This window comes from Artibeus jamaicensis, unplaced genomic scaffold, assembly GCF_021234435.1.
Source record: "Artibeus jamaicensis isolate MK-2021 breed Jamaican fruit bat unplaced genomic scaffold, CSHL_Jam_final contig_519, whole genome shotgun sequence".
Classification (NCBI taxonomy): domain Eukaryota; kingdom Metazoa; phylum Chordata; class Mammalia; order Chiroptera; family Phyllostomidae; genus Artibeus; species Artibeus jamaicensis.
Window position 1 is genome coordinate 8263810 of NW_026521871.1, and position 518087 is coordinate 8781896.

Below are 518087 nucleotides of genomic sequence, written 5' to 3' on the forward strand. Positions count from 1 at the left end.
AAGTACCAATCAACCATTGGTATATTGAATATGTTTATATTTTATCCTCATAAACTAATTTAACAGATGAGTTCTGGAATGTGTCCCCCAGGAAAGTTCAGTCTTTTTGAATAGGTGAGCTATATAAATACACAGACATGACGTAATTAGTGACAGGGCCGTCTTCATGAACGGTAACTGCACAGCCACACAGAGCCCCACATTTGGTTTAATGTTCTGCTGTTGCAGCATTGAAATGCTTAATAATCTTTAAACAAGGGGCCCTGCATTTTTACTTTGCATTGGGCCCTGTAATTTATATTTCTAGTCTAGACTAATTAACAATAACAATATTTTTAGCATACATTATCTTCTGCCTATGTAAAGCATTGTTAAACACATGACATACATCATTTTACTGAATCCTCAAAAAAGTACTAAAGGAGCAGCTACTATTAACACCTGTATTTTACTGATGGACCTACTAAAGCTCAAAAAGCAAAGCTATTTGCTCAAGTGCATATATTTACTGTATCCTCAGTATGCTAAGTAACACATCACACATGGTTGATAATAAATATTTGTTGAATGAATTAATAATAATAATAATAATAATAGCAGCTTCATTTACTGGGCACCTTCCAGGAGGCTAGAATGCTCCAACTGAAACCTGACATGTTCTCCCCTAAACCAGACTCCCCACCTTTGGTGAAACTACCTCAAGGCCACATTTCCTACCACCTTAAATTAGGTCAGGTCTCCTTTTGTGATACCTTAGGCTTCTTCTTTATGGCATTCATTACCATTGTAATTAGGTAGTTCTTTGTTTAATGCCTGTCTCCCCTCTGGACTGAAACTTAGTGAAAACAGTGATTCATTTTTATCTGTTTGGCACTCTTTTCCCAGTATCCAGTACTGTACCTAGAGCATAGCGTGCCTACCTGCCTGCCATAACTTAATAATAAATTCTCTCATTTAATCCTCAACCTGTTAGGTAGAGATTGTTATTATTTTATAGGTGAAGAAAGTAAGGCTCAGAGAAATTAAGTCTGAGTTACCTCACCACAGGAAAAGCACCTACAATATAGTGAACCTGCATTTGCCTGAGTCCAAAGATCTCTTGTCATTTCACTGCAGCCCACTCTTTCCACATGACAATCTACTTGACATTATCTTCTATTTCTAGGAACCATTTATTCCTTTAATATCTTGTTCAGCTCCTATTTTTACTGATTGACCTCAGGACTCTCTAATGAAGAGGAGACGTGCTTTCCAAGAAATAATTACAGCAAATGATGCAAACAGTCTGGCTGAAGCTGGGATTTTATTTCTTAGCCTTAAGTAAAGCAGCTGGAAACTCTACCATTAAAAAGCCAAGGATCCAATTTCCCTTTGGTATTAACTCTTCCTTAGTCCTGGGAAACACCTTGAAGTAGTCTCTTGGGCTATGTAAGTATAAAATAATCACTCATGTCTAGTTCTTGGGAAAGGCTTGAAATAGTTGAGGTAAAGCAAACGTAGATTCTTCAAGCTGTTAATAAGATGTCTTTTGGTAGTTTTCTGCCCCTAAATATGATTTCTGTATGGAAATGTTTTTCCCTGAGTCTGGATTTAGACTGTCTTAAGCTTATGCATTACCGGATATCTTTGCAGAGTTGGGAGTACTATCCTTTCATCAGTTGTTTTGTGAGGGTCATGGAACTGGATGTGAAGGAATACTGGGAGAGTGCACAGACTTATTTTCTTTAGCCAGTGCTGGAGGAGAGGCTGTTAACTAGAAAAGGAGAATGCTTGGTCCATCATTGCATGGTGTGCCTTATGGTGTTAAGACTGAAAAATCCCAGACGTTATGAATTGCACTGATGACAGATGGTGTTGCACCTTGTCTTTTGTAGGATACAGGACAAGAGAACATCATTTGGTTGTCATAGAGTTTTTTTGTGCTATTCTAAGGGTAAGTCTAGATTGTGGATCTCTCAGGGTAGCTATTGCTAATAACAGTATAAGCTGCTTTATTAGATTTCTTTTCTGATATTTCTCAGGCCTCATAAAAATACTTGTTAACAATCATAGCCTGACCTCAGTTGTGCTCTTGAGCTTGTTCCACTTTCTTGGAGTAATATCAAGCACTTTCCAAAGTCAGTGGTTGAAACAATGGTGACAATTATTTGTGTAAGACAATGGTGCCCAATGGAACTACATCCAATAGGCTGAGAAAGAGCTAGGTTGCAGCAGCAGAAGAACAGGAGAGACTGTTCCTGAGAGCACAAGAGCTACATCAGAACTACAGAAGAGGAAGAGATAGTTTTTTCTAGGGAATGGGCTGTGAAGACGTACGCCAACATTAAAAGTAAGCTAGTGAGATAAGATACAATTTTGCTACTCTGTATGCCATAGTTAGTCTCAAAGATGGCTCCCAATGATCCTTGCTTTTTTGTATTCATGTCCTTATGAAGTCTTCTGCCACAATGAGTCATGGCTAGTCTATGTGAACAAGAGTATGGTGGAGATTACAGTAAGTGACTTCCAATAGTAGTTGTAAAAGATTTGTAACTTCTGCTTTGATCTCTTGGATTGCTTGCTTTGGGGGTCAGTCATCGCATGAAGACTATGTTTTTGTGTATTTTATTCATTATGTTATTACAGTTGTTCCAAGTTTTCCCTCTGTACCCCCTTCCCTCCAGCAATCACCCCCTTAGTTCATGTCCTTGGGTTGTGCATATAAGTTCTTTGGCTTCTCCATTTTCTATAGTATTCTTAACATCTCCCTGGGTATTTTGTAGCTACCAATTATACTTTTTAATCCCTGCACCTTTCCTCATTCTTCTCCTTCCCCCTCCTAGCTGATAACCCTCCAAATGATCTCCATACCTATGACTCTGTTGCTCTTCTAGTTGTTTGCTTAGGTTCTTCTTTTTCTTTTAAGATTCAGTTGTTGATGCCTTTTTAATGTTCATAGTTTTGATCCGTTTTTTCCTTAAATAAGTCCTTTTAACATTTCATGTAATAATGGCTTGGTGATGGTGAACTCCTTTAGCTTTACCTTGCATGAAAAGCACTTTATCTGTCCTTCAATTCTAAATGATAGCTTTGCTGGATAGAGTGCTCTAGGTTGTAGGTCCTTGCTTTTCATCACTTTGAATACTTTTTGCCAGTTCCTTCTTGCCTGCAAAATTTCTTTTGAGAAATCAGCTGACAGGTTTATGGGACCTCCTTTGTAGGTAACTCTCTGCTTTTCTCTTGCTGCTTTTAAAGTTCTCTCTTTTATCTTTAATCTTTGGCATTTTAATTATGATGTGTCTTGATGTGATACTCTTTGGGTCCAACTTGCTTAGGACTCTCTGTGCTTCCTGGACTTGTATGTCTATTTCCTTTGCTAAATTAGAGAAGTTTTCTTTCATTACTTTTTCAAATAAGTTTTCAGTTTCTTGCTCTTCCTCTTCTCCTGGCATTCCTATGATTTGGATGCTGGCACATTTGGAGATGTCTCAGAGTCTTCTTACATTGTCCTTTTAAAAAAATTATTGTTTCTTCTTTCTGTTCTGGTTGAATGTTTGTTTCTTCCTTATGTTCCAAATAGTTGATTTGAATCCTGACTTCCTTTCCTTCACTGTTGGTTCCCAGAAGATTTTTCTTTATTTCACTTAGTGGAATCTTCATTTCTTCCTTTATGTTGTTGCTGTACTCAGTGAGTTCTCTGAGCATCCTGTTCACCAGTGTTTTGAACTCTGCATCTGATAGGTTGGCAATATCTGTTTCATTTAGTTCTTTTTCTGGGGTTTTGTTCTGTTCTTTCATTTGGGCCATATTTCTCTGTCTCCTCATTGGCAGCCTCCCTGCATTTGTTTCTGTGTATTAGGTAAAGCTGCTTTGACTCCCTGTAAAGGCACTTGTAAATTGTGTGGGGCAGAGGCTTAGGTAATCTTCCAGATCCAGCACATCACATTGCTGCTTTGTGTCTCCATGTGAAGGGAAGGCTCAGAGAGGGGACTGAATCACTGCCTGGCTTCTGAGTATTTGCTTGGCACCTGCTTCATTTCCAGTCATTGCACCTACTCTCCACACATGCAACTGACACTCTTTCAGCTCTTGTCATAGTGTTCAATACCAGAGTGGGTGGGTTTACATATATTTTAGGATCACATGAGCCCTTTAAGTAAAGTTTCCTGAAAATCCTGCAGTTTCTTCTGCTGCGCTAACACCCACTGATTTTTACAGCCAGAAGTTATGGGGATTTATCTTCCTAGTGCTGGAACCCTGGGCTATGTGGTCTGGCCTGGAGATGGGATTACTGGATCCCAAGGTATCCTTCCTGATTTTTTCCCACCACATGTGAATGTGGGACCACCTGTGCCCATTCCACCATCATTATTGCCTCTCAGCACCACACTGCATCTCCTTGTCTCTCCATTCCATCTCCCCATCTCTGCCCCTCTACCTGTCTGGATGAATGTGGCTTCTTTATATCCTTGGTTGTCAGACTTCCATACATTTTGATTTTTTGGTGGTTGTAGGTATTACTTTGAGATTTAGTTGTAATTCTTTCTGTGGTTGTGCAAGGAGGTAAAGCATGTCTATGCATGTCAAGATAAAAGCTTTCATCTTGACCAGAAGTCCTGTCTTTTTTTTTTCAATCTTCACCTGAGGACTTCTTTTTTTTTCACTGCTTTTAAAGAGAGAGGAAGAGAGAGAGAAACTTCTAAGTAGTTCCGTTGTGAAGCTGACAGAAGAGGAACTGAGGACTCCAGCAACATCCAGCACCAACTTTCCAGCCTTGTGAGTAAGCCATGGGAAGTGGGTCTTCCAGCCCTCCTCAAACCTTCAGATGACTGCAGCCCCAGCTTATTCAACTGTACCTCATGAGAAACTCCTAGCCAGAACTTCTCAGACAAATGGTTCTCACATTCCTGACCCATAGAAACTATGAGAGATAAATGTTTATTACTGTTGAAAGCCACTAAGTTTTAGGATAATTTATTATGTAATGATAAGTATATAAAACACTGTGCTCATATAGGATAAATGTCTATGTGAATCTATTGCTTAAATTGGTCTGAAAAGTCTTCAGAAAAAAGAAGACATGAACTGAGTCTTCAAGGTGAGTAGGAGCATGCAGGTAGATGTAGACAGAGAAAGGGATGTCACTTCAGGCTGAAGGAACAGCTTGACCATAAAGCCAGAAGTAAGAGAGCATGATTTGTTTGAAAAACAGCAATTAGCTCAGCATGACTAGGTGCAGCATGTTTAAAGAATGAGATAGAAAGAGATTAAAAGAGTAGACAGAAACCAGCACACAATGTACGTTTTATGCCATGTGAACATATTTTTTTTTATCCTAAAGGTAGTCAGGAGCCACTGAAGAAATTTTAAACAGGAAACTGACATTATCAATTGTATATTTTAGAATAATGGCCAAATGGAAGATGGATTGGAGGGAGAAAGTCCATTTTGAAACTACTGCAAGTCCAGATGAGAAATGATTAGTGACTGAACTAAGTCCTTACAGAGTGAACAGAGAAGCGGGAAAGGTTTCAGAGGGCTTTTAGGAGGTATAATTTTAAAAAATTATTCTATAGTTGTTCAATTACAGTTGTCTGCATATTCTCCCCACCACTCTCCCCCACCCCAGCCAAACCCACCTCCCCTCCTTGCTTCCACCCTCCCCCTGTAGTTCCTGAAAACCCTTCCCCACATTGTCCCCTCCCCCATTCCCTCTGGTTATTGTTAGATTGTTCTTAATTTCAATGTCTCTGGTTATATTTTGTTTGCTTTTTTCTTTTGTTGATTATGTTCCAGTTAAAGGTGAGATCATATGGTATTTGTCCCTCACCACCGGGCTTATTTCACTTAGCATCATGCTCTCCAGATCCATCCATGCTGTCACAAAGGGTAGGAGCTCCTTCTCTCCCTCTCTCTCTCTCTTTCTCCCTGCTGTGTAGAAGGAGGTATAATTTTTTTAATGTGAGGAATGAGGGAAAGGAAAGATGTGGGATCCAGGAAGAGGAGAAAGTTTTGAGGGGGTGCATTTGAGTGATCTATGGGACATTCAGGTAAAAATTTACAGTGGGCAACTAGAAACACTGGTCTGACAAAAAACCCAACAGGGAACAAGGTCAGGCTAAAGATGACAATTGAGTTTTGAAGGCTTTTTCAGGCTAGCATCCCTTATTAAAATGTAAACAATTCCATGAGATGGAATAAAATCTAAATAAAATTTAGAGTTTTAGATTTATTTTTCACTAATAGCAAAACCATTTAGAAATAAAATCTATAGTAAGAACTTGGAATAGAATTGGAGGAATGAATTAGAACCAGGTACAGGTAGTGAAAGTAGCTTGAAGACCATTTTTTAATATCTTCCAGTTTTGCTGAGGATTCTACCATCAGCAGAACCTGATGACTAAGTAGATCTAAGATTGAAAGATAGGGCAAAGTCTAAAAATTATTCACCCACCCCAAAATGTTTTCTTTTTAAATCAACTTGTTTTATCACCTCTAACATCTCATGGCCCATGCTCCATTTCTTTATCATTATTCTAATTTTTCTTTCCAGTTAAATTTTGCTTCTCTTTATTTCACCTATTTCCAGTAAATTTGTATCAGTTTCATGATCTACTTCCTCCTCACCCCCTTCTTCCTCTTCCTGCTTTTTTGGAACAAAAGAAAATAAAACCTCTTCTTTTATTGAACAGGTGTGGCAGAGTTCTTGATTTCCTTACTGAGTATTTTATAAGCATGGCGCACTTCTTGATTTTCTTCTCAACAGTCATATAATTCTTTGAAATTGCTTTTCAACTAATACAGTGATTTTTCATTTCTAACACCTACGTATGGTCTAGAACCCAACAACACTTGGAACTCAACAAATTCACCTGATTTGCCTGATATACTTATCTAGAACTATGTATTTAGAAATATTATTCCAAAGTGCAGTGTTCATGGCATTATATTTCAATGATTTAAAAAAAGCAACTTGCAGGTCATATTGTTTTGTAATCAAGCTGGGAAGAAAAATCATTGTGATAAATGTAACAAAGTCCCAGATATTGAACAGTACATTTTTCTTTGGATGTTTCGAATTTGCGGGGAAAAAAAAAGTAATATCAGTAGAATTCATGTCATTTTATCTGTGGAAATGACTGTGGTTTTAATAAATGACCACTTAATTTTTATTAGCAAGAAAATCCAATGAATGATAAAAATGAGTAAATGGAGCTGAGTGTTTTTACCAGAGTATTTAGTGGTCAGCATAAACACCACTTAATGTATTTAGCTTTTTCAGCATTTAGTTGATAAAAATGAAGACTTAATAAAATTTTCTAAGGTGAAAAATGTCTAATAAATATTTTAAATTTAGCTTTAGGTAAACCAGTTTTATAAAACTCTAGGTAGTAGTTTTTTCTAAGAAGAAAATATTTTTTCTGATTACATAATTGAGACATGATCATTTTTAAAAATTGATTAATCCTGAAAAGCAGATAATAAATTAAATTATATAAACCTCACTAGTCACAGATAAGCATTGTTCACATTGTTCACATTGTGTTAATTTGCTTCCAACCATCTCTTCATACATATATTTGTGTATGTATTTCTATACAAATGGTGACTTACACAGAATTCTACTCTACACCCTGTTCTTTAAACTGATCCTTTCATTGCACAACATGTGTGAACGAACACCTTTCCACATCTATATATATGGATGTATTCCAGCTTTCTAAACAGATGCATATAAATACCATAATTTAATCAACCATTCCCATGTTGTCAAACATTTAGGTCCCTCCAAAGTTTTCCTGTAATTACTAATGCCATGGTGAACAACCCTGTCCTATTTCTTTCATTCATTCATTCAAATAAAACATGGCTCACAGCCCCCACTCATCAAAGTGAGCAAAAGTTATTTCTGGTATTTTTTTCTTCATTGCAGTGAACTGCACAAACTCTCTAGATGACTGGTCCTGGGAAACCGAATTGGGGTTATGCTAAATTAGGGTTATCCTTTGTCGGGCCACATACAGCCTTCTCCATTCTCCAGAGCAAAGGAGCCCCAGACTCCTACACTGTTTCCAGGCCTCATTGCTTACTTAGCTCATCTCCCAGACATCCTGTAGCCATTCCAACCTAAGTCTTGTCCTTTGCTAGATGCTCCAAGAAAGAAAGGCACATGAAAATCTTAAAATCTCACAATCCATTTCCAGACTCAGTGCTGTCTTTACATTAGCAAAAGCTATTTTTTGAGGCGATGGGAAAAAGGGGGAACTACCACTCAGTCTTTGCAGATAAACATGTAACAGGCAACTAGACAGTTGACTTTGGAGGAATTATTTAACCTCCTTAAACCTCAATTTTTTTTATAAGATAGCAGCAATTAGCAACTCCATCCTGGCAACTGTAGAGACCAAAAAACTTAGTTGTCTTTAGTTCCTCTCACCAAAAAACTTAGTTGTCTTTAGTTCCTCTCATTCTCTCACTCCTACTCATTTTCCACCTCCTGAATGTTCTAAATAGATTCAGAATCTGATGACTTCTGTCTGCCTCCACTACTTCTACCTTGAGCCAAACCTCCATCATGCCTCACCTGGATCTTTGCAGCAGCCTCCTACTAAGTCTCCCTAATCTGTCCTTGTTCCCTTGTGATAAATTTTCAAGGCAATAGTCCATGAGTCTTTCAAAAAGGTTCATGACTTTTTATTTAACTTAGAAGAAAAGGCAAAATTCTTAGACTAAATTATAAAGACCTCCTGCGTGATTTAGCTCCACCTCCTTCACTTCTCTGGGTTTTTTCAGGTACAGGCTGATAGGACCTGGCTTGTGATCTTACCTATTTATTTCTGCTGCATAGTATTCCATTGTGTAAATATACCAGTTTTTTGATCCACTCATTTCTGATGGGCACTTATGTTGCTTCCAGTACTTGGCTATTGTAAATTGTGCTGCTATGAATACTGGGGTGCGTAGGTTCTTTTGAATTAGTGTTTCAGGATTCTTAGGGTATAATTCCAGCAATGGAATTGCCAGGTCAAAAGGCTGTTCCATTTTTAGTTTTCTGAGGAAATTCCATATTGCTTTCCACAGTGGTTGCACCAGCCTGCACTCCCATCAATAGTGCACTAGGGTTCCCTTTTCTCAACAACATTGCCAGTACTTGATGATTGTTGATTTGTTTATAATGGCCATTCTGACAGGTGTGAAGTGGTATCTAATTGTAGTTTTGATTTGCATCTCTCTGATGGCTAGTGATGCTAAGCATCCTTTCATATGTCTCTGGGCCCTCTGTATGTCCTCCTTGGAGAAGTATCTGTTCAGGTCCTTTGTCCATTTTTTATTTGGGTTGTTTGTCTTCCTGGAGTAGAGTCATGTGAGTTCTTTATGTATTTTGGAGATCAAACTCTTTTCTGAGGCATCATTGGCAAATATATTTTCTCATACAGTTGGTTCCCTTTGTTTTGTTGGTTCTCATACAGTTGGTTTCTCATACAGTTGGTTCCATCATTTTGCTGATGTTTTCTTTAGCCATGCAGAAGCTTTTTATTTTGATGAAATCCCATCTGTTTATTCTTTCTTTTATGTCCCTTGCTCTAGAGAACATATCAGTGAAGATACTGATGTGTGGAATATTATATTTTCCTGCCTATGTTTTCTTCTAGGACTTTTATGTTATCATTACTAGTATTTAAGTCTTTTATCCATGTTGAGTTTATTTTTGTATATGGTATAAGTTGGTGGTCGAATTTCATATTTTTGCATGTAGATATCCAGATCTCCCAATACCATTTGTTGAAGAAGCTATTTTTACTCCATTTTATGCATCTACCTCCTTTCTCCAATATTAATTGACCACAGAAACTTGGTTTAGTTCTGGGTTCTCTATTCTGTTCCACTAATCTATGTGTCTGTTCTTATGCCAGTACCAAACTGTTTTGAATACTGTGGCCTTGTAATACAGTTCGTTGTCAGGTATGGTGTTCCCTCCTACTTAGTTCTTCTTTCTCAAAATTGCTACAGCTATTCTGGGTCATTTATGGTTCCAAATAAATTTTTGAAATGTTTGTTCGATATCTGTGAAATATGTCATTGGTGATTAAATAGAGATTGCATTGAATCTAAAAATTGCTTTAGGTAGTATGGTCATTTTGATGACATTAATTCTTCTAATCCATTAACACCATATAGGCTTCCATTTGTTTGTGTCTCCCTCAAATTCTTTTTTCAGTGTTGTGTAGTTTTCTGAGTACAGGTCCTTTACCTCCTTGGTTAGGTTTATTCCTAGGTACTTTATTCTTGTTGCTATATCAAATGGGATTTTTTGTCCTGATTTCTGTTTCTGATATTTTGTTGTTGGTGTACCAAAATGCCTTCAATTTCTGAATATTGATGTTGTATCCCACTGTTTTGCCTAATTCACTTACTAGGTGGAGTAGTTTTTCAGTGGAATCTATAGGGTCTTCTATGTACACTATCATGTCATCTGCAAACAATGACAGTTTTACTTCTTCCTTTCCAATTTGGATGCCTTCTATTTCTTTTTCTTGTCTGATCACTGTGGCTAGGACTTCCAGTATTATGTTGAAGAGAAGTGGTGAAAGCAGACATCCGTATCTTGTTCCTGATCTTAGTGGGAAAGTTTTTAGTTTTTGCCCATTGAGTATGATGTTGGCTGTAGGTTTCGCCTATATGGCCTTTATTATGTTGAGGTATGCTTCCTTTACTCCCACTTTGCTGAGTGTTTTTTTTTTTATCATAAATGGGTGCTGTCCTTTAGCAAATGCTTTTTCTGCATCTATTAATATGATTATGTAATTCTGGTCTTTCCTTTTGTGTGTGTGATGTATTATGTTTATTGATTTGCAAGTATTATACCCTCCTTGCATCCCTGGGATGAATCCCACTTGGTCACGGTGTATAATCTTTTTAACGTATTACTGGATGTAGTTTGCCAATATTTTGTTGAGGATTTTAGCGTTTGTTTATCAGTGATATTGGCCTATAGTTTTCCTTCTTTGTTGTGTCTTTATCTGGTTTTGGGATTAGCATGTTGCTGGTTTTATAAAAAGAGTTTGGGAGTCTTCCATCTTCTTAGATTTCTTGGAATAGTCTGTGAAGAACAGGGGTCAGCTCTTCCTGAAATGTTTTTTAAAATTATTCTGTGAAACCATCTGGTGCAGGGCTTTTGTGTGGCAGAAGTTTTCTGATTCCTTATTTTATTTCACCAGTGTTATCGGTCTGTTCAGGCTTTCTGCCTCTTCTTCATTCAGTTTAGAAGATTATATTTTCCTAGAAATGTGTCCGTTTCACCCAGGTTTTCAAATTTCTTAGCATATAGTTGTTCATAGCAATTTCCTACAATCCTTTGTATTTCTGTGGTTATCAGTTGTAATCTCTCCTCTTTCATTTGTGATTTTGTTTATTTGTTCTGCTCTCTAACTTGATTAATTTTAAAGATAAGTGAAATATCTGCAGGTTATGAAGCAGTTCATAAGGTTATGTAAGTCATGATGGTCATAGATTGTTTTTGCCTTTCAGTGTCCCTCCTGCTGATAAATTATATCTCAATTTTCTATAGGATCTCCTTCCTCTATTCTGAGTTCACTTGATTAAGACAGGGCTCTACTCCCAGTTTGGGGAATGGAGCATGTGACCAGATCTGACCAGCCAGCATCCAGGATCCTGCTTACCACAGTGTTGGTCCAAGAATGAGTATGGCCAATTCAACATCAAAAGGTAAATTGAAAGAATTGCTTGAAATTTTCCAGAAGAAATTCTATTTTTTCAATTGGCTTTGAATCTGAGACGATATGAAGTTGTAGCTTTCTGTGGGGTGGGGAGAAATCACATAGAAAGAGCTCAAGAACAAAGCCAGTTCAGCAAAAGGTAGCACCCAGAAATGAAAAGCAACCAAATCCTAATGACATTATTGAAGCCTTTGGCTACAGCTCCCCAAAAGGAAGATATACCCTAAAATTATAAGTTACACTAATCATTAAACTTCCTTTTTTTGTTTGTTTTCTTCGTGCTCTAAAGAATAATTTTATTTGAACCTATTAATTTCTTTTTGCTCATAATTACAAAGATAAAGCAACATAAAATATGAAGGAAAGGGAAGCTGGTCTTCATAATTTTGCACCTCCGAGTTTTTACTGATGTAACAATACTATCAAGCCTGAAGCTACTCAAAGATGAATTATGAAAACAAGAAGAAAACTTTTATTCCAAACATGTTTGGTGGCACATGTACTCCAGCAAAAGCTGGTTGTAGCAAACAGTTTCATTTCAAACCTGCATTGATATATAAATTAGACAGGATTTGGGCATGATCAATTTCTGGTAGATTATATCCAATAACTTTTACATATATTGTAGACCATACTACACTACTGAAGGTTATATTTTCATCATCAAACAGATGAGCAACAACTACTAAGGTGAAATCTATCCCCAGGATTGCTTTGAAAATATACCCTCAAGTCATTAACAGAAAATCTGACTTAATCCAAATTCTTCAATCATCACCTACTGTGGGCTTTATAGTCACTCCTCTTCTTATTTGACCTTGACCAGTTAAATGCCAGCACTTCTCAATTCTTCAGCTCAGGGCAATTTTTTTCTAATTCCATGCACACAGGGTTAGTCAGAACGATTCTGCCCAAACTGGCCTTGACTGTACTGACTCTTCCTCCAGCCAACAGGGATACTATGTTCACCATGAGCACTTCATTCTTAGACAACTTTTGCACTTTTGCTGCCTTTTTGTCTCCATTGGTGCACACTCCTAAAAATTGTTTAAGCAGAAAATGGATTTCCAATTCTGTGAAGATCTCAGGTAAAGCTCTAACTGAACCAAGGACCCGCCCCACCATTCTGTCAGCCCGGCACAAAGTGGGGTTGATTTTCATTCCAACTCCAGTAAGAACTCCTGGAGCAGCATACTGAAGATCATTATGCTCTGCAAACAGTGATACAATTTTGGAAAAAAATTGGTTTACACATGAGTTTTCCTTCACTATCTTTGGAAACAATACCAGGTCTCACTTCTATCTCCTGGCCCACCTTTATCATTCCTTTTAGAATAGTGCCACCAGCTATACTACCCTTAAGGTCATCAACTTCACAGCCAGGTTTATTGACATCAAAGGACCTAATAACAGTAAGTCGGGGTTCTGAAGTAAAATCTCTTAGGGGTACTGGAATTTTCTTTAGTATGTATTAACAGACAACTTCAACATTGTATTTCAGCTGAGCAGAAATTGGAATAATAGGAGCACCTTCTGCCATTGTACATTATACAAATGCAAGGATCTGTTCATACTGTTCTTTAGCCTGGCTTTCTTTCACCAAATCAATTTTATTTTGTAGAATCAAAATATGCTTCAGCTTCATGATTTCTATAGTAGCCAGATGTTCAGAAGTCTGAGGCTGAGGACAAGGCTCGTTACCAAACTATCAACAGAAGAGCTGCATCCATCACTGCTGCAGCATTCAGCATAGTAGCCATCAAAATATCACAGCCAGAAGAAGCAACAAAGGAAATATGTCTGACTAATTTGAAGTTCCCTTTGGTCCCTGGAATGTCTATAGGAAACTCATCAGGTGTACTACTTCCACAGAATCTGTAACATTCTGGCTGAGGACAGCTTGGATCATCAAGTTTATCTTAGCATTCACATATCTAAGCTTGATTGTAATATTTCTTTCTAGTTCATTTTTAAACCTGACACTGTGAACTCCAGAAACAGCTCTGACAACTATGGATTTTCCATGAGCTATATGACCAATTGTACCTATATTATTGTGATTTGTCTGCTGATAACTTTGTGTGAAAGTGGCGTCAATTTGGTAACACCCAAGAAAGTGAGATCTTGGTGAGAAAGATGCAGCTGGCCAAGAGTCACACCAGCTGCCATCTTGTCTGAAGAGGAAGGAAGTCCTTCCTTTTATTGTTTAATAACTTCACTTGAGTTGGGTTTTCTGTCACTTATAACCAAAAGAACCATAACTGACACACACATAAATTCTAAATTATATGGTATTGACTCTAAATGTTTTTTTTTCATCCCATTTTCTTTAAAAAATTTTTTTATTGAATTTATTGGGGTGTCATTGGCTAACTAAATTATACAGGTTTCAAGTGCACAGTTCTACAATACATAATCCATATATTGCATTGTGTGTTCACCACCCAAAGTCAAGTCTCCTTCCATCATCACTTATCCCCCCTTTACCCACTTCTTCTTTCCCCACCCCCCTTTCCCTTGGTAATCACCACACTGCTGTCTGTGTCTATGAGGGTTTTTTTTTTTTTTGCTTAATCCCTTCACCTTTTTCACACAGATCCCCAAGCCCCTTCCCTCTGACAGCTGTCAGTCTGTTTTATAAATCTATGAGTATGTTAATAATTTGTTTATTTTGTTCATTAGATTCCACATATAAGTGAAATCATATGGTATGTACCCCTATATTCTTTGCAGCATTATTTACAATAGCCAAGATTTGGAAACAGCCCCAGTATCCATCAGTAGATGAGTGGATTAAAAAAGCTGTGGTAAATTTACACAATGGAATACTACTCAGCCTTTAAAAGTAAATCTTACCTTTTGTAACAGCATGCATAGACTTTGAAAGTATTGTGCTAAGTGAAATAAGCCAGTCAGAGAAAGACAAATACCATATAATTTTATTTACACGTGGAATCTAATATAAATAAACTAAGTGTTCTGGCTGAGAGGGACTAAAAAGTACAGTCAGGGCAGGGCCAGTCAGGGAAGACTTTATGAATAAAATGGAGCATGAATGTCATAGAGAGATAAGGAGAGAGAAAAAAGAGAAAGTCCTTTCATGATGTTGACAACTCTTTCCTCCCCCAAACTCACCTCTTGCCACTCTCCTCAGCATCACCTTCCAGTCATACTGGTCCTCTAACTTTCTGAAATATCATGGCCCAAAGAACTTTCTATGATAATGGAAATGTCTTTCTGCATTGTCCAGTTGTCTGTTGGTGTACACCAACCATATGCAACTATTAAGTGCCTAAAATATGACTAGTGCAACTGAGGAAAAGAATTTTTCATTTTCATTTTAATTTTCATAGCCACATGTGTTAAATGACTAACATACTGGGCAGTGCAGTTCCAGAACATATTGACATTTTCTCATGTTAAGGCCTTCTGCTGTATGCAAAATTACCTTGTAAATCTTATATATAAATATATACACACACACACATACACACACATATTTCATGGCAATCACTTATTCTTTTATTTCTACTCTATTGTAGTTGTCCCAATTTTCCCCCCTTTGCTCTCCTCTACCCAGCCTGCCCCCTACTTCCACAGTCAATCTCCACACCATTGTCCATGTCCATGGGCTATTTATATATTTTCTTTAACTAGCCCCTTCCCTTTATTTCCACCATTATCTCCTTCCTCCCTCCCCTCTGGCTACTGTCAGTCTGTTCCATGTTTCCATGTCTCTGGTCCTGTTTTGCTCATCAGCTTATTTTGTTCATTAAATTCCTCTTATAAGTGAGATCATATGGTATTTGTCTTTTACTAACTGGCTTATTTCACTTAGCATATTGTTCTCCAGTTCTACCCATGCTGTTGCAAAAGGTAGGAATTCCTTCTTTCTTTCTGCTACATTGAATTCCATTGTGTAAATGTACCACAGTTTTTCGATCCACTCATCTATTGTTGTGCACTTATGCTGTTTCCAGCACTTGGCTATTGTAAATAGTGCTGCTATGAACATAGGGATGCATAGGTTATTTTGAATTGGTGTTTCAGGATTCTTCGGGTATATTCCCAGCAGTGGAATCACTGGGCCAAAAACAGTTCCATTTTAATTTTTTTTTAGGAAATCTCAAAAAACGTTGTCCACAGTGGCTGCACCAGTGCACATTCCCACCAACAGTGCACTAGGGTTCCCTTTTTCTCCACATCCTCACTAGCACTTGCTGTTTGTTGATTTACTAATTATAACCATTTGTTTTTTATTTAACTGTTGTTCAAGTACAGTTTTCTGTCTTTTACTCCCATCCCAGCCCACCTCCTTAGTGCTGCTCCCCACCTCCCTCCCATTTCCATTCCCCTTAGTTGTTGTCCATGTGTCCTTTATTCTAGTTCCTGTAAATCCTTCCCCCTGTCCCCCTGAAATTCCCTCCCCTCTCCCTTCTGGACACTGTCAGTCTGTTCTCTATTTCAGTGTCTTTGGTTATATTTTGCTTGTTTGTTTGTTTTGTTGTTTAGCTTCCTGTTAAAGGTGAGATCATATGGTATTTGTCTTTCAAAACCTGGCTTATTTCACTCAGCATAATGCTTTCCAGTTCCATCCATGCTGTTGCAAAGGGTAGAAGCTCCTTCTTTCTTTCTGCTGCATAGAATTTCATTGTGTATATGTACCATAGCTCTTTGATCCATTCATTTACTGATGAGCACCTAACTCTTGGATAGCCATTTGTTAATGATAGCCATTTGGACAGGAATGAGGTGATATCTCATTGTGATTTTAATTTGCATCTCTCTGATGGCTAGTGATGTTGGGAATATTTTCATATGTCTATGGTCCATCTGAATGTCCTCCGTGTAGAAGTGTCTGTTCAGGTCATTTGCCCATTTTTTTAATTGGGTTGTTTATCTTCCTGGTATGGAGTCAAATGACTTCTTTACATATTTTGGAGATGAAACCCTTGTCTGATATATCATTGGCAAATACTGGTGTGTTCTCATGGCAATAATTTCTAATGACAATTATTCTCTGTAACTTCTTGACAAGAAGATGCCTAGAAACAGCAGTCCTAGCTTGGAATTATTATATTTCTTTTACTTTTGTTATACAAAACTCTTACAATAAAATTTGCAGTGGATTAGTCTTTTGTATGGGCAGGCACTGCCCAGATAGAAAATCAGCCAAGGAAGTCTTCCTGGATCAAGTTTAACTAGTTTAGTTTGGGCTACCAGACTCCATTAGTTTGCCCAGAATTCAGAAGAGAACAAACATGTTTAATACAGGACTCAGGCATGATTGCTGCACTTCCAATGTTAGGCCAATAAAAAACCAAAAGTCAATGAGAGAAAAACCATGATAAAAAGTTGAAGGCAAATTCTCAAACTGAGGCAGAGCCTTGCTGCTTTGCCTCTAAATGATAAGAAGAGAATCAGGCTTATTTTAGTGTCATCTCTGAGATTCTGCATTTTAGGTTGTGTGAAAGAAAAATTATATAGTTTGAGAAACTTCTTGGAGTTTTGCTCTTCTAACAGGGGTAGGGTGGGGTAGTGAGAAAGAATGTTGGACTGTTGGACTGTGTCTAAAGACTTCTGGCTTCCAGCAGGATATTGCCACTGACTTGCTATGGGAATGAAGTCACTGGCTGGCTGAGCTACAATTTCCTCAACCATTTGTCCAAAGAATTGTTGGATCTCTAATAACTTTAACAGCTCTAATAATATTAAAGAATTTTTCTTACTTTCCCTAGGTATGTTTATTATTCCCTTTCTTAGAAAATAGTGTGTAACTGTTATTAGCATTCATGTTTTGTCTGCTGTGCTAAATCGTAAGGTCCTAGAAAACATTTCATATTCAGTCTGCTATTCCTCACAATTTAACACTGTAACTTTCATTAGTTAAGTAAATATTTGAAGGAAGGGAAAATGAGTTAACTATATTTTTTGTTTTGTATTGAAGATTATTTTCCAATGATAATTGTTTCATTTTTGTGAGGTAAATATCCTTTAGCTGGCTGGTAATGATTATATTATATTATTATAAAATAATTTCTGAATTATTTTATAATATAAAAACCTAGAAGCTTTATGTCAGTGTTCTATTATATTGCTTTTTGGTAAATAAACTTCAGGGAAGACTTCCTATGAACACTTGGCAAGGTAAAAGGCTAATTTAATGAATCAAGATTATTTACCATCACTACTAGTTAGAACTCCTATAGTTGCAAATGTCAGATCTGGTTAAACTTGTTCAACCAAAAGGAAAATTTATTTGACTCATGTATCTCAAAAGTTCAGGCTTGGGTGAACCCAGAGCTGAATGATGTCATTAAAACTTAGTCTTACTCTTCGATTTCTTTTTTTTTTTTTTTCTGTTGGCTCCAATCTAAGGCCAGCTCTTCATTTATAGTGATAAGCCTACTTACTAACAACTCAAAGCTTATATTCTATCCTGTCAGCAATCCTGGTGTTAGGACAGTGTCTCTCTCAGAACAGTTCTAATGACTTCCAGAGTTGAGTTGCATTGTTTGATTGGGTCATGCATGGGGATATGCCTGCATTTATAGTTATTCTAGGTAAATGATATACACTGATTCATTAGGATTGGGTTATGTGCCCACACTGAAGTCCATATGTAGCATTTACCTTCTCCTGAACCTCATGGATTTAGAAAAATGGTAGAGTGGCTCCCTGATGGGAAGCTCAGGACCCTTAATCAGAAAAAGGTACTGTAGATGATGGCAAGAAAAAACAGTGGGAATATACAACAAAACCAACAAAAAAGAAGTCCTAGTTCTGCAAAACAGAACTATTTTTAAGTCTGTATGGAAAAGATTAACTGAGAAATCAACTTTAAAGGTAAACTGATTTCTACTGTCTACTTACCATTTGAGCTTTCTGATATAGCTTTGTACATGATAAAAGTGTTAATGTAAAAGCCAACTTATGTGAGTTATGATGTACATTTGGCTGCAAATGATGGATCTAACTATGGTGGCTTAAATAGATAAGGGTTAATTTTTAAGATGTCCAGAGGCATACTGTTGCTAGCACTGGTTTGGTGCCTTATGAATGTTGAGTCGCTTGATATTTTCCTCCTGGTCTCATAATGTTTGTTTGATTTTTGGCCTTCATGTTCAGTTTGCAAATGGAGAAAACAAAAGGAGAACTGCTTTCTGTATTTATTTTTTCTGCATGCTTTTGAAAGAGTATGACCAACTCTTCCAATCAACGCTTTTGCATGCATCTTAGTCATCACATGGTTACATATATCTTCCATGGAGGTTGAGAAATACAGTTTTTCAGTTGGGCTCTGTGCCATGCCAAATTAAACCAAGCTGTGTTACTCAGAAAAGGGGGTTAAATGGATATTGGGTAGCTGGTTTGTTTGAGCTGATATAACAGAACACAATATCATTGACTAGTGATTTATATAATAGATACTTACTTCTCGTATTTCTGGATACTGGGAAGTGTAAGATCAGGGTGCTGGCTAATTTGATTATCTGGTGAGTGCTCTCTTTCTGGCTGAAAAATGGCCCCCTTCTTGCTCTGTTCCTACATGGTGAGGTGGGGAGAGGAAGAGAGAGCTAGCTTGTGCTCTGGTCTTTTCTTAAAAGGAAACTAATCATATCATAGGCCCCACCCCCATGACCTCATTTTAACATAATCATATTACAGCTCCAAATACCATCACATGTGGTGTTGAGCCTTAACATAGGAATTTTCAGGGGACACACACAATCAGTCCACAATATTCTATCCCTGGCCCCCCAACTTCATGTCCTTCTTGCATACAACATACGTTTTTTCCATCCTAATAGTTCTAAAAGTCTTGACTTCAACTCAAAGATCTAAAGTTCAAACTCATCTAAATATCTAAATCAGACGTGGGTGATACACAGAGGTATGATCCATCCTGAGGTAAAATTCCTCTCCAGCTGTGAATCTATGAAACCAGATAAATCATATGTTTCCAAATATGATGGTGGGACATGCAAAGGATAGATATTTCTATTCCAAAAGAGAAAAACTGGAAGGGAAAAAAAGGCTATCAGGTGGCAAGTAATTCCAAAACCCGGTAAGACAAATAGCATTAGGTCTTGAGGCTTGAAAAAAATTCTCTTTGGTCTGATGCTATGTTTTCCAGTCCCACTGGGGTGGTGGTCCTGCCTCTACAGCTCTGTCAGGTGGGGCTGCACTCCCGAAGCTCTGTTGTTCACCACCTCCACTACCCCAAAACACTCCACAGCCACAACACTGACACACATGCATCCATGTACTCTCCCTCTCTCCTCTCCCATCTTTGAAACCGAGGAGGCAACCCTGATGATCTCTGAATCACTTTTGTGGTCATTCTTCCTTCTTCTTGAAGAATAGCACACATTTGCAGCTGTGTAGCTCTGCAGTCCAGTCCTGTAGGATTTAAGAAGTCTGAGAGCCTTCCTTCATTTTGTGTTGGAGTGGCTGATAGGTATATGGTTCACACCCATGCAACCTCTGTATCAACCTATTGTTTGGCCACACCCTTAATGTTCTCCTCAGAACAATCTTATTTTTTGTAGTATGAACAGAATGATAATATTACTAATCTTTAAGTTCTGCTTCACTTTTGCTTAACAATTCCTTCTTTGATTCATTTCTCTCTTCTTGCTTTTTACTGTAAGTGGTCAGGAGGAATCCAACTGCTCCTTCAACACTTTGCTTAGAAATCACCTCGCTAACTAACCAATTTCATACACTGCAAGTTTTACTTTCTGCAAAACAGTAGAATATACTTCAGCCAAGTTCTCTGGCCACTTTATAACAAGGATCACCTTTTCTCCATTTTCCAATAACATGAAGATCTCATCAGAATGGCTTTTACCATCCACATTTCTACTAACATCCTACTGATGATTATGTATTCTCTAAAAAAATGTATATGCCCTGGCTGGGTAACTCAGTTGATTAGAGCATTGCCCCCCATACACTAAGGTTGTGGGTTCAGTCCTGGATTAGGACACATATAAGACTCAACCAATGAATGCATAGATGGGTCAGAGTACAAATTGATGCTTCTCTGTCTTTCTCTCTCTCCCTTCCTCTCTCAATCTAAAATCTATAAAAAAAAATAAGAAAGAAGGAAAGAAAGAAAAAGATGTATAGGCTGAGAAGTCCCATGATGTGCGAACAGCAAGCTGGAGTCTCAGGAGAAACAATGGTGTATTTCCTGTCCAAGTCCAAAGGCCTGAGAACCAGGAAACCTGAACATCCCAGTTTGAGTCTGAGTCCAAAGGTAGAAGACCAATGTCTCAACTCCAACACAGATAGGCAGAGAGCTTATTCTCGCTTACTCAGCTCTTTTTTTTTTTGGTTTATCCAACCTTCTGTGGATTGCATAAGGCTCAAACATATTGGAGAGGGCATTCTGCTTTACTCAAGTCTACCAATACAAATGTTAATTTCATCTAGAAATACCTTCATAGACACACCCAGAATAATAATTAACCAAATATCTGGGCACTTGATGGCCTAGTCAAAGTGACATATAGTATTAACCATCACAGTGACATTGTGGTTCCTGCCACAAAGATATTAGTAAAAACATTTTAATTTCTTTCTCTTCTGTTTCAGCTTTCTTATTTTTAATATATGTACATACAGATATATATATAGAGAGAGTGAGATATATAAAGCTTTTAGTTACATAGGTATACAAATAAAATAAATGTTTAATTTCACACAAAAATTTCTCCAATATCAAGATATTTTTTATCAACTCTTGTGTCTTCTATTTTCTAAATAATTTATAAAAATGGTTACTTACTATGTTTTGCTTTGTGACCTACATTTTTCTACTTGAACCATATGTTTGAATATTTTTTTCTGCTACAAAATGGTCTTCTGGGACATTTTTAATGACTGCAGAACAGTTTATTTAATGGATATATGATATTCTTAGTTGATCCTCTATTGTGGGACATTTAGGTGGCTTCCAGTTTTTCATATATGGAACTCTATTACACCCTTATTATCTCTTAATATTCAGTTACAAAAGCCATATGTGCATACCCTTTCTAAATAGCTAAAACAATTAAAAAAACTGTGTAAAATAAAAGGCAAAGTTCCCTATTTCTATTTACCAGCACTTTTATTTCTCATCACTTGTATTTCCCATGGATAACCACTGTTAATAGTTTCATGTATATCCTCCTGAACGTTTTTATTTTCTGACTCCTTTTTTTCTTTCTTTCCATTCTATTAAGCTAGTATAGCCTTTTGTTTTATGCTCTTTTCATGCTTAGCTTCGAGCAACCTCTTCTCTTATTTTCTGGTTAGTCTGCTAGAATTATATATAAATTTAGACAAAATAATTTATGAGTGAAGGCCTCACATCTCTCTGATTAAACAGCATGAGCCTTACTGGTTACTCTTTCTGTTCTGCATTTCAACTGCTAATAGGCCTATTAAAAGTGTCCCCTAGCATTAACAGGGTCAGACAGTTGGAAAAGTAAGCTTAAAATAAGTGAAGTGTTACTATCTTTACTTTTTATAAGCTAAAATTGAACTACATTTAAGAAGCACTTATGTTAACTTCTTGTGTGTTCATACAACTGACTAAGAAAGAAAAATTCTATCAGACAAGAGAATGGCAATTGGAGATTTCTTTTTTTAGTGTATTGACTCATTCATTAACCATTTACTGAGTGTTTGCCATGTGCCAGGCACTGTATAGATATTAGGAATGTTAAAAAAGCCACAAAGCTCTTTAAAAAGAAGTTTTTTTTGTTTTGTTTTAAGATTTCACAAGTACTACTTAGGAAGCATCAAAGTATTTTATTGTCTCCTTTGCCTGGATTGTCCCTTCAAAATTTGTTTCTGAGCATTTTGTTTCTCAGAGGCATATGGCAGGAATTTAGTTTTCTGTTGATAACACACTGGCACTTGAGCCTCTGTGTATTTCTGTATGTTTTCTTGCCACCACAAGTATAGTTATGGCTCAGCAGCTGGAGCGGCATTTAGCTTTAAAGCAAAAGGGAAGTTCTCTGGCTGCCCAAGTAAATAGATATCTCGGGTATTTGGACTCCTTTCAGGTCCTTTTGGTAAAGCTAAGTCCAGAGACTTGGCATTAGAACTCACATCATTATCTAATGCACACACTTTCTTTCTTCTTTTTAAACTATGAAAATTTCTAAAATACCGGGAGTTTTATGGAGTAAATAGGGAAGTTTGGAATGTTTTTAATCCTATGCTCAATGTTGTTCATAATATTAGATGTGCAGCAGAGCCATTAATTCACTCATGCTCTTGGCTGAAGCAGCCTACCCTGACTTAAACGTTCCTTGAGTGAAAAAAGACCCAGGGCTTTAGTTGACAGTAAATGCAACCTGAGCCAGTGATGTTTTGACCTGGCTGCCAAAACAAGCAAATATGATCTGAATCAGCATTAATAGAAGACTGGTAGCTGGGACAAGTAAGGTAATAGTCCCAGAGTACACTCTGCAGTGGTCAGGTCACACCTGGAGGATGGTGTTTACTTCTGGGCACTGCATTTAAGAGTGATGTGGACAAGTTGGAGTATGTCCAAGTTGGGCAACAGGATGATGAATGACCTAGAAACTACATTCCTTGAGGAAGAGTAGGAGGAACAGAAGTAGTTTACCCTGGCATGAGGATGTGGGATAACCATTTAAAAATATTTGCAGGGTTATCATATAGAAGAGTTGAACTCTATGTAATCTCAGAAAGCACAACTTAGACCAATGGATGTATATTACAAAGTGGCTGATCTTGTCTCAATAAAAGGAAGAATTTTCTAGCCCTTATTAATGTCCAGAAAATAGCTCTGTAAGGTATTGACTTTACCTTAATAAGTGGTATTAGGACTATAGCTGGCTGACCAAACATCCAAAGATTCATGAATAGGATGGTAGCTTTGAAGAGACTGCATGATCCAAACTCCTTTCAGATTCAAAGTTTCTAACTACAAAACCTTAAGAAAGAAAAAAATGCATTAGTGCTTTTTCCCTTAGATGCCTACAAGTATTAACAACAGAAATTATGTTAAAATTGACATTAAGGGAAAATATCAGTTATGAAGGTAGAAGGTAAAAAACCTATAGGAACTTTTCTGTTTTACCTGGTGGTTGTGAATTTTGCTTTAGAAGTGTTTGTTTTTCTCAAAGCAGACTGAATGACTTTTTTTCACTTTTAAAATCCTTTAGATCCCATTCTTTCTTTCTTATCAAATTTATGCTTATCATAATATTATTTGCAGAATACTATACTTTGATAAGATTACTCTTAATCCAAAATTTTAAAGCAGCATTTTGGGGAATAGCAATCTGTGTCCACACATCAAATAACCAGCCCTGTGGAAAAAATGGTGTTTAACATTCATTAATTGTTGATAATGAGGTAGCATCCAGTAAAACATGTGCATTGGGATAGTTTGGGCCTTCCCCACAATTGGTGAAGTTATGAGGCTGAGAACAATTATTCCTATTTTACCAATGCACAAACTGAGTCTTGGGTTGCGTAGCTTGCCTACTATGATCAGGACTGGAGCTGGCTCCAGAATCCAAAACTTCTGACTTCTATCCCAGTGCTATTTCTAGTACTGTGTTTAACACTAAAAGCTACTTTTTTTCCTAATACTGGGCTTAGTAACTTAATTGCAGAACATAGTTTTTTTTTTTTCTTAACTACAGTGGTTCTCTGGAGTAGGAGGGTAGATTGTTTTAGCCAAAGAGTTGGCCTTTAACTTTAATACTGTCCCTAGTTCGTCTTATGTCCTAAAGTAAGTCTAAAGCAAACACCACCACTGATGTCTGAGGATATTGACCCTTTTCTTGAAAATAGGATTGCTAAAAATTACTCCCCACCAAAATATTCTAAGGATGTGGACAGAAATGTTTGTCAAAAGGAGTAGATTTGAGTGGGCAGTGTAAAATGTTAGGAGCTCAGGCTGACAGAGAGATCTGGGTTTGAATCTCTGTTCTGCCACCTATTGGCTATGACATCACTGTCATCTCATGAAGCCTCAGGCCTTATCTGTAAAATGGGAAGAACAGGATTTGCCTTTGGGAGCTGTTGGGAGGATTAGATATGGTAATGTGTATAAAACATGAATATTGTTATCTTTTAAAAATACATTTATTGTGCCCTAGCTGGTGTGGCTCAGTGGATTGAGCACCAGCCCTGTGAACCTAAAGGTCACCAGTTTGATTCCCTGTCAGGGCACATGCCTGGGTTGTGGGCTGGGTCCCCATTAGGGGAGTGTGAGAGGCAATTGAGTGATGTTTCTCTTGCACACCGTTTCTCTCCCTCACTTTCTCCCCCCTCTCTCTGAAAAATAAATAAAATTTCTTTAAAAATATATTTATTGTGTGGGTTAATATATATTGTCTTTTATCCATTTTTTCTATTGGGGTATTATTGTGTATTTCCTATTTACTTTTACTGTCTAGTTTATACTCAGTATAGTAGGTACAAATAAATCCTATTCAGTAACATTAGTAATAATTCAACTGAGCAAGTGAAGTGACTTCTGGGTGCCCAACCCAGTACTAGTCTCTGAGAATACAAAGCTGCCTGAGGCTAGACCCTTGCTAAGAGATTGATCCACAGGTTACTGTGGAGGCCAACCTGCTGCTCCAAAAGGATCTGGAAATGTGTGTGTTGAGTGACTCACAAGCAACCAAGCCAAGAAAGGTGAGAGGAACCTTCGTGGAGAGGGAAAAGTTAAGTGAATGTCCAGAACTCTTAAAAATTATTTATTTCTTTTTAGAGAGGGGGGAAGGGAGAAAGAGAGGAATAAACATAATACATGCACGTGAGAAACTTCAATGGGTTGCCACTCCTGTGCTCCCTCTACTCAAACTGAACCTACAAGCTCATGTATGTGCCCTTACCAAGAATCCGATCCACAACCTTTCGTTTTGAAGAATGACATCCAATCAACTGAGCCAGGGTGAAGGCACAGAACTGTTAAATAAACAGAGTGAGTGAACTGTAAGCCGGCCTGGCGGCTCAGTTAGTTGGAGTGTTGCCAGAGCACCAAGAAGTTGCACGTTCCATTCTGGGTCAGGTCACATACCTGGGTTTTGGGTTCCACCCTAGTCCAGGCATGAGTGGGAGGTAGCTGATAATGTTTCTTTTTCACATAGATGTTTCTCTATCTCTCTCAAATCAATAAACATATCAAACAAATTTGCTAAAATCAATACAAACATCCTCAGATGATGATTAAAAAATAATAGTGAGGTCTATCTACTAGCCATGACGTAAAAATTCAGTGAGATAATATTTTTAAAGTGCTTGGCACACCAACTGGCAGAGTAAGTGTTCAATATTTGTCATCATTACTATTATATTTTAATTTAATTTAATATTACCTTATAATTATGAACCGTATCATTCCAAAAAATATTTCACCCCGTGATCGCTGGACTGAGAAGGAGGGTACCAGGATTCATAAACCACTGGTTCAGTCTGTGAAGAGCTTTAAGACAGGCGGACAGCGCCGGAGGCACAACCCAGTCAAACGCCACCGTGACGTGCCCACGTCTAGGGGTGGCAGGGGAGGAACCCTGTGGAACTTGGCTTCTCGGGTCACGTGGGCCTCAGCCTGGCGCCAGCCCCGCCTCGCCCCGCCCCCATGGAGTCCGGCCTCCGCGGCTGCGGCAGCGGCGGCTGCGCCTGCGTAGAGCCGAGCGCTGTGGCCGCGACCGCTGTTGTGGGGGCGCTAACAGCGAAGAGGCACGAACAGCAAGTGACCGGCGGATGGCTCTGCGGGACCTGGCAGGCTTGGGCCCCTGCTCACGCGGGACGTTGGGGGAGGCCGAGGCGGCGGCGGCGGAGCGAGAGGCGCGGCCCTTGGAGGCGGCGGGAGCCTCGCCGGAGGAAGATGAAGAGGACGACGGCCGAGGCCGGGGCCTGCTACGTTGGGATGGCTTCTCGGCCTGGCTGCACTGCGTGTGTGTGGTGGGCTTCGATCTGGAGCTGGGCCAAGCCGTGGAGGTGAGGCCCGGCCGCATCGTTGCTTCTCTGACCTTTCCCGGCCCGCATCGTTCCCCCTCAACCCTTTCCCAGCAGAGGGGCGGGCCAGGCGGCCTAGACCCGGGCCTCACCTCATCCGGGCGTGGCTGGCCCGCCTTCCGCCCATCGAGCCGGGCCGCGGTCCAGTGGCAGTTCCCGTGGGAGGATCCCGGGCTGCGGCCAGGGGTGAAAAGGTCTCTAACGGCCCCTCCTAAATACTTGTTGATTTTTTTTTTTTAAACCGGTGTTACAAGAATACATAACTGTTTAGCGGCACCCGGAGGAGGCTGCAGGCAGGATGTTTGGGACTTTTTCAGGAAGCAAACAATGCCCCCGACATATGGTGAAATATAACAGCCCAACCTCTCTCACAACAAACTTTTTTTAGACTCAGTTGTTTTGGTCATTCACAGTAGTAACTTTTGAGTTAGAGCATTCCATTAATCCTGAGCCGAAATGCTCATCTCAGCATGCCTTTTCGTCTTTTCCTTCTCTTCCTCGTTTCTGTTACTTCTTGATGTTGCTTCTGAAACATTAGGCCCAAAACCTAATAACCAAGATGGACATAGGTAGAGTTGTTTGCTTGTGAATCTCTAAAAGTTTCCATTTTCATGGCACTTTATTGAAAGGCCTTTGAATCTTACCGGTTTTTGACATTGTATAAGGTACTTTTTGTTGTGTAAGAGATTTCTTGTCTTTATATGTCCAAGAAAAATATTATCAGAAGGATGTATATTTCAAAGATTTGGGGGGGTAGTGATTACATTTTAATAAACCATCTCTTTCTGATTTCAGTGACATGAATTGGCTACCAAAATTGACCAGGAAGGTTTTTCTTAATGGGAAGATACTACTTTTATATTCAGCCTTTCTTCTCTGTTCTATCATTATGAGGTTCCATATACTGTTTCCAAGAAGATCTAGGCATTATGTTTTCTTGGCCTACAAATATGAACAGTATGCTCTAAATTGTATTTGTAGATTGAGACTACAATTTAGGGGAGAGCTAAAAATTAATCACAGTAGCACAGGGACAAATGCAGTGTCTGACACATGGTGGTGTTTAATAAGTACTTGCTGATAGAATGAATGAATACAAGAATAATTCTTTATCTTATAGAAATAATGACTCCCAAAGAATTTGAAGAAGAGATTTGTAAACCATCTATTGATTACGTTGACATGTTAACCAGAAGTTTTATGTATTGCAAAATGGAATTTAATCAAAAAGCAGTAGATTGGGTTGTAGTTGATTACATTTTTACATAACCAAAGGAGATCTTTTGGGGCTCTCGTTATTTGACACACTTTTTATAACATAATTATGTTTTTTCTGATCAAATAAACACTATTTAGCATAACTGAGGTGCTACAAAAAATGAGGATCATTAAAGATCTTATTTTGAATTTCATTTTCCATGACATGTCCTAACTGTACAGAGTTTCCTTTAGGTCAGTTCATAATTTGCTTACTGAAACTATAAAAAATATATAATGAACTTAATGAATTCTCTCCATTAGGAAAATGCTTACTAATAAAAAATTATGTTTGCTTCCATGTACCATCTGGGGGGTTATATATGGACTTTATAGTCCATTGTCCTTAGATTAAGAAGCACTGATTTTATTTTTTTTAATATATTTTATTGATTATGCCATTACATTTGTTCTATTTCCCCCTTCATTCCCCTCCACCCTGCACACACCTCTCCCACCATTCCCCCTTTTAGTTTATGACCATGTGTCTCAAGTTCTTTAGATTCTATATTTCCCATACTATTCTTGCTCTCCCCCGTATCTATTTTCTACCTACCGTCTATGCTACTTATTTTCTTTACCTTCTCCCCCCTTCTCCCACTTCCCTGTTGCTAACCCTCCATGTGATTTTCATTTCTATGGTTCCACTCCTGATCTAGCTGTCCTCTTAGTTTGCTTTTATTTTAGGTGTGGTTCTTAATAACTGTGGGTTTGCTGTCCTTTCACTGTTCATCTTTTTTATCTTCTTTTTCTTAGGTAAGTCCCTTTAACATTTCATATAATAAGGGCTTGGTGATGATGAACTCCTTGAATTTGACCTTATCTGAGAAGCACTTTATCTGCCCTTCCATTCTAAATGAAAGCTTTGCTGGATAGAGCAATCTTGGATGTAGGTCTTTGGATTTCATGACTTGGAATACTTCTTTCCAGCCCCTTCTTGCCTGTAGGGTCTCTTTTGAGAAATCCACTGACAGTCTGATGGGAACTCCTTGTAGGTAGGTGACTTTCCCCTTATCTCTTGCTGCTTCTATGATTCTCTCCTTCATTTTAATCTTGGCTAATGTAATGATGATGTGCCTTGGTGTGTTCCTTCTTGGGTCCAACTTCTTTGGGACTCTCTGAGCTTCCTGGATTTCCTGGAAGTCTACTTTCTCTGCCAGAATGGGGAAGTTCTCTTTTATTATTTGTTCAAATAAGGCTTCCACTCGTGACTCTTCCCCTTCTGGTACCCCTATAATTTGGATGCTGGAATGTTTAAAGATGTCCTGGAGGTTCCTAAGCCTCTCCTCATTTTTTTGAATTCTTATTTCTTCATCCTTTTCTGTTTGGTCTTTTTTTTTCCTCTTTCTGGTCCACTCCTTTGATTTGAGTCCCAGTTTCCTTTCCATCACTATTGGTTTCCTGTGCATTTCCATTCATTTCAATTAGTTTAGCTTTCATATGTTCCTCTAATTTGTGACTAAAATCAACCAGTTCTGTGAGCATCCTGATCACCGGTGTTTTGAACTGTGCATCTGAAAGTTTGGCTATTTCTTCCTTGCTTAGATTTATTGGCTCTGGGGCTCTGAGTTGTTCTTGAGCCATGTTTTGATCTGTTCATACCTGTTATGTATGAGGAGTGGAGCCTTAGGTGTTCACCAGGGCAGGGTCACCCAGGTCGCTGGTTTGTGACGCTGTATGTGGGGGCAGGGTCCGAGAGGGACAGTGGTTGGTCCCCTCTGTCACTTCCTGCCACTGGGGCCTGCATGGTCTGTTTCACCGCTCGCTTTTTTGCTGGTTTATCTGCGTGCGAATGTGTGACCGCGGTCAGTCCTCAGTGGGTCCGCCGGCTACTCCACACCTGGGATCTGCCCACGGCTGCCGGCGTGCCTGGGTTGCACGTCCAGGTCGGTCCGGTGGATCTTTCCTGCCCGACCCCGCTCTGATGCTGGCTCTGCTCCTCTTACCAGTTTGGCTGAATGGTTCGTTGTTGTCAGACTTTCGTGTAGTTCAGTTTTCTGTGGTTTGGCTGTGTTTTTGTTGCTAAAACTTTGTTGTTTTTAAACTTGGTTGTGCAATAAGGTGCAGTGCTTCCACCTATGCCTCCATCTTGGCAGAAGTTAAGAAGCACTGATTTTAGAAGGTGTAGGATGAGAGTGGGGAAGATTCCCTAATAAAGGATCCAGAGATAGATAAACACATTAAGTGGGATGCAATACTACTTAATTTTGTTTTGTTTTCCTAAGAAACATAGAATATTCCATTTTGTCACTTTTAAAATAAAGGAAAACTTGAAACCTGTGCAATCCTATTAACTAGTGTCACTCCAATAAACAATTAAAAATCAAAAAACACAAATTAGAAAGTAATATAACAATAGTTGAAAAATAGGTCATATTTTGCCTTTGTATTACAGCCATATTTAGGTCAAAAATGGACAGTAGGGGTGGCTGTACTGGGACAAGAAGGCATGTAGAATTGTGTTGGGAAAGTGACTTACAGTAGCCCAGCAGTACTTCCTGCAAAGCACAACCATGGGGATTGAAAAGGGAACTTAATTAAATACTAGGTTAAAAACTAAGGTTGTAGAATAATATCCTAGAACTCACCAGTGCTATCAAAAAGTCATTGAATCTTAGCCTTGAGAGAAACTTGAGAGTCTTCTCTGCCATGACAGAAAAGACCATGTGCAGGTTTTAAACAAATGCATAAACAGTGCCACTTATTCAAGTTTAAATCCCTACCAAAGTGACAGTATAGAATGTTGATCAGGAACTCAGACTCTGGAGCTGGACTGCCTAGGTTTGAATCTCTGTGACTTTGGATATATTACTTTGCTTGTCAGCCTCATGCTCCTCTATAACAAGATAACAGATATATTACTTTGTCAGCCTCATGCTTCTCTATAACAGGATAACAGTACATATGTTTTGGCATTGTTGTGGGAATTAGATTAAGTTAGTGTTTGTGAAGCATTTGGAATAGTGCCTGGGTCCCAGTAACACCTAAATGTAAATCTGTATTTGGAAAGCATTGAAATTCCCTTTTTATTTTCGATTGAGAGAGCCCCTAACTTTTGCTTTGAGAAGATGAGGCCTTTGGAGTTTAGTTTTCTCACTTGTAAAATGAAATGAATTACTGGGATCAGTATTTTTTTTTAAGTATAAGAACAATTTTTCCCTGTGTAAGTGAAAATCTAATGTAGTATCTCAATGGCTAATCTGGTTGAAATGGAGCTTTTGTGTGTATTAGTTGGTTATAAACAATAGAGACTAAGCTACAGTCCACAAAGGTATTTTAAGATACCCAGGATACAAACCTAGTGTTCAGAAAATGGCTAGAAACCAGAACAGGGAAGTCCCTTGTTTCTGCTCTTGTTTCTATGGATTTTGTTCATGCTTCATTTTCCTTGCAAACTGACTTCTCTGCTTCGTGGTGGTGGTCTTTATGGTGGTGAAGTTGCCCCTTTCAGCCACTTAAGTGGAGTGTGAACGTCCCTCTCATTCCACACACCAGAGGAAGGTAATCACTCAGGTCTGGTTTGGGGCAGATTTTCACTCTGATACAATCAGCTGAAGATCTTGATGGTTGGGGCATTTGTCAGTGTTGCATAAAACATCTGTGGGAGGTGGCTGTCCTGAGTAAAGGAGACAGTTGTGGGGAGGGCATCTTTTGAGCTAGAAGAGCCTGGAAAAGGTATAGACTGCAGGAGGTGTGCTTAGCTTCTTTTTTCCCTCTTGGTGGCCCTGAAGCATCAGAGAATCCAGATGTTCTCTGGAACAGGTTTGAAATTCTCTGGATTTTATATATTCTATGTTCCTTCTAGATTCAAGATCACCTGATTATTTAGTGAAGCCTTAGTTATCTAAATACATAGTTGCCTCATTATTCAAGTTTTTTCCCCCTGTTTGAGTAATAATATGCTCAGGGTTGAAAACTTGGTAGGAAAGAAATTATAAACACTAGAAAACATCACTCATAATTATACTAAGAAACAACTGCTGTTAATATTTGGCATTTTTGTTAATGCTTTTTTTCTTTGTATAATTTCGTATTTGTCAAGGATTAATTTGATTATTAGGAACAAAAACCCTTTCAAATAAATTTAAGTAAAAAGAGATTGATTGTGAGGAGTCTTTTGGAACACAGATACAGGAAACAGAAGGAACCTCATGGAATTTGGAAAGCCCCAAAGGCTTTTGCCTTTGCCTCTGGAGCTGTGTGGTCTTTTGTCTCTGCTTCTCTTTCCAACTCTGTTCCATTCTCTCTGCTGAGGGTGGTTTCCTCAGCAAGTGTTTCAGTTTCAGCTCCCCTATTTTACTTGACTTTGGGTTACCCTGTGGTACTGATTTTAGCCACTCTACCTTTGTACTCTGGAATCACACTGAAGTGTAATTCAAATACTAGAGAATCTGATTGGGTGAGGGCCTTTAAATCACATGAACCCATAGAACATCATAGGAGATTGACATTTCTATAATTTGTGGTTGCTTCCTGAACCTCTCTGGCCTCTTGATTTTGTAAGAATTGAGGGCATTGATGGCTTTTCTCTTCTTGAAGGTTATGACCTATCAATTTTTTTTGATTGACAATATCCATTTTATTTTTTTTATTTTCAATATCCTATAATATATGCAGAGTCCCTCAAATATCATAATACTACACTAAAAAAATCCTTCTGTAGTTAAATCAACACAGGGTCTTTGTTTTTAATTTTTTTAAGAGAATTTTTTTAAATTAATTTTATTTAGTTATTTTTCAAGTACAGTTTTTTTGTCTATTTCTCCCATCCCAGCCTCCCCCGCCCCTTGCTCCCCACCTCCCTCCCATTTCCACCCTGCTTAGTTCTTGTCCCTGTGTCCTTCCTATTTGTTCCTCCAAATCCCTCCCCCTTTTCCCCCTTAACTTCCCTTCCCTTTCCCCTCTGGTCACTGTCCCCTTGTTCTCTATTTCAGTGTCTTTGTTTTTTTTTTTTCTGCTTGCTTGTTTGTTTCAATTTTTTGGACAGAATTTTAGTCTAGTGAAAAGTACCCAAGTTTGGGGGTTTTGAACATTGGTTAGTTGTCTGAATTTTGGCCAGTTTCTTCAATACTCTGAGTTATGTCTTCCTTAAATGTACAGTGGGAAAATAATATCCTGAAGATTTTGGAGGTACAAAATGAGTTAATGCATGTAAGAATTAATGCTCGTCACTTAATGCATGCCCAATATATCAGTTCCTTTTGTAGTTAGTGTCCTTGCACACTCAATAATCAATGTGTGACTGTTCTTGACTATTCCCTCAACTCCTGTCTTGCCTTGAATTGTGGTTTTGTGGGGTGTTTTTTGTTTTTTTTAAATACATAGCTTTGGATGTGAAACACAGGTATTTAAAGCACTAACTGGGAATCAAGCATTAAGATTTCATTTTGCTAATGATCTATGACATAACCTATTTGTATGTACATACAGTATTGCACCTCTTGCTGAATTTCAAGCCAGTTAAATTATCTGTAAAAAGCAGGGCAGTTTTATTAATATATTGTGTGAGTCAGATTTCTTACATATTACTAATACCCTTCCCCCACCCCGCCTTTTTTTTTTTTTTTTAACAAATTGAAGATAAAGCTCTGCTTTGGGGTGAAGATAAATTTTTATGCTCTTTTTAAAACAGCAGTTAGCAGAATTGGCCCCCTTTTCTTTCCAACTTTTGCTTTTCTGAGACCCTGCCTTTCTTATTCCCCCTTATCCTCTCACAGGATGGAGCCTGAAGTAGTCACCAATTTTCTCTACTTTAGCAGTTTCTATTTTTCTAAGAAGGATAAAGGTGGTTGTGTGAAGGGTTGTTTCTTTATTTCTTTCACTCTCAAACTGGGTGATCCATAGCTTCAGTACTTGATCATTAGCAAGGTTACTTTTTTAACTGAAATTTATATGTAATTGTATGTTGCTGTACTGTCTCATTGAGCCATCTGCAGAGTGGGTATTTATTGGGCACCTACCATATCCAGACTCTGGTATGTTCTGGAGTTAAAACCTTGATCATTCCCCCTTTCATTGAGTTTACAATGTAGAGTGAAGGTAGGCTATTTAACAGGCAGTGTTTTGATAGGAGGATTTTCAGGATACTAATAATGGCCTTTAAATTTCCTTGTGAACTAGTAGCACTTCATGTAGCTTGACATAGTTCTGTGTTTGATGAGTAAAATGTTAGTGTCCCAAGCTTCTTAGGCTCCCAGTTTTTACAAATCCTTCTTTGGTGAGACTAATCTCTGATTCTTTTATGAAATTGTATAATCCTAATCTAGACATAATCTGGGACATTCTCCTGTCCAGTTAGTCCTTTCACAAGTACTTTATTTATGTTTTTGTATTTATTATGATGTATGATGTAAAACATGGGCAATTACATCTAAACTTTACTCTTTTTTGAGAGCAATGCTTCAGTGTCCATTCCATGTTCAAACTAATCAAGCTTTCCTGTAGCATACTTTAGTTTAAATCAGATTTTGAGCTGGAATCTTAGACTGAGGCCCAGCCTGTCCAAATACTGTGGTGTCGGGCCATTTGTTCCACTTTTTAAATGAGTAAATATTTTTTATTGAAGTATAATGTAGAAAAGTACACAAATCCTAAGTCTTTATTTGAGTTTTTATAAAGTGAACCTGTTATAACACTACCATAGGGATCCCAAAACTGACTATTATCACTGTGTCAGAAATTTCCCTTATCCTGTTTTGGTTATGACCCATTCCTCTACCTCCAGCCCCCCCGGAAGCTACTAAATTCACTTTCTGTCTCCATGGATTCTGTTATTCTGTACATTTCATGTGAAAGGAATCATATTATGTGTGGCCTTTTGTGTCTGGCGTCTTTCATTTAAAATATTTTCAGGGTTCATTCATGTTGTATGTATTAGTACTTTATTTTTGTGGTTGAATTTCATATCATACAGGTGTACTATATCATATTTTGTTTATCTGTTCATCATTTGATGGCAATAAGGATTATTTCTACTTTTTGGCTATTATGAATAATGCTGTTATGAACATTTGTTTACAAGTTTTTCTATGAACATTTTCATTTCTCTTGGATATATACCTAGGAGAGAAATTGCTGGGTCTATTTACTAAACTGTTTTCTAGTATGGGCACATTTTACATTTCCATTAACAAGGTGTAAAGGTTTTAATTGCTCCATATCCTGCCAGCACTGGTTATTGTTTGTTCTTTCTTAAAATTTTTTTAAAAATCCTCATCTGAGGATATGTTCATTGATTTTAGAGAAAGGGGGCAGCGGGGGAGAGAGAGAAAGAAAGGGAAATAGAGAGGGAGAGAGAGAGAAACATTAATGTGAGAGAAACATCCATCGGTTGCCTGTAGTACACACCCTGACTGGAGAATGAAACCCACAATTTTTTTGTGTATAGGACGGTGCTCCAACCAACTGAGCCACCTGGCCAGGGTTGTCCTTTTGATTACAGCCTTCTAGTGAGTATGAAGTGGCATCTTATAATTTTATTTACATTTCTCTAATGACTAATAATGTTGAGTGTTTTTTCATGTGTTTACTGACTATATATGTGTGTATATATATATATATACACACATATATATATGTGTATATATATACATATATATATTTGAGAAATGTCTAATCAGATTCTTTGCTCCTTTAAAAATTGGGTTATTTGACTTTTTATTATTGAAATGTGTTATTTATATATTCTGTATACTAGGCCCTTATCAGGTATATGATATTTTCTGTCTTTCTGTGGGTGTCTTTACTTTCTGGGTAGTGTTCTTTGAAGCACAAAAGTTTGTGGGTTTTTTAAAAGATTTTATTTATTTATTTCAGAGAGGTGGGAAGGGAGGGAGAAAGAGAAGGAGAGAAACATCAATATGTAGTTACCTCTCACACGCCATGCCACCCCACCCCAACCGGAACCTGGCCTGCAACTCAGGCATGATCCCCGACCAGGAATCAAACCTGAAGACGTTTTGGTTTGCAGGCTGGGGCTCAATCCACTGAGCCATACCAGCCAGGGCAAAGGTTTTAAATTTTAATGAAGTCTGGTTTATTTATGTTTTCTTTGTTTCCTTGTGCTTTTGATAACCATACCTAAGAAACCATTGCCTAATCCACAGTCATAAAGATTTATTCCTCTGTTTTCTTCTAAGAGTTTTATAGTTTTAGCTCTTACACTGAGGTCTTTGATTCATTTTGGGTCACTTTTTGTATGTGATATGTATTAGAGGTGTTACTTTTTTTTAAACCTTACTTTGAGATAATTTAAATTTATATAGTGTTACTACAAAAGTAATTCATCCAGCTTTCTCTAAAATTAACATTTTTACATAAATGTAGTATAATAATCAAAACTAAGAATATAACAACTGAGTTTATTTGGATTTCACCAATTTTTCTAATGTCCTTTTCCTGTTTTAGGATTCAGTCCAGGTTCCTATATTGCATATAGGTGTCAAAATAAGGTTTAAAAAAAAGTAACACTCTACACATACCACATACAAAAGTGACCCAAAGTGAATCAAAGACCTAAGTGTAAAAGCTAAAACTATAAAACTCTTAGAAGAAAACAGAGGAATAAATCTTTATGACTGTGGGTTAGGCAATGGTTTCTTAGGTATGGTTATCAAAAGCATGTCTCCATAGTCCTCTTCAGTCTGTGATAGTCCTTAATCTTTTCTTGTATTTCATAACCTTTATACTTCGGAATAGTGCTAGTCAGGTATTTTGTAGGATGTCTCTGAAATTGGGTTTTTCTGGTATGTTCTCATGATTAGTCTGAAGTTAAACATTATTAGAAAGAATGCCACATGGGATAATTCATCCTCTCTTTAAGGATATGATGATGTTTGTATGTGAATTAATGTTTATGAAGGAGATGAGGCAGGTGTTTCTAGGGAAATAATAATCTCTTCCAAGCCTGGGGTTCTAGGTGGGGTGGGTGATAGAGATAGATACTCAGTCACACAGCAATAGTCAGGTACCCATTTATACACAACTGGGGTGCATGTAGGCATGAATTTTCCTATGTCCAACTGATACCAGCAGTAAGTTAACTGTTCCTACTAATTTTCCTTTTCCTGGGACCATAATTATTCTCCCACTATGGTGGGAATATTAGACTGTGCAGGGGCAAGTGGCAGATAGGCATACCTTTAAAGAGAATAGCCCCATTTAAACATTTTATCATACTGTTTTTCAGTATACATATTAATATTTTCCTGAGGCACGTTTTTTTCTATCCTACCATAATGTGAAATATATATGCTATGTCATTTTTTAGGCCTTAATAATTATATCAAATAAAACTTTTTTCTTGACTTAATACCTGGCCACCTCTACCTCATTTATTATGACATAGGAGATCTTATTTTAGGTAACAAAGCCAGGGTGACATTAGCTGATGCTCTGTGTCCCCCCCCTTTGATGCCTCCCAGGAATGCCAGTGGCCTGGGGGCAAAGATGCCTGGACTTGAGCTGTGGAGAGAGAAAACTTCAAGCAGAGAGGCATCTCCAGGTACTGGGGCCAATCCATAGTTGATTATTTCCATATAGGTATCAGTAGCTAAATGACTAACAGCGATTGCCCAAACTTACATTTAAACTTTTTTTTTCATGAAATAAAGTATGTACATAGAAAATAATTCTAGGAACTGTTACAATTTGTGCAGGTCAAGATACTTGGCAGTGGTTACTTTTCTTTTGTTATTTTTAGATATGGAGTTTAATTGAGATTTTATAATCAAGTGTGGATTTTTCTGATCTTAAATATAGAGTGAACATTTGGATAGTTACTAGAAATAATAATACATTGTTTTTAAAAATATATTTATTCCAGAATAAAACACTGGGTAGTCTTAACAGAGTACATTAAAATGAAATTCGAGAATTCTGTTTGGCAGTTTAGTACAAACAGTTTTTAAAAGGCAGACTTGATGGGTTATGTAATTCTTATATTCTTTTAGCTTACTTAAATTTATATAGCATGTATAAACTTATTAAATACATACACATACACATATACACACATTATGTATATTTAAGTTACTTTTATATAGGTAAAACATACCAACATTTTTTATGTATTGTTGTGGTAGTATTTTAAACCATATGAAACCAAAGTCCAAAGGAACCACTGTGATTATGTAAAAGAAAAAAGTGAAACTTTGTGTATTTGCTTTTGAGTGGATATTTTAATCACAAGGAATAAAAGTCTGAGGGGCACTTAAAATAAAACTTATTTTAGAGCCTAAGATTAAGCCATCACAGGCCACTGAACTTAACAGTGTTTTAGACCAGCAAACTCCAGGGTAACTTAGGTGTAATGAGATTTTTATAAAATACTTGTATGGCTAAATAGGTTATAAGCTTGCCATTTCTGCTTTAAAGGAACAAGGTAAAAGGGTCTCAAGGGAGATGTATCTACACATAAAGAAGAATTATATATTAAATACTGAGTTGTTGAATGGACTTAATTGATTGAAGAAATATTTTTTTAGTGTCTACTATGTACCAGAGACTGTTCTAGATGTCAAGATAGAGTGGTAACAAAAGAGGCCAGATTCTTGACTTCATGAATTGTGGAGACAGAGGTTAAGTCAGATTGGTCAGAACATGGGATATAAAGCAGGGTAGGTAGAGAGAATATGCTTTGGTGTCATTCTCTGTTTCAAGAATAGTGGGCGGTTTTCATTTGACATACTAGTTCTGTGGACCCTTCCCATAGACCTGGGTATAGAGCTGTGATTGCATGTTAATGATCACTACTATAGGTGCAGTGAGGAATGCGCCTCGTATAGTTTGGAACCAGACCTAAATTCAAGTTCTAGCTCTGGCACTTACTAGACAAGTTTTGGGAGAGTTATTTAACTACTGTGAACTCATTCCCTCTTTGGTAAATACGGGGAGAATTGACAGGGTTGTGAAAATTAAAACCTCCAAAAGATGCTCATTAAGTATTAATTCTCCCTATCTTTCTCTCATTTTAGTTTTCTTATACATAAAATGGGTAAAATAGACTACTAGCCTTGTCTATTGTTGTGAGAACTAAATAAATGAAATAAATACGTGAAACCACTTTAATACAGTCTGTAATGTTATTTTACTATGTGTTATTTCTGGAAAGGGAAGATTTTCAGGCTCAGGCAGCTCTGGGGACTGGTAGAACTCATGGATTCTTCTAAAAGTAGGAAGTCATCGATTCCCCCCCCCCCCCCCATTAGCAACCCAACATTCACATAATTTAGCTACTCTTTTGTGTTGTTTTCTCTCCTTTTTGTTGTCAGCCTCTAGCTAACCTGCTGTTCCTAATCCCATTTCTTCTTCACATTCCCAAGAAAATCTAGATTGGTCCACTTAGGCATTCTACCCAACAACATCTAAACAGTTGATTGGCTTATGATGTGGGTGTCCTTGCAACTGGTGTTTATGAGTGCTTCTTTTCATAGTAGCTGTTCTGGCCTAGTCTGCCTTCCTTTAATGGGGGTATAGGGCAGTAGTTTCCTTCAAGGTGGCTGTGATTACTACAGACACTAAACCAACCTGTCTAGGAAAATGCAATGATTAAGGGAATTGGGTTGGGTTTTAAGGTAGGAGATACCCTTTGAAATTTTCTAAAGTGCAGATAATTATTTTTTCTTCATTTTTTAAATAAGATGTTAGTAATTTATATTACTTCTTGAACTCAGTAAAATTATTATTGCTTGAAATAGATACCAGCTGGTACATAAATTTGTCTTTAGATTTCAGGTTTCCAAAGAAAAGACTCAATAAGCTTTGAGTTATTGGTAATTCAGCTGGTAAATTATTCTTGATAACTCAAGATTTCACCAATCTCTTAGAGACAACTTTGAATCAAAAAGTTTTTTTTTGCCTAATATAAATCCTACTCAGTTCTCTCAGCTTCTCATGTTTCATTGTTAAAGTTTGTGAACTATGTCTTGAAACTATTTGACCATAGTCAACTAATATTTTAGAAGTACCTACTAATGTTTATAATATACACTCAATATATTTGTCTAACAAAATTTTAACTCTTTCTCTTTTAGGTAATTTATCCTCAACATTCCAAACTTACTGATAGAGAAGTAAGTAAAAATATTGCTCTGTATAGTCTACAGTTTGTTAGGTTTTTTTTGGGGGGGGTGTGTGTGTTTGTATTAATATATATAGCTTTCGTTTTCTTTTTCAGAAAACCAATATTTGCTATTTGTCTTTTCCAGATTCAAATTCAGGTAACTATTTTTCATGTGGTGTTTCTGTTGAATTTTGTACTAAAAATACTGATTATACTGTTAATATATAGAAATCTACTGAAACAACATGCAAACTCAATTTCAGACTAACAGGTCAGTAATTCTGATTACTAGTTTTATAATGCCTAGTAATGTCTTATTGATTGTCATTGGTTCAGTTTTTAAAATAATTATGTTTTAATGTTGTAAAACACCAAGGAGCAATAAACTATTGAAGTAGTGAAGAGATTGAAAATCAGTAACATTAGTATGTTTAGGTATTTGTAATAAGTACTTTACTTTTTTTAGTTTAGGATTTGAGTGAGAGATTTCTAAGAACTCTGTAAAAGAAGTGAGTTTAAAAAAACAACAGGATGAATATGGTTATAAAGCCATGACCACAAGTTATTTTCAGTAATATATTTTAGTGAATATATGGAAAGTACTTGGAATGGGCATATAGAAAACACCATGTAAGTGTTTGCTATTATTTTAGACTTGGTTTTCCTGATTGTTTTCAAACTTTCCCTTTGTGTGGTCCTAATTGTTGAAATCATTCAGGTTACCTCTTGTGTTGCACTTTTAAAACAGCTTTTCAGGCTTATGGTGATCAGAACATTCCAAAACAGCTTTCAGGCTTATGGTGATCAGAACATTCCGCTTCTATGACGACACACACAGGAGTTAGAAGCCTATGAAGCAAAGACAGTTCAGTTCCCTTTCCTTTTGAGGTTACTTCAAATATATTTGGAGCTCATTTTCATGAAATATATTAAAAATGTGTTACTGTGGTAAAAAAAAAATAAAGTAAAATAAAATAAAAAGATGCCTTTGAGAGAGCCCAGTAGGGTGTTTGTTCTGATGTGGAATTATTGGAATCTTTTAATATGTTTTGCCTACAAAGTCCACACATGCATTTTTAAATGTAGTGAGTGGAGGATTGGACTTCTAGGGCTCAGGATAAGCCAAGCTGTGTGGATTGCAGGATAAGCTGATTATGCAGTTGGAATTCCAGTGGAATCTACTGTACACTCTTCTCTCTCAGACCATAGTTGGTTTTCATGGATTGTTTGCTTTTTCATATTTCTACATGAACATCAAGGCTCAGAAGTTAATTATATGGTATTCAGATAGCCTTTTCATTTCCAGTTTTGTAGTTAGTTTCTCCATGCATCATTTTCTCTTTCTTTCTTTCTTTCTTTCTTTCTTTCTTTCTTTCTTTCTTTCTTTCTTTCTTTCTTTCTTTCTCTCGTTCTCTCGTTCTCTCTTTCTCTCTTTCTCTCTTTCTTTTTTGGATATAATTTTTATTTTTCATTTTTTAAATTTATTTTAATTATTGTTCAAGTACAGTTTTCTGTCTTTTACTCCCATCCCAGCCCACCCCATCCATGCATCATTTTCTTATTGAAAGTTAATCTCAAGTGTAAATCTGTGTAAATCAAAATTTGATCAATATTTCAGGCATTTGAGTGACCTACACATGTTTTTTAATGCTTTTTAAATAAGATCTGCATCAAATGAAGTGTGGTTCATTTTATTTGAAGAATGGTTGGTACTTAGAAATAAAATTGACAGAAGATTTTAAAAATAGATACTTTGCCCTCTTAACAGATGAATGTTAATCTAGATAGCAAGAGACTGTGAGGTTTGTATGTATTTGAGATCACTATTCTTATTTGTGAATATACAAAGAGTTTGTTTCACTTAAGTGTTTTATTAAATGAAAGTTGGGATTACTGTGCCAACTTTGAAATGGATTTAATTTTTTTCTGAAATAGCTTTTATTGTCACTGAAGGAAATGCAGCTACAGTAGAGTAGCTTTAGGAAAGTCTAGGTTTCATTTTCATGGTGCACACTTTTAAAAAGCCAAAGAACATTTAGACCCTGTTATGCTGTACAGGTAAAGAGGAATACTTTGGGGATTCCTGATAGAATGATTTGTTAGTCCTGTACCTCCTCCACCCCCTACCAACACACATATACCCCGCACCCCAGATCTTATGATTTTAGAAATTGTTTTTAGGTTTCTATTTCTTGTTTCATTTGAATGGCTTTTATCTTTAGGAGCCCAAGTTTAAAGTATGCCTACTCTTTGACACATATTTGTCAGGTATTTTTTCTCCTTATTGTTTATCATTGACATCATTTGGATACAGGTGTTCCTGAGGCTTAAGCTGTGATGGGGACCCAAGGACTATAACTACTATATTTTAAACATGTCCAGAGAGAAAACTCAGCATTAGTAATGTTTTAGGTAATGATGAATTCAAGAGAAGGATTAATCCTTGCTCTGGTGGATGCAGACAACATTTGTCTCAACAGATTTCTTCTCTGTAATAGCAGGGACATCATCATATGCTTTACACTTCCCAATGCCAAAAGCAGTGATTCTCACACTACCAGTTGAAAGGCCAGTTGGGTTTTTTTAAATTTCCCATATTGTAGTCCAATGTTTCTATAAAATACAATTTAAAGGAATTACTAGAAAATGAAGGGAGAAAAACAGAAAAATGCAAAGTAAAAGTCCAGATTTGTCACAACATTATTAAATTGATGTAAGAGTTCCTAAATGCTTACTCTCAACTTGGATATTTAATTCATCATGGATCAGTAATAAGAATTTGTAGACTGGCATCAGTGTATGGACTATACCTGGAGAAGACCAGGTTAAAAGTCCTATTTGTCATCAGTTCCAACTCAACCACTTTAATCACAGGGAGAGTGACCTCAGAGAACTGGAGGCTAAGGATAGGGCTACTGCTTGAGGTGTCATGTTTTATCTCCATCTTACGCATTCTGATCTGTTCTATAGCTGTACTTGTACTAATATACAAATAATCTTTAAAATTGTTCCCTTTAGGAAAAACATTTAAGCTTTTTCCCTCAAATCTCTAAATGATATTTTAGTTACAGGAAGTATGTTTACCTTTAGCTTTGTAGTCTCAATGTAATTGGTAAATGTAAATGAAGCTTGCAAAATACTCTGTGCCCTTGATATTTTAAAATGAAATGAGAGTTCTGGCATACCACACTGCATTTATATAGGAGGAGTCATGACTGAAAGGACTGGCTGCTTACTTGAATGAACTATATTGCACAGAGTACATTGAGTTTAAGAATTCCATGATCTGAGAGGCATTTTTCAGAAGGACTTGTTTTTTGACCTCCCCAATTGGCAGAGAAGTAACATTTTTTTTAAAAAAGCCTTATTGAGCTACAGATCACCCATCTGTAAAATGTATAATTCAGTGATTTTTAGTATATTTACAATATCATGCAACTATCACCACAGTCAAATTTAGAAAATATTCATCACCCAAAAAGAAACTCCATACTCTGCCTTGGCTGGTATGGCTCAGTGGACTGAGTGGCAGCCTGCGAACTGTAGGGTATCTGGTTCAATTCCCAGTCAGAGCAAATGCCTGGGTTGTGGGCCATGTCCCCAGTGGGGGGCATGTGAGAGGACCAATTGATATGTATCTCATATATCAATTTTTCTCTCCCTTTCTTCCCCTATCTCTAAAATAAATAAATAAAATCTTTAAAAAAAAAGGCTTATATTCTAAAACAAACAAACAAACAAACAAACAAACTCTATACATTATTTTTCTCACCCAAGTCCCCAACAACAACCCTGGACAACTACTTACCTACTTTCTGTTGTTATAGATTTACCCGTTTTGGATATTTTATGTAAATGGAAGTAGTATTTTAAAGTCTGTTTTGACTTGAAAAAGCCAATATGATGTAGTAGTGGTCAAGAGCACCAGCTCCAGAGTTAGACTTCTTGGGTTAAAATTATTGCTCTTCCATTTAGCAGATTTATTTCTTTGGATGATTACATAACTTTTCTGTGCTTTGGTTTGCTCCTCATAATAAGGAATAATAATGGGACTTACCAGAGAAGCATGATGACCAAAGTAGTTAATATATCTAAAGCATTTAGAATAGTACCTGGAATAAAGTAAGCACTTAATGAATATTATTGATCAACTCATATATTGGAAGGGAAAAATAACTTATGCAATAGTGACAAAATAATGAAAATAATTTTGTTCCAGGATTCTCTTTGATTTCTGTTTTAGAATTTAGTTACTTGGAAACAGATGGTGGGGGAAGATTACAGAAATTTCTTTGGTTTAAAGAGTATTGGATTAGACTGGTCAAGGTAGAGGCATAGATAAACATGGTTCACCTCCTTTGACAGTAATAGCAAAAATTAAAACTAAAGTACAAAACAACTAACACCCAGAATCATCAGAAAATTGAGCTGTATGGAAGTCCTACAACCAAGGAATTAAAGAAGTCACCTTCAGACACATATGAGGGGCAGAGACATGGAACAGGTGGTCCCACATCTATGTGTAGTGGATAAAAATTGTGAGGGATGCCTCATTTGCGAGTGAGGGAACCCAACTCCTCATCAGACCACCCAGCCCAGGGTTCTAGTGCCAGAAAGAAAAGTCCCCATAACTTCTGGTGGTAAAAACCAGTGTCGTTTGGGGTGGTGGGAGAAACCGAGGAATTCTTGGGTGTCTTCCTCTTAAAGGGCCCGAAACAGACTTAGGACTTAACACAAACTCACTCACTTTGGGCTCCAGCACTGTGGCAGCAGCTAGAAGGACACCAGTGGCACATGGGGAGAAATTGAAGTGTCTGGCATCAGGGCAAGTGCCAGGAGACAGCTTCCTCCTGAACAAAACCCCAGAGGCTGGTCAGCATCCATTGTCCCTTTTCTGAGCAGACTGCACACAGGGAAACAGAGCAGAGACACCATATTTGAGACTTCATCAACCTGGTTCACACAGGTTGTCCCACTCTGGTGATTACCTAAGACTCTGCCCCATCCAACTTACGGGCGTGTTTTTCTACAATAGGCCATGCTATTAAGACAGAGTCAGAGCAGCTCTACCTAATATGTAAAAACAAATACAGAGAGGCTGCCAAACTGAAGAGATAAAGAAATATGGTCCAAATGAAAGAACAGAACAAAACTCCAGAAAAAGGGAGAAAAGCAATCTATCAGATGTAGACTTCAAAACATTGGTTATTAGGATGGTCAAAGAACTCAGTGGGTACTTTAACAACATGAAAAAGACCCGGGCTGAAATGAAAGTTGCATTGAGTGAAATAAAGAAAATCTACAGGGAATCAGTAGTGGAGTGGATGAACCCAAGAATCAAGTCAGTAATTTGGAACATAAGGAAGAAATAAACAACAATCAGAACAGCAAGAAGAAAAAGATTCCAAAACAACAAGGATAGGCTAAAGAACCTCTGGGACAACTTCAAATGTACCAACATTCGAATATTTCATAAGGGTGCTGGAAGGAGAAGAGGAAGGGCAAGAAATTGAAAACTTATTTGAAAAAATAAAGAAAACTTTCCTAATTTGTGGAAGGAAATAGACATACAAGTCCAGGAAGCACAGAAACTCCAAAAAAGATGGACCCAAAGAGGACCATACCAAGACACATCATAATTAAAATGCTAAGGGTTAAATATAAAGACAGAATCTTCAAAGCAGAAAGAGAAAAGCAGAGAGTTACCTAAAAAGGAGTTCCCATAGGACTGTCAGCTGATTTCTCAAAAGAAACTGCAGGCAAGAAGGGGCTGGAAAGAAGTATTCAAAGTGGTCTGAGGCAAGATGGTGGGGGAGTAAATGGAAGAAGCCACAATAACCTCCTCCCAAGACCAATCTGGAATTACAACTGAATTGTGTAGAAATCACCTGGAACAAACAACTAAAAAATAGAGAGAAGCCTTATAATAATCTTGGATACAAAGAATCATATTCAGGACCAACTGACTGGTAAGGAGTGTGGTGGAGACTTGAGAAGGCTGGCAGGATGCCCAGAGGAGGCAGCATCAGAGGGATAATAAAGCAACTGGTTGGATCCCCCTGAGAAGTGTGGGGTCTAAATCCTAAACTGGGATCCCCAGCCTAGAGCACTGGAGCCCAAAAATCGTACAGATAACAACCAGCAGCAAAATGTGGCAGGTTTACTCACTGCCAGAAATAGACAGCTGGAGATGCAAAGAGCTGTTTAAAGTGCCAATGCGCAAATTTTCATTTGTAGCCATTTACTCTGGGTTCCAGCAAAGGCAGGAGCCAAGTGGGCTAGAAACGCCTGAGGAGAGATGTGAGGCAGAAACCTTGGGGAGAGCTGGGAGAATAGACTCCGGGATTCCATTGCTGAGTCATCCCCCATACAGCAGCAGCCATTGTACTCAGGCATATCATTCCCCTTAGAGCAGCAGTAGCAGCAGCAGGTGGAGAAACAATAGCCCCAGCACTAGGAGGGGTTCTGTCCAGCCCTATGGGGCTTAAGCCTGACTGCTGAATGCAGAGTGACTAGATTAACAACTGAAGGAGATAGTCACAGATAGTAGATCCCTGGCAATCTCAGAGCAGGCTGTCTAATGTCAGACAGGGTCAACATCTGAAAACACTGGAGATGGATCTGAAAGAAAAAAACTGTGGTAAATACTAGAGGCTACTTAGATGAAACCCACTGTGGGTTTTTTTCATGATTATTGATATTTTCTTTCCTGCATAGTTTTTTAACATTCATTTCTTGTCAAACAAGTTTGTGCCTATTAAGTAACTAGATTTTATACAATAGTTTATTTTTCTCTCTTATAATAGTCTTAACCTCTTTACTCCCTTATTAATACCGGTTCATTTACTGTTGATAGTGGGATTGCGGCGGGGGGGGAGGTATTTTTGTGGTTGTGGGTGTGTTTTGGGGGCTTTGTGGTTTTGTTCTGGCAGCACCTGCACAACAACATACCATATGTGCTGAGCGGAGTGACCTTCAGTCAACCAGCTAGAGGGAAGGACGCACCAGAGAATGACCCAACAACAATCAAAGCCCATTTACATCCAGAGAGCCAACATAAAGGGCATCCCAGAGCATCAAGTTCAGGAGATCAACAGGACTGCCCCACTGGATCTCACAGGTCTCCTACCATAGGAGTTTACGCCACAAACTCGGGGAGTCAAAACATCAATTTAAGAAGCAGAGGCAAACATGAACAATCTCACAAATAATAGAAAGACAAAGAAACAACCCCCAAACAAAAGGAAAGGAGGAATCCTCAGAAAGTGCTAAATGAAATAGAGGCAAGTCAACTATTGGATACTGAGTTCAAAACAATGGTTATTAGGAAGCTCAATGACCTCAGTGAGAATTACCAACAACTACAGGGAAGCTACAAGGAACTTACTGCTAATTATACCAGCATTAAATAAGACATAAAAAATGTCAACAAGAGTCAAGAGGAAATGAATACAATTTCTGAATTGAAGAACACAGTAAAAGGAATCAAAAACAGGGTAGATAAAGCAGAGGATCAAATTGGTGAGCTGGAGGACAAGGTAGAAAACTTCAGAGCAAGAAAAAGGAAAAAAAAAGACTCAGAAAGAATGAAGAGGTGTTAAAGCAACTGCAGAACTACATAATACATAATAATATCCATATAGTAGGGATACCAGAAGGGGAAGAAGAGGAACAAGAGATAGAAAACTTGTTTGAAAAAGTAATGATGGAGAACTTTCCTAATTTGATGAGAGAAAAAGTCATACAAATGCAGAAAGCACAGAGGGTCCCAATTAAGATGAACACAAAGATGCTCACTCCAGGACATATAATGAAAAAGGTAAAATTCAAAGACAAAGAATCTTAAAAGGAGAAATGGGAAGTAAAATACAAGAGAGCTCAGTTAAGGCTAGCTAGTTGACTTCTCAATGGAAACATTACAAGCCAGAAGGGACTGGAAAGGAATATTCTAAGTAATGAAAAACAAAGGCCTACAACCAAGACTACCCAACAAAGCTCTCAATTAAAATGGAAGGCCAAATAAGGAGTTTCTCAGACAAAAGAAGGCTGAAAGAATATACCTCCACCAAACCAGCACTGCAAGATATGCTAAAGGGACTGCTTTAAGAAGAGAAGAAAAAGAGTGAGAGCGAGAAAGAGGAACACAGGTACAAAGGGAGTAAAATAGCAATAAATAAGTACCTATCAATAATAACCTTCAATGTAAGTGGATTAAATGCTCCAATCAAAAGACATAGGATAGCTGAAAGGATAAGAAAACATGACCCACACATATGCTGCCTACAAGAGACCCACCTCAGAACAAAAGACCTGCAGAGACAAAGTGAAGGGTTGGAAAAAATATTCCAAGCAAATGGACAAGAAGAAAAAAAAAGCCAGGGTAGCAATACTTATATCAGACAAAACAGACTTCAAAAGAAAGCCATAAAAAGAGACACAGAAGGGAACTTCATGGTACTGAAGGGAAGAATCCATCAAGAAGAAGACATAGACATTATAAAGAGATATGCACCCAACATAGGAGCACCCACATACATGAGGAGAGTCTTGGTCAGTGTCAAGAAAGATATAGACAGCAAAATAATTATACTAAAGGATTTTAACACCCCACTGTCAAAAATCGATGGATCTTTCAAACAAAATACAAACAAGAATATTGCAGCATTGAACAATACTCTAGATCAAATGGACTTAACTGAGATACATAGAAACTTTCATCCCAAAGAAGCAAAATACACATTCTTGTCAAATACACATGGAACATTTTCAAAGATAGACCACATGAGAGGACACAAAACCAACATCAACAAATTCAAGACAATTGAAATAATATCAAGCATTTTCTTGGACCACAGGTGACTGAAACCAGAAATCTGAAGGAAAAAAACTAAAAAACACATTCATGGAGATTGAATGGCATGCTATTAAACAATAAATGAAGAATGAGATCAAGGAAGAAATCAAAAAGTTTTTGGAAACAAATGAAAATGAACTCACAACAATCCAAAACTTGTGGGAAACAGCGAAGGCAGTCCTGAGAGGGAAGTTCATAGCAATACAGGCCTACCTAGAAAAGATAGAAACATTTCAAATAAACAACCTAACCTTACCTCTACAAGAACTGGAGGAACAACAACAAAGACAGCCCAGAGCAAGTAGAAGGAAAGATATAACCTAGATCAGAGCAGAATTAAATGACATAGAGACTAAAAGCACAATTTTAAGGATCAATAAATCCAGGAGCTGGTTCTTTGAAAAGATAAAATCAACAAGCCTTTAAGCAGATTCTTCAAGACAAAAAGAGAGAGTACTCAAATAGAATCAGAAATGAAAGAGGAGAGATTACAACAGATAACTACAGAAATACAAAAGATTGTAGGAAATTGCTATGAACAACTATATGCTAAGAAATTTGAAAACCTGGGTGAAACAGACACATTTCTAGGAAAATATAATCTTCTAAACTGAATGAAGAAGAGGCAGAAAGCCTGAACAGGCCGATAACACTGGTGAAATAAAATAAGAAACCAGAAAACTTCTGCCACACAAAAGCCCTGCACCAGATGGTTTCACAGAATAATTTTAAAAAACATTTCAGGAAGAGCTGACCCCTGTTCTTCACAGACTATTCCAAGAAATCTAAGAAGATGGAAGACTCCCAAACTCTTTTATAAAACCAGAAACATGCTAATCCCAAAACCAGATAAAGACACAACAAAGAAGGAAAACTATAGGCCAATATCACTGATAAACAGACGCTAAAATCCTCAACAAAATATTGGCAAACCACATCTAGTAATACATTAAAAAGATTATACACCATGACCAAGTGGAATTCATCCCAGGGATGCAAGGATTGGTACAATATTTGCAAATCAATAAATGTAATACATCAGATAAACAAAAGGAAAGACAAAAACCACGTAATCATATCAATAGATGTTGAAAAAACATTTGAGAAGGCACAGCACCCATTTATGATAAAAACACTCAGCAAAGTGGGAATAGAGGGATCATTCATCCACTTAATAAAGACCATACAGGTAAATCCTACAGCCAACATCATACTCAATGGGCAAAAACTAAAAACTTTCTCACTAAGGTCAGGAACAAGACAAGGATATCCACTTTTACCTCTTGTGTCCAACATAGTATTGGAAGTCCTAGCCATAGCAGTCAGACAAGAGAAAGAGATAAAAGACATCCAAATTGGAAAGGAGGAAGGAAAATGGCCATTGTTTGCAGATGACATGGTAGTGTTCATAGGAAATGCAGTAGACCCCACCAAAAAATACTTGAGCTAAGAAGTGAATTTGTCAAAACAGGATACAAAGTGAATAATTGGAAATTGAAGGCATTTTTGTATACCATCAGGAAAATGTCAGAAACAAATCCCATTTGGTACAGTAACAAGAAAAATAAAGTACCTAGGAATAAACCTAACCAAGGAGGTAAAAGACCTATACTCAGAAAACTATGTAACACTGAAGAAAGAAATTAAGGAAGACACAAACAAATGGAGGCAGGTACCATGTTCATGGATTAGAAGAGTTAATATCAAAATGTTCATACTTCCCAAAGCAATTTGTGAATTCAACACAATTCCTATTAAAGTATCAATGGCATAATTCACAGATACAGAACAAACATTTCAAAAATTTATATGGAACTATGAATTACCCTGAATAGCCACAGCAATTTTCAGAAAGAACTATGAAGTAGGAGGGATCACATTGCCTAACATCAAACTATATTACAAGGTCACCGTAATCAAAACAGCCTGGTACTGGCATAAGAACAAACATATAAATCAATGGAACAGAATAGAGAGGCCAGAACTATACCCAAGTCTCTATGGTCAATTCATATTCAACAAAGGGGGCAGATATATAAAGTGGAATAAAAATAGCCGCTTCAGCAAATGGTGTTAGGAGATCTGAACAGCTACATGCAAAGAAATGAACTTACCAATTTACACCATACACAAAAATAAACTCAAGATGGATGAAAGATATAAATACAAGTCGCAAAACCAGAAAAGTCCTAGAGGAGAACATAGGCAGGAAAATCTCAGATATTCCATGCAGCAGTATTTTCACAAATATGTCCACTTGAGCAAAGGATATAAAGGACAGAATAAATAAATGGGACTTCATCAAAATAAAAAGCTTCTGCATGGCTAATAAAAAACATCAGCAAAATGAAAAGGGGACCAACGTATGTAATAATACATTTACTAATGATACCTTGGACAAAGGTTTGATCTCCAAACTGAAGAACTCACACAACTCCATTCCAGGAAGACAACACAAGTAAAAAATGGGCAAAGGATCTGAACAGACAATTCTTCAAGGAGGACATACAGAGGACCCAGAGACATATGAAAGGGTGCTTAGCATAACTAGCCATCAGAGATATGCAAGTTAAAACCACAATGACATACAACTTCACTCCAGTCAGAATGGTTGTCATAACCAAATCAACAAAGAACAGGTGCTGGAGAGGTGGCGAATAGTGAACCCTAGTACAGTGTTGGTGGGAATGCAGACTGGTGCAGCCTCTGTGGAAAACAGCATGGATTTTCCTCAGAAAACTAAAAATCGAACTGCCTTTTAACCTGGCAGTTCCACTGCTGGAATTATACTCTAGGAATCCTGAAACACCAATTCAAAAGAACCTATGCACCTCAATGTACATAGCAGCACAATTTACAATAGCCAAGTGTTGGAAGCATCCTAAGTGCCCATGAGAAATGAGTGGATCAAAAAACCATGGTACATTTGCATGATGGAATACTATGCAGCAGAAAGAAATAAGGAGCTCCTATTCTTCATGACAACATGGATGGATCTGGAGAACATTATGCTAAGTGAAATAAGCCAGACAGTGAAAGGCAAACACCATATGATCTCACCTATAAGTGGAACCTAATGAACAAAATAAACAAGCAAGCAAAATATAACTAGAGACATTGAAATAAAGAACAAACTGACAATAACCAGAGGGGAAAGGAGAGGGTATAATGGGGGGGGGAATGGGAAGGGTCATCAAGGAACATGTATAGTATAAAGGACACATGGAGAGTTCCAAAGTGGGGTAGGATCAAGGTTGGGAGGTGGGGATGTGTGAAGTGGGGAAGTGGTGGGGGGAAAATGGAGACAACTGTACTTGAACAATAAAAAAAAGAAAAAGAAAATTAGTTTTCATGTTCATCACACATAATGTTCCATGACTAAAACCAAATTGCTAAGTTTGTGATTTTGTTTTATTCTTTATTGTACATTTTTTAAAATTACAATTGACATACAATATTACCTTAGTTTCAGGTGTACAACACAGTGATTAGACATTTATTTAACTTACAAAGTGACCATCCTAATAAATCTGTTACCCATCTGGCCCTACACATAGTTATTACAATATTGTTGACTCTATTTCCTATGCTGTAGGTAATTATTTTGTTTAAAAAAAAAAAAACTTTTTACTGACATAACCTGCACAAAAATGTGTGCATATCAAAAGGCTGTACATGAAGCTTTTGTAAAATGAATGAGCCAGTGTAACCAACATGCAAATCAGGAAATGAAATGTTATCGAATCTCCCACTTTTGCTTCCTCCCAGTCACCATCTTTCTCATGGTAAATACCACCTTCATTTCTAACACTGTAATTAATTCTGCTTTTCTTTGAACTTTATATAATTGCAACCATCTAAAGTGTACTAGTTTTTGTCTGCCATTTTTTATTCAACATTATGTTTCAGAGCCTTTATCAATGTGCTGAGGATAGAAACAGTTTGTTTATTGTTGTTTTATTCCATTATATGAATATATGATTTATGATGTTATAATAGATATGTTTTGTTTTTCTATTTTATTGTTTTAAAGTAAAAGTATGAGAATTTTATTTAAAACAAAAAATTTTAACAAGTATTCAAAGTGATGAAAAGCAAGGACCTACAACCTAGATTACTCTATAGAGCAAAGCTATCATTTAAAATGGAAGGGGAGGGGACTTCCACCAAGATGGAGACGTAGGTGGAGGAACCACCTTGCCTCTGTGCACAACCAAATCTAAGAACAACTATTTTTAACAACAATCACAACCAAGCCACACGGAAAATCGACAATACAGAGTCCAAAAGACATCTAAATGCTCAGCTAAACCGGTAAGAGAAGCGAAACCAGCAGCGGAACAGGTTAGCAAGAAAAAATTCCCGGGTGGTGCGAGGAGCGCAAGCAGCCGAAGGCGCTGATCACGAGCTAGCTACGGGAGTGCACAGGGAAGAGGCGCGTGGGCTGTCTGCAGTCTGTCAGTCGGTCGCACATCTGCGTGCAGAGAAACCAGTGAGAAGGGAAGCCTGCACGGGGCAGCAGGCTCGCACAATTCCGATCCGATTGGATAAACAAGCCCGGGGCGAGTGCTGTGACTGGACGGGCTGAGCTAGCGGAGAGGACCGCCATTGCTCCTTCTCTGACCACGCCCCCACACACAGCGTCACAAACCAGCGACCTGGGTTGCCCCGTCCCGGTAAACAACTAAGGCTTGGCTCCGCTTACTTAACAGCACGAATAGACCAAAAATGGCTCTAGGACAACTCAGAGCCCCAGAACCGATAGATCTAAGCGATGAAGAAATAGCCAGTCTTTCAGATGCACAGTTCAAAACACTGGTTATCAGGATCCTTACAGAACTGGTTGATTTTAGTCACAAATTAGAGAAACATATGGAAGCTAAACTAATTGAAATGAATGGTAATACAAAGGAAACCAATAGTAATGGAAAGACAATTGGGACTCAAATCAAGGGAGTGGACCAGAAGGAAGAAAAAAATGATCAAACAGAAAAGAATGAAGAAATAAGAATTCAGAAAAATGAGGAGAAGCTTAGGAACCTCCAGGACATCTTTAAACGTTCCAACATCCGAATTATAGGGGTACCGGAAGGGGGAAAGGCACAGCCACCAGTGGAAAACTTATTTGCACAAATAATAAAGGAGAATTTCCCCAATCTGGCAAAGGAAATAGACTTCCAGGAAATCCAGGAAGCTCAGAGAGTCCCAAAGAACTTGGACCCAAGAAGGAACACGCCAAGGCACATCATCATTACATTAGCCAAGATTAAAATGAAGGAGAGAATCCTAGAAGCAGCAAGAGCTAAGGGGACAGTCACCTACAAAGGAGTTCCCATCAGACTGTCAGCAGATTTCTCAAAAGAGACCTTACCTTACAGGCAAGAAGGGTCTGGAAAGAGGTATTCCAAGTCATGAAATCCAAAGACCTACAACCAAGATTGCTCTATCCAGCAAAGTTTTCATTTAGAATGGAAGGACAGATAAAGTGCTTCTCAGATAAGACCAAATTTAAGGAGTGGGACTTACCTAAGAAAAAGAAGATAAAAAAGATGAACAGTGAAAGGACAGCAAACTCACAGTTAGTAACAACCACACCTAAAACAAAAGCAAACTAAGAGGACAGCTAGATCAGGAGCAGAACCATAGAAATGGAAGATCTCATGGAGGGTTAGCAACAGGGGAGTGGGAGGAGGAGAAGGGGGGATAAGGTACAGAAAATAAGTAGCATAGACAGTAGATAGAAAATAGATAGGGGGAGGGTAAGAATAGTAGGGGAAATACAGAATCTAAAGAATTTGAGACACGTGTGCATGAACTAAAGGGGGAAATGGGGGGAGGGGTATGCAGGGTGGAGGGGAATGGAGGGGGGAATAGAGCAAATGTAATGGCATAATCAATAAAAAAAATAAAAATTAAAAAAAATAAAATGGAAGGGGAGATAATGTGCTTCGCAAACAAGGTAAAGCTAAAGTAGTTCATCATCACCAGGCCATTATAATGTGAAATGTTAAATGGACTTATTTAAGAAAAATAAGATCAAAACTATAAATTTTAAAATAGCAATAAATTCACAACCATCAGCAATTGAATCTAAAGAACAAACTAAGCAAACAAGCAAAACCAACAATCATAGATATGGAGATGATAACCCATATAGATATGATAACCCACATTTGGAGGGTTATCAGTTGAGGGGGGGAAGGGAAGAATGGGGGAAAAGATGCAGGAATTAAGAAACATAATTGGTAGGTATAGAATAGAGAGGGGGATGTTAAGAACAGTATATGAGATGGAGAAGCCAAAGAACTTACATGCATGACCTATGGAAATGCATGTAAGTTCTAAGGCAGGATTGCCAGAGGGAATGGGTGGTGCTGGGTGGGATAGGCAAAGGGGAAAAATTGAGACAACTGTAATGGCATAATCAACAAAATACGAAAAAAAAAAACAACAAGAAAAATGGAAACTACTTCTATACTGACCAAAGGAAAATGATTAATAATATTTTGGCACATGTACTTAATGGAGTATGTTTATGAATCTATGGTGAAGTGAACATGCTATTAATTAATTAAAAAACTAGAGATACCCCCAAAATAAAGGGTTGCATTATTTGGTTTTCTAGGCTAGTAAAGATTGTGTTAGATTAATTTAAATAGTACTTTTTTCTAAAGCTGTGGGGTCTTAATGAGCAGATTTTCTGTTGCCTTAACACTTGGTACTGTCATGAGAAAGCATTTATGCTGCTCTTCATCAAGAACTAATGGTAAGGTATATTTTCCTTAGAGAGCTGTCATTTAATCTTAAAATTTGTGTAAATTAATCTTCATACCTTGGTTAATATAAAGAAGAAATCATTTCCATTAAAATGTCATTCCAATTTTATGCTAGTCAGAAAGCTGCAACACACAGTATAACTTGTAGGTATATTTCAAGCTTTGTAGATCTTTTGTTTTCTTAGTGCATATATTAGGTAAGATACTTGATTTTTGGAATTAAGTAGAGTTGTAGATCTCTTACAGACTTTTATTTTAGAGTCATTGAATATAACGGCTGGAAGTGACTTTTAGTGATGATCTTATGGTACCCCTTATTTTTTGTTAAGAAAATTGACAACCTTAAGTTAATTAGGAAAATTGACAACCTTAGATTAATTAGAAGGCTAATTATTGATGGTCCTGGGACTAGATCCCATTGCTTGTGGCTTCTTTTTCCTCAGATCATAACATTTTCCTGCAGAACACACTCATTTAACCACCTTTCACATGTAATCATTATGTTATATATGTAGAACTGCAGTCATTTGTTAGTAGATAAACTGACATATATTTATTTATAATGAGTTTGTGGGGAGGATTGCTCTTCCCTAAAGTATCATTTTCTGCAAGGCAAATGTGAAAAGTCTGGTTGCCAGTCTGTAATGCCTCCTTGCCTATGGATAATAATGGTGAGGTCAGGATAGAGAACAAAGGTTCTCAACAAAATCAGATTAGGAGTTGATACTTCTTTAATAATCTTTCATACGTGAATGGATAGATTATTAAAACATAAAATGGGAACCATTTACCTCAATTCACAGGCACTCTATTAAAGCCTTTTTGCCCTGCTCAACTAGCTTCTTGACTAATTCTTTACAGCTTGTGGGTGCAGCTGGTCACTGGAAAGTTCTCACAGTATGACCATGATTTCAGAATGGAGCCAGGTGGGTAGGGATTTTAAGGCTAAGGGAGCTTCATTAGTTCCCTTCCACAAAGCTTAGCATTCCTTGCATTTTCCAAATGCTACAATATTTCTTTCTTAAAATCCATTGCACTTTCCTGTTCTATCTTAATGTCTCAGAGAAATTCATTTGTACTTCTCAGTTGATTTTTTAAAAGACAGTGTTTCTAAAAAGAAAAACTAAATCATCATCATACACATCTGTTGAACTAAAACAATGCTAGAAGTATTTTTTTCAGGTTTCAATTGTTTTCCTTGTTTTTAAGCTATCTGCTTTAAAAAGTAAAGAAACTGAGATGAGCCACCTCTAGTTTCCTTTGTTCTTCCCTGCACCACCAAAGATATATTAGTTTCTGTAATTGAATTTAGGTATACATACTGAGTTGCTTTTTAAAAAACCTAAACATACTATCAAGTTTGTACTTCCTTTGTTGAAAACTTCATGTGCTAAAGTACTTCTGTGCATAATAATAAGTAATAATAAAATCCTGAGTACATTTTATAGTTAATAATATCTTACTAATTTTAAATATAATAAGCAGGAAAAATTTGAGTGACAAGCTATGTCATGTGTCTTTTACTTTTTATAGTATTCACAGTTTTTTGTAATTATTGCCTGACAGTTTAGGTAAAGTTTACATGTTTCAAGTGTTTTGCTAAAATGATTAAAGGTTAAAAGTTTATTTTTAATTAAAATGATTAAAATAGTAAGTTTATCATTGGCCTCTTCCATTAGGATGTCTTGTTTTAAAAAGTCTCATTGTGACCCTGCGTGGTGTGGCTCAGTAGATTGGGTGTCATCCTGCAAACCAAAAGGTTGCTGGTTCGATTCCTGGTCAAGGTACATGCCTGTGTTGTGGGCCAAGTCCTTGGTTGGGGGCATGTGCAAGGCAGCCAATTGATACGTCTCATGCACATTGATGTTTCTTTCCCTTTCTTTCTGTCTCCCTTCTCCTCTCTCTAAAAAAGATATGAATAAAGTCATTTTAAAAAGTCTCATTGTGAAATACAAAACATATAAAGCTCCAAAAGGCCCCCTCAGGTCCCCTCCTAAATGTAACCACCACTACCCTAGTTCTTATAGTAGTAAGTTTCCTGCTTACTACTTTTATAGTTTTATTACCCAACCATGTACCCCTAAACACTATAGTTTTACCTGTTTTTTTAATAAACAACTATATAAATGAATTTGAACAACATGTATTATTTTGTACTTGGCTTCTTTTGCTCATTATTATACTGTGAGTCTGCATTACATACAAACAGTTTTTTAAAAAATTTACTTACATGGGGAAAATGGAATAGGAAAAATAATAGAGGTACTTAAGAGTTCAAATGCATGTTTTACTAATGGCTTTGTGTCTAACCAGTGAAGATGACTTTGAGCAAGTCACTTGGACTCTCATGATCTCCTTTTTCTTTTCTAAAACATGACAGAATGGATGTAAATGGTTTCTAGGACCCCTGCCACTCTAACATTTGATGAAACTGGATAAATAAGTGTTACACTGTGCTATCCTTAATTTCTTTTATTTTTGTTTTCATTAGGTTGTCTTGGAGATACCCAGTTTTGTTTTAGATTTCGACAGTCTTCTGGCAGAAGGGTGTCACTGCATTGTTTCCTGGATCAATTTGACAAAGATTTACCAGTTTACTTAAAGGTTGGAAAAGTAGTAATAGAAGAATGTCCATGTGAGAGGAAAGTTTAAAAGTCAGTTAACTTATTACAGCCTTCAGAAATATTTAGTTTTTGTTTTGTCAGTATATCACACTGAATAGATTCCCTGAGTCTGATTCATAAAGATTCAGTGTATGAATGAAAGAGACTTTATAAAGTTACTGTTCTTGAAACATAATGCCCATTGTGAATTATAGAAATTGATTTCTTTCATTTGTGAATAACTCTTTGTTCAGATGTGGAGGTAGGGTTGTACTATACCAGTTGTTATCATCCAGAGTCAAAGATTCCCTGTGGTAATTCCTACCTACTTTATGGTAGAATTATAGTTCTCTTTTTGATTTTTTAATAAGCTTTGTTTTCTACTTACTATTTATTAAAAATACTTTTAATGATTCAGATGATTTCAGAGTGTAGGTTTCTATTTTGTAGTGTGCATGAAGAATATTTTCATCAGAATGTCCTATCAGACATTCAATATGAACTTGACATAGTTTGCTTAAAATCAGCATTTACAGTTTACCTATATGATTCCACTAATTACAGGAACCCACTTCTACTTAGCAAAGGTATTACCTTTGAAATATCTGTTGTAGCCATCTACTCCTTTCCATGTCATTTTACTATCACTATTAACATATTGTTTCAACTGATGATAATAATAGCTACATTTATTAGAATTTTTTATATTCTAGGCACTGTATTAATGAGCATATATTATCTCATTAGTCTTCCCAGTATTGCTCTGAGAGCATTCCTCTTACAGTTGAGGGAATTAAGGGCTGTTGAGGTTATGAAATTTGCCCAAAGACATTCCAGTGCAGTACATTTTACTCAGTGTTGCCAGCCAAAGTGTACATACATATTACCTAAAGGTAAATCAAATCTAAAATGACTACCTATTATTTAATGAATAAAAAGCTAATTATCATTGCTGTTTCCTTGTCCTTACTTTTTGGGCCTTCCAAAATAAGGCCTTTACCTTTCCAGTTTCCAACTTCATACCCTTTCTATCCTTTCCAGTTTCCAACTTCATACCCTTTCTATCCTTTCCAGTTTCCAACTTCATACCCTTTCTATACATGTGTCATATTTTAGCCAAAAGAACTACTTTTATCTTGCTTTTTCCTGGGATAGCTTGTAATTTTTTTGTGTCTCTGTGTTTTTGCTGAAACTCCTAAGCCTCTAAACCTGGAATGTCTTTGTCTTTGTTTAAATCATATACATCCTTCAATGCCCAATTCAAAATCAGCTATCTCCATGAAATCTTTACTGAGCCACATAGAGGTAATCTCTTCCCCTTTGGCCTCTCTGTAACACTTTGTCCTTTTTTCATGGTACCTGCGTTCCTATTTCATAATGGTCATTTTTGTACTTTTTCCTCATATTGTGATCTCCTTAAGGAACTGTATCTTATGCATCTTTCTGTCTTCTCTAACACAATACCTTGTTCAAAGAAGGTGGTCAATAAGTATTTATTTAAAGAATAATAAATAAGGAACTGGGCTATAATTTGTTCTATTAGGCTGTTAAAAGTTCTTAAATTTTTTGGACTGTAATCATCTTTCAAAGTGCATGTTGATAAACATTCTAGTATTTTATTATTATTGGGTAAAAATGTAACTAGCTATGTAAGATTCAGATTGGCATGTAACTCCTTTTATTTTCTCTTGAAATTTTATATTAGGATACCTCATTTTGTTAAGACTGACAAAGTTTGGGCACTACTTTAAGTAAAACTTATATAAGACATTGGGGAAAAACAATTTGATTGTTTCCTAATTCCCTTTAACTAGTACAGATATGAATAAAGAACATAAGCATAGTAAGTTATAGAGGGAAAACATGACTTTAGTATGATCATTTCATCTTTGTGCAAGTTAGGAATATCTGGCTTTTATTGCCATGGTTATTGTTTGTTTTGGTTAGAAAAGCATAACTAGCTCTTTGTGTATACCTCATGACTCTGTTCAGGTTTATAAGGGAACCTAATAATAATAAAGAATGGCTATATATATAATTTTTTATTTGTCACTTTTTTATAGAAGGATCCTGCTTATTTTTATGGATATGTGTATTTCCGACAAGTTCGAGACAAAACTCTAAAAAGAGGCTACTTTCAGAAGGTAATTTTCATAGATACTATAATAGAAAAATATTTTTATATTGTGGTTAGAAAGATAGAAACTGTTAGAATGAATAGTCTTTGAAGCCTCTGATATTTTATTGTTAAATATATTAGAATTTATATTTTATTTTTATTTTTTTAGATTTATAGAAACCTATTCCTAGATTTTTACCTGCTATGGAACTTTACATTTCTGCTATCTCTGTACTAGATTCCTGACAATAAGTTATACTTTTTTATGAAACCATCAAAAGTCATAAGAATCTGCTTAATTTTAGAATCAGGGAAAGAATAAACAGTATAATATAGTTACAACTAATAAAAACCTGTGGTATATTTTTTGAAGAGTCAGTAAGCATATCTCAGCAATATCTTAGACATAGTTTTTACTCTAAATGTACAATCTTTTATTTTCTTAAAAAAGTTTAGTTGATTTCAATTCGTTCCCAGCTAATGGGACATACTTTTACCTTTCGTAACCAGAATATGCCCTGACCAGTAATTGGTGCTGGATAGAAAGGTAGAAAATAGTTTTCAAGAAAATAGATTAAAAAATAAGATTCAATTTTATATCTAAAGTGATTAAACTATAAAGTCACAATTTCTAAGTATGTGGCTATCACCATTGAACTCTAAAATTCTGGGGGGCAGGTAAGAGAGGGAAAAGTGGAGATAAATGGTGATGGAAGGAAACTTGACTTGGGATGGTAAGTACACAATACAATAAACAGATACTGTATTTATCGAATTGTACCCTTTAAACCTGTATAATTAAAAAAATTTTAAATCCTCACCCAAGGGTATGTTTATTGATTAGAGAGAGAGAAACGTCACTGTGAGAGAGAAACATCCATTGGTTGCCTCCTGTATGACCCCCAACTGGGTATTGAAACTACAACCTAGGTATGTGCCCTGACCGGGAATTGAACCCACAACTGTATTGGTGTATATGATGATGCTCTAACCACCTGAGCCACCCAGCCAGGGTGAAACCTATATAATTTTAAAAAATATTCCATAAGGGAGAAAGCTAAGATGGTGGCCTAGGTAAACAAGGCTTGCACCTTTGCACAACCACATCAAAATTAACAACTAAACCAGGGGAAAACCATTATTCAGAAATGCCAGAAATCAAGCTTGAGTGGGAGTATAATTCAACTACAGAATTAAAGAAGAAACCACATTGAGACTGGAGGGATGGGTGGAGACAAAGAACAAGTGGTCTCATATCCACATGTGGTGGATGGAAATTAGGAAGTATATCTTAGGATATACTTCCTAAGTATATCCTAAGCTCCCTTAGGAGCTAAGGGTTCCAGCCCTACAACAGGCCCCCCAGCTCAGGATTCAAGTGCCAGAAAGATAAGTCCCTATAACTTCCGACTGTAAAAACCAGTGGGTATTGAGGCTATGGAAGACAAAAACTTGGATTCCCAGAGCTCCTCTTAAAGGGCTCATGCACAGAATTACTCAAGATTCATTCCCTCTGAGCTCTAGCAACAGGGCAGCAGCTTTAAAGACACTAGAGGCATATGGGGAGGAACTTAAGTGTCTGGGACCAGGGCAAGAGCGAGGGGGCAGCTTTCTCCCAGAAAGAACTGCTGGCAGACCCATTTTTCTTTTCTGAGCCTTCCCCCCACAGAGCTGGCAGGTAGGCACCATCCCGGACTCCATCAACCTGTTTGCCCCACCTTGGTGATTCTCTGAGGCTCTGCCCCACCCAACTATGGGGCCCACCCAAGCTGTTTTTATTGGCTTTCTCCTATGAATAACTTTTCTTGGTTTTTGCTTCAGATTTTCCTAAATCTTCTCAAACAAGCAGCATCTACCCTCAGCGAGCTTGGTACATTGTTATAAATAACCCCAGGCCTGGAACTAGCAGCAGCTGCCCTTGGTTCACTGCTTGGCCTACCTTGGGTATCTCCAAGCCCAGCACAAGTAGAAGCCATCTGCAGATAACTTTGTAGCTTATGCCAGGTAGCCTCAGATAAGACACAGGTAATGGCTCCCAAGAAGCCCCAGAGCCTGCAACCCCAGTGGACAGCTACAGATCATGACAGAGTACCACCACTCAACCACCTCCACAAGGGACACATTCAAGGTGGAGACTCAGTAGGCACTAGAGCCCTGAAGAAGTAAGTTCTGCTCTGCGGAGTGGACCCTTGCACAGTTGATCCTTGACAGTGGTCAGAGGGTGGTCGTGGTCACAGCCAGTACTTATAGCTGATAGGCCTGAATAAATCCCTCCCACTGAACTGCCAACAGCAATCAAGGCTCAACTACAAGAGGAGGGTATACACAGTCCGAAAGCTGGATGTACCTCGAGTACCCAGCTTGGGTGATATGGGAAGCTGTGCCACTGAACCCCACAGAGCACCTACTACATTAGGCCACTCTACCAAGACAGGGAGTTGTAGCCACTCTACCTAATACATAGAAACAAACACATTGAGGCTGCCAAAAAGAAAAGACAAAAGAAACATGGCCCAAATGAAAACAGAACAAAACTCCAGAAAAAGAACTAAACAAAATAGAGACAAGCAATCTACTAGATACAGAGTTCAGATGCTGGTTATAAGGAGTCTCAATAAACTTGGGGGAAGAGCAGATGAACTCAGAGAACTTCAACAGCATGAAAGACATGGAAACCATAAAATATAACCAGTCAGAAATGAAGGCTACAGTGACTGAAATGAAGAACAACTTACAGGGAATCAGCAGAGTGGATGATGCTGAGATTCAAATCAGCAATTTAGAATGTAAGAAAGCAAAAAACACCCAATCAGAACAGTGAGAAGAAAAAAGAAACACACACAAAAATGAGGGTATTGTAAGGAGCCTTTGGGACAATTTAAAATTCTCATCATGGGGGTCCTGGGAAGAGAGCAAGAAATTGAAAACCTATTTGAAAAAATAAAGAAAAAAACCTTCTTAATTTGGTGGGGGAAATAGACATGCAAGTCCAGGAAGCACAGAGAGTCCCAAATAAGGTGAATTCAAAGAGGCCCACACCAAGACTCACCATGATTAAAACGCCAAAGGTTAAAGACAAACAGTGTTAAAAGCATAAAGAGAAAAGCCATTAGTTACCTACAAAGAGTTTCCGTCAGTGTCAGCTGAATTCTGAAAAGAAACTTAGCAGACTAGAAGGGATTGGCAGAAAAATACAAAGTGATGAAATGCAAGGACCTACAACCAAGATTACCCAGTAAAGCTATCATTGAGATTCCAAGGGCAGGTAAAGAACTTTCCAGACTAGGAAAAAACTGAAAGAGATTCAAAACCACCAAACCATTATTATATAAATGTTAAAGGGACTTATTAAAGAAAATGAAGATAAAAAAATATATAATAAAATGGCAGTAAATGTATATCTGTCAACAATTGAATCATAAATAAATAGCAGATAAGCAGAACAGATACAGAATCATAGATGCAGAGAATATTTTTAAGTATTTTTATTAATTATGCTATTACAGTTTTCCCAGTTTTTCCCCTTTATCTTCCCTCCACCCTGCCCCCCAATCTTCCAGCATCCCCCCTTTAGTTCATGTCCATGGGATATACATGTAAGTTCTTTGAGTCCTCTGTTTCCTATACCATTTTTTATTTCTCTCTATCAATTCTATGCCTACTAAATAGGCTTCTTCTTCCCTGTGCCTTTTCCCCGCTATTCCTCCCTTTTCCCTCCCCATTGAACTCCTTCTGTGTGATGTCCATTTCTATGGTTCTGTTCCTGTTCTGGTTGTTTGCTTAGTTTTTGTTTTCATTGTTGGGTTTTATTTAGGTTCATTTGTTGATAGTTGTGAGTTTGTTGTCATTTTGTTCATATTTTTTATATTTTTCTTAGATAAGTCCTTTTAATGTTTCATATAATAAGGGCTTGGTGATGATGAACTCCTTTAACTTGACCTTATCTGGGAAGCACTTTATCTGCCCTTCCATTCTAAATGAAAGCTTTGCTGGATAGAGCAATCTTGGATGTAGGTCCTTCCCTTTCATGACTTGGAATACTTCTTTCTAGCTCCTTCTTGCCTGTAAGGTCTCTTCTGAGAAATGAGCTGACAGTCTGATGGGAACTCCTTTGTAGGCAACTCTCCTTATCTCTTGCTGCTTTTAGGATTTTCTCTTTGTCTTTAATCTTGGGTAATTTAATGATGTGCCTTGGTGTGTTCCTCTTTGGGCCCAACTTCTTTGGGACTCTCTGGGCTTCCTGGACTTCTTGGAAGTCTATTTCCTTTGCCAGATTGGGGAAATTTTCCTTCATTTTTTCAAATAAGTTTTCAATTTCTTGCTGCTGTTCTGCTCCTCTGGCACCCCTATAATTCGGATATTGGAACGTTTCAGATTGTACCAGGGAATTCTCAGCCTCTTTTCATTTTTTTGGATTCTTGTTTCTTCATTCTGATCCAGTTGGATATTTATTTCTTCCTTATGTTCCAAATCGTTGCTTCGAATACTGGTTTCCTTCTTGTCACTGTTGGTTCTCTGAATATTTTGCTTTGTTTCATTTGTTCTTTCATTCTTTGACCAAGTTTAATCAGTTCTGTAAGCATTTTAATTACCAGGGCTTTAAATTCTTCATCAGTTAGGTTGGCAGTCTCCTCATCGCTTAGTTTTCTTTCTGAGGTTTTGCTGTGGTCTTTCATTTGGGCCATATTTCTTTGTCTTGGCGCAGCTGATAGGTTGTAAGGGGGCGGGGCTTTAGGTATTCACCCTGGCAGGGTAACCCTCTTTGCTGCACTGCATGTGGGGGAGGGGCCATATAGGGAACAATGCAGCTTGCCTGCTTTTCTCTAGCACACTTTCCAACAGATTCTTCATTACACTGGAAGTATCTCCCACCCAGGCAACCCTAGCCTTAGCCCACAGTCAGCTCTGAGTCTTGGTTTTCCCCTTAAGTCAGTTCCTTCCTTGCAGCTTTGCACAGCTGGCAGTTAGCCCCGCCCCCCAGCCGCCTCACTGGGGCTTTTCTGAGTGGGGGGGATTCATCTGCCTTGCCAGTCTGATTGTTCTGGTTGATTTTTTCTTTAATTCCTTGGTTGTTGGAGTTCCATGCAGTGTGATTTTTCTGGCGGTTTTGCTTATTTATTGATTTTAGATTGGTGGTTATCCTCCTCTTGGTTGTGCGAGGAAGCAAAGAGTTTCTACCTATGCCTCCATCTTGGCCAGAACTCTGATGCAGAGAATATTTTGATGGTTGCCAGATGGGAGGGGGGCTAGGAAGATCAGGGCAAAAAAGGTAAAGAAATTAAGAAGCACAAATTGATAGTTACAGAATAGTCATGGGATGTAAAGTTCCAGACAACATACAAGCATGACCCATGCACATGGACAGTGGTGTGGGGATCACCCGAAGGAGTGGGTTGGCTGCTAAAGAGGGAAAAGATGGCACAGCTGTAATAGCATAGTCAATAAAACATACTTTAAATAAAAACCTCTATAATTTTATTAACCAAAGTCACTGCAATAAATTCAATTAAAAAAATAGTCATAAGTCTTAATTTGAAAAAGCATCACTTTTGACCTTTTCTGAAAACAACAAGTTCACCTAGCTAATTTCTCTTTTGCTAACAACAATAAGAGCTAGGCTTTGGAAATTATCTGTAATAATATTCTGTTTATAGTAAATTCTTTTTTCTGGAAAATGCATTTCTGTGAATATGCTTTTATGTTCTTAAAGTATAGTAGTAAGTTAAAACTTTTTGCATTCTGCAACTGTAGTTTTATGTTTCCTTTAAACCGTCTACTGGAAAAGCCTTTGTGTTTCAAAATCCATACTTTTTGCTGAGTTTAGCTTGTTAGTAATTGATAATGTAAGAAATGACAAACTTAAATTATAATCATTAGGGAATTTTAAAAAACATTGTTTTTTTTTCCCTCCAGTCCTTGGTTTTGATCAGCAAACTACCATATATTCATTTTTTTCACACTGTACTCAAACAGATTGCACCAGAGTATTTTGAAAAGAGCAAACCTTATTTGGAAGCAGGTAAGTTCAACATTGTGTGATTTAAGTGCCTTTATGAAAGAGTTTTAAAGTTTTTACTGTAAATGATCTGATAAAAATTGACCTAAAAATTAGTTAAGAATTTTAGGGTGGGAGAGAGATGTCTTTTCCTAGACATACCAATGACTATCATTTATTATCTCCTTTTGTATCATAGGCTAATAATAAATGAATACTGAGTTGACTCAGTACTATTGAATAGGAGCTCTTATGTTACTTAATACAGAGAGGTCTCTGCCAGATGGTGTGCTTTTGCAGCTAGTTTTAGTAGTAATAAATGAACAGAAAAACTTCTTTAAACCAATTATTTTATTGCTTTAACAAATTTATTGACCAATTTATATCCTAAAATAGGTGTATTTCTGGTGAAGTGTAAGGTATTTGTATTACTTTACTTTTTATCTTCCATCCTTCCTGGTATGTTTTTCCTGCTCTGTGGAAAGTAGAGTTTTAATTTCTAATATGCTATTTTTCATATTTCTGTTTATACTAAGGAAGTATTTTATTTTGTTTTTTTTCAGCTTGTAATGATGTCGATCGATGGCCTGCCCCAGTGCCAGGGAAGACATTATACTTGCCTATTATGGGGGTGGTAATGAAGGTAGTAGCTTATATTTCATTTGTCTCCTTTTTAAAAGATCTCTAGGACATTTCACACATGAGTTTTGCTTTTTAACTTCCTAATAACATTCAGTTCTGCTATTGCTTTCACTGGGGTTTGTTTTGTTTTTTCTTTTATGTGAAGAGTTACAGAGATACCACAGTTCACCATGCTGTATAGAACCATTAGTCAGACAACTCCAGGGGCCCCTAATCCCATCATCCTGTAGGATTTGCATAAGGGGTTCATTCTTATATAATGCATGTGAATGTAAATGCCACCTAAAATTCTTCTACGCCATGGCCCTCAGAGATGAATGGTATTGCAAAATGTGTAGAATCAAGTATGAATTACTTAAAATTAAAAGAAATTAGGAAAGCCATTGGTTTTTAGTCTTAAATGATCTTAACATGTAATGTCAGACTGAACATGTCCATCCTAGGGTATTGCTCTCTATTAAGTTTCTTTCTTTCATTTTTAAAAGTAAATCAGCATTTTGCTCTCGGGCTTTGTATGAGTGTGATCTGAGTGCTTTTGTAATTCATTTTCATGTCGGACTTATTTTTGGCAATGCTGTCTCTTTAGATGTGTTTATTTCTGTAGGAGCTGTGTTTTGTTTTCCCTTAGAAATCATCAAAAGCAGTACTTACAGTTCTGGGTTCAGAGTTCTCATGGTTTTCTATGATATTTATCCCATAGTTTGCAAAGCTTGAGAGGGTGTGTTTGGCTTTGTATATTAATGAAGCAAATATTGGAATAATAAACAGGAAGTGGTACGAAGTTGATGTCCTTTTTTATGTTTTTCAGCACATTTGCTTCTCATTGAATTAGTGATTTCTGTATGTATGGGAGTGTAGAGACCTTGGTTCACTTACTTCTGCTGTGACTGAGAATAAGTATGACTTTATTTTTAAATCTGACATAAATACTTTGTTTTTATGGGTTTTTAGGCATTGCTGAGTATACCTTTTTAGCAGCAGGATAGAGCACTCTGCTCCGTCATTGAAGTGGGACTGGAAAATTAAAGAAAGGACATTCATTCTTTTGTTGCCCAAGTTAATTTCTTTTTTCTCTTTAAGGTACGGATTCCCACATGTCATGACAAACCTGGGACAACTCAAATAGCGCAGTTAACTCAACAGGTAGTGTGGTACTGTGATAGAATAATTCAGCACATAGAGTCTCTATAACAGAAATTTTAAACTAGCAAATACAGTTTCTTGGGTTTATGATACACTTCTGAATATTACTGAAATATCCTAATACAAGTTTATAAATGAATTGATAATAAACTTCCTGATGTTTCTGAGATATTTTTCTTGTTTTTTCCCTAGTAGATACTGTCAAGAACTCAGAATTTATACTGTGATTGTGAGGACAAGGGGAAAGTAAATATTATTTTTAAACAAGATTTAATTCTAATGAAGCCTCTTAAAGAATGGTCAGCAGTCTTCTGTTTTCAGGAAGCTTAGTCAAAAGGATTCTGTAGTTATGATTGCCTTTCATTTTCCCCCTAACTACATCTGTTTATGAGTGGCGTTGAATTTTTCATTTGAAACAGGACTCCCATTGTTCTTTGAATTAAATAAAATGGAGAGCAGAAGGAAAGCTAATTTTGCCTGTTACATATATCAACCAGTATTATGTTACCATTTCATATAGTTGTGAATTAATCTGACTGTTGAGTTAATGCTTTAACCATGGAATTTGTGTTTCCTTGACCTTCTGCTGTGTTGGGAGAGATTGGTTAAGACACATTCTTTCATGGCTTCTCTTTGAGGAAGAGAATCTTATAAGATAGGGCAATATGCTAATTGATCATGAGATAAATAGCCATATTTTAAAAATCAATTTCTGTAAATTTTAGTGACATCTCTATTTTTTCTTTTCTATCTCTTAGGCAGACACACAAATATCTGTTATTTTACCTACTGTTCATGAGGTAGATCTTTTCAGGTAAAGAGTAAAAAATTTTAATTGTCTTTTCTCATTTGCTTTGTGATGTTAATTTCTTTAGAAAATGAATGTTCTTATATGAAATCTGGAAAAAATTAAAAGAAAATAATCATTATGTTTCACATGTTATAAATCAGTGGTTTGTCCATGACTGCATGTTAGGAAAATTTGGATATGGATTGGGATATATTACATAGTAGAAACAAATTGTTTTGGGTTGATGTGAGAATGGTATTGTAATGATGTAAAAAAAGTGCACTTATTTTTTTTGGAGATGCGTTTTAAAGTATTTCGAGGTGAAATATGAAGTTTGTGTTTTAAAGTACTTCAGTAAGAAAAAATAATTGAAGTAAAAATGCCAAAATATTGTCAACACTAGGTGATATGCATAAAGTGGTTCTTATACTATTATCTTTATTTTTCTGTATGTTTGAAACTTTTCAAAATGCAAAATAAGAAAAAATATGATCTAGCAGTTAGAAAAGAAAGAAGGAAAAAGTACTGATGTTTATGCCTTACACAGAGCGGCTAAATAAGAATCTTTGGGTTGGTGCCCAAGTTCTAGCTCCTGGGCGGTTCTCACATGTAGAGAAACAACTTGAGAAACCACTGTTATAAACAAGCAATTACTAAATACTAATATGTGTAATCAGCAGTGATGTGAAAGACTTTGAATAGGTTTTTATTTTTAACTGATTTTAGAGAAAGAAGGATGGGGGAGAAAAAGAGAGAGAGAGAAACTTCAATTTGTTCCACTTATCTATGCATTAATTGGTTGATTCTTGTATGTGCCCTAACTGGGGATCAAACCCACAACCTAGGTATATTGGGACAACACTCTAACCAGCGAAGCTACCTGGCCAGGGACAAATGGGTTTTGGTTAGATTTATTTTATATGTGGGTTTTATGTGTGAGTATGAGTGTGTGACCTTCAAACTGAGTGGACTACTGCTTCAAAGACTGATTAATTTTATATGCTAGATTTGTTTTATATACTGACCCTAGTACAGCCCAGTAATCCCACTTTTATGTATTTACTCAATAAAAATTAAAACATATTTATACAAAGACCTCTGTGCAAATGTTTATAGTGCCTTTATATACCAGCCTAACACTGGTAAATGGATAAACAAAATGAGATATATGCATGTGCATGGACTACTACTCAGCAGTTAAAAAAAGGAATGAAGTATTGATGTAGTCAGCAACATGGATGATTCTCAGGAGCATTATGTTTAGTGAAAAAAGCTAGATTTTAGAGAGCTACTTACTGAATGTGTACATTTATACAGTGTTCTAGAAAAGGCAAAACTATTGAGATAGAAATCAGGTTAATGGCTGCCTGGGAGTGGGAGAGGGAAATGGACTACAAAAGGGATGGGAAAATTTGGGGGGGGTCATGGAACTTCTGTATCTTTGGTAAGGGTGAATTTTACTCTATATAAGCTATAAATCTTAAAAAATTAATTTTCTTAAAAAAATAAGTGTAGCATTCTTACGATGAAAATGGGAAGTGTCCTCCAAATAAATGAAAATAACAGGAAATATGTACTAAGAGGGATTCATACTATTCATAGTTTTGATACTTAATTCATTAAGGAATAAACTGAGTAACTGGCAAAGTTAATATAGAATTTAGTTACCAGACATATTTTCTTTTGAACTACTAAGTATATAAAAGTCTTAATTCTTTTTTATCATCAGTCATCTTTGCTTTTGTAGTAATTAATTCCACCACTAACACCTTTGAAGAGTATGTGTCTTTTCTGGTGAATATGAAGTACATGTTATTTTTTTTTTTAGAAGAACAAGTTAGTACGTTCTTAACAATTAAAAATTGTTTAATTTTTGTTATTCAAATTCAAGAGGTGAGAAAACCAAACTTTGAAGAATAATAACCTTACACAGCGAGAGTACCATGCCAAGCATTTACCATAATCTCTGATAATGGATTAATGCTTTATCCATGACAATATTACTTTGTGTAGGTAGAGCTTACATTTTACCTTTGTTAGTGTAAATGAGAGTTTAAATGGTTATCAGTTATATTGAAGGTAATAGTTTTATATCAAGACTGAGCTTGAGGACTTCCGCCAAGATGGAGGCATAGGTGGGAGCACTGTGCCTCCTCCCACAACCAAGTTTAAAAACAACAAAGTTTTAGCAACAAAAACGCAGCCAAAACCACAGAAAATTGAACTTCACGGATGTCTGACAACAACGAACCCTTCAGCCAAACTGATAAACTGGTGAAGGAGGGAGCAGGGAGACAGACCATGCAGGCCCCAGTGGCAGGAAGCGGCAGAGGGGACCGCAATTGTCCCTCTTTGACCCCACCCCCACCTACAGCATCACAAACCAGCGACCTGGGTGGCCCCGCCCTGGTGACCATCTAAGGCTCCGCTCCTCATACCTAACAGGCATGAACAGATCAAAACATGGCTCAAGAACAACTCAGAGCCCCAGAGCCAATAAATCTAAGCAAGGAAGAAATAGCCAAACTTTCAGATGCACAGTTCAAAACACCAGTGATCAGGATGCTCACAGAACTGGTTGATTTTAGTCACAAATTAGAGGAACATATGAAGGCTAAACTAATCGAAATGAAGGGAAATGCACAGGAAACCAATAGTGATGGAAAGGAAACTGGGACTCAAATCAAAGGAGTGGACCAAAAAGAGGGAAAAGAAGACCAAACAGAAAAGGATAAAGAAACAAGAATTCAAAAAAAACGAGGAGAGGCTTAGGATCCTCCAGGACATCTTTAAATGTTCCAACATCAGAATTATAGGGGTGCCAGAAGGGGAAGAGGAACAGCCATCAGTGGAAAACTTATTTGAACAAATAATAAAGGAGAATTTCCCCAATCTGGCAAAGGAAATAGACTTGCAGGAAATCCAGGAAGCTCAGAGAGTCCCAAAGAAGTTGGACCCAAGAAGGAACACACCAAGGCACATCATCATTACATTAGCCAAGATGAAAATGAAGGAGAGAATCCTAGAAGCAGCAAGAGATAAGGGGACAGTCACCTACAAAGGAGTTCCCATCAGACTGTCAGCTGATTTCTCAAAAGAGACCTTACAGGCAAGAAGGGGCTGGAAAGAAGTATTCCAAGTCATGAAATCCAAAGACCTACACCCAACATTGCTCTACCCAGCAAAGCTTTCATTTAGAATGGAAGGGCAGATAAAGTGCTTCTCAGATAAGGTCAAGTTCAAGGAGTTCATCATCTCCAAGCCCTTATTATATAAAATATTAAAGGGACTTATCTAAGAAAAAGAAGATAAAAAAGATGAACAGTGAAAGGACAGCAAACTCACAGTTCTTAACAACCACACCTAAAACAAAAACTAAGAGGATAGCTAGATCAGGAGCAGAACCATAGAAATAAAGATCACAAGGAGGGTTGGCAACGGGAGTGGGAGAAGGAGAAGGGGGGAGAAGGTACAGAAAATAAGTAGCATAGATGGTAGGTAGAAAATAGATGGGGGGAGGGCAATAATAGTAGGGGAGATATAGAATCTAAAGAACTTGAGACACGTGGTCATAAACTAAAGGGGGGGGAATGGTGGGGGAGGGGGTGCATAGGGTGGAGGGGAATGAAGGGGGGGAATAGAACAACTATAATGGCATAATCAATAAAATATATTTAAAAAAAAAAAGACTGAGCTTGAGCAAAGGACAGACCTGGAAAGATGTTTGAAGTTGAAAGACAGATGCAGTTGAATGTAGGGGCCAGTTTCCCTCCTTTTACCAGGTCAAGACTCTTTAAACTACTGCTTCAGGGACCATGCCTTTGGTTTTTATCTTTCTGTTGATCACAGAAATAGTATTCTCATTTAGTTTTTAAGTTGAGCTTGGAATTCAGGGACAGTTTTCTTCAAAAGAGACTGATACTCTCTTGCTTAGAGTCCAGTACATTTCACTTCATGATTATTCACTGACTTACTGTCAGTTCTTCACAAAGCAAGAGGCATGTAAATTACATGTCCCCTTTATCCTTCCCCTTAACTGTGGATCAAAAATATATTTTTTAAATGTTATGTTGTAACACTCTGGTTTCTGTTCCAATTGCACAAATCTTTTGCCTTTTTAAAAAAAGTTACGTTGTTGCTGATTAGTACTATATAGTTAGGCCTATGATGATTGCATCTGTCCTGAACATGTTTAGACTTCCTTTCATTAAATCCTAAACAATATGCTCTAACAACTATTTACATGGAATTTATATTAGGTATTATAAGTAATCTGGAGATAATTTAAAGTATGTGAGAGCGTATGCATAGGTGACATGCAAATACTATGCTATTTTATGTAATGGACTTGATCATCTATGGACTTTAGTATCTGCAGGGGTCATGGATTCTACCCCCTATCAATGTAGAGGGACAACTGTATACATGCATTTAAAATAGAAAAAAATATATTTAAAGTTATATATTATATATAAAATTTTGAAATAATCACAAATTTACAGAAAACTGGTAAGTGCATTACAGAAGACTTTTTTGCCTGAACCATTTGATTTTAAGTTGGAAACGTGATGCCTCATCACCTCTGAATACTTAAGTGTCTATTTTCTATAAATTAGGACACAATGCAACTATCAAAATTGGAAAATTAACATTGATAGATTAATGTCATCTAATACTAAGACCACATGCAATATCAACAGTTTTCACAATAATTCTTAGTTGAGAATCATCTGTAGTATTTAGTTGTCATGTCTTTCTAGTTTCTCTCTTTTAGTCTGGCATGGCCCTTCAGTCTTTCTTTCATGCTTGCAACCCTGACATTCTTGTGGATTATAGGACGGTTATTTGATTCAGGCTCTGCATCTTTAGCAAGGAAGTAGTATACAAGTTTGGCTTCCTTGTTACTGATTATGTTCACTTTGATCACTTGATTTAAGTGGTGGTCTCTGCCTTGGCTAGTGTGGCTCAGTTGGTTGAAGCATTGTCCCATAAATTGAAAGGTTGCTGGTTCGATCCCGTCAGGGCACATACCTATGTTGTGGCTTCCTCCTGGTTGTAGCACGTATGGGAGGCAACTGATGGATATTTCTCTCTTGCACCAGTGTTTCTCTCTCTCCCCTCTCCCACCTCTGTAAAAGCAGTGAAAAAAGTATCCTTGGGTGAAGATAAAAAATAAAATTAAAGTGGTGTTCTCTAAGCTTCTTCATTGATAAGTATTCTTTTTTCCTTGTAATTAATACTTGTAATTAAGTATTTTGCGGGGAGCTACTTTGAAAGTATTGTATTAGTTATTTCTTGCTGTATAATAAAATATTCCAATACTTAGAATCTCAAATGGACAGACATTATCTCATACAGTTTCTGAGGGTCAGGAATCTGGGAAATGCTTAGCAGGATGGTTCTAGCTCTGGATCTGTTATGTAATTGCAGTCAAGATGTCAGCTGAGGTTTAGTCAACAGGACAGCTGGGCCTGGAGATCTGCTTCCCTAGATGGCTTACCTACTTAGTCGTTGGTGGATGGAGGTCACAGTTCCTTCTTGCTATTGGCAGGAGGCCTCATTCCTAGCCATGTGTGCCTCTGCATAGGGCTGCTTGAATGTTCTCACATCAGCACATGGCCTAAAGAAGGCTGAAGCCACAATGACTCTTACGACCTAGCCTTCAAAGTTGTACATTGTCACTTTACCTTATTCTGTTCATTACCTGTGAGCCACTAATTCAGCCCATACCTAAGAAGGGGAGAATTAGGCTCTGTGTTTTAAAAGGAGTGTCAGTAAATTTGTAGAAATATTTTAAAACATTACACTGTTTATGTGTATCTGTATGGACTTTCTGTTTCCTGTTTTTATTCAACTGGTTATTAAAATCCATAGTTGTCATCTATTTTCATCTTCAGATTATCCCCACGTTGACCAGTGAGAACCATTTCAACCCGGTCTCTCTTTTTCTGCCATATTCTTGTCATTTTTAAAAACACTTTCTTGCTTTCTGGTTTAATATGCTTCAGGCTTATTTTTTAAATTAAAAATTGATATATAATTCACATATTATAATACTTACTCTTTTAAAGTATATAATTTGGTGGCTTTTAATTATCACAAAGTTATGTGACTATCACTACTATTTAGTTCCAGGACATTTTCATCACTTCAAAAAGTAACCCTGTACCCATATTAGTACTTACCCCCCATTCTCTGTTTCCCAGCCTCTGGTAGTCACTGATCTACTTCCTGTCTCTATGGATTTGCCTATTCTGGACAATTCTTATAAATACAGTCATACAACATGTAGCTTTTGGCCTCTACCTTCTTTTTTATTGTTTTCATGGTTTATTCATACAGAACCATGAATTATTACTTCATTCTTTTTGTGGTCAAATAATTTTCCATTGTATGGATATATATCACATTTTGTTATTCATTAATTCATCAAAGGACATTTGGATGGTTTCTTATATTTTGGCTATAATGTATAATGCTACTATGAACTTATGTCTTTCTGTGAACATTTATTTTAAGTTCTTTTGGGTTCCAAGATTGTCTTTTATTTTCTCTTGCCCATTGTCAGAATCAGCTATTTCTCCAAAGAGCTTTGGCTTTTTTTTTTTTCCCCAGTGGAGACTTAGAAGCCAAGAGCTGGTCACTAGTTGTGCTCATTGCTATTGGATATCATTGGTTTTAGGCCATCTTAGTGACCAGAGCTAAGGAATATTATTTTATATATATATATATACATATATATATATATATATATATATACACACACATATATATATTATATGTGTGTATAATGCATGCATACATGTATATTCACATTTATGTGCATCTTTACACACATATTTATGTCTATTTCAATATATATTGAAAACAATACAGTCACACTAATACCCCCCATCCCAATCCAACATGACAGGGTTCACTCTAGTTTTCTTCCTTTCCATATGTATATTTCTTTTCTTTGAGTAACTACAGCCTGTCACTCCTTTTTTTTAATTTATTTATTTTTTAGAGAAAGGGGAAGGGAAGGAGAAAGAGTGGGAGAGAAACATCAATGTGTGGTTGCCTCTCATGTATCCCCTACTGGGGACCTGGCCCGCAACCCAGGCATGTGCCCTGACTGGGAATCGAACCAGAAACCCTTTGCTTCACAGGATTGTGCTCAATCCACTGAGCTACACCAGCCAGGGCTACCTGTCATTCTTAACTTAATTATTTGATCAGTTCTGTTAGTAACTAATCTCCCTCTCTGCTGCAGCCCTCTTCTGTGAAAATGCCTTTCTTATCTCTCTTGGGCTTTGTCTGACACTCTAGACCCAGCTGCCCTTCATGGACACCCTCTTTATCCTGCTCAGGCTCTGATCCAAGCCACATTGACCTCCACATGGTTACACTCCTACCCAAGCCAGGGTTCCATATCCCACACTAGGCCACCTCTCCATCTGGAACCCATCCTCTCACACTGCTTGTACTCTGACTTCCAATGCCCGGCCAATGCTCATATGGATGCCCTCCTTATCCTACTTACCATAGTATCGTATTATGCACCTCTCTCCAGGCCATTTCTCCATGTGGACACCCTCATTTCCCTGCCCTGACACCCCACTATTAATAACCTCCTCAACCTCTTATGGCTCTGCTTCCGTATCACACTGCCCCTTCAAGTCCCTCACACTTCCTGGACTCTCACCCAAACCAGATCACCTTCATACATTTATACCTCATCATGTTTGGATTCCAGCAGCCACCCCCTCTACCTGGATGTCTACCTTATCTCAGATAAGCCCTGACTCTCCCTCTCTGGGCCAACCAACATGTCTCTCTTTCCCTCCTGCCAGATATTCCTACCATGAACGGTGCTGTGCTTTAGGATTGAATTGTTTAGGAAGGAAAGAGAAAAAAAGAGTTCTTTTGCCTTATCCTTGAACTATTTAATACTCTCTTTTTTTTTTTGCTCTTCTTTCACATTTGTCTTCTTTTCTTTGAATAGTTAAAATTAACTTTTCTAACTTCCATCTCATAGATTTGTTGCATATTTTTGCACTTAAATGTCATTCTTTTTCTTTTTTTTTAAAAAGGTGTTTTCAACTAGGTTAACTGGTTATGATTTTTATAAGTAGATAAGTATTTTCCCCTAAGCTACTATGAAAAATTATTACCCTATCAGGAAGAAATTACTAAATAAGTAAAAGTTACCAAATGTCTGAGGTTAATTCAAATGCCAGAGTTTTATCCTGATAGGCTTCCACCTAATTCCAGGGTTGCTATAAAAATACGCAGCATTTCTCTATGAAGAGGATCTGTCTAGGAAATCATTGTGTGTTGTATTAGAAATCCCACTTGTGATATGTTTTCATCATTTTTTAATATAGAAAGTATTTGCTTTTAAACTAAGCATCACCGTATTTCATATGAATTTGTACACCAGGTCAAGGTACAAATAGCTGGAAAATTTATATCAGTGTGAAGTTTTTAGGATGATTATGTAAGAACTTAAGTTGGTTAAATAACAGTATTTTTACTGTGTTAACACCTTTCAGATGCTTCTGCCCAGTTTTCCTTCATAGTCAGATGCTTTGGGAGCTGGTGCTGTTGGGGGAGCCCCTTGTGGTCATGGCACCATCACCTTCAGAGTCTTCAGAGACTGTATTGGCACTTGTTAAGTGAGTATATATATATTTGGTTCATGATGGTGATACTTGTAGCACTTCCCCATTTGTTACATGTTTGTGCATTTATTGCATTTATCCACACAACAGCCTTGTAAGAAGGTAGTGTTCACTATAGCACAGATTTATGGATGAGAAAATTAATTCAGGCTTAATGAGGGCTGGAACCATGTTCTTGTTTTCTTGCACAACAAACACATTCATTTACTTACACCTGTGATTTTTCAACTGATGTGCTGCAAGAATTCTAAAATCATACAATACCTGACGATTTAGTTGAGGACACTGACCTCTTTTCCCTTAGATTTTTTATTAAAAATTACAACAGCCAATACAACAGGAGTCATGAGGTGTGAACAAATCTAAATGATGCCAGCGCTCTCCTCAGGAACATACCAGCGCCTTTCCTTTCCCCCTCTTCTCCCCCCCAGACACATGTTACTGTTGCCTTTTCCTCTCCTTAAACTCCATGGGCTCTTCTTTCGCTTCTGTAACTTATTTCCTGTGCTTGTGCAGCCCAGGGGGCTCTCTTCTGTTACCTCTATAACTTCCTAAAAAAACTTTCTCTTACAATTTGAAAAAAAATAATTCTTTTTTGTCAGATCGGTAAAAAATATTGAGTTGGCCAAAAAGTCTATATGTTTTTTTTCTGTAAAATAAAAGACATTTTTCATTTTCACAAATAACTTTATTGATTTGGATATTGAGTATGTTGGCTATCTCCCACATGGATAACGTCGATTGTTCTCAATTAATGAGAACAATTGAGAACTCTTGATTTAATCGCTATCAACTTCAACTGGTCTACCCGACTGTGGAGCATCATCCAGAGAGAAATCTCCAGCACAAAACTTTGCAAAAACACTTGTAACACATTTGATCAGTCACAGCACCTTCTCCATACACTACACAAATCTTTTTATGCATTTCAGTTGCATTTTTACCTTTCTTGAAATAATAAAGCATAATATGCCAGAACCATTGTGTATTTTCTACCATCTTCAGTATTACAATGGCTACACAAAAATTCACCAGTTTTGATGTTTGTTTTTAAATGCATGCTGATATGACCCCTGTCATGATACAGTCTAAAAAAATTGTTCTGAATGAGCTTAAAGACAACTAAATACTACTAGAGCCATCTTATGGGAACCAAATGAACTTTTTGGCCAACCCAATATAATACATTTTTTAGTGTGCTGCAGGATTTTAATTATTAGTTTATGTGGGCCATGAGATGAAAATGGTTGAAAATTGCTGACTTAACATGAAGTTGGTACCTGATAAATATTAGTTGCATGAATGGTCAGTGTCTAGTGAAAGGCATAAAACTAGTCAATGAACCAAAATTTCATCCCATCTTCTGCCCCAAGTCCAGTGTTCTTTTAGTATGCCATTTCACATTATGTATTTCCATTTGCTTTCTAGTTTTCTGAAATGAGTTTACCATTTATTGAAGCAGATAAATTTTCCTATTGGGGGTATACTGTGTATATGGATATTTTATAGTTATTGAGCATGGCCTTTAATTTTGTGTCCTTTGTTTTATATATTCTTCTTGCTCCACAGCTGTATTTCTCCATTGAAGTACTTCAGTGATTTCCGACCTTATTTCACTATTCATGATAGTGAATTCAAAGAATATACTACCCGTACTCAAGCCCCGTAAGTAAACAAAGTAGCTTTTATCAAGCAGTTATAACCTTTATAACCAAATTATGTAGAGTAATTTTTGACAATAATTTAAAAGTTTAAATTTTGAACTTTTTGGCAGATTGATTTTATTGAGGAAGGTTTAAGGAACTGCTGGCTCACATTTCAAGAGTCGGTATCTTATTTTTCCTTGATTTATTAGTGGGAGCTGTATTATCATTAATAACCGTACTTTCGGTTCTTCCTTTAATACTTCAGGACGTCTAATGGCATCAGTTATCTCTTCTTGCTCTGTAACTTCTTTTTCTTTCTCTTCATTGAATCTGCATGTAAACATGAAAATTCTTCCTAGTTTATAAATAGGGGAAGATTACCTTACCCTTCCCCTTTTAGCTCCTGCTATATTACTCACCTTCTTTCATAGGTATGTGTCTAGAGTAACAGAATAAAAATAACCATTTCTCAATTTCCTGGTTGCTTCTCAGTCCATTGCAGGTTGATTTCTCCATTTCTACTGAAGTTGTTCTTGCCAAAGTCAGCAATTCCTATCTCCCTGCTTGATCCAGTGGATATATTAGTGCCCCATTTTTTCTGCTTTCCCTTTCTTGTAACATTTAAGATGTTGACCTTGAAAATATTTTTAACCCTGCTACCACTCTCACCTGGCTGTCTGGTGGCGCATCTCATTCTCCTGTGCAGTCTTTTCTTTCTTTGGTAGCCCCTTAGATGTTGGTGTTCTCCATGTTGTGTTCTGGGTTCTGATTTCAGACTGATGATTTTTTCTGTACAATCTTATCTGTACCCACAGCTTCTGTTAAAACCTTTATTCTGATGACTGAAGTTTATGTTCCCAGCCAAGATCTGTATAAGGTGCAGGTCTGTACATCCAGGTTTAATTTATTTTTAACTACGTTGCTACCTGGACATCTTAATGGCAACTAAAAACACGTTTAAACTGAATTCTGTTTCTCTTTTTCTTCAAAAACCCCAGGCCTCTTACCATTTTCATGAACAATACAAGTTTTAGTTTAGCTCTCAAAACCTAAATTGTCATATATTTCTTCTTGATATGGTGCACATTGTTTTACCAAATTGTGTCAATTCAGTATCCTAAAATAGCTCTTATAACATGTTATTTTCTTTCCAAAACTCTTCCCAGTCCTACTGTCTTTTTATCATATTTGCTGTTGCTTTTTCTCAAACCTCTTCCCTTCCTTGTAGGGTATCTTCTGAATATTCCCCAGAGTAACCTTTCTAATGGGTATATTTTCATTCACATGGCATTCCTCTACTCAGTTCTCTAGAAGCTTTCATTTGCCTGCCAGATAACATTTAAACTTCTCAGCATATTAACTTGGACTTAGTGTCTGGTCAGCATCTGCCCAATTATTTTTATTTCTGACTATTTATCTTTCCAGCTTTGTGCTTTAGGAATGCTGAACTATCCGTAGTTCTACAAACAGATCACGATCTCACTGCATTGCTTTGCACATACTCTTCATTCTCTTGCATCACCTTTACCATCCTTATCCACTTGGCAGAGACCTCCTATTCATCTTTCATATCTTTGTACGAATGTCATCTATTTGAGGAGGTCATCCTTTAATCCCCAGTAGACATAGTGTCTCCTTTGTAATTATTGTACATTTTATACCACCTTCACTGTCTTATGATTTCTAGCATCATAATTTAGTATATATATCCTTTTAACTCCGTAGTTTTAAAAAGACTATGTCTTTTCATTTTTATATGCCCAGTGCTAAACATGGTATCTCACATGTAGTTCATATGTAATACATTGGATGAAGGAAAAGATAATCTGTTTATTATTCACTCAGAAGAAATGATAAACTATTCTTCACTGATGGAATGTTCATCTTTTTCTCACTTTCTAAAATTTAATAATATTTTATTTTTTATGTAGGCCTTCAGTCATATTAGGAGTAACCAACCCCTTTTTTGCAAAAACACTTCAGCACTGGCCACACATTATTCGAATAGGAGACCTTAAACCAGCAGGTAAAGTATAAATTCAGTGTTCTGCTTTTTTGTGTGTGTAATGTTGCTGAGCAGGTTTATTTCTTCCCCTTTGTTTTTATTTTTTAGTTACTTTTTATGTTGAGGGCAACCTTCTTGAGGCAGCCTGAATAAAGGCCTTTGTAAAAGAGCCTAAGTTCAACTAAAATATACACGTGGAACCCATTGTTCCTTCTGTCAAAAAATGTACTTACAGTGTTATAAACATGGAATGAATTATAGCAAAGTGAAACCTAAAAAATTTGAGCTACTTTTTATATACAGGTAACTCAATTAAAAAGGGATTTCTAACACTGCTTGAGTAAAACGTTATAGAAGCTCAAAATATTCAATTTGGTGTAAGATGTTTGATTAGGTATCAAAATAGGTAATATACACTTCTGTAGTATTGGTACTGATTAAAGAACTAGTCAAAAGGTTGTGCTTTCCTGGTGTAAATAAGATAATGTGCCTGCTCTTGGTAACTTATTTTTTTAACAAGAGTATAAATCCACTTTTCAGTAAGTTTAAATTCTCTAGGAGTACAGTACTACGTGGATTTTGTGTCCAATGGCTTTAGCAAGAAGATTGCTTCTGAGTTGGCATGAACTGTGCCACTATTTCCATGAGCACAAGTTACCTTTCCCCAGGTTACTCAGTTTGCTACCAAGAGTCACTCTGATGTTCATTGCTTTCATACACATCAGCACATCTGCCTAGATAGAATTGTTTCATTCTGAACGTAAACACTCTGGGTTTAAGAACAGCCCTGTGCTCACTCTGGTTCTGGAGAGCTCACCTGTAGCCAGCAATAATAGCTTTGAACCACAGCCTTCTAGACATATTTGTCATTTTAGAAGTTTTGGTCCCAGCATGTCTCCACAGACTCCAAGATGGCAGAAAGAGCTATGATAACTGTTTAAATAAATGAATAAATGAATTCTGAGGTTAGAAGTTTTGTTAACTTAGATGACAATTTAATGGTACCTCTGATATTTCTTACTAGAAATTTCAATGAATTTTCCATCAAAATAGTTGAGACTTGAGATTTTGAAAATATTTTAAAATAACTTTATGATGTGATACTTGGAAATCTTTTCTTGCCATGGTGGTTGTGGCACAGTGGGTTGAGTGCTGGTCTGCAAACCGAAAAGTCACTGGTTCGATTCCCAGTCAGGGCACATGCCTAGGTTGCAGGACAGGTGTACCCAGTTTGGAGGTGTGAGAGAGGCAACTGATCGATGTTTCTCTCCCACTCTTTCTCCTTTCCTTCCCCTTTCTCTGAAAATAAATAAAATCTTTTAAAAAACCCTTTTGGTATATACGGGTATATTTAAAACATTATTTAATAATAATTATTTTGTAGGCTATCCCTTCTAGTATATACATAAATCTAAATTATTATTACTAGAGTCAGAGAATAACATTTTAAATCATATTATTTATAAATATTAGACTCAATTTTAAACTGAAATTCTTAGATGCCTTATGAAAGAGAGGACAGAGCATAAGATTTCACTCTGGCAGTCAGATCTGTGTGATCTTAGGTAGAACAACCTCCTTAAGCCTCAAAGACTAGATAAACACAGTGCCTGACTCATGGCTCTCTGTAAATGTCATGGTCTCCTGCCGTCTCACCGGTGTCCTGTCTATTAATGATAATTGAGAGCACAGCAGTCACCAGAGTCTTAGCTAAAAGAAGATATGAAAAATTTTTTAAATCTGAATTTAATCTTGACATTTACTTTAATGCATGGTTTTATCCTATTAATATAGACTCTTTGGTTAATTGTAATATAGTTAGTATACTAATAGTTTAGTATATATTGCCTTTTTCCAGTGGAAAAAAAGGCTTATTGTTGGGGATGTAAGTAGAGGAACTTTTACATAAAATTGGTAAAGTAACATAAATTGATAAACCTGTTTAACTTTTTAGGAAACGCCAAACTATTTTCTAAAGTGGCCCATCATTTTAGACTCTTACCAGCAGTGTATGATGGTCTTTATTTCTTCACATCCTTGCTAATATTTAATATTGTCTATCTTTCTCATTGTAGCATTTAGTGGGTTTGTGCTTCCCTAGTGACTAATGATGTTGAGTATCTTTTCATCTACTTATTAGTCATTCATATATCTTCTTTGATAAAATGTTGATTTAAATCTTATGCTCATTTTAAATTGGATTACTGTCTTAGTTGTAAGAGATCTTTAAGTGTTTTGGACACGAGTCTGTTTCCAGATATATGACTTGCAGATATTTTCTCACAATATGTGTCTTCTCTTTTTGTTTTCTTAATGGTGTATTTCAAATGGTGTACTTTTTCCTCTTTTATTGAGATATAATTGAGAAACAGCATTATATAAGTTTAAGGTATATAGCATAATGACCTGACTTACTTGTATGGTGAAAGATTACCACTAGTTTAGTTAACATCTATCATCTCATACAGATGTTAAAAGGAAAGAAAAGGGTTTTATTTTCTTGTGATGTGAACTCTTAGGAGTTACACTCTTAAGAACTTTTAAATATGCCATATAGCAGTGTTAACTGTAGTCATCATGTTGTATATGACATCCCCAGTAATTATTTTATCTTATTACTGAAAGTTTGTACCTTTTGACCACCTTTATCCAATTCCCCCAACGCTTACCTCTTCCTCTCGTAACCACAAAAATGTGTTTAATATTTGGTAAGTCTAGCTGATCAATATTTTTCTTTTGTGGAGAAGCCTTTTGGTCCTGTATCTAAGAATTCATTGCCTACCCAGTGTTACCAAGATTTTCTCCTATGTTTTCTCCTAAAAGTTTTATTGTGTCAGCACTTACATTTAGGGCTGTGAATCACTGAGTTATTTTTTGTTATAATGTGGTTTAAATGTCTAAACTCATTATTTTTGCATGATGATATCCAGCCCTAGCACCATTTGTTGAAAAGACTATCCTTTTTCCATTGACTAACATTGGTACCTTTGTGGAAAATCAATTGGCCATGAATATAAGGGTTTATTTCTGAACTCTTGTTTCTGTTGCATTGACTTATATATCTTATCTTAACAGCAATACAGTGTCTTAAGTTTTGAAATCTGGAAGTGATACAATTTTTAAACAATTTTTAATTATATTTTATTCATTATGCTAGACAGTTGTCCTGATTTTACCCTCCTTTGGCCACTTTCCACGCAGCAGACCCTACTCCCTCAGGCCATCCTTTCACCATTGGTTATGTCCCTGGGTCATCCGTATAAGGTCTTTGGTTACTCCATTTCTTGTACTGTACTTTACATCCCCATGGCTATTTTGTAACTACCTACTTGTACTTCTTAATCCCCTCACCTCTTCACCCATTCCCCCATACCCCCTCCCATCTGGTAACCAACAAAATGTTCTTTGTATCCATGGATTCTGTCTGTGTTGTTCTTGTTTGGTTAGTTTGTTTTTTAGACTCAACTGTTGATAGATTTTTACTTTTTGCCATTTTATTGTTCATGGTTTTGATTTTCTTCTTTTTCTTAAATAAGTCCCTTTAACATTTCATATACTAATGGTTTGGTGATAATGAGCTCCTTCAGTACTTCCATTCTAAATGATGGCTTTGCTGTGTAGAGCAGTCTTGGCTGTAGGGCCCTGCTCTTCATGACTTTGAATATTTTTTGCCAATCCCTTCTAACCTGCAAAGTTTCTTTTGAGAAATCAACTGACAGTCTTAGGGCAACTCCCCTATAGGTAACTAACTTATTTTCTCTTGCTGCTTTTAAGATTCTCTCAATCTTTAACTTTTGACATTTTAATTATGATATGTCTTGGTGTGGACTTGTTTATGTCCATCTTGTTTGTCACTCTCTGTGCTTCCTGGACTTTCACATCTATTTCCTTCACCAAATTAGGGAAGTTTTCTTTTATTATTTTTTCAAGTAGATTTTCAATTTCTTGGTCTTTCTCATCTCTTTCTGGCACCTCTATGATGTGAATGTTGGATCTCCTGAAGCTATCCCAAAGGCTGCTTGTACTATTCTCATTTGGGGGGATTCTTTTTTCTTCTTGTTGTTCTGAGTATTTTGTGGTTTTTAAAAATATTTTATTTATTTATCTTTACAGGGGAATGGAAGGAGAGAGGGAGAGGTATATCACTGTATGGTTGCCTCTCTTGCATTCCCTGCTGGGAATTAGCCTGCAACCCAGGCATGTGCCCTGACTGCAAATCAAACAGCAATCCTTTGGTTCACAGGCCCGCACTCAATCCACTGAGCTATAACAGCCAGGGCTGAGTGGTTGTTTTTTGCTTACTGAGGTTCCATATCGTTGATTTGAATCTCAGCTTCATCCACTCTACTGTTGTGCTTTATTCCAATTAACACATCCTCCATTTCTGATTGGATCTTTTTTATGCTGTTGAGGTTCTCACTAAGTTCCTTGAGCATCCTTATAACCAGTGTTTTGAACTCTGCATCTGATAGATTGCTTATCTCTATTTCATTTAGCTCTTTCTCTGTTTTGATATGTTCTTTCATTTGGGCCATGTTTCTTTGTCTCCTCATTTTGGCAGTCGCCCCATGTTTGTTTCTATGTATTAGGTAGAGCTGCTTTGACTCTGTCTGGATAGTGTGGCCTAATATAGTAGGTATCCTGTAGGGTGCAGTGGCACCACCTCTCCTATTACCCAAGCTAGGTAATGGAGGTGCACCCTTTGTGTAGGCTGAGTACATCCTCCTCTTATAGTAGAGCCTTGGTTGCTGTTGGCAGGTTAATGGGAAGGATTTACCCAAGCCAGTCAGCTGCAGGACTGGCTGTGACCACTGACTACCACCTCCACCCTCCGTGGAGGATCAGGTGTGCAAGGGGCATGATGGTGGTGCTCTGACATGGTCTGTAGTTGTCCACTGGGTGCACTGGCCCTGGGGTTTCCCAGGTGATGCAGGCAAAATTCAGCCCTCACCTATGTTTTGCCCAGTCCACCTGCCTGAGCTATAAAGCAGTCTAAGGTGAGACTGCTACTTATGCTGGGCTTGGAGATTCCCAAGTAAAGCCAAGCTGTGAATCTAGGCTGGCTGCTTCTAGTGCAGTACCTGGGGCTCACTGAGGCCAGCTGTTGCTTGTTTGGTAGGATTTAGGAAGTTGTGAAGTTTGATATTAGACCAGCTATTCATATGGAAAAACAGCTTGGGTGGGGTGGGGTGGAGTCCCTGGGGATCTATAAGGCTGGTCAGAGTTAGCCAGGTGGATGGATTCTCAGATATGGCACCTATTTGCCAGCTCTGTGGAGGGAGGGTTTAGAAAAGGGACAAGGGCCTCTGCTTCCCTTGATGCCAGACACTTCAGTTTCTCCCTGTATATCACTGGTACCTTTCAAGATGCTACTCTGGTGCTAGAGCCCAGAGGGAGTGAGTCTGAGTAGGTGAGTCCGTGTGTGGGCTCTTTAAGAGGACTGCTTGGGGCTCCAGAAGTTTCCACCAACTCAGTCCCACTGGTTTTTACAGCCAGAAGTTGTGGGGACTTGTCTTCCTGGCACTGGAACCCTGGGCCTGGGGTCTGTGTGGAGCTGAGACTCCTCTATCCAAAGATACCACTCCCCAATTTTTTATCTATCACATGTGGGTAAGGGACCAGCCTGTTCCTTGTCTGCACCCCTCCCACTAGTCTGGATGGATGTGGTTTCATTAATTCTATAGTTTGCCAGACTTCCATTCAACTTGACTTCTGATGGTCTGAGTGATGGTGGTTCTATATTTTAGTTGTAATTTTGATGTGGTTGTGCAAAGAGGTGAGCTATATCTGCCTACGCTGCTATTCTGACTGGAAGTCTGTGTAATACTTTTTACCTTTCTTTTTCCCTAAAATTGTTTTGGCCATTCTTAGTCTTTTGCATTCCATATACATTCTAAGATCACTGTCATGCAAGAAAGGCAGCTTGGATGTTGATAGGGATTGTGTTGAATATGTAATCAATTTGGGAGAGAATTTCCATTTGAAAAATACTGATTCTTCCAATCTGGGAACTTGGAATATTTATTAGTTTTTCAGATCTTCTTTAATTTTTCTCAGCAATGTTTTATAGTTTTCAATATGCAAGTCTAATCATGATGTTAGATGTGAGTTTTTCATAAATGTCCTTTAATCAGGTTGAGGAAGTGCCTTTCTGTTACTAGTTTGTTGAGAGTAATTATCATGAATTAGTGTTGAATTTTGCTAAACATTTTTTCTGTATCTGTGGAAATCATGATGTGGTTTTGTCTTGTTAACATGTTATATTGTATTAATTGATTTTTGGATGTTAAACATTAAACCAACCTTACATTACTCATTTAAATCCTGTTTGGTCATGGGGTATGATTCTTTTTTGTGTTTCTGGATTTGATTCGTTAATATTATTTTTGAGGGTTTTCTCCTCTGTATCCATGGGGAATATCGATCTGCAGGCTTTTTTCTTGTTATATCTTGCCAGCTAACATTCTTGCTGCTCTGAGAAATCTCCTCAGGCAGGTTACGTTACTATTTAAAAGACCTAGGACCAAGGGAGGGGAAGGGAAAGAGAAAGGAAAAGAAAAAGATAGCCTGTTATATTTTGTGTATGTGTGGCACTTTAAGTGTTTAACTTGAGGTATTTTTCTGCTAGTTAGGCTGGTTTTGACTGTAGTGTCTTCATACCTTAAGACTAGAAGCACTACATATTGTACAGGAGTTGTTCACAGCAGCCCTGCTCAGGAGACCTGTCCACCTGTGAATCAGACCTGTGGTCGCTGCATACACTGTCACCACCTGGTGGCAGTGTAAGTTTCTAATGCAAAAGCAGAATTTTGGGAGGTGTCAGAAAAAACTCATTGAATATTATATCTGCATTCTAATTTAGTAATTGCTTTTAATTCTATTTACTCTTAGAGGGCATTTTCTTTATATTGCTACATATATTTTCATTATTATGATTTTGGCACAAATATCTTAAATTATAGGTTGAGTAATAAGGGAAAATTTTAATTAATGATAGATATTAATGAAGGATCAAGTACCCATTTTTATATAATTTATACATATTGCTTCTGTTATACTGTAATATTCCAGTATTCCCTTTATCTTTTCTAAAAGTACCAGTCATAAGCTTTTGAACATTAATTGATATTAGGAAGGATACATTAGCTATAATATTCCTGACTAAATAGTAAATAGTCAGTGGATTATTAATCTTAAAAAAGTCTAGTTCTGTGATGTGAAATTTGAATAATTCTAAGAATCTTTCTGATGTTTCCTTCAGGAGAAATTCCTAAGCAGGTTAAAGTGAAAAAATTGAAGAACTTAAAGACTCTGGATTCTAAACCTGGTATTGACTTTTATTTATTTTAAAATCTATACATATATGGGTGCTTGGTAAAAAACAAAAACTTTTTACCTTGTTTTCTTTACTTCCTAGGAGTTTATACTTCTTACAAGCCATATCTAAATAGAGATGAAGAGATCATAAAACAATTACAGAAGGTGATTATTTGCTCATATTACTAATTTAAATTTTCTTATTTAGGTTTGCCATATCCAATTAGGCAATGTGTGCTTTATTTATAATGATGTGACATGAGGTCTCTGTTTTGAACCAAAGCTTCATAAAAATCAGGAGACTATAGTAGCAGCAATTAAGGGCTTAAAATTGGGAGCTGCAGCTGCAAACTAGTGTCAATCTTCCTAGATACTTGGAAGTTACAGTGAAAAGGTGGACTTTTGCACAGAGTCACTTAGCATGTAATAGTAGGGGATAGCTAGGTAGCATTTTTAGAAATGTAAACAGTATTAATGTAGCAAATATGAAATAAAGACAGTCTTCATTGTGAACTGATATTTTTAAGTATGGGATGAGTGTTTTATGTTTTTCTTTAATAATTTTTTCCACAGTATGTTGCGTAATGAATTTCAGATTAAGTTACTTTCAGATGAAGTTCTAGGGCTTGTTTTATATGAAGTAATACATATATATACAAATTATTATATCAGTTGAATTTTTAAAATTATCCATTGTTTTATATTCTCCAACACTAGAACATAGGTTCTTATTGTTTCCTCTTTTAAGGGTGTACAACAGAAACGTCCTTCTGAGGCTCAGAGTGTTATTCTGAGACGCTATTTCTTGGAACTGACACAAAGCTTCATCATACCATTAGTAAGTGAACATACATTTACTTAATTTAGTGATTTGTTGAGGGTTATATGAATGTTTTTCCCATCCACCAAAACCTTATCTTAACATGTATGTTTTGTCTGCTCATGTGCTTGTTGATTAAAAAAAATAGAGTCCTTTGCAAAAGGCCTGGACTCTTCTTGTATTAACTGTGTAACTTTGGGAAGTCACTTTCTTTTTCTCACCCTTAATTTCTTTATCTGTAAAATGTAGCTAATTCCACTTTTTCCTAAATACCTTTCAGGTTGTTGTGAATATCTTAAATTAAATAATTGCAGTAAAATGTTACATATTTGTTGCATTTTGCACCTTAATAGATTATTCTGTAGCTTCTTTCTCTGATTTTATTTTATTGAGCACAATTTGATATCATAACTGTAGCTCTAATTTGTATCATAATCTGTAGCTCCATGATGACAGGGGTCTTATCTATTATCTTTTTCTCAGTTTGTTATATGGTAGCACTCAGTAAGTATTTATGGGATATATAATTGAATGATGTGGTTATTCCATCAAATTCATTGGAAATCATTAAAAATACTAAGTAAAAGCCTCACAGAATCAGGCATGTCCTATGGCTGATTAGCTCATCATGTCCTCACAGAATCATGATGTCCTACTGTGTAGACTGGATAGAGAGAGATTCCATGTAGCTATTAATGTAAAGTAATCTATCTGTGAGTACTATGTGGGGCTAACCTGGAGATCTTTGCTATTATATTTTTGGAAGAAACACTCTTTCTTGGTCTATGGATGTCAGTTTGTTTTATTCCATTAAAATTTGTTTACATAAATGAACTTTTCTGTAGCTCTCAAGTGTGTGGGCTGAAGTCAGGTAGACCTGAATTCAAGTTTAAACTGTGTGGCCTTGAGCAAGGTACTTATTAATTATTAGCCTTTTGAAACCTTAGGTCCCCATTAATACCTGCCACATAGGATGGTTGCAAGGATTAAAAGAGATTATACATTTTAAATCTTGAGTGTATTTTCTGAAACATGGTTATTCAATATACTTATTATCCTTAAGAATGTGTAGTCATTTGGGTTAGCCAAGATTTAATTACATTTTTATTGAAAGTCTGACTTGTTAATTCAGTCTGAACTTAGCTTTATCATTGTGAAGAGTGATAGTGTTGTTGATGTCCATTGAAAGACCATATGATGAAAAACTTGGAAACCCATTTCCTTTAAGTAGGCCTATTTAAGTGTCTTAGAAGACTCTGAGTAAGAACATCTAATTTAATTAACTTTATTTTCTTGGTTTTAGGAAAGATATGTGGCAAGTTTGATGCCTTTGCAGAAATGTATTTCTCCATGGAAGGTATAAATATATTCAGTTAAATTCCTGTTTGAGTCCTCTAACTATAATAATTTGTGAACATATTCATTTCTGATTTTAAATATAGTATGTTCTTTTTTTCTAGAGTCCACCTCAGTTAAGACCATTCTTTCCAGAAGAATTTATGAAAACACTTGAGAAAACAGGACCTCAGTTGACCTCTAGAATAAAAGGTGATTGGATTGGACTTTACAGGTTAGTCTTCCTTATATTCTTTTTTACCCATCTGTAGAGCTTTATTTTTAAAAAACCAAAACAAAAAAACTGGACTTAAACTTATATTCTTTTATTCAAAATTCCATTGTTTCACTTGGTTCTTCAGTATTAGGAAATATATTAAGGAGAGGAAGTAAGTAATAATCAAACTTTGCTATTTTAAAATTTATTTTTATAGGCATTTTCTAAAATCCCCAAATTTTGATGGTTGGTTCAAGACCCGGAGGAAGGAAATGACCCAGAAATTGGAGGCGCTCCATCTAGAAGCTCTTTGTGAAGAGGTTAGAGCATAGCATATTTGTGTGATATTAACAACTATAATATAAAAAGAAAAGATAGTTATCCTTAGAGGCTGGGAGGTTATCCATATCTACTGCTTTATAAATAGTAATTGCTAACTTTTCTAGATCATGTGCTATAGGCCAAGGACTGTGTAGGTACTCTATGTGGATAATATCTTTTAATTTTCACAACATTTCAAGTAACCCACCTCATTGAAGTAGATGTGTTACAATCTGCATTATGGGAAGTCTGAAGTTTATAAGTTAAGTTACTAGCTTCAGATCACATCACTGCTAAGTAACTGACAGTAAGCTAGAGCCCACTTCACTTGGCTCATAAGAGCTGACTGTATATCTCTTCCCCACTCAGCATTCAGTGATCTCAGGTTAGTAGTTTGAAATCAGCTACAGTAGGAGTATCACACCACAGAAATTGGCAAATGGTACAAACCAGGGACTTTTCTGGTTGTTAAATATTTTCCAGCATGCCAGTGGGTGGAGTCAAGATTCAAATTCAAGCAGTATAACTCCAGATTTTTTCAGCATGCCTTATTAATCTCTTCCAGTTGCTACTAACAGTTTTTTTCCTGTGTTTGGACTGACTGTTTATATTCTATAATATGTTGCCAGACTGTTTTAAATTAAGTGAAAATATAAAGGACATTCTCATTTTCATTTGAGATGTGCTAGCCTCAGTGTTTACTTTCTATCACAAATTCATGGTGATTGTGATTTTAAGAGAAGGAATATGATGAAGACAATCACAGATAAGTCCAGGAAGAGCTTATGTGAAGATGCAAAGTTTACACTCAGTGTGATATTTATGTCCACAGTTATCTTTGTTTGTTAGCCAATGTTCTTATAAATTTGAGTACTCACTGCTTAGTGGGATAGGGGTGAGTATTGTATTTTAAGTTGCAGTATTGTTTTTCATGATGGATGTAAAAGGGCTACCTCAGAAAAGAAGTTCTTATATTTTATTTTACTGCCAAATATTCGACAGTGTTGTGGCTAATGTTGAAAATTATCTAATTAATGTTGTTAGACTATTACATATAGAATTATTTTTGTACTGTCATGCTATATCTGGGTTAAATGCCTGTTCTCTTTTTCCTTCCTGTCCTTCTCAGTAGTTTTATCTATTGAAATAGAATGGTTTGAAAATGATTTTGATACTTAACTGATTTAGGATTTGTTTATTCTTCTAGGATTTGCTTCTCTGGACCCAGAAACACACAGAAGTAGAAACAGTAGACCTTGTATTGAAGCTGAAAAGTAAGCTGGTATGTAGCCAAAACAGCCACAGATCTTTGCAGACATTTTCTTCACTTTTCAGGTGACAGTCCATGATATATCAGGTGTAACCTTTTTAAATGAGAGGACTTGAGATTGGTCAATTGATGGTAGATCTGACTGAAAATACTTGGTCACACAAGCATATTATAATGATGCCATGTTATTTTAAAGGTATTTGCATGGAGTGTAATGAGCTTTACAAAATCATTGTCACTTATATTTAATACCACATGGTATGTGTTAAGTATTATCAGTTTATGTAGAAGTCTTTTATTGAGCTCAAACAATATATTGTTAGAATGGCATGTTCTTTCCTTTTCTACATTTTCTGTAAATTCTGGTTGAAGTTTGAAGTTTCCAAATCATTAGACCATTAAAAATGTTTATTTAGAAAACACAGTGTATTAATACAGACTCAGAGGATAATTTAAATGCTTTCAAATGTTCCTTGTGTAGTTGCAGGCTGATCGAGAGCATTTACCTGTGAAACCTGAAACTGTGGAAAAGTTACGGACACACATAGATGCAATTATCTTAGCATTGCCAGAGGACCTACAAGGCATACTACTCAAAACAGGCATGACGTGATATCTGCCAGGATTTTCCAGCCAAAAGGATTGTGTGTGCATCATGAAGCATACTGACATTTCTACTGGACTCACAAAGGAAATCTCCTAGAGTGGAAAATAGCTGCAAATGTTAGCCACAAGGTGGAAAGGCTATACTGACGTTTTTAGTGCATTATTTTAAAACATAGATATCTGAAGGCATTTCTATATTTTTAATCATGTTCTAAAGTGCTCTTATGAGAGACCTGCGGGGCCATCAGTATAAGTGATTCCAAACTGCAGTGCTGGCATTGCAGATATTTTTTTAAATTGGTGCTGTTTTGCCCAATCATGTTAAACTCAGGGGGATATAAAAATAATGTTCACACTGGCTATCTTCTTAAGAAGGAAGAGACTGAACTGTCTGACTGTAGTTAGAAGTAATTAATGCTTTTGTAGTGCCTTCTGTTGTCCTACATGTTTCACAAAACCTAGCTGCTAGTCTTGAAGCTTCTTCTGTATTTGATTATGATATGTAATTATGTAAGGCATACTTTTGCATAATAATTGCTAAAAAACAGTATTTCTCTTGCTTCCCATCATGTTTATTAATAGTGGAATGGTGTTTTTTTTCAATTGTCATGTAGGTTTCATTTCTTTTTTTTTAATTAATGAGAGAAAGAAAGAAAGAAATCCATTTGTTGTTCCACTTATTGATGCCATTCATTGGTTGCTTCTTATAGGTTGCTTATTCATTGGTGCCCTGACTGGGGATTGAACGCACAACCTTGGCATATCAGAGCAATGCCCTAACCAGCTAAGCTACCTGTCCAGGGCCTCTCATTATTTTTTATACCATTTTCAAATTTAATCTTAATCAGTTTCTCCAAAGGCAAGAAGGCATCTCATATTAATTATAGAAGAATAAATCTCATTCTACCCTTTATTAATTAGCTCCTGTATAAGTTAATTAGCTTGGATGTTTTTCAAAGACATTTAATTATAAAGCTCATAATCAGCTACTTTTAAAACTGAACTATTATTTTAAAGACATTCATAAACATTTTATATGAAAGTCATTTGAGTGATTATGAGGTTGATTTTCAGCATTATTTGTTTGGTAGGGTTTTTTCCCCCTGAAATTAATATTTCTCAAAACACTTTTCCTACTGTTGTTTGACATGGGAACTTTTGCCTGAATCACTGTTACAGCTATTTTTTTGTTGTTTCTGTTTTGTTTTGTTTACACTACCTTGCCAAAAATAGAAGATTGTGGTTTGGTTCACTCTACCAAAGGTGTTTGGTTTGTGTTTGAATAGGAGTGTCCTGCAGAAGCCACTGTTTAAAATAGTCGCACACGACATTAGCACATATGTAAATAGCTGCTTCTTGAATTACCCTTCAAGTAACCAAATTTAGTTGTATGTGTTTGTAAAAGAAATGGCTTCAGAAGCTTTCCTTTTCTGTTACTATAACTCCTGACTCAAGAAAGGCTCCTTGTGTTTGTAACTGTGGTCTTAAACCCAAATGTGCCCTTTTCTCACAGACACAGCCTCTTGAAGCATACCTCAAAGTCAGAGACAGAATATGGCATTTGAAAGAAATAATTTGTCTTAGATCATATGAGTTATTTTGTGAAACCTGTGGAAAAGGGACAACTACTTTTAACTTGCTAAAGCATTTCATGTCTTTCTGGGAATTTAGGTATAAATGGTCATCTTATTATTTTTCAAAAGGTATATTTTAATAATCTCACAATTTATATGCACTTTGTGACTAGAATTGAAAAGTTGTTTGTGTCATATCAAGGATATTTTAAATTATACCACTATAGGATGTATCATTTCAAGTTTATTTAGCATAGCTAATAAGTATCAAAGGATGCCAGTTAACATCTAATTATATCTTTATGTTTACTGTATTTAACTAAAACCTAACAAGTGTTGAAAACCCTAACATACCTAACCTGGTTTATCTGTTAATTTCAAATTGCTTGTAAAAATAATTCAAAATTGCACTGGGAACCTGCGAAGCTGGTAACTGAATTTTTGGGTGATTTTCAGAGTTGTCCCCATCTCCCATCCTACTCCTGCCCATTTTTTAGGAGACATTCTTAACCTCTACAACCTGCAATTTAATGTTTATCTCCACCAGCATCAGAAGAAATCACTGCTTTCAGGGTGTTATGTAATGCATAGTGCCTTCTCTTTTCAGTGAAAAAGAGGTTTTATGAAGGCATTTATGGTCATTACTGAAAACTGAATTAAAGGCCTTTGATTTTAAAACACTTGAATATCTTGTGTTATTTCTTTTTTTAACTTTTTTTCATTTTAATTGTTGTTCAAGTACAGCTTTCTGTCTTTTATTCCCATCCCAGCCCACCTCCCGAGTTCTCCCCACTTCCCTCCTCTTTCCACCCCACCCTTCCTTTTGTCCATGTGTCCTATATACATCTTTGTGCAAACCCTTCCCCTTTTCCCCTGAAATTCCCTCCCCTGTCCCCTCTGGTCACTGTCAGCCTGTTCTCTATTTCAGTGTCTTTGGTTATATTTTGCTTGTTTGTTTTGTTGTTTAGCTTCCTGTTAAAGGTGAGATCATATGGTATTTATCTTTCACCTCCTGGCTTACTTCCTTACTTCATTTAGCATAATGCTTTCTGTTTCCATCCATGCTGTCACAAAGGGTAGGAGCTTCTTTCTTTCTGCTGCATAGAATTCCACTGTGTAAATGTGCCATAGTTTTTGGATCCATTCATTTATTGATGGGCACCTAGGATGCTTCCAACACTTGGCTATTGTAAATTGTGCTGCTAAGAACATTGGGGTGCAGAGGTTCTTTTGGATTGGTGCTTCAGGGTTCTTAGGATATAATCCTAGCAGTGGAATCACTGGATCAAAAGGCAGATCCATTTTTAGTTTTCTTAGAAAATTCCATACTGTTTTCCATAGTGGTTGTACCAGTCTGCAATCCCAGCAACAGTACACTACGGTCCCCTTTTCTCCATAACCTCTCCAACACTTTTGTTTGTTGCTTTGTTTATGATGATCATTCTGACCAGTGTGAGGTAGTATCTCATTGTGGTTTTAGTTTACATTTCTCTGATAACTAGTGATAGTGAGCATCGTTTCATCTTTCACCCTCTGTATGTCCTCCTTGGAGAAGTGTCTGTTCAAGTCCTTTGCCCATTTTTTTAATTGAGTTGCTTGTCTTCTTAGAGTGGAGTCGTGTGAGTTCTTTGTATATTTTGGAGATCAAACCCTTGTGTGAGGTATCATTGGCAAATATGTTTTCCAATACGGTTGGTTCTCTTTTTATTTTAATACTGTTTTCTTTAGCCGTGCAGAAGCTTTTTATTTTGATGAGATCCCATTTGTTTATTCTTTCCTTTGTGTCCCTTGCTCTAGGGGACATAGTGAAAATATTGCTGCATGAAATATCTGAGATTTTCCTGCCTATGTTCTCCTCTAGGACTTTAATGGTGTCACAGCTTATATTTAAGTCTTTCATCCATCTTGAGTTTATTATTATGTATGGTGTAAGTTGGTGCTTGAGTTTCATTTTTTTGCATGTAACTAACTGTCCAGCTCTCCCAACACCATTTGTTAAAGAGGCTATTTTTGCTCCATTTTATGTTACTGCCCTCTTTGTAAATATTGACTGTAGAGACTTGGGTTTGTTTCTGGGCTCTCTGTTCTGTTCCATTAGTCTATGTGCCTATTTTTATACCAGTACCAGGCTGTTGTGATTATAGTGGCCTTGTAATATAATTTGGTATCAGGTATTGTGATACCTCCTACTTTTCTTTCTCAAAATTGCAGGAGCTGTTCAGAGTCATTTATGGTTCCATATAAATTTTTGAAGTGTCCTTTGTCTATGAAATATGCCATTCGTACTTTAATAAGTATTGCATTGAATCTGTAAATTGCTTTGGGTAGTATGGACATTTCAATGATGTTAATTCTTCTGATCTATGAACATGGTATATGTTTCCATTTGTTTGTGTCTTCCATCATTTCTTCACTGTTGTGTAGTTTTATGAGTACAGGTCTTTTACCGCCTTTGTTAGGTTTATTCCTACATATTTTATTTTTCTTTTTCAAAGAAAAATATCCCATTTGATATTTGCTATATCAAATGGGATTTTTTTCCCCCTGATTTCTGCTTCTGCTGTTTCATTGTTGGTATACAAAATGCCTTTGATTTCTGGATATTGACTTTGTATCCTGCTGTTTTGCTAAATTCATTTATTAGGTCGAGCAGGTTTTTGGCTGAGTCTAGAGAATTTTCTGTGTACACTATCATGTCGTCTGCAAACAATGAGTTTTGTTTCCTCCTTTCTGATTTGGATGCCTTTTATTTCCTTTTCTTGTCTGATCGCTGTGGCTAAAACTTCCTATACTATGTTGAATAGAAGTGGTAAAAGTGGACAACCTTGTCTTGTTCCTGACCTTAGTGGAAAAGATTTTAGTTTTTGCCCATTAAATATGATGTTGGCTGTAAGTCTCTCATATATGGCCTTTATTATGTTGAGGAATGCTCCCTCTGTTCCCCCTTTGCTGAGTGTTTTTATCATAAATGGGTGCTGTACCTTATCAAATGCTTTTTCTGCATGTATTCATATGATCATGTGATTTTTGTCTTTGCTTTTGTTTATGTGATTATTACATTTTTGATTTGCAAGTATTGTACCACCCTTGCATCCCTGGGATGAATCCCACTTGGTCATGGTGTATGATCTTTTTAATGTATTGCCGGATGTGGTTTGCCAATATTTTGTTGAGGATTTTCGCGTCTATGTACAGCAGCGATATTGGCCTGAAGTTTTCTTTCTTTGTTGTGTCTTTATCTGGTTTTGGGATTAGGATGATGCTGGCTTCATAAAAAGAGTTGGGAGTAGTCTTCCATCATTTTGGGTTTTTTGGAATAGTCTGTGAAGGATAGGGGGTTAACTCTTCCTTAAATGCTTTGTAGAATTCTCTGTGAAACCATCTGGTCCAGGGCTTTTGTGTGTTGGGGAGTTTTTTGATTACTGCATCAATTTCGTCTGCTGTTACTGGTATGTTCAGGCTTTCTGCTTCTTCACTGAATTTTGGAAGATTATATTTTTCTAGAACTTGTCCATTTCACATAGGTTTACAAATTTCTTGGCATACAGTTCTTCCTAGTAATTTCTTATAATCCATTGTATTTCTGTGGTATCAGTTGTAATCTCTCCTCTTTCATTTCTTTTTGTTGTTTTTTCTTTTTAATATATTTATTGATTATGCCATTACAGTTCTCCCATTCCCCCCTTCATTCCCCTCCGCCCTGCACACCCTCTCTCCCACCATTCCCCCCCCTTTAGTTTATGTCCATGTGTCACAAGTTCTTTAGATTCTATATTTCCCATACTACTCTTGCCCTCCCCCTGTCTATTTTCTACCTATCCTCTATGCTACTTATTCTTTGTACCTTCTCCCCACTTCTCCTCTCACTCCCCTGTTGCTAACCCTCCATGTGATCTCCATTTCTATGGTTCCCCTCCTGATCTAGCTGTCCTCCTCTTTCATTTCTGATTGTGTTTATTTGGGTCCTTTCTCTTTTTTTTCTTGATGAGCCTGTTTAAAGCCTTGCCGATTTTGTTTATCTTTTCAAAAAAAACCAGCTCCTGGGGCATGGCTGGTGTAGCTCAGTGAATTGAGCACAGGCCTGCGAACCAGAGGATTGTGGTTCGATTCCCAGTCAGGGCACATGCCTGGGTTGCAGGCCAATTCCCAGCATGGGATGCAGAAGAGGCAGCCATACATTGATATTTCCCTCTTTCCTTCCCTTCCCCTCTAAAGATAAATAAATAAAGTCTAAAAAAAAAAAAAAAGAAAAGAAAACCAGCTCCTGGATTCATTCATCCTTAGAATTGTGCTTTTAGTCTCTATGTCATTTAATGCTGCTCTGATCTAGGTTATTTCCTTCCTTCTACTTGCTCTGGGCTATCTTTGTTGTTCCTCAAGTTCATGTAGGCCTAGGGTTAGTTTGAAATGTTTCTATACATTTTTTGGTAGGCCTGTATCAGTATGAACTTCCCTCTCAGGACTGCCTTTGCTATGTCCCATAAGTTTTGGGTTGTTGTGAGTTCATTTTTGTTTGTTTCCAGAAACTTTGATTTCTTCCCTAATTTCATTCTTGACCGATTCATCATTTAATAGCATGCTGTTCAATCTCCATGATTTTGAGTGTTTTGGGTTTTTTTCCTTGGGTTTGGTTTCTAGTTCAGTCCCTTGTGGTCAGAGAAAATGCTTGATATGATTTCAATTTTCTTGAATTTGTTGAGGCTTGTTGTGTGAACTCTCATGTTGCCTATCTTTGAAAATGTTCCATGTACATTTGAAAAGAACGTTTATTTAGCTTCTTTGGGACGAAGGGCTCTATATATATCAGTTAAGTCCATTTGATCTAGGGTATTGTTCAATGCCACAATATCTTTGTTGATATTTTGTTTTGAAGATCTGTTCATTTTTGACAGTGAGATTTTAAAATCCCCTACTATAATTGTGTTGCTGTCAATATCTTTCTTAAAGTCCTCTAAGATTTTCTTTATGTATTTGGGTGTTCCTATCTTAGGTGCATATATATTTACAATGTTTATATCTTCTTGGTGGATACTTCTCTTGAGTATTATGAAGCTACCTTCTGGGTCTCTCTTTATGGCCCTTTTTTTTGAAGTCTATTTTGTCTGATATGAGTATTGGTACCCCTGCTTTTTTCCGTTTGTTTGGAAAATTTGTTTCCAGCCCTTTACTTTCAATCCATGTAGGTCTTTTGTCCTGAGGTGGATCTCTTGTAAGCAGCATATGTGTGGGCCATGCTTTCTTATCCATTCAGCTACTCTCTGTCCTTTGACTGGAGCATTAAATCCATTTAAGTTGAAAGTTATTATTCAGACATATTTATTCATTGCCATTTTTGTACCTGTGTTCCTCTCTCTTTTTCCTTCCTTTCCTTAAAGCAGTCCTTTTAGCATCTCTTGCAGAGCTGGTTTGGAGGAGATGTATTCTTTTAGACTTGTTTTCTCTGGGAAGATCCTTATTTGGCTTTCTATCTTGATTAAGAGCCTTGCTGGGTAAAGTAGCCTTGGTTACTTGCCATTCTTAGTTACAAGAATATTTCTTGCCATTCTTTTCTGCCTTAGAGTGTTTCCATTGAGAAGTCAGCTACTAACCTTATCAGGGCTCCCTTGTATGTTACTTCCTGTTTCTCCCTTGCTGCCTTTAAGATTCTCTCTGTGTCTTGGAATTTTGCCATTTTAATTATGATGTGTCTTGAAGTGGGCCTCTTTGTGTTCCTTTTGATTGGGACTCTATGTGTTTCCTGGATTTATATGACTTTTTCTCTCATCAAATTAGGGAAGTTTTCCATCATTACTTTTTTCAAATAGGCTTTCTATCCCTTGCTCTTCTTGTCCTTCTGGTATCCCTATTATTTGGATATTATTACATTTCATATTGTCTTGTATTTCTCTTAATCCCTCTTCATTCTTTCTGAGCCTCTTTTCCTTTTCTTGCTCTTTTGGGTGTTTTTTCTACTTTGTCCTCCAACTCACTGATCTGATCTTCTGCTTAATTGATCCTGCTTTTAATTCCTTCCACTGTGTTCTTCAGTTCAGAAACTGTGTTCTTCATTTCCTCTTGGCCCTAGCTGATAGTTTGTTTCCTTTTTCATATTGATGTAGTTTGCAGTGAGTTCATTGTAGTTTCTCTGTAGTGTCCGGTAATTCTCTGTGAGCTCATTGACCTTCCTAATAACCATTGCTTTGAACTTGATATCCAATAGTTGAGTTGCCTCTATTTCATTTAGCATTCTTTCTGAGGCTTCCTCCTTTCCTTTCATTTAGGGATTGTTTCTTTGTCTTCCCATTGTATGTGAGACTCTTCTTGTTAGCCTCAGCTTCTTAAATTTATCTGTTCTGACTCCCTGGGTTTGTGGTGTGAACTTCTATGGTAGAAGACCTGTGAGATTCAGTGGTGCCATCTCCTTGCTCTCTGGACCTCACTAGTCTTTGGCTCTCATTTAAGTTGGCTCTGTGTTTCTCCTTGGGTTTTTATTGTTTTTGTGTCTTTCATTGGTGGGTCCTTTCCCCCAGCTGGTTAACTGAGGGTCACTCTGTCTACCACCTCTTGTATTGTGTTGTGCTGGTGAGGGCAGGTTTTGTTGAAGCAGGTTCTTCTGTGTATACAAGGTTTTGAGGATTCGCTCTTCTCTTAATCAGTTGTTTGTTCTGGGTAATTTCTCCACTATTGTATTTCCAAATAGATCCTAAATTAAGGTTAGTGTGGCTGCTACTCCCTCCTTTACCTTCTTCTGTTGTTATCTCCTGGTGGTTCCTTTGTTGTTGGGTTTCCTCTTCAAAAGGGTATCCTGGTGTTCACAGCTTCTACCTACTCTTTTTTGTGATCAGTTGGAGGGGTAAGGCAAAATGGTTTAAGACAGCAAGAGAGTATTCTATGCTATTTACAGTAGCAGCTGGTAGAGAAGAGGTAGGGGATCCTTTGGCCATGTATAGTATTAATCGTGATTTTTCCGCCCAACTAGCCACTTTTTAGAAAGGATTGAAAGAAGGTAAGACTCTTGTTGGGGAAGGAAAGACTTTCTAGATCCAACTCACAATCTAGGAAGCAGTGAGGTTGGATCTAGAAAGCAGTGAGGTTGTGGGAGGTCAGATTCTGAGGTAAGGTGAGAGTAAAGGATAGTAAATAGGTATAGTGTGTGAGAGAATAGAGTTGACCACTACACTACAGTAGTAGAATTCAGGAAACCATGAAATGGGCTAAGATCTGGGAGGGGTGTTGTGTGGTATTTACAATTGTATGGAACAGCTATTATTTATAATAATAATGGAGCAACAATCATATGACAGAATATGTGATCTGGATAACAAGAATAGGCAGTATAGGACCTTGAGTAGTGTGCTAATGGAACACAAGTGAAGTAAAGGACAGTAAATTAGCAATACACTGTGAAAGAGAACAGGGGAAACCTGTCAAACGATAGAATTTAACCAGCCAAGTAAAGAAGACTTTAACCAGCCAAGTAAAGAAGACTAAACAAAGAGGAGAAATGCAAAAATACTATTAAAATAAAAGATGTAAGAATAATGAAAAATAATACAAATATATAGTAACTTGCAGGTCCTCTGTAACAGCAAAGTGAAATTTGTCTCACTGTCTCAACTGTGGGATGCCAGTTGAGATGCCCCCTCTTTTGGTCCACCTCTGGTCTTTTCACAGTTCCAGAGTTTTTTGTCTCACTTGTGGGTATTTAAAAAAAAATGAAGAAAAGAAGAGATAAAATTGGAAAGGAAGAAGGAATAAAACAAGAAAGAAGGTAAGAGAAAAAAGAATTGAGAGATTAAGAAAAATAATAAAAATAAAGAATTACTTAAAAAATGGTGGTTTCAAAGTGGCCAAACCAGTTTTGCTGGTCTTGCTGGCTGCAGCAGGCTGAGGGGTGATTGGTTTCACTTTTCTCCCTTTCTAATCTGCACTCAGTCAGCCTAAGTACTCTCCCTAGGGTTAGGGGTGTGGGCTCTGGGCTTTCCACAGAGTGCACTTTGCCTGGGTTGCAGGCTCGGTTGCTTGGCCCCGCTGCCTCCAGTCCCTCAAGTTCAGGTGCACTCTCTTCCCAGGGATATAGGGTGCACAGGGCCCTCCGTGCCGCCTGGGAGCGCTACCTGGCTAGGTGGTGAGGTGGCTGGAGTGGCTGCTGCAGGTGAATTCCCTAAACAGCATTTTGTGGTTTTTTTTTTTTTTTTCACTTTTTGAGTAATTCCTCCTACTCAATCCTGCTGCTCCTCACAGAGGCCTGGCCTCTCACACAGCCCAATTCTCCAACCAGACCGTGAACTATCAGGTTCAGGGCCTGTCAAGTCCCAACTCTCAACTCTCCCCAGCTGTCGTCCACAGACTCCATGGGTGCTCACAGCCACTGTGTGTTTGCCACTTAGTCCTTATTCCCCTCTCAGTGACTTCGAGCAACCAGGTCTCTCCAGGTGCTACTCAAACCTTATTTGGCCCTGGAGGGAGCAGTTGACCTGGTTCTCGCCCAAGAACCCTGTGGTAGACTGGGCAGGTGCCAGGCCTGGGGCTGCAGCCACTGTGGTCCTAGGGACCTTATTGTCCTGAAGCACTCTCCTTACCATCTGTTTTTTTAATGTCCGCTACAATTTTTGGTGTCCTATCTTCTTATATGCTGGGGTACTGTTGGCTCTTTGCTCTGTTCCTCCATTGACTGGCTAGGTTTATCTCCTGTGAGTAGGGGGAAGTGGAATCCCCTCCCTCCTACCTCGCCACCATCTTCCCTCCTTTGTATCTCTTGTGTTATTTCTGAGTAAGGTTGGAATGCTTGAAAAAAAATGTACAGTAAATTAGATGAGCATTATGAGATTCCTTTTATTGCCTAATGTATTTTTTTAATTCACGTGAAAACCTTCTTTTACTACACTAAAAACAGGTGAATAGTCCAATTTAATGAATGACAGATCAGCAGGCCAGCATTACTGCTATAGAGAATGAGTGAATACACATGTGTTATGGAGACAGAGGCCTTCGTTAAGTTTTGATTGTATTACATTGGGTTTTCAAACTCACCAATCTCTTTCCTAATCTTTCATGGGCTTGTGCTGAGCCTTCCCCTAAACCAATCCATTTCCTAGATCTCTGGTTTATATGTTCCTTATCTAATCCGATCCTTTCCCCAGGCTAGAGATCTCCTTTCTACGGTTGCCACCTTGGTTTCTACTGTGCATCCAGCAAAGGAATTCATCCCCTCCCTCTGCCAGTGCCAGCACTGGAGAGCTGGCTACTGCCTGGGAGAACATCCCTCCTTATGTGAAGGAAGAGAGGGACACCAATCCCTCAGTGGGTAAAAGCTGCCATCTGCTGGAGTGTACAAAGCTGCAGGCTCCTACCCAATCAAACCCAGTCAGCCTTCTTTTTTGTCTTATCACTACCTAGCTACCTATGCCAACACAATCAGTATGAATACATTATAGTTTGAATTCCTTCTAGATTGAAATACTTTTGAAAAGTAGTAACTTTATATTCCAGAATTTTCATATTATTAAGTGAATATTGTTATAAGACCAGTAGGAAACTATTGAAATGACTGGTTTTAATCTAATGAATTGGGTAAATGTTAGTTGGAATCCAGAAATTTGTTTTTTAAAACCAGCTTTGTTGAACACAATAAACTGAACACACCTAAAGTGCACAATTTCGTAAGTTTTGACATTTGAAAATACCCATAAACCCATCACCACCAAAATTCCCTACTGTTCTTTTGCACTCCCTTCATCCTCTGCAAAACCACTGATATGTGTTCTGTCACTATAGTTTGTATTTTCTAGAGTTTTACATAAATGGAATCATATAGTACTTTTCTTTTTGAACTGATGTTTTCCCCCTTATTAATACTGTATTTATTTGCTTTCCCTTTGTCAAACCCTGCCATCTGCTTTCCCTATGCTGCCTGAGGATGTATAGGAAAAGGAACATATAGGGCAGATGAGACTTGGGAGAACTATGGCAGCCAGAAAAGGCTTCTTAACATGGAAAAGAGGTTGGAAAGGCAAAAAAGCTCTATGGCCTCTGAGAGGGCAAAGTCCAGAATGGAATAGGAGAACCGTTGCTTCAGAGAAGAGTTCCTGGCACAAGCAATTATGAGGCTTCCAAACACAGTTCCCATCCCATCCCAGGCCCAGCCAGCCAGCCAGCCATTATGGCAGCTTCAGTCCCAGTGAACTTGGCTGCTGTGTCACTGTCCTTTGAAATGGCATTGGTTTAAATAGGGACTTCCGCCAAGATGGAGGCATAGGTGGAGACGTCGTGCTTTCTCACACAACCAAGTTTAGAGACAACAAAATGTTAGCAACAGAAAACACAGCCAGAACACAGAAAATTGAACTTTTCAGAAGCCTGATAACAACGAATGCTTCAGCCTGATCAGTAAGAGGGGCGAAACCAGCAGCTGGTGGAGCGGGGTTGCACAGGAAAACTTGGTCAGATAGACTTAGGCGCGCGGATTCCAGGCATGGGGTTGCAAAGGGCCAACCCAGTGAGTGATCTAGTGAGCGCGACCCAGTGAACGACCCAGTGAGCGACCGGCAGATCCTGCGAGGGTGAAGGGTGGTGGGTTGACTGCTGGCGCATTCCTGTGCAGATAGAACAGCCAGAGAGTGGGCAGTGAGACGGGACTGAGCGGGTCCCAGCGATGGGAGGCAGCAGAGAGGGCTGCCATTTCCCGGGCTCTGACCCCACCCCCACATACAGCGTCACAACTCAGCGACCTGAGCGACCCTGCCCTGGTGAACACCTAAGGCTTCACTCCTCACCCAGTGGCTGGAAGCAAGAGAGGGGGACACCATTTCCCCACTCTGACCCTGACCCAGCGACCCCACCCTGGAGGCCCCGCCCCACCCCTAAGGCTCTGCTCCTCATACTTAATGGGCGAGAACAGACCAAAAATGTCTCAAGAAGATCTCAAAGCCCCAGAGCCCATAAATCTAAGTGACAAAGAAATAGCAAAACTTTCAGATGCATAGTTCAAAACACTGGTGATCAGGATGCTCACAGAACTGGTTGATTTTAGTCACAAATTAGAGAAACATATGAAGGCTAAACCAATTGAAATGAATGGCAGTGCACAGGAAACCAATAGTAATGGAAAGGAAACTGGGACTCAAAGGAGTGGACCAGAAGGAGGAAAAAAAATGACCAACCAGAAAAGGATGAAGAAACAAGAATTCAAAAAAATGAAGAGAGGCTTAGGAACCTCCAGGACATCTTTAAACGCTCCAACATCCAAATTATAGGTGTACCAGAAGGGGGAAAGGAACAGCCACCAGTGGAAAACTTATTTGAACAAATAATAAAGGAGAATTTCCCCAATCTGGCAAAGGAAATAGACTTCCAGGAAATCCAGGAAGCTCAGAGAGTCCCAAAGAACTTGGACCCAAGAAGGAACACACCAAGGCACATCATCATTACATTAGCCAAGATTAAAATGAAGGAGAGAATCCTAGAAGCAGCAAGAGATAAGGGGACAGTCACCTACAAAGGAGTTCCCATCAGACTGTCAGCTGATTTCTCAATAGAGACCTTACAGGCAAGAAGGGGCTGGAAAGAGGTATTCCAAGTCATGAAATCCAAAGACCTACATCCAAGATTGCTCTATCCAGCAAAGCTTTCATTTAGAATGGAAGAGCAGATAAAGTGCTTTTCAGATAAGACCAAATTCAAGGAGTTCATCATCACCAAGCCCGTATTATATGAAATGTTAAAGGGACTCATCTAAAAAAAAGAAGATAAAAAAGATGAACAGTGAAAGGACAGCAAACTCAGTTATTAACAACCACATCTAAAACAAAGCAAGCTAAAAAGGACAGCTAGATCAGGAACAGAACCATAGAAATGAAGATCTCATGGAGAGTTAGCAACAGGGGAGTGGGAGGAGAAGGGGGGAGAAGGTACAGAAAATAAGTAGAATAGATGGTAGGTAGAAAATAGATAGGGGGGAGGGCAAAAATAGTATGGGAAATATAGAATCCAAAGAAGTTGAGACACATGGTCATAAACTAAAGGGAGGGAATGATAGGGGTGGGGGGGTGCAGGGTGGAGGGGAATGAAGAGGGGGAATAGAACAACTGTAATGGTATAATCAATAAAATAAAAATTAAAAAAAAAGAAATGGCATTGGTTTGTAATTATGGTTAGGGATAAGTGAGATCAGAGGACATGAGGCTGCCAGGCTCACGAGGCTTGCTCTTGTCTGTCAGTGTCTCATGGTTGGCTCAGCAGCTGACCCTGAATGTGGTGGAGATGACTTTGATGCGCAGTAGATTTTCAGGGAATGAGATGCTGTGGCACAAGAGCTGCTTTCAATGCAGAGAGCAGTCTTTTTTCACTCAGCATGATTTTGAGATTCATTTATGTTGCATGTATCAATAGTTCACTGTTTTTATTGCTTAGTATAACAAATTTCTTACCCACTCACCTGTTGCTGGATATGTGGACCTCTTCTAGTTTTCGGCTATTACAAATAAAGCTACTATGAACACTTCTGTACAAGTCTTCATATGGACCATATATATCCTCTTGTCAGGTAAATTCTTAGAAGTAATATGAACAGGGCGGCTGGATCATATGGTAGGTAAATGTTTAAGTTTTTAAGAAACTGCCAAATTACTTTCCAAAGTGATTGTACTAATTTGTTTCTACTAGCTGTGTATGAGAGTTCCAGTCTCCGTACATCCTCGCTGACACTTGGTTGGTAACCTTTTTAATTTTAGCCATTCTAATAGGCTTATATTGCTGTCTCATTAGGACTTTAATTTGCATTTTCCTAATGACATGTGATGTTGAATATGTTTTCATGAGCTTAATATTGTATGTATATGTTCTTTGATAAAAATGTTAATAAAATGTCGCTCATTTTAAAAATTGAGTGGTTTGAGTTCTAAAGGTCATGTTGGAGAGTTTTCTAAGTATCAAATTCCTTTTAATATATGTAGTTGTGACTCTTCATTTTCATGTATCTTTTGAAGAAGCAGAAATTTATGAATTTCTGCACAAATTCCTACTTGGATTTTGATTGGGATTATATTAAATATATAGATAAATTAGGAGAAAAAGTGACATCTTAATATTATCCTTTGATTCATGAACAAACTATATCTCTGTGTTTAATTTCAGCAATATTTCATAGTTTTCAGGATATAAATCTTTAAAATCTTGTCAGATTTATCCCTAAGCCTATCATATTTTTGATGTACCAAGTGATATCATTTTTAAAGACCCAACTTTCAATTTTTCATTAAAAAGTCAAGTTCAAAATACTGGTATATAGTTGATTTTTACATACTGATCTTATATCCTGCAACTTTTCCCACTAAGTTTTGTTTTATTGGCATCCCATAAATTGTGATGTTTATATTTCTTTTCATTCAAGTAAAAATACCTTATAATTTTCTTTGGAGTGTTTTGATCCATGGGTTATTTAGAAGTGTTATTTACTTACCCAAATATTTTTAGATTTTTCCAAAATATCAATTTCTAATTTTATTATACTGTGGCTTAAGAACATATTTGTTATGATTTGAATCCTTTTAAATTTATTAAGATTTGTTTTATGGACCCAAATATGGTTTATCTTCGTAAATGTTCTACGTACACTCATGAACAATGTGAATTTTGCTGTTGTTGCATGAATGTTGTAAATGTCAGGTCAAGTTTGTTGGCAGTATTGTTCATGTCCTTGCTGATTTTCTGCTACTACTCCATTATTTATACTGTTCTTATCATCCCCCTATTTTGTACCTAACAATTTGTACTTCTTAATCCCTGTACCTTTCACCCCATTCTCTAGCTTCCCCCTCCCAACTGTTAACCCACCAAATGATCTCCATATCTATGATTGTTTCTTTTCTCCTTGTTTGATTAGTTTGTTTGGATTCAGTTACTAATATTTGTGAATTTATTGGCATTTTAATGTTCATTGCTTTAATCTTCTTTTTATTAAATAAGTCCTTTTAACATTACATATTATAGTGGCTTGGTGATGCTAAATTCCTTTAGCTATACCTTGTCTGGGAAGCACTTTATCTGCCCTTCAATTCTAAATGATGGCTTTGCTGGATAGAGTAATCTAGGTTGTAGGTCCTTGCATTTCATCACTTTGAATACTTCTTTCCAGCCCCTTCTTGCCTGCAAAGTTTGTTTTGAGAAATCAGCTGACAGTCTTACAGGAAATCCTCTATAAGTAACTACTGGCTTTTCTCTTGCTGCTTTTAAGATTCTGTCTTTACCTTTAACATTGGCATTTTAATTATGATGTCTTGGTGTTGTCCTCTTTGGGTCCAACTTGATTGGGACTCTCTATGTTTCCTGGACTTGTATGTCTATTTCCTTTACCAAATTAGAAAGGTTTTCTCATCAATTTTTCAAATACATTTCCAATCTCTTGCTGTTTCTCTTCTACTTCTGCCACCCCTATGATGTGAATATTGAACCTCTTGAAGTTGTCCCAGAGGCTAATTATACTACCCTCAATTTTTGGATTCTTTCTTCTTTTGTTCTGATTGGTTGTTTTTTCTTTCCTTAAGTTCTATATCATTGATTTGATTCTTGGCTTCATCCAACCCACTGTTGTTTCTCTGTAAACTGTTCTTTATTTTTCAGTTAGTGAATGCTTCGTTTCTGACTGGATCTTATTTATGCGGTTGAAGTCCTTACTAAGGTTCTCTAGCATCCTTATAACCAGTGTTTTGAACTGTGCATCTGATGGATTGCTTATCACCATTTCATTTAGCTCTTTCTGTGGAGTTTTGATTTTTCATTTGGGCCATGTTTCTTTATCTCCTCATTTTGGCAGCCACCCCATGTTTGTTTCTATGTATTAGGTAGAGCTACTTTGACTCCATGTCTTGGTAGTATGGCCCAATATAGTAGGTATCCTGTAGGGTCCAGTAGATCCACCTCTCCTATTACCCAAGCTAGGTATTCGAGGTGCATCCTTTGTGTGGGCTGAGTACACCCTCCTTGTAGTTGAACCTTGGTTGCAGTTGGCAGATTAATGGGAGGGATTTACCCAGGCTAGTCAGCTGCAAGGATTGGCTCTGACCACTTACTACCAACTTCTGCCCTCCCTGGTGGATTAGCTGTGCACACGGGCAGAGTGGTGGTACTCTGAAATGGTCTGTAGCTGTCCACTGGGTGTGCTGTCCATGGGGTTTCCCAGGTGGTACAGGCCAAGGTCATCCCCCACCTGTATTTTTCCTGGGGCTGCTCTCCTGAGCTATTGATATGGCTGCTATTTTTGCTGGGTTTGGAGATTCCCAAGTAAAGCCAAGCTGTGAATCTAGGCTGGCTGCTGCTAATGCATTGCCTGGAGCTCACTGAGGCCAGCTGTTGCTTGTACACTGATAGTGTTTAGCAAGGTGTGAAATGATAGCTGAGACCAACCATTCATATAGAAAAGCAATGTGGGTGGGCCTATAGATGGGTGGGACAGAGTCTCTAGGGATCTCCAAGGCTGGTTGGTGTTAGCCAGGGTGATGGAGTCTCAAATATGGCACTAGCCTGCTGGCTCCATGCTCTCCAGGGTGAGGGCTCAGAAAAGGGACAAATGATCTCTGCTCACCTTGATGCCAGACACTTCAACCTCTTCCGGTATGCCACTGGTGTCCTTCAAGCTGCCACCCTGGTACTGGAGCTCAAAGGGAGTAAGTCTGAGTAAGTGAGTCTGTAGGTTCTTTGAGAAGAACTGCTTGAGGCTCCAAGCAGTTTTTTCCACCAACTCAGTCCCCGCTGTTTTTTAGCCAGAAGTTGTGGCGATTTATCTTCTTGGAAATGGACCCTGGGCTGGAGGGCCTGGTGTGGGGCTGGGACTGCTTGCTTGAGATATCCCTCCTGAAATTTTATCCACCACACATGAATGAGAGACCAGCCCATTCCACATCTGCACCCCTCCTAACTAGTTTGATGGATGTGGTTTAATTCTGTAGCTGTCAGACTTCTGTGCAGTTCAAATTCTGATGGTTCTGAGTGATACGGTTCTATATTTTAGTTGTAATTTTGTTGTGGGTATGCGAAGAGGCAAGCCATGTCTGCCTATGCCACCATCTTGACCAGAAGCTCCAAAGTTTCTTTTGGGAAATTAGCTGACAGTCATGGAAGCTCCTTCATAGGTAACTCTGTGCCTTTCTCTTGCTGCTTTTAAGATTGTTTAACTGTTAGCATTTTAAATGATGACATGTGTTGGCGTGGGTCTCTTTGGGTCCATGATATTTGGAACTCTGTGCTTCCTGGACTTGTGTATCTGTTTCCTTCACCAAATTAGAATTTTCTTTCATTATTTTTTCAAATAAGTTTTCAATTTTTTTGCTGTTTCTCTTTTCCTTCTGGTACCCCTATCATTCAGATGTTGCTATGTTTAAAGATTTCCCAGAGGTGCTTAAGCCTATCCTCATTTTAAAAATTTTTTTTCTTCCAACTGTTCTAATTGAATCCTTTTTCTTTACTTGTGTTCCAAATCATTGATTTGATTCTTGGGTTTATCCCCTCCATGGAATCAACAGGTTCCCTGTAGATTTTTGTTTATTTCATTTAATGCAACCTTTATTTTGGCCTGGGTCTTTTTTTATGCCATTGAAGTATGCAATGAGTTCCTGAAGCATCCTGATAACCTGTGTTTTGATCCATTCATCTGATAAGTTGCATATCTCCATTTCATTTAGCTTTTTCTGGAGCTTTGGTCTGTTATTTCATTTGGGCCATACTTCTTTGTCACCTCATTTTGACAGCCTCCTTGTATTTGCTTCTGTGTATTAGGCAGAGTTGCTTTGACTCCCTGTCTTAGTGAACCTGTTAAGTTACATGGGATGACATGGGATGAATCTTAGGTAATCACCTCAACTGGCAACTGTGTCACCACTCCGTTGCTCTGTGTGGGTGACAGCTCACAGTGGGGAGAGTGCTGCTGCCTGGCCTCTGGAGTTTTGCTGGGAAGCTCTCTCCCTACTCACACTTCATGTTCTCTCCATATGGCACTGCTGCCCTTCCACTTGTTGCCCTAGTGCTGAATCCAAGAAGGGGTGGGTCTATATGAATCCTCAGTCTACTGTGGGCCCTTTGAGAAGACACAGTTCCTTTTTCTGTCCCAACCCCCACTTGTTTTTACAGCCAGAAGTTATGGGGACTTATCTTCCTGGTACTGGGATTCTGGCCTGGGTGATCTGGACTGGGGCTGGTATCCTTTACTCTGGATGAGTCCGTCCCTCTTTTTACCTACTACATTTAAATGTAGGATCACCCATTCTAGTCTCTATGCCTCTGTGCATATCTATGCCTCTCCACATCTCTACTCCTACCCTTCTGGATGAATGTGGCTTTTTTAAATCCTTGGTTGTCAGACTTACATACAGCTCAATTTTCTCACAATTCTGGCTGAAATTTGTTTTGTAATCTAGTATTTTTTGCTATAGTTGTGTGCAGAGGTAAGGCATGTTTACCTACTCCTCCATCTTGACTGAAGTCCTCCATACTTTTACTTTTAACCTACTTGTGTTGTTATATTTAAATACTTTTCTTGTAGATAAGTTTGTTCTTGTTTTATCCAATTTTACAAATTTTGCCTTTTAATTTATACCATGTACAATTAATATGATTATAATGGTTAGACTTTATTACCTTGCTATGTTTTTTAATTTGTCTTGTTTTCCTTTTTATCTGACTTTTGAATTAATGGAATATTTTTATGATCTCATTCTATCTCCTTTGTAGGATTACTAGTTATACTTTATTATTCTAGTGTAGTTATTTTAAGGTTTGTAGTATACATTTTTTAATTTATTGATTTTAGAGAGCGAGAGAGAGAGAAACATCAATTTGTTATTTATTGGTTGATTCTTGTATGTGGCCTGACCAGGTTATCAAACTAGCAACCTTGATGTATCAGGACAGTGCTCTAACCAACTGAACAACTGGGTCAGGGCTGTAGTATACATTTTTAACTTACCAGAACAGTTTACCTCTCATGATAGATAGTATGGCATTTCATGTAGAATAAGAATGTATAATAGTGTACTTCTGTTTCTCTCCTTCATGCATTTTACTTGTCATAAATTCCACAATACACTGTTTTTGTTTAGTCAGTCTTTTTAAAGGTTTTAAATAGTAAGAAAAATTCTTACACATGTAATCTCATACTTAACCTTTTACTATTCTTTATTCCTTTGCATAGATCTCTATGGTGTAATTTTCCTTCTGCCTGAAGAACTTCCTTGAACATTTTTTGTAGTGATTTGTGCTGTTGAAGAATTCTTTTAACTTGTATCTGAAAATCTATTTGCCTTCTTTTTCAAATGTTTTCCCTGTATTTACGTTTCTAGGTTGTCCTACCCTCCTCTCTCCCCCAGTATTTTAAAATGTTGCTCTACTGTCTTCTTACTTGCATATAGTTCCAGTGAGAAATGTCATCTTTTCCTTGGTTCCTGTGTAGTTAATTAAATTTCTTTTCCTCTGGCTGCTTTTAAGATTCTCTTTATGACTAGTTTTGAGTTATTTGATAATAATATGCTTTGGTGTAGTTTTATTCATGTGTCTTTTGCTTTTAACTAACAGATTAGTTGATCTTGGATATACAGTTTTATAGTTGTCATGAAATTTGGAAAACTTTTGGCCATTATGTCTTCAGGTATTTTTTTCTGTCCCCCTTTTCCCTTCTTTCAGAGACTTCAATTACTCATGTATTATATTGCTTGAGGTTGTCCTACAGCTAACTGATCTTCATTTTTTTTACTCTATTTGGGAGTGTTTCTATTGCTATACTTTAAAGTTTATTTATCTTTTCTTCTGTATTGTCTATTCTGACATTAATTCCATCTAGTATTTTTCATCTTAGACAATGCAGTTTTTACTTCCAAAACCTTGATTTGTCTTTGTCTTCCATGATTCTACTTGAGATAATATCTGTGTAGGTTCTGAGTTGTTTCTGATTATCTCTTTACTATGGGTCATGTGTTCCTGCCTTTTTATATGCCAGATCTTAGGTTAATTGTCAGAATTTTACCTTGTTGGGTTTTGGATGCTTTTGTATCCTTACAAATCTTGAACTTTGTTCTAAACTGCAGTTAATTTTGTTAGGTAGATTCAAAGCTCAGTCTAGAATTAGTATTCTTCACTTCTGAGGCAAGTCCTTACCTACTATCCCGTAAGTTACAAAATTGTTTTTTCAATCTAGCTGATGGGAACAGGCATTGTTCCCAACCAACCCTGGGCACTGTTCCATTTGATATTTTCTGATGGTTCTTTGCTTTGGATAGTTTCGTCACATGCATGTGCTGATCAGGACTCTGCTAATATTTTAGGGGAACCCTTTACAGATTTCTTTCTGTGCAAGGGTTTTCTTTCTTTTTATACTGCTCTCTTCTCTGGAATTCTCTCCTAAAGTTTGTTTTCCCTAAACTGTCAGCTCAGAGTTTACCAGACTACCCTTTTGTTCCCCCTTTCTATGCTGTGGCCTAGAAACATTCTCAAGGCAGTAAGCTGGGGCAATCTCAGGCTCAGGGCTCAAGGCTCAGTGTATTTGTTTTCTGTTTTTCTGGACTCATCACCCTTCACTGCCTGGTGTTGTCTTGGAAACTACATTTCTTATGTTTGACTTGCTTTTTAAAAATTATTTTACGTAAGAATGTAAATGTAGTCCTTGTAACTTGATCTTGATGCAAAAATTCTAGCAATCTGGTTTTAACAAGCCCTCCAAGGAATTCTGATACATGTCAAAGTTTGAGAACCATATAGATATATAAGGTTAATGTCAATTATTCCACTAACACTATCAATCATGTACCATGAAGACAAGATTATGAGTCAGTAAATTTAATTTTTGGAGGAAAAAAACATTTTTGTAAGTAAATTCTCACATTCCTATGGTTTGCAGCATGGAAGATATATCAGACATTTCAATTATTGTGAAACATTTCAAATATTTATACTGTCAGGATAGATGGAGATTGGAGCAAGGGGAGGAAGGGTTTGTAAAATAACCTTATCTCATTAATGTTGCTATGGTACAAAGTGGTTTTAGACATTTAGCTTTAACCTATCTAATGATTTCTTTAACTGTGGAACTTTTATAAATGTTAGATGTGAATACAAATCTTAGAATTAGTGGCCTCAAGATACGTCCCCATTATACAATCACTCTGCTTTAAAGGATCCTAGAAAATAGAGGCTGGTTCTTCTGGAAGTCAGGAAAGTGATTGCTATGAATCCTTTGAAGGGAACTAGTCATGGAGTTGTTTTCCTTATTTTTAGAAAGTTTCCTGCAAGAAACTTTAGTTTTTTAAAGATTTTATTCTTTATTTTTAGACAGAGAAGGGTAGGAGAAAGAGAGGGACAGAAACAACAATGTGTGGTTGCCTCTCACGTGTCCCCTACTGGGGACCTGGCCTGTATCCAGGTGTATGCCCTGACTGGGAATCGAACCAGTGACCCCCTGGTTTGCAGGCTGGTGCTCAACCCACTGAGCCACTCCAGACAGGTCTAGAAACTTTAAATAGTTTAGGACATGTATAAAATCTATGCTAAAATCTATGCTAATAGTTTAGGACATGTATAAAATCTATGCTTTATGAATCAAATAAAGCAGGGGAAATATTTTAAATTAGGAAAGTAGTTGAATGTTCAAGTCATGCAGACTTTATTCTCTCTCAAGTTAGCAGTGTTTACCAAAATTATTAAAAAAAAACCAACAAACCCGTACTCCCAGGAACCATAAGGGCACAGACTCAGATATATATCCTTTCCCACAATATAAAATGGAATAAATAGAACTTTTTAAAAATTGTATTGATTTTAGAGATAGTAAAAGAAACATCAGTTAGTTGTTCCAGTTATTTATTGGTTGTTTCTTGTATGTGCCCTGATCGTGGATCAAATATACAACCTTGGCATATCAGGATTATGCTTTAATCAACTGAGCCACCTGGCCAGGGCCCAAACTTTTTTTTAAAAGACTTAATAAAAGGTGCTGAAACTAAGGGCAGGTATTAACCTCATGGCAGAGGTAATAGGTTGGGCAAAACCATCCAAAGACTCAGGGAATTCACATACAACTCCCTTCTTGAGACAAAAAAATGGATGAATAAGATTCTTTGTAGAATCAGATATTCTTTCCCTATTGTAGATAAATAATAATGTCCAGAGAACATGAATTTGAAACAAGATGAGTGATGAGTTAAGAGATAATGAGATAAAAATGGATTTTATAGAGGTTTGGTGTGGGCTGGGTAATGAGGGCAAAAATTAAACAATTGTACAACTAACAAGTAGACTAGAAACAGCTCAGTAATTCTTGCAGAGAACAAAGTGAATGACATGGATTAAATTGTTGAGAGGATTAAATGGGATGTAAGAATAATAGTTGGCAGCTAGTAAGTGCTCAATAACATTTGTTGCTATTAAATATTAGCAGTATTAATAGAATACATACTCTCAAGTGCTTTGAAAAATTCAAAAAAGTGATACGGTTTCCTTAAGAAGCTTGCATTCTAACGGGACATAAACAATCAGCAAAAATATTACAATATTAAATTTCAGGGACTGGAACATAAATATACACTAGTACAAGTGATTGAAAAGATCTCATTTTAAAAATCACATGAGTAAAACAATTCCTAGTGTAGTGTGTTGTTTATGAGCACATGCTTTAGAGTTGTGACAATCTTATAACATCTTCCTTAAAGTTGTTAGGATTAAATGAGATGTAGAACTTGGTAGATGGTAAGTGATTAAACAATAGCATTTTATTATACCTGGCGCTCAATTTTTTTATTTTTAAAAATAAGAAGGCATTATTAAGAATAATGGTTAAGGGTGTTGACATCATAAGAAATGGGTTCTTAACCAAGTTCTGCTTATTATTTGTGAATCCTTGGGCAAGTTACTTAAACCTCTCTGACCCTGATTATCCTTATCTTTATAATAGAGACATTTTAGTTGGCCATTAACATCCCACTTTGTAACTTCCATTACACTTGATAAGTAGTACCTCTTAAACAGAAATGTAAAAATTATTCTGTCTTCTTCCTCTTCTTCTTTTTGCTTAGGATTTGGAGGCTGGGGGAGGAGATCAGAATTCTTTCCATCTATTTTAAGAGAAAACATGGATTAAGATTTGGAAGAAGTTATGAGGAAAGAGACTAATTTCCTTTTGTTTTGAGAAACTTAAGAGTCAATTTGAGAATACCCTTAGAATCAGGTGAACATTGTTTTAAAAAAATTCTATATAAAACTCAAAATAGACATAAATACATTTTTTTCCTCTACCAAGTTTCCAAAATGCAATTTTAAGTTATTTAGCTGCTAAGCAACTCTTTACAAGTGTCTCCAGTACAAAGGCAGGTTCTTGTCAAGGAAGACAGTATTTAATTGCATAAGTTAAATTCTAGCAAAATCTCTAAGTTATTACAAAATTAAATATATACTACTTTCCTTCAACCCAGAAATTAATAAACATTATTGCTGAAATACTTTGTAAGTATGAGTGCAGAAAACAAATTCTTTCCCTTTGCATTTCCTTGGCATTCTTTAAACTTTGTAAAATTAATTACATTTAATTTTTGGAAATTAGAGAAAAGGCAGGATAAAGTCACTGTAGAATACAAATTACCTTTTCCTTACACACCTGAATAAATTAGTTTTTGTTCTTGACTGCCCAGTCATTACTGAGAAATGACAGTTTCTGAAGGGTAGTTCTACCAAATGAAGCTTTATTCAACAATACAAAACTGCTTAATCTTTTTGAAACTTTGCAGACTTTTTTAAAAAAGATTTTATTGGTTTATTTTTAGAGAGAGAGAAAGTGAGTGAGAATGAGGGGGAGAGAAACATCAGTGTGATTGCCTCTTGTGCTCCCCCCAACTAAGGAACCTAGATTGCATCCCAGGCAGGTGCCCTGACTAGGAATTTAACCAGTGATTCCTTTGATTCACCACCCAGCACTCAATCCACAGAGCCACACAAGCCAGGGTCAAATTTTTCTTATTCATTTCCACCCTGCAGAATGCATCAGTTGGAATAAGCAACTACAGAACACCTAGGATGGCACTTTTAGGAAATAAGATAGAATCTTTATCCTGGCATTGGGTCTAATTTCTGTCTTAATTTATTATTGTGAATTTATAAAATGCAGCAAAGTAAAAGAAAAACTGGAATACCTGGGCGAGTGATCAGTGAGGGAAAGAAACAAAGGGAGATTTAAATATTTCCTTTTTAAAAAATTGATGTTTTCAGTTTTCTCCATTACAAACAATGCTGTAATGAATGCTGAATTTCTTACAAGTACCACATAGCAAACTTAAGGGGAATTTTTGTTTCCACAAATTCCCATAAGTGGAATTTTGGGATCAAAGAGTATGCATGTTTCACAATTTGACAGATTGGTTGAATAAATTATCTTACATGCATACAATGGAATGCAGCCCTTACAAAGAATGAGTTAAATCTGTAAATACTGATATTTTTAAATGTCCACAGTATATTACTAAATTGAAAAAGGAGTTGCTTCGCACTATAAAGTCCCATTAACATTTACATACATATGTTAGTGTTTCGCAGAGGAAAACCTGGAAGAATATTAAAAAATTGGTTAATTCATTAATCAAATTCAAAAATTACTTTTCACATTATGTAAATAATGCATAGATAAATTAATCTTGTAAAAATAATACAGACGCATAAACACCTGTACTAAAATACTCAAAAAAAGTTTTATTCATAAAAGTTCGCAACTTTAGCCTTGGGTGGTATAGCTCAGTGAATTGAGTTCAGGCTGTGAACCGAAGGGTCGAAGCTCGATTCCCGGTTGGGGCATGTGCCTGGGTTTTGGGCCAGGTCCCCAGTGGGGGCCATGTGAGAGGCAACGGCACACTGATGTTTCTCTACCTATCTTTCTCCTTCCCTTCCCCTGTCTCTAAAAATAAAATTAAAAAATAAAATATTAAAAACAAAGTCCATAACTTTAGACAACCCAAAGTTTATCAATTAGTGAATGAATTAAAAAAAATTGGTATATCCACACAATAGAATACTACTCAGCAATAGGAAAGAATTATTGATAAACACTATAACATGGATTAATCTGTCATTATGCTAGGAGAAAGACACCATAGCTAAATACTACATACCATATGATTTCATTTATACAAAATTTTGGAAAGGGCAAAGCTATAATGACAGCAGATCAATGGCAGGCCAGGGGCTGGAGATGTGGATTATTACAAAGGAGCATGAATTTTTCAGGGTAATAGATATGATTGATATGATTATGGCATTGGCTATATACATGTTAAAATTTATCAAATTCACATCGAAAACTGCTAAATTTTATTGCATGTAAATTTTATTTCAATAAAGTCAATTTTTTTTAAGTACAAATAAAGCTGTTTTTTGACTACCACTCCCAAACCAGGTTCCTTCACTCCCCAGGAACAACCCCTCCTCTCTCCACACAGGTTAAACAGGTAACCACTATCACGAACTTGGGGAAATCTACACTTTTATATCACTTTACAACATTGTGTCATTATTTGGCTTTTTCCGCTAACTGTATCTTGGCATTCTTTTCATTAGAATTTATAGTTCTACATCATTCTAACTCCTGATAGTATTCCACAGTATGGGTACACTATAGTTTATTCAGCCAACTCTCCGTCATTCAACCATATTTGAATTCATGGTATGCCAAGTCCAAGGAATATAATGTAATATAAAAATGGACTAGAGTCCTGCCTTCTTAGTGTTTTTCACACAAGTGGGAAAAAGGAATGTTGTCAATAGTAATATTAGAGGTGAAGAGCAGTTATTCTTTGAGCCGGAGTCATTTAGTCAACAAATTTTTTTCTAAGGGAGTTAAACCTGAAACAGATCTTTAGAGTGGGTGAGCATCCAAAAATGCAGTAACACTGTAGGACTATGTGGGAAGTGGCGAAAATCATAAGGAACTTGCTTTTCCATACACTTTTTTACAAGATTTACGCCTTATTTTGTAATCACAAAAACATTAAGACTATAAATATTCCAAGTGAGCAGGCTTCCCACTTCCTCCACATAAGGAATCAATCGTATTTGCTTCAGGGAGAGAAAAATAGAAAAGCAAGCCTTTCTCGTTGGCTTCTCTTAACAACCTTGAACACGTCTCGGGGTTCTCTGGTGTTGACGTAGGATTAGGGATCTTCAGTATGACCTCGAGTGGGGTTAGAAGCATCTAGGCCTAGCTTCTTCAACGGTTGCTAAAGGCTGTCCGCCAGCTCAATCAACTTTTAACTACTTATCCTCTTAGAAAGCAAGGCCCGTCTTCAACCCTCCACTAGGGCAACAGTCTGGTCCGCAAGCGCAACGTGTACGTTCAGGGGACCGGGGAACCCCCAACGCGGGTTTCTTTACAAGACGCTTGAAACGCAGAATAGAGGGAAATTAACTACCACTTAACCCACAATGCACAGCTCACCTTTCCGGAAACAAGGATTATAACCTCCGGGAGCACTAATCCAGCAGACGTGTCTCGGCTGGAGTTTGATTGGAAGTAACAGAACGGTGCATTGTGGGACTTTTAATTCCCGTACGCATGCTCTAACTGACCTCTCTCGGTTCCACGAGCCACGTCCCGGAGGTGGCCGCCACTAGAGAAGCACGTAAGCGCAGCTGGCCACTCCGTTCTGTACGCAAGCGCAATGGCTTGGGCAGTACCGGAAGCGCAGGGGGATGGGGCGGCGGTGACGCGTTTCTGTACGCGTTGGAGGGGTCGGGCCGCTGCTGGAGTCGCCAAGGCTGCCTCGTGACGTGGCACAGCCGTAGCCTTAACGCTAGAGCCGGAGCTGTCGAGCCAGTCGTCGTGCAGGTCCGCGCCCCGCTTATTCCGGTGCCGGAGCTTCGTCCGACGCGCCGGCAAGCGAGCAGCCCCTGCCGCCCTCTTCTTCAGCCAGGTCCTTTTCGCTCAGTGTGCCTGGAGCGTAAAAGGAAAAGGCCGGGGAGGCTCCCAAACCCCTTCTGCTTCTGCCCATCGCAAGTGCCACTACCGCCATGGGCCTCACCATCTCCTCCCTCTTCTCCCGCCTCTTCGGCAAGAAGCAGATGCGCATTTTGATGGGTGAGTGAGCGACCAAGACCCGAGTCCCAACCCCAGTCCCAGTTCGGCGGCCTCCCGGCCTGTTTTTGCCTCATTCCGCTGTGGTGGGGGAGGGGCGGCGGTTGGGGGTCGAGAGAATTCTTAAGGGGAACAATGGGGTTAAGGATGGGTGGTCTTCACAGACCGGTTCAAGAGCCCCAACAGCTACTTGGGCAAGGTGTTCTTCTGCGTTTGGCTTTCTCTCCTTGATGTTATTGAAAGCTCAACAAGATTGGGTGGAGATGTGGGGGCAGCGAACTCTCGGATCTCGCACAGCCCGGAAGACTTTGGCGAGCCTCATTCTGAGAGAGCCTTCTGGCTCTTCTGAACCTCGAGTGTGCAGCGGTTGGGAGGAAGGCAGAAGGACTCCAGCCTTCCTCCATCTCTTTCCGCCTTGTGTACACACTTTGCACAGTGATGTGGTATGTGAACAGTGCGGTCGCTGAGAGCCCGGAGCCGGCCGCGGGAGGAAGTGTCCGGGCCCAGTGCACACAAGAATCAGAAGAGTCTTGAGTCCTCAGCGCTCGTTTCTTTAAACTTTGTTTCGCACTGGATTCGCTTCATATTGTTTTCTTTTCTTAGTATCTCTGAAAATTGAGTTTTTCATGAATGTTTCTTTTAGCCTCTCTCAGTAAACTAAATATATTTGGTTTACTGTCATTGCTTTTCAAATTTTTTATCGGTAACTTTATTAGCCGAACTGGCTAATGAAAAAAGCTTTTAGAAAGTAAAAATTTTTAAGCTGGTAACAAATTTTTAAGTAACAACATCATGAGGCTTAATTTTAGGGTAGTCTTAATAATGCACAGGTGTTTTTTTTTTTATTCTTTGTGAAAATAGGCTTTTTAAAAACTGCTTTTCGGGGTCATTTTTCGCTCAGGTGAGGGAGAAGGGGCTTGTGACTTGGGTGATGTAAGCAAACCCCCCCCCCCCACCGTGGTACTGTGAGTGGCCTTTGCATCACAGTTAAGCTCCATGGGTACAAGTAATGTTAAAAAGTGGCCCTGTGACTCTAAAATTGAAACTTGCTGGTCATTGTCTTGTTTTGTAGAGAGTGGAAAAAGTAAAGGTTTTATTTTCGAGTGCTACCATTGAAAGTTTTCCTAAACAAGGTTCAGTAATATTTCAAAGTGTATTAAGGGTAAACACGTTTGATTCTTTTGTCTTTTTTAAATTTTCCTGTTAAGATCCTAACTTCTCAATTCATGGAACAATTGTTAATGAAATATTAAGATTAAGGGTAAATACATTTGGTTATTTTTTTTATTTTATTTTCCTGTTAAGGTTCTGATTCACAATTCATGGAAAAATTGTTAATGAAATATTCACAAAAGTAAATCAAAATATTTTCTCTTTCAGAGAGTTTCTCAGATTTCATTTTTGACGATGAAGTTATTAGGACAGCCATATTATTTAGGCTGTAAAAGACGCTGAAAAATGGCAGTCTGAAAAAGGATCTGAAGTTAATGGGTGGAGTTTGGACTGCGATAAATGCATTTTCAGACTGTTCCTTTAAGAGATTAATTAGTATGTTCTTGTTTGTGTTCCTGGAAATGTAGTATGGATGGTCCTTTTACTGAAGATTATTAGAAATGAATTGCTGGTTTTCATTTCCTTAGTCTTTGTGATGGCTAAAAGTAAAGAGAGAAGAAAGGTAGAATTATGCAGTGAGCACTTTTCTGTTTAGGTGTATTAGGGGAGCATTTCTTCCTCTAATCCCCTAAAATGATGGAAAGAAAATGGAAGAAGAAAAGTACTTAACTTCGCATTTGTGCAGGGGATAGAAGTCATGGTCTGGAATTACTCATTTTATGTTAAATTTGTTGTTGTTGTTGTTGTTTCTAGATTTTATTTCTTTTTAGAGAGGGGAAAGGAAGGAAAGACGGAGAGAAACATCAATGTGTGATTGTCTCTTGTGGGACCCCTGCACTGGGGATGTGGCCCACAGCCCAGGCATGTGCCCTGACTGGGAATCCAACTGGTGACCCTTTGGTTCACAGGCTGACACTCAATTCACTGAGCCACACCAGCCAGGGTTGTTAAATGTTTTGTTACAAGAATAGGGTTTGGTATTCTTGTTTTGCATTATAATGTCAGGATAATCAGGTTTCCTTGATTATAAGCACTACAGTCACAAGGACGACTTTTGTGGTAATTCATGAAATGAAGTATAACCATATCATGGATAGAGAAAGAGGTGATTTGGAAGTTTTGATAATTCCTAGGAATTTTTATCCAGTTTTATGAGTGACATAAATAATAGACTCTCTTAAGATATCTGCCCCTATTGAAGTATTAGAATTAAAAAGATAGCTGTTAGCTACTGAGTCTGATTTGCCAAATGACTGTCAAGAAGTTTTAAGTTTTATTCCTACACTTGCTTTCAAAAGTTCAAGTAATTTTAAAAGGTGTTTGAAGTTATAGCTTGTAATCAACTAATTAAAAACAGCATCGGATTTAAAGTCATTTAAACTATGTATTGCCAGAAATCTGTCAATGGTAGTGTTTTCTCACCAAGGAGAAATTACTCCTGTGACTAATACTGAGTTTAAATTCAAAGTTTTCAACTTACATCTCTCATGTAGCCCAGCATTATCCTATTTTATGTATGATCTGGTAAGATGTAATTTTGGTAAATGACTCCCCACATTTTGTTTCTATCTGAAAACCACTAAGGTTTTCTGTAGAGGAATTACTAATTCTATTCTCTGAACTTGCAAGTTTCTGACTGGTGAAAATGTAGCTTTCTAAAACATTGCTAATACAAGTAAAGTTCTTCCTTGACCTTATATGTGACCATTTGGTGGCAGGGGGCGGAGAAGATCCTCTGATGGTTAGACCTCTGAGTAATTAGATAGAATATTAAGATAGAGTGTGCCCATCAGAAAAACCTGAAGGCAGGATGGCAGTGTATAAATATTTGAGAGCTCTAGCATCAGACTAGGATTTGTTTTGTTTTTAATTAAAAAAATTGAGCTATAATTTACATAACATGAAATTCATCCCTTTAAAGTATACAGTTCAGTGGTTATTAGTATAGTCACAAGGTTTTGTAACCATCACCAGTATCTTAATTCTATTTCCATCAGCCCAGAAAGAAACCGCATACCCATAAACTGTCATGTTTCTATGGGTTTGTCTATTTAGAATATTTCATATAATGGAGTTGCATAATATGTGACCTTTAGTGTCTAGTTTTTCACTTAGAATCATGTTTTCAGGGTTTATTGATATTATATTATGTATCGGTACTTCATTTTTTTTTTTAAGCTAACCAGTTTTGGGGGTTGTGTGTGTGTGTGTGTGTGTGTGTGTGTGTGTGTGTGTGTGTACACATACGCCGCCACATTTTGTTTATTCATTAGTCGATAGAACTGTTTCCACTTTTTTGGCTAATATGAATAATACTACTATGAACATTTGTTAGTTTTTGTGTGGGTATATGTTTTTAATTTTCTTGGGTAAATAAATACCCAGGAGTGGGATTGTTGGTTAACATTTTGAGGAACTGACAAACTGTTTTCCAAAGCAGCTACACCATTTTATATTTTTACCAATATGAGGGATTTAATTTCTATGCAAAACCTAGGGTTTGAATATCTGTTCCCTATTATTCTTGTGATTCTGAGGATATTTCTGAACCTCAAATGCTACATCTGAAAAATGGAGGGTTATTGTGGAGAATAAATTGTAAAAAAGTATGGAATCAGCTAGTGATATGGTTGGATCATAGTAAACACTCAATTTTAAATTACCATGAAGTTGTATTCCAAGCTTCCTGGTAGAAAATTTGAAAGATAAAGGAAAAAGTGAAGGAAAATATTAGCTGAAATCTTATGCACCTGAAAATATACTTTTATTCTCTCCATTTTTTTCCTTTCTGCATTTTTTTCCTCTGAGGTAACACAATTGGAATTTAGCTTAAGTAATCTATAAGTATTTCTTACACTTATATTTTATATATAAGAAATACTTATGATATGTAAGAAATACTTATGTTTTAAGTATAAAATATACTTGGATTTTAAGTATAAGTATGCCATAGTTTGGTAGGCCTACTTTCTAATGATTGGTAAAGATTTGGTGGGGGGAGTTCTGTGTTTTAACACTTTGGTCAAAGTGTGTAGGTTTAGTTAAGGAGAACCAAGTAATTTCAGTGTATCTTTCAATACAGTAAGTTGTTTATTGGGGTGGTAGGGCGGGAGGGTATAACTGGACTGTACAGATTAGAGTTTTATCTTGACTGGTTGAGAATTGGTTATAGTTTTCATTTTGTGAAGAAGTCTCATTGCCAGATATTGCAACATTAAGGAAATACAAACTTAAGAAATTACTAAAATAGCACAAAATTGTTCTACCAACATGTTTTTGAGTAAAGAAAGACTTATATAAGGAGTTTTAAGTGGTGGTATACATTAACGTTTGCATCTTTCAATAGAAAATTACTTTTTAAAAACTTCCGGTTTTCACATATATAGCACTATAATTTGGGGTGCGAGCCAAAAGATATCTTTGTGATTTTAAAATCTTCTATGTGGCTACAAGTCATTTAAATGTTCTATTACAATTTCTTACTTGAAAAATACTTATGGATGCTTTAAAAACTTCATGGTTGCATTATTTTGTATTTGCCTTTTTAAAAATATAAATGTAATATATTTAAGGTTCTTAAGCAGTCATCTTTCTGACAGGTGCATCAGGAACCTAACCAGTTAAACATTTTAATAAAGGAAATCTGCTTGAGAAATTTTTCTTTTTTAATGAAAATAACATACAGTTTATTGTGTTACAAAAGATCTAAATATGGAAGTAGAATATTATTAATTATGCATACAACAGGTATAAAACTTTTATTAAAAGGAAAATTAGATTACAATAACTTAAAATAGTTATATAATCATCTTTTTTTCCTGGTTTTCTTCCATTTCTTGTCAATATTTTTGGTTATACATTGTTTTTTTGTTTGTTTTGTTTGTTGTTTTTTTTAAATCAATGTATGGTTGCTTCTGGTGCATCCCCTGCTGGGAACTGGCCCCTGCTGGGAACTGACCTGCAACCCAGGTATGTGCCCTGACGGGGAATCCAACCACAATCTTTTAGTTCACAGGCCTGTGCTCAATCCACTGAGCTACACCAGCCAGGGTGATATACATTATTTTTAAATAGTGGTGTGACGTCCATTTGGACCCCAGTGAGGACTGGCATGTGCCATAGTTCTCAAACTCATAACTCAAATGTTTTTTAAAGTTGACATCTCAATTTCAATTCTTTTTTATTTTTATTTTATCGATTATGCCATTACAGTTGTTCTATTCCCCCCCTTCATTCCCCTCCACCTCCCCACCCCCACCATTCCCCCCCTTTAGTTTATGACCATGTGTCTCAACTTCTTTGGATTCTATATTTCCCATACTATTTTTGTCCTCTCCCTATCTATTTTCTACCTACCATCTATTCTACTTACTTTCTGTACCTTCTCTCCCCCTTTTCCTCCTCCCACTCCCCTGTTGCTAACTCTCCATGTGATCTTCATTTCTATGTTTCCACTCCTGATCTAGCTGTCCTTTTAGTTTGCTTTCGTTTTAGGTGTGGTTGTTAATAACTGTGAGTTTGCTCTCCTTTCACTGTTAAATTTTTTATCTTCTTTTTCTTAGGTAAGTCCCTTTAACATTTCATATAATAAGGGCTTGGTGATGATGAACCCCTTTAACTTGACCTTATCTGGGAAGCACCTTATCTGTCCTTCTGTTCTAAATGAAAGTTTTGCTGGATAGAGCAATCTTGGTTGTAGGTCTTTGGATTTCATGACTTGGAATACCTCTTTCCAGCCCCTTCTTGCCTGTAAGGTCTCTATTGAGAAATAAGCTAACAGTCTGAGGGGAACTCCTTTGTAGGTGACTGTCCCCTTAGCTCTTGCTGCTTCTAGGATTCTCTGCTTCATTTTAATCTTGGCTAATGTAATGATGATGTTCCTTGGTGTGTTCCTTCTTGGGTCTAACTTCTTTGGTACTCTCTAAGCTTCCTGGATTTCCTGGAAGTCTATTTCCTTTGCCAGATTGGGGAAATTCTCCTTTATTATTTGTTCAAAGTTTTCCACTGGTGGCTGTTTCTTTCCCCCTTCTGGTACACCTATAATTCGGATGTTGGAGCATCTAAAGATGTCCTGGAGGTTCCTAAGTCTCTTCTCATTTTTTTGAATTCTTGTTTCTTCATATTTTCCTGCTTGGTCATTTTTTTCTTACTTCTTGTTCACTCCCTTGATTTGAGTCCCAGTTTCCTTTTCATCACTATTGGTTTCCTGTGCAGTTCCATTCGTTTCAATTAGTTTAGCCTTCATTTGTTCCTCTAATTTGTGACTAAAATCAACCAGTTCTGTGAGCATCCTGATCACCAGTGTTTTGAACTGTGCTTCTGAAAGTTTTGCTATTACTTCGTCACTTAGAGTTATGGGCTCTGGGGCTTTGAAATATTCTTGAGCCATTTTTGGTCTGTTCATGCCAGTTAAGTATGAGGAGCGGAGCCTTAGGGGCAGGGCGGGGCTACCAGGTCAGGGTCCCTGGGTTGTGATGCTATATGTGGGGGCGGGGTCAGAGCGGGGAAATGGCGTCCCCCTCTCCTGCTTCCCGCCATTGGGTGAGGAGCAGAGCCTTAGATGTTCACCAGGATAGGGTCACTCAGGTTGCTGAGTTGAGATGCTATATGTGGGGGTGGGGTCAGAGCCGGGAAATGGCAGCCCCCCCCCTCTGCTGCCTCCTGCCCGTGGGGCCTGCTGGGTCCTGTCTCACTGCCCACTCCCTCGCTGGTCTATTTGTGCAGGAATGCGCCACCACAGTCAACCCGCTGCTTTGCGCCCTCGCTGGGTCTGCCAGTGGCTGGCTGGGTTGCTCACTGGGTCGGCCCTTTGCAACCCCACGCCTGGAATTCGTGCCGCCTGAGTCCATCTGACCAAGTTTTCCTGTGCAACCCTGCTCCACCAGCTGCTGGTTTCGCCCCTCTTACCAGTCAGGCTGAAGAATTCATTGTTACCAGACTTCTGAAAAGTTCAATTTTCTGTGTTCTGACTGTGTTTTCTGTTGCTAATATTTAGTTGTCTCTAAACTTGGTTGTGTGAGAAAGCACGGCGTCTCCACTTATGCTCCATCTTGGCGGAAGTCTCAGTTTCAATTCTTCTGACTTGGGCTTAATTGTATTTGGACTTAGTTAAAGGGGAATTTTGCTTTATTTTAAAATTTGATCAAAATCATCTGGGAAGGATTTATAGTCTGAAGAGACAGTTTTTTTGAACAATGAAAAGATTATATGTTACTCCATTTTTTTCTAGTTTTACTGAAGATGCCAAACTTTAGGGTAGCTACTTTTATTTCTTTGTGTATTTTTTATAATTATGTTTTCTGATCTTTTCATCAATGTCCCATTTTCAAATAAAACACTTCCTGCTAACAGTTGGATTTTCTTATGTCCATGAATAAGGTCTGAGAGTGGGCTGCCCACTGTCTAGTATTATGTAATAGTATTTTGGAAAGAATAAACCGGAATCCTATTAAGAAGTGGGGACAAAGTTTGATTCGAGGACAACGGAATAAGAAGGTATAAGATTCCCAAGTTTACAAGAGGTCTTTTATAGGGAACAGAGAAGAAAGGGTTGTTATATATATGTAGAATGAATGAATTGTAGCCTTTAGTTCTGTTTTGAAGTAACTCATAAAAATTAAACTTGCACAGAAATGTAAAGTAAGTGAGGCGATTTCTTCTTTTCTTTGAAAACTTAATAGCATTGGTTTTATGCGCCAAGTCTTGCTTTGATTTCATTACCTAAAAAGCATCCTTGGTTAAATCAATACTCCATTGAATTCCAAAATCTGTGGTAGTGGAAATTCAGGTGGCCAGATGTGATGTCCTTACAACAATGGTATATTCAATGAGAATATTAGATAGGGACCTTCAATTTATGAAGGCTTCAGCAAACAATAGAGAGTAAGAAGATTTTGAGAGATTCATACTGAAAATAAGCATTTAATTTACTTTTCATTATCACTGTAATAAGTACTATACCCTCTTATTCTAGTGTCGATTTATTTTTTCCCAGAAATGAGTACATTCTTCCACACTTGTATAGTCTCAAAAGGAAGCATTTTTAGAATATAGACATATATTGGAGATGAATATGATGGATTTATTTTTGCAACCCAAATTAACTAGTCTTTCTTATTTTTGCACGTTTAATGTTGAACTTTAAGTAGCAGTAAAATCAGCCTCATTTTCCTTTATCATGTATGGAGACTAAAGCATAGTATTGAGTTTACTAATCTTAAAGTTAACTCTTTATTTACTTGTTCTTATGTGTTCTTTGATTCACTTTAAGTTTTTGGGGTTTTTTGTTTGTTTGTTTTTTACTGTTAGTAGATCATAGAATTAATACATACTTGACTTGGAAGAGATCATAGGTTATCCGATCCAGTCCCCTTACTTTATAACTAATTCCTCTGGTCTTGGTTTCCTAAAGTGACTTGTTTAAAGACACTTGACTAGTTTGTGGCAAAGCAAATCTAGAGATTAAAGCCTGAGTCAGATACTATTCACTACATGCTATCTCTTTAGGTCTAGAAAGTTAAATGACAAGGCAACACTTTCTACAGATTGCCTTTGGAAATCAGAAACGAGAATTTTATTTCTAACTCATTTATGCCTTGACCAGTCAACTTCAGCTTTCAAACTATATAGTTGTTGTAAAAGTACATTTTAGTGTGTCCTTTTGATATAGACTTAAAATTTCTAATGTCTTTTTCTAGTTGGATTGGATGCTGCTGGCAAGACAACCATTCTATATAAACTGAAGTTAGGGGAGATAGTCACCACCATTCCTACCATCGGTAAGAAAGTTTACAGGTGATTATTATAAAGTGAAATAGAATAATGTTTAATTATGAAACTGCCTTGTTTTTTAAAGTCTTTATGTTTTTACAACAGTTTTAGGTTCACAGAAAAATTGGGATGTTTCCCAAATTATCCCATGCCCCGATACATCCATACCTTCTCCTATTGTCAACATCACTAACTAGAGTGGTACAGCTGTTAAAATTGATGAACCTCCATTTTTATATCATAATCACCAAAAGTGTATAGTTTGTTTATCTTAGGGTTCACTTTTGTTGTCATTCTATGGGTTTAGACAAATGTACGGTGACGTGTTCATCATTATAACTCCTAGGTTTTTAAGTTTGTTCATTATCTAGTGGGATTTTTAAGAAGCAATTCTAACATAATTCCACACTAAAGGGATTTATTTTCTTAATGACATCATGCAGAACAGTCTTTTGTGTTTTTCTTTGTAGGTTTTAATGTGGAAACAGTAGAATATAAGAACATTTGTTTCACAGTATGGGATGTTGGTGGTCAAGATAAAATAAGGCCTCTCTGGAGGCATTACTTCCAGAATACCCAGGTAAGGAATGATATACATTTTTAATAACTTTTCTTTATAGGTTTCATGCTCTGGAGTTTATGTTAATATCTAATGTTTAGCTGTTGGTGTTTACTATATGAGTTGGCATGCCTCTTATTACTACTTCACGTTCTTCAGCAGACTCTCACTCAAGCCTTTGAAGGTCAAATTACTCAGCAGACGAGTTACATAGCTATCATAGTAATGTTTTAAAGTGGACTGTTGTTCTCAGGATTGAATTAAATGTCTCATCAGCAGTTCTGTTGATTTTATAATTTGTTTAGAAAATATGGTCTGTTTAACTTTCTGTTACAGTTTTTAATGAATGTAAGACAGTCCTTTTTTGTCCCAGTTAATTGTTACTTTATTAAAATACATGAACAAAAATATATTAAGGTAGATCTGCTCAATTGATTTGTAAGATACTTTTGTATTACCATGTAGTATATATAATACTGACATGGAGGAGACATTAGAGCAGAAGTTCTCGAGTTGGCTGCACTTTAGAATCCCTTGGGCAGCTTTCACAGTCACAAAGTCCTAATCATAACCCCCAGATCACTTGAATCAGAATCTCTGGGAATATAAACTGGGCATTAGTACTTCTCAAAGTTTATCATGCCTATTAAGTACCTGCGTATTTGTTAAAATACAGATCAGTTCACTAGGGCCTGGATGAATAAGGCCTAAGATTTCTAGCAAGGTCTCAGGTAGTGATGCTGATACTGCTGGTTTGGGGACCTTACTTTGAAGGAGGAGCAAGTGCTAGTACAGAGATTTTTCAATAGCAGCACTATTGACATTTTGGACATTCCTGGCTTCTACCCACTAGGTAACAATAACAACACCCTCCTTCCCCCTAACCCATTTGCAACAACCCAGAATGTCTCCACATGCTGCAAAATATCCCCTGGGGACAAAATTGTTCTTTCTTGAGAACCCCCAGTCTAGTCTTAACTCTTACATATAAGGAAACAAAAGTTGGAATGACTTACCTAAGACCGGAAAGCCAGTTCTTGTTCTGCATTTCTGTTTAACCTGCTTCCTACTCCATTGTGTTTTCCAAAATAATATGATGTTAACAAGCACTTCATATGTTTAAGATTTGCAGATGCTCGTCATTCTTGGTTTTTAACACAGTGTTGTACACAAATGAGGTACCTTGTCAGCAGGTAGCAGTGAATACCCTAGATGACTGGCTGAAAACAACCAGGTTTAAGTAGTATGTCATGTTAAATAAGTGGCTTGGTTTTAGAATGCTTCTATTCATTAACATAGATGTGGTTAGAAAAGATATTTTGGTACGAATCACATGGCTTAAAAAACTGTTTTGGAAATATTCAGATAACCCAAAAGGAGAGAGAATAACATAATAAATTCCCACATATCTATTACTTAACTTCAATAATTAGGATATGGCCAGTATTGTTTATTCATACTCCTCTGTAATATACTTCAACTTTTGGATTTTTTTAAAATTTATTTATTTTTATTGATTATGCCATTACAGTTGTTCTATTCCCCCCCCTCTATTCCCCTCCACTCTACCCCCCCGTCCCCACCATTACTCCCCCTTTAGTTTATGACCATGTGTCTCAAGTTCTTTAGATTCTATATTTCCCGTACTATTTTTGCCCTCCCATCTATTTTCTATCTACTGTCTATGCTACTTATTTTCTGTACCTCTCCCCCCTTCTCCTCCTCCCACTCCCCTGTTGCTAACCCTCCTTGAGATTTTCATTTCTGTTTCCACTCCTGATCTAGCTGTCCTTTTAGTTTGCTTTTGTTTTAGGTGTGGTTGTTAATAACTGTGAGTTTGCTGTCCTTTCACTGTTCATGTTTTTTTAGCTTCTTTTTTTTTTTAGATAAGTCCCTTTAACATTTCATATAATAAGGGCTTGGTGATGATGAACTCCTTGAATTTGATCTTATCTGAGAAGCACTTTATCTGTCCTTCCATTCTAAATGAAAGTTTTGCTGGATAGAGCAATCTTGGTTGTAGGTCTTTGGATTTCATGACTTGGAATATTTCTTTCCAGCCCCTTCTTGCCTGTAAGGTCTCTTTTGAGAAATCCGCTGACAGTCTGATGGGAACTCCTTTGTAGGTGACTGTCCCCTTATCTCTTGCTGCTTCTGGAATTCTCTCCTTCATTTTAATCTTGGCTAATGTAATGATGATGTTCCTTGGTGTGTTCCTCCTTGGGTCCAAGTTCTTTGGGACTCTCTGAGCTTCCTGGATTTCCTGGAAGTCTATTTCCTTTGCCAGATTGGGGAAGTTCTCCTTTATTATTTGCTCAAATAAGTTTTCCACTTGTTGCTCTTCCTCTTTCCTTTCTGGTATACCTGTAATTTGGATGTTGGAGCATTTAAAGATGTCCTGGAGGTTCCTAAGCCTCTCCTCATTTGTTTGAATTCTTGTTTCTTCATTCTTTTCTCTTCGGTCTTTTCTTTTTTTCTTCCTTCTGGTCCACTCCATTGATTTGAGACCCAGTTTCCTTTCCATCACTATTGGTTTCCTATGCATTTCCCTTCATTTCACTTAGTTTAGTCTTCATTTGTTCTTCTAATTTGTGACTAAAATCAACCAGTTCTGTGAGCATCCTGATCACTGGTGTTTTGAAATGTGCATCTGATAGGATGGCTATCTCTTGGTTGCTTAGAAGTATTGGCTCTGGGGCTTTGAGCTGTTTTTCTGCTTGAGCCATAATATTTTGGTCTGTTTGCGCCTGTTATGTAGGAAAGGCAGAGCCTTAGGTGTTTACCAGGGCGGGGTGACCCAGGTCGTTGGGTTGTAATGCTGTATGTTGGGGCGGGGTCAGAGAGGGGCAATGGCGCTTGTTCTGCTCTCTCAGATTTCGGTTCCCCCTCCTGCTTCCTGCAAACAGATTGGGCCCTTCTGGTGGTGGTTCCCGGGTGTGTGGGCTTGTGCACCCTCCAGGACCCTGTGGGTTTCTCCAGTGAGCTCTCTGAGCTTGGGAGCTTCTCCCAGTTCCTTGATCCCCGAAAGTTTTTCCAATTGGTGCTTTTAGGCTTTAATTCCCGTCGCTGGGGCCATGGTTTGCGTGGTTTGTCTCACTGCTCACTCCTCTGCCTGGTTTATCTGCGCGTGAATGTGTGACCGTGGTTAGCCAGCTGCCTTGCACCCTCACTGGGTCCGCCCATTGCCACTCCACACCTGGGATCTGCCAACCACTGCCTGTGTGCCTGGGACAGTCCAGCAGCCACCGCTTCTTTCTGCCTTTTTCTGCCGGGACCCCTCTCTGCCAGCCACTCACTTCGCCCTTCTTACCAGTCTGGCTGAATGGTTCGTTGTTGTCAGACTTCTATACAGTTCAGTTTTCTGTGTTTTGGTTGTGTTTTTGTTACTAAAACTTTGTTGTCTTTAAACTTGGTTGTGCGAGGAGGCACAGTGTTTCCACGTAGGCCTCCATCTGGGCCAGAAGTCTCCTTTGAGATCTTAACTTGAGATTAGACCCATTCCTGGCCTCTTTGGGTTACCTTAAATCAAAAGTCCAAGTACTTCTTACTTGGGACTTCATGCCTGCTGGAGAAAGCTTTATGCCACCTGATGTAATCACAGTGGAGTTCTTAGTTATTTTTCCAGCATTCCTGACCAGTTCTTTTAACTATAAAATTTAGTAGAAACTAATCATGCCATGTAACCATGCTTCTAACTTGTGTTAAACTGGGACAATATTTATTATATTAAAGTTCTCTTTCCTCACTAGATAATTCCAATTATTTTGTTATAAATAATTAAGTAAATTTTTGGCCATTTATCTTTTCTCAGCATAACCATGCTTGTCTTTAGAATCCTAGCTTTTCTACACTTTGATTGTAGGCAGTCCAAGGAAGTGAGTAACTTAGAGGATTTATTGTTAAAATAATTCTCCCTCTCAATAACATTATTTCGGGACTGATAGTGTTACTTAAAAGAGAATAAAAATAGATTGTTAGAAAAAATGGATTGTTAATACAGAAAAAATTAGATCCCTTTTAGCGGCATTTACTTTTCTGAAGTGGTAGATTCTAAAATGGAATAGCTTTGGGAATAGGAACAAAGGAGGAGCCAGCATGTAAGTAAATGCCTATGATAAGCCAAGCATGATACTAGATATTATACTTTTATATTTTAATTTTTCAAAGGCCCATAAAGTTGGTGGTATTGTTTTATAGAAGAGGAAGCATGATTATGGATTAGGTAATTTATATAACTAATAAGTAGTACTGAGATTTAAATTTTGGTATCTTTTACTATGCCATACTGGTTCTCATAGTGCCAAAATTGTCTTCAGCTTAACAATAACCCACAACCTTCGGACCAACTTAAAAGTATCTTCAAAGATTGGGATGTTTGAAATGATAGTTTTCAGATACAGGAAATAGATTTGAAAGTTGCTATATCAAAATGACATTATGTTATTTAATGACTGTAGCCTTAAATAAGTATTAGGTACCCCAGCAAACTCAGTGTAATACTGAGAGGTAAATATAAAATGTAGCTCTTTGCCCTTGGTGGATTTCATCTGGTTACTTAAATAATAACACAAGACATTTTGTGATGAAAGCGACAAATGATCATAAATACTCTGGGGTAAGGATTGTAGGGAGAACAAAGTAATCACTACTATTAATAGGAATAGATTTTAATAAAGCCGTAAAATTAATCTGCCCTCTATCCAGTTGAAAAATTTTTGTACTTGGCCATTTTAACATTTTCAGGAAAGTCTATTCAACTAATTGCTCCCCAACTCCATTTCTTTTGTAGTATAGAATTCTAATAGTTGTGAATATCTTTAGGAATGATTAATACCTTTCTTTTTGCTAAGCATTTCTTGTTTGATAAAGTCAGCCATCAGTTTTTCTTGATATATTTTGCTTAAGACTTCCTTATGCTCATTGAGTTGGCAGGCAACATTCTGGAGCAAGGCTAACTTTTCCTGATGAAGCATATAAAAACTGCTGTAGTGTGCCCCCTCTTCTTTTTTTTTTTTTTTAACAGTTTGTGCCTTTAAATAAATTAGTAAATTAATGAATTTGGCCTATTATTTTCCTTTTGTCCCAATTTGTGGCTATTTTGTTACTTAAACTTACCTGCACTTAAACATGCAAGGGCATAGGGAAGGAGGGAAATGGGGTAAAATCTATTATTCTTAGTGCAGTTGAGAAAAGTGATCGATTGCTTAAAAGTAAGATTTCTTTGCTTTAAAATAACATTTCAAAAATAAGTAAATAAATAACATTTCAAATATTGCAATAAAAAACTGCTCAAATTGGTTTTCAGTATTTAGAGCCCAGTTCTTTTTCTATATTTTTTATATAATATGACATTTTCTTCCCAACAGTTACCTCTTGATAATGTTTTGCTGCCTATACTTGTGTTTCATATTTAGTGTGTCCTTTAAATTTAACTGTCATAATTTATTTAAACAATTTTTCCCCAGGGTCTTATTTTTGTGGTAGATAGCAATGATCGTGAAAGAATTCAGGAAGGAGCCGAAGAGCTGCAAAAAATGGTAAAAATATATAAAAATTTTTATTGTTTCCAGGATGCATTTTTCTGGGTGGCAGTGGTGGTGTTAGTGGTAACAGTGATTACATTACACAAATAAAACTTTTAAAAATATTTATCTGTAGAGGGGAAGGGACGGAGAGAAGGAGAGAAACATCAGTGTATGGTTGCCTCTCATGCATCCCCTGCTGGGAACTGGCCTGCAACCCAGGCATGTGCCCTGACTGGGAATCGAACCACGATCCTTTGGTTCACAGGCCCACGCTCAATCCATTGAGCTACACCAGCCAGGGCAAAAAACTTTTTAGAGCTAGACAAAGTTTCTAGAAATAGTTCCCTGAGGAACTATCATCACAGGTTCTTAAGAATAAGAACATAAATATTTTCTATAGAGCTTCTAAAGAAACACTCAGGAGAGTAGCTACTTCAGTAAGTTAGGAGGAATGCCCAGCTTGTTTTCAGAATGCTCCACGAGTGATTTTGATGCATATCACTGGTTGAGGCTTTGTCTACATTTGTCAAGTCTTTATAGATATAAAATCTGTAGTTTTGAAACTTAAGCGATGTACGGATCCTGATTCACATTCCTTGTTCCTAAGGTCAATTCTTTGTTCTCTATATTGTGCCTATAATGTATACTTTGAAATGTTTTGTAATAGTAACCATAATAAAGAATTCCACTGCAGTTTCAGTGCCAGTCTGCAAACCAAAGTGTCGCTGGTTTAATCCCCAGTTAGGGGCATGTGAGAAGCAACCACACGTTGATGTTTCTCTCTTTCTCTAGAGATAGATAGATGATAGATAGATAGATAGATAGATAGATAGATAGATAGATAGATAGATAGATGGATGGATGGATGATGGATGGATGGATGGATGGATGGATGGATGGATAGATGGATGGATAGATAGATAGATAATAGATAAAGAAAGAGAGAGATAGAGAAAGAAGGAAAGAAATAGGATTTTGGTTGATGTGGCATTTTGGCCTCACCATATATTGAAATGGTTTTGTTCACATTGCTAAAAAGCCTCATTGGGTAGTTGTTGAGGGAAACTTGTCATGGTTTCAAATTGTAACTATACAATTTTTACTCAAATGACATCTGGATTCTCATTCATTATTCCTAAGACTGGAGTTTAGTTGTAAAACTACTGTGTCAGTATGTATAACTAAATGACTGGTGGGGGGGGGGGTTTGTCTAATGAGATAAATATCACTTTTTGGGGGGGGTAAACAGCTTTCAGATAAAAGTCACATACCATAAACTTCACTCATTAAAATATAAAAGTTAGTGGATTTTTAGTTTATACAATGTTACAGCTATTACCACAGTCTAGTTTTAGAACATTTCATCAGCCCACAAAGAAATCAGAACTATTAGAATTTATTACCCATTCCTTTCCTTACTCCGCCCACATTCCCAGGCCTGACATCTACTAGTACTTTCTGTCTTTATATGTATACCTACTCTGGATGTTCATATACCTGGAATCATGCAATAATGTGGTTAAAGTTTTTGTTACTTTTCACTGAGCATAAATTTTTAAGGTCCATCCATATTGTATCATGTATCAGTGCCTCATTTCTGCTGGCTCTCTACTCTTTGAGTTTTGTGTTTTTTTATTTGTTTGTTTTGGGGAGTTTGCTTTAACATTTTTTAAAATCTTTATTATATGTTTTTTTCTATTATTATTTAGTCTCCTTATACTCCCCAGCCCCAGCAGTCACCACACTGTTGTCCATGTGGTACTTATTCTTGTATCTTGCATGATGTTGTTATTTCCCTAGTCATTACATTGTTGCCTCACTATTGTATAGTCCATCCAGCTGGCTGGAAAGGATAAAAGTCCAAAAAGAGTCATTATCTAAATACTGTGTTTTTACTAATAAGTACCGTAAGATCCTGTCATAAATATTTATTGGCATATGTGTTTCTTCTACTAGCCAGCCTTGACCTTCAATGGATGATCATGAAGAATAGGATGATTGGCTTGAAAATTTTTATTTACATGAAGGCATATAATTATTTGCTCAGGATTTAAAAACTGAAGGATAAGAAATTTAAGTTAATAGTATATGTAGGAAGACAGTGTTTTACCTAGTTTGTTACAGTAATTGTAGATCCCAGTTTTATAGTTGTTAATGTCTGAGCTTTTATTTTTAGCTTCAGGAAGATGAGTTACAAGATGCAGTGTTGCTGCTTTTCGCAAACAAACAGGATTTGCCAAATGCTATGGCCATCAGTGAAATGACAGATAAATTAGGTCTTCAGTCTCTTCGTAACAGAACGGTAAGTATTTGGTTTATATTAATCTCCTGACTCTTAGAATTACTAAGATAATTGTTTTATCTAGTATTTAAGTTTAAAAATTTATTAACTGTCCTCTTAAACAGATAGTGAGCATTATTTTATAATAGTAAACTCCTGTTTATACAAACATAAGCCCTTAATTTCATACCTTTATAAATGTGTTTAATTTTACTTGGAAGTATGCTAATATCTTTTTTTTTTTAGCTTTTAATATATATCTGTTAAGGATCCAAGGATTTAAATATCTTTATTTTATTTGATGTTTTGTTATTTTACCCTCAGAACGTTTAGTATTGATAAATATGTGGGAAACTGTACTATATGATAATCATAATATTTAAAGATTGTTGATATTTTTAATTTTATATGTTTTAAGTAGCTCTGCAGCAAATAATTTGTAATTTGGCTTTTAGCAGCCACATTTTAGATAATCCTGTTTTGCACTGTTTGCATGGTCAAAAGCTTGCAGGACCTATAATTATGATACTAAATAAGTTTTAAAATGTAAAATTACAAGAAGTATTTGCTCTCTAATAGCTTATTTTATATCAGTGATTTCAATATTGGCAAACACAATATATGTTCTTATGTGTAAAGTTAGTATGACAAACTGTTAGCATGCCTTGTGGTTTACAATAGTTTTTCATTAAGCTTGTCAGCAAGGCAAATACTGTGCTGTTGCAATAACTGTAAAGACTGTTTGAGATGTTCCAGGCTGATTTAAATAAAATAAACCGCAAATGATACCAGTTTTCCATGCTATGACAATATGAATTCATGTCTTTTCCCAGCCTTTTAGGGTGTTTGGTGTTCAAATAATCCTTGGGAGCATGATATACTTGCAGTGAACTTACAATATTAAACGAAGGTCTTTATTTAAGGCAAAATAAAACTGGTCAATAAAGAAATTAATAAAAATAAACTATCCATTATAGGTAATTAAATTGCTTTATATGTATTTTTAAATGGGAAACAAGAGAGTTATAAGTACCAGGTAGGTAGTTGTATTAGTTACTAATCTTCCCATGAACTTTTCAGATTAACTAGTGGACAATTGATTAAATTTAATGTATGGGTAAGAGTAGCTTTAAATATGAAAGTATTTTGAGAAGCAAGAGTTACAAGAAAACTCCCAACCTATATACAGTTACAGAGATCATTAAATTAAAAAATTAATCATTCGAGATATAGTACTTCAATGTATTTGTTCATTTATTTCTGTGGTTTTATATACTTTTTGTTTCTTTTTTTCCTGTACATTTATGGTAACTAATACTCCTGAGCAATTGAGAGGAAAATAATTACTTTTCTGATTAAGAAATTTTAAACACTGTGTTATATGTAATTTTATGTTAATCAAATGTCTCTTGTCCTTTCTTTATAGTGGTATGTTCAAGCCACTTGTGCTACACAAGGAACTGGTCTGTATGAGGGACTTGACTGGCTGTCAAATGAGCTTTCAAAACGTTAAATGAAACTGGATAGCTAACCAAGGACATGTTTGATAGAATTGGTCTAGGCTTGTTACAAAAAAATTAGTTTGCATCTTGGTTATTAAACAGTATCTGGGACTGGTTTGGGCAGAATATTACAGCATTTAAACTTATTTTGTTGCCAATTATTGTTTACCAAGTATAATGTTCCACTTCAGCAATATGCTTGGTTTTAAAGAAATTCTCCTTAACTTGGGGGAGGGGGGAGTGTCCTGTTAATTTTATTTCTTATATGCCTAAATGCCTGGACTTAGTTATTGTGACACCTTTAAATAAGTCTATTTTGAATGTTTTTGGAGCCCACAACAAATAATGTTTTAAAGTTATCCCCTTGCTACTTTACTGATAACCTTTATCATTCCTGGGACAGTCTGCTGATTTAAAAAAAAAAATAAAATGTAGCATTCCATTTGTATTTATTTTTCTCCCTTGCCAAAAAGATTTTCTAATACTACTTGTACCAGCCAGAGAAATGTTCCAAAACACTATTGAGATACCTTGCACTGAGAAACTTAATATTTTTTCCCCATTATTGCTCCTGGCTTCCATCAGCCAAGCTTATTACCTTGGTGTGGTTTGGATTTGATAGGTAATTAGTTCTGTGCTGGTAGCAAAGAGTTCATATTGAGATGATTTTTAATATCCAGCAGATTGTCTTTACATTGTATCTTTTTTATGTTGCATGTTGCTTTTGATATCAGCCTGACTCTTTGCCCAGTATATGATAGTTCTGCTGATGTTTTATTGTTTATTGGTGAACATATCTTCATCGAGAGTTTTTGGAAAACTCATCAAACTCAAATGAATATGTTTTCTTCATAGCCCATTTGGGATTATTCCTAATAAAATGATAAAATATGTAATTGTCTGCGTTCTTTTTGAGTCTTAAAGATGTTTGAAATGGATTTTCTTATTTAGCAAAGTTGATTTATATATTTTACATACTGTGAACAATTATACAGATCCCGGTGAATTTACTGTTTAAATTGGAAATAAAATATGGGTTGCTTTTGTGTGTATAACAGAGTGGGGAAGCAACTTAAAAAATTAGTTTTATTTGATAAAATACTATTTTGACACTGTACATTTCTAAACGCAAATCGAGTAAAAAGCTGTAATAAAATAAACTGCTCAAAAAAGCATGTATGCATGTGTTTGTTTCACAGTTTAGGTTAGTTAAAAACTCAAGTGCTGTTTCATGGCAGAATATATAGACTATTGGTGATGTTACTTTTCTACATACAAGAAGAAAGTTCACAAGCACTTTTTAGCTTCAGAAACTTCAGAACTGCAGAGAGCTGCATGTGACTACTGTATTTTGCCATATATAATGCACTCCTGTGTATAACGCACACCCACATTTTGGCCCCAAACTTTAAGGAAAAAAATCTTTTGTTTTAATTTTTTAATTCCACTTATTATTATTTTTAAATACTTTATCTATTTATTTTTCGAGAGAGGGGAAGGGAAGGAGAAAGAGTGGGAGAGAAACATCAATGTATGGTTGCCTCTCATGCATCCCCTTCTGGGAACTGGCCTGCAACCAAGGCATGTGCCCTGACTGGGAATTGAACCATGATCCTTTGGTTCACAGGCCCACGCTCAATCCATTGAGCTATACCAGCCAGGGCCCATTTTTTATTTATATCTAGAACACAACATTATCATAGTTCCAAGGTACTATTTTGCATATGGACATCTTTACTGCTTTCTAGGGTTATACTTTTAATGCATAAGCATAAATAAAAGAATTAAAAGCATTTATATAGATATGGAATTAGTACTACCCATGTATAATGAGCATCCTTATTTTCCCCTCAAGTTTGGGCAAAAAGTGTGCATTGTATGCAGCAAAATATTTTTTGTGTTAATGAGGCAGTGAAGGTATTAACTGCCTTCATTAACACATCTGTTATTAGAGATTTAACTTGGTAACCTTATAAGTAACAGTTTTTGTACGTAATGTTTTATGTATTTTAGAAACAGCTATTTAATGATTCATAATGGCTTGTATAATCCATATAAATTTGTGGATTGAAATTTTATTTTCAAAACAAAACATACGCTTATAAAATAATGTATAGTTTTGAATTGTAAAAAACAACCAAAAAATGGGATGAAGTGAAAGGAAATTGAAATTAAGTAGTTGGTGATTGTCAAACAGGTTATTTTCCTAGCTTACCAGATGAATTTTCTTATTTTCTCCAAATAAAAAGGTATCATTTCTTGTTGAGTAAAACTAAGATCTGATATAGTATGTGTAGCTTTATGGAGTGAGGTATTAAACTTCAAAGGTTCAGTGTGATGATCACAAAGTACCACCGTATTTTAAAAAGCCAAGTAAATCAGAGATGCTTTCACACTCAGGAAAGGAGGGAGAATTCATAGTCTTGGGATGTAAGGTAGGTTTCACTGTCATTGGTGGGAAAGACTGCATTAAGAAACTGAAATTTCCTAATTTTCACTCTGTGTTAAAGATTTGCAAGATTGCTCTGCCCCCAGCACCCTTTTTTTAAAAAAAATTTTTTATTGATTATGCTGTTACAGTTGTTCTATTCCCCCCCCTTCATTCCCCTCTACCCTACCCCCCGTCCCCTCCATTACCCCCCCTTTAGTTTATGACCATGTGTCTCAGGTCCTTTAGATTCTGTATTTCCCATGCTATTCTTGCCCCCCCCATCTATTTTCTATCTACTGTCTATGCTACTTACTTTCTGTACCTTCTCTCCCCCTTCTCCTCCTCCCACTCCCCTGTTGCTAACCCTCCTTGAGATTTTCATTTCTATGTTTCCACTCCTGATCTAGCTGTCCTTTTAGTTTGCTTTTGTTTTAGGTGTGGTTGTTAATAACTGTGAGTTTGTTGTCCTTTCACTGTTCATCTTTTTATCTTCTTTCTCTTAGATAAGTCCCTTCAACATTTCATATAATAAGGGCTTGGTGATGATGAACTCCTTGAATTTGATCTTATCTGAGAAGCACTTTATCCGTCCTTCCATTCTAAATGAAAGCTTTGCTGGATAGAGCAATCTTGGTTGTAGGTCTTTGGATTTCATGACTTAGAATACCTCTTTCCAGCCCCTTCTTGCCTGTGAGGTCTCTTGAGAAATCTGACAGTCTGATGGGGACTCCTTTGTAGGTGACTGTCCCCTTAACTCTTGCTGCTTCTAGGATTCTCTCCTTCATTTTAATTTTGGCTAGCACCCTTTTTAAAGAAAGCATTAACTTGGCAGGTTTTTTACCCAAAGACATTGCTTTTTCTTCAGGGTAGGTTTTTTGTTGTTTGAGAAATTCTAAAAATCCTCTGCTGGGACTTCTGGTCAAGATGGCAGCATAGGTAAATGGCTTGTCTCCTTGCACAACCATGTCAAAGTTACAACTAAAATAGAAAAACTGTCACTCAGAACTCAGAAATTGAGTGAAAGTCCTACTACTACAGAATTAAACCACATCCATCCACACTGGTAGGAGGGGCAGAGACATGGAAGGAGATGGTCCCACATCCACGTGTGGTGGATAAAAATTGGGAATGGGTATCTTGGGAGTGAGGAGTCCGAGCCCCAACCAGTCCCCCAAGCCCAGGGTTCCAGTGCCAGAAATACACATCCCTGTAATCTCTGGCTGCAAAAACCAGGAGATACTTAGTTGGAAAAACTGCTGGAGTCCCAAGCAGATCCTCTTAGATCCCACACACAGAATTACTCAGACTTACTCCTACTGAGAGCACCAGAATAACATTTTGAAATGTTATGTGTATACCAGTGGTATACAGGGAGAAACTAAAGTGTCTGGCATCAAGAGGAGAACTGGGGGTTAGCTTTCTCCCAGACAGGTGGGCAGGGAGCATTGCCCCCTTTTCTGAACCCTCCACCCACAAAGTTAGCAGCTGATTGCCATATCTGAGATTCCATCAACCTGATGAACATTCTTTGCCCTCCCCTGAAGATCCCCTGAGACTGTCCCACTCAACTTTTCAGGCTCATCCAAGCTGTCAGCAGTGACTTTCCCATATGAATGACTGGTCTTGGCTTGTGCTGCACAACTTCCTAAATCCTTTCAAGTAACAGCTGGCCTCAGTGGGCTCCCATCCCCTGTACCTCTTGCAAATTGGCCCCAGGCCTGGCACTAGCAGCAGCCAGCATACATTCATAGCTTGGCTTCGCCTGGGAACCACCAAGTCCACAAGTAGCAGCCTTTTCAGATTGCTTAATATTTCATGTAGGGTGTGAGGTAGAACACAAGTTGGGGGTGACTATGACCTGTATCACCTAGAAAACCCCAGAGCCTGCACACAGTGGGTATATACAGACCCTGCATGGCTGATCCTCCACAGAGAGTGAAGATTGGTGGACAATGACAACAGCCAGTCCTTGCAGTGGACTGGCCTGGATAAATCCCATTCATTGACCCACCAACAGCAATCAAGGCTAAACTACAAGAGGAGTGTGTACTCGGCCCACATGGAGGACACACTTCAAGTACCCAACTTGGGTGATAGGGGAGGCTGTGCCACTGGACCCTTAGGACACCTACTACATTAGGCCACACTACCAAGACTAGTCACAGCAGTGCTATTGAATACATAGAAATAAACACAGGAGCCTGCCAAAATGAGAAAAACTATAGCCCAAGTGAACAAGCTCAAACCTCCAGAGAAAGCTAAATGAAATGGAGATAAGGAATCAGATGCAGAGTTCAAAACACTGGTTATAAGGATGCTCACGGAACTTAGTGATGACCTCAACAGCATAAAAAGATCCAGTCAGAAATAAAGGACACACTAATTGAAATCAAGAACAATTTACAGAGAAACAATTATAGAGTAGAATCTAAGAATCAAATCAATGATTTGGAACATAAGCAAAAAAAAAAAAAATCAGAATAACAAAAAGAGAAAAGAACCCCCACCCCACACCCTCGCAAAAAACACAAAAAACAAAAATAGTATAGTAAGGAGCCTCTGGGACAACTTCAAGCTGTCCAACACTTGCATCATAGGAGTGCCAGATGAAGAAGAGAAGAGGCAACAAATTGGACATGTATTTGAAAAAATAATGAAGGGAAACTTCCCTAATTTGGTGAAGGAAATAGACATAAGTCCAGGAAGCACTGAGAGTCACAAGATGGATGCAAAGAGGCCCACTCTAAGACACATCATAATTAAAATGTCAAAGGTTGAAGATAGAGAATCATAAGAAGCAAGAGAATTTACCTACAGGGGACTTTCCGTAAGACCATCAGCTGATTTCTTGAAATCAGGTGAGAAGGGGTTGGCAAGACATATTCAGTAATGAAAAGCAGAGATCTACAGCCAACATTACTCTACCCAGCAAAGCTCTCATTTAGAATCAAAGGGCAGATAAAGTGCTTCCCGGACAAGAAAAACTAAAGGAGTTCATCATCACCAAATCATTATTATATGAAAGGTTAATGGGACTTTTTTAAGAAAAAGAAGATAAAAACTATGAACAATAAAATAACAAAAAATACACAATCAACAATTGAATCTTAAAAACAAACTAGACCTGGCTGGTGTGGCTCAGTGGATGAGTGCTAGCCTGCGAACTAAAGGGTTGCTGGTTCAATTCCCAGTCAGGGCACGTGCCTGGGTTGCAGGCCAGGTCTCCAGTAGAGGGCACATGAGTGGCAACCACACACTGATGTTTCTCTCCCTCCCTTTCCCTCTCTCTAAAAAAGATAAAATCTTAAAACAAAATTGAACTAAGCAAATGAGAACAGAGAAGCATGGATATGGAGAGGGTTTTGATGGTTGCCAGATGGGTGGGGGATGTGGGCAATGGGTGAAGAAGTGAGGGGATTAAGTACAAACAGGTAGTTACAGATAATGTACAATACAGTATAGGAAGTGGAGTAGCCAAAGAACCTATATGCATGATCCATAGACATGAACAATGGTGTGGGGATTGTCTGAGGGAGTGGGGGGTGCTGTGTGGAAGGGGGCAAAAGGGGAAAATTGGGACAACTGTAATAGCATAATGAATAAAATATAATTAAAAACAAGTTGAGAAGTTCTATTTTTTTCCAAATAGAAGTGAGTAAATTTGAGGAAAAGGAGAAATGAAGAGGTAACAACACCTATAATGCTTTTCAAACAATGCAAACATAAAATCACTATCAGTGTCCTAGTTTGTTGACATATGCAGTCCTTTTCATGAAATACATGACACTATCAAGATTCCATGCTTACTGTTCACATGAATGTTACACTTAGTGTTGATCAGTCAATAAGAGGTCTCTGTGACCTCCCCTATTATATAGAACAGTTGATTATATTCCTAGATGAAAAAGTGTTGTTAAATAATTATTAAGTATGTTAGTAGAGAAACTGAAGAGGAATTGTGGTTCCCTTAAAGGCTGACTAGCAGCATCACAGTTGAGGCTAGAACCATTATTTATTTTCTATCCCTTCGTCTTATAAGCTTTTTTAAAAAGTCCATTAACAATATTCCCCATTTTCTTGTCCCTAACTTCACTCAAGTTGCTTTTCTGTGATGCAGCATTTTGATATTTTGTTGCATATTTGTGTTTCCATGGATTCCCCACCCCCTGCCACTTTGCCGTACATATTCTTCATTGAAAAATAAAACAAGTGAAATATCTTAATTTTTCAGAGTATCAGTGTTTCACTCACAGAGACTTCCAGTTTAGCATATGTACAGAATCATCACATGTAGTAATAGTTTCAGATCATTTATTGGGATGAAACAAACATTTATTGGGATCAAACAACTCTTTGAAAGCCCATGGAATCTAGCGATGTCCCAGCTTTCACTTTGGATAGGTGTCCTCTTTCTTAGTCTGAAGGCTCATCAGTTTTACTTGTCTTAAAAAACAGTTTTTGATAGAGAAACAGCTTTTGATTTTTGTTAATTTTCTGTTTTTAATTTCATTGACTTCTGCTTTCAGTTTATTATTTTTCTCTGCTTATGTTGGATTTCATTTGCTCCTTATTTTCTAGTTTACTAGATGATTGGTTTTAGATTCTAATACAGGTATCAACTGCTTTCCAAAAGTTTGTGTTCTGCCACTTAGATGTTAAAGGAAGACCTACATTAGTACCTGTTTTCGTGAAGTGAAAGAAATCTGAAGAGTCTTTTCTTCTACAAGTAAAGCCATCATTACCTCCCTAATGTAATTCTTTTGTAAAAGCAAAGTGGCAGAATGTAGACTGGAATAAACTATTTATTTGATGTCATTTCAGTTGTGAAAGGTTTCATAGGAACACACTACTTGCAGACAGTGGTAGAAACCTGTATATAAATTCAATGCTTCCCTTCTTTCACTGCATTCCAGGAGATCTCCTGGATTTTTTTTTCTTCATTACAAAACATTTTAAAATTTCTCTAAGATTCTTCTTTGTATTTTATTTAGAATTGTGTTTAGTCTGTGTTTGGGGGATTTTCCAGCTTTCCATTTTTGATATATTTTGTGATTCCATTGTAGTCTGAGAGTAGACACTATGACTTCTTTTAAATTTGTGAAGGTATGTTTATGGTCCAGAATGTGGTCTGTCTTGGTGAATGTTCTACCTAAGCTTGAGAATGTATATTCAGTTGGATGAAGTAGTCTATGTCAGTTACATCCAGTTGAGTGTTGAGGGTGTTGATTTCAACTATGTATTGATTTCTGCATTCTTGATCAGTCCATTCTGATAAAGGGTGTTGAAGTGTCTATAGTGGGTTCATATACAGATGGGGCAAAATTAGGTTTACAGTTGTGAGTACACAAAATTCAAGAGTTTATTCTCATATTATTATTTGCCACACCTTATATTTCTCCTTGCCATATTTTGTTTGTTTTTGCCTCACCTCATGTAATCTGACATTCTGTTGTTAGGTGCATACACATTAAAAATTGTTAGGTCTTGGAGATCTGACCCCTTTATCCTGAAATGCCCCATCTTTACCCCTAACTTTCCTAGTTTTGAAGACTATCTGAAATTCAGTATATCTGCTACTACTTTCTTTTTATTAGTGTTAGCATGGTATATCTTTCTCCATCCATTTACTTTTTTAAAAGACCTTTTTTTAGAGTACTTTTGGGTTCACAAAAAAAAAAGTGAGGAAGGTACAGAGATTTCCCACATACCTCCCACACATGACCCACACATGCAGAGCATCTCCCATTATTCACATCTCTACCTGAATGGTGTATTGTTAAAACTGATGAACCTATATTGACCAATCATAATCACCTCAAATCCATAGTTCACATTAGGATTCACTTTTGGTGTTGTACATTCTATGGGGTTGGAAAAATGTGTAATACATATCCATTGTGATGGTATAGTTATTTCCACTGCTCTAAAACTCCTCTGGGCACCACATATTCGTTCCTCCCTCCTGGCAACCACTGATCTTTTCACTGCCTCCATGCTTTTGCCTTTTCCAGAATGTTACATAGTTGGAATCATATAAGATGTAGCCTTTTCACATTGGCTTCTTTCACTTAATAATAGGCATTTGAGCTTCCTTCATGTCTTTTCATGGCTTGATAGGTCATGTACCATTTTGTATCCATTTACCTACTGAGGGACATCTTGGTTGTTTCCAGGTTTTGGCAATTATGAATAAAGCTCCTATAAACATCCATGTGCAGGTTTTTGTGTGGACATAAATTTTCAACTCCTCTGGGTACCAAGGAGCATAACTGCTGTATAGTAATGGCAAAAGTGTTTAGTAAGTAATGGCAAAAGTGTTTAGTTTGGGAAGAAACCATCAGACTCTCCAAAGTGGCCATACCATTTTTGCATTACCACCAGCCGTGTATGAGAGTTACTGTTGCTCCACATCCTGACCAGCATTTGGTTCTGAGTGTTCTAGATTTGGGACATCCTACTAGGTGTGTAGTGCTATCTCATTTTAATTTGCGTTTTTCTGATGACATATGGTGTTCAGCATCTTTTCATATGCTTATTTGCCATCTGTATATCTTTGGTAGGGCTTAGGTGTTTGCTACATATTTTAATTGCATTTTCTTGTTGAGTTTTGGGAGTTTTTGTATATTTGGATAATAGTCTTTTGTCAGATGTGTGTATTTTGCAAATATTTTTTCCAGTCTATGTCTTGTCTTCGCATTCTCTTGATAATCTATTTACTTTTAATCTATATTTGTCTTTACATTTACATTTAAAATGGGCCTCATATAGACAATATGTAACTGGGTCTTGTTTGTGATCCACCTGACAACCTGACTTATATTTGGTGCATTTAGACCATTGATGTTTAAAGTGATTATTGACATAGTGGGATTAATATCTACCATACTTGTAAGTTTTCTAATTGCTGCACTGTTCTGTTTCTATTTTAGCTTTCTATGTTTTTCTGTTCTTTGTGGGTTTAATTGAGCACTGTATATGATTTTCTTTTCTCTCCTTCATTGATATATCAGTTACACTTTTAAAAACTTTTCTAGTGGTTGTTCTAGACCTTGAAGTTGTTTACAACTAATCCAAGTCCACTTAAAATAACACTGAACCCTTCATGGGTAGTGGTAGTACAGGCACACCTTGTTTTATTGTGCTTCACAGATGTGTTTTTTACAAATTAAAGGAAGACACTACACCAGTTTAAAAACTACAGCTTGATTTATTGAAATACTTACTTATTGTAGTGGTTTGGAACCAAACCTACAATATCTTTGAGGTACCTGTGCTTTAATAATAATAAAACAATCCTAATTCTTCCAGTTCCTCATATCACTGTCATTCACTTCACATATATATATAAGCATACAAAGTTAAATACAGTATTGCTGTTATTCTTTTGAACAAATTTATGTGTTAGAACATTTAGGAATAAGAAAAAGTAGATCCAAGGTGCTGATGTGTCATTTTCCTTCTTTCTAAAGAATTTATTTTAACATTTTTTTGCAAGGACAGGTCTACCAGCAACAAATTTCCTCCGTTTTTGTTTGCGAGTCTTTATTTCGCCTTCATTATAAAAAATACTTTATTGTTGTTCAGTTACAGTTGTCTTCATTTTCTCCCCACCATCTCCTTCACTTTTGAAAGACACATTTTCAGATTACGGAATTGTAGGTTGGTGGAGGCCCGCTGACACACACAGCTTTAAAAAGGTTTCACTCCATCCCTCTCTATTGATGGTATGGTTTCTGAGAAGCCAGTTGTAATTCTTTGCTCTGTGGGTAAGGTGTTTTTTATTTCCTTCTGGTTTCTTTCAGGATTTTTTTCCCTTTGATTTTCTGTAGTTTGAAAATGATAATGTATAGGTGTAAGTTTTGGGGCATTTATCCTACTTGGTCTTATTTATTTTTTGATGTATAAGGTTTGGTGCCTGACATTTACTTGAAATTCTTGGTCATTACTGTTTCAAATATTCCATACATCTTCCCTTTAGGGTATTCTTATTACCTATGTTACACCCTTTGTAATTATCCCACAGTTCTTGGATAATTTGGTTGTGTTTGGCTTGGGGTTTTTAAATATTTTTGGCCTATTTTTCCTCTTAGCTTTTTGGTTTTGGAGGTTCTGTTGAGATATCCTCAATCTCAGAGATTTTTGCCCAATCTTTTAATAAGCCCACCAAAGGCATCTTCATTTGTAACAATGTTTATCTCTAGCATTTATTTTTTACTGTTTACAATTTCCATCTTTGCTAATATTGCTCATTTGCTCTTGTATACTGTTTATCCTTTAGAGCCCTCAACATCATTTTAATTGTTTTAAAACCCTGGTCTGGTAATTCTATTCTCCCTGCCATATCTGAGTCTGGTTCTGATGCTTGCTCTCATCCAAGTTTTTTGCCTTTTAGTAGTATTGTAATTTTTTGGTCACTGGACATGATGTACGATGGAGTAAAAAGAGCTGTAAATAGGGCTTTAGTAATGTCAGGGTAAGGTGTGGAGATAGAGGAAGGAAGCATTCTATAGTTCCATTAGGTCTTAGTCTCTGGACTGTGAATTTCACATGTGTTTTTCAATATTTTTTCTCTTCCTTAGGTGGGACAGGAGGGCTGGACTTCAGTATTTCCTTAGGCTCTGATAAACCCTCTGTAAATTAGGGCCTGGTTTGTTTCTCCTGAGGGCAGGACTTATTAAGAACAGGATGCTCTGGCATTTTTGAAAGTGGTTTCTTTCCCCAGCTCCTGCTGGAAGAATAAGGGGATTTTTCTCCAATATTCACTGTGACCAATCGGCTGGTAGAAATCCAGGAGGTAAAACTCACAGAAGTGGACCCCCTCCCAGCTATGACTGTGTTTCCCTGGAGTTTTTAACTTTCAGTTGTCCACACTGAGCCTCCAGCAATTCCTTAATTCCCGTTTGGGTTTCCCTACCTGGCACTGGTTCCTACAGAAGTTTCTGTTCCTTTAAATTGTCACTCTGTATTCACCTGTTGGTCTCCCCAATTTGAGGAGCCCTGGTTTGTTTTTCCTGTGACATTTCTCTTGGATCTAAGAATAGTTGTTGATTTTTTCAGTTTGTTGAGTTTTTTGCTTCTTGTTAGGGTAAAGTGGCTACTTCCAAGCTTCTTGCATGCGAGACCAGAAACCAAAAGTCCTGGATTAAACCTTAAATGTGGAATTTTTGGTTCTTGGTCACGGAGATGAAAGTGACTTCTGACTTGTCATTGGAAACAAGTGCTTATGCTTTCTGTTGTCATGGATCAAGATTTCTTTAATGTAAACATTAGTGACCAATAGGCAGAATTAATATGAAAACTTAGCTTGAGTAATAAAGAGCAAATGTTTGGTAAATCTGCAAGCACATTACCTGATCAGTTAGTTATAGCAGGGTTCCCCACCCGCAGAGCCCAGAACAGGTATGGGGAGGAGGGAGGCTGGCCTGAGCTCCCTCTCCTGAGCAAAGCTCACCTAAGCTCCACTTCCTCCATCCCCTTCCAGAAAACCGGGCCCTGGTGCCAAAAAGGTTGGGGACCTTTGGTTGAGTTACGGGGAAAAATTAACCAGTTCCAGAGTCTGAAGGTTGAATTATGAGGCAGTGATTAGAAATAATCTACTGCCAGGAGTTTACCTTTTTCAAGGATCAGCAGAGTAAGTGTTGGGATAATACTGGCATACCAAGAACTCTTCTCAAATGACCTTTGCTTACAATTAGGTTATTTTTAGGAAGATATTAGGAATGAAATACTAGCTTAATGTTTTTAATCTCATTAAGATCATCTAAATATTTTACAGGCTGTATTAATAGAAACATCAAACTGCTTTAGGACTTGGCTGTAAAGTTTACTCCTGAGTTATTTAAGCATGAATATATTCTTGATAATTTTTTTCTAGTTATTCAGCTGCCTAACTTAAAGGAAGTTACCACTACAGGAAGGTTACTTGGCTGTTTTTGTTTATTACTGTGTTACTGTTAGGCAAATATCCCTTTACCTTATTTTCACAAACCATATAAAATGCTTAAGTAGTTATATTCTAGTAACAAAAATTGTGACAAATCAATAATAAAACCAACAACCTGGACTCAGGTAAAGAATAATTAAGGTGGCTGTATTAATAAGTAGATACCTGCAAGCTCCTTTGTGTTTTAAAGGACAGTTGAGTCAGGTGCTTTCCTGAGCTTGCTAGGGATTTCTGCATTGTTCACATGATATGAAATTATATTGGGCATCTAAGTACTCAGTGGTCATGGAGCCTAGCACTGCCATCTGCAGGCAGGGAGCTAGATCTCAAGTATTTTGATCAGGATTTTTTTTTTTTTTTTTTTAAAGATGGGTTTAAAATGTTATTACAGACTGAACAAGCTTTGTCTCTTGGAGAGCCCTAAAGAGGTAAGGGATGATGATTTGAAAGGGGAGTGGGTTGCTAAACACTAAAAAGAGAACTCAATTTTTTAAAAGGGCTCTAAAGATACATAAATGGCCAATAGCACAAAAAAAGACACTGAATACCATTAGCCATCAGGGAAATGCAAATCAAAATCACAATGAAGTGCCACTTCACACTAGGATAGCTGTAATCAAAAGATAAGTGTTGGTGACACTGGAACCCTCATACACTACTGGTGGGAATGCAAAATGGTATAACTGCTTTGGATAATAACAGTGGCAGTTCCTCAAAAGGTTAAACATTTTCCATATGGTCCAGCAATTCTACTTTTAAATATATGTCAAAGAAAAATGAAGACATTTTTGGTTCTTTGGTTCCCTCAAAAACTTGTACACAAATGTACAAGATTGTTCACAGATGCCAAAAAGTGGACACAATACAAATATCCATAAACTGATAAGTGGATAAATAAAATGTGGTATGTCCATACAATGAAATATTATTCATTACGAAAAGGAACATGAAAAGGAACAAAGTACTGATACAAACCAAAGCATGGAATAAACTCAAAAACATAGTGAAAAGAAATAAAAGAAGCCAGTCACAAAGACTACATAATTGTGTGATTGCATTTATATGAAATGTGCAGAATGGACAAATGCATTGACAAAAAAGTAAGTGGTCCCCAGTAGTTGAGGGGAAGGGGATGTGGGGAGTAACTGCTAATGAGTATGGGGTTTCTTTTGGGGGTCAGTCCTTGTCAATTCAGTTGACACGCAGTGATAAAAAGCCCTTCAAGAGGAAAAAAAAGAACATCAATTTTGGATCAAAATACCGAAGTATCATGGGATTCACTTAGAAAACAACACAAACCAGGATGCAAAAAAGGTAGATTTCTTTAGGTATATTATTTTTTTTCATATTAGGCAAAGTAGGTTTTATTTCTTTCTTTTTATTTATTTATTTACTTAGTCTTTAGGTATATAATTTCTTAAAAAGTAATACAATTATATTATTTACAGTATTTAAAATTCTAGAGCTTCAGAAACATCTTTGGTTTGATACATAAACACTATATACTTCACTCAGTTTTTTTAAGGGCCAGCTTTGTTTCTAAATAATTGTATCTCTGGATACACCATTCTTTCAAACTATTGCACAGGGGAAATGAAGATTATATGCAATACTTTGAAAAGTATGTATATTGGTCATCCAGTGTAAAGCAACCAACTAAATAAATAAAGCCTTAAAACAATTCCCTACTGAACTGATTTCAATTATAGAACACAAATGGGAGATGAAGTCAGCAAAAATGCAAACTACAGATAATTCAACATGGTAAGGAGATATACTTCAGCAGCGCTTAAGATAACATCACTAAAGTGAGTTACTGGGCAAAATGGATTGCATTGTATAAACCCTTTGACATACAATCAACACAAAATGAACAGAAGATGGAGATGATTCAAATTGTCTGATGAAGTTTCTCAAGGAAATTGAAAATTGTGAGTAAAATAGTGACAATATGAACATGGATTTTGATGATGTCAGCAGAATGAACCCAGATATTATTTCTAGTTATATTGAGGGTGGCAGTCAACTGAGCTAAAAGATTTAGCATTTTTAAGGCCTACAATTTAAAGATTATTATACAGAATGCTAATTTTAGTACCTGGCTTTAATATGATTCAATATCCTGTGAAGATGGCCAACTTATAAAATTAAAGTTTATCTTGAATTTAGGGCTTCTTTTCAAAACCTATTTTATAATCAGAGTTTAGCCTTTTTATTTTATTTTTAAAGAGGGGAAGGGAGGGAGAAAGAGAGGGAGAAAAACATCAATGTATGGGTGCCTATCAAGCACCCACTACTGGGGACCTCACCAGCAACCCAGGCATGTGCCCTGACTGGGAATCAAACTAGCGACTGTTTAGTTCCCAGGCCAGCACTCAATCTACTGAGCCACACCAGCCAGGTCTTAGTGTTTTTTTTTTTTTAATGATTATAACTTGGTAAGGTAGAGTTAGCCACAGCCATCTGTTTTTCAGGAATTAGTATTTAAGCATTCTTGCCATCTGTCGCTACTCTGTATTTAAATTGGGATTTTCAAAGTGGTGGGTAATAGTGGAACAGGGCTAAAGTATTCAAAAGCCAAACTAGTAAGCAAATTCAAATTCATTCTCTGAAATCACTGAAGTAGAACCACGTTTTTAAAATTTCTTCCTTCCGTCTTTCTCTTAGTTTTCTATTCTTTCAAGTTCACTTACATTCCAGGGGTTTGGTTTTTTGTTTTTGTAACCTTGTTTCTTCCCAAATCTTTTCAAAAGAAGCAATGAGACTGACCTTTCTAACTTGACACAAGTTTGTAAAAATAAGTAGGAATTGCTGAAGATGAGCTCTCTAGAAAAAAAAAAGGTTGTATAATCCATTGTGAATAATCTAGTTCATCACTGCAACAATATGATTGGACTAAATTTTAAGATGCATTGGTAGAGAGCTATCACCCCACATCCACTTCAATAGCTAGAATTTAAAAAATGTACAATAAGTTGGTGAGGATATGGAGAAATTGAAACTCATACATTGCTGGTGGGAAATGTAAACTGGTGTGGCCACCCTGGAAAATATTTTGGAAGTTTCTCAAAAAGTTAATCACATTTACCATATGGCTCAGCAATCATTCTTAGGGATATGACTGAAAGAATTAAAAACACACCCAAGCAAAACTTGTACACAAATGTTCATAGCAACATTATTCACAAAAGCCAAAAGGTGGAAACAATCCAGATGTCCATTTGGATAAACAAAATATAGTATGACCATACAATGCAATACTATTCAGCCATACAAAGGAATGAAGTACTGATACAACATCAAGCCTTAAAAACATTGTGCTAAGTAAAAGGAGCCAGACACAAAAGGTCACATATTACATGATTCCATTTATATGAAATATCCAGAATAGGGAAATCCACTGAGGCAAAAAGGAGATTAGTAGTTGTCAAGGGCTGGATGGGAGGGAATGAGGGAGAGACTGCTTAATCCATAAGGGGTTTCCTTTGAGGTGATGAAAATGTTTTTGAACTAGAGATCATGGTTGCACACCATGAATGTACTAAATACAATGGAATCACACACTTTAAAATGGTTAGTTTTATGTGCATTTCACTTCAGTTTAAAAAATGCTTTGGTATTGTCATCTCAGAATGTAGAATTGGTATTCTAAAGTTAGTACTACAAAAATCACTCAAATTAATACAACTCCAATACTTTGTTAGTTAAAAGCATGGACTTTCTCATAAAGTGGACCACTTTATGAATTGCAGTATTAACCACAATAGTTTAACAAGCTCTTAAGAGTTGTTTCCTCTCCCAAAATGAAATCTAGATAGCATTTCCCCCTAGTACTATATTGAGCAAAATATTAAAAACTTCAAAACAAAATGTTTTTGAATTATGATAATCAGCATCAATATTTTTTAGAGGGGAGATTTTCGCTACTGAGTTGTCATGTGGGTTTTGTGATAAACTAGCAGTGCAAACTTTTACCCTACATTATATATATGGGTTTTTGTTTTTGTCTCAAAACTTTGCAGGGAACCTCTGCCTAAATTTCATAACTGGTGAAGATGAAATCTAAAGGTGTCAGTTCCGACCAGGAAGATCTTCCCACAGTAGTATTCTTTGGATCCTGACTTCCTTATATTATGTTCCTCAGAGATCTACCTCTAGAATGAAACCACCACATTCCGAGGATAAGGCCTTAATTCTCTCAGATGTCATTACCCAGTGAAATTCTTGGAAATTTGAAACAACTGATGTTAGTATTCAGAATTTTAAAGAACATTACATTATAGCCAGAAATGATGTGTTTGCTAATGAATTATGAACTACCAGTATATACGTCTAGTGGGCAAGTGTGCAAAAGTTCAATGAACAGGAAAATGTGTTCTATAAATTCTTAGTATTTATAATCATTATAAAATTTTAAAATGTTAATTCCTACAGCAAAGAACTAATGACATTTTAAAAAGTGGCTCACCATTGAGTTGACAGACTTTCCATATTTTATGAAAATTAAATGTACTAAAAATCCAAAAGTAATTTAAAAATTAATTATAAAGGTGGCTTAAACACAAATATTTCTGAACTATGCTTTATTCTGACTTGATCACAAGAAAACTTTGGTATGCCATTTATTCAGCTATCTAGTGTTCCTTGCTTTTCTACTCCAATCATACTGACATATCTGTTCATTGAAGATTTAACCAGAGTATGTGGCACTTCATAATCCTCAATATTCAAATACTTTGAAATGCTTGCAGACAATCTGATTACAGTTTAGTCAGAAAAAAAAAATTAAAGATTCTATACGTGGAATTTTTGATAAGTGCCTAGAGTTTTTCTGACCATAGTTCAATTTAGCTGGCTATGCTATTAACACAGAACCTGTATGTTTTCCTCATGGGCATGAGTATATGTCATGTTACAATTTGTTTTTCAAAGTGCTTAACTTTTTGCTTAGAAGCTTTTTGTTTTCTCTCAAGTTTTTGTAAGAGCCCTGTTAACATGTTTATTTGAAAGCAGACAAAAACAAAATTTTAAAAAGAAAAATATTTTTGCAAAAGAATCAAATTCTGGCTTTAATATTTACATATTTATAAACTGATGTTAAAATGCTCTAAAATGTTAGTTAGGAAAGCACAATTCAGTAACATCAATTTTTCATTTATAGCTTTTTCTAAAGATCCCAAGGAAATGCCACCTTAATTTTCCCCTCAAGGACATTTGAATACTTCAAGGTTCAATCTGAAGCACATGTAAAACCCTCTCGTTCTCAAACATAATAAACTAAGAGTTAACAATACACTGGATGGTGAGCAGAATATTAAAGTACAGGCTACTTTATCAAAAGAGTTAAGTTCTTATGGTGTTCGGTTTAGAGGTGAAAGAATGGAACAAAGGCTCTCACAACTGTGGAAAATCAGAGCTCTTCTTCAATTATATGGCCTTTTAATATCTAAGCTAAAAATTAAAAGCAGAAATGAGATAACATTACAGTTTTCCCGAACATTAAAAAAGCAATAGCTAAAGCATTATAAGTTAAATATGGTGATAAATGAGATAGAAAGCTTGGTTACCACTCTAGGTTAAACACTAAGCAGTAAAACTAATATCTAATTTTAAAATGATTGGCTTCATATTTAAAAAAACTTTTTCAGTATATAACTTATATATACAATGTTTCCTTGTAACTCAAACTATAATGCTGAAGCTTACAAAAGGAATAGTTTATTTCTGAGATGCTCAAAAGCCCCACGACTCCCCTTTCTATTTATAAACCAGCAATTTTAAAAGTACATCCAGCACAGAAAGCCTCAATAGTTCACTCAAAATTTAGAGCCCACATCAGTAGACAGTTTCTCATAAATCACATGGTCAAATTCCATGTTAATTTATGAACACTTTTCATGGGCAAGAGTAAAGATAAAGGGATCAAATTGACTTTGTTGTTTATTCACTCTGAATACTAAATTGTGCTTACATCCTAAAAGTTAAAATGAAGTAAGAAAGAGAATCTGAGTATGTTCATTTGTAACATACACTGACAACTAAAATCCTAAGAATAAAAATGTTCATTGAAAAATGGAAGATGAGAAGCAATAGCAATCAGTGATAGTGTATTTTAATCCTCTGTTAAAGCTCTAAACTGAGGTAGAGGTAAACACTAATGTTACTCCTTCCGTGTTTTGGAACTTAGGCCTCTCACCTGGACTTGTATACATTTTACCCCTAATTATACAAACATGATTCAATTCTAAATGTTATGATAGAAAAATTACAGCATCACTCAAATGGTTTTTTACAAAATTCTTAATTACTAGACTAAAAAAAAAAGTACTTATAAAATGTGCACAATAATTCAATGTTCCCTGCCAGTAGTAATTATATTTGTTTTTCTTCCAAGTGTAGGCAAAAAAGGGTACAGAAACCATATAATGCAAAGATTATGAATAGTCATGTAATGAAGAACATAACCAGAAGGGTAAGAACTAAGAAGTTAGTGTGTAATTTTCCTCTTTGAAGGTTATACACAAATTTTAATTTATATTTAATTTCCCTTACTAAAACAGACTTAAATTCCATTAAACACAAATCTACTTCCATTTTAAATCACATACAAGTGCTATGTGATCAGAGGGATGGGAAACACTAGGTAAGGCCTGGTGGGTGGTAACTTCTTCGTGACTAGGTAGTGGAATCACCTGTTCAACCTCTAAAGCATTTAAGTCAATGAAAATGTAATCCAGACATCCATGAAAGCCACCAACATAATTTGTGTAAGCAGGTTCACCGCAAGCACTTTTCAGTTTCAGAAAATGGGTAACAGACATGTTGCATCGTTCCTCTTCCCCATTGGAAGCCCAGTCTTCATGATCCTCTGGAATGGTGCCATTGATAACAAAATGATACATTCCTGTTGACGGGGTACTATTAAAGTCCCCACAAAATATAACTGGTATGCCAGGATACAGATCACATGAGACACGTCTAATGTGAGCCAAGGCCACTGCCATTTGAATGAGACGAATGTACCCACCTATGAATATAAAAAACACCAATATAAGTACTTTTTAAAGTTGCCTTTAAGTTAAAAAAGAAAGAAACTCACAAACCACAGCATCTGGGTGACACTGAAGATGTATATTTACGTGTGGGTGGGGGATTAGATGAAGGTGGTCAAAAGGTACAAACCTCCAGTTATAAGATAAATACAACATGAACACTATAGTTAACACTGATGTATGTATAGGATAGTTGGAAGGTGCTAAGAAAGCAAAACCTGAAAATTCTCATCACAAGAAAAAAAACACATTTTTTTTGTATCTAAGTTTGTTGTGGTAATCATTTTGCAACATATGTAAGTCATGCTGTGCACCTTAAACTTGTATAATGCTGTATGTCAATTATCGCAATAAAACGGAAAAAATATATATTCATGTAAAATAGCTTAATTGACTTTAAGTTACCATGTGTAAATTGCATGTGAAAACCAATAAAACCTACCTTTGGGATGCCAGTAGAGATGGGTATTTGCGACACATATCTTTTTAGAAGAGTCCTTTGTAGACTGAAGAACAGAAATCTAAAACACAGAAAGTGCCAAGACTTCAGTTGCTATCTCCCAATCTTCTGAATTTTTTTATCTAAGACTATATGAAGTAACATTTTACTGTATATCCTTCCCATACTGATGAACTATGATCATAATTATGAAGTTTAACTTTTGTTAAAAGTTTTTGAATACAGAAGTGCCCCCTTATCCAGGGGAGGATATGTTCTAAGATCCTCAGTGGATGCCTGAAACCTAACCCTATATATGAAGTCTGTCCAGAAGTCTAGCTATTGTTAATATACCAAGAATGGTTTGTGTAACATCAATGTAGACTAGCAGCCAAGGAGAGTGGACTGGAAAGCACATGTGTGAATAATGACTTCGCTGTACTAGACAGTGGGGGAGGTAGGTACCGTTGAGTGAGCTTGTGTACTGTGTGGCCATTGCATTCAAAATGACTGAGTAGAGCAACGAATCTGCAACAAATTTTGCATTAAGCTTGAACATTCTTCTACAGAAACTACTGGGATGATTCAGAAGGCTGCAGCTGTGGATAACTGGTGACTGGCAGCTTTATCACGACAATGTGCTCATTTATGTATTACAACTCATGCAGAGATTTTTGGTGAAACGTCAAATCACCCAGGTGGCCCAGCCTCCTCCAGCCCAGATTTGGCACACTCTGACTTCTAGCTTTTCCCAAAACTAAAATCACTTTTGAGAGGAAAGAGATTTCAGATTGTCCAGGAGATTCAGAAAAATACAACGGGGCACATGATGGCAACTGGGAGAACTGTGTGAGGTCCCCAGGTACCTACTCTGAAGGGGACTGAGATGTCATTGTCCTATGTACAATGTTTCTTGTATCTTAATAAATATCTCTACTTTTCACATTATATGTCTAAATACCTTCTGGACAGACCTTGTATACACTATGTTTTTTCCTATATGCATATACCTATGATAAAGTTTAAATTATAAATTAGGCAAGGTAAGACATTAATAAAACAAAACAATTATAACACTGCATATATTATAATAAAAGTAATGTGAATAATGGTATATCTCTCTCTCTCTCTCTCTCAAAATACTAGATTGTACTCACCCTACCTGAGGAAATGAAGTGAGGTGAAGATGAAGGCATTGTGACAGTGTTAGTCTACTATAAGGGTTACTTGAACACAAGCACTGACACCATGACAATTCATCTGACAATCCATCTGTCTTGGGCAAGACAGCTACCAAGTGACTAATGGATAGATGGCCTATACTGCATGGATATGCTGGGCAAAGGGATGATTCAAGTCCCAAGCTGGATAGTACAGGAAGGCATGAGATTCATCATACTATTTAGAGCAGCAGGCAATTTATTAATAATATGTATAAATTATTTCTGAAATTTTTCATGTTATATTTTCAGAGTGCAGGAAACTGAAACCATGGCTACAAGGGACTACTATATAATAGCACAAAGGGTAACATGCTTTAGTAACAACCCAGCATATACAGGTGGTATAGAAAGAATATACTTGGGATGACAATGCCAAGGTTGGAGATAGTGCAAGCTTTGGAGTGAGGGAGACCCAGGTCTGAATACCCACTCTACCATTTACAGAAATGTGATCTGGAAAGAGACACTTTTTTTCCTAAACCAGCTTTGTCATTGGTTTAGAGAAAAAAAGAGACCATTATTTCCCTTCAAGTGGGACCATAGTGTGGAGTCAATGAAATGAGCTTACATGGAAGTTCCTGAAACACAGTAGGTGCTGAAAAAAAAAAAAGTAGCTACTCATCTTAATTTGCGCAAAACGAATTACCTAAAAACTCTGCACAAACACAAAATAAACATGTTTTTAAGAAACTAAGTTAGCCTGCCCTGGCCAGGTAGCAAAGTTGGTTAGAGCACCATCCTGACTCACCCAGGTTGCCAATCCCTAGTCAGGGCACATACAACAACTAATGAATGCATAAACAAGTGGAACAATAAATGAATGTGTCTCTCTCTCTCTCTCTCTGCTCCCTCTTCCTATCTCTCTAAAAGTCAGTCAAAAAAATTAACATAGCTTAAGCCAAGCAGTAGTTAATACCCTACCCAGTGATAATGGAATATATAATTAACTATAAGAATCCTAGTTCCACACTTGTGTGAACTTGAGTATGTAAATTTGCCCACCTCCCCACTTATAAAATGGGAATAATAACAGTTCAGTAAGTATCTGGTAAACGAATGAAGGCTAACCTTTGAGTTGAAGATACAACAGCAAACACCTTTCAATAAAATCTCGATGGTTTCATCTCAATTATAAGCAGCCCCACACCCTATTCCCTTTCCAGGGCCCTAAAAATGGATGAGTATGTAAAGAGACTGATGAAGCTACTTTACCTGAAGGACAGAAGATCTCTGGAGCACCCTCTCCCGTGCCGATGGATACAAAACTAACTTCTCCAGCAGTTCTTTGTGAAGTGGGTCGGACTCCAGGGCTTCATGAAAAGAAATATCATGCTGGGTAAGGAGGCTGAACTTGGACTTTCGGTAGAAAGTAGCCAGGCCTTCCTGCTGCTTGATTCGAAATACGCCCTCCAGCCCAAAGGCCTCGAGAGCCGGGACCAAACTGTCTGTAAACACGCTGCGGTCAACCTCTTGCAAACAGATGAGATCGGCGTTGTACCCGGTGAGTTCTTTCTGGATAAGATTCTGGCGGTAGTCGAGCTCCAGGGCGTAGGGGGCACAGTATGGATAAAGGACGGTCCGCGAAAACTCAGTTTGGGCGTAAGTGTCAGCGAGGATGTTGTAGGAGACAGTGCGGATGAGAGCGTCGTCTGTCACCTTCTTAGTATAGAGATGTCGGTGATCAAAGGTGCAAGTGCCGGGCCCGGCCTCCACGGGACACACACTTTCCAACTCCCGGCTTGGCCCGAAGCGCTGCCCACTGCCTGGGGTGCAATGAAGCTTGAGCCGTAGCCCGATGTCTGCATTGGACGGGGTGTAGACGCGCTGGTCCACACCCGTTTCCGTCCAAATAGGAGAGGGCGAGGAGGGAGACAATGATGAGGGTCCCCCGTCTTCAGGCTCCGCTGACCCAGGTTTGGCTTCCCTGTACCAGCGGAAGAGGGAGCAGGCGGGATCCCCAAATTCAAGGCTGAGCTTGGGGCAAACCGGGAAGCCAGCCATGATATAGCGTGGCAACTGCAGCTCGGTGAAGGCGGGGGGGTTGCGCTCCACCTTGTACTTGACATCGCCGATCTGCAGCACAGCACCATCCTGCCAGGCGTCCACATTGAGCACGTCTTCAGCCACTGCCTCTTCCCGGTAATACAGCTTCACCACGGGCTCGCAGGCCGCAGCCGGCTCGGGTCCAGGCCCGGGACAGGCCACGCCGCTGCTAGCGTTTGGCCGGTTCTTCCTGCTCTTTTTGGCGGCAGCCGCTTTAGCGTGGCCTTTGAGGGCGTTGGTGGCAATCCGGCTGAGGGCTCGACCCAGCGGCTCACTTTGGTCGCGCTGCATGTTCTTGTGGCTGCCGTCGGCCAGGGCGAACGACAGGCTTAGTTTAGGCTCGGAGGGCACACAGCGCACTACAGCGCGCTCCATCTCGCCTGCAGCCGTCTCAGTTGCCGTCTCGGCCCGACAGTGCCGCTCCACGGCCGCGCGGACCCCACGAAGAGCGGCGCGGGCACCTGGGAGCCTCCACATGGACGTGGTGGCCCAGCGGCCAATGGGTTAGGCAGCTGCTAAGCTTCAGGTGGAAACTGAGTAGGTGCAGCTACCGGCTCTGGGACCCATTCAGTCCTGCAACTTCCGGCCGGCGAGGAAAGGGCTGAGATGCTTAAGTCAGGCACTTTCGCCAGGCCCGCTCACATGCTCTTTTTGTAGCCAGGTACGTCTAATAACTCCAAGATTAACTTTTATCTTCAACTTGAGTCATAATAAGGAGGAGATGGAAAAATATAGAGGTTCTAGAGTGAAATATTAAACTCCATGATTTTACCGAAAGTGCAGTTAGAGGATGAAAGGGAAGGTGCGCCAAACCGGAAGTGGCTGGGTGGTGTAACTGAGTCTGTTTCACTGAAGGAGGCGGTCCCTCGCTAGGACTGGAACCGCCTACCCGCTCTTCGCAAGGTACTGGGGCTGAACTGCGCGAGAGCGCCCAGCGCTGAGGACTCCACCCAGGTTGTCACCCCGGCTCTGGGCCTGAAAAGTGTTGCTCAATTACTCTGTACAGCGTTTCCCACGCTGCTCGCCCTCTTTCGGGGTGTGGCGGGTTTGCCTCAGGCCGAGCAAGCGCGGACACGCGGAGCTGAGCCTCTGTGGTAGTTAGTAACAAACGAACAATACACAGTAACTATTTAGTTAGCGACGACTATGCTAAAAATGTCTTTTACAGATGTGAGACCCAGAGAGGTTATTTTACTTGTTCAAGGTTACACAGACAATGCAGAGTGAATGACAGGAGATCGAGAATAGCCAATAAGAAGAAATAAGTGTAGGAAAGCCAAAGGAACAAAATATTTCAAGAACCAGTGATTTTGTGTTTAATATAATTAATATTCTGTGATTAATTAAAGGGGAAAAAAGCCCTTGGAGATTCAAAGAACAAATCGTGAAGTCGCTTCTCTGGTCAAATGATGTATTTGTATATACTACCTTTTTCTACAAGTAAAATGTTAATTGGGTATCTAATAATAAGCTATACCTTTCTCCCTGGTTTACCATGAGGAAAATAAGCCTTTTAAATTGTACTGTAAAAGAAGGATGAATTTTTCAGTCACTCGAAATTTCTATTCCTGTCCTCCCCTGCCCATACCCCCAAGCATTTAACAGGTGGTTGGACACTGATGATACATGTAGTCCAAGGTTACAATATAGGGATAAAAGCCAATATGTTACATCAACTGACTGGCCTAAGGAAGGAAGAAAGTAAGTTTTAGTACTCTAGTTTATAGTACCTACATGTAGCAATATAAATTTAAAAATGGCATTTTTCTTATCCTCATTATTTTTCTTTATGCAACTTTAAAGAACTCAATATTAAATTAACTTAAAGATAAAGCCCTATTAGAAAATGTGACTTTCCTCATATGTGATTTAACTTAACCCTATAGAAGAGTTGTAATCTTGGTTTTGAGACAGACACCTTGAAGCAACATACTTACTTCTTTCAGAGGTCTGTGGGGGGGGGTTGTATTTTTGAAAGATTAAAATATATCTATAGTGAAAAAAGTAATCCTTCTATGCCTGACTCGTATGCATATTCAATACAGGGTTTGGCACAAATAACGCCCCCCATTTTTATTACAAAATCATTTATTACAAAATCATATGCATTCTGTAACATAACAATAAAACATTCAAGCACACCATATGACATTTTAGGTGAAGTGTTCAAATTAAACCTATAAATTAATACACTCATATTATTACACTACCAACCATACTCAAGCAGGCCTTACTTCTGCTGGACACTGTATTTATGAGTATATACCCTTCCACTTTTTTACACAAATAACATTATAGCATACTTATGGTTCAGTACCTTTCCATTTTCATTATCTTTTGTCAGTTCTTTCAAGAGAAAATCTCTGAAATGTTCTGAAAGTGCCACAACTTCCCATAGAAAGATTAATTTAATTTGAACTCAACAGATGTGAAGATAATACACAATAAATGATATATTTGAAGCTATATATTCATGAGAAGTTATAGCATATTATATACGTAATATAAATTATATAATTAAAACTTGAGATTGAAAGGCCAAACCAATACTATGCTCTGATACCAAAAGGAGAAGGGGCTAATAGAAATCTGTTTATTCATGTATTCTCAATCCATATGAAGAAACACAAGCTAACTTTTTACTAAGCAAAAGTTAGGGTTGATGGAGTTATTCTTGTTACTTACACATTATTTGTAAAGATTAGTGTGTGAAGACTGGTTTCTTGTGATTACCTTCACTTTGGTTAATAACATCAGTTAACATCATAGGTCATTAATATACCTCTATCTCTTATGGTAGAAGAGATAGAGGTATCGCTTCTATTGGTAGAAGCCATGTAGCATCACTATTAGAGAAGACAACAGCTGGTAGAGGGGTTCAAAAATGCAGAGCAGTAAAACCTTTAATTTGGAGAAGCAAAACCATGTTCCAAGGAAGCATCACCAGCATCACCACTAGCAGCACGAACAGCACCAACAGCAGTTGCAGCAGATGCCCTGCCACCATCAACATCTGCAAATGGGCAACAAGCCAGCAGACAAAATGAAGGTTTGACTATTGACCAGAAGATTTTTAGGAAACCAGGAGAAAAGACCTTTACCCAATGTACCCAGGTCTTTGTGGGCAACCTTCCATCTGACATCACAAAGGAGGAAAAGAGTAAACTATTTGACAAATATGGGAAGGCAGATGAAGTCTTTATTCATAAGGATAAGAGCTTTGGCTTTATCCACTTGGAAACAAGAACTGTAGTGGAGATTGCCAAAGTGGAGCTGGACAACATGCCACTCCATGGAAAGCAGCTACGTGTGCACTTTGCCTGCCATAGTGCATCCCTTAGAGTTTGAAACCTTCAGTATGTGTCCAACAAACTTCTGGAAGAAGCCTTGTCTGTGTCCACCCAGGTGGAGAGGGATGTAGTCATTGTGGATGTTTGAGGAAGGCCCTCAGGAAAAGGCATTGTTGAATTCCCAGGGAAGCCAGCTGCTCGGAAAGCTCTGGGCGGATACAGTGAAGGCTCCTTCCTGCTAAGTACATTTCCTTGGCCTGTGACTGTGGAGCCCATGAATCAGTTAGATGATGAAGAGGAACTTCCAGAGAAGCTGGTTATAAAGCACTAGGAGTGGGAGCAGCCACCTAGATTTGCATAGCCTGGCTCCTTTGAGTATGAGTAAGCCAAGTGCTGGAAAGTACTAATGAGATGGATAAACAGCAGCAGAACCAAATGGACCACAACACCGAGGAAGCAGATAGAGATGGAGGCTGCTCACCATGAGCACCAGGTTGTGCTGATGAGGTGTGAGGAAGAACTTTGAAGGATGGAATTGCTACACAAGCAAGAAGTGCGAAAATCAAAGCAACTGGAGCTCAGGCAGGAGGAGGAGCGCCTGTGCTGTGAGGAGGAGATGCAGCAACAGCAGAAAGGGTTCAAGGAATCTTTCCTGATGCAAGACAGCAGGAGGTATGGATGGGCCAGGTGGCTACTATGAGAGGTGCTATGGTCTATACAACGGAGGTGCCATGACCCTTGCTTCTGTGCCTGTTGGTACCCTAGCTCTTCCAGGACCTGCCGCTATGATGCCAGACGGAACCTTGGTATTGACCCCACCAACTGCTAAACACTTTGGCCAAGCTGCTGCAATGGAAGGAATAGGGGGAATTGGTGGAACCCCTCCTGCATCTAACCATGCAGCTCCTGGAGCTGAATTTGCTCCAAACAGATGTTACTGATACTAATAAAATTGCATTGTCTAGTTTCCTAAAATCCTTAAGACAAAGACCCTTTTTGGACTAGCTAGAATTCTACCCTGGAAAGGTGTTAGGGGTTCCTACCAATAGTTAGGTCCTCCCTACCTGTACTACTTCTCTAGGGAGTATGCTGCAGGCAGAGGGCAAGGGAGGGGCAATATTTAACAAGTCAATTCTGTTGTATATCGTTTAATACATCTGTGTGGTGCATTCCTGAAGTCTTGGATTATTAAGGGCCTGGGAGGGAGGGAACAATGGCAAAGTGGATCCAGTTAGAGACCCCATTAATCTTGATCATTCCATTCTTTGTTTTATCCTGTTCTATTTGCTTTCTTATTCCCCAGAGACACTGCCACATATATCACAAAACCCACAAGCATCTCCCATTGAACTTACCCTCATCACTCCATCCATTCACACTCAGGTAGGATTTCAGGCAGTTGTCTGCAGAGGTCACAGATAACATACATATGGTTCTATTATATCCCATGTATTATCCCTTCATATCCTCATGAGACATTTTCTGTTAGAGATTGTGATTTTAGTATATCTAAAAAAACTTTTTTTATTAATTTCCCTCCATCTTCTTCTTGGAAAAGAACAACCAAAGAATGGCCCTTTTGTGTCTGATGTTGCTATTCAGTTTTTCTTTTTAAAAAAATATATTTTATTGATTATGCCATTACAGTTGTCCCATTCTCCCCCTTCATTCCCCTTCACCCTCCACACCCCCGTCCCCCACCATTCCCCCCTTTTAGTTTATGTCCATGTGTCACAAGTTCTTTAGATTCTGTATTTCCCATACTATTCTTGCCCTCCCCCTGTCTATTTTCTACCTTCCATCTATTCTACTTATTCTCTGTACCTTCTCCCCCCTTCTCCTTCTCCCACTGCCCTGTTGCTAACCCTCCATGTGATCTTCATTTCTATGGTTCCCCTCCTGATCTAGCTGTCCTCTTAGTTTGCTTTTGTTTTAGGTGTGGTTGTTAATAACTGTGAGTTTGCTGTCCTTTCACTGTTCACATTTTTTTATCTTCTTTTTCTTATTTTTTATCTTCTTTTTCTTAGATAAGTCCCTTTAACATTTCATATAATAAGGGCTTAGTGATGATGAATTCCTTCAATTTGACCTTATCTGAGAAGCATTTATCTGCCCTCCCATTCTAAATGAAAGCTTTGCTGGATAGTGCAATCTTGGATGTAGGTCTTTGGATTTCATGACTTGGAATACTTCTTTCCAGCCCCTTCTTGTCTGTAAGGTCTCTTGAGAAATCCACTGACAGTCTGATGGGCATTCCTTTGTAGGTGACTGTCCCCTTTTCTCTTGCTGCTTCTAGGATTCTCTCCTTCATTTTAATCTTGGCTCATGTAATTATGATGTGCCTTGATGTGTTCCATATTGGGTCCAAGTTCTTTGGGACTCTCTGAGCTTCCTGGATTTCCTGGAAGTCTATTTCCTTTGCCAGATTGGGGAAGTTCTCCTTTATTATTTGTTCAAATAAGGTTTCCACTTGTCACTCTTCCTGTTTCCCTTCTGGCACCCCTGTCATTCGGATGTTGGAGCATTTAAAGATGTCCTGGAGGTTCCTAAGCCTCTCCTCATTTTTTCGAATTCTTGTTTCTTCATTCTTTTCTGTTTGGTCATTTTTTTCTTCTTTCTGGTCCACTCCATTGATTTGAGTCCCAGTTTTCTTTCCATCACTACTGGTTTCCTGTGCATTTCCCTTTATTTCACTTAGTGTACCCTTCATTTCTTCCTCTAATTTGTGACTAAAATCAACCAGTTCTGTGAGCATCCTGATCACCAGTGTTTTGAACTGTGAATCTAATAGGTTGGCTATCTCTTGGTGGCTTAGAATTATTGGCTCTGGGGCTTTGAGTTGTTGTTCTGCTTGAGTCATAATGCTTCGGTCTGTTTGCGCCTGTTATGTACGAGGGGCGGAGCCTTAGATGTTCACCAGGGTGGGGCCACCCAGGTTGCTGGGTTGTGACGCTGTATGTGGAGGTGGGGTCAGAGAGGGGCAGTGGCGCTTGTTCTGCTCTCTCTTAGATTTCAGTCCCCTCTGCTGCTTCCCGTAAGCAAATTGGGCCATTTTGGTGCTGGTTCCCGGGTGTGCGGGCTTGTGTACCCTGCAGGACCTGGTAGGTCTCTCCAACGAACTCTCTGTGAGCCTGGTAGCCTCTCCTGGCACCTCAACCCGCAAAAGTTTTTCCAATTGGTGCTTTTAGGCTTTAATTCCCATCACTGGGGCCCTGGTTTGTGTGGTCTGTCTCACTGCTCTCTCCTTTGCCTGGTTTATCTGCAAAGGAGGCTTTATGTGAATGTGTGAGTGCGGTCAGCCAGCTGCCTTGGGCCCTCACTGGGTCTGCCCGTTGCCACCCCAGGCCTGGGATCTGCCAACTACTGCCTGTGCGCCTAGGTCGGTCCAGCAGCCACCTCTTTTTTCCTGCTGGGACCTCTCTCCGCCAGCCACTGGTGGAGACCCCTGTGCTGATTCCTCCCCTCTTTACCGTCTGGCTGAATGGTTCATTGTTGTCAGACTTTTGTACAGTTCAATTTTCTGTTTGTTTTGGTTGTGTTTTTGTTACTAAAACTTTGTTATCTTTAAACTTGGTTGTGTGAGGAGGCACAGTGTTTCCACCTATGCCTCCATCTTGGCTGGATGTCTCGCTATTCAGTTTTTCTTGATAGGCCTAGTACAACCTTAGGAATAGGGTTGTTGTATGTTGGATGTTGAACAGTAATTCTTAGACTTGCCTACCTTAGGTAGCTATGCTGTGCATTTTTTAAAATTGGTGTACCATGCTTGATTTTCCCTGACCTCTGGAGTTTTTCTGGAAAATGAAACAGTAATGCAGCATCAACTTATTAAAATACATTTAAGCCTTTAAAAAAATCCCCCTATCTTTTTTTAACTGAAGGTCAACATGATACTGAAGTATTTTTTTAAATTTAATTATTGTTCAAGTAAAGTTTGCTACTGAATTTTTGAGTGATAGCACTCAGAAATTTTGAGTGGTACCTGGTAATATGACTTCAGGGTTATCTAGTTCCTTATATATTTAAAGTTTAATAATGTTTTTTTGCTTAAGTGACCAATATCTTCTATTTATTTATTTACTAAAATTTTTTTAATTTATAATGTTTTTCAGTTTTATGGAGATACAATTGACATATGATATCGCATTAGTCAAAGGCATACAACATAATGATTGTTATATGTATACATTCCCAAATGATTACCACAATAAGTTTAGTGAATTTCATAGTTAACGTTTTTTTCCTTTTTCTTATGATGAGAACTCTTAGGATTTACTCTCTTAGCAACTTTTAAACATACAGTATAGTTGATTAACTATAGTCACCATGCTACACATTACATCCCAGAACTTGATTATCTTGTAACTGGAAGTACTTACTTTTGTTTTTTTTTAGGATGAATATCATAATAAGCCATTTTAATTTATATTTTGAGTTTGGTTAGATTACTGTGAAAAAAACTTAATTAGATACAAATAAGTCATTAAACTGGCATTGCTGAATGTGTTGGAAGTTCTTACTTTTTGTCTATCTTCAACCTTTTCTTGCACTCTCCTGCCCTGCCACTTTCCCCTTCCTCTGGAAACCACCAATGTGTTGTCTCTCTCTATGAATTTAGTTTTCTGTAGATTCCACATGTAAGTGAGATCATATAGTATTTGTCTTTGTTTGACTTATTTTACTTAGCATAATTTTTGTTTTATGACTGAATAGTATTCTATTATATTTATTTAACTGTATCTATACATTTAACATTGTCTTTATCCACTTATCCATTGATGAATACTTACAATTAGGTTGTTATTATGTCTTGGCTATAATATAATCCTGCAGTGAACATGGAGGTGCAGATCTTTTTTTGAGAGAGTAATTTCATTTTCTTTGGATTTCTTAGACTTTCTTGATCATTTGGTAGTTCTATTTTTATTTTTTAATATATTTTATTGATTATGCCATTACAGTTGTCCCATTCTCCCCCTTCATTCCCCTTCACCCTGCACACCCTCTCCCCCACCATTCCCCCCCTTTAGTTCATGTCCATGTGTCAAGTTCTTTAGCTTCTACATTTCCCACACTACTCTTGCCCTCCCCCTATTTTCTCCCCACTGTCTATGCTACTTATTCTCTGTACCTTCTCCCCCCTTTCCTCCTTCCACTCCCCTGTTGCTAACCTTCCATGTGATCTCCATATCTGTGGTTCTGTTTCTGTTCTACTTGTTTGCTTAGTTTCTTTTTGTTTTTGTTTTAGGTGTGGTTGTTAATAATTGTGAGTTTACTGTCATTTTACTGTACATGTTTTTGATCTTCTTTTTCTTAGATAAGTTTCTTTAACATTTCATATAATAAGGGTTTGGTGATGATGAACTCCTTGAACTTTACCTTATCTGAGAAGCACTTTATCTGCCCTTCCATTTTAAATAAAAGCTTTGCTTGATAGAGTAATCCTGGATGTAGATCCTTGCCTTTCACGACTTGGAATAGTTCTTTCCAGCCCCTTCTTGCCTGTAAGGTCTCTTTTGAGAAATCCACTGACAATCTGATGGGACCTCCTTTGTAGGTGACTGTCCCCTTTTCTCTTGCTGCTTCTAGGATTCTCTCTTTAATTTTAATCTTGGGTAATGTAATTATGATGTGCTTTGGTGTGTTCCTCCTTGGGTCCAACTTCTTTGGGACTCTCTGAGCTTCCTGGACTTCCTGGACTTCCTGGAAGTCTATTTCCTTTGCCAGATTGGGGAAATTCTCCTTTATTATTCGTTCAAATAAGTTTTCCACTTGTTGCTCTTCCTCTTCTCCTTCTGGTACCCCTATAATTAGGGTGTTGAAATATTTAGAAATGTCCTGGAGGTTCCTAAGCCTCTCCTCATTTTTTTTGAATTCTTGTTTCTTCCTTTTTTTCCATTTGGTAGTTTCTTTCTTCCTTCTGGTCCACTCCATTGATTTGAGTCCCAGTTTCCTTCCCATAGTTATTGGTTCCCTGTGCATTTTCCTTTATTTCACTTAGCATAGCCTTCATTTTTTCATCTAATTTGTGACCAAATTCAACCATTTTTGTGAGCATCCTGATCACCAGTGCTTTGAACTGTGCATCTGATAGGTTGGCTATCTCTTCATCACTTAGTTGTATTATTTCTGGAGCTTTGATCTGTTCTGTTGTTTCGGCCATTTTTTTTGTCTTGACATGCCTGTTACATATGAGAGGCAGAGCCTTAGGTGTTCACAGGGTATGGGCAACCCATGTTGCTGCATTGTGATGCTATATGTAGGGGAGGGTAGGGAGAGGGAATAATAGTGCTTGCTCCGCCCTCCACTGGATTTCAGTCCCTTCTGCTGCTTCCCCCAAGCAAACTGGGCCCTTCTGGTGCTGATTTCCATGTGGTGTGCTTATGTACATTCTGGGACCCTCTGGGTCTCTTCAACAAACTTTCCCGAGAGGCTGGAAGTCTCTCTCAGCACCTCAAGCTACACAGGTGTTTTCAATCCATGTTTTGAGGCTTTATTTTCTCATGCTGGTGCCCTGGGTTGTGTGGTCTGTCTCACTCCCCAGTTTCTTTTGGTTTATCTGCGCATAAATGTGGGACCACCTGGTCTGCCTGCCACCTTGTGCCCCTCCACAATCTGCCACCTTCCTGGTTCTGCCTGCTGCCATCCTGCACCCGGAGTCCCTGTGCTGCCATCTTGTGCGCCCGGGGTCCACCAGCCACTGCTTTTTTTGCTGCAACCCCTCTCCATCCAGCTGCCCAACTCTGCCCCTCCTACTGGTCCAGATGAATGTGTTTATTTTAACTTCTTGATTGTCAGACTTTCATAAAGTTCAATTTTCTGTCAGTCCTGGTTGTTATTTTGTTTCTAAATTTTTGTTGTCCTTCTTATGGTTGTGTGAGGTTGCATAGTGTGTCTACCTATGCCTCCATCTTGGCTGGATCTTTCTTATATTTTAATATATTTATTGTAATTTATAATGGTGACATTGTTTATTATGTATACTATAATGTATAGAATAGTATATATAATATGGCATATATTATATATAATTTATATATTATGTATTAGAACATATATGATATGTTATAAATATTATAATGTGTTATATATACTATTGTATACTGCTATATATACTATATACTATGTGCTATGTATACCATACATAACAAACTATATATGTTACAGTATATATAACATTATATATACTATACTGTATAGAATAGTATATATGATATATGATATAAGTATATGATTTAATATAAGATATAATATTAGTATAATAGCAATAAAAATTAGTTTGAAGAAATTCAAAGAACCTAGGTGAAACCTATCACAGTTTAGCTCCATGAAAAACTCTCAAGCATATGAAGATACTTAAGAGTTTTTATTGGAGCTTATTAATTTTTTTTCTGTAACTCATTTATTTAATAAATAACTCATTTATTTTTTCTGTAATCCCCTTTTTAATTTTGAAATGAACCATACATAGTATAAAGTATAGAAAGTTAGTCTTATAAGTTCTCTTAGCATCTTCAACATTTCTATTAAGAAATAGAGGAAACTTTTTGTATAGTATTAGAGAATCACATTTTGGTGTCATATCCCTGAAGGGCTCTTAAATAATGAAGGTTTTGTGATTATATATCTGCTCTCATAAATAATCTGCTCCTATAAACAATATTTCTAATGCTTAGATTCAGAAATAGAGCTTTTAAGGAAGAATTTTCAGCTTCAAATTAAACATGTTCACATAACTAACATGTTTTTCTTTCTTTCAAAGCAAAAGACTAATTAAAATCCCAGCTGCCTCTTTTGAAGAAATCAATAAGCTGATCCTAAAATTTATATGGAAATTCAAAGGACCTAGAGTAGTCAAAATTACTTCTTTTTATAAAAGAACAAAGTTGGAACACTAACACTGTGCATTTAAAAAACTATAGCCATTCTTACTAAAGCTGCACTAATCAAGACAGTGTGATATTGGTATAAAGACGGACATGTAGATCAATAGAATAGAATTGTGTGTCAAGAAATAAACCCTTACATTATAGCAAGTTGATTTTTTTTCACCAACAATGCCAAAGCATTTCAGTGGGGAAAGAACAACCTTTTCAACAGATGGTACTAGAACAATTATATATGTATGCAAAAAAAAACCCCAAATAAAACAAAACTTGGATCCAGACTTCTCACCACATACAGAAATTAACTCTAAATAGATCATAGACTGAAATGTAAAACCTAAAACTAGAAGAAAACATAGGAGAAAATCTTTGCAGGTAAGGGTTTGAAATCTTTCAGCAACTTTGGAAAAGCAGTTTGACAGTTTTCGAAAGGGTTAAACACAGACTTATGATTCAACCCAGCAGTTTCACTCCAGATTTTTATCAATGAGAAACGAAAATGTATGTTCATCCAAAGATTTGTACATGACTGTTTGTGGCAGGATTATTCATAACAGTCCCAAATTGGAAGCAATCCAGATGTCCATCAACTGGTGAATGGATAAACCAAGTGTGATATGTTCATATAATGGAAAATTATTCAGCAATAAAAAGGAATGAATTTCTGTTACATACTACATAAGAATGAACCTCAAACATATTATTATTAAGTGAAAGAAGCCAAGTCTATAAAAATATGATTCCATTCATATGAAATTTTCAGAAATTGTAGAGGCCAAAAGCAAATAAGTGGTTGCCTGGACCTGGAGGTGGGAGTGAGGATTAAGTGCATATGAGCCCAATGGAAATTTTTGCAGTGATGGGAATATTTTAGAACTGGATCTTGGTAATGACTGCATAACTCTATAAATTTCCTAAAAATAATTGAATTTTATATTTTAAAATGGTGAATTTTAAGAGCATGTAAATTATATACACATAAATTATGCTATTAAAAAAGGTATACATTGTATTAGGGTTTAATGAGGGAAGCAGAACCAGTAGATTATATATTCCTTGTATGTATCCATATGTGTGTATGTGTATATATGAATTTATTACATGGAATTAGCTTATGCAGTTGTGGAGGCTGGTTAGGGAAGTCCAAGGTCTGTAGGCAAGTCCAAGGCTATCAGGAAGGGAAAATCCAGAATCAGAGAGTAATTGTGGAGGAAGCTACTGTTTGGAGTCAGACTCAGGGCATGCCTACCCCTTCTTTTTAAAAGGACTTCCACTGACTGAGTCAGGCCCACCCTGATAATCTCACTATTTATTAGGGACTTGAATTGTATCTGCAGAATCTCTCCACTGTTCCATTAGATTAGTATTTGGTTAAATAACTAGGAGAAGATTTGTACATGTTGTAAAAGAATGCTGTCCTTTCTTTACTTCTTGTAAGGATATGTCAAAGAACCATCATCATACACTTATACAAGTGTTTTGTTTTCTACAGAAAGATAGCTTTCTTTTACAAGTTACAAGTATATTTAATTTTTTCATTAACTCACTCGAATGATACTTTTTGAGGACCTACTGTGTGCCAGACACAACAGTGTAGGGCTATACTTTTATTTAAAAAAAAATCTTTTCATGGTAACGGGCATATAGCAGGTGCTTCAATATTTGTTGAATGAGTATGCCATCAGTACACTCCCAGGATTTATTCATCTCCCTATTTTATTGGTGCACATAGTATTTAGGCTGTTATTATTAAGATGAGTATCTGTTGTGCAGCCCCAAGTAGCACAGCTTCATATTTCTCTAAGCATACTCACAAAATTTACACACCTTAACGTTTTTCTGCCAAGGATTTCCTGCAGGAAAAGTTCTGTGTAAATAAATACCAAATATAGAAACAAGATACATTATATTGCCAATTAGTTACAATACTTATAAGGAAGTTATATTGGGGGCACTTGAAGACTTGATACTCCAAAAGTGAATGGTCACATAAATCTACTTTCCAACAGATCCAAATATCTAGTCTTGCAGTTTTCCACCATTTGAAGATTCCGATTCACTGGACCCCTCACAAGGGAAGACAGTTAGGTTAAAAAAAATCCCATTCATCCAACCCTTCATATACATGAGTAATGAATTATTGTTGTGGCAGGTAAACCTAATCTGTTGCAGCTCAGCGACTGCCTCTCCAGGCAACCTTTACCCAGTCTCTCCAACTGCAACCGCCACAGTTTCTATGGCGACAACTTAGAGTCTGGGAAGGCTTACCGCCTAGCTCGGCTGGGAGTCGGTGGGGTTCCTAGGTTTCGCAACTCTTTTTCCCTTTTTCTTTCACCAGAAGAGAAGAAGTTCACTGAACATTTTCCTCCTATCTGCGCAGCGGGTAAGTAGTGAAAAACAGGTACTTTCTGATCCTCAGCTTTTCACCCCTCCCCCAGGCCAGGAGATCACGAATTGATCTGCAGAAATACCTTCTTTCTCAAAGCAGAAATCTCCAAATTCTGTGGGAATCCGCAGTCAATGTGGTTGGTGTCACAGATAATTGTTCAGCATTTACCTGACATGTTAGATTGTCTATGAGTTAAAATGTAAATAAAAATATACCTATTTTTGCTTGATTATAATACCACTTTCTAGGAAGGTAGCAAGACTAAGATGCCATATTGATATTTGAATATTAATGATACTAAACTGGTTTGTGGGGAGAGAGATTATACATCAACAACTGGATTTTTTTTATTGTGATTTGCATCTTAGGGAAAATTTGAACTCAGATTTTAGGACTGTAATTTCATCCTTGAGGAAACTAAAGTTGTAACTTGTAAGTGACTGGTTTCATTTTTTCATAGCAAGTGGATGGTTAAAGCTCTAACAGGAATCCCTGTTCACTTATTTCAACAGCCATTCTTTAGACTAATACCATACTTGGGAGAAAGACTTAAAAAGGCCTAGAATCTTGGATATTGATGTATAAAATACGTTAATGAACATTTGAGGCTAGTTTTTGCAATAATGGCTTTATGGACTTTTTCTCCTCAGAGTATAGAATATTTTCATTTTTAGAGAACCAAGATGTCAGATCCAAACAAAGCTGCCATTACAGCAGAAAAGGAGGCTCTGAACTTGAAATTGCCTCCTATTGTCCATCCACCTGAAGACATTGGTGTTGATGCATCAACACAAAGTAAGCTACTGAATTACAGAAGATCCAAGGAGCAGAAGAAGACAATTAATCAGTTAGTGTAAGTACATAGGAAATAATTCTTGTCTGGAATTCAGGTGAAATGATTAGTTTGTATTTTCACAAAAAACTTTATACACCTATGCTTAACGTACTCTTGTATAAGCTTTCTATTTTCACTTGAAACACATTGTGAAGATCTTTTATGTCAATAAGTACATTTCCACCACATCATATTTAATGACTGTTTTCCATCGTTACCCCTACAACATTTCTGATGATTTTGGGTGATATTTGTTTCATAGTCTAGTTGTAATTTTTGTTGTGGTTGTGTGAGAAGGTGAGCTGTGTTTACCTACATCTCTATCTTGACCGGAAGTCTTGATTTTTATTTTTCATCTCATCTTTTTACATTACTCATGAATAATTAGAAAACTAATGTCTCAATGATCTTTGGGATTAATTTCTCCTAGAAAATTCAGTAAGATAAAGAACTCTTGAGTTTCTCTTTTTTAAGTATAATTGAAAAAATGTTTAATTGTAGCTTTTTAATGGACCTTGGAGAGAGAGAAAGAAACATTGATCTGTTGCTTCACTCACTTATTCATCCCTTGGTTGCCTCCTGCATGTGTCCTGACCAAGGGACCGAGTTTACAGCCCTGGCACATCAGAATGATGCTCTAACTGAGCTGCTCAGCCTGGGCTCAAATTGCAATGTTTTAATAATATTTTAAAATTATATATTTCAGAATTGATGGAGCCAAAAGAAATTTAGACAGAACACTGGGTAAAAGAATACCTTCATTACCAGAGCCAGATTATCCTCCAACTGTAAGTTGGTTTTGTCTTTTAAAAGTTTATTCTTATACTGTTTTTATTCTTCATTATTTTAGGTCAATTTTAATATAAATAGTATTTTTAAAGAATATTACATATATTTTAAATCATACTTTAATGAAGATTTAAATTACTTAAAATTTTCTCTTCTTGGTTTAATTGTCTTTTTTGTTTGCTTTTGACAGATGACCAGTGAAATAAAAAAAAAAGGAGTGAGTTCAATATTTTCTATATTGTTTTTGAAAATATTCAAAGAAGCTATTTCAAAGTAGATCTTTCTAAGACCACCTTCCAACTGCCATTCTAGTAAAGAAAGAAATTTAGAGACTGAGATTTTTTATTTTCTCTGCCCAAAGGAACAAGTACATCATGGATGGCAATATGGGTTTCATGAGCTTTATTATTTTCATTTCCTATTTGGGAATTAGTTTTAAACATTATGGATCATATTCTGAAAAACCGAAAGAAAAATTTAAAGTTGCAGTTATAAAGGAAATTAATCTTCCTTTTTATTATCTTAATATTGATATAATGATGATTACTTACTGAGACTCTATTGTGTGCTAGTCACATGTGTGTTGGATGTCAGAGGTTTTTAAGGGGGATATTTGTCTTTTTCTAGATTTTTTAAAGTATATTTTATTGATTATGCTATTACAGTTGTCCCATTTTTTTCTCCCTTTTATTATCCTTTGCTTGAACTCCACCTCCCACCAGGTTTACCTCCACTCTTAGTTCATGTCCACAGGTCATACATATAAGTTTTTTTTGTTTCTCCATTTCCTATACTATTATTAACCTCCCCTGTCTATTTTGTACCTACCATTTATGCTCCTTATTCCCTGTACCTTTTCCCTCATTCTCCACCCCTACCCCTACTGATAATCCTCCCTGTGATCTCCATTTCTGTGGTTCTGTTCCTGTTGTACTTGTTTGCTTAGTTTGCTTTTGTTTTTGTTTTAGGTGTGGTTGTTAATAATTATGAGTTTGCTGCCATTTTACTATACATGTTTTTTATTTTCTTTTTCTTAGATAACTTCCTTTAGTCTACGGCCATACCACCCTGAACTCGCCCGATCTCGTCTGATAACTCCCTTTAACATTTCATATAATAAGGACTTGGTGATGATGATCTTCTTTAACCTGACCTTATCTGAGAAGCACTTTATCTGCCCTTCCATTCTAAATGAAAGTTTTGCTGGATAGAGTAATCCTAGATGTAGGTCCTTGCCTTTCATGACTTGGAATACTTCTTTCCAGCCCCTTGTTTCCTGCCAGGTTTCTTTTGAGAAATTAGCTGATAGTCTTATGGGAACTCCTTTGTAGGTAACTGTCTCCATTTCTCTACCTGCTTTTAAGATTCTCTCCTTATTTTTTATCTTGGCTAATGTAATTATGATGTGCCTTGGTGTGTGCTTTCTTGGGTCCAACTTCTTTGGGACTCTCTGAGCTTCCTGGACTTCCTGAAAGTTTATTTCTTTCGCCATATTGAAGAATTTCTCCTTCATTATGTTTTCAAATAAGTTTTCAATTTCTTGCTCTTCCTCTTCTCCTTCTGGCTCTGCTATAATTTGGATATTGTAACATTTAAAGTTGTTTCAGAGGTTCTTAGGCCTTTCCTTTTTTATTTGAATTCTTCTTTCTTCATTCTGTTCTAGTAGAATATTTATTTCTTCCTTCTTGTCCACATCATTTATTTGAGTCCTGGTTTCCTTCTCTTCACTGTTGGTTCCTTGTATTTTTCATTATTTCACTTTGCATAGCCTTCACTTTTTTTCTATTTTGCAATCATACTCCACATCCTGATTGAGTCTCCTGATTATCAGTGTTTTCCTGATTACCAGTGTTTTGAGCTCTGCATCTGCTAGGTTGGCTATTTCTTTGTCACTTAATTTTTTTCTGGAATTTTGATCTGTTCTTTCATTTGGGCCATATTTCTTTGTCTCAATGCACCTGTTACATGGTAAGGGGCAGAGCCTTAAGTATTTGCCAGGGCTGGGCAACCCACTTCTGTGGTTGCATTGTGGTGCTGTATGTGGCGGAGGAGTCAAAGAGGGAACAATGAAACTTGCTTGCCTCTCTGCTTTCAGTCACTTCCCCTGCTACCCACAAGCAAATTGGTTGCTTGTGGTGCTGATTCCTGGGTAGGGGGCTTTGTTTACATTCTAGGACACCATGTACAACAAATTCTCCTTCAAGGCTGGGAGTTTCTCCCACCACTGAACCCCCCACAGATTTTTACACCCAGAGGTTTTGAGGCTTTCTTTTCCTGAGCTGGAACCCTGGGTTGCATGGTTTGTCTTGCTCCTCCGTTTGTTCCTCCTGGCTTATCCATACATGAATGTGGGACCACCAAGCCACCATCTGCCGTGTGTCCCCTCTGCACCAGCTGCCCATCCTCACCCCTCCTGCTGGTCCAAATGAATGTTTCTTCTTTAACTCCTTGTTTGTCAGACTTCCATACAGTTCAATTTTCAGGAAGTTCTGGTTGTTTTTTGTTTTTAAATTTGTTGTAGTCCTTCTTTTATTGTGGGAGGAGGCAAAGTATATTTACCTATACCTCCATTTTGGCTGAAAGTGTGTCTTTTTTTTTGTTGTCCCTCATTTTCCCCCTGTCCTGCCCAAACTTGCTCCCACAGTCAATCTCCATGTCATTATCCCTGCTCATGGGTCCTTTATACATGTTCCTTGACATGCCTCTTCTGCTTCTTTCACCCATTACCCTCCTTTTTCAATTTTTAAAATTGTAACTTATTTTATTTTTTCATATATATATATATATATATATTTTAAAGATTTTATTTATTTATCTTTAGAGGGGAAGGGAAGGAGAGAGGGAGAGAAATATCAATGTATGGTTGCCTCTCATTTGTCCCCTGCTGGGAACTGGTCCACAACCCAGGCATGTGCCCTGACTGGGAATGGAACCGCGATCCTTTGGTTCACAGGCCCATGCTCAATCCACTGAGCTATACCAGCCAGGGCTATTTTTGTATATTTTTCATTGTTGTTCAAATACAGTTGTCTCCATTTCTCCCCTACTACTCCCCTTGCCCCACCCATCCCTGCCTCCCACCCTCCATCCTACCCCACTTTGGTTTAGTACATGTGTCCTTTATACATGTTTCTTGTTGACCTGTCCCCTTCTTTGCCTTGTTATCTCCTCCCTGCTCCCTTTTGGTTATAGCCAGTTTATTTTTTGTTTCTATGTCTGGTTATATTTTGCTTGCTTGCTTGTTTTGTTGATGAGGTTCCACTTATAGATGAGATCATATGGTATTTCTCTTTCACTGCCTGACTTATTTCACTTAGCATAATGTTCTCCAGATCCATGTATGCTGTCTTGAAGGATAGGAGTTTCTTTTTTTCTTTCTGCTGCTTAATATCCCATTGTGTAAATGTACCACAGTTTTTTGATCCACTCATTTACTGATGGGCACTTAGGTGCTTTCAACACTTAGCTATTGTGAATTTTGCTGCTATGAACATTGGGGTGCATAGGTTCTTTTGAATTGGTATTTCAATGTAATTCCAATAGTGGAATTGCTGGGTCAAAAGGCAGTTCCTTTTTCAGTTTTATGAGGAAATTCCATACTGTTTTCCACAGTGGCTACACCAGTCTGTATTCCCACCATCAGTGTACTAGGTGGTTCTTTTGTAGACAGCATATATGTGGGTCATATTTTCTTATCCTTTCAGCTATCCTATGTGTTTTGCTCAGAGCATTTAATCCACTTACAGGTAAGGTTATTACTGATAGGTACTTATTCATTGCCCTTTTTTCCCTTTGTAGCTGTGTTCCTCTCTCTCTCACTCTTTTCATTCCTCTTTAAGTAGTCCCTTTAGCATGTTTTGCAATAATAGTTTGAAGGAGCTATATTATTTTAGCCTTCTTTTGTCTGGGAAACTCCTTATTTTGCCCTCCAAATAACAGCCTTGATGGATAGAATAGTCTTGGTTGCAGGCCTTTGCTTTTTGTTACTTGGAATATTTCTTGCCATTCCCTTCTGGCTTGTAGAGTTTCTGTTGAGGAATCAACTGCTAGTCTTATTGGGGCTCCCTTGTATGTTACTATCTGTTTTTTCTTGTTGTCTTTAAGACTCTCTTTGTTTTTAAACTTTGGCATTTTAATTATGATGTGTCTTGGAGTAAGCCTCTTTGGGCTCATGTTGATTGTGTCCCTTTGCGCTTCCTGAATTTATGTAACTTTTCTTCTTACCAAGTTAAGAAAGTGTCATTATTTTTTAACAAGTTTTCTTTGCTCCTTTTCTTCTCATTCTGATATTCCTATGATGTGGATGTTGTTGTGTTTCATGTCCTGCAGTTCCCTTAAACTATCCTTGTTCATTCTGAGAGTTTTTTCATTTTGTTGCTCTGCTAGGGTATTGTTTTCTACCTTGTCTTCCAGCTTACTGATGTGGTTCTTTGCTTCATGCAGCCTGGTTTTATTCCCTTCTGATATATTTTTCTTTTTTAAAATTTATTTAATTATTGTTCAAGTACAGTTTTCTGTCTTTTACTCCCATCCCAGCCACTCCCCCAGTGCTCCCCACCTCCCTCCCATTTCCACCCCCCTTAGTTGCTGTCCATGTGTCCTTTATACTAGTTCCTGTAAATCCTTCCCCTTTTTCCCCTGAAATTCCCTCCCCTCTCCCCTCTGGTCACTGTCCCCTTGTTCTCTATTTCAGTGTCTTTGTTTTTATTTTGCTTGCTTGTTTGTTTTGTTGTTTGGCTTCCTGTTAAAGGTGAGATCGTATGGTATTTGTCTTTCAACACCTGGCTTATTTCACTCAGCATAATACTTTCCAGTTCCATCCATGCTGTTGCAAAGGGTAGGAGCTCCTCCTTTCTTTCTGCTGCATAGAATTCCATTGTGTAAATGTACCATAATTTTTTGATCCATTCATTTACTGATGGGCACCTAGGTTGCTTCCAGCTCTTGGCTATTGTAAATTCATTTCAGCTATATTGTTCACTTTCCCTGGTTCTTGTTCATAGTTTCTATTTACTTTTTTGTGCTGCTGTAGTTTCTACTCTGTTCCTTGTAGTTATCACTGAGTTCCTAGTACGTCCTTATAACCATTTTTTTAAAAATTCCATGCCTGACAGATTGCCTGTCTCATTTTCATTTAGTTCTTTTTCTGGGGATTTCTGCATTCCTTTTGTTTGGGAGTTCCTTCCTTGTCTCCCTGTTTTAGGTGACTCTGTTTTCTGTTTCTCAGGATGCTCTACTTTGCCTGCTTGTCTTCGTGGCCTTGAATTCTGCGGATGGAATTCTGTGGGACTCAATGGTGCAGTCTCTTAGATCTCCCAGTATGGATGCTCTAGGGTTTCCCTTTATATTCAGTTCACTTGGGCTTTCTTGTTATATTTGGGCTCTGCTTTCTGGTGGTTCATTTGTTGGTGTTATTTTCCCTCCAGCTGGCTGACTGGGAGTCACAACTCCTGCCGTGTCTTGTATACTGTCATACTGGCATGGGGCAGTAAAGCAATATACCTGAAAACCAAACCCACACCAGCAATGTTTCTCACCCTCCACATCAGCAGTATCAACAGCCAATTGAGCAAAAATTAATAAAGGTGGAGAGAGATTAAGAATATAATAAAATGGGAAAGAGGGAATATGAGATGACTAAAAGAGGGAAAATGAGTTTGAGTGGGAAGAGGGAGGAGAAATAATAAGAATAGGGAATGGAAATGGGACAAAGAAAGGAAAATAGTAAAATTTAAAATGGAAGTAAAACAGGGAAGGATGATGGTAAAAATGGAGTAAGAGAAGACAAGAGTATACTATGAGGTTTGAAGTAAAATTAAAGGTATTGAACCAACAGAAACAAAATTGCAGAAAAATGACATTATGGTCAATAACAACAACAGCTGAGCAAAGATGAATAAAGATGGAATAAGAATATTATACAAAAGAGAAAAGTCAATATGAGATGCCTACAGTAAACAAAAATGATTTGGAGAGGTTGGGGGAGGAAAACTAATGAGTAAGGAATATAACTCAGGCTAAGAAAGGGAAAGAAAAAAACTAAAAAATAAAATTCCCAACCCAACTTATCAAGGGCAGGAGGAAGGCAAATGGAATAAGACAGGGGGATAGTATTCTATGGGATTTAAAGTACAAACAAATAGTGAACAATTAGTAATTCCTTTGGAGAAGAACAACAATAACCATGATATGCTCACCCCACTAGCCACAATTTATAAAGGTAGAAAGGAAGAAGACTATTATAAGAGAGGGGGAAGGATGTGAGCTGACTTAAGGAAGGAAGAATGCTTTTGTGAGGATAGATAGAGAAGAAATAGTAAGAGTAAGAAATAGGAATAAGATGAAGCATGGGAGAAAATAAAGTTATAACAACAATAAGAAAGGTCAGGAAGAAGTCTAAATGGAGTGGGACCAGGGAAAGGTGCTAAGTGGAATTTGAAATAACAATAGTATGAAAAAATACATAATCTGAATGAAAATGAAAAATAAAAGACCAAGAGTAGTGAGTTAGTTAGAATACAATTGAAGGAAAAGAAGAAATATTAAAAGGCTATATGAAAGGACAAAAGAAGAAAAAAGAAAGGAGGAAAAGAGGAAGAACAAAAGAAAGAAAGCGAGAAAAAGAAAGGAAGGAAGGAAGAAAAGAAAGAAAAAGAAAAAAAAACCCATGCAAGTTCTGATGAAGAGTGAGGTGAAATTTGTCTCAGCTGTTGGTATTTGCTTTCTGACTTCTTTCTGGATCCGTCTCTGGTTTTTTAATCAGCTCAAGGTCTCAGGGTGGATTATCCAATTTCTGGCAATACCACCTGTATCTCCTTCACCTGCCTCTAGAGGGTACTTCTGTTGTGATTGATAGGGTGGGGCCTCTGTATCTCCTCTAGGAGTCACTGTTCAGTCTTCTGGGAAAATTGTGGGTGCATTCACCTTGCCCCTACCCCTCTTGTCTTATCTGCCCTAGATTATTTCCAATAATGTACAGTTTCTGATTAAACAGTTGTTTCATGGGGGGAGGGGAGACCATCAGTGTAAGAGTGTAAAGTCTCTCCTTGGTGTAGATGACAGCTCTGTGTGACATGCGTGAGATGAGGCTGGGCAGTGCCCTGAATCTCCCTGCTGCACACTTAAAAAATATTTTATTTATTTACTTTTAGAGAGAGAGGTAGGGAGAGGAACATCAGTGCGTGGTTGCCTCTTGTGCGCCCCCTACTGGGGACCGGGCCCACCAATCATGTGCCCTGAGTGGGAATCCAACCTGTGACTCTGGTTTGCAGGCCAGCACTCAATCCACTGAGCCACACCAACCAGGGGTTCCTTGCTGCATACTTTCTGAACTTCCTGCTTTGATGGCCTCAGTGAAACAGGGCGCTAGGACCCAGTGTACTTTGTCTCCCTGTGGAGAGTTCAAAATGGGCCCCTTCAGAATTGGTGTTGCTGTCTTACTCTTGTAGAAATGCCCCCTGCAGTGTTTTTTAAACCTGCTCAGCTGGTTTTACAGGTCTTCCCCTCCTGTAGGAGGTGGGGGCTGGGCTCAACCTTCCCTTCCCAGAGGTTCCTCCAAGGAAAAGGGCCCAGTCTGGCCTCAAAAAACCTCAAATGCACAGTTCCCAGCCCACTGTCCTCATAGCACACTGCTGCATGCACTCTCTACTCTGCACTACCACATGTGCTTTCTTGAGGCCAAGAAACCATGTCGCTTTGCACCCCTTTGATCAATCCACCCAGCTGCACTGAATGGAAGCACATCACACCCACAATACTCCCTTCTTGTTGGCAGGGCAGCTGAGTGCACAAGGCCCCTGTCCAGCACACCTCAGCTCCCCTTTTTTTAAAAAGTCTCTCTGGGTACTCCCACTGCAGCACTGAGCCACTGCAGCACCGAGCCATTGCCCAGCTTTCCATACACTCCACCTCTCCAAAAAGTCAAGAGTCTATCTCAGTCACAGCCAGCTGTAGCCCTCTTACACCAGGTACAGATGCAGACAGTATCTCCCTCACTCTCTGGCACTCTCCTGGTGGGCACCCGTAGCTGTAGATAGGGTATGCTGCTAGCTGTGTGTGTATAGCTTGGTTCTCCCTGATGACTTTGTGTATCCAAGTTGATCCCTGCCCTGAGAGGGAAGGAAGCCACTAGGTTGCTATCTCTGACCAGGCTCTCCACCAATGCAGGTGCCACGGCAGCTGGGCAGCTGCAGCAGCCACTGGTCCACTAGCATTGCACAGGGAACTTCCTCACCCACCTATAGAACCTTCTTACTGCTCATTTAGAAGCATCCTCTGTACACTTTGGCTTCCAAACTTCATATTAGCTAATATTCTGTTGACCGTTCACTTTGTTTTTCGGAAGCTCAGCTAAGTGTCCAAGTTGGGAGCAAGAGCAATTGGACTTGGCTTTCACCTACTTGACCTCCACCTACTTGGCTGCCATCTTCTGAATCTCGACCTGGATGTCAGAGATTTAAAAAAAAAAAAAACATTGCATGGGTAACAACAAGGGGGTAGGATGTGATTGATGAAAAGATGACAACATGAAAAAAAAATTTTAACAACAAAGGATATGGAAACTCATAGAGCTGGTTACACAAAAGAGGAATTTACATAACATGTTCCCAGGTAGGGACATGGGTTTTCCAAGTCCCTTAGTGTTCCTTTTGGGGACAGAGGACTGAGAATACCTTTAGATGGATCGAGGATCTTTGGAAAAACCTCACTTTAGCTATTCCAAGTTTTTTGTTGTTTAAAAATACTCATCTTCTGCCTTCCAGCCTTTTTGGAGACTTTGGCCGTGGATTGTCCTCTTTACTAGATGCAAGAACTGATACAAAACAACCCCCAAACATTCATAAATATGTAACGCGAGACTGGGTGAATTGTAAGAGTTGTGAGAGATATTTTTTGCTTATATATTTAGCATCCTCACTCTTCCTCCACAGTTTTTGCCTTTTAGTATTGTACACTTTAAAGTATGTACCTGGGCATAAAAACAGTCATTTACTCCTGAATTCACTGCTCTTGGCAATCTGGCTTCTAAGGATGCTACCACTTCATCATTAATGTCACCATTGACCACTAATTGCCAAATAAAAGGTACATTTCAATATTTTTCTCCCTGGACCTCCAGATGACTTTTTAAAAACCCTTTTACTTTTAAATAATTGGACACATTGATCAGTGGAACACTATAGGTGACCAGTTAAATCCCACAACTACAATCAACTGATTTTTGAGGAAGGTGCAAAGATCAGTTCAATGAAGGAAGGATAGTCTTTTCAACAAATAGGGTGGAACAATTAGACATCCATAAAAAAACACAACAAATAAACAGCAACTAGAGATCCCAGACATCAGCCTGAACCTCACACCTTACATAAAAATGACTAAAAATTGATCATAGATTTACAAGTAAATTTTAAAACATTTTTTTTAACTTTTAGAAAAGCTCTAGCTGGGTGGCTTAGTTAGTTGAAGTGTTGTGCCATACTCCAAAAGGTTCAATCCCAGGCCAGGTATATACCTATCCTGTGGGTTCTATCCCCAGGCCGGAGCATGTACGGGAGGCAACCAATTGATGTTTCTGTCTCACGTCATTGCCTCTCTCTCTCCCTCTCCCTTCCTCTCTCTGTAAAATTAATATACATATTCTCAAGTAAGGATTAAAAACACAGGAGAAAGGTAAAGCTATAAAAAATTTTATTAGAAAACCTATGGCTGGGCAAAGAGTTCTTAGACATGACACAAAAAGCCCAACCCATAAAAAATCCCAATAAATTATATTCCATCAAAAGTAAAAACTATTGCTCAGTGGAAAAACACTGTTAAGAGGATGATTTAAAAAAGCTATGCACTGGGAGAAAATACTCACAAATTACATATCAAACAAAGAATTTGTATTCAGGATTTATAAAAAACTCTCAATACTCAACATTATAAAAGCAATCCAATTAGAAAATGGAAAATGACATGAATAGATATTTTATAAACAGGATTTATGGATGGCAAAAGTACATGGAAGATGTTTGACATCATTAACCATTAGAGAAATGCAAATTAAAATCGTGATGAATTATTACTACACCCCCATTAGAATAGCTGGAATTAAAAATAGTGACAATTCTAGCTGACTCTTGACACTGCTGACCATTCACTTCAATTTTATTCCCTTATATATATTTTTTCTGATTCTCTGTTACTTTTCTGTCATCATCATGGGTTTCTCTTCCCAACCTGGCTGAGGCCCACTGTTCTCTTTCCTTGAAACTCTCTGAATAATTCTCTCCTTTTCTGATTTCAACTACCTTCCATATATTGATGACCCCCAGAGATTTTTATGCGCAAATTCAACAGGTCAAAAAAAAGGAACTTACTAGTTTCCTTTAAAAGACTTCTCTTCCTTCTTACTCTGTGTTCTAGTTGTTATCACTATTCACTCACTCATGCTTAAAACATCTGAGTCTAAACTTCTCTTTCCCTTTCTCAGTTACTCATCTGCCATGCTTAGTCCCCAAGTGCTATGAATATTTTTCCAATCAGTCCTCTTCTTGTCCTAGCCTGAGACCAGGTCTTCATCTCTTGCCTTGACTGTAATAGCCAGCAGTGGCTTTTTATAATCTATAATTAAAGCTTAATGAGGTATGCAAAACTTTCTGTAATAGTACTACTGCTTATTCTCCAGCCTCTCCTCTTGCCACTCTATGTATCATACTTTATGCTTCACCAGTAAGAAATATGGAGTTGCTTATTAATCCTTGAGGAAATATGACATTTCTCATCTTGCTGCTTTGCCTGGCATATTTTATCACCATCCATGCTTCCTTTTACCTGGTTGTCTCTCATTCAGCTCAGTCATCACCCCCATGAAACCTGACCCTATTCTTATGGATTTGGATAGATGGCTTCTTCTTTGATTTCATTATACCCTGTTCATTTTTATTATTTATTATCACCCAGGAAGATTCAAGCACTTTGTATTAGGCATGCTATTGGACTTTAATGTATTAAAATGGTGTATTTCCTAGTCATGAGGCAAGGGATTTCTTCTTAGTCATCTTTGTGTCTTTAACAGCTATGATACTGAGTGCCAGTAGTGGATACTCAGTAAATACTTGATGAATAAATAAATGTAAACACTCATGTTCAGTAAAATATAACTGGTATTGTGACAGAAGTATGAAGAGACTATAGTGAGGTTATAAAGTAGGGAGTTTTCAAAGCAGACTTTTAAAGAACATGGTTTCACTCAGAAAACATGGATATCTTTATGATAAAGGAAGAATACAGTTCAATTCTATGAGTCAATATATTTTATATTTTTAATTGGGACATAATTGACATATAATAAATATATTTTTATTTTAGGAGGTGAAAGGGTTAAAACACAAAAAGGTATACATTAAAGATACATAATTAGCATAATGAATTTTAAACTTCTTATTACTATATAGTCATATAATAATTTTATTCATGTATCATTTTAATATAATTATTTCAGAGCTTAACTCTGACCTGCTTTATAGAACTGCTGTATATTTAGCAGATTGAGAAAATATCTTCCTTTTCCTGTAGTTGGTTTATTTATGCATGAGATATTTAACAAATATTTACTCTATGTACTTGGTCCTATGATAGATGCTAAAGATTGATGAACAAGATGGATATAGTTTTTGCCCTTATAGAGCTTACACTCTTATAAGGAAGACATATAGTAATCAAATAAACAAATAAATAAATTAAATAATTGCAGTTAAGTACTATGAAAGAAATACAGGGTAATATGATAGTGACTGGTGAAGGAGTTGGGCCATATAAAGCAGGTGGTCAGAGAAGGTATCCTTGAGGTGGTGATATTCTGGAGACCAGGGAGGAGCTAACCATGGAAAGACCTAGGGTTCACAATTTCTTAACAGAAGGATCAGCTAAGTTTAAAGAGTCTGAAGGATAAAACTATTTGGTTTGTTCCAGGAACTAAGTGAAAATCAGTTTGACTGAACTAATGGGAGGGTATAAAATGAATTTGAAGAGGGAGTCAGAAGCCAGATCACGAGAGCCTTGTAGGCTATGGTAAGGAGTTCAGGTTTTATTCAAAGTGCAGTGGGAAGTCATTGGAGGATATTACTCATGGAACTCATAATTTGATTTCATTTAATGAAAAAGCACCTTGATGATGGTGTGACAAAAAACACTGCGACACTTGCAGGGGTGTCTAATCTGTAGGTCGTATGCCATATGCAGCCCAGGATGGCTGTGCATGCAGCCCAACACAAAGTTGTAAATTTACTTGAAACATTATGAGGTTTTTTTGGTAATATGTGTCACAATATATTTAACATGTGGCTCTTCTTCTTCCACTTTGGAGCAGAGATGCCAAAAGTTTTGACACCCCTCTTCTAAGGAATGGAGTATGGACAAGGAAAAAATAAAAAGCAGAAAGAACCACTTGGTTGTAGAAGACAACAATTTAGGAGAGAGACGATCATAGTTTAGAATAGAGTTGAAAGAAATTGATATATTCAGGGTATATTTGGGATGTAGAAATGATGGGACTTTCTGATAGATTAGATGTAAAGGATGAGGAAAAGAGGAACCAAAAATGACTTAAGGTTTTTGCCTGATTTTACAGGGTAATTGAGATGGCTAAGACTGAGGACGGAACAGATTAGGAGCTGAGAAGATCAAGAAGGCTTGTTTGGCTGTGCTGGAGAGTTTAGGAAGAACTGGTTCTGGACATATAGATTTCAGACCCATCAGAGATGATATTTATAGTCATGGGACTAGGTGAAATCATGTAGGGAGAAATGGAAGAGAAAGAACAGGAAGGGGATCAGGGTCAGTACTAGACCTAGATTAGTCCACTGATACAGTGAGAAATGGGGGACCATCACAAGAGATTTTTTGGGCTCATCCTGTATGATTCCTGTTCTAATAATGGAATCTGTCATTTCTTGGATTCTTGGCTCTCTTTAGCAGAAAATGGTATTTAGAAATCATGACATGAGTGTTAAGTGTGTTTCTGTTTCTATTTTTTACTTTATTTTTAAAAAGTAATTTTTATTTTCTAATTAGAGTTGACATACAACATATTATTAATTTTAGGTGTGCAACATAGTGATTAGGCAGTTATATAATTTGCAAAGTGATCACCCCATTAAATCTAGTACCCATCTGACACCATACATAGTTATTACAATATTATTGACTGTATTCCCTATGCTATACTTTATATCACCATGATAATTTTTAAAACAATTTTTACTTTAAAATTATAGCCAACATACAATATTATATTAGTTTCAGGTGTACTTTCCAGTATTTGGACATTTATATAACTTATGAAGTGATCATCCCAAAAGTCTGGTACCCATCAATATTCCCTGAGCTATAGTTTACATCTCCATGACTATTTTGTAACTATCAATTTGTGCTTCTTAACCTCTTCACATTTCTCACCCAGCCTCCAGCATCCCTTCCTAATGGTTCTGCTCAAAATGTTCTCTGTATCTATGAGTCTGGTTTTTGTTTGTTTGTTTGTTTTTTAGATATCACATATAAGTGAAACTATATGGTATTTTTATTTGTCTGACATTGCACTTAACACAATACCTTTTAGGTCCATCCATGTTGTTGCAAATAACAAGATTTCATTCTTTTTCATGACTGAGTAAATATTTCATTGTACATATGTACCTCATCTTTTTCATTCATTTGTCGTTGATGAGCACATGGGTTGCTTCCATATTTTTAATATGTTTTATTGATTATGTCATTACAGTTGTCCCATTTCCTCCCTTCATTCCCCTCCACCTTGCACACCCACTACCCCCATCCCCCCCTTTAGTTCATGTCCATGTGTCACAAGTTCTTTAGATTCTATATTTCCCATACTATTCTTGCCCTCCCCCCTATCTATTTTATACCTAACATCTATGTTATTCTCTGTACCTTCTCCCCCCTTCTCCTCTTCCCACTCCCCTGTTGCTAACCCTTCATGTGATCTCCATTTCTATGGTTCCCCTCCTGATCTAGCTGTCCTCTTAGTTTGCTTTTGTTTTAGGTGTGGTTGTTACTAACTGTGAGTTTGCTGTCCTTTCACTGTTCATCTTTTTTTATCTTCTTTTTCTTAGATAAGTCCCTTTAACATTTTATATAATAAGGGCTTGATGATGATGAACTCCTTGAATTTGACCTTATCTGGGAAGCACTTTATCTGCCCTTCCATTCTAAATGAAAGCTTTGCTGGATAGAGCAATCTTGGATGTAGGTCTTTGGATTTCATGACTTGGAATACTTCTTTCCAGCCCCTTCTTGCCCGTAAGGTCTCTTTTGAGAAATCCACCGAGAGTCTGATGGGAACTCCTTTGTAGGTGACTGTCCCATTGCTGCTTCCAGGATTCTCTCCTTCATTTTAATCTTGGCTAATGTAATGATGATGTTCCTTCTTGGGTCCACCTTCTTTGGGACTCTCTGAGCTTCCTGGATTTCCTGGAAGTCTATTTCCTTTGCCAGATTGGGGAAGTTCTTCTGTATTATTTGTTCAGATAAGGTTTCCACTCATGACTGTTCCTCTTCCCCTTCTGGTACTCCTATAATTCTGATATTGGAACATTTAAAGATGTCCTGGAGGTTCCTAAGCCTGTCCTCATTTTTTTGAATTTTTGTTTCTTCATTCTTTTCTGTTTGGTTATTTTTTTCCTCCTTCTGGTCCACTCCATTGATTTGAGTCCCAGTTTCCTTTCCATCACTATTGGTTTCCTGTGCATTTCCCTTCATTTCATTTAGTGTAGCCTTCATTTTTTCATTTAATTTGCGACCCAAATCAATCATTTCTGTGAGCATCCTGATCACTGGTGTTTTGAAATGTGCATCTGATAGGTTGGCTATCTCTTGGTTGCTTAAAAGTATTGGCTCTGGAGCTTTGATCTGTTCTTTCATTTGGGCCATAATTTTTTGGTCTTGTTGCACCTGTTATGTAGTGAGGGGTGGAGCCTTAGGTGTTTACCAGGGCGGGGCTACTCACCTCACTGGGTTGTGATCCTGTATGTGAGGGCATGGTCAGAGAGGAAACAATGGCACTTGCTCAGCTCTCTGCTGGGTTTCAGTCCCCTCTGCCACTTCCCACAAGCAAATTGAGCCCTTCTGGTGCTGGTTCCTGGGTGGGTGGGCTCGTGTATGTTTTAGGACCCTGTGGGTCTCTCCAACAAACTCTCCTGTGAAGCTGGGAGTCTCTCCCGGGACTTCAACCCCCACAAGTGTTTTCAATTGGTGCTTTTAGGCTTTATTTCCCTTCACTGGGGCCCTGGGTTGCGTGGTCTCTCTCATTGCCCATTTTCACCTGGTTTATCTGTGTTCGAATGTGGGACCTGGGTCAGCCAGCCACCTTGCATGCCTCACTGAGTCTGCTCGTTGCCACCCTGTGCTCGGGGTCTGCCAGCCACAGCCTGTGTGCCAGGGTTGCCAGCCACCAGTTTTTCCTGCTGAGACCCCTCTCCATGGGCCAGTGACTCCGTCCCTCTTACTGGTCTGGATGAATGGTTGTCAGACTTCCATACAGTTCAATTTTCTGTCCGTTCTGGTTGATTTTTTTGTTGTTGTTTCTAAACTTTTGTCTTTCATTTTGGTTCTGTGAGGAGGCACAGTGTGCCTACCTATGTCTCCATCATGGTGGGAAGCTCTTTTGCTGTTTAATTTAAATTTCTAATTTATTTGAAATTTATTCTTGTGTATAGTGTAAGGTATTTATTACATTTATCTTTTTTCAAATGGCTAACCAGTTATCCCAGAACTGTTCATTAAAAACTTAAACTTCATCTGTGCTCCAGTGATTTAAAATGCCACATTTTTCATATACTAAAATTTCCTATGTGCTGGATCTATTTCTGGCCTTTTTTTTTTGCACTTGTCTAGACATGCCACTATACCTCACTGTTCTAATTACAGTAACTTTATAGTGTATTTTAATGTTTACTAGGGCTAGTCCTCCCTTGTAAATTTTCTTTCTCAGGGATTTCTTGGCTACTCTCCCTTTCTTGTTCCACATGAACTTTATGCTTAACTTGTCTAGTTCCATAAAAATATGTGCAGATATTTTTATTAGTATTATATTGTTATTTTTAGCACAAATGGAAATTTTCATGATGTTAAAATGTCTACAAAAATCAAGTATTGTTGATTTGTTTATGTCTATTATTGTTAGACTGTTCATTGTTATGGAAGAATTTATGAAATTATACTATACTGTGCTGTAGCAGAATATAATGTCCAAGACAGGATGGGCTTTGTATATTTGTTTACTATTATATCCTTAGCATTTGGAACAATGTATGAATATTTGTTGAATTAATGAATATTTTTTAAATGAAGGAAGTTAGACAAAGGTTCTTTGTTTTGCTTGAGAAAATGAAAAGTATACTAAGAACATTAATTAGGCAAGAACTCATCATGAATACAGAAGGATATAAAATAATATTATTGTAATTTTGGGTAAAATATTTTTATTCTGAAAATATGTTATTTTGCAAGATATTTTTATTCTGAAAAAAATGTTGTCTTGAGAACACAGAGCTCAAGAGTGACATTGAAATGCTATACCATTTAGAACATTTAATTTTTTTTATTACATTCTCAGTTCAACTATATATATATGAAGCAATGTGTAGAAAGTAGTACTATCGTACCTATTCAGCAGGAATGGCTGGATCATATGTTAATGCTGATACCCACATCTTTAAAGGAAGGGAAAAAAAGAGAAGAACTCGTTCAAAGTCTCATAAATGAAGTGTCAAGTGACTTTGAAAAAAGCATGAAGAGATATTTGGGTAAATAGTATACACCACCTTTGCTCCCTTGCCCCTCCCAATGAAAAGCAGAAATATGAATAATGAATGTGATATATTTAGTTATATATATTCTTAGATATTATTTTTATTTAAGTGCTTATTTTGAGCCTGTAATATCAAAATATTTGTAATTTAAGGGTATTTTTATATACTTATTATTTAAGGATAATTTTTATATACTTATTAGCTAAATGGCCTTTTGATTTTTCACTTTGCTTTACAGTTGTTGCTATACACTTATTGGACTATAAGATAATACTAATGGATTTGGGGAGATTTCTTAAGGATTTAACCTTTGTAATTTTTATTGGCATGAATTTTCTTAAGGGGCCATGACAGTGACTTTTGAATAGACAGAAAGCAAAAAACAGAACTTATAGAAGCTTTACCATATTTGCCTCCAAAGTAAGGCCAAAATAACTATTGAGAATATGATTTTGTTTCAAATAAAGGTTTTTTCTTATCATTTTAATGTATAGTAAACTGTACCATCCAAAATCAAAAGTTAGGAACTTTGATTTGAGTGGGTCTTACAAGGATTTTAAAGAAGTATTAATACTTATACATGTATTTTAGTGAAGAGTGTTCTCATGAGACCTCCAGTTAAGTGGCTTGAAGATGAAGGAGGCCCTTTACCTGAATTCCCTGTGTGAGTAAATTATTTTAAAAACAGTACTGCACCTAGGTTTTGATAACAGATTGAAAATAAACTGATCTTACATTTAAGTCTGCAACTGTGAAACTCAAAGTTATTTTGAACACACCTAAAAAAAAGTACTACTGTTTTTCCCCCTCTCCTACAGTATCCTCTATACTGTTCTTGTCTAGTTATTGCCTACACAATTAGGGGAACCTATAAATAGTTCAACTTGCCCTTAAGGAAGCTTCTGTGTATGCCAGATAGATCTCCATCTCTTCTCCTCAGTACTAAGAACTGCTTTCATTTATCTCTCTCCAAGGTAACTGAATCAGAGTACAGTGTATGTTAGCAGGACACTCATGCCTGGCCCATCAGCCTTCCTCACCGACAATTGATCCCTGTTCTCAGTATGGTGGTTACCACAGGGGAAAAGGGGTCAAATATCTGGTGACAGAAGGAGACTAGACTTAGGGTGGTGAGCACACAATGTAATATACAATGTATTATAAAGTTGTATACCTGAAACTTCATATGTTATTACTGTTACTCCAATACATTTAATTTTTAAAAAAATTAAAACAAATCTTTTATTGACTCTAGAGAGAGAGGAAGGGAGGGAGAGAAAGAGGGAGAGAAATATGGATATGAGAGAGAAACTACAATCAGTTAACGTTTGCACGTGTCCCAGCTGGGGCCAAACCTGCAACCCAGGACTGTGCCCCAACAGGGAATCGAACTGCAACCTTTTGGTTAGCAGGATGATTTCCAACCAACTGAGCCACACTGACCAGGGCCAATGAAGTTAATTAAACATCTTTTTAAATGACCTCTGTTCTTTCTGCAGATAATGCACTTTCAAGATCTTGATGTATTTTTATTACATGCATATCTCCTAATGTTCCCATGGCTGATGACATTTCCCTCTACTCAGTTTCCTGTCTTTTCACTTTAATACTAATTTCATGTTATAAATATTATTTCTAAAGTTTAGAGTATATTGTTTGAGTCCTGTTTAATGTGGTGTATTGCTTTTCCAGAGGCCTGGATTATTCTAATCCTTGGCATTCTAGCTATGTGCAGACAAGAAGTCAAATATCAGCTAATTTACACATTGTTCATCCAATTATGAAAATGTTACTGGACATTGGTTATATGACATTTGCTAATACAGTTTTGCTGGACTTAACAGGAGTTAGGTAAAATATCATATTTATTAATAATTAACATTTAAAATTTTAATGTCTCCCATTTGAATCTTTATGTTTTTGACTATATAATTTTTTAAACTAATTGATAAATCTTCAGAACTTTTCTATAGATTTCAAAGAAGTTTTAATTTATTTTACTTGTTTTAGCAGTTGTATATTAAGACCAATATCTATCATTTGCTTTAAAATCATTTTAATTTTTTCTCACAAATAGAGCTAAAGGCCCAATTGATTGTGAATCATTGAAAAATGATCTATCAATACAAGCTAGAAAGGCAGAGGAGAAGATAATGAATACATGGTATCCAAAAGTTATAAGTCTTTTTACCAAGAAGGAAGCACTAGATGGCATTAAACCTGAAAAATTGGATGCATTTTATAACTGTGTTTCCACACTTATGTCAAATCAGGTAAATATGCTTTATGTTTTTAAATGATAATGATATTAAAATTAATTGATTATTTTAAATAAAAGTCTATTTAGATAGTGCTAAGTAATTATTTTAAAGTAAATTATGAAAAACATTTTGAGTATAATTTTATTTAAATAAATTAAGCAGAAAAATGGTTTATTGCTGAAGCAATCTAAATGAGAGGGAAGTCTAGAAGTATGTGTCAATATTCTGAATGATTACTGGGCTCATGTTTAAAGACTATAAACTAATTGTCTATACAAACTATCTTAGTAAACATATTTTTGAACATATGAAATTCCAAATTGATTAATTTTCATTTTGTTTTCAGTAAAATTTTGGTCAAAATGTTATTGATCATCTTTATATGAAAAACAGAAAGAGAATATCAATTTTATGCAAATATATTTATGGGCTCCTCAGATTTTTACTATTGTAGAAACACATTTCTAGAAAAATAATTTTGAATAAAAAAATTTCCTCGTGGGTGGTAAAGCTCTCCAAAGATTCCATGTATCTTTAAAGGGATAATATATATGTTGAAATATATTTAATACCTAGTATGTAACACTATAACTAATATACATTATTTGTTTTATCTTTATGCCCTTAAGAGCACTATGACCATTTGATAAGTAAAAAGATGAGGGGCATTTTGAAGATTATTTAGATCTTTATTTGTCTGCTTGAGTGAATGTCTAATAGTTGGTTCCTTATAAGAATGCATTATTCATACTCTGGTAACTTATTGTGCACATTTCTAAGTTCCGGTGGTTTCACCCTCATGTATTGGTATGCTGGAAATCTGATTCTTCAGATAAAACAGCAAACACAGTTCTGATTGGTAGTGTTTGCTAATTTCCATGGTGTAAATATTCCCACCGTGGTGATTTTTAAGCATCCAAGGGTTTAGTAACTTTCTCACAAAAATTTTAAATATGGAACAATTGGCTTTTGTGACAATAGCAGCCAGCTGTAGCTTTACCACTGTCCCTCATCCCATGTGCATGTCTCCCCATGAACCCTTAGCCTTGGATGTCAGGCCTCCTCTTCTCTCACTTTTCGCTGTGTTGTTTGGTCTTCTGAAATGTTTTCTGTACCAGGTTCAAGATCACTAGAGAACATGGAAGATTCTGAGTTTCCATCTTAAGATTGTTGATATTCTATAGAAAATTTAAAGTTTGCATATATTTTTCTATTTATTATTTTAGAATACATTTAGTAAGAACATATTGTGCTCAATGAACACAATTTTCAGGACTAAATGGATTGACAGAATGACTCAATTATAGACCATAAGTTCACTGATTTTAGTTGAAGGTTTAATTTTTACTTTCTAAAATAATAGTAATATGATATCATGCAGCTAAAGGATCTCTTAAAGAGGACTGTAGAAAGATTTGTAAACGTCTTTGACCAAGAAGATCAACAAGGGCTGCCAATATTTAAGATGGAATTGACATTTGATGATGATAAAATGGAATTTTACCCTACCTTTCAAGATTTGGAAGATATTGTTTTGGGTTTGGTAGAGCGAATAGCTGAAGCCCTGCAGGTATTATGTTGTCCTTACCTATCATATGTGAGAATTTGATATGGCTCTTCTTCAGAATTTTAAATTGAGTTGAAGCTTTATAAAATATTTATGTACACAAAATATTATAATTCTTTGTTTTATTTCCACTCTTTGTCATTTTATGTTTTTTTTAAAAAGATTTTATTTATTTATCTTTAGAGGGGAAGGGAAGAAGATAAGGAGAGAAACATCAATGTATGGTTGCCTCTCATGGGTCCCTTCTGGGAACTGGCCTGCAACCCAGGCATGTGCCCTGACTGGGAATCGAACCATGATTGTGTGGTTCGCAGGCCCGTGCTCAATCCACTGAGCCACACCAGCCAGGGCTATTTTTTTTAAAAAGTGTTTTCTCTTTGAGAAAGTCTCCTGGCTGAAGTTAATTTTTGTCCCTTAGGAGTTTTATTGTACAATAATTGCAGTGTTTTTGTGCATGTCTCATCTTCCCTAATGAGCTGTGAGCTACTTAAGTACTAGATTCAAGTTGTTTGTTTGTTTTTTCTAGAGCTTTCTAGTATAGTCACTTTGATATGGTAAATATTCAATAAATATTTATTGAATGATAGAGAACTAACCCGATGTAAGTTATATATTGCACTACAACCTATACAACTTTAAATAATTATTTGCATCAAGTTATCTTTTCTTGAGCAACTGAAATCTGAAAAGAATGTTAAAAAATATAAGATGTATACATAGAACAATAACGCAGATATTTATTTATAAAATGTTATTTTTCTTTATGTTAGAATGTCCAAACAGTACCCTCTTGGCTCTCAGGAACTTCAACAACTGTAAATCTTGACACAGAACTTCCTGAACATGTGTTACAGTGGGCTCTTGATACGCTGAAGGCAGCAGTGCATCGTAACTTAGAAGGTGCAAGACAACATTATGAGACATATGGTATATGCGACAAATATATTATACCTTTTTTATCATAAAAGAATCACACTTTATTTTTACTAGAATTTGGTCAGATATTTGCCATGTCTGGGGTTGCCATGAAAGAGCAGGGAGAGCCAGAAGTTAGCATGGACATAGATTTTGGCAGCATGAAGGATCAAATCTAAGAAACTAGAATTCTGTTGTATGGTCCAAAGAACCAATACTAACTGTAACAGGGTGATAAAGCCAAAGAGAAAGCAGAGATATTGGAATAAGGACAAAGCCAATTCCAGGGTGAAGGCAAGGTAAGGTCTAAGAATATTTGAAAAGATTGCAGCTCAGTTTTTTAAAAAAATTTATTTAGTTATTTTTCAAGTACAGTTTTCTTTTGTCAATTTCTCCCATCCCAGCCCCCCCTCCGCCCCGTCTCTCCACCTCCCTCTGCAGCTCAGTTTTATAGTCTTCTCAAGTGTATATAAGATCAGGATAGATAATTGTTGACATCCTCTTAAGCAAAACCTTTTATTAACTGCCTTATCTGTATTTCTAAGTTATTTTAAGATCATTACATACCCTATTATCTTTCATTTAAGTGATCTATGTTTCACCTGGTTTGCTGAAGTTCATTTTATTTTATTCTATCTAATAATGTATGTTCATACACTATTAGTAAAGATATTTAATTGAGCCCTTACTAGTGTGGCTCGGTGAATTGAGTGCCGGCCTGCAAATCAAAGGGTCTCTATTTCGATTCCCAGTCAGGGCACATGCCTGGGTTGCAGGCCAGGTCCCAGGTAGGGAATACACGAGAAGCAACCACACACTGATGTTTCTCTCTCTCTCTCCTTCCTTTCCCCTCTCTCTAAAAAAAAAATAAATAAAGTACTTAAAAATAATATTTAATTGAATAGGCTGCTTTATTCTATGATCATATAAAAAAGCACTTGATCGTTTTAAAAAGGTATTATTCAGATTTAAATTAGATTATTAATTTTCAGTTGAAAAGTATAATTGGCTTCTTGATGGCACTGCAGTTGAGCTGATAGAGACTTTTCAGGCAGAAGATCATACCTTTGATGAATACACAGAGGTGAGTCACAATTCTGTTTTTCATTAATGCCTTTTGAAATTTTAAAATATAATGTTTTTATTCTAGAAAATGTTTCTTTTTTTAAATTATTTTATTGTTGTTCAAATACAGTTGTCTGCATTTACCCCCCCACCACTCACCCCCCACCAGCCATCCCAACGTCCCTCCCCTGATTCACCCCCACCTTGGTTTTGTCCATGTGTCCTTTATAGTTGTTCCTGAAAACCCTCCCCACTTTTCCCCCAAGTGTCCTCTTCCTCCTCCCCTCTCATTACTGTCAGATTGTTCTAAATTTCACTGTCTCTGGTTATATTTTGCTTGCTTATTTGTTTTGTTGATTAGGTTCCACTTAAAGGTGAGATTATATAGTATTTGTCTTTCACTGCCTGGCTTATTTCACTTAGCATAATGCTCTCCAGTCAATCCATGCTGTTGCAAAGGGTAGGCACTCCTTTCTTTCTGCTGCACAGTATTCCATCATGTACATGTACCATAGTTTTTTTATCCACTCATTTACCAATGGGCACTTGGGTTGCTTCCAGCACTTGGTTATTGTAAATTGTGCTGCTATGAACATTGGGGTGCATAGGGTCTTATGGATTAGTGTTTTATGGTTCTTAGGATATAATCCCAGCAGTGGAATTGCTGGGTCAAAAGGCAGTTCCATTTTTAGTTTTTTGAGGGAATTCCATACTGTTTTCCACAGTGGCTGCACCAGTCTGCATTCCCAGCAACAGTACACTAGGGTTCCCTTTTCTCCACATCCTCCCCAACACTTGTTTGTTGATTTGTTTATGATGGCCATTCTCATCGGTGCAAACAGGTATTTCATTATGGTTTTAATTTGCATCTCTCTGATAGCTAGTGATACTGACTGAGCATCTTTTCATGTGTCTCTGGACCCTGTATGTCCTCCTTGGAGAAGTGTCTGTTCAAGTCCTTTGCCTATTTTTTAATTGGGTTGCTTGTCTTCTTAGAGTAGAGTGGTGTGAGTTCTTTATATATTTTGGAGATCAAACCCTTCTCTGAGGTATCGGTGGCAAATATGTTTTCCCATATGGTTGATTCTCTTTTCATTTTAATGCTGTTTTCTTTAGCTGTGCAGAAGCTTTTTATTTTGATGAGATCCCATTTGTTTATTATTTCCTTTATGTCCCTTGTTCTAGGAGACATATCAGTGAAAATATTGCTGCATGAAATAACTGAGATTTTCCTGCTTATGTTCTCCTCTAGGACTTTAATGGTGTCATGACTTATATTTAATCTTTTATCCACCTTGAATTTATTTTGGTGTATGGTGTAAGTTAGTGCTCAAGTTTCATTTTTTTGCTTGTAGCTGTCCAGCTCTCCCAACACCATTTGTTGAAGAGACCATTTGTACTCCATTTTATGTTGCTGCCCCCCTTTTTAAATATTAGTAGACCATAGAGACTTGGGTTTATTTCTGGACTCTCTGTTCTGTTCCATTGTTCTATGTGCCTGTTTTTATGCCAGTACCAGGCTATTTTGATTACTGTGGCCTTGTAATACAGTTTAGTATCAGGCATTGTGATACCTCCTACTTTGCTCTTCTTTCTCAAAATTGCAGCAGCTATTTGAAGTCACTTATGGTTCCATATAAATTTTCGAAGTGTTTATTGTATGTCTGTGAAATATGCCATTAGTACTTTATAGGTATTGCATTGAATCTGTAAATTGCTTTGGGTAGTATGGACATTTTGATGATGTTAATTCTCCTGATCCATGAACACGGTATATGTTTCCATTTGTTTGTGTCTTCCTTGATTTGTTTCTTCAGTGCTGTGTAGTTTTCTGAATATAGGTTTATTACCTCCTTGGTTAGGTTTATTCCCAGGTATTTTAGTTTTCTTGTTGCTATATCAAATGGGATTCCCCCCCACCCCCGCCGATTTCTGCTTCTGCTGTTTCATTGTTGGTACACAAAAATGCCTTGGATTTCTGGATATTGACTCTGTATCCCACTGTTTTGTCAAATTCATTTATTAGGTTGAACAGTTTTTTTTGGCACAGTCTATAGGATTTTCTAGGTCTACTATCATATCATCTGTAAACAAAGACAGTTTTATTTCCTCCTTTCTGATTTGGATGCCTTTTATTTCCTTTTCTTGTCTGATAATTATGGCTAAAACTTCCAATACTATATTGAATAGAAGTGGCGAAAGTGGACAACCTTGTCTTGTTCCTGATTTTAGTGGAAAAGATTTTAGTTTTTGCCCATTGAGTATGATGTTGCCTGTAGGTCTCTCATATATGGCCTTTATTATGTTGAGGAATGCTCCCTCTATTCCTACTTTGCTGAGTGTTTTATCATAAATGGGTGCTGTGCCTTCTGAAATGTTTTTTTTTCCACATCTATTGATATGATCATGTGATTTTTGTCTTTGCATTTGTTTATGTGATGTATTACATTTATTGATTTGCAAATATTGTACCACCCTTGCATCCCTGGGATGAATCCCACTTGGTCATGGTGTATGATGTTTGTAATGTATTGCTGGATGTGGTTTGCCAATATTTTGTTGAGTATTTTAGATTCTGTTTATCAGTGATATTGGCCTATAGTTTTCTTTCTTTGTTGTGTCTTTATCTGTTTTTGAGATTAGGATGTTGCTGGCTTTATAAAAAGAGTCTGGGAGTTTTTCATCTTCTTAGATTTCTTGGAATGGTCTGTGAAGGATAGGGGTTAGCTCTTTCTTAAATGCTTTGTAAAATCCTCCTGTGAAACCATCCAATCCAGGGCTTTTGTGTGCTGGGACTTTTTTCATTACTGCTTCAATTTCATCAGCTGTTATTGGTCTGATCAGGCTTTCTGCAGCTTCTTCATTCAGTTTTGGAAAATTACATTTTTTTCCTAGAAATTTGTCCATTTCACCCAGGTTTTCAAATTTCTTGGCATATAGTTTTTTCTAGAATTTCTTACAATCCTTTGTATTTCTGTGGTATCGGTTGTAATCTCTCCTCTTTAATTTCTGATTCTATTTATTTGAGTACCCTTTTTATCTTGAAGAATCTGCTTAAAGGCTTGTTGATTTTGTTTATCTTTTCAAAGAACCAGCTCCTGGATTTATTGATCCTTAGAATTGTTCTTTCAGTCTCTGTGTCATTTAATTCTGCTCTGATCTAGGTTATTTCCTCCCTTCTACTTGCTCTGGGCTGTCTTTGTTTTTGTTCCTTCAGTTCTTGTAGAGGTAAGGTTAGGTTGTTTATTTGAAATGTTTCTATCTTTTCTAGGTAGGCCTATATTGCTATGAACTTCTCTCTCAGGACTGCCTTCCCTGTTTCCCACAAGTTTTGGATTGTTGTGAGTTCATTTTCATTTGTTTCCAGGAACTTTTTGATTTCTTCCTTGATCTCATTCTTAATTCATTCATTGTTTAATAGCATGCCATTCAATCTCCATGAATGTGAGTGTTTTTGAGTTTTTTCCTTGAGGTTTCTGGTTTTAGTCCCTCGTGGTCTGAGAAAATATTTGATATTATTTCAATTGTCTTGAATTTGCTGATGTTGGTTTTGTGTTCTCTCATGTGGCCTATCTTTGAAAATGTTCCATGTGCATTTGACAAGACTGTATATTTTTCTTCTTTGGAATGAAAAGTTCTATATCTATCAGTTAAGTCCATTTAATCTAGGACATTGTTCAATGCCACAATATCTTTGTTAATATTTTGTTTGGAAGATCTATTCATTTTTGACAGTGAGGTTTTTAAATCCCCTACTATAATTGTGTTTCTGTCAATATCTTTCTTGAAATCCTCCAAAATTAAAAAAATATATTTGGGTGCTCCTCTGTTGGGTGAAGAGTATATGTTTATAATGTTTATATCTTCTTGATGGATTATTTGGTAGAGTATTATGAAGTGACCTTTTGGGTCTCTTTTTATGGCTGTTATGTTGAAGTTTATTTTGTCTGATATGAATAGATATTCTTCATTTTTTAACTTTATTCTGTTTTGTTCAATTATAGTTGTTTCAATTTTATCCCCTTTGCCCTCCTCCATCCCACCCCAACCCAACCCCTCCTCCCATAGTCCCTCCCTACCCTATTGTCCATGTCCATGAATCATTCATACATGTCCTTTGACTACTTTCTTACCATTCTTACCACCATTCCTCTGCCCCCTTTTCCTCTGGCAGTTGTCATTCTGTTCCCTATTTCCATGTTTCTGGTTCTGTTTTGCTTAGAACCAGAGACATTAGTTTATTTTGTTCATTAGATTCCTCTTATAAGTATTATCCTTAAGAATCCTGAAACACTAATTCAGAAGAACTTATGCACCTTGATGCAGCACTATTTATAGTAGCTTAGTATTAGGAACAGCCTAAGTACCTATAAGTAGATAAATGGGCTAAAAAATTGTAGTTTATCTACACAATGGAACACTTATGCAGACGAAAGAAACAAGGAATTCTTATCCTTTGCAACAGCATGGATGGAACTGGAGACTATTATGCTAAGTGAGATAAGCCAGTTGGTGAAAGACAAATACTTCTTAATTTTTAATATGGATGCCTCATATTTATTTTTCTTGCCTAATTCCCCTGGTTAGTTCAATATTGAGTGGAAGTGTTGAGAGAGGATATCTTTACCTTACTCTAGATCTTAGGGAAAGCATTAATTTAAAAAAAACCATTAAGTATAATGTCAGTTGTAGATTTATCCTATATACTCCTTATCAAGTTGAGGAGTATCTAGGATGAGGAGTTACCATATTAATGTGATACTCCTTATCATGTTATCTTCTATTCCTATTCTGTGAAGTGTTGGTTGTTAACATAAGGGTTGAAGTTTGCTAAATGCTTCTTCTGCCTCTATTGAGATGATTATGTATTAATATATTCTAATTTACATGCTTTTTACCTTATTCCACTTTTATGTGTTTATAAAATTATATTATAAATTCATAGTTTGCAAAACAAGATATGGTATATTCTCTTTTATTTGTATCTTGTCATGTATCTCAATATAAGGCTGTGTATAGAGTAGGCACAATAAATTTTCTATGAGCTAACAGCTAAACTTTTTGTGGTCTTTGCCATAACTTGTACTATCTATAAACCCTAAATCTCTAGGCTGAGCATATGTTTCATTGGGCTTTACAATGACTTTTTCCTTAGGTCTAGTATTTTCTGTGAAATTTTCTGGAATATTATAATTTTTGGATGATATATTTAACTATTTAAAAATTTATTTTTAGGTTTAGTAATATATCCCTGCATTTCTTTGTCAATACTAGACATACTGTAATTGTGGTTTATAAACCATATTTTGCATATGGTTGTAGTTTAATAGAGCATAAAACTCCATTGTATTGATATACCATTTTTTTCTACAGTAAATGGATATTTTCATTGTTTTCAATGTGCCATATTTTCTTTGATCCAGCCCATTTTCTTTTCCATATCTGTTAATTACATTTCAGAAAACCTGGATGATTAGTTGAGAATAAGAAAACATCTATTCTCTTTTTTCCAGTACCATCAGCTCTATCTACTCTCTGGTATTTTTCCAACCAAGAGCCAAACAAATGTTCAATAGTCATTGAATTAATTCATATCCTCAGCTCCCTTAAACATTGAAAGCTTTAAGCCCAACCCACAAAATACTGGAGACAGAAAAATAGGGTAGCTTTGAGAGAAAGGGAAGTAAAGGGAAAGTATCTTTAAGGAATTAAAAACGAAATAGGGTATTTTGGTAGTGGGTAGATATTGGGTGAGTAAGAAGGTAGAGAGGCAACATTAAAGATGGATTGTGGAATTAAGTAAAAGTTGTCCAAAGCTGACAGGTATGTTTTAGTTTCAGAAAATGCAACATAACTTGTTAGTTTTTTTCCATATTCCTTTGTTTAATTTTGAAAAACTATCCCAGTATCTGGTTATTAAGAATGTATAAATTTCAATATCTGGGATCTTTGTAATGGCAGAACACAATGTTTTTCTACTGCATTGTATTGACCAAAACCAAAAATTTTTTATACATATTTCTTTTCCTAGAGATTGAATTAGAATCTTCAGTGAGGTATCAATAATAGCACAAACAAGTACTTGTCAGCTACACAAATTGCCACATAATATAGATTTGTTTCTAAACAGAGAGATGAGTTGACTTTGGGGATAGTTTTTTTTGTATCAGTAATTACTGATGGAAATTTTACTTCCTGAAATTTTTAGATATTAATGCTGTAAATGGCACCATATTCAATATTTACTGATAGATTGGCAAATTTTTTAGTGAAAGGATAGGTGAAAAAAAGATTTATGCACACAAAGGGAAAATTTTAATCACTTAGCAAAAATAAATGAGTTTGTATTTATATTTTATAGAATTAAAAAGTTAACCATAATACTATACAAAACACTGATTAATTAAAATGCTAAACCTTTTTTTGTTATAAATTTTTTTTAAGCTTGTAGGAAGATTTTCCACTCTTGCCTCAGAAATAATGCTTTTGCCTCAGTGGGTTCATTTCCCTATGGTTCGTTTGGATTGTGAAGATTTGAAGACAGGCCTAACAAATAAAGCAAGAGCCTTTGCAAATATATTATTAAATGACATAGCTTCAAAACATAGAAAAGAAAATGAATGGTAAGTAGAATTAATTGCCAAATCTTAGAATTATCAGGCTAAAAGGAATATTTTGCTAATAATAACTCTTGTTTAAAAACAAAAGATTAAAATATTAGTAGTACTTACTACTTTTTCTCCATAGCTGCCTCTCAGGGAGGTTTCTTTGTAGAAGCATTCGTTCAGTTTCGTTTTGTTTGACACTGTTTCAGGCTAGTTTTGAGGTAACATAGTATTAAAAAAGAAGAAGAAATTGAAATAAACCGGTATTTGGACACAGGTTGTGTGAAAATGGAAAGATCATAGACATTCAATGATATTGGGAATATCTGGAATTATTCCTGACCCCAGTATTTACATGTTATGTCACCTAGCTTTTCTCATTTCCAAAATGGACACATAATACCTACTTTGTAAGGCAGCTATGAAGTTGGATTAATAAATTTGTGACCCAACAGCTGAATGTGTTTATGTGCCATTGCTTACTTCACAGTTTGGTTTGTCATCTGTGTGGGCTACCGTGCTCTCATTTTGTTTGCCTGCTTTTCTTTTGCTTCAGTGTGTCTCCCTAAAACACTCAGATGCTGCTCTAGCAGGAAGAAAACACCCCCAACACTATCATACATCTTTTTTGCACTATCTACTTTAACACATACTTTCTACATTTTTGATAAAAATAAAATTAAAAAAGAATACCCAGGGGGAAAAAATAAGTAACTATCAAGCCCTACATGATCTCACTCCTGCTTACCTCCCCAACTTTATTCTTTTTCATTCTTTTTTACTTATTTATAATTTTTATAATATATTTTATTGATTATACCATTATAGTTGTCCCATTTCCCCCCTTCATTCCACTCCACCCTGCATACCCCTCCTACCCACATTCCCCCCCTTTCATTCATGTCCATGTTCTTTAGCTTCTTCATTTCCCACACTACTCTTGCCCTGTCCCTGTCCATTTTCTCCCCACCATCTATGCTACTTGATCTCTGCACTTTCTCCCCCATTGTCCTCCTCCCACTCCCCTGTTGCTAACCCTCCATGTGATCTCCATTTCTGTGGCTCTGCTCCTGTTTTAACTGTCCACTTAGTTTGCTTTTGTTTTAGGTGTGGTTGTTAATGACTGTGAGTTTGCTGTCCTTTCACTGTTCATCTCTTTTATCTTCTTTTTCTTAGATAAGTCCCTTTAACATTTCATATAATAAGGGCTTGGTGGTGATGAACTCCGTGAACTTGACCTTATCTGAGAAGCACTTCATCTGCCTTTCCATTCTAAATGAAAGCTTCACTTTGTAGAGCAATGTTGGATGTAGGTCTTTGGATTTCATGACTTGGAATACTTCTTTCCAGCCCCTTCTTGCCTGTAAGGTCTCTTTTGAGAAATCAACTGACAAGTCTGATGGGAACTCCTTTGTAGGTGACTGTCCCCTTATCTCTTGCTGCTTCTAGGATTCTCTCCTTCATTTCAATCTTGGCTAATGTAATTATGATGTGCCTTGGTGTGTTCCTTCTTGGGTCCAGCTTCTTTGGGACTCTCTGAGCTTCCTGGACTTCCTGAAAGTCTATTTCCTTTGCCAGATTGGAGAAGTTCTCCTGTATTATTTGTTCAAATAAGGTTTCCACTTGTGGCTGTTCCTCTTCCCCTTCTGGTACCCCTATAATTCGGATGTTGGGACATTTAAAGATGTCCTGGAGGTTCCTAAGCCTCTCCTCATTTTTTTGAATTCTTGTTTCTTCCTTCTTTTCTGTTTGGTTGTTTCTTTCTTCCTTCTGAGCCACTCCATTGATTTGATTCGTAGTTTTCTTCCCATCAGTATTGGTTCCTTGTGCATGTTCCTTCATTTCACTTAGTGTAGCCTTCCTTGTTTCATCTAATTTGCGACCAAAGTCAACCAGTTCTGTGAGCATTCTGATCACCAGTGTTTTGAACTGTGCATCTGATAGGTTGGCTATCTCTTGGTCACTTAAAAGTATTGGCTCTGGGGTTTCGATTTGTTCTTGTTTGAGCCATAATTTTTTAGTTTTGTTGCGCCTGTTTCATAGTGAGGGGCAGAGCCTTAGGTGTTTACCAGGGCGGGGCAACTCACCTCACTGGGTTGTGATCCTGTATGTGGGGGCAGGGTCAGAGAGGGAATATTGGTGCTTGCTCCACTTTCTGTTGGATTTCAGACCCCTGTGCTGCTTCCCACAAGCAAATTGGGCCCTTCTGGTGCTGGTTCCCAGATGGGTGGGTTTGTGTATGTTGTAGGACCCTGTGGGTCTCTCCAAGGAACTCTCCTGTGATGCTGGGAGTCTCTCCTGGCACCTTTTCAATTGGTGCTTTTGGCTTTATTTCCTTTGCTGGGGCCCTAGGTTGCATGGTCTGTCTCACTGCCCGTTTTTCCCTAGTTTATCTGCATGCAAGTACGTGATTGTGGTCAGCCAACCACCTTTCATGCTCTGTTCCTTTTCTCTCTGCACCCGAGGTCTGCTAGTTCTGTGCTGCCTGTGCTCCCAGGTTTGGGAGCCACAGGAAAAGCCACTGACTTTTCCTGCTGCAACCCATCCCAACAGGAGACTGACTCCGCCCATCTAACAGGTCTGGTTGAATGGTTGCCAGACTTCCGTATAGTTCGACTTTCTGTCTGTTCTGGTTGTGTTTTTGTTTCTAAATCTTGTTGTCCTTAATTTTGGTTGTGCGAGGAGGCATAGTGTTTCCACCTATGCCTTCATCTTGGCCAGAAGTCCTCCCCAACTTTATTTTATATCTTCATTTTTGTATTCATGTTGGCCTGCTTGCCATTCCTGGAATATGCCAACCTCATTGCTACCTCAGGTTGTTTAACTTGCTTCTTTTTCATCTTGGAGGCTTTTCCCTGATATGTGCAGGACTCACTGTTTTCTTTTCTTATATTCACTATCACCTCCCTAAACAGTTCTTCCCTGACCACTCTATATAAATAGTGGTCTTTTCTCTACACTCCGTAAATCTTTATCTTGCTTTCTTTTTCTTCATAGAACTTTTTACTACCTATTGTTGTGCTATATATTTATATGCATTGTCTCTCAACTTGAATGTAAGCTTTATGAGAGAAAGGATTTGATCTTTAGCTGTGATAGCTCCCCTGCTTAGAACTTTGCTTAGCATATTGTAGATACTCATTTATTAAATTAATGAAGTATGTTTACCACATAATAGAAATAAAATGCCTGCATAAGCTAAGTTTATTTTTTAAAATTACTTACTTGTTTTATAATTTGGTTTTGTGTGAGGTTTTTGATATTTCTAGTAATGGCATGACAATACAGATATTGCAAAGCACAGGGAAAAAGTTACAAGAAATGTACCTTTAGTTTAGCAAGTGAATATAAGATATCTATTCTTATATACTCAGGATACTCTAAGAGAATTGTAGATTTTAAAAAATGTATACAAGAGTTTGATCTTTTTCTGTACTCTACTGCTATGTTTCACAAGAGGCACTAATAATAATAATGATAAAACTAATAATTACATTAACAATTACAGTTATTAGGAAATGAGAGTGTATTCTGTACTAGGCCCTTTTAGATTCATTATTATATTACAACAATCTGGCAAGATGAATGTTAATAATTTTATTTTATAGATATGGAAACTAAACCTCAGATATTTGCCTAAGTTCACAATGCTAGTAACAGCTAAGGCAGGATTTAGAGTTAGGGTTGCCTGATCAAAAGTATGCTCTATGGGTCCCAGCGACAGGAGGCAGCAGAGAGGGCCGCCATTTCCCGGCTCTGACCCCGCCCCCACATAGAGCGTCACAACCCAGCGACCTGAGCAACCCTACCCTGGTGAACACCTAAGGCTTCACTACTCACCCCGCGGCAGGAAGCAGGAAAGGGGGATGCCATTTCCCCACTCTGACCCCACCCCCACATACAGCAGTCACAACGCAGCGACCCCGCCCTGGAGGCCCCGCCCCGCCCCTAAGGCTTTGCTCCTCATACTTAATGGGTGCGAACAGACCAAAAATGGCTCAAGAAGATCTCAAAGCCCCGGAGCCTATAACTCTAAGCAACAAAGAAATAGCAAAACTTTCAGATGCACAGTTCAAAACACTGGTGATCAGGATGCTCACAGAACTAGTTGATTTTAGTCACAAATTAGAGGAACATATGAAGGCTAAACTAATTGAAACAAATGGCAATGCACAGGAAACCAATAGTAATGGAAAGGAAACTGGGACTCAAATCAATGGAGTGGACCAGAAGGAGGAAAAAAATGACCAACCAGAAAAGAATGAAGAAACAAGAATTCAAAAAAATGAGGAGAGACTTAGGAACCTCCAGGACATCTTTAAATGCTCCAACATCCAAATTGTAGGGGTACCAGAAGGGTACCCCACCAGTGGAAACCTTATTTGAACAAATAATAAAGGAGAATTTCCCCAATCTGGCAAAGGAAATAGACTTCCAGGAATCCAGGGAGCTCAGAGAGTCCCAAAGAACTTGGACCCAAGAAGGAACACACCAAGGCACATCATAATTATATTAGCCAAGATTGAAATGAAAGAGAGAATCCTAGAAGCAGCAAGAGCTAAGGGGACAGTCACCTACAAAGGAGTTCCCATCAGACTGTCAGCTGATTTCTCAAAAGAGACCTTACAGGCAAGAAGGGGCTGGAAAGAAGTATTCCAAGTCATGAAATCCAAAGACCTACAACCAACATTGCTCTATCCTGCAAAAACTTTCATTTAGAATGGAAAGGCAGATGAAGTGCTTCTCAGATAAGGTCAAGTTCACGGAGTTCATCACCACCAAGCCCTTATTATATGAAATGTTAAAGGGACTTACCTAAGAAAAAGAAGATAAAAAAGATGAACAGTGAAAGGACAGCAAATTCACAGTTATTAACAACCACATCTAAAACAAAAGCAAGCTAAAAGGACAGCTAGATCATGAGCAGAACCATAGAAATGAAGATCTCAAGGAGGGTTAGCAACAGGGGAGTGGGAGGAGAAGGGGGAGAAGGCACAGAAAATAAGTAGCATAGACGGTAGGTAGAAAATAGATAGGGGGAGGGCAAGAATAGTATGGGAAGTATAGAATCCAAAGAACTTGAGACACATGGTCATAAACTAAAGGGGGGGAATCGTAGGGGTGGGGGGGTGCAGGGTGGAGGGGAATGAAGGGGGGAATAGAACAACTGTAATGACATAATCAATAAAAGAAAAAAAAACAGTATGCTCTATGTTACACAGCTTCTCTGGGTACTCAAGAGAGTTGATGAGATCAATAAAAAAAAATAAATATACCATAATTTCACATGAAAATGTTAGCTTAATTTTATAGATGTTTGATGTATGCTGAGTTATATAGGTATGTTATGCTTGAATATTTTAACATATCTTAAGGAATTAACCAATTATTTTAGGATATCAAAGTTCCTATTTTATAGTAATCATAATAACTTACATTTATTGAGTATGATACAGCATTAGTTACCATAATTATAGTAAAGCAGAGTTTTATGTCAGTATTTGCAGTGAATTTGAAGCAATTAAAGAACATGCATTAAAAGTCCCTGAGACAACAGAAGAGATGATGGATCTGATCTCTTATGTAGAAAAAGCCCGGACAGTAGGAATTCAAGAATTGGTTTTAAGGATCAAGGTAAGAATAACTTAAAAAATTTTATCTATTTATCTATCAATCAATCTATCTATTATCTATCTATCTATCTATCTATGAGAGAGGGAAGGAAGGAGAAAGAGAGGGAGAGAAACATTGACATGTGAGAAAAAAATCAATCGGTTTCCTCTTGCACACCCCCAACTGGGGACCTGGCCTGCCACCCAGGCATGTACCCTGACCAAGAATCAAACTGACGCCCAACTTTTTGAGCCACACCCACCAGTCAGGGCAGAAGGTTTTAATTTACATATTTTAAAGTAGTTTTTATCATTGTGAAATATGATAAACACTGAAAATATATGAGACATACAGCTAAACAAATAGTTATAAAGTAAGCACCTATATTGCCAACCCAGGTCAAGAAATAGGATATTGCCAGCACCCAGAAGCACTCTGTGGATGACTGCATACTTCAACAAAATAAATAAAAATTTTTTCTTTATTTTTATTTTTTGATTTAATCTTTATTGTATTTTTTCATTACCATTTAGACCCTTCATAGCCCCTACCCCACCCCACAATCAGTTAAAGGTTTCTCAATCTTATTTATCTTTTCAAATAACCATGTCTTAGATTCATTGATCTTTTGTATCATTTTTTAAGATTGTATTTCATTTATGTCTTCTGTGATCTTTACTATTTCCTTCCCTCTTCTTACTTTGGACTTTGTCATTCTTTTTTAAGATCTTTTAATTGTGAATTTAGATCATTTATTTGAGCCCTTTCTTCCTTCCTTCCTTCCTTTCTTCCTTCCTTCCTTCCTTCCTTCCTTCCTTCCTTCCTTCCTCCCTCCCTCCCTCCCTCCCTCCCTCCCTCCCTCCCTCTCTTTTTCTCTCTCTCTCTCCCCCTCCCTTCCTCCCTTCCTCCCTTCCTCCCTTCCTCCCTTCCTCCCTTCCTCCCTTCCTCCCTTCCTCCCTTCCTCCCTTCCTCCCTTCCTCCCGAGTAAATTTCTCTTGTTTGCAGCAGCTGTTCTTACCAAGCACCAGCTTTTCACACAGCTCAACTCTGACCAATTTGGAGACTATCTGGGTCAGGGTCTGTCACAGCCCAACTCTTCTCCCTTCTCCAGGTATCACCTGGCTCCCCAATTTCTCTGGTAATGTCCTAACTGGTGACCCCAGTCCTAGTGGGGGGAACACCACCTCTGTGGGTCTCCCATGGCATTTTTATTCCTCCTAGCAACTTCAAGCATCCAGGTCTTTCCTGGTGTGGTGATGCCTTCCCTGACCTGGTAGGGGAGGGAGTTGAGTTACAATTGCTGATCTGGCCCTTCTCCAAAGCTCCTGCAGCAGCTGTCAACCCTGGCCCCAGGTTGTAGACTGCAGTAGCCTTGGTCCCTGCCCAGGTCCCAGGGACTTACTGTCCCAACACAATCTCCTTACTGTTTCTCAACTTCCTCCACAATTTTGGCTTCCAAACTTCATAAAAGCTGGAATTCCATTTGCTGCTCACTTCTGTTCTTCAGAAGATCAGCTAGGTGTCCCAGCTGGGTACACATCAAGTGGATTCAGCTCCCACCTACCTTGCCACCACCTTTAGTCTCTATTATATATATCTTAAACTAAACCCCTCAATTGCCTTTGAATCTGTATTTAAATTCTTAAAATTTATAGTATTGCACATGGATCAATGAAAGCTATAGAAGGTAAAGATATTAAAATTCTCTACTTCGGTAAATCTGTTGGTTTTAAAGCATTTTTTTCCATTAACCCCTAAACTCTTTGGGACAATTTTTGTACACTAAAGGCAGGCAGGAAAAGTGGTAATGTTACTTATTTTGCAAAACAAAATGAAAGATGCTAAAATCTTCATCAGCATTCAAAAATCAAATACATAAGAATTAAACATTTAAAATTCTTTTATTAGATCTTTATTGGATTTATTTTTTCATTTTTAAGTATTTTTATTGATTATGCTATTATGGTTGTCCCATTTCTTTCTCCCATTAATCCCCCTCAGCTCTGCACCCTCATCCCTCCAGCATTTCCTCCCTCTCCCGTAGCTCATGTCCATGGGTAGTACATATAAGTTCTTTGGCTTCTCCATTTCCTATACTGTTCTTAACCTCCCCCTGTCTATTTGGTACCTACAAATTATGCTTCTTATTCCCTATACCTTTTCCCACAATCTCTCCCCTTCCCTTCCTTGCTGATAACCCTCCATGTGATCTCCATTTCTGTGATTCTGTTCCTTTTCCAACTGTTTGCTTAGTTTGATTTTGTTTTTCTTTCTTTTTTTTTAAAAGATTTTATTAATTTATCTTTAGAGGGGAAGGGGAAGAGAGAGGGAGAGGGAGAGAAATATCAATATGTGGTTGCCTCTCATGTGTCCCCCACTTGGAACTGGCCTGCAACCCAGGCATTTGCCTTGACTGGGAATCAAACCACAATCGTCTGGTTCGCAGGCCTGCACTCAATCCACTGAGCTACACCAGTAAGGGCTTTTTTTTTTTTTTATGTTCAGTTGTTGGTAGTTATGAGTTTGTTGTCATTTTACTGTTCCTAGTTTTGATCATCTTCTTTCTCTTAGATAAGTCCCTTTAACATTTCATATAATATGAGCTTAGTGCTGATGAACTCCTTGAACTTGACCTTATCTGGGAAGCACTTTATCTGTTCTTCCATTCTAAGTGCTAACTTTGCTGGATAGAGTAATCTTGGAAGTAGGTTCTCTTCTTTCATGTTTTCAAATACTTCTGTCCAGCTTCTTCTTGCCCTCAAGGTTCCTTTTAAGAAACCAGCTGATAGACTTATGGAAACTTCTTTGTAGGTAACTGTCTCCTTTTCTTTTGCTTTTAATATTCTTTCCTTATCTTTAATCTTTTTTTATTTAAAAAAAATTTTTTTATTGATTATGCTGTTACAGTTGTTCTATTCCCCCCTTCATTCCCCTCCACCCTGCACCCCCCCCACCCCCACCATTACCCCCCCTTTAGTTTATGACCATGTGTCTCAAGTCCTTTAGATTCTATATTTCCCATGCTATTCTTGCCCCCCCCCTCATCTATTTTCTATCTACCGTCTATGCTACTTACTTTCTGTACCTTCTCCCCCCTTCTCCTCCTCCCACTCCCCTGTTGCTAACCCTCCATGAGATCTTCATTTCTATGTTTCCACTCCTGATCTAGCTGTCCTTTTAGTTTGCTTTCGTTTTAGGTGTGGTTGTTAATAACTGTGAGTTTGTTGTCCTTTCACTGTTCATGTTTTTTATCTTCTTTTTCTTAGGTAAGTCCCTTTAACATTTCATATAATAAGGGCTTGGTGATGATGAACTCCTTGAATTTGATCTTATCTGAGAAGCACCTTATCTGTCCTTCCATTCTAAATGAAAGTTTTGCTCGATAGAGCAATCTTGGTTGTAGGTCTTTGGATTTCATGACTTGGAATACCTCTTTCCAGCTCCTTCTTGCCTGTAAGGTCTCTTTTGAGAAATCAGCTGACAGTCTGATGGGGACTCCTTTGTAGGTGACTGTCCCCTTAGCTCTTGCTGCTTCTAGGATTCTCTCCTTCATTTCAATCTTGGCTAATGTAATGATGATGTGCTTTGGTGTGTTCCTTCTTGGGTCCAAGTTGTTTGGTACTCTCTGAGCTTCCTGGATTTCCTGGAAGTCTATTTCCTTTGCCAGATTGGGGAAATTCTCCTTTATTATTTGTTCAAATAAGGTTTCCACTGGTTCCTTTCCCCCTTCTGGTACCCCTATAATTCGGATGTTGGAGCATTTAAAGATGTCCTGGAGGTTCCTAAGACTCTCCTCATTTCTTTGAATTCTTGCTTCTTGACTCTTTTCTGTTTGGCCATTATTTGCTTTCTTCTGGTCCACTCCATTGATTTGAGTCCCAGTTTCCTTTTCATTGCTCTTGGTGTCCTGTGCAATTCCATTCATTTCAATTAGTTTCGCCTTCATATGTTTGTCCAATTTGTGGCTATAATCAACCAGTTCTGTGGGGATCCTGATGACCAGTGTTTTAAACTGTGTGTCTGAGAGTTTTGCTATTTCTTCATCGCTTAGATCTATGGGCTCTGGGGCTTTGAGATCTTGTGACATTTTTGGTCTGTTCTGGCCCTTTAAGTGTGAGAAGCGGTGCCTTGGACTCCCAGGTCGCTGGATTGTGACGCTGTATGTGGGGGCGTGGTCAGAGCAGGGAAATGGCAGCGCTCTCCGCCGCCTCCGCCGCTGCTGCTGCGGGGACCCCCGGGCCGGGTCCAACCGCCCACTCCCTCGCCTGTCTGCCCATGCGTGACCACAGTCGACACGCAGCACCGCTCCTCCCGCTGTCTCCCCCGCAGTCGCTCACCTGGTGGCTCGCTCGGTTGCTCACTAGGTCCAACCCTGCGCCTGGATCCGCACGTCTGGACGCTGCGCCGGAGTCCGTCTGACCGAGACCTCCTGTGCAACCCCGCTTCACCAGGCGCTGGTTTCGCCCCTTACCAGTCAGGCTGAAGAATTTGTTGTTAATGGACTTCCGAAAAGTTCAATTTTCTGTGTTCTGGCTGTGTTTTCTGATGCTAATATTTAGTTGTCTCTAAACTTGGTTGTGTGAGAAGGCATGGCACATTCACCTATGCCTCCATCTTGGCGGAAGTCCTAATCTTTTTTTTTAAAATATATTTTATTGATTATGCCATTACAGTTCTATTTCCCCCCTTCACCCTGCACACCCCCTCCTCCACCATTTCCCCTTTTTAGTTTATTACCATGTGTCTCAAGTTCTTTAGATTCTATATTTCCCATACTATTCTTGCCCTCCCCCTGTCTATTTTCTACCTACCGTCTATACTACTTATTTTCTCTACCTTCTCCCTCCTTCCCCTCCTCCCACTCCCCTCTTGCTAAGCCTCCATGTGATGTCCGCTTCTATGGTTCCCCTCCTGATCTAGCTGTCCTTTTAGTTTGCTTTCGTTTTAGGTGTGGTTGTTAATAACTGTGAGTTAGCTGTTCTTTCACTGTTCATCTTTTTTAACTCCTTTTTCTTAGATAAATCCCTTTAACATTTCATATAATAAGGGCTTGGTGATGATGAACTCCTTGAATTTGATCTTATCTGAGAAGCACTTTAACTGCCCTTCCACTCTAAATGAAAGCTTTGCTCGATAGAGTAGTCCTGGATGTAGATCCTTGCCTTTCATGACTTGGAATACTTCCTTCCAGCCCCTTCTTGCCTGTAAGGTCTCTTTTGAGAAATCAGCTGAGACAGTCTGATGGGAACTCCTTTGTAGGTGACTGTCCCCTTATCTCTTGATGCTTCTAGAATTCTCTCCTTCATTTTAATCTTGGCTAATGTAATGATGATGTGTCTTGGTGTGTTCCTTCTTGGGTCCACCTTCTTTGGGACTCTCTGAGCTTCCTGGACTTCTGGAAGTCTATTTTCTTTGCCAGATTAGGGAAGTTCTCCTTTATTATTTGTTCAAGTAAGTTTTCCACTCGTGGCTGTTCCTCTTCCACTTCTGGTACTTCTATAATTCAGATGTTGGAGTGTTTAAAGATGTCCTGGAGGTTCCTAAACCTCTCCTCACTTTTTAAAATTCTTGTTTCTTCATATTTTTTTTTTGTTTGGTGTTTTTCTTCTTCCTTCTGGTCCACTCCCTTGATTTGAGTCCCAGTTTCCTTTCCATCACTATTGCTTTCCTGTGCATTTCCTTTCATTTCACTTAGTGTAGTCTTCATTTGTTCCTCTAATTTATGACTAAAATCAACCAGTTCTGTGAGCATCCTGATCACCAGTGTTTTGAACTGTGCATCTGATAGTTTGGCCATTTTCTTGGTTGCTTGGAATTATTGGTTCTGGGGCTTTGAGTTCTTCTTGAGCCATGTTTTGGTCTGTTCATGCCTGTTACATATGAGGAGCGGAGCTTTAGGTGTTCACCAGGGTGGGGCCACCCAGGTCGCTGGTTTGTGATGCTGTATGTGGGGTGGGGTCAAAGAGGGGCAATAGTGGTCCCCTCTGCTAATTTCTTCTGCTAGGGCCTGCGTGGTCTGTCTCACTGCTCACTGCTTCGCTGCTTTATCTGCACTCGAATGTGTGACCTCGGTCAACCTGCCACCTTTTGCCCTCACTGGGTCCTCTCCTTGGTACCCCACACCTGGGATCCACCCACGGCTGCCTGCATACCTGGGTTGGGGGATCTTTCCTGCCTCACCAGCTCCGCTGCTGGCTCTGCCCCTCTTACTGGTCTGGCTGAATGGTTTGTTGTTGTCGGACTTCTGTATAGTTCATTTTCTGTGTTTTGGCTGCGTTTTTTGTTACTAAACCTTTGCTTTCTTTAAACTTGGTTGTGCAAAGATGCACAGTGTTTCCACCTATGCCTCCATCTTGGCCGAAGTCCCTCTTATCTTTAATCTTGCATAACTTAATTATGATGTGTCTTGCTTTGTGCTTCCTTGGGTCCAACTTCTTTGGGTCTCTCTGGGCTTCCTGGATTTCCTGGAAGTCTATTTCCTTTTCCAGATTGGGGAAGTTTTCCTTCATTATTTTTTCAAATAAGTTTTCAATTTCTTGCTCTTCCTCTTTTCCTTCTGGCACACTTATGAGTCAGATGTTGGATTGTTTAAAGTTGTCTTGGAGGTTCCTAAACCTCTCCTCCTTTTTAAAAAATTCTTGTTTTTTTCATTCCGTTCTGATTAAATGTTTATTTCTCCTTTTGTTCCTAATCATTGATTTGAGTCCTGATTTCCTTCCCTTCACTGTTGTTTCCCTGTATGTTTTTCTCTATTTCACTTTGCATAGCCTTCACTTCTTCCTCTATTTTGCATCTGTACTCAGTCATTTTTGTGAGCATCCTGATTACCAGTGTTTTGAACTCTGCATGTTATAGGTTGGCTATCTCTTCCTTGCTTAGTTCTTTTCCTGGAGTTTTTACTTATTTTTTCATTTGGGCCATATTTCTTTGTCTCAGTGCACCTGTTATGTAGTCAGGAGCAGAGCCTTAGGCATTCACAGGGGTGGGGCAACCCACATTGCTGCGTTGTGGTGCTGTATGTAGGGGAAGGATCAAAGGGAATAATGCTGCTTTCTGGGCTCTCAACAGGCTTTCAGTCACTTCCCCTCCTACCTACAAGCCAGTCGGGCCCTCTAGTGCTGATTCCAGGGTGGGTAGGTTTCTGTATGTTCTAGGACCCTGTGGGTCTCTCCACAAACTCTCCTGTGGGACTTGGAATTTCTCCCACTGCAACACCCACAGATTTTTACAGCCAGAGTTTTTGAGGTTTTATTTCTCCACACTGGTACCTGGGTTTTATTTTCTGTCTCACTCTTCCTGCCTTATCCCCTTGTCACTGTTGGACTGCAGGTCTGCCACTCACTGTCTGACCAGCCCAGTCTGTCATGTTGGCGCATGTACTCTCTGCCCCAGCTGCTGATCTCTGGCCCTCCTACCAGTCTAGATGAATGTTTCTTTAACTCCTTGGTTGTCAGACTTCCATACAGTTCTATTTTCTGAAAGTTCTGGTTGTTTTTTGTTTTTAAATTTGTTGTCATTCTTTTGGCTGTGTGAAAAAGCAAAGCACATCTACCTATGCTTCCATTTTGGCTGGAAGTCTCATAAAAATTCCTTAAAATCAAAAGTAAAGCCTTACTGAACAGAAAGCTGCATATTTGGTCACCTTTTTTAGTCATGTATAAGAACGAATAAGAGTACCTTTATTTAAGTCATCTGCAAGTGAAAACTTTTAAAAAAGCTTTATTTTCTGTATAGAAGACTTGGATTGTGTGTTAAGAAGCCAAATTAACAAATACTGCAGCTACTGAAATACCCATCTGATTTGGGTGATATGAAATATCAATTAATAATCTAAGTCAAGTTGAAATTTGAATGAATATTAGAAATTGTTATTGGTTCTTCTCTTTTTCATATTGTGTTATATTTTCTACATGGTGTATATATTATACATGGAGTTTCTTTTGTAGGAATCCAAACGCCGAATGAGTTACTTTTTAGATGTTTTTCTATTTCCTCAAGAAGATTTAGCTTTGAATTCAGCTGTCCTTATGTGGCCTTGGAAAATTAATCCTATTTTTGATGAAAATGATGAGGTAAATATATTTTTACTATATATTTTATATTCTGACATTTTAAGCACTGTGTTTGTTTAATTGTCATACATACTTGATATCTACCTTTAAAAAGTAAGTGTATGTATCAATATGAGTTGTGGGCTAGCAACATTTTATAGCCCTTCAGGCTTAGGATGGGCTGTTAGGCTTAAATCACATGGTCTATTAAGAAGTGATACTAATCTTAAAAAACTCAGAAGTATTATATAACTTTTAAAAACTATTTTATCTATTCATTTCTAGAGGGAGGGGAAGGGAGGGTATTACAGAGGGAGGGAAACATCAGTGTGTGCTTGTGTCTTGTGCACCCCCAACTGGGGACCCAGCCTTCAGCCCAGGCATGTGCCCTGACTGGGAATTCGAACCAGTGACCCTTTGGTTCACAAGCTGGCACTCAGTCCACTGAGCCACACCAGCCAGGGTAGAAGTATTATATAACTTGTTAATAATAATAATAGTAAGCACTGTACTCAGGGCTTTCCAATTATTCAATCATTTAATATTTGCAAAAATCCCAGGTAATCTTATTTCTCCCATTTCATAGATGAGAAAAATATGTCTCAGAGAAGTTAAATAACCTGTGTAATATCACAGAGATAAGTAACAGAATCAGGGTCCTGAATATAATTTAGATTTTGAAGAAGTTCTAATGCAAACCAGTTTTTTCTAAATTGGGAAATGAGATGGTATAGTAATGAAAAGTCAGATAAACCAAAGTTTTAATCCAGGTTTTGACTTTAGTGATTTTATGACATTGGACATGCCTCTTAACCTCTATAAGCCTAAATTTCTTTATCTCTGAAATGACAATAATAGTACCTGTGGTAACATAAGTGTATTTTTGATAGTTCTTGAATGGTAGCTTTTTAATTATTATCTCAGAATTGGTTAAATAGTTACAATATTCAATTGATAAATAAAAATTGCTAGTCACTTTCATATCTATAAAAATTTGCTTGTGTGGTTTATTGCTCTTTGTATTTTAATATCAGTGTTTTATCTTTACACTCATTTTTATTTCATTAATAGTTATTATTACTATGCAAAGAATTAAGATTTCTGATGTGGTGCTTCCTTTGTAACAAAATAATTAACATGATTAAATTGTCTTTTATAAAGATCATTGAGACTGCTAAACATAAAAAAGAAAATGAGCTAATTGCTAAACGAGAGAAACTGATTTTGGAAATAGAAAAGGAATCACGCCGCATGGAGGAGTTTGCAGAATTTGCTGAACTGGACCGCATGCAGCAGGTGTGATAAATATGTGAGACAGTAGCTATGGCTGGCTCATGGGATGTGTTTACATAAGTTTGAAAATATAGAAAAACATGAGCTTACTATGGCAAAACAGAGGTTTGACCCAGTCCTAGAAATAATACTATTCCTGTGATCTTTTTGTGACTTGGTTTTATAAGATATAACCGTACTTTTTGCTGTATATCATAGTAATATTGTGAAGGTGATATTTAAAGTTTCTATATAAATGCAAGGACATAGTCTATGCAGTATTGTATAATCTTATTTTTATAAAATTACTTGTATATTTCTTGCGATAAAAAATTATTTGCTTTCAGTATGTGACCGATGTAAGACAACTACAAAAACGTATTCAGGAATCTGAAGAAGCGGTTCAATTTATTAATAAACAAGAGGAACTTTTCAAGTGGGAATTGACAAAATATCCTGAACTGGATAAATTAAAAGTTAACATTGAGCCCTATCAGAAGTTTTTCAATTTAGTTTTGAAGTGGCAACGAACAGAAAAACGGTAATTTCTGCTAGTGTAATAAAAATTAAGCAAATGATGTAAAATGATTCATAAGCAAATATATATTGATTTTTTGGCGGTGTTGGCTATTTAGAGTAGGAATTACGTGTTAATATAAAAGAGAACTAAGTGTCACATAGGAGAAGCATCAAATGTTTCTAAGGTATCACCTCAGTTTACTGACCCATATAATACCTAAAGTATAACTTGAGTTTTCCAGAAGTGGGTCATTTTTTAATAAAATTAATTAATTAATTTGATGAATGTTCACACAAAAAATTAGAAGCATGGAGTGAAATCTGCATTTTATTTGAACATTGTTAGTCATCCACTTATAGTTTGATACATCTTTTAGCCATGCAGCATAGCCGAGGTGATAGTTTTAATCTTGTTTCTTTACCATCAGTTCTACCTATGTTACTAAGAAAAACTGTTAATCACTCTTGCTCTCACTTGTTTCTTTTTTATAATGAGAGGTATAGCCTAAAGAATCCCTAAAGTCCCTTCAGACTCCAAAAGTCTCTGAGTTTAATATTATTTTTTCTTTTAATTCAGGTGGATGGATGGAGGGTTTTTGGACCTTAATGGGGAAATCATGGAAACTGAAGTAGATGAATTTTCTCGAGAGATTTTTAAGACACTGAAATTTTTCCAAATGAAGCAAAAGAAGGAATTACAAGAAAAAAGAAAGTCAGCAAAAAGACGATCTCTGGAAACAGAGAAACTTGAAGAAGAACCAAAAGAGAATCCTACTATAACTATGTGCTCTACAGTAATGGAGAACATAAAAGTTTTTAAGGTATGAACACACTTAGTGCTATTTAAGAAAGCCATGTTAGGGCTTTTCACATCATCAACTGGTAAAGAAGATAAATAGATACGGGAGAAAAACCAAAGATGAATCCAGAAAACGACCCATTACTGAATCCATGCTTCATTTTTTTCTAATGAAGTCAGCAAAATCAATTCCTTCATAGAAAAATGCTTGACAAAGAAAAGATAATAACTAGCTATACAATGATATAAAGAGGCTGAAAAATTAATAGGACAGACCAGTTAATCTAAACAAAGGGCAGCAGCACAGGGCAGCAGTTAGTTAGGAAAGTTTTGGAGTCACACTACCTAGGTTTATATCACAATTCTGTGCTTGTTAGTGGCATATATTAAGAGAGATGTATAGCCTCTTATACTTTGGTCACCTCATTTATGAAGAAAAAATAGTAACAGTTTTTGGGAGAGCTAATATTGCATCCAGCTTCCCATGGCAATAGTGACAGTGATTCTAATGGTAGAGCCAAGTTTCTACTGTCAGTATGCTTGAGTGCGAACTATGTGATAGGAATTTGAGCTTTGTTTCTGTCTTTGTCTAGCACTCTGAGATTCCATGAGATATATGAAAAATTTCTAAAGTAACTACTGAAAATTATTCTCAACGTTTAGTGTATTTGTATGGTTTAAAAAACATGAAAAGATATATCTGGAAAGTCTCCTTCCAAAGTTTTTTACCTTGTAGCTGAGGTTATCAACATTATTACTTTCTTGTGTATGCTTCCACAGTTTTGTTACACATATAACAATGTAAATATATTTTATTATCCTTTCATTGTTTTACATAAATTATAGCATACTATATGCATTATTTCTCCCTTTGTTTTGATTAATTTGTCTTGGAGGCCTTTTCTCACTGTGTATAGAGCTTTTTCATACTTGTCGAGCAGTTGAAAGGAGTTTGTCTCCTGTTTCCTCTCCAGCCTCCTAAGGAGGTGCTCTCCACACAGGTTGGCTATATTACTCTCAGCTTTTTGAATGGGTGAGAAGATGATGAATTTCTAGTGAAGCTAAATTTATCTGCTTCACGAGTATGTCCTGTCTACTTTATAGGTTTTAAAAACTAATTTATTTAACAAATACTTATTCAGTGCTTATTGTATCATGATCTGATGGGTCCTGGGGAGTATGATGGCAAGCAAAACAGATGATGGTGATGTAAACTGGAAGGTTCAAATCAAAGTCCTTAATAATCAGAATTGAAAGTTGGGTATTTTAGGTTCCTCCAATTGTAAAAAAATTTACTTTATTAAATTATTTACCCAAAAACCTAAAAACATGACTGTCATACAAAGATAAAAGCAAATGTGTCAAATATTTTATTTTACTTTACTTACTGATTAATGACAGAACCAGTAAGATGGTATGTCTGGTTCAAAGAGCATTTGATGAGCTGAGTACTTATGGGCAGTTTGATAAAGGGATGTTAGAAAAAGATTGGTAGTATTAATTGGTTGGGGTCATACAGGAAAGTATACCATAACAATAGGCCATTATACCATTTGAAGTTATCTTTTTGCTTAGGCAGAAATTACTTGCTATACTGGACAAAAACCTACAAGTTAATGTAATTTTACAAAATTAAAGTAAATATTAAGTATTTTATTATTTATTAAATATTAAAGTAAATATTAAGTATTTACTTAAAGTAAATATTAAGACTTTAAGTATTAAACAGTGAGTTGAACAAAGTACATTCTTTAAACAGTTAAATTTTCTTTAGGTGGCCCCTGTACCTTATACGACATTGAAAAAACATGCCACATACCTATTTTTGCCTCCCCCCAAGTTAAAAAAATTTTTAAATTATAGTTGACATACAATCTTCAATTAGTTTCAGGTGTACAACATAGCAATTCTATATTTACATACCTTACAATGTGATCACCACCGTAACTCAACCATCTGCCATTGCACAAAGTTATTATGGTATTATTTACTAAATTACCTGTACATTATGTCCCTGTGACTTATATATGTTATAGCTGGAAATCTGTGCCTTTTATTTCCATTCATGGAGGTATCTCTACCTCCATTCTTTCTGACAATATCAGTTTGTTCTCTGTATCTGTACCGTTTCTTTTTTGTTTTGTTTGTTCATTTGTTTTGCTTGTTCATTTGTTTTTTTAAGTCACATATGTGAAATCATATGGCATTTATCTTTTTGTGTCTGACTTTTTTTCACTCAGCATAATACCCTCTAGCTCCATCCATGTTGTTACAGATGCCAAGATTTTCTTTTTTTATTACTGAATAATAATATTCCATTGTATACCACCACTTCTTTATCCATCCATCGATGGACACCTAAGTTGCTTCCAAATCTTGGTTATTGTAAATTAAACTTTAGTGAACATACCGGGGTGCAAATGTCTTTTAGAATCAGTGTTTTTGTTTTCTTTAAGTAAATGTCCAGGGGTGGAAGTGCAGGGTCATATAGTAGTTCTATTTTTTATTTTTTGAGGAACCTCCATACTGTTTTCCATAGTGAGTGCACCAATTTACAATCCTACTAACATTGCACAAAGGTTCCCACTTCTCCACATCCTTGTCAGTACTTGTTATTTGTTAACTTTTTGATGACAGCCATTCTGAAAGGTATGCAGTGATATCTTATTATAATTTTCAGTTGTATTTCTCTGATGATTAGTGATGTTGAACATCTTCTCATATGTTGTTGGACACCTGTATGTCATCTGTGGAGATATGTCCTTTCAGGTCATCTGCCCAATTTTTAAGTCAGATTGCTTGTTTTTATTTTGAGTTTATGAGTTTTTTTGTATACATTGGATATTAATCCCCATCACATATGCTATTTGCAAATATATCCTCTCATTCAGTAGGTTATCTTTTCGTTTTGTTGATTGTTTTCTCTGCTGTGCAAAAACTCTTGAGTTTGATGTAGTCCCATTTGTTCTTTTTTTTTTGCTTTTGTTGTCCTTGCTGGGAAGATATATAAAAAAAATTGCTGAAGCTGATATCAGAGTGTTTATTGCCTATGCTTTCTTCTAGGAGTTTTATGGTTGTATGTTTTTACATGGAAGTCTTTAATCCATTTTGAGTTTATTTTGTATATGGTATAAGAAAGTGACCCAGATTAAGTTTTTGCATTTATCTATCCGGTATTCCCAACACCATGTATTAAAGAGACTGTAGTTTTCTCATTTGTATTCTTGCCTTCCTTGTTGTAAATTAATGGACCATAAATGTGAGGGTTTATTTCTGGGCTCTCTATTGTGTTTCATTGTGTCTGTTTTTGTGATGGTGCCATATTGTTTTGATTAATATATTTTAGTAATATAGTTTGAAATCAGGGAGTGTGCTTCCTCTAACTTTGTTCTTTCTCAAAATCAGTTTGGCAATTTAAGGCTTTTGTGGTTTCATATAAATTTTAGGATTCTTTGTTCTAGTTTTGTGCAAAAAATGCCATTGGTATTTTGATAGGGATTGCATTAAATCTTTGAATGATATGGTTATTCAAGAAATATCCTCCCAGCCCATGACCACAGTATATCTTTCCATTTATTTGTGTTGTCTTTAATTAATTAATTATTTTTTAGAGAAAGGGGAAGGGAGGGAGAAAGAGAGAGAAACATCAGTGTGTGGTTGCCTTTCGTGTGTCCCCAACTCGGGACCTGGCCTGCAACCTAGGCATATGCCCTGACTGGGAATCAAACTGGTAACCCTTTGCTTCGCAGTCAGGTGCTCAATCCACTTAGCCACACCAGCCAAAATATTTGTGTTGTCTTTAATTTCTTGCATCAATATCTTAGTTTTCAAAATACAGATCTTTTACCTTCTTGGTTAATGTATAGTAGGTTTTAAAATTATTTTTGATGCAACTGTAATTGGGACTATTTTCTTAATTTCTCTTTATGATAGTTTGTTATGATCATTACATCTATTGTGAAATCTAAAATTTGGGGAACTAGTATCCTATAATATTGTGCTGGAAACAAAGTTGGAATTGGCTCATATTGCTTGATTGTTTTCATTTCTGGAAAAATTTTATGTACTTAAACTTTTATCATAAGTTTACTGTTTTTTCCCTTTGTTTGGCTTACTTTAAAAAAAGACTTGTTGAGATATAATACACACATCATAAAGCTCTCTTTTTAAAATGTAGTTCAGTGCTTTCTTAGAATGTTCACAGAGTTGTGCAAACATCATCAATATCTAATCTGAGAATATCTTCACCACTTCAAAAAGTGAGCCCATGATCACTAGCAATTGCTCTATTCTCTCCTTCTAGGCCTTGGCAACTACTAATCTACTTTCTGTCCATGAATTTATCTTTTCCAGACATTTCATGTAAATGGAATCATATAGTATGTGGCCTTTGTGACTTCTCTTACTCATCTTGTTTTCAAGGTTCATCCATGTAACATGTATTATACTTCATTCTTTTTTTATGGTTAATTCTGAAATATGTATTTTATTTTTAATAAACATTCTTTCTTAAAAATTTTTTTATTGTTTTTCTATCACAGTTGACCCAATTTTTTCCTCTTTGCCCTCCTCTACCCATTCCATCCCCTGCTCCCACAGTCAATTCCCCCCTGTTGTCCATGTCAGTGGGTCATTCATACATGTTCTTTGACTAGTCCCTTCCCCTTCTCTCCACCATTATCCCTCTCCCCACTTCCTTCTGGTCACTGTCAGTCTATTCCATGTTTCCATGCCTGTGGTTCTATTTTGTTGGTTAGTTTGTTTCGTTTGTTAGATTACTCTTATAGGTGAGATCATATAATAGTTGCCTTTCATTGCCTGGCTTATTTCACTTAGCATAATATTCTCCAGTTCCATCCATGCTGTTGTGAAAGGAAGGACTTTCTTCTTTCTTTCTGCTGCATAGTATTCCAATGTGTAAATGTACCAGTTTTTTTGATCCACTCATTTACTGATGGGCACTTAGACTGTTCTAAACACTTGGCTATTTTAAGTAGCACTGCTGTGAACATAGGGGTACATACGTTTTTTTGAATTGATGATTTGGAATTCTTAGGGTATATTCCCAGTAGTGGAATCATTGAGTCAAAAAGCAGTTACGTCTTTTGGGATTTTTTAGGAAGTTCCATACTGTTTTCCACAGTGTCTGTACCAGTCTGCATTCCTACAAACAGTGTACAAGGGTTCCCTTTCCTCCACATCCTTGCCAGCACTTTTTTTTTGTTACATCAAACTAAGAAGCTTCTGCACAGCTTAAGAAATCATCATCAAAATGAAAAGGTAACCAACTGTATGGGAGAACATATTTGATGATAATATATTGGACAAGGGTTTCATCTCTAACCTATATAAAGAACTCATATGGCCCAACACCAGAAAAACTAACAATCCAATTGAAAAATGGGTAAAGGACCTGAACAGGCACTTCTCCAAGGAGGACATACAGATGGCCCATACACATATGAAAAGATGCTCAACATCTCTAACCATCAGAGAGATGTAAATTAAAACCACAATGATATATCACCTCACACCTGTCAGGATGGCCATCATTAATAAATAGTTCATTCTTTTTTATTGATGAATAATATTATATTGTATGGATATATTACATTTTGTTTATTCATCTACTTAATGGACACTAATTTTTTTTTTTACATTTTTAGCTATTATAAATAATGCTGCTGTGAATATTCATGTACAAGTTTTCATGTGGGCACATATTTCTTTATTTTTTTTAATATTGTTTATGCTATTACAGTTGTCCCAATTCCCCCCATTTGTCCCTCTCCACCTTGCCCCCTCACGCTCCCTCAGGCAATCCCCACACCATTGTCCATAGGTCAGTCATGCATATACAAGTAAGTTCTTTGGCTAATCCTTCACCTTCTTTCAACCACTCCTCCTCTGCCCTCCCCTTTTAGCTGTCTGTCTGTTCCATGTTTCTATGCTTATGATTCTGTTTTGCTCATTAATTTATTTTGTTCATTAGATTCCACATATATGTGAGATCACATGGTATTTGTGTTTGAATGACTAGCTTATTTCACTTAGCATAATAATCTCCATTTTCATCCATGCTGTTGCAAAAGGTAAGAGTTCCTTCTTTTTTACCACTTCATAGTATTCCATTGTGTAAATGTACCAGTTTTTTGACCCACTTGTTTACTGATGGGCACTTAGGCTGTTCCCAGAACTTGCCTATTATAAATAATGCTGCTATGAACATAGGGGCACATATGTTCTTTTGAATGGTATTTTGGGATTTTTAGGATATATTCCCAGAAGTGGAATTGCCGTGTCAAAAGGCAGTTCCCTTTTTAATTTTGGGGGGAAACTCCATACTGTTTTCCACAGTGTCTAAACTAATAGGCATTCCCACCAACAATGCACTGGGGCTTCATTTTTTTCACATCCTTGTCAGCACTTGTTGATTTATTAATTATAGCCATCTTGGCAGGTGTGAGGTGATTCTCATTGTTGTTTCAATTTGCATCTCTCTAGTGGCTAATGGTGTTGAGCATTTTTTATATGTCTGTGGGCTATCTGTATGTCCTCCTTGGAACAGACATTCAGGTCTTTTGCCCATTTTTAAATTGGATTGTCTTTACGGTGTTGATAGAAGTTCTTTATATATTTTGAAAATTAAACTTTTGTTTGATGTATCATGGACAAATATGTTCTCCCATGTGGTCAGTTCCCTTTTCATTTTGTAGATGGTTTCTTAAGCTATGCAGAAGATTTTTAATTTGATGTGACTCATTTGTTTACTTTTTCCTTTGCCCTAGGAGATACATTAGCAAAAATGTTGCTACATAGGATATCTGAAATTTTACTGCCTGTGTTTTCCTTTAGGATTTTTGTGGTATCATGACTTATGTCTAAGTCTTTTAAGTATTTTGAGTGTATTCTGATACATGGTGCAGGTTGGTGGTCTAGTTTCATTTTTTTTACACGCACCAGTCCAGTTTTTCCAACACCATTTATTGAAAAGACTGTCTTTACTACATTGTATGCTCTTGCCCACTTTGTCAGATATTAATTGACCATAAAGGCATGGGTTTGTTTCTGGGCTGTTTGTTCTATTTCATTGGTCTATATGTTTGTTCTTATGCTTGTATGAGGCTGTTTTGATTACAGTAGCCTTAATGTATAGTTTGATATCAGATATTATCCCTCCACTTTGTTCTTCTTCTCACGATTGCTGAGACTATCCAGGGTCTTTCTTGGTTCCATATAAATTTTTGGAATATTTGTCCTAGATCTTTGGTATCTTAATAGGAATGGTGTTAAGCCTATAGAATGAGTAGTATGGACATTTTAATAATGTTAAATCTTTCAATCCATGAATATGGTATATGCTTCCACGTACTTGTATGTTCCTCGACTTTTTTCTTTAGTGTCCTACAGTTTTCCAAGTACAGATCTTTTATTTCCTTGGTTAAATTTATTCATAGGTACCTTATTTATTTATTTGTTGTGCAAAAGTAAATGGCATTGTTTTCTTAGTTTCTCTTTCTGATAGTTCATTGTTGATATATAAAAATGCTATCAATTTTGAGTATTGAATTTGATCCAGCTACTTTGCTGAAATCATTAATTAGGTCAAGTAGGTTTTTGGTGGAGTGTATAGAATTTCCTTTGTACAATATCATGTCTAAGAATGATAGTTTTACTTTCTCCTTTTAAATTTAGATGCCTTTTATTTTTTCTTTTGATCTGATCTCTGTGGCTGGCATTTTCAATACTATGTTGAAATAGAGTAGTGAAAGTGGACATCCCTGTCTTGTTCCTGATCTTAAGGTAAATGTTTTTAGTTTTTGCCCATTGAGTATGTTGGCTGTAGGTTTTTTGTATATAGCCTTTATTATGTTGAGGTATGATCCCTCTTTTCCTACATTGCTGAGAGTTTTTATCATAAATGGGCAGTGGATTTCATCAAATACTTTTTCAGCATCTATTGATATGATCATGTGTTTATGTGATATATCACATTTATTGTTTTGCAAATGTACCAACTTTGCATCCCTGGGATAAATCTCACTTGGTCATGATGTATGATTTCATTTTTGTATTGCTAGATCCAGTTTGCTAATATTTTGTGAGAATTTTAGCATCTATGTTCATCAGGGATATTGGCCTATAATTTTCTTTATTTCCTGTGTCTTTATCTGGTTTTGGAATTAGGATAATACTGGCTTTGTAGAAAGAGCTTGGCAGTCTTCGTGCCTCTTGAATTTTTGGAATAGTTAGAAGGATAGGTGTTAGTTCTTCTTTGCATGATTGGTAATATTAGCCTGTGAAGCCATCTGGTCCAGGGCTCTTGTTTGCTGGGAATTTTTTTGATTATTGCTTCAATTTCATTAGTTGTTATTGGACTGTTCAGATTTTCTGCTTCTTCCTGATTTAGTTTTGGAAGATTGTATGTTTCTAGGAATTTATCAGTTTCACCCAGGTTGTCCAATTTCTTGTCATAGTAGTTCATAGTATTTTCTTACAATCCTTTTTATTTCTGTGCCATCAATTGTTACTTTTCTGCTTTCATTTCTGATCTTATCTATTTGGGTCCCCATCTTTCTTTCTTGATGAGTCTGGTTAAAGGTTCATCAATTTTGTTTATCTTTTCAAAGAACCAGCTTCTGGATTCATTGATCTTTTGAATTGCTTTTCAGTTTCTGTGTCACTTATTTTCACTTTGATGTTGATTATTTCCTTCCCTCTACTCACTGAGCTTTGTTTGTTGTTGTTTTTCTAGTTCTTTTAGGTGTAGGGTTAGATTGTTTATTGGAGATTTTTCTTGCTTCTTGAGGTATGCCTGTAATGCTGTGAAATTCCTCTCAGGACTGCTTTTGTTGTGTCCCATAGGTTTTGGGTTGTTGTATATTCATTTTCATTTGCTTCCAGGTAATTTTTTATTTGTTCCTAGATCTCATTGGTAATTTATTCATTATTTAATAACATGCTATTTAGTCTCCATATATTAGAATATTTTGAGTTTTTAACTTAAGATTGATTTCTAGTTTAATGCCATTGTAATTCAAAAAAGTGCTTGATATGACTTAAATTTTCTTTAATTAGTTAAGACTTATTTTGTGTCCTAACATGTGGTCTGTCTTTGAGAATGATCCATGTGCACTTCAGAAGAATGTGTATTCTGCTTTTAAAGAAATATTAATTCATTAATTCTGAAAATATTAATTAAATACATTCGATCTAATGTGTCATTTCAGGTCACTGTTTCTTTGTGGTTTTGGTTGGAAGATCTATCAGTTGGTCACAGTGGGATATTAAAATCCCCTACTATGACTGTATTGCTGTCAATATCTTCCTTAAAGTTCACTGACATTTTCGTTATATGCTTAGGTATTCCTATATTGGGTGCATATATGTTTATAAGGGTTATTTCCTCTTGTTGGATCAATCCCTTAAGTATTCTTTGTCTTTTCCTATAATCTTTGTTTTGAAGTCTATTTTGTCAGATATAGGTATTGCTACCCTAGCTTTTTCTTTTCACCTCCATTTGCAGGGTATATAATTTTTTCTACCCCTTCACTTTCATTCTGTGTAAATCTTTTGTTCTGAGGTGGGCTGTGGGCCTGTGTTTCACTTCTCTTGGATATATTCCTAGGAATGGAATTGAAGGAGCATGGTAATTCTGTTGTTTACCTTTGGTGGTACTGCCAGACTGTTTCGAGGTGGATGTTCTCTAATACATTTCCACCAGCAATGCATGGTGGGGTGTTCCAGTTTATAAACAGTCTGTCAGTACTTGTTATTGTTCATATTTTTTATTATAGCCATCCCAGTGGGTGTGAAGTGGTATCTCATAGTGGTTTTTTTGTTTGTGTTTACCTGCTAAGTAATGATGTTGAGTATCTTTTCAGGTGCTTATTGGCCATTTGTATGTTTGTTTGTTTTTGAGAAATATCTATCCAACTCCTTTGCCCCTTCTTAAGTTAGATTATTTGTCTCATTACTTAATTGTGGAATTTTTATATATTCTAAACACAAGTCCCTTATTAGATAGATAATTTATGAAATTTTACCATTTACTCTATGAATTGTATTTTAAATTTTTGATGGTGTGTTTTGAAACACAGTTTTGTTTTTTAATATATTTTATGGATTATGCTATTACAGTTGTTCTACTTCCCCCCTGCACACCCCTCCACCACCATCCCCCCCTTAGTTTATGAACACGTGTCTCAAGTTCTTTAGATTCTATATTTCCCATACTATTCTTGCCCTCTCCCTATCTATTTTCTACCTACCATCTATTCTCCTTATACTCTGTACCTTCTCCCCCCTTCTCCTTCTCCCACTCCCCTGTTGCTAACCCTCCATGTGATCTTCATTTCTACAGTTCCCTCCTGATCTAGCTGTCCTCTTAGTTTGCTTTTGTTTTAGGTGTGGTTGTTAATAACTGTGAGCTTGCTGTCCTTTTACTGTTCATCTTTTTTATGTTCTTTTTCTTAGGTAAGTCCCTTTAACATTTCATATAATAAGAGCTTGGTGATGATGAACTCCTTGAATTTGACCTTATCTGAGAAGCACTTTATCTGTTCTTCCATTCTAAATGAAAGCTTTGCAGGATAGAGCAATGTTGGATGTAGGTCTTTGGATTTCATGACTTGGATTACTTCTTTCCAGCCCCTTCTTGCCTGTAAGGTCTCTTTTGAGAAATCAGCTGACAGCCTGATGGGAACTCCTTTGTAGGTGACTGTCCCCTTTTGTCTTGCTGCTTCTAGGATTCTCTCCTTCATTTTCATCTTGGCTAATGCAATTATGGTATGCCTTGGTGTGTTCCTTCTTGGGTCCAAGTTCTTTGGGACTCTCTGAGCTTCCTGGATTTCCTGGAATTCTATTTCCTTTGTCAGATTGGGGAAGTTCTCCTTTGTTATTTGTTCAAATAAGTTTTCCACTTGTTGCTCTTCCTGTTTCCCTTCTGGCACCCCATCATTCGGATGTTGGAGCATTTAAAGATGTCCTGGAGGTTGCTAAGCCTCTTCTCATTTTTTTTTGAATTCTTGTTTCTTCATTCTTTTCTGTTTGGTCATTTTTTAAAATTTTTTCTGGTTCACTCCATTGATTTGAGTCCCAGTTTCCTTCCCATCACTGTTGGTTTCCTGTGCATTTCCTTTCATTTCACTTAGTGAAGCCTTCATTTGTTCCTCTAATTTGTGACTAAAATCAACCAGTTCTGTGAGCATCCTGATCACCAGTGTTTTGAACTGTCCATCTGGTAGGTTGGCTATCTCTTGGTTGCTTACAAGTATTGGCTCTGGGGCTTTGAGCTGTTCTTCTGCTTGAGCCATAATGTCTTGGTGTGTTCACACCCATTATGTATAAAGGGTGGAGCCTTAGGTGTTCACCAGAGTGGGGTGACCCAGTGGCTGGGCTGTGACGTTGTATGTGTAGGCGGGGTCAGACGGGGCAAGGGCACTTGTTCTGCTCTCTTTCAGATTTTGGTCCCCTCCACTGCTTCCCGCAAGCAAATTCGGCCCTTCTGGTACTGGCTCCTGGGTGTGTGGGCTTGTGCACCCTCTAGGACCCTGTGGGTCTCTTCAGCGAACTCCCTGTGAGCCTGGGACCCTCTCCCGTCATCACCTCGACCCCCAAAAGTTTTTTCAGTTGGTGCTTTTAGGCTTTAATTCCTGTCGCTGGGGCTCTGGTTTGCGTGGTCTGTCTCACTGCTTGCTTCTTTGTCTGGTTTATCTGCATGGAATGTGTGACCGTGGTCAGTCAGCCGCCTTGTGCCCTCACTGGGTCTGCCTGTTGCCACCCCACGCCTGGGATCTGCCAACTGCCGCCCACATGCCTCAGTTGGTCCAGCAGCCACTGCTTTTTCCTGCCGGGACTCCTCTCTGCCAGCTGCTGGCTCCACCCCTCTTATCAGTCTGGCTGAATGGTTTGTTCTTATCAGGCTTCCATTCAGTTCAATTTTCTGTCTGCTTTGGTTGCATTTTTGTTACTAAAACTTTGTTGTCTTTAAACTTGGTTGTGTGAGGAGGCAGTGTTTGTACCTATGCCTCCATCTTGGCTGAAAGTCCTTTTTACTGTATTTTTTTTACTGTTTTATTTCTCTCCCATACCTTTGGTGTTTTTCTGAGAAATGGAGCAGTAATGTGGAATGAATTTATTAAAATACATTTTAAACCTTAAGAAAAAGAAGCTGGGGTTTTGATAGGGATTGCATTGAATCTGTAAATTGATTTGGGAAGCATTGCCATCTTAACAATATTAATTCTTGCAATATATGATCATGGAGTGTCTTTCCATTTATTTAGGTTTTCTTTAATTTCTTCTGACAACTATTTTTAATTATCATTGTTCCAGTCTTATACATCTTTTATACTTCTTGATTCTATTATACATGGGATTTTCCCCTTACTTTCAATTGTACTTGTTATCTTATACTAAATATTTCTACATATAACATGTATAACAACTTTGTAATTCTATAATAATGCAACAATTTTAGTTACCATAGTTTTGTCATCTACTTCAATATCCTATAGAACATTTACTCCTCTTTTTTTCAGTCTTATAATTTTCCTGGCTATTTTTACATGTTTATTTGTGCAGATGAACCTTAGAATAATTTTGCTAGTTTGTCTCTCCCTTCTAAATCTATTTGGTATTTTGATTATACTCATTAAATATATTAAATAATTTTTAAGGATTAAACCATTTTACTGCCATTGTTGGGCAGGTGGGCAGGCAGTGAAAAGCCTCAGTAGGGAGGGCAGACACCACCTGGATAAAGAGGGACGGGGCAGAGAGCCCAGAAACAAGGCATTGGAGGAGTAGGTAAGCAAAGAAATCTTTATCTCACTACTCTTATAAGTGACCTTACAGGTCACTCAGGAGTATCTTTGGGCCATTAAAGGATAGGTCCACCTGCTCAAGGCTCTGGGCCTAGAGCCAAAAGTTGCTGCATTCCAGGTTAGAAAGGGTGCTCTTCTGGAGATCTAGCTTCCTTAAAAGTTCCTGGCTACTGTTACTGTTCTAATGATTGGATTCAGAGCTGAAGGAAGGTGAAGGAAGAGATGTGGCAAAGGTGGCAGCCAGGAGTAGCTTAGACTCAAGGACATGAACGGAAGTCCTGAGGAGGTCATGGTCTTGCTAGGCATCCTAGGCCTCTGTCCTGGAAGCCTCATTACCCTCCTGGCCACTTTGCAGCTTCTCCAGCATCTTCCAGCTGTGGGCCTGAGCTTGTCACCCCTCAGCCATCTGTTTTAGCATCCACTCCTGATGCTAGCTCAGTTAGTCCCACAGTAACTTCAGTTTTTCTCTCAGAGTCTTTGGCTCCTCCCACATAGGTTGCCTTTTATTCTGCATCTTTTGGTGAAGTCCACTGGTAGCACTGCACTTTTGTGGCCCTCCTTGTAATTGAGCTTGTGCCTGTTCCTGCACCTGGCTTTGAAGTCCCTGCAGTTCTCTTCTCAGCCTGTCCAGGTATTGCTCCAGGAGAAGAGCCTTCTGCTATGGGACCCCCTGCAGCAACTTTAATGATGTGTCTAGGTCACAAGTTTGGTGCTCTTGCCCTTGAAGCAGAGTCTGTACAGCTTGTCTCATGCCTCAGTCACCTGAGCCTTGGATTGACGCTGGGATCTGAGAATAGTAACTTCATCCCTAAGAAAAGATGTGCTATGGGCTTCAGCCCACCTCAGCCTCTATGGGACAACAGGAGTCTCTAGAGCCCAAGGCAGTTGAGCTTGGGTTCCTGATTGGGGAGGTAAGTGATGGGAAATCAGGTCTCCTGGGCAGTCCAGGTCTCCTGACGCAGCAGAGATGCCAACAGGATACAACCACTGCTTAATTGTGGCCACGTTTTCATCATTAGCACTGAGAAGCACGTCAAGCTGCTTGGACCAGCTCAGACTCTTACTCATAGCCTGCAACAGAGGTCTGTCTCCTGACATCTTGTGCCCTTTCTCCCCCAGCTCAAGACAACTGATGCACAGCATAGAAAAGGCCACAATGTCATATTGAAATAGGGAATGCTAAGGATAAGGATATAACAGACCCAAATTGCACCTCTGGGACTAGTCAAGGGAGAGGCATTCTTGGGGAACTGGGGGAAAAATGGGATACCCTGATGTATCCAGATCAGGAGGGAGTCGAAAGTGCTGAATCTTGGCTGAGACCTCCTCAAACATAGGATAGTGTCACCATCACACTGAACCACCACCAGCTACTACTACCACCACTGGGTTCAAACCCTCCAGTATATGTTAAATATTTTAAGTGTATGTGTATGGAAGTCAAATGAATGACTCATTATTGTTTATATTTTTACCATTAGGAAAATATTCCTACTGTCTCCATCCTATGCAATCCAGGAATGAGAGCACGTCACTGGAAGCAGATTTCAGAAATTGTAGGCTATGACTTGACTCCAGACTCTGGAACTACACTGAGAAAAGTTTTAAAATTAAACCTGACACCATACTTGGAACAATTTGAAGTGATAAGTGCAGGTGCAAGCAAGGTAAATATGATGATCAACTAAAATGCTTTACTTAATAAGTTTGTTAATCAAATAATTATAGTTTTGTTGTACTGGGTAGCAGTGGGAGGAGATGGAGGAAAGTGATACAATACCACTACTCTTCTCCCACCCCCTACCCCCACAAATGTGTACTTCCATCCTAACTTCTTGCCTGAATCTAGACTAGAAATGGCTCCTTTGACCTCTTCTTAATTCTGCCACATTCTGATATGCATGGAGGATATGCTAGTCTTGATACATAACGTCTTCATTAACATATTGGGTGGATCTATGTGTGGCTTGTGGTACGTTGTGTATGTTCTAGCAGAGTAAGTATAGTCCTCTAGGGTTCTTGAAATACACAGAAAGCATCTCCAGATTATAGACTGGAGAAAAGCCACTTTAGGGAAAGCCCTGGAGGTATTTTATTCTGTTGTCTATTTTAGTACTGACAGTAGTAGTTTTCATAGCAAGTGAATTTTTAAAAACTACATTGTCATTCTCCTTAGGAATTTTTTAATTCTTTAAAAAACTTTTCTAACTTAAAGACAATAACAGTGTAACTACAGATTATTTTAAGACATATACTTACTGAGTTTACTAAGGAAAGTCAATATAGTAAATAAGATTCTCTTTTCACTATCCCATTCATTCTTCTTTTCTCCGTTTTAGGAATTTTCACTAGAGAAGGCTTTGCATACAATGATAGGAACTTGGGATGATATTGCATTTCATATAAGTCTATATCGTGAAACTGGAGTCTGCATTCTTTCTTCAGTAGATGAAATTCAGGCTCTCCTTGATGATCAAATTATAAAAACTCAGACAATGAGAGGCTCACCTTTCATTAAACCATTTGAAAAAGAGATCAAGGTATGTTAAACAGGATAGCTCCTGGTCATTTGTAAAAATTGCAATATTAATTACATATATACTTTTTTGGAAATAAGTCAGTTTGATAGATACCTTTGGAGAAATACAGGGACAGATATTTGAAAATTAATGTGGAACTATATAAAACAGATTTGAGACATTACCTCTAATGATTTAAAAAAGAACAAATTATATTTTATTAGAAGAAATCTTCTCCAACTATAATAATTGACTTGGAAGGAAAAGTTGGTATCATTCATTCCAACTTTAAACATCCTAGCCCTTGCTCCATGCTATATCCTTGTAACTTGTAGCAAAGTTCTACATTCCAGACTTTAATTATATTTCTGAACAACTAGTTTGAGGGTCTTTTAGAATAATTAATGAATTATTTTTCCACTTGAAGAAAAACAAGTGATATTTGAGATTCTAAGATAATTTGATGCCCTTATAGTTGATGTGGGTAAATACACAAAGCAAACAAATTATAATAACTAATACTTTCATAGGTAGTATCAAAATTCTAACTGGGACTATACATAATGGGGAAAAGACAAACAACAAATGGATTTTTTCCCCTTATATTTCTTGATTTCTAACTATGTGCCAGGTATGACTCTAGGGGCGTTACATTTATCAGTCAAGGCAGATACTTTTATTATCTGTGTTATAGATAAACCAAAGCATGGGAGAATAAATAATTTATCTGAGTCTACCTAGCTAATAAATGAAACAGAGCTGAAATTCAAATCAAGGTAGTCTGGTTTTTTTAAAAATATTTTATTTATTTATCTTTAGAGGGGAAGGGAAGGAGAGAGGGAGAGAAACATCAATGTATGGTTGCCTTTCATGTGTCCCCTGCTGGGAACTGGCCTGCAGGGAACTGGTCTGCAACCCAGGCATGTGCCCTGACTGTGAATCGAACTGCGATTGTCTGGTTCGCAGGCCCGCGCTCAATCCACTGAGCTACACCAGCCAGGGCAGTCTGGTTTTTATTTAAGTATAAATAGTGTTTTTTTAATCTTCACCCAAGGACATGCATGTTGATTTTAGAGAGAGGGGAAGAAAGGGGTAAAGACACATTGATGTGAGAGAGAGAAATTGTTTGCCCTTCATACGTACCCCAACCGTAATCGAACCTGCAGCCTAGATATGTGCCCTGACAGGGAATTGAATCAGTGACCTTTCAGTTTATGGGACAGCTCTCCAACCAAGCCACGTCAGCCAGGGCATAGTAGTGTTTATATGAAAGACCTCGGCTCTCAATATTTAGAGAAGACAAAGAGCTGTGTTCTTCTAAAGGGACATAATGCTTCACATTTTCTACTGAATCAGGCTGACCTAAGCTTTCCTGATAATATATTATGTCTTTTGCAGAAATTTCTTGCCTAACAAGGGAACATTTACAAGACCAATTTAAAAGCTCTTTTAGAGCTTTAAAAACAACTAAATTATTAGGCCTAATTTTTTTACATACAGGATCATAGGGCACACATTGAAGAACCAAAGAGAGATTATATGAATGACTTCAACTAATGAAATATCTTACTGATTCTAGCAGATACCAGAAATTATAGGCTATGACTTGACCTATGGGACTAAGGAAACCTTTTCTGTTTTTGTTTGTTTTTTCCTAAATTGTGTTATAGACCAGGGATTTTCAACCTGGCACTAAAGACATTTCGGACTGAATGATTCTTTGTTGAGAAGTTTAGCAGCACATCTGGCTTCTGTCCAGTAGATATTAGTAGCACCCCCATCCCTTCAGTTGCTAACAAGTGAACATGTCTCCAGATATTGTCAAATGTCCCTTGAGTCGGGGGACAAATTAGCTCCTAGGCTGATAACCATTGCTTTAGATGAAGATATGAGGGGGACCCCCCAAAAACTGGAATTTATTTATAAAAAATTGTATATTTATTCTTACACATTTAAATTTCAGTCACCTTCAAAGTACTCTCCATTTGATGCAATACACCCATCAAAGCTTTTTTCCACTGGTCAAAACAATTTTTGAGCTCGTTGATTTTGATGCCTTTTAGTGCTTGTTCCATTTTTTTGTTTTACCTCTTTTACGTTCACAAAATGTTTCCCTTTGAGGACTCCTTTCATCTGGTGAAACAAAAAAATAGTTTATCAGGGTGAGAGTAAGTAAATAGGGAGGGCAGGGCACAAAAGTCATGCCATTTTTGGTTAAAAACTGCTGAACAATTCGCAAGATGTGGGCAGGTGCTCTAGTAATGCAATGGGCAAAAGTGTTGAAAGAATCTTCCAAAAAACACAACCCATCATGCAATAAGCAAAAGCTTTGAAAGAACCTTCAAAAAAATTTACTGAAGCTGAGTGCAGCCTCTCACAACATTTGATACAGTTGAGTTTTTAGAACACTCACCTGGTGGGGGCAGCCTGTACTACAAAGGGGCCTGCCCTCCAGAAGATAATTGTGGTTTTCCGGGGAGGTTTCCTCTCGTATATTCCTGGATGCTTTTTGGACTTGAGGTGGTTTACCTAGGGATTAGGAAATTGGTCTAAATAATTATAGTCATTTCCAGTTGTGAGTTCCAATGATTTAACAAAACTTTATACCTCCTAGAGTTTTTCTAAACCCATGTGAGACAACCATAAATGACCTTGAGCTGTTGTGCATTGATTTAAAAATAACAGTAAATTTTAAATACATATTTATTGCTATAATTTGTTTTTTCTTTAATAATTCAAATTAATAAATGTACACTATGCTTTTCATTAAGGCCTGGGAGGACCGTTTGATTCGAATACAAGAAACAATTGATGAATGGTTAAAAGTGCAAGCTCAATGGTTATACTTGGAACCCATTTTTTGTTCTGAGGATATCATGCAACAGATGCCAGAAGAAGGACGTCAATTTCAGACAGTAGACAGACATTGGAGGGATATCATGAAGTTTTGTGCGAAAGATCCAAAGGTGTAGTGTTTGCTTTCTCTCTTACGAATAAAGATGAACCTTTATTTTTGGGCTACAAAAAAAAGCATTCGGCTTTAAAAAAATTATTTATTTAGTTATTTATTGTTGTTCAAGTACAGTTTTCTGCCTTTCCCCCCCACCCTTCCCCCTGCTTTTTTTATGATTAAAAGAATAAAACCTGCTTATTGTACACAAACTAGAAAGTTCTTCTTGGGAGAAGTGTTCAGGTCCTCCATCCATCTTTTAATTGGATTGTTTGTTTGTTTGTTGAGTTGTATATGTTCTTTATATTTTATGAATATTAACCCCTTGTTAGATGGTGGAGCTATTTCATATGTACATTTAACTTACTCTATGATATGTACTTACTGCTTCCCTCCTCATGTAAAATAAATAGTGAAATAAAATAAAATGGAGAGACATACACAAACACACAGGGAAAGAGACGGAGAGGAAAAGAGAGAGAATGAGTAGTGCAGGTGATTCCACTCAATGTTTATATTGCTTGGGAGTGAAGGGAAAAAGGAAACTAGTTCTCTTAGTTGGTCTCACCTGCTATTTCTTCTCTCTTAGTGAGTATAGCACCTGGTTGAGTGTGAATCTAATGTTGAAAGACATACTATGTATTTTTCATACACACACTATGCCAAGTCTATAGATACATGTCTGCTTCTTAAAATCTAGTGTTAAACTTAACAAATAATACGTTTCAATGCTAGATGAAAAAGTAGCTGTGCTGGACTTATTGAGAGTAAATAGTACACTGATATTTATGAGTTGTAAGGATTTGGCCTAATATGTTGGCTTTAGAACCTTTGTAAGACGTGATTTCTGGCAGATCAAAAGTCAGCACATTTATTCTGCAAAAGGCCAGATGGTAAATATTTTAGGCTTTTGGGGACATTTTTTTTTTTTTTAGCTAGTCGATTCTGCTGTCATTGTTGCAAGAAAGCAGCAAGACAATTCATAACTGAATGGATGTGTCTGTGCTACAGTAAGACCATGTATGGACACTGACATTTTCATGTGCCATGAAATATTATTTTAATTTTTTAACCTTTTGAGAGTATAAAAATAATTCTTCATTTGTAGCCCATATGAAACCTGGCAGAACAATGTGTGTATACATCAAAACATCAGGTTGTACACCTTAAATATACACAATTTTTATTTGTTAATTATACCTCATAAAACTAAAAAAAAGTAAAAACTGGTAGCAAGCTGGATTTACCCAATGGGATATAGTTTGCCAACTCATACATGTAGATTGTTAAGTTTATAGTTGATAGGTGTAAATGTAAAAATTATATCACACCAACTTAACAGACTCTTCCCACATCACTCAAAAGAATATAGAAGTGAAAATATGCATCATGACAGTCATAACTTCTCATTTGTAAGTAGCATCTTTGGATTAGAAGAGCTGTGACTTATTGAATTTTAAAAGTTCTCCATTATAAAACATTTTATGACAAATTTCATGAACTTTTTGACATTTTAACATTTTTGACATGTAATATAGATTAATGTTTAGGTCTTACAATTACAATATCTGGTGTATAAGTGATGAACTGAATGAATATGTCTCTTTTAGGTTCTTGCTGCTACTTCTTTAACAGGTTTATTGGAAAAACTACAGAACTGCAATGAACTTTTGGAGAAAATTATGAAAGGGCTTAATGCATATCTTGAAAAAAAAAGACTTTTCTTTCCTCGGTATGATGGATAATCAACTGTGCTCTAACTAAAAGCATTTCCTAATGTATGATGAATTATAACTAAAGCACTTGTATTTTCATGTTTTTCTTTAGTTTCTTCTTCTTATCTAATGACGAAATGTTAGAGATTTTGTCAGAGACCAAAGATCCACTTAGAGTTCAGCCTCATTTAAAGAAATGCTTTGAGGGCATTGCTAAATTGGAGTTCCTTCCCAATTTGGACATTAAGGCCATGTATAGCTCTGAAGGTGAACGCGTGGAGCTCATTGCACTTATTTCCACATCTGCAGCACGAGGCGCTGTAGAAAAGTGGCTCATTCAAGTGGAAGATTTAATGCTTCGGAGTATTCATGATGTGATTGCTGCAGCCAGACTGGTGTGTTTCCTAGGATCGAATATATACCTTATATTCTGTAAATGCATTCTATTAGGGGGTTTTGAATGGGTACCAGTAAATTAACACTTAAAATTCTTACTATTTACAACTGTTTATTATTTTATTGCTCTTTATTTGTTTCTAATGTCATTATTAAGATAATAATATTAGTAAGAATTGATGATAATACATGATTAAGTGCTACAAAAGAAAAATAATAAGGTGTATTATGGGGGGCGGTTCTAGTGAAATTGAAACTGTGACCCAAAAGATAAGTAGGAATTAACCAAGTAAAGAGCAAATAAAAGAGCATCTTGGTTTCCCATGTGAAGGCCCTGTGATCAGAAATAACCTCAAATGTGGGTGTTAAATGTGTGGTCTTGTTCCCTTACTGCTGTTTACAGTTTATTATTTAAAAACTTGAAAACTTAAAAAATGAATTGAATGAATATTAAAGGAGGATATATATTTGAAGAAAATATAATATGTAGGCACTTTGCTAATCCAGTTAACCTAATCTTGAGTGAAAAATTTCAGTATATTTCTGTTTTGGGGGACCACAAAGGAATAGTTGTGCAGTTTTAAAAAATAATTTTATAATTTTAAAAGCCATTGCAGCCTTACATCTCATTACTCACTTTATGTGAGTGAGGAATCCTTATTCCTTCACTGAGAGCCCTGTGAAGCACATTTTGTTGCAGTGGCTATTCTATTCAGCTTCAGTGTTCCTATAAACAAACCTTGACTTTTTCATTCTCTTTGCTTCTTATGACTCCAAATAAGCTAAAATACGTAGGAAAGAATTAACATTTTGCATGAAAGTATTTCCTTAATAAGGATGGAAATTTATCTTCTGTGTACCTAACAACTGTTCATTTATTCTATGAATCTCATCCCTCTTTGAAGCTTGTTAGTTTGTCATTTGCATTTATTTTTAAATATTGCTAATCAAAAGGCATTTTAATAATAATATACTTATATCTAAAGCATGTTGAAGATGGTGTTATTATATTAAAGATGGTGTCATTTTATTAAATTTGTGGTTTCTGTCACCATCAACTCCTAATATTGTTCTGCAGTCATTTTTTTCCTGCTTATAATTTGGACCTCCTATTATCATTTACTTTCTTTTTAATATACTTTATTGGTTATGCTATTACAGTTATGCCATTTACTCACCTTCATTCCCCTCCACCCTGCACATCCTCTCCCACCCACATTCCCCCGCTTTAGTTCATGTCCATGTGTCGTAAGTTCTTTAACTTCTACATTTCCCATACTATTCTTGCCCTCCCCCTGCCTATTTTTTGCCTACCATCTATGCTACTAATTCTCTGTACCTTTTCCCCCTCTCTCCTCCTCCCATTCCCCTGTTGCTAACCCTCCGTGTGATCTTCATTTCTGTGGTTCTGTTTCTGTTCTGGTTGTTTGCCTAGTTTGTTTTTGTTTTCGTTTTAGGTGTGGTTGTTAATAATTGTGAGTTTGCTGTCATTTTACTGTACATATTTTTATCTCCTTTTTCTTAGATAGGTCTCTTTAACATTTCATATAATAAGAGCTTGGTGATGATGAACTCCTTTAAATTGACCTTATCTGAGAAGCACTTTATCTGCCCTTCCATTCTAAATGAAAGCTTTCCTGGATAGAGCAATCTTGGGTGTAGGTCCTTGCATTTCATGACTTAGAATACTTCTTTCCAGCCCCTTCTTGCCTGTAAGGTGTCTTTTCAGAAATCAGCTGACAATCTGATGGGAACTCCTTTGCAGGTAACTGTCTCCTTATCTCTTGCTGCTTCTAGAATTCTCTCCTTCATTTTAATTTTGGCTAATGTAATTATGATGTGCCTTGGCATGTTCCTCCTTGGATCCAACTTCTTTGGGACTCTCTGAGCTTCCTGGACTTCCTGGAAGTCTATTTCCTTTGCCAGAGTGGGGAAATTCTCCTTTATTATTTGTTCAAATAAGTTTTCCACTTGTTGCTCTCCCTCTTCTCCTTCTGGTATCCCTATGATTTGGATGTTGGAATGTTTAAAGATGTTCTGGACGTTCCTAAGCCTTTTCTTATTTTTTTGAATTCTTGTTTGTTCATTCTTTTCTGTTTGGTTGTTTCTTTCTTCCTTCTGGTTCATTCCATTGACTTGAGTTCCAGTTTCCTTTCCATCATTATTGGTTCCCTGTGCATTTTTCTTCATTTCACTTATTGTAGCCTTCATTTTTTCATCTAATTTGCAACTAAATTTAACCAGTTCTGTGAGCATCCCAATCACCAGTGTTTTGAACTATGCATCTGATAGGTTGGCTATTTCTTTGTTGCTTAATTGTATTTGTTCTGGGACTTTGACCTGTTCTTTCATTTGGGCCATTATTTTTCTTTGTCTTGTTGTACCTGTTGTGTATGAGGGGTAGAGCCTTAGATGTTCCCCATGGCTGGGCAACCCACCTCACTGGGTTGTGATGCTATATGTGGGGAAGGGGTCAGAAGGGAACAACAGCACTTGCTCCATTCTCTCTTGGATTTCAGTCCTTTCCGCTGCTTCCCCCAAGCAAACTGAGCCTTTCTGGTGCTGATTCCTGGATGGGTGGGTTTGTGTACATTCTAGGACCCTGCGGGTCTCTCCAGCAAACTCTCCTGTGAGGCTAGGAGTCTATCCTGCTGCCTCAACCCCCACAGGTGTTTTCAATCAGTGTTTTGAGGCTTTATTTCCTTGTGCTGGGACCCTGGGTTTCAGGGTCAGTCTCGCTCTCCAGTTACACCTGATTTATCTGTGCGTGAATGTGAGACATCCTGGTGTGCCAGCCACCTTGCGTGCCTCGCTGGTTCTGCCCACTGCCACCCTGAGCCTGGGGTCTGCAAGCCACAGCTTCTTTTTGCCTCGACCCCTCTCTGCCCTGCTGCCTAACTCCTCCCTGCCTACCGGTCTGGACGAATGTGTCTTTTTTAACTCCTTAATTGTTGGACTTTCGTACAGTTCAATTTTCTGTCAGTTCTGGTTGTTTTTTGTTTCTCAGTTTTTGTTGTCCTTCTATTGGTTGTGTGAGGAGACAGTGTCTACTTATGCCTCCATCTTGACCAGAAGTCCCTATCATTTACTTGTGAAACAAGTTATTTTTTAATCCCCACAATTCCTTTAAATACATAAAAATGTTAGAAAGACATGAAAGTATACTTCGAACTCAAAAGCACAGATTGTTCAATTATAATTGAACAAGTATATGATTATTCAAATTATATGCTGTGGTCATACAAATTTTTAGAATTGCTATGGATTAATAACACAAGGGTTCTAACTACTAGTCCAGTTGTTTACTAAATTGTATAGTCAGTCTCCTTTTCAATTAAATCTTGAAATCAATATACATATATTTTTTTTAATTTTTTAAAATTTATTTTTAGAGAGAGGGTAAGAGAGGGAGAAAGAGAGAGAAACTTCATTGTGTGGTTGCCTCTACACACCCCCTGCTGTGGATCTGGCCCACAACCCAGGCATGTGCCCTGTCCGGGAATTGAACCGGTGACCCTTTGATTCTTAGGTCAGCACTAAATCCACTGAGCCACACCAGCCAGGGCAATATACATATATTATTAGACTGATTTATTTTTTATAATAAAGCTCTTATATTTCATATAAAAGAAGTATTATATATTTTACTTAGAAAACTTGACAATTCCCCACAGAAAAGGAATATAAAAATATGCAAATGTAAAAATATAATCATAATTTATAAATAAATTTCAGGTATTTTAAATAGCCATATAAAAAATTTCTTGACTATATGATATTCTAGGCTATGATATACCAAATATTGCACTTCTCTATCGTTAGGCATTTAACATTTTTTTCCTGTAGTAATCTTTTAAAGTTAGAAATGCTTTTTAATTTTTCAGGCTTATCCAGACTCTGCAAGAAGAGACTGGGTTCGAGAGTGGCCTGGCCAAGTTGTTCTTTGTGTTTCTCAAATGTTCTGGACTTCTGAGACACAGGAAGTTATAAGTGGTGGGACAAAGGTAAAGCATTATTTAATTTTAAATAATATTTTTTCTAGATACTATGTTTCTTAGTTAGCTTACCTGTTCTTTACCAAGCCAGTCTTCCCCCAAATTTCTGCATATAGCATTAACATTTTATAATTATTTGAAAACTTATTATATTTTATACTAGGCTTAGACAAAATCACTCCATTCTATAATTAGTTTCTATATTGGGATATATTATGAAGTCGGAATTGTTTTATATAAGAGTAACTGTATAAAATATGTATTTTAGGTTCTATATGACATTACTTTAACTGCTTTTTAATTTTGTAGGGGTTAAAGAAATATTATAAGGAACTTCAGAATCAACTAAATGATATTGTAGAGCTGGTAAGAGGAAAACTTTCGAAGCAGACCAGGACTACTCTGGGGGCTTTGGTTACTATTGATGTCCATGCTAGAGATGTGGTCATGGACATGATTGATATGGGTATGTGACTTTTTTCTTTAATTTTAAAGATAAAATAACAATAGCTTCTAGACACAAAGACTTAGACTACATATTTTTCTCTTTCAATATAATTTATTTTATATGATCTTTCCTACAAATTGAAAAGCAAATGGTTTTAATATTTTCTATTATATAAGGTGATAAAATACATTATTCAAATTATTTACATTTATTCAAATGTAAGTGATTATTTACATATTATTCAAATTATTTACATTTCAGGGTTATGTGCTTTGTTTTATTTTATTCTTTTTAGGTGTCTCGCATGATACAGATTTCCAGTGGCTTGCTCAGCTTCGATATTATTGGGAATATGAGAATGCCCGAGTTCGTATCATTAATTGCAATGTAAAATATGCTTATGAATATCTTGGCAACTCACCTCGACTTGTCATTACTCCTCTAACTGACAGGTGCTACAGAACATTGGTAAGCATTTAAATTCTTTTAATTCACACATTAAAAATTACTTTTTGGTGTGGTACCATATTTTCTCAATTTAATGTGGCTATCCTCATTTTATTCTCTTATCAGTGATAATTGAATACAGGTATTCCTTTCTAATTCCAAATTTCCTTTATGTAAAATTATAGGAATGGATATTTAATACTGGGTGCTTTTGTTGAATATAAGTATGTTTGAATTCTAATGTTTGAAAGCATCCGTTGCTCCTATTGGGGATAATTAGAAAAAGGAAGCTACTGGAGATTTAAAAATAAAACAAGAGCTTTGGAAAATGGTATCAATTATTTGCAGTGGAGTTCTGGAAGAGATGACAGGAAGATGAGGAAAGTACATTTGGGCCTTTGAGCCCCATGTTAGTTCTGTTGAATAGGAGGGAGAGAGCTGAAATGTAGGGGTTGGTGGTGAGGTCTGTGCTTGTTGAAAAGCTATGGAAGACAGAGCTGTAACTTAAAAAAAAAAAAAAACATTGGGATTAGGGTTGATGGATAAAATACAGGACTCCTGCATAAATTTGAATTTCAAATAAACAATGAATAAATTTTTAGTATAAATATGTCCCAAGTATTACACGGGACATATTTATTTATTGTTTTATCAGAAGTTCAAATTTAACTGGGCATCCTAGATTTAAATTTGCTAAATCTGGCAACCTACCTGGAAATTGAGAAGGAGCATCAAGAAACATCAATCCACCTGTGCTGAGTAAGTAACAAAGTGTCTTGAGTTCTCTAGAAGCAGAGATGAAATGGGGATTCTTAGGCAAATGATTAACGAGGGAATGCTCTCAGTAAAAGTCATAGGGTGGGTTGTGGGGGGAAGCTAAGGAAGGATGTGATTTCATTGAATATGTATCCTTAGCCTGATCTCAAGAGAGCTTTCGAGCGTGAATGACATCGCAAATTTATCCCACTTTAAGGCAGTGGGGTGTGGTTTTTAGGCTATGGGTCACCTGCGGTTAGGGATATAAGTGAGCTTTCAGGTACTTGCCAGTGAGGAACTTTCTTATTAGTTGAGAACAATTTTCAGGAGAAAAGAACAGTTGGGAGCTATCTGTAGCTGATACTCACAACAATTGGGGGGATGGATAAAAAGACCAACATAGGGAATCTGGGTAGGGTGCTAATGCATCTACAGTAAAATGTTTCACCAAACCCACTCATTTCTCAGGAAGCTACCTGGGGACAGGGACCATGTCTACCTTGTTTTCTTCTCTAGTGATGCACAAGTACATGATTACTCCTTAGTGTTTGTTGAATAAGTGAATCTCAGGCTTCTATGTCCTATCTGGGACCTCAGTGAATCAAAAGCTGTGAATAGTTTCAAGGTAGAAGGTAACAGCTTCGAGTTGTAAAATCAGAAGCACATTAAACATTTGTATACAACACAAAATTGAAAAACCAAAAAAGTCTTCTAATACAGTTGCAATAAAAAGAACACATTTGTAAGCATTTTCTTGAAATTATAAAGGGAAAGGTTTTTAAGAATCGAATTAATGAATATTAACAGTGGAGCATTTACCATAAATTTAAGGTGGATAAAATATCTATTGATATTACCTTTATTTAGATGTCTGTTGTTTCAGAAAGGTAAAAATATGATTTTCATCAATGTATTTTTATTTATTTTAAAAGTAGACTTTTTATTTTTTTTTATTTTTTTATTTTTTTTTTTTTAATTTTTTTTTTTAATTATTATTATTTTTTTATTGATTATGCCATTACATTTGCTCTATTCCCCCCTCCCCTCCCCTCCACCCTGCATACCCCTCCCCCACCATTTCCCCCTTTAGTTCATGAACATGTGTCTCAAATTCTTTAGATTCTGTATTTCCCCTACTATTCTTACCCTCCCCCCTATCTATTTTCTATCTACTGTCTGTACTACTTATTTTCTGTACCTTCTCCCCCCTTCCCCCCCTCCCACTCCCCTATTGCTAACCCTCCATGTGATCTTCATTTCTATGGTTCTGCTCCTGATCTAGCTATCCTCTTAGTTTGCTTTTGTTTTAGGTGTGGTTCTTAATAACTGTGAGTTTGCTGTCCTTTCACTGTTCATCTTTTTTATCTTCTTTTTCTTAGGTAAGTCCCTTTAACATTTCATATAGTAAGGGCTTGGTGATGATGAACTCCTTGAATTTGGTCTTATCTGAGAAGCACTTTATCTGTCCTTCCATTCTAAATGAAAGTTTTGCTGGGTAGAGCAATCTTGGTTGTAGGTCTTTGGATTTCATGACTTGGAATACCTCTGTCCAGCCCCTTCTTGCCTGTAAGGTCTCTTTTGAGAAATCAGCTGACAGTCTGATGGGAACTCCTTTGTAGGTGACTGTCCCCTTAGCTCTTGCTGCTTCTAGGATTCTCTCCTTCATTTTAATCTTGGCTAATGTAATTATGATGTGCCTTGGTGTGTTCCTTCTTGGGTCCAACTTCTTTGGGACTCTCTGAGCTTCCTGGATTTCTCGGAAGTCTATTTCCTTTGCCATCTTGGGGAAATTCTCCTTTATTATTTGTTCAAATAATTTTTCAACTGGTGGTTGTGCCTTTCCCCCTTCTGGTACCCCTATAATTCGGATGTTGGAACGTTTAAAGATGTCCTGGAGGTTCCTAATCTTCTCCTCATTTTTCTGAATTCTTATTTCTTCATTCCTTTCTGTTTTATCATTTTTTTCTTCCGTCTGGTTCTCTCCCTTGATTTGAGTCCCAATTTTCTTTCCATTACTATTGGAATCTTTTGTATCCCCATTCATTTCAATTAATTTAGCTTCCATATGTTTCTCTAATTTGTGGCTAAAGTCAACCAGTTCTGTAAGGATCTTTATAACCAGTGTTTTGAACTGTGCATCTGAAAGACTGGCTATTTCTTCATCACTTAGGTCTATCGGTTCTGGGGCTCTGAGTTGTTCTAGAGCCATTTTTGGTCTGTTCGCGCTGTTAAGTGAGCGGAGCGAAGCCTTAGTTGTTTACCAGGACGGGGCGACCCAGGTCGCTGGTTTGTGACGCTGTGTGTGGGGGCGGGGTCAGAGAGGGAGCGATGGCGTTCCTCTCCGCTAGCCCAGAGCATCCAGTCACACACACAAACGCCTCGGGCTTGCTTATCCGATCCTAATTTTGCGAGCCTGCTGCACCGCACTCAGGTTTCCCTTCTCACTGGTTTCTCCGCACGTAAATGCGCGCGACCGACCGACCCACCGCGCCTCTTCCCAATGCGCTCCGCAGCCAGCTCGCTAGCGATCAGCCCTCGGTTGCCGCCTGCCCGCGCCGCGCACCGCCCCGGGAATTTTTTCTTGCTAACCTGCTCCGCTTCTGGTCTCGCTCCTTGTACCGTTCCAGCCGAGTATCTAGTTGTCCTTTGGACTCCGTATTGTTGATTTTCCGTATAGCTTGGTTGTGACTGCTGTTAAAAATAGTTGTTCTTAGATTTGGTTGTGCACAGAGGCGAGGTGGACCCTCCACCTACTTCTCCATCTTGGCGGAAGTCCAAAAGTAGACTTTTTAAAGAGCACTTTTAGGTTCTCAGCAAAATTAAGGAGAAAGTACAAGAGTCTCCATGTACCCCCTGCATCCCCATGTGTACAACTTTGTGTCCCTTAACCTTATTTATATAAGGAAAATGTATATAATTAGCTGTAATGTATAAATGTATATAAATGTATATAATGCAAAGTAAAAAGCAATACTACTGGTAAGAGAAGTATAGAAAGGAGTTATGGGAATGGAGAAAATGGAGAACACAGCAAGACTATCAGGATCAACAGCCAGGGTGACTCATAGATAAAAATAATATAAAAGGTCATTTGTTTCTCTTTCAACTGATAGGCACCCATTTATAACACTCCTTTTCAGGTGTTTACCCTCTTTGAGGTTATTCAAGAGATTGTCATTATTGCTCTCTAATCATCTCCACAACCACTTCTAATTAAAACTTTCTCACCAAATTTTAACACCTCAAGGTTAGATTCTCTGTTTTTAAAGGCAAATGGAGTACATATAAAATGTTAAAAGATAAGGAGATTTTGATGTATTTTCACTTTTTAAAAACTTTTAAACTGCTTATTCTTTGTGCAGCTAGAAAAATTGTGTGCTAAAAATTAACTGAACAATACAATTGTATTACTGACTCTAATGTTACAACTAAAACTTAATCAATCTGCTTTGCAAGTGATTGTGTAAATCGTTTTTTTCAGTTACGCATGGATTTCTTTTCACATAAATTTTTCTTTTCAGATAGGTGCCTTCTATTTAAACCTTGGAGGTGCTCCAGAAGGGCCAGCAGGCACAGGAAAAACGGAAACCACTAAGGACTTGGCTAAAGCTCTTGCTGTACAGTGTGTGGTGTTCAACTGCTCAGATGGGCTAGATTATCTAGCAATGGGAAAGGTAAAGTTACATTTCAAATGTTACAGATTTACAGCTAGGTCTCACCGGATGAACTGAAGCAAACTCATATTTAAACATTATTTAAATGTGATTTAAATACTTGAACCTTGGTTTTAAGTGTAAAGACATTGTTTATATCCTTGAGACTTTTAATAAGCTTAACTTTCAACTTTGACTTAAAAGATTAAATATCTGTTTTAATAAGCAATGTATTTTCCTAAGAAAAATCTTCTCCCTTTTTATTGTCCTTAGTTTTTTAAAGGATTGGCTTCTTCTGGTGCTTGGGCTTGCTTTGATGAATTCAATCGAATTGAGTTGGAAGTGCTGTCGGTGGTGGCTCAACAGATTCTTTGCATCCAGAGAGCCATTCAGCAGAAGCTGGAAGTATTTCTTTTTGAAGGGACAGAACTTAAACTCAATCCAAACTGTTTTGTAGCTATCACCATGAATCCTGGCTATGCAGGACGTTCTGAATTGCCAGACAATCTTAAGGTAGTATTTTTATGAGTGTAAATTTGTTCATCAAAAGTAACAGCATAATTCACTCAAAATGGTGTGTTTTCTCACATGTATTTGTAATTTTCCTTTTCCATTTTCTGTATGTTAAACTTCCAGAAACTTTTCCAGATATCTAAAACATATTAAAGTACATAAAACTATTAACATGCTACTGAAAAATTATGAAGTTAATGAAAAGATGCTGCATTGGGGGAATGAACTTGAATATCAACACATTATCTTTGGGTGCTTAGGCTCAGCATTAAAAATGGTTTACTTAATGTAAATAATATATTTCTTTATTATATATTTCAGGTTCTTTTTAGAACAGTAGCTATGATGGTTCCAAACTATGCCCTCATAGCAGAAATCTCCCTCTACTCCTATGGATTTTTGAATGCAAAACCCCTGTCTGTGAAGATAGTAATGACCTACAGGCTTTGCTCAGAGCAGCTCTCATCACAGTTTCATTATGACTATGGAATGCGAGCAGTGAAAGCAGTTTTAGTGGCTGCTGGAAACCTTAAACTAAAATTTCCGAATGAAAATGAAGATATACTTGTAAGTATTAAGTACATACATTGTGAAAGAAAGCCTGAGTAGAAATGGAGTAGCAAGATAATTTTTTTTGTGAAGTTGATCAGGAACTATAAATAGGTAAAAAAGGGAGTTCTTGCTTTGAGCCTTTTTATACGGTGTTGAAATGATAGTTTAGAGGTTATGTTACTCATTTTACTTTATGTGAAAGTAAAGGCCTTTTGGCCCGATAAGCAGTGTTGGCTTTTCTGTATGAAGATTCCATGGAATAATGTAAAGCAAACTTTGACTTGGGGCATGGGGAGGAGAAGGCAAATACTGGCAACTAACTTAATATTACACTTTTTGGATGATTTTAGCTTCTTCGATCAATTAAAGATGTAAATGAACCAAAGTTTTTATCACATGATATACCCTTATTTAATGGAATAACTAGTGACTTATTTCCTGGTGTTAAACTTCCTGAAGCTGACTATCATGTAAGTAAACCTTTGAGAATGACTTATTCTGCAAATAAATTTATCTGATGACTCAAGAATTTATAAAGTTTTATTAAATGAGTGAAATTATTCTGTTTGGAGGATAAACCATTATTTGGGTCACTGTAATATGAAAATAAGTAAATTTTAGTACTTTCTGTTATATAATACCAAGGTTACAAGGCTCAGGTCAAAAATAATGCTTGTTGTAAGAATATATATTTTATTTTCTATCTTGTGATTTATAATGACTACTACTATATATACCATAATACTGTTGTATACTTCAGCAACTAAAAAACACAGTAAGTTGAAAATGATAAAACATCTTTTTTTTTTAATTATTATTTTTTTAATTTATTTTTTAAAATAGATTATGCTGTTACAGTTGTTCCATTCCCCCCTTCATTCCCCTCCCCCCTGCCCCCCATCCCCACCATTACCCCCCTTTAGTTTATGTCCATGTGTCTCAAGTCCTTTAGGTTCTATATTTCCCATGCTATTCTTGCCCCCCCCCATCTATTTTCTATCTACTGTCTATGCTACTTATTTTCTGTACCTTCTCCCCCCATCTCCTCCTCCCACTCCCCTGTTGCTAACCCTCCTTGAGATCTTCATTTCTATGTTTCCACTCCTGATCTAGCTGTCCTTTTAGTTTGCTTTTGTTTTAGGTGTGGTTGTTAATAACTGTGAGTTTGCTGTCCTTTCACTGTTCATGTTTCTTTAACTTCTTTTTCTTAGATAAGTCCCTTTAACATTTCATATAATAAGGGCTTGGTGATGATGAACTCCTTGAATTTGGTCTTATCTGAGAAGCACCTTATCTGTCCTTCCATTCTAAATGAAAGTTTTGCTGGATAGAGCAATCTTGGTTTTAGGTCTTTAGATTTCATGACTTGGAATATTTCTTTCCAGCCCCTTCTTGCCTGTAAGGTCTCTTTTGAGAAATCTGCTGACAGTCTGATGGGGACTCCTTTGTAGGTGACTGTCCCCTTATCTCTTGCGGCTTCTAGGATTCTCTCCTTCATTTTAATCTTGGCTAATGTAATGATGATGTGCCTTGGTGTGTTTCTTCTTGGGTCCAACTTTTTTGGTACTCTCTGAGCTTCTTGGATTTCTTGGAAGTCTATTTCCTTTGCCAGATTGGGGAAATTTTCTTTTATTATTTGTTCAAATAAGTTTTCCACTGGTGGCTGTTCCTTTCCCCCTTCTGGTACCCCTATAATTCGGATATTGGAGCGTTTAAAGATGTCCTGGAGGTTCCTAAGACTCTCCTCATTTCTTTGAATTCTTGCTCCTTGACTCTTTTCTGTTTGGCCATTATTTGCTTTCTTCTGGTCCACTCCATTGATTTGAGTCCCAGTTTCCTTTTCATCGCTATGGGTTTTCTGTGGAATTCCATTCATTTCCATTAGTTTAGCCTTCATATGTTTCTCTAATTTGTGGCTATAATCCACCAGATCTGTGAGGAAGCTGATGACCAGTGTTTTAAACTGTGCGTCTGAGAGTTTTGCTATTTCTTCATCGCTTAGATTTATCTCTGGGGCTTTGAGGTCTTCTTGCGACATTTTTGGTCTGTTCTGGCCCTTTAAGTGAGAGAAGCGGTGCCTTGGAACTCCCAGGTCGCTGGGTTGTGACGCTGTATGTGGAGGCGTGGTCAGAGCGGGGAAATGGCGGGACCCTCTACCGCCGCTTGCCGCGGGGACGCTGGGCCCCGGTCCAACCGCCCACTCCCTTGCCTGTCCGCTCGCGGGCAAATAGGCGACCGCAGTCAACATGCAGCACCGCCTCCCCACTGTCTCCTCTGCAGTCGCTCACCTGGTGGGTTGCTCGGTCGCTCACTAGGTCCAATCCTGCGTTTGGAACCCGTGCGTCTGGATTCGCGCGTCTGGATTCCGCGCCTGGGTCCGTCCGACCAGTCCTCCTGTGCAACCCCTCACGAGACGCCGGTTTCGCCCCTTACTGAAGAATTTGTTGTTAACGGACTTCCGAAAAGTTCAATTTTCCGTGTTCTGGCTGTGCTTTCTGATGCTAATATTTAGTTGTCCCTAAACTTGGTTGTGTGAGAAGGCACAGCACATCCACCTATACCTCCATCTTGGCGGAAGTCCCAACATCTTATAGTTAACGTAAGGATTTGTTTCTTGAATTTAAGTAATGTGCTGCATTTTTTAAGGGAAAAAATTATATGCATTTCCAATTCCATTTAAATTATGGACATTATATGAGGTATACATATATATTATATACACACATATGTATATATAGACACACACACATATATATATAAGTGCCTGGTGTTTATAGCTGTTATATAATATAAAATCAAAATATAATTTAAAATTAATTACAAACAAAACAATATCAATTTAATGTGTCTAAAATTGAACTGTGACATTATGGCACTTTCTATGGTAAAATGTACAGTGAAGATTCTTTTGAGTTCAGCATGCATAAACTACCTTATGCCATATGATGATTCAATTCTTTCACCTCTTCTCTTTATTGATATTACTGTACAATATTTTTTGTTTGTTTAAGCTTTTATATCATTAAGTGGTCACTTGGCTTAAAGGCATTATTTACTTGTTTGCCTCCTTTTTTTAATATATATTTTATTGATTATGCTATTACAATTGCCTCATTCCCCCCTTCATTCCCCTCCACCCTACACACCCCTTCCCACCTGCATCTCCCCCCTCTAGTTCATGTCTATGGGTCATAAATATATAAGAACATGTAAGTTCTTTAGTGTCTATATTTCCTGTACTATTCTTAACCTCTTCCAGTCTATTTTCTACCTACCATTTATGCTGTTTATTCTATGTACCTTTTCCCCATCAATCCCCTTCCCACTCCCTCCGTGTGATCTCCATTTCTGTGATTCTGTTCCTGTTCTAGTTGTTTGCTTAGTTTCTTTTTGTTTTTGTCTTTTTTAGGTTTGGTTGTTAATAACTGTGAGTTTGTTGTCATTTCACTGTTCATATTATTTTTTTATCTTCTTCTTCTTAGATAAGTGCCTTTAATGTTTCATATAATAAGGGCTTGGTGATGAAGAACTCCTTGAACTTGACCTTATCTGAGAAGCACTTTATCTGCCCTTCCATTCTAAATGATAGCTTTGCTGGATAAAGTAATCTTGGATGTAAGTCCTTGCCTCTCATGAGTTGGAATACTTCTTTCCAGCCGCTTCTTGCCTGTAGGTTTTTTTTTTAGAATAATCAGCTGAGAGTCTTATGGGAACTCCTTTGTAGGTAACTGTCTCCTTTTCTCTTGTTGCTTTTAAGATTCTCTCCTTATCTTTAACCTAGGGTAATGTAATTATGATGTGCTTTGTTGTGTGCTCCGTTGGTTCCAGCTTCTTTGGAACTCGGAGCTTTTTAGACTTCCTGAAAATCTATTTCCTTTGCCAGATTCTCCTTCATTACTTTTTCAAATAAGTTTTCCATTTCTTGGTCTTCCTCTTTTCCTTCTGGCCCCTTATAATTTGGATGTTGGGGCGTTTAAAGTTGTCCTTGAGTTTCCTAAGCCTCTCCTTATTTTTTTGAATTCTTGTTTCTTCATTCTGTTCTGGTAGAATGTGTCTTTCTTTCTTATGTTCCAAACCATTGGTTTGAGTCCTGGTTTCCTTCCCTTCACTGTTGGTTCTCTGTTCATTTTCCTTTATTTCACTTTTCACAGCATTCATTTTTTTCCTCTGATTTTCTACCATATTCAGCCAATTCTGTTAACATCCTCATTACCAGTGTTTTGAACTGTGCATCTGATAGGTTGGCTATCTCTTCATTGCTTAGTTATATTTTTTCTGGAGCTTTGATCTGTTCTTTCACTTGGGCCATTTTTTTTTTGTCTTGGTGCTCCTGCTATGTAGTAATGGGTGAAACCTTGGGTGTTCACCAGGGTGGGGCAACCCACATTGCTGTGTTGTGACACTGTATGTGAGGGAGGGGTCCAAGAGGGAACAGTGCCATTTGCTCTGCTCTCTGCTGGTTTTCAGTCACTTCCCCTACTACCCACAATCAAATTGGGCCCTTCTGGTGCTGATTCCTGGTTGGGTGGGTTTGTGTACAATCTAGTACCCTGTGGGTCTCTCCAGTGAACTCTCCTGTGAGGCTGGGAGTTTATTTTGCTGACTCAACCCCAACAGGTATTTTCAGTCAGAGACTTTGAGGCTTCATTTCCCTGAGCTGGTTCCCTGGGTTGTGCAGTCTGTCTCAAGTTATCCACACGCAAATGTGGGACTGCCCAGTCCACCAGCTGCTACCTTGCCATGAGTCCTCTTCACCCAGCTGCCCCCCTACTGGTCTGGATGAACGTTTCTTTTTTAACTCCTTGGTTGTTGGACTTTCATACAGTTTTATTTTCTGTCAGTTCTGGCTGTTTTTTTGTTTTTAAATTTGTTGTTGTTCTTTTGGTTGTGTGAGGAGGCACAATGGATCTACCTATGCCTCCATCTTGGCTGGAAATCTGTTTGCCTCTTTTTAAAAGAAATCTTTAACTGTTATTCAATTGTAGTTGTCCCCATTTTCCCCTATTACTCTCCCCTGCCATACCCACACCCCACCTTCCACATTCAGTCCTCCCCCACCCCCTTGTCTTTGTCCATGGGTTCTTTATACATGTTCCTTGACTTGAGCCTTCACCTTTTTTCCTCAATTGTCCTCCTTGCCCCTCCCCTCTGGTTACTGTCAGTTTGTTCTTTATTTCCAAGTCTCTGGTTTTATTTTGCTCACTTTTTTGTTTTGTTGATTAGGTTCCACTTATAGGTGAGATCATATGATATTTGTCTTTTACTACTTGACTTCACTCTGCATAATACTCTCCAAACTCAAAAACTAATATATATCCTATAATAGTATCAGATACAGGTGATTATAGAGTATTTTTCACAACCAACCATCAGTTCTCCAATTCTGTGGACATCACCTGGTTTTTCAACAATTCATTTCTTTTTTTTTTAAATTTTATTTATTTATCTTTAGAGAGGAAGGGAAGGAGACAGGGAGAGAAACATCAATGTATGGTTGCCTTTCATGCGTCCCCTGCTGGGAACTGGCCTGCAGGGAACCGGCCTGCAACCCTGGTGTGTGCCCTGACTGGGAATTGAACCGTGATTGTCTGGTTCGCAGGCCCGTGCTTCAACAATTCATTTCTGATAGTACCTGGAATTAGTGTCAGACTCTACAGATTAGGGCTCAGTTGTTCAAAACTACCCCTCACTTTTGACAACTGTCTCAAGTTCTAAGCCACCTGTACTTCAGGGGTTTCCGTGACATCCCTCCCCCCCAGTGTGATCATTTGTTAGAATAGCTCACAAAACTCAAGAACACAGCTTACTTATGTTTACTGGTTCATTACAAAGGATACAAATTGTATCAGGCAAGGTATGGGGGTTGGCAACAGTGGAGCTTCCACTCCCTAAGGGTGTGTCACCCTCCCTGCAACTTGATATGTTCACCAAACCAGAAGCTCCCTGAATCTCAACATTCAGTTTTTATAGAGTTCAATCATTTTTCCCCTCTCTTCCCCCAAAGGTTGGTAAATGGAGCTGAAAGTTCCAGCCCTCTAATCAATAGGTCTTTCTGGTGACTAGCTGCATCATGAGGCTATCTAGGATCCTTATCCTAAGTAATCTCATAGCATAATCTCAGGTGTACTTATTACAAATTACAAAAGACACTCCATCACTCAAGAAATTCCAAGAGTTGTAGGAGTTCTGTACCCCTTTGTAGGGGGTGGGGGGCTTGTAAAAGATTATATATATTTGTCTGTTATACCACAGGTGTGTATCAAGATGATTCAGGATATGCTAATATGATTTTTATGATTTATAAACTATCAAAATACAATTCTCCTGGAGAGCTCTTGTAGTCTCACAAATATAGCAATAGATCCATGGGTCCATAGATTCCAGTTTGAAAAATATTACTAGGACTTCAATGGTAAAACTGGGTGTTTGGAAGTGTTTCATTACCTGGGACCTACAGATTTCTGATATGCTTTTGGTTACAAACCAATGGACAGATTAATTTTCAAGACAGTTGTATTACCATTCCTGTTGATATAGTATGTAAATGCAAGACACTAAACTGAGTAAACATTCTCATGCCAGAAAGTGAAGGCAGTGACATATGCAATAAGAAACAGCAAGCAGGTGCTTTGTATCATAGTACTCTGGTGAAGGAAGTTCAAGAAGGCACATTCTAAAACACCTGAAGCATGTAAACAAGTTTAAAGAACTGTTTTGAAATCCATAATTCTTAGTTTTTAGCCAAATTCAAGAAATGCCATTTTATATAACCTGGAACTGAATTAACTGCTTTTATCATATGCTGTAATAAACTATTGGTAGTTTCATTAAGTAGGAGAATTCATAATAGTTTGTGCATACATACATCATACCATTCTTAGACTTAAGCTACTGGGACTGGGCAGGTTTAATGAACTTGATTGTCATACCTCTAGTCATTGAGAGCATAACAGTTCATAAGAGGAATATTAGAAAAAATTTTAAAGATTTTATTTATTTACCTTTAGAGGGAAAGGGAAGGAGAGAGGGAGAGAAACATCAATGTATGTTTGCCTCTCATGCGTCCCCCACTGGGAACTGGCCTGCAACCCAGGCATGTGCCCTGACTGGGAATCGAACCGCGATTCTCTGATTCACAGGCCTGTGCTCAATCCACGGAGCCACACCAACCAGGGCTGAATATTAGAAATTTTGATGCTCTCTGAGAATAAATTGGCTTATAAATTTGAATTTTTACCTAAAGTAAAAGGAATAAATTCAAGTATAGACATAGAAAGTGAGGTGATGATGCTTTTGTTGTATTTGTTATGATGGTTCTTTTTTAAATTGTTTTTCAAGTACAGTTTTCTGCCTTACCCCCCATCCCTCTTTACCACCCCAGCCCTCCCCACCTCCATCCCCCATTTCTACCCCCCCTTGTTGTTGTCCATATTTTATTGAAGCAACCTATCTTTATTGTGGGAGATTCTTGTGATTGTAGAGATTTTAAAATTGTATTGTATTTATGTTGCTATTATAAAGAAAGATAGAACAAATTGGAATGTTTTATGATGTTATATGGCAATTGCTTTTTGCCTTTCAAAGTTCCTGGTAAAAATCTGTAATTAAAGTTTTTTCCTTAAGCACTAAAAAAAAAGGCTATTGGTAACTAGGGAGTCAGTGCTGGGAGGCGTGCTCCTGAGCAACTCCTTTTGCCTGCAGCTGAGCAGAGGGGAGCTGTGGCTATAGAAAAATACTATTAACTATACCAATTTGCTCTTAAATATATACTATATTTCTTCGTTTTTCTTTTACTGACTTCAAGTTTCAGGCAATGTTTGTTATTCCATTTATCTTCTCTGTTGGCTTTTGTAGTTTTACCTCAGTGGTCACTGCACAGATTATAATATACATTCTGGACTTATCATAATTTACCTTAAGTTTGTATTCCACCATTTCAGAAACAATATAAAAACTTTAAATTGGACAATTTCATTGTCTACTTATACCTGCCCATTGTACTATCATTGCTATATATTTTACTTCTACATACATTATAAACTCCAGAATTATTTTATGCTTTAGTTATTAGTGTTTGAAAAAAGTCACTTACATTTACTTTTTTCTAGTGTCTTATATTCCCTCAGCAGATATGTACTTTCATCTGGGATCTTTTCTCTTTGATGTAAAGAACTTCTTTCAGTGTATCTTATGTGCACATGGGTCTTCTGGCAACAAATTCTCCCAGCTTTTATTTGTTTGGAAATGTCTTTATTTAGCCTTAGTTCTTCAAGAATATTTTCACTAGATATGTATATTTAGATTGGCAGCAGTCTGCCCACATATACACCCCCATCATTTTAAAGATGTCATTCCATGAACTTCTGGCTTTCATTATTATGTTAGAAGTCAGGAATTCTTCCTATTTATGCTTCCCTGACTATAGTGTGTTCTTTTGCTCTAGCTGTTTTAAATATTTTCTCTCTTTCCTTGCTTAACTATGTGCCTAGTGTTGTCTGTTTTGTGTTTTCTGTTGAAAAAACCCTGTTTGGGATTTGCTGAACTTCTTAAATCTGTGGGTTGATGTCTTCAGAAAATTCTCAGTAATTATCTCTTAAATTATTTTTTCTGCCCTACTTTCTCCTACTTTTCCTTTAGGGAGTCCAATTACCTGTATGTTAGATTATTTTATATTTTCTCACATGTGTCTTATGCTTTGTTTTTTTAATTGTTTCTATTATTTGTGCTTTAGTTTGGATTCTTCTTATTTTCCTATCTTTAAGATTAATGATTCTTTTTTTGAGTTTATCCAACCTGCTGATTCCAATGAATTATAATTTTTCATACAGTCATGCTGTGTTTAATGATGGAGCTATATTCTGAGAAAGGCATTGTTAGGCTATTTTATCATTGTGAGAACATCATGGAGTGTACTTACACAAATCTACATGGTATACCCTACCACCCACCTAGGCTACATGGTATAGATTATTGCGCTTAGGCTACCAACCTTACAGCATATTACTGTACTGAATACTTTAGGCAGTTGTACCACAAGGGTAAGAATTTGTATACTTAACATAGAAAAAGTACAGTAAAAATATGGTATTAAAAATGGTATATCTGTATAGGCTGCTTACTATGAATAGAGCTTGTAGGACTGAAAGTTGCTCTGGGTGAGTCAGTGAGTGAGTGATGAGTGAATGTGAAGGCCTAGGACATTAGAGTACAATACTGTAGACTATAAATACTGTACACTTAAGCTACACTAAATTGATTTTAAAAACCATGAGATTAAATCAAGCACCAGAGAAAATAATTCAGTCAAGATATGTGGCTATAACATAACATACTGTTTACAACAAGCTTAAAAAGAGTAAATTCTAAAATAATGATAAAAATATAGTAAAAGTAAATAATATAAACCAGTTACATAATCATTTATTATTATTATCAAGTATTATATACTATACATAATTGTGTGTGCTATACTTTTTCATGACTGGTGCACAGTAGATTTGTTTATAACAGCATTACCATAAACCCATGAGTAATGCATTGTTCTGTGATGTTGTGAAAGCTACAATGTTACTAAGTGAGGAGAATTTTTCATTTTGTAATTTTTAATTATAATTTTATGAGACCATGGTCATATACAGAGTTTGTTGTTGACCAAAACATTGTTATATGGTATATAATGGTATTTTATGTTTTTCATTTTAGTTTGAAAAATTCATTTTATTAGAGATCCCATTTCTTTGCTTAAATTATCTTTTCATCCATTTTTCTATCATACTATGTATTTTCTTTTATACATGTGTAAAAGTGATTTTAATGTTCTTGTCAGCTAATTATGAGATATGGATGATCTGTGAGTTTGTTTTATTTACTGTTTTTTTCTCTTGATTATTAGCTATTTCTTATGACTTGTAAATTGTGATTTTATGTTAAAATTATATATAAAATAATTGTAGAAAATCAAATGGTATTATTTTCCTGCAGAAAAATAATAAACATTTCTTTTTCTTTGTCAGATAGCTATATTGAGCTGCTGATCAATTCAATCAGGAATTGACCTAAGCCAGAATTTTGGTGCAGAACTATTGAGCTTCAGTTTATCTCTAGTTTCAAATGTCTTTAGAGTGAGAATTGTCCTGCATTATAGGGCCCTCCCTCTAACAGTATTTTAAGACATAAACATTGTAAGCCTAAGGAAATCTCTCTGTATACTTTATGCAGCAGAAGTATATGCACTGGGGAGAAAAAGCTTTATACATTTGAGGATCCTCCAGATTCAAGTCTGTCACCCAAGCCCACATGACCATTAAAATCTCTGTTCATTTCTCCTTATTTCAGCAAAGTCCCTATGCCCATAGCAGGCCCATTCCAGTGCCATCTATGTTCACACTTGAAAAATGCTCCCTTTTCCTGAGGGGGGAATAACTTATAATGTTGTTTAGTTTTGTACTATTGGTGTGTTGGTGAATCTTTAAACTGTGTGCTAACTGCAATAAGTTATATAAACTCCCCCCCCAAAAAAAAACCAAACCCCCCCCCCCCCCCCGCTCCCAGGAGGAAAATTAGGTATTGATTTGTATTCACTTACGGAAGGTTCATCCCTTTTTGAAATGTAGTTCCTTTAGACTTATTTGTATTTAAAGTGCTCCTATATCTTTAAAATAATTGTGAGGGTTTTTTTTTAGTCTTTCTATTTCTAGTTTGTACAGTATAAAAAGTTGCTTGCCGTGTTTTTCTATTGTATATCCTTTCCAAAAGTAAAATTCTGAAAAACATTATTAAGAGGAATTATTTCACATAGCATACACCCAATGCTATGGAGCTATGATCTTTAATAACTTAAAATGGGGAATACTAAGCATTTAAAAGTATTTTAATTCTATTACTTTTTTAAATTAAAGAATAAAGCTTTAAGAAATAATTGATGAGTATAAGAAGATGCAGTTTTCTTATTTCTAAACAAAACATCTACATTTATAAGATATATATGACGATTTATAACTATTTTATAGAAATGCCTTCTATTTTTATTTTATTTTAGGAATTTTTGGAATGTGCTCATGAAGCCTGCAGAGTACACAATCTTCAGCCTGTGAAGTTTTTCCTAGAAAAAATGATTCAGACATATGAAATGATGATTGTTAGACATGGGTAAGAGTATGGATTAACATTGTCTACCAGTGTTAGATATTATTTTAAAATTAAACTATTAAAACAACTAAATTTGTGTGTCAAAGGACTGAGCAAACTTTGTGTGCTAGATGGCTAAGGAGGAACCATCCACCCCTATCCCTGAGTCCTCATCCCAGGGACTTAAAAAAAAGGGTCTCCCTCATGCTGCATATCCAGCAAAGATTGGTAAAGAATATTCATTCCATAATGTAGCACTAATGACCAACAGAATTTGCCCTTTTGGTCATCAAATACTTTATTCACTTTCCTTCATGTACATAAAATACACTCTTCCCTTCCAAGGAGACAACATTCCAGTTAATCAATGAATCAGACTCAAAGTTCAAGATATCAAGATGCACGATAGATTCTGCATCAAATTTGGAAGTTGTTCTTCTTGATCCAGGGACCTATAAACTGGAAAGACAAGTTATCTGCCCTTCACACAGTTTACAGTAGTGGGTTTACTATTACTAGAACAGGATTACTAGGGCAAACACTCCCATTCAGAAGTTGAAGAATAGGAGACACAGCCAATACTGATCAGTAACAATTTTGAAACCCAGCTAGGCATGTGAGGGCCCCAATTTTAGAGAGAGATTGAATGAAACTAATCGAGTTTAAGCTTCAGGACCTCTCATTTGTGGGGCCCCTCCAAAGAGTCATAATTATATAGGGTGCCATTAAAGTGGTTGTGCACATTTTATATTCATAATTTCATATACACTTATTTTCTGTAGAGACCCTCCTTACCAATTGTATCAACATACAATAAAACCTCATAAAACTGGGTTCACTTTTGCTTGATTCTCTCTGGGAGGGGCTTTCCAGTTAACTATTCTCTGTGGACCTTGGTTCAACCTTCCAAGAGGTCTTTTCACCTCCATTTTTTTTCCTGGTCACATGTGAAGTGGACAGTGGAGAAAATGTTCTTGGTGTTGAGAAATGTTTTCAGCTTGTTTCTTGCCTATAGAAAGTTGAGGTCTCAAAGGTCATGACTGTTTGAAAGAAAAATGTTGTATTAAGTAATTTTTCAAATATATACAAAAATAGAGGGAATACAAGTACAATCAACCCTTATGTATCCAATACCCATACTTTTTTACTTTAGAAAATTTAGAATTTTTTTTTCTTTTTTCACTTGTTGTTCAGCTACAGTTGTCCTGCCTATTTCCCCATTGCTTTCTCCCCTACTCCCACAGTCCATCACCAGCATTGTCCATGCCTGTGAGTCCTCTATTTGTTTTCCTTGGCCTGCCCCCTCGCCCCTCCCCTCTGGTCACTTTCAGTTTGTTCTTTATTTCCAATTTTTAAATTTTGAACATTCATATGTGTTTTAGCCTAGACTCATGGTTTCTTTGTCAGTAAATGCTCTAAAAAACAGTAAGGTTTTTATCTCTTGGATTCCAGGCAGCTCTATGTGCCAGCAGCCACAATTACAGTCCTAATTGTTAATACTTTTCTGAACTTTATTGTAGTATTGTAGTATCCTTGAACCTACCAGGCTTCATTCAGAGGACCACACTCTTAATTTGTTTTCTCTGAGTTATTTTATCCTTCTGAAGTATTATTGGGAACCATATTAAGTTTTCATAGGTTTTAATAAAGTGATACAATGGCCCTTCCCTTGATTTGATCCTTGATGCCAGCCTGAGTAGACCTTGTCGTTCAAAGATTTTCTCAATTTATATTTTATCACTTGGAGACAAGAAAAAATTGCCACTTCAATTCTACAGGTTTCCTGAATTTCTGGACTCTCTGTTCTCTTTTATTCTTGCCTGAAAACTGCCTATTTTTTTTCTGGGCTTATTTCTTTCTTAGAGTTTTTTGTTAAATGCAGCCATCAACCACCATTATGTACTAATAATATTCTGTTTACTGTCCTTTTCTCCTGAAATTATAATTTTATTAGTTGTATTATCTATCTTTGAGTCCACCTCAAGGGATAAATTTGCCAAATGTTTCATCACTGCATAATATTAATTGCCAATCTTTTAGCCTCTGATAAGAGTTCATTTGCCACCCATGGCTGAGCCTCTAAGCTGATGCCACATTTATAGTCTTTTTTATTATAGCAAGAACACTTTCCCCCTTCTAGGATGGGCTAGGGTAGTCTGTAGAAACAGTCAGCACCCAAATCTTAGTGACTTAAAAAACAAAGGTTTATTTCTCATTCATGGTGTGTCCATCGTAGATTGACAGGGAGGCTGTCCTCCTCATAATTACTCAGGGTCCTAGGCTATCGTAGCAGCCACCATCCCAACATTGTGGATGATAGCTATGCTAGAGGGAAAAGAGCCCTATAAGGTCCCTCTGTGGCAATTATCTATTCCAGGGTAGGAAGTAGTAGCCATCATTTCCAATGATTACTGATTAGTCACCTACTATTTCTACAGAAAGTCAGGAGTCCCACTATGAGCATGAGAAAGGAGATTTGGAAGTATTTGGCCAAGAGCACTAATAATTACTATAGTGAGTGAAGTCCTGAGGAAAGAGAATCCTTCTTCTCTCCTTAGAAGGACCCAGTCATTTAAAAAAAATTCAACAGTATACAATTGCTAAGTTTTCATTTTTACTTGGAGATTTTTAAATTATATTCTCTTATAGATAATGGTATTAATGTATAGGATTTGATTTAGGGATCAACCAATTCATAAGTTAAATGTATGTTCCTCATGTCTAAGAAAAATTCATATAATTTCAAAAATTATGTAGAATTATCATAGGGCAAAATTTTATATACCACTATATAGGCAAATAATTTAGTTTACTATTATTTTTATAATCTCATTGTGTAATTACTTTTTTCTTGATAGTTTTATGTTAGTAGGAGAGCCTTTTGCTGCTAAGACAAAAGTTCTGCATGTGCTGGCTGATACTCTAACTCTTATGAATGAACGTGGCTGTGGAGAAGAAGAAAAGGTCATTTACAGGACTGTAAACCCCAAATCCATTACTATGGGCCAACTTTTTGGACAATTTGATGCAGTGTCTCATGAGGTAATCCATAGTATAAACATTCTCAACTCTTATTAACAATGCACATTAAATTTAAAAAATTGAAATGTCTTCATATCATTACTTTGTATACAGTTTTATAGAGGAAGCTTTCTAACTCTTCCTTTTTCCTCCTCAGTGGACTGATGGTATTGTGGCTAACACTTTTAGAGAATTTGCCTTATCAGAAACACCTGACCGGAAATGGGTTGTATTTGATGGTCCCATTGACACTTTGTGGATAGAGAGCATGAACACAGTATTGGATGATAATAAAAAGGTAAAATCATCATGATTAAAAACAATACAGGTGCCCAAGATGACTATAACTAACACTAGTAAATTGTAAATTTAAAAATGGTTAATATGGAAAATTATATGGTGTATGTTTTTTTACTACAATTTTAAAAAGCAAAACAAAGCAGATGTAGACATGTTTAAGGAATGTTGTATGTTCAATAACTAATCATCTAGGATTGTATATTTGAAATAAAGGATGAAATAAGTTGCATACGTTTATAAATTATCTTTTCAATGAAAACTGTGCTGTAGTAAATCCTTTGCTTAATTTCTATAGCCTAAAAGTGTATTGTATTAAAATTACCATGTTAGCAGGAAGGCATAGCAATGTGATAGGTAATAAGTTGTAAAATAACCTTACACCTGTGGTTTCTTCAGAACTTTAAATTAATATTTCAGGAAAAAAAGAAAAGGACTGTATTTCTTTTTGAAAACATTAAATACTTCAGTGCTTATATGTTGTATATTACCTTAGAAGCTGTAAGATATACAAAAGAACTACAAAATGGAAGACTTGTAGTATTTAACTGAGAAATAACATACATACAGTATAGGATGCACTAACTGCCCTGGCCAGCTTGCTCAGTTGGTTGGAGTGTCATTCCATACAGCAAAAGGTTGTGGGTTCGGTTCCCAGTCAGGGCACATGCCTAGGTTGTGAGTTGTTCCTGGTCTGGGTGCATATGAGGCAATGAATCGCTGTTTCTCTCTCATTTTGATATTTCTCCCTCTCTCTCTCTTTCTCTGCCTCTCCCTTTCTCTCTAAAATCAAGTAACATATTCTCAGATGAGGATTTAAAAAGAATAAAAATAAAATGAAATGTGCACTAACATTAAGTTTAGATTCTATGACTTTTTAACATAAGTGTACACTCACAATAACTGTCACCTAAATAAAGACGCATACCCTACAAAGTTCACTCATGTCCATTCCCAATCACTAAACCCCAGGGGCAATCACCATTCTGACTTCTATGTGATAAATTAGTTATGCTAGTTCTTGAACTTCATGTAAATGGAATTATAGTCTTTAGTATTTTCCTTTAGATCAGTATAGTATCTGTGATAGTCATATTGTTATAGTTCCATTTTATTTATTTATTCATTCTTTCTATGTCTTAGTATTCTACTGTATGAATATACCACAATTAATTTTTATGCTTACACAAAGTAACTATACTACTCTAAACAGTAAATCAATTTAATTAGCATTCAGACATATCCTCCAGTACTTTGTCATAGGTAGTTGGTCATTCATATTCTTATTGGTCATTCATATTCCATACATTTTCCATATTCCAGTTGGTCATTCATATTTCATACATTTAATCATATTGATTGCACTAAGGGGGTTAAGTAAACAGACAAGATATAGTGATGATTCAATATAACCAAATACACTGAAACAGAGAACAGGTTGAAAGTGACCAGAGAGGAGAGGGGAGGGAATTTCAGGGGAAAAGGGGAAGGGTTTACAGGAACAAGTATAGAGGACACATGGACAAAAACTAAGGGGGGTGGAAATGGGAGGGAGGGAGGGAGCACTGTAGGGGGTGGGCTGGGATGGGAGTTAAAGACAAAAAACTGCACTTGAACAACAATTAAAATAAATAAATTTAAAAAAGATATAGTGATGATTCAGAACAGAGGGGTTAATCAGTAGAGTCAAGTCTAAGAATTCATGACCAGGTAGAAGCATTGTTTCAGAGTGGATGAGAGGGAAGTAGGAAAGGATAGGTATAGATACAAGTGAATGTATGGATTTGATAGTGAAAATTTGAAGGCAAATCCTTTTGATTATTTATTTTTACTGTGTGAAATGACAGGCCCTATTGTTTTGCACTCTTGAGGAGAAAAGGGAAGATTTAAGTTAGCCATTTGGAAAATGGGGAAGAGAGTTGCCTAGGAAGCTATAGAAGTATACCAGAGTATCACTGAGAATCTGATTGAGTTGAAAACCATGAATTATTATTAGTAGTGCCAAGATCTGCCTTTGTTAAATTTTCTGTAACATTCTAAATAGTTTGGGGTTGTGTGTAGAGTGGAAATGTTCTAAACTGGAAATACAGGAAGACTTTAAAATATTGGCATGAGAATGGTAGAATGCTAGACCATAAAATGGAAGCTACTTAATAACAGAAGAAGTAAGAACAACAAGGATATGAAAATGTAGGGCAAGTATAGTAGAGGTTAATGAGTGTGAGAGCTGGATGAGTAGGAGTGTGTGGACAGAGACCGGGATGCTTGAATTTAGTATTTCAGAATTGTGTAGTGTTCCAGGAGAGAAGGTTTCAGATATATAAGTTGTTGCCTGGAGTGGAGTAGGGGAAAATTAAATGAAGACAAGGTGGTCAAGGATCCAAATTTCATGAGATGCTCCCCTGCATGAATTAGGCCAGAGTTATAGTAGAAAGAGATTAAACCAAGTACCAAGGCTTTAGCTAACTAGGAGGAATGATTGAGTGCTGGTAAGTGACAGCAGCAAGCAGGGGTGTCAAAGGAGCAAGGATTGTACTGGAGGATGGAGTAGAAGTATTTGGGAAACAACAGTGAGGAGAAGGCTCACTCTACCTACCAAATTTGTACCAAGCAAAAGAATGCTTCCTGAAATATTCTGGTAGAAAGTTTAAAGTATTCTCAATCGGCATTGTCCAATAGAACTTTCTGTAATGATGTAAATATATGCACTATCCAATAAGGTAGCCAGTATTCACATGTGGCTTATTAAGTATTTACTCACATATTGAACATTTTGAAATGTGGCTTATGCAATTGAAAAACTGACTTTATATTTTTTTAACTTTAGTTAAAATAAAATATAAATAGCTACATATGATTACTGGTTACCATATTGGACAGTCCAGGTCAAGACCATTTATTTATTTTACAGATAAGAAACAGATCCAGAAATGGTAAATGCCATGTTGTTGACTCATGAGGTCTGTCCAGAAAGTATCCATGTAATATGAAAAATAGATATATTTACTGAACAAGATACAAGATACAAAAAACATTGTACACAGGACAATGACTCCTCAGTCCCCTTCAAAGTAGGCACCTTGGGACCTCACACAGTTCTCCCAATCAACATCAGCTATTCCATCATATTTTCCTGAATCTCATTGACAGTCTGAAATCTCTTCCCTTTCAAAGGTGGTTTTAAGTTTTAGGAAAAGCCAGAAGTCTCAGGGTGCCAAATCTGGGCTATAGCAGGGCTGAGTCACCTGGGTGATTTGATGTTTCACCAAAAATCTCTGCATGAGTTGTGATACATAAGTGGGCGCATTGTTATGATGAAGCTGCCAATCACCAGTTGCCCATAGCTGCAGCCTTCTGAATCATTCAAATAGTTTCCGTGGAGCAATGTTCAAGCTTAACGCAAAATTTGATGCAGATTCATTGTCCTTCTCACTTAGTCATTTTGCATGGGATGGCCACATAGTACACACACTCACCCAATGGTGTCTACCATCTGCATTGATTACGACAGTAAAGGCATTATTGTTTTCCACATGCACATTCCTGTCCACTCTCCTTGGCTGCCAGGTTACATCAGTGTTGTACAAATCTTTCTCATTATATTAACAGTGGTTGGACCTTTTCTGGGCAGACCTCATATAACTAGATAGGGGCAAAACAGACTAAAGTGATAATGGTAGAAGCAGAGAAGAAACACTGAAAAATTAATGAGTAGGAAGAATTTAAAAGACTTACTAATGAAATTAATTTGGAATGTCAACAATTAATAGTAATTGTTAAAATTATTAAAATTTAATGATAATTCCAAAGTTAGAAGCCAGGGAGATCAAGAAGACAGAATGGCTTGAATAACAATGGACAAAATCCCTGACTACTTGGCTCAGTTGATTGGGCATTGTCCTGCAAAACAAAAGATTGCTGGGTCAGTATCTAGTCAAGGTACATGCCTGGGCTGCAGGTCCCAGGTTGGAGCACATACAAGAGGCAATAAGTTGGTGTTTCTCTCTCATATCAATGTTCTCTCACTCTCTTTCTTCCTCTTTTCCCCTCTTTGGGAAATAAGTAAATAACGATCTTTTTTGTTAGTCACCACATGTTATTGTGGTGACATAGAAAAGTCCCTATTTTTTAGATGAGTATTGACATATCTGGAAGTATAATGCCATGGTGTGTATAATGTTCTTTAAAATACTTTTTTAAAAAGATGAAGCAAATATGGCAAAATGATAATTCATAAAACTGGGAGATAGGTATATGAATATTCAAATTATTTTTTCAGTCTTTTTAATTAGTAAAAGGGTCTTCCGATAACTTTATAAAATCAGGAATATTTAATATAATTTTACTAATAACAAGAACTGAGATTTATATAGTATTTTACAGTTTTTGCAGTATTTCATATAGTTCCCCTGCCCCTAACTATATGAGAGAGAAATTCTCCCTGTTTATAAATGAAGAAACTAAGACTCAGAGATGTTATATATTTGCTTACCTACTAAGTAATTGACAGAACTAGATGTATAATTATAATATTCTATCTCAATATTTTTATATCATATCATAGGATATACATGATCTTATAACTAGAATAAATTTTCATCTGAGAAGTTTGAGAATTTTTTACATAAACATTTGAAAAATAATTGCTTTTAGCTCTGCCTTATGAGTGGAGAAATCATTCAGATGTCTCCTCAAATGAGCCTCATCTTTGAAGTAATGGACCTTTCCCAGGCCTCAGTAAGTTCATAATATAATAGTAGTTTGTTTATTTGTTTGTTTATTCATTCATTTAGTCAATAAGGTTTTTTATTATGTTTCAGAAGATGAATTAGGCACTAGGAATACAAAGGTGAGTAAGACACAGTGTATGCTCATTTAGGGAGGATGAGACACATGATAATAAATAATTCCAATATAGAGCTACATGTAAGTGCTATAAGAATATGGAGAGGGTGGGTGCCCCAAAAGAGAATGGATAGAGGAGGACCATGGAAAACGTTTGAGGGTTGATCTGGTTTTGAGGCTTCTCCAGGGAGATTGGTTGGGGTCAGGCATTCCAAGTCATGACAAATGCAAAGACCTGAAGCCACGACATGCCTAGGGAACTGTAACTTCCAATAGTTTTGTCTAATGTATGTGAAGCTATATAGAGAAAGACAGGAGACCAGGTCATGAAGGGCCTTATAAATCATGCAAAGTAGAAGCTAATAACTGCTGGGTACTGCTGATATAAAAGCAACATTGGAAAAAGAAAATTGATCTCTTTTTCTCTAGCCTGCTACAGTAAGCCGCTGTGGCATGATTTACTTGGAACCCTCACAGTTAGGATGGGATCCACTTGTGTCTTCATGGCTGAATTCACTGACAGAACCTTTACAGGAACCAGATCATCAGGCTCTTCTGAGAGGACTTTTTGACTGGTTGATACCACCCAGTTTAATACTTCGTAAGAAAAAATGCAAGGTAACACTATAATCTGACCCACTCAAGTTTCTAAGTTTTTTCAGTTTTTATTCAATTTGACTAAGTCTACAGTCTCAATGACAAGATAAATAACTAAAATCAGTTTCTCCTTAGACATACAATGTTCATTTAAAAAAAAAGAAATGCTTATTCTGACAATCAGTGATTCACATACAGTTTTAAGAAATAACTGAAATTCACCAAAGTGGGTAGGATCAAGGGTGGGAAGCAAGAACAGGTGGGGTGGGAGGGAGTAAAGGGGGAAAAATGGAGATAACTGTACTTGAACAACAATTTTAAAAAAGAAGTTAAAAAAAGAAATAGTAGAAATTCCATGTACAATTTACCCAATTTCCCTCAATGTTAACATTTTGTATGACTATATTATAATATCACAAGGAGATATTGATGTTCATACTCTCTACTGATCTTATTCAGATTCCCCTAGTTATACATATACTCAAGTGTGTGTATATGTGTGTATCAATATTTATCCCTCTGGGTGTTATTTAAATTGTTTTAAATAAAAATTATATATAAATTTTATATCATGATTTGATATACATACACATAGTATGTGTATGTATACTATGTATACTACATAGTATACATACTATACATAGTATAGTATGTATACTATGTATGCTACATACACATAGCATGTATATCAAATAGTAATAGTAATAGTAAAATTATTACTACAGTCAAGCTAATTATATAATCTCAAATAGTTACCATTTTTTGTGTGTATGTGTATATGTATGGTAAGAATACCTAAATCTACTCTCTTAGCAAATTTCCAATACTGATACAGTATTGTATCAATATTATTACCTATAGTCATCATGCTGTACATTAGATCTCTACTTATTTATCCTACATAACTGCAACTTTATACCTTTACTCAGGGTCTCCCTATTTTCCCCATCTTTCTACCTCTGGTAACCAACAATTTACTCTCTGGTTGTATGTATTCAGCTTTTTGGTTCCACGTGTAAGTGAGATCATGCAGTTTATTCTTTTCTGTGTTTGGTTTATGTCACTTATTCTAATAGCTTCTTTAATACATGTTGTTGCAAATGGGAGGATCCCTTTTTAAGGTTGAATAATATTCTATTATAAAAATATAATTTCTTGATCCATTCATCCACCAACAGACTCTTAGTTTATTTCCATATCTTGGCTACTGTGACTAAAACTACAATGGACATAAAAATATAGATATCCCTTTGAGGTACTGATTTGACTTTCTTTGGTTATATCCCTGGAAGATGGATTGCCGAGTCATATGGCAGTTCTATTTTTAGTTTTAGTTTTTTGAGGCTCCTCCATACTGGTTTCCATAATGGCCGTACCAATTTATATTCCTACCAACAGTGCACAAATTTTTTATTTTCTCTATATTCTGACCAATACTTGCTATCTTTAATTATTTTTATAATAGCTACCATAACAGGTATGTCATATTGTATTGTGGTTTCGATTTGCATTTCAATGATGATTAGTGATGTTGAGTGCCTTTTTACCTGTTGGTCATATGTATATCTCCTTTGGAAAAAATATCTATTCAAGTCCTTCACCCATTTTTAAATTGTGTTGATAGGTACTTTTTGCTTTTGAATTGTATGAGTTTTGTTATATACTTTGGGTATTAACCCCTTACCAGATATATGGTTTGCAATATTTTCTCTCAATCCATATGTTGCCTTTCATTTTGTTGTTTCATTTGCTACTGTGCTTTTAGCTTGATGTAGCCCTGCTTCTTAATTTCTGCGTTTGTCTGATCTTTTGGTGTCATATTTTTAAAAATCATTTCTAAGATCAATATCATGGCACTTATTCACTGTTTTCTTCTAGGAGTTTTGTGATTTTCTTCTAGGAGAACACTATGGTCTTCTAGTAGTTTTAAGTCTTACATTTAAGTCATTAACCCATTTTGGGTTGATATTTGTGTGTGGTGTGAGATAAGGATCCAATATCATTCTTTTACAGGTAGATACACAATTTTACCAATGCCACATATTGAACAGATTATCTTTTCCCCATTGTGTGTTCTTGGTACCCTTCAGCAAAGATCGGTTGACTGTACATGTTTGGGTTTACCTCTGGGCTTTCTGTTCTCTTCCATTTGTTTTTATGTCAGTACCATACTATTTTGATTACTAAAGCTTTGTAATATAGTGGTTCCCCCTGTATCTATGTGGGGTATTTTCTAAGACCCTCAGTGGATGCCTGAATCCACAGATCATACTGAAGCCTATGTATAATTTTTTAAATACATTCATACCTTTTCACCTCAAGGAAGTACACTTTTAATCACTTCTCTATGGCATACCTAATTGCTAGCATCACTATAATGACCTCTCAGAGCCATTATTAAGTAAAATAAGTTTTACTTGAAGAGAAGTACTTTGATACCATAACAGTCAATCTGATAACCTATACAGTTATTAAGTGACTATCTGCAGGTAGCAAAGGTATGATTCAGTATGATTCACATCCTGGGCAGGACAAAGTAGGGTGGAACAAGATTTCATCATACTATTCATAATGATGCACAATTTAAAACTTGTAAGTTGTATATTTCTGGAATTTTTTATTTAATATTATGGACCATGTTTGACTGAAATATGAGACTGAAACCAGAGAATATGAAACTGTAGATAAGGGGATGTTGCTATAAGGTGAGGAATAAATTGCTTTTATCCTACTATAAAAATTAAAAAGGACTGCTTTAAGTAAGGAAAGGGAGGAAAAGAAAGAGACAGAGAGGAACACAGGTACAAAAATGGCCCTACTATAAAAATTAAAAAGGACTGCTTTAAGGAAAGGGAGGAAAAGAAAGAGACAGAGAGGAACACAGGTACAAAAATGGCAATGAATAATACCTATCAATAATAACCTTAAACGTAAATGGATTAAATGCTCCAATCAAAAGACATAGAATAGCCGAATGGATAAGAAAGCATGACCCACACATATGCTGCCTACAAGAGACCCACCTCAGGACAAAGACCATCACAGACTAAAAGTGAAAGGCTGGAAACAAATTTTCGAAGCAAATGGACAAGAAAAAAAAGCTGGGGTAACAATTCTCATATCAGACAAAATAGACTTAAAAAAAAAAAAGGCTGTAAAGAGAGACCCAGAAGGTCACTTCATAATACTCAAGGGAAGAATCCACCAAGAAGACATTAACATTGTAAATATATATGCACCCAACATAGGAGCACCCAAATATATAAAGAAAATCTTAGAGGACTTCAAGAAAGATATTGACAGCAACACAATTATAGTAGGGGATTTTAACACCTCACTGTCAAAAATGGACAGATCTTCCAAACAAAAATCAACAAAGATATTGTGGCATTAAACAACACCCTAGATGAAATGGACTTAACTGATATATATAGAGCCCATCATCCCAAAGAAGCAAAATACACATTCTTTTCAAATATACCTGGAACACTTTCAAAGATAGACCACATGATAGGACATAAAACGAGCCTCAACAAATTCAAGAAAATTGAAATCATAACAAGCATCTTCTCTGACCACAAGGGACTGAAAATGGAAACCAACCACAAAGGAAAAAACCCAAAGCAGCCAAAATCATGGAGCCTGAATGGTATGCTATTAAACAACAAATGGGTCAAGAATGAAATTAGGGAAAAAATAAAAATGTTTCTGGAAACAAATGAAAATGATCTCACAACAACCCAAAACTTATGGGACACAGCGAAGGCAGTCCTGAGAGGGAAGTTCGTAGCAATACAGGCCTACCTAAAGAAGATAGAAACATTTCAAACAAACAACCTAACCCTATGCCTGCAAGAACTTGAGGAACAACAATAAAGACAGCCCAGAGCAAGGAGAAGGAAGGAAATAACCCAGATCAGAGCAGAATTAAATTACATAGAGACTAAAAGCACAATTCTAAGCATCAGTGAATCCAGGATTTGGACACCCTGATCTAGTGTTGTTCAATGATACAGTATCCTTGTGGATTCTTTGTGTGGAAGATGTATCCATTGTTGACAATGGGGTGCTAAAATCTCTTATAATGACTGCATTGCTGTTTATCTGCTTCTTAAAGACCTCCATATTTTCTTTATGTATTTAGGTGCTTTTATGTTGGGTGCATATATGTTTATAAAAATTACATCCTCTTAATGGAAAACTTCCTTGATATGAGTAGATGCTTGGAGTGATTTCAATCTTCTTAAATTTACTGAGACTTATTTTCTGTCCTAACATGTGATCTATCCTAGAAAACGTTCCATGTGTTCTTGTGAAGTATATATATTCTGTTTTGGGGTGAAATGATGTTAAGATATCAATTAAATCCATTTGATCTAGTGTGTCATTTAATGCCACTGTGTTCTTATTGCTATTTTATCTGGAAGATCCATCCACTGAAGAAAATGGGGTGTTAAATCCCCTATTATGACTGTATTTCTGTCTCTCCCTTTATGCCCATCAAGATATGCTTTACATATTCAGGCGCTCCTATGATGGGTGTGTAAATGTTGGGGGAGGATCAGCTAAAGTCTCAGAGCTTCCAGAAATTTGCCTTAGTTGTTAAACTTAATCACTGAGATAACAAACTTAATCATCTCAGTGATAACAACCTCTAGCTGTACTCAAAAGCCCAGCTTAAGCTCCAGAGTGGGGCAGAGTAATTCCTGCAAGTGGTAGGGAGTGCAATTGCTTCCTCTCAGGCTGATGACATTTGGATAGGAGTCCTCTGCCTGAGAAAGGTGGCTTCTACAGTATGGGGAATGACTCGCCACAGGGATCCTGACAGCTGTTCCTTCAGATCTCTCCCCAGAGCCACCAACCACAGACTCTCCTCATGTACCTCTAGTCCACTGTGTCCTCCCTCTGCCAGAACCCAGGTTAAGTGGCTGCAAATAAAATTTTGTGTGTTGGTCCTTTTAGAGGCTCTCTGTGTCTCCAGCCATCTCTCCCTTGTGGACAGAAACCTTGCTGCTTTCTTTAGCTGTATGTTATTTGGGTTCCCTTCCTGGATCTGGTGCTGTAGGCTGGAAAGTCCAGCTTGGGGTTTAGAATCCACACTTCTTAGGGAACCCCCTTGCCTGAGATATCCCTCTGGAACTTTAACTGCCACCCATGGGAGCCCAGCCAGCCCTCTTGCACCTCCTCTGCAGTTTGTACCAGTCTTGTTGTGGTGATGTGGCTTTGTCTGTTTGTGATTATAAGGCTTCTCTCCAGCTAGTGTTCAGTTGGTTACTCGGGATGATTTTTTTCTAATTTATTTATTTGGTCCTGGGAGGAGGTTTGTGCAGCTTCTACTTATTCCCCCACCATCCTGGGACCTCAAGAGATTTTTTAAATCATGCATACAGTTTAAATTCTTTAAGTTTAAATGTTATAAAGAATTTATAAAACAATGTTTGGTTTTATCATTTTTAACATATTTATCTTCTTTTATTTTTCAAATAAGATGAAAGAAAATATATTTTTACTTTACAGGAATTGATTCCTACAAGTGATAGCAACTTGGTTGTGTCTCTCACTCGCCTCTTTGAAGTACTACTCTGTGATGTGGTAGAAAATGATCCTACAAGCAAGCACATTCGTATTTGGATTATGGTTGGTTTTTTTCTTAATGTGGTTTCTCATTACGGAATGAAATATGTATCTGACAAATGATGCTTGTACTGAGAAAGACATTGTAAGATGTAGATCTTTGGGGTTTTTGTTTGTTTGTTTGTTTGTTTTTTGGTGAGCACTGAAAGAACAGCCGAAGACATTAAAGTTTCCCTGACCTGGTATTTTGATGAAAAACAAAACAAAACAAAACACACTTTTTAAAAAAAAGTAAAATATATTGGAATGGACCAAATATACCCTGTTATTGATACAATATAATAATTTGTTTATTAATAAGGTGACAATGTAATCCCATGTGAACTTTATTAATCCAATATGGATTTTAGGTGAATTGATTTTGTCTTAATGTTAAGCCAGAATGTAGATTGCAAGAAACTGGCTACAAAAGATAAGGAGCAGGCATCCAATCAGGTAGGTAGAGTATTGCTGGCAGAATCCATAGAGCACATGAGTAGGGAGAAGTCAGTGGTCCAGGTTAGCTAATGTCTAGAGGTTAGAGATGGCCAGAGAACATGACTGTGAGGGTTCTGTCTGTAAACCTAAACTCCTAAAATCATTTAAATAGTTCAGAATCATTTTTGGACTAATATAGATTGATACCTGGTTGGATTTTTTTCTCTTAAAATATATTTGAACCTAAAAAAACAATTAAGCAAACAAGCAGAACAGAAACAGAATCATAGATATGGGGGTCATTTGGAGAGTTATCAGCTGGGAGGGGGAAAGGGCAAAAAGGAGGGAAAGGTGCAGGAATTAAGAAATAAAAGTTAGTAGGTACAAAATTGACAGGGGGATGTTAAGAACAGTGTAGGAAATAGAGTAACCAACCAACTTATATGCATGACCCATGGACATGTACTAAGGGGAGAGATTGCAGGAGGGAATGGGGGTACTGGATAGAGGGAGACAAAGAGGAAAAAATTGGTATAATAGCATAATCAATAAAATGTATTAAAAAATTAAAAATTATATTTGATGGATTTTAAAACTAGATAAGGAATGTGCCTTGAGTAAAATTCAAAAGGCGAAAGTAGATTTTCCATCCGTACCAGTTCCCCAGCCACTCTTAGGGCAATGACTATTACCAGTGCCTAGGCAGCCTTTTAGAGGTTTTTGATGAATACTCTTCTATATATATATATATATTTACACACGTTAGCATAGCGTACATACTTGTTTGCATCTTTTCTCACAATATATCATGGAAATTATTCTGTATCAGTTGAGTTACCTACTTCTTTATTAGCTGAATTTATTCCAGTATATGTAGCATAACCCAATTAAGCAGATCTGTATTGAAGAACATTTGGGTTCCTTCTGAACTTTTGCTATCACAAACAATGCTGCAGTGAATTTTCTTATACATATATCATTTTAACAGTTGGGAATATATTTCAGGATAAAGTTCCAAAAGAGAAATTGCTAGATTACTTGGCACGGACATTTTAAATTTAGACAGCTATTGTCAGAGAAAGACTCTTCATGTGATTTAGCTGTGCTCCAGTCAATTTTAATTATAGATCTGATCTTTTTTAAGTAGGATACCCAGACCATAATATGTTAAATTGCAAGTAATTTGTGAAAAACGTATTTTAATAGTTTAAATTAATTATTCTTTTCTTTCTTTCTTTTTTTTTTTTTTTTTTTTTACGAACAGGCTTGCTTTATATTTTCTTTGATTTGGTCCATTGGAGCAAGTTGTGATACAGATGGTCGTGTTGTTTTTGATTCTTTCCTACGATTAATCATATTGGGAAAAGATGAAAGCAACCCAGTGCCTCACTCTGTGGGTAAATGGGAATGCAACTTCGATGAAAAAGGCTTAGTCTATGATTACATGTATGAGGTATGATGTAAAATGATTGTTATGATAAGCTATAACCCACAAAGTATCAGATCAGCAAGCAAAACTCCTGAATTCCCATCCTAGAATTATTTTGCATCCTGTGGGTGGCATTGTAGTCCCTTCTGTTTAGTTTCTCCTTTTGTAATATGTAGGAAGATAGAAAAACTTGCTTTAAGAATAGTTTACAGTTTCATGCTTAAATTAAATCTATTTTCTGCACTTTAAAAAAGGAGTTACAAAAACATTATTTTAAACAGCAACATTTGAATAATCATTTTATTCATGCAAATTTTACTTAACAAACTCATAAGATCTGAGTGGAACCTAGGTACAATTTTATTTAAATTTCAAGATTTATAGATTATGAAACAAACCTGTAAAGGCAAATGGCTAGAAGAGTCAGCACTTGATCCAAGCACTCTTAACTTCCAGTGCAGAAATCTTTATTTGTTTCCAGATTCTGTTTGATTTCTTCCTTGATCTCATTGTTAACCCATTCATTATTTAAAAACATGTTATTCAATCTCCATGTAGTTGAATGTTTTTGAGTTTTTTCCTTAAGGTTGGTTTCTAGTTTCAAGTCATTGTGATCTGAGAGTATGCTCAATATGATTTCAATTTTCTTGAATTCATTAAGGCTTGTTTTCTGTCCTACCATGTGATCTATTATTGAAACTGATCCATATGTATTTGAAAATAATGTATATTCTGCTTCTTTGGTATGAAGTGTTCTGTAAATATCAATTAAGTCCATTTTATCTGAAGAATTTTTTTTTTCATTGCCAGAATTTCCTTGTTGATTCTTTGTTTGGCAGATCTATTCATTGTTGACAATAGGGTGTTAAAATCTCCTCCAATGACTGTATTACTGTCAAGCTCCTTCCCAAAGTCTTCCAAAATTTTTCTTAATATTTAGGAGCTCCTATGTTGGGTGCATATATGCTTCCAAGGGTTATATCCTCCTGAGGCACAACACCCTTAAGTATTATGTAGTGACCTTCTTTGTCCCTTGTTATGGCCTTTGTTTTGAAGTCTATTTTGTCTGATATGAATATTGTTACCCAGCTTTTTTTTCCTGTCCATTTGCTTGAAACGTTTTTTCAAACTTCCACTTTCAGTCTCTGTAGGTTTTTTGTTCTGAGTGGGTCTCTTGTAGGCAGCATATGTATGGGTCATGATTTCTTAACCATTCAGCTACTCTCTGTCCTTTGATTGGAGTATTGAATCCATTCACATTTAAGGTTATTATTGATAGGTACTTATTCATTGCCATTTTAATTCCTTCATACCTGTGTTCCTCTCTCTCATTCATTTTCTTCCTCTTCTTAAAGCAATCTCTTTAGCATCTCTTGCAGTGCTGGTTTAGTGGAGGTGTATTCTTTCAGCTTTCTTTTGTCTGGGAAACTCCTTATGTCACCTTATATTTTGAAAGCCTTGCTGGATAGAGTAGTCTTGGTTGCAGACCTTTCCTTTTCATTACTTGGAATATTTCTTTCCATTCCTTTCTGGCTTGTATTGTTTTCATTAAGAAGTCAGCTGCTAGCCTTACTGTGGCTCCCTTGTACGTTACTTCCTGTTTCTCCCTTGCTGCCTTTACAATTCACTGTCTTTAAATTTTGCCATTTTAATTATAATGTGTCTTGGAGTGGGCCTTTATTGGTTCATCTTAATTGGGACCCTCTATGCTTCCTGAACTTATGTAACTTTTTCCCTCACCAAGATAAGGACATTTTCTGTCATTATTTTTTCAAACAGGTTTTCTATCCCTTGCTACTTTTCTCCTTCTAGTATTCTTATGATATGAATGTTGTTACATTTCACGTTGTCCTGGAGCTCCCTTAAAGTATACTCTTTTTTTAGTCTTGTTCATTTTGCTGCTCTGAATTGTTTTTTTTCTACCTTGTCTTTCAGCTCATTGATTCAGTCTTGTGCTTCATCTACCTAGATTTTAATTCCCTTTAGTGTATTCTTTATTTCAGATATTGTATTCTTTTTTTAAAAAAATATTGTATTTATTTATTTTTAGAGAAAGGGGAAGGGAAGGAGAAAGGGAGAGAAACATCAATGTGTGGTCGCCTCTCATGTGTCCCCCACTGGGGACCTGGCCTGCAACCCAGGCATGTGCCCTGACTGGGAATTGAACCAGTGAACCTTTGCTTCAGAGGCCCATGCTCAATCCACTGAGCTACACCAACCAGGGCTCAGATATTGTATTCTCTATTTCCTCCTGGTTCTTATTCTTAGTTTCTATGGTCTTTTCCCTGCTAAGTTTCTTATTGTTCTCACCGAGTTGTGAGCATTCTTATATCCATTGTTTTGAATTCTGTGTCTGATAGATTATTTGCCTCAGTTTCATTTAGGCCTTTATGTGGAGATTCCTTTTTTCATTTTAGTTGGGAGTTGTTTCTTTGTCTCTTCATTTTAGGTGACTTTTTGTTTGTTTCTGTGTATCAGATTGCTTTATTTTGACTCCCTGTCTTCATGGGGTGGTCTTCTGTGGTAGGAGTTCTGTGGGACTCAGTGGTGCAGTCTTTTTGATCTTCTAGGATGGATGTTCTAGGGATGCCCTTTATTCAGTTTATGTAAAGTTCTCTTATTTTATTTGGGCTTTGAATACTCATGAATCATTCATTAGTGGGTTCTCCCCTCTGGCTGGCTGACTGAGAGTCACAACCCCCACCATGTCTTGTATGTTGTTGTACAGGTGCTGGCAGAACAAAGCAAAACCACCCAGAAAACCAAACCCACACCAGCAAAAACATCTCCCCTACTACATCAGCACTATTGACAGCAAATGGGCAAAGATTAATAGAGGTGGAAAAAAATTAAGAATATTATAAGGTAGGAAGAAAGAATATGAGATGACTAAAAGAAGGAAAAATGATTTTGAGAGGGATGAGGGAGGGAACATAATAAGACTAGGGAATACAAAAAAGGAGAATAAAGGGAGAAAATAAATTTCAAAACATAAGTAAAAAAGGAAAGGAGATGGGGAAATGGACTAAGAAAAGGGAAGAGTATAACATAATGTTTTGAAATAAAATTTAAAAAACATAGCAAATCAACAGGAACAAACTTGAAAAAATACCACAACACGGTCAGTAAGAACCACAGATGAGCAAAGATTAATAAAAGTAGGAAGAGAATAAGAGTATTATAAGAAAGAGAAAAGATAATATGATATATCTACTGTAAAGAATAATGATTTGGGGAAGAGAGAGGAAAGAGAAATAATAAGAGTAAGGAATAGAATCCTGGCTAAGAAAGATGAAAAATATAATTCAAATAAGCACAAGCAGGACAAAAGCAAAATGAAGTAAGACAGAGGGAGAGTAATCTATGAGATCCGAAATAAAAAACTAGTGAAGAAATAGGAATAACATTGAAGAAAAACATCAATAACTACAATATCCATGGCAAACAAACAACAATTAATAAAGGTAGAAAGAAAATAAGACTATTCTAAGAAAGGGGAAAAGAACGAGCAGACTAAAAAAAAAAAGCGATTTTCAGAGGATAGATGGAGGAGAAATAGTAAAAATAAGAAATATGAACAAGGCATAGAAAGGGGGAAAATAAAACTTAAAACAAAAATAAGAAAGGGCAGGAAGAAAGTGAAATGGAGTAAGACAAGGGGAAGTTACAATGTGAGATTTGAAATAAAAATACAAAAATCTAACTAAAAAGACAACAAATTAGTGAATTAGTTGGAATACAACTGAAGAAAAGGAAGAAATGTTAAAAGGCTATGTGAGAGAAAAAATACAAATTCTGAAGAAGAACCAGGTGGAATTCACGTTAGCAGGGTTTGGTGTTTGCCTTCTGTCTTCTGGATCCAGCTCTGGCTGGCTTTTTTTTTTTCTTTAACATTTGGCATTTTAATTATGAAGTATCTTGGGCTTCTTTGGGTTCATTATGTTTGTGACTCCCTGTGCTTCCTGGACTTGTGTGTCGTTTCCTTCATCAGGTTGGGGAAATTTGGTGTCATTGTTTTTTCAAATAGTTTTCAGTCCCTTACTCTTTCTCTTATCATTCTGATACCCCTATAAGACGATCTTGGTACATTTGGTATTCCAGAGGTCCTTTAAACTATCCTCATTTTTAAAATTCTTTTTCCTTTTTGCTGTTGCAATTGGCTGTTTTGTTTTGTTTTGTTTTTTAGGTACCTAGTCTTCCAAACCACTGATTCAGTCCTCTGCTTCATCTAATCTACTATTGATTTCCTGTAGTGTATTTTTTTTAATTTAAATTATTATATTGTTGTGCAATTACAGTTGTCTGTATTTTCTCCCCACCCTCCCTTTTGGTTTTGGTCCTTGTGTCCTTTATAGTAGTTCCTGAAAACCCTTCCTCCCACTGTTCCCTCCTTCTTCCCTTCTGGCTATTGTTAGATTGTTCTTTTTTTTTAATTAAAATTTGCCCTTTATTTATTTATTTTTCACTTTTTTTTATTGATTATGTCATTACAGTTGTTCTATTTCCCCCTTCATTCCCCTCCACCCTACCCCCTTGTCCCCACCATTACCCCCACTTTAGTTTATGACCATGTGTCTCAAGTTCTTTAGATTCTATATTTCCCATACTATTCTTGCCCCCCCATCAATTTTCTATCTACTGTCTATGCTACTTATTTTCTGTACCTTCTCTCCCCTTCGCCTCCTCCCCTATTGCTAACCCTCCTTGAGATCTTCATTTCTATGTTTCCACTCCTGATCTAGCTGTCCTTTTAGTTTGCTTTTGTTTTAGGTGTGGTTGTTAATAACTGTGAGTTTGCTGTCCTTTCACTGTTCATGTTTTTTTTAACTTCTTTTTCTTAGATGAGTCCCTTTAACATTTCATATAATAAGGGCTTGGTGATGATGAACTCCTTGAATTTGATCTTATCTGAGAAGCACTTTATCTGTCCTTCCATTCTAAATGAAAGTTTTGCTGGATAGAGCAATCTTGGTTGTAGGTCTTTGGATTTCATTCTTGGAATACCTCTTTCCAACCCCTTCTTGCCTGTAAGGTCTCTCTTGAGAAATCAGCTGACAGTCTGATGGGGACTCCTTTGTAGGTGACTGTCCCCTTAGCTCTTGCTGCTTCTAGGATTCTCTCCTTCATTTTAATCTTGGCTAATGTAATTATGATGCGCCTTGGTGTGTTTCTTCATGGGTCCAAGTTCTTTGGGACTCTGTGAGCTTCCTGGATTTCCTGGAAGTCTATTTCCTTTGCCAGATTGGGGAAATTCTCCTTTATTATTTGTTGAAAGAAGTTTTCCACTGGTGGCTGTTCCTTTCCCCCTTCTGGTACCCTTATAATTCGGATGTTGGAGCATTTAAAGATGTCCTGGAGGATCCTAAGACTCTTCTCATTTTTTTGAATTCTTGCTGCTTCACTCTTTTCTGTTTGGCCATTATTTGCTTTCTTCTGGTCCACTCCATTGATTTGAGTCCCAGTTTCCTTTCCATTACTGTTGGTTTCCTGTGCATTGCCATTTGTTTCAATTAGTTTCTCCTTCATATGTTTGTCTAATTTGTGGCTATAATCAACCAGTTCTGTGAGGATCCTGATGACCAGTGTTTTAAACTGTGCGTCTGAGAGTTTTGCTATTTCTTCATTGCTTAAATTTATAGGCTCTGGGGCTTTGAGATCTTCTTGAGCCATTTTTGGTCTGTTCTCACCCGTTAAGTATGAGTAGCGGAGCCTTGGACTCTCAGGTCGCTGGGTTGTGACAGTATATGTGGGGGCGTGGTCAGAGCGGGGAAATGGTGACCCCCCCCTACTGTTTCTCGCCGCTGGGTGAGGAGCAGAGCCTTAGGTGGTTCACCAGGGTGGGGCCACTCAGGTCGCTGGGTTATGACGCTGTATGTGGAGGCGGGGTCAGAGCGGGGAAATGGCGGCGCCCTCTGCTGCCACTTGCCGTGGGGCCTGCTCAGTCCTGTAGTCTCACCACCCACTCCCTCGCTTGTCTATCTGAGCACAAAAGCGCGACCACAGTCAACCCGCAGCCCTGCTCCCTCACTGTTTCCCAGTGGTCGCTCTCTGGGTTGCTCACTAGGTCCAACACTGCGCCTGGGTTCCATGTGCCCGAGTCCATCTGACCGAGTTTTTCTGTGCAACCCCGCTCCGACAGCTGCTGGTTTCGCCCCTCTTACAGGTCAGGCTGAAGAATTTGTTGTTATCAGACTTCCAAAAAGTTCAATTTTCTGTGTTCTGGCTGTGTTTTCTGTTGCTAATATTTAGTTGTCTCTAAACTTGGTTGTGAGAGAAAGCATGGTTTCTCCACCTATGCCTCCATCTTGGCGGAAGTCTCTGTTAGATTGTTCTTAATTTCAATTACTCTGGTTATATTTTGTTTGCTTTTTTTTCTTGTTGATTATTTTCCAGTTAAAGGTGAGATCATATAGTATTTGTCCCTCACTGCCTGGCTTATTTCACTTAGCATAATGCTCTCCAGTTCCACCCATGCTGTTGCAAAAGGTATAAGCTCCTTTCTCTCTGCTGAGTAGAATTCCATTGTGTAAATGTACCATAATTTTTTTTTATCCACTCCTTTGCTGATGGGCACTTAGGTTGCTTCCAGCACTTGGCTATTGTAAATTTTGCTGCTACGAACATTGGGGTGTGTGGGTTCTTTTGGATCGGTGTTTCAGGGCCCTTAGGGTGTAATCCTAGCAGCAGAATTGCTGGGTCAAAAGGCAGTTCCATTTTTAGTTCTCTGAGGAAATTCCATACTGTTTCCCACAGTGGCTGAAACAGTCTGCATTCCCACCAATAGTTCACTAGGGTTCCCTTTTCTCCACATCCTCTCCAACCCTTGTTTGTTGATTTGTTTATGTTGGCCATTCTCAATGGTGTGAGGTGGTATCTCATTGTGTGTTTAATTTTCATCTCTCTGATGCCTGTGATGCTGAGCATCTTTTCATGTGTCTCTGGGCCCTCTGAATGTCCTCCTTGGAGAAGTGTCTGCTAAAGTCTTTTGCCCATTTTTTAATTGGGATTTTTGTCTTCCTGCCCTCTAATGTATTCTTCATTTCACTAAATGTATTTTAACTGCTTCATTTTAACTGCCCCTTTTTCTGTTGTTTTTTTAATCTCCATTTTTATGCTTCCCATCTCTTTGTTGGAGTTCTCACTGAGTTCATCTATTCTACCCTTAAATTCATTGAGCATTTCTTATTTTTTTTTTATCGAGTGTTCTTATAAAGTGTTTTGAACTCTGTATTTGGTAGATTGTTTGTCTCTATTTTGTTTGGACTTTTCCTCAAGTTTTGTCCCGTTCTTTCATATGTGACATGTATTTGCCTCCTCATTTTGGTGGACTTCTTGTGTTTGTTTCTAAGTACAGTGAAACCTTGGTTCTTGAACATAATTCAATCTGGAAGGCTGCTCAAAAAGCAATTTTTTAAAAAACCAAATCATACTAATCTTTCTAATGCATTCTCTCCTTTGTTTATCAACTAAGAGATAAGATTGTTTATACAGGCATTATAACATGATGCAGCCAGAGCCCCTCAAGTGAAAGATTTATAATGGCATACAGAACTCAGGTGTCCAGGAAATATAAAAATATAGGATATCCCCACCCCTACAAGTCTGGACTGGGGGGATGGGACACATGGAACAGGCCCATTAAGAGTTAGTTTGCTTATCAACAGTTGGCCAGCTTCATACCTGATATGCAAAAATGTTTATTTTGCATAGCTATAACTGCTGGCTAGCTTCATAGATAACTTTTAAGTAGCTGTAGCCATACTTTGAGCCAGGGAGATGGGAGTGACTTTAACCCATGTTGTAACTGGGAGGCAACTCCCCTTTACAGCACTAGTGTGAGAGCTTGGAGATGGTTTGCTCCATGCCACAGGGCCACACCTGCCTGGACTAACCATGGCAGCCAAGAAATGCTGGAAATATATGGGAGTGCTGGCAGGTATAGTCATGTGTGGGAGGAATCAGAACTGGGGTTGCAGAGGAAGATTCCTGCAGGGATTTAAACCCAGGTGCCGCAGCTGTGTGGGGGCTAACCACAAAGTTTTGGGGCAGCCTTTACCATGCAGCTTAGGAAGCATGAAAGCAAGATGTAGCAACCATGCAGAGCCCTCTCTTAGCAGTTTGTTAGAATGCAGGAGAGACATTGTGGGACAGAAAGGAGTGAAAGAACTCTTGCTGGTGGTCCATGAGAAGGTACCATGTGGGTTTGGATTAAGAATGGGAGATCCTGGCTATACAGAGGATGGTGCTGGGAACCACAGGAGGCCTGCCAGCCAAGTACAGACCACTGAGAGGAATCAGATGCTAACTGAGTCATGGACTTCTGTTTTTTTTTTCCTGAGATATGGTACCCCTGAGTGGCCTTACTGGGCAAAAGGAGGAAGAAAGGACTGTGTGTTTGTGGGCATTTTAAGGAACTTTGACTATTTAATGGTGACATTCTGCCATTACTCTAAATCTGTATAACTTTTTAAAAATATATTTTATTAATGATGCCATTACAGTTGTTCTATTTCCCCCCTTTATTCCCCTCTACCCTGCACACGCCCTCCCCCACCATTCCCCCCTTTAGTTTATGACCACGTGTCTCAAGTTCTTTAGATTCTATATTTCCCATACTATTCTTGCCCCCCCATCTATTTTCTATCTACTGTCTATGCTACTTATTTTCTGTATCTTCTCCCCCCTTTTCCTCCTCCCACTCCCCTGTTGCTAACCCTCCTTGAGATCTTCATTTCTATGTTTCCACTCCTGATCTAGCTGTCCTTTTAGTTTGCTTTTGTTTTAGGTGTGGTTGTTAATAACTGTGAGTTTGCTGTCCTTTCACTGTTCATGTTTTTTAAACTTCTTTTTCTTAGATAAGTCCCTTTAACATTTCATATAATAAGGGCTTGGTGATGATGAACTCCTTGAATTTGATCTTATCTGAGAAGCACTTTATCTGTCCTTCCATTCTAAATGAAAGCTTTGCTCAACAGAGTAATCCTGGATGTAGATCCTTGCCTTTCATGACTTGGAATACTTCTTTCCAGCCCCTTCTTGCCTGTAAGTCTCTTTTGAGAAATCAGCTGAGACATTCTGATGGGAACTTCTTTGTAGGTGACTGTCCCCTTATCTCTTGCTGCTTCTAGGATTCTCTCCTTCATTTTAATCTTGGCTAATGTAATTATGATGTGCCTTGGTGTGTTCCTTCTTGGGTCCACCTTCTTTGGGACTCTCTGAGCTTCCTGGATTTCCTGGAAGTCTATTTCCTTTGCCAGATTGGGGAAATTCTCCTTTATTATTTGTTCAAAGAAGTTTTCTACTGGTGGCTGTTCCTCTTCCCCTTCTGGTACCCTAATCATTCGAATGTTGGAATGTTTAAAGATGTCCTGAAGGTTCCTAAGCCTCTCCTCATTTTTTTGAATTCTTGTTTCTTCATCCTTTTCTGTTCAGTCATTTTTTTTCTCCTTCTGGTCCACTCCATTGATTTGAGTCCCAGTTTCCTTTCCATTACTATTGGTTTTCTGTGTATTTCCCTTCATTTCAACTAGTTTAGCCTTCATATGTTCCTCTAATTTGTGACTAAAATCAACCAGTTCTATGAGCATCCTGATCACCAGTGTTTTGAACTGTGCATCTGAAAGTTTGGGTATTTCTTCATTGCTTAGATTTACTGGCTCTGGGGCTCTGAGTTGTTCTTGAGCCATGTTTTGCTCTGTTCGTGCCTGTTAGGTATGAGGAGCGGAGCCTTGGTTGTTCACCAGGGCAGGGCCACCGAGGTTGCTGGGTTGTGACGTATATGTGGGGGCAGGGTCAGAGAGGGACCATGGTGGTTCTCTCTGCTGCTTTCTGCCTCTGGGGCCTGCGCGGTCTGTCTCCGTCTCACTCCTCGCTCCTTTTCCAGTTATCTGCGTGCGAATGTGTGACTGCAGTCAGCCTTCAGTGGGTCCGCCCACTTCTCCACACCTGGGATCCGCCCATGGCTGCTGGCGCACCTGTGTCGTGTGCTTGGGTCAGTCCAGTGGATCTTTCCTGCCAGACCCCATTCTGCTGCTGGCTCTGCCCCTCTTACTGGTTTGGCTGAAGGGCTTGTTGTTGTCAGACTTCTGAGTACTTCAAATTTTCTGTGGTTTGGCTGCGTTTTTGTTGCTAAAACTCTGTTGTTTTTAAACTTGGCTGTGCGAGAAGGTGCAGTGCTTCCATGTACGCCTCCATCTTGGTGGAAGTCTCTAAATCTGTATAACTTTTGAATAAATAGTTCCTTTCCTTTTCACCACACTCTGGCATTGAGAGCCATACTTTCCTGGTGGTGGACAAAGAATCTGCTGTGACCGAGGGACCCCATAACCTGCAGTTCCTTCTGGTAACAGTATCAACATGAAATGTTCGTCAGGCCAAGAACTGAAGTTTTGTTTGACAACCCAAACATTTTTCGCGTGAGTAACTTGGTCAAGAACCAAATTATTTGCAATGGGAGACATTTGAGAAGTGAAGTTTGACTGTGTTGGGTAGATCTGCTAATTCTCCTGGTCTTGGTGGAGTGGTTTCATGTTGTGAGTTCTATGGGGCCCAGTGATAGTCTTCTTAGTCACCTGAGCTGGGTGCTCCAGAGATATGCCTTGTGTGGGTTGTGTGTGTCATTCCGCAATAGTTGAGGCTTAATTGCTATTAAAGCATCAGGGGGAGAGTTTGACCCTCAGACTGACTGGCTGCAAGAAATGATAGTGATGAGCTGATTAGGGGTGGACCCCAAGGAGCAGGATTCACTTTAGCAGGACTCTGGTCCCTGGCAAGCCTACCCTTTGGATATGTTGTTTGTGGAATTAATTGGATAGTGCTCTGGTGTTGTCTGAAGCCAGCCATTGAGTGTGTTGGTTTTGAGCCATCTTGGGAGAGGCTCTGCTTCAGGCCAGGGTGTGCTATTGCCTGTGTCTAGCCCAGGGCTACTTGGGAGGAGCTACAAAGTGATCTGCAAATGGTTGCCACCTGTGCTGGGCTGAGAGGGTCAGCTGAAAACTGAGGCCAGCTGCCATTAATGCTAGCCTTGGGGCCACTTAGCAAGTGGTAAGGGGCAAGTTGAGACAAGTCACTGCTTGTATGTGTTTATGAACCTTTGAGAGATTTTAGGAAAGTCCACGGCACCAGTTGACTCTGGCTGCTTGTGAAGAACAGCTGCTGAAAGAGATCTGGGCCTGTGAATGAGTTGAGTGAGGCAGGTTTTTAGGGAATCCCCAGGATGGAGCAAATAGTGTCAGTCAATTTGATGGAGACTCAGATGTGGAGCCCTCCTTTGCCTGCAGGCTGGGTGGGGGGAGGGCTCAACAGGGAAACAGTTTCGTCTGCCAACACTTCTATCCAGGACAGAGCTGCCCTTCCATCCCTGGCTCTGAAACCAGACAATTCAGTTCTTCCCTGTGTGTTCCTTGCCCTTTTTGAGCTGCTTTCAAATGCTTGTGAATAGATCTGTGTCCAGGCCCTATAAGCCGATACCTGTGTCTCCATCAGCCCTCTGTCTCACCTCGACAGAATCCCCACTGATTTTCATTGCCAGATGTTGTGAGGACTCCCTTCCCTGGCATTGGTAGTCCAGGTGGGGAGTCTGGTGTGGAGTGGGTCCCCTTTCTCCTCAGGGGGGACTTCTGCAGTTAAGATACCCCTCCTGATTATGAATCACCACATGTGGATGTGGGAGCAGCTCATATCATGTCTCTCTGTGGCTTCTTTGTATCTTTAGTTATAAAAATACTGTTCAGTTAATAGTCTTCAGGTGGTTCTCAAGAGTGGTTATTCTATAGTTTTAATTTTGATGCAGCAGTAAGAGGAGGTAAGCACAACTATAGTTTTTCTTAACTTTGTAAAATTTTTTACTCTATAATATGTACGTATATAACTTTGAACAAATAAAAGCTGAACCCTAAAATATTAAGAATATAAAACAGTAAGCCAACTTTGTAAAATTACTACCCTTAAAACACAATTTGCTAAAAAATAGTTAAAGATTCTTAGCTGCCAGCCATAGTAGTAAAGTAGGGTCCAAGAGACCCCATACTTTGCCAGATTTTAACCCTGTTGTTTCTTTTTTAAGTACATTTTATTGATTATGCTGCTATAGTTGTCCTGTTTTTTCTCCCCTTTGTCCCCCTCTGCCCTGCACTCCATCTCCCACCAGCATATCTTTCCCCTTTAGTTCATGTCCATGTGTTGTACATGTAAGTTCTTTGGCTTCAACATTTCCTACACTATTCTAACCCTCCCCCTGTCTGCTTGGTACCTACAAATTATGCTTCTTATTCCCTGTACCTTTTCCCCTATTGTCTCCCCTTCCTCTCCCTACTGATAACCCTCCATGTGATCTCCATTTCTGTGAATATTCCTGTTCTAGTTGTGTGTTTAGTGTTTTTTTTAAGGTCCAGTTGTTGATAGTTGTGAGTTTGTTGTTACTTTACTGTTCATAGTTTTGATCATCTTTTTCTTAGATAAGTCCCTTTAACATTTCATATAATAAGGGCTTGATGATGATGAACTCCTTTAACTTGACCTTATTTGGAAAGCATGTTATCTGCCCTTTCATTCTAAATGAGAGCTTTGCTGGGTAGAATAATCTTGGATGTAGGTTGTTTCATTACTTCATATACTTCTTTCCAGCACCTTCTTACCTGTGAGTTTTCTTTTGAGAAATCAGCTGAGAGTCTTATAGGCACTCCTTTGTAGGCAACTCTCTCCATTTCTCTTGTTGCTTTTAAGGTTCTCTCTTTCCCTTTAATCTTGGGTAATGTAATTATGATGTGCCTTGGTGTGTGTTTCCTTGGGTCCAACTTCTTTGGGACTCTCTGAGCTTCCTAGACTTCCTGGAAGTCTGTTTCCTTAATTGCATTGGGGAATTTCTCCATTATTTTTTCAAGTAAGTTTTTAATTTCTTGGTCCTCCTCTTCTCCTTCTGGCACCTTTATGAGTCAGATGTTGAATGTTTAAAGTTGTCCAAGAGGTTCTTAAGCCTCTCCTCATTTTTTTTGAATTCTTATTCTTTATTCTTTTCTAGTTTAATGTTTATTTCTTCCTTCTGTTCCAAATTGTTTATTTGAGTCCCAGTTTCCTTTTCTTCATTATTGGTTCCCTGTGTTTTTCTATATTTCATTTTGCATAGCCTTCACTTTTTTCTCTATTTTGTGACTATACTCAACCATTTCTGTGAACCTCCTGAATACAAATGTTTTGAACTCTGCATCTGATGTGTTGGCTATCTCTTTATCACTTAGTTCTTTTTTTCTGGAGTTTTTATCTATTCTTTCATGTGGGCCATATTTCTTCATCGCAGCACACCAGTCTGGATGAATGTTTCTTTAACTCCTTGGTTGTTGGACTTCCACACAGTTTAATTTTTCTGGCAGTTCTGGTTGTTTTGTTCTTTTTTTTAAAATTGATTGTTGTCCTTCTTTTGATTGTGTGAGGAGGCAAAGTGTATCTACCTAAGGTATTGGCCAGAAGTCAATACCTTAACCCCTTTGTTTCTTGATGGTGGGAGGCCTTGGGATCTTTGGGGAAGGATGTAGTGACCTGAAGAAGAAGTTAATGATGGAGGAGGAGTGGGGGGAGCATGTATTAGTGAGGTACTCACAGTGACAGAACATCTACTATTTAGCCACTGGTTCAGAAGTTTCAGTATTGTAACAGTCAGATCAGCCATTTTGATATGTCCTTGCTGAATATCCACCTGGATCAAATTGTAAAATAGAATAATTTTAGAGAAACAAACATAGTGAGTTCACACGATATTTTGTTTCTAGTTAGCGATTATTGCCCCTTTAATATATGAAAATGTGAAGTCACACTTCTGTAAATTGTAACTCGAGCTACATCACAGTACTTCTCAAATAAATACTTGGTGTGTACTAAATGACATTTTAAAGGTGTTTTGGAAATATTGGAGCGTTAAGAGGATATAGAGGCAAAAATATCTGAAATTCTAGATATGTTGAATTTGTGATAACTAAACTTCATTATATTGTTCACATTATCATTGAAAAGGAAAATTAATATGAAGAAATAGATAGTGTATTCATGGGTGTTTATTAAGCTGCTTTGTGACTTTAAAATATTTTATACACTATTTTGAATGAAACTATTACTTTATACTAAAAAGCAGAAAGACTATAACATTTTTAAAGCAAATATGATAACTGTGTTTTAAAAAGCCTCCAGATAGTGAGTGCATGGTTATAATACTTTGAAACTTATGTTTTCTTGTAGTTGAAAAACCGAGGTCGCTGGATCCATTGGAATGAATTAATTAAAAGTACTAATTTAGGAGATAAATCTGCCAAGATTCAAGATATCATAGTCCCTACAATGGACACAATTAGATACACATTTCTAATGAATTTGAGTATTACTTATGGAAAGTAAGAAATTATTATATACTTTAAACATAACAGTGTCATTCTAATGGGATCATAAGATATTTAAAGTAAAGTTTCAGGTCATTCGTTTTCTGATAACTGAGACTCTGGGGCTGTAATTTTCATGTCCATGGTAGAAGCTGGTTAATGGCAAACCTAGAATCCAAGTTTCTTATTGCCCATTACAAAGCCTTTGTCATCATACTTTGTTGCCTCATAAGCCACCTTATATTTCTTTTATTTGTAACAGATTAAAAATCAGTGTTATTATTAAATAGGTATGCATTCTACTCAAAGATTCACTGTACTCCTGAGGTCAAACTAACCATTATCCACATTCTTCCATTATATTTAGTATTTTTCAAATATATCCTATTCTAGTTTTTCCAAACTTAAGATGAACATGCAAAACTCAGACTTAAATCAGTAGAGCACATCAAAAAAGAGTATATTAGTAGGTGGGCTAGGGTGGGGGTAAAAGGCAAAAAACTGTACTTGAACAATTAAAATAAAAATAAAATACAATAAAATAGTACACTAAACTGATCAAAAGCCTAGCATAAACTATAGCAATATCCAAACCAACTTCATTAATAATATATTATAGTTATTTCTCTTTTAAGTCATGAGGCATAATTTATCATTAATATTTTTGAACTAGGGAAGCTTACATAATATGCATTAAAATATTGGTTTGTTGTTTATAAAAAACTTGTTTCTGAATGAATTTTGTGGCAATTTTATCTTTTGTAATAAAAAAAAAACAGAAGAAATAGCTTATGAAGGAACATTATTTTATCCCTACTTTGTAGTTGTATTTTTGCATTCAATGACTAATATTTAAAACATTTTTAAGCAAGGAGGGCACTTGCCAATTCTGCGGAATTCTAGCATAGGAGTTCTTTTGTTCTGTGAACCATTTGTCAGAATAATGCTTTTAAATGAGTAATGTAAGTGTAGGATTACAAAGGACATCATATATTGAAATATATTTATTAAAATGTTGAAAAAATTGGGCTACAGAGCAATACATTTGCTTCTTTATTAATACTTTAAATAATGTGATATAGCAATGATTCATAATTTGAAAAATATGGTATAACTAATATTTTGATTTATTACTAACAATTATAATATTTAATGTCTGATTTCTATTGGTGACAAAATGCAAGTACTATTAATAGAACTGCTCCATTTTAGTTAAGAATAGTGAAAGTAAAGATATAACCTTTTTGTCATCACAGTTCACAGATTTTCTGAATATTGTCTAGGAATTTCTTCATTTGGTCCATGAACCCCAAATTAAGAATGATATTTATTAAAATTGTTTTTATAAATAGTTTTTTATAAGGCAAGTGTTACTCAGATTGGAACACATTGATGAGTCTCAGGAGTTACTGCGGTTCTAAAAAAAACTTTAATTTTATGCTTATACTTCAATGATAATTTAAAAAATTAATATTAGCATAATTGGGTTATTTAGGTGACCCCTTTTGACTGAATGCTGTTGCTTAGTTTTAGTGCCAGCCTTTCATGTTTGTCTTTATATATTGTGTAGTATCAAGTTATCATTATCACACAAAGTGACAACAGCTAATTTTTAATTCACTATTTCTCAAACTTGGATTTCTTAAGAGTTCTGTGAACATAAACTCAAAAGATTGTTTTCACTTTCAAGTTAGTTATGATCACTTAAGAATGAGAAGCCCTTCTTGAGGTCCCATTGAATGGAGAATTCCTTAGAGTTTGCTTTTAGACAAGTATTTTCAGTTAGTAATTCTGATTAGATTCTAAAATGCTTAACAGGTATACATAACTGTTAGCTTTAGAATTCATTGTTATTTAGTTTCTCACACAAACTTTATGCTATTGAAATAACTGTAAAATATCCCGAACCTGTCTTATTATCACCATGTCATTTGTCTATTCCACACAGCACCCTGTTGCCTGTACTTCTAACTGAAAAAAAAATACAATTACATTACTTTTCTAAGTAGAGAAACTTTGGCTTTTTTTTTTCTGAAAATTCAAGCATATTACTACTTGTTTTAGGAGTATGTTTGCATATAGCAATGTTACATCTCTTCAGATAAAATTGTTATCAGAGTCCCAGTAACAGTAGGCATAAATATGTGCCAATTAATACTTAATAGTTTTTTATTATATAATAACGATATATTAAAATGTGAGTTTTTAGATGATTTGATTATCATTTACATTTTCAACTAACTCCAACTTCTTCTAGTAAAAATGTATTCCGACTTTCTCCCCTTTGAATGATATGTTCATTGTTCTCCTAAAGGCCACTGCTTTTTGTGGGTCCGACGGGTACAGGAAAATCAGTGTATGTGAAGGATAAGTTAATGAATCACTTGGAAAAGGATAAGTACTTTCCTTTTTATGTAAATTTCTCTGCACGGACCAGTGCCAACCAGGTTCAGGTTAGTTTAACACAAGAAACATGGATCTATAGTTATTACTTTTTTTTGCCTTATTTGATTAGTGTTTAAAATAGTAAATGAGAAGCTGTGTAAATTTTCTATGAATTTAAATAAAACATCAAAACTCTAATTTTTGGCATTATAAGTACGTTTTAAAAGTGAGGTTTTGAGGACAAATGTTTGGGAGAACATATTTACACTAATACTGGATTTGTCACCTTTCTTTTTAAGCCCAAGAAGAAGCAATAGTTGATTTCTTAACTGGAGGGTGGAGTTTTTAAGAGAGGGGTCAGAGCAGAGAGAGCCAAAGGAGAGAGAACTTTTTAGACTCTCCTAGATGATCCTTAGGAACATTTACTGCTTATAGAAGCTCTGTCTATGAAAGATCTTTCAAACCATGGACTATTGTAGACCTTCTGTGGCAAGAATCATGTAGCTGTATATCCCACCTTTTACCCTCAAAAGTACCAAGATGATAGTGTGGCCTGAGGCCTTTTCTAATCATCATTTTTATCATCCATTCCTAAATTTATGTTTGTCTAATCTCTTTTGATCTGTGAGACTCATTTCCATTGCTTTAAACCTGTAAAATTCCCTTAATCTCCAAATTTTACAAATTTAGATTAGCGCTTTTAGGCAGTAAATTTAATTGCTATGTTTGGGTATCCAATAAGAAAATTATTTTGTGTGTACATTTTGTGTGTATTATTATGTGCATGTGTGTACAATATAAGTATATAATATGTATGTAACAGCTTATAGTACATGGAAGGATTTCAATAAGTGCTTGTTGAATGATGTCGAATATGAACTTTGCTATCACTCAAAAAGTGAATGAATATAAATAAACACCTTGTTTATCATTATTTCTTTATATAATTAGACTCAAATTCCTTTTTTCCTGGTGTTAAGTATGGTTACTACACTTTCTTCTTTATATTTTAGAACATTATTATGGCTAGATTGGATAAAAGACGCAAAGGAGTCTTTGGCCCACCAATGGGAAAGAAGTGTGTAATTTTTATAGATGACATGAATATGCCTGCATTGGAGCAATATGGAGCTCAACCTCCTATTGAATTATTACGACAATTATTTGACTGTGGGAATTGGTAACTATTTAATTGAAGTCTTAATTAGTCATGCTAGAGTCATTTTTGTTTTCTGTTTCTATGTTAGTTTCTCACAGCAAATTAATACATTTTTTCAAGTTATTTATGAAAGAAAATGGTTACTCTTATTTTCCTATATAGAAAATTTTGGAAGACTTTTTATATCTCTTTAACACTATGTTTTCCTCTGAATGTGTCAGTTAGATAATAGATTAATAACACAGTATTAGAAATGTAAATATTCAACAATGTAATAAATTCTTTCCTTTTTAGCTATTATTTTCAGTAATTAAAAATAATTTATAGTTATCTTTTAAAGTACCATCCCCCCAGGGCTGAGAATTTATGGGTAGTCCGCAACCTAAATAATTATAATCAGCACCCTATGTTTCTACCATTTTAAATTCTCTATATTCTTTGTGACTGTTTGGGACTACCATGTCTGTGAGACGGCTTGGTTTTAACAGCAATTTCATAGCTAACTCTTCACCCCCTCTACCTACTTTATGATGGTATGGTTAGTTTCCAACATGTAAAACACTGTATCTTTTAGTTAGGATTACTAATTCTTTATTTTCTTCTCTTAAATATACTTTTCTAATCCCCAATATACCATTATTATTATTTTAAGGCAAGAGTAGACTAATTTTGAAGCTAAGTCCTATTTTGGAAATACATTTTTGAAATGCATATCATCACTGTTAATAGTGTATTCCCTATTCCTCCAGAGTTTTTTTCTCTATAAGTACAATTTTACTTTTATAAAAATAGATTCATATTATACATTATTGTAGGAAATAATCACTGTTAATAGTGAATTTCCTATTCCTCCAGGGTTTTCTTTATAAATACAATTTTATTTTTATAAAAATAGACTCATATTACACATTTTTGCAATTTATTTGCACTTAAATATTTATCTTGAATACCTATCTATGTTATTTGTTTCATTGTTTTATTGGCTTTTAATACTATTTAGTTGTATGGATTTTGCCATAGTATACTTAGCCAGTTCCCTATTGACAGCTGTTATTGTTGCTGCTAAGAACCAAATCGTATTTTCATACTTTCTCGTGTGCTCTTAGACTGAAGACTGGCTATATAGATTTCTCTTACCACCCTCCCATTTTTTAAAGAAGTTCATTATTAAAGGATTTAATGGCCTATTGGAAATAAGAACCTTTTCAATTAAGTCCTTCCAACTAAATTGAGTCATGTAGATACCTCTTTCCGTGAAAAAGTCTTTGGAAATTTGTTATTCCTTTAGTGGGTCCCTTTTTATATAACAAAAATATTATATATAGTTACTATTTAGATGTCCTTATCTGCCTTAAAGATAACATTTGAGATGAAAAAAGGAATCAGGACTTGGTTATAAATAGGACAACTATATAATTTATTGTACAAACTGGGACATTTCTAAGAGTAAATGGGAAGTGTTATTAATTACTCCAGGAAAAGCACAAACCAGAATTGTCTTAGGCAAAATGGGACACATGATCACCCTACCTGTAATCACCTACAAGCAAATTGATCTCTCATCCATGCTCTGGATTTGGAGTAAGAGGACAAACAAAGAGTCAGATTGAAAAAGAGAGTAGTAGAAGAGAAAGGGAAGAGCAAGAGGAAGAGACATTCTTAGAATTCTGGGCAGCAAAACCAGCATCACTGAAAGGAGAAACAGTGCAGCTTTAACAAAAAGTTCTCCCCTACACCAAGCATTATCTAAAGTTCTTCGTTTTAGAGAAGCTATGATCAGACTAAGCTTCTAGGGAGATCTACATTTCATTCCCTCTGATTGGCTTTATAACTGATCATCTTTAACTTTTATGTGCTTTCTAGGTATGACCTTAAGGACACAAGTAAAATCACATTGGTTGACATAGAGCTGATTGCTGCCATGGGCCCTCCAGGTGGTGGAAGAAATCCAGTCACTCCCCGTTTTATTCGGCATTTCAATATCTGCACTATTAACACTTTCAGTGATGAAACAATGGTCCGGATCTTCTCATCAATTGTAGCATTCTACCTTAGGACTCGTGAATTTCCTCCAGAGTACTTTTTGATTGGAAACCAAATTGTCAGTGGAACTATGGAGGTGAGCAAATAATGCAATACATAATGTTTTCGTATATATATATATATATATATATATATATATATATATATACACGAAATTTCATACACACACACACACACACACACACACACCCTCATTGGGTCCTTACTGTTTTTTTTAAACATGTATTCTCTTAGACATCTACTTTGGTCTTCAGTATCAGAGAAGCCGTTAAGAAGGCTTGAGAACAGGAAAACCATAGGATTTGAAGTTAGGAAAACTAATTGGGTTTGAGCCTTGACTGCTATTTCCTAGCTACATGGAGTTAAGCAAGTAATTTGGCCTTCTAAAAACTCATTTTTTAAAGAATGTAAAATATTTTATTAATAATTTTCATATTGCTATGTATAATGAAATGACATTATTCTGGATCTATTGGGTTAAATAAAATATATTATTAGAATTCCACCGGTTTTTCTTTTTTTAAAAAATTGTTGATACTATTACATTTGCCCCTGCCCACATCCACCCTCCAGCCAGAAACTCATTCTTTTAATTATTAAAATGGGAGATAATACCTGTTTTGCGAGGTTGTTATAAGGAAGTCACCTAGAACCAGGATATCCACATTGTAGGTGTTTCCCAAATAATCTGGTTTCCACTCTAATATTTATACATTTTCTTTTCTCTCTCTCTCTTCCCTTTCTTCATGTTTGCCCTAAAAAATAAAATAAACTGAAGCATCTTACAGATATATTATTTTCAGCCAGATCACACAATTAGCAGTGAAAAAAATTATAAGAAAACAGGATGAGAACAGAAAACAAGACTGCCTCTATGACCAAAAAGCAGCTCTTAACTTAATTTAGCATGTTATCTGCCTCTGCTCAGAGGTCAGTGCCAGCCTTACTGCTAACGGTAAAAGAAAAAAAATGTATTCAATCAGCAGAAGCAGAAATCAAGAAAAAAAATACCATTCGATATAGCAAAAACAAAAATAAAATATCTGGGAATAAATCTAACCAAGGAGGTAAAAGATCTGTATTCAGAAAACTATACAACACTGAAGAAAGCAATCAAGGAAGACACAAACAAATGGAAACATATACTGTGTTCATGGATTGGAAGAATTAACATCATCAAAATGTCCATACTACCCAAAGCAATGTACAGATTCAATGCAATACCTATTAAAATACCAATGGCATATTTCACAGACATAGAACAAATACTTCAAAATTTATATGGAACCATAAACAAGCCTGAATAGCAGGTGCTATTTTGAGAAAAAAGAACAAAGTAGGAGGAATCACAATACCTGATATCAAATTGTATTACAAGGCCACTGTAATCAAAACAGCCTGGTACTGGCATAAAAACAGGCACATAGACCAATGGAACAGAACAGAGAGCCCAGAAATAAATCCAACTCTCTACAGTCAATTAATATTTGACAAAAGGGGCAGTAACATAAAATGGGTTAAAAATAGCTTCTTCAACAAATGGTATTGGGAGAGCTGGACAGCTACGTGCAAAAAAAATGAAACTTGAGCACCAACTTACACCATACACCAAAATAAATTCAAGGTGGATAAAAGACGTAAATATAAGCTGTGAAACCATTAAAATCCTAGAGGAGAACATTGGCAAGAAAATCTTAGATATTTCATGCAGCAACTTTTTTACTGATATGTCCCCTAGAGCAAGGGACATAAAGGAAAGAATAAACAAATGGGATCTCATCAAAATAAAAAGCTTCTGCATGGCTAAAGAAAATAGTATTAAAATAAAAAGACAACCAACTGTATGGGAAAACATAATTGCCAATGATACCTCAGACAAGGGTTTAATCTCCAAACTATACAAAGAACTTACAGGACTCCACTCTAAGAAGACGTTTAACCCAATTAAAAAATGGGAAAAGGACTTGAACAGACACTTCTCCAAGGATGACATACAGAGGATCCAGAGACACATGAAAAGATGCTCAATATTGCTATCTATCAGAGAGATGCAAATTAAAACCACAATGAGATATCACTTTATACCAGTCAGAATGGCTATCATAAACAAAGCAACAAACAACAAATGTTGGAGAGGTTGTGGGGAAAAGAGGTCCTTAGTCCACTGTTGGTGGGATTGCAGACTGGTACAGCCATTATGGAAAACAGTATGGAATTTTCTAAGAAAACTAAAAATCGACCTGCCTTATGACCCAGCAATTCCATTGCTGGGACTATATCCTAAGAATCCTAAAACACCAATCCAAAAGAACCTATGAACCCCAATGTTCATAGCAGCACAATTTACAATAGCCAAGAGTTGGAAGCAACCTAGGTGCCCGTCAGTAAATGAATGGATCAAAAAATTGTGGTACATATACAACAATGGAATTCTATGCAGCAGAAAGAAAGAAGGAGCTCTTACCGTTTGCAACAGCGTGGATGGAATTGGAAAGCATTATGCTGAGTGAAATAAGCCAGGCAGTGAAAAACAAATACCATATGATCTCACCTTTAACAGGAAGCTAAACAAAAACAAGCAAGCAAAATAAAAACAATGACACTGAAATAGAGAACAGGGGGACAGCGACTGAAGGGGACGGGAGGGAATTTCAGGGGAAAAAGGGGAAGGATTTACAGGAACTAGTATAAAGGACACAAGGACAACAGCTAAGGGGGGTGGAAATGGGAGGGAGGTGGGGAGCACTGGGGGGAATTGGCTGGGCTGGGAGTAAAAGACAGAATACTGTAGCTGAAAAATAATTAAATAAAAAATTAATAAAAGAATACATCGTCAATATGAAATTAAAGTAAAAAAAAATGTATTCAAGGTAAGTCAGCAATAATTTCATTGAAGTCAGCTTTCTGAAGCTTTAATAAAGTGAGGTTCACTTTGGGATCGTTGCACCAGAAGCAAAAAGCACCCCCTACAATCATTCCATCAGTTTTCAAGAGCATTGTATCTTTCTCCTCTCATTCTGGTGGAAAATTTGTTTTGTTAAAGTAGAAAAACTATGAGCAAAGAGATAGTACATTGTAATTGGTGTACCTAATTCTGATACAGAAAAGTGCTTCTATGTATAAAATATGATATTTATATTTCAGGCATCCTCTGAAAAGAGAGAGGAGTTGGTCAGGCAGAATGGGATACAGAAAGGATCCTTTTCCCACCTCCTATCTTTGAAGCATTATAGACTTACCAAGTATGGAGGTTAGGGAAGGAAGGTGAATTATAGAACACACAAATGAGTGAATGAATGAATGAATGAATTTGGGTTTTCTCAGGCAACATTATAAATGATTCCATTTATCTTCCTTGAAGAAAATATTAAACTTTATTTGGTGAATTCAGAATATAGTAAAAAGATACTTTATTTCCATATTTTAGCCAGTTAAGATAAAAGAAAGAAGGGATAGAGCGAAAAAAAGAAAAGGTAAGAGAGAGAATACATTGGTTTGTTTTGAAGTCAATAGTAATCAAAAGGAAATTGTTTTATCTTTCTCTTCATTTGGAATAGTTCAGAATGAGTTTTCTGACTTCCCTTTCTACTAAAGTTTTTGTTTACTTAAGTTCAGGTCTATCACCTTTAAATGGGGCAGTCATCATAACTGAGAAATAAAAGCATTGTTGCTTCTTGGGCTTGGATGGAATCTGATAATATTAAGTTCCCTGAAATTCATAATGCCTGGCTGAGTGGCATAAACCAAAAAGCAAACAAAACGATATATACCATGCTAGCCTTAAGTACTATGCAATTTTCCAAGCCAATATAATCTGATAGGATAAATAAAAATATTTTACATAACAGACTATTTGTCATGTGGATTTGCTAATTATGAGCATTTTATCTGTGTTACTTTTTTCGTGTTCAGATATATAAACAATCCATGGAAAATCTTTTGCCCACACCCACAAAATCTCATTACACATTCAACTTGAGGGACTTTGCACGTGTCATCCAGGGCTGCTTACTCATTGGAAGAGATGCTGTGGGGAGCAAGCACACCATGATCCGGTTGTTTGTGCATGAGGTTCTTCGAGTGTTTTATGACCGTCTCATTAATGATGAGGATCGACGTTGGCTGTTCAATTTAACCAAAGTTGTTATAAAGGACCATTTTAAAGAATCATTCGATACTGTCTTTTCACATTTGAGGAAAGAGAACGCACCGGTGAGTATATTTAGTGACTAAAAACATTAAGTTAAAAGAGTACTATAGCATGAATTGTTATAATCAACTTATCTTTAAAAACTGCTTCTTAATGATCATATTCTTTTAAATTCTCTCACTGATAGGGATTTATTTTGAAAATATTTGTCTTTAGAGGAATTATAGAAATTATTTAAAGAATAAAACTTTATATGATAGAGATTAAACGATAAAATAGATGTAAAGTGTTTAACATGGTGACCAAATCTTAGTAATTACTCAATGAATAAGAGTCACTCAAAATGACTTCTCCAGCCTCTGGATGGTGAGGGAAAATTCTTTTAAATAGTAAAAAAGCTCTTTTTAAAAAATTTCCTAAGGATATAATATAATTTCAGGTATTAATTTTACAACTATATTATATATTACCTTAATGTTTAAAAGAATTATCTAATTGATAATTATCCTATAACAGACAAAACACAATTTTATGTATTTTCTTAAACTTATTTTAGAAATATTTTCTGTTTTATATTTTGTTGATTTTCATTCTATAGGTAACTGAAAAGGACTTAAGAAGTCTTATGTTTGGTGACTACATGAATCCTGACCTTGAAGGAGATGACAGAGTTTATATTGAAATTCCAAATATTCATCATTTTAGTACCATTGTGGATCAGTGCTTAGATGAGTATAACCAAACTCACAAAACAAGAATGAATCTTGTCATTTTTAGGTACCTACATTTAGTATTAATGGTTGAAATGACTATTTATAAAAATTTATTATGAAATATGTTAAATCTATGAAAAGAAATAAGAAAAATATGATGAACAACCTTGTACCCATAACTGAGCTTAAGAAATAAGTTATTAGCAATTTATTTCTAATAATCCCCTGTGTAGCCAACCTTCCCTCACTGCATCTGCATTGTACCCTGCAGGAATAAAAGAGAACTCATGTGTCTTCGGACTTTTACTACACATGCCTGTTCCTAAACATACAAGGGTGGTCAAAAGTAGGTTTACAGCTATTTTTATGGAAAATAATACAATGACAAATAAATAATAATAGAGGAATGAACTGTTGTGTGTACTCACAACTGTAAACCTACTTTTGCCCACTCCTGTATATGCAGTCTTATTTTGCATGTTTAAAATTCACACACAAGAAATGATTTTTTTTACTACTATGTTGCATACCACTCTAAACGTGTTACACAATGTAGTTATTTTTGTGAGATAGATTTTGGGTGTCTTCTAGTTTTTGCAAGTATAAAAAAAGGTTTGAATGTTCATGTCTCCTTGGGTACTTGCATTAAGAATTTCTTTAGGCTGTATTCCTGGAAGTGCAATGATTGTGTCATGGTATGTGAGCACCTTCTACTTTACTAAGCTTTGCCAAAGTTCCTTCAAAAATATTTATTGTTTTAAAGGGCTTACCTTGTTCCCCTCCCTTGACAACACTTAGAATTGCCAGACTGACAGGCTTGGTGAGCTTTGCCAGTCTAAGGAGAGTGGCTCCAGCTTTAATTTTTCTAATTACTAGTGAGGCTATCTTCCCTGAATTTGTTATTTTGTGAATAATTGATTTCCTATTTCTCACACAGAAATCCTTTTATTAAAAAGTTAAATGTTTTTAATAAAAGCATCAGAGTACTTCCAGTACAAGTGGTTACAGTTTCATTTTATTTCTGTAATTTGTATATTACATTCCCTGAATTTGTACTTTAGTTTTCCTTTGCATCAAATGTTCCAATTGTAACTGCTTTTGAAAATCACACATTTTTGATGATTACTTCTTTAAAATTGGTATGGGACAGCAAAGTCTACCCCTCTAGCAAAGTAAAACAGTAGTTATGAGTTAATGTACATTTGCACTTATATTTTCAAGTATAATATTGCTATTTGTAGGTATGTGTTGGAACATTTATCACGAATATGTCGAATCCTAAAGCAGTCTGGTGGAAATGCTTTGCTTGTTGGACTTGGAGGAAGTGGTCGTCAATCATTGACTCGTCTGGCCACATCCATGGCAAAAATGCAGATTTTCCAACCAGAAATTTCTAAGAGCTATGGTATGAATGAGTGGAGAGAAGATCTGAAGGTAAAAATATGAAGAAGTCTAGTGTCTAAAATAATATTAGTCCATTCTTTTACCTGTGAAGAGGGAGCCAACCTGTATAGCTATGTGCTGAATACGTTAATGATGATAATAATGATATTATCCATAGAGGAATTACTGTATGTGCTGAGCACTGTTTTAAGTGTTTTACATACCTCATTTCATTCTATAGGTACAACAATTTATTGCAGAATGTATGGTTGTCTTTGTACTTTACTGATGAGGAAACTGAAGTTGAGTTTAGCTTTTTCAGAACTGTCTTGCTGTCCCAGTAACCAATAGAACAGTGGAATACCTGCTTGGGGCTTTCATCCTCACTTGTGGATGCGCATACCACTCTGTAGGCCCAGAGGAGCAATAGCTCAACGTGGAGAAAAAAAGAAGGGGGATATTGCTGGACTTTTTTCATTTTCACTGATCTTCACTGAATCTGTATCCTGAGGGTTAACATAAAGAAAGATATCATTTGAGAGTTTTTTAATGAAAATGTTTACAACTATAAACTTTCCTCTTAGCACTGCTTTTGCTGCATCTCCATAAATGATGGGTTTTTGTGTTCATTTGTTTCAAAAATTTTCTAATTTCACTTAGGATTTCTTCTTTGACCTTTTGGTTATTTAAGAGTTTGTTGTTAAATTACCATGTATTTGTGGATTTTTAAAAAGTTTTCCTTCTGTTATTTATTTCTAGTTTCATTCCATTGTGATCAGAAAAAAATGTTTGATATGATTTAAATCTTCTTAAAGACTTTTATTGTGGCCTAACCTGTTATTATCCTAGAAAATGTTCTGTGTGCACTTAAGGAGAATGTGGCTCTGGTGGGTGTAGCTCAGTAGGTTGGGTGTCATCCTGCAAGCCAAAAGGTCACTGATTCAATTCCTGGTCAGGGCACATGCCTGGGTTGCTGGCCAGGTCCCTGACTGTTTATTTATTATATTGTATTTTTCTGTTTTTATATAATAGTAATTATAAAAAGTAACACTGTAAAATAATTATAAAAGTCACATGATTAGATACAATACTTCTTTAAAAGCTAGCTTGCCTAGTTTTGACAATAGAAAATTATTTCTAAAATCTCAACAGCCCGTGTATTGGAAGATGGCTTTAGTAAAAAAAGATATAGTTTGTATAATATTAAAATTCATCAGTTATTTAAAATATATTATTTTTAAATAAAGATAAAAGTTTATTTAAAAATTATTTTCAGAAGTAATGGTGCTGTTTTTACTTGAAATACATCCAGTGATATGCTGGCAAATTAACAACCAACTCTCCAGGAGGTTAAAGGGGAACCTCTCATTTGTAACATTTGCAAATTTCGTGCTATCAAAACTCCCACTGAGGATGATTAAAGCTATCATCCTGACATTACTGAAAACAGAGTTGTAAAGAGTTACATGTTTGAATACCTTACATTTTTTTTACTGTATAAATACAGTCAATTTAAATAACCTCCATAGCATAGATTATAGTAAACATAATAAAATAGGAATGTGTTTATAACCTTTGTTCTTAATATAATTTACTTAATTATAAGTTTATATAATTTAATTTTTAATGCTGGCTGAGTTTATCAATCTGTTCACAAGTTTCTGAAATTTTAACAGTCAGTTCTACCACTCTAAGAGTCATTTCCAGCATACCACTGAGCTCATATATTTATATTAGTTGGGAATCCTTGGTTGCAATATATGAACAAAACAAAACAGAAAGCTCACCTTAGCTTAAACAAAAGACAGAGTTATTGTCTTTCCTGACTTCAGAGTCCAGAGGTAGATAGGCTTCTGGCATCGCTGAATTTACGGGCTCAATTCAAGTCCTCAGTAATTACTCTGTCTCCTGTTTGCTTCCATTTGGCTTCTTTCACCAGAAGATTCATTCCATGTGGCAACACATTGTCCCCTAGTACTAAATTACTGACCTTTATATTCTCCATCTCTGAACAACAGATATTCTTTCTGTTTTCAAGTCCCTGTTAGTCCCTGAAGTAAGACTGTGATTGGGCCCACTCAAATCATATACACTCCTCTGAGTCAATGACTATGTCTAGGGGCTCAGGAAACTCTGACCAGTTGGGTGTCTCCCACCAAGAGATGGGTAAAATGGAGGCCCTGTTGGCAGCCCCACCAGAAGTGGGGAGAGGTAGTACTCTAAAATTCAGAAGTTGTCAAAAGAAGGAGAAAGGGGGGAAAATCAAAAGCAACAAATGTATATCATAATCTGATTGTAAGTACATTTTTATTTTAAGGTTCTATTAAGGAATGTGGGCATGAAGGGCCAGAAGACAGTCTTTCTAATAACAGACACTCAGATTAAAGAGGAAGCTTTTCTAGAGGATGTCGACAGTGTGCTCAATACTGGAGAAGTACCAAACATTTTTGCAGCAGATGAAAAACAAGAAGTGATGGAGGTAAGTGCTTTTTAGGGAGTGCCTTCCCCAGCACAGAAATGTTCTTGAAAAATTTTCACTTCTCTTCAGCATAAGTATAGTTTGTGCAGAGGATTTTGGTAATTAGAATTTTATTTTTATTTTATGGTACATTTTAGAAACTTTATTTTTTTTGTCTTTTATATTGTTGTTCAAGTACCATCGTCTCCATTTTCCCTGCACCGCTGCCCCCTCCCCACCCATCCCCACCTCCCACCCTCAGTCCTATCCACCTTTGGCTCTGTCCATGGGTCCTTTATCCATGTTCCTTTACAACCCTTTCCCTTCTTTCCCACGTTATCCCCCTTCCCTCCCTTCTGGTTACTGTGTTTGTTCTTTATTTCAATGTCTCTGGTTATATTTTACTTGCTTGTTCATTTACAGTTTATTGTTTTAATACATCTTTTTGGTGAATTTAAAATTGCTTCTATAGTTATGAGACAGCATTTTATTTTATAATTCCTTTTTTCATAATATTGCCAGTTTGTTTCATCAGTTTTATTAGCATGTGTTGTGAGTGATTAGAAATTTTATATCATGTCCTAGGATTACAGTGATATGAGAAAATATAGCTTTAAAACACTACTTGATTAGCTTTTCTGGTTTACCACTGATTAAAATTCTTCAAAAACCTTAATAAAACTACTTGTCTTAACAATTCTGACATATCCAAGTATAATGCTTTGTGATTAAATGGACAAAAAGTACAATTTCAAGCACCCACTACTTTAAATGTCCTGCCCTTTGACTGAAATTTCTAAGATTTTCTTTCACAAGATCTCTGCTAGTAATTTTCCCTTTCTCTTTACTGCAATTGCTTTTACCCACAGAATATATATATTACACACACTTGGATGCTTCATTCCAGCCTCCAGTGATAACATCTGGAGTAAAATGGATTTACCTTAGTAAAGGTTGTTGTGAGGTCTGAGGACCAAATGAAATAAAGCACTTATGAAATGTCAAACACTTAAAAAGTTCTCAATAAATGGTACATTACCAGTTAGTAGCCTGGGTGGGGAAGAAGAAAAGAAAAAAAATTATCCCAAGCTTCTAATTTTATCTGGGCAATGCCAAGGATGTGGCCAAGGCTGCTGAAGAATGGTGATTCTCATAACTCATAGGGAAAACACATCCCCCATACTCCTACTCAAGAAATAGTCACCTTTGGGGAGTAAGATTTCCTAAGCATTGCTACCTTTCTTACTCATTTTAGCTATTTATCTTTTCCTCCTGTCACTTTGCTACAAAACTTGCTTCACTACCGTTTAATGGCATGATCCAATAGTGGCCTTAAGAACTTCTTTTCTTCATGTCCCACCCAAAGGAACACCGTATCAATTTATGCACAAGGAAATAGCCATCGTCAGAACTCAGGGGTATTGAAATGCATCCCTGTTTCTGCTTGCTTTATATTGTTTTTTTTTTAATACATATAAAAGGTAGTATGAAAAAAGTTCCATTATTTTCTTTTCACACTAGACATCATCCTCTGCATCCCACTTTGAAGACCATGTCTTGGACTCAACCCTCTGGCAAAGATTTTACTTTCAATCTCATTCCTGATAACTGACCTCTATAACTTGGCTCTGGCACTGCCTAGCAGGCACCTCTTAAAGACTCAGCGTACCTGTCTGACTTCATCAGAGTTCCGGCCTCAGACCTACATTTCCAGACAACTTTTTCTACTGTGCCGTTTGCACTCCTTGCAGAATTATGTTATTGCAATGCTTTTCTCAATGTAGCAGTGACTTGACTCATTTACCACATTTAGTGCAGGTAGACCACCTGAATGTGATTTAGTATACTGACACTAACCATAGTAATCATAATTGGAGGATCACTATCATAGTGCATATACCATGTTGAGATACAGTTTTCCATGGACATAATTATCACATAAAGCAGAGCATATCTAAAGTAGAGAGTTCTTTTAGAAATAAGTTCACTGTAGTAAAAATAGAAATTATATGATTATTGTGGCCACTCTATATCACAAAAAGATTTTTAATCTATTTATAAGACACTTTATTGACTATGAAACCTTTTGTGCTCTGAACAAGGAAAAATGTAGGATATAAACAGAAAGCTAACAGTTACTTATCTGTATGGCAGTAACCATTATCAATGTTCACATAGCTCATTTGGTTCCTCAACTGCCCTCTGATGTACTCCTTTCCCCATTTAAAAAATGAGGAAACCAAGTTACAGAACAGAACTTTCCCCCATGCCACGTTGGTAGTAAACTGAAAGCTGAGATTTAAATTCGAGAAGTTTGGTCCTGGAGCCATTATGCCTAACCTCATATAAAATGTCACTCTCATATAAAGATATACAAGGAAAATTAAAAGTGACCAATAATCTCCTTACCAGAGAGCTCTACTGACATTTTTAAATGCAACTATTATAACGTTAGAGAATTCAAACAGCATATGTCCAAAGTGAAAAAAAGAATGATATAAACCAAGGAAAATGTCCAAAGTATAAAATGAAAGCCTCCCTCTCAAACTGTCTCTTAAGTCCATCTCACCAAAAGTAACCACTACTAATGGTTTTTTGTGATTGTTTCTGTTAAAAAGTGTGCATGTACTTGTACATGAACACTGATATATTTTTTAATTTAACAGGATCATATTATATATACTGTTGCATAGTTTGTTTTCTTTCCTTTTCACTTATTTTATCTTGCTGATCTTGCCTTGGTACTTACATTGATACAGCTCATTATTTTTAACAGTTGTATAAAATCACAATATATGGATGTTTTATAATGGTTTTAACTGGGTGCTTTAGGTTTTTTTCTCTTAAAACAACGTTGCATGCATTTTGGTGAACTTTTGTGCATATCTTTATAAGTAAAGTTCTTGACAGATATTTGTTTTTAAATTATAAAATTATGGAGTTGGGAGAAGTCTTTTAAGTACAAACTATATCAAAGCTATTCTATTGATGTGAAAACAAAAGTGCAAAAATATTTACAAGGCAAGTGATAAAAATTCTTAGTATTCCAATATCTACTAATTTCATCAGCTTATCTATTTTTATTCACCTGGGTTTTATTTTCTGATATTCTCTAGGGCGTCCGTCCTGTTGCTCAGGCTGGCAGTAAACATGATGAACTCAGTCCCTTAGCACTGTTTGCTTTCTTTGTGAATCGCTGCAAAGATAATCTTCATGTTGTAGTGGCCTTTAGCCCCATTGGAGATGCCTTTCGGAATCGCTTGAGACAGTTTCCATCCCTCATCAATTGCTGTACCATTGACTGGTTTCAGGTTTGTAGTTGTTTTTTTGTATGTGTAGGGGCACAACTAAATCTTTTGGAATTTTACTGAAATCTTACTCAAGCTTTGTTAATATAAATATTCAGCAAATGTTTCTTGATCACTTACTATAGTGACAGGCATAGTGCTTGGCACCGGGGACTGATATGACTCACACTCAAGACTGGAAGACAGATAATGCAAGCAGCAAAAATGAGCAGTAAAAGAACTGTAACTTTGGTATGCAAAAGATGTGCTTAAGACTGTGAATCTCTGACATATGAAAATGAGTTAATTGCATAAAAGAGGAATGTATTAGGAACCAATAGAATGTATCACGTATATATACACACACATATGTCTGTAAAGATACATATCTACTTGTGTATAATATATGATAAGGAATTGGCTCACCTGATTATGAAGACTGACAAGTTCCAAGGCCGGCAGTTGGCAAGCTAGAGACCCAGGAAAGCTGTAGTTCTAGTCTGAAGGCCAGCAGGCTTAAGACCAATGAGGGCTGATGTTCCAGTTCAAGTCTAAAGGCAGGAAAAAAATTGATGTTCCAAATTGAAAACAGTTAGGCAGAAGGAATTCCTCCTTATTCAAGGGAATTTGGTTTTACACCAAAGACGTTATATGATGATTAACATGTATTTAGCTAATCCTCATTTTAGAAAACAAAAATAAACAAAAAAAAACAATTGGGAGGACTTCCAGCCAAGATGGAGGCATAGGTGGAAATACTGTACCTTCTCACACAACTAAATTTAAGGACAACAAACATTTAGAAACAAAAACACAACCAGAACAGATAGCAAATTGAACTGTATCAAAGTCTGACAACAACAAACCATTCATCCAGACTGGTAAGAGGGGTGGAGTTGGCGGCTGACAGAGAGGGGTCCCAAGAGAAAGAGGTGGTGGTTAGCAGAACCAGGTGCAGGGAGGAAACAAGCAAACCCAGTGAGACTCACAGGGCAGTTGGCTGACTGCAGACACACATTCTTGCGCAGATAAGCCAGGCAAAAAACAGGCAGTGAGACAGACCATGCAACCCACGGCCCCAGTGACCGGAAATAAAGCCTGAAAGCACTGATTAAAAAAACTTTCGGGGTGCCGGGAGAGGCTCCTGGTCTCACAGGAGAGTTTGTTAGAGAGAACCACAGTGTCTTAAAACGAACACAAGCCCACCCACCCGGGAACCAGCACCAGAAGGGCCCAATTTGCTTGTGGGAAGCAGCAGAGGGGACCAAAATCCAAGAGAGCATAGAACAAGCGCCATTGCCCCTTTCTGATCCTGCCCCCACATACAGCATCACAGCCTAACAACCTGGGTCCCCCCACCCTGGTGAACATCTAAGGCTCCACCCCTCATATGTAACAGGCATGACCTGACCAAAAATGGCTCAATCAGAAGAACAAATCAAAGCCCCAGAGCCAATACTTTTAAGTGATCAAGAGATAGCCAAACCTATCAGATGCACGGTTCAAAACACTGGTAATCAGGATGCTCACATAACTGGCTGATTGTGGTTGCATATTAGATGAAAAAAATGAAGGCCACACAAAATGAAATGAAGAAGAATGCATAGGGATCTAATAATGATGGAAGGAAAACTGGGACTCAGATCAATGGAGTGGACCAGAAGGAAGAAAGAAACAACCAAACAGAAAAGAATAAAGAAACAAGAATTCAAAAAAAATTAGGAGAGGCTTAGGAACCTCCAGGACATCTTTAAACATTCCAACAGTCAAATTATAGGGGTACCAGAAGGGGAAAAGTTATTTGAACAAATAATAAAGGAAAACTTCCCTAATCTGGCAAAGGAAATAGACTTCCAGGAAGTCCAGGAAGCTCAGAGAGTCCCAAAGAAGGTGGACCCAAGAAGGAACACACCAAGGCACATCATAGTTATATTAGCCAAGATTAAAATGAAGGAGAGAATTCCAGAAGCAGCAAGAGATAAAGGGACAGTCACCTACAAAGGAGTGTCCATCAGACTGTCAGCTGATTTCTCAAAAGAGACCTTACAGGCAAGAAGGGGCTGGAAAGAAGTATTCCAAGTCGTGAAACCCAAAGACCTACATCCAACATTGCTCTATCCAGCAAAGCTCTCATTTAGAATGGAAGGGCAGTTAAAGTGCTTCTAAGATAAGACCAAATTCAAGGAGTTCATCATCACCAAGCTCTTATTATATGAAATGTTAAAGGGACTTATCAAAGAAAAAGAAGATAAAAAAATATGAACAGTGAAAGGACAGCAAACTCACAGTTATTAACAACCACACCTAAAACAAAAGCAAACTAAGAGGACAGCTAGATCAGGAGCAGAACCATAGAAATGAAGATCACATGGAGGGTTAGCAGCAACAGGGGAGTGGGAGGAGGAGAAGGGGGGAGAAAGTACAAAGAATAAGTAGCATAGACGGTAGGTAGAAAATAGATAGGGGGCAGGGCAAGAATAGTATGGGAAATATAGAATCTAAAAAACTTGTAACACATGGACATAAACTAAAGGTGGGGGGAACCATGGGGGAGGGGTGTGCAGGGTGGAGGGGAATGAAGGGGGGAATAGGACAACTGTAATGGCATAGTCAATAAAATATATTTAAAAAATAAATAAAACAAAAACAAAACCGAACTAAGCAAACAACTAGAACAGGAACAAATTCACAGAAATGGAGATCACATGGAAGGTTATTAGCAGGGAAGGGAAGGGAGGAGAATGGGGGAAAAGGTACAGGGTATAAGAAGCATAAATGATAGGTAGAAAATAGGGAGAGGTTAAGAATAATATGGAAAATGGAGAAGACAAAGAATTTATATATACGACCCATGGACATGAACTAAGGAGGGGGAATGGTGGTGGGAGGAGAGGTGCAGGGTGGAGGAGGATAAAGGGGAGGAAAAAAATGGGAAAACTGTAGTAGCATAATAAAAAAAATACACTAGAAAAGGCAAAAATACAACTGAAATGCAAAAAAAAAAAACATTTGTGCAGTGTATAGAAAAGGTGCTATGACTGATTGAATGTGTCAGAAGTGGTTTACAGATTTTTTTGGTACTATGGACATTTTGGCCAAACTGTTCTTTGCTGTGGGGCTGTGTTATGCACTGGAAGATGTTTAGCCATACCCCTAGCCACTACCCACTAGGAGCCAATAGCAGGAGATAGCCAAAATACTCAAAATATCCAAATCAATAAAGTGATTGGTGAAAATGAAAAATATGTCTTTTGTTTTATGGAAAAAACTAAACAGACTTTTTGATCAACCCAACAGAATATAAGTGCAGTTAGGAAAAGGGGCTGTTACATATTAGGCAACTAGTGGCCTCTACCACTGTCATGCTAAATTTGGGGTGCCTGTACATCCAAGTGGAGGTGTTAGGAAAGCCACAAAGTATACATTTTATTTGTAAAATATTGACCTTTTCTTTACATTGTGTTATCTTTAATTTTAGTATACGAACATATTTATTAGGTCTTTCATATGATTTACTTGTGACCTCAGTCCCCCTAATTCTGTTTTCTCCATTAAGGTTTAATTTTCTCAATCCCAAATTCTTCTTATGTGGGAAGACACTTAACTTACACAGTTGTAGTAAAACTGTTCATCTTCAATTTCATAAGTCTTTCTTTTTCTTATTTTTAGCCATGGCCTGAAGATGCCCTTGAGCTGGTAGCTGTGAAATTCTTAGAAACACTGGAGCTTACTGAGGTTGAACGACAAGCAATAGTTCCAATCTGCAAACACTTTCACACTTCTATCATGAATCTTTCAGAAAGGTTAATATTAATAAATATTATAATTACAATGCCTTATATTTTGAAGCATCTCTTTCTGCATAAGCCCAAAATTTTAATAGGGTTTCTATGTTTTCTAGATCTCTCAAATCATTTAATTAAGACCCTCAGCTTGCAAGTAATAGAAACCGACTTGATCTAGCTTTAATAGAAAGGGGAAGTTTATTACAAAGATACCGAGATATCTCACAAAGCTTAAGGGAAATAATATGAGAGGGGACCCAAAAACCAGAATCTATTTATAAAAAAGCATGTATTTATTCTTATATGTTTAAACTTCAGTCACCTTCAAAGTACTCTCAATGATGAAATGCACCCATTAAGACTTTTTTCCACTACTCAAAACAGGTTTTGAACTGCTTGATTTTAATGCCTTTTAGTGCTTCTGCCATTTTTCATTTCACCTCTTTCACATCAGCAAAATGTTTCTTTTTAAGGACCTTTTTCATCTGGGGAAACAAGAGAAAGTCATGTGGAGAGAAATCAGGTGTATAGAGAAGTCAGGGCATGGGGATCATGCTGGTTTTTTGGTCAAAAACTGTTGAACACTAGCACGGTGAGGGTAGGTCTGCTCATAAATCACTCATCATGAAATGCGTGAACAAGTCAAGTCTTCAAAAAAAATTCACTAAAGCCATGCAGCCTCTCACAACAATGCCTGCTGGTACACTGATACAGATGGATTCCTAGAATACTAACCTGGGGGAAAGCCTGTACCACAAGGGGCATGCCCTCCAGAAGATAATTCCATTTGTTTTTTGGGGGTCTCCCCCTTGTACCACTGGATCATATAAGTGACTGGAAGCAGGAGTTAGAAAGCCATTCTAAAACCACAAATGCATTTTATCATTCCTAATTCTACCTGGGTATCTACTTTCTTCTTTCTCTTTGCAGACTGAATTTTCTACTTCTCAATGCATATGGAGGAAACTGGCTGTCTTTTGATTCTCAAGTTTACTTCTTGCAATTCACTCTCTGCTTTAGGCAGAGAGTGAATGGCTGTTTCCAACTCCCTATTTGAAATTTGTTCCAAAATGTGATTAGTCTACTTTGTGTCTATTGTCCAACCCCAGTCCGATCAGCTATGGTTAGGGTGGCAACTTTCATAGAATAAACATCGTTGCTGAAGCAGTAGGTGGAAGTTCTCAGATAAGGGAAGCTGGTTGGCGGGGCTGTGGATACTTCAAAAGTAGCCATTTTACCTCTGTTAATCTCTGAGACATTTATTTCAAAAGTGCATAAGCCCGGTGCTCATATCACTATTTAATATAGTATTTTGCCTATCTATAGCTAGAGTCATATAGCCAGCTAGCATGGTTGGCTTGGACAGTTGCACCAAGAAATGGGATACAGTCTACATACTTGCCATGAAATATTGCTTCCATTGTTTCCATATGTGTGTGTAGTAGTCTCATACTTCTGACCATACCCCATTCAGCTGACATGCGACATACTTGTGCAAAGAATGTTGACTCATTCTTGCTATCCTGTCTGCAATCCCCTTTTCTCCTACACTTGCCTAGCTTACACAGTACCTTGGGTCCCTTACAGGGTTAGATCTTCCTGGCCTATGAAACATGTAAAAAGGCCTATATCTTTCTTGCTGTAGTTCACCTTTGATATATACCTTTATTGATTTGTCCTTTTTAAATACATCATTGCTATTTGATACTTTGCAGATAAGAAATTGAAATATGGTTATGTGTAGAATTCTAGAACTCTATGGAGTTCCAGTACTCAGTGGCCTCTAAATAAAATTAACCTTTATTCTTGAATGCTTGTTGTTAATGCTATGTCAAATTTACCTCTTACTTTGTGAAGCCTATTACTTATAATAAGATATGTTATCTGCCTCTTAGGTTCTTGCAAGAGTTAGGACGACATAACTATGTTACTGCTACATCTTATCTTGAACTTATTGCCTCATTTCGACAGCTTTTGACTAAGAAGCGTCAAGCTGTTATGGAAGCAAAACAACGATACGTGAATGGGCTTGACAAACTAGCTTTTGCTGAGTCTCAGGTAAATTTGATAAGCTGCTCAAACTGATGATATATAATAGGAACTGTAAGAAATAATAACAACAGTATATTATGTGCCCGGAACTGTGTTATATGTATCACATGCATTTCTTCAATTATTCCTCATAACAACTCCATGAGGTAGAAACATTTATGATCTGTAAAACATTTATTTTACAGATGAGTAAAGTGAATTTTAGAGAAGTTAGCTAAGTGTCCTAGACCACACAGACTCAAGTACATTTATTTTATTCTTATTTTTTTTGCTATTAGAAGAGAATATAATAAGTCTGGGTTGACTCTGTATTTTAATAGCTGGTAAAACATAGATTGGAGTTTTAAAAAGTGAGTCAAGTGCTACTAATGCTTATTAGCATTAGTTCAATATAAGCAACAGAGGTTTGGGTTACATTGTGCATGGGGTTCATATGCATTGTACACCATGCGCATAATAGAGCAGCGATGCCCCAAGTTGCCACCTACTTTTCTATCTGCATTTCTTCCATGGCAACTGCATCCTCCCACTGCCCCGTCATATACTCAAGGAAGACAAAGTATTTGTGAAGAAACTGGGCACGCTCATGATTTTATCCTGTAAATGACTGGAAGAAAAAGTTAAGATTTTCTGATTCTGATACCTTATATTTTTGTTTCACTTTTCTGTACTTGGCTTCTGTAGCTATTGTAGCTATGGAAACTTAATGATAAACTGTCTGTTTAGGTTGGTGAAATGAAAATGGAGCTTGTTCAATTACAGCCCAAATTGGAGGAAGCTAAAATTGAAAATGCACACATGATGCAGGTAAAGTGTCCTGAATGTTTTTTTTTTTTTCAGTTGATGTCAGGAAACAATTGAAATATGTAAAATTAGCTTTGAAAATAAGCCTCACTTTTTTGCCACTAGATCTTAGAACTTTACTCTTTTCCATTGATTAGCTATTTCTTTGGGTCCTGTGTGGTTTCTTTTGGTTTATTGTTGAAGGGAGGTGGGAAGCCCATTACCAAATTAGGTTACATGTATTTGCATTTCTCCTCTTTTTATCTTGGGCTGTTCTACCCTTCAAAATGGTATGTTGGATTCCCTAATTTTTAAACATTCTTTTGTCTCTAAGAAGGAGAAAGCAATAGGACGTTCGTGGAACTGTATTTTTTTTTCTTTATTTTCTTTAGGTTATTGAGATAGAGTCTGTACAAGTAGAAGCAAAAAGAAAGTTTGTGAAATTAGATGAAGAGGTAGCCAGTGGAAAGGCTGAAGAAGCCCAGGTTCTGAAAAATGAGTGTGAAAGTGACTTAGCTGAGGCAATTCCAGCCTTGGAGGCAGCTTTGTCTGCACTGGATACACTAAAGGCAAGTGTTGGGTTTAGCTATATTGAATTTCACCATCGAAGTAAAATTGTGTACAGGTACTTGGTTAATTAGGTATAATTCTATTTCAGTGCATAATATTATGTTGTTTTGTCCAGTCAAATGAAATTTGACTCCTAATACTTCTTCTTGGATATATTATCTCTTTTTTTGCTTTTCATATATTATTTATAATTTTCATATAGCATATTCCAATGAAAATGGAACAAACAGTCTCCAAGAGGACAAAGTAGTGCTGTACGTGGACCAGAAGGCATATGTTAAACAGAGTGTGTAGCCACTGTTCTGCAGCCCCTTAGACATGCATATACAGAAATACTTAAAGGTCATTTCCAATACAGACATGGGTGCCACCTGTCTGGATTACACTGTGTTGTGTATGAATTTATGTAGAGTCTTTAGGCAAGACCAGAACAACCTCACCAAACAGAGCAGGAAAGACAGCTTCTGTTGACTAGGGAGGCCCAGTGTAGTGTGGTGGTTCAGGATGTTCAGACCCTATTCTCTGCCTTGTTTCCTAATCAGTGCCCTAACTTTCATGTAAGAGACCAGAGAAGACGGTGAGTTTAACGTATTGGTAAATCAGCATCTCACAGGATCAAGTTGTATCTTATTTTCAGTTATATCAACCCCGTAGTTACAAGACATGAGATTATTTTAGGGCATTCATAGAAACTTCTTAGTGCTCTCACTGTGCTGTGAATCAGGAATTTAAAACCCTGAGCTTATTATTTTCTTCCTGTCTGCCATTTGGCACATTTAAACACCACTCTCTACCCAAGGTCTTCGTTCTCTCCTATAAGGACATTTATCACAGCAGCCAATCATTCTGACAAAGCCTTATTTTTAATAAACATTCCATTCTAGATGATCATGAGCATTATTCTAAGTAACTGTTTATTGGACTTTCAGCATTCCATTGTCTGAAACACACAGGATTCTTGATGCCTTCAAACCCCACCAGTTAGTGAATCAAATCAACATTAGGTTCTCCTTTCTTTGCAGGTCTGTTGCTTACACCATTCTTAGTATCAAATACTATATGTGATATGACTTAGGTTTCAGTTACAGAGAGAGAATTGGCTCTGTATAATTCTATTATTGGCTCTGCTTATTCTATAGTATAATCAGACAGACTCTTTAAAATATATTTTATGGATTATGCTATTACAGTTGTCCCATTTTATTCTCCCCTTTATTCCCCTCTGCCCTGTAACCCCCTCCCACCAACATTCCCCCACCTTAATTCATGTCCGTGAGTTGTACATATAAGTTCTTTGGCTTCTCTATCCCCCATACTATTCTTAACCTCCCCTGTCTATTTTGGATCTGCCATTTATGTTTCTTATACCCTGTACCTTTTCTCCTATGCTCCACCCTCCTCCTCCCCACTGATAACCCTCCATGTGATCTCCATTTTTGTGAGTCTGTTCCTGTCCTAGGTGTAGGGAATTTTACAAATAGATTACAGAATTGTTGGAAGAGCTGAAGAAACGGATCGTAGGTTGACCTGCCAGGAATGGCTCACAAAGCTAATGGCAGAAGTAGTTTACCAAAGGAATGATCCCTCTGAAGCTCTAGAGCCTCCCAACAGAGCTACATCATCTCTACTATAGTCCATATCAGCAAAACAGATGCCTCACACTCTTCAGTTTGAAGCCTCTTTCAGTTACTTGCATCATTCAAGTGATGTGATGGTGGATCCTAATGACCTTCCACAACTCTGGCTGCATGGGAAACAAAAATATGTAGTTGTTAGCCTTCTCTTCTAGCAATTTCAAGGGAGGTGAGAAGGATATTAGAGTGGATAATAAGTAAATGAGTCTATTGTGTCTGTCAGAACAATATATGCCTTAAAAAGATAAGTTTGAAATTGGGACCTACCTCTTCTTTCATTTTGGTAGTGGGGTAAAGTTAATATTACATATAAGAAAATATAGAATTCAGCCTGTCTAAATTAGAGTTTTTAACATGGGTTCCATGTATGAGCTTGGTATGTGATTATAAGGAACTTTTGTGTTTATGTGCAGAAATATATCTTCTGGAGGGTTTATAGCTGTCATAATATTCTCATAAGGATCTATGATCTTCCAGATTTTGAGAACCATGGCTGTTAATCTGTGCTAAATTCTATACTGTTAATTCTTTCATAGCCATGCAAAGCCAAAAAAAAAACCAACTAAAATTTCAAGTCAATATTGATACTTTTCTCCAATATTACTTTTATGCTACTTCTCCAATATTACTTTAAAAATTCATTATTTAGAAATAAACTATTTTTAAGATATCCTTCTTTCTTTTGATTTAGCCAGCTGACATTACAATTGTGAAATCAATGAAGAATCCTCCATCCGGTGTTAAACTAGTTATGGCTGCTGTTTGTGTCATGAAAGATATCAAACCAGAAAAAATTTCTGATCCTTCAGGAACAGGAGGCAAGGTAATAACTAAACACAGGTTTAAATCATATTCATGAATATACAGAATACTTACAGCAATTATCAAAATGAATGTCAATAGTATCCAATCCAGGAAATTTATATTGTTTTCTAGATTAAGTAGATTCAGAATAAATTATGGAATGCACTGTATTTATTCTAGGGCAAAGCAAAAGCAGTATAGTGTCAGAAAAAATGTGGATCCAATTGATTCCATCTCCTTTTCTGTAAAGTTAATAATAAATAATAATAATAATAATAATAATAATAATAATAATAATAATAATATAGTAGGATTCTCCACTCTCATGGGGATTGGATTGAACGAACCTTAAGGTTTCTGTGCTTTTCCAGCTAAGAGTCTCAAGAATCTGATATACACGGTCCAGCAGAAATAATGCCAGCTTGAGTGTGGTTCGTAGGGTAATAATATGGGTGTAATACTTTATAGTTTTAATTGGACATTTCACCTAAAATGTCATATGATATGCTTGAGTGTGATATCATTATGTTATAGAATTACATGCTCATGATTTTGTAATAAGAGAGTTTGTAATGAAAAGGGGACGTAATTTGTGTCAGACACTTATAACCACATTAGGCGTTGTTTCTGAGCATTCGAAATTGTTAAAAGCATTCACTCTGGAACCAGAATGTCTTGTCAGAAATCCCAGCCTCATTGGCAGTGTGACCTTGGGCAAGATGATTAATCTCTGTGAAATTCTGTAAAAAGAGGGTTATCATAGTACCTGCCTCATAAAGTTAATGTGAGGATCGGATTAGTTAATACATATAAAGCTCTTATGTATAAAGCTTCACAAACAGTAAGCTCACAATAAATGTTAGCTGTTATAGAAAATTATTATTCAAGGCTACATCCCTTAAAAAGGAAGGAATAGCTTCCATCCTAAAGTTAAACACTTATTTTCTTTTTATTCTTTTTTCTTTTTTGCTGTATTCTTTTATTAAGTTGTCTATTTGAGTACCAACATCAAAATGTTTAAGTTTTGTGTCAAAATGAGTCAATATCTGGTAGGCAAAAACTCCTTCCTTGTTCTTAATTAATTTCTTGTTTCCTTCATGTGTGTTTTCTCTGCTAGGTAAACTTTAGATTCATCCTTTAAAATTTCACAAGATACCATTTTGGGCATTTGATTGACAAAAAAAAGAAAAAAAAATCTTAGATATAAATCTTTGTGACCTTGGATTAGGCAATGCTTTCTTAGACTTGACAACAAAAGCACAAGCAACAAGCAACTTAAAAAAATAGATAAATAAAATTTCATCAGAATTAAAAACTTGTACTTCACAGGGCACTATCAAGCAAATTTAAAAATAACTCACAAAATGAAAGAAAATATTTGTACACCAAATATCTGATGAGTATAGTATCCAGAATATATAAGTATCAATAACAATAAAACCCAGTAATGAAAAGATGAATAACACAATTAAAAATAGGTGAAAGGTAACCCTGGCTGGTGTAGCTCAGTGGATTGAGCACAGGCCTGTGAACCACACAATTGCAGTTCGATTCCCAGTCAGGTCACATGCCTAGGTTGCAGGCTAGTTCCCAGCAGGGGACACACGAGAGGCAACCATACATTGATATTTCTCTCCTCTCCTTCCCTTCATCTCTAAAGATAAATAAATAAAATCTTAAAAAAAAAAAGGTGAAAGGAAATTTTGAATAGACATACTATGATTTGAAAGAAGAGACTTGAAATTGTAAGGATGGCAATTCTCCAGAAATTTAATCTTTTTATTTTTCTTATCTTTAACAGAAAACATGCTTATCAATTTTAGAGAGGGGGAGAGGAAGGGAGAGATGGAGGGAGGGAAAGAGAGAGAGGGAGAGAGAGAGAAACACTGATCTCTCACACATGTTCCTACCCCTACCTGGGATCAAACCTGCAATCTAAGTATGAATGTGCCTGTGACCTTTTGGTGCACAGGACAATGCTCCAACCAACTGAGCCATACCAGTCAGGGCTAGACTTATTTTTCTTTCAGATTTTTACAATACCTGCGTTTGAATCCCTGACCTGGAGAATTGGGATTTTGTGTGTGTGTGTGTGTGTGTGTGTGTGTGTCATTCTGTCCTTCTTTGAGATAATAAAGAAAATAAATAAGCTTTTACCTTATCAAGTTATTTTCATGTGCACATACACACACACTCACACTCACACTCACACTCACACTCAGGCTCACATACCATACACCTCTATCAGGCTTCTGAAAGTAGGAAAAAGAATGTTCAGCTAGTTGTTTAATATGTTTCACTAGCATAAGTAACTACCATGCACTTTATCTTATAACTGGGAGAATAATGTATAATCTTTGTTTTTTCTTCTTTATTTTACTTGGGAAACCTAGGTAATTGTTAATAAGAAACATATTTGCTACCTATCTTATTCCATTTGGACTTCTATAACAAATTACATAGACTGGGTAGCTTAAAAACAATAGAACTTTATTTCTCAAGTTAATGGAGCCAAGATCAGTCCAAGATCAGGAAGATCCAAGATCTGGAAGTCCAAGGCCCCAGTAGATTCAGAGTCTGTTTCCTGGTATATAGATGACTTCTTTGCTGTGTCCTCACATGCTGGAAGAGAAAGAGCTCTCTTAGATTTTCCCCTATAAGGACATTAGTCCCATTCACGAGCTAATAACCTCCCAAAGACCCAAATGCTATTACATTGGGGATTAGATTTCAATATATGAATTTAGGGGGATAGGAACAGAAACTTTCAGTATATAGCACTACCTTTCTGGTTTGAAAGAGTTAAAAATAAATAAAAATAAAAGTTGAAATAATAAACTCATTAAATTATGATGGTGTTTATACTAGTTGCTTATCTTATTTTCTAAAGAGAAATAACCATATTTATCTTTCCATGTTTAATTTTTATAATAAGTTTAATATGTAAGTTCATGTTCATATTTTAAATATTCGATATGTATAACATGTTTTGGGGGAGAGGAGTCTCTTTATTTCCAAGAAGATAAAACTTGATATTTTGTAAGTATATAGTTTCTCTGTAGAAAATATGTCTTAAACTGCAAGAAAAAAATTTATAGTGAGCAACTTAAATTGTACATTTAATAAGCTTGCAAAATTTTATTTACAGATATTAGATTACTGGGGACCTAGCAAAAAACTTCTGGGAGATATGAATTTCTTAAGAGATTTGAGAGAATATGATAAGGACAACATTCCAGTGAGTTTCATTGGATTTTTTTGTAAATGTAACTTTGTTAAGATGTGAAAAAATTTTAACACTATGTAATACTGTATAAAATATAAGAAAATTTTCTGTTTGGAATTAAAATAACAAATAAAAGGACATTCTACTTGTTAATGACTTTTATGAATTCTCATAATGCATAGAACCATGCCTCTTTCAGATCGTTGATGGTCATTTAATAAATTACTGTTTTAGTGTATTATTGACATGAAAAAGTTCACTGTCATATGATAGTTTATTAATAAGTCTGATGCACAAAAGTATAATGCATTTTTCCCATTTGAACTTTTTTATTAATGTTTAATTATCCTGTTCTCTTGTTTCCATGTTTTCTCAACGTGCATGTCTTTTAATGTTTTTAGAAGAAGCATTTTTCCTCAATATCTGTCATAATTTTGCATATTTTGTTCACAAATTATTTGTGTTTCTGCTTTAATTATGCTTATTTTAAAGTTATCTCAAAGTACTGACTCATTTTTAAAAACAACATAACTTTGTGTACAGTGTTTTCACTATTTATGATTATTTTTTCATCTTATGGTTGTGCAATTTGTTGAAACTTTAAGATCTAAATCTTTGTTGTGTAGGTGACTGTTATGCAGAAGATTCGTGGTGAATACTTAACAAACCCTGAGTTTGACCCCCCTAAGGTTGCTAAAGCTTCTTCTGCTGCTGAGGGTCTGTGTAAATGGATCATGGCTATGGAAGTATATGACAGAGTTGCAAAGGTATTTTGAAGAACAGCACATCTATTTTCTATTAAAATATTCCCAGAAATTAAAATCTGTGCATATATTTGCTAGTTAAGACTTTTGTAAAAAGTGCTACGAGAAAGAATTTGTCCTGCTGCAGCATAAACATCAGACATCGAGTACCTAGTAGTCAAAGAAAATACTTGCATATGACATAACCTGGTTGGGGCTAGTATGAGGGGTAGTGCCGGGGAGCCGGGATAGTCATTGCAGTTGGCCCAAATGACCTATATCCTGACCTATATCCATAGGGACATGGGGCAACAGAGAATTAGAGTTTGATGAGCAGTGGGCATAAACAAAGAAAAATCTAGAATTTCAAGGGCAAAGTGGCAGATTAAACAATTGATTCAAAGGGGTAGAATTAAGATCCAAGTAGGGTTAAGAGACAGAGCCTGGGAAGATCCCCTAAAGCAATGGCTAGGTTGATAGGATACCTTTTTATGGGATATTCCCTGGGGTCAAATTCCTGGGAGAACAGAGAATGGTTTAAGAGTATTTTGTAAATTTGGCTAGCAAAGTGTCAGGAAAACACTGGCCTTGTCCTTTGTAGTTTGCAAAATTCTACCTAGGATAGCAGGATATATAAATAAAAAAGCAGGTAAGAATACATCATAATGTGTTCAGAACAACTTCACGGTGTAGAATGAATGATCAGGCTGTAATGATTGGGAAAGTATTCCTGGTAACATACATGTGCCTATAGAGAGCTAGGAACTTTGTTAGTTTCGGGGAAGTAGACCTGTATACACCTGTTAAAGAAATAAAATTAATTTTATCTTGGATGTCTTCTGAAGTCAAAAGTAGAAAGTGGAGCTTCTTGCTTTTTTTTTATCTGTTTCTTTAACATATTCCCCTTCAGGATTCCATCTCACAGGAGAGAAAGTGGGCCATTCGGTGTCTGATACCTTGCCTCCCTCCTCCCTCTTTGCCCTCAGCTTCATTCCTGGCAGAAGATTTAGGTCTCCCTTCTTTCAAATACACATACTCTTTTTGGTCATCTGCTAAATTCTTTTTACCGATACACTCAATGACAAAGTGGAAACCCCCATTCTTTTTTTTTTTTTTTCTAACAGTTTGCACTCAGTAGCATCCTACACCAGTTTCGGATCTATAGCATAGTGGAGGGGAAAACCTTGTCCTCTATGAGCGGTCACCCAGGGCTGTCCCAGGCACCCACCTGGCCCCATTCCCCATTATCTCAACATTATTGACTGTATTCTCTGTGCTGCAATCCACATGTCTGTGGATGTTTTGCAACTACCAATTTGTACTGCTTAATCCCTTCACATTTTTCACCCAGCCCTCTGACCACCCCTCCTCTCTGACAGCTGTCAGTCTGTTTGTTCTCTGTATCTCCAAGTCTGTTTCTATTTGGCTTGGCAAACCCCTTTCTTGATATATTAATGAGCATGATAAAATGAGAACTTTAGGAAATCCTTTTTCTCTAAACAAAATGCATCTTTTCAGGCTTTGCTGAGGATAATTCAATTTTGTTAATGACACTGAACATCAAGGCTTTCTTTTTCTTTGTATTTCTATCATATTCTTAACCTCCCCCCAGAACCCGTACCCCTCCCTCCCCGCAAACAGGGCAAATGTATACCTCGCCTGATTGGGAAGAAGATCACAGACGTGGAAATGCAAAGAACAAAACAAAACAAAACAAACCAAACAAATAACAACAGAAAAGCATGTTCATGTAATTTAAACACTTAAACACTTAAGAACACTTACATTCTGCCACATGTTTTTCTCTGTTTTTGGCAACAGTTCAATGGCAACTTATATTTAGAGATATTTTGGTATATGTTGTGCCATTTTTGCTACATAATGTGACATTGTTAGTCTAGAATAATTTATCTGTTTTATATATGACAGAGTCTGGTTTAGAATGATTTATATATTTTACATAAATTTAAAAATATAAATATTTTGTGTATATTTATAATATTTATTTATAATATTTATAAATATATAAATATTTTGTGTATGAATAATATAAGGTTTAAGGCAAAATGTTCATTTTGTATAACTTGTTATTATATGTAACTAGTGTATGTATAATAATAAATGTTTTATTCCATAATATCTATAAAGGATTATATTAGATGTCAGCTTTATATAGTACACATCACAGTTGCGTATATTCTTTCCAAATAGGTAGTAGCTCCTAAGAAAGCCCGCTTATCAGAAGCTCAGAAGTCCTTAGCTGAGACAATGGAGCTCTTGAATGAGAAGAGAGCAGAACTGGCAGAAGTTGAACAGCATTTGGAAAATTTACAAAGAACATTTACTGAGAAGACTGAGGAAAAGGCTCGTTTAGAAGATCAGGTGGAACTCTGTGCTAAAAAACTTGAAAGAGCCTCACAACTAATTGGAGGACTGGGTGGAGAAAAATCAAGGTCAGATTTCTGCTCATTTTAACAACATATAAGAATGTCAGGCTTGAATATGTGACTTTCTTTGGATATTTATTATGATTACTAATTTTAAAATAGCTGGTTGAAAAAGCAGGTACCTGGACAGTCTTCTTCAAACTGAATATCAATGTTAAAGGATGTTGTTGGCAACTTGCTCTCAAGCATTTTTTTTTTAAAGAGCGAGAGAACCAAGTAGGGGAAATGATCACTTTTAATCTAAATGATATGTGGGCAAGCATTGTACAATTCTTTCCAGTTTTCACATATGTTCAAATTTTTCTTAATAATATATTGGGGGGCAGTAAAGTATCTCATTTTGTTGATGTTTATTTCAAAGATGATGCAACTGGTTTGATCTAGTTAGCTTTAGTCTAATTATTTATACTGACCAACCAGCTATCTCACTGATTAATGACATTTGTTGAAGGAATAGCATGATAAAGTAATGTGCCTTTGCCTTTGTAGTGCAGATTAGATAGTTTTGGAATGTAATTTTTATTGTACAGTTTTCATTAAGTGGAAAATATCAACTCTAGCAATAGTATGTAGCTTCTGTACAACTTAAATGTAATTGGGGTATAAATTGCAAACATTTCTATGGTTTGCAGACTAACAATAAATACTGAACCAAACAGCAGGGCCACTAGACCAAATCATCCTGATGAAAATGATTAGACAAAATGTGAGTGGGTGGGGCAGGGGGGCATATTTAGTCCAAATCCTGCAAAAAAACCCCCAAAACCTTAGTATTCTAATAATGAAAGGTTGAATATGTCATTTATGTAACAGATATGTGTTAAAGCACATTAGAAATAGAAGAGACCTAACCTCATTTTATAGATAAGCAAGTGCCCAATATTTTGTGGCTTTTTGTTACAGAATTTGGACTAGAAACCCCTTGCCCTTTCAATTACTTACATCATTCTCTATGGTAAGGCTATTTCGACTTTGGTTGATCTCACAGGTGGTCTCAAGCAGCAAATGACCTTCAGATAGTATATGAAAATTTGACTGGTGATGTCTTGGTATCAGCAGGAGTAATAGCCTACCTTGGTGCTTTCACTTCTGGCTTTCGACAAACATGTGTAGAAAATTGGAGCATGTTGTGCAAGGTAAAGGTTTTATATTTCATAAATTCCTTTCTAGAACACTCAAAGTACAAGTTGGGGTATTGGGAGGGGGGATGATAATAATAAGTACAGAGAAGGGAAGAAATAGCTGAAATTGTGAGATGTTTTTATTCCTTCTTGTTTGATCGGTAAAGTATTTCGTAGTACAATTTTCTTTTTCTATTTTATTTTTTACTTTCTCTTAATTAAAAAAAATTTTTTCAGATATAGTTGACATTCAATATTATGTTAGTTTCAGGTGTACAGAATTTCAGTTAGACATTTATGTAACTTATAAGGTGATCCCCCCAATAAGTCCAGTATCCATGAGACATTGTACATAGTTTTCACAATATTATTAACAATATTTCCTATGCTATGCTTTTATCCCTGTAATAGTTCAACTTCCAACTCAGTTTTTTCCTGTTCCTTAGAGTTATTAAATAATATCTAATAACAAATCAATATTTTAATTTTAAATATATTTCAATCAATAAGGTAAAAGAAAATATTAGATATTTGTTTATTTCTTACAGGAGAAAAAAATCCCATGTTCAGAGGAGTTCTCACTGAGTAAGACCCTAGGTGATCCAGTAAAAATTAGAGCTTGGAATATTGCTGGATTACCGAGAGATACTTTCTCCATAGATAATGGAGTGATTGTTAATAACTCCAGGCGTTGGTAAGTTACATAAAGTATACTTATTTTTCAATTACTCTATTTGAAAGTTTTTAAACAGAGAGAAAAGTTTAAAGGATTTTAGAGTAAGCACCCAACAGCTACTTAGATCCTGACATTAACATTTTATTTTTCTTGCTGCTTTATCAAATATTTATCCATCCCTCTGTCCATGCGTCAACTCATCCTAAGTAGCAGACATGGATACCCTTTCCCCAATACCTCAGCTATGAGTATCATTAACGAACATTCAATATTATGTATGTTTTTTTCTTTTGAGGTGAAATTTCATATCATGTAATACACAAAATTTAAGAACACCATTCCATGAGTTCTTTACAAAGTGTGTACAAAAGCATACACTTGTGCAACCCAAACCTCTGTCAATATATAGCACATGACTCCCCGGAAGTTCTCTTATGTCCCTTCTCAGTTAATTCCCACCCTCACCATAGGAAATTTTTATTTTAATTATTTCCCGCCATAGATTAGTTTGGCCTATTCTAGAACTTCATATAAACAAATTACACTGTACATACTCATTTGTGAAGGTTTCTTTCACACAGCATGTGTTGCTATTTTTGGTTGCTGAGTAGTATTCCATTGTATGAATGCATGACTGTTGATGCGTTCTCCTATTGATGGACACTTAGGCTGTTTCCAGTTTTGGGCTATTTAAAGTATTTATTTTAACTAGGTATTTCTACCCACTTTCAAGATGCTATAAGTATACTTTATACAATTTCATGGATATCTTTTAAAATTGATATCAATAGTGTGATAATTATATGAATATTCCAAATTGTTTTTATTATTATCCTTTCATTTATATCACTTTGAAAAACTTGGAAAATTACTCTCACCTGAGAAATAGTGTCCTATAAATGGTAATTTCATCATGTTGTCATCTAATTTTAAAAGTCTCTTCATGGGACAGTATCTCAAACATACTATGATAGGTACTATTGAGCTCTTATATTCATGAGGCACTACTTTTATAAGTGCCCTATATCCACACAAACTCCTATTAGTGAGTTAGGTATTATTATTATTATTATTATTCCATTTTACAGATGAGGAAATTGAGACCCAGAGTGATTTAGTAATTTGAAATTTAATAAGATAACTAACTGAGCTAATCAATGATGGAGTCAGAATTTGAACCCAAGTGATTTTACTTCCAAATCTTTGTCCTTAATTATTATGTTAAGTAAAATGTAGAATAGGATATCACATTCACTACCTTTTAAACTCTACTGAAAGTTTAAATATTCTTTTGGAATATGAGATACATTAAAGTTGCATTACACATCAGCGAGGAAAGGATGTGCTGCCATAAATGGCTATCATTATAAAAATAAATTAAATTACATCCTTACTTTTATCACATTCAAAGACACAAAAGAAGGCAAGCACCTGAATGCCCCTGACACACAGGGGGTCTCTCTCTACATTTTTGCTCTTAGCCTGGAGGTAGACTGCTGTTGCTTGGTACAGTGTGTTAGGTTGTTTGGGGGCAGAGTGGGAGTTCTCTGTTATTGTTTCTTAGTCAGTCTTAGGAAGGCTCTGTGTACATGGACCTTCAGGATAGTACTTTTTCAGCCTTTCTGTCCCTCCTTCCCATAACCTCTTAATTCTGCCTTATAATTGTGATTGGTCTTCAACAGGAGTTTCCCACCCTTATCCTAGAGTGAGAGATCTCTACTTCGTAAAAGTTAATAAAGGTATACTATCTTTAGCCCAAGATGTTTTTCTGTTCTAAGCCCCTCAACCCTCACCCAGGGGTTGAGTTTTTCTTTTGCTCTTGCTCCAGCTACAATGAGTGTTTTGCCCTTACTTCTTCCAGGATTCCCAGGCATAATTTCAGCCCAATACATGTTATTTTCCCAGCTTGAAGTTTCCTGGGTTACATAGACAGTGAAAATTGCACCCTGCACCTGTGTGAAATGTAGGTCCATGGTTACAGATTCTCAGGGGACTTTTTTCCAGTTGCAAATGAAAAAAGGAATCAAAACACTTCATTCTTGTCTCCAAATGCATAGTTGGATTTTTTTCTACCTATGCTTTCACTAAGCATTTTGTAGGTTTAAGTTTACTACGGGGCCTCAGTTCCAGCTTTTTGTGCATATGGATAAAAGGAGCCCCTAGGTTATTAGAACTGGCACTCTCTCCAAGGCTAGCTAGCATTTCAGCTCACACAATTACTGTTCTACAGTTAGTTTTGTCTCTGTTTCTGGCATCTGTATTTTACTGGATGTTTCTATTGTATATGTATGTATCTCTTATATTCATGTCACCTATGTATTTTTAAAATGTCATATTTTAAACACTAGTGGATACACTAAACTAGGTGGCTGGAGGATTTTTAGATTATTTAGATAGTCATGCTGCTAGAATCATAGTTTATAATTAATCAATCCTTGTTCTGCTTGCTCATAATTTCTAGAAGTTTGTCTGTTTATAATACTGTGCAGTGGTTGAGAGCAGTGCAGACACCAGTGTCCGGATATTTAGATTCAAATTTTCCTCTATCACTTTCCATCTTAAGATTCTGGTAACTTAGTTGACCTCTAAATGCCTCAGGTACCTCATCTGTAAAAGAAGATAATAATTCCTACCTCATAGGAATATTGTGAGAACATACTTAGACTATAAGTGCTCAATAAATATTAGTTTTTATAATTACCAACTTCAAATACCTCATTTAGTGTCTATATCTCAAATTGACTTGCTTTTTAACCATGATGAAAATACTGCTCTATTATTGTTTATTAACACATCAGTCTGGCTACTTAAAATTAAAGCTTTGTTTTCCCCAAAATACTACCTCTGTCAGAAGCATAGATTGACAATGCTTTTCTCTTCAGACTGTCCAAAGACCTCAGATATAGACTAGAATTATTTTCATACCATACTTGGAATATAAATACCATTGAATGGTCTTACCTCTCTGATGGACAAAACAAATCAGTTTTCCAATTATATTTGTAATGTCTGTAAAAGGTTGTATTAAGTGGGAGTTGGATTTCTTTTAGAATATAAAGGAATCTCTAATACAATACTAAGAACATTGATTTAGGCATTACCAAGAATATTGACTAGCACTGAACTGTTAATTTACAGAAATTGTTACTTTTTGCAAGGGAAAGAACAAATACTGTATTTTCCCAATAATAAGCATATAAAAGGAAAAAAAAGTCTCTTTAAATTGGACATTGATGCATCTAGCCTAATTACTAGGCAACTTTTAAGCAGTTGTATGTAAAATAATTTTCTCATTTCCAGAACATGTTTCCTCTGTTTGCTGTGATAGCAAAAGTAAATTTTGACCAGTGTCTGAACCATTTTGTGTTTTCAGTAGGATTTCAGTACAATCTGAGCTGAGAAAGAAAACAACCAGGCAGCTAGTATTGGATTGTTTTGTCTTTTGGAAAGGAAAGGAAATAAAAGTACAGAGTTATCTGGGAGTAGTTGATTGAAGAGCTTATTTATAGGAAAAAGGAAAGGAGATTTTTATCCCTAGAAGCTGTTGAAACAGAAAGAGAATGCCTGGGAAAGCCAATGTGACATGAGATGAAAACTCCCTTTTTTTGCTAATACTTTTTAAAGATAATTTAATGCACTGTACTGAATACAAAAGAAATATAGGGCATCATTATCACTGAGGAAGAAGAAAGCACAATGTATTTTGAATATCTGAAACCATGAATCATATGTTCTCAAACATGAAGTTTTTACCATACTTACGTAGTTTTTACCATACTTACATACTTAAATAAAGACCAGGCTAAACTTAGGAACTTAGTTTATGACTCTACTGAAAATTTGAGGCTAGTAGATCTCTTACTTTAAATTTTTAGCAAATAAATAGAATTATTTTTTATGTTATGTTAACAGATGTCATATAGTAAAAATACCTTGAGTCCTGGCTGATGTAACTTGGTTGGAGCATTATCTAGTAAATGAAAGGTTGTGGGTTTGGCCCCCGGAAGGTGGGTTGTGGGTTGGGTCATGTGTGAGAGGCAACCAATTGGTGCTTCTCTCTCACATTGACGTTTCTCTCCCTCTCTCCTTCCCTTCCCCTCTCTGTAAAAATCAATAAGCATGTCCTCAGGTGAGGATTTTTAAAAAGTTGCCTTGAAGACAGTGTGTTATATTGGAAAGAACACAGCTTACGGGATCACAACATCCTACTTCTGACATTGAACTAATCTTGTAGCCACGGAACCTTAGGCACATACTCCCTGAGACTACATTTTTTCATTTCAAAAATAAATGAGAAAAAACCTCCTTTTCATTGTTTTCTCACAGCACTTTTGTAAATACTAACCCTGATAATATATGTGAAACATGTTTTTTTACAAATTGATAGTGATGTTTATTATTTAAACTATATAACTTTAAAGAAATATGAATATTTATTTCTTCCCTCAGAATTTCTCTTATTATATTCTAGGCCTTTAATGATTGACCCCCAGGGTCAAGCCAATAAGTGGATCAAAAACTCTGAAAAAGAAAATCAGCTTAGTGTTATTAAACTATCAGATTCAGATTATATGAGAACACTGGAGAACTCTATTCAGTTTGGAAATCCGCTTCTGTTAGAAAATGTTGGTGAAGAACTGGATCCATCTTTGGAGCCTTTACTACTTAGACAAACTTTTAAACAAGGTAGAAATCAATTAATATTAGTTATAGAACTGAAAGGTGATTAGCTTATCTTTGAGGCAGAAAAAGCACTGAATAAATTTAATGAGGTTAATAACTTAGAACTTCTGTGTCATTTTTATGTGTGAAAAAAGATTTAGAACAAGTATCAAGAATGAATGTTGCCCTCACTTTATTGCCTTAATCACTGTTACCCAGATTTTTGTTCAGTAGAAAACATAAAGAAGTTGAAGCCAGGCTGAAATTGCTGTATCATATGACCATGGTTCACACAAAGTCCATTATTGTGAATAGTAATGGTTAATGTGGACCAAGACTGACTTTAGAGAAACATTGACCACCTCATATTTGTGGTTAGAAAAATTTGATCTCTTCCAAACTAGAGTACTTTTCAGAGCTTTGGTCACATACAAGTACCTTTGGAATCACAATTCAAAATTGATAGAGGAAGTAAGATGAAAAGTAATCTTGATTTAGAAGGTTTCACAACCAGAGAAAAGTATCTTATACTTCCCCAGAACGAATGAGTCCTGCTGTATAACTGCTTACTTGCCTCTATGCCTGTGACTTTTGTCATATCTGTATTCTGCTTTAAATTACATGTAATCTGGGAAAGGCCTTAACATGGGGGGAGGTGCTGTGCAAATTTGGCTTACTTACTATGAGTTTATTTTCTGAAATATAGGTGGTGTTGACTGCATCAGGCTTGGTGAGGTCATTATTGAGTATTCCTTTGATTTCAAGTTTTATATCACCACAAAACTGAGAAATCCACACTATATGCCAGAGTTAGCTACAAAAGTGTCTTTGCTCAATTTCATGATAACTCCGGAAGGACTTGAAGATCAGTTATTAGGTATTGTTGTTGCAAAGGAGAGGTATGTATTTTCTCAGATGCTTCCAAATGGCCTAGAGAGGAATACTTGTAGGCCATTATTAATACTTTTGTTATGTGATTATTTTGAAACCTTGTCAAATTTTATATTTTATTATTGGAAACTAAATAATATAATCTTTTAAAATAGCCATTCTAGAACAAGTAAGTTATGTCAACTATCTTATATTGGTGTTTTAACATGTATAGTAGATTCAAGTGTTAGGCCATAATTTCTGGCATATATCTGATTGCTTGAGCCAAAAACATTTTATCCCTAAGAATTTATGCTATGGAAAAAATCAGAACTGTGTTCAAAAACATATACAGGATGTTAATAAGAAAATACTTAGGATAAGAACAAAAAAAGCAGGACATTAAACTGTATACAGGAGGGGTAACATTTTGCATGAATACAAAAATGGTGGATGCATATATACAAAAAAGGTTGGGGAGGAATGCAACAGAATGTTAGTGATTATCCCCTCAGATGTTAAAATGATAGGTAATTAATATTTTCTGCATAATTTATGTATTTTTTTATTACTAGCATGTTTTATTTTTTAATGAGAAAAATATACCTGGAGGGGCTACTGATAAAGAATTTGCTTCCTGGCGGAAATCTTTGATTCCACTTGAAACTTAATTAACATTATCAAGTAGTCTATTACATATTATAAATTGTAAGTGGAAATATGTAACCATGAGGTACTTTTGTTATTTCCAGCATTTCAGTCTCACACACATAGTATCCAAGAGAATAGCATGTCGTAACATTCTATGACATGGTGAATTAAGTTATTTTAAAGTTTCATACCACCTTTGTTATGATGTTATAAGTGTCAGTTTTATCTGTTACATGAAGAGTCACTTGTATGACAAGTCATCCTTTTTATGTCTGCTAATGTAGCAGAAACAATGAAAATGAGACCGAATATGACAAAGCTAAGAAGAAATAAAAAATTTCATACTCTTGAGTTTCCTCCAGTCCTTATTCTTACATAACTGGCCAAGCTGTATGAATGAGCCCAATGTACTTACCACAGTACATGTTATTGCCATGTTTTACACATGTACAATTAATGCTTTTTTGCTTGAATTTCTCAAATTATTATTTGAATGGAAACAATTTTTTCCCTTAGATTAGGATAAAGAGATTGATCATTTTAGTTTATGTTACATGCATACAAAATTATTTAAATGTCTATGATATTGTGATATCTAATCACAATACAAATTAATATAAATTATATCTAATTTATATCAATTTAATATAATTATATCTAATTTAAATATAAATTTAGATAAAATACTATAAATTTAGACTAAATGTTTTTATCTTTTAGGCCAGAATTAGAAGAAGAAAGAAATGTTCTTATTCTTCAGTCTGCAGCTAATAAGAAACAGCTAAAAGATATAGAGAAAAATATTTTGGAAACATTATCATCTTCAGAAGGAAACATTTTAGAAGATGAAAGTGCAATTAAAATCTTAGACTCTGCTAAAATTATGTCCAATGAGATCACAAAGAAACAGCAGGTAAAGCAAGAATCCTAGTAATCTTTTGATTCTTCAGATTCCAGTGTGCTCCCAGTGCCTTGAGAAAGTGCTGTGTATGTATCCCAGACTTACTAGGAAAGAAAAAGAACTCGAGTACCAAAACACAGAAGCTAATTTTAAACTCATAAGGGAATAAATATCTCTTACTGCTGAATTATTCAAAACTTGGTCTGATCTTATACAGAGATCTTATACAGAGAAATAAATGGTATCTTATACAGAGAAATAAATTTAGAATGAAAGCTTTAAAAATATTTTTTTATTATTGCATAGGTGAGGCAAACTAGCTAGGTTCATCCAGATTTAATTGACTCTTACCTAAAAACTGAATTTGAGAATTAGACTTGCCTATGTTCCTGGTTGAAGCTTAAGATGTGTGAAGGTGATCGGAGGGGAGGGAATTTCAGGGGAAAAGGGAAGGATTTACAGAAACCAGTATAAAGGACACACAGACAACAACTAAGGGAGGTGGAAATGGGAGGGAGGTGGGGAGCATGGGGCAGGGGGTGGGCTGGGATGGAAGTAAAAGACAGATAACTGTACTTGAACAATAATTAAATTAAGACTTCCGCCAAGATGGAGGTTTAGGTGGATGTGCCTTGCCTCCTCACACAGCCAAGTTTAGGGACAACTAAATATTAGCATCAGAAAACACAACCAGAACACGGAAAACTGAACTTTTCGGAAGTCCGCTAACAACAAATTCTTCGGCCCGACCGGTAAGGGCGAAACCGGCGTCGGGTGAGAAGTTACAAAGGAGGGCTCGATCGACCCGGGCACGGAATCCAGACGCGCGAATCCAGTCGCACGGGTTCCAAACCCAGGATTGGACCTAGTGAGCAACCGAGCTACCCACCGGGGAGTCAGTGGGGAGGCGGTGGCAGCGAGTTGACTGTGGTTGCCCGGTTGCGCACGGGTGAGGGAGTGAGCGGTTGGACCAGCGGCGGCGCCATTTCCCCGCTCTGACCACGCCCCCACATACAGCATCACAACCCAGCGACCTGGGACTCCAAGGCGCCGCTTCTCTCACTTAAAGGGCCAGAACAGACCAAAAATGTCGCAGGGGGACCTCAAAGCCCCGGAGATAAATCTAAGTGACGAAGAAATAGCAAAACTCTCAGACGCACAGTTTAAAACACTGGTCATCAGCTTCCTCACAGATCTGGTGGACTATAGCCACAAATTAGAGAAACATATGAAGGCTAAATTAAGGGAAATGAATGGAATTCCACAGGAAACCCATAGAGATGAAAAAAAAAACTGGGATTCAAATCAATGGAGTGAACCAGAAGGAAGAAAAAAATGATCAATCAGAAAGGAATGAAGATATAAGAATTCAGAAAAATGAGGAGAAGCTTAGGAACCTCCAGGACATCTATAAACGCTCCAATATCCGAATTATAGGGGTACCAGAAGGGGGGAAAGACACAACCACCAGTGGAAAAACTATTTGAACAAATAATAAAAGAAAATTTCCCCAATCTGGCAAAGGAAACAGACTTCCAAGAAATCCAAGAAGCCCAGAGAGTACCAAAAAAGTTGGACTCAAGAAGAAACACACCAAGGCATATCATAATTACATTAGCCAAAATTAAAACGAAGGAGAGAATCCTGGAAGCAGCAAGAGCTAAGGGGACAATCACCTACAAAGGAGTCCCCATCAGGCTGTCAGCAGATTTCTCAAAAGAGACCTTACAGGCAAGAAGGGGCTGGAAAGAAATATTCCAAGTCATGAAATCTAAAGACCTACAACCAAGATTGCTCTACCCAGCAAAACTTTCATTTAGAACAGAAGGACAGATAAGGTGCTTCTCAGATAAGACCAAATTCAAGGAGTTCATCATCACCAAGCTCTTATTATATGAAATGTTAAAGGGACTTATCTAAGAAAAAGAAGTTAAAGAAACATGAACAGTGAAAGGACAACAAACTCACAGTTATTAACAACCACACCTAAAACAAAAGCAAACTAAAAGGACAGCTAGATCAGGAGTGGAAACATAGAAATGAAGATCTCAAGGAGGGTTAGCAACAGGGGAGTGGGAGGAGGAGACGGGGAGAGAAGGTACAGAAAACAAGTAGCATAGACAGTAGATAGAAAATAGATGGGGGGGGGGCAAGAATAGTATGGGAAATATAGAACCTAAAGGACTTGAGACACATGGACATAAGCTAAAGGGGGGTAATGGTGGGGTTGGGGGGGCAGGGTGGAGGGGAATGAAGGGGGGAATAGAACAACTGTAACAGCATAAACAATTCAAAAAAAATAAATAAATTTATTTTAAAAAATAATTAAATTTAAAAAAAGATATGTGGAGGTAATTGCTCATTAATTGGACATTAAGTGGTTCTAGGAACTAATAAGGATGTTTTTTATGACATTGCCTAGTCATTTGTCAGAGAGAGAGGTATGAGAGTTGGGGGTAGCAGGTGAGGGAAGGAAGACAGTGGTCCACAGCCAATAATGTGTTTATTTCAAATTCATCTAAGCCAAATGGTATTTTCATATTATGTATATTTTAACAAAATCCTACAATGTTGTAAGTGGAAGAGCCCTTAGCTATCAGTTATCTTTTGCGTTTCATAGTTGAGAAAACCAGGGCCCAGAAAGAGTAGTTGAGGCCCAAGTTCATACAATTAAATGATGTAACAGAATGACTGCTGTAGGTTAACTTTATTGGTTTTCAGAACTTTTGATCCTCCTTGGCCTATCAAATGAATTAAGCACATCTTAATATTAGGATAATTTCAAAATTTAAACCTCAATAGAAATTACACTAATTGCTCAGCAGCATCCTTTTGCCACTCCCCACCACATGTACCCCAGCTCTGGAGTAAAGGACTTTTTAAATGGCTCAGGTATACTTTCCCTTGGGGTGGGTTTAGTTTTGTGAATGTGATAGTAATGACTTTCTGTTCAGGTGTACCGTTTTTTATTTTATTGTTGTTTTGGGGGTTTTGTTTGCTTGTTTGTTATTTCAGAAGAGCCAAAGGAATAGTGTGTTAGAGTAATATCCTGTGGCAGCCCCCCATCTGGGGATCATGGCTGAGATAATGTCTCCCTTTCCTCCCTGTCCATCAGAGCAGAACCAACTTCTCATTGTCGCCTTGTGACACTGTTTTCTCAAAGGCGAGAAGGGATAGGAAGAATTTATCAGCTTATTTTCTATTAAGACTCAAAGAAGAAAGGAAATATTAGTATTTATTGGTTCCAGTGTTTTATCTTATAGATAGAAAGAAATTTAATAAATCATAATGTCTTTCTGGTTGGATCCCCTGATAGCTGAAACAAATTAAGATTTAAAAATCAGAAGGTATAAATGAGAATACTAAAATTATGCTTTCTTATGCAAAATGTCATTAATTTCCATTGTTGATAACTTTATTTTACATTTTTATACTCAAGATTGAGGTTTAGAACTTACTTTACGCTGTGGTTACATAGTATAGTATAGTTGTATAGTTTTAGAGAAAAATTGTTTACAGGAAACAAGAACCCACTCAAATTAGCTCAAATAAAAAACATGCAAGGGGATATTTTATTTTCCCAATTATATGTGTAAGCCTAAGGAAGAAATGAGAAGCATTAAGTTTCTGTGCTCCGTGCCCCTTCCCCTTTCTCTAAGGATGTGTTGCCCTGCTCTCCGTTCCACTTGAAGACTAATTTCTTCTATAAATCTTTTGTGTTTTTTTCTTCCTACATTTTTCTGGCCCATAGAAACCAACTCTATTTCCGTTAGCACTGCTGTCCAGTACCACCAAAATTCATTTTTTTGGAGCTCTTAGAGGGTGAAAAATTTGGGAGAAAATTGATTAGCTTCTCTTGGGTCTGGTTCTATCCCTATGGCCTAATTGAGTCAGCTATAAATGTGATCGTTCAATATAAACATGACTACATAGGCACAGTTATTCAGCAGAATCTGTGGCTAGCATTTCCAGAGAAGGGAAAGTGGGTTGGAAAAGTGCTGTACACATTTTTCCTGTAGAATATTAATTTCATCAGATTGTGTTGTCAGTCGAAGAGTTGTTGTTACCTTGGAGAATTGTTTTTTCTTTTGGAGTTGAATCTCTACATCCTTATTAGTCTAGAAAAGTTAAAAATAGCAGAAGTTAGTTGGAAAAAAAGATTTATTTATGTTCTTTTGTTTTGTCACAGGTTATCTTTTTTCTTTTCTTTCTTTTTCTTCCATCATCATTTATCCCTCCAAATCCTCTTCCACCTCCAGAAAATAAGGTATTTTTAATTTAAAACCAACAGCCAACCAACATTTCTTACACATTTGCTGCCAGACTTTGTGCTGGGTTCTGATACATGTGTTGACACCCTAAACATACACATGTGCATACTTTCTCCCCCCTCCCTCTCCTCCTCCCTCTCCCTCTCGAACCTATTAAAATAAAAGAGGATGAGTGACTATAGTAGATACATGTAAGATTCAGGCAAAAATAAGCAAAAATTGATAGCTCTAGTATTTCTCAAATAAGTCAGAGATGGTTGGTGAGTAATGACAAGCTTTATCTATAAACCTCCGGTCTTCCTCTTCCCTCCCTCCATAGTCCCTTCCTCCCTCCCTCCCTCCCTCCCTCCCTCCCTCCCTCCCTCCCTCTCTTCCCTCCCTCCCTCCCTTCCTCCCTTCCTTCCTTCCTTCCTTCCTTCCTTCCTTCCTTCCTTCCTTCCTTCCTTCCTTCCCTCCCTCCCTCCCTCCCTCCCTCCTTCCTTCCTTCCTGGCTTTTAGCATAATAAAAACTTTTCTTGTAAACTATACTTTTGTCATTGAGTTAGATGGGTATTATTTTAAATATAAACTTCATTACATGAGAAATATATAATTAAAACACATTTTCTATTTCTTAATCTTGAATTTTCTCTTCTAGATTGCAGAAAAAACAGAGCTCAAAATAGCAGAGTCTCGAGAAGGCTATAGACCCATCGCTAAACATTCATCAGTATTATTCTTTAGCATTGCGGATCTGGCTAACATTGATCCCATGTACCAGTACTCTCTCACCTGGTTTGTGAACCTTTATATCAACTCTATTCATGACAGGTAAACTTTCTATAGCTTCAATCATACTCTCTAGGTTGGATTTCCATCATCTTTCCATTAAATAAATATATATCTTCTTTCTTATTGCTAATGTAATATATAATATTCATTATAAAACACTTAAAATATGGAAAAGTTAGAAAGAAAGAAAGAAAGAAAGAAAGAAAGAAAGAAAGAAAGAAAGAAAGAAAGAAAGAAAGAAAGAAAGAAAGAAAGAAAGAAGGAAGGAAGGAAGGAAGGAAGGAAGGAAGGAAGGAAGGAAGGAAGGAAGGAAGGAAGGAAAGGCTTTCTATTTTAAGTTTTGTTTCACTTCCACACAAGATTTCGATATAGAGGATTTGCTTTAGTCCTTTTTTCTGTCCCCTTTTAAATATATGGTTCAAAGATCAGAGTGGTAAGTGAGATTATTAATGGTTTAGGAGCAATACTTTCTCTATAGTAGCCTTGCCTACAGGGATGTTTGTTATAATGATATTATTTCTTAATTCTAACCAAGAGTTAATTTTTGTATATGTTTTTATACTTTTAGAAAATAAATTGTTGATTCATCACAAAACAACAGTAAGTAGGTAGGTAGGTAGGTAGGTAGGTAGGTAGGTAGATAGATAGATAGATAGATAGATAGATAGATAGATAGATAGATAGGTGATAGGTAGATAGAGCCTACCACCTGTGTTCTACATGGGCTCTTGGTAGAGCAGTCTCCTTAGTGATTGAAATGCCTGAGTTTTCCCAGATGGAGTTTGGAATTTGAATTTATATAATCCACCTGATGGAAGAAATTCAAGTTGAGGAACTGACATAAATGTTAATGACATAAAAGTTGATGAGGGCGTGGAGTCATTAGAACCCTCATACACAGCTGGTGAGATTGTAAAATAGTGTAGTCACTTTGAAAATATTTTGGAAGTTCCTCAAAATATTAAACATAGATTTGCCATATGATCCAGTAATTCCAACAAATCCAGCAATTCTTGGGTATATACTGAAGAGAATTTAATGCACATGTTCACACAGAAACTTACAATCTTTTAGGTTTTAGACGTGCACACACACAAAAAATGTATCCAAAGGTTACTTGGGCCCTGCCTGGGTAGCTCAGTTGGTCAGTGTCATCCCTATGTGCCAAGGTTGGGACTTCACTCTCCAGTCAAGGCATATACAAGAAACAATGAATGAGTGCATAAATAAGTGGAACAACAAATCAAAGTTTCTCTCTCTCAAAACAGTAAAACAAAAAAATGTTTTAAGTTATTTGGGTTAGTTTTTTCCCTCTTCAGTATGGTAATATTTGTGTGAAATGCAGTTAGGTTCATGTGTTTATTTTTGTATTTCACTTCAAAATGTTTTCCTCATTCTTATTGACATTATTTTTATTGTTGTTTTTAGATTTGTTATATTTTGAACACATAAACCATTTATTTGACTCTAAAATAAATCCCGTACCAAAAGGGTGCTCAGAAAAGTATCACTACCCCCACCCTTCCGTCCCATTTCCATGGATACAAGTATTACTTTTTTTAAATTAAAATTTTAATTTTGAGATAAGTGTAGATTCACATGCAATTATAAGAAATAGTACATTGATCCTATATACTCTTTACCCAGTGTCACCAATGGTGACATCTTGAAAACCTATAGTACACTATCACAACCAGGATATTGATGTTGATATTGAAGTTGTATATACACACACAAAACTGTATAGTCAAAACATATGAAAATTTCATCACCACAAGGATCCCTGTTTCCCTTTTATAGCCATATCTGCTTCCCTGTCATCCCCACATTCTTCTGAACCTGTGGCAACCACTAATCTGTTTTCCATTTCTATAGTTGTGCTATTTCTAGAACATTATATAAATGGAATCATACAGCATATAATTTGGACGGATTGGCTTTTTTTACCCAGCATAATTCTTTGAGAATTTATTCAAGTTGTTGCATGTATCAATACTTTACTCCTTTTTATTGCTGAAAAGTATTTCATGATGTTGATACACTACAGATTGTTAATCATTCACCTATTGAAGGACATCTGGGTTATTTCAGTATGGGGCTATTAGAAATACAACTATTATAAACATGCATGTACAGGTTTTTGTGTGAACAATAAGTTTTCATTTCCCTGAATCAAAATGCCCAGAAATGCACTTTCTGAGTTATGTGGTATTTGCTTTTTTAATTTTTAATTTTTTAATTGTTCAAGTACAATTGTCTCCATTTTGCTGAACTTTTCCAGAATGAGTTTATTATCTTATATTCCCATTAGTATTACTGAAAAAAATTAAATTAAAAACAATGAAAGCAGTATGTTTTTTGTGAAAAATTTAAAACATGTAAGAGTATAAAGTAGAAATAAGTATCAGTTATAACTCCACTGAGAAGTAACTACATTTGTCCATATATTTTCTAACTTTTTATATATAGTTTTAACTGTATAGATCTTGACCTAGATTTTAGGCTTCTTTGGGGCAGGTAAATGTTTTATAATTCTTTGGCTCATACAAATCTATCCCCAGCATGAATTCTTAGACTAATAAAGATTCAGTAGGTGGTTTAATTAACCTTTTGTTTTCAGTAACTTCAGTACATTATGAAATTTAAAATTTTGAAAATAGATAGTATAAACTACATTTCATTTTCTCATAAAAGTATACCCTGTTTTTTACATAAAGCTTTATAAGAAATTGTACACACACATAAACTGTACAGGGAGGTCCCATATACCCCTCACCTTGTTTCTCCACTGGTAACATTTGTATAATTATAGTACAGTATCGCAACCAGGGAATTCACTTGGTACAATCCAGAGAGATTATTCAGATTTCACTAGTTTCACATGCACTTATGTGTGTGTGTGTGCACGTCTGTGGTTTCGTATTTTTTACAGTAAATACTTTGATAAAATAAAAACCAATTGCATATTAATTCCTATTTTACTTACTTTTACCTTAGTTTTATTTGACTAAATATATTTTCCTTTTTTTTTAACCTTTTAGTAACAAATCCAAAATCTTGGAAAAGCGCCTGCGATATTTGAATGACCACTTCACATACAACTTATATTGTAATATATGCCGGTCACTATTTGAGAAGGACAAACTGTTGTTTTCTTTTTTATTATGTACCAATCTTCTTCTGTAAGTTATTTGCTTTTTCTTAATTTATTTATTTAAAAAATCTTCCTGGAATATCTAATTAATAAAGATGGCTGCTCTGCTATATTCATGACTTTACTTGTATATTTCTCTTCAATAGTATTGGTGTTTTTGTTTATTTGATTTATAAAATTTAGATTACACAGGAAAGTTTATAGAATATTCATGTACAGTTCAATACATTCTTACATGCAAAAATCTGTCTAACTATAACCCAAGTCAAGAAAGAAAGCTTTTTCAAATGGGCTTCTTTCACTTAATAATATGTATTTAAGGTGCTTCCATGTGTTTTTATGGCTTGATGGATCACTGTTATTCTTTTAAGTATATTTTATTGATTATGCTATTACAATTTTCCCAATTTCTCCCCTTTTATTCCCTCTTTGCCCTGTCCCCCCAACCCTCCAGCATTCTCCTCCCCAGTTCATGTCCATGGGCTGTACATACAAGTTCTTTGAGTTCTCTGTTTCCTATACCATTTTCTATCTCTCCCCATCTATTTTATGCCTAACAATTATGCTTCTTCTTCCCTGTACCTTTTTCCCCCTATTTCTCCCTTCCACCTCCCCACTGAAATCCCTCCATGTGATGTCTCTTTCTATGATTCTGTTCATATTCTAGTTGTTTGCTTAGTTTTTGTTTTCATTGTTTTTCTTTTCTTTTAGGCTCATTTGTTGATATTTGTGAGTTTGTTGTCATTTTACTGTTCATAATTTCAATCTTCTTTTTCTTAGATAAGTTCCTTTAACATTTCATATAATAATGGCTTGGTGATAATGAACTCCTTTAATTTGACCTTATCTGGGAAGCACTTTATCTGCCCTTCCATTCTAAATGAAAGCTTTGCTGGATAGAACAATCTTGGATGTAGGTCCTTGCCTTTCATGACTTGGAATACTTCTTTCCATCCCCTTCTTGCCTGCAAGATTTCTTTTGAGAAATCAGCTGATAGGTTTATGGGAACTTCTTTGTAGGTAACTCTCTCCTTTCCTCTTGCTGCATTTAACCTTCTCTCTTTATGTTTAATCTTGGGTAACTTAATGAGATGTGCCTTGGTATGTTCTTCTTTGGGTCCAACTTCTTTAGGACTCTCTGAGCTTCCTGGACTTCCTGGAAGTCTATTTCCTTCACCAGATTGGAGAAGTTTTCCTTCATTTTTTGTTTAAATAAGTTTTCAATTTCTTGCTATTGTTCTTCTCCTTCTGGCACCAAATAATTAGGACATTGGAATGTTTTGGGTTGTCCTAGAGATTCCTCAGCCTCTCTTCACTTTTTTGAATTCTTGTTGCTTCATCTTGTTCTGGTTGGATGTTTATTTTTTCCATTTGTTCCAAATTTTTACTTTGAATCCTGGTTTCCTTCTTATTCAGGGAACTGTTGGTTCCCTGAATATTTTGCTTTATTTCATTTTGGGTATCTTTCATTTTTTGACCAAGCTCAATCAGTTCTGTGAGCATTTTGATTAACAGGGCTCTAAATTCTCTGTCAGATATGTTGGCTATCTCCTCTGCTTAGCTCTCTTTCTGAAGCTTTGCTCTTTTCTTTCATTTGGCCCATATTTCTTTGTCTTGGTGCACCTGTTAAGTTGTAAGAGGGCAGGGCCTTAGGTATTCACCAGGGCAGGGCAACTCTCCTTGCTGCAGTGCTGCCTGTGGGGGAAGAGTCAGAGGGGGAACAATGCAGCTTGCCTGCTTGGCTTTAGCCCACTTTCCAAGGAACTCTCATGTGAGACTAGGAGTTTCTCCCACTGCAGCAACCACTGTAGTCCACAGTCAGCTCTGTCTCAGTTTCCCATTTAGCCTCCCCCGCCACGTGGTCCGCCTCTTCTCCACAGGTTCTTAGTGGTCTGGTTGTTCTGTTTCTTTAATTCCTTGGTCGTTGGAGTTCCAAGCAGTTTGATTTTCTATGACTTCTGGTTGTTTATTAATTTTAGATTGGTTGTTATCCTTCTTTTAGTTGTACAAGGAAATGAAGGGTTTCTACCTATGCTTCCATCTTAGCCAGAACCTCTAGATCACTATTCTTTAGCACTGAATAATGTTTGATTGTATGGATGTACCACAGTTTATTTGTTCATCTACAGAAGAAATTCTTGGTTGCTTTGAGTTTTGGAAATGATAAACAAAACTGCTATAAACATTTGTGTGCAGGTTTTTGTGTGCATGTAGATTTCAACTCATTTGGTGAAATGCCAAAGAATATGATTGGTGGTTCACATATTAAGAGTATGTTTAGTTTTGTAAGAAATTGTCTTCAAAAGTAACTATACCATTTTGCACTACACCAGCAAAAAAAAATGAGAGTTTCTGTTGCTCCCTTAGTATAAATGTGTTGCTGTCTATATCTTTCTTGAACTTTTCCAAGATTTTTCTTATGTATTTGGGTGTTCCTATATTGGGTGCATATATGTTTATAATGTTTATGTCTTCTTGATGGATTTTCTCCTTGAGTATTTTGAAGTGTCCTTCTGTGTCTGTTTTTATGGCCTTTCTTTTAAAGTCTGTTTTGTCTCATATAAGTATTCCTACATCAGCTTTTCTTTTCCTGTTCATTTGCTTGAAATCTTTTTTTCAACCCTTCACTTTCAGTCTGTAAGTCTTTTGTTCTGTGGTGGATCACTTGTAGGCAGCATATGTGTGGGTCATGTTTTCTATCCATTCAGCTGCCCTATATCTTTTTTTTTTATCTTTAGAGGGGAAAGAGAGAGGGAGAGAAACATCAATGTATGGTTGCCTTTTGTGCATCCCCTGCTGGGAACTGGCCTGCAGGGAACCAGCCTGCAACCCAGGCATGTGCCCTGACTGGGAATTGAACTACAATCCTCTGGTTTGCAGGCCTGTGCTCAATCCACTCAGCTACACCAGCCAGGGCTACCCTATATCTTTTGATTGCATCATTTGAGGATTTAATTGATTTAATTCATTTGAGGATTAATCTAAGGATTAATTTTAGATATTGAGGATTAATCTGAGGATTAATCTAGAATTTAAGGTTATTATTGATAGATACTTATTCATTGCCATTTTATCTATTTTGTACCTGTGTTCCTCTCTTTCACACACATTCTTTTCCTTCCTCTTCTTAAAGCAGTCCCTTTAGCATATCTCATAGTGCTGGCTTGGTGGGGGTGTATTCTTTTAGCCTTCTTTTGTCTGGGAAACTTCTTATTTCATCTTCCATTTTATTTCAAAGCCTTGCTGGGTAGAGCAGTCTTGATTGCAGGCCTTTGGTTTTCATTACCTGGAATATTTCTTTCCATTCTCTTCTGGCTTGTAGTGTTTCTGTTAAGAAATCAGCGGATAGCCTTTTTGGAGCTCCCTTGTATGTTACTTCCTGTTTCTCTCTTGATGCCTTTAAGAGTCTCTCTTTGTCTTTGAAAGTTGGCATTTTAATTATTTTTTATCTTAGAGTAGGCCTCCTTGGGTTCATCTTGATTGGGACCCTCTGTGCTTCTGAACTTGCATGGCTTTTCCCCTCTCCTTCAGAAAGTTTTCTGTCATTATTTTTTCAGAGTTTCTATCCCTTGCTTCTTTTCTTCTCCTTCTGGTATTCCTATGATTCGAATGTTGCATTTCATATTCCCCTGCAGTTTCCTTAAGCTGTCTTCATATGTTTTTAGTCTTTTTTTGTGCAGCTGCTCCACCTGTGTATTTCTTTCTACCTTGTCTTCCAGGTCACTAATTCAGCCTCTGCTTCATCCAGCCTGATTGTAATTCCTTCTTGTGTATTTTTTTTAATTCAGATATTCTTCAGGTCATCCTATTTCTTGTTTATAGTTTCCATTTCCTTTTACATGCTATTGTAGTTTCCACTCAGTTCCTTTAGTTTTCATTGAGTTCCTTGAGCATCCTTATAACCATTCTTGTGAATTTTATATCTGATAGTTTCCTTGCCTCCATTTCATTTAGCTGTTCTACTATGTAATTTTCCATCTTTTTCAATTGAGGTTTCTTTCTTTGTCTACCTATTTTAGGGGACTCTTTTTTTGTTTGTTTGTTTCTGCAAATCGAGAAGCTCTGCTTTTTCAGCTGTCTTCAAAGGGTGAATTTCTGTGGTAAGAATTCTGTGGGACTCGATGGTGCCATCTCTTTGATCTCCTTGTCTGGGTGCTCTAGGGTTGCCTTTTCTTCCATTTGTGTGGGGTTTCTTGTTGTACTTAGGGTTTACCTGTTGGTGATTTCTGTGTTGTTGGTTCTCCCCTCCAGCATGTTTACTGGTATTCACAATGCCCACCTTCTCTTGTATGCTGTTGTACAGGTGTTGGTTAACAAAGCAGTATTACTAGACAACCAAACCTATGCCAGCAAGAAGAATCCCCTACCACATCAGCAATCTCAACTGCAATTGAAATAAGATTAATAAAGGTGAAGAGAGATTGTACATATTATATAATAAAGAGAATATGTGATAACTAAAGAAGTGAAAAATGTTTAGTGTTGATAAGAGGGAGGAGAATTGATAAGATTTGGGATATAACCAAGGCAAAGAGAGGGAGAGAGCAAAATTTATAACATAAGTAAAACACAAAAAGGCATTGTGAACAGTGGGTTAAGAAGAGGGAAATGCATAACATGAGAGTTGAAGTAAAATTGAAAAGGCACTGGAGCAACAGGAGCAAAATTGCACAAAAACCACGGCAGGGTCAATAGCAACAACAGCTGAATGAAGTTTTAAAAAGGTGGAAGAGGAATAAGACTATTGTAGAAAAGTGAATATGAGATATCTACAGTAAAGAAAAATGATTTTGAGAGGATGAGGGCAGCAAACTAATAAGAGTAAAGAGTAAAGCCCAGAGTGAGAGAGGGAAGGGGGGAGAAAAAAAAAACAGAGAGAGAAAACAGTGAAATAAAATGCCTCACTCAGTTGACAGGGGCAGAGGGAAAGTAAAGTGGAGTAAGACAGCAGGAAAGTATTTTGTGGGACTTAAAGTACTAACAAGTAGTGAACAGATAGGAGGTCCTATGGGGGCATACAGCAGTAACTGTGGTATATCACACAACTAGCCACTGCTTATAAAAGGTGGAAAAGAAATAAGACTCTTATTACAAAGGAAAAGGAACATGAGTTAATTTAAGAAAGAAGAATGCTTATGTGAGGTTAGATGAAAGAGAAATAGTGAGAGTAAGGGATAGAAACTTTGCATAGTGTGAGAGAAAATAAAGTTAACCACAACAGTGATAAGATTCAGGAAAATAGTGAAGTGGATTAAGACCAGGGGAGGGTGATGTGTGGGATTTGGAATAACCATAGTATGATAAGAAATATATAATCTGAATAAAAACAATAAAAAGTAAAAGACCAAGAGTAGTGTGTTATTTGAAATATGAGTGAAGTGAAAGAATAATTAAAATGCAACATGAAAGGGAGAATTAAAAAACAAATCAAAAGCAAAACAAACAAGACAAAAAATAAATGGAAAGAAGAGAAATTTTTTAAAATGCAAATTTTGAAGGAGAGCAAAGTGAAATTTGTCTCAGCTGTTGGTATTCACCTTCTGAATTTTTTCTGGATTGGTCTGTGGTTTTCTCACAGCTTCTAGGTCTTATTGTCTTATTCTAGAAAAAAAAAATCCTCCTGCTGATTTTGAACCTGCCAAGCCGGTTATGCAGGTCTTCCTGGATCCTGGCAGCAGATGGGGGCTGGGCTCTGGTTTTTTTTTTTTCCTTTCCTGTGGTTCTGCAAGGATGGGGCTCAGTCTGGGCTACAGTAATCACAGGTGCCCAGTTTCCAGCCCAGGCCCTAAGACTACTGTGTTCCACTCTGCGCATTTGTGCCAGGCTGGCACCGATGACCCACCTCATTTTGCACCCCTTTGATCAGTCCATGAGGTGCACTGAGTGGGAGCAGATCATGCCCACACTCCTCACTCTTCGCTGTCCTGGCCTCTGGGTGCACAAGGTCCTGGCATGGCGGCTCAGTTTCCCTTTTGTAAAATGTCCCGTTGGATGCTGCTGCCACTACTAGCCACTGCCCAGCTTTCCATACAGTCCAACTCCCTAGATAGTCCCCAAATCTATCTGGGTCATGGGCAATCGCAGCCCCTCTCTTGTCTCAGCTCCAGGTGTCACCCAGCCCCCCAAATTCTCTGGTATTGTCCCAACTGGCGACCACCGCCCCAGCCGGGGTAGTCTGCCTGCTGTGTGTGTGTCACTTGCTGCCTTTTTATCCCCACCTCCACCCCTGGGGCTTTCCGTGTCCAGATCTCTCTCCTGGCGGAGTCTGGGATCTCCCTCAGCTCTCCAACATCCTGCAACAGCTGAGGGCCTGCGTCACAAAGCTGAGGGACCTCCCTATCTGCCTGTAAGACCTCCTTAGCGCCTGTTTTAAGTGGCCTCTCCACACCTTGGCTTCCACAGTCGTATCACCTGGGATTTTATTGTCTGTTCACTGTGTTCTTTGGACGATTGGCTAGGTGTCCCAGTTGGGTGCATGAGCAAGTGGATTCACTTCCCACCGACCTTGCCGCCATCTCATTCCTTTCTAACGCTCTTCTTTTTTGTCTAAATCCTACTTTCTGACCTACATACTTTCCTTCTCTCTGAAGAATTTATTTTAACATGTCTTGTAAGGCAAGCCTACTGGTGACAAATCCCTTCATTTTTGTCTGAGAAAATGTTTTATTTCTTCTTCCTTTTTGGAGGATAATTTAGTGGTATGCAGAATTCTATGTTGGTAGCTTTCCCCCCAACACTTTCAATATTTTGTTTTACTCTCTGAAGAAAAGTTTGCTGTTGTTATTATCCTTGGTTTTATAGGTAAGGTGGTTTTATTATGCCTAGGTATAGATTTTTTTTGTTTTTATCCTGCTTTGTATTTCTTTGAGCTTCTTGGATCTGTGTTTTGTCATTTATCACTAACTTTGGAAGAATCTGTCATTATTACTTCGAATATTTCTTCTGTTTCTTTTTCTTCTCCTGGTGATCCCATTATGTTTACAGTAAACCCCTCCCCCTCCCCCGAACGTTGTTGCAGGGTTCTGTGACTTTAAGTGAAATGACATATAACAAATCTAACTTTACTGTAGGCTGATTGATGTAAGTAAGTTCCTACAGCATCTCTTCAATGTTAGAAGAAAACCACATTGAATGAAACATTACTCAAGGACTCACTACACAGTGTACACCTTTTGTAATTGTCCCCAGTTTGGGATATTTTGTTCTATCTTTTTCATTAGTTTTGTCTCTTTGCATTTCAGTTTTGAAAGTTTCCACTGACATTTCTTCAAGGTCACAGATTCTTTTCTAGGCCACATGCAGTCTATTCATGTGCCCATCAAAGGAATTCTTTGTTTCTGTTGCAATTTTTTTTTTATTTCTAACCCTTCCTTTTATTTCTTTCTTAGAGTTTTCCTCTCTCTATTTGCATTACTCATCTGTTCTTGTCCATTTTTCTGTGTGAGCTCTCAGCGAATTGATCACAGTTGTTTACAATTTCCTGTCTGATAATTCCATCATCTCTGACATGTGAGCCTTGTTCTGATGCTTACTCTGACCATTCAAACTGTGTTTTTGTCATTTTAATTTTTTTGTGGAAAGCCAGATATGGTGTACTGGGTAAGAAGAGCTAAGGTAAATAGGCCTATAATATGACATTTTACGTTCATCTAACAAGGAGTTAGGCTGTGGTTACTGTTTGCTCTCGCTATAGGTGTCAGACTAAGGTTTCCCCTGGTGTCCTTGTTTTTGTCTCCCTGTGGTCGTTTTGTGGCCATAGAGACTTCTTTTTAAATAAGTTTTGAGAAACGCATTTCTTTCTCTTGTACTTCCTGATCCCTACTGACATGGTGGTAATGTACACGGGAAGGAAGAGTGTTTTATATTCCTATAAGTTGGTCTCAGTTTTTTAGTGAGCCTGTGCTTCTTAGCTGTGATCTTAATGAGTACTTCTTGTATTTTTACCTGTTAAATGAGATAGAAAGTTTAGAGAGGGCTGTGGTTCGATATTTCCCTTCCCTTAAGTAGAAGCCTAGAGGGGGCTGGAGTTGGGCCTTTCCCTCTCCCTATGTAGGGGCCTAGAAGTAACCCTCTCACTAGGCTCTTCTAAAATAGTTTCTGTCAAGGGAAGGTTTTGTTAAGAAGAGCAGAGTGCTGTGAGTATGTTTCACAATGCCTGCTCTTTCCCTCTCACTGCCAGAAGCAGTGAGGGTTTTTCGCTGGTAATCACTGTGATAACCTGTCAGGGCTTCTGGAGGTGGAACTTACAAAAGTGCAGAGGTCATCCTACAACTCAACTGGCTTGACCTGGAGTTTTAACTTAAATTTTTCCATACTGAGCCTCTAGCAATTTGTAAATTACCGTATAAGTTTTCCTATTCAGGTAATTGGTTCTCATGAAGGGTTTTCCTGCTTCAGTAATTTGTGATTCTCTGTGTTTTCATGTCTGTCCTTCCAGTTTGGGGGTAGTAGTTTGTCCTATGACCTCGGTTCTCTGAGGGATTTAAGAAGAGTGGCTGCTTTTCAGTTTATTCCATTGTTTTTCTTGTTGTGAAGACAGGAACGATAACTTCCAAGCTTCCTATATTCTAGCCAGAAAACAGAAGTCCTTTCCTATCATTTTATAAAATTGATTTTTAATTTTTAATTTTTCCTTCTCTTGAATCTTTATAGTTGTGCCCTCTTTTTCTCTTCCTTTGGTAATTAACATAGAAATGACAACATTCGTTTTCAAAATAACTGAGTCTAATTATATTTGTTACTTCTACCCTCTTCCCAAACATGCAAAGATTTAGAACATTTTATCTCCGTTGACCCCTGCTCTTTGATCTGCAACTGTCCCTGTGCATTTCATACCCCCTATATTTTAAACTCTACAAGATATGTTTTTCTGTATAATAAATCTTTGTTTTAAATTACCACATATTTACCCTTTTTGTTGCTATTTATTCCTTTTTTATTTTTAAAATTTCCATGTGGAATTTGCTTTTTCTACCTGAAAAACACTCTTTAGTATTCTGTTTAGTCTTCATTTAGTATTTCATTATGATTGCTGGTTAAGAATTCTCTTAGTCTCTTTTGTGTGAAAACATCCTTATTTTTGAAGGATGTTATTCTTAAAGGGTATTTTTGCTGGGTTTAGACTTTCTTTCAGTGCTTTAAAACTGTCTTCTAGCTTCCATTGTTTTCAATTGCTCTTCTTCTAAAAATAAGGTGTCTTTTATCACAGGCTGTTTTTGGGGGTTCGTTCATTTGTTTGTCTTTTAGAGAGAGAGGAAGAGAGGGAGAAAGAGAGGGAGAGAAACATTGATTGGCCACCCAACCAGGGACCAAACCCTCAACCCAGGCACATGCTCCGACCAGGAACAGAGCCAGTGACTCTTCGCTTTGTGGAACAACGCTTAGCCACCAAGCCACACCAGTCAGGGCTTATTTTAGGCTGTTTTTAAGATGGTATCTTTCCTTTAGTGTCTGGAGGTCTTAGTATTATGTGCCCAGATGTGCTCTATTTTAATATTATTTTAAATTGAAGTATAACTTACAGAAAAATAATCAAGGCTTAAGTGTCAGCTTGGTGAATGACTACAGTGAACAAACTCATATAATTAAATTATCACCCAGACCAAGAAATAGATATTACCAGCATCCCCAAAGCTCCCTCTTGTGTTCTTTCTCAGTCTCTACTAGCCTTTTCCTACTTACTAGAGGTAGCCACCATATAAACTTCTTATAGTGTGGGTTGTTGTTTCTCTTTGGGGTGGGGGTGTTAAATCTACTTGGAACTCATAGGGAATTTGTGATTGTTTTCAACTGTTTTGAAAACTAGTCATATTTTTTCAAATATTGTTTATTTTTATTTTATTTTTTTAAAGTATATTTTTTTATTTATTTTTAGAGAGAGGGGAAGGGAATGAGAAAGTGGGAGAGAAACATCAATGTGTGGTTGCCTCTCATTTGTCCCCTATTGGGGACCTGGTCTGCAACCCAGGCATGTGCCCTGACTTGGAATTGAACCCATGACCCTTTGCTTCACAGGTCCGTGCTCAATCCACTGAGGTACACCAGCCAGGGCAAATATTGTTTATTCTTTATTTTCTTTCTCCTCTCTTGTTACTCATATCTAGAGTTTCTCATGTATTCCTTATGTCTTTTACCCTCTCATTTATGTTTTCTATCCCTTTTACCTCTCAAATCTTTATTCTAGTTTATTAATTCTCTCTTCAGGTTCATCTAATCTGTAACTAAATTTACTTATTTAATTCTAAGTAAATAGAAGTCTTTTCATATTTTCCTTTCTTACACAGAGAAAAACGCTAAATGCTCTTTTGTACCTTTTCCTGTTAATATAAATAAAAGTTATTTAATAGAGGTCCCCTTTATTCTTTTTTCTCAGTTTTATTGGGTTTAGTTGACATATTGTGAAATTCACCCATAAGAATACAGTTAGATGATTTTTAGTACATTTATACAATTGTGCAGCCATCACCAATATCTAGTTTTTTAATACTTCCATCATCTCAAAATGTTTCCTTGTATGAATTTGGCCAGTTCCTGTTCCTTCTCCCAGGCCCCAGTAAATACCGATCTGCTTTCTGTCTCCATAGTTTTTCCTATTCCAGAAATTTTATGCCTGAGACATTATAGGGCCTAGAATATCATCTCTTCATGAACATTGTATACACTCCTGCAAAGAGTGTGTATTTTGCTGTTCTTAGGCGGGATTTCTATAAAAGTCAAGTAGGTCAAACTGGTCTATATATCTTCTATATCCTTATTGATTTTTTATCTGCTTGTTTAATCAATGAGAGAGGTTTGAGTTCTCTACAGAGATTTCTCCTTGCAGTTGTCAGTATTGCTTTGTGTTTTGATCATGTTATTGGATGCATAAATGTTTAGTACTGTTGTGTTCTCTTAATAAATTGACTTGCCCTTTTTTTTTTTGATCCCTGGTAATACCCTTTGCTCCAAAATCTACTTTGTATGGTATTAATAATATAGCTTCTCCAGCTTTATTTTGAATACTGTTAGTGTAGTATATTTATTTTCCATAATTTTAAGGTATTTGTATCTTTATGTTTAAACTTTATTTTCATAGACAGCACGTAATTAGGTCTTGCTTATTTTAGCCAATATGATAATCAGTAACTTTAGTGAAATTGTTTAGATCATTTGTATTCAATAAGGTAATAGAGTTATGTTTAAATATATCATCTTACAATTTTTTCTGTTTTGCTCATCTCTTCTTTGTTCCATATTTCCTTACCTTCTTTTCTTTGACTTAAGTATTTTTCATTTTATCTCCTTTGTTGATTTACTAGCTGTAAATTTTTGTTTTATTCTTTCAGTGATTTTTTTAGGGTTATAGTATACCGTTCAACTTTTCACAGTCTACCTTTAGGCAAAACTATGCATATAGTTTTATACAGTATATATTTTACTTGTATGTATGTTGCAAATCCCACAGCACACTGTTTTTTTTGCTTTAAATGGTCAATTGTTTTTGAAAGACACTTAAATGAAAAGAAAAGAAGCTTTTTATGTTTACCTGTGTAGTTACTATTTATGGAGATTTTTATTCTTTTATGTAGATTCAAATTTCCATCTCTCTGAAACTTTCTTTAACATTCTTATGCTGTAGATCTACTGGTGATGAACCATTTAAGTTCTGTACATCTGGGGAGAAGAATCAGTGGGGTTTTTAGATTTTGTATTTTTTATCTCCAGAAGTTGCATTTGGTTGGGTTTTTTTATATTGCTTATTTCTCTCTATTATCTTTATGTTTTGTTTTAACACCCATCATATTTATAATAGCTTTTAACATTTTTGTCTGCTTGTAGTATTATCACTATCACTTCTATGCCTGTATCTATTGACTGATGTTTCTCCTGATGTTTATGGATGTTGTGAATTTAACATTAGTAAATGCTGGGGGTTTTGTGTTCCTTTGAAGAGCATTAGACTTTACTTTTTCAGGTAATTAAATTACTACTGGATTAGTTTGATCTTTTCAAGGCTTGTTTTTAAGTTTTCTTAAGACAGTTTTAGGGTAGACTTTTTCTAAGGCTAGGTTAGCTTCACTATTAAGGAGTGGTCCTTCTGAATTAACCACTAAATTCCTCTCATGTTGAACAACGATTCAACTCTAGTTGGCAAAAATTCATATTTCTATGTCTGTGTGAGCTCTGATAGCTATTCAGCTTACAGCTCCCCAGATACAGTTTGCCAGGCATCCTGGAAGTTTACTCTACTCACCTGTGACTTAGAATTTAGTAAACCTATCCAGATTTCTAGAGCTCTTTTCCTCATGCATCTCTCTCCTCTCTGGTATTCTGTCTACAAATTCCAGTCACCTCAGCTTTACTTAACTTTGTTAGAGATGGATCTATTCAACTCAGCATTACCGCCACATTCCGATTTAGATCTCCTCCCTGATGAGCACATGGTATGGAACATGCCTCCACCATGGATACTGAGGCAATCACAAGGATCACCTTATTTGTCTCCCTATTTTTTTAAAGGGACTTCAGTCCTGTACTGGCTATTGTATAATTTCCAAAAATAGTTGTTTCATTCATTTTTTCCAGTTTTCTAGTTGTTTATAGCAGTAAGGGAAGTAAGTCCTATTTATTTTATCCAAGCTATAAAAGCAGAAATCTATTCATTTGTTCAATCAGCAATTTATACCAGTCTTTATTTTGGGAATACAGGGCAAAGAAAGAGATTGACTACCAGGAATTCATGTTTCTTTTAACTGGAGGAGTAAGTCTTAAGAGTACTGAGAAAAATCCTGATCCCACGTGGTTACCAGAGAAAAGTTGGGAGGAAATTTGTCATGCTAGTGAGTTTCCTGCCTTCAAAGGACTCAGGTAATTGTTTAAACTTGACTTAGCACTGAATGGTGATGGATAAATTTGTTTTCTAGTGATTTTAAATGGTTTTATAGCTGTCTTGATTCCTCTCCTTGCTCAACAATCTCTCTATAAATTTTCCCCAGTGAAAGAATAACTATTCATCTTTTTTCCATTAGGGAGCATTTTAATGAATATATAAATGAATGGCGGGAAATATATGACAGTAAAGAGCCACACAGTGCTAAACTTCCAGCACCAATGGATCAGACGCTAAATGAGCTACAGAAAATAATAATTCTTCGGTGCTTAAGACCTGATAAGGTAATAGACAAATATGTCCCATTTGGAACCAGATAATTTGCCATTTTTGAAGTACTAGGTTTAAGGTTATTGATATTTGGTTCTTTAACCCTTATTTCAGATGCTCTAAAGGGTTCATGGAGCTTCTTCAATCTGTAGGTTTAAAGTTTTCCTCAACTTGGTAAAATTTTAGCTATTATTTTTTCAAATATTTTTAGCCACCTTACCCATTATTCCAATTAAATATGAATTATAACTGGTGTTATACCATAGGTGGCTGATACTCTGTTATTTTTTAAAATATTTTATTTGTTTTTAGGTGGAAGGGAAGGGAGGGAGAAAGAGAGGGAGAGAAACATCAATGTGTGAGAGATACATTGATCAGTTGTCTCCCACATGCCCCCAGCTGGGGACCTGGCCTGCAACCCAGGCATGTGCTCTGATTGGGAACAGAACCAGCGACCTTTTGGTTCACAGGCCTGTACTCAATCCACTGAGCCACACCAGCCAGGGCTGTTAATTATTTTTAAAGTATATATTTCTTCTCTAGAAAGTTCATTTGGAGATATATATAAGAATACATATATATTCTATTTTTCCTTTTATGTTTTCCTTTAAATACTTAAACACAATTATAATGACAGTTTTTAAATCTTTGACTGCTAATGCCATCATTTTTTGCTTATTTTTTATTATATTTATAGTTTCTTTTTTGTTTTATTGTTTATGCTATTACAGTTGTCCCACTTTCCCCCCTTTGCCCACCTCCAGCCTGCCCCCACTCCCAGAATCAGTCCCCCCACCATTGTCCATGTCCGTGGGTCCTTCATATTTCGTTTCCAAACCAGTGTCAGCTTCTCCAGGCTGCCATAAAAGATGTTTTGCAGTTTCACAACAAGGGATAAAAATAAAATAAATGTTTGGCAAAGCACTTGGAGATAGCCAAAGATAGCCACACAAAAGCACACAGGCATTAATAGGAATGATGAATTAATTATGTGTCCTTTAAGTGGTAACATGGAACAATTAGTACACTTAATTGCTTTTTTGAAATAAAAAGCTCTTTTGTACTTTGCACAATTTCTTTGTATATTGAGAATGTTTCATAAATTTGTAAATAAATGCATGACCTCTGCTTTAGGGAGTGTGAGCAATGTTTCTCTTTCTATATTTTTAATTTTTATTTTCAGACAATATTTTTCTTTCTTATTATATAAATCCAGAACTGAGTTCTTTTTTTCTTTTTCTTTTTATTTACTTTTAAAATGTTTTATTGATTATGCCATTACAGTTGTCCCATTCTCCCTTTTTCATTCCCCTCCACCCTGCATACCCACTCCTCCTATTCCCCCCTTTTATCTCATGTCCATGTGTCACAAGTTCTTTAGATTCTATATTTCCCATACTATTCTTGCCCTCTCTATCTATTTTCTACCTACCGTCTATGCTACTTATTCTTTGTACCTTCTCCCCCCTTCTCCTCCTCCCTCTCCCCTGTTGATAACTCTCCATGTGATCTTCATTTCTATGGTTCTGCTCCTGATCTAGCTGTCCTCTTAGTTTGCTTTTGTTTTAGGTGTGGTTCTTAATAACTGTGAGTTTGCTGTCCTTTCACTGTTCATATTTTTTATCTTCTTTTCCTTAGATAAGTCCCTTTAACATTTCATATAATAAGGGCTTTGTGATGATGAACTCCTTGAATTTGATCTTATCTGAGAAGCACTTTATCTGCCCTTCCATTCTAAATGAAAGCTTTGCTGGATAGAGCAATCTTGGATGTAGGTCTTTGAATTTCATGACTTGGAATACTTCTTTCCAGCCCCTTCCTGCCTGTAAGGTCTCTTTTAAGAAATCCGCTGACAGTCTGATGGGAAGTCCTTTGTAGGTGACTGTCCCCTAATCTCTTGCTGCTTCTAGGATTCTCTCCTTCATTTTAATCTTAGCTAATGTACTGATGTGTCAGTAGTACCAAGAAACTTCTCAGACCACTTTCGACATGTTTGATCAGTCACAGTACCTTCTCCGTATACTGCACAAATCTTCTTATGTGTTTCCGTTGCATTTTTGCCTTTCTTGAAATAATAAAGCATAATACGCCAAAAGTGTTACATATTTTCTTCCATCTTCAATATTAAAATGGCTGCAAAAACCCCCACCAATTTTGATAAGCTTTTTTTTTTTTAATTCACAACTGGCACAATACAATCTAGCAAAATTGTTTGGAATGAAGTTAAAGACAACTAAGCACTACTAGAACCATCATATGGAAAAAAATAAGAAACTTTTTAGCCAACCCAATACATTGTTAAAAGTTGAGTCATTCTTTCTTAAGTTATAGTTGTGTGTATACATATTTCTTGAACTAGACAATAAGACCCTTGAAGGCCAAAATAACACTATATTCATTATTTTATCACCAATTACCTTCCTTGTTTATAGTAAACTGAAGAATGTGTACCTCTGCATCTGGGAAACACTTGCCTGTTTGCACTCCACTGAATGGCTCCCTGATGGCCAATGGAGACATTCCTTCAATAACACATGTGGGGTTATTTCTTTGCCTGCTATGCTTGGGAGCCTGTGCTTAAACATCACTGCGCTTACCACAGTGGAACATACAGTAAATATCTATTTGTTAGATTTTCCCTCTAGACTGTGAGCATCTTGAAGTCAGGACCCGTGTCTTATTTTGCTATATATTTCTAAGACTTAAAGCAGTGCCTGGTGAATGAAATGGTAGGAGCTCAATAAATGTCTGTGAATTGAGTTGAATATAATTGAGTGAAACTAAATTCCACTGAAGCCTGTATTAGTCAGGATTCTCCAAAGAAACAGAACCAGAGATAGAGAGAGAGAGAGAGATTATAAGGGATTGGCTTGATGATCGCAGAGGCTTGGCAAGTCCAAAATCTGCAGGCTAGAGATTCAGGGAAGAGTTGATGTTGTAGCTCAAATCCAAAGGCAGTCTGCTGGCATAAATTTTCTCTTCCTCAGTGGAAGTCACTCTTTTTTCTCTTAAGTTCTTCAACTGATCAGACAAGGCCTACTCACATCTTTAAAATAGCTTCACAGCAACATCTAGATTAGTATCTGACCGGATATTTAGGTACTGTGTCCTAGCCGAGCTAACACATAAAATTAACTATCACAAAGTCCATTTCCAGGACTGCTCAAAACTCTATAATTTCTTCTCTAGAGTATCTTACGGGAAGGATCAAATCTTATGGAAAAGTCATTTTACTTTTTCTTATATTAAATCACTGGCACAAGGTACTTTTTCTATAGAAAATGGTCATACTTGATTGCAGTTATATCATCTCAGGGAGCATTGCCTCTGGCCATTGCATAGACTAATGAGAAGCCACATCTCTGTGTCCTCAGCATCTCCCCTTCCTTAAAATCTATATTGAAAAATCTACTGTGCTAAGTAAAAACAGTACATGGCATTAATGGTAAAAAATTAATAAAAAGAATTTCATCTTTGTTCATGGGAAGTTATTAAAGAAAAATAGAAAGCTGCTTCATCATTGTGAGCTTTTTTTAGCCTTTAGTGGCCTTTTTGTTTATTTTTAATGTATTGTTGTTCTGTTACAGTTGTCCCCATACCTCCTGCATTACTCTCCCCTGCCCTACCCACTCTCACCTCCCACATTCAATCCTACCTCCACCCCATTGTCTTTGTCCATGGGTCCTTTATACATGTTCCTTGATGACCCTTCCCCTTCTTTCTCCCATTATTCGCTTTCCTCTGGTTACTGTCAGTTTGTTCTTTATTTCAACATCTCTGGTTATATTTTGCTTGCTCGTTCATTTTGTTGATTAGGTTCCACTTATAGGTGAGATCATATGGTATTTGTCTTTCACTGCCTGGCTTAATTCACTAAGTATAATGCTCTCCAGTTCCATCCATGCTGTTGTGAAGGGTGGGTTCATTCTTTCTCTCTGCTGCATAGTATCCCATTGCGTAAATGCACCATAATTTTTTTATCCACTCATTTACTGATGGGCAGTTAGGCTGTTTCTAGCACTTGGCTTTTGTCAACAATGCTGATAAATTTTATAAATGTCACAATGTTCATACATTGGGGCGCATAGGTCCTTTTGAATTGGTGTTTCAGGATTCTTAGGGTATAATCCCAGCAGTGGAATTGCCGGATCAAAAGGTAGTTCTACTTTTAGTTTTTTGATGAAATTCCACACTGCTTTCCACAGTGCTGTACCAGTTTGCATTCCCACCACTAGTGTACTTGAACTTTTAATACCTATAGGGTAATAATAAAAATACAGCTTGACAGTCTTATTACCTTGACTAATCAGGCCTCTTTTCTGACATTCCTTTGTTATACTGTCCTTGAAACTTACATTGTTTCAAACTACAGAATTGCTCACAACTGCACAAAATTATTCATATATAAAGCTCCATTATTTCTTCTCATCTATTCCATAAACTTCCAGTACTGCAGCCACCTTTGATTCTCTCTCCTCTTTTCATTGAATTCCTACAGTTTTCATTTTAGAAATGTTGTTTAGCATTTAGAAGATAATACCCAATACATTTTTTTGCTTACTTGCTTACTTGCTGCTGCTAATGTTGAGGAATAGCCTTTTATTTTTATTAACTTTAATATAATTTATAAGTAACATATTCCTGTGGTTCAAAACTGAAACACTGTTTTGAATCACATGAATATATGAATCCAGTGAAAAATGTACCTTCAGTCTTCATCTCTGAGTTACTCAACATCCTTCCCCTCAGGCAATTAATTCCATCTTGTTATGCATACATGTAATTTCCCCATTTTTAAAAAATTATCACCCGAGGATGTGTTTATTGATTTTAGAGAGAGGGTAAGAGAGGGAGAGGGAGAGGAAGAGAAACATCGATATGAGAGAGAAACATCAACTGGTTGCTTTTCATACATCCCCTGGACCAGGGATCAAATCTGAAAACTAGGTGTATGTCCTGACAGAGAATCAAACCTTTGACCTTTTGGTCTGCAGGATGACATCCAAGCAACTGAGCCACACTGGCCAGGGCCCCATTCGTTCTTAACACAAATGGTAGCATCCACTGTTTTACATATTTTTATTTCCCCTATCAGTTCATAAAGAGCTTTCTCATTCTTTTGCATGGTATTTCATTGTAAGATTATACCATAATTTCTTTAGCCAGTTCCTATTAATGCATCTTTACAACATCTATATATTACCTACTATAAAACTGCTGCAATAAACAACCTTATTCAAAAGTCATTTCTCACATGTGCAACACCCTCTTCTGAACAATAGAATTGTTCGGAATAGAATGTCCTGGGAATAGAATTGCTGGGTCAGTGGACTTGCCCATTGGTAATTTTTTAAAATTATGATTCTTTATTATTTTTAAAAAGATTTTATTTATTTCTAGAGAGGAAGAGAAGGAGAGAAGGTGAGAAATATCAATGTGTAGTTGCCTCTCATGCATCCCCTGCTGGGAACTGGCCTGCAACCCAGGCATGTGCCCTGACTGGGAATCAATTTGCGATCTTTTGGTTCGTAGGCCCATGCTCAATCCACTGAGCTACACCAGCCAGGGCTGCCCATTGGTAATTTTATAGATATTGTCAAATTGTCCTCCGTGAACATTATAACAGGTTACTCTTTCACAGCAGTAAATGAATATGTCTTTGTACCCACACTTTTGCCCATAAAGTACATCGCCAAATTTTTGGATCTTTGACAATTTGTGCAGAGGGTTTGGGAAATTTGGAGGCTGGTGAAGGAAAAAGATATGACCTACAAGGTGGCAGTAGCACACATGAACATCATTGGATGAAAATTGATGGTCTGCAAGTTGGGAAGGGAAAATCTCTCACAGCAGGAGTCTGTCAAAAAGCCTGGAATGGTGGGTGGGGTGGGGGGGTGTTCACTACTCTAAGGGAAGGAGGGTTAGGAAACTCTCAAAAGAGAGGGGGCTTATGGGATGTCTAGGTAGTGTTGCTTAGCAACACTGGCAGCTGGGAATCTCTGGATCAGAGTTCAGAAGGGCAGCAGACTCTTGGGGTCTTAATGTCCTGGGGTTTATTTTAACTATGACTAGTAGATATTTGGTGCAGCCCAACATTTAGACAGGCTCTAAATGGCTAAAAGTCTGATTATTTGGGCTATGTTTAAAAAAACTGAATATGTAAAATTTTGATTTTGGTGCTGGTGGGCTTTTGAGCTAACAGGTTTCAGCCTGCAGTGAAGAAATAAACAATCTAGGAGTGAATGCACAGAGGTTAGCTTTGTTCCATTTATATAACAATCTGAGAAGTGAAAATGGTATCTAAGTATAGTTATAATTTATATTTTGTGATTTTAGCTATAAACTAAGCTGCTGTAACAAAGAGACCCAAAATACAGTAGCTTAAATAAAAGTGAAATTAATTAATTTCTCTCCAAACAGCCCAGAGCAAATGCTTAAGGGCTGGTGCACTAGCTCAAGTTCTTGAAATCACTTTAGAGATTCAAGTTCCTTCTCTCTAGAGAAGTCCCTCAGAGTGTGGCTTATGAAACTCCATTTGTTGAAGAGAAAAGGAGTGTTGAAGGCAAACAGCTTTCTTATAAAAAATATGATCTGGAATATCCACTTATAATTTCTGTTTGTATCTCTCTGGCCAAAACTTAGTCACATGGCCACATCAAGCTTCAAGAAAGGTTGGGAAAACTTGGGGTTCTATTACCAAAAGGAGACAAAGAAGAGGGACAGTTTGAGGTCTCTGCTCTGCTGAATGAGGTTGAACATCTCTCCACAGGTATAAGATCTATTTCTAGTTCATTTCTATGAATTGTTCATTCTTTTTGTCAATTTTTCTTTTGGATTGTTAGTCTTGTGTCATCAATTTAATAGGCTTTTGATGATACCCTGCATGCTTTTCTTGGCTATTAAACTCACATTTTACTCTTGGTTTTCAGTAATAAGATTGTTATGTGAAATAACAATTACTCTAAAGATCATATCTTTTCTCTAACAGATAACTTTAGCTATAACAAATTATGTAACTGACAAACTGGGGAAAAAGTTTGTAGAGCCTCCACCATTTGATTTGACAAAGAGTTACTTGGATTCAAACTGCACCAGCCCCTTAATCTTTGTGCTATCTCCTGGAGCAGATCCCATGGCCAGTAAGTGTACATACTGTCAACTTTAAAGAAATTATAACTAAAATATCATGCTTAATGTCAAATTTAATGACTATAAATCAGTATATCTGGCATTTATACGAAAAGGTCACTAGAATTTTCCAATTAAATATCTATTACTGAAACATAAGGCATATTTTATAATTTTAGAGTAAGCAGTGAAGCCATTTATTTTGTGCCCTCTTAGGCCTGCTGAAATTTGCAAATGATAAAGCTATGTCTGGAAATAAATTTCAAGCTATTTCACTGGGACAGGGACAAGGACCAGTTGCAACAAAAATGATTAAAGCAGCAATAGAAGAAGGAACTTGGGTTTGCCTACAGAATTGTCACCTTGCTGTCTCCTGGATGCCCATGTTGGAAAAAATATGTGAAGACTTTACCCCTGAAGTCTGTAACTCATCCTTTAGGCTTTGGCTCACAAGTTATCCAACTCCAAAAGTATGTTTATTTCCTATGGAGTTCCACACATTTATGTAATTATCTCTCACATTGTATATCTTAATCAAGTTTTAAATGCTTCACTTTATGAGGTTTTAAAAACATTTCTACAGTCTTCTGTTATGTTTATTTTTAACCCACTGGTGTATGCATTTTTAGGACTCCAGCTGGTTTTCTTGAGTAATGCTCTGTTTATTTTGCCTTAGTTCCCAGTAACAATTCTACAGAATGGAGTAAAAATGACTAATGAACCTCCCACGGGTCTTCGGCTAAATCTCCTGCAATCATATCTCACTGACCCAGTTTCTGATAATCAATTTTTTAATGGATGCCCAGGAAAGGAGCTGGTAATATTCAGCCTCTGAAACTTTTAAAATATGTTTATATAATGATAAAATATGGAAATATAAATATTTTATTTAATAATGTTAAACTTCAGGCATTTCTTGAGAAGACAGAAATTATACCTATCTTGTCAATCATTTTATTCCCAATAGTTTGTGTTCTTTTTCCCAAGTAGTAGACAGTCAAATAAATGTTTGCTGAATAAATGAATGTATCTTAGTTTGTAAACCAAAGCCCATTAGTGTTTTTGAAATAGAGACAAAGCCCATTTGTCTCTATTTTGCTTATTAGTTCAGTTTATTCATTATATTCTACATATGAGTGAAATCATGTGGTATTTGCCTTTCTCTGACTGGCTCATTTTACTTAGCATAATATTCTCCATGCTGTCTCAAAGGGTAAAATTTCCTTTTTTTCAGCCTAGTAGTATTCCATTGTGTAAATAAATGTCCCATACTTGTTTCATCCACTCATCTACTGATGGACTTGGGCTGCTTCCATAAGTTAGTGATTGTAAATAATGCTACAATGAACACAAGGATGTTTATGTTCTTTTGAATTAGTGTTTTGGGTTTCTTTGACTATAGCCCCAGAGATGGGATTGCTGGGTCAAAAGGCAGATCTATATTTAATTTTTTTGAGGTATCTCCACACTGCTTCCCACAGTAGCTACACAAATCTCCATTCCCACCAACAGTGCAAAAAGGTTCCCCTTTCTCCACATCCTTGCCAGCACCTGTTGTTCGTTGATTTGTCGATGATAGCCGTTCTGACCAGTGTGAAGTGGTATCTCCTTGTGGTTTTAATTTGCATTTCTCTGATGACTAGTGATGTTGGACATCTTTTCATATGTCTATTGGCCATCTATATGTCCTCTTTGGAGAAGTGTCTGTTCAGGTCCTTTGCCCATTTTTTATTGGATTAACCGTTTGTGTGGAATTTTGTAAATTCTTTGTAAATTTTGGATATGAACTCTTTATCAGATGTGTAGGCAAGCAAATATGTTCTCCCATTCTGTGGGTTGTCTTTCTATTTTGTTGATGATTCCCTTTGCTGTGCAAAAACTTTTCAGTTTGATGTAGTTCCATTTGTTTATTTTTTTTTTGTTTCCCTTGCTGATAAAATACTGCTACGAACAATGTCAGATTTTACTGCCTATGTTTTCTTCTGCAATTTTTATGATTTTGGTTTAACAATAAGTCTGTGGTCCATTTTGAATTTATTGTGTATGGTGTAAGACAGTGATCTAGTTTCATCTTTTTCTAAAAAATATTTTATTTATTTATTTTTAGAGAGAGGGAAGGAAAGAAGAGAGGGAGAGAAACATCAATGTTTGGTTGTGTCTCATGTGCCCCCTAGTGGGGACCTGGCCCACAACCCAGGCATGTGCCCTGACTGGGAATCAAACCAACAACCCTTTTGTTCACAGACTTGTGCTCAATCCACTGAGCTATACCAGCCAGGACTCTAGTTTCATCATTTTACATGTATCTGTCCAGTTTTCCCAACACAGTTTATTGAATAGACTATATTTGTCTCATTGTATGTGCTTGCTTCTTCTATCATATATTAATTGTCTATAAAGGTGGAGATTTGTTTCTGGGCTCTCTATTCCATTGATCTATGTGTCTGTTTTTATGCCAGTACAATGCTGTTTTGATTACTGTGGGCTTATAATATAGTTTGATATTAGGTAGCATGATTATTCCAACTGTGTTCAAATATGTCTTTGGCTGGAGCATTTAAGCCATTTACATTTAAGGTGATTATTGGTAGATACATATGTAGTGCCATTTTGTTAGACTGTTTTCCTCTTTTTCTTTTTCTTAAAGCAAGACCTTTAACATTTGTTGCAGTACTGGTTTGGTGTTAACAAACTGCTTTAGTCTTCCAGTGTATTATTTATTTCAAGTATTGCATTCTTTATTTCTGACTTGCCCCTTTTTATGGTTCCTATGTCTTTTTTCATGCTGTTGAGTATAATCATTACTATAAATTTTACATCTTATAAATTGATTGCCTCCTTTTCATTTAGTTCTTTTTCTGAAGAATTATCTTGTTCTTTCATTTGGGGCCTTTTCTTTTTCTTCCCATTTTGGCCACTTCTTTGTATTTCTTTCTATGATTTGGTAGATCTGCAAATACTCTGGTGCAGAATTATGTCAGATGCTGCCTGTGACTGGCCCTGGGCAACCTGTTTGAAGCCATCAGCAATCCACAGCATGTGGCTCCTACTGCTGGGCCTGGGTATGAGCAGAAAGAACCAAGCTGAGCACCTAGGCTGGCTTGTACCAGTACCAGGCTGGTGGAGTGTAAGCTAAAATCTTAGAACTTCCAGCAATCTGTCTTCCCTGTTAGGGTTAATCACTGATATAACCTCAAGGTGTACTCTGCAGCTCAGCTTAAATTTTACAGGATGGGGCAAGAGGGATTCATGTGGGTGGGGCTATTGCTTCCCTCATGAATCAAGCTGATGCCACATGGAGGAGAGTGCTGTGCTCTAGAAAGATGGCTTCTGCAGTATGGGGAATGACTCAGCACAGGGATCCTGGCACCTGATCCTTCCACTCTCTCCCCAGAGCTATCAACCCAGACTCTCCTCACATATCCCTTATCCACTCTGCCCTCCCACTGCCAGAGCCAAGGGTAAGTGGCTGCAAATGAAATTTTAGTGCATTGGCTCTCTGTTGTCTCTAGTGGTCTCTGCCTGGTGACTGAAACCCCACTGCTTTCACAGCTGGAGGTTATTTGGGTTCCTTTTCCAGTTTTGGTGTTGTATGCTGAGGAGCCTAGGTTGGGGTTTTGGCCCCACACTTCTCAGGGGAAACCCTCTGGAATTTCAGCTGCTGCCCGTGGGAGCCCAGCCAACCCCTTTGTGCCTTCACACTCCCTACTAGTCTTTTTGTGGTGATGTGGTTTCTTCTGTCTGTCCTTAATTATAAGGCTTCTCTCCAGCTAGTGTTCAGTTGGTTATTCAGGATGATTTTTTTAAATTTAGTTGTAATTCCAGTTTGGTCCTGGGAGGAGGTTAGTGTAGCTTTCACTTGCTTCACCATGTTGGATCTTTATTTATTTATTTTTTTAAGAATCTAAATAACAGGACTGACAGATTCTTTTATCTGTCTTTATCACATATATCTCTTCAGCCCATCTCTAAATCGAGCCACAGCTGTAGAAAGCAGTTCTTTGTGCGTTCAGACTCACCTTAGATAGACAGCCTCTCATCCTAAGTACGCATCTTTCTGTACTCTGTTCCTAAGATTTCTCTGACACCACAGGAGCTTTCATGGCTCACAAGCACAAGCTAAAAAAGCAGAGAAATTGCTACCTCCTCAAGAAACCCATTATGTGAAAAAACATGGGAAATATACCTAAATTATTTTTTGCTCTTATTGACAAATGTTTTTCCCCTATAAATGTATCACCACAGCATTCATCCAGTATATGTGAAATATGCTTTGATTTATTTACAACATTTCAAGGATACGGCTATTCAGTTAAGCCATGGTATACTTTCATTCTAATAGTATAGAAACATTTTCTGCTACTGAATCTCATTAAAATAACTGGATGGATTTTTACTGCATTTGGAGTTGTTTGAGATGGTCTAACTTAAAATACATGCTACATAGCATACTTGAGATTTATGTAGGGGGACCTCAAGGGGATGGGAGGCCATTCTCCAGAGCACTGACACATGCTTAGTGAGAGGCTCATATGACATGCATGTCACACGTATGAAGATGTCATGGACAGAGTAATTAAACAGTGGTTTCAAAATTGATCTCCAGCCATGATCAATGTAGCTCAGGTAGTTGGTCATCATCCCACAAAGCGAAAGGTCGCTAGTTTGATTCCTGGTCAGGGTACATGCCTGGGTTGTGGGTTCAGTCCCCAGTCAGAGTGTGTGCAAGAGGTAGCATATCAATATTTCTCTGTCACATGAATGTTTTTCTCCTTCTCTTCCCCTTTCTCTAAAAATAAATAAATATTTTTTTAAATCTCCAAATGGAAAGTCACAAAATCAGAAGCTATACTTTGGCATTTATTTATATCATAATAATTAATTATTCTCCTGCACTTGTAATCTCAAGCATATGCCAGTGAGTCTATAGGGTACCATTTAAGTATTGAAGTTATAAATATCTGTGAACAATACCAAAGTATTATTAGCCAATACTTTGGTAAGTGGTAGAATTGTTATATTTTAATAACACTTATTATTATTGCAGTTTGTCTAGCTTTGGAAGTTTTAAGTCATAATATTAATAGTTTTATAGTAAACATTATTTTAGTTAGCATGTCTTTTTTTAGAGCATTTAAATGTTTCTTTTTTCTTTTTTTAGCATGTCTTTTTTAAGTAGAAGTTTTTAGAGATATATGATCACAGAATGTTATAATAAGAAAGACCACTCATTTAACTTAAAAATCTGATCAGAATTTTTTCTTGTATAATTTTTATATTAAAGGCATGGGAGAAGTTGCTGTTTGGAGTTTGTTTTTTTCATGCACTTGTGCAAGAGAGAAAGAAATTTGGTCCTCTTGGTTGGAATATTCCATATGGATTTAATGAATCAGACTTACGTATCAGTATTCAACAGTTACAGGTAAAATTAGACAGGAACTAACCCTAATGGAGGATAACTGTGTATCACACCCTTTACTTAGAATAACTTATTCAGTTCTCCCAACATCACTAATAGATGGGTAGATAGTAATTATAACTATGGTTTAATGGAGCACCAGCTTCATCTGGATTTTTTTCTGCTACAAATAATAGAAAACCTGATTCAAACTGCATTAAATCATAATAAAACTTATTTCAAATTATAAAAAGTACACAGGAAGGACAGGCTCTGGAGTTGGTTGATTCGGCAATAGTGTTGTCATCAAGGACCCTGGTTCTGTCTTTCTGCAGAGCCTTCGATGTTGGCTTTATGTAGGTCTTCACTAACCTCTATTCTTCTCCTCCACTCTGCCAAATCTACAATTCAGTTCATCAGTCAACAGAAACAGGCTGTCTACTTTAAGTAGAAAAGGAATTTATTGAACAAATATTGGGTCGGTCACAGAATCACCAAGATGGCTGGAGAACCAAGGTATCCAGAGCCATATCCAGAATCATACCTTGTCTGGTAGGAGCAGCGCCTCTACCCTTGTTGAATATTAGACATTGCAGCTCACATACCTACCACACACACTGGTCATCTTTCTGATATCATAAAAAAAATTTTTTTTTGCTGTTTCTACTTTGTTGCTTTATAAACCCTAGTTCATTCTAGGATGGATGCATCTGGGGATCCAAGCCTACGTCACAGGCCTAGGCCTTAGCTGTAACAGAGGTTGGGATTCACAATGTGAGGCATTTCGGTGGTCAGCAGGCCCCTACAAACAAACAAACAAACAAACAAACAAACAAACTCACTGTAAATTTCTACTAACTCAGACTTTGAACTAGGCACATTACTTATATCAATTCTAATTCACACAGCAATTCTGGAAGGTTGGTGTTATCCATATTTTTAAGAAAACCGAAAGCTAGGAAGTGAACTTGCCCAGCTAGATCAACACAGAATATTAAGTTTTCTGCTATAATGAGGGCTTTTATGACATGAGGCCCTCTAAACTTCACCCACAGATAACCCATGAAGATAATTCTTTCAATCCCACTTCTGTGTATATTCAGAGGTTATTGATTGACATATATTTAATGCCACCTTAAAATGGAAATAAAGTGAAAGACTGTTTTTCTCATTTTGTGTTTCATTTGTTTCAGTTATTTATAAATGAATATGACACAATTCCATTTGAAGCTATCTCTTACCTGACTGGGGAGTGTAACTATGGAGGAAGAGTGACAGATGATTGGGACAGACGTCTCCTCTTAACGATGCTGGCTGACTTTTATAATGCACATATAATCGAAAACCCTCATTATAAGTTTTCTCCCAGTGGAAACTATTTTGCACCTCCCAAAGGCACCTATAATGATTACATTGAATTCATTAAGGTAACTAATACCACTGAAAACAAGGTTAGATTTAAGTGTAATTTTTCTAAATAGCAAGTAGTAAAATATTCCCTAGAAATGTATTGGGGTAAATAAGTATTATGATTTTAATCAATTCTTAGTAACTTTTGTCTCTAATAATTATTGAAAATTAGAAAATTTTGATTTCTTTGTTGTTTGTTTAGTTGACTTTTAACCCATTTTGGTCTGTACATGTGCACCTTATGAATTAATGTGTCCAGTGAAAATGTGATGCTTGCTTAATCTATTTTGGTAGAAACTTCCATTTACTCAACACCCTGAGGTATTTGGATTACATGAGAATGTTGATATCTCCAAAGATCTTCAACAAACAAAAGTCCTCTTTGAGTCCTTGCTCCTCACCCAGGGAGGCTCTAAACAGACAGGATCCTCGGGCAGTACTGACCAGATTCTGCTCGAAATTACCAAAGATATTCTCCAAAAGGTAATGTTTAAAATACCATTTTAATGTTTTAAAATATGTTGCTTATAAATTTAAATCAAAATGATACTCAAATGGCAATCTGAAAACTTAATTTAGGAGCATTGTGACCTTGAGTGAGATATTTTACCTTTCTGAACATTAGTGTCCAAAGCTACAGAGTGGTAATAAGTTCTTGCGCACATTAAAGAGATCGTGAATTTAAAGTACTGTGCATGGCTCTTGTGGAAGACCGGCTGCAGCTGCAGCGGAGCTCCATCAGCCTGCTCCTGCTCCTGCCTCACCTCTGTGCATTCTCACTGAGAAACAAGTCAGTCAAGAAGTGGTACCCAGCCAAGGCTCTTTTAAAAATTAAATTTATTGGGGTGACATTGGTTAATAGGATCATATAGGTTTCAAGTGTACATTGTGTACCCACCACCCATGGTCAAACCATCTTCTGTCACCATATATTAGGCCCCCCTTCACCCCAGACTTCCTTCCTCTGCTTCCCTCTGGGAACCACCACGTTGTTGTCTGTGCCCACAAGTTTTAGTTTTATGTCCCACATATGAGTAAAATCATATGGTTCTTCGTTTTTTCTAACTGATTTAGCATGATAGTCTCAATGTCCATCCATGTTGTCACAAATGGCAGTATTTCGTCTTTCCTTATGGCTGACTAGCGTTCCATTGTATATATGTACCACATCTTCTTTATCTGATCCTCCACTGAAGGACACTTTGGTTGTGTCCATGTTTTGACCACCATGAATAAACCTGCAGTGTACATAGGGGTGCATATATCTTTGCGAATACGTTTTTGAATTTGTCAGGTAATTACCCAGGAGAGAGATTGCTGGGTCATATGGTAACTGAATTCTTAATTTTTGAGGAACCACCAGACTGTTTTCTATAGTGGTTGTACCTACATTCCAGCTCTCAGTGAATGAGTGTTCCCTTTTCTCCACAATCTCTCCAACACTGGTTATCACTTGTCTTGTTGATAATAGCCATTCCAACAAGTGTGAGGTGATATCTCATGGTAGTTTTGCTTTACATGTCCCCAATAGCTATGAAACAATGGCTATTGTTTCATATATCTGTTTGCCATTTGTATGTCTTCTTGGGAGAGATGTCTGTTCAGGTCCCCTGCCCATATTTATGTATGACTTTCAAAGACAGTGGAAAGACATTCATGGAACCTGAGTTGGCAATTCACCAACTTAGAATTACTCTAACCAGCCACAACATAAAGGTTTTGGAGACAGTTGTGTGCTGACTTAATCAGAGAGGCAATGTTGTTGTTGATATTTTGTTTGGAAGATCTATCTATTCTTCACAGTGCAGTGTTAAAGTCCCCTACTACAAGTGTGTCACTGTCTGTATCTTTCTTTAAGTCCTCCAAGATTTTCCTTATATATTTGGGTGCTCCTATGTTGGGTGCATATATGTTTATAACATTATGTCTTCTTCCCTTGAGTATTATGAAGTGTCCTTCTGTGTCTCTTTTTCTATCGTTGGTTTTGAAGTCTATTTTGTGTGATACAAGTATTGCTATCCCAGCTTTTTTTTTTTCCTGACCATTTGCTTGGAATATTTTTTTCCAGCCCTTCACTTTCAGTCTCTGGAGGTCTTTTGTTCTGAGGTGGGTCTCTTGTAGGCAGCATATGTGTGGGTCATGCTTTCTTATCCATTCAGCTACCCTATGTCTTTTGATTGCAACATTTAATCCATTTACATTTAAGATTATTATTGATAGGTACTTATTCATTGCCAATTTATCCACTTTGTGCCTGTGTTCCTCTCTCTCACTCTTTTTCTTCCTCTTCTTAAATCAGTTCCTTTAAAATATCATCAGTGCTAGTTTGGTGGAGGTGTGTTCTTTTAGACTTCTTTTGTCCTGGAAGCTCCTTATTTCACCTTCCATTTTAATTGAGAGCCTTGTTGGATAGAGTAGTCTTGGTTGCAGGTCTTTGCTTTTCATTACTTGGAATATTAACTCAACCTTTGTAATGAATTGACTTCAGCTGTTAGATAGATAGACAGATAGATAGATAAATAAATATAAAGTACTTTGCATAATGCCGGGCACATGCTATGTTCTTAGTAACTTTATTTGTGGGTAGACTAATGAACTTATGTAACTTATTACCATTTCTAAGCAAAGACCTTTTTAATAATGGAGGAAACAGTCTGAATTTACTGAATCAGGAGGAAATAATTTTTAAGCTATACCTTAGAAAGTGGAGGCAAAGTAAGATAACGTCAACACTAAATTAGTTGTTAGAGCTCTTTTTTTTTCATAATATAGCCCAATGTACTTAGTTAGCCCTACTAGCTAGTGTGGAATAATACTCCCTATTCTCACCTTTTTTTCTATGTCAAATTCAATAAAGAAGTTAATGTAACTTTAAAAAAGATGATAGTCCCAAGCACAGATCTTCACAATTCCCCTCCAGGGAAAATAGTGTAATTATCCCCATAGTTCAGTGCATTTCAGTGTTATGCACCCTGACATAGCAGGACCATAGCAGGTCCATCTGCCTTGAAAGCCCATGAACAGCACTGGTCCTCAACTCTCACAGTTGGTAGCCTTTCCTGATACCACTCCTTAAGCACCTACTCATTATACACCTGACTGTGGCCACTGGAGAAGGGAGGGGAGAATCAATGCCTACAACCCCTAAGTGAGAGCAAACTAGTGTCTTCCTACCCTTACTCCTGGAACACTTCTGTTGTTTGCCTCTTCTCATCCGGACCCCTTCCTGGTTCTGTGGTTTATCTCTGTGGGGAAAGGTTCTTATCCTTGCTGAATGGTGGCATTTACAAGCTCCCCAACAGGAAGTTACCTGGCAGTGGACTCTGTGACTTGTTTGGGGTAGGGGGGTTATGTTAAGCCAAAGGGTCCTTGAATGACACCACTTAGTGTTACTTAGAAAAATTCTTTTACACCACCCAAGGGCCATCACCTGGAGACACTCTGGGTAACTCAACTTTTTTAGTTTGGGACTTCCCTGATTGGGAAACTTCTTTGTTCCTTAAGGAGTGTGAATTCCAGCATCATGTGGCTTAATCATCAGTTCCAAGGTCCCTTTCATTACTTCTCATGCATCCTTGAAGTGCCTCATAGAAATCAGATACTTGGTGGCCTTCTCTCTCCATGTGCTGTGGAATCCTGCTACATTCACATATATATATATATTTTAAGATTTTTACATTTTATTTATCTTTAGAGGTGAAGGGAAGGAGAGAAATATCAATGTATGGTTGCCTCTCATGCATTCCCTGCTGCAAACTGGCCTGCAACCCAGGCATGTACCCTGACTGGAAATTGAACCACAATCTTTTGGTTCGCAGGCCCACGCTCAATCCACTGAGCTACACCAGCCAGAGCCATATATTAATTATTTGATATTGGCATAAGCTTAACTACTTGAAGCCAGTTGATAATTGGTTGGAAATCAATGTAAAACAGTTATGATATGGTACATCAGTTTTATCAATACAAAATAAGATTCCATTTACAAAAAGAAATTATACAACTTTTCAGAAATGTTTATGTACTGGGAAGTGCTATATCCTGCAGCATAGGCCTTGGAGTTAGAGACCTGTGGATTTAAACATATCACTTTTTGGCTGTGTGTCCTTGGGCAGTTACTTATCCTCTCTCTACTTAAATGTCCTCATCTGCAAATGGAGATAATAATGGCCACATAAGAGGGAATACTAAGGACTAAATGAGATAATGTATGAAAAGCAGTTAGCAGAATACTTAACATTTAGTAACTTCTTTTTGTTAGCTATCAGTGATATTATAGCTAAATGAAACTAATTATCTATTTTGAGAGTGATATGTGATCTTACAAATCTATTTTTTTAGCTACCAAATGATTTTGACATTGAATCAGCCCTAAAGAAGTATCCTGTGAGATATGAAGAGAGCATGAATACTGTGTTAGTACAAGAAATGGAAAGATTTAACAAGTAAGAATCTATATCCTCAGTGATTCAGAAGGTGACCAACGTTGATAAAAAGACACATTGGTATTGACTTAAAATTTTAAGAAAAGTTTATCAAAACCCGTCATTTGTTTAGAATTCCACCCCCTTTTAAATTTATAATTTAGTTGCATAACCTTTTGCCCCAGAAGTGAGGATATCTTTTATAATGTAACAATGATGATGAAAAAAGATCTGGTTAAAAATATTCACTGATCAGAATTTCTTACTAATCCATTACTATTCTTTTCAGGAACTAAAGATGAAACGAGCATTAATTAGGCTTGTGTGTAGTCATATCTTTTGACAGTTTTCTTCCATTTGACACTTACACACCTCCCTTTTCTTCCTGAGTACAACCTAAGTTGATTAGATACTTCATGATAGAAGACAAATTATTTGCTTTGATATTTTTTAATTGAATTTCCTACATTCACTACTGACTTAAAGAATGGAGATTGTTTTGGTCATGAATTTCTAAAGTGTTTCCAAGTTTATCTAGGTTTCTAGACTTATTTTAAAACACATTAAAAATCTATATTAAAAAACTATAAAGCCCTAATTCAGTATTTCATAAGAGCATATAAACATATATATGTGTGTGTATACACACATACACACACATAAAATAACATATTATCCCTCAGTTTCTTAGGCCTCTAGCCTAAAACCCTCACAACAGGTGTATTTATGGTGTTCTTAGCAGTTTAGGCTTAAGTGGGAACCAAAGTGTTTGGAAGTACATAAAGGAATATGCACTTTATGCTTTGATGCAGTGTTTCCTCATTTTCAGCCATTGCATAACACTTGTATAACTGTTTCCACATTTCAAAGTCACCCCTAACATTATTTACATAATATTTTTCCATAAATCATTCTCTGTTTAAATTATTCTGGTCCTAAGCAATGACACCCAGAAAGCTAGTTGTATTATTTACTATATTTAAAAATGTTATCATGTCCATTTGGCATAACTTTTGACCACCTATTCTTTTGATATAATTTTGGCCTGAAAAAAAAATAATTAGCTACAAGGCTGTTTATGGTAGTATGTTTTGAATGGCCAAATAAGAAGTCTAGAGGACTTCCACCAAGATGGAGGCTTAGGTGGAAACACTGTGCCTTCTAGCACAACCAAGTTTAAAAACAACAAAGTTTTAACAACAAAAACGCAGCCAAACGACAGAAAATTGAACTATACTGAAGTCCGTCAACAACGAACCACTCAGCCAGACCAATAAGAGGGGTAGAGAGAGCAGCGGAGCGGGATCGGGCAGGAAAGATCCACTGACCAACCCAGGCACGTGACCCAAGCGGGCAGGCAGCTGAGGACGAATCCCAGGTGTGGAATAGCAACGGGTGGACCCACTGAGGGTGCAAGGTGGCAGGCTGATCTCAGTCACACATTCGAGAGCAGATAAACCAGGCAAAGGAGCTAGCAGTGAGACAGATCGTGCAGGCCCCAGCAGCGGGAAGCAGCAGAGGGGACCACTATTGTCCCTCTCTGACCCCGCTCCTACATATAGCGTCACAACCCAGCAACCTGGGTGGCCCCGCCCTGGTGAATACCTAAGGCTCCTCTCCTCATATGTAACAGGTGGGAACAAATCAAAACATGGCTCAAGAAGAACTCAGAGCCCCAGAGCTGATAAATCTAAGCGAGCAAGAAATAGCCAAACTTTCATATGCACAGTTCAAAACAATGGTGATCAGGATGCTCGCAGAAGGGGTTGATTTTAGCCACAAATTAGAGGAACATATGAAGGCTAAAGTAACTGAAATGAAGGGAAATGCACAGGAAAGCAATAGTGATGGAAAGGAAACTGGGACTCAAATCAAGGGAGTGGACCAGAAGGAAGAAAAAATGACCAAACAGGAAAATATGAAGAAACAAGAATTCAAAAAAAATGAGGAGAGGCTAAGGAATCTCCAGGATATCTTTAAATGCTCCAACATCCGAATTATAGGGGTGCCAGAAGGGGAAAAGAAAGAGCAAGTGGAAAACTTATTTGAACAAATAATAACAGAGAACTTCCCCAATGTGGCAAAGGAAATAGACTTCCAGGAAATCCAGGAAGCACAGAGAGTCCCAAAGAAGTTGGACCCCAGGAGGAACACACTAAGGCACATCATAATTATATTAGCCAAGATTAAAATGAAGGAGAGAATTCTAGAAGCAGCAAGAGCTAAGGGGACAGTCACCTACAAAGGAGTGCCCATCAGACTGTCAGCTGATTTCTCCAAAGAGACCTTACAGGCAAGAAAGGGCTGGAAAGAAGTATTCTAAGTCTTGAAATCCAAAGACCTACAACCAAGATTGCTCTATCCAGCAAGGCTTTCATTTAGAATGGAAGGACAGATAAAGTGCTTCTCAGGATTAAATTCAAGGAGTTCATCATCACCAAGCCCTTATTATGTGAAATGTTAAAGGGACTTACCTAAGAAAAAGAAGATAAAAAAGATGAACAGTGAAAGGACAGCAAGCTCACAGTTATTAACAACCACACCTAAAACAAAAGCAAACTAAGAGGACAGCTAGATCAGGAGTGAACCATAGAAATGAAGATCACATGGAGGCCCTGGCTGGTGTAGCTCAGTGGATTGAGCACGGGCCTGCGAACCAGACAATCGCAGTTCAATTCCCAGTCAGGGCACATACTGGGGTTTCAGGCAGGTTCCCTGCAGGCCAGTTCCCAGCAGGGGACCCATGAAAGGCAACCATACATTGATGTTTCTCTCCCTCTCTCCTTCCCTTCCCCTCTAAAGATAAATAAATAAAACCTTAAAAAAAAAGATTCTCTTTATAAAAAAAAAAGATCACATGGAGGATTAGCAACAGGGGAGTGGGAGAAGGAGAAGTAGGGAGAAGGTACAGAAAATAATGCATAGACGATAGGCAGAAAGCAGAAAATAGATAGGGGGGAGGGCAAGAATAGTAGGGGAAATTTAGAATCTAAAGAACTTGAGACACGTGGTCATAAACTAAAGGGGGGGAATGATGGGGGAGGGGTATGCTGGGTGGAGGGAACTGAAGGGGGGAATAGAACAACTGTAATGGCATAATCAATAAAATATATTTTAAAAAAAGAAGTCTAAATGTCAACTAATGGTCAATTGTTGGTTATGTAAAATCAGTTATTTTTGTACAATAGAATTCTATGCAGCCATCAATAATGGTGTTATACAAGTATGTCCTTCAGTATTGTTAAGTCAAATAGTACATACCAAAAATCCACTTTTATTTTTATTTTTTCAGTAAGACTTTGACAGTTTTTCTTATGCTTTTTTTTTCTCCTTGTGTTCATTTTGGATAGTTTCTAGTGCTATATCTTCAAGTTCACAAATCTTTTCTTTTGCAATGTAAAATCTGATTTTAATCTTATCTAGTGATGTTTTCATTTCAGACACTGTATTTTTCATCTCTAGAAATGCAATTTGAATCTTTTAAAAATATCTTCTATTTCTGTACTTAACTTTTTGAACAAATAAAATTGTTTGAAAGTTTATTTAATTTTTAAGTTTTTAAAAAAATGTAATTGTTTAGGCTGTTACAGTTGTCTCAGTTTTCCCCCTTTGAAAAATCTATTTTTAGGAAAAAAGTGAGAAAAATTGTAAACTAAAATATTAAATGGATTAACCATGGCTGGTGAGATCATGGTTCATTTGTACTTGTTACATTGTGGCTTTTTAATTTCAAAATTTCCTCCAATAAACATACATTAATTGTGTAATAAAAATAAATGTTTTAAGGAATAAGGGATTTCAGTAAATTAAAATACAACCATATAGTTACAATCAACAGCTAGTAAAATTTGTGTTGTAGATTTATATTTATTGCTATGAAAGATGGTCATCTTTCACAAACAATCACACATCATTAAGTGAAAATTGTACATTACAAAACAGTGCATGTACTATAATATCTTTTTATTTAAAAATAAAAATATGCCTATATGCTTAGAAAATAACATAGATTGCAAAATAAAATATCCACAATGCTTTAAAAGTGCTTATTATTAAAATGAAAAATGTTCATTTAAGTATAACCTAAAATTACCTTACATTACCAAGTACAGGTGACTATACTTTGGGAAATACCCTCATAAAGTTGAGTGAGATTCCTACTGTTTCTTCTGAAAAGGCTCCATAATGAGATTTACTTCATATATATGTTAATGACATACTTTCTTTTCTTGCAGTTTAATTAAAGCTATACGTAACACTCTACGGGACCTTGAAAAAGCTATTAAGGGTGTGGTTGTAATGGATTCTGCATTGGAGGCACTCTCTGGCAGTTTGCTTGTTGGAAAAGTTCCAGAAATATGGGCCAAACGATCATACCCAAGTCTTAAGCCCCTAGGAAGTTACATCACAGATTTTCTAGCCCGGTTGAGCTTTCTACAGGTAAAAGACTATATATAATGGGAGACATTAGAAATTGGCTATGGTCACCTGAGGTCTCTGAGTTTAATGGAATGTGATTTAGTCATTTCTTGATAATCTAAACAAAATGTTAGAATGTTGCATATTGCACACATTCAAATTATTGAGAATTAAAATTTTGCTTTACAAACCCGAATAATATGTGACATTTATATTTTTTAAGATTCTGTGTTCATGGTTCAAAATTATCTTATGATTTTAATACTGATGATAAATCACAAAAAGAGCCTGAGGCTCGGATTTATCAATAATAGGCCATTGTCTTAAAAATCAGTTGCTTCTCAGCTCTGATCTCATAAAACTATGGAAAAGATTAGTGCTTTGAAATCCTGTTCCCCATTCCTGCCCGTCACACTCACACACACATAAGGGTGTTCAGAGCAGGAAAGCAAGCACAGGGCAAGCCACTATTTTTCCGTCCTCACTCCTCAGCTTAGCTCCATCCTATGGTTGATGTATGGACAGGGGGTGAAGAGAGACCCAGAAATACTTTTTGGAAACTCAAATAGGTATATGACCTTTCAGTGTTCAGTTGTCTTTTTATTACATAAAAGCTTATTTATTTCACTGTAGAAGTTTATCATAAAATATCCAGTGCATGTGGAGGGACATGCTTTCTCATACATCTCTTTTTTTTTGTGGTCAACCTTTTCTTATTGTTTCAATTTAAGTTTCTTAGATTATTTGTTAGTGAGTTTGTGCTTCTTTTGGTATGTGTGCTTGCCATTTGTATATTCTTCTATAAATTTCCTAGGCCATTTTTATTTTGCACTTATTTTTAAAATTTTAGTTTATAGTAGCTTTTTGTACAGATTATATATTTAACAAAAGGAAGATTATAGAATTTTTAAGGTTTAAGTAATTACACTGTAGATTTGCCACTTACTAGCCTCCATTTCTTCATTCATAAAATGGGCACTTTTATTTCATAGGGTAAGTCTATGGTATGTGGTAAGTATTCAGTAAATTGGACTACTCTTTTGTAAAATCAGAAATTGTTGAATTTTATCAAATGCCTTCTCCGCATGTATTGCTAGTGATGTCATATTTTATGTCCTTTAGGTCATTATTGCATTGAATTATATTACTACATTTCCAAATGTTAAACTATCCTTGTGTTCCTAGAAAAACCCCTCTTAGCTGGTGTTGTGTTATGCTTTAATTGATTCATTTGTATACTTTTAGGGCTTTTTAAAATTTTTTTTAATTTATTTTTTCAGAGGGGGAGGGAAGGAGAAAGAAAGGGAGAGAAACATCAGTGTGTGGTTGCCTCTTAAGTGTCCCCCACTGGGGACCTGGCCTGCAACCCAGGCATGTACCCTGACTGGGAATCGAACCAGTAAACTTTTAGTTCACAGTCTGGTGCTCAATTCACTGAGCCACACCAGCCAGGGGTATTTTTAGGACTTTTGATATGTATTACCTATTTATCCTCCAGAAAAATTATTCAATTTTTCCCCATCAGTAGTGATTATGAGCACTTGTTCTTTAGTAATTAGTGTTCATTTTTATCCTTGCTAATTAGATAAGTGAGTGTGTATATACCTGGGTGATTACTAGCCATATCTACAACATATTTTTTACTTCTTCCTATATGTACTAACCTCTTTCTGTCCCTTATCAAAAGCACCCTTCCGCCCTGGCTGGTGTAGTTCAGTGGATTGAGCGCAAGCCTGCAAACCAAAGGTTCGTGGTTCGATTCCTGGTAAGGGCACATGCCTGGTTTGCAGGCCAGTTCCCAGCAGGGGACACACAAGGGGCAACCATACATTGATGTTTCTCTCCTTCTTTCCTTCCCTTCCCCTCTAAAGATAAACAAATAAAATCTTTAAAAAAAAAAAAAGCACCCTTCCCTTGCCACAATTTTGCTTTTTTTCATACACCAGTTATTTCCCAAAGTTTTCTAGAACTTTTATTGGAACTGTTTGCATTTCAGTGTACTGCTTTATTCCTGAAGGGTTTGGTGAGTCTTTGGCTTAATTCCCTAGAGGGGTCCTGGCATGGAGCCAGCTGGAACATTCTCCAGAACAAATTCAATTTGTTGTTGTTAATATAAATTCACATCAAACTCTCTACTGTCTGAAATTTGGATTTCCCTTTGAAATCATTCCATCTGAATGAGTAAGAAAGGTCTACAGGGATCCCTCATCTGTCGCAGGAGTTACATACCCGAGACCCCTTCGATAGGTGAAAATCTGCAAAGTAGCGGTGTTATATTTATTTTATTATCTATATATATTTTAAGCCTTTATAAACCCTTCCCATACCTCTTTAAACCTTTCCCACTCTCTTGTTAACCTTTCCCGCACTCCTATAAATATTTCTTTTTTTTTAAACTTTTTTATTGATTATGCCATTACATTTGTTCTATTCCCCCCTCCATTCCCCTCCACCCTGCATACCCCTCCCCCACCATTTCCCCCTTTAGTTCATGAACACGTGTCTCAAATTCTTTAGATTCTGTATTTCCCCTACTATTCTTACCCTCCCCCCTATCTATTTTGTATCTACTGTCTATGCTACTTATTTTCTGTACCTTCTCCCCCCTTCTCCTCCTCCCACTCCCCTGTTGCTAACCCTCCCTGTGATCTTCATTTCTATGTTTCCACTCCTGATCTAGCTGTCCTCTTAGTTTGCTTTTGTTTTAGGTGTGGTTGTTACTAACTGTGAGTTTGCTGTCCTTTCACTGTTCATCTTTTTTATCTTCTTTTTCTTAGGTAAGTCCCTTTAACATTTCATATAATAAGGGCTTGGTGATGATGAACTCCTTGAATTTGGTCTTATCTGAGAAGCACTTTATCTGTCCTTCCATTCTAAATGAAAACTTTCCTGGGTAGAGCAATCTTGGTTGTAGGTCTTTGGTTTTCATGACTTGGAATACCTCTTTCCAGCCCCTTCTTGCCTGTAAGGTCTCTTTTGAGAAATCAGCTGACAGTCTGATGGGCACTCCTTTGTAGGTGACTGTCCCCTTAGCTCTTGCTGCTTCTAGGATTCTCTCCTTCATTTTAATCTTGGCTAATGTAATGATGATGTGCCTTGGTGTGTTCCTTCTTGGGTCCAACTTCTTTGGGACTCTCTCTGAGCTTCCTGGATTTCCTGGAAGTCTATTTCCTCTGCCAGAATGGGGAAGTTCTCTGTTATTATTTGTTCAAATAAGGCTTCCACTCGTGACTCTTCCCCTTCTGGTACCCCTATAATTCGAATGTTGGAATGTTTAAAGATGTTCTGGAGGTTCCTAAGCTTCTCCTCATTTTTCTGAGTTCTTATTTCTTCATTCTTTTCTGTTTGGTCATTTTTTTCTTCCTTCTGGTCCACTCCCTTGATTTGAGTCCCAATCTCCTTTCCATTACTATTGGTTTCCTTTGTATTACCATTCATTTCAATTAGTTTAGCTTCCATATGTTTCTCTAATTTGTGACTAAAATCAACCAGTTCTGTAAGGATCCTGATAACCAGTGTTTTGAACTGTGCATCTGAAAGACTGGCTATTTCTTCATCACTTAGATCTATCGGTTCTGGGGCTCTGAGTTGTCCTAGAGCCATTTTTGGTCTATTCGTGCCGTTAAGTAAGCGGAGCGAAGCCTTAGTTGTTTACCAGGACAGGGCGACCCAGGTCGCTGGTTTGTGATGCTGTGTGTGAGGGCGTCGTCAGAGAGGGAGCAATGGCGGTCCTCTCTGCTAGCCCAGTCCGTCCAGTCACACCACTCGCCCCGGGCCTGTTTATCCGATCGGAATTGTGTGAGCCTGCTGCCCCACGCAGGCTTCCCTCCTCACTGGTTTATCTGCATGCAGATGGGTGACCAACCGCAGACAGCCCGCCGCGCCTCTTCCCTGTGTGCTCCCATAGCCAGCCCGCGATCAGCGCCTTCGGCTGCTCGGGCATGGAGCACCACCCGTTCGGGGATTTTTTCTTGCCAACCTGCTCTGCTGCTGGCTTCGCTCCTCTTACCGGTTTAGCTGAGCATTTAGTTGTCTTTGGACTCCGTATTGTCGATTTTCTGTGTGGCTTGGTTGTGTTTATTGTTGTTAAAAATAGTTGTTCTTAGATTTGGTTGTGCACAGAGGCAAGGTGGTTCCACCTACATCTCCATCTTGGCGGAAGTCCTATAAATATTTCATATGCTCTTAAACACTTTCTACACTCTTAAACCCACAGAATTTTAACAACATATGAAGTTCTATCTATATACATGGTTTTTTTTCTCAATTTTTTTAATTTAGTTATATTTTAAGTACAGTTTTTTGTCTATTTCTCCCATCCGAGCCTCCCCCCCCCCCCCCCAGCCCTCGTCCCTGCGTCCCTCACATTTGTTCCCCCAAATCCCTCCCCCCTTCCCCCTTAAATTTATATACATGGGTTTTAAAGCCTGTGATACAGTGAAGCCGCAATAAATGAACCTCGATATGGCAAGGGATGACTGTAACTCATTACTGATCACCTCTGTTACCCACTAATACGAATCTTCCCCTGAATGGATCTCCCCCATGGTCCTCTTACCCTTACAGAAGCTACACAGTTTTCTCATCATCTTTCTTTCTCTTAGACTTTTGACTGCACCTCCTAATCATTCTTAGAGTTATAAGATTAAGCAAATGAGTCATCCAGTTATTCTATCCTTTAATTATTTCTCTTCCTTGTTCATTCTATTTATCTTCTCCTTCTCCTTCCTGTGCCCTTTTTAAAATATATTTATTTGTTCATTTTTAGAGAGAGGGGACAGGAAGGAGAAAGAGTGGGTGAGAAACATCAATGTGTGGTTACCCCTCATGCATCCCCTACTGGGGACCTGACCTGCAACTGAGGCATGTGCCCCAACTGGGAATCGAACCAGTGACTCCTTGCTTCACAGGCCTGTGCTTAATCCACTGAGTTACACCAGCAGGGCCTTCCTGTGCCTTTTTAAAAAAGCTTTCTCACACATTGGTGGAAACTTCATATTAAATCCAGGATCTGACATTATCTGTGTGCATTTGAGCAAGATATTCATCTTTCTGGACCAAGTTTTCCTCCCATCTGTAAAACAAGAGGAAAATACCTAACTCATCGAGTTATTTTGTGGACTAATTGAGCTGATAATTGTAAAGCTCTTAGCACAGTGCTTGGTGTGTACTCAGCACTCAGTTAATTGTAGCTAGTTCAGAGATTGTATAGAAGTAGCTCTCCCAGATACTCACGGCATTCTTGGCTAAATGAAGCCCTGATGTGAGTAAGGGTATTTTCTAAACACTTGCCTTCTGGGTTCTTCTAGCCTTCTTGTGTGTGGTGCTGCTTCTGCCTGGCTTGTGCCCTTATCAAACTTCATCTTTTTCTCTATCACTTCTTGATCTGATTGCTTCTAATATCTGTAGCAGTGGGTTGTTTTTATATCTCTAGCAGTGGTTTGTTCTCTTCCTCCCAGGAAGTAAAGCTGGCCTCTTCCCATAGTATGTAGCTCTTTCAGAGACAGAGTTCATTTTATTGATTCATCTGTTTGGTAAAAAAAATGTGAATTGAGGCTCTACTTTGTCAAAAGTACCTTGTTGTTGGACAGAGTCGTCAAGGTACCTACAGGTTGCCAATAGCCCATAGGCAGATAGCCTATGTATCTAGGCTGAAAGTTCACATCACTCGTTGTGACAGGGGGTGTGATTGGATAGGTGGGGGTGTGATTCACGCCTATCCAATCACACGCCCACCCCAGGAGGTGTAATACCAGAAGTGCTTGTATTGAGGGGGTAAAAGGATTAATCCTCCAGGAAGACACAAGAGTAGTTTCACTTTGAGGTAAGCAGAAAAAACAACAGATGTCTACTCACTACAGAGAAGAGACCTGCAAATGGTGCATTCTGGTTAGAATGTAGGATGCTTGAAAGGGAATTAAAAAGGAGAGAGCTAGAAATACAACTTAGGGCCAGATTGTGAAGTATCTTGAACAGGAGACTAAGGTAAGTGTAGTCTCTAATTTGGCGGCGTAGCAGTAGATAATTAAAGAATCATGCAAGATGTTAGACCTGAGCCAAACCATGCATGGTGAGGTGTACTCTGGCAGCATTATTACAGATGTAGTGAACAGAGAGAGAAGTAAAAAGGGGTACACATTGGTGCAGAAAGAAGACCGTAAATATCTGAACTAGAATGGGGGCAGTGGGCAAGGAGTCCGGGAGGTTAAGAAGGTTAAGTAACTGAAATCAACACATGAGGGCTATAGTTAGCTAATGGGCAATATTTCTGAAGACTGGTGCTTTTGAGTGGGATTAGGTAATACAATAAATCTAAATAATTTACATTTGGCTTTTTGAAGAGAATTTGAATCTTTCAAACTTTGTTTTATTCAGGTTAATGCTAAAAATGAGTTCAAATTTTCCAAGAAGAGTAACTAGAAGGGAAAAGAAGTAAGAGGGCCAGGATGGGTTATGGGTTTGGTGTCGGGAAAGAGAGCCCTGTGCTGGAAAGTTGTGGGCAACACACACGAAACCCAGAATCAGGGACTGTGTGTCAGGTGACCCTTGTGTAAGTTGAACAAATGAACATAATGTGTTTTGTTTTTTCTTTATAGGACTGGTATAACTCAGGAACACCTTGTGTCTTTTGGCTGTCTGGTTTCTTTTTCACCCAAGCCTTTTTAACTGGAGCTATGCAGAATTATGCCAGAAAATATACCATCCCAATTGATTTACTAGGATATGAATTTGAGGTACAATAACTTCTTAATCTCCACAGTATATGATTACATCTTCATGTATTTAAGCAAGGAGGATATGCAGAATTCATATTTTTATAGCACATTATATACAATTTGACTTCTTTTCATTCTTTGAGTTTCACAAAGAGAGTCTATAATATTTGCTTTACTGTATCTATCATAGAGCTTGTATATATCTCAATATTGAGTTCAAATAACCCAGGAGCATTTGAAACCTCGCTCCCCAGCATACATTGTCAGTTTTTGGCTCAAACTCATAAAAATTATCTTTTAAAAAAATCTAATGCTGCTCTTCTATTTTAGCAAAATTTAATATGAAGTACAGTAAAACCCAATAGAATGCTTCAAAAAGAACTGTTTTGTTCATTTTTACATTTAGTGAAACATTTACAGTTTAAGAAGCTATACCATGGTGGAGTTTCCCGGAATGTGTTGTGAAGATTTAGCTAATGTTTTCTTTATGACACTGAAGTTTTCTGGGGAGGAGATAATTACCAGCATGTACCTCTACCCTCAGGTTATTCCGTCTGATACATCTGAGACAGCCCCAGAAGATGGCGTCTATATCCATGGACTGTATCTTGATGGCGCACGCTGGGACAGAGCAAGGTCTGTCCTTTCCATTGGAAGACCTCTTCGATTGTAGCTAAAACTTAGGTCAGAAAAGCTGACTGCTGCCTTTTTTCCTCCTCAGTCAAAAGGCCTTTTCTAGGGAATATGTCAAGTAATCAATAATATCAGAATTCTTGCTATAAATCATTACTCAGGTTGGGACAAGTTATGAGTGAATATTTTTTAGGTCCTGAATAATTTTTAGTTAACATTTCAGTGGTCTTACTTAAAAGTTAATGGATATCACTTTCCTCCTTCCTTTGTTTTATAAGTTACCTTCCATTTTGTAGCACCTAGGAGCACCTCACTTTTAAACAATTTACAGTTATAGTAGAGTTTCTGTTTCTACTGATGAATGGAAAACTTCTTGTATTTTGATGACATGATAAATACATATTTAAAATAAATACTGAATTTCCAGCTTAGGAAACTAAGCAATGCTATTCTTTTTAAAAATATATAGGGGTGGGAGAGGAAGGGAGAAAATATTTCCCTTGGGGCCTGCTCCTTACTCATCCATTAATAAGCATCTTCCTCTATTTCCCAAGTCAGCGTTAGACTTTGCTCTCAAGGTTAGCATTAGACTAACCTTCAAGGGAAGGTTAAAGGCCAAGGCAGGCAAAATCGCAAGAAGGAACAAGAAAGTGGTTCTATAGAGATAATTTATTCCAAGACAGGCTAGCTGTGAGAAGACTTGGATGCACATAGTTCATTTGATTATTTCTCTTTTTCATCACTCTACTGGGTGATGAAATTGCTCTTAAATTACTTTTCTTTGTATATACATTTATCTTTTTCTTCCTTTCTTCCCTCCTTTCAAGCAAATAAGCAAACAAACAATGTAGCATAGGAGAAAGAAACCACAGTTTTGGATAGGCAGATCTATGTTTGAATGCTGACACTGGCATTTAAGAGCTGTGTTATTATGAGAAAACTGCTCAACCCCTCTGAGCCTCCACTCTTTATTTGTGAAATAGGAATGGAGACAAGATTATTGTGAGGGTCAAATGTTATAGCTCACTGTCTACCTCATGGGCAGTACTTTAAAAATGGCAGGAATTGATATTTGTCCACTGTTTGTACATGTAGCCTTTCCATACTTTTGTTTCAATTCTTCATTGCCTCTCCCCTGGGTTTGATTTTGTTGTTGTTGCTATTATTGGTTTTTGGTTTTGGGGTTTTTTTACATTTCTTTTTCTACTATCTCTGGTTCTCTCTTGCAGTAACTATCCAAGTAGCAATTTTTAAGAAGAAATTTTCATCTTATATCTAATAAATATCTCTCAATTTTTCTTCACAGTGGATTACTTGCTGAACCATATCCCAAACTTCTGTTTGACCTGATGCCTATCATATGGATAAAACCAAGTAAATATACTTCTAACAAAATTTCTTAGAATTTTAGGGAGGATAATGATAGATATTTTTAACTGGTCCCCAAAATAAGTGTCTGCTCAAACCTATCAGAATTTTGTCCAATTACAATAAGTAGAGACAATATTTACACTGGAAATATATGGTTCCCCCTTTTTGTGTTGTATTTACATTATTTTAGGAATATCATTCTACTTCTTTTTTGCTCTTACCCCTTGGGATGTAACATTTTCTCTGCCTCTCCCCTACCAGTCTACTTTTCAGAGTCTAGAGCTTCCCATCACTATTTTGATTCTCAAGTGCCTTTCTTTGCACACCTCTCAGAGACACAAAGAGTTCTTTGGCTATAAAAAGTGCCTAGGCCCCGGGGGGCCAGCCAGGGGGGCCAGCCAGGTGCCCCAAAGCCACATGGGGTGCAGGCCACTTGTGCTCCCTTGGGAAAGCAACTTGCTTCTTCCCTCCTCCTGCTATCATCATTTTCCACAAGTCTGAACAAATGAAATTCATTATTTTGTTTTCTCTTTTTCTCTAATTTTTTATTCTCAAGTAATTGCAAATAAAAAGATTTACAAATCACCTGTAATCACTACCCATCCCATTAAGAATTTTTATTATTAATGCAGTTCAATTTATAACTATGAGAAATGTGACCTTAGTTTAGAAAGACTCCTAATATCTCATCCCTAACTTTTCAAGGATTGTATATATAAGTTCTTTCTGTGAGTAGGTAAGAATTGGTGTGGTTTTTCTTATAATAATCTGCTGTAAACAAATAGTAACTTCAACTTCTAATTTAGGATTTCCTGTTTCAGAGTTCTAAGCAGTTGTTTCTTTTTTCGCATCTCCCCTATTACCTATGCTGTATTTTATTCCTTCTTCCCTATCTTCTCCTTCTCATACTCCTTCTCTCCCAAGTCCACTTCAGTGTTTTCTTGCCTAGTAAGTAATCTGGACCTTAAAATCAATTCCTGTCCTCTAGACCTATAATCATGAACCATATTAAATCACTTCCTTATTTCATAACTATAATTACTATAAAACTTTTTTAAAATACCAACTTACAAATATTCAAATATTATAACCATAATCTAAGATTTAGTACTTGCCACTTTATTACAAAATAGTTGTTCTTTTAATACCACTGCCTGTTTTTCCTTTACCAAATGAATATGTTTCTTTTGTTTTTGTGTTTTTTTCAAGCTAAAAAGTCTGAGATTGTGAAGTCGAATGCCTACATTTGTCCCCTCTACAAGACAAGTGAACGGAAAGGAACTCTTTCCACTACAGGACATTCTACTAACTTTGTCATTGCAATGTTGTTAAAAACAGACCAACCCATTCAACACTGGATTAAGCGCGGGGTTGCTTTGCTTTGTCAGTTGGATGACTAAACTGGACAAATTTAAGAAAACATCTGAAGTGTAAAAAAAAACACAGTGTCTTCATACACTTCAAGATATTTATATTTATTTTATATATATATATATAAAATAAAACTAAGTACCTTGGTAACATTCTTAAGTTGTCTTTTTGAAAGGTCTTTGCATTGTTACACTCCCTGATATATCACTCTTGATTGGAATGCAGCCTTCTTTTTTTAAATATATTGTATTGATTATGCTATTATAGTCATCCCATTTTCTTCTCTTTTTTATTCCCCTCCATCCTGTACCCCACCTCCCACTGTTATTCCTCCACCTTACTTCATGTCCCTGGGTCCTACCTATAAGTTCTTTGGCTTCTCCACCCCCCCATACTATTCTTAACCTCCCCCTGTCTATTTCATACCTACCATTTATGCTACTTATTCCCTGTATCTTTTCCCCCATTCCCCCCTCCCCCTCCCCACTGATAACCCTCCATGTGATCTCTATTTCTGTGAATCTGTTCCTGTTCTAGTTGTTTGCTTAGTTCAATTTTGTTTTTGTTTTTTAGGTTTGGTTGTTGATAGTTGTGAGTCTGTTCTCATTTAACAATTTGTATTTTTGATCTTCTTTTTCTTAGATAAGTCCTTTTAACATTTCATTTAATAAGAGCTTGGTGATGATGAATTCCTTTGACTTGACCTTATCTGGGAAGCACTTTATCCACCCTTCCATTTTAAATGATAGCTTTGCTGGATAGAGTAATCTTGGATGTAGGTCCTTGCCTTTCATGACTTGGAATACTTCTTTCCAGCCCCTTCTTGCCTGTAAGGTCTCTTTTGAGAAATCACCTGATAGTCTTATGAGCACTCCTTTATAAGTAACTGTCCCCTTTTTTCTTGCTGCTTTTAAGATACTTATCTTTAATTTTGGGTAATGTAACTATGATGTGCCTTGGTGTTTTCTTCCTTGGGTCCAACATTTTTCAGAGACTCTGAGCTTCTTGGAAGTCTATTTCCTTCACCACATTGGGGAAGTTCTCCTTCATTATGTTTTCAAGTAAGTTTTCCATTTCTTTTTTTTTTTAATTAATTTTATTTAGTTATTTTTCAAGTATGGTTTTTTGTCTATTTCTCCCATCCCAGCCTCCCCCGCCCCTTGCTCCCCACCTCCCTCCCATTTCCACCCCTCTTAGTTCTCGTCCCTGTGTCCTTCCTATTTGTTCCTCCAAATCCCTCCCCCTTTTTACCCTTAACTTCCCTTCCTTCTCCCCTCTGGTCACTGTCCCCTTGTTCTCTATTTCAGTGTCTTTGTTTTGTTTTGTTTTTTGCTGCTTGCTTGTTTGTTTTGTTGTTTAGCTTCCTGTTAAAGGTGAGATCATATGGTATTTGTCTTTCAGCACCTGGCCTATTTCACTCAGCATAATGCTTTCCAGTTCCATCCATGTTGTTGCAAAAGGTAGTAGCTCCTTCTTTCTCTCTGCAGCATAGAATTCCATTGTGTATATGTACCACAATTTTTGGATCCATTCATTTACTGATGGGCACCTAGGTTGCTTCCAACACTTGCCTATTGTAAATTGTGCTGCTATGAACATTGTGGTGCATAGGTTCTTTGATATTGATGTTTTAGGATTCTTAGGATATAATCCCAACAGTGGAATTGCTGGGTCAAAAGGCAGGTCGATTTTTATTTTTCTGAGAAAATTCCATACTGTTTTCCATAATGGTTGTACCAGTCTGCAATCCCACCAACAGTGGACTAAGGACCTCTTTTCCCCACAACCTCTCCAACATTTGTTGTTTGTTGCTTTGTTTATGATAGCCATCCTGACTGGTGTAAAGTGGTATCTCATTGTGGTTTTAATTTGCATCTCTCTGATAGCTAACGATATTGAGCATCTCTTCATGTGTCTCTGAATGTTCTGTATGTCCTCCTTGGAGAAGTGTTTGTTCAAGTCCTTTTCCCATTTTTTAATTGGGTTGGGTGTCTTCTTAGAGTGGAGTCATGTAAGTTCTTTGTATATTTTGGAGATTAAACCCTTGTCTGAGGTATCATTGGCAAATATGTTTTCCCATACAGTTGGTTGTCTTGCTAATTTAATACTGTTTTCTTTAGCCACGCAGAAGCTTTTTATTTTGATGAGATCCCATTTGTTTATTCTTTCCTTTATATTCCTTGCTCTAGGGGACATATCAGTAAAAAAGTTGCTGCGTGAAATATCTGAGATTATCTTGCCGATGTTCTCCTCTAGGATTTTAATGGTTTCACAGCTTACATTTAAGTCTTTTATCCACCTTGAATTTATTTTGGTGTATGGTGTAAGTCTGTGCTCAAGTTTCATTTTTTTGCACATAGCTGTCCAGTTCTCCCAACACCATTTGTTGAAGAGGCTATCTTTACTCCATTTTATGTTACTGCCCCCTTTGTTGAATATTAATTGACTGTAGAGAGTTGGATTTATTTCTGGGCTCTCTGTTCTGTTCCATTGGTCTATGTGCCTGTTTTTATGCCAGTACCAGGCTGTTTTGATTACAGTGGCCTTGTAATACAATTTGATATCAGGTATTGTGATCCCTCCTACTTTGTTCTTCTTTCTCAAAAGAGCAGCTGCTATTTGGGCTCATTTATGGTTCCATATAAATTTTCGAAGTGTTTGTTCTATGTCTGTGAAATAAGCCATTGGTACTTTAATAGGTATTGCATTGAATCTGAATATTGCTTTGGGTAGTATGGACATTTTGATGATGTTAATTCTTCCAATCCATGAACAAGGTATATGTTTCCATTTGTTTGTGTCTTCCTTGATTTCGTTCTTCAGGGCTGTGTAGTTTTCTGCATACAGGTTTTTTACCTCCTTAGTTAGGTTTATTCCCAGATATTTTATTTTTGTTTTTGCTATATCGAATGGGATTTTTTCCTTGATTCCTGCTTCTGCTGATTCACTGTTGGTATATAAAAATGCCTTTGATTTCTGGATATTGACTTTGTAACCAGCTGTTTTGCCAAATTCATTAATTAGTTCAAGCAGTTTTGGGGTAGAGTCTATAGGATTTTCCATGTACACTATCATGTCATCTGCAAACAGTGACAGTTTTGCTTCCTCCTTTCCTATTTGGATGCCTTTTATTTCCTTTTTTTGCCTGATCGCTGTGCTAAAACTTCCAATACTATATTGAATAGAAGTGGTGAAAGTGGACATCCTTGTCTTGTTCCTGATCTTAATGGAAAAGCTTTTAGTTTTTTCCCATTGAGTATGATATTGGCTGTAGGTCTCTCATATATGGCCTTTATTATTTTGAGAAATGCTCCCTGTATTCCCACTTTGCTGAGTGTTTTTATCATAAATGGGTGTTGTACCTTATCAAAAGCTTTTTCCACGTCTATTGATATGATCGTGTGGTTTTTGTCTTTGCTTTTGTTTATGTGATGTATTACATTTACTGATTTGCGAATATTGAACCATCCTTGCATCCCTGGGATGAATCCCACTTGGTCATGGTGTATGATCTTTTTGATGTATTGTTGGATGCGATTTGCTAATATTTTGTTGAGGATTTTAGCATCTATGTTCATCAGCGATATTGGCCTGAAGTTTTCTTTCTTTGTTGTGTCTCTATCTGGTTTTGGAATTAAGATGATGCTGGCTTCATAAAAAGAATTTGGGAGTTTTCCATCCTGGATTTTTTGGAATAGTCTGTGGAGAATAGGGGTTAGCTCTTCCTTAAATGCTTTGTAGAATTCTCCTGTGAAACCATCTGGTCCAGGGCTTTTGTGTGATGGGAGTTTTTTGATTACTGCTTCAATTTCTTTTGCTGTTATTGGTGTATTTAGATTTTCTGCTTCTTTTCCACTGAGTTTTGGAAGATTTTATTTTTCTAGAAATGTGTCCATTTCCCCTAGGTTTTCAAATTTCTTGGCATACAGTTCTTCATAGTAATTTCTTACAATCCCTTCTATTTCTGTGGTATCAGTTGTAATCTCTTTCATTTCTGATTGTGTTTATTTGTGTTCTCTCTCTTCTTTTCTTGATGAGCCTACTTAAAGGCCTGTCTATTTTGTTTATCTTCTCAAAGAACCAACTCCTGGATTCATTGATCCTTAAAATTGTGCTTTTAGTTTCTTTGTCATTTAATTCTGCTCTAATCTTGGTTATTTCCTTCCTTCTGCTTGCTCTGGGCTGTCTTTGTTGTTCCTCGAGTTCTTGCAGGCGTAGGGTTAAGTTGTTTGTTTGAAATGTTTCTGTCTTCTTTAGGTAGGCCTGTATTGCTATAAACTTCCCTCTCAGGCCTGCCTTCACTGTGTCCCATAAGTTTTGGGTTGTTGTGAGATCATTTTCATTTGTTTCCAGAAACGTTTTGATTTCTTCCCTAATTTCATTCTTGACCCATTCATTGTTTAATAGCATACCATTCAGGCTCCATGATTTTGGGTGCTTTAGGTTTTTTTCTTTGGAGTTGGCTTCCAATTTCAGTCCCTTGTGGTCAGAGAAGATGCTTGGTATGATTTCAATTTTCTTGAATTTTTTGAGGCTCATTTTGTGTCCTATCATGTGGTCTATCTTTGAAAACGTTCCTTGTGCATTTGAAAAGAATGTGCATTTAGATTCTTTGGGATGAAGGGCTCTATATATATCAGTTAAGTCCATTTCATCTAGGGTATTGTTTAATGCCACAATATTTTTGTTGATAATTTGTTTGGAAGATCTGTCCATTTTTGATAGTGGGGTGTTAAAATCCCCTACTATAATTGTGTTGCTGTCAATATTTTTCTTGAAGTCCTCTAAGATTTTCTTCATATATTTGGGTGCCCCTATGTTTGGTGCATATATGTTTACAATGTTAATGTCTTCTTGGTGGATTCTTCCCTTGAGTATAATGAAGTGACCTTCTGGGTCTCTCTTTATGGCCCTTTTTTTGAAGTCTATTTTGTCCGATATGAGAATTGCTATCCCAGCTTTTTTTTCTTGTCCGTTTGCTTGGAAAACTTGTTTGCAGCCTTTCACTTTTAGTCTGTGATGGTCTTTTGTCCTGAGGTGGGTCTCTTGTAGGCAGCATATGTGTGGGTCATGCTTTCTTATCCATTGAGCTATTGTATGTCTTTTGATTGGAGCATTTAATCCATTTACGTTTAAGGTTATTATTGATAGGTACTTGTTCATTGCCATTTTTGTACCTGTGTTCCTCTCTGTCTCCCTCTTACCCTTCCTTCCCTTAAAGCAGTCCTTTTAGTATTTCTTGTAGAGCTGGTTTGGCGGAGGCATATTCTTTTAGGCTTCTTTTGTCTTGGAAGCTCTTTATTTGGCCATCTATCTTGATTGAGAGCCTTGCTGGGTAAGTAGCCTTGGTTGTAGGCCTCTGGTTCTCATTACTTGGAATATTTCTTGCCATTCTCTTCTTGCTTGAAGTGTTTCCATTGAGAAGTCAGTAGCTAACCTTATCGGGGCTCCCTTGTATGTTATTTCTTTTTTCTCCCTTGCTGCCTTTAAGATTCTCTCTTTGTCTTGGAATTTTGCCATTTTGATGATGATGTGTCTTGAAGTGGGCCTCCTTGGGTTCCTCTTGATTGGGACTTTCTGTGATTCCTGGATTTGTGAGACTTTTTCTCTTATCAAATTAGGGAAATTTTCTCTCATTACTCGTTCAAATATGTTTTCTATCCCTTGTTCTTCTTCTTCTCCTTCTGGTATTCCTATTATTCGGATATTATTACGTTTCATATTGTCTTGCATTTCTCTTAAGCCCTCTTCATTGTTTCTGAGCCTCTTCATTTTCTTGCTCTTTCTGTGAGATGCTTTCTACCTTGTCCTCCAACTCACTAATCCTATCCTCTGCTTCATCTATCCTACTTTTGAAACTTTCTACTGTGTTCTTCAATTCGGAAATTGTATTCTTCATTTCCTCTTGTCCCTTGCTGATAGTTTCCATTTCCTTTTTCATGTTGCTGTAGTTTGCAGAGAGATCATTGTAGTTCCCCTGTAGTTTTTAGTAGTTCACTGTGAGCTCTTTGAACTTCATAATAACCAGTGCTTTGAATTCACTATCTGATAGTTGATCAGCCTCTATTTCATCTAACATTCTTTCTGAAGTTTCTGCTTTTTCTTTCATTTGGGGATTGTTTCTTTGTCTTCTCATTGTTTGAGACTCTTCTTGTTAGTCTCTGCTTCTAAAATTGATCTGTTCTGAAAGCCTAGTTTTATGGTGTGAACTTCTGTAGTATGATCCTTGTGAAGTTCAGTGGTGCAGACTCCTTGACGTTTCTTGATGTTCTCCATCTCCACCTACTCTGACGCTGGTCCTGGCGCTGGTCCCTGCGTTGGTCGCCTACCACTGCTGAATGTCCCGGCTCTAGTAGCTGCCTCCTCAAGCGCCCAGGGCCATCACAGGGTTTTGGAGTGTCCCGGCTTCTGTACCTGACTCCCTGGAGTCTAGTCCTGTCTCTATGGCAGTGGGGCAGAGGCTTAGAATGTCCCAGCTCCGGTACCTGACTCCCCAGCGTCCAGACCTGTTGCTATGGGAGCAGCACAGGGGTTGAGAACATCCCGGTCCCGTAGCTGGCTCCTCTGCCGCCCACAGCCGTCACAGGGGTTTGGAGCGTCCCAGCTTCCATACTGGACTCCCTGGTGTCCAGACACGGCACAGAGGCTGAGAACGTCCCAGCTACCATAGCTGGCTCCTCGGGGCCCAGGCCCGTCTCTATGGTGGCGTCACAGGGGCCTCCGGTGTCCCAGCTCCTGCAAATGACCCTTCCGTTGCCCAGGCCGGTAGCTATGGCATCGGCACAGGGGCCGAGAATGTCCCAGCTCCGGTTCCTGACTCCTCTGTTTCCCAGGACCGTCACAGGGGCTTGAAGTGTCCGGCTCCCGTACCTGACTCCCTGGCTCCCAGGCCTGTTGCTCTGGCGGCAGCACAGGGTCCGCGTGTGTCCCAGCTCCAGTAGCTGACTCTGCCGCCGTCTGGTGTTTCAGCATTGGTCACAATCTCTGGTCTTTTTAATTTCATAAATGCTGGGTAACCGATGGTTTATTGTGCTGTTTCTCTATAGATCTGCCAGGATTTTCACCCATGAGTACAGGAGCTAGCATCAGCTCCATCTTACTCCGTCGCCATCTTCCCAGCATCCTCCAGTTTTCCATTTCTTGCTCTTCCTTTTCTTCTGACACCCCTATGGTTTGGATGTTGGAATGGTTTAAGTTGTCCCAGAGGTTCCTGAGCCTCTCCTCATTTTTTGAATTCTTGTTTCTTCATTCTGTTCTGGTTGAATGTTTATTTCTTCCTCCTGGTCCAGACCGTTGATTTGGTTACTGGTTTTTTTCCTTTACTGTTGGTTCCCTTTACTTTACTTTGCATAGCCTTCACTTCTTCCTGTGTTTTGTGACCATACTCAACCACTTCTGTGAGCATCCTTATTACCAGTGTTTTCAACTGTGCACCTGTAAGGTTGGCTATCTCTTCATCACTTAGTTGTGTTTTTCTGGAGCTTTAATCTGTTCTTTCATTTGGACCTTTTTTTTTTTTTGTCTTGGCACACCTGTTACAAGGCAGTAAGCGGCAGAGCCTTAGGTATTTGCCAGGGCAGGGCAACCCTGCCCTGCCTGCTTTGCAGCGCTGTATGCTGGGGAGGTGTCCAAGAGGGAATAATGCCACTTGCTGGGCCAGTTTCAGTTACTTCCTCCACTACCTACAAGCAAATTGGGCCCTTCTGATGCTGATTCCATGTGGATGGGTTTGTGTATGTTTGTAGGGCCCTCTGGGTCTCTCCATTGAACTCTCCTGTGAGGCTGGGAGTTTTTCCCACTGCCACAACCCCCACAAGTTTTTCCAGTCAGAGGTTTTATTTCTCAGTCCTGGAACCCTGGGTCCCACAGTTTTTCTTGCTCCCCAGTTGTTTTTTTCACTTTATCTGAATGCAAATGTGGGACCACTGGGTCCGCCAACCACTGCCTCACCCACTCCAGTCCTCCAGCCACCACCTTGCCGTGAGTCCTTTCCACCCCTCCTACTGGTCTGGATGAATATTTTTTCTTTAACTCCTTGGTTGTTGGACTTTCATACAGTTTGATTTTCTGGAACTTCTGGCTATTTTTTGTTTTTAAATTTGTTGTTTTCCTTCTTTTGGTTGTTCAAGGAGGCAGTGTATCTGCTTACACCTCCATCTTGGAATGCAGCCTTCTAAATGGACTCTTGAAATTGTAAACACCTGTGGGAGGAAACGTAAATGTTTCTTTGAAGCACATAAAAAAATTGGAAACTTTTATTTGGTTATTTTTTAAAAATTAGATATATATGTGAAAAACAGATTTTGGAAGAATGGGTAAAATTAACTAATAGTAGAAAACATCTCTTTTTACAAGTATCAAGTCATATCTTTAGCTCCACTAATAGTTTACTTTCTGCTCACCTACCTGTAGTGGTTACACACACCTATCTAAAATACATAAATAAATAGTAAATAAGAAAAATATTACAATAATTCTAAAACTCAGCCCCTTATGTATACTTTAAAACATCAGTTCCATTTCTCACAATATCCCTATGACAAGGAAGGGAAACTCAAAGGCGTGAACTGGACATACAAGGGCAGTAAGATGACTGGAAGTTGATCCTACACACCTGAGGTGGTTTTCATATTTCATTATAAATGCCAAGTGATCTCACTATTTTTAATAGTTAATATTCTTCTTATTTAGTATGCATTCATAGTATTAGTATACATTAACAGTTTAAGATATTTTAATTAAAATTATACTCAAAATCTTATTATCTTGTGTGGAGTTAATTCCTCCCTTTGGAGTCCCAGGATACTTTAGGTTACAGGTCTGTAACCCAAAGAAAGTGCAGGTACAGCTACCCAGTGAATCACAATTGTTGATCTTAACTTCTAAAAATTTGATCTGAGCAAAATGTTTGGCCTCTCTTAAGTGGAAAATTGATTCTGGTTTGCAGTGGCGATGTGCATGTGTCTTAAGAGAATGAATTCACATGGATAGACCCCTGAAACAAAAGTATTTTATTTTGTCCCTGAAATAAAATGTTTTGTCCCTGAAGCAAAAGTATTTTGTCCCTGAAATAAAATGTTTAATTCTTTAAATTTGATAAACGTGGCAGTGAAGAAAAGAGATTGTGTTTCCAAACAGAGCTAAACCACATGTAAAAAACTGAGAATGTGCCAGAGTGTCTTATGATGAAGTATTTATAGAAAAGCTATTAATGGAATCGTCATTACAGGGGAGTGGAGATCCTAAATATAAATGGAAATTCTAACGTGCTAATCTTCAACAACAAAAACTTCAGTGCTGTCCTAAAGGTGGTAACAAAAGGTAAAAAGTCTTTGGTATGTAATCAGACTATATTCTATGCTGAAATGAAAATTTTTTTAAAATACAATTGAGGTGTTGCCTACCAAAATACATTGCTTTTTTACTATCACTCTTCCTATTATGTTGTAGTATGACAGTACATGTATTCCTATGACATGTTTATTTTTAGTATTTACTAACTAAATAACATTTTTTTCCAGCATAACATTAACTGTGTGTGAGAAAGATGTTTAGGGGTGAGTGCTACAATTACTGAGGAAAACTCATGAGCCAAGTCTAAAATAGATCAATATGAACATTTCTAAAGTTACAATAGTACTGACCTAGGTTTTATATGAAAGGATGTTTTTCCTGAATAAGCTTTAAGTAAACGGTTACTCATAGAAACTTCTAATTTATGTTGAATCTGGGACAGTTCAGAAAACTTTTAAGTTCGTAAAAAATGTTTAAATGAATATCTTATTTTCTAAATTTTGCATTTTCTTCATTTATCAGTCCTATCAATTTTGTAGTTTTCTTAATTCCACTTATAATTTTAAGCAGTCAATAATCTGTTTTCACAACTAGAAAAATATTTTTAATTCATTCTGACTTTAGAGTAAATCTGTAGATGTTTCACATGGACAATTACACCAGTGATGAAGACATAGATGATGACTTTGATACTCAGTTCATCATTCACCAGAGTTTACAGGATGTTCACAAGCCAGGAACTACACAACAGGCACCTGAGGATGAGAGGTAACTGTATCTCATTGGCAATGTAGTATAAGTAGTCAACAGATGAGATTTGTCATCAGCCTGACCCTAGTTTTCTGACCAAAAAAACAGAAGAGAGGGTCAGAATTGAGGAGCTGCCCATATACATACAATATCTATGAGACTTGATGCTTCACAAGACAAAAAAAAATTTGGAAATAATTCACAATTTAATTAGGCAGTAAAGAAAACAGTTGAAGGAGTTCAGCAGCAAGTCAGGGTAAGGAGATGCAGACTGAATATCAGAAAGAAGAAATACATGAGAATATGAAAGGCTAGAGAACTCTAAGGAATGTTGTCTTTGGGGAGCCAAGGAAATGCACAAATACAACTAAGACATATAGAAACTTATCTTCAACTTTAGTGGGGTGGATGGGTTTAAGTCCAGTCTTTAATCTGCTCAAAACAAAAGAAGAATTATGTAAACTTAAACCCAGAAGAAACTAACTAACTTCTTCTGAAGAGTGTGGATTCAAAGTTCTGCAATGACTACACAAAAAGAATCCCATGGGTCCCACAATGTTCTTAGGAAAGTGCCTGGGGGATCGGCTGTCCACAGCCAAGCCCATCTTGTCAATGCTCTCTGGCTGATCAGCAACCTCGGCTCTCTAGGAGTTTCTGTTGTTTTTCAGGAGTGATAAACCCCGTTTGCTGCGATAGTGACCTGTGTATATGTAACCTTACATGGCAATAGAGCAGTGATTTTCAACCTGTGTACTGCAAGAATTTTTATAATGTGCAACACCTTACTATTTAGTCAGGAGCACTGACCTCTTTTCCTTAGATTGTCATACAGTAGCCATTCAGTATGTATGTTCTGTTTTGAGCCAAGCATATATAGGTCATATAATAGAGTTGCATTTTATTGGTCATGTCACATGATAAGGTTGTGTCTGATTGGTTAACTCTTGGTGACAGAAATCCTGATATACAAGACTAGCCAACTGATTTCTTTAAAAAGTCACTTTGGAACAAAAAGGGTAGATAATCGCTATTATTATTTTTTGTAAATCAAAATTATACCTATTTTTTCAGATTGGCAAAAATATAACATATTTTATATGTTGTGTTATATTTGTTATATTAAGTTTGTAACATACAAAATGTAATTTTTTGCCACAGAATTTTAGTAATTACATTTATTACTAATAAACTTATTAGTAGTTTTGAGATGAAAGTTTAAAAATCACTGCAATTGAGAATTAAGGCTGCAAATAGAATTAAGGTTGTTATTCAACTGACTTTAAAATAAAGAGATTAAGCCTGGCTGGGTACTTAGTTGGTTAGAGCATTTTCCCAAAATGCCAAGGCTGTAGGTTTGATTCCCAGTCAGGGCACATACAAGAATCAACCAATGAATACATAAAAAAGTAGAACAACAAATCAGTGTGTCTATTTCTCTCTCTCTCTCTAAAGTCAATTTTAAGAAATTATAAATAGATGATCCTAGATTATCCAGGTGGGCTCAATGTACAGTAATCACAAGGGCTTTTTAAAAAATCTTCACCTGAGGATATGTTTATTAAGTTTAGAGAGACAGGAAGGGAGGTGGGGAGAAATATCAATTAGAGAGAGAAACATTGATCGGTTGCCTCCTACAGCCTAGGTATGTGCCCTGACCAGAAATCAAAGCCACAACCGTTTGGTGACTGAGACAATGCTCCAACCAACTGAGCCACCCAACCAGGGCCATCACAAGGGTCTTTAGAAATGGAAGAGGAAAGCAGAAGAGAGAGGACCTGAGAGAGAGTGGGGTAGAAGAATATGGCCCAACAATGGTGCCTTTGAAGGTGCAGGAAGGTATCCATGACCTAAGACATGTGGGACACCTCTAGAAACTGGAAGTGACACAGAAGCAGATTCTCCCCGGGGCCCACCCACACCTTGATGTTAGCCTGGCAAGACCTGTTTCATACTTCTGAACTGCACAACTGTAATAAATTTGTGTTATTTTAGACCAGTAAGTGTGTGGTAATTTCTTAGAGCAGCCATAAAAAACAAATACAATACTAAATCTCTAAGTGTAATTTCAAAGGCTTAAGAAAATTTTACTGACCAAATTATAAATAGAACAGATTGTCTGAGGGAATTTATTCTCTTCAAGCTGGGTTCATTGAATAACCAAAGAAAACAGGAAGGTGACAATCTTTATTTTGTAGACTTAAAAATAATACAATATTCACAAGTGACTTTTAAAACTTCATTTTTTTGTATTTAAAATTTTTATTTATTGAATTTTAGAAAGAGAGAAAGCAAGAGAAAGAGAGAGAGAGAGAAACATCAATTTGTTGTTCCACTTATTAATCCATTCATTGGTTGATTCTTGTATGTGCCCTGACTGGGGATTTAACCCACAACCTTGGTATATTGGACCAATGCTCTAAACCAACTGAGCTACACAGCAGGGCCTAAAACTTTATTTTTAAATATTTTAATAATAGTACTACTTTAAAAACTGCTCATAGTGTTTTATGAGCACAAATTCTGGTCATTAAATTTTATCATGTGATAATGTAACATTTCAGTCCTAGGCAGGTTTGATTAAGTTCAGAAAATATTGATTAAGGGCTTGCTGTGATTCAGGCTCTGACACAGTTCTTGCCTTTTTAAAAAAAATTTTTTAAATTTATTTATCTTTAGAAGGGAAGGGAAGGAGAGAAGGAGAGAAATATCAATGTATGGCTGCTTCTGGTACATCCCCTGCTGGGAACTGGCCTGCAACCCAGGCATGTGCCCTGACAGGGAATCGAACCGAGATCTTTTGGTTCACAGGCCCATGCTCAATCCACTGAGCTACACCAGCCAGGGCAGTTCTTGCCTTAACAAGGGAAGACAGACATGGGAGAGGACTTCCCACAGAACATACACGTTAAGGGTAACACTACATTTTGTATGTATTTCTATTATGCTTCAGTCATTGCCTCATATATGAGTTCATCCCTGGTTAACTACCATTGCCTTTATGCTTTCCTTTTGTTTTTGTCAAATATCTTAGTCTTTTCCTAAGTTTTGAAATTACATATGTTTTTTTTTTTTTCCCATGCAGCTTCCATTCCTTTCTGAGCACTGAGTGTAAGAAGATAGTTGAAACAATAGAGGCAGTTAAGTACTCTTCCTATTCTAATCCCTTCAACTTGAGGTAAGAGGTAATGAAGACAACTGGCAGCATTTCCCTCTAAGGTCAGGAAGCCTAGAAGCAGTTTCTCCCAAACGGTGAACACTCTGGGCTATGCAGCTTATTGTCGAATCTGATGTGGCCTTTCCTGGGAGGAAATACTTCAGTACAATTTAGCAAAGAGCTCCTGGGCTTCTTGGTGGACAGAGCTATCTTTGTGTATGTGACAGGATAATGGGTACTCACAGGCCCTGGTAGTATGGAATGCTAGATGAAAGGCCTTATGACTTGTTTGTCCTATGCCATTTAAATCTGTCTTTCAGAAAAAGTGGTGATAGAATTATGTTGCCTTATACACTGACCTTGATGATAGAATTCAGAAGTAGCCCAGGCTGTCCTGTACGTGTCCCAAATGTGAATCTGTTCTCATTTGACTTGCTAATAGGCGAGGAAGATGCATTGTCACGCTTGACCAAGTACCATTCTGCTTTTGATGAAGCAGATGAGATAGGCTGGCTTCCTCTGCATAAGGCTGCAGTGCAACTAAATAAGAACATTTTGGAAATAACCCTGAAAGGTAAACACCCTTTGTAACTCTTCTGATGCTTCTGAGAAATAAATGTAAAACTTATCTTCATATCTTAATCTGTGTGGTCTAACGAATTTATTTCAGCTTCAAAACCAAGCGCGTGGGAGCGAGCCACCCACAATGGTGAAACACCACTTTTTTTGGCTGTCAGCAATTACCTCTTAGAAAATGCCAGTTTTCTTCTTCTCAATGGCTGCAATCCAAATGCCAAGAATCTTGAAGGCAATTCTCCTCTTCTTACAGGTAAATTAACACCTCGTCTCTGGAGAAGAATCTGGGCCCTGATTCTCTTCCTTTGAAACCTGCCTGAAGCCCACAGGTTTCAAAGGCAGCTTTTTGTGCATAGCCGTAGCACTGTCACTTTATCCCAACTGGCCAGACATAGGTACCGGACCTGATGCAAAGTCTCTGCCCAGTTAGGAACTGATCATTTTGGGTGGTGCCTCAATTGATCCAGTTAATTCTGGTGCAAGAAATATATGAAGGGAGCAAAGCAGAAAGAAGCAGTCAATGGTCGAATAAAGATGGCAGATTTGATACAAATGCCTAATTTTGTTCCCTCCTGAATGTTCACTTAAATTATAGTTAAGTAATTGTTTTAAAGGGTTAAGATACAAAAGAATGAGAACAATAAGAGAGGAGACAATAGCATGATTTTTTATTTTAAAGACTTTATTTTTAGAGAGAAGGGAAGGGAGGGAGAAAGACAGGGAGAGAAACATCAATCAGTTGCCTCTGGAACACACCCCTTCTGGGAGCCAAACCCACAATCCAGGCATCTTCCCTGACTGGGAATCAAACCAGTGACCCTTTGATTTGCAGGAAGATGCCCAACCAAGTCACACCAGTCAGGGCTGACAACATGATTTTTTTAAAACCTGGGGAACAGATGGATGAATAGTGACAAGAAAGCCAAATCTTAAATTGGTAGTGGGAAAAGCCAAACAACAGCACAATTCTATCAAAAGGCCTGAAAAATACTGGCAATTGTTACCTCATGGAACCTAAGGGAAGGACAGACAGCTACAATGGGAGGATTGGCTGAAAACTCTTAAGACACAAGTAGTTTGATCTCTAGATCACTTCTCCCAATTCACCCTGCTGGGACAGACTCCTCCCTGACACCAGCAAAATTCTGTAGGTTTATTCTCTGGGTAGTTTAAACAGAGGTTTTATGCACATGGTGGGAGTACAGGGATGAAAACACTGGAGGAATTAAGCAAATACAGGCTGAGACCTTCCAACCCTCCTCCTCTACCAGGATTCTATCAGCTGCAGCAAAAAACTTATGCTCTGAGAGGAGCCTTCTCTGGAAAATCTGATCAGCCCAAAAGGAAAGAAATAAAGATGGTGAAATTGGGGGTTCCCCTACAAATGGCCCAGGCATATCAAGCTATAGTTAAGACCACAGTCTATAAATCCCACCCAATATTTAGAATTTCCAATCAGCTTTTGAGTCCTCAACTCTTAACCATGAGCAGATAGCCAAGGACTATCTGAGGAAAGTCTTCAAGAAATAGATATAAGCATTGAGGAACAAGTATGAAAGACACAGAGATGAGGACTGGGCGGGGGGGGGGAATGGGAGAGAGGGGGGAGACCGGGCGGGGGGCGGGTGGGATGGGAGAAATAGATTAAAAAAAAATGTACTTGAAAAGTAACTAAATAAAATTTAATATTAAAAAAAAAGAAATAGATATAAGCAATTTCAGGAAAGGGATTATTTAGGGTCAATAAAACACAGGGGAAATTATAATTTCCTCAGAGAAATTAATGAAATAACAGATACTACCAAAAATCACAGAATAAAACAAAACAAAAGCACTCTTAAAAATTAAAAATATGATAGCAGAAATAAAAACTCAAAACAAATGCTGGGAGATAGAATTTAGGAAAGCTTCCAGAGGGTAAGAAATGGAACACAGGAAATAAAAAGAAATAAAACTAGAAGGATGACTCAATAGGAGCAACATATGCATAATAGGAAATGCTAGAAAGAGAACAAGCAAGATGGAGACAGTACAGCATGAGTGAAGTAAGCCAAGAAAATTATTTCCTAAAATAAAGGACATGTGTTTCCAGAATGAAAGGGCACACTAAGTACCAGATCACTGAATTAAAAATGACCCAACATCCTTGGCACTCCATATTTCCGGTCTTAGAGCAATTAGAGTACTTTTCATGGCACAATATAAATGATGTGAGCAGAATGCAAATGGATTCAGCATCTGGCACCTAGCAAGAGTCCTCAGTTGATGCCAATAATTAGCGAATGGATAGGGAGGTGAATAAATTAAGGAGTTTTAGAATCATGAAGGGTTAAAGATTAACAGCACAAATGCAGAAAAACCAGTTAGAGAATTTTGGTTTACAAAATGCAAGCATAAAAGTAATTTCTTAATTATAGCTTTTTTTGTTTTTCTTCTTTTAAAGTGCTTTCTATAAGCACTTCTAAGACCATATATTAAGTACTTAAGTTCCAATTCTCTTGAAACTTAAAGATGATAAATAAAAATTTTGTTTATGTTTTTCAGCCACATAAGCCACCAATAGGCAATGAGTAATTGGTTGAGACTTACAGAAAAATAGCCTATTGATATAAAACACTATTAATATTATTTGACATACACCTCATTTTACGGTGTTTCCTAACACAAAATGCAGGCACATAGGGGTAGGTAGGAAGAGCCTGAGGGGCACTCTGGCCTTCATTTCCTGTTGAACATAATGCCTGCCTCCCTTCTAATTTCCCAGCTGTTCTACAAGACTCCTACGACATGGCCACCTTGCTGATCAGTCATGGGGCGGATGTCAATCTGAGGTGTGCCAATGAGAGGACAGCTCTCCACGAAGCAGCCAAACTGGGCAGGCAGAACTTGGTGAAGCTAATGCTGGTGTCTGGAGCACACCCTGACCCACAGAGCTCCTATGGATTCACTCCTCTTGCTCTTGCTGCCCAAAGTGGGCACACTGAAATTATGGAAATGTTGCTTCAGAAAGGCAAGATTTTTGTTTGTTTCTTTCTTTTTTAAAAAAATTTTTGTTTAAGTATAGTTTTCTGACCTTTCCCCTACCCCTTCCCACTATCCCAGCTCTCCCTACCTCCCTCCCCTCTTTCCACCCTCCTCTTGTTATTGTCCATGTGTCCTTTATAATTATTCTTGCAAATCCTTCAACCTTTTCCCCTATAATCCCCTCCCCTCTCCCCTATGGTCACTGTCAGCCTGTTCTCAATTTCAATGTCTTTGGTTATTATAATTTGCTTCCTTGTTCATTTTGTTGGTTAGATTCTGTTAAAGGTGAGATCATATGGTATTTGTCTTTCATCGTCTGGCTTATTTCACTTAGCATAACGCTCTCCAGTTCCATTCATGCTGTTGCAAAGGGTAGGAGCTCCTTCTTTCTTTCTGCTGTGTAGAATTCCATTGTGTAAATGTACCATAGTTTTTGATCCATTCATTTACTAATGAACATTTTGGTTGCATCCAGCACTTGACTATTGTAAATTGTGCTGCTATGAACATTGGAATGCATAGGTTCTTTTGGATTGGTGTTTCAGGGTTTTTAGGATATAATCCTACCAGTGAATTGCTGGGTCAAAAGGCAGTTCCATTTTTAGTTTTTTGAAGGAATTCCATACTGTTTTCCATAGTAGTTGCACCAGTCTGCAATCCCACCAACAGTCCACTATGGTTCCCATTTCTCCACAACCCTCTCCAAAACTTGTGTGTTGCTTTGTTTATGATAGCCATTCTCAACAGTATGAGGTCGTATTTCATTGTGGTTTTAATTTGCATCTGATAGCTAATGATACTGAGCATCTTTTCATATGTCTCTGGACCCTGTATGTCCTCCTTGGAGAAGTGTCTGTTCAAGACCTTTGCCCATTTTTTAATTGGGTTGCTTGTCTTCTTAGAGTGGAGTGGTATGAGTTCTTTATATATTTTGGAAATCAAACCCTTCTCTGAGGTATCGGTGGCAAATATGTTTTCCCATATGGTTGGTTCTCTTTTCATTTTAATGCTGTTTTCTTTAGTTGTGCAGAAGCTTTTTATTTTGATGAGATCCCATTCGTTTGTTCTTTCCTTTATGTCCCTTACTCTAGGGGACAGTGAAAATATTGCTGCATGGAATATCTGAGATTTTCCTGCCTAAGTTCTCCTCCAGGACTTTAATGGTGTCACAACTTATATTTTAGTCTTTTATCCACCTTGAATTTATTTTTGTGTATGGTGTAAGTTGGTGTTCAAGTCTCATTTTTTTGTGTCTAGTTGTCCAGTTCACCCAACACCATTTGTTGAAGAGGCTATTTTCACTCCATATTATGCTGCTGCCCATTTTGTTAAATATGAATTGACCATAAATCTCTGGGTTTATTTTTGGCTCTCTGTTCTGTTCCATTGTTCTATGTGCCTGTTTTTTTATGCCAGTACCAGGCTGTTTTGATTATAGTGGCCTTGAAATACAGTTTGTTATCAGGTATTGTGATCCCTCCTACTTTGCTCTTCTTTCTTGAAATTGCTGCAGCTATTCGGGATTGTTTATGGTTCCATATAAATTTTTGAAGTGTTTGTTCTATATCTGTGAAATATGCCATTGGTACTTTAATAGGTATTGCATTGAATCCATAAATTGCTTTGGATAATATGGACATTTGGATGATGTTAATTCTTCCAATCCATGAACACAGTATATCTTTCCATTTGTTTGTGTCTTCCTTAATTTGTTTCTCCAGTGTTGTGTAGTTTTCTGAGTACAGGTCTTTTACCTCCTTGGTTAGATTTATTCCTAGGTATTTTAGTTTTCTTGTTGCTATATCAAATGGGGTTTTTTTTCCCTGATTTCTGCTTCTGATATTTCATTGTTCATATACAAAAATGCCTTTGATTTTGGAATATTGACTTCATATCCTGCTGTTTTGCCAAATTCATTTATTAGGTTGAGCAGTTTTTTTGCAGAGTCTATAGGATTTTCACTGTACACTATCATGTCATTTGCAAACAATGACAGTTTTGTTTTCTATTTTCCAATTTGGATGCCTTTTATTTCCTTTTCTTGTCTGATTGCTGTGGCTAGGACTGCCAGTACTATGTTGAATAGAAGTGGTGAAAGTGGACAACCTTATCTTGTCCCTGGTCTTAGTGGAAAAGATTTTAGTTTTTGCCCATTGAGTATGATGTTGGCTGTAGGTCTCTCATATATGGCCTTTATTATATGGAGGGAATATTCCCTCTATTCCCACTTTGCTGAGTTTTTTTAATCATAAATGGGTGCTGTACCTTATCAAATGCTTTTTCTGCATCTCTTGATATGATCATGTGATTTTTGTCTTTGCTTTTGTTTATGTGATGTATTACATTTATTGATTTGCGAGTGTTGTACCATCCTTACATCCTTTAGATGAATCCCACTTGATCATGGTGTATGATGTTTTTAATGTATTGCTGGATGCCATTTGCCAATATTTTTTTGAGGATTTTAGCATCTGTGTTCATCAGTGATATTAGCATGAAGTCTTCTTTCTTTGTTGTGCCTTTATCTGGTTTTGGGATTAGGATGATGCTGGCTTCATAAAAAGAATTTGGGAGTAGTCTTCCACCATTTTGGGTTTTTTTTTTTTAATCGTCTGTGAGGAATAGAGGTTAGCTCTTCCTTCAGTGCTTTGTAAAATTCTCCTGTGAAACCATCCAATTCAGGGCTTTTGTGTGTTTTGACTTTTTTCATTATTGCTTCAATTTCATCAGCTGTTACTGGTCTGTTCAGGATTTCTGCAGCTTTTTCATTCAGTTTTGGAAAATTATATTTTTTTTCTAGAAATTTGTCCATTTCAGCTAGGTTTTCAAATTTCTTGGCATACAGTTCTTCCTAGTAATTTCTTACAATCCTTTGTATTTCTATGGTCTCCTCTTTCATTTCTGATTGTGTTTATTTGGGTCCTTTCTCTTTTTTTCCTTGATGAGTCTGTTCGAAGGCTTGTTGATTTTGTTTATCTTTTCAAAGAACCAGCTCCTGGATTTATTGATTCTTATACTTGTGCTTTTATTCTCTATGTTGTTTAATTTTGCTCTGATCTTGGTTATCTTCTACTTGCTCTGGGCTGTCTTTGTTATTGTTCTTCAAGTTCTTGTAGGTGTAGGGTTAGGTTGTTTATTTGAAATGTTTCTATCTTCTTTAGGTAAGCCTGTATTACTATGAACTTCCCTCTCATGACTGCCTTTGCTGTGTCCCATAAGTTTTGCATTGTTGTGAGTTCATATTCATTTGTTTCTAGAAACTTTCTGTTTTCTTTCTTGATCTCATTCTTGACCCATTCATTGTTTAATAGCATGCTGTTCAATCTCCATGAGTTTGAGTGTTTTTGAGTTTTTTCCTTGAGGTTGGTTTCTAGTTTCAGTCCCTTGTGGTCAGAGAAAATGCTTGATATGATTTCAATTTTCTTGAATTTGTTGAGGCTTGTTTTGTGTCCTCTCATGTTGCCTATCTTTGAAAATGTTCCATGTAAATTTGAAAAGAACGTTTATTTAGCTTCTTTGGAATGAAGGACTCTATATATATATATCAGTTAAGTCCATTTGATCTAGGGTATTGTTCAATGCCATAATATCTTTGTTGATTTTTGTTTGGAAGATCTGTCCATTTTTGACAGTGAGGTTTTAAAATCCTCTACTATAATTGTGTTGCTGTCAATATCTTTCTTCAAGTCCTCTAAGATTTTCTTTATATATTTGCGTGTTCCTATCTTAGGTGCATATATATTTACAATGTTTATATCTTCTTGGTGGATTCTTCCCTTGAGTATTATGAAGCGACCTGTGGGTCTCTTCTTCTGGTTCCTTCTCCTATAATCCATGATCCTGGTCTCCAATATTCTAGACTGCAGGAAATCCTATATTTAAGAACAACCTATAGCTTTTTAGAATTATCTAAATCTTTCCTATCATATAGGGAGGCTAGTTTCCAATACACGGCACTAAAACATTTTAAGCTGTTTTAAATGAGTAATATCAGGAATAAAATTATAAGGTGGAATAATAAAAGTAAACATTGGATTCTTTATATACACAAAAGTAATCTTTTCTATAGATCATTTATTAAAATATAAAGAAAGAGGAGCACCAACAGATTTTAAATCCTTAACCCTTCAAGGAAACCAGCATTGGTTTACCTAAGTGACATCTGTGAGTGAGCATTTCCCTTAAGTGACCCCTTATGAAGTAATTCCCATGAAGTGAATAGCTAGTAAACGACAGAACCAAGATTTGAACCCACATTTGTCTCATTCCAAATCACATTACTTTGCCACCCTGCATTGCTCGAGTGGGCAATGTGGCATCAGAGAAATGGGCCCTGGGTGTGGCCTGCCTGCACGCAGTTCCTGACTACCTTGCTCCCTAGCAGTGCATCTCCAGGGAAGGTACTTTACTTCAGTGAGCCTCAGTTTCTTTATCTTTATTGTTTTAAAATGTATTTTATTGATTATGCTATTACAGTTGTCCCATTTCCTCCCCTTTATTCCCCTGCCCCCTGCATAGCCCCTCCCACACTGACATTCCCCCTCTTTAGTTCATGTCCATGGGTCATACATATAAGTTTTTTAGTGTCTACATTTCCTATACTATTTTTAACCTCCCCCTGTCTATTTTCTACCTACCATTTATGCTCCTTATTCCCTGTACCTTTCCCTCTCCCTCCCCCACTGATAATCCCCCATATGATCTCCGTTTCTGTGATTCTGTTCCTGTTCTAGTCATTTGCTTAGTTTGTTTTTGTTTTTGTTTTCATTTTTAGGTTCAATTGTTAATACCTGTGAGTTTGTTGTCATTTTACAAATATTCATATTTTTTATCTTCTTTTTCTTAGACGAGTTCCTTTAACATTTCATATAATGACGGCTTGGTGATGATGAACTCCTTGAACTTAACCTTATCTGGGAAGCACTTTATCTGCCCTTTCATTCTAAATGAAAGCTTTGCTGGATAGAGCAATCTTGGATGTAGGTCCTCCCCTTTCAGGACTTGAAATACTTTCTTCCAGCCCCTTCTTGCCTGTAACGTCTCTTTTGAGAAATCAACTGACAATCTGATGGGAACTTCTTTGTAGGTCTCCTTTTCTCATGTGGCTTTTAACATTCTGTCCTTATCTTTAATCTTGGGTAATGGAATTACGATGTGCCTTGGTGTGTGTTTCCTTGGCTCCAACTCCTTTGGGACTCTCTGAGCTTCCTGGATTTCCTGAAAGTCTATTTCCTTTGCCAGATTGAGGAAGTTCTCCTTTTTTATTTGTTCAAATAACTTTTCCACTTCTTGCTCTTCCCCTTTTCCTTCTGGTACCCCTATAATTTGGATGTTGGAATGTTTAAAGATGTTCTGGAGGTTCCTAAGCCTTTCCTCATTTTTTTTTTTTGAATTCTTGTTTCTTCATTCTGTTCTGGTAGAATGTGTCTTTTTCCCCTTCTGCTCCAAACTGTTGATTTGAATTCCAGTTTCCTTCCCATCACTGTTGGTTCTCTGTTCATTTTCCTTTATTTCACTTTTCGTGGCCTTCATTTTTTCCTCTAATTTGCCACCATATTTGACCAATTCTGTCAGCATCCAGATTACCAGTATTTTGAACTGTGTATCTGATAGGTTGGCTATTTCTTCATTGCTTAGTTGTATTTTTCTGGAGCTTTGAATTGTTCTTTCATTTGGACCATTTTTTTTTTTTGTCTTGGCATGCCTGCTGTATAGTTAGGGGTGGAACCTTGGGTGTTCACCAGGGGCAGGGGGCAACCCACATTGCTGTATTGTGACACTGTATGTGAGGGAGGGGTCCAAGAGGGAACCGTGCCACTTGCTCTGCTCTGTGCTGGTTTTCAGTCACTTCCCCTGTTACTGACAGTGAAATTGGGCCCTTCTGGTGCTGATTCCTGGTTGGGTGGGTTTGTGTACATTGTATGACCCTGTGGGGTCTCTCCAATGTACTCTTGTGAGGCTGGGAGTTTCTCCCACTGCCACCTCAACCCCCGCAGGTGTTTTCAATCAGAGGATTTGAAGCTTTCTTTCCCAGTACTGGAACCCTTGGTTGTGCAGTCTGTCCTGCTCCCCAGTTGTTCATTCTGGTTTATCTGCATGCAAATGTGGGGCTGTCCTGTCTGCCAGCCACCACCTCACCCAGTCCTCCAGCTGCTGCCTTGCTCTGAGTCCTCTCTACCCAGCTGCTCATCTCTGCCCCTTCTACCGGTCTGGATAAGTGTTTCTTCTTTAATTTTGTGATTGTCGGACCTCCATACAGTTCAATTTTCTGTCAGTTCTGGCTGTTATTTGTATTTAAATTTGTTGTCCTTCTTTTGGTTGTGCAATGAGGCACAGTGTGTCTAGCTGTGCCTCCATCTTGGCTGGAAGTCTATTTCCTTTAAAATGAAGATATTAGCATCTACTTCTTAGGGTTTTATAAAGTTCAGATATTATTATGCATATTAAGAAACCATTATATAGTAAAACTCATTACATGGAAGCTTATTAGATACTAATTTTTATTTTTATTTCATTGATTTTAGAGAAAGAGAAGGGGGGAGGAAAAAGGGCGAGGGAGAAAGATCGATTTGTTGTTCCACTTACTTATGCCTTCATTGGTTGATTCTTGTATGTGTCCTGACCAGGGATTGAATCAACAGTCTTGTTGTATTGGGAAGATGCTCTAACCAACTGACCTACCCAGCCAGGTCTAGACATTTTTTAATGCCTTCTAGAAATAAGGTCCTTGGACAGCCACTGTATTCTGATGACTGTAGAGTCTGTGCTAAATTAAAGTCACTACATCTTTTTTATACGAGCTGTGAATGTACCTGGAATGCTCTCCTTTTCTATTTTCCATTCAAATGCCACTCTTTCCTTAAAGCCCATTTCACCGAGAGGTCTTCCACAGCTGACCCTCACCTCCTTTCGCCTTCCTTCAGCTCTAGTTGCCCTCATAAGCCTAGGCCTGAGATCTGCTGGAGACATTTTGCCTATATCTACCTATACAGACATACCTCGTTTTATTACACTTCACTTTATTGTGTTTTACAGATAGGTTTTTTTTTACAAATTGAAGGCAAGATCTTCCACCAGCAAAAAGATTACAGTTCACTTTATTTCAATACTCACTACATTGTGGTGGCCTGGAACCAAACCCATCTCTGAGATATGCTTGTACTCTTTTATTACCCACACCACTTACATGACACTTCCCATGCTATGTGCTACAATTTGTCCTTTTAACTATCAGTAGTCTCCAACATCAACTTAAAACAATTATTGTCTCTTACTGTGACTAGCTCCCTAAGAACAAGTTAATACAGAAAGATGCCCTTTTCCACCCTAGAAAAGTGGCCCAGTTTGTTAGAGTGTCATCCAGATACACCAAGGTTATGGGACTGATCCCTGGCCAGGGCACATATAAGAAGCAACCAATGAATGGGTAAATAAGTAGAACAAATTGATCTCTCTCTCTCTCTCTCTCTCTCTCTCCCTCCACTCCCTACCCTCTGCACCTCCCCCAAGATCAACTGAAAAAAATTAATGCCATTTTCCATCATACCATCCATAGATGGCATGGTGATATGGTTCAACAGAATCATCAGTACCATCCTATATACAAGTGTGCTATGAATTCCGTGAGCTTTTGTAAGTCGGTCTAGAAATAAAACAACCTTTTATAAAATTATTCCTCTTAAAATGTTCAGTTTCAAATAACTAACATAAAATTACTCTGAAGGCCAACCTATTTATAATTTATAGATTACACCACTTTTTTCCTCCCCAACTAGTTTATAAGCTGCCTATGCAGGAAGTAACATTTATGTCTTTGATTCCTAGTGCTAAAGTTGCTGTTCAACATTTGCTTTTTGGTGGTGGTGATATATTTTTAAGAATACTTAAGTAATTAACAGTGGAAAAGTCTTTTAGCATAACAAGATTCTTTCTCCTCTTAGGAGCTAATGCTCTCGGTCAGGCCTCTGATTCTTCCTCCATCTTACTTGAAGCTGCTAGTGGAGGAAATCCAGACTCCGTGGTTCTCTTGCTACAGTATGGAGCCAATGCCAATGTCCCTAAGAATTCAGGCCACCTCCCCATTCATGTGGCAGCTGACAGAGGCCACTTGTTGTAAGTTCTGTTACATTGTTGCAAATAACAGAAATAAGAACTAGCTACCTTTTTTTGGAACAGCTCTGGGAACTTTGTATTCTTCATCTCTGACCTTACAATTCCAATATCTCTTTTAGATTTTTATTTATTAATTTAAGAGACAGAGAAAAAAGAGAGAGGGAGAGGGAAAGAGAAATATTGATTTGTTGTTCTGCTCATGCGTGTGTATTCAATGGTTGATTCTTGTATGTGCTCTGACTCAGTATTGAACCTGCAACCTTGGCATATTTGGATATCGCTGTAACTAACTGAGCACCTGGCTGGGACTCCAGTACCCATTTTAAAGATAAACTCTTGACTAGCTAGAAAGTGATAAAGTCAGGTGTATTCTGTAGCCACTGAAGAGACATAAAACTATTTTATTATCAAATCCTTCGGCAATATGAGGAGCTGCAAATCTCACTCACCAGGCCAATTCTGAGTTTATAATCTAGAGAGTAGTTTCATTTAGTTTTACTTGGTATCTGAGGTTTTGGATTCAAGAACTGTGTTTTTTGGTCAGGGGTTCTCAATACTACTTAATATTAATACCACCTAGTGCCAGTATAAAACAATCATAAACATGATAATGCTGGATATTAAAAAACAATTTTTAAATACACTTTGACATTTTTTTCAGGGCTCTGAAGATTTTGGTTCCAGTTACGGATTTTGCTGCCATTAAGCGGAGTGGCATCAGTCCGGTCCACTGTGCCGCAGCAGGAGCACACCCTGAGTGCCTGGAACTTCTCATCCAGGCTGGGTTTGATGTGAATTTCATGCTAGATCAGAGAATTCGCAAACACTATGATGACCATAGGAAGTCAGCTCTGTATTTTGCAGTATCGAATGGTGACCTCTCTTCAGTTAAGCTGCTTCTGAGCGCTGGAGCCCTGCCTAACCAAGACCCAGTTAACTGCCTCCAGATAGCTCTAAGGATGGGCCACTATGAGCTGATAAGTCTGCTGCTACGGCATGGGGCCAATGTAAATTACTTCTGCAGGGTCAACCCATTACATTTCCCATCGGCACTGCAATACACACTGAAAGATGAAGTCATGCTCAGGATGCTGTTGAATTATGGATATGACACAGAGCGATGCTTTGATTGTCCTCATGGAGACAAAGTACATCATTGCTATACTTTTGAGGGCTGGACATCTACAGTTATCAAAGATACTATGGTAAGTCCATAGTATTGGCTGTTTCACCTTATACAGTCATCAGTGGCCCTGAACTACAGCAATAGGTAAGACTCCATTCATTCTCTCCAGAAGCTCACTGTTGGATTTAATATATGATAAACACAATAGTAGAAAGATATAAAAGGTACAGAAACAGTTCAGGAAAAAAAAAAACAGTAATTTACCCAGGGAGTTTCACACATGAAACAACATCTGGGCAATGTTTTCTAGAATGAATGCAGTCTTGTATACATTATGCTTTTTCTTTAAAAAGCATAAGTGTTATTTATCTGACTAAAATGCTTCTGGGTTCTCAAGACCTGTACTCCTAGGTTTTTTGCTCTTTTAGCTCTAACATTTGATTAAATGGTTTTCAGTCACCTTTCTGATGAAAAAAGGAATTGCAATAAGGAACTGCAATAAATAGTTGACCACTCTCTCTTTCAGACACTTTTCCCTTGGCCTTCATCACACTGGTCTACTTAATTGTGGACTTCCACTTTCCCCAACTTGAGTTCTTCCAACTTTTCCCGATAGCTATACCCTTCAGGTCTCATTCAGCATTACTTCTTCAGACAGACCCTTATATACACTAGCTCCCTTCCCTAATCACTCTTATAAAACTGTTCATTTCTTTCATAGCACTTATTACTAAAATTCTTTTAAAAAACCAATTGTATCTCCCCCACAAATATATGATGAATGTAAGCTCCTGTTCACCACTTTCCTCAATCTATAGAGCTGTGCTTAGAACACAGTAGATGCAGTAGAGGTACTTGAATTTATATTAACATGAAAATAAACTGAGTGGAGAAAGTACTTTGAATGAATTCTGAAAAATGAAAGGCAAAATATTGTAATGCTGTATGAGTTATTTTTAAGTTACAATTAATGTAGGATTTGGCATTTAGGCACGTATCTTGTATTAGTTCCTGACTTTTCATATGGTCTTATTTGACTTCTTACATGAAGATCTTCTGTAAGACCAAGTAAGCTACTTAAACACAGAAGTGATCATATCCCTCAAGTAACAGGGTGGGAATAGGTTATAAATAATAGAAAACCCCAAATAAGAGTAGCTTTAATAAGATGGCTCATTCCCCTCTCAAATAAATAAAGGCCAGAAGTAAACAGTCTTCTAATTAAACAGCAGCTCCATGATTCACAAGAGAACCCTGCATTCACATTCTAGCCACCCTGAAGGCAGGCATAGGAAGCAGCACACACCTTGCTCTCCTTTAAGGGCATTCTGGGATTGCTCACACTTCCACTTCCACCTCATTGGCTGGAACTCAGCTGGCCACATCTAGGTGCAAGTGAAGCTAGAAAGGCAGTCTTTATGCCAGCCAGCCAGCCACGTGGCCAACCAATACTATAGTAGGGTGACAGATACTATCTAACAGTCTTTCACATCTTCATTACATCTTACATAGTTCTGAAAGCATAGTATTTTTTTCCAAATGTTAGAGCTACAAATGGATATTCTTGCTCAACACCTCAGTTTATAAATGAAAAACTTGAGACCTTGGATTCTGACTCTGACTTTAATACTCTTCTGATCACTATGCTAAAACATACTTAGTTTTAATTTACTTTCATAGTTCTGATTTTCTTCCTCAGTTTTGTGAAGTAATAACTTTGTCGTGGCTGCAACATCTCTCTGGAAATGTCGTTCGAGTAATGCTTGATTATGTTGATCAAGTTCGGATCTGTTCAAAGTTGAAAGCTGTGCTCCAAAAACAGGGGCTCTGGTCAGAAATCCGTAATATCTTGAGTGAGTATCTTTCTTATTGAAGATTTTTTTTTTTTTTAATTTTATTTAGTTACTTTTCAAGTACATTTTTTTTTCTCTCCCCCCCCCCGCCCGGTCTCCCCCCTCCCTCCCATTCCCCCCCCCAGTCCTCATCTCTGTGTCTTTCATACTTGTTCCTCAAAATCCCTCCCCCTTTTTCCCCTTAAGTTCCCTTCCCTCTCCCCTCTGGTCACTGCCCACTTGTTCTCTATTTCAGCGTCTTTGTTTTTATTCTGTTTGTTTGTTTTATTCTTTAGCTTCCTGTCAAAGGTGAGATCATATGGTATTTGTCCTTCAATGCCTGGCATATTTCACTCAGCATAATGCTTTCCAGTTCCATCCATGTTGTTGCAAAAGGTAGTAGTTCCTTCTTTCTCTCTGCTGCATAAAATTCCATGGTGTATATGTACCACAATTTTTGGATCCATTCATTTACTGATGGGCACCTAGGTTGCTTCCAACTCTTGGCTATTGTAAATTGTGCTGCTATGAACATTGTGGTGCATAGGTTCTTTGAAATTGATGTTTTAGGATTCTTGGGGTATAATCCTAGCAGTGGAATTGCTGGGTCAAAAGGCAGGTCAATTTTTATTTTTCTGAGAAAATTCCATACTGTTTTCCATAATGGTTGTACCAGTCTACAATCCCACCAACAGTGAACTAAGGTCCCCTTTTCCCCACACCCTCTCCAACATTTGTTGTTTGTTGCTTTGTCTATTATAGCCATCCTGACTGGTGTAAAGTGGTATCTCATTGTGGTTTTAATTTGCATCTCTCTGATAGCTAACGATATTGAGCATCTCTTCATGTGTCTCTGGATATTCTGTATGTCCTCTTTAGAGAAGTGTCTGTTCAAGTCCTTTTCCCATTTTTTAATTGGGTTCGATGTCTTCCTAGAGTGGAGTCGTGTAAGTTCTTTGTATATTTTGGAGATTAAACCTTTGTCTGAGGTATCATTGGCAAATATGTTTTCCCATACAGTTGGTTGTCTTTTTAATTTAATACTGTTTTCTTTAGCCATGCAGAAGCTTTTTATTTTGATGAGATCCCATTTGTTTATTCTTTCCTTTATATTCCTTGCTCTAGGGCACATATCCGTAAAAATGTTGCTGCGTGGAATATCTGAGATTTTCTTGCCAATGTTCTCCTCTAGGACTTTAATGGTGTCATGGCTTATATTTAAGTCTTTTATCCACCTTGAATTTATTTTGGTGTATGGTGTAAGTTGGTGCTCAAGTTTCATTTTTTTGCACGTAGCTGTCCAGTTCTCCCAACACCATTTGCTGAAGAGGCTATCTTTACTCCATTTTATGTTACTGCCCCCTTTGTCGAATATTAATTGACTGTAGAGGGTTGGGTTGATTTCTGGGCTCTCTGTTCTGTTCCATTGGTCTATGTGCCTGTTTTTATGCCAGTACCAGGCTGTTTTGATTACAGTGGCCTTGTAATACAGTTTGATATCAGGTATTGTGATCCCTCCTACTTTATTCTTCTTTCTCAAAAGAGCAGCTGCTATTCGGGCTCGTTTATGATTCCATATAAATTTTCGAAGTGTTTGTTCTATATCTGTGAAATACGCCATTGGTACTTTAATAGGTATTGCATTGAATCTGTATATTGCTTTGGGTAGTATGGACATTTTGATGATGTTAATTCTTCCAATCCATGAACACGGTATATGTTTCCATTTGTTTGTGTCTTCCTTGATTTCTTTCTTCAGTGCTGTGTAGTTTTCTGCATACAGGTCTTTTACCTCTTTGGTTAGGTTTATTCCCAGATATTTTATTTTTCTTTTTGCTATATCGAATGGGATTTTTTCCTTGATTTCTGCTTCTGCTGATTCATTGTTTGTATACAAAAATGCCTTTGATTTCTGGATATTGACTTTGTATCCTGCTGTTTTGCCAAATTCATTAATTAGTTTGAGCAGTTTTGGGGTAGAGTCTATAGGATTTTCCATGTACACTATCATGTCATCTGCAAACAGTGACAATTTTGTTTCCTCCTTTCCTATTTGATGCCTTTTATTTCCTTTTCCTGCCTGATCGCTGTGGCCAAAACTTCTAATACTATATTGAATAGGAGTGGTGAAAGTGGACATCCTTGTCTTGTTCCTGATCTTAGTGGAAAAGCTTTTAGTTTTTGTCCATTGAGTATGATATTGGCTGTAGGTTTCTCATAAATGGCCTTTATTATATTGAGGAATGTTCCCTCTATTCCCATTTTGCTGAGTGTTTTTATCATAAATGGGTGTTGTACCTTATCGAAAGCTTTTTCTGCATCTATTGATATGATCATGTGGTTTTTGTCTTTGCTTTTGTTTATGTGATGAATTACATTTACTGTTTTGCGAATGTTGAACCATCCTTGCATCCCTGGGATGAATCCCACTTGGTCAGGGTGTATAATCTTTTGGATATATTGTTGGATGCGATTTGCTAATATTTTGTTGAGGATTTTAGCGTCTATGTTCATCAGCGATATTGGCCTGAAGTTTTCTTTCTTTGTTGTATCTCTATCTGGTTTTGGAATTAGGATGATGCTGGCTTCATAAAAGGAGTTAGGGAGTTTTCCATCCTTTTGGATTTTTTGGAATAGTCTGTGAAGAATGGGGGTTAGCTCTTCCTTAAATGCTTTGTAGAATTCTCCTGTGAATCCATCTGGTCCAGGGCTTTTGTGTGATGGGAGTTTTTTGATTACTGCTTCAATTTCTTTTGCTGTTATTGGTCTATTCAGGTGTTCTACTTCTTTTTCATTGAGTTTTGGGAGATTATATTTTTCTAGAAATGTGTCCATTTCCCCTAGGTTCTCAAATTTCTTGGCATACAGTTCTTCATAGTAATTTCTTACAATCCTCTCTATTTCTGTGGTATCTCGAAGATTCTTAACAAAAATACTAATTGTATTCTTATTTTTTTTTGTAGATCATTCTTCTCTTCATTAAAAACTTGACCTAAAGAAACGAAGAAAAATACTATTCCTATCTAAAAAATGTTCATTTACAATTATATTTAATGTGTACTTATTACCACTTCCCAGTAAATAAATTGTTAGGTAGCTACTTATTATATGGGCAGGTAATATTTTCTATGAATCCTATGGAACAGTGTAGACGTAGGAATTAAAAGCTAAGAAATGGCAATAAAAACAGAGATCTAAGATCTAAGCCTGTAGGAATCAAGTGACCCTTCAAACCAAATTCTTTCCAGAAGAACATCAAGTCAAAGAATTTTTCATTTAATTTCCTCCTGAGTAGTGATCTTTAGTTTTTAGTCTGACCCTGAGGGACAGGATTGGGTGGATGTGGTGGGGGTTAATACATGCAGATTTAGGAACTTCAGGTCTCAAAGGCCAGATTCACAACTGATGCCAGTCTTTAACCTGACATGGCTATGAAACCACGTTTATAAGAACGGTTGAATGGGAAATAAAGAGCTGTTTCCCTATTAATTTTTCCATTTAGTCACAGCAAATGAGAACCTCGGTGGCCTAACAAAATACATTTGCTAACTAAACCCAAAAATTAGTTAAAAAAATCAATTTTTACCTTTTAGATAACGGGCAACTGTTTCTTTCATTTTAGCAAACCCTCGCTCCCTAAAACACTTGTGCCGCCTAAAGATCCGAAAGTGTATGGGACGTTTGCATTTGCGTTGCCCCGTCTTCATGTCATTTCTTCCGTTACCCAATCGTCTAAAAGCATATGTCCTTTACCAAGAATATGACCTTTATGGACAAGGAATTTTTACAGGAAGCTGGTAATCAAACCATTCTGGTTGAAAAGGTATAGTTCTTTAATATTTCTTAAAATTTGACTTGTTATATGTGACTCCTACTTCTCACTCTACCTACCAACTAAAATCTCAATTTAATCTACATTCTTTAAAGAGTTGCTCTGAACTAGCCTTTCAATATATAGATGGCTAGAATCTGAAAGGCAGTTTAAAAAGACCAACAGTAAAAGTTTTAATTAACTGAAATACTTAAGTGTATGAATCCATATTTCTACATGCTCAATAGATGCCACCTCGGATAGCGCAAGATAATTCTGAACAGTAATCCTTTTTATAGAGAAGTATATATATAAAATTTGTTAGTGACTGCACTGAATAAATATGAACTCCAGCACATAACCTTGAAGGTAGCTGTTCTTATGCAAAAGTCCTGAGGCGAGCTTAGCGTCTGTTTACTTGTAGAGTCCAGTATTGAGGTGTGGTAATGTAATTGTAATAGAACCTTCAATTGCAATTTCATTAACAAGAAATATGCATCCCTTCTTTCCACAAAATCATGGTTAAGGTTTATCATTTATTGGTTAATGTGATTGCCAGTATAGAAATGACAAGTATTTTCAAATAGATGATGGCTTATAATTTCTATATTATACTGGACATATAGGAGGGACTCACTGATAAAAGCAGTTATGGAATCTTAAAGTTTTATTTCTATATAGTCTATGCTGTATGTAAGTACAGTTTTCTATTTGTGGAAAGGGAGTAAAGAAACTAAGAAAACATTCACTCAGTCATAGCTGTGTAGCATTTAGATGGTACATCAAGAGAGGAAGCACAGAGAGGGAAGATAATGTAGTCTTTCACCATGGGCCCAGTGTTCTACAGACTGATGTTTATACAGTTAGTCTTACCATACTTTTTTAGCATAATGTAGTCCATCTTAGGTAAACTGAAGTTATATTTCTTTCTGATGGAGGGATTTGTGGCTATACAGACTATCTGAGTAAAAGCACAGACTCAGAATTATTTTTAATACAGTTTTCACATAAAAAATTGCAGAACTGGCTGGCATAAATAGTTTTTATTTCTTAAATCAAATTGTAGTATCTGTTTATAAGTGACTGGTGAATGATATGTATGTCAATATACAAATATATTTAAGAGATACATGCACTTATATCAGATAAATTACATAATTCTAAAGTTAATTTCATCCACCCCCTGGACCTTCTGCAAGTGTATATACATTTTATAAAATTCAAAACAAGAACAGAAGCTCCCAGCAGAAGAAAAGATCTTGGTAAGTGCTACAGGGAACTATGATGAGCACATGGGATGAATATGCATTAGTATTAAAACTACAGGCCCAAGACACTTAAGCTGGTGTACACAATAACCTGCCTCTACAGGCATTTCTTTGAGCAGAACCAAACATAGAAGTACACATCGTCACACTGCCCATAACATGTCTAGGGTAATTACTAAGAAGTCTCTTTATTTTTCTAAAAAGAAAAATACATCACTAGTGATGTTAATTTTACTTTTCAATAAGTGACAAATTTTTTTTCATTGTAGCTGTTATTATGGACTTGCAATGGGGCTAGATGTGTAATTATAGTGTCATAACAAATTAAGAAGAAGTCCAATTGTTTAAAAGCATCATATGAAATTAGAGAAGTAAAATTCAGAACACATGTCAAATATTTCATACAAAAATGACGGTACAAAAACCATGGACTTTATTATACATTAAAAATCTCATAACAGTGTATTTTGTGAAGACCTGTCAGGAAATATCTATTTTGACAAAATGAAAAAATAAGCTCTCCACCCCGCATGTATACCACCACTACATAAAGCTAAGTTCTTCAAATCCGATTCCAAAGGTAAATGTAGCATGTATTTAATCGTATGCTGCATGATTAATAGTATCAGTAAAATAAGAATTAATCAATTCACATTACAAAATCACCAAATATATACGGTTTTACACATTAGTTGTAACTTAATCTCATATTAATGAGACTGGTATCTTAGTTCTTGCATTAACTGAAGTAAATTACATATGAGTGCAGCTGCAAGAGATTGGTTAAAAAGTATAATATAGTTCCAGTTTCAAATTTTTATTTATTATTTATTAATGCAGAAGAACAAAATTTTATGAAAGAGTAAATCAAACTTGCCAAAAATAAAATGAAAGTCTTGCTTGCTATAACCGATGTGGTTGAATATTTAAAGCACAGTTTGAATGCTAGGAGGTTGTTGTCAAAACCAATGTTAATATTTTCATTTTATTAATTCAGGTAGCAGAAGATTTTATAACACATGGGCTCTTAGGGTCTGTCAGCATTTATAATAAGATTTAAATCTTAAATACTTCGTTTCTTTATATAAGTCAAAATTAATTCCAATGCCTTTATCACACAAAATTATATGTTACATAGAATGTTATGCACACTTTACTGTCCTTTTCCCAAGCATAAAGGTAAAATAAATCTACCACCCCTAGACTGTAGAGCTCGATAATTCTTTTGAAATTAAACACCAAGTAATCATTGTAGACATGGCAAAAACCAGACTGACTTTGGGGATTCTCTGTTTAAGGTAATAGTTTTAGTCCCTTATTAGCAAGTTCCGAACATTCTGAAAGGGAGAAGGAATAACTTGTTTTCTATCTATTGACTTCATTACCATAGGTACAAAAGAACTGTTCATATAAATAACAGGGTGCATAGCAGAATTAGGTAGACTTAATTTCTTCCTTTTAAAGAATCAGTTTTGTTAATATGTAAAAACCAGTAAGTGCAACTTTGAGTCTGAGTAAGAGACTCCAAAATCTAATTCAATTAACACCAAAGCATCCCAAAGCTAGAAGGGGAAGTTTCAAAGGGTAACAGACAAAAAGATCAATTTAAACATTATGCAAAAACCCACAGGCAGCCTTCTTTCATCAAAAGAGAGTTTATTAAGTTGATGTTTAAATATCTGTAGTAATGGAATAGTTCATATAGTACACTACAGTAATGAAACCGAAGGTGAATCACCTAAAATTATTAAACTCACACATGACTTCTGTTTGGTGTTGGAATGCACTTTAGTCTGACCTATGGACATGGATGTATTATTGTGTAAATCCTATCACAACATGACTTTAAGGAACTATAAGTCTGTCCACCACCCCTATGCCTTCCAGTACCCTTAAGTCTACCCGAAACTTTGACCCAGAGTGCTAACAAAGGGCAGCACTTTGCTAACTGCAAAGCACCAGCCTAGTAAATCTGCCTCCTAATGCTGACCATTTCCCTTGCAGGGTGACAAATTTCATCTGAGCTGAGTGAGTCAACAACTTGATAGTATAAACAAAAAACTTAATGAAACAGAAAGCTTATTAATTCTCAAAAAGGTCCCAAAAGCATGACTTGTAAGACTAATCAAGTGCTGACTGCAGAAGAAATTTCAATTTCTATAAAAGGAATGACACAGACTGTTGTGAAACCATTCCCTTCAAGCACAAAATAAACTTTTTCAAAAAGTATCCCATAAATTTCTACTTTTTTACTAAATGTTTTGGTAACCTAAGGCTGCAAAATAATGATTGTCAAGTAATCATTATTCCCATTTGGCACGTGGATAAAAGAGTATCATGACACTATATATACCTTTCCCATTCCTACAGAAAACATTGTATATACAGTGTGAAGCAGCCACCCTATATTGTGAGAACTAAATAAATGCCATTTCTAATTCAAAACTAAGAAGAAAAACTGTATATAAAAGAACCTTTTCCCTTGTAAAATTAGTCTTAGTGGCTAATCTCTTGAAAATTTTAAATGTGTAACTGTAAAATAGTTTATTCAATATACTTCACTTGTCTATATATGCTTTTACATGTAAAACACAGGAACATAATTTCTATTAGCAATGTTAAAAATCTGAGTAAAGAAAAAAAATCAAGTGTTGACACAGAAGTAGGCAATAGAGAAATGTCGTTTTAACCTTGACACCATGCTAAAGTCCTTTGTTCATCAACTCTCCTATTCCAAGCATTCAATTCCTTTTGTCTTTCATGGAGCTAGAGATTTCACTCATTGGAAGAGTACAGGTATTTACAATAATTAGTGCAAATTATTCTATTTTAGTATATTAGTTATGTTCCTTTGTGGATATAAACTGGTGTCAGTATTTTATCAAAACATGGGGTTATGAAAATACTATGTCTATCAATCTGAAATTTAGAAGACTACATTTTCTAAACTAATCTCTGGGAATTTTTATTGTAAGCAGAAAACATAATTGTTATAGAACTTCTTTTGAAATGTCACTTGATTTTCAATAAAAATTATCTCACTCAATGCAGAAAATATAATGTATTATCCAGTAACAATCTTTATGCATTACATCCTAATCTAAAATGTACTTAACAAAAAAAATCCCTTTTAATAAATTCCAGAATCTTATTTTAACCATTACTGCTCTGCAGCAATAATTCAAGTTCCAACCTGAGAACTAAGAATGTGGTAATAAAATGCCCAGGGCTGTATCAATAACTGAACTGAAGACACAAGCTTCTTTCCCAGTGGCATCAGGTATAGAACACCAGAGGATGTGAACAATCCAAGAAAGTGCCCTGAAATCCACAGTACCACCTGCCACAATTTAAAACCTTAAGTCTAAAATCTCTTTTCTAATTATTTTATAAAAGTTCTATTGCACATTTAATATTGTTAAAATATCTGCAAGCTTATAGAATTCTCTGTATAAAGGGTTTTGAACCTATTCAGTCAAAAGCTTCCTTACTACCAAGGAAACATTCTTAATGAAATAGAGGGAGCATAACCATGAATATCTGAAGCTGAAGAAGAAACAATTTCTTATGGTCATAACCAATTACAATGCAAGATAATAAAATCACAATTTAAAGGAAAAAAGGCTTGAGCAAGTATAATTCCTCAGCAATCGACATTAGGGAGATAAACAGGTTTCTTTCAGATATGTGGAATTTGATGTTACTGCATAGATTATTACTTTTAAGAAAAAGAAATCAATGCAAACCTGTCATCAATGTTATTTTTTAAAATGCAGTTAAAATAAGCAAATATAAACTTTACTCTCCTCCTTGATATTTCAACATAGTTGTTACCTTGTGTCATTTCACCACAGAAATTGTCAATACATCTGAAGGGGGGAACTATCAACCAAAAGGAAGGATAAGTTTATGCTTCTGACTCTCTCTTCTTTCCTTCTTCTCCCAAATCGCTCTCTTCTGACTGGCTACTGCTAAGGACAACAAACTGCCCCTCACTATTGGCTTGATTTGGTCTACTGGAAGCTGCTATCAACCGACTTTGTTCTTCTAAGTCCTAGTGGAAAAGACAGAAAGAAACTATAAGTTAATTGTTTGCAATCAAATGGAAAACTATGCAGTTAAAATATATATTTGAGAACCACTTCAATCCTTCTGTTGTAAATATAATGCATAATTCTGGCAACTTACTGAAAAGAAAGGCCATACACAACCAATGCAACACCAAAATGAATTCTGGTTCCATTCTAGAAATCCTATAAAAGCCAACATTTCCCTCTTCTCCATTATTATGGTCAATATCCAAATTCAGACCATTGTTATCACTCACTATTACAGTAAAACACTCACAAGCGATCACTGCACATGCCCTCTCCTCCAACTTTGTCCAATTTATCTTGCTAAATCACCTGCCATCTTCCCTCAGCCTAATCTATCAAGATAGCCTTGACTTCAGGGGCATCTTCATCTTTGCCACTCCCCTCTCCTTTGTCCATACTCCACTGACAATTCTTGCTGATCTGTTCTCATTAAGCATCCCAGTTCTCTCATCTGCTACTGTCAGTGCCACAACCCATATCTACCGTTTACAATCTCATGTATCACCTATCTATGCATTCTCCAGATTTTGTTTTAAAATTTGGGTGGATAATGATTTGATACTCCTGGTAATATTAAATATTTACATATAACATATATTACCTATATATAACATATATTCCTAGAGGCCAATGTGAAATTCAGCAATGGCAGTTAACTCTATATGACAGAGCCTCTCAGAAGACCTGAGCTGACAGAGCCAACCTTCACTGGAATATGAGAACAAAAAGTTCTGATATGTTTGCTAAATGGCAAGTTACTCTCCATGTCAGTATAACTATAATGTAAACATCATGTCAGAAGACAGATGTCATCCTTTTCTGCTATGCTATGAACCAACTGTTATGAAGTAGCTGAGCAAGCAGAAACAGATCTTCACTTGCAAATTCAAAGCTGAAAGTCAGAGCTGAATTAAGGAAACTCTTTACAAAGATCACATCAGAGAAGATCCAAACATTAGGACTGCATACCTTTTCAATTTGTTTTTGTTTACTGAGTTCTTTCTGTTGCTTCTCTCTTACTCTCTCTATTTCTTTTTGTTTTTCTGATGCCCTACGATCCTGAAGAACAGATGAATACAACTAATGAATTAAATATGAAATAACTTTAAATTTTAGACTTTTCAATTAATATTACCTTGTAACCTTTTCAAGTTATTTTCTGCATTTATATGAGAAAAGTGCACCAAAGATTTACATTCTATGTTAGCCATTTACCCAAATTCTAAATGCCAAATCAGCAATAGTATCCAATGTTAACCTTACTTAGCAAAATCATTTTACTTATTTGCCAATACAAAAAATCTTTATTACTTCAGTTAACATTCTTGGATAACTAGGTGTCTTGGATTCTTACCAGTTCTGCATGCAAAGCTATTTGTTTTGCCAATCCAACAGAATCACAAATCTAAAAGGGATAAAAGTATAATTTATTACAATACAATGCTTCAAAACAAAACAACAAAAAAGCTGATTTAAGAATGTTCCAGGCCCCAAAACAAGCTTTTGTGCATTTTCTTCAAAGTCTGTGAGTTTCAACTACTGGCTATCACCCCTTTAACACACCCACTCTGACATCTCATATTCATTACTGAGATAGTAAGGTCTGCAAAGAATTAAGCAAGCAGCTCCTAATGCTACTCTAGGCTGAAGACATGTGAAAACAGCTGATTATGGGAATATATTGCATTCCCAGGATAAATTAATGAGGCCAGAAGACTGCACCAGCTATCAGTGACTGGAAAGATATAGGTCTAAAAAACTCAGAAGACCCAATATACCAGCAGCTCAGCTATCTTCAGAGCAACAGACTTTGGTCAACCAACCCAGCTGGACTAGGCAAAGTTCAAGTTGTTTTCCAGATACCTTAGTAAGAACTTTGACTATGATATGTATTTCACAACAGAGACAACACTTGAAAAGGCAGGTACCTTTTCCCCCTCATTGTTTGATTCAAATATATAGCAGATTGATGATAGATTACTTTCACTTCTCCCTCCGGATGTCCGAAGAACAAATCCAAAAAGCCTCTTATTTTCCTGGTGTGTAGCATACAAAACTACACTAGGTAATGGAAACTGCCACAGAAAAACATCAGAAGCAAACATGAGATTTCTCAATCCATTACAACAAACTCATGCTAAGTTACACAAAAATATCCTAAAGAGAACATTAGAACCAATTTTTTTCCTTAACAAAATGGTAATCCAAGAACAAATAATATATTTGGTTTGGATTGCCAGGAAGAGTAAGAACCTGTTGAATACTGCATTTGTTTTATTGTCATTAACACATTTTACCAAGTCAAATTCAAAAGTGATATATATTATGAAATGATTAAACAGAAGGACATACTTACAACTATTTCAAAATAGCTAATTATAAAATAATCTCAATCACATTCCCCTTTTAAATCCTATTAGTTTCTTTACTGTATGATATATGCTCCCTAGCTCAGGAATAAACACATATCACACCAGACTGAACTGGTTATTTTAAGTTACATGGAATGTTCAATTTTAACTTTTTTGGAGAGATGGCCATACACTTAACTATAACAGCCTAAAGATCAATTATAATTGGTACTACTACATCTGAATATACAGAATCAGGATTATTATAAAGACATAAAATGTGTATATGCCCAAAGATACCCACATAGAACTCACCATGAGCCTTGTAACTTGTGTCTGTGGATCAATTAACCTATAATAATAAAAAATTTGGAAAACAAATTTTAATTAGCTTGAAATTATATAAACATTTCTCCCACAGTTTTTTGAGAAAGAGGTTACTACTTACTTCAAACAATCACAAGTGACTAACAAATGTGATTCTGTCATCCGAAAGATGTTATGGATGGCCCGGGCAGCTAAGATTTGGCGCATTGTTTCATACACAACATCTGGATTGTCATCTGATTTCACCTCCATAGAACCAAGGAATCGTACAATAAATAACTGATGAAGAATAGAATCTACAACAGAACAAGGTATGTTATATAGTTTTAAATCCCACATTTGTTTTCCTAATGAATAAAATACACTGCCTCCTTTTATTTTCCAGTGACAATTTCAACCTAGCAGAAGTATTTAGATAACTCCTAACAATAGTGTTCAAGTTACAGGAAAATTAAGGTCTTAAATTCAAATAGCAAAGATTATGCTTCGACAATCGGTGACTGACTAAAAAAAAAGAATTCCTTGTACTACTTTTACATCTTTTCTGTAAGTCTGAAATTAAATAAAAAATAAATAGCTTCTAGAAAAAGGCAAAAAAGTTATGCTCCAGCAACAGAAGAAAACATCTGCTGTTAGGAAAAGCTTAAAGGATATGGTATACATTGAGACTTGACTATGAGGTCAAAAGTCTAATATTCTATAATTTTGTGTGAATAACAAAATCCTAAGTCCAATTAAGTTCTGTTGCTTTAAGTGTGCTTTGAGTAAAAAGAAGAAACTGTGAAGTAAAGATAACATTAAAAGAGCATACAGCAGATGTAAACAACATAAAAGAGCATACAGCAAATGTAAACAACAAATTCTTTACACAGTTTACTTCTGAGAATTTCTAAAACATAAGAATACTGCATGAATAGAGCACGTCTGTTTTACCTTCAGTTTCAGATTTTGTACCTCCTCCGGATTCTCCAAATGGATTTGTCCGCCTGAAAGGTTTTTTAAAAATTATGAGCCAACAGTCAGTTACAATGAACCACATGGAAGGAATATCAATCACTGAAACCAGAGTTAACAACTAAGAGTCACAAAACCTTGTACATGCATTTAAAATAACATTCTAAAATACCCCATTCGGTAAGGAACACTGCTGATGAACAAATTACTCTGAGGAAGGCCATTGTCTTTACATTGGGTCAATAGACTAAACTCAAAGTTGCTGCATTTTAGAAAGAGCTGATGGACTAGAAGTTCAACACACCACACACACACACACACACACACACACACACACACACACACACACTGTAAAAAAACATGTTGCAAAAGTTCACAAATTTAAATAAACTAGGACAGAGAAACAGCTGATTTAGCTTCAATTTTAGCAACTTGAGAAAAATGCAAAACATTTTCTGGGATGGTAAAAACCTCTTTTTAGGTTCTCTAAGTATATGTTGCAAGTTAATTATGATAACTTCAACATTTCTTAGTTTTAAACCTGTACTTCTCAAGGCATACGTTAACAAAATGCAAAACAAAAAAAAACAATTTAGTGATGGAAGCTATCTACCACCTTAGAGTGCTTGGCTCTTGCACACCCACAATGAAGGGAAAAAAGTACAATTCAAAGTAAGTTTTGTTAAGTGGTTCTAAAATAGCATGGGCATTAAGTTAAAATGAAATTATCTCCCCAATACAAGTGTGACCTATTATATCAAATGCTAAATATATTTCTGTGATCAAATGTAAATTTTTCTGGGTTATAGCCAAGCATATCCAAATTAATATATTATCAATTTATTGGGGATTCAACATACTTAAATAATTTGCCTTAAGTCACATTTCCTTCATCCACAACCAAAGAAAAATTTTAATGTTCTGCCAAGGTTATTTCTCATTATATAAACAAAGATGGTTCATTAATTCATAGTGTGATGACTTAGTACCTTACTGGAGATTTCTTATTCTGATACAAGATAGTATTTTCTAATAAACCTAAAACACATACATTACTTTCAAGAATTTTAAAAATATTGTCATGACCTAAAGATAGGACTATCAGCTTTCTTCTGAAAATTTTAATAGCAAATACCTAAGAAGATATGATAAGCAAATTCAGAATTAAATGCTTTTAAAACTAAATTATCTTAACTCATTTAACTGAGGCAGAAAACAAAGAGAAAAACCGGCTATGATTCTTCCCCAACTATCAAAATTATGTTCGGTAATTAAACAATGTACAACACAGCTGATGCACATATGTAAAAGATGACTCTCAAACACAGAAATGGAATCATAAATCTTAGAGACTATGGTATAATACCCCAGTGATGCCATCACCCACCTGCCTCCCTGGCCAGGAGTTTTTGCCTGCCCAGACTGATCTTCACACACGGGAGAAATGATGTCAAACTGTATGGGGGTGTCTGGGGCAACAAGAGAATCCAGAGAGAGAGCAGCTAAATTTGTGGACTCAGATCCTAAAGATCCTGAACTGCTGGTTCGAGCTGTTGATGGTCGAGATTGTCTAAGCACAGAAGAAAACAAAAAGACATTCCATTTAGTTTTCTCTTTTGGAAATTAAACACTTAAACTATGAGAAAAGAAAATATATTCTGTAAGTCAAAGAGAAAACAAATGTTAACAAGCACGATCCCAAATCATAGCTACTTATTTAACAAGAGACTTTTTTCTTTCCAATTATTAAATTCAAAAATATAAATCACCTCAATCTAGAAATAAATTCTAAGGGAATTTGGAATCATTTATTTAGCACTCTCACTGGTAAATTCACCAACTTGAAAATACAATTTCTATGTTGTTTGGGGAACTATTTCATACTAATCTAAGCAGCACTGCTAAAACTGAGCATTCCCTAACACTCTCAACACCCCATATAGTTCTCTAAATAACCCAATCTGGTAACTCACCCTGCTGGCCGCAGGCTCTCATGCCTCTGCTGGAAAGATGGAGAAGGAGTGACAGCTTCCAAAGCGGACTGATTTACTCGTGCAGCAATTTCCTATTTTTTTAAAGGACTAACATTAATAAAGTAAAAAAACCAAAATCTGAATATAATTCTAAATTGTCAGAATGTTCTTGAATTATACATTGTGTGTAAGTTGGAGTTACTAAAGTAGTTCCAGGTACTCTGTCTTAACATTAAGATACACAATTAGCTTTGCAGCATTATAACTTATTTTCTCTTATTTCTTGTAAATGTAGGGGGGGCAGCGAATCTGATTTTTTTCTACTAATATACATATTAGGAAATATTGTTTTTTCTTTACATTTTAAGTATGAAATTTTTTTGGATTAAAGTCTGTATTGCTAGCACCTAGTATTGAGTGTCTGGCATACTGGATACTCAATACATTTGTTAAATAAAGAAATTTAGGCCCTGGCTGGTATGGCTCAGTGGACTGAGTGACAGCCTGTGAACCAAAGGGTCGTGAGTTCAGTTCCCAGTCAGGGCACATGTCTGGGTTGCAGGTCAGGTCTCCAGTTGGGGGCATAGGAGAGGCAACCACACACTGATATTTCTCTCCCTCCCTCCCTCCCTTCCCCTGTCTCTAGAAATAATAAAATCTTTTAAAAAAATTTAGAAGTAGAAAACAGTCACAAAATATTAAAATATTTTATAATTAGGCTGCTGAAGTTTTCATAATTTTCCAAAATATATTTATGCTCAGAAATATCTATATATTAATAGATAAAGTTATCATGGATATGCTCAGACCAAAGTTTGAAGGAAAGCTTTCCATTAGAAATATTTGTAAACTTATTCATTTATTTAAAACACTGGCTAAATAAAATGGCATTTAGATTAGAAAAAATAATCACAAAATATTCTGACATTTCTGAGTCTTCTAGTTAGCAAAAATACCAAGATAATGCCACTAAATGATCAAAATTTCTTCTCTTGATATAGATGATTCTGGATAATCTGGAAACTATTACTTAAAACTTAAGTTTTGATATCTGATAGGAAAGTACAATAAGCCTGAATTTTTCAAGTCCAAACACTGTGTTCTCTAACTATTCCCCAGGTATTAACAAGTCAACTAATTTATATTTTAATTTTTTGTTGCTCAAATAACATAACAGAAAGAAAAGCTAGACTGGCAGGAGATCAAGTTACTAAATGCAAAAGACTTCTCTACAGTGAGCACTGATTTCTTAAACTCATAAGATTATTATAAAACTATCAGAAATTACTAATAGTTTAGAGGTCTGAAATTTTGTTTCTTTGGTTGAAAACTTTTTCCTAGGTACCTAAATTGTGTGTTCGAGGGGAACCCCAAAGCAATTATAATAAAACAAAAACAAACACCGGAACTCTTCCAAAATATTCCCTTCACTTGGGCTTAAAACCTTAGAAGTCATCTTTAATGTCTCTTTCATCCTTTATATCAGTTCTGTTACAATTAGTCCAGTCAATTTCTTTTTACCTGTTTCTATATCTTCTCCCTTTCCTCAGTTCATGCCTCAAGTATGAAAATGTAATCCTTCATGTCCCCAGACACTCCCATCTAATCAATCATTACACCAGTTTAAGACTTAAAAGAGGGAGAACTTTCTAGAGAAACTGGCCCTGTTCTGCTTCAACTGAATTCACATTAACTCCCAGCCAGCCCTAGGAGGCACCTAGGTTCAGAGCACAGCTGGGCTCACCTTCGCTGGCAGAAGTCAGACAGCTCCTGTCCTAAGCCAAGTCTTTTCCCACCTCCATTGTGGTATGGACACACTTGATTCCTTCCAGAGTTCTCTGCATCCCTGGGTTCAGTCTGTATGTTTGGACGGTACCTATGACTATGTCTATACTGCTGAGTTTATCTGGTTTGATACCCTTGCTATTCGAAGTGTAAATGGCAAAATTAACATGCTGACTCACTCCAGCCCTACTAAATACATTTTAAGATCCCCAGGTGATTAGTATGCACATTTTACTTTTCTATTATTCTCCAACAAGAACCTTCAAATCCAAATATATGAGTCAACTCATACTATATCTAAATTTGTTCTTTTGTTTGTTTTCTTATTGCAATGTCTTCTCTTTTCCTCAAAACATGGACAAATCTTACCTAGCTCAGGTTTCAACCATCTCCACAGTTTTTTCTAAAACTGAAGTCCACACTGATCTTAATGTATATTAAGCTTTTGATTATCACAATATGTTTTCAATTACATACTGTTTGTTTGTAATCCTCACCCAATGACATTTTTTTCATTGCTTTTAGAGAGAAAGATATGGATGCGAGAGAGAAACAGAGGCACTGACTGACTGTTTCCCATACACAACCAGACTAGGGACTGGTAGCCAGACCAGGGACTGGTGCCCAGACCAGGGGTTGTATGCGTCTGGACTGGGGGGACTGCAGGCACCCAGACCAGGGATTGAACTCTCAACCTAGGTATGTGTCCTGCCCAGTAACTGAACCCACCACTTTTCGGTTACTGGACAACGCTCCAACTGTGCCGCCACACTGGCCAGGTCAGCACACTGTTTTATATGAAATGTTACAAGTTTTAGTCTTGCCTTCCACATACATAGACTCCTGGAGGACAGCCATGGCTTACTGTTCTCTATCCCCCTTCTCCATGGTGCTCAACACAGCACTACACGAGGTCAGTGCCCAGTAAACATTTGTTAGTTGATAGACTACAGTACCTTTGAAATAATTTATTGTTCTAGGAAGACCATACTTATTATACATGATACTTAAAGCTACCCATTCAAAGGCAAATTAAAAGGTTATAGAACTTAAGAATTACAACTTAATTAATAAAAGCTATATTAGCCACAAACTTATTTAATTTTGCCAGATCTGGATATAATAAAATTAAAATATTACCTCTGGATTTTCACTTAAATATATTTGTTTAGATATATTGTTTATCGTACAGATCCACTACAAGAGGCAAAAACAAAAAAATATGATTAATACTTTTTCTACAGTGCTTCTCTTCTAAAAGAGAATGTTCAATATTTGAATGAAATACAAGTTTCATTAAATGAAGTAACACATAATCTTTTCTATAGGATAAATACCTTCCCATATATTGTTTATAAGCACATATATGTAAATAATTGAAAGTTTAACAGAGCATTGAATAGATTATTTTTAAATCCCAACTTTATTTCATACAAGGAAATAAAAACTATAGCAATTATGTTAAATTACAATTTAGTGATCTATATTTACATTTTTATATCACTTCCCTCTTAATCCTTACCAAACAACACAATCTGCACTCAGGTATCATTATTAACACCATGCAAATAAGTTAGGAGCTAAATATATTCCTGGTGAATATATTTTACACACTTCACTTCTCTCAGGTTTATAAAAAAATTAACATAGAAAACTCTCTGTTTCACTCTCAAACCTCTGATAAACCTCATTAAACTAAACTAATACTCTGTTTGGTAAACCCTGCAGAGAGCAGACTTTTGCCTGTGTTCCTCAGAGACCAAAAGCCAAGTTTTAATACCTATTCTTTTCCGCAAGAAGTAAATTTTGTATTCTCTACAAAACCTGTAACCTTCTCTTTCACCAACACAATTGTAACACCAGATAAAATGGCTCAAAAATCAATCTGTAAGATATTTTCACTATAGGATATTTCTTAAGACAGTTTTCGGCATATCGGTTCCTAGTACTTACTAACTTACCTTCCATATTTGGTGTACTATGAGTAAAAATGGAGCCAAAAATAAAATACTCATGAGGAAGAACAGACATTCCCAAATTTTTGTTTTTCTGTCTTTCATTTCCCTAAGGTTTTTTAAAACCTAAAGTTTACTTTAGTTGCTTCTGGCTGTGCCACATCTGCTGCCACTATATTCTTAATGCAGCACATACTGTCTCAGACGGTGAGAGAAGCAAATAAATTAAACTGTCACCTCATTATACTAACAGCCTGCCAGGAAGCAAGAGTCACAAGGTCACTTCTGAATTAGATCCTTTAAAAAGACAGGACAGAAATAATCTCTAAGATCTCTTCCCAGAGGTCCAACTATAAAATTCTCTGTGAAACTTAAGAATGTTGTTCAAGGAAATTTAACTTTTTTAAAAAGATATTTTTAATTAACCAGAATTTTTCAAATGTCTATAATGAAAACATTAACATGTTTCTCATCAGCAAAAATATCTTAAGCTGTTACTAAAGAAATTAGCTAGATAAAATTTTACCTCTTCATGGTCTTTTTTACTCTCTGCTTGCAAAATTGAAGATCTGAAAAAAAAAAAGAAAAAATTTGAACCTCAACTTTTTTCAAAGTACTTTCAATATGAGAAATTTTTTAATATTTAAAGGTACATATAAAACCAATCAGTATAAAAAAAACAAAACACCATCCAAAACACATAACCAACTAGTATCTTAGGAAAAGGAGACCACCAGAGGCATCAGGACTCAGATTTTAACAAACCTTGACTTTGACTATCTATGCCTTTGACTATGACTATCTACTGAAAAAGAAACAGGTGCTAGTTTCAGAAGACAGCCAATAACAAAGCTGCGCTTCAATTAAGACAATCCATTTCAACCTTCTGACACACGTATTTCAAATACAAATAACTGACCCTAATATAAAACACTAATTTTACTTCATGATTACTTCTCACTGAATGTAGTTAAATAAAAATTTTCAATATATTAATTGCTAACATAGGGATATTTAGCTTTTCTATAAGGGATGTTTATGTTTTAAGAGTTAGAGAATTATTTACTAATCTTGAATCAAACCATTTTCTATTTCTAAGTGAAATAAAAAATGCTGCTAAAAATTGGCAAAAAACTGAAAATACAAAAAGGTAAGTACTTATAGTAAAGTATTAACATTTTGATAATGACAAATGAATACAGGGGCTCCCAACATCTAGCATGATAAATGATACACAGTGATTGACATTCATTATAGGTTTATAGAAGGAATATAAAATTAAACAACCATTTTGAGAAATGTAACATCTAAATACATAAATATGAGAGGGAATGACTTTCAGGGAAACTGGAGATGCTCTGAAGAAAAAGAAAGGTCAAAAACAGTATTTTAAATAGAAAAAAAATTGCAGATAAACATCATTAGGAAAAAAAATTTTAAGATTTTATTTATTTTCAGAGAGAGGGAAAGGGAGAGAAACATCAGTCAGTTGTCCCTCGCACAGCCCCCAATGGGGGAACTGGCCTGCAACCCAGGCACATGCCCTGACAGGGAAGCTAACTTGAAACCTTTTGGTTCACAAGCAGGCACTCAATCCACTGGGCCACACCAGCCAGGGCAGGAAAAATTTTAAATTATGGTATATATCCTTAACTGGATTATAATGTAGCCATTATGTTTCTAGTGAGTGAATGCAGATGCAAATTACATATATAGTATTTCATCAACTATTTAAAAACTATAGTTAAAACGGTAAGGCAAGACCAAAAAGTTAAGTGTTGCTCTGGTTAGTGATATTATAGCTTTTTTTAATACTCCTTTTTATATTTTTCTGTGCTTTTCAAAAATTTGTTCTATGGATTCTCATTTAATGAAAATATAACAAAAAAATTTTAAATAGAATATAAGCATTAACGGACTAAATCATTTGATCAGAAATATTAATGTCTAAAAATAACATTATAGCTGGCACCTAGTATTAATACATGCTACACACATTACATATTGTAGATGTTGATTTTTCCTTAACAATTTACATAGTAGGGATTATGACCTTCTTCCCGATTTTACATGTACAGAAATCGAGCTCAGAGACGTCATGTAACTTGTCTAAGACCACACAGTTAGTGGGTCCAAAATTTGAACTTTCTAACCCCAAGGTTGGGGCTTTTTCCATTGTGTTGCCTTCCCCACACCATGCAGGATTTTCAAGTGACCAGTCTCAACATGAAATCACAGTTCTTTACCATATGACCATGCTTTGATAACCTTAAAATATTAAGACATCATTTAACCATTCCAGAAAGGAAAGTTCAACTCATTTCTACAAAAAATTATCTTAATAAATAATAACCCTAAAATATCTATAAAATGTCTGAATGGAAAGGAATTATCCTACATTTTAGTAGTTTAATATATTACAAACTTTATTAATACTGAGAAAAATACTTACTTTTTCCCATCAAAAGAGGTAATCTGAAAACAGTACCGCCTGTCTTCACAGTCCACAGCCATGACTGAACAGTTGTCTATGTCCATGGCCAAGCCTCCTGCTACATCCCCACGGGCCTGACTCATTAAGTTTCCACCCTGAGTGAAGTAAAACTGTCTGTCCCAGGTAGATGATACCAAGCCTGTTTTACTAAATAAAGAAAAGTACATTCATGCTTTAATAACAACGCACACAAAATCTTGTAAGTCAGACACAAGATGAAGCACATCACAAAGAACCAGCTTGAAAAAAAGCACCAAGGTGCCTAGAAAATATAAGTATCAGTTTTTCATCTCTAAAATAAATTCACATATGCTGACCACTTGTGAGAATGTGTGTGAATATATTTCTAAAACAAGTCTGGAAATTACCAAATTACACCTGTTATACTAATGCTCCATAAAATATAGCTCAATTTTTCAAGGGTGAAAATTAAAAGCAAAAGAATTTATTTTACTCCTAGAGTTAATGTGCTTTATCCTATCTTCGGGTAAAAACTAAAATCTGACTTGATAGTATAATTAAATATATTTTAAAGTACGATAAATAACATTTAAGGGCATTCATGTTATGCTATATTTAATTTAAACTCAAATTGATTTCACTTTTTAAAATAATTTCAAATTATTCAACAAGTATCTAAACAATTTACTTTTGAAAATTATTCATGAACCCAATAGGTCAAAAAGTTCACATAAATACTATTATCCCTAACTAAAAAGGTTCGACCTTTAGTAAAATCAAAACAATCTGGCAGACAATATCCATTATATATTACATTCAGTTGCTAATACCTTAAATAATATACAATATAAAAAAATATATATATATACAATATATAAAAACAACAAGTTTTCTTACTTCCTAGCATTAAGGTATCCGGCCTTTCGGGTTAAATTTCGATTAACAGGAAATTTCATGGGATCTGGGTCAGGCACATATAAAGGGTCACTGGCTACTTCCAAATCCTCTATTGTCTGCTGCATGGTCTCTATATCACTGTCCATTTCCCTGCGAACACTAACACAGAGAACAGGTTATTTACTACCAACCACAACAGAGAAGGGCTCCTTATCATTCATGTTCATCTGTTACTTATTTTGCATAAATTTTCTTAAAGAGCAACAGTGGTATGGGTGGCTAAAGTAACATGAACATGGTATAAGCTTACATTTTATTTAAAACTTAGATATTTTGGAAACAATACTAAATTCAAAAACTAATGAAGCCACATTCAATGTCTGGCTTTAGAGAAATGTTCAAACTCTTCTGTGCCTTTCAAACAATAATCATTTTCATCTCCCTCTATACCTCAGACTGACTACATCACTGCTCAAACCTTTGAACCTGATTAGAAGTGCTTTCTCTCTCTAAGCTTTCATGGCTTGGAAAACAAGATTTATTTAGTAATCTCCAATCTATCCCCCACAATTCAGGTAATTATGAAGATAATTCACTTATGGATAATTATTATGTATCTGTTATATTCACAGTTAAGACCTAGTTTAGAAACAATAAAATACCCAGAGATTTGACACTGCTATGAAATTCAGAGTTCAGATTCTGTGGAAAAGATGTGTGAAAAAAATAAGAAGTGTTCGTAAGACATGCTAGAAACACTCACATGGCAGGGAAAACAGCCACTCAGAAAATTAAATGGTAAATATTTTTAGATTATGACAATCAGCTGTTAACTTATCATTCACGTAACTTCATTTTCAACTTTAAGGAAGAAAATACTTACTTTTGTACACTAGTTCCAATATTAGTTAAGAATTCTTCCAGTTGTTCATTGAGGTTTTCAGAACCCATCTTAAAGAAACTTATCTGAGGCAAGAGGGTGTGAGAGTGGGAGGATGAAAAACGGAAACAACCACATACACAAAGCACTTTAAGTGGATCATAGAAACAAATTCCAAGATATAGGGTAAGTAAAAAACAAAGGATTATTCCCACCTGTGTAAAAACAGGTTGCAGTTTACAATGACCTCTGCTGGTCATGGGCCACTGAAGAAACTGAAGTTAAATTTCACTGTACATCCTTTTATATATTAATACATGCATATAATAAGCAATTTTTTAATTGGAAAATAAATCTTAGACCATTTCAGGTAAGTCATATGGATAAACTACTTAATTTTTAACACAAAAAGTTTTACATCTGAGGAGTAATGATACTCATACTTAAAGAAATAATCAAATTTCTTTAAACTCTCACTTTTAGGGGGCTGCCATCTCATATTACACAAATTTCATTTTCTAACCCCCTTCCTGATGCACACCTCTTGGGACACTTTGGAGTTCATGAGTATTTTTAACTCAGGAAGTATATAAGCAGCATGAAACAAATTCTTATCAGATCTACTGTGAAGAAAGAGTGAGTAGAAGCTCCAGCAACAGGTTAACTCCATTCATTCAACTTTCTGTTCCTTGTCCCCAACTGTGATGGACAAGATCTAAATACAAGATAAATGGTTTCATTTACCATAAAATATATGAAGTCTTCATCTACAAAGAAAACCCTTTTCCCTAATTTCCTCAAAATTACATTCTGATGATATTTTAAATTAGTTCTTAAAACATAGGCACAAACTTGTATTTTGATCTTAGTTTGTAATATGATATCCTTACATGTAACATAAATATCATACTTTAATATAAAGATTTTAGGGCAGTTATAATCCAAAACACAGTGTAGCATTCACCTGAGCTTGCATGTACCCAAGTAGAGGTTCTAACAAAGCTATTTTCTTCTTGTACTGAAGAGTATTTAATGCACAAAAATAATGCATCATGGTCTGGTGTTGTTTTTTCCTGGAAGTGTAGACATCTTCTGTTACTTCATACTTCACCTTTAAGGGTAAGATTAAAAATACTATTATTTATTTAATTTTGAAGTAGTGGCTATTAAGAAGAGCCCATGTAAGAAAAAAAGTACATCACCAGCAACTGTGCATAGATTTCTATTTCCTTAGGTATTAGAAATCCTGCAAAATATTGGCTAAGATAGTTTTTCTGTTTTACTACCAACCACTTCATTTTAAAATATATTAAAAGCAGAATCCTGCATGTAACTAAGAATAGTATATTAATAAACTGAGCATGTCAGAGAAAGTCTGCCACACAGAGGAAGGGCAGACAATCGGTTTTAGCTTAGCCATTAGTCTTTGACCTTGTCAGCTCACAGCATACCACTCTCTGCTGCTGGTTCTTTCCCTACTGTCCCTCCACTCTTTTATTTGTTTTCCTTCATCCACACTTAAAATGTGTGCTCCCTTAACTTCGTGTATTCAGACAACAAACATTTACTGAGCACCATTTATGTAATATGTAGTAGGCTCTTCTATCTTCTTGCTTTCTTGAGAATACTAAATCAAGTACGAAAAAAATATTCCATACACCAATGGCCCCCAAATTTCTACCTCCTGCCCACCACTCTCACGAGTGTCAAAGGAAGCACATGTCCACCTGGGCTCTTTATGTATGTGTGTATGGGGGCAGGGGGTGTGCTGGAAATACACAAAACTAAAGACAGCATCTTCTCCGTAAAACCTGCTCCTCTACTTTGTTTTTCAGCTTTCTTAACGATCCAAGACCCATCCTATCATCTAAGAATTCTAGGACTTTTAAAATATTTTGATTGTATTTTTCCCATTACCATTTATCCCCCTTATACCCTGCTCCACCTCCCCCACCCTTCTCCATTCTGCAATCACCACACTGTTGTCTGTGTCCATGAGTTCTTTTTTGCTCGATCCTTCTACCCCACCACCATTCCCCAGAGTCTATTCTGATTGTTAGTTCAGTTTGTTCATTAGATTCCACATGAGTGCAATCACATGGTTATTTGTCTGGGACTTATTTTTTATTTCTCCTCCTAACCTAAGTCCTATCAATTCTACTAATGAAATACCTTCCAAAAGTATTCCTTCCTCTCCACTTTCAATAATCACCTTAGCTGAGACTCTCCTAATATCTTTGCAAGCTATTCTGATAACTTTTCACTGAATTCCCTCCAGTGGCCCCTTCACATTCCCATTAGTATTTCTATCTGTAGCACAACTGCATAGTTAACTCAGAGTCTTTTGGTGGCTGCCCACACCCTCTAACACAAATTTCAAAGTCATTAGCATAGTAATCTGGCCCCAAACTACTACCTGCTTGCCATCTCTGCCATACCTACCCAAATTCCTCCTATGCTCCAAACACACAGAAAGGATTATCTTTCCATTATAATTATTGCCAAAGTTTCATGAAAACTTGCTATAAGCCAGGTACTCTGCAGGCATTATCTCCTTTCATTTTAAGAATTACTAAAGTTATTTGTTTGTTTGTTGATAGAGAAATAAAGGCTTGAAACTAACCACTATATGACTTCAGGCAAATAAGTGAGAGAGGTGAGATTCGTCCCCAAGCAATCTGACTCCAGAGCCAGTGCACATAAACCTTAACACTCTTCAGACTCTACCATGTACTACAAAAGCTGTTTTTCCTCCAGGAATGCCCTCTCCCCAATTCCAAACCTGTGAAGTCCACTCATCTTCCATGCAAATATCACATCCTACAAGTATAACCTTTCCCGGTTCACCAAAGTTGACTGCTGCACTCTCTGTGCTGTCCCAGTGTTTTGTTACATATTCTATTACTGCACTTAATTCAGAATACATGCACTCTCTTCATCCTTGTACTCTGACATCTAGTCCAGTCACATGCCTTCACACAGGAAGTCTTTGATGAATGTGGTTTACCCACTCTTTGAGGGCAGGAGTGGAGTCTATTCACATTGTTCATCCAAGGTACCCAACATATAGTAGGTGCTCAATTCATTTTTAAAAAAATTTTTAATATGTTTATTGATTTTAGAGAGTAAAGAAGGGAGAGAGAAAGAAACATCAATGTGAAACATTGATCTGTTGCCTCCCATACATACACTCCAACCAGGGATCAAACCCACAACCTAGGAATGTGCTCTGACCAGGAATCAAACCTCTCCACCTTCTGGTGCACAGGATGATGCTCTAACCCAGCCACACTGGCCAGGGCTCAATTAATTTTTAAACAAAATGAAATTGATGAAAGATGTTTTTAAAAATACCTATAATAGCCAGAGGCAATGTAAAATATACCAAAATTCATTCCTAGAGCTTTTAACTACTTTGCTAAGGCAAAGTAACAAAACAATACAGATTTCAAAATGTATTTATTATTTATATCATCATGTAATCAGTGGACTAAAATTAGAAATATGAGAAATGTTCCCTTTATTGTTCATAGTAGCTGTTGCACAGTAAATCCTACCCAATCATAGATTCCCACAGGTGGTCACTGTGCCCACCCACACCTGCAGCCGAGGCTACACACACAGACTCCCAGGCACAGAGATCACCTCACACACAAGCAACTAGTGGAGGCCTACTCATCAAGCCTTGGATTAGGCACTGAGAGAGAAATGACTTTAAGGAGCATCTAAATGAACTTATTATTATTTGTCCTTCACTCAAATGCATTTGTCCTCAAATATAGTGTAACATTTCTGGATTAACTCCTTGAAGAAGTATCAAGAAATTTATTTATTTTTTCCCCTGTAAATCCAAAGGTCATAACAGAATTTCACTGATTATGTATGCATAACTACTGTATCTCAGAAGACATTTTTTAATACATACAGGATCAAATAACAGAACAAATGCAATGCTATCAAAATACAAAGCAAAAGGATACAATGTTATATATTGGGCATAAATTACATTTTTGAAATTGTTATGTTTACTCATAAAATTTTGTCAGCAGAGAAGTACTTTCTTTAAAGAGTCAATCACTAACCATCTTATAATTAAGAATTATCAAAAAGGCTTTGAAATAATTAGGAAAAAAGATTAAACTAAGAGCAGCCCTGGCCAGTAGCTCAGTTGGTTAGAGTATCATCCTGATAAGCCAAGGTTGAGGGTTCTGTCTCTACTCAGAGCACACACAAGAAACAACCAATGAATGCATAAATATGTGGAACAACAAATTCTCTCTCTCTCCATCTTTTCCCTCCCCTTTCCTCTCTCTCTAAATTTAATAAATAAAAATTTAAAAACTAAACTAAGGACAATACAGCAAAACATACAAAATAAAATGCTGGTTACTGTTTTTAAATGGGAAAAACTAGACCACCTAATGAAATAGCTGTTAACTGCATTACTGAAGGAGTTAAATATGTATCATACCTTGTCATTTTCCCTTTTTTTTGACAATCGGCTATATCTGTTAATTGCAGCATCATGATCTGGAAAAAAGAAATGACTATTAATGACAAAAAAACAGTATTTTGCAAAACTTATAAATGGTTTAAATGGTCTTCATATGTATAGCTTTCAATAAATGTACTAAAGCAAGATAATAATTAGTTACCACATGATCACTCCAGCCAAATATTCCCCTACCCTAATTTCCCCTAAAGTATGTGTCTACTTATTAAATTGGTAATAGCATTTAATTCACAGGAAACTGCAATTTACTAAAAGTTTATAGAGATATTTTTAGTACAAAAATAGCAAATGCTCATTTAAGAAAACTTAGACTATATAGGAAAACAAGGCAGGGAAAATATTATATCATCTCTTCAGATATTATGAACATAGCAAATCAAAAGATTTAATTTTTCTTTAAATTTTCCTGTAGTGTAAACAGTGCAACTTAAATAACAATGCTGATTTAAATAATGCTAATTTTTCCCGGCTAGACTGAACGCAGACCTGTGAACTGAAGGGTTGCGGTTCAATCCCTAGTTGGGGCACATGCCAGGGTTGCAGGCCAAGTCCCCAGTGGAAGGCATGCAAGAGACAACCACACACTGATGTTTCTCTCCTCCTCTTTCTCCCTCCCTTCCCTTCTCTCTAAAAATAAATAAATAACATCTTTATAAATAAATAAATCTCATTTAAACTTTTAATTAGGTTCATTTTTTTCAACTATTGCATAGAATCTGGCCACAGATCTGTGTTGATAAAAAACTGATTAAAAGAAATAATTATGTAAAGTATTAAGAGCTTACCATTACTAGCAATCTGAAACACTTCCTTTAATGTCAATATTTCTGGAAAAGTTTAAGAACAATTTCAGTGTAGCATATTTATGAAATACCTTAAATTTTGTTTAGAAAACAATAACTGCCATTTAAGCTATAAAAACTCCAAATAATATCTCATACTTCAACATTCAAAGTGAAAAAGCTATTCTGTACTTCAGCTAGTCAATGGAACATTTACTATCATTAACAACAGTTACCCCTTGAGAAAATCCACAAATTAGTAATATGGCACAAAAACAAACTTTAAAACCACTACAAATCCTAAGATATGCAAATATTCTCAGTACCAGAATCTAACTTAATTCATTTTTTGATATTGACTCTAATAAGTTCAAATGCTGAATGAGAAACAAAGAACTTTTTATTAATATTATGAGATTCAGTCCCTGTAGACTGAGAAAACAGATCTTGTTTCTTGACCCTAAAATGACCATTCTTGAAGATTACCACTACAAATATAACTCCATCTCTAAAATACATTTGTTTTTATCCCATTACAATTTAAATATTTTATTATCCACTGATACATTAGCTCAATGTTTTATTCTATCTACATATTTTATAAATAAGTCTGTATCATTTTCTAAGATTATAACATGTGAAAAGAGAGACAATTCTGTATAACTCTCATTTTATCACTGAATAATGCTAAATGGGGGGAAAAACCCCCACCACAAATGACTAAGTTATGGACTGCTAGATGTGCCAGTACTCTCACCTCCTGCCACTCTAGCCCATAAACACGTCTCCATCTCCTTTGTCACTGTCTCAGTTCAGGCAATGGTCACACCTCACTGGATTCTTACAACCTCCTAATCCATTCTAGATATCAAATGTACCCTACTCCACCCTCCAAAAGCAAAAGGATTATGTCTCTCCACTTCTTAAAGAGCTCCACTGGCTTCTCATTGCTTATAAACTCAAATTGAACATCTTTAGAATAATCTAGTCCCAACTAATCTATTTCTAGATTTGTTTCCTTCCATGCCCGACACATTCAACATTGCGGCCACACTGAACTTCTTGTCATTCTCAAAACAAGCCACGCATTTCTATAATCCGTACTTTTGTGTTTCCTAGTCTCTCTAATAAAGTAATGACTCTTTTCTCCTGGCAAACTCCTCTTCATCACACCCTGAAGAAGCCTTTCTGCCACGCTCCCCTGATTCCTCACAACACCTTGCTCATTCCCTAATTATGAGACAGTATGGTAATTATCTGTTTAATCACCCCATATCTTTCTCTAGGTTTTCTTGAGTGAAGTGACATCTTATTCATATTGGTATTCCTCAGTATCTAGTTTAATGTCTAGCAGGAGCTCCTATAAATATTTGGCGACTAATTAAAGTAAAAGTGGCACAGGCTGTATTCAGAAATGGTTAAGATATAGAGTAATATGCATTTTATAGGCACTGATTTTCTGACAGCTAATGAAAGTAAACAGAAGCTTGACGTCAGTACCTTTCAGATCTCTTTCTTTAAACTGGGTAATGGGGAACATCATGGCATCAGCAAGCTGCGTTGAGAGTACTGCATGGCAAGAGCTAAGCTAGTAAAAGAAAAACCAAAAAGGCCAAATAACAGAAACATTTAACCAGTGTTGCATAAATCAAATAAAATCTAATAAAAAGTGTTGATATTTAGTGTTAATAAGACAACACTAAAATTGTGATATAATTAAAAATATACAATAAAAAATTTCCATTTAAAAGTCTCAGAAGAAAACACAGGATAACCTCGGATTTTGGCAGTGATTTCTTAGATATGACACCACATACACAAGCAACAAAAATATAAACTGAACTTCATCTAAATGGAAATTTTGTACACCAAAGGATACTGTCAAGAAAGTCAGGCCCTGGCCAGCTAGCTCACTTGGTTATAGCATCATCCCAATAAGCCAAGGTTGCAGGTTCAATCCTCCCTCAGGACAAATATAAGACGCAACCAATGAATACATAAATAAGTGGAACAAAAAAATCAATACTTCTCTCTATTCCTCTCTCTCTCTAAAATCAATCAATCAATCAATCAATCAATAAAAGTAAAAAGATAATGCAGTCCTGGCTGGTGTGCTCAGTGGGTTGAGCGTCAGCCAGCTGGTAAACTAAAGGGTCTCTGATTCGAGTCCTGGTTGGGGCACATACCTGGGTTGCAAGCCAGGTCCCCTGTTGGGGGCATATGAGGGGTAACTCATCAGTGTTTCTCTCCTTCTCTTTCTCCCTCCCTTCCCCTTTCTCTAAAAATATAAATAAAATCTTAAAAAAAGAATTCACAGAATGAGAGAAAATATTTGCTGATCATATTATCTAATAAGGAATTTGTATCTAGAATAAAGAAACCTTAAACTTAGTAATAAAAGACAAATAACCCAATTTAAAAAATGGGCAAAGGTCTAAATAGACACTTCATCAAAAATATGTAAGTGGCCAATTAGCTCAGGAAAAAATGCTCAATATCATGAGCCATGAGGAAAATGCACATCAAAACTATGATGAGATTCCATTTCATACCCAATTTGGTGGCTACAATAAAAAAAAAATGAAAATAACAAGTGTTGAGAATGTGGAGAAACTGGAACCCTCCTACATTACTGGTGGGAATGTAAAACTGTGCAGAAGCTGTGCAAAACAGTTTGGTGGTATCTCAAAAAGTTAAACATAAAATTACTATATGACTCAACAACCCCACCCCAGGGTACATACTCAAAAGAACTGAAAACTGGTGTTAAAAAAAAAACAACCTCCAAAACTTGTACATGAATGCCCACTGCAATACTATTTGCATTAGCCAAAAGGTGGAAAACAACCCGAATGTCCATCAACGGATAAACTGATAAATAAAATGTAGTATATTTATACAATGGAATTTTGTTTAGCTAAAAAAGGAATGAAATCTGATACATGCTATGACATGGATAAATCTAGGAAGTGAATGGTTTACTTTTTAAGTAAAAGAAGACAAACAAACATCCACAAACTGTATGAGTCCATTTATATAAATTATTCAAAATGGGCAAACACATACAAACAGAAAGCAGATTTATGGTTACCAGAAGCTGAGGTGAGGGAGGAGTAACAAGTGACTGCTTAATGGGCACGGGGTTTGCTTTGGGATGACGTTAAAAGTGTTCTAAAACCTAAGTGCTGATGGTTGCACAACACTGAATGTACTAAATGTCACCAATGGTAAATTTTATGTTGTTATGTATATTTAACCACAACTTAAAAATTCCTTTTCCTATAAATATTTCTTTATACGGATCTACTGAAACAATATTTTGCTATAATAAATTAGTAAAGATAGTTCAAAAATTTACTCTTCCAGTTAGGAGACTAGAAAAGACAGAACTATTTAATGATGCATGTGAAAAGAAGAGCTTTCATTGAACTAGTAGAGAACAGTTATAGATTCTCCAAACATCTCTCATTACCTTTCTTCCTCCTAACTTCCAGGTCCTTTTAGAGTGATTTGTTCTGAGACCAGAGAAATTAAAGATTGATACTATGTGGAATGGAAGGATTAATGAACTGAATGGTAAAATGTTGCCTGATCCTCATGGCAAAAAAGAGGAACCATAAAGAGCTTAGGCAGAGCTCACAGTTGAACTCTTTTCTCCCTGTATATATCAAATAAGACAGTGCACAACTAACTGTTACATGGACTGGAAAAGCATATCTATAATTTGTTGTTTGAACACAATTTGTTTTACTCAGACAAAGAGAGCATTGTTTTTACAAGACAACTACCAAGATGTGGAAATAAGGTCTTTCTTAAAAAGTAGTAATCTTTTATTAATAGTAACTTACTCATATAATTATAATAAAAGTTCTCAATAAAAGCTAAACAACTTGAATAACTTAATTATAAGGTGACTTAGTCAAGCAAAATAAAATAAGCATTTACCTCATCTATAACCTTTGAAAACTGTTGCAAAGTAGAGCTCATAACTTCATCATCACCCCCCAATGGAAAACGCTGAAAGGTGAGAAACAGAGATGAGGTAAAGGGCCAATGCTCTACGTCTTTTATGAAAGAGGTTATAATTTCAAGTCCTTATATAACTTCAGAAAACTTCTAAATTTTGAATAAGCTCTAAAAATATTATTTTAATAAAACAGTATAATTCATGTGATTAGTAAACATTAATTAAAATGTTGCTAAGCAATCAATTAAAATGGTATATAGAAATGACACCATTCTAGGAGTTCAAAGATTTGGTGTTTAACTCTAATTTCTCCAATAACTGGCTGTATAACTTAAGCGAGCCTCAGTTTCCTCACTTGTAAAAACAAGAGAGATAAATTAGATAATCTCTGTATCTACCATTAAATCATTAAAATTAGATATATGTGCTATAATGGAATTTCAATAGCATATCAAAATTAACATCTATAAAATCAAAAAAGCTTAGGATTCTTGAGAAATTCTACTTAACTATATAAATACTGTATCGCTGCATATTTTAAATTATGCTTTTAAAAGTTTCATATACAATACCTGTTTTTCATATTCTTTTAAAAGTTTTGAAGTCAGGTGTGTTGCTGCACTTAACTCATTCTATAAAAAAAGATTAATTCAAATTAACACAATACTACTGATAAGAAAAAAGTTTTAACTGAAGACACCTACGCCATTTTTATTTATCACTTAACATAAACATAGTACAATATGTTCTCTAAACCCCTCACTAAATCAAGGAAAAGGGAATTGCCATTAAAGCACTTTACAAGGATACTCAAACCAGGAAGTACACACCATCAAGGAATTCAGCAGTGTTCCCAATGTTTGCTTGTTTAACTGATAAAATTAAGCATTAAATTAAATATTGTTAAAGCTTTAAAGCTAGAAGTAAACTGTACAAATCTTAGCAAAATCTTAAGAGATTCTATATTGACAACTTATTATCCCTCTCTCTAGATGCTGTTACTAGACCATGATAAGCATTTAATAACACAAAACCAAAATGTAGTCCACCTAGTCATAAAATATAGCAACAAAGCCATATAAAAGAAATATTTTTTTGGGGGGGAGACCGGGCAGGGGGGTGGGGTGGGATGGGAGAAATAGATTTTAAAAAAAAATGTACTTGAAAAGTAACTAAATAAAATTTAATATTAAAAAAAAAGAAATATTTTTAATTTAAAGGGGTTTTTCTTCAGTATGACTATAATGACTAAAAAAACCCCATTTCTTTTACATATCAATGTGTGGTCAGAAATCAAATCCTGAGAGACCAATCAGAAGAAAACAAAACAAAACAACTATCACAACAACTTTAAAGTACGTACTGGAAATGTGAGTCCAGGAATGGACTCACAGGAATGCACAGGAAACCAATAGTGATGGAAAGGAAACTGGGACTCAAATCAAGGGAGTGGACCAGAAGGAAGAAAAAAAATGACCAAACAGAAAAGGATGAAGAAACAAGGAGAGAAAATTAGAAAGAGAAAAAAAAAGTATTCTTAATTAATCCCAAAGAAAATATATTATAGAAGCCACATTGTTGTTAACGCTTATAATTAAGTTTCATAAACAAAGCCTCAAATCTTGTTCCTGTTCAACAAAAAATCTAGTCATCTGTTTTCTTAAATTCACCTCCTGTGCTCCACAGCTAGATCTAATTTTTATCACCTTCTATGAACTAGATAAAAGGAAATTTCTTTCAAATCTTCTGCTCAAAAAGGGGAGGAAACATTCCATAAAATTAAAAGCAAGGTTAGGGAAAATGGGTAACAACGTAGGGTTTCCAGACAAATCTTAGGCAAAGGTCATTATCAGTAAGTTTCAATTAAGGAAGTCCTTACTGGGTTTGAGGAGAAAGGGCAGGATGCTTCAATCTTCTTAATTTTTGTGGTACTACAAACTATACATTAGTAATTGAAATGTGAGCTTTGTACAAAATAGTTAATGTTCATTCATCCATTCAACAAGTATTTGTTCCTATGAGCCCAGGTCAGGGCTAGGCACCAGTAAACCAGACAGACACTTATCTCTGTCCTCATGGGCTTAAAGATTTATTTATTTTTCTTAATAGAAATATGTTCATTGATTTTAGAGAGAGAGGAAGGAGGAGAGAGAGAAAGAGAAATAATGATGTGACAGAGAAATATCAGTCAGCAGCCTCCCATTTGGGTGCTGACCAGACTCCAAAGGAATCAATCCACAAACTAGGCATGTGCCCTGACTAGAAATTAAACTATCAACCTCCTGGTACATGGGATGATACCCCAACCAAGCCAGGACTAAAGATTCATTTTTAAAAAGCAATGAGTCAGCCTTTAACTTTTTACCTGTGCATCATAAATCCGATGCATAGCTTGATACAACTGGTTCATATAGTTGGAAATAGCTGTAGCATCTTCTTCAAATACACCCAATAAAGACCTTGTCTGTATAAAATAAAAGCAATAAGTTTATATTAACCATTATATAAATCAGACAGAATTTTTTTCTAAAGGAAAAGAAAAATCACAGAATATTAATGCTCTAATTAATCTCAGTTTTAATATATTTTCTCTCTTTTGATAGTAATACTAAGATGTTGGGATTCTTTGTTCTCAATTTCACATCATTAAAACAGAGGGATCTTATTAAAGATTTAATGATCCAGAGGGATCATTAAAACAAATATATCACACAAACCTTAGGAGAAACAACAAAAATATATTTTTATGAAGTAAAAAGTCTATAATTAAACTAAGACAAATCAACAGAAATGTTCAAGGCTAGATTAACAGTATACCATGTACAAATATTTTAAATGTCTTATTTTGGGGTAACTTAATATAATTATTTATTTTTCTCCATGGTACCTTCTGTGAGTGCCAAGCCCCTCCCCATCCTAATCTAGAAATAATACCATAGTGCCTCTCTCCAACATGGCCTATAAAACATTAACTATGGATCTGAACAGACACTTCTCCAAGGAGGACACAGGGCTTAGAGGTATATGAAAGGATGTTCAGCAACACCAGCTATCAGAGAGATGCAAATTAAAACCACAATGAGATACCACTTCACTTTAGTCAGAATGGCTATCATTAATAAATCAATAAACAATAAGTGCTGGTGAGGATGTGGAGAAAAGGGAACCCTAGTGCACTGTTGGTGGGAACGCAGACTGGTGCAGCCACTGTGGAAAACAGTATGGAATTTCCTCAAAAAACTAAAAATGGAATTGCTTTTTGACTAAGCAGTTCTCCTGCTGGGATTACATCGGAAGAGCCCTGAAACACCAATCCAAAAAAACCTATGCACCACAATGTTCACAGCAGCACAATTTACACAGCCAAGTGCTAGAAACAGCCTCAGTGCCCATCAGTAGATGAGTGGGTCAAAAAACTGTGGTACATTTACACAATGGAATACTACACGGTAGAAAGAAAGAACTCCTACCTTTCACAACAGCATGGATGGAACTGGAGAATATTATGCTAAATGAAATAAGCCAGGCAGTGAAAGACAAATACCGTATGATCTCACCTATAAAAGGAACCTAATGAACAAAACAAGCAAATGAGCAAAATAGAACCAGAGGCATGGAAACAAGGAACAGACTGACAGCAACTAGAGGGGAGGGGAGAGAGAGATAAGGGTGGAAAGATGGGGAAGGAACTAGTCAAGGAACATGTATGAATGAACCATGGACAGGGACAATGGGGGGTGGGGAGGACTGACTGTGGGAGCAGGGCCAGGAGGAGGAGATCAAAGGAGCAAAATCTGGGACAACTGTAATAGAACAACAATAAAATATTTAATAAAGTTAACTATGTTTAGGACTTCCGCCAGGATGAAGGCATAGGTGGAAACACTATACCTTCTCGCACAACCAAGTTTAAAAACAACAAAGTTTTAGCAACAAAAAACACTGCCAAACCACAGAAAATTGAACTATATGAAAGTCCGACAACAACCAACCATTCAGCCAGACTGGTAAGAGGGGCGGAGCCAGTAGCAGAGTCGTTGGGCAAAAAAAATCCCCGACCCAGGTGCACAGGCAGCCGAGGGCGGATCCCAGGTATGAGGTAGCAAAGGGCAGACCCAGTGAAGGCACAAGGTGGCAGGCTGACCGCGGTCACACATTTCACACATTCACACGCAGATAAATCAGCAAAGGAGCAAGCAGTGAGACAGACCAAGCCGGCCCAAGCAGTGGGGAAGCAGCAGAGGGGACCACTATTGCTCCCTCTCTGACCCCGCCCCCACATACAGCATCACAAACCAGCGACCTGGGTGGCCCCACCCTGGTGAACACCTAAGGCTCCCCTCCTCATATGTAACAGGTGCAAACAGACCAAACACTATGGCTTGAAAAGAACTCAAACCCCGGGAGCCAATAACTCTAAGCGACCAAGAAATCGCCAACCTATCAGATGCACAGTTCAAAACACTGGTGATCAGGATCCTCACAGAACTGGTTGGTTTTAGTCACAAATTAGAGGAACAAATGAAGGCTAAACTAAGTGAAATGAAGGGATATGCACAGGAAACCAATAGTGATGGAAAGGAAACTGGGACTCAAATCAAGGGAGTGGACAGGAAGGAAGAAAAAAAATGACCAAACAGAAAAGGATGAAGAAACAAGAATTCAAAAAAATGAGGAGAGGCTTAGGAACCTCCAGGACATCTTTAAACGCTCCAACATCTGAATTATAGGGGTACCAGAAGGGGAAGAGAAAGAGCAAGTGGAAAACTTATTTGAACAAATAATAAAGGAGAACCTAATAAAGGAGAACTTTCCCAATCTGGCAAAGGAAATAGACTTCCAGGAAGTCCAGGAAGCTCAGAGAGTCCCAAAGAAGTTGGACCCAAGAAGGAACACACCAAGGCACATCATCATTACATTAGCCAAGATTAAAATGAAGGAGAGAATCCTAGAAGCAGCAAGAGCTAAGGGGACAGTCACCTACAAAGGAGTGCCCATCAGACTGTCAGCTGATTTCTTAAAAGAGACCCTACAGGCAAGAAGGGGCTGAAAGAAGTATTCCAAGTCATGAAATTCAAAGACCTACATCCAAGATTGCTCTATCTAGCAAAGCTTTCATTTAGAATGGAAGGACAGATCAAGTGCTTCTCAGATAAGATCAAATTCAAGGAGTTCATCATCACCAAGCCCTTATTATATGAAATGTTAAAGGGACTTATCTAAGAAAAAGAAGACAAAAAAATATGAACAGTGAAAGGACACCAAACTCGCAGTTAGTAACAACCACACCTAAAACAAAAGCAAACTAAGAGGACAGCTAGATCAGGAGCTGAAACATAGAAATGAAGATCACAAGGTGTGTTAGCAACAGGGGAGTGAGTGGGAGAAGGAGAAGGGGAGAGAAGGTACAGAAAATAAGTAGCACAGACAGTAGGTAGAAAATAGATAGGGGGAGGGCAAGAATAGTAGGGGAAATATAGAATCTAAAGAACTTGAGACATGTGGTCATAAACTAAAGGGGGGAATGATGGGGGAGGGGTGTGCAGGGTGGAAAGGAATGAAGGGGGAAATAGAACTGTAATGGCATAATCAATAAAATATATTTTAAATAAATAAAGTGCTAAAAAAAAGTTAACTATGTTTTCCTGAGTGTAAAATTTAGTGTTATTTTTCTTCTTTATACACTTTATTGTTAGGCTATTTTTTTCAATGAGCATGTAAATATGTTCATTTTAAGGAGAAAAACTTGTACATAAATATTAAGACTGTCCATAAAAAAGTATGAGCGATAAGGAAATTCAGCGTATCAAGGCAAAGTATGCTTACCTTGTTATATCTCAAAAGCAGGGAAGAATTAAAATGCCAAAAACTATTACCAAAACTAAAGCTTAAAATCTAAAAAACCTTGTATTTTTATTCTACAAAGCTCAACCTTAAGGGCTGGCTTTTAGGTGCTGGAAAGGTAGCTCGGATGGTTACAGCATGTTCCTGACAAGGCAGCAGGTTTGATCCCTGTTAGGGAACATACAAGAATCAACCAACAAATGATTAAATAAGTGGTGCAACAAACTGATGTTTCTCTCTCTCTAAAAAAATCAATTTCAAAAACGTTGGCTTTACAAAAATCAATTTATTCTTTAGCTTCCTATTTTTAGAAGAGGAAGCTAAGTGAATATGGTTTCATTTTAAGAACAAAATCGTTATGCCAGTATACCAAGTCCACATTCTCAGTCTTCTACTTCCCCAAACCCCAGAGATTTAGATCTGACAGAATCTTTTTATTTCCTAGCTCTAGTGCCCTACTCCCACCTCTCAAAGTGCCATTTTAAGATGTGATAAGAAAATCATGGAGAAATCTTGTTAGGCAGAATTTTATATATAATGTCCATATAAACATGAAAAGGAAAACACAAGCAGCATAAATTTAATGTAATCCTAAAATTTCTTCACAGAGTTAACTCTTGTGAGTCACTTTTTGATACAAGAGTTATCCATATCCATATTTTCCCATCCAATACTATTCTGTGCCATGAAATGACAAACATTTGTTAGAAGCACTCCACTTTTGTCCCCAACACAGGGTGGAGCAAAAGTAAGTTTAGAGTTGTATGTGAAATGGTTTATTTTTGTATTTTTATTAATTACTGTATTTTACATAAGAACAACTATAAACCTTTTACCCCACCCTGCATTTTCTTACACTGTCATCAGATACCCATTCTGCAATATTTTTAAAGTTTTATTTATTGATTTTAGAGAGAGAAAGGAGGCAGGAGGGGGAGAGAAATACACCGATTTGTTGTTCCATTTATTTATGCATTCATCAGTTGATTCTTGAATGTGCCATGACTTGGGATTGAACCCACAACCTTGGTGTATGGGGATGATGCTAGAATCAACTAAGCCACCCAGCCAGGGCTCAGCAAGATTTGATGGCCGCACTTGCTTCATCTCACAAGGTGTCAAAGGAATACTTTCAAACAACAGACAGGACTGATAATGCTTCAAGTTGTTGTTACATTGATTTGTTGGGTGAACACTGAGAGGTCACACTTGGCCAGTTATGGCACTAGGAAAAACAACCAAGTGTGTACATTGGCAAGCAATTACAAGTAAAACATCATCAGCTGTAAGGGGACTGTATAAGAGATAACAAAGATGTGAAAAAGTGAAGAAAAAAATGTGTAATAATCTATGATATATTTTTCATATTATGACAAAGAAGCCACCGTTTGTGATTGGAGTTTGTCTTCACAGTTCTAGAATAGATGAATAATCATGAATAAGATATTTACCTACATATAAAATCAATGAATATCTGTTCTAATTAGGAAGTTTCATTTTGTTTCTGATTTTCAAAACACTATATAAGGACGGATAAGGCACTCAGTGTAGTCTTAAGATTTTTTGCCTCAATAGATGATCTTTTGCAGAATGTGCTGTTTGGGCATGGTAATTCTAAAAACGTATATGTTTGATCTGCTGGATTTGAACTTGCAAATCCCTCCCTAATTTAATAGTTTCTATAAATCAAAACTAAAAAAAGAATAAGTGTAATTCGGGATAGTCTTTCATGACTACTTGGCTCTAATTTTTTTTACGTGGCAAGTGGCAGGCTTTTTAAAGATGATTAATACCAAATGATCTAATAAAAACTTTTATCAGGAGCTTTAAAAGTTTCCATACCCTTTGTTACTTGGCTTCTTGGACTCCATCCTAAATGGTCTAAATTAAAACAAAAATTTATGCACAAAAGCATGAATCTCAGCCCTATATACAAAGCAAAATTTGGGAAAAAACTCTAAAAATCCAATAGGACAACTATTAAGTCAGTTAAGGAAACATGCAGCCTTTAAATTCTTTTATTCAGAATGTAATATATGAAGGTACTCAAGCCATGTTAAATTAAAGCCAAAAAGTTGTATGCACAATATCATCTTGATTATATTAAAATGTGTAAGAGAAAAAAATTAGAAAAAAAGGAAACAAACAAGATTAACAAGGTTTGCTGTTGGGTACACAGCACATAACCGCTTTTCTTTCTGTATTTCCAATTTTTCTAAAGTAAATATTATTTTTATAACCAGGTACAAAAATAAAAACATTTTCTCTCTGTAATAGTGGTGGTTCAGAGAAGTTGAGTAATTTGCCCTAAAGCTGAAGAGACTAAGTGGCAGTGAGGATTAAAACCCGTATATCCTGAATCCCAGATCCAGGGATTTCCATTCTGCACAGGTTCTCCCTCAGAATTACTTCCAAGTGTCTTTCCTTTCCAAATTCCAGTTGTCACCAACTAATTTTCCCAAATAAATGTTATCTAGTTCAAGACTACTGATATTACTTTTAGAAAATGAAGTATCAATGTGGATATTTCATTAAAAATTACTGTAAAACTTGGCCCTGGCTGGCATAGCTCAGTGGATTGAGCACGGACCTGCGAACCAGAGTATCGCGGTTCGATTCCCATTCAGGGCACATGCCTGGGTTGCAGGCCAGTTCCCAGCAGGGGACAAATGAGAGGCAACCATACATTGATACTTCTCTCCCACTCTTTCTCCTTCCTTTCCCCTCTCTTGAAAAATAAATAAATAAAATATTTAAACAAAAACAAAGACACTGAAATAGAGAACAAGTGGGCAGCAACCAGAGGGGAGAGGGAAGGGAATTTAAGGGGAAAAATTGGGAGGGATTTTGAGGAACAAGTATGAAAGACACAGGGATGAGGACTGGGGGGGGGGGAATGGGAGGGGGGGAGATGGGGCAGGGGGGCTGGGATGGGAGAAATAGACAAAAAAAAAAACCTGTACTTGAAAAATAACTAAATAAAAAATATATTTAAAAAATTACTGTAAAACTAACACTAATGTAGCACATTCTTGTAAAAAAAATAAAAAACTGATGTTCAGGTTGTAAACTAACTGTGAAAAGTTCAAGAAATGAGCCAAGAGATTACATCCTCCTCACAAATCATGGCTAGGGCACTGTACAACCCATCCTGAGCTATGTATCATCTTTATGGGCTATAAAAATCAAGCCGGTAAAAGAGTAAGGCAGTCTTAGATAATAAAAAAGTAAAAGGACAAAGTGCACCTGACCAATACAGCCCACAAAATTTTTGCAAAATGTCTGAAACAAATATAACTGATAACTTTATACTGCAGACATTAATAATCTGAACTGGCTATTCTAGCTGTCAAATAAGCCAAGATGTGGGTTTCTCTTTGTATTAGTTATAGGCTGATAAGAGTACATTACCAGCAAGCAACTGGCCTGTGAAGATAACTTTAAGCATGGAAAAAAAAACAAATCAATTCCACAATCAGAGCCCAATTTTAATTTGGCACAAATCCATGGCAGACATGCAACCCAGGAAAGGGGGATCTAACTCTTCCTCCCGTCATTTTGAGGCCATATTAAATGCCAAGACATATGAAATATGCAACTGTAGTTCTACATGAACATTTCAGAACATTGTCTTCATTCTAAGTGGTGACCAAGCATCAAGATGGTCTTAGATAGCTTAAATTATTGTGTAAGACAGACTGAAGGATGAAGTTTCTCTGCCAGTTACAGCCCTCAACTCACCACGCTTTTAATATCACTAATTTCATTCTTCAGTACTAAAAATATAACAAATGATTGTCTTCCTAAATTGTCTTAAGCTAAAGCAATCACATCAGCATCATTCCCAAAGCGCAAAATACAGAACACAGGGCTTTTATTTTGGTGAGCTTATTAGGAGCAAGTCTGCAAGGAGCAGCACGGCACTCGTGGAACCGCGAAGGCGCCGTCCATCACAAGTCGTGAACAGCTCGAGTGACAGCGGCCACGACCCTGGGCACACAATGAATGCGGGTAGACTCTGGAACCAAGACGAGCTTCCCCGATGACCTACTACAGCGTCCAGTGTACAGTCTCTCTGCATCTCCCCAAGAAAAACTACCCATCTCCTTCCCTAGCTTACACAGAAATTAAGTCAACCCGGTTCTTTCTCCTTCTGCATTTTCTCCAAAGATGTTTTCGGGGAGAAAATTCCAGGGTCGGGATTTATCACCTCACATCACGGCCGGCAATAAAAAGGCATCTTTCGTCAAATTAAAAAAAAAAAAAAAAAAAGCCCCGTGCATGTACTGACCACCGGGCCCACTAGCGAAGGCGACCGCCGACTTCCCAGACCCCGCGCACGGCTCTCGGCCTAGCAGTGCGTGCCCCCGCGAGCCGCGGACCGGGCTCAGCTTCAGAGGCTCTGGGGGCGCACGCCGCGGGTGACCGCACAGGGTAGCGGCGCCCACCTGGGCCAGGGCGGGCACCTGCGGCCGCGACGACGTCAGGCCTGAGGTCGGCCCGCCCCGCTCCTTCCCTCGCTGCCCGCCGCCACCCGCACCTTACCTGCGGGCTGTCCTCCAGCGTCTCCTCGATGGGCAGCTTGTCTATCCCCGGCATCGTAGCGGAGGGAGGGCAGCGGCTGGAGACTAGGCGGCCGCCCACAGCTCCCCACTCCGACCCACCCTCTCTTGCTGGGTCTGTCGCCGTCGCCGTCCCCGCCCGCGCAGACCTCGCCTAGAACACGGCAGTCCGGCGGGAAATCCCGCCCCTTTGGTCTCGCTGCTCCGCCTCCCGGAGCTTTCATTGGCTCGCGGTGATGCCTATCAGCGCGGCGGTGTTGACCAGGCGGTTCCGTGGCCTCCCAGAGCTCCACGGCGAGCTTCGGCCTCGAGTGCTGGGAAGCGGTGTTGCCTGCTTCGAGCAAGCAGCTACCGCGTCCGCGCGCGCGCGCGCCCGCGCCCTCCTTTGAATGTAAATTGTAGGGGGCCGTCTCCCACCACTGCGTGCGTCTCTGGGAACCAGAACCTTGAATCAGGACCGCACAGGGGAATTCGGGACCGTTTTAGTTTTCCTTCAACATTTTTTCCTCAGAGACCATGGAAGAAGCCTCCCTCCCCGAAGCGTCCAGTCTCCCCCACCACGAGCAAAATGACGCTAGGTAACCCAGAGATCTGTGGGATCCGAAGTTGCGCCATTAACGGGGCTTTCCCGTGAGTTCGTGGACAGTAGACTCGAAATTATTTTTTCTGGACACTTGGGTATCAGTATATTCAGCTTAAAACATGTGACTTTGTTGCCAATTCATTCTTACCTGCTTTTGAAGGACTAACATGCTACTATTTGGATGTCCATATTTCTTTTAAATCACAAGTGAAAATATATTTTAAAAATCAGGATACATTAGTTAATTATGTTGGTTACTGATTAGCATTTCTGTTTGATTAGAAAGTTTTGGAAGAAACTTTAAACAGCTTCTTCAGCCTCTAATTTTACAGTAAAAAATAAAGCTCTACTACTCGAACTCGGTCTGGATTAGAACTCCTGCATCATCGTCAATCTTTCCCAACCTGACGCTGTCTCATTTATTTCTCTGAAGACAGAAGCTTTCGTTACAGATAAGAGGCAAGTTGTTAGTGTCTTCTAAAAAATCTAGCCATAAATCGTACCACGCAATCCCGTTTTCATTCAAGAAATACAAGAAATGCTGAGTAAAGATTATTAGTTAACCTGGTTCCACAGCTACATTAGAACGAATCCGGAGACAGTAACTGGAGTGGAAATCACATATTTTCAACTAAAATGCTAGATTTTTCCCACAATCTCTTGAAAAATGGTAAATTGGATTTTTAATCCTTTACCAGGTAGACTTGCAGTAGTTTCACAGAATATTATCCTTAGTGTTATAAGCTTTAAATAAAGGCCCTCCCCTTAGATTGTTTATAAACTAGTCACCCTCTGGAAGAGATCTTTAGTTTTTGAAAGGTGTTTGGAGACAGTTCTTACCCAGTATTACTGGTTCCCAGCTGCTTAGGTGTACCCCCAACATCTACAGATCCCAGCAACCTAAGTTTGTCCTTTGATATTTTTTTCTCAGTCTGGGAGCACAGTGATATGCAACCTGGCTCTAAGGAAGGAAGACTTTCAAGGTAAGTGACCTTCCTTGAACTCTGATTTAGGTAATAAGTGAAGAAAAGAAAGATAGTGGCAATTGATAAAAATGAAGACTATGTGAAAAGTAAAAATAAAGTGTAAGAAAAAGGAGTAATTCTGTGGTGTTATTGAAGGAATTTGGCCAGTTGGCCAAAACAAATATTTCCACTGAAAAATTGTACTAGGTATCTGAATTTCCTGGGTGGGGTATTATCATCAAGTTAAATGGTTTCCTCCTTTGTATGTTATGTGCTTCTAAACTGTATTTTTATAAAGGATTCTCAAGAGGCTATTATATTATTAGGGAGGGACAAGGAATTCTTACAAGCTCTGCTGATTTAAAAAATGAAACAAACAAGAACAAGTTGACAGTTAATTATCACTTTTTTTAAATTTTATTTATTTTTTATTGATTATGCCATTACAGTTGTTCTATTTCCCCCCTTCATTCCCCTTTACCCTACCTCCCCGTCCCCATTACCCCCCCTTTAGTTTATGACCATGTGTCTCAAGTTCTTTAGATTCTATATTTCCCATACTATTCTTGCCCCCCCCATCTATTTTCTATCTACTGTCTATGCTACTTATTTTCTGTACCTTCTCCCCCCCTTCTCCTCCTCCCACTCCCCTGTTGCTAACCCTCCTTGAGATCTTCATTTCTATGTTTCCACTCCTGATCTAGCTGTCCTTTTAGTTTGCTTTTGTTTTAGGTGTGGTTGTTAATAACTGTGAGTTTGCTGTCCTTTCACTGTTCATGTTTTTTTAACTTCTTTTTCTTAGATAAGTCCCTTTAACATTTCATATAATAAGGGCTTGGTGATGATGAACTCCTTGAATTTGATCTTATCTGAGAAGCACTTTATCTGTCCTTCCATTCTAAATGAAAGCTTTGCTAGATAGAGCAATCTTGATTGTAGGTCTTTAGATTTCATGACTTAGAATACCTCTTTCCAGCCCCTTCTTGCCTGTAAGGTCTTTTTTGAGAAATCCGCTGACAGTCTGATGGGCACTCCTCTGTAGGTGACTGTCCCCTTAGCTCTTGCTGCTTCTAGAATTCTGTCCTTCATTTTAATCTTGGCTAATGTAATGATGATGTGCCTTGGTGTGTTTCTTCTTGGGTCCAACTTCTTTGGGACTCTCTGAGCTTCCTGGATTTCCTGGAAGTCTATTTCCTTTGCCAGATTGGGGAAATTCTCCTTTATTATTTGTTCAAATAAGATTTCCACTTGCTCTTTCTTTTCCCCTTCTGGTACTCCTATAATTCGGGTGTTGGAGCATTTAAAGATATCCTGGAGATTCCTAAGACTCTCCTCATTTTTTTGAATTCTTGCTTCTTCACTCTTTTCTGTTTGGCCATTATTTGCTTTCTTCTGGTCCACTCCATTGATTTGAGTCCCAGTTTCCTTTTCATCACTATTGGTTTTCTGTGCAATTCCATTCATTTCAATTAGTTTTGCCTTCATATGTTTGTCTAATTTGTGGCTATAATCAACCAGTTCTGTGAGGATCCTGATCACCAGTGTTTTAAGCTGTGCGTCTGAGAGTTTTGCTATTTCTTCATCGCTTAGATTTATAGGCTCTGGGGCTTTGAGATCTTCTTGAGCCATTTTTGTTCTGTTCGTGCCCTTTTAGTGTGAGGAGTGGAGCCTTGGACTCCCAGGTTGCTGGTTTGTGATGCTGTATGTGGGGGCGTGGTCAGAGCGGGGAAATGGCGACCCCCTCTGCTGTATTGCCCCGCTGGGTGAGGAGCAGAGCCTTAGGTGGTTCCCCAAGGTCGGGCCACTTAGAGTCGCTGGGTTATGACGCTGTATGTGGAGGTGGGGTCAGAGCAGGGAAATGGCGACGCCCTCCGCTGCCGCTTGCCGGGGACCCCAATCACCCACTCCCTCGCTTGTCTATCCGCACACAAATGCACGACCACAGTCAACCCAAAGCCCAGCTCCCTCGCTGTTTCCCCACAGTCGCTCGCTCGGTCGCTTGCTAGGTCTCTCACTAGGTCCAACCCTGCGCCTGGATTCTGCGTGCCTGAGTCCGTCTGACCAAGTTTTCCTGTGCAACCCCACTCCACCAGCTGCTGGTTTTGCCCCTTACCGGTCAGGCTGAAGAATTTGTTGTTAACAGACTTCCGAAAAGTTCAATTTTCTGTGTTCTGGCTGTGTTTTCTGTTGCTAAAATTTAGTTGTCTCTAAACTTGGTTGTGTGAGAAGGCACCACGTCTCCACCTATGCCTCCATTTTGGCGGAAGTCCCCCTAATTATCACTTTTAACAGACTCACTTTAACTGATAATACAACTGTTGTCTTAAATTTTAAAAAATGTATTGATTGATTTTAGAGGCAGTTTAGTCAAATTATAAAACAAGAAAGAATCTTAAAAGACCTATTTGGATCCTGTATCTTTAGACTGCTGTATACTCTGCTCACCCAAAAAGATTATTATATTTTCTATTTTAAAATATCTCTAAGGCTGCAGAATTACAGTCTCCTTTGACAACTAATTTAAGTTTAACCAACCTAAATTGTGTACAGTTGACCAAACTTAGTTCCTTTTAAACAGGAAATGAGACTTGTTCAGAGAGAATGCCTCAGGGGTTACTGGAGACTCACATGTGGGTAGCATACTAAAAACTTTGGGCAGCTGGTTAACTTAATGGTCGGCAAGGCAGGATTAAACAACATTCACCAAAGAATTCTTTGAAATGTTTCACATATATAATTCAGTGAGATGTTTCACACATATAATTTACAATAAAAGTACATAAAACCCTGTAAATAAATTTGTTAAATTATTAGTCTTATAAAATTATGTTTGATCTTATAATTAGGTTTTTACATGATACTCCTTGAAGTCCTAGTCTGTGGTCTACAATAAGAAAGAACCCCAAAACACAAATGATGCTAATGCTTTACTTTTCAAAAATATCCCCCTAGGTTTTACAAGTCATCTGGAGAAGGTTGTTTTAGAATACAGTTTTCTTAGCACAGCTGGGTAAGATTCTGATGCTGGAGGTCAGAAGTCAGGTGGGAGTTGCCCTAGGTGAGTCAAAGCAAATAATCCTCAAAGCACATGTTGAAAAACTATCCAAAATGGAGAATAATCATTTCCCTTTCCCAAGCAACCTTGTATTTTCGAAAATTTAGAGTCAAGTAAACATTTAGGAAAGGAGTCCTAGGTCCCAGGAGGATAGTGAGAGGGTCATCATTTCCAGAATCACCTGGAAAGTATGGGAAGCCTCCTGCCCACAGATATCCCCTGAAAGACCAAATAAATCTGAAATTCTGAAGAATTCATACTCTTTTTAAAAGTATAATGTGTAATGCAAATAATTCTGGATGTTACCTAATAAATCACTTTTTAATGGACTCGCTTTAACAGATAATTCATTTGTTTTCTTAAATTTTAAAAAAGATTTTACTTATTATTTATTTTTAGAGATGGGGGAAGGAAGAGAAACACTAATGTGTGATAGAAACATCAGTTAGTTGCCTCTCATATGCCCCCAACTGGGGGCTTGGCTTACAACCCAGGCCGTGCCCTGATCAGGAATTGAACCGTCAACCCTTTGGTTTCCGGGTCAGCACTCAATCTACTGAGCCACACAAACCAGGGCTGTTTTCTTAAATTTTTAAAGAAATTTTATTTATAGATTTTTTAAAAGATTTTATTCATCCATCTTTAGAGGGGAAGGGAAGGAGAGAGGGAGAGAAACATCAGTGTATGGTTGCCTCTTGTGTGTCCCCCACTGGGAACTGGCCTGCAACCTAGGCATGTGCCCTGACTGGGAATTGAACCGTGATATTCTGGTTTGCAGGCCCACGCTTAATCCACTGAGCTACACCAGCCAGGGCTTAGATTTTAAAGAGAGAGAGTACTGGGGGATAAAGAGAGAGAGAAATATTAATTTGTTGTTCCACTTACACATGCATTTATTGGTTGATTCTTGCTTGTGCCCTGACCAGGGATCAAACCCACAGCCTTAGAGTATTGGGATGATGCTCTAACCAAGTGAACTACTCAGCCAGGGCTAAATTGTTTTCTTAACATGCAGCTGAGATTAACTAAATTTAAAAAATGAGCATATTAAATGGTAATCTAGAAAATTGAGTCACTTTCATCCAGCTGAAAACATCAGAACCAGTGGTCGAGTAGGGGGAAGCTTTGGGCAATTTGAGTGTAGAATCAAAAGTTCTAAGGAGCAAATTTCAAAATGAGGTAGATTGGCACCAAAAACCAGAATATTCTTCACTGTGCCACTGCAAATCATCCTCTGGCTTTGACCTTGATTATGATACTGTTTTTTCTCTTTGCCACAGCATCCTCAGGATGCAAAATAAATTCTGTAACTCCTCCCTCCCTCCCTCCCTCCCTCCCTCCCTCCCTTCCTTCCTTCCTTCCTTCCTTCCTTCCTTCCTTCCTTCCTTCCTTCCTTCCTTCCTTCCTGAGAGCAAGGGAGGGAGAAAGAGTAGAAGAGAAGCATCAAAGTGAGAAACACTAGTTGGTTGGCTCCCATACCCACCTGAATAGGGATTGAACTTACAACCTTTTGGTGTACGGAATGATGCTCCAACCAACTGAGCTACCTGGCCAGAGCAATCCTGCTGCTATTTTAAACAACACTACCATTACCCCTTCTAGTGTTTTATCATTTAGACTTAGGGGCTTTTATGGTCAAAACCAAAAAAAAATTTAAATCAATAAATATGTGTTTTGATACTCTGGAGAACAGTTGTAGGTACCAAAACAGCAAAGTCTATTACCCTGTTTTTGGTTTTGGGCAGTGAGGAGGGGAGATGCCCTAAGGTTAAAGGACATAGAACTTCATGACACTCCTAGTCCCATAAGAATTCTGGGGCAAGTCAGTAGAGAAGAGGTTGCCCTCAGAGGAGTCAGGGTATTTCACAGTTTAATCATTAAAAACATTTTAATTTTTTAAGGATTTTAAAATATTTTTATTTATTTTTAGAGAGAGGGGATGGGAAGGAGAAAGATCAATGTGTGGTTGCCTCTCATGTGTCCCCTACTAGGGACCTGGCCTACAACACAGGCATGTGCCCTGACTGGGAATTGAACCATGATCCTTTGCTTCATATGCCCATGCTCAATCCACTGAGCTACACCAGCCAGGGTGAAAACACTTTAATTTTTACAGAACCACAAAGGCCAGTTTAAAAAAAATAATAAAACCAAGAATTCGATTAAACCATGTCTAATGCAAATAAATCTCAGGGTTAATCAGCATGTCCTTTCAAGAACACTAGGTGGTGCTATAAATTTAGTTTTGAGATTTAAAGTACTACCTCAGGAAATGGTTGTCTTCATTCAACAAATATTTACCGGATGATGAACAAGATATTTTTAAAAATCTCTACCCTCATGGAGCTGCAGTTTAGTGGGGATGGTAAGGTGAAAGAGAACTGATAAAAATAAACATAAGTCTTATTAGAACTACAGTATATTAGAAAGTGATAAGTGCTATAGAAAATAGAGCAGGGAATGGGGTGAAGGGGCAGTTGCAATTTTGACTTTTTAAAAAACCCTCACCCAAGGATACTATTTCACTGCTCTAAGAGAAAGAGAAAGGGAGAGAGACATTGATGTGAGAGAGAAACATCAATCCGCTGTCTCCCACATGCACCTGGACCTGGGATCGAACCCGCAACCCAGGCTTATTCCCTGACCAAGAATCGAAACCACAACCTAGGTACATGCCCTGATGGGAAATCAGACTTCCTACTTTGTGTTATATGGGTTGACACTCCAGCTACCTGAGCCACACTGGCCTGGGCAGCAGTGTGATTTTAAATAGGCTCATCAGGGTAGGTTTCATTGGTGAGAGAGCTGCTCTGGCCATGGTAGCTCAGTGTTTCTCATGTCAGTGTTTCTCTCTTTCCCTTCCTCTTTCTCTAAAAATCTAAAAACAGAGAGAGAGAGGAGACAGCTGAACAAAAACTTGAAGTAAACCATGGGAACATATGGGGAGAAAGCATTCCAGGTAGAGGAACCACCAGGGCAGAGGCCCTAAGCCTTGAGGCAGGAGCAGTCTGGCCTGTTTCAAGAATTGCATAGGGACCAGGGTGCCAGAAGGGTGGAAGAAAAGGCCAAACTGTGTGAAACCTTGAGGTCTATTGTGAGGACTTTGACTTTACTGGTTTGGGATAAACACCTTTAATAGAAGTTGTAATTTGAGCCCTGGCTGGTGTGGCTCTGGATTGAGCACAGGCCTGCAAACCAAAGGGGCACCAATTCAGTTCCCAGTCAGGGCAGATGCCTGGGTTGTGGGCTGGACAGGCAACATCAGTGATGTTTCTCTACCTCATTCTCCCTCTCTTCTCCTCTCTCTAAAACTAAATAAATAAATAAGTAAAGTCTTTTTTTAAAAGTTGTAATTCGAAACAAATGTTGAGGAAGCTGAATTAATTAGTGATATGAGGTATCATAAATTATGGCAAATGAACACTGTTGATAGTAAACTTGGTAGTTTGTGAGCATTTTTTAACATAATCATAATCACACCCAACAAAATTAATATTAATTACTATCTTCTTGATCATAAGTTTCTTGAGGGCAGAAATCATTTCATTTCCTGGGTACCCAGTGTACCCCTGATATATGCTAAGTTCAATAAATGTTTGTTATGATTGAAAAGTTTGTTCTTAAACTGGTAAGACCCATAATATTTATTCCCTAGAAACAATGTTATAAATGCGAATTAGGTTCTCCCATTTAGTCTACAATGGTTAGATTAAATGGCACTGAAGTAAAGGCCTGAGCCCCTCAGAGCCTTTTTTCCCCTTTATTGTGACTGTTGACAGTATTGCACATTTCCCCATTGCCCTCCCCTGTGCCCCCTTCTAAGCTGTTTTATCTTTGAATATTGAATCTGGAGAGGACCTGAGTCTAATTTAGCCTAGCCCCGTGTTGTCTGTTCTCACTGTCAATCTGGGGAGGACATAGGGACAAGGACTAGATTGGGTGGGAGTGTTCATTATAAAGATTTCTCAGAAGGAAATATGGCAGCATGCACCAAAGAATATACTTCCATAGAAAATTTTCCATGGAGACACTGCATGTGTGCTAATATGTATGTGCAAGGTGTTCATTGCCATAATGTGTTATAGTAAAAAAAAATTGGAGACAGCCCAAAGTACTCATTATCAGGGGTGTTGTTCAGTAAATTATGGTTCATTCACTTGAGGTCTAGCACCAAGCAACTGTTGAAGAATGAAGATAGAGCTACATGTACTGACATTGTGTATAGGGTGGGGGTGGGAGGGTCGTGAACCACATGGCAGAACAACACATGTCTGACTCCATGTGGGTAAAAATGTCTGTGTGCATCGACCTATTTATGGGAAGGCCTTTTAACAAGACAGGAAGGAAGGGCACTAAACTGCTAGTAGTGGTAACCAGTGGGTTGGGGAGTAAAAATGTGGTAGAATTAAAGAAGACCATCATATTTTACTCTATTATTATGGTATTGAATGAATATTTTTTAAAATAAAAATGCACTTGTGCTTCAAATGAGTTTATATCAGTTTTTAAAATCTAGGGCCTACTATGTGCAAAGCACTACATTTTACTGAAAACAATTTTAACTGATTTGAAAATGTAAGAATATGAAACTGTGCTCTTGAGATTTAAGAACAAAGGCTGGAAGGTTTTTTAAATACTATAAATAAAGTGAACTTATTCGGTAAACCTTTATTTAATATCTCCTGTGTGACAGGCACTGTGATGGGTGCTAGGAGAGACAGAAGTGTTTCTGAAACAGTCTGAACTCTCTCAAACCTTGAGAACACTGGAGAGAAACCATGTGTCTCAAGTAACAACAATGGAGAGACAGAGTGCCACAGGCGTGAATTGTTCCACATGACTCGGGATTTTTAAATTTTAAACTCAGATTTTTAAAATGAATCCTCCATCTCACTTTGTATTAAATTTTAGTACAGAATGCCATAATGTCTTCTAATTTGTGGATTACCCTGGAGTGATATATAAGTGTTTCATAGAAAATTGGGAGTACTTTACACACTAAAAGCCAGGTGGGAGAGGGAGCTGAGGCAGGGTGAAAAAGGTGAAGGGATTAAGAAGTACAAATTGGTAGTTACAAAATAGTCATGGGGATGTAAAGTACAGCATAGGGAATATAGTCAATAATATTGTAATAACTCTGTATGGTGCTAGGAGGGTATGGAAATATCAAGGGGAACACTTTGTAAAGTATATGATTGTCCAGTATGCTGTACACCAAAACTAAAACAAAATAATACTGAATGTAAACTTACTTGAAAAAAGTTTTTAAAGCAATGGCAACAATAATAATCCCACAGCATTCACATTCCCTGTCCAATTTACATATGTCCTCTTCCTAGTCCCATCCATTCATCTATTCGTTTATTTGCTCATACAACAAATATTTATTGAATATCTGTTTTGGCATTGTTCTAGGAGACACTTGGTGTATTGTAGTAAGAAATAAACTGTTTTATTTTAGAAAACGTGTTTTAACGTTTAAAAATACTGACAGTCTCAAATAGGACAGTGTAAATCCTATGTGAAAGTAAGGTAACAAGTGTCATTAGAGCTTTACTTCTTACATTTCTTTGTTATTAGGCTCACACTGTGAGCATTATGATTATATGGTTGATTTATAAAAATCTCTGCCAAAACATCTAAGACATTGGGTATTTTTCCTGATGTTAATGATTTGGGACTTAATTGTAATACACAATTAGAAAATAAATGATCAAAACCTGGGTGGCCCTGGCTTGTGTGGCTCAGTTGGTTGGAGCATTGTCCTTAAACTGAAAGGTTGCAGGTTTTATTCTCAGTCAGGGCACACACCTAGGTTGCAGCCTTGGTCTCCAGTAGGCAAACCAATGAATGTTTCTCCCTCACATTGATGTTTCTCTTCCTTTCCGTCTCTAAAAATCAATAAGCCTGTCCTTGAGTAAGGATTAAAAAAAACCAACAATCCTGGGTGGATTTACAAGTTTATAATATTTATAAATATAGATGTTTATAATAGACTATCCAATTTATGATTTTGGAATCTTTTTGGTGTCAATTATCAACTTGATTTCTCATATCAAAATAGCTGTTGAAAGATATTAATGATATATCATTTGCAACGTTTCACAACGTTTTTCTTAATTGATCAGTTCACTTGATATACTTGATCTTCAAATCATTAGTGAAGATGTTCCAGTGGCCATTACTTGGTAAAGAGAACAGGACAGGGAATTTGCAAACAGAAAATCCAAATCAAGGCCCTGCCATTTGCTACTTGGTGACTTCTGCAAGTTATGACTGAACTCTTGGTCTCTGTTTTTCCAACTGCCCGGAATGGTGTCTGGCACATATTAAGTGCTCTATAAAAATCTATTGAGTGAATACATGAGAAAACATTTACCTCAGTCTTTAGAGAAATGCTTTCCTACCTTTTCATCAAATGCAGATAAAAACTCAAGATGAATAAAAATATTGGACTGTTCTTGTTGGTAAAGAAGAAACTGAAGACTGGAGTTGGTTCAGCATGTGCTATAACATCTTTTTAACTTGCACCTCTGAGGCACTACTCTGTGGGGGTCTCAGTGAGGTCTCTTCCCACCTTATGTACTGATGATTCAGCTTACCTGTTGCCCTTTTTTGTTCTTTGAACTGATTAATGTATGAAATAATTTACTTATTTATTTACTATTGTTTATTTTCTGTCTTTCCATGTCCACCCTACCCAGTACCACAGTGAGCTTTATGAGGGCAAGGATCCTATTCTGTTTATTCTGGTTTATTCAGGTGTTCAGCCAATTGTGGAAAGAATGGATGGATGAATGAATAAATGTTTCAAAAGAGAGAAAGGAATCTGGGAAGGGCATAAATTATGTCTTCCTGTAGGAAGACTTGTAAGTCTTCCCAGATTACGGTCTCCCCCATTTTTGCACAGAAACCTCCATGAGGTATAAATGTTTACTACTTTATTCATTCTCAGCATGGCTTTACTTGTATATCTGTACACACATCCCGAGTGTGCTTGCTGATGTTTTGTGTGTGAATCTTTTGGTCACTCTAGAGCTTGCATAAGAATTTAGCTTAATATTTATGACATCATACCAGGACAAAATCTGATGAGGTTGAGCTCCATTTTGTAACGGCTATTTCCTGTCTGAGCAGAGACTACTTTTCCCGGAGAAAAGTCTAGTAGCTGTTTAAAAGCATGATAAAGCTCATTACTGAAATTTCTCATCAGGAAGGTACTGGAAGAAATGTTGCAGTAGAATACAAGAACTAAAAGTATCATACCTTTTGCTGAGAGTGGATGCTTCAAAATCTTTCCCATTAGCAGCTGTATTTCTCTTTTAATTTCAAGTTTTCTTAGGATTACAAAATTAAAACATTGTGTTCTTGATTATTTTTACAAACCTATTGTCTTCATGGAAACCCCCCAGTGCCTCAGAGAATTTTTCTTTAAAAAATACAGTCCACTGTATTCTTTGAAATAACTGTGGTAAGAAATTCTCTTTAGGTTGAAGTCATGCTTTTAAATTGCTTGGAGATGGAGAAAGTCATGCTTTTAAATTGCTTGGAGAAGATTCAGTATGAATCTTCATATAAACTTGTATCTCTTTTAAAACAAAAAATGAAAGAAGGGAATTATCTTATTAATTATTTAAAATACTTGGTGCAACTGTTCCTTATGCATTAATCCAAGTACTTGGAACAGTTACACTCAGTGTTAATAACATTGCCAACCTTTTCCAGTATGCTGCACTCCAAATATTATTGTTCTCATTGACAGTGTTTACTATTATATATGCATATGAAAAACAGGCATTTTCATCAGAATTATCGTAATAGCATTAAGAGATTATTACTTTTTCCAATTTCCTTGGCAGAAAATTCACTTAAATTAGATTATTTATTACTTGACTGCTTTCCTATCTTGCTTGTATGTTTAGGTAACTGGAATCCGTGAAAGTATAAACTTCAGAATAAAAAGCATGATTTTATACATTAATGATTTCAAATAAAAGAGAAGTGCTAGTTTGTGCATCACTTCTTTCAAGAAAGTTAAGTCTGCGTTCTGCTTAGCAGAGATAACACTTTTGTCCCTGTAGGTGGCCCCCCTGGTGTAGCCATTAGTTGCTAATTACTTGCAAACAAATAAACAATTAACTCCTAAAGCTGCTGGCTGGGTATTCATTGACATGCTAAAACTTTCTAAGACAGGATTTTTAATTAGTGACGTTCTAAATCCAGCCCCCTTGTCAGCGGATCCCTAAGGTGAACTGCAGGAAGATCCCAGCCCTGTTTGTGTGGGTGCAGAGCCAGCCAAGAGGTGCACAGAGGCCAGAGCTGTTGACCTGTGCAGCCCCCATGAGGATGTCTCCTAGCCTTCAGGAAGGTGCTCAGCTTGGGGAAAGCAAACCCTCTCCCTGCTCCTTTTCAATTGAAAGCATTTTAGGATTGGACCAGAAGAAAGACTGTGTTCCATCCATGAAACCCCACAGGCCCTGGGCAGACACCTGCAGCTCCTCAGGTATGCTCAATTTTTTAAACTCTTTATTTCTTTTGCACTGTTTAATTCAGCCTTTAAATGTATACTACTAGATACTAAAGAGTTAGAAAGAAACTGCAGTTTCATCCAGTTATATTACTGAGCTATCTGAGACTTTAAATGCCTCCAGCTGAGTTCTATGGGAAATAAAAAGAGTATCAGCCTTGAATCCAAGTGGGTATAGCGTGCACTCCCAGGAAATGCCAAGCGCTTGCATTAACTTCAGAAGATCTCTGTTTATTTGACACATCAGATATTGTCTTTTCTTACTGAAATATAAATGGCATTCAGAGGCCAAAATGTTCTCTATCACCAAGGCAGGATCTTCATTTTTTGTTTGCTTTTTGGTTGATGAAAGGTCAGTTCTCTTGTGAAATCCAGAAAAATGCCACTAGGAAAATTAAAGACAAGTTCCTGAAATCCTTACAGAACTTTGTGGAATACAGGATTGGACATCTAAGATGGGGTTTATTTTTCTGTTTTTAGAGAAAGATATTAACTTGTGTCTACCAGTCCCGAGCCTCCCTAATGGGATCTTACTCCCTTGTACCATGGATTACCCAGTGCCAGAAGAAAGAGTTTTGAAATACGAAAATTACTTTACGGCCTCAGAAAGACTGTCTTTGAAAAGAGAGTTGAGTTGGTATAGAGGCAGAAGACCAAGAACTGCTTTTACTCAAAACCAGGTGGGAGTTTTTTTTCAACTAATAATAATATTACGAAGGCTTTAACTAATACCCTGTTGAGCAAAAGCCCATTCACTTGGGATTTCAATTTAGGCCTTATTAATGAAACAATAGGATGTATCATTTTTAACAGTTTCTGGCTAGTGCAAGTCCATTTTTTATGAAATATCATGATTCAACATTTTAAATAACTATTTCCTTATTCTTAGATTGAAGTGTTGGAAAATGTCTTTAGAGTAAACTGCTATCCTGGCATTGATATCAGAGAAGACTTAGCTCAAAAATTGAATCTAGAAGAAGACAGAATACAGGTAATTTTCAAATTTAGTTATTCCTGATGATTGAAATGTTAAGAATTATGAAATAATGTTTCTGAGATCTATTTCATTTCTCCTTAACTTCAGATCTGGTTCCAAAATCGACGTGCAAAACTGAGGAGGTCCCACAGAGAATCACAGTTTCTAATGGCAAAAAAAAATTTCAACACAAATCTCTTGGAATAGATAAAAAACTAAACATGTGAAATTATCTTCCAGTTGCAGAATATGAAGAATCAATGGAAATATCAAGTTTTAAAAGTGTGATGTTTTGTTTTCTGCATTTAATCTGAACATTGTCATTTTTCTGAAAATATAATGTAAATAATTACTATTATACCGTGGTACCTATTATACTTGGGCACTTTTCAATACAAAAGGCCTTTTCTATGTATTTTAATAAACATTTTCAGAAAAAGCCAGCTATTTTTTAAGTGAGCAAATTTAACCTAATAAATTAGCTTGCTAAAATCAGTAAGCTCATGATTAAGTGGCTCCACAAACTGGATTATGTTTACAAACTACTTCAAGTAAAGTAATCTGAAGAATGGCACAGAGGTGTGATTTGTTTCAGTTAGTTTCCTTCAAATGCATTTTGAAACATGATTATGCTTTAATATATTATAGATTATTTATTCATAAATCTTTAGTTCCTCTTGACTTCTGGCATAAAGCAGTGAGAATTTTTCACCATATATCAATACAAATCCTTATAGAATGCCAGTTTAAGCTTTTTTTTAAAGCAAAGTTATTATACCAAAGTAGAAATATAAAACTATCGGTCGTTGTATTCATACCACTGGTACTACATTGTACAAAAGAATTGAGCAATGTAACTGCAAATTTAAAATATTTTTCTAGGTTATTTAATGCTATACTTTAATTTCACTCATTAAAGTGACAATGATCATTTGGCTTATATCTATTTCTAGTGTAATGACTTCCAATTAACTATATATTTTGTTACAAGTAATATTCTGACTGAGAAGACGAGACAACTGAGCTGCCTTGTGTATGTGCCCTAACGTAGTTGCTGGATATAATCAAGGCACTTTCTGGGGAAAAAACTATGTATTTTCTTTGCATTTCCCATTGTACCTATCAATTAAAGACACAAATAGGATTAAGTAGCATCACAAGAAAGGAGTCCTACCACTGGAAATCTGGGTATTTGTTTTCTAGTTAATTAATGGAAGGCCAAAGTGGGTGTTCTTGTCTAAATGTTAGCTTGAGGGCTCTGACTTTGTCTCCTGAAAGCCTATTTCAACTTCGCCCATTTGAATTGAATTCTTCCTTGCTTCCTTTTTTTAAATTTCCTATTCTGTCCTTTGCCCTTCCAAAGCTAACCAGAGTAGGAGATTCTTACTGACTTTTTTCTTTTTGCTTTCCTTTTTTCCTATTGCATGAGAAAGCCTGGAGGGAGTTTGCCTGTTATCTCTGAGGAAAAGTAGCATGACTCAGATTTTGAAGCTTTTTAAAATCATTTACTGAGAGCACGTGTGGTGGCAGAAAGCTGTGTCCCTGAAACCGGTCAGCAACAAGCCGTTTTACTATTGGTGAGATGGAGAGGGGGAGGAGGAAAGAAGGGGCCCAATGGTAGTAAGTGGAAGACGACCAGAGGCATTAAATGTTTTCTAAGGAACACTCTGCTGTCATACTGGGCCACCTTTCCAATATAAAGAGCTGCTTTCATTAATATAAAATTTGAAGCACCAGGAACTTTCATTCCTTTTTATTGGGTTCTCGTTAAATTATATTAAGTCGGAGGACCAGAAGTCACAAGGAGTGGGTTGGAGGGAAAGGTGTCACATGATGTGTAAGCTTTTCAACTAGCCTTTTACTTTAATCCCAAATGCCATATTTACATACTGTGAAAAATTCAAGCAATATAAAAATAGACTGAAATCTTCCTCAAATCTCATCCTTCGCGGATAACCATCATTAAACATTTTATAGATCTTTTGGTGTAAAAGAGCATGTATATATGTGTACACATATATATGTATACATAAATACACAAATACATACGTATTTGTTTTTGCTGTTATTTTTTAAAATATCATACTTGGTATTCTGTGCATCTTTCTGACATCTTGTCATGTCAGACATATAGCTCTGTCTTTCTTGATGTTTGCTTAGTTTGGAAAAAGATTTCAAGTCCTGTATGTAACAAAGTATTCCATAATATTAATAAAATAAATACTTTTGAAATAGTACTTTCCATAAATGGAGATTTTCAAAGAATAATCATTATCTAGAATTTATCTAAAATTAAACCTAATCCTCAAATCTCTGAGGAGTATGAGGATTCTGTATAAAATTATAGACATTAGTAAAAATTAAACAGCATCACATACATTCATCAATGACTAGTAATACACTTAAATTTTTTTTAATTATAAAAACCGATCACATCTATAAAATGTCTGGTGAGGGAAGAAATGTCTAGATAATGTCTAGAATACTATTATCTCAGTTTTTCTCAGTGCAATTTAATATAACTGATTTGCATGGTTCTAAAATTCAATTTTATCTATAATTGAAATGAGTTGTATTTGTTTTGTTATATTCATAAATCCTTTACAATAAAAATGATGCCTTTATAACTGAAACAAATAACAAATCAAAAAATTTAAATACTAGAATTTATAATGTTAAATAACTATAAGTGTAATTACACATCCTTTTATATTTTCAGATTAATAACACTACCATTAAATACTGTGAATTTAGTCTATAATATGTAAGAAGCAAGATAATATACAAAATCAGCTGTGTATTTCCTCTAAAATCATTTCCAAAAACTTAAAAGATAAAGGCTGATCTTGTTAAAAGAAATAATGAGTAACTTTCATGATCAGTTCCGATTGATAGTAATTTGGAAAGGATATGTGTATATTCAGGAGAAAAAGCTGGACTTTAACTTCTAGGAAAAAATCAAATGTGATGACAGTGGAAATGAAAACATGAGGTAGAATTGTCTTTCACTCAAAACACACAGGCCCTAATCCACAGCTTATCTGTGCTCCTGTAATTCCAAGCCTTTGTCTCCATTAATGCCCAGGACAAGGTGAACAGTAGTACAAATCAGACTAATGCAGTCAGGCTAATACCTGGAGCATCTCTATTATCTGACCACTGCCTAAATAAGGTTATTTGGTCTCTAGTAATGGCATTTGTCTCTTGTGAAGCCAGCCAGACAAAGCCCATGACTAAAGAAAGAGGCGGGTGGAAACAATGGATGTGTGTGCTGGTCAACTTTTCAGTTAATCAGTGTTAATAGCTGCTTTCACCCCCTGCAACTTATCATGGATCTCTAGAGTGGCATAAATCCCCCATTACCATACCCAACAAATAGCATCAACCTGGGCCTTGTGCTTTCTTCTAAAGGCAGTGAGGTATGTGCTAGTCCATTTACTTGATGTGGAACCCGAATCAGAGTATAACAAACGGTGACTTGCTATCTCCATTTCACTGAGCCCCACAGGACTAAAAACCCTTCCACAGTAGAAGCACCGCAGCCAAGGCAGCTCTTAGTGGCTTCCACCACTCTTCATCCCATTAGATTCACCCCTTCCCATTTTCCTCTCTCCTATTTTTTAAAAAATTTCAACCCCTTTCCTTTTCTTCTGCTAATCCCTTGGCAAGCTTGTTGATATCAACAGGTATTACTGAGTTTCACAAATGAACCCCCAGCCTAAAAAGTTTATTGCTTATTTTCTGTCTGGTAAAGTGACCAACATTTAGAAACTTCCATGTCTGTTCTCTTCCTACAGGTCACCTAAGGTGCCCTCATGGGGCATATCTTTATTTAGTGTTTTCTTATTGGGTGATTTCAGTGATATAAATGATACTTGTTCTACAGTATCATGTTCTATAGTATCATAGAACCATGCACCTATTGTATCTGGTGTTAGTCAAGAAATTATATAACAATGGCTTCCTTTTATAAGGCACAACCTCTACCTGATGTATATTTATGGATTTGTTTTGAGCCACCACACTGCTCTTCCTTGATCTCTTTAGTGCAAGTCAAAAAGTACTGATTAGAGGCAGCTTAGCAATGCAGTCAAAAGATCAGGCTAGAGTCTGGTCCCCTGGGTTCAAACCCCAGTGACTGTTGGACTTGGGGCCTATTATTCAACCTTTTTGAGACTTTGTTTTCTCATCTATAAAATGAGGGGATAATAATAGGACCTATTTCATAGAATTGTTGGGTGAATTATAATAAAGATAATGTGCTAGGGAACATACAAGTAAAGGAAGTTGTCTAGAACAATGTCTTCACGTCTGGAACAGTGTGTGGCACAGAGTGTGTTCTCAATCAACAAAACGTATGAAAACAGTTCTTGGTCACTAGACGTTCAATATATGATAGAGAGAAAAGTCTATTCAGCACTTTTCAACAAATACGTATGGTGTCTGCCATGAGCCAGTCACCATGTGAGACTCTGGAGATAGAGGGATGGACAAGTCAAACAAGGTCTCTGCTGTGTCAGGACTTTTTATGCCCAGTACCTAGTGCGGTCATGGCAAATAGTTGGCCCACAATAGATATTAAATGAACTGAATAAAACAGTAAGAAAATAACACGGGCTGGTGTGTCTCAGTGGTGTAGTGCCAGCCTGCAAATCAAGTAGTCACCAGTTCAATTCCCAGTCTGGGACTCATGCCTGGGTTGTGGGCCAGGTCCCTAGTGGGGGGCACATGGGAGGCAACCACACATTGATGTTTCTCTCCTTCCCTTTTTCCCTCCCTTTCCCTTCTAGAAATAAACATATACAATCTTTAAAAAATAAAACATATTGCCTCACACAGTTTCCTTTAAAAAAAAGGAAATGACACAGGGAAGTATTAATTAAGGACTAAATTAATGTGTGTAGATTGTCAGGACTATGAAAGGCCATAGGAGAGGAGGGATCAGAGATATGCAAAGACCAGTTCTCAACTTGTTGCCTCTTCATAGGTGGGTCTGGGGAAAGGCTAAGGCTTAATATGGGCAGAAACTGGGTGTTGGTGAAAGGGCATTCCTGATAAGGGAACATGTGAGAAGACTTGGAAACGGGATAGCAAGAATCGGGGCCTCCCGAGGATGGCAGGCACCTGCCGACAGGGTCCACTGCATGAGTGTGCAACCCATGCAGTTACGCAGAGCACTGTACTCAGAAGGGCCTGCCTTTGGTTCAGTGCTCTATTATTGCCATTTTGAAATTCAATAATTTTGAGCATGGGAACCCATATCTTTATTTTATTTTAATTTTCTATATTTATTTTATATCCTTACCTGAGGATGTTTATTGATTTTAGATAGAGAGAGAGGATGGAAGAGAGGGAGATATCGGTAGGCTACCTCCCATATGTGCCCTAACTGGGGATCAAACCCACAAATTGGGGTTTGATCAGAGATTGAACTGATCCCTGACCAGGGATTGAACCCACAACCTTTTGTTGTACAGGACAGTTCTCCAACCAACCAAATTACCTGGCTAGGGCTGCAGCTCACATTTTCATTACTAGGCGATGCACATTAGAGAAAAACACTAAAACTATTTTAACGGGCATTATCAAAGACAGGGGCACAGGTAAACAAGGCTTACCTCCTAGCACAACCACAGCAAAAGTTATAATTAAACTGCAAAACAGCTAACACTCAGAACTGTCAGCAAATCAAGATGTGTGGAAGTACAACAATCAATGAATTAAACAAGTCACATTCATTCAGACAGGTAGGATGGCGGAGATGAAGAGATGCAGATCAGGCTGGTCCCACCCCCTTGTGTGGTACTTAAAAATCAGGAGGGATATCTCTGGAACAAGGAATCCTGGAACAAGGTCGGCAGTAACAGAATAGGCAGGGGGATGTTAAGAACAATACAGAAAATGGAGTAGCCAAAGAATTTATATGCACGACCCGCGACATGGACAAAGGGACAGGGATTTTGCCAGAGAAAGTGGGTAATGGCAGGTAGAGGGGTGCAAAGGGTGAAAAACTGGGACAACTGTAATAGCATAATCAATAAAATATTTTTAAAACTATTTTAACGAGGCATGAAAATTTTTACAAAATTAAATGTGATCCAAAATATGTGTGTGTTAGATATAATAGGCATAGAAATTTAAACTTGGGAAATTTTAACTTTTTGATAGTCTTAAAAATTCCAATCATACCCAGAAAAATAAGTAACAAAGGCTTTACATATCTTTAAAGATAACATTGCTCTTTTTACTATTACTGTAAAAATGAAAGTCTTTTCATTTTTGCTTATTATACCTCAATTTAGCAGTGAGTAGACTCATTAAAAAAATTTTTTTTTTGCTAATTTTATAGACAATGTTGGTTTCTTGCTATTTTAACTGGATTTGTTTTGAGGTCTAACTGCTGATATGTTAATTGGTAACTTGTATTTTCTCACTTGGTCAATCCTAGTTCACCTATTTCTTTCTCAGCAGTCTGTGGTACACTGAGTCATGGTTCACAATTCTTCACGTCCTCTGTATTTTAAAATTATACATCTACATCTTTTGCATGTGACTTTTTGGTATCACCCATTATTGAGGGCAGAAATACTTTCCTGTTTCATTGATGTTGGTTTGGTCATGTGGTTTTCTTTAGCCCATAGAATGTGTACAGAAGTGGTGCTGTACCAGCGTCAATGCCTCAGGAGACATTTCATCCTTCCCCTTGCCTACTTGCACTTCTGCTATCATCAGAAGAAGAATACCCTGAGCATCTGCTACTCATTAAGACAGAGTTTCAAACTGAGCAACATGAAGTAGACCTGAACCCAACCTGCAGTCTGGAACCAAGCCCACCAAACCCGCCCACATTCTCCCAACCCCAAACCTGTAAGAGAGTTTTCAACTACCGAGTTTGAAAGCTTATAAAAGCCGCATTGCTGTGACAGTACAGGTCTTACAGTGTTTCTTGTTGATTTGTAGCCGTTCTTTATATAGTAAACATTTGATTACCATATTCTGATTCATACTTTCTTTACATTTGCCATTTTAACTTTGATTTCTGCACTTAGAAATTTAAATATTTTTAAGACAAATCTCAATCTTTTCCTTTATGGTTTTTCTACTGCTTTATGTGGCACAGTGCCCACTCCTGTGATTACTTGTATGTTCTTCTAGTGTATTGATAGTTTTTTCGAGAATATATAGATCTTTATCACATTTTTAGCCCATCAGTATCTTTTCACATAATGAAGAAAATGAATAGAACAAGCCTCCTCACTAAAGTTATAAAAATAAAAAATGATGATGCTACTAATGAAAACAATAACTAATACCACTATTTATTAGGTGCCTATCATGAGTGAAGCAATATTTAATTTTCAGAGAAGCTCTGCAAGATGGATATAGTCAACCCCCTTAAAAAATAAGGAAACCTAACCTAACCTCAGATATTTTTATGATAATGACATTATCCTGATTTTAAACATAAGCAAACTGGGGGATACAGACAGACTAAAAAAAAGATAATTTTAACTCATAACAGATTATTTGATAAACCTCTAAGCAATTATATTTTAAAAATCTAGAAAAAATGGTGAGTTTCCTGTTTAAAAAAATCACCACAGATCACCAAATTTGATTCCTTTAGAGATAGGAATCTCAATCTGTTTCTGTAGAAGAAACAGAACATTATTCCATGAAAAATTCCAGATGGTTACACAGGGGAATTTCACTAACCTTTTACACACTAGGTAGTCCCAATGCTACATGAATTGTTGTGGAATATAGCAAACATATGAAAATTTCCAGTTTATTTTTATGCAGCAAATATAACATTAATCTCTAAACTAAATAAAATTTATTTTAAAATATTTTTAAAAGAAAAAACTCACATAACTATGAATATTGATGTAAAAATACTAAGTAAAGTATTAGCAAACAAGATCCAGTACCATGCTAAGAAAATAATACACCATGACAAGTGGGATTTCTTTTAGGAACACAAGATTGATTCACACTCTTAGGAACTGTAACAATATAATACACTATATTAATAGATCTTAGGAGAAAAATTATGATTATTAACCTAGATCCCTTTTGTCAAAAGTGTATATCCATTTGTGTTAAAATAAAAGAGTCAAGAAAATAGAGATTGATGGATATGTTCTTAACACAATATATTTTATTTCACTGGGAAACACTGACCTTCCCACAAAGAGCTGAATGAGGCAAGGATATCTTTATCTTCACTACCAAAAATACCAACAGGTTCTTTATGAAGCTAGAAAGTGAGTGCTAAAGTTCATGTGGAAAAATAAAAATGAACAATAAATAGCAAAGGAAACACCAAAAAAATCTACAACAGGCCCACCAGACCTTAGGATATCTATAAAAATTATAACTTTAAAAATATACTATTGGCACATGAGGAGTCATATACATTTATAGAGTAGGATAGACAATTCAGATATAGACCCAAATACATATATCAATTTAGTAAATAAAATCATTAGGGAAAAGCTGGATTTTAAATAAAAGATGGATACTGGGAAAACTGGATAGCCTTTGGGAAAATAATTAAATTACATTTATGCCTCAGGCCAGACGCAAATGAGTTAGAGATCTAAATATTAAATATGAGACCATACAAGAAAGAAAAAAGTTTAGTGGGTTTCTTTGTAATCTGCACATAGGGAAAGAAGTTTTCCAATTTTGATTCAAAATCTATATTCAATAATTAGTTGCATAACAATAAAACATTTTCATAGTTAAATAAAGTAAAAGATGAAAAACTAGTAGAAAATGTTTTCAGCATATATCACTGGTAAATGGCTAATATTCCATAAATATCTGAAGATAAAAAAGAGCCCTGACCTGTGTGACTCAGTGGATTGAGTGCCAGCTGCAAACCAAAGGTTCACTGGTTTGATTCCCAGTCAGGGTATGTGCCTGGGTTGCAGTCCAGGTCCCCATTAGGGGACGCTCAAGAGGCAACTGGACGTTGATGTTTCTCTCCCTCCCACTCTTCTGCTCCCTCTAAAAATAAATACATAAAATCTTTTTTTAAAAAACAAACCAACAATCCAATAGAAAAGTGAGCAAAAGTTATAAATCAGAAATTAATCAAAAAGATGTTTTAGCCCTTGTTGGTGTGGCTCAGTGGATTGAGTGTTGGCCTGTGGATAGAAAGGTCACCAGTTCGATTCCCAGTCAGGGTACATGCTTGGGTTGCCAGCCTGGTGCCCTGTTGGGGGCGTACAAGAGGCAACCAATCCAGATGTATCTTTTGCACATCAATGATTCTCTCCCTTGCTTTCTTCCCCCCTTCCTCTCTCTAGAAACAAATAAATAAAATCTTTTTTTAAAAGGTATTTTAATATGAACCCTAAAGACGCAAAAAAGATGTTAATTTTTATTTACAATAAGAGAAAGGCAAATTAAAATCATACACAGAGGCTTCCAGTTCCAGTGTAGAACACTATTCTGTTTTCATACTCAGAGTGAAAGTCATCCATTGCTCTGACCAGAGGAATTATGTGATCCAAAGAGTGCAGAGGGAATCCCCATTCCTTTTTTAAAATCTCCATATCTTTCCACTTCTTGGCCACAGAAACAGATACAGTCACAGGAAGAACACAGCAAAAAAAGGGAAACTAAAGCCCTGTCCGGCCAGAGGACTAGAAAGGGGAGTCCCTGTGAACAGGAGAATGTGGGTGAGATCATGGAGTGCAGACTTGAGAACGTAATCTTACAAAGTTGTGAACAAACTCCTGGAGTTCCCTGGTGCTGCACCTGCATGTACCTGATCTTAAACACAACACCAAAATCTCTAAGAACTAAATAACAGGGTAGATTAATTGCCCAGGTATCAGTGGCCTGTGGGTGGCATATGTGCAAGGTGGGTCTAAATAGCACTGCTAAGACTTTGGGAATTAAATTAACATTGAAAACACAGACCACAGAAGACAGATCAGAACTTGTAGCTTCTACCCAGTCATGTCAATTGCCTGCTTAAAAAAAAAAAAAAGTGTCCACAGGAATTAAAGAAGACTCAGAGTATCATAACAAAGCATTCAAATGGCCAGGATGCAATCCAAAATGACTCAACATACAAAGGACTACCTAAGTCTGACCGATCTTATGGAAAAGAAAATCAACAAACGCCAGCTCCAGGATGACTCAGATGTTGGAAATATTTGACAGAGACTTTTTTTTAACCCCTTTTCTCATTTTTTAGAAATTGAGATATAATTTACATATAACACATTAGTTTCAGATGTATAAATAATGATTCAATATTTGCATATACTGCTGAATGGATACCACAATCAGTCCAGTTAACCATCACCACACGGTTATAAATTGTTTTTTTTGTCGTGGTGAAACCTTTTAAGACGATTTTTTCTTGTAATGAGAACTCTTGTTTGTATCTTAGCAACTTTTAAATATACAATATTGGGTGATTAACTATAGTCACCATACTATACATTACATTTTCAGGACTTATTTATTTTATAACTGGAAGTTCGAACCTTTTGACCATCTGCACCCATTTTGCTACTACTCTCCACTCCTACCTCTGGCAACTACCAGTCTGTTCTCTGTATCTATGAGTCTGTTGTTCTTTTTTTCCTTTTTTCTGAGATTACACGTATAAGTATTTGAGATCATGTAGTATTTGTTTTTTTCTCTCTGACTTAATTCATTTAGCATAATGCCCTCGAGGTCCATCTCTGTTGTTGTAAGTGCTAAGATTTCATTATTTTTTATGGCTGAATACGATTTCATTATGTATAACAATTTCTCTATCCATTCATCCATTAATGGACTCTTTCTCATATATTGGCTACTATAAATAATATTGCAGTGAACATTGGGATGCATAGTATATATCTTTTTGAATTAGTGTTTTCATTTTCTAGATAAATATCCAGAAGTGGAATTACTGGATCATATGGTAGTTCTATTTTTGATTTTTGAGGAATCCTGATACTGTTTTCTATAGTGGCTGCACCAATTTACATTCCCATCAGCAGTACACAAGGGTTCCCTTTTCTCCACATCCTGGCCCACACATTATTCCTTGTCTTTTTGATAATAGCCATTCTAACAGGTATCAGATGATGTGTCATGTGGTTTAGATTTACATTTCCCTGATGGTTAGTGATGTTGAGCACCTTTTCATGGATCTGCTGACCATCTGTATGTCTTCTTTGAAAAAATGTCTATTCAGTTCCTCTGCCCATTTTTCTATTAGATTGCTTGGGGGTTTTTGTTTGTTTTTTCTTTTCTTCTTCTTTTTTTATTTTTTTGCTATGGAGTTGTATGAATTTTTAAAATACATCTAGGATATTAATTCCTTTTCAATTCCTTTTCAGATACATGATTTTCAAATATTTTCCTCCATTCAGTAGATTACCTTTTCATTTTGTTATGGTTTCCTTTTAATTTGACAAAGTCCCACTTGTTAAATTTTGCTTTTGGTGGCAAATCCAAAAATCATCACCAAGACCAATGTCAAGGAGCATACCACCTATATTTTCTTCTAGGAGTTTTATGGTTGCATGTTTTTTATCCTCACCCAAGGACATTTTTTGCATTGCTTTTAGAGAGAGAGGAGGGGGAAGAAAGAGAGAAACAACAATATGAGAGAGAAATATTGATTGGTTGCCTCCTGTGTGCACTCTGCTGGAGGATCAAACCTGCAACCTAGGTATGTGCCCTGTCAGGGAACTGAACACGCCACATTTTGTTGTATGGGATGATGCTCCAACCGCTGAGCCACACCAACCAAGGTTGGTGGTATTGTCATTTGTTTCTTAAGGTTTTTTAAATTAATTAATAGGGAGAGGGGAAGAAGGGAGGGAGAGAAACATCGATGTGTGAGAGAAACATCATCATCAATTGGCTGCCTCTGGCACACCCCCGACCGGGGACCTAGGCTGCAACCCAGGCATGTGCCCTGACTGAGAACTGAAAACCAAACCGATGATCTTTCAGCTGGCAGGCCAACGCTCAATCCACTGAGCCACACCAGCTAGAGCTGTATTTTCTTATAAAGTTAGACATATGTTTACCATATGACTCAGTAATCCTACTTCTAGGTATTTACCTAAAAAGACTGTGCAGAGATATTTGCAGACATTTTATTCATAATCAGCGAAAACTGGAAACAATTCAAATATCTTTCAGTGGGTGAATGGATAAACAAAGTATGATGCCTCCGTACAATGGGATGCTGCTGGGCAGTAAAGAGAAACAAACTATTTATTATTATTGGTTGTCTACAAAAACATAAAGGAATCTCAAAAATCTGCTGAGTGAAAGAAGCAAGTTTCAAAAGGTTACATACTACATGATTTCATTTATATAACACTGGACAAGTCACAGCTGTAGGGGTGGAGAAGGGGTCAGTGGTGGCTAAGGTTTATGAAGAGGAGAGTTTGACTAGATAGGAACAGCACAAGGGAACTGAGTGGGCAGCATCATGGCAATGTTCTATGCCCTGACTATGGTTAGACGAATCTATACATATATTAAAACCCATGGAGCTGTACACCTAAAATTTTTTTACTCTGTAGAAAATTTTTTAAAAACTGCACTGAGATACCAATCTTCCCTGTCACATTAGCAAAATTTTAAGTTTGACAAAACATTCTGATGGCAATGCTGTGAGAAAATAGGCACATTCATCTCTTGCTGGTAGGCATGCAAATTACTAGAACCCATATAAAAGGAAATCTAACAACATCTAAGAAAATTACATATATGTTTAACCTTTTGTTGTCATTATTAATAGCAACTTTATTTTCACTGGTGCAAAAAAATAATGCTATGATGCATTTCCCCTAAATTTACATAATGAAAGTTATACATAAACTATATAAATCACGAATTTTCTATTTTATATTATTTAGAACAAAATTATTTTGATTAATATGTCAAGAGGAAAATATAGGTAAATATATAACTTTTGACTTGATGCAACTTCTAGGAATCTACTCTAAAGAAACATAGTAAGATAAAAATCTTAATGATTATTCACTGAAATGCTATTTGTAATTGCAAAATATTGGAAGCAACCTAAATGCTCATAAAGAAGAAGGTGGTCGTGTACATCATAGTACATGTACACAATGAAATACCACACAGCTGCAAAAAAGATTACAGATCTCCGTGAACTGAGAAGTAGTGACGTTCAGGATATATATTATCAAGTAAACAAAGAAAAGCGCTAACACATGTCTATAATGTGACAAGAAGGAGAAACAAGCAAACATAGATGTATCTGCTTATTCTGAAAAGAGAAAAACAAAAAGGATAAAGCAGGAAGTGAGACAATTACCTTCCAGGAGCAGGGATGGTGGAGGGGGTAGGAACGAGGCTACACTAGTCTGAACATCCCTTTACACATAGTTTGACTCTCAGAACCGTATTTGTATTTCAGATACTCAAAAATTAAACAACAAAGATGAAACAAAAAAAATCCCTCAAATTTGAATGTAGGCAGTAACAACATTATTTCAAATAAATAACATAAACATACTGAAGTAGGGCAACAGTAACTTTTACCCACTGTTTTGACTAAATCCTCTTGGATTAATGATAAAAACTATAAATAAATATTGCACTCTCTTTGGTAGGGCTTGCTTTTTGTGGTGGTATGAATTAGTAATTCCAAAACTATCTTCTATGCATTATAGGTTTGAACAAGTAAATATGTTTTTTCAAAGATTTTATTTATTTTTAAAGAGGGGAAGGGAGAGAGGGACAAAGAGAAGCAACGCTGTGTGGTTGCCTCTCACACGCCCCCTACTGGGGACCTGGCCTACAACCCAGGCATGTGCCCTGACTGGGAATTGAACTGGCAGCCTTTCAGTCTGCAGGCCGGTGCTCAATCCACTGAGCCACACCAGCCAGGGCAAGTAAATATGTTAAGAACAAAGGGAGCTGGGTTTCCCACTGTCAGGGAAGGGATGTACAAGTGTGGAAAGGGAGAGAGGGTGGGATGAACCCTGTGGTGTGTTAGAATTGGGAGAACCAGTGTGGACTCAGGGTGCGTTAGAGCACAGCAATTGGTGGTACACGACTATGACACTCTGGCACACAAGATAGGCTTCAAGAGAGCTGTGAATGGTAGGGCTGTGTCTGGTCCAGTATTAACAGAAGCTCACACCTTGCCAGATTGTAACATTGTCCATCTACATTCTGAGACTGGCCTCACTATTACATTACAAAGACGATTTTCTGCCAATAGCACACTTTTTTCTTTGGAGACTTGGAACAATAATGAAAGAAACAGCCTGAGGTTTGTGTGTTAGGTCTCTTTCTGTTGCAAGAAAAGAAATTAAGCTCAAACTAATTGAAGCAATAAAGGGATTTATTAGCACCTATCAAGGCTTTCCATGAGTGGATTAAGTTAGCTTCAGGTCTATCTTGATCTAGAGGCCTTGATGACATCTTTTTCTTCATTGCTCAGGCTTTCTCTGCTAGGTTAGCATGATGGATTGAACAGTTCAGGGCTCACCTCTGGCTAGCTTAAGGAGGCTCAACAGAAAAAGAGCCTGCCTCCCAGAGTCCAACAAGGAAGCTTAGCTACTGGGTTGGGAGAGAAAGGGTCACCTTGACTGGAAGCCCCCCTAGCATCCCAGGGAGTGAGGGTGGGTCTCCTAAAAAGAAGCACAGAAGAGAGGAGAACAAAATATAATGACCTCCACTGCTTGTTCTGTCACAGCCTCCTTGTAAAGTTCTGGCTGCAGTTTATGCCCACCAAGTGGGACCAGGTCAATTCCCCCAAAACAGTAAAAAGCAAAATTACCCTAAATATTTTGACAAGCTCCTCTGAGAGGCTGTAAACCCACATGGGCAGGCTGGGCAGACCTGGGCATGTCCACCTTCCCACATTCCTGTGCGTAGCACAGGAGCTTGCCCTTAGCACAAATTCAGAGAACATTTGTTTAATGTTTCCAGTACCTTCTAGGGGAGCCCCTTACTCTGCCTAAGACCACCTGCGTGTCCTCCATGGGTTGTCCAGAGTGCACCAGTTCTCAGGCTATAAGTGACTGAGAGGTGTCTGAACTCTTTAGCTCAGTCCCCAAGCCTGACCTTAAAGGAAGAGCTAATTTGTTCTAGACATTTTATATTTCATTTATTAATAGGTGAATAAGTAACAGCTGGCACACATACAAAAAATCTTTCTAGCTAAAATTTTGGCCATCATGGCCTTCGGTAGATGAGCTTTGAGACTGAAGATTCATTCATCTGTGAGCTGACACACCCAGGTTCTTCTTGAGGAACATCTTGGCCCACAGGACCCATATGGCTTCACAAGGGACTGAGAGAATAATAGCACTCCAGGTATCTGTCAGAAGTTTGTTCTGGAACTCCCTGCCCCTTGAATAATTATCAAAGCCAGGCTTTAGAACAGGGACTCTTTAGAACATGAGTGTGCATGAGAATCATTTAAAGGACATATTTAAAATGCAGAGTCATGCTCCAAACCCCAAATTCTGAGGGTCAGCAGGTGACCATGTGAGGAGTGGGAGGAAGATCTGTCTGAGTACAGGGAACAGAAAGTGCAAAGGCCCTGAGGCAGGAAAGAGTGCTCCAAACACTATGAACAAACTGAGCAAAAGGAAAAGGGACAGGAAACAAAGGAGCAAGGGCCAGAACAGGCAGGACCTTGTGGGCTGGGGCAAGGAAATTGTTTTTTTATTTAAGTGTGACTGGAAGCCACTGAAAATTTTACATGGGGGGAACTACAGGTCAGATTTTCATTAAAAAAATCACTCTGGTTATTCTATAGAAAATGGATTATTGAAAGGCAAGAAGGTAGGCAGGAAGACCAGTCAGGGTGCTTCAGGAGGGAAATAAGCCAAAAGAGATGGTGGCCTGGCATAGGGATGAATTGGGAGCTGGATAGCAATAGGGACTATGAGGATTTTCAGTGTTAACTTCAGTCCTGATGATTATTATTTCTGTTCGCATTTTTTTCTGTTCCAGTTATATTCTATTGTTTCAAAGTGAAAATGTTCTTTTTATTATGAAAATAATACATTCTCAATATTTAAAATTTAAACAATGCAGAAAAGAAAAAGAAATTAGTCACTAGCAATCCCACCACCCTGAGATACTACTGTCTCTGCAGACATACAGGGCCCAGCAGAAGTAATGCCATTGAGTGTGGTTGATGTCTTACACCAGAGGGACAGCATTTTGAACATTTCACCTAGAATATCATATGGTGTGCTTGAGCGTGGTATTTTACATTACAGGATCACATGCTTATAATTTTGTAATAAAAGATTTGGTATATATTACCAAGTGCATAAAGGGGGGTGTTATTTGTGCCAGACCCTGTACTCTACATGAGGACTCGTGCATTTTGCACAAGTAGAGTTCCACACCCATGCTACTTCATAACCTGCTGTTCTCACCGTGTAAAATAACATGATCCCAGGTGTCTACATGATCTACACTTGATGAAGGGAAGTTGAATCTCACTCAAGAGGATTTCTTTGCTGTTCATGCTCATTTCCTAAGTCAAGGAAAGACTTTCAGAGGTATAGATTTGAGAAAAGATGGCAGCCCAGTCTTTCAGGTGGAAGCTGAGCCCGCTTGCTTGTGTTCCCAGCACAGATTTTTGGCTGATCTTTCAACAAGTGACCTGAACAATCGACAGAATCTCAGCTGATATGAATATTTGAAGCCAAGTAATACAGAGGATGCCTTGTACCATCCAGTGAGAGATTTTATTAGTTGAGGGGGAAATGCCCTGTGTGAGGGGCCTGCGGCAGACTACAGATCAGACAGAAAACTCAGCTTCGTGGTGTCTTCCCGTCCTGCAGCACGGCCCCGGTCCCTCACAAGGAGATCCCCAACCCTAATCCAGAGAGACTTGGAAGGATACACAAAGTACTTAGGCTGCACACACACAGCAAGCTGCACATCCATAGGTGCAGCGCCAACCTCTTGAAGATTTTCTCTTCTCCCAAAACTCTCAGAGGCACCGGCAGGCTGTGGACAGTCCTAACTGAGAGAGACTTTTTGCTATTTGGGGAGGTGGAGGGTGTGGAGACCCAGCCCATGGCTCAGGACTACAGTGTAAGTGCCACATAGAGACTTTTTAAAAAGGGGAGCTGAGGCATGGCAGAGCAGGGACCCCATGCTCACATGCACACTGGCTCTGCCAACAAAAGCCGGAGTGAAAGCACATTTGGCTCCCACTGAGTCCAGCTGCACAGGAAGAACAGGAAGTGGCGTGGTGAAGGGACAGTGGGACCTGACATAGCGTGGCTGGTGAGCAGAAGTCTATGCAGAGTGGAGAGTTCAGGTCTGAGTCTTCTTTGAGTGGCAGGCTGGGGACTGGATGGCCAGTAGCTGAGCACCGGAGTCAGTTGTAGCCAGGCAGGTCTCCTCACCCGCAGGTGGGCCAAACCCTCATCTGTAGGGTTGCAGGTTCTGTACATCAGTCAGGCCAGGCTCAGGAGCCCCCTATTCCACACATATCCACCAGGAAAGAAAGAGAAGCTCTAAAAGGGCCCTTTCTGAACTGCTGTCAGACACTATGAGCTACACTGGTTCCTTGGGCCCTGATCCACTGAAAAAGGGAGGTTAGAGACAGGAGCAGCAAGGGGTGTTCAGGGTCCTGCCCAGCCTTGGCTCTTATACAGAGCTGCCAACAGTGACAAGCAGGAAAAAGCTGACTTTTACACAGATTGACCCCACATAGGAAACAAATAGTTAATTCATTCAGAAACTACATGTTACTGGAAATAATCTGGACAGATCAAAACATGTGGCGGGCCCTGGCTGGTGTGGCTCAGTGGATTGAGTGCGGGCCTGCAGGCCACCATCTTCCCTGAAGACTGAACAGTGCCTCCCAGGGCACCCCAGGGCGACGCAGGGATTCCACCCTCCCCTGATTGAACCAGAGGCCCCTTCTGGAGGCAGATGGAGGTGGTACCTGCAGTGTTCTTGGACATTAGATGAACTACTACTGGGCCTTGTGCTGATGGAAAGCTGGCAGGGCAGAACAGAGAAGACCAGCCAGGGCTCAAGGAGACAACCACAGACTGTGGATCGCTTGTAGCCTCAAACAGGCTGCCTACAGCTAGACAAGGACACCATCTGACATTACCAGGGGCGGATCCAGAAACAGAAGGCAGTGGAAACACACTAGACTCTGCTGAGAAGAATCCCGCCATGGCCTTCTTTATTATTTGCGTTAATTCTTTTCTCTGGCATAGCTTTTTCACATTTTTTTCTTTCTCTTCAAGTATGTTTCTATTATTTCACTATTTTTTATTTTAGTTTTATTTTGGATCTCATATTTTACTCCTCCCTTCTCTTACTCCATTTTGCCTTCTTCCCTTCTTTCCTTATTTTTGTTTTAAGTTTTATTTTTCCCTTTGTATATCCTGTTTCTATTCTGCACCCTTACTATTTCTCCTTCCTCCAGCCTCTCAAAACCATTTTTCTTGCCATTAGTCATCTCACATTCTTTTTCCCTTTATTATAATATCCTTATTCTCTTTCCACCTTTACTAATTTTTACTATTTTATTATTTTTATTAATTTATTTTTTGATTTTATTTTATCAATTTTATTATTTTTATCAATTTTATTTCTAGATGTTTACTATTTTTGTATTTCAAATCTTGAATTTTACTGTTCCCCTCTTCTACTCCATTATGACTTCCTCCTACCTGCCCCTTTTTTTCATTTTTAATTTCACTTTTCACTTTCTTGGCCTGATTTTTATTTATTACTCTTATTATTTCTTCTCCCTCTATCCTCTCGAAATCACTTTCCTTTAGAAATATAATAATCTTTTTTTTTATTTTTTTAAATTGATTATGCTGTTACAGTTGTTCTATTCCCCCCTTCATTCCCCTCCACCCTGCCCCCCCAACCCCACCATTACCCCCCTTTAGTTTATGTCCATGTGTCTCAAGTCCTTTAGGTTCTATATTTCCCATGCTATTCTTGCCCCCCCATCTATTTTCTATCTATCGTCTATGCTACTTATTTTCTGTACCTTCTCCCCCCATCTCCTCCTCCCACTCCCCTGTTGCTAACCCTCCTTGAGATCTTTATTTCTATGTTTCCACTCCTGATCTAGCTGTTCTTTTAGTTTGCTTTCGTTTTAGGTGTGGTTGTTAATAACTGTGAGCTTGTTGTACTTTCACTGTTCATGCTTCTTTAACTTCTTTTTCTTAGATAAGTCCCTTTAACATTTCATATAATAAGGGCTTGGTGATGATGAACTCCTTGAATTTGATCTTATCTGAGAAGCACCTTATCTGTCCTTCCATTCTAAATGAAAGTTTTGCTGGATAGAGCAATCTTGGTTGTAGGTCTTTAGATTTCATGACTTGGAATATTTCTTTCCAGCCCCTTCTTGCCTGTAAGGTCTCTTTTGAGAAATGTGCTGACAGTCTGATGGGGACTCCTTTGTAGGTGATTGTCCCCTTAGCTCTTGCTGCTTCTAGGATTCTCTCCTTCAGTTTAATTTTGGCTAATGTAATTATGATATGCCTTGGTGTGTTTCTTCTTGAGTCCAACTTTTTTGGTACTCTCTGAGCTTCTTGGATTTCTTGGAAGTCTATTTCCTTTGCCAGATTGGGGAAATTTTCTTTTATTTTCCTTTATTTTTTCTTTCTTATTCTCTTTCCACTTTTATTAATTTTTGCTCATTTGTCATTGATATTGCTGTAGTTATTGCTTTTTCTCAATTTTGATCCTGTTTTTCAAATTAATTTTTTAAACATCATACTATACTCTTCCCTTTTCTTACTCCACGATTCCTTCTTCCCTCCTTTTTAAATTTACATTATAAATTTTATTTTTTCTATCTTCACCATGTTTATATTCCCTGCTCTTATTATGTTTCCTTCCTTTACTATCTCAAAATCATTTTTCTTTCTGTTAGTCATCTAACAGATGACTAACAGATGAAAAACAGATTTGTTTTTCCTTTCATATAATAGTCTTAATCTCTTTCTACCCTTATTAATATTTACTCATTTGTTGTCACTAGTGTGGTTGTGGTTGGAGGGTATTTTTGTGGGTGTGGGTTTTGTTTCCAAGGTTGCTTTGTTTTGTTCTTGTGCACCTGTACAAAAGCACACAAGATGTGGTGGGCAGTGTGACTCTCAGTCAGCCAGCTGGAGGGAAGAACCCCTGCTTTGGTGGGAGGGATGCCCACCAAAAATGACCCAACAACCAAAACACACTAACAAAAAGAGAGCTCACATAAATGGCATAAAGGGCATCCCAAGAGCATCCAGTTCAGGAGATGAAGGAGAGTGTACCACTGCTTCCCACATGTCTCCTACAAAGAAAGCCAATCCACAAAGTCAAGGAGTCAAAGCAGACCAATCTAATATGCAGAAACAAACAAAAAACAGTCACCTAAAATGGGGAGACAAAGAAACAATCCCTAACCGAAAGAAAAGGAGGAATCCCCAGAAAGAGTGCTAAATAAAATTGAGGCAAGCACTCTATCAGACATAGAGTTTAAAATAATGGTTATAAGGATGCTCAAGGAACTAAGTGAGAATTACAAGGAATTCAGTGGGAGCAACAAGGAACTTGCAGGAACTACGTAAGCATGAAAAAGGACATATAAACTATGAATAAGAGCCAGAAGGAAATGAAGAATACAATATCTGAAATTAAAAATATATTAGAAAGAATTAAAAGCAAGCTAGATGAAGCAGAGGATTGAATTAGCAAGATGGAAGACAAGGTAGAAAAAAACACCCAATCAGAGCAATGAAATGAAAAAAGACTCAAAAAGAACAAGGATAGTTTAAGGGAGCTTCAGGACAACATGAAACATAATTATATTTACATCATATGGATACCAGAAGGAGAAGCAAGGGATAGTAAATCTGATTGAAAAAGTAATGACAGAAAACTTCCCTAACTAGGTAAGGGAAAAAGTCATGCAAGTCTAGGAAGCAGAGAGAGTCCCAATTAAGATGAAACAATAGAGGCCCACTACAAGACATATCACAATTAAAACGGCAAAATTTAAAGACAAGGAGAGAATCTTAAACCAGCAAGGCTAGTAGTACACAAGGGAGCTCTGGTAAAGCTATCAGCTGATTTCTCAACTGAAACACTACAAACGGGAAGGCAGTGGGATGAAATATTCCAAGTAGTGAAAAGCTAAAGCCTGCAACAAGACTACTACCCAGCAATGATCTTATATAAAATGGAAGGTAAAATAAGGAGCTTCCCAGACAAAAGAAGGCTAAAAGAATATACCTCCACCAAACCAGCATTGCAAAAGATGCTAAAGGGACATTAAAAAGGTGAAGAGAGAGAGAGAGAAACACAAGTAGAAAGGGAAAAAATGGCAACGAACAAACACTTAACCTTGAATGTAAATGGATTAAATGCTCCAATCAAAAGACATAGGGTAGGAGTTCCAGCTAAGATGAAGGTGTAGGTAGAAATCCTTCACTTCCTCGCACAACCAAAAGGAGGATAACATTCTATCTAAAATCAATAAATGACCAAAATAACCAGAAAAATCAAACTGCATGGAACTCTGACAACCAAGGAATTGACGAAAAAATCAACCAGAACAACCAGACCAGTAAGGCAGACCCCGCAGGGCAGGCAACTCAGAAAAACCCATGGTGAGTCGCCTGAGGGGTGAGACTGACTGCTGAGCTTGGTGGAGTTTGGAGAGAGGGACTGACTTAAGGGGGAAACTGAGACTCAGAGCTGAATGTGGGCTACGTCTGGGGTTGCTGTGGTAGGAGATGCTTCCAATCTGACTCAATCTGAGTCTGTTAGAAAGTGCACTACAGATGAGCAGGTGGCTGCATTGTTCCCTCTCTGGCCCCTCTCCCATAAACATCACAGCAAGGAGGGTTGCCCTGCCCCTTACAACTTATTAGGTGCACCAAGACAAAGAAATATGGCCCAAATAAACAAACACAGCAAACCCTCAGAACTAAGCAATGAGGACATTACCAACCTAACTAATGGAGAATTTAAAGCCCTGGTAATCAAAATGCATGCAGAACTGATTGAGCTTGGTTGAAAAATAAAAGAACAAATGAGAGATACCAAAAATAAAACAAAGCAAAATATTCAGGGACCAACAGTTCCCTGAATAAGAAGGAAACCAGGATTCAAAGCAACGATTTGGAACAAAAGGAAGAAATAAACATCCAACTGGATCAGAACAAAGAAACACGAATTCAAAAAAATGAAGAGTCTGAGGACTCTCTGGGACAACATGAAATGTTTCAATATCCAAATTATAGGGGTGCCAAAAAAGAAGAACAACAGCAAGAAATTGAAAACTTATTTGAACAAATAATGAAGGAAAACTTCCCCAGTCTGGTGAAGGAATTAGACTTCCAAGAAATCCAGGAAGCTCAGAGAGTCCCAAAGAAGTTGGACCCAAAGAGGAACACACCAAGGCACATCATCATTAAATTACCCAAGATTAAAGACAAAGAGAAAATCAAAGACAAAGCAGCAAGAGGAAAGGAGACAGTTACCCCTACAAAGGAGTTCCCATAAGGCTATCTATTGGCTTATTTCTCAAAAGAAACTTTACAGGCAAGAAGGGGCTGGAAAGAAGTATTCCAAGTCATGAAAGGCAAGGACCTACATCTGAGATTAGTCTACCCAGAAAAGCTTTCATTTAGAATGGAAGGGCAGATAAAGTGCTTCCCAGATAAGGTCAAGTTAAAAAAGGTCATCACCAAGCTCTTACTATATGAAACATTAAAAGGACTTATCTAAGAAAAAGAAGATAAAAAGTATGAACAAACTCAAAGTATGAACAAAATTATGACAAACTCATAACTCTCAACAAATGAACCTAAGAGAAAAGGAAAATAACAAAAAACAAAAAGTAAGCAAACAGCCAGAACAGGAACAAAATCAGAGAAATGGACATCACACAGAGGGAGCTCAGTGGGGAGGGGGAAGGGAGGAATAGGTGGAGAAAAGGTACAGGGAAGAAGAAGCATAATTAGTAGGCATAAAATAGATGTGTAAAGATAAAAATGGTATAGAAAACAGAGAACTCAAAGAACTTATGTGTACAACCTACGAACATGAACTAAGGGAGGGGGATGCTGGAGGGCTGAGGGGCAAGGTGGAAGGAGGATAAAGGGGGAAAAATCAGGAAAATTGTAATAGCATAATAAAAAAAAATACTTAAAAAAAGACATAGGGTAGCTTAATGGATAAGTAAAGCACGACCCACGTGTATGCTGTCTACAAGAGATTCACCTCAGAACAAAACATCTACACAGACTGAGTGAAGAGTTGAAAAAAAAAACTGAAGCAAATGGACATGAAAAACGGTGGGCTAGCAATACTTGTATCAGACAAAATAGACTTCAAGTCAAAGTCCACAAAAGAGACAAAGAAGGACACTACATAATACTTAAGGGAGTCCAAGAATGAGGATATAACCCTTGTAAACATATATGCACACCCAACACAGGAGCACCTAAATATGTAAAGAAAATCTTGGAGGACTTCAAGAAAGGTGTAGATAGAATACACTTATAATAGGAGATTTTAAGACCCCACTGTCAACAATGGATAGATCTTGCAAAAAAGGACATTGTTGTATTGAATGGCACCCCAAAGAAGCAAAATATACATTCTTTTCAAACACACATGGATCATTTTCAAAGATAGACCCTATGGTAGAACATAAAACAAGCCTCAATAAATTCAAGAAAATTGAAATCATATCAAATGTCTTCTCAGATCACAATGGCTTGAAACTAGAAAGTGAACTCAAGGAAAAAGTTGAAAAACATATAAATACATGGAGATTGAATAACATGTTATTAAATAATGAATGGGGTAACAATGAGATCAAGAAAGAAATTAAAGGTATCTGGAAACAAATGAAAATGAACTAACAATAACCCAAAACCTATGGGACACAATGAAGGCAGTCTTGAGAGAGAAGTTCAAAACAATACAAGCCTACCTAAAAAAGACAGAAAAATCTCAGATAAACAACCTAACCCTGCATCTACCACAACAAACAAGGCCCAGAGTGAGGAGAAGGAAGGAAATATAATCAAGATCAGAGCAGAATTAAATGACATGGAGACTAAGAAAACAATTCAAAGGATCAATGAATCCAGGAGCTAGTTTCTTGAAAACATAAACAAAATTGACAAACCTTTAACCAGACTCATCAAGAAAAGAAGAGAGAGGGCCCAAATAAAATCATAAACAAAAGAAGAGAAGTTATGAGTAATACCACAGAAATACAAAGAATTGTAAGAAATTACTATGAACAATTATATGCTAAAAATTAGACCAGCTAGGCAAAATTGATACATTTCTAGAAACATACAATCTTCCAAAACTCAATCAAGAAAAAGTAGAAAGCTTGAAAAGACTGATAACTACTAGAGAAATTGAAGCAGTAATCAAAATGTCCCAGCACACAAAAGCCCTGGACTGGATGGCTTCACAGGTGTATTTTACCAAGCATTCAAATTAGAACTAACTCTTATCCTTCTCAAACTATTCAAAAAATTCAAGAAGAGGGAGGACTCCCCAACTTTTTTATGAGGCCAGTATTATCCTAATTCCAAAGCCAGGTGAAAACACAACAAAGAAAGAAAAGTATAGGCCAATATCTCTGATGACATAGATGCTAAAATTCTCAACATCATATTGGCAATCCAGAACCAGCAGTACCTTACAAGGATCATATACTATGATCAACTGGGATTCATTCCAGGGATGCAAGGATGGCATTATATTTGCAAATCAATAAATGTAATATACCACATAAACAAAATGAAAAGAAATCATGATCATATCAACAGATGCTGAAAAAGCATTTGATAAAATCCAGCACCCATTTATGATAAAAATTCTCAGCAAAATGGGAATAGAGGGAGCATACATCAACATAATAAAGGTCATACATGAGAAATGTACTGCCAACATCATACTCAATGGGCAAATATTAAAGCTTTTGCCTTAAGATCAGGAATAAGACAAGGGTGTCTGCTTTCACCACTCTTATTAAAAATAGTACTGGAAGTTCTAGCTATAGTGATCAGACAAGAAAAAGAAATAAAAGGCATCCAAATAGGAAAAGAGGGAGTAAAAATGTCATTTGAGATGACAATAGTATGCATAGAAGACCTTCTAGTCTCCACAAAAAACTATTTGACCTAATAAGTGAATTTGGCAAAGTAGTGGGATACAAAGTCAATATTCAGAAATCAATGGCATTTTTGTACACCAACAATGAACTGTCAGAGAAACTAAGAAAACAATCCCATTTACTATAACAAGAAAAATAAAGTACCTAGGAATAAATTTAACCAAGGAGGTAAAAGACCTGTCCTTAGAAAACTATAGAACCCTGAAGAAAGAAATTGAGGAAGATACAAATAAATGGAAGAATATACAGTGTTTGTGGGCTGGAAAAATTAATATCATTAAAATGTCTATACTACCCAAAACATTCTATAGATTCGATGCAATTCCTTTTAAAATACCAATTGTGTATTTCACAGATCTAGAACAAATAGTTCAAAAAATTTGTATGGAACCAAAAAATACCCCAAATTGCCACAGCAATCTTGAGAAAGAACAAAGTAGGAAGGATCACAATACCTGATATCAAACTACACTACAAGGCCACTGTAATCAAAGCAGTCTGGTACTGGCATAAGAACAGACACATAGATCAATGGAACAGAATAGAGAGGCCAGAAATAAACCCATGTCTCTATGGTCAATTAATATTTGGCAAAGGGAGCATGAGCATACAATGGAGTGAAAATAGCCTCTTCAGTAAATGATGTTGGCAAGACTGGACTTGTATGTGCAGAAAAACAAAACTAGATCTCCAACTTACACTGTGTACCAGAATAGACTCAAAATGGATAAAAGGCTTAAATATAGTTTGTGATACCATAAAAGTCCTAGAGAAAAACACAGGCAGTAAAATTTTAGATATCCCATGTAGCAATATTTTTGCCTATATATCTCCTAGGGCAGGGGAAATAAAGGAAAATATAAACAAATGGGACTACATTATATTTAACAGCTTCTGTGCAGCTAAAGAAACCATCACCAAAATGAAAAGGGAACTGGCTGCATAGATATACATATTTGTCAAGGATCTACCAGACAGGGGTTTAATCTCCAAAATGTATAAAGACCCATACAACTCAATACCAGGAAGACAAACAATCCAATTAATAATGGGCAAAGGACTTGAATAGATACTTCTCCAAGGACATACAGAGGGCCCTTAGACATATGAAAATGTGCTCAACATCACTAGCCATCAGAGAGATGCAAATTAAAACCACAATGAGTTATAGCCTCACTACTGTCAGAATGATCATCATTAATAAATCAACAAATAACAAAAGTTGGTGAGTATATGGACAAAAGAGGACCCTAGTGCACTGTTGGTGGGAATGCAGACTAGTGCAGCCACTGTGGAAAACAGTATGGAATTTCCTCAGAAAACTAAACATAGAACTGCCTTTTGACCCAGCGATTCCATTGCTGGCATTATACCAAAACACCAATTCAAAAGAATGTGTGCATCCCTATGTTCATAGCCGCATTATTTACAATAGTCAAGTGATGGAAACTAAGTGCCCATCAATAGATGAGTGGGTAAAAAAACTCTGGTACATTTACACAATGGAATACTACACAAGCAGAAAGAAAGAAGGAACTCCTACCTTTTGCCTCAGCATGGATGGAACTGGAGAATATTATGCTAGGTAAAATAAGCCAAGCAGTGAAAGACAAATACTATATGATTCACTTATAAGAGGAATCTAATGAACAAAATAAACGAATGAGCATAATAGAACCAGAGGCATGGAAAAATGGAACAGACCGACAACAGCAAGAGGCGAGAGGGGAGGGTGATAATAGTAGAAAGAAAGGGAAGGGACTAGTCAAAGAACGTGTCTGAATGACCCATGGACACGGACAATGGGAAGGGAATGACTGTGGGAGCTGGGGGTGGGCTGGGTGGAGTAGTGCAAAGCAGGAAAAATTGGGACAACTGTAATAGAATAACAATAACAATAAAAATAAATTAAAAATAAAATAAATTTTGTAAAAAAACATTAAAAATAATAAAAGGTATAGCTTTGCTTTGGCTGAGTTGTTCAGTTGGTTGGCGTACCCTCCCATACCTCAAAATGTTGTGGGTTTGATCCCTGGTCGGGGCACGTATACCAGGAACTCAGTCGATGTTTCTCTCCCACATCAATGTTTCTCTCTCCCTCCACCTTCCTTTCTTTCTAAAATCAATAAACATATTATGGGGTGAGGATTCAGAAAAAAGGTATAGCTTTGGGTCTATAAAGCTAGAATACACAAGTAATTTTTCTAAAAGGCAGGAGAGGGGCTAGGGGATTTAAGAATTAAAATACCAGAAAATATACTCCAAACAGAGTAGCTAAAAAATGAGTTTAGTAATTTCCTCCCAGAAGGAAATGTGATGCTTGGGCAAAATTCCCTTGTTTATTTTGCATGGTCTTAACTTAAACTACACAAAAAACAGAAAGCAATGGCAGGAAGTGCCTTTCTGTGTCCTGGGGGGGATGGGGCTCTCCATGTGAAGCCTCTGGATGTTTTAGGATTAGTCAAGAATCCTCGGAGCGACTTGCCCAAAACACTAATTGTATTTGTGTCTCCGTCTTTAACTAGTGGCTTAGTCACCTATCATCATAATCCTTTCTTTTTTAACTAGAAAAAAAAATAAGGTTAAAACTCTATTTTTTATTTTTTATTTTTCTCCAGAAGAAATAATACAAATGCAAATTTGAATGTTTTTATATACTCTTTGTCTTTAGTAAATATTTAACAACCTTGATGTGGCAATGTTGTCTCTTTTCTTACCTCAGTTATCAAATGGTGGAAATAGAAAGCAAAGACCCGGACTCTGTCCTTAGCCATTAGTTAGCTGCTTTCCTCAGGTCAAGTGTCCATCCTGTAGTTCCGAAAAGAAAAGAATCAAAGCAGAGACAGTGCACATTGGGAGAAGTGGGGTTGCACATTTCAACAATCTCCTGCGACAGAGCGGGACTAGTCAACCACACGGTGCCGGTGGTAGGTGTATGGCGTTCACTGCAAATCTGATTCTAGATTATTGCTTGTCTTACATCACTTGGTTTTATTAGCAGATAACAAGCCTCAAGGGCAGGCAACATTTAGGAAAGTATTCTTACATTTTTATGGAAGAGGCAGAATTAGGGGCTTGTCATTTTCCAGAATTTTTTGTACGAAAGGCAGATAGATACTGAGTGTTTGAATGTATCACCTGCTGCCACAATAGGTTTTGAGATTTAATGTACTCAGTATTTTGTGTATTTGTTTGTTTTTACTTATACAAATAACACAGGAACAAATTAATATTGAAAAAATGAACCCATTATAGATAAAAGTTCCTTTGAAACCCTTGCCCCCCAAAATCTCACTCCCCACCCCATCAAATGAAATTACATATTCAGTTGGCTATACATGCTACATGCTTCAAAACCTTTTTCTTCCTTTTTTCCCCCCACAAATAGGCCTTTTTATTTGCCACCATTAAGTGTCTGAATTAAAAACATGGAACGCTTCACGGATTTGCGTGTCATCTTTGCGCAGGGGCCGTGCTAATCTCTGTATCGTTCCAGCTTTAGTATATGCGCTGCGGAAGCGAGCACCCAAAACTTTTTCTTATAGATTTTATACGCATGTACGTACCCACATGAAGTATGTGGTACGGTTGGTTTTTCATACATGGTATTGTAGCGCACCATACTTACCATTCCATGAGTAGCTCCCCTGCAGTCACAGCTTAGCGCTTTTTCTGAGCTCCTCGTAGTTCCACCTTGTTAAAACAGACAAACGTGTCGCGTTGTGTAGGGGGCCAGATTGGCTACTCTGTGTTATGTTTTTAGCCATTTCCCTATTGAGAAACGTTAAGCTTGTTTCTGTTTTCCTTTTTTGTTTCCTTTTCACCATCAAAACTAATGTTACAGATTTACCTGTGAACAAATGTGATTTTTGCCCCTGAGGTTAAATATCAAAAAGTGGGATGGCTACAGGGTGGCAATTAAAAGTTATTCAAATGTTTAAGTTTAATACAAACGATCAGTTTGCCTTCCAACATAACTTTAAGTCATCAGATCCAGCATACATTTCTTTTTATTTATTAAACTTTGGGATGGGTTCACCCTGGGATCCAAACAGTGCAGGACAGGAGGATATGAACCTAAGTCTTTCCCTCTAGGAAGATTTAGTATGGGCCCCCACATACTAACTGGCGAAAGAAGGCCAGGGAGACCAAACCCAATGCTAAAAAGGTTGGCTACTTATTGAAGGTGGGGGGGTGAAAATTGGATGGAAAGAAGGAAGAAATGGGAATAGGTAGCGAGAATGAGGTGCCACAACACTTCTCTGCGAATACCTCTATCTTTTATGTAGCTGGGACTCGTGGAACAAGGGTAATGGTTCACATACTTCCAAAGTAAATAGATCATTCAAATCAACCAGGATTAGAAGAGAACCCAAAGTAGAGCACCAACAATAAGGAACCTAAGCGTATTACAAATAAATAATATAACCACATGGAAGAGGCAGGGAAGAAATAACCTGACTTAAGTAACTGGAAAACAATAATTTGACTGGACACTATGAGGCTACAGATGAAAAAGACTGTACACAAAGATTATTGTTGAGTAGTACATTTGTTTCTCTCTGCGGCTCTCACAGAGGAGTGTAAGTAATTCTGAAACTATTTCATGTGCACACTAGTCTGAGACTCACTAGGAGACAAAAAACACATAGTAATTTGAACAAGGAAGATTTAATATAAAGAATTATTAACTATAACAAGGGATTGGAGAAATGAGGGACTGACTAGTAAGAAGTAGAGAGAATGCTCAAGAATATAAGGATATCATATATAAGTAGCAGTCACTGCCTAAGGCCCAGAGAGACAAGCCAGGGAGGAACCTCGCTCAGGGCAGAGATCCAGACCTTGTTGAAGAGGGTAAGGCCACGGTTCACTGAACGACAGAGAAGTCGTTGTGGTGCTGTGCTGTCAGAAATTGCCAGAAATCCACCCACCACGGTGCCAGGAAACGGTTCACGGGGAGGTGTGTCAGTGGAGGCCTTCTGCTATGAAGCTGCCTGAAAGGGCTGCAGGGGAACCCATGGGGCATGGGTGCTTCTTGCTGCTTATTACAGGAGCCAGCTGCTAGAAGATGATATGGGGGAAGCTGTCTGCACAGCAGGGGCTGGACATGGAAAAAGCACTCCTGCTGCAGGAGCTGGGTGCTGGAGACACCTGCTCAAGGGCCACTCACGATCTCCCTCCTTCCTCCTGCAATGTCTCTCCAACGCCCTCTACAAATGGTGTTTAACATCTTGCTCCCTGACAAAGGAAACTAAATGGATCACCTCTTCTTTTGCTTATCAGGTAATGAAGGATGAATTTGGATTTGAGAGGCAATCAATTGATAACTGGTAGAGTCCACCCCTTTATCCATCTGCTCCCTTTTACGGACATGAACTCTCATACAACAAAATCTTTTTATAATTCCACCTGATAAGAACAACCTTTTGTCTCAGAAATGAAGTTCTCAGCTCTTCCTGAAATGAGGTAACACACAATCCCCACAGTTACTGTAACCATAGCCAGCTATGTTAATTACTCCTTAAATTCAGTCACAGTTTCCCTGAATATTCTGTTACCTAGAGACTAAACTCTAAAGTTGACATCAGCAACTTGTACGTAAAATAAAAATGAGAAGAAAGTGGTTAGCATATACAAATAAACACATGTGTATAATAAGCTAGTAGAAAGGTAGTTGCTGGAATTGCCCACAAGGCTCTGATTCATATCTATGATTTCCTTCTTCACTGCCTGTTCAGTATTTTCCTCACTCTCAGGCAGAACTTAAGTTGTTTGGGGTTCTTTACCTGGTAGAGTGACCCAAGTCTTAATTCTCAAAGACTCTTGAGGGCTTAACTGTCCTGACTTTCTTGGTTGCTCTAGTTTTCCATTAACCTTTATTATTGGACATGGAAGTACTTACAGGCAGCCTGGAGAACTCCTGGGTGTATATGGACACAGAAATAAATACAGGTGCATGTGTATGTGGTGTCAGTATATGTGCGTATATTTACCAGTGCTGTCTGATGAGAGGGTCTAGCAGCTATGCCGCACCAGCAGCAATGAGAATGCCTACTGCCCAGATCTGGGTTTCTAAGTGTGATTTAAATTAAAAAGTGCCTTGGAGAAATTATTGATTCTAGCATTGGGACAGGGAAAATACAAGATGGTCCCAGGGCATCTTGTGCACAAGGAAGTCAGAACATGCTCCAAAATGATGGAAGCATGTTGAAAGGACACAGGACATATCTTGAAGGAGCCTTCAAAGGCCAATGATGAAAAAATTTGAGCAACAATAAATAATTGGTGTATTGGAAGAAAACCCACAGAGTGAAAATTCATGACCTCATACTTACATAAACAAGTAACTCAATAAATAAATGAATGGAAGAGAAGGCACAGGAGAATTGCAATGAATAAATATAGAAGGAATAAGAGAAAAATCACCGAAAACAGAAAAGTCACCATTAGAACACCATGTAATGATTGTTACATACAAGATTTATCCTAAAATTAGCTAGCAAAAGTCTGAAGATAAACAGGATATTCATACCCTCTAAATGTTTCTCCACCACACTATTAATTACAAGGGGGAAATGGTAATTTTATAGTGGAGATACCTGGCGTACACAATCCTGACCACGTGATGAAGAGTACAGTAAGACACAGTGACATCAGGCACCCCTGACATGATGCACAATATCGCATCTCTGACAGCCCTACCAAAATGTTATAGCTTCAATCCAGTCACGAAAAAAATCAGACAAATCCAAATTAAGGGATACTTTTAAGGACTCTTCACGAGTGTCAAGGTCATGAAAGACTGAGGAACTTTCAGAGATTAGAGGAGAATAAGGAGACATGAAAACTAAATGCAATGTGGGATTCTGGGTTGGATCCTGGACCAGAAAAAGGACATTATTGGACCCTTGATATAAGACGTGATGAGCAGGGCGAGTCACCTGTGTGGTCTTCCTCTCAAAAACCTGTAACCCCAGTCTACTTGTGACCAAAACATCAAAGTACAATGGAGGGGTTGCCTGCAAAACACGTAGTCAGTACTAAAAACTGTCAAGGTTATGAAAACAAGGAAAATAAGAAACTGTTGCAGCCAAGAGGAGCCTGAGAAGGACAAGACAACCAAATGTAATGTGATATTTTGGATGGGATCCTGGAAGAGAAAAGGACATTAGATAAAATGAAGGAAACTTGAACTAAGTATTGATTTCATTTATTAATAATATATCGATATGTATTCACTTATTGTGGCAAATGTACCATATACTAATGTAAAATGTTAATGAAAGGGGCTGCTGGGTGTGAGGTATACGGGAACTCTCTGTACTATCTTGTTGGCTTTTTCTATAAGTTTAAAATAATTCTAAAATTTGAAAATTTAATTTAAAAACAGAGACTAGGAAGAATGGTAAGATTCCAGTAATATCTGTAGGTTCCTCAGTAGTATTATATTAATGTTAAGTGTCTGGTTTTGATAATTGCGCTGTGGTCATATAAGGGATTAACATTAGGGGAAGCTGGATGGAGAGTACATGGGTACTCTTTGAACTATTTTTGTAACTTCGCTGTAAATTTTAAAATATTTCAAAAGCATATTTTAATGAGCTTGAAATATGGCCAGTTTGGGTTTTATTTTATTTTTTTTAAAGGAATCTAATCTATGGCCTTGCACACCATTCTCGGCATTGGCCTGGCAACGATATATGCATACTTTTAAAGGTATAGACTATGTCGAGTGTAGCCAATGTACATATGGCTCAATTTTACGGCAAGCAGCTTGGAAGTCATGAACAAAGCTGGAAGCGCAACCAAAGCAGTAAATGAGACCGCCTGGAAAGTCCCAGGGAAACACTGTGAGACATTACATAATGGCAGCCAGAACAAGGGAAGAATTTGTTTTAGGTTTCCAGTTTAAATACATATATTTATGAGCACTGAGGAATGCCAGTGGAAGTCATTGTCTGACCTCTGCAGTGAAGGGAGGGGGCGCTGTTCCCCCACCCCCACCCCAGCCTGTGCTAACCGGCAGGGTTTCCACCTGCCAGAGCAGGGATGCAGAGCAGCTGTCTCACCTGGCGCCTCAGAGCAGCTCCTGTGGGAGGAGGAAGCTGCCTGGCCAGGAGGGCACTTTCAGGCCTCTCAGGAGTCTCTGCGTTTTTGTTGCTCGTGTGAAGCTGACTTCTCTTGCTCTTAAACTTGGCTCTACACCTTGCTCTGAGACTGTTTTTGCAATCTGTCACTCCCTTGCTCCATCTCTAGCGAAATTTACCTCAAGAATTTCCTACTCAAGGGCCTTAGGATGGGAGACTAGAGTCAGGGCACATTGCATTTTTGTACAACTGACGGGTGCTGGTTGCCCCCCTCCCCCGCTCTGCAGTGAGAGTCATGTACTAGAAGGCTCTGACACATGGGATTTCTGCCTGCCGTTGCTAGGTGTGTAAATTATGTGACCGTGAGGATTTTCCCCTGCTGGGATTAACTCCGGAAGGTAGAGGAGATGCTCCCTGCACTGTGTCTCTTCCTCCTCTTTTATCCTGTTTCTCTCAAGTATGATGGCAGCCACTCCTTGCCCTGAGCTAGTCCAGCTAAAGTGTAAACTCCTGGGGTGGGGTGGGGAGGCAAGGTGTAGGGCCTGAGCAAGTACTTTAAAACTCTTTTTCCTTTGCCAATGGGATAGTTAATTTTGCATGTCAGTTTTACTGCGTTTAGGCAGATAGCAGTAGCTAGTAAATCATTATGTCCAGGTATATCTGTGAAGGCGTTTCTTGAAAATATTAGCATTTGAATTGGTGAACTGAGTAAGTCTAATGGACCTCCCCAAGGTGGGTAAGCATCGTCCATTGGGTTGAGGCCCCAAATAAAACAAAAAGGCAGAGGAAGGGTGAACTCTCTCTCTCTGTTTGAGCTAAGACATCTGTCTTCTTCCCTCAGACAGTGAACGGGGCTTCTGGTCTCAGACTTTCAGATTCAGATGGGGATTTGCACCATCAGCCTTCAGTTCTCAGGCTTTCAGACTTGGACTAAAAAACACCACTGACCTTCTTGGTTCTCCAGCTTGCAGGTGGCAGATTGTGGGACTTCTGGATCTCCATAACTGGGTGAGCCAATTCCCACAGTAAATTTCCTCATATGTATCTCTATATATATCTTATCAGTTCTGCTTCTCTAGAGAACCCAGACTAATACAACTTCCTCTTGGTTCACTTCCAGTCCCCTCCTTTCATGGTCCATTTCTTTTAGCTTCTCTTTACAACCAGTTTTTGAAACACAGAGTGTGGGAGAAGATTTGGGTTCATGATGCAGCAAAGTCTCCAAATAGCTGTGTGTCATTCAGGCAAACCCTGAGCCTCACTCAGATCCTTCACCTGTTAAATGGAACTCTCAGTGGCTGCCTTCCAGACTCCAGGGGTACTACCCTGAAGAATCGGCTTCCAGAGGGCAGAAGCCTCATGACTGGGCCTTGCCCAGGGCCTTGCACAGTACCCAGAACACAGTAGGCACTCAATAAATGCTTGTTGAGTTAACAATTGACTATAAGAATGTTAGTCATTATGATTATGCATTCACGTATGTCACAAGCCATGTCATTTAGGTTAAGATGGTACTGGAGAAAACCAAAAACAGCACTCTGGTGGTAGAAGGGGAACTAAAAATTATAGGTGCAACACTTTGAGAAATAAAATGGCTAAGAGTTGGCATGGTTGCTCCAGGTTGTTCACTGACCATTTCTCATTTGAGTGTCTCAACGGCGTCTCTGTCCTCCTGACACAGGTGGGCTGTCTGGGCTCTTTGTTTCTGGACACTGATTGGCCAGTTCAAATCCTAACCTGCATCACATGCCCATTTTCTTATGAATGGTTTTGGAGGAGCCAAAAAAAGCTGATCCCATTTTTAAAGTTCAAACAAGCTAGAAGAGATTGGAAGAAAAGAAGGAAACTATTCTTTTAAGAGATAAAAAGGAAGTACTTCTTTTAAGCAAGAATAAGATGTTCTGCAAAAGAAACCATCTCTAAGAGCTGCTCTTAAATACTAAGATGTATGATAATTGTAATAGAAATTCATTGAATTTTGAAGATGTAGTTGAAGATATGTTCTAAAGTATGGGATATTGTGACTAGGAGATGGAAAATAATTGATAATGTTAGGAGATTGGAAGATAAACTTAGAATACCTATCATCCAACTCAGGATTTTCAAAAAGAGAGTAAGCAGAAGAAAAGGAGGGGAGGAAACTGTCTAAGTGATACTCAGCAAAACTTCCCAGAACTCAAGGACATGCATCTCCAAAGTAAAGGGCCACAGAGAATGAAGAGACTCATTTGTATGAAACTTCAGGACCACAGGGCTCAAGAGGACAACTTAAAAGCTTTGAGAGAGAAAGAGAAAAGGAGAGGAAGAAGAAGAGGAAGAAGAAGAAGAGAGGAGAGAGAGTGAGGAGAGAGACTCTCAAAGGACCAGGAATGAAAAAGGCCATCACACTTGTAAATCACAACCTTTGAAGCTGAAAGGGAACAGTACCTTCAACATTCCAGTGGAAAATTACTTTCAACATAAAATCCAATACTCAATTAAATTATTAATCAACTGTGATGTTTAATAAAGATACATTTTAGGCATGCAGTGTCTCACAAAATTTACCTCCAAGACCTTTCTCAGGAAGCTAATGGAGGATGTGCCACCAAAATGAGTGAGGAAACCAGAAAAATACACAGGATCCAGAAAACAGGATTCTAACACCAGAAAGAAGGAAAGGGCATAGCAGCCAGGCAGCACCCCTGCCAGACCGCACCAAGCCCGACTGGGTCAGGAGCATGAGGACTCTGGGAGGAATTCTCCCGAAGTCAATGGAACTGAGAGAAAAGCTAATGCCTCCAACCATGTGGAAAGTTGTGTGGGAAGAGTTAACATGGGGATTATATAAAACAAAACAAATGTGTTTTTTTTTCAAGGTAAATACTAACTACACACATAAACATTGCAACAAGAAAGGAAATACTATCATCAAACAGTACTTGCCTTAAGGGTGAACAATGTTTTACATGGTCATAATAATACAAACATTGAAAAATGACTTAGCTAAAATTGTAATATCTTAGTCAGGATCCCAACAAGAAACAGTTCTCAAATGGAGCAATTTGAGGACAATTTTATAAAAGAGAGTTTGTGGGCAGGATGAAAATAAACTACAAAAATAATATTGAAAGTAAACTATAACTACCCTGGTTGGGTAGCTCAGCTGATTAGAGAGCATGATTCCCATATAACAAGGTTGTGGGTTTGATTCCCAGTCAGGGTACATACAAGAATCAACCAATGAATAAATAAATAAGTGGAACGACAAATAGATCTCTCTCTCATCAATAAGGAAATAAAATTTAAAAGAAGAAGGTAAACTGTAACTGGAACATACATAAATAAATAATTCCCCTATTATTTGGGGGAGAAAAAGAAAATTGCAAGGGAAGGAGCAGCACCAGGATGGGGATCTTATTACCCCTCCCCCTCACCTCAGTGCTCAAGTGGGGAGCAGCTGTCAGAAACTGGAGAGGGCGAAATGGAGAGGGTGCCTGACAGCAGAGGCAGGGCTCAGTCCCCCACAGCGAACTGACAGGGAGGTAACTGAGGGCATAAATACCTGTGCTCACTCTCCCTCCCCTCACCTGCCTGCCTGTGCCCCACCTTGGCCCAACCCACTCAGAAACCTGAGGGTAAGAGAGCCCATTGATGTGGTTTGTATAGGTCGGAGTGATTCTGAAGGGATTCAGGGAAGATATCCAGCACAAACCTTGGCCAGTGGGTACAGGAAGTCAATGTAAAGAGAGAACAATTCCTATGTGTCATAAAGAGCAGGAAGTTAGGAGCCAATGTCTAAACTGGTCAGTCAAGAAAGGTAAGATCAGCCTTTTATCATTTAGAAATATGGCAGCAAATGCCAGGAAAAAGCTCAAAGAGTTGAAGGAGGGTGCTCTGGGGCATGAAAGTGACAAGGTACTAAAAAGACTTCAAAACTTTGTACATATATAACTTTGATTCATGTAAACAATAATATCCAGTGTAATCATGAGAAAACATCAGACAGATCACAAAAGGGGGCCATCCTACAACATACCTAACCAACACTTTTCAACATTCTCCAGGTCATTAAATGCAGGGGAAGCCTGAGGGACTGTCATAGTCAAGAGGACCCTGAGACATGGCACCTATATGTTATGTGGTGTCTGGATGAGATGCTGGAACAGAAAAAATACGTGAGGTAAAAGCTAAGGAAATCTGAATAAACTTTGCCCTTTAGTCGATGATGTTATCAATATTTGTTCATTAATTTTAATAAATGTAGTATGCTAACATAATATGTTAATAACAAAGGAAACTAGGAGCAGAGTATATAGGAACTCTGTACTATTTTCAAAATTTTTATGTCTAAGATTGTTCTAAAACATAGTCTATTAAAATACTAAAGAACTTTACAATAGTAATAAACTTAAATGACAATAAGAGAAGTTTACACATTTTATTTTATTTGCATTATTTAGAGGTTAGGTGGGGTTGGATGTTGTTCCAGGTTTTTAAATAATTTTCACATTCAAGACATTATATCCCAGAATTTAGACAACAATTCCCATCATTCATTCACTGAACAAGTGTGTATAAAAGGTGATTGCATGCTGAGCAGTACCCTGTGCTTGGCACTTGGGCCACAGGGATCTTTTCAAAATGCAGCCTTGTCATTATTGCCCTGAAACCCCTCAGAAGCTGCCAGTGGCAGGAACTCTTAGTTTAAACCAGGTTACAAAGGCCCGCCTGCTTACCCCTGTGGGTCTCTCCAGCTCACCTTGCACCATTCTGCCACACCTCTCTGCTCTCTAACCACACTTGTCTCTTTGGTTCTTTGAAGATGCCATGTTCCCGGCCAGCCGGCTGACCCAGGACTTTGCATATGCTCTTCCCTCTGACCAGAAGACTCTTCCTGTCTCTGCTCCCCTCCCTTTTGCCAAGGCAGTTCTTACACTTGGAACCTCAACTCAGGTATGACTTCTTTAGAGAAAAACTATCTACTTGTTATTATCTCCTGGTCATGTAGTTATTTGAGTAATGCCAGCATCCCCCATGGAATGTTTGCTTATAGGTCCTATGACAGCTGGGGCACGATCTTGTTGGAGACAGTGTCTGCAGTGTTCACGATGGTCCCCAGCTCCTAGCACAATGCTTAATATGGTTCAGGCACTACACGAGTACTTTTTGAAGGAATGAATGAATGATAAACAGGATATGGTCCGTAGCCTTCCGCTCTAATGTAGATCCAAACCAGGGTGTTAGCTCCTGAGAGCGATAGAGGTGGCCACCTCCCCCAGCTACCGTCTGGGTTCCAGCTCCCCATGGGCTTGGCTGCATCAACTCCTGGTCTACCTCCTACAATAGTAATAATGTTCACGCACCATCTAGCCATTTGTTTACTTCAGATTTGCAAAAACCTACTGAGGTCTGCACCCATGTCATTCTTGTGTTACTACTGAGAAGTCGAATGTGCAGAGGTTAAGCGAATTGCTCAAAGCCACGTGGTGGCTAAGGTCCATATTTAACCTTGTTTTCTCGCTGCCTCCTGGACTCTACTTCCTCCAAACTTAGCACCAGCTCAGGGTAACAGAGAGTATTTGCACCTGCACTGGGAGCTTCGCCCTAGAACAGCGATTTTCAATCCGTGTGCTGCAAGAATTTTTAAAACATGCAACACCTGACTCCGTAGTCAGGGGCACTGACCTCTTTTCCCTTAGATTATCAAATTAAAAGAATAAATAACATCCAATGCAGTAGCCGACCACTGTGAATGATCAAAATTATACCTATTTTTGTCAGGTTGGCCAAAAATTAATATATTTTCTCATATGCCACATAAAATTTTAGTAATTATTTCACGTGTGCCATGAAATGAAAAAAGCTGAAAATCGCTGCCCTAGAATGGTGTACATTCTCCGGGATTGTTAAGGGCTCCTGGAACCTGGACCGAGCGCCCCCTCGCGGTTTCCACGGAGAAAAGAAATGGAAGTGGTGGTGAACGCTTGGATTTAACGTGGGAGTGGCTGCGCGCACCACCCCCGTACGAAGTTCCCTGAGACGTCGAGGTGCTGGTTTAAGTCATCCGTCGCAGGTATTCTGCCGGTCCCCGACAAGGGCCTCAGGCGGGTTCTGGAAGGCTACAGCACCGGCACCCAATGCAAAGTTGGCGGGGAAAATCATGAGTGTAGAGCCTGCTTCCTGAGTCTCAGATGCCCCGCCTGTGAAGTGGAGATGATGAAAACTATCCTGTTCGAGCCAAGACTGCCTCAGGGCCGGACTGGCATCCAGGCAGCCTTGGCAGACTAGGACAGAGGCTGGGGGCTCTCAGGAGGGCGCCAATTCTTCACATAAATCCCTGGGACACTTGCAGCCTCAGTCTGCTAGGAATCCAGGAGGGGGGCGTTTAACCTTTACCTTAAATATCTTAGTTAGTACATAGAACACACTACTTGATCACAATACCAAAAATAAATTAGAATTTTGGTCCACGGCTTCTAATCACTCTCTATAAAAACGGTCTTTAGTTGGCTAAAAATGATTCAGGATACACATTAGTTCCATGATCACTATATCATTGCTTGTGTTTTAGGGGATAATTTGATTCCTAACAAAATCCAATCCTTGTGTTAAGTATTTTTTTTCCTATCTGGTTAGGTTCTGGATACATTGGAGAAATATACATATTTGCATTTTCTCAATAGCCTATTTTAGGGTAATTTAATCTGTTTAATCTCCAGCTTCATTCCAAACAAGGATGGAGGCAGCAACAGTTTCTTGCCTGCTGATGGGTGCCAGGCTCTGGGGGCAGAGAAGTGACTTGGGGATGGTGAGGGGTGGCTGAAATTGTGGCTGGGCCACAGGATATCCTGGCCTTGGTGGCTGAGACCATGTGTTGTATTTGCACAGTGTTTCATCCTCTGGTGTACTTACTACACAGCTGAGCTTGCTTGCAGTCATGAATAAGTTGTGTTCCATGGAGGCTGTGGAGAGGGGGACTGGCCCCTCATTTTATCTCAGTTCCCATTACAGAGGTTCACTTCTTGTAGCCTCACAAATATTATGAAGGGTCAGGATAAAGAGAGGGAATGAGAGTAGAAGAATCACTGGAGAAGACCAGAATGGGGAGGATGTTGCCAAATGCCAATTTATTACCTTTATTTCCTGACCAAATTTGACCCTTTGATATATGTGTTCCTCCCACTTCTACTCCCACCCCACAGGAACGTTTATGGTCTTCTAGAAGGGAATGCTTTTAGTCCCTGATCCTGAGATATGTCATTTTAACCATGTTTTATTTTTATTTTTTAATTTTTTTATTGATTTGAGAGAGAAACATTGATTTTGTTGTTCTCTTATCTATGCATTTATTGGTTGATTCTTTTTACAAAGTATTTTATTTATTTTTTTTTAGAGAGAGAAACATCTTCTCATCTCTTTCTCTCTTATGAGAGTTGCCTCTCATAAGTACCCTAACTGGAACCGAACTCGCAACCCAGTCATGTGCACTGAGCAGGAATTGAACCAGTGAACTTTTGGTTTGCAGGCCAACACCCAACCAACTGAGCCACACCCGTCAGGGGCATTCTTGTATGTGCCATAACCAAGGTTGGAATCTGCAATCTTGGCATATCAGGATCATGCTCCCAACAGCTGAGCTAACCAGACAGGCTCTAACCATGTTTCAGAGTGGACACATAGGTCTTTTCTTTCTTGTGTCCTCTTCACTCCTTTAGAAAGTTGAACTACTCTCAACTCTGCAGCAGCATATTTTCAGAGGCAGTCAGTTGTCAGCATGGGCAGTGTGCACTGTGGGTAGAGGAAAATACAATGGTGGGTGAGTGTGGAGGCTAGAAAGGGAGAAGGAGCTTTGCCGAGGCATCCCTGACACTCAACCATATGGTGT

The 518087-nt window shown here is 37.1% G+C and overlaps 7 protein-coding genes, 1 long non-coding RNA gene, 1 other non-coding gene and 2 pseudogenes across 19 annotated transcripts; 6 read left to right on the forward strand and 5 right to left on the reverse strand.

Annotated features, from left to right (window-relative positions):
- Positions 1–12484: 12484 nt before the first annotated feature.
- On the reverse strand, positions 12485–13901 carry LOC119043345 (eukaryotic translation initiation factor 2 subunit 3-like; annotated as a pseudogene).
- Positions 13902–26345: 12444 nt separating this feature from the next.
- Positions 26346–95423, forward strand: DENND6A (DENN domain containing 6A). 5 transcript variants are annotated; one of them, XM_053669297.1, is made up of 21 exons: positions 26388–26708; positions 40016–40054; positions 40159–40201; positions 58166–58278; positions 60341–60421; positions 66310–66415; positions 66955–67034; positions 68114–68176; positions 68372–68422; positions 68935–68990; positions 77504–77626; positions 79202–79297; positions 81210–81304; positions 88545–88610; positions 88701–88765; positions 89349–89438; positions 90724–90777; positions 90881–90990; positions 91190–91292; positions 92501–92575; positions 93045–95423. In XM_053669297.1, exons 1-21 carry the CDS (start codon positions 26472–26474, stop codon positions 93174–93176), a joined length of 1878 nt encoding a protein of 625 aa, XP_053525272.1. In that variant the 5' UTR covers positions 26388–26471; the 3' UTR covers positions 93177–95423. The 5 variants fall into 5 exon arrangements, with proteins under 5 accessions (XP_053525269.1, XP_053525271.1, XP_053525270.1 ...); XM_053669294.1 differs by lacking the exons at positions 40016–40054; positions 40159–40201 and adding an exon at positions 37406–37485 and having other exon boundaries at positions 26346–26708; XM_053669296.1 differs by lacking the exons at positions 40016–40054; positions 40159–40201 and adding an exon at positions 37406–37485 and having other exon boundaries at positions 26346–26708; positions 66370–66415.
- Positions 63948–120291, reverse strand: LOC128628025 (uncharacterized). Its single transcript, XR_008392342.1, has 3 exons — positions 120173–120291; positions 116714–116810; positions 63948–65642 (listed from the first exon to the last, which is right to left on the reverse strand). It is a non-coding gene; the product is annotated as an uncharacterized LOC128628025 (long non-coding RNA).
- A 132-nt stretch (positions 120292–120423) lies between these two features.
- Positions 120424–140454, forward strand: ARF4 (ADP ribosylation factor 4). Its single transcript, XM_037137325.2, has 6 exons — positions 120424–120811; positions 129619–129699; positions 130162–130271; positions 135716–135787; positions 137952–138077; positions 139483–140454. Exons 1-6 carry the CDS (start codon positions 120745–120747, stop codon positions 139567–139569), a joined length of 543 nt encoding a protein of 180 aa, XP_036993220.1. The 5' UTR covers positions 120424–120744; the 3' UTR covers positions 139570–140454.
- A 16895-nt stretch (positions 140455–157349) lies between these two features.
- On the reverse strand, positions 157350–163267 carry PDE12 (phosphodiesterase 12). Its single transcript, XM_037137370.2, has 3 exons — positions 161859–163267; positions 159427–159505; positions 157350–158959 (listed from the first exon to the last, which is right to left on the reverse strand). The coding sequence occupies exons 1-3, from the start codon at positions 163164–163166 to the stop codon at positions 158517–158519; spliced, it is 1830 nt and encodes a 609-aa protein (XP_036993265.2). The 5' UTR covers positions 163167–163267; the 3' UTR covers positions 157350–158516.
- Positions 163268–163577: 310 nt separating this feature from the next.
- Positions 163578–392594, forward strand: DNAH12 (dynein axonemal heavy chain 12). Its single transcript, XM_053669550.1, has 75 exons — positions 163578–163643; positions 176204–176248; positions 176905–177107; positions 177796–177877; positions 178069–178095; positions 194494–194683; positions 195281–195353; positions 196382–196540; positions 196767–196962; positions 198332–198520; positions 199288–199444; positions 200425–200516; positions 206942–207120; positions 212601–212736; positions 220662–220787; positions 221928–222062; positions 222386–222579; positions 223135–223378; positions 237665–237850; positions 238523–238723; positions 241474–241668; positions 243263–243384; positions 243480–243762; positions 247648–247767; positions 248068–248224; positions 248502–248674; positions 252931–253083; positions 253336–253575; positions 253897–254142; positions 254478–254597; positions 265166–265275; positions 268113–268296; positions 268433–268573; positions 273226–273309; positions 273847–274035; positions 279532–279651; positions 281330–281518; positions 295721–295872; positions 298172–298310; positions 299256–299422; positions 301265–301520; positions 305357–305656; positions 306193–306371; positions 307549–307741; positions 310008–310169; positions 313265–313459; positions 317105–317238; positions 319116–319278; positions 319999–320079; positions 320448–320624; positions 322951–323082; positions 326212–326301; positions 326916–327056; positions 329244–329485; positions 330468–330615; positions 331149–331294; positions 335748–335962; positions 336645–336837; positions 338180–338372; positions 343269–343441; positions 346444–346584; positions 359244–359402; positions 359564–359708; positions 366683–366833; positions 367039–367292; positions 367499–367639; positions 372107–372244; positions 373414–373647; positions 373925–374113; positions 377972–378075; positions 382290–382494; positions 389070–389207; positions 389734–389825; positions 391129–391196; positions 392403–392594. The coding sequence occupies exons 3-75, from the start codon at positions 176938–176940 to the stop codon at positions 392591–392593; spliced, it is 11883 nt and encodes a 3960-aa protein (XP_053525525.1). The 5' UTR covers positions 163578–163643; positions 176204–176248; positions 176905–176937; the 3' UTR covers position 392594.
- On the forward strand, positions 164354–166920 carry LOC119043366 (non-POU domain-containing octamer-binding protein-like; annotated as a pseudogene).
- Positions 392595–401808: 9214 nt separating the features above from the next.
- Positions 401809–429549, forward strand: ASB14 (ankyrin repeat and SOCS box containing 14). 2 transcript variants are annotated; one of them, XM_053669309.1, is made up of 11 exons: positions 401809–401885; positions 402483–402626; positions 405691–405744; positions 406203–406336; positions 406433–406591; positions 409103–409348; positions 417303–417474; positions 418136–418679; positions 420300–420453; positions 424055–424255; positions 429488–429549. In XM_053669309.1, the coding sequence occupies exons 2-10, from the start codon at positions 402496–402498 to the stop codon at positions 424231–424233; spliced, it is 1773 nt and encodes a 590-aa protein (XP_053525284.1). In that variant the 5' UTR covers positions 401809–401885; positions 402483–402495; the 3' UTR covers positions 424234–424255; positions 429488–429549. The 2 variants fall into 2 exon arrangements, with proteins under 2 accessions (XP_053525284.1, XP_053525283.1); XM_053669308.1 differs by having other exon boundaries at positions 401815–401899.
- Positions 429254–463014, reverse strand: APPL1 (adaptor protein, phosphotyrosine interacting with PH domain and leucine zipper 1). 2 transcript variants are annotated; one of them, XM_037132111.2, is made up of 22 exons: positions 462837–463014; positions 454813–454911; positions 453020–453079; positions 452426–452497; positions 449981–450068; positions 448484–448525; positions 447657–447715; positions 444150–444296; positions 443189–443271; positions 442306–442464; positions 441406–441594; positions 439480–439522; positions 438139–438195; positions 435214–435305; positions 434628–434810; positions 433220–433272; positions 432408–432582; positions 432275–432311; positions 431537–431683; positions 430963–431013; positions 430578–430667; positions 429254–429565 (listed from the first exon to the last, which is right to left on the reverse strand). In XM_037132111.2, the coding sequence occupies exons 1-22, from the start codon at positions 462888–462890 to the stop codon at positions 429419–429421; spliced, it is 2127 nt and encodes a 708-aa protein (XP_036988006.2). In that variant the 5' UTR covers positions 462891–463014; the 3' UTR covers positions 429254–429418. The 2 variants fall into 2 exon arrangements, with proteins under 2 accessions (XP_036988006.2, XP_036988007.2); XM_037132112.2 differs by lacking the exon at positions 430578–430667.
- A 138-nt stretch (positions 463015–463152) lies between these two features.
- Positions 463153–478915, forward strand: HESX1 (HESX homeobox 1). 5 transcript variants are annotated; one of them, XM_037132120.2, is made up of 6 exons: positions 463153–463895; positions 464368–464419; positions 475877–475959; positions 476464–476663; positions 476873–476974; positions 477068–478915. In XM_037132120.2, the coding sequence occupies exons 2-6, from the start codon at positions 464385–464387 to the stop codon at positions 477164–477166; spliced, it is 519 nt and encodes a 172-aa protein (XP_036988015.1). In that variant the 5' UTR covers positions 463153–463895; positions 464368–464384; the 3' UTR covers positions 477167–478915. The 5 variants fall into 5 exon arrangements, with proteins under 5 accessions (XP_036988015.1, XP_036988011.1, XP_036988012.1 ...); XM_037132116.2 differs by lacking the exon at positions 463153–463895 and adding an exon at positions 463917–464106; XM_037132117.2 differs by lacking the exon at positions 463153–463895 and adding an exon at positions 463919–464106 and having other exon boundaries at positions 475680–475959.
- A 26637-nt stretch (positions 478916–505552) lies between these two features.
- LOC119039381 (U6 spliceosomal RNA) lies at positions 505553–505656 on the reverse strand. The gene has a single exon (XR_005080600.2). It is a non-coding gene; the product is annotated as a U6 spliceosomal RNA (small nuclear RNA).
- Positions 505657–518087: the final 12431 nt, after the last annotated feature.

Coding starts and splice junctions, on each gene's coding strand:
- ARF4 (XM_037137325.2), top strand. CDS start 120,745: ATGGGCCTCACCATCTCCTCCCTCTTCTCCCGCCTCTTCGGCAAGAAG. Junction 129,700..130,161: donor CACCACCATTCCTACCATCG/GTAAGAAAGTTT, acceptor TTTTCTTTGTAG/GTTTTAATGTGGAAACAGTA. Junction 138,078..139,482: donor AGTCTCTTCGTAACAGAACG/GTAAGTATTTGG, acceptor CTTTCTTTATAG/TGGTATGTTCAAGCCACTTG.
- PDE12 (XM_037137370.2), bottom strand. CDS start 163,166: ATGTGGAGGCTCCCAGGTGCCCGCGCCGCTCTTCGTGGGGTCCGCGCG. Junction 159,506..161,858: donor AGAGATCTTCTGTCCTTCAG/GTAAAGTAGCTT, acceptor TCTGTGTTTTAG/ATTTCTGTTCTTCAGTCTAC. Junction 158,960..159,426: donor TCTCTACTGGCATCCCAAAG/GTAGGTTTTATT, acceptor TTATATTCATAG/GTGGGTACATTCGTCTCATT.
- DENND6A (XM_053669294.1), top strand. CDS start 26,347: ATGGAGTCCGGCCTCCGCGGCTGCGGCAGCGGCGGCTGCGCCTGCGTA. Junction 67,035..68,113: donor TTATGGGGGTGGTAATGAAG/GTAGTAGCTTAT, acceptor TTTCTCTTTAAG/GTACGGATTCCCACATGTCA. Junction 92,576..93,044: donor TGAAGCTGAAAAGTAAGCTG/GTATGTAGCCAA, acceptor TTCCTTGTGTAG/TTGCAGGCTGATCGAGAGCA.
- ASB14 (XM_053669309.1), top strand. CDS start 402,496: ATGTTTCACATGGACAATTACACCAGTGATGAAGACATAGATGATGAC. Junction 405,745..406,202: donor ATAGTTGAAACAATAGAGGC/AGTTAAGTACTC, acceptor TGACTTGCTAAT/AGGCGAGGAAGATGCATTGT. Junction 418,680..420,299: donor CAGTTATCAAAGATACTATG/GTAAGTCCATAG, acceptor TTTCTTCCTCAG/TTTTGTGAAGTAATAACTTT.
- APPL1 (XM_037132111.2), bottom strand. CDS start 462,890: ATGCCGGGGATAGACAAGCTGCCCATCGAGGAGACGCTGGAGGACAGC. Junction 434,811..435,213: donor GAGAGCCTGCGGCCAGCAGG/GTGAGTTACCAG, acceptor TTCTGTGCTTAG/ACAATCTCGACCATCAACAG. Junction 432,312..432,407: donor GTCACTTGTGATTGTTTGAA/GTAAGTAGTAAC, acceptor TTATTATTATAG/GTTAATTGATCCACAGACAC.
- HESX1 (XM_037132116.2), top strand. CDS start 464,073: ATGCTAGATTTTTCCCACAATCTCTTGAAAAATG. Junction 464,107..464,367: donor CCACAATCTCTTGAAAAATG/GTAAATTGGATT, acceptor TTTTTTTCTCAG/TCTGGGAGCACAGTGATATG. Junction 464,420..475,876: donor AAGGAAGGAAGACTTTCAAG/GTAAGTGACCTT, acceptor TTCAATTGAAAG/CATTTTAGGATTGGACCAGA.
- DNAH12 (XM_053669550.1), top strand. CDS start 176,938: ATGTCAGATCCAAACAAAGCTGCCATTACAGCAGAAAAGGAGGCTCTG. Junction 274,036..279,531: donor TTCGTAAGAAAAAATGCAAG/GTAACACTATAA, acceptor TTTACTTTACAG/GAATTGATTCCTACAAGTGA. Junction 327,057..329,243: donor TATATGACAGAGTTGCAAAG/GTATTTTGAAGA, acceptor CTTTCCAAATAG/GTAGTAGCTCCTAAGAAAGC.